The sequence below is a fragment of the Chiloscyllium plagiosum genome, unplaced genomic scaffold (assembly GCF_037043375.1).
Source record: "Chiloscyllium plagiosum isolate Xiang-an unplaced genomic scaffold, Cpla_swu_hap1 HiC_scaffold_5, whole genome shotgun sequence".
Lineage (NCBI taxonomy): Eukaryota > Metazoa > Chordata > Chondrichthyes > Orectolobiformes > Hemiscylliidae > Chiloscyllium > Chiloscyllium plagiosum.
The window spans coordinates 41,204,201-41,772,052 of NW_028270143.1; the positions used below are offsets into that span (position 1 = coordinate 41,204,201).

At 40.6% G+C, this 567,852-nt stretch overlaps 1 protein-coding gene across 1 annotated transcript; it reads left to right on the forward strand.

Annotated features, from left to right (window-relative positions):
* Positions 1-35,007: 35,007 nt before the first annotated feature.
* Positions 35,008-438,554, forward strand: LOC122549803 (thrombospondin type-1 domain-containing protein 7A-like). The gene is made up of 28 exons (XM_043689852.2): positions 35,008-35,659; positions 204,021-204,819; positions 240,452-240,700; positions 264,463-264,644; positions 276,064-276,219; positions 278,742-278,945; positions 318,984-319,175; positions 324,971-325,205; positions 332,065-332,180; positions 332,898-333,030; positions 342,495-342,598; positions 361,662-361,856; positions 369,249-369,512; positions 371,817-371,995; positions 374,844-374,849; positions 378,895-379,028; positions 392,461-392,614; positions 393,056-393,197; positions 395,245-395,360; positions 402,278-402,395; positions 403,260-403,405; positions 408,731-408,905; positions 412,596-412,769; positions 415,009-415,104; positions 421,331-421,413; positions 421,553-421,766; positions 433,144-433,231; positions 436,065-438,554. Exons 1-28 carry the CDS (start codon positions 35,500-35,502, stop codon positions 436,147-436,149), a joined length of 4,899 nt encoding a protein of 1,632 aa, XP_043545787.2. The 5' UTR covers positions 35,008-35,499; the 3' UTR covers positions 436,150-438,554.
* Positions 438,555-567,852: the final 129,298 nt, after the last annotated feature.

The following is a 567,852-nucleotide window of genomic DNA, read 5'->3' on the forward strand; positions in this document are numbered from 1 at the left end:
AATCTCCACACCGTTCTGCGTATACACTGATGTCTGCGCTGAAAACTCCACACCATTCTGTGCATACGCCAATGTCTGCGCTGAAATCTCCACACCATTCTGTGCATACGCTGATATCTGTGCTGAAATCTCCACACTGTTCTGCGTATACACCGATGTCTGCGCTGAAACCTCCACACCATTCTGTGCATACGCCGATGTCTGCGCTGAAATCTCCACACCGTTCTGCGTATACACCGATGTCTGCGCTGAAAACTCCACACCATTCTGTGCATACGCCGATGTCTGCGCTGAAATCTCCACACCATTCTGCGTATATACTGATGTCTGCGCTGAAACCTCCACACCATTCTGCGTATACGCCGATGTCTGCGCTGAAATCTCCACACCGTTCTGCTTATACGCCGATGTCTGCACTGAAATCTCCACACCGTTCTGTGTATACGCAGATGTCTGCACTGAAATCACCACACTGTTCTGCACATACGCCGATGTCTGCGCTGAAATCTCCACACCGTTCTGCACATACGCCGATGTCTGCGCTGAAATCTCCACACCGTTCTGCACATACGCCGATGTCTGCGCTGAAATCTCCACACCGTTCTGCACATACGCCGATGTCTGCGCTGAAATCTCCACACCGTTCTGAACATACGCCGATGTCTGTGCCGAAATCTCCACACTGTTCTGTGCATACGCCGATGTCTGCACTGAAATCTCCACACCATTCTGCACATACACTGATGTCTGCGCTGAAACCTCCACACCATTCTGCGTATACGCCGATGTCTGCACTGAAATCTCAACACCGTTCTGCACATATGCCGATACCTGCGCTGAAATCTCCACACCGTTCTGCGTATACGCCGATGTTTGTGCCGAAATCTCCACACCGTTCTGCACATACGCTGATGTCTGCACTGAAATCTCCACACTGTTCTGCGTATACACCGATGTCTGCACTGAAATTTCCATACCGTTCTGTGCATACGTCGATGTCTGCGCTGAAATCACCACATCGTTCTGTGCATACACTGATGTCTGCGTTGAAATCTCCACACTGTTCTGCACATATGCTGATGCCTGCACTGAAATCTTCACACCGTTCTGCACATACTCCGATGTCTGTGGTGAAACCTCCACACCATTCTGTGCATACGCTGATGTCTGCGCTGAAATCTCCACACCGTTCTGCGTATATACCGATGTCTGCGCTGAAACCTCCACACCGTTCTGCGTATACACCGATGTCTGCACTGAAATTTCCACACCGTTCTGCGCATACGCCAATGTCTGTGCTGAAATTTCCACACCGTTCTGCACATACGCCGATGTCTGCGCTGCAATCTCCACACCGTTCTGCACATACGCCGATGTCTGCGCTGAAATCTCCACACCGTTCTGCACATACGCTGATGTCTGCTCTGAAATCGCCACGCCGTTCTGCTTATACACCGATGTCTGCGCTGAAATCTCCACACTGTTCTGTGTTTACGCCGATGTCTGCACTGAAATCACCACACCGTTCTGCACATACGCTGATGTCTGCGCTGCAATCTCCACACCGTTCTGCACATACACCGATGTCTGCGCTGAAATCTCCACACCGTTCTGCACATACGCCGATGTCTGCTCTGAAATCACCACACCGTTCTGTGTATACGCCGATGTCTGCACTGAAATCACCACACCGTTCTGCACATACGCCGATGTCTGTGGTGAAATCTCCACACTGTTCTGCGTATACACCGATGTCCGCTCTAAAATTTCCATACCATTTTGTGCATACACCGATGTCTGCACTGAAATCTCCACACCGTTCTGCGTATACACCGATGTCTGCGCTGAAACCTCCACACCATTCTGTGGATACGCCGATGTCTGCGCTGAAATCTCCACACCGTTCTGCGTATATACCGATGTCTGCGCTGAAACCTCCACACCATTCTGCGTATACGCCGATGTCTGCGCTGAAATCTCCACACCATTCTGCGTATACACCGATGTCTGTGCTGAAACCTCCACACCGTTCTGCGTATACGCCGATGTCTGCACTGAAATCTCAACACCGTTCTGCACATACGCCGATGTCTGTGCTGAAATCTCCACACCGTTCTGCGTATATGCCGATTTTTGTGCCGAAATCTCTACACCGTTCTGCACATACGCTGATGTCTGCACTGAAATCTCCACACTGTTCTGCGTATACACCGATGTCTGTGCTGAAACCTCCACACCATTCTGTGCATACGCCGATGTCTGCGCTGAAATCTCCACACCGTTCTTCACATGTGCTGATGTCTGCGCTGAAACCTCCATACCGTTCTGCGTATACACCGATGTCTGCGCTGAAACCTCCACACCATTCTGCACATATGCCGATGTCTTGCCGAAATCTCCACACTGTTCTGTGTATACACCGATGTCTGCACTGAAATTTCCATACCGTTCTGTGCATACGCCGATGTCTGCGCTGAAATCTCCACACTGTTCTGCACATACGCTGATGTCTTCGCTGAAACCTCCACACCGTTCTGCACTTACGCCGATGTCTGCACTGAAACCTCCATACCGTTCTGCGTATACACCGATGTCTGCGCTGAAACCTCCACACCATTCTGTGCATACGCCGATGTCTGCGCTGAAATCTCCACACCGTTCTTCACATGTGCTGATGTCTGCGCTGAAACCTCCATACCGTTCTGCGTATACACCGATGTCTGCGCTGAAACCTCCACACCATTCTGCACATATGCCGATGTCTTGCCGAAATCTCCACACTGTTCTGTGTATACACCGATGTCTGCACTGAAATTTCCATACTGTTCTGTGCATACTCCAATGTCTGCACTGAAATCTCCACACCGTTCTGCACATATGCTGATGTCTGCCCTGAAACCTCCACACCATTCTGCACATACGCTGAATTCTGCACTAAAATCTCCACACTGTTCTGCCTATACACCGATGTCTGCACTGAAATCTCCACACCGTTCTGCACATATGCTGATGTCTGCGCTGAAACCTCCACACTGTTCTGCGTATACACCGATGTCTGCACTGAAATTTCCATACCGTTCTGTGCATACACTGATGTCTTCGCTGAAACCTCCATACCGTTCTGCGTATATGCCGATGTCTGCACTGAAACCTCCATACCGTTCTGCACATATGCTGATGTCCTTGCTGAAACCTCCATACCGTTCTGCGTATACGCCGATGTCTGCACTGAAACCTCCATACCGTTCTGCACATACGCTGATGTCTGCGCTGAAATCTGCACACTGTTCTGCACATATGCCGATGTCTGTGGTGAAATCTCCACACCGTTTTGTGCATACGCTGATGTCCGAGTGGTTCTGTGCATGGGCCAATGTCAGCTGCCAACAGAGCAGCTTTCTGTGAGAGGTCACGTACAGATAGCAGCTTTCTTATATTTTTTATATATACTGCACTAAATTTACTTTTATTTCATTAATAAATATGACAATAGACAATAGACAATAGGTGCAGGAGTAGGCCATTCAGCCCTTTGAGCCTGCACCGCCATTCAATATAATCATGGCTGATCATTCCTAATCAGTATCCTGTTCCTGCCTTATCTCCATAACCCTTGATTCCACTATCTTTGAGAGCTCTATCCAACTCTTTCTTAAATGAATCCAGAGAGTGGGCCTCCACTGCCCTCTGGAGCAGAGCATTCCACACAGCCACCACTCTCTAGGTGAAGAAGTTTCTCCTGAGCTCTGTCCTAAATGGTCTAACCCCGTATTTTTAAGCTGTGTCCTCTGGTTTGGCACTCACCCATCAGTGGAAACATGTTTCCTGCTGCCAGAGTGTCCAATCCTTTCATACTCTTATACGTCTCAATCAGATCCCCTCAAATTTCATTCAGGCTGTGCTATACTTTGCGCTAATCTTTTGGGTGATATTTGAGCAATCGTGAGTAATATTTTTTGCTGGTCTGCCCCTAATTCCACTCTTCCCATAGACTCCATTATTTATATGAAGCAATTTTCTATTAAGCGTGGTTTTGCTGGAATGTAACTACCCATACAGGACATTGGTAAGGCCACTTTTGGTGTACTGTGTACATATCTGGTCATGCTGCTGTAGAAGGGATACAATTAAATTAGAGAGGGTTCAGAAAAGACTTGCAAGAATGTTATTGGGATTGGAGGATTTGAGTTATAAAAAGAGGCTTATAAGGACTATTTTCATTGGAGCATAGGAACTTGAAAGGTAACCTTATAGAAGTTTATAAAATCATGAGGGGCACTGATAAGGTGAATAGCAAAGGTCTTATCTGTGGGGTCAGGGAGTTCAAAACTGGAGGACATAATTTTAAGGTGAGAGATGAAAGATTAAAAAAGGACCCGAGGAGCAATCTTTTCACATAGAGAATGGTTCATATATGGAATGAACAGTCACAGGAAGTGATGGATGCAGGTACAGTTACAACATTGAAAATACATTTAGATAGATACATGAATAGGAAAGGTTTAGAGGGATATGGGCCAAATGCAGGAAAATGAGACTAGTTTAGTTTGGAAAACTTAGTTAGCATGGATACGTTGGACCAGAGGGTCTGTTTCAGTGTTTAATGACTCTATGACTTCATGACTCTGTGACCGAGAGAAGATTGGAAGATGATGGCATGCCGTTCAGGTATTTCCACCACCACTTCCCTTAATAAACAAGGATGCAAGCCGTCTAGGCTAGGGGAATCATCTGCTGTAAGCATAATTTACTGTTCCAATATATTCTAGCTATCAATTTTCACCCGGGTTTCCTCCGGGTGCTCCGGTTTCCTCCCACAGTCCAAAAATGTGCATGTTAGGTGAATTGGCCATGCTAAATTGCCCATAGTGTTAGGTGAAGGGGTAAATGTAGGGGAATGGGTCTGGGTGGGTTGCGCTTCGGTGGATCGGTGTGGACTTGTTGGACCGAAGGGCCTGTTTCCATACTGTAAGTAATCTAATCTAATCTAATCAAATCTCATGGCCAGGAGAGCCAGGGAATTAGCTCCTTTTGCTTTAATCAATCTCACTCCGGCCACAACAAATCTTTTTATTTATTGTGCAGCCATTTCACATGCGAATAAAGATATTGTTAACTAGATCAAAACGAAGGAACTAATGATGAGATTTTCTTGTGTGAAAGAAAGAATTTTGTTACCTAATCACCCTGAGAAAAATGATGATCAATTTGTCTGACTGACTGCTATTGAGGACAAAAGCAATTTACGTTGGTCTTGTTATTATCAGGAAAATAATTCTCTTTATTGGAAATATGCTTACTCTTTAACAAATGACAGATTCAAAAGAAAGGATTCTTAATCTGTTATGATGGGATAAAACACCAAATATACACACACTCATGTATGAATGAGACAAATAAAAGACTGAGGTTTTACATACAAAGGAAATATATGTAAAGGAAAATAAAATACTAAAGATCAAAAGTCCAGAACATTTGTCTATCAGTGTTCTTTGGATTTTAATAATGATGGCAATCATTTACTGTGATCTTGGACAGTCTCTACATTGGCACGATAACACACTGTGCCACTTGCAGCCTTGTGATCAAGAGCACCACCTCTTCATGTTGTGCAGGTTCTCTGATGCTCTTCAGTATTGTGTGCAAGCTTGAGAGAAAGTGAGGACCATAGATGCTGGAGATCATAGTCAAAAACATCGATTCTCCTACTCCTTGGATGCTGCCCGACATGGTGTGCTTTTCCAGCGTCACATTTTATGACGATTGTGTACAAGTTTCCCCTATAATAGAGAGGAAAGCCTGTCGAGATGAGTCAAACACAAATGAATATCTGGAAGTCTGTGGCTGAAAACAAAGCTGGTAGCCTTGAAAAGCAAGTGTGTGTGAAGTGCAGTATTTGAATGTTAGCTGAGACCCTGGGTGTCAGTGAATGGTTTTCAGTAAGTGATTAATATGGAGTGCATTGAGCAGCATGAGAAGTTGGTGTTGTGGTGGGTACAAGATGTACTGGGAGATGCTTTCCCTCACCTTGAGCACCCTTGTGAGGTCATTCTATTTTTTTCAGGATTTCTGTCACATCATTGGTCTTTCCATCTTTCTGTCTGGGACATGCTATTATTCCCACCTTAAGTTGGTGCAAGAAGCTTTTCAACCTGCCCAATGCACAGTTGACCTGTGGAAGCAGATGGAACTTGCTGAATCCCTGCACCTGCCTCAGTAACAAGTGCTTTGAGTCATGTGTTTTTCAATCCATTTTAGGGATGGGACAGGGAATGGATAAAGAATGAAGTTGAACCCACCAGTTCTGAAAGCAACTGTTGGGAGGAAGCATGGACAAGTGAGTGCCAAGACAGGCTAGTTAGAAGGTTCAGCACAAAAGTCTTGAGACGTGATCCTGTTTGTTGTAGAAGGTATTAGGCCCCCAGCCCTCACCCATCACAACTTCCGTCACTCCATTGACTTCCTGTGCCCATTCCAAAGCATCTCAATTCATGGCCAAAGCATCTCAATTCATGGCCATATCCATTATCAACAGCCCTTTTTTCCAGCCATGTCAATTCACCCAGTATTGATCATGGCTGATCACAACAAACATGTGGTGTTGGAAAAATGCCTAAAAATCTGACATAGTTCTCACTGTACAGACTTAGCAATTTTCAAAAACCTCAGATTCAGAAAAACATCAATTTTAAAAAAAATTTGATAAAAACAAACTTCTGTCCATACCTCTAATACTTTCATAGTCCACTTAAAATGTCTATTAAACCATAAAGTTAGAACCCTGGTTTAGATAATTTTAGCTTTTGAAACTCACTCAAACATTCATATTAAAAATCATTATGACAACTAATAACTTTAATGAAAGCGCTTGCACTGAATGCTACATCAAATGGCATGTCAATAATGCAGTCTAGCAGATGTGTTTTATATAAAAAAAATGACTGACAGCTGAAAGTTTTCTTCTTGAAAGTTAAAGAGTTAAAGTTAAAGATTATAACAGTTGATCAGAAGTCCACCACCAACCTTTCACTATTAATTATATCAACGCTGTCAACTGCTGGTGAAAGCTCTTACAACAATCAAAAAGTTTTTTTTTAAACTCAGCACGATGTTGAAATGGCCCTCCTGGGTTTTTCTCTTCTGTGATTCAGACACTGCGCTCCCCCCACTAGGCCCTGGGATCAGTCAGAAATAATAGTGGGACTGTCACATTCTGGACTTACCTGCTATCTTTAAATGTCAATGGAATCTTCCAAACTCTACAAAAATCCATCTTATTAGCCTCCTCCTAGACCTTGAATGGTACCATTTCTCCTTGACATATACTCATTCATATATTGCATCTTTTTACATCCTGCAATCTTATCTTTTGATTGACCAGCAACTTCACTTCAGCAGTGCAGTTTCCTTTAATAGGGAAGGAAGGCTTGTTTGTCAATATAATATGCTGTTTGCTCTATCCTCCCTATCCTGTGGAGAGTACAAATGCTACCTGCAATATTAGGAGTTAGAGGAGAATAGCAGTTTGGGAGTCACTTAGGCAATGCAACAATCAATCAGATTGTGTTGGATGCATCAAATCTGGCTGTGCCCTCAATCTGAGTAGGTGTAGATTTGCTGTCCAATACCTGAATCATACACTTTCAATGTTCATCTGTGTAAAGATAATGAGCACCTTTAATAGTTTTCATTAGTAAATATGCTCAAATATTTAATTTAATAATCGTGCTTAAGCTATTCATGTAATTAATTCGCAATTAATAATTGATTTGGTTCTATGTAGTCCAATATTTTTAAAAAGCGTAGTTCATGATGGACTAATTTGGTTGAATTGTTGTGAGGCTATCCCCATTATGATGGATAAGGAAGTGTCCATGAATGTTGCCTGTAACCAAAATATTTGACAAAAATAGATTGATCACAAAGATGTACATAGAATTGGAGATATAACTGTGATATGGGTATAGTTGAATTCGTTGGGAGTTACAAAATAGAGAGAGCTGAATGGTTAATTCTTGTTCCTGTTTTCCTACTTGCTTCCATTTATTCACAGATAAAATATGGGGTAGAAATTTCTCATACTCCATCTTAGAAGCAATAAGTCACAGCCTGTAAGAGTGGGTGCCCCTTCCATTTGCTGAAGGGCATCAACATTAAGCCTTAGATCTCAGTTGCTTAATTTAGGGAGCTGGCAAATCTCCACATGCAGTCTACTCAGTTGCATGCATGAATATTTTGCTAATTGACTTATGAAAGATGCTATAACGTAAGATCTGAATGTTGGGTGGGACAATAGTAGGGGAACAACCACTAATATTGGTGGTGTTGGAAGACATTCCATTCCTCTTCCCTCTACAGCAACATTTTGGATAAGTACCTTTGCCACTCATGACAAATCAATTTCTGTTACAGGCCTGAAACTATACATCAGCCCACTTATTTACATATGGAAGGAATTTAATGCCAGTTTAAGGTAAAACTAGGGACATGGAGAAATGGAAGAATCCAATTTAAGGTGCTCCTGGACCAACTGGCATTGGTTCTCCAAATTGTCTCTTGCTGCTCTCATTTATGCCGATGAAATAAGTACAACAAGGCTCAATTTTAGTCCCATGAAGTAAATGACAGTAACATAATGAACTGTATAGTATTAAATTAGTATCAACCCGTAGTGATAAAAAGAGCTTTCAACTCAAAACTAACCTTGCAATTTTTCAGCAAAAGTCCTATGCGGACAAGCAGTTCAAATTACATAAAGAAACTTCCATTAGAAAATTCAGCACAGCTGTAAGTATAAATGAGTCAATGCCATGGGCTAGCTCAATCTGACTTTTGCCATTTTCAGAAAATCATTGTGATCATTTAGCCAAGGTCGATCATAAGATAGAAAACATGTTGCATTCTAAAACTACACTTTATGGTTTATATCACAACATTCTGTCCTTTAAGTTTCCTAGAAGGCATTATTTAAAAGAATTTCACCGGAATTTTAGTTAAATTGATGAAAAATGCAGGTGTCTAAAATGGCTCACGTCCATACAGCAGTCGTTTCAATAATCATGAAAATAGCATTTAAAAACAACATGCGCCAGCTACGTTTGGCCAGACTAAAATGGAAAGTCTTCAATGATGAAATAAACTTCAGGAAGAGAAACTGCACAGATAGAAATGTGATGCCCTTAATGCATAATAAATTCTATTTGCACCTGCAAGAAAAAATCACTTTAATGATGGAAAAATAGCTCAAGTAATTTCAAAACAAATGAATGCAGAAGTGAGTAAAAGGCAAGAGCTGGACACTATCCAAGATGAAAGTGCATTTAATAAAAAGAACGAGCAAAGGATGCTTCAACCTGTTAATTGCTCAGTCTGTATTGGAGTCCTGTTTGGCTCCTGTCTGCAGCTGGGTGCCTCTAACTTCGAATCCATTACTTGTCTGATTGTCAAATCGTGCCCAGTCCAAGAAATGAGGCCTTGGTATACATCTTAACACAAGCTCCTCCTTCCATTCCTATTCACTCTTCAACTCCACATAAATGTCAACCTGTTCAAAATTCCTTATGTCAATGTCTTCAATCATGCAATCTTCTACACTGTCGTATTTTTCAAGTTATTCTGGATCATGTGTCATTGTGAACTTACTCTTAAAATTTTCATCCTTATTTTTCTCATCTCTCCATACTTCACCCACCTTAGTAATTTCCCCCTTCTCGATGGATCGTTCACACCTATCCGAGATTATTCTGTTTTTTCACCATTCATTCTACTTTTAACATCATAACAGCCTTACCTCTTTGCTTAACTCTCATTGTCAATAATAAGAAAACAATGCTTTTAAATTTTTATGAGGTAAGGACGTCAATATCTTCGGGTCTGTGGATTTGGAGTTGAGGGTATCGACAGTTGAGATAACTGTTTGAAATTTTACAAGTTTTAACTCATCACTTATTTAGACAAGTAGCATCATGTGCCAGATGTTTGCTTTCAGTCTTATTTCAGAATATGTTTCACGTTAGAACAACTCAGTCTTATCTACCATTCTTGACTAAAATGTCATACTCGCTCCTGGGGAGTGACCTGTTCTCAAATGTCCATCATGGACACTAATCATTTTGTGAAGTTACTTGAGTAGTTAACATCCAGTTATTAACCTTCTTATGTGAGCAGCACTAGTTCGATATTGTATGCAGGTATAATTGCAATGTCTCTCATTGTGGGACCAGATTACATTTTTACATTTATGAATAATGGCACTAAAATTGTAATTTCACATTTGGGTTTCTGCTACAACAGTATCACCACATCTTACAAAAACAGATTCTGAAGCATCAAAAATATTACCTGGCTCACTGAGCATGCTTCAGCAAATGAAATGAATAATATTTTATATGCTGCCATACCATTATGCGAAATATTAGCAGAATACAGGGACACAGGTCAAAACAGGCAAAGGTCAATTTTTATTTGAGAGTTAAATTTATGTTATTAACTCTAATAAAGTGCTGAAAACATAGGACTTTTTATAGTACTCATCTGAAATAAGCAAATGGAACATGTATAACAGGTCAGCAGAAAATAAATAAGAACATACAAAATCAGAGAGAGCTGCCACATTTCAAGTCTAGAGCAAAGCAGGAGATTAAAAGTCCTGCTGTGAAGTCTACAGTAAACCAGTTGCATCTAATCAGTCAATGTTAAAACTTTGGAAATGGATCAGCAGCAAAGAGATTATAGCCCAGAAAAGTTATGGTCTTGGATTTCAGGTCTTTTTAGGATTTTCTTCCGCTTATGTTGCATGAGTACTCTTGATGCCTTGACCACCTGAATCGTGACAAGGTAAAACATGTGATTTATTGTATCCATTGGTGGAGTCACATATACCAATGATAGTTCATTGAATCATACTTAATGTCACTGGACATCACTAACTGACACTGTCAGTGTGGGCGGCACGGTGGCACAGCAGTTAGCACTGCTGCCTCACAGCGCCAGAGACCCGGGTTCAATTCCCGCCTCAGGTGACTGACTGTGTGGAGTTTGCACGTTCTCCCCGTGTCTGTGTGGGTTTCCACACAGACACAGTCCAAAGATGTGCAGGTCAGGTGAATTGGTCATGCTAAATTGCCCGTAGTGTTAGGTAAGGGGTAAATGTAGGGGTATGGGTGGGTTGCGCTTCGGCGGGTCGGTGTGGACTTGTTGGGCCTGTTTCCACACTCTAATGTAATCTAAAAAAAAACTGAATGGCTACTACACTCAGCTCCTACAAGACTTTCTTCTCAAAGATCGCTAAGATTTTAATGAAGTTCAACTGAGAGTGTTTATTACATGTTAGGGCCAAATGTAATGTTCCATTGTTTGGTTTTGTTATAGCAAGAACATTTTAAGCTAAAGATTTCATAACAGTGATCAATGTTTTCTTTTCTTAAAGTATGTGTGCATATTTGGTATTTGATTAATGTCTTTTTAAACATGTGCACCATCTTATTTTGCTTGAACCAAAAAGCAGTTCTCTGCAGGTACTCGAAATTTTAAAAAGAACCAAGAATTTTTGATAGAACATTGCAAGTCAGGCAACTGAGTGAGCATGTGCTTGATTCCAAGGACATTAATGGCTAAAAGAAATTCCTATATTGTCTGAATCACTTCTATTATCTGAATTTGTTAATAATGTCCCCAACAAAAGCATTATGCTCTCCCACCCAAGTAATTCCCTGCGTGCAGTTCCCATTTTTGCTCATCTAAGTCGAAGGTGTCAAAAATGGGTTTACTCATTCATTGTCATATCATGAACTTTCATGCCCCTGTCTCCTTTGCTAGAAATGTATATTACTATACTATCATACTGCTAAGTAAAGTTAGTTGCTTGGTTTCTTGAACCTTTTCTAGCCATCCTTATGATAATGGATGTGACTTCAACATTGATGAATTCTAAATTCTAAGGTAGCTCAGTTCATTGAGTGTTCTGCAGGTATCATTAGGAGGTGCCATACTCTCCATGGGAGTGATTCGATAAGCGAGACTTTCTGGCTTTAACAGTAAAGCTACATTAATTGTATTGACCTTTGATTGGAGAAACAATACATTTCTTATCAAACTGCAACACATAATATTGTCTCCAATAGGAGCATAAACTGTACATATTAGATCCACTTTTCAAAATGGAGTGAAAGGAATAAAAAGAATGTTTTTAGCAAAGTAAAGTTCCAGTTATGTCTTTTGATTTTATTTCCAATTTGGTTGCACATGGGAAGTAACCTGCAGATTGATTCCCTCTGGCTAAAATGCTGATCATGAGTTAGTTTGTCAGAACTCCAGTACATATGAACTGTCTTATAAATGGGGTTAAGTGGTAAATGTGAGTTGCAGTGTGCATCCAGGGTTTCATTTGTCCTATTAAATGATTTTACACACACACAGTAGAATAACTGTAGCAATATTACAGTGATGACTTATAGATTCCACCCTACCCTAATTCAATAGCCGAGGCAGCAATAAATCAACTTGATGTTTTTAATATGACAGTTGTACCCTGCTCTCCTTAGAGCAGACTTGTTTATCTAACATCTTTTCATTTTTCTCGTTTGCTGTGTTATTTTTGTTTCCTGAATTTAAGAGTGTTGCATGTTAAATTAGATTATCAAACACTAAATGCCATTCTTGTCACTGACACATTGAGTGGGCAAGCATTATTGTGATATTCATTAGAATCTTTTGGGACCGCTACATGTTTATTTTGGAATATAGTAATCATACATTGAGAATGACAGATTTCTGACTTTATGACGCATTGTCAATAAGGAGCCTTTTGTTTAGTGCCATTTGCAAAACTAAACAAACTAAATAAAACATACTCGTCCAAATGAGTAGATTCATTTTGCAATATGGTTTTGCCTATTAGTTGAACTCCCTCATAACATATTACTCACAGCAGTACAGGGATTTTTTTTTAAAGTGTTTCAGAGAGAAGGTGCACTTTAAAAAATCAATGAAGTGTGTGATTTCCAGCACATGCTGACACATTCTTCAATATTACATATCAATAATCATTTGTCTTATGTTTTTCTTGCTTTATGTAAATTATTCTCAGCATGCAACAAATTTATCTAATAGCAAAAGGCTCAACCGACCACAGCTTCAAGAAATTAAAATCCAATCACTTGCGATAATGAGCTGGTTTTAAATGTTGTACATTCATCTTCACAATAGACGACAGACACATAAAGATAATGCACGTGCAAATTATCATTATTAATTTCTTCATGGCTATAAAATAAGACTGATTTTGAAAATAATTTTTTACAACTTGGTTGGTGTGCCTGTTGAATAATTAAAACATATTTTGATGACTAATGGTGTGCCACATGTTAATGAAATAGGAAGATAATTTTTCATGGTTTATCAAAACAAGGGAGAGTAGTATCATTCTTTTCATGAGCAAATATATAAACTTTCTATGCAGATTCAAGCAAGTGCTCTTTTTTATGATTAATTAGAACACTTCCATGCATTTAAGAAAATTAGAAGTTGTTCAATGAAGGAAGGTAATTTAGCTTTTTTGACCTGCCTCATTGTTTATAAATATTTACATCTAGCACTGATGATCTTTCATCCCTAGCCTGCTACAAATCTACAACCTTCTACTCTCAATCATAAAAATATTCCTGTTCCATATGAATGTTTTAGCAGAGCTGGCGTGTATAATAGTAACACTGTAAGAATGTTTGGTTTTTTTCATTTAGTATTTGCAGCTAAGTCACACATTAACCTGGATTTTCTAGTCAGCCTCAAGTGAAAGTTGCTTACCACTATTACACACCGAATTACTCATGGACTTTTCAGACTTTATTGGAATAAGTAGCACTGAGGCCAAATTGACTACACATTTAATGAAGTGCTTAACTTGGAAATTTAGGGAGTCGGTTAATTCAAAGAATATGAACACATTACAGGATGCAGAAAAGATTCACAAGAGTGATTTCAAGGACAAGGAACTTCAGTTATGCAGAAAAGATGGGAGGATAGTTCCCCTTAGAGAAGATTGAGAAAAGATTTAATTGATGAGTCAAAAGACATAAGGACACAGAATAGAGTAGATGAAGAAAAACTATGTGCAGAATTAAGGAAAGGAAGCAATGGAAACATGAAGAAAAATGTTTTTTGTGCAGTGCGTAGTTAGTACCCATAGCCAGAATCTGTGGTGGAGACTGGATTAATTGAGGCTAATGAAGAAAGTTTAGATCATTAGCTGAAAAGGAAAAAAAAATTCAGAGCATTGAGAAAAAGATAAGGTGGTGGCATTTGGTGAATTGCTCCTTCAGAGAGCCAACACACACACACACACAGACGTCAAATGGCCTCCTTCTGCACTACATTCCATGACTGTATCAAAATTAATATTGAGGCAGAAATTATAATGAGAGTAAACTAACAAGAAACAAAAGGATACAGTAACAGCTTCTACAAGTATATGAATCAGAAAAGAGCAGCTAAATGTAAAAGTTGCTATCTTACAAGATGAGGCTAAGGAATTAGTAATGAGGAACAAGGCAATGGCAGAGTTTGAATAAGTATTTTGCATCTGGTTTCACAGATAAAACACTAGGAAGATAAAGGCAGAAAATCAAGAACAAAAGGGAAGGGTGAATTTAAAACAATCACAGTTTTTAAAGATAATGGAACATTATGTCTGAAAATGTGAAGTTATGCACTTTGACAGGAAGATTAGAAAACAGTATTATTTTCTTGGAGAAACTCTTCAGGAAATTGCAGCCAGAGGGATTTAGGGATCTACTGCATGAAGCACAAGACGTTGGCATTGAAGTTCAGAAACTAATTAGGAAAGCCTTTATTTCAAAGGGAACGGAATCTAAAAATAGGGATGTTTACTAAAACCGTACAAGGCACTAATCTGACCATAGTTGGAAAACTGGGAACAGTGTTTGTTCTCTTGGCTAAGGCAAGACATCTTGGCATTTGAGACAGTCAAGAGAAGATTCTCCAGGTTGATTTGGGTATGGAGACATTTTCTTATGAGGAGAGGTTTGGTAGATCAGGTCTGTCCTCGTTGGAATCTAAAAGAATGAAGGGAGACTTTACAGAAATATGCAAGATTCTTAGAGAGCTTGGCAACTTAGATGCAGAGAGACTGTTTCCCTTGTGGAAAAATCTAGAGCCAGAGGAAATGATCTCAGAGTATGGAATCACCAAATTAAGACAGAGATAAGGTGATTTTATTTTTCTCATGGATCTGTGAAATTCTTTACCACAGAGGGTTTTCAAGACTGGGCTGTTAAAATTATTCAAGACTGAGATAGTCAGATTTCTATCAATGGATCGAGGGTTATGTGGATAAGGCAGGAAAGTAGAGTTGAGGATTATCAGATCAGTCACGATTTCATTGAATTGCAGAGCTAACTCAATGGATCAAATGTCCTGGTACTTCTGATATGATTTTATGACTAGAGGCAAACTGATTGGACTGAAGGCTAATTAGTTCCCTAAACCTGATTATCTGCAACCAGGCTATTGAAAGAACGGCCTAGAGGTCATTGATGCTTTGGTTATAATCTTTCAAAAATCTTGATGTCCCAGCATATTGGAAAACTGTAATGCAGGCTTTTTTGATGAAGGAAGGAGGAATAAGGAAACTATAGGTCAGATTGCCTAACACCTGTCATTAAAAAATTCTGGATCCATTATTAAGTAAGTACTAACTGAACATGTGTTAATCTTTTGAGGAGTCTATGGGGCATAGGAGTATACTTAAGAGAGAAATCAGAAGGGCAAAAAGACAACATGAAATAGCTTCAGCTGATAAGATTAAGGAAAATCAAAAGAGATTCTGTAAGTATATTGAGGGCAAAAAATAACTAGGTAGAGAATAGGGCCCCTTAAAAATCAACAAGGCCATCTATGTTGGAACCACAAGTGACTCGTAAGATTTTGAGCGAATATTTCGCATCAGTATTTACTGTGGAGAAAGTCATGGGAAAATAAATTGTGATATCTTGGAAAGAGTCTACATTACAAAGAGGAGATGCTGAGGTCTTAAAATGCATGGTGGCTCAGCGGTTAGCACTGCTGCCTCACATCACCAGGGACCCGGGTTTGATCCTAGCCTTGGGTGACTGTCTATGTGGAGTTTGCACATTCTCCCTGTGTCTCTGTGGGTTTCCTCTGGGTGCTCCGGTTTCCTCCCACAGTCCAAAGATGATCAGGTTAGGTGAATTGGCCATGCTGAATTGCCCATAGTGTTCAAGGATGTGTAGGTTAGGTGCATTAGTCAGGGGTAAAAGTAGGATAATGGGATAGGGGAATGGGGGAGGGTGGGTTACTCTTTGAAGGGGCAGTATGGAATTGTTGGGCTGAAGGGCCTGTTTCCACACTGTAGGGATTCTATGATGCTTCAGGGTGACCATCCTTTTTCAACTTTCATTCACACAAATCAGCACTGGCAAACCACCAAGCACACTGCTTCATTTTACTTGCTCTCTCACTGAGTCAGACACAGTAACCCTTCAACACTTTATTTTGGAGCACAGGGACAGTATAACATTTCATGCTTCTGCCAAGATTTACTCTTGGCAGGGACACAGATACCTCAAGCAAGTTTCTTCACTCTCACTCACTTTATCACTTACTTGAAGGCTGCCAGCCTCTGTCAATCTCACATTGCTTTTTGAGTGCACACTTCAGCAGCAACTAACAGGTTGCCAGCCTCTCTGTGGGTCACATGGCCACACAGTGCCATCAGTGCTGCGAACCTCAATGGCTTGCATTGTTTTCAGTGCAGAGTGGGAGGTGAATAGCTTGTCATAGTGAGCAGTCAAGGAGGTGGACACAGGTTATGTGGCAAACATGCTTCATGTGTTTCAAGCAAGTGGCTAGATGTGAAAGCCAAAGGGAATGCAGACTTTGGTGATGTGAAAGGGGACAACACACAGTTCGGGTGTACTGCCTCAGTCAGTGAATGGACTCATTGAATTACATTACAGAGGTGCCATGGTCATTCAGGCATTTGATTTTACCAGGAAGTGGAGATCTGTAACCTTGCAGTCTGGCAATTGGACCATAGCTGGTCTGTGGGTCAAGTGTTTGCAATTACTAGTTGATCAGTTGGGGTGCTGCAGAGACATCAGTCTGGAGTGTGGTCAGTTGGGGTAGTTCTGTTCAAATTAGTCTAAGGGGATAAGCCACAGTCAGGCCTAAGTGTTCTCACAGTAACAATCAGGAGGATTATCAGGGATTAGTTCATGAGGTCCTCGGAAATGCAAGCAACTCAAGTCTGAGATGGGCTCCATTATATTGGGTGACTCAGAGAAACTGGGTGACAAAGATAGAGGCCATTTGGAGGCAGTACGTGCAGTAAATCTCAATCTAAGAGATCTTGAGGTTCCTGTTCCCTTCCAAGGTATTCGGGCCATAGGAGAATGGCTCTGGGACAGCCAAGGACCACCCACTCTGAACAAGGCTCATGAAACCTTAATGAAACACTCAGACTGACACAGAACATATAAACAGCACTACCCATCACACCATCAGGGCAACTGTGGAGCAGACCATAGGTTTCCTGAAGATAAGGTTTTGATGTCTTGTCTACTCCAAGGGGGCATTATAGCCCAGAAAGGGTGTGCTGCATCATTGTGGCATATTGTATCCTTCACACCTGGGAGGAAGTCCTGCATGCAGCAGAATAGATGAATAACAGGAATCTTCTGAGGAGACTGGCCAGAATGTCAGGCTAAGACAGCATGGCAGCACAATGCATTGTTGAACCCAAGGGATAAAGAGAACCTAATTAAAACCTGCTTCAAGGATGAATGATCTGGGTTTGGACTTCATTCGATTATACAAATTCTACTGATATTATGACATTTAGTCCCTTCCAGGTGCGAATGGCATAAAAAAAATTGTGCTGACCTTTTATGGTACTGAATAAATGTATTTTTATCCATTTATTATATACTTGGTTTTTTTTCAGGTGATCCCACTTTCAAGTGTTTACAGATAATATGCCCTAATGGCTCTTCTGGTGCAGCGGTAATGGTAAATCAGAAGGCCCAGGTTTAAGTCTCACTCCAAATTTGTCAGAACATTGCTGAATAGGTTGATTAAGAAAATACCTAGAAGCATTCAGCTCTTCTATTCTTCCTGCCAAAGTACATAACTTCACATTTTCCCATATTATATTCCATCTGCCAAGTTTTTGCCCACTTGTTTAACTTGTAAATATTCCTTTGCAGACTCTTGTGTCATTCTCCTAGTTGCTTTACACCTATTTTGTGTCACAGGCAAACCTGGTTATAATACATTCAGTTTCTTCATCCAAGTCATTCATAAATATTTTAAATAATTCTGATCCAGCACTGACCCCCATTGACCCTGTTAATTACAGGTTACCATCATGAAAATGCCATCCTTTTTACAACTTGTTGTTCTCTATTAATTAGCCAGCTTTCACCCTGAGAGGAACGGCACCTGGAATGGAGGACTGGAGGGAGGCAAATGTAATTCCTCTCTTCAAGAAAGGAAATAGGGAAATCCCTGGCAATTACAGACCAGTTAGTCTCATGTCTGTCATCTGCAAGGTGTTATAAAGGATTCTGAGGGATATGATTTATGACCAAATGGAAGAGCATGGCTTGATTAAATGCAGTCAGCATGGCTTTGTGAGGGGCAGGTCATGCCTTACAAATCTTATTGAGTTCTTTGAGGATGTTACTAGACAAGTTGATGAGGGCCGAGCAGTGGATGTGGTGTATATGGACTTCAGCAAGGCATTTGATAAGATTCCCCATGGTAGGCTCATTCAGAAGGTTGGGAGGAATGGGATACAAGGAAATTTAGCTGTCTGGATACAGAATTGGCTGGTCGACAGAAGACAGTGAGTGCTAGTGGAAGGAAAGTATTCTGCCTGGAAATCAATGGTGAGTGGTGTTCCACAGGGCTCTGTCCTTGCGCCTCTACTCTTTGTAATTTTCATTAATGACTTGGATGAGAGGATTGAAGGATGGGTCAGCAAGTTTGCAGATGACACAAAGGTTGGAGGTATCATTGACAATATAGAGGACTGTTGTAAGCTGCGTGACATTGACAGGATGCAGAGATGAGCTGAGAGGTGGCAGACGGAGTTCAACCTGGATAAATGCGAAGTGGTGCATTTTGGAAGGTCGAACTTGAAAGTTGAGTACAGGATTAAAAACAGGATTCTTGACAGTGTGGAGGAACAGCGGGATCTTGGTGTGCAGGTACATAGATCCCTTAAAATTGCTACCCAAGTGAACAGGGTTGTTAAGAAAGCATATGGTGTTTTGGCTTTCATTAACAGGGGGATTGAATTTAAGAGCCGTGAGATCTTGTTGCAGCTCTATAAAACCTTGGTTAGACTGCACTTGGAACACTGCGTCCAGTCCTGGTCGCCCTGTTATAGGAAAGATGTGGATGCTTTGGAGAGGGTTCAGAGGAGGTTTACCAGGATGCTGCCTGGAATGGAGGGCTTATCTTATGAAGAGAGGTTGACTGAGCTCGGACTTTTTTCATTGGAAAAAAGAAGGAAGAGAGGGGACCTAATTGAGGTGTACAAGATAATGAGAAGCATAGATAGAGTTAATAGCCAGAGACATTTTCCCAGGGCAGAAATTTTTAACACAAGTGGTCATAGCTTTAAGCTGTTTGGCAGAAAGTATAGAGGGGATGTCAGAGGTGGGTTCTTTACGCAGAGAGTTGTGGGAGCATGGAATGCGTTGCCAGCAGCAGTTGTGGAAGTGAGGTCATTGGGGATATTTAAGAGACTGCTGGACATGCATATGGTCACAGAAATTTGAGGGTTCGTACATTAGGTTTGCCTTACATGAGGATCAACATCATGGGCTAAAGGGCCTGTTCTGTGCTGTACTGTTCTATGTTCTGTGGAATGAGATCCCAGTAAGTTCCTCATGTCTATCTCACTTCACTCTTGATGCTGAGGACCTATGGCTAGACCAATGAAGAGGAGACACTGTGTATGCTCGACCTGCTCTCCATTGCAGTACCTATGCTAACATCCAGAGTTATGCATGCCAGAGCCAGCAAAGTACTGATAACATTGGTGGAATTCTGCAATGTTGGATCAAATTTATCGAGTGTCTCTGACAAACAGCTTTGCTGTCTCTACAGTTATTAATGTCTGAGGACAGGTGCTCACCATTTGCCTGGCCTCTGGCAGTGCTCTGAGTCAGTGATGTTCTCACCAAATTGTGCTCCCAGGTATAAACTATTTAGAGAACCTACTGAGATGAAAGTGTTGGGAGTTGGTGGAAGGTGCAATGGTGGCATTGCATCCTCTGAGGGTTCAGTGGCTTTCTTCTCAGAGATGGAGCTGAGAGTTTTGGCCTCTTAGAGGATGTTCACGTGGAGCTGCTGGTATTTGCTTAAGAGAAGAGAGAGTTAGTTGCCTATGAGGAGATGAAGAATGAGTGAGCATTGGTTGTAAGGGGAGAGCAGCGTTGCACAGCAGAATGTAACTTACTGTATTGGTTCCCATTGAGGTTTCCGCATGAGTGGTCATGCCCTTCTCTGGGAAAATCTAGTACTTTCTCCTTGTTTGCCATCTCTCCACTGGACTTGGATATTTTGACCTGGTTTTGTGTGTTTGTCATGTGTTGAGACAAAGGGAGGTATTGAGTATGATAGAAGAGATTGCAAGAGCAGTTTGTAGTGAGGTTTGAGCAAGAGAAGGTGAGGAGATGTCTGTAGTGAGTGAGTGAGCAATGGTTGAAAAGATTAATAGTTTGGGAGGATGATCTGAGTGAGAGCTATTCAAAACAGATACTTGTAATTCAGGAGCTTGGTGAGATGCAATGACAATGTTGGAGTGAATGGTGACTCTGTGAATGTAAGGTAGCAGGGAGAAGACAATGTCACTTAATCTTGAAGAATGCAGAAGATCACTACATTTTTCCTACGGTGCTGGGATTTCTTCTTAACCCAGGACATAACACTGACCTAAGCTGCAATTTGAGTCCAGGCTAGCTTGATGTGATGTCATGGCTACCTGTAGTGGTCAGTAGGTGAGCAGACTGTTTTACTCTCCAGCCACCAACTCCTCAATGGGTCTGTCAAGTGGGAAATGAGATTTTCTTGTGTTCCACATCCTCAGTGATAAAGGTCAAACATATAGTTATGAGGGACGGTTCCTAGATTGCAGCATTTGAAGTGGTGTGCAGCTGGACTTTGAAAGTTTGCCCATGGTGTGACGACCAGAAGGATTTAGCAGTGACAGCGGTTCAGTCTCCCTGGCTGCATGATTCCCTGAGAAAGGCCTCCTCCAGAGCTGGCTGGCAGATTTGGTGAACAGTGGAAAATGAAATAGTCACGCTGGACCAAGGTAGACTATCTGTCAAAACACTTCAGCTGAAAATTGCATCTGAGTCTTATCTTTTTTTTGGCTGTCAGTTGCATTGAGTTTTTTTTTGGGTTTCTCACCACAAGGCCATGCAATATCTCTCGTTGTATTGTAACACACCCACCTCATTAAGTAGTTGAGCTGCCCCTTTGCCCCTTCTAGCTTCATCTTACCACATGCTGTTCCTGGAACAACCAGCTACTTACCACATATCAGCTGAAAGACCAGCATCGCTGGTTCCTGCCCCATCTTTGAAAGACCACTGTGCATCCAGGCAAGCACTGCCAATTGACCATTGCCTCAACTAGCAAATCAGCCACAAAGTTCACTGGTCGTGACAAACAGCCAGTGTGGCTGACTTTCCCTCACACGTGCAACCCCGTTCTCTCACCCTAGTCACTGTTTAACCACCAGCCTACACAGTTAACCCTCCTTAGCTGCACCTTGTCTGAACACAGTCTCAAAGTCAAAGTTCCTTTACTGCAACGCTCATTGGAGACCTGCAGCTTGTTATTGTCCAAATGGGGGACATCACATACAGACAAGTAATCAGACAATTCCAAACATTAGCTTTTATTTACAGTCCGCAAAAGCAATGGCAAATGATTTGGAGAATACGCAGATCACCCATGATGTAAACCAAATGCTGGTGTGATCACCAATGACTATTCTACAGCTCAAGATGGCCTGCTGCAGCCAGTTCTTGTCTACTGGAGCCAGGTATCACTCAGATCCTGTCTGGTTTGTAGTGCCCAATGTAGCTGAGTTCTGTCACTAACAAGGAGAATTTTCTTTTCCCCAATGTCCTTATTCACCTCCTTGGAAAACTGCTCCTGGTCCTCCGGCTCCTCAGCATTTGGTGCATTGTCTTGTAGCCTCCTCAAAATATGCAGGACCCAGGCAATCAGGATGATATAGCACACTGTGTCTGGACTGTATTGCTGTCCTGCACAACACCAGCAGCACCACAGTCATCCCACTACTTGCCAAAGATGTGCAGATTAGGTGGTTGGCCATGGTAAATTGCCCACAGTGTTCAGGGATATGTAGGCTAGGTGCATTAGTCAGGGGAAATGTAGAGTAATAGGATAGGTGAATGGGTCTGGATGTGGTACTCTTTGGAGGGTCGGTGTGGACTTGTTGGCCAAATGGCCCTTTCCATGCTGTAGGGATTTTATGAAGCAACGGAGCTACATCTTCAGGAGCCCCATTATCTTGCACGGTGTAAATTGCCTTGGACTAGTATTTAAACCCTAATCATATTCATTCCACAAGAAAATGGGTGAAGGCATGACTAGATGTTAAATGTAGGTGTAGTTTGCAAATGCATGTTTCACATTTTCACCCCTTCAACATCTTAGCATCTACTATCTTGGTTTTACTCTTTTGACCATCAAGCTGACACTAAGTCCACCCACCCAGGGCAATGTCCCAGCCATCATCCAGTTGCAGTGAAAGACATCTAGTGAAAAGTAACTGATAACAGGGAATGCAGATTGTGGTGGATACTATCACCACCATGCTCTGCCTGGTCACAAGGTGCTCCCCATAGTCTCTGTGAGCCCTTTTACCTTGTAGGAGCTTGACAGCTCATTTCTACTTCTCTCTCCCCTGTGGAAACCTACCATACTGAACTCCAATTGTCCTCCCTAACTCCCCAGGCTTGCTCTTACACTGTAATGATGCCAGTTCTGGACACTGGACTCCCCAGTATGTGCCCTGGTGATGGTCACTGCCAATATTCCCCTCCAAGTTTCCTACCATGCCCTCAAAGCCTTTCTGCTGCTTATACCTTGACTTTCCCCTGGTCCACACCTCAACACACACTTATGCTTTCCACCCCCAGCCTTGACTGCTCCACACCTTCAGACAGTGATTCACCTGTACAGACCCCCTTGTATCCTCTTCAATGATCATTGTACAGACCATTATTCATCCCAAACATCTGACCAACTTTGATGAGCAATTCATGGTTATAACTGACCAGATCCCTGACTGCTGTCTTGCAACTCCCCAACTGATGATAGGCAACTGCCCTGAATGGAGAAAGTGAGGACTGCAGATGCTGGAGATCAGAGTCGAGAGTGTGGTGCTGGTACAGCACAGCAGGTCAGGCAGCATCCAAAGAGCAGAAGAATCGATGTTTTGGGCATAATCCCTTCATCAGGAATGCTTGTGTTGGCCCTACAGAATGGTCTGTTGCCCATATCTATAGTCAGATATGTCCCACCCATGACTGATGACCCAAATGGATGACTGATCATTGCGAAACCCCCAGGGCTGTGCACAGGTTGTGTTTGTGACTGACAGTACCGGAATCTTGTGACCAGCAGCGGCCCTTCCTGGACTGGGCTGAGGACTAGCTCCCACTCAGTTTCTGAAGTTGAGTAAAGTGGAAGTATGTTTACACATGCTGTGTGTGTTAGATTGGTGTGTCTGTATGCTCTACAGCAAGCTGTCCCTTGACCTGGACTAATTCCTCATGACAGGCATGGCAAGCAGTCTGTCTGTGTGTCCATTCAAAAGAACCGATCAGTGTGATAGTACAGATAACCTTCAAACTCTGTCTGAGGTGCCAATGCGCTAAAAGGTATGACGCACCATGGCAAGGCAAGGTGAGGCCTGAAATGCAGTGGGCATGCAAGTAGGCACTAGGTTAGCTGGCGATGAGAGCGAATGGGCTGCCGTGAGCTGCTGCCTGGTTCAAGCTGCCACCCAGTGCCTGTTCTTGTGCACAATATGCACTTGCAGCAGCCACTCAATGCTAGTTATTGGTGTACCCTGCAAAGCAGGTTTTTTTCCTAAGCATTTTGCAAGTGGGTCTGAGAGTTTGCATGAGGTCAAATGTCAGCAGCCAATTTCTGTAGACAAGGGCCAGTGGCTATTAACCGTGTCCTGAGATGCCATTTCATCCTGAGCAATATGGAGACTCCCTGCAGCCAGTGGTGAGCTGAAGCTGGTTGATACACGCCTGGATACCCATGTCGAGAATTCTTGATGTTAGATTGCTTGGTGTGTTTGGTAAAGTAGGAAGGTGAATATTAATAAAGTGGGATCTGTGTTTAATAAGTTAACATGCAGTTTTGCACTTCATACATAACTCTCTGCTACCTAGTCAGACGTCCCTCAACATACAGTAGTTAAATATAAGATGTATCAGTGCTCATGACATCAAGATAGGCCTTATTAGACTTCTCATGCGATCCCATCATAATTCATGCTGTTCAGACCCCAGTATGATTCCGCCCACAGTTTCTAACATTTGTGCATTGTAGATTGATGTGTCAACATTAGAGGGAGCCCTTCAGGGAATAATTAACAGTTATCCTTTATTGTAATTACGTTGTAATCCTTTCATGTAGAATCTTAATTCGCTAATAAATTGAAATTAATTTGATTGTGGATGGTGACCCTTTTACAGTTCTGTGAAAATAGTTTTGTTGCCATTTATGAAGGTAAAATGCAGAAGACTAAATTGTAAATGTATATTTGTACATTGTTACCATATGGCAAGGGTTTTTTTAAAAGGACCCACAGGCTAGATATTCTATAATCAACCTGTTCAGAATTGTTATTACAAAGCCCTCGAGCAGGTGGGACTTGAACCTCGGTCATACTGAGATAATCACTTTGATTATCTCTGAGTCTGATATAATCATTTGAAACAATATCACAATTTTAAGTAGTCCCTGTAGCAGTTGCCAAAATAAAAATTTAAACTCACTTGAATCAAGAGACTGACAGGGAGGAACCTGAACTGTCTGGTGTGTAGCTAATTAGGCCCATTAGGTACCAACTTGGGATATGTCTATGGAACCACTGGAATCATCCTGATGGTGGACCAGCCCCAATTAAGCTGAAGCCTGATGGGTAAAGGTGACCTATAGGCTATGGGCTGAGGCACCTTGACTCCTGCTTTAAATGCCATCCCTCCCAGAGATACTTTGGTCTTTGGCTAAATGCATTCAGTCTTACAGACTAAATAACTATTGGGATAACACAAGTATGCTCAGGAATTCCTCTCTACACAGGCAGACTTTCTAGTTCACTGAACAACAATTAGAAACAGGAACCTTTGTTGTTTCTTTTTCTCCTCGTTGAACTGGGCAAGAGGAAGCTAATTGTAGCACCACTTCTACCACTCAGCCTTACATAAACAAATTTATTCAAGACAAGAAATGTACTCTTTTTGTTCTCTATAGCTAAGTGAGACACATTATATAACATGTTGTTGGACACAACAACAATCACAACAGCTTTTATCCAGCAATATTTAGATAGCTTGTTTTGTAACTTATAAAACTAAATTTTTTGTACGAAACTGTGTTTAAAATATGAAGAAAGTAACTGGAACCTCCTTAAATATGTATTCACTAGAGATATATATATAATTTTGATTGTCAGCTCTGTTTGTACTTATTATTTAACCTTTAGACACCTACTTACGTAGATAAGCTATGTGATATGGGTACCACAATGACATCATCTTTCCACTTTTCATTAGGAGACAGTCGATGAAAACCTATTTCATGCCAATGAAAGTATTAGCATCTGGTGCAATCTCTAACAGAAAGTATGAATATAAATATGTGCTAAATATTTAAACGTGCCATTGCAATACATTTACTGACAATTTAATCTTCCCAATGGAAGAAAGAAAATATTTGATCAGACAAGTCTCTCTTTTCAGAATTTATGCAACACATTTGGAAATAAAACAGATGATCATCTGTTCTGTTTGATAAATTTGGATCTAACATAAAGGAGAAATAATGTTCTGCTTATTATGTATTACAAACATTGCTGCAAATAACAAAGTGACCAACTTTTACTCCTGTTGGGAAGTTAGTTTAAAGCTAGATGGAAATATGTCTGAAGTGTACAACTTTATGTTAATGATAAAGAACATTTCTCCTAACATATAACCGACATTTAATTTATTTTTATATTGCATGGTATTCTCTCATACTTTTCTGGAAGGTATGCTACATTTTCAAAGCAAGGGGCCTGTGGTTAAGAGAAATACATTTCATAGAGATATAGGATGGATGTAACATTGGATGACATTATATGATTATTAACAATTGCTTGTGTCCTTAATGCCAATTTTGGGTCACTGATGTCGTGAAAAGGCTTGATATCAGACTAGCATTGAGCTGAAAGTACGGTCACAATTTGTTAAAGTATCGTTGTGAGAATGAAGTCATACCCTGGTATGTCAAGCAGGTTCCCATTATTGATTTATTTAATGGTGGACTATTCAATTTTGAGATGGATACCACCAAGTCTTCCACTGTCTGCCCTCTGCCAAACTTCAAACAGCATTCAGAAGAGATAGGTTACGTAATGTTTCCTTCTGTGGTACAGGATCACATGCCCAACTGTGGCACCCCTATTTAACCCACCTGAAATCATCTATTGTAGCTCAGATTAGAAATCAGAAATATGCCTTGTTAGATCCGTGCAGCCTGATCCTTCAGTGTAGCAAAAAAGATGAGTTGCCCTTTTACAGTGAATATCCCATTTGATGCTATCATTTCTGAAGGAGTACAAATGTCTCTTATATTTCCATGAAAATAAAACGAAAAGTAATTTACTGTCACTTGTATGATTTTGAAATCTCTAAGATGTATGGAACATTTAAACATCAGATTCACATTCTGGCTTTCACCCTTACAAATACTAATCTTTTAACTGTTCACCTAAAACGTTGGCATTAATATATCATTATTTATTAGAATGACTGGAGTCTTGACAGTGAAAATGTTGCACTTCAGCTCCTTCAGTTGCCCTATGATATAAATGTACTGATGTCGTTTTCTAAATAAACAGAAGGTAACTCACCCCAGATTGTTGAATATGGTGGTTCTCTCATAAGTGTGACAGCCTCATAACTCATGCATGGTGCAGGTGGCAGTGAGTGATGTAGACTTTTCATGCATGTGAAAGAAGACCTAACTCAATGAACCTGAGATGTTCTGTCAGGATTCCTTTTTTTTAACAATTCTATTGAGCTCTTTTTTTTTCAAACATATGCTCAGGAGAAAATTAGTATCTCTTCTTTTGTGTTATTGTTGTTTACTACATTCACCCCTATAAAACAATTCTCTTAAGAGTAATGTGCTTTAATAACTTACAGTAAATTTGAGATCCATTTTACTTATGAAATTCGTCTCACTCTCACTCCATATGTAAACTGCAATTGATGGAGTATGTTACATTTCTTCTTAAATTGTATTTGATGTCTCTAGCTGCAGTACCCCATCTCATTATTAATCATATCAATGGTTCAGAGTTGTGTATAAAGCAATTCCATGTACTGTAGGAGATTTATTGACTGTTCCTTCATTGCCCTGCAAGTACTGTCACTTTCTTCCATCTGTTTTGATCCTTGAATTTTGAACTTGTTTTGAATTGGTTATCTCCCTTCTTGTCATTCACTCTACTACACTTCATCACCATACCTAAAGCTCTCATGTTAGTCCTTGTAATGTCTTTTTCTTTTATGGCCTCACACATGGGGATCTTGGCAGCCAATGCAGATCTGAAGTCTTTTTTACTCCACATTAATATTTGTCCAGCCACTCTGAGATTTCTTCTTTGCTTTGTATCCTAGAACAAAAATGAACAGCCTTCATTGCCAGAGGGGGATAAAGGAAACATTTCAGACATTCTTGAAGCACTGAACGATTTACATGAATGACTGAGAGGAGATTGTTACAAATTGTTCGAAATGGCGACAATTTGTCCATCAAGCTGCCTTGACATACAGTGACATGATGAGACATACCGGTAGCAGAGTAACTAAGAAAGGAAGTGAACCCTGCATTTCAGACCACACTATCTCATGGAACATCCTGCCCCATTTTCTTAAAGATTAATGGGCCAAGTAATTTGGTCTATTCAGAAATTGAGTCATACAGCATGGTAACAGGCCCTTCGCTCCAACTCGTCCATGCCAAGTTTCCCAAACTAAGTAGTTCCACTCGCCTGCATTTGGCCCATATCCCTCTAAATCTTTCCTATTCATGTACCTATTCAAACATCTTTTACCAGCATCTACCACTTCCTCAGCAGTTCATTCTACAAACGAACCAACCTCTGCGTGAAAGACTTGCCCCTCAGGCCCCTTTTAAATCTTTCTCCTCTCACCTTAAAAATATGTCCCGTAGTTTTGACCTCCCCCACCTTGGGAAAAGACCAGACAGGAATAACCATTCAGTCCCTCGAGGCTGCTCTTAGCTTTGTAACAATCATGGCTGAATGAATGATTCAATTCCTTTATCCATACTATCCACAAACTCTGAATGCCATTTATAATCAGAAATATGTCAACTCTACTTTAAATATATTCAAAGACTGAGTTTCCATAGCTCTCTGGGGAAGATAACTGCAAAGATTCAAACTCTGAGTAAAAATGTCACATGAAGATCCCCAGTAGAAACCTGAGATCTGATTAGACAACAGCCTTTATCAACAGCCAATCAATTATATTCTGAATTATTCTGCATAATTAACACTGTACTTGAACCTGTAATGAGAGCCTGTAAGTTTTTGTTGTTATCCTCCAACATGTCTTTTGGAGCAGTCAGCATTGGCTCATCCTGAACAACAATTACAACTGATTTACCCTTGGTTTCCAATGTACATCTTACCTTCATGCTCCCAGGTTTCTTCTAACTCTTTCATCTGACCTTTCTCACCTTCCCCTTCCAATCCCACTGTGCTACAAATTTTTCTTCAGAATGTCAATCTCTAAAAAATGAGATTTGTGCTCTCCATCAACTAATCTATGCTGAATATACATCAAATTCATATGCTTTTTCGAATCACAATACATTGTGCAGAATATTAGGAGACTCAACCTTCAAGTTAAGTCTGACTTGCTATTATTCAAAAAGTCCACACTCAACCTTCAGTTTTTCTAGTTTTCAACACATCTTTAAACTTGCTTTGTTCCATGAAACATGACAGTATGTCATCACATCGCAGTTCTGTGTCAACATCACCAGAAATCCTCTGTTCAAATTCCTCTAGTTCAGCTTCAGCACATATCATAGCCCAGACACCATCTTGGGCAAAGATGTAAGTGTTATCTGTAATAACAAAAGTCCTGAAAGTACTCAATACATCAGGTAAAGTATGTGGAGAGGAAGATAATATGTCAGCTTGATAACTTCTTAGAACTCATTTCAGATTTCCAGTACTCATAATACTTTGCCTTTTGTATTAATAGAATCCATGGCTTTGGCCATGTTATGTATCATTATTCAATTCAATCCCTTCACTGTAGCTTGCATGTTTGATTATATGAATTGTCTTCCAACAACTTTTCACTATTTTTAAATTTGTGGAAGTTGATTTCACATAATAGATTGATGATATCAGCTGCAAACATGGATCATTTCGGTATCCAGCTGACAAAACCCACCTTTATTTCTACACACCTTATTTTAATCCTACAACCTCTTGCATCCTGTTACACTACTTAACATTAAACTCTTGGATGTGTTACATCTTCTTCAGCAGGACTTTGGGAAATTGAAAGCTGCTGTTTCTGGTGATACGAGCTGCAAACTCCATTCCCTTCATGATGCCTCCAGCCACTCTTTGCTTCTCTTTTTATTTAACAAATTCACACATAACATTAGTGTCCTTTCTAGCCTGAGCTGAGCACCAAGCCTGATATTCTTTCCCCAATGATCCATCACTTCTGGCTTGGCTGATAGACATCCATAGCCTTTTGCACAATGCATGAATCTTTTGCCCGCATCTCCGAACCCAATCACAACTTTACTCCACTCAACCTCTGGAACCTCCTTTAGACCAATACGTTTGTGTTTATCATTTGATCATTTGACTTTAGCCTTCAATGCATCCTGACCTCCCTCTAAATATTAATGACAAGACTTTCAAGCTTCGGCGATCTGTTTTGTGAAATCCTTTTTCAGAGGTACTCAATCTCTGTCCTTCCCTTTTGTCCTTTAACATCCGCTGAAAATTCATCCTTTCTCCACACATATTCAGTCACTTCTTCTTTTGCACGTTGGCTCAATATTTTCATTCCCATTGTTACTATTCAGTAAAGTGCCTTTGGTCACTCAATAATTTAGAGGTGCTATTCAAAAGTGAGATAGTAATATTGCTGTATCACAAAGATCAATATCCTCCCAAGCTGCAAGTTAGGAAGAAGACAAGAACACTAATTTGTTCTCCCTTTTTCTCGAGTCATTTCCATAATTATCTACTCATATGACGTCTTCAGCATCACATGCTTCATCTGCTCAAACAACCATTGTTCATGAATCAAGCAAGCATGCAGGTGTTCACTGTTCAACATTGGATCCATTATGATTAAACTCAATGCTGTCCTCATCTGACTTTCATAGACATACACTTTCCCAGCCATAGGTCATTGATTGGAACTTTATTGTGATATAGGTAGTTCTCCTGTAACACCATAGTTGTGTTCCAGTGAAACTTTGCTTAATAGAAAATCACTTAATAGAAATAATGGAGCCTATGGGAAAAGTGGGGTTGGGGCAGATCAGCAAACAAAAAATACTCACGATCACTCAAAAATCACCCAAAAGCCTAACACAAAGTATAATGCAGCCTGGATGAACCTTTAAATCATATTTATTAACAAAACAAAAGTAAATTGAATACATTACATTGAAAACATATTGTTAATGTAGGGACAGAGGGTCATTATCATCACCATCTTCAGGTGCAGCTGTGATTGCGGAAGTACATGGCTGTGGTTTATTATCTTCTGACTGTTTCTTGGGGGTTGGTTTAGATTGCGTGATATGCAGGTACTAGAACATATTAGAAAGGCAAATGATATCTATAAGAGTAGTGCAGTACTGCAGGAATTGTACAGGGCTTATACAGGAGATATACAAGAATATTCTTGTCTCAGAGAGACAGCAATGAATGGTCATTAGTTTAATTTTTGAGATGAAGCTGTTCAAGGTATAGTACTGCACCTCTCACATGCTGTGACGGCAGCTGACATCATTGTGTGCACAGAACAAAGCATGCAAAACAATCACCTCTGGATTCGCAATATTGCAAGCAGAGGTAAGCATTCTCTAAAATAGCATTCCCTAATTTCCTAGCAACATTATAGGCAACTCGTGCTGCTGAAACACACTTTAAGGAAGATCTACTTGTACCACCATTCTGACTGAGATTCTGTGTGTAAGTACAAGTAGGAGTTTTCCTAGTCATGATAGGTTAGAACTGCACTACTTGGTGAATTTGTCCACTCAGTGTCATTGCTGGGCTGACAAATTCTATTAATGACTGAGAAAATCATAAAATATTATAGTACTTCCTGCAATGACATTTTTTTCTTTCTGTATCTATGTGCCAATATAGCTTGTACTTGATTTTTATCTGCTGTTTGTTTCTTCTCTATTTATTTTATTCAAGAACTTGTTTATAGCCCAATAGTCAAGTGACTGGTCATCCAATCACTTTTTTTCTTTGATATCAAGGGATCTATTGTGCAATTCTACTATTTTCTGTATGTATGCAAATATAATTGCCTCAGATGTTATACCTTAAAAATATACTAGTAATATCTCAGGATATATCTCAGGATTACATTAATACTATTTCGATGTTTCCATGCACCTTGCACTGCTCTGTAATGCATCTTGGGAGATTTTATCCTTTAACAACATGGTAACAGCAAAACTTGATTTGTTCTTCAGAGGAAACATTTCCTCATGATTTGCAGACCGAAAAAAAGTTAAGAAGGTAACAATTCTCCACAGGACACTTATGAATGTGATAATCATTGCTGTTAAATGTGGCTAAAGAAAAAATATCATACAGTTTATGTGCCATAATATCAACGCTATGACTTTGCTTTCTCATTAATCTATGTCGGTGTCATTGAGACAAAGTATTATCTATCAGATCTCATCTTAGCCTACTACTCTCCAAGGAAAATAACCTCAACTTCTCCAATTTATCCTGATGTTTCTCATTCCTGGAACCATTCTAGTAAACTTCTTGTCCACTCTCTCTAATACATTCACATCCTTACTATAATGTGGCACCCAAGGCTGTAATCAGTACTCTAGCTGTACTCTAACAAGTGTCTTATACAAGCTCAGCACCAACTTCCTGGTTTTTGATTCTATGCCCCTATTAATGAATTGTAGAATGCTGTATGCTTTATTAACTGACCCCTCTATCTCTGTGGTCAACTTTAGTGACTTGTGCATGAATACACCCAGGTCTTCTCTTGTCCTACACACCTTTTAGAATATTATCCATTATTTTTTACTGCCTATGTTCTCTGTATAAAATATATTACCTCACATTTCTCTGCAATGGACTTCATCTTTTTTTAAAAAATTAATTCAGAGGATGTGGGCATTGCTGGTTGGGCCAGTATTTACTGCTCATCCTCATTGCCCAGAGGTAGTCTGGAGTCAACCACATTGTAGTGGGTCTGGAGTCACCAGTAGACCAGACCAGGTAAAGACAACAGATTTCCTTCCTTAAAGGACATTAGTGAATCAGATGGTTTTTTTCTGAAAACCAGCAATGGTTTCATGGACATCATTAGACTTTTAATTCCAGTTTTTAAAAAAATTGAATTTAATTTCCATTATCTGCCATGGTGGGATTAGGAACCTGGGTTCCCAGAACTTTACCTGGGTCTGTGGATTAATAGGTTAGTAATAATACCACTAGGCCATTGCCTCCCCCATTTACACTCCCAATCGAACAAATTGTCCGTATCTTTTTGAAATTCTGGACTGCTCTGCTCACAATTTACAATGCTCCCAAATTCAGGTGATTTTGAAATTGCTCCTTGCATGTCAAGATTCAGATAATTTATATCAGGAAAAGCAAAGGTCTCAGTATGAACTGAGGGGGGCCTAGACTACACATGTTCCACCAATCTGAAAAATATTCATTAACTATTATTTTCTGGAACCTATCCCTCAGCTAATTTTGTATCCATATTGTTACTGCTGTTTTCACTCCATAGCTATAACTTTCCTCTGTTGTATGGCATCGTATGAAACACCATTCAGAAGTTCATGTAAACTACACAATAGCCTTGCAAAATCAACCCTCTCTGTTACCTCTTCAAAAGCTCCGAGGTTAACCATTCCATACCAGCTCTTCCAAATTAAACAATAAAGTGTGATTTATTATTTGATTATGTTTCAGGGCACAGTACTGTTGAAAAACACATGCTTAGGACCAATCAGTTTTTTTTCAAAAACACAATCACCTGATAGTTGAGTTCAGTGCTGGTACAGATTTCGCCTTCGCACAGTTTGACGTTTGAACATTGACATCTTGTCAGTACATAACTGACAAAATCCTGTATCAGAGAGATAACCACGCTGAAATTGTGACAATATTGATAGCAATCACCTATACATTGGAGCTTGTATTAGTCTTCTCATCCAACCTCCGCTCTTCAGTCCTAAACCCTCCCTACTTCGATTCCGTCAACTTTATTCCTTTTTTGTTGTTTTGATATCATTCCCATTACTGACATCACTGCAATATTCTTTCTAAGTCATCGGTTAAACAACAAATGTCTGCCAACGTACCTTGCTAACCAATAGGTTTGTGAATTGTGTGAATTATTTTCAATTGTTTTTTTCTGAAAAATGCTGACAAATTAATTCCTGTTCTTCAAAATACTTCTTGTCTGACGTTGTTTCCACCTATTTTTACCATAACGGTTTTGTATAACTGCATTAAACTGACTGTGTAAGGTGAACAAATGGACTTCATTGTGTAACACAAGTCCATTCACTTCATTTATTTTATGGCAGAAGTTCAGTTCACACAAAGCCTTATAGCAGTTGCAGAACTCCAATTATATACATCCATAAACTGGCTGACACAGAGCTTTTTAATTTAAGCGAGTCTCCCTGATCAAAAATGGTTACAGTCATGTATCAAGCACATCACTAAATCCAATTCACTTTATCTTGAAAGTGTTTTAATCTACAACGTTGCAACACATAAAGCGGTAATATAATGCTGCAGCCGTTTCTGATACACATTTTTGTTGTAGTGCACAGCCGGGGTTGAGCTTTTCAAAAGCTGCAAAGCTCCCAGGGCTTTCGCTTTGTTTTCACTTTCTCTATCTGGGGGTTCATAAAATCAACAGCAATATCGAATCTCCTTTATCGAGTGATAATCTTTCGATGCTTGTTTTCTGACAGTCGAGAAAAAGTCATTCACACTTGTTTATCAGGGGTGATAACAAGGGACAGGGTGGCAAGCTTTCTGAGCCTCTTAATTCCCTCTTCGAGGTGAAAAGTGGTAGATAAACAAAAGGGAATTCGTAAGCACTCATTGCTAATTTGCTGTGGCGCTAGAATATTTAAATAGATGGTGGGCGGGAATTATTTGATAGACGCCTTTTAATCTAATGTATTTGAAAAGGACGAATCCAGGGAGTATTTTATTAAAAAAAATACAAAATGCAAACCTCCAGGGGACTGGTGACTGAGATCCTCCCCTCCCGCCCACTCCCTCGCACCTACCCAGCTCTGAGTGGTTTCATCACTTGACTTTCTGGTTGCTGTAAGATGCAGGTGCAGACACGCATATGCTGGTGTGCTTTTTCCACATGGTTCTGGGTGCAGACAGCAGTGTTATGCAGCATATCTAGGCAGTGGCATTACAGCATTTGTTTCTTTCTCTCTGTGCAGCTGGTGTGAATGACTTGCTGCCGCCTCCAAGACCCTGCATGACCCGCTGTATCAGCCGGAGCTCCTAGTGGACAGCTGCTCTCCTCAACTGAGTGAATCCTGTCGCTTGTCACCGACTCGGGAAGTGAGGAAACGGTTGCAGCACGACTCGTTATTGTATTACATATATATATTTTACACACACGCACACACATTTCTTTTCTCTCTGATGCCTGGCATCTTCTCCACGTTCGTCCAATCAAGATATCTGGAGAAGGACTTCCTGCATCGTACATGAGACGGATTCTCGGCAATAATATTTAAAGAGAAAACAAAAAGAAATCTCTCATAACAAGGCAAGGGTTTTTAATATCCTTTGTCTTCCGAGCTGGAGTCACGCTGAAACAGCCTGGTGATTCTGGAGCAATGAGACTGAGGAGGAAAATCACCGCTTCACTCAGATGTTCAAGGAGCTGTGCTGTTTCAGCACAGTGGATTGGTGTGGTGTTAACCCTGGTGTTTGGGATCCGGAATGTGAAGGCAGAAGCTGACGAGGAGTTTCAATCTGTGTATGTGTGGAAACCAGGTAGGGCCAAAATAATTAAGGCTCTCAATTATTTTCAACCAGATAATGTGTTAAATGTTGGGGGCTCAGTAGTGTGCTGTCCACCCCCCTACACTGGAATTGTACCCCCCCCCCCCCCCGCCCCAAAGTACTTCAGTCTTTTATTATGGGATGAGATTATGTATGTGGAGTAGGATTGTTTCTAGATAAGTTTGTTTCTGTCCTGTCGGATACTCATTTCCAAGACTATCACCGAGCTGACAGTCAGAGCGGGAGGGCGGGATGCTTCGGCATCATCCCCAGAGCGAGGGAACACCCCCCATTCTGTGACTGTGGAGCAAGTGAATGCTCCAACCAGCAGCTCAACGGAGTGCGAGAGAGAGAGAAAATCACTCAGACACGGAATAGAAGCGGCGGTGATCATTAATGGGATTTATTATCGGAGCCCCACAGTGTTAGGAGAATCCACTCGATCAGTGAAAGTCTCTCTTGTAAGCCAGCTCGAGATTGAATTATTTGAACATTTGCACAAGAGGATGTGTTGAGTTAACGAGCCCGAGTTGGGGGATCGTTACATCAGGCAAATAATAATCTGGTAGTTTAGATTTATAACAGTGGCATTAAACATCTCTCACCTTGCTCCAGTGTGAGTTCAGGAGAGTATGAATGGGATAGTCTTTAGATAATGTATCGAGGAGCTCAATCTCTAATCAAATCCGGACGCACTGAAGACAAAGGAATAACATTTGCAGAGATTTCCCCCAACCTCTTCACGCTGTAACTTTGGCGGAAATTCTGGCAAAATGGCGTAAACACAGGCAGAGCTCACAGGGAAATGTTACCTCACATGGAACAGTGCTTAGTCGATAGCCTAACAGTGCTCTCTCTGGGCGCTGGGGCGAACATGCTGTTCAGTTCATTTAACATTGAAAGACCGCTTCTCAGTGGTCAACCTATCCGGCAACACAGCAGAGGTCTGTCAACTTCACAGAGAGACACCAAGACCAGTACTGTCATGCAATGACACCCTAAGGGTAAATTCATCAATCTCACATACGCCAGTTCGTGGCCAGTGCACGTTGGGGGTCTTACCTCTTCCTCATTCTCCTTTGAAGGATAATTACCTCCCCCAGTGCCTGGTCAGTGAATTCTGTGACAGGACGTGGAAATGGCAGTTAGAGTATAGAACATTACAGTACAGTACAGGTCTTTTGCCCCTCGATGTTGCGCCGACCTGTGGAACCAATCTGAAGCCTGTCTATTCCATTTTCATCCATATGTTTATGGGCGGCACGGTGGCACAGTGGTTAGCACTGCTGCCTCACAGCACCAGAGACCCGGGTTCAATTCTCACCTCAGGCGATTCTCTGTGTGGAGTTTGCACATTCTCCCCGTGTCTGCGTGGGTTTCCTCCGGGTGCTCCGGTTTCCTCCCACAATCCAAAAATGTGCAGGTTAGGTGAATTGGCCATGCTAAATTGCCCGTAGTGTTAGGTGAAGGGATAAATGTAGGGGAATGGGTCTGGGTGGGTACGCTTCGGCGGGTCGGTGTGGACTTGTTGGGCCGAAGGGCCTGTTTCCACACTGTAAGTAATCTAATCCAATAACCATTTAAATGCCCTTAAATTGGCGAATCCACTACAGTTGCAGGGAGGGAATTCCACGACCCTACTATTTTCTTAGTAAAGAAACCACTTCTCACATCTGTCCTATATCTATCACCCCTCAATTTAAAGCTATGTCCCCTCGTGCTAGCCATCACCATCCGAGGAAAAAAGCTGTCACTGTCCACCCTATCTAACCCTCTGATTATTTTGTATGCCTCTATTAAGTCACCTCTTAACCTTCTTTTCTCTAATGAAAACAGCTTCAAATCCCTCAGTCTTTCCTCGTAAGACATTGCCTCCATACCAGGCAACATCCCAGTAAATCACCTCTGAACCCTTTCCAAAGCTTCCACATCCTTCCTATAATGCAATACACCAAATGCAGCTGCACCAGAGTTTTGTGCAGCTTTGCACAGCTATAACATTTCCACTTTGTGATTTCCTCCTTATTAGATACTGACACAGTATATCAAATTTATGTGCATTAGTCATACATATGACAACCATTAAACATTGATAATTCCTTACACAGTGAACAAAAAATTCCTACTTACATACAGTGCAGACTGTTCAATTTATAATGAGACTGATATTATGAAAACAGAGTATAGTTTGCCAAGAGTTCAACAAGAGTCTGATGCTGTCTTTTATCTCTTGCTGTCATCAAGCCAGAACAAAATCCCACATAGTTTGTGCTAAACACAAAGTTTTTCAAATATGACATATCTTTCTAACTTGATACAAATCACTGTGCTTTAACTCAGTAGGTGGTCATAGCATTGCTACTTTCCCAATTACTTTGAGTCAATCTTCTAAAGGTGGGTTTGATTGCTGGAAACTAAACTTGAACTAATGGATGTTAAAGGTGAGGCTTTGATATTAAAGCTTGATTTCAGCAAGTAAAAATTGGGATAGTCCCAATCTAAATTGGAATTTCAGACACCAGTATATTAATCCTTGCTAATTTTCGCAAAATTGCTGTCAGATTTCAATATTCCTTATTCAATACGAAATATCACGAAGTATGCCTCTTAACCAAGAAATGACAAATAAGCAATAAATAAACATTAAATTCTGTGTGACTGTGGCATTAAATGGAAAGTGGTATGAGTAGGTATTATGGTGTTCAAAAGTGGTATGTAACTATAGCAGGTCACCACTTGCCCAACCTAGATTTTGCTGGAATTGAGAGTGGAGCACCAAACCAATGATGAACATAAAAACGGAAGTTGCTGGAAAAGCTCAGCAGGTCAGACAGCCTCTGTGAAGAGAAATCAAAGTTAATGTTTCAGGTCCAGTAGCCCTTCCTCAGAACATATGATGGAAATATCTCATCTGCATTTGTTCTACCTGTTGCATCCTAGTAACACTGGATTCGCGGAATGTTCCTATACTAGTGGCATCCAGACCACAAAATGCCTCCGGTTTGGGAAATGAATGGAGATGAATTAAAAATTGAAGAGGTGGCATTAGCAAAGTTAGTAAAACAAAGAGGTTAAGAATCAAAACAGCCTACTTAATTTCAATATCATGTCCAGCCACCCATTTCTTAGCAAGTTGCGGTAGCAGTATGCCTCCTCTTATTTGAGCTGTACATTCATATACAGTATTTACATATATACACATACAAATTGCTCAATATCTTCAACATTCAGCAATTGTATCAGGACACCAACACCTGCAAGTTCCCTTCCACGCCATACACCACCAATTTGCCACTCTAAGTGGGTCAAAATCCTGGAACTGCCTTCCGAACAGCAAGGACTTGAAATGGTTCAAAGTCGAGAGTGTGGTGCTGGAAAAGCACAGCAAGTCAGGTGGCATCCAAGGAAAAGGAGAATTGACATTTCGGGCATAAGCTATCTATCAGGAATTCCTGATGAAGGGATTTTGCCCAAAACGTCGATTCTGCTGCTCCTCGAATGCTGCCTGACCTGCTGTGCTTTTCCAGCACCACACTCTCGACTCTGATCTCCAGCATCTGCAGATCTCACTTCCTCCCTGTAATGGTTCAGAAGGTAGTTCACCACCACATTCACCCCAGAACAGTTTGGGTGGGTAATAAATGAAGGCCTAGCTAGTGATACCCATATCTCATGAATAATTTTAAGCAAACCTATGTGTCATGGATTTAATTTATAATACTCCTGTAGAGGTTAGATCCAGTTGATGATAGGTTAACTTGCAAAGATATTGCTTTTATTAACTTGAGAAGGTTAGCTAGAATCATTTTAGTTGTATCTCCAGATAGAACGATCAGCATGCAAAAATAAAATTCGACCGATGTCTCAAATTTCAGTATGAAACCTGAAAACCTGAAATTGGCTGCTCAGGAGACAACTGTGGAAAGATGGCAGCAATGTTTTAGGAACTCAAACACTTTCACAGGTCGAAGAAGGCTCTCAAGGGCTCGAACATTGGCTTTTTTTTAATATTGTGTAACCTTATTATTTCCATATTTTTCTGTGTATTGATACTAGCTTTGCATTCGTGGATCTCAGATGCATTGCTGCTAAACATGTATTATTATTATTTATATATGTTATTTATTGTTAACAAACTTAAAATGTGCCAATACAGTCCACATTAAAAGCATGTAAATTAATTTAAGCCAGTAAATTGGCAGCTTAGAAGGATAATTCCCAATATTTAGAGAATGGCTGAAGAATTGTGTTTTACCTTGTCAGCCTGGGGTCAATACGAGTCTGTAAAAGTCAGATAAAGAAAATTCAAGCTGAGGTAGAAGTCTGTATAGCTCGGAAGAAACAACCACCTGATTGGTTAATTTAAATATAGATACCTTAACAGTGGATTTGGCTGGAATAGTGACGGAGGTTGCATGGTTTTTATTTATATCATTTATAATTGGACTTTATCTCACTGGATTGCTTTTACCTGTTGTAATAGTAGAGGAGTGCATAAGGTATCGCAGGAGAAATCACTGTATCCAGCGCACATACTGGATTCCTCTGAGCGGGACACATTACCATTCAAATATTGTAAAGTTACTTTATGCATCACTGGTGTTATGAAGTAATCTTACAGGGGTGATGGGTGATGCTGAACTCAAGAGAATATCTAGCAGAGATCTTTGGCATGACCTTCCAAATCCGTGACCTCAACCATCCGAGAAATACAATTGTAGCAAATAGGTAGGAAGACCACCGCCTACAAGTTCATCTCCAAACCACACGTCATCCTGATTTAGAAATATGACATATTCATTCACTGCTGCTGATTTCCTGACTATCAACACACTAGGTTCACTTACACCACAAGTAACACAGCATTCAAGAAAATAGCTTGCTGCCTTCTCAAGGACAGTTAGGGAGAGGACAATAGATATTGGCCTCGACAATGATGCTCATATCCTATGAATGAATTAAAAACAAAAGACCTCTAAACTTTGCCAGAGAATAAACCTCGGAATCTAGGTTAGAATCAGTGACACACCCATGAACAAGCTTCAGTTACCATATTGTAAGGAAGCTTCCTCTGGAACTTCCCAACCATTTTCTTTGCAGCGTCAGGCATCTGGTGTTTCAAATAACAACACAGAGGCCGGTACCTTGTCACTAAGCCATCCCAGATTCTGACGTATCTTCAATGCTTGACAGAGAGGGAGAATCCTCAAGTTCCGGAACAGTCGGAAAGGCTATGGAGAGCCAGGCATGTTTTGTTCCTGCACTGTCTGTGAGTTTGCAGCTTTCATATGGCCCATGTGCTTGTTCAAGACTGTGGCACCGACCTAAACTTCATATGTCACTGGACCTGACCTCGCGTCAAACATGTCTCTTACCCATGCAAGGCCATTCCAGTGGTTCCTTCACCAAACTTCATCCCCTGAAGTAAACTCTCTCACTCAGTGGAGGCTTGTGTCCTGCATTACCATTCCAGATGCTGTTTCTCCTTCCCCTCACCAGGTCATGGAGGATCAGATTTAACCTGACGCGCAGTCTTCTCTCCATTAACAACTCTGCTGGAGCTATCACTGTAGTTACATGAGGAATGGTCCTATAATCAAATAGGAACCAGGGCTGTTTGATATTTAGTGAAGCTGTAGGCTGTTTCTTTAAACCTGTTTTCAAAGTTTGGACTGCTCCTTTTGCCAGGGAGAAAGTGAGGACTGCAGATGCCGGAGATTGGAATCAAAAAGTGTGGCGCTGGAAAAGCACAACCAGTCAGGCAGCATCCGAGGAGCAGGAGAGTCGATGTTTCAAGCATAAGCTCTTGATCAGGAATGCTCCTTTTGCCAGACTATTGGAAAGAGTACTACAAAAGATGCATGCAGTTTTTCTAACGTCATCTCCATGTTTGACAAATTAACTCTGTGCATGTCCAATTGCTTTGATTTGGCATCCACATTGACTAAGAACATTGACCTCATGAAAGGACCTGCATATTCAACGTGTAACTGAGTCTAGGGTTTACTTGGCCATACCCACGAATGTAGGGGAGCTGCTGGTGGTAACCTTTGTGCTTGTTGGTACTCTGGGCACTGCCCCACCAATGTGGCTAAGTCTGTATCCAATCCTGACCATCAGACATAACTTCTCACCACCATCTGCATTTTGGAAACCCTGAATGACCCTGGTCAAGTTCAGCCAGTATTCGGTTCCGAGAAAGTGAGGGCTGCAGATGCTGGAGATCAGAGTTGAAAAGTGTGGTGCTGGAAAAGCACAGCACATCAGGCAGCATCTGAGGAGCAGGAGAGTTGACATTTTGAGCATGAGCTCTTCATCAGAAATGCACCTTTCGCCTGATGAAGAGCTCATGTTCGAAACATCAACTCTCCTGTTGTGCTTTTCCAGCACCACACTTCGACAGCCAGTATTCGATAGCAACCTTTGTTTGAGACAATCACTCTTGCTCTCCATAATAATATGCCATCCTCTGTTATGATCTGGTCTTTCTGCATCCCAAAAAGTTTCAAATCTGGTTGTGACAGTCCTTTGGTTTTCCCATCAACATCAGCTGCTTCAGATTTGCTAGGCTGGAGCTTTCAGCGTACAAACTATCCATATTTAAAGACTGGTCCTTATTTGGTCAAATTTTGGTACTTCCAAAATAATCTATTGTCTTGTTTGGCTTGTTGTTTGAGATAATGTTTATCTCCCTGGGTGGAGATTGCTGTTGCACTGGTCAAAAATTGGCCATGAACTATTTTCTGAATGTTTCTGTTTATTCTGGTTGACATATGAAACCATGTAACTTACAGAGGCCGGAAAATCAAGGAGAAGAATGTTATTTTCACTAAATTTGAATCAATAAAATATAATTGAGTTGAACAATAAATATATTTTATTTGCTATCTGGTGACAATGACTTCCTTCAGCCAACATTCAAGCACTGATAGACCTTACACATACTATTCCTACCTTATCAGAGCAAAGTATAATCTACTGAATGAAGCATTGCATGCTACAGAATTGATGATCTGCTAGACTGAGAGTAGTTCTATTTTGACTTGGACTGAATCATTTTGCAACTAGGTGGAACACTTACCATAGAAGAGGTAATCTCAGGAAATTTTATTTTATATTTTCGTTTGAAAGCTGAAAAGAAAATAAAGCAAATATCCTGTCCTTTCATACTTCCAGTTTGTTGGTGGAATCTATATACAAGGAGATTTCAGAAATTTGCACAAGGAACAAATTACAGTTGAAGAACATTATTTTCCTTCAAAAATTATGTTTTATGTTTCTGTAACTCTAAGTATTCATTGTGGTGAGAGATGTCAGTGTTAAAGAAGACAAATTGTCTCCACCTTTTGCTTTCTGAGCATTCCAGAACAGTTTAGATGCTCCATCTGTTTTTTTTTCCCCAAAATATTCCATGATCTTAATTTCTGAGGTATTTCTTGATCTCATTTCATTTGCCTGATATATTAATTTTCTCTTCTTGGGTCTCACTGAGTGAAACTGGCAATTTTTGGACAATTTTTGAGCTAAGAACTCAACCTAACTCAGAATAAAGTTTAGATTGCCTAATACACTACAGTTAGCATCCCTGCAAGAATTTAAGAGATTGTCAACCATCAAGCCTCAAAGGGAATGTTGAATTATCACCTCTTGAGGTTTGTGGACCACTTCCTCTATCTCATTTATGTGTTTGTCCTTAGATATCTGAAAGTTTTGAGTGCAAGTTTAGGGTATTTTCTAATCCACCTATTCAGGAATGTTATTACATACCTCTAGAAGCAGGTGAGACTTGAATATGGTTAAAATCAGGACTACAGAATAAGGTTCCACATGTATGCCAATGTTATGCAGTTCCATTACCTCTCTCACATTGCACCATACCGAGCATACCTCATTGCATATATGTTAGATTAGATTAGATTACAGTGTGGAAACAGGCCCTTCGGCCCCGCCGAAGCGCAACCCACCCATACCCCTACATTTACCCCTTACCTAACACTACGGGCAATTTAAGATGACCAATTCACCTGACCTGCACATCTTTGGACTGTGGGAGGAAACCGGAGCACCCGGAGGAAACCCACGCAGACACAGGGAGAACGTGCAAACTCCACACAGTCAGTTGCCTGAGGCGGGAATTGAACCCGGGTCTCTAGCGCTGTGAGGCAGCAGTGCTAACCACTGTGCCACCGTGCCGCCCACGGTGGCACAGTGTTGTCAGATTGCTTGTCTGAATTCCAACATAGTCATTATTTTCACCAATTGAACATTTGGAAGGTAACAGCCATTGTGTTTGAAGCCTGTTGCATTCTCCATGCCCTAATATTGCTTGGATTCATATTCTGCTCAGGTTGAATCAGAAAGTTTGTCACATCAGCATCCAACACAACACCAAGATGTGCCTTCAATCCAACGTCACTTTGTAACACCATGCGTCTCCACCTCTGAATCAGTTCATTTGCTGTTGAAAGCATCTCCCAAGCTTTGATCCATTCCAGGTGTAACGACTCCAATTCCATCCTGGCTGCCCTCTCATCACCTAAGCTTTTTAAACTTTTGCTGATTCCACACTTATTGCCAGTAGGCTATCCCACATTGGGACCAACTCATCCAATTTCCTTGTCTTTGCTTCATTCCCCTAAATGTTTCTTTTAAAATTTTGAATTTTATATTTAAACACTTTTATGAATTCACCACATCTTATCACCTGCACTTCCTCCAGCCTTGCAACAATCATCTCCTCATTCCTTTTTAGTGTGAGTTCATTTTTCTTTTGTCCCAATATTGGCAGCAATCCTATCAAGTGTCTGGACCATACAGTTTGGAAGTCCTTGCCTAACTCCTCTTCATTCTTCATTTTCACTTATGACTGTCCTTAAAATGGACTTTGTTAACCAAGCTTCTGATCATCCTTCTTAACACCTCCTTTGGCTTGATCTTTCCTTTAATGTCAATTGAGTGTCTTTGGATGTTACTTTACCATAAAAGTACTGGAACAAAACAAAACCACTTGCATTTTGTGCGGCCTGTAACATAGTAAACTTTCCGAAGGCATTTCACAGGAGTGTTATCAAATAAAACTTGACAGTGATTTACGTGAGGAGGTATTAGAACAAGTCACCAAAACTTGGTCAATAAATTAGGTTTCTAGGAATATACAAAAGGAGGAGAGAGAGAGAGAGAGAGAGAGAGAGGTAAAAAGACAGAATGGCTTAAGGAAGGAATTCCAAAGCTTAGCATTCAGGCAGTTGAAGAAACATTTGTAAACAGGTGGACACACATGGGAGGATTGGAGGAGTGGAGATATTGAAAGGAATTAGAGCCATAGAGTCATAGAGATGTACAGCACAGAAACAGACCCTTCGGTCCAAATCATCCATGCCAACCAGATATCCTAACCTAATCTAGTCCTAAGTGTCAGCACTTGGCCCATATTGCTCTAAACCTTTCCTATTCATATACCCATCCAGATGCCTTTTAAATTTTGTAATTGTACCAGCCTCCACCACATTCTCTGGCAGCTCATTCCATACACCCTCTGTGTGAAAAAGTTGCCCCTTAGGTCCCTTTTATATCTTTTCTCCTCAACCAAACTAGTTCTGGACTCTCCCACCCCAGGGAAAATACCTTGTCTATTTATCCTATCCATGCCCTCATGATTTTATAAGATCACCCTTCAGCCTCTGACACTCCAGGGAAAACAGCCCCAGCCTATTCAGTCTCTCCCTATAGCTCAAATCCTCCAACCCTGGCAACATGCTTGTGAATCTTTTCTGAACCCTTTCAAGTTTCACAACATCCTTCCAATAGGAAAGAGACCAGAATTGCATGCAATATTTCAAAACGTGGCCTAACCAACGTCTTCTACAGCCGCAACATGACCTCCCAACTCCTATACTCAATGTTCTGACCAAAAAAAGAAAGCATACCAAACGCCTTCTTCACTATCCTATCTACCTGCGACTCCACTTTTAAGGAACTACAAACCTGCACTCCAAGGTCTCTTTGTTCAGTAACACTCCCCAGGACCTTACCATTAAGTGTACAAATCCTGCTCTGATTTGATTTCCCAAAATGCAGCACCTCACATTTATCTGAATTAAATTCCATCTGCCATTCCTAAGCCCATCGGCCCATCTCATGAAGATCCCATTGTACTCTGAGGTACCTTCTATGCTGTCCACTACACCTCCAATTTTGATGTCATCTGCAAACTTACTAACTATACCTCCTATGTTCACATCCAAATCATTTATATAAATGATGAAAAGCAGTGGACCCAGCACCGATCTTTGTGGCACTCCACTGGCCACAGGCCTCCAGTCTGAAAAGCAACTGTCCACTACCACCCTTTGTCTTCTACCTTCGAGCCAATTCTGTACCCAAATGTCTACTTCTCCCTGTATTCCATGAGATCACTGCTAACCAGTCTCCCAGGGGGAAACTTGTCGAGAACCTTATTGAAGTCCATATAGATCACATCTACCACTCTGCCCTCATCAATTCTCTTTGTTACTTCTTCAAAAAACTCAATCAAGTTTGTGAGACATGATTTCCCACACACACAAAGCCATGCTGACTATCCCTAATCAGTGCTTGCCTTTCCAAATACATGTATATTCTGTCCATCAGGATTCCCTCCAACAGCTTGTCCACCACCTATGTCAGGTTTACCGGTCTATAGCTCCCTGGCCTTTCCTTACCATCTTTTTAAAATATTGGTACCATGTTAGCCAACCTCTAATCTTCCGGCATCTCACCTGTGACTATCGTTGGTACAAATATCTCAGCAAGAGGTGCAGCAATCACTTCCGTAGCTTCCCACAGAGTTCGAGGGTACATCTGATCAGGTCATTGGGATTCATCCACTTTTATAAGTTTCAAAACAGCACATTGTAGGGATGGATGATGTAAGCATAGCGAAAAGTAGGATCATGAACGAGTTTGAAAACAGGAAGGATAACTTTAAAATTGAAGTATTCCCTAATGCAATTGTATGAAAAGCACATTTTGAAATATTTACATCATTATGGATGTAAATTTTGTTTGTTGGATGGAGTTGATATTTTGAAAATGACTTGGTAACACTGTTAAGTGACCACTCCTGGTTTGCCTTCGAAAGCTGGAAATAGAAGCTCCTGCATTTATAATAGTATTTTTAAATTAAAACAGTAGAATTGGCTTTTTTATTTGATTTGCAAACATGAACTAATTAGAAGTGCCAACTGCTTGATTTGCAGTCACTGCATAACCCTAAAAGAATAACTAATCTTAGGCAGACCAGACATCATTTCTGCACTCTGAATATGTTAGCAAGATTCCACCAAGTGAGAATTTCTGTTTGTTCTGTTAATTTGAGAAATTCTAATTCATTAATTTAGGCTGACATCAATTTTAATTGGATTCAGAATTTAATTGTATTTTAGCAACATTCCAACGGACTCACATAAAGGGGCAATGTGATCTTAAAATCCAGGACAAGCATCATGTAAGCTAAGCCAATCCCAGCAAAAGGAAATGTTTTATTTCACCCTAGTGAGGCAGAAGGGGCAGGCCTGATGTGGACATTAGAGTCGAGAGTGTGGTGCTGGAAAAGCATAGCAGGTCAGGCAGCATCTGAGGAGCAAGTGAATTGATGTTTTGGGCAAAAGCATCTGCAGTCCTCATTTTCACCCTGATGTAGATATTGTTGTGTTATTTCTCATGGTCAGTATGACAGTGTACTTCTGTCAGAGATATGCTCCTGACATGATCGTTATATATGGCATGTGACTTGATGATGTAAAGACCTTAGATACCATCTTTCCTGAGAATCACTTGAAATGTGACAAGCTACTAGAAGCATGCTCATCTGTTGTAACCTAATATCTTCAGATTAGCCCAGATATTGATATATCCTATGAATATTTTGTTTTGTACATAATATTGAGTTGTGATCAAGGCTCATGAGATTCTCCGATACCATGATATCCACCCCAGTCTGTTTCGAAATGAAGGAAACCGAAGCATACCACATCCAGTAAATGTCCTTTTGGAGACAAAACTCCATCATGGTTAGCAGCAGAGACTTTATATAAAAGGATACAATATCTTGGTAGCAAATATTTGGAAAGCTATTTGAAAACTATTTGAAAAGCAACTGAGCATTAGCTCTGGGTACCTGAGAATTTAGCCCTTCCTGAAGAAGGGCTAATGCCCGAAACGTCGATTCTCCTGTTCCCTAGATGCTGCCTGACCTGCTGCGCTTTTCCAGCAACACATTTCCACCTGAGAATTTAGACAATCAGATCTGCATTGGCCACCAACAAGCGCTAATAACAGATCTAATTTTGTTTGATAAATAGACATTTTCAAGATTTCAAGAAATTTCCAAGATTACCACAAATAAAAATAGAAACAAAATATATTTTGAGCTGAAACACAGCCAGCTGGAAGCCTCATATGGTCTGTTCCTTACAGAAATTTATAAGTACCAGTTTGTCTGAGCTCAACCGTTTCAGGGTTTACTGCTAGTTAGGAAGGAACCTTTTTAACTTTGACAGAAAGTAAGGGACATATACCTTAAATATACAGTCCAATGTTTTAAGGCTGAATCATGGATAGCAGAAACCTTATTATGGAATGGGTATCCAACGACACTTCAGAAACTTCATTGTAGAATGAATATCGAGTGACGCCTCAGAAACCTTATTATGGAATGGATTCCCAGTGGCACATTTACTGAATTATAATTGTGCAAACAGTGCATTCTATTCTAATTTACACAGTAAGTGATAGATGATCTTGAGAAAGAGCTCTCAAAACATTGCTTGCCATTGATAAGGACAGGCTTCACACACCCAATCCTTCCAATGGACGATCAGAAAGATCCAGAAAAATCTGGAAAGACTTTGAAGACTACCTCAAGTCTTAGCTTAAATAATTTCATGCTATATGTCCTGAAAAGACAGAGTGACAAACATTAATTAAAATCAACATGGAAGCTAATTCAAGTATAACACCACCATACAGCATGTAAGATTGTAAAACAGAGGAGCAAAATTAGACCATTCGGTCCATTGAGTCTGCTGTGCCATCTGATCAGGTTTGGTATGTTTTTCAATCCCATTCTCCTGTATTCTCCCCACAACCCTTGATTCCCTTACCAACATTCAATGAGCTGGCCTCCACTGCCCTCTCCAGCCATGATTTCCACAGATTCACCACGCCCTCGCTGAAGAAATTCCTCCTCATCTCAGTTCTAAAGGGTGACCCTTTCACTCTAAGGCTGTGCCCTTGGATCCTAGTCTGTCCTACTAATGGAAACATGCTCTCCATGACCACTCTGTCCAGCCCTCTCAGTATTCTGTAAGTTTCAATCATATCCCCCTCATTCTTCGAAACTCCATCCGCTACAGACCCAGAGTCCTCAACCGCTCATCACATGAAGACATTTACTTAAGCAAGTGGCTCTCTGTGGTAAAGACTATAAGGGACTGTATTGCGGTGTAAAATGGATCAACAGTTTAGTTCTTTGGCAGAATCACATTGCACTGTGAATACACAAACTCCTCTTGGCTTCCCAAAACTTATATTTGATAGCTGCCAACTATCCAGCAGTGGCAGGACGACCAGTATGCACCATTTTCAGTGTAGTCATAATTCACAATGGTCAGACTAACCCTACTGTAGTGAACTCAACTATGTGATGGAATCGAATCAGTTAACAATCTGAAAGGATGTGACTTAAAAGCAAACTGTAAGCTAGCTTTTGGGATGATTATGTCTGGAACTCTGAGCAGATTATCCAACCCACACGAAGGCTAAGACATTTCTCTTGATACAAACATTGATGCTGTAGACTGAAGTTGAAAACATTCTCAAAGTTGACCTGCTACACTTTAGCCAGTGTGAACAGTTAGAGTCAGCAACTGCTAATGATAACCAGCTTTCAGAGTTGTAGAAGGTCATTATTCAGCAATTGCTTGATGGCATTAAAGAAGCACTTCAGATGATTAATTTATTTTCGCTGCACAGAGGTAAACTTGGCATATCATGGCAAGTCATTATCAAGAGGAAACAAATCCTAATATCAATGAGTTATCATGTCCATGTTACATCAAAGACATGCGAGTGTTGAACACGCAAGGTGGCTAATACATGAAGCTATGTACTAGGCAGGATATCCAGTGACGAGTGAGTGCATGCCAAATGTAGGAGAAACCTTTGCATCCACACAATGTTCCATCCATTTCTTGGACAAAAGGAACAAAACAATAATCTACAATGTACATGGAAGATTACATCTCTAATTATCCCAGTATTTGATGACTTAGCAAGACAATGAGTGTGACTGATGTTAACATAATTTTCAGTTTAGTCAGCATACTGGAATGGATAGTGTCTGACAGCAACATTGGAGAACGATTTCAAGGTATGTTGAAGAAGTGAAGTGTGACCTTTATCACATCATCACCCCACTATCTATGCTCAAAATGTCTAGCAGAATGTATGATCAGCATTATCAAATCAATGGTCATTAGGTGTCAAGCATCAAAACAAGTGTTTTGCATTGTTGCATTTTAGTACAGCACTAATACAGAAAGCATTACAATCCCCAGAACAATTTATGCTCAGCACCGCTTGCCCAGCGACTAATTGTCTAACCATTCTGGGAAACAGGACATTTTTCTTCAAAGATAGAGGAGGATGAAAAAAAAAGTATGATGAGATTAGATTCCCTACAGTGGGGAAACAGGCCCTTCAACCCAACTAGTCCACACAGACCCTCTGTAGAGTAACCCACCCAGACCCATTCCCCCTAACTAACACACCTAACCCTGTGGGTAATTTAGCATGACCAATTCACCTAACCTGCACATCTTTGGACTGTGGGAGTAAACAGGTGCACCCGGTGGAAACACACACAAATGCGGAGAGACTGTGTAAACTCCACACAGACAGTCGCCTGAGGCTGGAATTGAACCCAGGTCCCTGGCACTGTGAGGCAGCAGTGCTAGCCACTGTGCAACCCCATGGTGGGGCATAATAAGCAAGCAGGTAGACAATAATCAAATCTAAGCCTTGAACAGAGAGTGAAAATTAAAATATTAATAAAATGCCTGAATACCAATGAAGAATTCTAAAATATGCAAGCAGCCCAGATCATGCAAAATTATTTTTCATCATGATATGAAGGAACAGAATTCAGCTCAGACCAATGTAGGACACATAAATCATGAATGAAGAGAATGATGATTGAATGTTCATATTGAGTAACAACAACCATCTGCAAGACAATGAATGCGTCAAATAAGTACGACATAGAACAACACGCACCATTCCAGTCAGGTATATGATCGTCAGATCAAGATCAGTTGTCAAACTTGCACATGACATATTGAATTTTGAGATGTTAGTCTTGCAAACTCTGTTTTATTTGTTTGTGTACTTATTGAATTGACAGCATATGCCTATATAAAACCAACTATACCTCTTGGGGATAAGCTTTGATTTTTGGAAAAAAAATTATGATCCATTATGTCTCATATTTAGTAAGTAAGGAATCCTTTTCTCATGATACTGCAATTTTTTAAATGCTAGGAATGTGAGGGAGGTGCACAACTAAATTCCTGAAACCTGTTCTCAGCTGGGAAGATACTCATAAATTTACATCTCAATAATCAGATCCTTAATTGCCTTTATGAAAGCTTTACACAAAAAAGTATTAATATTCAAAATGTCAAAAATCATCAAGTGCTAAAGTAGAATCGATAATAGTTTTTGACACATACAAAGATGAATGTGCCAACTTACATTGTATTTTCTAACATAAGTCATAACTTATTTCACTATGATATATTGACTTAGGTTTTAAAATGGTCTTTGGAATTTTAATTTTCCTGTTATTAGGTTGTCTTTAAGGCAAGATAATGAAGCATAAGTCAAAACCTGTGCTTAAAAATGTCGATTTCAAGTGGAACTTGATCACCTAAGCTAAAAGATCTATGATTATTAATATTGGCAAAACGAACTGAACATATTTTCATGTTTGCTATTTTATTGGGAATAGCGCATTTAAATTAGTTGGTTAATCCATGGTCAAAAGCTTTGGACCTTAGAACGTAAAATGGGATGACTAAATTTTATTTGTGATGTCAATAAATGTAATTTATACATTATATATTTGACATTAATTCGTTGTGATAGAAGATCAGCCATGAATAAATTGAATGGTGCAACAGGCTTGGAAGAGTGAATGTCCTACTCCTGATCCTACTTTCTATGTTCTATGTTTGCTATTCTATTGCTATCTTTTCTGCATTGAATGCATTGGACAAAATTAACCCACTTTTTCACTCAGCTGTCAGTTCTTCCCAGCGAAAATGAGTACTGCAGATGCTGGAGATTAGAATCAAGAGTGTGGTGCTGGAAAAACACCGCCGGTCAGGCAGCATCCAAGGAGCAGGAAAATTGACATTTCTGGCAAAAGCCCTTCATCAGGAATCTTCCCATATATTGGTAGTGCTTTATCTTTAGGAGTGAACACCATCTTTGTTTTTGGGTTTTTCTCCTCATTTTCCCTGTTATTCAATCCCTACCCACCCCTTTCAGCATTCTGCAGAGACCATTCACTCCGCGACTCCCTTGTTAGGCCCATGCGCCTCACCAACCCATTCTTCACACTTGGCACTATCTCTTGCCACCGCAAGAAGTGTAAAACTGCACCCACACCTCCCCCCTCACCTTCATCCAATGCCCCAAAGGAATCTTCCACATCTGACAGAGAATTTCCTGCACATCCAAACACCTCATCTACTGTGTTGCTACTCTCCTCTACATTAGGGAGACAGGACGCCCACTTGTGGAACATTTCAGAGAACATCTCCGAGACACATGCATTAAACAACCCCACTGCCCTGTGGCTGACCAATTCAACTCCCCCTCCCACTCTGCCAAGGACATGTCCTGGGCCTCCTCCACTGCCAAAACCTAGCCACCTAACATCCGAAGGAAAAACACCTCATTTTCTGCCTTGGGACCCTCCAACCACACAGAATCAATGCTAACTTCACCAGTTTCCTCAACTCCCTTATCCCAGATCCAACCCTCCAACTCGATACCACCTATATGTCCATCTTCCTTCCCACCTATCTGCTCCACCCTCTGCTCCGAATTATCACCATCAACCCCCACCCTCACCTACCTTTAGCATTCCTAACTACCTTCCCCCAGCCCCAGCCCGTCCCATTTATCTCTCAGCCCCCTTGGGTGCCCCCCTCCCCCACATTCCTGATGAAGAGCTTATGCTCAAAACGTTGACTCTCCTGCTCCTTGGATGCTTCCTGTCCTGCTGTGCTTTTCCAGTGCCACGCTTTTGACTCTGATCACTTTCTTCAATGTTTTCTTTAATGTTGACCAAAATGAACAATATTTATGGCACACCAGAAATTCACAGACACAAAATGGTTAACTATCTGGTGTTTACTGATGTCATTTAACTAAGTTGCATCAAGCATAATTGCAGTGATCACAGCTGACAATATTTTTAATGGTGACCCAAATTGAAAAGAGAATTGTTTGGACAGGATGTGTTTGAGTCTGAGAGTACAATTCTAAAGTGAGGAAGAATTGAGAGATTGAAGAACTGTCATATTGTTAGCATTATGAAGGATTTAGAGACACAAGGAGTTAATAATTAGCATTTTATTTAGATTTGAATGCTGAATCAGGAGATTTAAAGCATGCAATTTACAAATGCAACTTTGTGCCCAACTTGAAAGAAAGGTCAAAATCGCAATGATTCCATTATGTTGTCTGTCATGTACAAGACTGTTTTTTTATTATTTAAAAAATGCAGTCTCTATTTTATTAATAACATATGTTTCCTTCCTTGTCAACAAAGTTTATGTGGTCTCTGATATCTACACAATATGCTTGTCAGGCTGATGATAATCCTCATTTGCGTTGTGATGTATGTCCTTTCATTAACCTTTCGTAATTTAAAAAAAATTATTTATACACATAATTAATATCTGTTAGTGCTAAAGCTGCACAACTGGATCTAATTTTAAAGATTGTGTGTCAGGATCAAGGACTGGTAGGAGTATTGGCATACGACTGTGGTGACAACAAAGGACTCAAAGAGACAGACACAGCAAAAAGCCTATCAATGTGGTAGATGAGGGGAGCTTATAATCAGGGGAAGATCACTGGCAAAATGCTGTTTTGTACTGTGAGGAAGATGGTACCCTCATGTAACCTAATTATTGCGCTGTACTCTTCTGGTTAAAGAATAAAGTCAAGTGAGCTTGAAAGACAATTCGAAAGCCATTAGGAATAGGTTCACCACTTTAATTTCCTAAATATCCATGTCATTGTCATGGAACTAAAGCATTTAAAATTGTTCATGATTCATGTTCAAAAAAGGAAAAAATATTTCAAAGAAATATAAACAAATTATTAACTCATGAAATTGTCAGTCAGAAAATTACACAGCTGTGTAAAGAATCCTTTAAAGATTCAACACCATTTGTGAGTTTTGGAGCTGGACCAAATGTTCATATCAAGAGCTTTATCAAATTGTAAGAAGAATTTGTTGTTTTTTTTAGTACATGAACATTTCAGACCCTTGTTAATATTATCTGACACATTAGTTCTGTGCTCAGAGGATACAGGAAGCGTGCTTCAAAAAGTCAGGTGATGTCAGGACATTAAACCAATGTGAAAACTCAAACTACAGTGTTCCCTATGTATAACAGTATCTGACTCTTCACATGGATGAATGCAGAAGAGAACATGGTTATTAAAGTACTGAAATGTATTTGAGTCCATGCACAATTACTGGTCAATTTAATGGTCTCCTGCATTTTTAGCTCATGCTTAGAGAAGAGAGTTCTACCAGTTAGGAACCATGTGCCTTTCTCACGCAATACAATTAGAGTTGAACATTTGGAGAAATATGTTTTCAAGTGTATTGAGATTTTCTGTCACCGTGATATTTTTTCTCATTTTGCATTTTGCAAACCCACTGCATGCTTCATTTGTTTCATTAAATGGACTGACAGTGTGAACTGTGGTCAGACATCAGTAATAGGTTTGTCACTGCCTATTACAAGCTAATATACTTTACCAACAGAGGCACAAGCTGTTTGATCTCAATCATAGTTCAAACCAGCTGTTGCTTGACAATTTGATTCACGAGCTGTCTCTTCACAAAAATACAGTTTTTTTTTCATTTTGTAAAGATTAGTGAGATATATTTTTACCATTTTTGAAATTGATGAAAGGTAAACCGATTTGTAAAAGAAAAATATTGCAGCATTGGCAAAATAATAGATCTTTTGCTATTAGTATCCATTAATGTGGCAATCTGTAAAATTCATTTACGTTCTTTCCATGACACATCACTTCAATTTTGATATTGTTGTTGTTCATATCAATGATCTCTTTTCACATGAAAACTGCTTAGTGACTTAGATGCAAGTGAATTGAAGCATTATTCAGAATTTGAACACTTAAGAATCCATCTTCATTGCAACTGAGATTCAGAAGAGTGCTCCTTGTCTAAAAATAAATTCATGGGTTAGATCATGTTATGAACAACAGTGTCTAATTCAGTTAATTTATTTAAATAGTAATGGCAAGCTTAATATGAAAACTATTTTAGTTGACATTAAAACCTTTGAAATCAAATAATTTCAAATGGAGAACGTATGTCATACTGGAGACAGAAGTAAAGGTGACAGACAGTTAATTAAAACATTTCATGTTTGGATACTGAATAACACAGACCTGAGTCAAGTGACCCAAGTGGGGATAAGCCATGGTGCACTAAGGAAGCAAACATTAGCTAATTTTCTACTGCTATTTCAGATTTGAGTAATCGTGCTGGAAATGCAAATGTAGGGACAGTAGTTTCGGTTTCATGTTTGAAAACAGTAAACTGCCTTATAATTTGTTGTTAAACAAAGGACAATTTACCAAGGAAAAGACATGATGTATAACAGCAACAATATTAAGCCTGCAACAAACAGGGAGCTCATTTGGAGTCACACAGTCTGGAAACTTGCTTCAGCAAGAGGTTACATGGCCTTGTTTATGAGTGGAATAAGACTGTTACAGTTTTAAACTCAGGGAGAGAGCGTTTGAGCTGTCTGTGGAGTTAAAACCCATTTCTGTCTTTGGTGAGAGGAGTTACAAAGAAGGCGACGAAGTATGTAAGCTGAATATCACTTGAGGAGAGTTCCTGAAAAGGATTGGTTTGAAATCTACCCCATCATTTGAAACAAAGGGAATTCCGTAAAATTACAACTATCCCAGGAAAGTTTCAGTGCCAGCAGTTTGTGTGTGCAGAATAACCTCAGACTCAGATCACCATTTGGGACAAGGCCATTTTTTCTCTCATGAGTTTAACTATCATTTTGCCAAAGTGTTTTAAAGTTAACACTCTGCAGAGCTTTGCATTTTTTTTGTTTTGGCTCAGACTTCTGTGTGTTTTAAAAATGCAGGTAGTGTACATGTTTTTGCATAATCCAAATTGTCAATAATCTTAGCATATTTGTTTAAGTAAGTTTGTTTTTGATAATAAACCAATAATTTCTGACAGAACCTGACACAATGAGAGATCTCGGTGATTGGATATATCACCAGCCTGATTAAATTTCAAATTTGTTTTGGAGAAGTGGGAGAAGGAAAGGAAGCAATACTCCCTCCAACCTCAGTTATAACAGTGGGTATTAGGACATGGAGGAGTGAGAAGCAATGCTGGAGCAGTTTTGTCCAATTTACCAATGTCGTGGTGTGGGGAGTAGCGGCGACAGTAGTGGTGGGTGGGCTTGGAAGGTGAAAGGACCTAGTTGATTAGGACCTTTCTGATCCATGGAGTTTCTCTACTCCCCAAAATGGCAAGAGCTGCTCCTGCCCCACACAGCACCACTCCCACCATTTGCTCAACAATGCCACCCCTTCTTTCTGGCTCCAGTGAACCCTACACATGCAGTTCCATTGTTCCTGGTACGGGTTGGGTGCAGTACCAAACATTGACTCCTGCTGCCAGTTGTGTCACTGGAAGTAAAGTAATGCCGATCCTCTGACTGGCCGGCAGCTCTTGAAAGGGTGACTTCTGCCCTCAGAAAGATGGAAGCCCTGATGACAAATAGTTAATTGCATTAGCCTTCCAGGAAATGGTCTAAACAATGGTTCCCCTGCACTCTAACTAGCAGATGGGCCATTAAATTTAGCCCCACAAGTGAACGTTACCCACCTCAGTCTGAACAGGGCAGGTGTTGTGCAGATCATGAATTGTAGCTCTCTTACACCCGAAAACCAGGGCTCACCAGCTTCTGGCCAAATAGCTCTTGGTAAAATACATTTTATTGGCTGCTTTAGCCTTTCAATGTACCTTAGCTTTGAGTTAAAGCTCAGCATGAATTAGGGAGATGCAAATTCTCCTTGGAATGTAACACACCTGAGCCTCAATTGATATGCACACTCAGACACCCCTGGGGATAATTTCCACTCCCCTGTCCCTTACAATACTAGGAATGCTGAAGCTAATTATTGTATGCCAACTGCTGTACCAGCTGAGATCAGCTAACACAGCAAGGATCACAAATCAAATCTTCAATCTTCTCAACTGTATGGCTTAATATAACATCAACCCACATCTTAATTTATCGAGGAAACTGTATTGAGGAAACCGATTTAATCAATCTTGACTATTGTGTACATACTGTACCTTTTGTTTTAGTTTAACATGAAGTGCTGGATTATTTAACTCCATGTTGTGAGTGAAGGTACAAAGTCATATTACAAGATTGAATCAATGTGAGTGAGTACTCAACCATTTCAGACATAGCACTCAATGTTTGCTTGAGGGGAGACAGTAAATTAATGGGATACGGCCAGTTAAAGCTAAGTGGCTGTTCAGGGTGTTAAAACAAAATTGAGCTTTTAGAGGAAACTTAGTTCTGTTAAACTGAGCTTTTAATCTTTCCAAAAGGTTTTTGCTTGAGACAAAATTAAAAATTGTGTCTGGCAAATCTGCCTGTTAGAAATACATGGAGACAATAACTGGAGTCTCTGGGGAAATGATGGAGCAACACCTTAATCCCCTGTTTTATATTGGATACGATGGAGATGCTGCTGGATGAGTTTGTTCTTGCTTATTGCATCGGGCACCTTGTCCAGAGGTTAGTCAGGTTACATCTCTGATAAGCAATGACAGTAAAAAGCTGGAAAAGATATCCTTGACTGGCCCAATATTGAGCTACCTGTGGTTAGCTGCAGATGTGCTTTGAGCATACGGGATAGTTCTGTTTTCAATTCAGCTCCTTTTGGTCATTACCAGGTTGGACCTGGTAGCATGATGATGGATGTGGCATTCTAGCTATGGTACCTATAAATTTCAATGACATGTCTTCTTCTACCTTGATTAAAAGGGCATTGCTAATTAGCATTTCATTCTAAGTGAAGTTTGGATCACTGGTTGGCAAGAATGTATCTCTCAGTCCTTGTAAGTCCCTGTTCTCACATGGAAATCCTTGAATTAAAAATCACAATTTACTTTTTTGTTTAACTTTGTCAGTTTTTCCAAAGTCTTGTAAATGCTACAACTTAATGAATGTAGCATTCATAACAAAAGAGTTGAATTGTTAGCACAGATAGAAATAAAAATGTATGATCTGATTGCAAATATAATTGCAGATTGACCAAGGCTGTGTCCTGAACATAATGATGTCTTGAAAAGATAGGAAGATAGAAAAAAGTGGTGGAGTAGGTCAGTACATTAAGGATGTTATTAGAACAGTTGTGAGAAATGACCCTGGCTTGAAATAACAGCAAGGTATAAATACACACTGTAGGACAGATTGTACAAGTAGAAGGGTACTAAAATAATCATAAGTCATTTCAGTCACTAGGCAGATTAGATAAATTAGATTTTCAAAGCTAATTTAGAAAATGAGTTTATAGAGTGCATTTGGACCAATTTCTTTGAGCTGTATGTTCCAGAGCAAACCAGAGAAAAGGCAACTCTTGACTTGGTGATGAAAAATGAAATAAGCTGAAGCAATAACCTCATGGTAACTGAGCTTTTAGGTGATAATAATCATAACATGATAGAATTTCACATTCACTTTGAAAGGGACATATGTGGATCTACAACTTTGTTTTAAACCTGAATTAAGGCCATGACCAGGGAACAAAGGGTATGAAGCTAAGCCAGATGCCCAGCATTTAGGGTTCTTAAAATAATTTGACTGTAGGGATAGTAGCTGTATTGGTTACAATCTTCCATAACCTTTGATTTTGGAAAGATTCCAGATTGAAAAATATGTAAAGTGATGCCTGTGTTCAATAAAGGATAGAGAGACAAAGCAGGAAACTAGTCAGTTCGCTTAACATCTTTTACAGGAAAAATGAAAGGTTTATAGCAACAGGTTATATTGAAAATATAATGGTTTTGTGAAAGGGGAATCACATTTACCTAAATTCTTTACAGTTCAACTGAGTTCTTCTGTACTCTTTACTTCTTCTGAACTCTTTCACAGAGTTCTTTACAGAAGTAGCAAGTAAGGTGGATGAAGGAGAATACTTAGATATGGTCTGAACTGACCTTGTATACTTTAGAATGGAACTCCTGTTTAACCAGTACCCATTATTTCCAAGTTATTTTTGTTTTTCATTCTGTGATATTAATGTGAACTAGATCCGTTGCTACTTTGGTGCTGGTCAGGTACATGCAGTTAGCTGATATTTTGATTTTCACAGTGGTGCAACTGAGGTTTTTTTTTTAAGTGGTGTGTAGTGTCAGGCCCCTGGAGTCAAACACAGTCACACAGTGAGATACTAGATTAGATTAGATTACATTTAGATTAGATTACATTACAGTGTAGAAACAGGCCCTTCGGCCCAACAAGTCCACACCGACCCGCCGAAGCGCAACCCACCCATACCCCTACATTTACCCCTTACCTAACACTACGGGCAATTTAGCATGGCCAATTCACCTGACCTGCACATCTTTGGACTGTGGGAGGAAACTGGAGCACCCGGAGGAAACCCACGCAGACACGGGGAGAACGTGCAAACTCCACTCAGTCAGTCGCCTGAGGCGGGAGTTGAACCCGGATCTCTGGCGCTGTGAAGCAGTAGTGCTAACCACTGAGCCACCGTGCCGCCCACAAATGATTACTATGGCAAATGATTGCTGTAAAGACGCTGGGACCATGATAGCTCTGAAATCTCACACATAACTGGATTGGCAGGGTGTTGTGACTAAGAATCCCAAGAGAGGAAAAGAAAGGGCCACAGATATTGAGAGTGGATACCTGGCCTGAGGGTGGGTATGAAGGAGCTGACATGTTAACTTCACTCAAGGAGCGTGGTATAACAATTAGTCTTAGCTTTGTTCAATGAGTATGACAGCTAGGCTGTGATTAGACCTGGACTAATGTTGCAGTCTTAGTTACTGGCGATGTTCCAATGGCAGAAATGCCAGGTATCATGGTAGTGATATTCCAGTGTAGACAGCTGTTAATGAGCAGAAAGGAAAGTAAAAGATACTCAAAACATTCAGGAGCTGTCCAGTGAGAAAGTGGATGATGAAGGGCTACGCTTGGCATCATTCCACGATTCTTATCAGGACACATCAAGCAGCTGACATTTCATTACAGATACAAGCGCACAGTCTCACATCTATTTTGATTTCAGAACCAAGCTACATAGCGCACCTGGCCTTAGACTTATGTCATCTTACAACCCTATCTAAGTCACTGTTACTCTTTGTGCAATGCCCAGTGTAGCTCAAATTATTATTATTGCTCAAAGTGGGATCATCACCCACAGGGAGGCTATCAAAGTTCAAAACATTCACTTTTATACAGCAATAGCAAAAGTGAACAATGATCAAATAAACAATGTCTCTGGGAATAGGAAGGGAATTATTGCCCTTTGAGGACTAAGCGATTTTCAGTGATCACCGCGCCCAGCTCTTTACTGGAACGGAATGCCAATTAAGGCCTGTCTAGCTGCTTGTATTCATGCCACTTCACTCTATCACATTGAAGGTGACGTCCCTCCTGCTCAGTGCCCCTACCCTCCTCTTTGGAAAACTGTTTCCAATCTCCCAGTCTCAGCAGAACTTATCCCATCCCCTCATTCCGTCCTTCAGTGTGCAGTGGCAGCTTTCTAGGATTATGTAATGCACTGCAAGGCTCCTCCAGTCTGATCCAGGTATGACAATATCATTACAGGAGGCTGAACATCTGTTCCACCATGGGTCTGGTCTAAGAATGGGCTGCATTGTATCTAGGTTCAATCTTAGGGTTGTGTAATGGAGTCATCAAACTTGGTTGCAGAGTGTAGCCTTTGCTTCTTGGTAAGCATCCTTGTATGGCATCCAACACTGTAAAATGTATCAGTAAGATGAGAGTTCTTAAGGATGTAGGCAGTATGGCAGCTCTCAGGTACCTGGTGCAGATTTCTACCCATGGTACTGATGATCACAAATGACTTGAGCATTGATAGAATAGAGTACTTTTCTTGTAACAAACTCATATGTATTACAATATGGAGTTCTCAACATGATATATATACAGTTCATCACACTCTACACACAAGAGAAGCCAGTAATGTTTTCAAAGCTGACCAATGTCACTGAAGCACTGACCCCATCACAGAGAAACAAGATGGTGCAAAGTAATCAGGCAGAAACTGCATTAGTAACAGCTCTGATATATTCGTGGGTTAAGGATTGAGAAATCCATCAGAGCAATGGCTCCTTGATGGAGGACATTGAAGTAGTGAATGTCCAAATGGGCCATTATCACCATAATTAATCTCATTGCTGAATCATCCACAATTATTATCCTCGGACTTACCATTGACCAGAAACTCAACAGGACTCGTAATATAAATGGCTCCTTGCGTAAAAGTTTAATGGGGTTGTTAGCTTGATGGCTATCGAGTGGGATGACCACCCACTCCATGTCATAGGTCTCACTTGTAGCAACGGCTTAGTTCTGTGACCCAAGGCATCATGCATCCGTGACAATACTGCGCTTCACTCATTTGGATGATATAGCGTGAAGAATTATAGTCTGTCTCCCTCCTGCACAAACCTTTAGCTATGACCTCTCCATGTGGAGACTGGCCAGCACTCACTGGAATGACCTGATCATCCTGGGCTTGCTGTTGCACTGATCCTTTTGTATTCTCCTGCATATATGTTGCATTTCAGTGACCACAATTGTAACCCTTGTTGTGCCTGAATCAATCAGTCAGGTTTACGGTGAATCTGTCAGAGGAAGATAGGATCAGAACAGGCCCTTATTAACGTAAGCAGTCACAAATCACAGTTTAGCATCATCCTCCACACAGTGGGACACAGAGTGCTTTGATAAGGAGGGTCATGGAATGCCTCTGCCTGGACCTTGGACATAGGACCTTATTCCAAGGAGTGTAGCACCTGTCATGTTGTAAAGAGACCTGTAGGAGAAAGTAAGTGCTGTATGAGCTCAATACTTACAAATCAAAATGGAATCATCAATCAGGGGTGTGGACAAGGCAGAGCAGTAGACCAATCAATTCTTTGAATTTGCTCTGTCGTGGAATACAATCCTGACTGACCTCGTGCCTCAATCTGTATGCCCTGTGGGCAGCACGGTGGCACAGTGGTTAGCACTGCTGCCTCACAGCGCCAGAGACCCGGGTTCAATTCCCACCTCAGGCGACTGACCGTGTGGAGTTTGCACATTCTCCCCGTGTCTGTGTGGGTTTCCTCCGGGTGCTCCGGTTTCTTCCCACAGTCCAAAAATGTGCAGGTTAGGTGAATTGGCCATGCTAAATTGCCCGTAGTGTTAGGTGAAGGGGTAAATGTAGGGGAATGGGTCTGGGTGGGTTGCGCTTTGGCGGGTCGGTGTGGACTTGTTGGGCCGAAGGGCCTGTTTCCACACTGTAAATTATCTAATCTAATCTAATAAAGCCAAACCAGCCCAATCATTCTACTCTCGATCATCAGTAAAAGGAAGAAAGCATATAAAGTGCTATAATGCAACACTTTGTTAGCAATAACCTGTTCAGTGATGCCCAGTTTAGGTTCCACTGGAGCCACACAGTTCCTGACCTCATTACAGCCTTACTTCAAACATGGGCAAAAAAGCTGAACTCCAGACAGGAGGTAAGAACTGTGGTCCTTGACATCAAGGCTGCACTTGACTAAGTGTATCATCAAAGAACCCTAGCAAAATTGAAATCCACGGGAATCGGGTTAAAACTCTCCATTGGTTGAGGTCATAGCTAATGCAAAGAAAGGTGGTTGTGGTTGAGATCATCTGATTTCCAGACATCTCAAGCTCCTCAGGGCAGTTTCTGAGGTCCAACCATCATCAGCTATTCATCGTGGACCTCCTCTCCACCGTAAGGTGAGAAATGAAGATATAGCACAATGTCAACACCATTCGCATCTCCTCAGATACTGAAGCAGTCCATGACAAGACTTAAACTATGTCAATGATGGGTGACATGTAACATTTGCACCACACAAGTGACAGACAATGACCACCTCCAGTAAGAGAGAATCTACCCTCACTCCTTGACATTTACTGGCATTCCCATCACTGAATCTTCCATTATTGACATCCTTGGGGTTAGCTTTCAGCAGAAACTGAACTGGACAGGCCATATAAATATAGAGGTTTTAAGAGCAGATGAGAGGCTTGGAATCTTGCATAACCCAGCTCCTGACTCCCCAAAGCCTGTCTATAATCTACAAGGTACAAGTCAGGATACAATGGAATACTCGCCACTTGCCTGGATGAATGCAGCTCCAACACTAAAGAAACTTGACGCTGTCCAGGACAAAGCAGCCTTCTTGATTCACTCCCTCCACCACTAAAACACAGTGGCTGCATTGTGTGCTATCTGCAAGGTGTATTGAAAAACTCGAGATAGCACCTTCCAATCCTGCACCTGCGACAATCTGGAGGGAACTGAACAGTAGGTACATGGCAGCACCACCACTCTCACGTTTCTCTCTAAGCCAACCACCCACATTGGAAAATGACATCATTCCTTCATTGTTATTGGACAAAATTCTGGAATTCCCTCCCGAACAGTGTTCCTGCAGTAATTCAAGAAGATAGCTCACCACAACCTTCTCTACAGCAATTATGGATGGCCATTTAATGCAGACCAGGCCAGCGATGCCCATATCTCCAGAGAAAATAAAAGAAGACCTTCCACTTTCATGCCCATTCACCATGTCCTTTGAGTCCCATGGAGATTAAATATCTATTATTTTAGCTTTGACCATACTGAAAATTTGAGCCTCCATGACTCTCTCGGATTGATCGTTCCAAAGATTTACAACCCTCTGGATGCAGAAATTCCTCATCATCTAAGTCTTAAATGACTGACCTTTTACTCTCAGGCTGTATTCTTGTGCTGTGGATTCCCCAATCAGTAGCAAAACTTTCTAGTGTCTGCCTGTCAAGCCTTTCCAGAATCTTATCCCAGATCCAACTTTTCAACTCGGCACTGCCCTCTTGAACTGTCCTACCCTTCCATCTTCTTTCCCACCTATCCACTCCACCCTCCTCTCTGACATATTATCTTCACCTCCAACCTACTAAGTTTCAGATACCTATCGCATTCCCAGCTACTCTACCTCCAGCCCATGCTCTCCCATTTGTCTCTCAGCTCCCTTGGACCACCCCCTCATTCCTAATGAAGGGCCTATGCTTGAATCACCGACTCTCCTGCTCCTTGATGCTGCCTGACCGCCTGTACTTTTCCAGCACCACACTCTTCGACTCTGATCTCCAGTATCTGCAGTCCTCACTTTCACCTTCCAGAATCTTGTATGTTTTAGTGAGATCACCTCTCATTCTTCTAAACTCCAGAGAATATAAGGTCAATTTACTCAGCCTGTCATCGTAGAGCAACCTTCTTATTCCTGGAATTAATCTTCTTAGACCTTTGCTCTATTGTCTCCATAACATGTATATCCTTGCTTAGATATGGAAATCAAAACTGTACACAATACTCCATTTCCAGATGGGGGGACAGTGAGAGCCTTTTTCCTTGGATGGTGATGGCTAGCGCAAGGGGGCATAGCTTTAAATTGAGGGGTGATAGATATAGGACAGATGTCAGAGTTAGGTTCTTTACTCAGAGTGGTAAGGGAGTGGACTCACCAACATTAAGGGCAATAAAATGGTCATTGGATAAACATATGGGATAGTTTAGGTTAGATGGGCTTTAGATTGGTTTCATAAGTCGGCGCAACATCGAGGGCCAAAGGGCCTGTACTGCGCTGTAATGTTTTATGTTCTACGTTCTATATTCTATTTCGAAAAACCTACATAACAGTATGAAGACTTCATTATTCATGTTCTCCAATTCCCTTCCAATAAGGACCAAGATGACAATTCATATCTTAATTGTTTGCTCTACCTGTATGCTAATGTGCTATTCCTTGTATGAATATTCCCATGTTTCTGTAGACATCAACATTTAAACATTTTATGGCATTCAAAACATATTTTGGCTTTCTATTCTTCATTCCAAAATGAATACCCACACAATTTTAAAATTACACATCATCTACCACCATGACTTATTCCGTTACTTAACCTGCCTGTATCTTCTTGCAGACTCTTTGTATACTCTTCACAGCTTACATTCTCACAGAGATTTATATCATCGGCAATCTTAGTGAAACTTACTGAAAGTAGCGTCAAATTAATTAATAGAAATTGTGAGTGTCTTATGCACTAGCAATGGGACTTGTGCCATTTTACCAGTTTCAACATGCAATTTTGACAATTCCTATTTATCCCCATTTTTTGCTTCAATGCATTAACCAATTTTGCATTCAAAATGTATTTTTACCTCTTGTCTTGTATATTCACCTTTTGATGATATCTATGATGTAAGTTACATGATATATTATGTTTTGATATTTTAATTTAAAATAAAGGCAGATGGACTTTGTTCAGTTAACTACACGTTTATTCTTTGAACAAAAAAGGTTAGAAAATCATTCAGAATAGTTAGATGCACCAATACCAGGAAAGTGACTCTCTGCAACCAAGTGCCTGTAGAACCCACTTAAATCGATGCCAAATCTATTCTGTTTACTTTACAGAAAGATAGAACAAACATATCAAGGCTATTAGTTTAGTTTTGATTTCAGCACAGAATGCTCAAGGATTCAAATTAAACCAAAGAAAGAGTTCAGTTCAGAAGATAGATTCTCTTATCAGGAAAATCACGTTTTAGTCCCGGGAAACCAGTACCTTAACTAATTGTTTCTGTTTGTGGTGTTTCCAAGCTGAAAGGTTTTCTATAAAAGCTATTAAGTTATTCGAATTGTGAAAGTTTAAGCCTTCAGGCACATGAAAGGTTCTTGCCAGCAGACTTGGAAAAGACGTGTAGGGAACAGCAAGCCAAGGAAAAGAAACTGAGAAGGGTCAGTTATGACTTAAAAAATTGAGAAAGGACTGAAATTTCTCTTGGAGTTAGCCTTTCTAATGAATAGTTTGGGGCAACAGATTAAAAATCTGTTTGTGTTAAGATGTTTCTGTCTCTTATCCATAGTTTTGATTGATTTCTTTTTTTCTTTTGTCTAATAAAGTTATGTTCTGTCATTAACAAACATCTGCAGCTTCATGTTACTAACCACCACATTAAGCAACTACAAAGATCAATTATATGATCTGTGAGACTAGGTTTCATTCTGGAATTTTACTTGTCCAATATTGACATTATCTGGGATCATAACATATCTTATCAACTTCCTTTTGGAAATCCAATTGTATTACATCCAATATTTCCCTTTTATTTGTATCCTGATAAAACTCTAATGCATTTGACAAGTGATTTCCCTTATGCAGGAAATTCAGGGGCCTTCCTGAAGTTGAGGAATTGCAAACACTGAAAGGAAAGCTGTGACTGGCAGCGCAAAATCTAGTTAATGTTCACTATTTAGGACGCACTGCCAAAATGTCATGCGAGTACTTTAACAAAGCAGTGAGTTTTATAGACAGAAATGTAAATGTGCAAGGTAATTATAGTTTTATAAATTAGGTTGAGAGGGTTCATATTTACTAATCAATTTGAAAAGGGAGCCTACAGCCAACAATTGGGACATGTTATTTGGCTAGTTCAGGTACCCACATAAAAATATTTTCATGGGTAAGGAATAAATCAACCAGTAAGCTTTGCATGATCAGGAAGGAGAGATCACATCCAGAGTAAGACACGACCCAAATGAATTTATGCTTCGGAGAATTTGGAGGCAAGGTGAGAATTTACTGCAGAGAAGAACAGATGCTTTTTGCTTGCTTTTTTTGGCTCATAGTCTCTAAGCTTTTTTTAACAGGATAAATTGAACCCCAGGTTGAGGGGCCCAGTACAAAAGATTGACATCACAGATAAACTATAAGTTTATTGGTTAATGATAGCTACTAATTTGACTATCTATTTGAGGTTACTTTCATATTGAAAGTAAACACGGAAAATATTTACAGTCTACAAACTAAAAGACCAGTACTAAATTTTTAAGAATCAAATAAAAATTTTAATCAAAATAAGAAATGCCAGGCCAGGAGATGTGTGACTGCATGATATTGGAATTGGTGGACCACATTGTAGTTCATAGTAACCACATCTATAGCAAGTATTAACTGCTTGAGGAACTAAGTTTGGAGCTGGATTCTGAGCTTCAAACACTGTGGCACATCGGGGGGGGTGGGGGAGGGAGTTACCTACGTTTCAAAAGGCAGTCACACCCCTTCGACTAGCTACCTTAAACTTTTCTGTAGATGTAATTATGTTAATCCATTGCACATTGAACTTTCATCCCATTTGGGAGTAAAATTAAATGCACTAGATTATGTGGCTCATTTGAAGAGCTTGTGCAGACACAATGGGCCAAATGGCTTCCTTCTGCTCTGTAACGATTCTGTAATTCAATGAGTCACATATTACTGTCTCGAGGAATTGGTTGCTGTCTAAATCTAGTTCTTTGTAGCCACAAGAGTGAAACAGAAAATCATCTGTCATTTGTCCCTCACTTGAAATGAATTAGAAGGCATACATAGATGTTACAAGTGAGCTATAATAAAGTGAGAAACTATCTTCTTACAATGGCACAAGACCGTACTCCATGACCAGACTATGAAAGGGATTTGACCTCATCAGTTGCTGATAAAATTTCACAATAGCAAAACTAACTTTGTGAAGTCTATCCTTTATTCTATTCATTTGTTCTGTATGTGACCTTGAAGGGTTTAACACTGATTTTAGAGAGTTTACTTTAGGAAATCATATTCCTCGTAATTTTAATGGATGGAAATTGTTTTAGGTTATTGTTTAAGGTAAGGTGTAATAATTATATGGTATATCTTCATACAATTGCATATGGCAGAGTATAATGCATACATATGCAATATTTTAATTGTAGGATTATCTTCAATAACTCATCCTGATGCATATTGCCTGCAACTCAATGAAACACTGAATAGAGTTCCAAATATGCAGTTAATTATTAGTAATTGTACTTAGTCTTCCTCTGTTCTGCGTAGGGTTACTTTGCTATCATTTGTTTTGACTCAATTGAATAGTAATCTTGCCTCTGCAAACAAGTTTATTGCATTTGTGTCCCAGTCCAGGCTTTAATATAAAGATCAAAGCTGACATTTCCAGTCTAGCGTTGAAGGAGCAATGTGAGAGTGTTGCTTTTGGATGAAGTGTTAAAGTAAGATTCTGTTTGCTTGACGGATGTAAAAGATCCCATGACACAGGGACTGCAGTGGTTCAAGAAAGTAGCTTGTCACCACCTTCTCAAGGGCCACTAGGCATGGGCAATCAATGATGGATGCCCTTGTACAGAAGTAAATGTTTTTTAAAAAGAGGAACTATTCCTGTTGTTCTGACTAATATTTATCCTGCCATTAACATCTCGAAACAAAACAGATTATCTGGTCATTCTCACATTGCTTATTTGGGACTTTACTCTTGCGTTTTAATTGTTGTGTTTCCGAGAGTGAGCAGCTTTCAAAAGTCTTTCAAAGGTTGTAAAGTGCTGTGACACATCCTGTGTTCCTGAAAAGAGCGATACAGTAAAAATATCACAGTTTCTTACTGATTTTGTAAATAACCATTTAATTTCCTCTATCCAACAGTTGTTTATTTAAACACGCACCTTCATTATTCTAATTATAATCACCCATCCCCCAGCAATTATCCAGGCAGGAAATGAACTGTGTCCCTCTAGATTTGATTCAGTGGCACACATTTAAAAACTACTTCAGTGGTGTCGCTAGATTTTTCTTTTGCAAGCCATCTGCTCAAGGTCATGACATCTGCATCTGTCTGGTGATGAAGGCATTGTTTTCCATTTGCATTATTATCTTGACGTGTCCTTCATAGACTATAAACTGTGCTAGACTTTTCCAAGGTGTCTCAATATCTGTCCGTCAAACAGCTGACAGTTATGCTTGATTACACAGTTATTCCCACAACAAAAGCATCTCTAAGTAACCATTATTAATTTTTTAACTGGCCATCTCAGGCGAAATCCTCTATGCAATGGTGGTATTTTTCTCCAAGCTGAAATAATAATTTGCAGCCCCACACAAAAGTATAGTTGGCATTTAAGCCATTCTTCCAGATGAATACAACATCAACATGGAAATTTGCTTTATTTGTACTTGAAGTAGGTATTTTCATGAGCAGTGTAAAGAGTTGAAAACTTCTAGATTATAAAATTAACTTGCTATTATAGCAGGATAGCAAAAGCTTTCTTGGCGCAAAAAGAATAACTCTGTAACCTCATCGCTAAAAGGAGCTAAGTCCATTGGCAACACGAGTTGGAGAATGGAGAGCTACAGTTTTATCCTATCTCTGATTCATGTTTCTTTCAAGCAAATCTCCCCATTGGGATTGACAGTTCAGAGTATCCCTGAAAGTTTTCCTTAACCTGAAAATATATAATGTACTCATCCCATTCATGTGTCTCTTGTGATATGTTCATGAAAACAAGGATTTAGGTCAGAATTGTCATTAGTTTTAACGAATTTCATACAATGAGGTGTCTTGGTTTGGCAAGGCATGTGGTTGAAATTAGTCTTGGTTGGTATTGCATGCATATTGAATATTTATAGATTAACATTGCAAATACAGTCAGTTCAGCTATAACGTGCATTTCTTCAACACAAATTGGCTATACCACAATTGAAGAATTTAATCCATTATTTGTCAAATGCTAACTTTCATTATCTGTATTGGCTATAACACAATCCTGGTCTCACTGGTTTAAATGGTGCTGCAATGACATGATTTTCTTATAATGAGGGATCGTATGGAATTGAACTACCATGTTATATCAGAATAGACTGTAGAAACATCTAAGCTAATATTTTTAGAACTGTCCCCAGAATTAAGACCAGTTACAATGGCTCTATCTAAATCTTTAAATCTCTTGATTAGTATGCATGTTCCTATCCCACATCTCTGACCAGAGTAGTGCTATCCATAGACTTTTGTTAGGAAGCAAGATTATATTATCCATTCTTTATTTGTTTAGTTCAGAGAATTCAGAGTGTGTGCAGTACTTTTAACTAATTTTTTTCTCTTACAATATGAACATTCCAGTCTTTAGTCATTATGGTAATTAGCTTTGCAATTTTGCGCATGCATTATCATTCTTTGTCTTGAGGTTTTATATTTAAAATGCAGTCTTTTAGCAGGGATAATTATGTCTTTTGCTTAATTTGATGCTGACTCCTGAATGACTACTATGTTAGATGTGTTTTATTCAGTTTCATCAATGATTTGTTTTTCAGCAAAGCTATGTTTACTTGATTTTTTTCTGTTCTCAAAAACAATTATTTTTACAAAAAGAAGGCATGTTTACTTTATTTGTCAATGATTATGTAGGCTAATGCTAAAAGTGTAAATTGATGCTCATTGGTGAATATGATTAATTCATCTGGGAGATGCAGTAGCCAAAGGATTCTATTATAAAAATGAAAGCAACTCATTGGAAAATTCCTCAGCTGTCAATAAAGATCATTAGTCATCTTTAGGGCATGACTAACTTGATTTAGATAACTCATAAACTTTAAATGTTTTATACTTATATTGCCTTTTAGTTTTCTTTTTGTAATTAATTTGAAAAAAAGTTATGGAACACTATGGAAACTCAAAATTGAGGGAATGGAACTCTATACACTTCTGGGAGTGCTCTTTTCAGAAAAGAAACATTATGCACAGGGAATAACTGTTACAGGAGCCAGATAGGGCTCCTAGAGGATTTATAGAATATCATCTAACAAAAAGAAATGGGAGAATTTGTGAAATTACTGAGAAAATCAATAGATCACTCAGCATCTAATTTTCCGTCACAGCTGAGAAAATTACGTTCTTCACATAATGACCATATGTGAAGAGCACAGAATCAGATCACAGATTAAACCTGGAGAAAGTGACGACTGTGGCTGCTGGAGCTCAGAATCGTGAGTGTGGTGCTGGCAAAGCACAGCAGGTCAGGCGGCATCCGAGGAGCAGGAGAATCAATGTTTTGATGTTTCAGGCAAGAGCCCTTCATCAGGGCTCTGATTAAACTGGCCAGTTTGCTCGAGCAAAGTTCAGTCTGGAATCACATTTGTCTTTTTTTCAGTTGTTTAAATCAAAGCAAAAAGTTTTGGTTTTAGAAAAATGGACCTTTGCAAGCAAGGAATGCATTTGTACTTGATAGAATTGACTGTTTGGATTGAGCTGAATCAACAATTGACAGCTATTCATTCATTCCCAGATCCCCGTCATTACATCAATTTGAATCATTAGACTGAAATTCCCAGAGCTCTGTCACTTTAGAAGTCTCCTGGAGTCGTAATTGATTAGAGAAGAAAAAATTGTATTGGTTTTGTAATGTTCAATGCATGCATTGTATTTAGAACCTTAAATAAATACTTACCAAATGAAATCACTAAGGTACTAAATTATATCTGACAATTTTCAGCTCCCAAACAAAATCATGCTACTACTTCAGAGCAAAAGTGTCGACAGTAGAGTTTGGCCATCTAGCCATTTGATCTCTTTGCGTGCTTGGTGCTTATTTGGCATCAATAATTTATTTGAATAGCATTATGCATCTTTGCGATTAAACAATAAAGGATGAGAACCAGCTATGGGTGAAAAATAAAAGACAAAATGAAAATGTGAAAACAAGCCCCAAATCTAGATTAATTAATTCAGAGATGATTTGGAAAATAAAATTGAGGTGCTAAGGTGTTGCCAAAATGGGGTTTGTATATGTGTATGCTCATTTTTAAATCAATTTAATCTTTGGGCAAATATAAAATAGGATATTAAAAATTAAGTCCACTACCATTATTTACACGCAGTATAAAATTCATTTTTTAAATGAATTTTTTTTATCTGTTAAATAAACAATGTTATGGTATGATTGATGCATGTAATTTATTTAGTCCTACCAAATTAAATATCAATGCCCAGTGAACCTCAAGCCAAAATAAATATCTAAAATAATTTTGTACTTTAACATGACATGTCATTAATAGTGCTAAAAGGTCTTGTAAACTCCCAATTATCCAAATTGTTCCAATCTGTTATCAAAATAGTCATGTTTGATTTAGAAATATACTGTCAAGATGCATAAAAACAAAGGAAAATATAGCCAAACTGAAAATGTATTGTGACAAGACATTTACTTCAACCCTACTAATTATACATTTGCCTTTACTTTCCCAGTTAAGTTGTTCTTTGAAGCAGATTTGTTTCATCTTCAAAATACATCCCAGTAAAAATAATATGCTGATCAATCAATTACAGTTCATTAAAGAATTATAAGTTATTAAAGAGGGTTAATAGCCAGTTCCTAAAGTCAGCTAGTATGTTAATCAAAGCACTTCAAGTACTTTTGATCCAGTTGATTAAGATTGTTCATTTGAAAACTACTTTCATTAGTGCCACTCAGGAGTAGATTTTGGTTAAAGTATTATTTTGGTAAAAAATGGAGAATTCTAATTTAAATTGATTTTTACTTATTCAGTGTGAAATGCCTTTCATATTATAAGATGTGCAAAATATATATTAATCAAAGTGGTTGACATATTGCTCTCGGACATCGTCTGTGTACTTCAGATTATGAGTTTCAAAAACATTCAAATCTGTCAGTGTAGCTTAAATGTGAGTGTGTCAAAAACTACTTACTTAATTATTAGGTACAAATGAAAAGTACACAAGCTTCAGAATGCTTAGCAAACAAGTTATGTTTTTATAAGCTACCCATCTCTAATTGGCAAATTACAAAGCCTTGGAACCAAACTTTTCTGAGTTTAGTTTGAGCAAACATATAGATTTTTCAGCTACCTTAAAATGTATCCAATTAAGCAACAATGAAAACAACATGCCATAAAAGAACACTTCAAACTATCATTCTTGTTGTCACTCACAGTACTGCCCACACTAAATTTTATAACTTTTTTTCCCCCAGAGTTTTACTCCCTTGTTAGATTTCTGGGGCTGGAACAACAAATATTAATTTGAGCTTTGTTTTCTGCTGATGCCTTGGTTCTTCTTAAATGTCTGCAGTCGGTGTCAATCAGAGAACCTCTTGAATCTATAATGTTGGCAAAGACTAAAGGAAAATACTACATTTTTCAGCTGCACTGCATTAAAAACATGGTACACAGGATTTTTCTTTATTCACTGATGCAAACACTTTTTTTTTAAAGTACGCCTGAACATCCTGTTTAACCCCTAAGCTTCTCCCAGATTCTAGTGATGAAAGAGAATACATAACAAGGGAATCCAAAATAATGAAATTAACTGATTTTATCAGAGAGTCATAAAGTCATACAGCACGGAGACAGATCCTTTGGTCCAACTCATCCATGCCAACAAGACATCCCAATCTGACATTGTCCTACTTGCCAGCATTTGGCCCAAATCCCTCTAAAACCTTTCTGTTATTATTCCCATTCAGATACCTTTTATGTGTTGTAACTGTATCTGACTTCATCACTTCCTCTGGCAGCTGGGAAAAAAAGACCTTGTCTATTTTACCCTGTCCCTATGCCTCTCATAATTTTGTAAACCTCTGTAAGGTCATCCCTCAGCCTCCAACACTCCAAGGAAAGTAGCCTCAGCCTGTTCAGCCTCTCCCTGTAGCTCAAACACTGCAATCATGGCAACATCCTTGTAAATCTTTTCTGCACCCTCTCAAGTTGAACAACATTCTTCCTTTAGAAGACCAATCGAAATTGAATGCAGCATTCCAAAAATGGTCTCACCACTGTCTTGAACAGCCACAACATGATGTCCCAACTCATATACTCAATACACTGATCACTGAAGGGAAGTGAGCCAAATGCCTTCTTCACCACCCTGTCTATCTGCTACTGCACTTACAAGGAACAATGCACCTCATATATTAAAGCACATCAACAAGTAAAGTATTCATTTTCTGAATTCCAAACAAGGTTTACTTTGATTGAACAAGTAAGTTGTCCACTCACACATTGGGAGGTACTTTGGGCATGCATCTTTAAATCCCGCATCTGTCCCCTTAAAATAGTCGTAACATCCAAGGAACACCAGAGAAAATGTGATTGTTTTGACTGGATTGCCAGCAGGATTTTACAGCAATTCATTTCACTTCTGAAATGACCACACTACAAGCTGAAATATGGAAATAAAGGAGATAATTGCCTATTATCACTTTTGAAGAACTACACTGGTTGTCTAGTTGTTGTATTTTGAAGTGTATGATGCTGGAAAAGCACCGCCAGTCAGGCAGCATCCGGGGAGCAGGAGAGTCGACATTTTGTGCATCAGCTCTTCATCAGGAATGGGGGGGGGGGGGGGGGGGGGCGGTGGGGAGTGTGGCCCAAGGGAGCTGAGCGATAAATGGGAGGAGGTGGGGTTGGGGGAAGGTAGCTGAGTATGCGATAGATAGGGGTGAAGGTGATAGGTCGGAGAGAAGGGTAGAGCGGATACATGGGAAGGAAGATGGACAGGTAGGACAGTTCAAGAGGGTGGTGCTGAGTTGGAAGGTTGGGTTTGGAATAAGGTGGAGGGAGGGGAAATGAGGAAACTGGTGAAGTTGACATTAATCCCGTGGAGTTGGAGGGTCCTGAGGTGGTTGATGAGGTGTTCTTCTTCTAGGTGTCGGGTGGTGAGAGTTTGGCGGTGGAGGAGGCCCAGGACTTGCACATCCTTGGTGGAGTGGGAGGGGAATTTAATGTGTTCAGCCACAGTGCAGTGGGGTTGCTTAGTGTGTGTGTCCCAGAGGCGTTTTCTGAAACATTCCCCAAGTTGGCGTCCTGTCTCCCCAATGTAGAGGAGACTACATCGAGAGCAATGGACACAGTAGATGACATGAGTGGAAATACAGATAAATCTCTGTTGGATGTGGAAGGATCCTTTGGGGCCTTGCTTGGAATAGGGGGGAGGAGGTGTAGGAGCAGGTTTTGCACTTCTTGCTGTGACAGGGAAGATGCCGAGAGTAGAGGGTGGGTTGATGGGGGGGGCGTGGACCTAACAAGGGAATCGCAGAGGGAATGGTCTTTCCAGAATGCAGATAGAGGTGGGGAGGGGAATATATCCCTGGTGGTGGGGTCTGTTTGTAGGTGGTGGAAATAGCGGAGGATGATGTGATGTATCCGGAGGTTGGTGGGGTGGAAGGTGAGGACCGGGGGATTCTGTCCTTGTTGCAATTGGAAGGGTGGGGATCAAGGGTGGGAGTGCGGGAAGTGGAGGAGATGCACTGGAGGGCATTGTTGACCACATGGGAGGAGAAATTGCAGTTTTTGAAGAAGGAGGCCATCTTGCATGTTCTATGGTGGAACTAGTCCTCCTGGGAACAGATCCTCCTGGGAACAGATGAGGCAGAGACGGAGGAATTGCGAATAAGGGATAATGTTTTTACAGGAGGCAGGGAGGGAGGTGGTCTGGTCCACCATTTCCACCTTGGGACCTTCCAACCACATGGATTTCACCAGTTTCCTCATTTCCCCTCCCCCCACCTTATCCCACATCCAACCTTCCAACTCTTGACCTGCCCTCTTGACCTGTCCATCTTCCTTCCCACGTATCCGCTCCACCCTCCTCTCCGACCTATCACCTTCACCCCCACCTTCATCTACCTATCACATTTCCAACTACCTTCGCCCCAGCCCCACCCTCTCCCATTTATCTCTCAGAACCCTTGCGCCCAACCCCCAACCCCCCCCCCCCCCGCCACCCCCCCCCCCCCCCCACACCCCCTCCACCACATTCCTGCTGAAGATCTCATGCTCAAAACACCAATTCTCCTGCTCCTCGAATACTGCCTGACTGGCTGTGCTTTTCCAGCACCACACTCTTCGACTCTGATCTCCAGCATCTGCAGTGCTCACTTTCTCTCACTTACCTAGACACACTGACAGGCAAATAATTATTGGAGCCGAGTTGATTGTCCCAACAGTTAGAAATCCCAGATGGAGCAGATTCCATGGGAATTGCCTGGGATTTGATAGACAATTCACTCATGCCTGAAACCCTCTAGAAAACATCTATTAAGGGTGGAGAATTTGTAGGGGTCTGCCCCAGTTAATAGTTACCCAGGAAATACTAGAGGATTGAAAATCGAGGCTAACAAATGGAGAAGTAATAAAACCCCTACACCTTACCCACAAACCCATTACATACTACCCTGAAATCCCCAATAAACTTCCCTCGACCGCTTACACCTCCAGAACCCATGACAACTACCCCCAGCAACACAATTCAACTTCCCATCTGATCTGATGCATGCTTCAGCTTGACCACCAATACCAGCACCCCCTGCACTGCCAGCTAGAATCACTGCTAGACCTCACCTTGTCAGCCCTAACAACACCTTCACTGGAACCCACCACTGGATTTGACACTGCCCTTCCTTTCATCAGATTTGACAGCCTTTCTTTCTCTCTCACAGCACCGATGACTTGCCATGCTGCTGGATGTTTAAATTTCTGAACATGGCACAGTTTCTGCTGCAGCAAGTGGTAGAGCTTAACCTCCGCCAGCAATCCTAGAGTAGGGCCTAGTCGGGGGCCAAGTTGGCAGTCTGTGCGTGGAGCCGGTTGACATTAGTATAATGTTAAATGTTCAGTTCTCATCTGTCTTTATTCGGAAAAAGAAGGATGCAAGTACAGAAATCAAGAAGATGGACTGGGGAGTTCTTGAGCAGTTGATATAAAAAGTCAGAGGTTTTGATGCGTTTAAAAGTGAATAAATCCCCAGGCCTCGGTAAGTTATGTGCCAGGCTGCTGTGGGCGATGAGGGAGGAAATGTTTAAATTGGCTCTGGCTACAGGGGAGGTGCCAGAGGACTGGAGGACAGCTAATGTGGTTCTACTTTACAAGAAGGATGGTAGAGATAGACCAAGGAACTACAGACCAGTGAGTCTCACATCAGTTGCAAAGAAACTATTGGAGAAAATAGGAAAGGAGAAAATTAATCTCCATTTAGAGAGGCTAGGTTTGATCAGGGATCGTCAACATAACTTTGTTGGGGGCGGGAGTGGGGGTGTGTGTGGCGAGGGAATTATGCCTAACAAATCTGGTGGAATTTTCAAGGAGGTGACCAGGTGTGTAGATGAGGGGAGAGCAGTTGATGTAGTTCATGTGCATTTCAGCAAGGTCTTTAACAAGGTTTCCACATGGGAAACTGATTAAGAAGGTAATAGCTCGTGGGATCCAGGCTAACTTGGCAGGATGAATTCAAAGTTGACTTAGTAGTAGGAGACCAAATGTGGTGGTAGAAGGCTGTTTGATTGACTAGAATTCGGTGTGCAGTACCACAACACAGGGATCAGTGCTGGGTCCATTATTGCTTGCCATATTCATAAATAATGTAGTTGAGAATGTGTGAGGGATGATAAGTAAGTTTGTGGATGACACAAAGTTTGGCCGGATGAAGAGGAAGGCATTGACAGTGAAGAGGAAGGTATTAGGTTATAGGAGGATATGAGTGGATTTGTCAGATGGGCTGATGCAATTTAAGTGTCGAGAGTGTGGTGCTGGAAAAGCACAGCAGGTCAGGCAGCATCGGAGGAGCAGGAGAATCAACGTTTCGGTCATAAGCCCTTCATCAGGAATCTGATGAAAATCGAGGCTAACAAATGGAGAACTATTAAACGCCTTCACCTTTCCCACAAACCTATTACATGTCACCCCTGAAATCCCCAATAAATTTTCCTTGACCCCTTACACCTCCAGGACCCGTGACAACTATCTCCAGCTGAACGCAACACATATCGACTTCCCACTCAATCTGATGCATGCTTCAGCTTGGCCATCTGATGAAGAGCTTATGCTCAAAACGTCGATTCTCCTGCTCCTCGGATGCTGCTTGACCTGCTCGGCTTTTCCAGCACCACTCTCTCGACTCTGATCTCCAGCATATGCAGTCCTCACTTTCTCCTCACTGATGTAATTTAACCCTGATAAATGTGAGGTGATGCATTTTAGAAAAAAAGAACAAGACAAGGGAATACTCAATGCGTGGAAGGATACTAGGAAGCTCAAAGGAACAGAGTGATCTTGGAATGCTTGTCCACAGATCCCTGAAGATGGCAGATCAGGTTAATGGGTGGTTAAAAAGGCATATGGGACACTTGCCTTTATCAGTCATGGCATAGATTATAAGAGCAGGGAGGTCGTGTTGGAGCTGTACAGAACTTTTGTTAGGCCACAGCTGGAGTACTGCATATAGTCTGAGTTACCATACAATTGGAAGGATATGATTACACTGGAGGGGTGATTAGGAGATTCACTGAACTGTTGCCTGGGATGGAGCATTTCAGCTATGAACAGAAGCTGGATAAGCTCAGGTTCTTTTCTTTGGAGCAGAGAAGGGTAAGGGGTCACCAAATTAAGATGCATAAGATTATGAGGGGCATGAATAGAAAGCAACTTTTCCCCATAGTTGAAGCATCAGTAACAAGGGGACCTGCTTTTAAAGTAAAAGGCAAGAGGAAAGAGGTTTGTGGAAAAAACTTCTTCACTCAGGAGATAATGGGAGTCTGGAATGCACTGCCTGGGGTGTAGTTAAGAGGGAAATCTCACAACCTTTAAGAAGTGCTAGGATGAGCTCTTGAAGTGTCCTAACATTAAAGGCATGCACATAGTGTGGGAAAGTGGGACTAGTACAACTGGTAGTTTATTTTTGGCAGCACAGACTTGATGGGACAAAGGGCCTCTCCTGTACTATATGATTCCATGATCCTGCAATTTAAAAGAACTGCTTGATTTCGGGTATGCTCCACATTTTTGCTTGTGCCAGAAATGAAATTCCTGGCTGGAAATATGGAGTTCAGTTTCGAATGGAAAAAAATAGGCGTACACTGACAATCTGCCTGAAATCGTCACACCTTGGAATATCAGGACCATTATATGTCAGTTAAAAAGAATACATTTCATGTCAGTATTTGTTATCAATTAGTCGATGGGTGACGTCGAACAGAAATCTGTAAGACTTAGGTTTACAAATTAAACTATCGGCACCCCTGGAGAAATGATTTTTTTTTTGTTCATTCATGTGTTGAGGGCATTCACTGGCCAAGCCAGCATTTATTGCCCAGAGGACAGTTAAGAGTCAACCACTTTGCTGTGCGTCTGGAGTCAGACCAGCGAAAGATGGCAGATTTCTTTCCTAAAGGGAATTAGTGAACCAGATGGGATTTTAAGAACAATCATTTCATGGTCATCGTTAGACTCTTATTTCCAGATTTTACTGAGTTCAAATTATACTATCTAGTATGGCAGGATTTGAACCTGGGTGCCCAGGACATTATCTGGGTCTCCAAATTAACAGCCTTGCCATAGTACCACCAGGCCATCGCCTCCCTATAAATTAAATTGAAAATGTCAGATACTTCTTTTTGGATGGACATAACCACTCCTAAAGAAGTTTCCCAATAATTCTATTGACTTCTCTGTCAGCTGTTAACGGAGCTTACTGGAGCAGACAGTCCCTCACAATTGCAATGTGATCCATTCCTGCCAGGATCAAACCTGACCCTCATTTACACAAAGAAGGCTAATTAGAATAATTATTGAGCAACATAAAGTGCATAACTCTGAGCCTATCAAGATTTAGTGATGGCTCAGGGTTTCCCCTGATGGCTGCCTCGCTGTTAGTTGCAAGTGGCCAACCAGGGGTGGGCTGGGAACATCCCTCCTTGAAAGGCATACAGAGCCTGATCAAGAGACTCAGCACTGGGAGAGAGGTGCTCCTTGACAGTGTAACACCTGCCTGTGCATCTGATCTCACCTCCCCCCAATGTGCTAGTGACCCTCTGTGTCCACAAAGCCGATACAATGACATGTCTCCAGCATCCTAGCGATGAGCATTACTTGCAGCAGACACTGCTTCTGGCAGCTTTGACAGCAATAGAGAACTAGGTAAAAACAATGACTGCAAATGCTGGAAACCAGATTCTGGATTAGTGGTGCTGGAAGAGCACAGCAGTTCAGGCAGCATCCAAGGAGTTTCGAAATCGACGTTTCGGGCAAAAGCCCTTCATCAGGAATAAAGGCAGTGAGCCTGAAGCATGGAGAGATAAGCTAGAGGAGCGTGGGGGTGGGGAGAAAGTAGCATAGAGTACAATGGGTGAGTGGGGGAGGGGATGAAGGTGATAGGTCAGGGAGGAGAGGGTGGAGTGGATAGGTGGAAAAGGAGATAGGCAGGTAGGACAAGTCCGGACAAGTCATGGGGACAGTGCTGAGCTGGAAGTTTGGAACGAGGGTGAGGTGGGGGAAGGGGAAATGAGGAAGCTGTTGAAGTCCACATTGATGCCCTGGGGTTGAAGTGTTCCGAGGCGGAAGATGAGGCGTTCTTCCTCCAGGCGTCTGGTGGTGAGGGAGCGGCAGTGAAGGAGGCCAAGGACCTCCATGTCCTCGGCAGAGTGGGAGGGGGAGTTGAAATGTTGGGCCACGGGGTGGTGTGGTTGATTGGTGCAGATGTCCCGGAGATGTTCCCTAAAGCGCTCTGCTAGGAGCCGCCCAGTCTCCCCAATGTAGAGGAGACCGCATCGGGAGCAACGGATACAATAAATGATATTAGTGGATGTGCAAGTAAAACTTTGATGGATGTGGAAGGCTCCTTTAGGGCCTTGGATAGAGGTGAGGGAGGAAGTCTGGGCGCAGGTTTTACAGTTCCTGCAGTGGCAGGGGAAAGTGCCAGGATGTGAGGGTGGGTTGTAGGGGGGCATGGACCTGACCAGGTAGTCACGGAGGGAACGGTCTTTGCGGAAGGCAGAAAGGGGTGACGAGGGAAATATATTCCTGGTGGTGGGATCTGTTTGGAAGTGGTGGAAATGTCGGCAGATGATTTGGTTTATGCGAAGGTTGGTAGGGTGGAAGGTGAGCACCAGGGGCGTTCTGTCCTTTTTACGGTTTAGAGGGGTGGGGTCTGAGGGCGGAGGTGCGGGATGTGGACGAGATGCATTGGAGGGCATCTTTAACCACGTGGGAAGGGAAATTGCCGTCTCTAAAGAAGGAGGCCATCTGGTGTGTTCTGTGGTGGATCTGGTCCTCCTGGGAGCAGATATGGTGGAGGCGGAGGAATTGGGAATACGGGATGGCATTTTTGCAAGAGGTAGGGTGGGAAGAGGTGTAATCCAGGTAGCTGTGGGAGTCAGTGGCTTTGTAAAAAATGTGAGTGTCAAGTCGGTCGTCATTATTGGAGATGGAGAGGTCCAGGAAGGGGAGGGAGGAGTCAGAGATGGTCCAGGTAAATTTAAGGTCAGAGTGGAATGTGTTGGTGAAGTTGATGAATTGAAGAGGTGGGGAGTGGTGCCGATGTAATTACGGAAGATCAACTGCTCTATGTAGCCAACAAAGAGACAGGCATAGCTGGGGCCCAAACGTGTGCCCATGTCTACCCCTCTGGTCTGGAGGAAGTGGAGAAATTGTTAAGAGTGAGGACCAGTTTGGCCAAACGAATGAGAATGTCAGTGGAAGGGTACTGTTGGGGACGTCTGGAGAGGAAAAAACGGAGAGCTTGGAGGCCCTGGTCATGGTGGATGGAGGTGTAGAGGGATTGGATATCCATGGTGAAGATGAGGCTTTGGCGGCCGGGGAAACGGAAGTCTTGGAAGAGGTGGAGGGCATGGGTGGTGTCTCGAACGTATCTGGGGAGTTCCTGGTCTAGGGGGGGATAGGACAGTGTCGAGGTAGGTAGAGATGAGTTCAGTGGGACAAGAGCATGCTGAGACAATGGGTCGGCAGGGTGGTGAGGCTTGTGGATCTTGGGAAGGAGGTAGAACCGGGCAGTGCGGGGTTCCCGGACTATGAGGTTGGAAGCTGTGGGTGGGAGATCTCCTGAGGTGATGAGGTTCTGTATGGTCTGGGAGATGATGGTTTGGTGATGGGGGGTGGGGTCATGGTCGAGGGGGCAGTAGGAAGAGGTGGCCTCGAGTTGGCGTTTGGCTTCAGCGGTGTAGAGGTCAGTGCGCCAGACTACCACTACGCCCCCTTTATCCGCTGGCTTGATGGTGAGGTTGGGATTGGAGCAGAGGGATTGGAGGGCTGCGTGTTGTGAGGGTGAGAGTTTGGAGTGGGGGAAGGGTGTAGGCAGGTTAAGGCGGTTAATGTCCTAGCGACAGTTGGAAATGAAGAGGTCGAGGGCAGGTAATAGGCCAGCGCAGGGTGTCCAGGTGGATGCAGTGTGTTGGAGGTGGGCGAAGGGGTCCTCGGAAGGTGGGCGGGAATCCTGATTGTGAAAGTAAGCTCGGAGGCGGAGGCGACGGAAGAATTGTTCGACGTCACGGCATGTATTAAATTCATTGATGCGTGGACGGAGGGGGACAAAGGTGAGTCCTTTGCTGAGGACTGATCGTTTGTCCTCAGTGAGGGAGAGGTCTGGGGGGATGGTGAAAACTCGGCAGGGCTGGAAGCTGGGATCTGGTGTGGGTGTAGAGCTGGGAGTGGGAGTGGAACCTGTAACTGGCGTGGGTGTGATGGTGGGGGGAATGGGGGTGGAGTCATGAGCAGGGGTAGTGTTCCCCTCGGGGTTCTGGGGGGTGGAGATAGTGACAGTGGGTCTGTGGGGGGCATGTCAGCAGAATGCAGGTGAGTGGCGCTGGTGGGGGCGGAAGTGGTGGTGACCACGGCAGTAGGGGTGGCGGACGTCACTGAGCATTTGGCATCAGCGATGATGTGAAGGGCGGAAGTGATGTCATGTGTGATGCAAGAGGAATTGTGAGGGGTGGAAGTGGTTGTGGGAGTGGCCATGATGGAGGCGGAAGTGACATCATCAATCAGCGTGGGGGTGGCAGCTGCGTCAGCCGCATGGCTAATGGCATCTGAGTAAAGTTAAAAATCACACAACACCAGGTTTTAGTCCAACAGGTTTAATTGGAAGCACACTAGCTGAAGGACCGATGCTCCTTCATCAGGTGATTGTCTGAGTAGATTGTGAGGCCAGGGGAATCTTCTGGAATGTTTGAGGAGCGCTGGTTATGGAGGTGGGTAGATAAAAGTTTGTTGTACTTACAGTTTTTGATGTTTGAGATGGAATTGAAATACTGTTTGTTGAGAATATGAATTCTCCTGAGGATGTAGTACAGAGTGGGTCCTTTGCAATTCTGAGAGAGTGTGGCCCTCAGCTGAGGCAGGGCTGACTGTAGAGAGGTTAGGTGCCGGCGCATTGCTGCAAGCGTGGAGCAGAGGATCTTGTAGAGAGAGGAGGAAAACTTCTTCAAGGCAGGCATCCTTGCAAGAGGGTTCGCAGTAGGGTTAAAATCAATGAGGTAAAAACAATGACTGCAGATGCTGGAAACCAGATTCTGGATTAGTGGTGCTGGAAGAGCACAGCAGTTCAGGCAGCATCCAAGGACCTTCGAAATCGACGTTTCGGGCAAAAGCCCTTCATCAGGAATAAAGGCAGTGAGCAATAGAGAACCATTGGTCACCTGATAAATCTCCATGTGGAATTTCTCCTGCTGGAGGCTTAATTCTTTGGGAAAACAGGGCACCGAACATATATCTGCGTAACCACACTTAAATAATGTTGTAACCCTCCCCTTTTCTGAAATGGTGGCATACAGTTTTACCAACAGTAGCCTGAACTCACATCACCCACACTAAACTTTGTCCACTAGGTATCATCTTTCCCCTTTTGCATTTCATGTGGACTTACGGTATATTTTTTGGTCAGCGTATTGAATTCAAATACAGGTGATACTAAAGTGACATAATTGCACCTACCAGAACAAGCCTGGGCTTTCCAGATTCTGCCATCTCAATCCAGGCAGTTTGAGATGGCAAATATCAGGCAACCAGCCCCCAACTATCGTAATAGCAACCCGATATCTGATTTGTATGGGGGTTTGCCATTGCTGCTTTGGTTTTACATTTCTCAATAAAAAGAAAATCAAAGATGTTCTATGATTTTTTTTATTAAGAAAAAAACCCCTTGTTGAAAATCTGTGGGTGGAATATGTGCTGAAGTTCTGAACTATGGTGTGATGATTGGTAGAATCAGATGAGATGACCATCTCAATTTTAAGATCATCCTGCCACATTTTCCTGCTTTTCTCAAGTGATATGGTGAAGGCATAGTGAGTTCTCAGTTGATGCTCTTTATTGTTTCTCAAATATTGTCAACAGCCCAACTGCAATGGGTCGCGACTTTTATCAAATTCACTGTCCAAACTAGCTGTTGGGAAAGCTCAACAACAGAGCTGCTTCTTAGGGGTTCCACTCAGCGCTGGCTCCAAAAGACCTCCATGTTGGACTCATGGCACCAACGTCTCTGGCATGCTCCATGGGCACTGGCCACATGCACCCCACATCCACAGACATTGGCATATGCCAGCCTTCAAGAACTCTCATGCCACATTTCTGAGCCACTTACAGGACACTTCTGTGCTTCAAGGCTTTACCTTGGGGTGTACCGACAACTAACATTGTAATGTTGCCGCAAGGACACTGTGAACTCAGGACATGCACCCAACTCATGGACTGAATCTCTGGGCTCTTTGCTCGTATTCTGTCTTTCTGAGCCTACCTGGATATTTGCAATGTCCCTTCCTTACCTTGCCCTGTTGCAGTTTGTTCCTTTCAGATGCAGATATCTGACTCATATATTACAATAGTCTTGCCATGTCGCTTGGCATAGACACAAAGCTACAAACTTGGGGTGATGGATGTCAGGATTCTATGCTCATAAGGGGTGAGGAATCAAATGATTGACAGCATTCCACCCATCTTGACAATTGCATCCCTACTCTGGGCTGCGTTCCTCAGGGAATGAGAGAGAAATCAGGTATAATGGAAAAGGAAAATGAGTGGCACAGCCATTACTTTTGGTGCAGATGTGGAGGCTTCCTGGGCACAGAGAGCATACAAAGTTAGTGAAGTCATATGTTTGGCTAGGTAAATATGAACGGGAACGATGTTTCAGATGTTAGTGGAAAATGTTTGAGAATGAGCCTTGGTGGTAGGTGTGTACTGTAGCAGAGATAGAGTGTGTGAGGGTTTGGAGAGAAATATTGGCAGTTATGTTGGAGTGGTGAAGGATATTGATCTTTTTCCGACAATGCAGGGCATTCCACCAGACTGTTTCAACACATAGGGACAACATTTGGACCTAGCTGGTATGGTCTCTGTGGCTGGTCCAAGGGGGAGAAGGAAGTCCCAGCACTGCACCACCTATGCTAACTGGATCGCCAGGACCATGCCCACAAAACAGGGGGTGGGGATTTCTCACTGTCTGCCATGTCTGGGGCAAATGTTAGGAACAGTGCAGGGCAGCGCTAGATAACAGTGCTGGTCCAGATGCGCAGGGCCCCAAGAATGCTGGTCAATTCTGGGTTAGCAGTGAGTGGCAAGTTACTCCAAGAAAAATACCTGGTAAGAAGGGATGGAAATATTGTGAGATTCTCACTACAGGGGTTCAAATGGCATGTAAAGCAGTGAGTTTGATAAGATACCGTGAGAAAACCCATTTGGCCTCGTGGTGAGATTTAGTGTCAAACTTGACACAATTCATTCCTGGCAAAAAAAAGGGTAAGATTCTAAATAATTCTCACTGATCTTTCACTCCTTCAAGCATTTTACTATTTAATAACTATGTTCTCACCTTAGCTATCATCTCAACATGTAACAGGTCACATCTTTCACATTAAGTGTTATCTTTCTTACTTGTAGCAAGTCGCATCTTTTACATGAAGTGTTATCTTACTTACATGTAACAGATCGCATCTTTCAAATTAATTTTTATCTTAATTACTTGTCGCATCTTTCACATTACGTGTTATCTTACTTACATTTAGCAGGTCGCATCTTTCACATTAAGTGTTATCTTACTTATGTGTAGCAAGTCGCATCTTTCACATTAATTTTTATCTTAATTACTTGTAGCGGGTCGCATCTTTCACATTAAGTGTTATCTTTCTTACATGTAGCAAGTCGCATCTTTCACATTTAGTGTTATCTTACTTACATGTAGCAAGTCGCATCTTTCACATACATGTAGCAAGTCGCATCTTTCACATTAAGTGTTATCTTTCTTACATGTAGCAAGTCGCATCTTTCACATTTAGTGTTATCTTACTTACATGTAGCAAGTCGCATCTTTCACATACATGTAGCAAGTCGCATCTTTCACATTAAGTGTTATCTTACTTACATGTCCCACCCCCTAACCTGTTTGTGTTGTCTGGAAATTACTGATATTTTTATGGATAATCCTTTTTGCAGATGATCATGCCCCTAATTTTTATGCTAATTGAACAATGTAATACTGTGCCCTTTTAGCACAAATCGAGATCATTTGTACATATCAATGATAGTTTCCTGTTCCCTAACCACTGGAGAACACCTGTAGTTAGCAATTTAATGAATTTTAGTGTAGTGGTTTATTTAATTACGACTCATCATATGAAGTGTGTTGGAAATTCCTTCAATTTTTTTTTGCTAATTCTACAAATAATAAAAGTGACATTTTGAAATTAGAGCCATATGTCTTTGGACATTTACCATCATGTAATACCTTTCATGACTTGAGGGCATACTTTACAACTCATGAAGTTTAATCACTTTGGGAAAGAGGCCTGATAGAATCAGAGTGATGAAACAAAAGGTTTGAAAGGCGACTGAATTCAGAGAAGTTCGGTTGGGTCACAATATATGAAATTGAGTTTATTCGTAAAAATGAACACCATTGCAATTAACTGAAAGGATATCTGTCACTGAGAATATACTGAAATGGTTATGCACAGCTGGAGCTTGAGGTTGGTCAAGGGTTGTTCCTTGGAATGTGTTAGAGTGGATGGCGCTGACAAGTAGAGGTGGCAAAGAACCTTGTGGTCCAAATACGAAAGCACTGAAACAGAACAGGTCTCATGCGAAATTTTAACTCTCTGCTCTTTAAAGATGTGATATCCAGAAGGCAGAAGCAGCCACTGTAATTGTTAACACTGTTCATTATTTCCTCAATCTGCTAAGGAGAATACTAGGGCAGACACAACTTGTAAGGTTTCTTATTCTGAAGTGATACAGATAATATCTTTTCATGATTTGACAGAGCCTCTTTGCATAGTAATCACTGTATTGTTGAATCTCAGTTGCTAGGCCACTGATAATTTATTTCCACTACTGAATCTCGGGAAGCTAATTGAGAGAGGAAGCACAACAAATGCAAAAGAAAAATCGACATGCACGATAGGAAAACTTCTACAGCTCATTCAGATAAAGGAGAATTCTAAAGAAAAAAAGGAAATTCAAAATGAATAGATAATGATGTTATTAGGGCAACTAATCCATAGAAAAATATTTCACTTTTTAAAAATGACACATTAATCACACAAGGTGAAGTAGACCCATAAAATACAGGATACCAGCCATCAAAGAGAAAAAAATCAACAAATTTAGTTGACAAGAATATCTTCAGTTATTTCAGCAATCTGAGAATAATTAGAACTGCACTGTTCCTTTGAGTGATTTGTCAGAGGCTTGGTATTAAAATAAAAAGTCTGACTGATTAAATATACTTTTCATTTTTGAAGATGATGCCACAGACCCACTATTATAGGGTTGGTATGTAACTAAAACTCATCCATTAGAAATAAATGTGGAATGGTGTTCGCTGGAATTAATGAGTTTAAGATTGATTAGTGCTGCCATTTACCCTAGAGTATTCAATGAAATGAAGAGGTTTTATGTGAGTCACATGGTCATATATTCAATAGTTTATCAAAGACTGAGCTGATTCCCGTAGATTGGAGGATGGCTTAGTTGTCCAATTATTTAAGTAAGAAAATCAATTAACCTATGAAGAAAAAGAAGCATATGTTATAGTGTCTTTCACAGATGGGAATGCACCCAAATCCTTTACAAGCAATTAGTTTTTAAGATATTTTCAAAACAACCTTTTCAGGGATGTTATGATGCATCTTTAGAGTAGGTGGGACTTGAACTTCAGTCTCCTGGTTTAGGGGTAGGGAACTCCAGCACTGTTCCACAAGAGCCTTTATGGGCTACTTTTATTCTGTTCATGGTTTCAATGTGAACAGCAGGAAAATGGAGAAACCATGCATACACAAGTTCCCACAGAAAGCAACAAATTACTAATTAACGGCCAGGAAATTATGTTCCAAAATAGCCAAAGATCCTCAGAACTTGTGGTGTCATTATGGCACAAAAAGTGGGATCCATGACAAACACTCACGTCCAGCTTGGCTTGTGCAAAATACAGAATTGGTGAGGGTGGTAACACTGACATTAGGAGTATAAACTTATGCAAAGTAGGCAGCATGCAATGCTGTTTGATGCTGCAACGTTCAACCTTGTTGATTGAGCTAATTTTGTCACCAATATACACATTCAGCATCAGGAAGAACACATTGTTGCTGTTTAAAGGGGATCATCATTTTCAGATGAATTACAGGCTAATTTCTATATGCTGTAATGTGGTGAATGTTTATTATGGTTTGTAAAATTGGCCAACATTGGTAAAGTCAACAGGAAAAAGTTCCTACATCAGGAGAAAGTTATTGTTGCAGTTTTAAGGGTTGAGGGCAGGTTACTTGCTCCTAGTTATGGATGCTGTAATTACCATTTCTCTTGGGATGCTGGTGAGAAGGAGACAGAGCAGAGGCAGCCAATCAGAGGAAAAGTTCTTTGCAGGAGAGGGAAGAGTGGGATTGAAAGGTTCCAGAAACCCTTTATTTAGATTCCACCCAAACCGCAGAACAATATGTGCACCATCCACATCTTACAAAGGAGGCGCTTAGTCATCTCTTTCATCTCCTGTTAAGAGACCTGAATTCTTAGAGCAAGATAAAGAAACCAAAGGTGGTAGTTGGTTGAAAGTATCATACAAGATGTTGAGTGATGTTTTAATCAAGTCAGTATGATCCCATTACTAAGAATGCTCACGCAAGTATACAAGCACCACACAAGTAGTACAGAGATTGGCTGGAATCTTATTGTTCTCATTCTTCTTTAGGGACCCCAGGTTCCCTCCGTTTCAAAGTCGTCAGCATCAAATGACTATTTGTTGTCTCTTCTCGATAAAATTGAATTCAGGTAAAAAAAGGTTTAATGCTCGCAGCTTGTCCATCACCATTTAGAATTTTGATTTCGAGTTGGATTAGATCCTTGAGTGGGAAACTGAAACAAAATCAGCTAAAATAATCATCAAGGAAATTGCTGCTGGTTCATTGCCCAGATAGTGTTCACAAATATCAGAAAATTGGGCATGTCCCAAGCATGTACCGGGAAAGGAATCCATCGCATTTTCTTCCACTAATTTAAATAGTAGCTCTTAATTTAGAGATAGCTAATATAAAAAGTTAGAGATTTTCATGTTAGAGATTTATTTTTGCAAAAGCAATGGGAGCAAATAGTTTTATCCTGTTGGAAAAGTTCTTCATACATTAAACCAAGCTGTTGGTTTATATTCATGCGACATTGCAAGAGAGTGTATTTTCCAATCTACCTTTCCTAAATTGAAAGAAGCACATGCTTACATAGAGTGATTAAAACATCCTTCACACATATCAAAGATTTTATGTTATAATTACCAGTTCCATCTGAAAAGGAGGGCAGTAAAGATATGTTTCTCTTTTTGAGATTTCCAAAACCTAGTTAAATAAGTAATGGGTAATGCTGAGCCTGTTTGAATATCTGTTGTTGAGCCATCATATTCATAACAATCATTGATCATGGATAAAAGGTGGGTGCAACACAGATGTACCTCAGCATTTTATAGCCCTGCAATACTCATTATATTCAAAAGTGGCATTTGCAGTCTCTAATGCCCCCGATCCTGCTTTTACAATCTTTAATAAATGATTAGCTACTACTCCTGATCCCTTTCTTGAAAAGTTAACATGGGCCTGGATTTTCACCACAATAGAGAACCTGAGCGTTACGATGAAAATGAGGACAAAGCTGGAAATTGCAATATGTACTGCGGAACATAATACGTCTTATATTTGCAAGGGTGGAAATGGAGTTAGGGTGGAATTTACATAAGCATAGTTTATGGAGGCAGCTGGCCATTTAAATCATCAGGTATCCCCACTAACGTGGGATTTTGGTTGCATTGGCATGTGAAGCACAAAGTGTGCAGAGTAGACTGGTAAGAGCCAGCCTGAACTTTGTGAATTTCTTTGGATAGCCAAGTATCCATTTGGAAAAGTAAGCTACCCATTTGGACCTGATCCTGCATCATCAGGAATGTTGATGAAGGGCTTATGCCCAAAATGTCGACTCTTCTGTTCCTCGGATGCTGCCTGACTGGTTGTGCTTTTCCAGCATCACATTCTTTGACTCTGATCTTCAGCATCTGCAGTCCTCACTTTCTCCCCATCAGTGACCAACCCTTACCTAACTTACTAACACCTCCTGTTCTGGTCTGTCTATTGCCTGACCCATGTTTTATCTTGCTATCTTTCATATCTGCCATACTATCACTCTCCTACTTCTGCTGCCAACTAATTGATCTATCATCTTAAAAGCCTGCATGTTTACCATCACACCCTCCTGCCATCTTCCACACTTACCCACTTTCCTTGTGCACCTACGCAGTCTATCACATTGCTTACTTACTCATCCATCCATTCACTGATTTAATGACATTTACAATGGACATTTGAACTTACCTTACAACAGTTAGTACTGGAAAAGGGGATGTCTTTCACCATGATGGTATTTTGCTATTATGGAGTTCTTCATGAGATTGAACATCCAGAATTCTGAAGAAGCGAGTACTAAAGGTTTCAGTCTGAAATCTGGATCAGTACAGTGTGCAGCAAAGTACAAACTGAGTGTCAGTCTGGTAGTGACTCTGCTTCGGCGAAGATCTTTGTCTCTGTCTTTGTCAGTTTTCACTGACTATCTGCATCTTTGCGTTGATTGTCTTCATCCTACACCTCTCCTGCTCATAGCTTACCTTTATTTCTGGCCATTTAGTTCTGTCTTCACTTCCTTTCTGTTTGTACTGCTTTCAGGTCAAAGGTTGCTAAGTCACATGGTTCAGTATTTTTTTATTCAAGAAAGTTGCATCTTTTTGAAATTGATGGTATTTCAAGCATACTGAAAAACATTTCAATAATTCGCAAGCATGTTTTAAAACCTACAAAATTTTCTTACTGTATTTCTTCTGAATCAATGCCATCACAGATACCCAGCGCAATGGGGAATCTTGCAGTGCTAGTGAAACAATATGCCTGCCTTGTCTGCTTGCCTCTGGCAAAACAGAATGAAATGTCCTTCATTCTCATTGAATAGAGATCCTAGCTTTGTGAGCTCCTAGATGCAACACTGGATGTCAAACTTTGTAAACATTTCCGCCTCTCGTCTGGCAGGAGTCTAATACTTTTACAGCTACTGGAAATGTGATTTCTCTGCTATGGTGCTATGGTGGCTGAGCAGGTGACAGATTTAATTGCGGCCGTGCTTAGTGCAGTGCAGATGTCTCACACTCTATTGCTCACTGAGCTTTAAGCAGGAGCATTACTCACCGAATATCCTGACAGATATGGTTTCCTCTGAGAGCTGTTTCTCCCCTTCTACTCCGCCCACTTCCGGCAGTGTGTCCAACTCTTTGTGACCTCTGTTCATTCTCCATATTATGCTGAATTCCAAGGGGAGTGACAACTAGAGCACCCATCTGGGGCAATTGGTTTGTGCAAGAAGGCTTGAAGTCAATAACAGTAATCAATCAACAACTGCCAGACTACAGCCTGTATCCCAGATACTACAGTTTGGGAACCCCTGATCTGTAGAAAGCAGAAAACGTGAGCAGGTCCAAGCAATAGCCAGAAAAAAAACCCAGCAGCTTAACCTGTAAGTAGTTGGTGATCCCTTTTAAAAGCACTGGTGGGAACATGGGGGAGCAGGTTGCTTTCTACTGCTGGTTAAGTTTTCAACTGTTCATGGTTATGAAATATACATGTTGAGCTGGTATTATCTGCCTGCCATCCTGACTTCTGTTGTTGAGCCATCATATTCATAACAATCATTGATCATGGATAAAAGGTGGGTGCAACACAGATGTACCTCAGCATTTTATAGCCCTGCAATACTCATTATATTCAAAAGTGGCATTTGCAGTCTCTAATGCCCCCGATCCTGCTTTTACAATCTTTAATAAATGATTAGCTACTACTCCTGATCCCTTTCTTGAAAAGTTAACATGGGCCTGGATTTTCACCACAATAGAGAACCTGAGCGTTCATTGTGCACGTGCTAACATCCTCCCCCACCAATATAGCACCCAATTCATTCCACACTTGTGAGCACATGGTGAAAATGCCACTCTGGAGCCTTGCAAATATCTCCGCACTCAATAATACTGATGCAAATCAGTCAAATTTCTCGCTGAGGGAATCTAAAGATTGTTTCAAAATGTTATTTCTGTGAATTAGCCTCACAAGGTATCATGCTTGGTTTAAAATATTTGTATTGTTTTCCTGTTATTTCAGTAATAGTTTTGCCATAAGTAAAGGACTTCATTGGAAAACAAGGTCATTGCATAAATATATTTTAGTATAGAATAACAGATATTTACTTCAGTTCAGAAAATAGCCAAGATGAATAATATTGTATTTAAAAACAGCCCTTTAATGTTGAGATGAATCTGCAATGGGAGCATTATTATATAACAAATAAAGTGAATTTACTAGTTTGTCTATTTTCATTCATTAATGATTAACCCTTGCCAGTAAGTGAGAAATAATACTATAAAGATGTGTATGCAGAAGGAAACTATCATGAAACATTTGTGTATACTAAGTGTTTAATTATTTTTCCTTTTTTTTCTGGTCATGCTGCCTTTTGTTTAAATACTAGATCATTTACAAGCATTTATCTGAGGGAGTAGTGCAATGAAGCTATCTCGATTTTCAATATCAATGAATTATGCAGTTTAATCAGCAAAAATCAGGGACGATATGTCAAAAAAGGACTGTTAAAAAAAGTAATGATTTGATTCCTATAGGCATCCAAATGGCAGATGAGAGGGAGTGTGGTGCAATGGGCTAGAGACCAATCTTTCATCTTTCATCTGAGATCTGGATTGAAATCCAACAAACATGAAGGGTTTGGTGTGTTGGAGTTGTTGGTGGTGGTAGTGGTGGTATTTTGGCGGTGGTGATAGTGGGGTAAGGGAAAGGCTTGGAGGTGGGGAGAAGGTGGGTGTGGGTGGGGTGGTGGTGGATAACAGCACAGCTCTTTCATCCACGAACTTCAGGCAATGGACGCAGAGCCCAGAACTGCCATCAACTCCTCACTAATGCAAATCAAACTGATATATTCATTGAAAGAGGCCCCAAGGATAACCAGTGTGGAAAAAGCAAAAGTAAAGTGTTATTGCAGTTAATTCTTGCCATTGGATGCTTGAAACCAGAGAGTGTTCAATTTCCAAGTAATAATTTGAAAAATCACCTGAAGCAAAAAATCTGCACCAGAAATATATTTCAATTCAAAAATGTTGGAATGAATATTCTGCATATCAGCTTCAGTTGTATAAGTCACACATTCAGAGCTTTAGTGATTTAAACCTGTATAGTAGTGCTGATTACCAGTGTATAAACCTTTGTAAGCAAAGAATGTTTCTTAATTTTCCAATCAGACTACCAAGGCTAAGCAGCTCACTTCAAGATATCTATGATTTGGAGGTGCTGGTGTTGGACTGGTGTACACAAAATTAAAAATCACACAATATCAGGTTATAGGACTACAGATGCTGGAGATCAGAGTGGAGGGTGTGGTGCTGGAAAAGCACAGCAGGTCAGGCAGCATCCGAGAAGCAAGAAAATTGACGTTTCGGGCAAAAGCCCTTCATCAGGAATGAATGGATGATGAAGGGCTTATGCCCAAAAGGCCGATTTTCCTTCTCCTTGGATGTTGCCTGACCTGCTGTGCTTTTCCAGCACATTCTCAACACCAGGTTATAGTCCAACAGGTTTATTTGGAAGCACTAGCTTTCGGAGCACTGCTCCTTCATCAGATATATTTGCAGTCTTACACCATTTTCCTTTCATTCCCTTCATCTCACTAAAATTATGTGCTGTCCAATCTCAGGTCATGACTTTTTACTCAAAACTAAGTGTCAACTTTGAATGTTAAATCACAATTTGCAAAGTGGTAGTTTATATGTTCTCAACAAATTCCACTGCTCCCTGATTTATCAATCTTAGCCATGTCACTCAAGACAATGGAAAGCATTCCCTAAAAAGTAAGAAGACAATTTGAGGTGAATTATCCTTGATATTTTAAGTACATTTCACAGTATAGAAGAGCCCTGGCAGATGTCTCCATGGGGTGTAAGGATATTCAATATTAAAAAAAAATCATTCCCAGTTTTCCACATCTAGACTTCTTGGATTTTATATTTAAGTAGTTCAGAAACAGCTGGTTAAAATACCCAAACATGCTTTGATGAAAGATTTATCAGAAGCAGGGATCTCCATGTAACATAGTTGAAAAATGTGATGCTGGAAAAACACAGCAGGCAAGGCAGCATCCGAGGAGCAGGAGAATCGACGTTTCGGGCATAAGCCCTTCTCCATGTAACATAAACAATAAATATTAGGTTGTAAGTTACAAAGCAGTAACTTAATCATACAGTTTCTTTGATGTTCATAAAGCACTGAACTTATGATGCCATGAAATCTATTCACTTGTATTGCTGACTTGAAGCTTAGAGACAGCTCCTATCCAAGACCTATGTGCAAATTTAATGCTAATATTATCAAAAAAAATGCCCTAGAAAATTGTACATTGCCTCTCTGATTACAAGCTGTACCTCAAATAAGTCATATGTTGTAGTCATTTCCATTGGTATCCTTAGGTGACTGTAGTCAGGTATTTTCTTATCCATTTGAAAACAGGTACATGTGGAATAACTGTAAAGCAGTGATTTTGATAAAATCATTGTAACATGCAATGATTTATGTTATTTGAACACTGTGAAGTTGCATAATTACTTGGCATAGCATATAAACACGGTTGCAAGCCTTTCAAAATAGCAGCTTCTCATGCCAAAGTGTAATAATTAGAAAGTTCCATCTCAATTACGAAGGAATATTGTTTTTCTACTTCTCATACTGGTTATATAATTAGTTTGACACCATGACAGATTTTTCAAGTCACAGCAGATGGTCCTCATCTGCAATCAACAAAACTCAAAAAGCTTCCTGTTTTTTGTCCACTTACTCTTAAATATTAATGGTGTGTGTGCCCTAAGCAAAAGCCCTGTAGTGATATGAGGGTACATTGTACAAATTCACAAATCCCAGACAGAGTTTCCCACCAGAGACATGTATGACAAATTTGGATATGGAAGCCAAAACACCATGGGATTTGTATATGGAATGGAACATTTTGTGCACTATATTAACCTTCAAGAGTCTCTTGGCCTGAATTCCCTGTTTGTTCTCTGAGTGTGCAATGTTTCAAATTGGAAGTGCAAATTCATGAAGTCCAATTTGATATGTATGCAAATCTAAGATAAATTCTAGCCACTTGAGAACCTTGTGGGTGGATTCCAAATTAAGGGCATAGATTCTTAAAATTGCATTTGATATGATTAGATTAGATTACCGACAGTGTGGAAACAGGCCCTTCGGCCCAACCAGTCCACGCCGACCCTCCGAAGAGCAACCCACCCAGACCAATTCCCCTACATTTACCCCTTCGCCTATGGTCAATTTAGCATGGCCAATTCACCTAACCTGCACATTTTTGGACTGTGGGAGGAAACCGGAGCGCCCGGAGGAAACCCACGCAGACACGGGGAGAATGTGCCTGAGGTGAGAATTGAACCTGGGTCTCTGGTGCTGTGAGGCAGCAGTGCTAACCACTGTACCACTGTGCCACCCACAAATTCGTTCATGGGATGCAGATGGCTCTGGCTAGGCCAGCATTTATTGTCCATCCCTAATTACCCAGAGGGCAGTTAAATGTCAACCACATTGCTTGTGTGTCTGGAGTCACATGTAGGCCAGACTAGGTCAGGATGGTAGTTTCCTTCCCTAAGGGACTTTAGTGAATCAGATGGATTTTCCCTGACAATCAGCGACGGTCATCACTAAACTCTAATTACAGATTTTTATCGATTCCAAATTCCACCATCTGCCCTGGTGGGATTCAAACCTGGCTCCCCAGAACATGACCTGGGTGTATGAATTAACAGTCCAGTGATAATATCACTCGGCCATCACTTCCTCATGAGCAGAAAACTCAACACTCTGACTTGAATCCAAACTATGCTGTAATTAACTAATAGGCTTGTTTTAATAAGCAGTGCTCATGCTTCAATTATTATGTATCATCCTGAAAAATAATTTTTCATTAGAGGGGAAATAGAACCATAAGAACTATTATTTCACACCTAGATATCACTGTACATTCAAGATTGTTGTTGCTATCCTTAATACAAAGGGCTTGTTAACAATCAAAGTGAAATTGATTTGTGCCAACAGTGCAAAAATTGAATTATGTGAAATAGAGAGTTGATTTTGCACAATGCTTGATCTTGCTTCCAGTGAGATTCACAGGGTGATAGTTCATGCTGTTTCTGGAGACTCGTTTTCTAGTTTCCCAATCACCACTGTCACTTTTATTTGGTTTAAATTGAAAAGTCTTGGCAATATTTCCAAATCAATGGAATATAAAAACTGGAGTATTGTAAGAAAGTTTGCCGTTCACTTCAAGTCACATTGCTTGCATGAACTAAGTTCATACACATGGCGTGCTATATTCTTCTTTCTTGTAGTTAAAATGTTAAGCAAATTTAAAACCCAAATATCATTTTAGATGTGTTTCATAAAAAGAAGAGCAATTTTCTGGTTTGCTTTGCTAAGGTTTAATAATTTCAGTTTTATAGATTTATAATTATGTCTATTCTGTGGAAGAAAAGCTGTTCCAATATCTGATGCATGGCTTCGAACTGAACTGAATGTGTCATGAGTACTGGCCATCAGCAGCATGATTAGACAAAGAAAACACAACATAAATTATCTGGTCACAGTGCCTATTCTAGGCACATATAGAAGACACTTATTTACATATTGAACTTCAATCTTCCAACCAAGAAGTAACAAAGAGGATTGATGAAGGCAGAGCAGTGGACGTAATCAATATGGACTTCAGTAAGCCATTCGACAAGCTTCCGCATGGTAAAACTAGCCATTTGGATACAGAACTAGCTTGAAGGTAGGAGACAGAGGGTAGTGGTGGAGGGTTGGCTTTTCAGACTGGAGGCCTGTGACCAACAGTATGCCACAAGTATCGGTGCTGGATCACCACCTTTTGTCATTTATCTAAATGATTTGGTTGTGAACATAGGCGGTATGGTTCGTGAGTTTGCCGATGATAGCAAAATTGGTGATATAGTGCACAGCCGGAAAATTACCTCAGAGTACAAAAAGACTTTGATTTGATGGGAGAATGGACTAAGAAATTACAGATGGAGCTTAATTTAGATAAGTGTGAGGTGCTGCATTTTGGAAAGGCAAATTAGGGCAGGACTCATACACTTAATGATAAGGTCCTGGGGAGTACTGCCGAACAAAGAGACCTTGGAGTGCAGGTTCATTATTCCTTGAAAGTGGAGTTGCAGGTAGATAGGATAGTGAAGAAGATATTTTGAATGCTTGCCTTTTTTTGGTCAGTACATTGAGTATAAGAGTTGAGAGGTCATGTTGCGATTGTACAGGACATTTTGGAACATTGTGTTCAATTCTGGTCTCTATGCTAAAGAAAGGATGTTGTGAAACTTGAAAGGATTCAGAAAAGATTTACAAGGATGTTGCCAGGCTTGGAGGGTTTGAGATATAGGGAGAGGCTGAATAGACTAGGGCAGTTTTCTCTGGCATGTCAGAGGTTGAGGGGTGACTTTATAGAGTTTTATAAAATCATAAGAGGCATAGATAAGGTAAATAGTCAAGGTCTTTTCCCCAGGGTAGCGGAGTCCAGAATGAGAGAACATAGGTTTAAGGCGAAAGGGGAAAGATTTAAAAGTGACCTATGGGGCATTTTTTTCACGCAGTGGGTGGTGTGTGCATGGAATGAACAGCCAGAGGAAGTGGTGGAAGTTGGTACAATTACAATATTTAAAAGGCATCCGAGGTGTGTATATGAATAGGAAGGTGTCAAGGTGAAGGGGCCAAATGCTGGTAAATGGGACTGGATTAATTTAGGATGTCTGGTTGGGATGGATGAGTTGGAGCGAAGGGTCTATTTCAATGCTGTACATCTCTATGACTCATTTTGATTAATGGTTGCAAAATCATTTATGGTGAACAGTTGGATTTTTGATGACTGTTCAAGGTGGAAGAAATTACCTGATGGAATTACAAACTCAGAAAACTATTCTGATACTTTTGACATCATTAAAAATTAAGAAAATCAAATAATCTTCCATAATCTTCCATAAAGCCACTTCAGGATACGTAGGTTTCATACTTCCTACAAAACTATCTCCAGAATTTGGATAGAAAACATATTCTTGCATTATGTATGGGCTGACAATTGGAAGTAGATCTGCACAAAGAACTGGTTAATATCAGTAGCTTTGGTTGATCAGAACAGTGTGGGAAGTAGATTTGCTTAAATAGCAAACTGGAGTTAATTCTGATGATTCTAAGCCATATCTGAAAATTGACAACTACTTACAACATGTAGATTTCAATATTTAGCTCATGATATGACACACAATTGTTTAACACTACTTACAAGCAAAAATGTAATGCTAATACTCTCTTTATTTCAATGTTTTTTTTAACAGAACAGAGATTAATATAACCATACATTAAGTTATCAATACTTCATGATCGTAATATATTAATATTGTTTTGCCAACAAATTAAGAATATCTTGAATGATTTCTTGATAGAAGCAATGTCACTTGATTTGCAAGAATGAGATCATAGTGTTATGATGGGCTACATTTATTCCCCATCTTTAGTTCCCCTTGAGAAGTTGGTGTGAGTTGCCTTCTTGAACTATTGCAGTCTATTTGCAGATCCAGAATGCCATAGCAAGGGAGTTCCAGGATTTTGATTCAGCAACACAGTGATATATTTCCAAGTGGATGTGGTAAGTGTCTTGGAGGGCAACTTACAGAAGGTGCAATACATATTGCTGCCTTTTTCTTTCTAGAAAATAGTGAACTTGGAAAGTGTTGTCTGAGGATCCCTGGTGAATTTCTGCCGTGCACTTTGCAGAGGTTCACATTGCTGCTGCTGAGCATTAGTAATTCAGAGAGTGAATGGTTGTGCATGTGTTGCTAATCAAGCAGGCCATTTTGTCCTAGGTGGTGTCAAGCTTCTTGTCAAGTGTTGGTGCAACTGGACTCATCAGGCAAGTGAAGTTCATCACACTCCTGACTTGTGCTTAATAAATGTTTATAGAGTTTGGCGATTCAGGAGGTGAATTACTTGCTGTAGAATTCTTAGCCTCTGACCTGCAACTATATGTCCAGTTCAGTTTCTGGTCAATATTAACCTCCAGAATGTTGATAATGGGGGATTCAGAGTGTTAACATCATTGAATGTCAATAGGTAATAGTTAGATTATATCTTGTTGGAGGTGATCATTGGCTGCAAATGTGTGATGCGAATGTTACTTGCCACTTGTTAACCCAAACCTGAATATTGTTCAGATGTCACCACATTTGGAGATGTTTCAGTGTCTGAGAAATCACAAATGATGCTGAACACTGTGCAAACATCCCCAGTTCTGACCTTATGACAGAGGGAAGGCCATTGATGAAGTAGCTGATGATGGTTTGCCCTGAGAAACTAAGGCTCTTGGGGTGCATTGGCAGTGTCCCAAATTCTGATCCAGAAGGTTGAGTTTGAGTCCCATTTGCTCCAGAGGTGTGCAACAATATTTTTGAAAAGGCTAATTAGAAAATATCTTCCCTGAGGAATTTTTCAGAAAAGTCCTGGCGCTGTGATGACTAACCTCCAACAACTACAGATACCTTCTTTTATGCGGAGTGTGGTTCAAACAAGCAAAGAATTTTCCTCCTGATTCCCATTGACCCTAGTTTTCCTTGGGCTCCTTGATGCCAAATGTGGTCAAATGTGGCCTTAATGTCAAGGGCAGTCACTCTCACCTCACCTCTGGAATTCAACTGTTTTGTACTAAGGTTATAGTGAGGTCAGGAGCTGAGTGGACCTGGCAGAACTCAAATTGAGCTTCAATGAGTAACCATGACTTGGTGGTGCTGATGTTGAACTGGGGTGGCCAAAGTTAAAAATCACACAACACCAAGTTATAATCCAACAGGTTTATTTGGAAGTATTAGATTTCGAAGCTCTCGATGAAGAAACAGCACTTCAAAAGCCACTGCTTCCAAATAAACCTGTTGGCACTGTGAGGCAACAGTGCTAACTTCTAAGCTACTGTGCCACCCAAATATTTTCGGCTTCTCCATTACTGAGGATGGAAATATTTGTGGAGGTACTTCCTCCAGTGAGTTGTTGAATTGTTCACTAATTCTTGACTGGATGTGGCAGAACTACAGGACTTCAGTGTCCTCTGTAGGTTATGAATCACTTAGCTGCTCATGCTGTTTGGTCCTGTGCTGGAACTTCACCAGGTTGACACCTCAGTTTTATGTATGCCTGGTGCTGCTCTTGCCATACCCTCCTGCATTTTTCATTGAATCAGTGTTGATTCTCAGGCTTGATGGCAGTGGTAGAGTGGGGAATGTTCCAGGCCATGTGGTTACAGATTATTTTGGTTACAATTCTGCTGCTGCAGCCCACAGCACCTAATGAATGCCCAGTTTTGAGTTGTGTGAAGAATATCATAATTAGCACACTGATAGTGTCACACAATATGATGGAGTTCATGGGGATTGTGCAGTGGTCACTCTTACTATACTGTCATGGACTGATGCATCTGCAGCAGGCAGATTGGTCAAGTATACTTTTCCCTATTGTTGTTTCCTTCACTACTTGCAGCAAACCCAGTCTAGCAGCTCTGTCCTTTAGGACTTGACCAGCATGGTCAGTATTGCTACCACCAAATCATTCTTTGTCCGCCATTGAAGTACATTTTTCACCCTTGCTTCCTCCAATTGGGACTCAAAATGGAGGAATACTGATTTGTCAGTAAATATGTAGTGTGAATACAATCGAGCAGGAGATTTCCTGGCCTGTGTTGAGGCTTCATGGGGTGCAGAGTCATTGTTGAGGACATGCAGGGCAACACCCTCCCATCTGTGCTGCCATCTCAGTTGGGATGATGTTGGTGTTCTGGATCAGTGGTGCTGGAAGAGCACAGCAATTCAGGCAGCATCCGAAGACAGGCAAAATCGACGTTTCGGGCAAAAGCCCTTCATCAGGAATAAAGGCAGAGAGCCTGAAGCGTGGAGAGATAAGCTAGAGGAGGGTGGGGGTGGGGAGAAAGTAGCATAGAGTACAATAGGTCAGTGGGGAAGGAGATGAAGGTGATAGGTCAGGGAGGAGAGGGTGGAGTGGATAGGTGGAAAAGGAGCTGGGCAGGTCGGACAAGTCCGGACAGGTCAGGGGATCGAGTTGCTGGAGGTTAGAAGCTAGGATGAGGTGGGGGAAGGGGAAATGAAGAAACTGTTGAAATCCACATTGATGCCCTGGGGTTGAAGTGTTCCGAGGCGGAAGATGAGGCGTTCTTCCTCCAGGCGTCTGGTGGTGAGGGAGCGGCGGTGGAGGAGGCCCAGCACCTCCATATCCTCGGCAGAGTGGGAGGGGGAGTTGAAATGTTGAGCCACTGGGCGATTTGGTTGATTGGTGCAGGTGTCTCGGAGATGTTCCCTAAAGCGCTCTGCTAGGAGGCGCCCAGTCTCCCCAATGTAGAGGAGACCGCATCGGGAGCAACGGATACAATAGATGATATTAGTGGATGTGCAGGTAAAACTTTGATGGATGTGGAAAGCTCCTTTGGGGCCTTGGATAGAGGTGAGGGAGGAGGTGTGGGCGCAGGTTTTACAGTTCCTGCGGTGGCAGGGGAAAGTGCCAGGATGGGAGGGTGGGTCGTAGGGGGGCGTGGACCTGACCAGGTAGTCACGGAGGGAACGGTCTTTGCGGAAGGCGGAGAGGGGTGGGGAGGGAAATATATCCCTGGTGGTGGGGTCTGTTTGGAGGTGGCGGAAATGTCGGCGGATGATTTGGTTTATGCGAAGGTTGGTAGGGTGGAAGGTGAGCACCAGGGGCGTTCTGTCCTTGTTATGGTTGGAGGGGTTGGGTCTGAGGGCGGAGGTGCGGGATGTGGATGAGATGCTTTGAAGGGCATCTTTAACCACGTGGGAAGGGAAATTGCGGTCTCTAAAGAAGGAGGCCATCTGGTGTGTTCTATGGTGGAACTGCTCCTCCTGGGAGCAGATGTTGGTGTTGTCTGGGTCACTGTCTGTATGGTGTAATTCTGGATATGTCACTATGTCAAGTTAGTGCTTGAGCAGTCTGTGAGACAACTCTCCCAATTTTGGCACAAGCTCCCAGATATTAGTAAGGAGAACTGTGCAGGTTCAACAGGAATGTGTTTGTTGTTATAATTTCCTGTATGCTAGTCAATGCCATGTGGTCGAATGGTTTCATTCCTTTCTTCCTGCCATACAGTAGTTGATACAACTAAATGCCTTCCTTGGCCATTTTAGAGGGCAATTAAGAGTCAACTACTTTGTTGTAGATCTGCAGTCTCATTTAGACCAGACCAAGTGTTGACGACCATTTCTATCCCTAAAGGTCAATAATGAACCAGATGGCACAATAACACCTTCAACAGAAGCTGCTGAAGACACTCAGCAGGTCTGGCAGCATCAGTAGATAGAGAAAAATGTTAACGTTTTGAATCCAGTGACCCTGCTTCAGAATTTCTTCTTCTGAAGCACAGTCATATTGAGTTCCTCCAGCATTCTCCATGCTTATCTCTGAATTATTTGTCCAGTGACAATTTGGTCATCGCCTCCCCTATTTTTAGCACGAATTCTTCTAGTATTGGGTCCTTTGACTTTTGCAAATGCATGTAATGTTGAAATTATAGACATTTTTCAGAAGATAATTGTAATAATGGAATCATTTTTCTTTGGCAGATTAACATGTAAAATGCTGAAAATGCAAAGTACATCAGTTAATGAGAAAAGTTAATGTTTTGAGTGTGAAGGTCATTCTTAATTGGTGAACTTAAAAATCTTTGGATCATGGGAACACGATTAAGCCATTGGGCACCTAAAAGCTGTGATGCCATTCAATTAGATCATGGCTGATTTGCAATGTACAGAGGGCAATAGACTACTTGATTGTTGCTGAGTGTTTCCTTATGTTTACCATTCAGAAAGGCAATGGTGATTATATGTTGTCATTTCAATCAGATGCTTAAATTTTATTTTTTTCAATTATGTTGCTGTCATTACATTAATGAGCTTCAAAGCCAGTAAACTAAATGAGCTATGACATTTTTTCATTGCTCTTGTGAGAAGCGTGGCCGAACACAAATGGTTTATTACAATAGCTCATTTCTGCTACAGTGCGATCTAAAATTGGCCAGGGACTTTATTTAAATGGATGCCGCAGGAGGATAATGTGTGTGTTCAGAAATACACTAGCAATTCCTATGTAGGTCAGCTGTGAAGTGATGCTGTGAACTGTTTGCCTGAAGGGTGTAAAGCCACAGACTGGTTAGAAGATTTGATTTGGTAAATGCGATCTTTGAGTCTGCTGTGCCAATACTAATTGTATTTGGAAGGGCACTGATGTTCATATTGACCAGGCAGCAGAAGATACTGCTATACACGCCCATGTATTGATCCAATGTATAATTGCAAACCATTGCAAGATTTACACGTGCCAATTGATGACCTTTAGTTTGTCCGACATTATTCAGGAATGTGTGTTTCAGTTTAAAACTAATCTTGGAGCATGTTATTTTGTGCGAACATAAGCAAAATGACATAATTCAAAGTCTCACATTACTTAATGTAACAAATGTACATTTTCATTTTCACTCCACTATGTTGCATGTTATTTCATTTGCATATTGGGACTCTATTTATTGGAATGTTTATATTGTTCATTTGCAAGATATATATAAATATACACAAAAACTTCAAAGTTTAGATCTGTTGTCAGTGGCAGAATGAGGGTATTGTTTGCTATTTCAAAATAAAAGGAGGAAAATGACAATGTTAAGCTTTCACTCTCTGGTGCAAAGTAATCTTTTTACTCCCTACGAGGTATGCTGAAAACAGTTGCTGGGTAATGTTTACAAGTTCAAAGCAATAATGTTCCCAGCAGGGAAACAACCATTCAATCTGTAATCACAGCATATTGCTGGTAAGCTACTGCTGTTTTTCTTTCTTTGTTTTGAATAGTGCTTTCAATATATTTTTGCCACATTGGGGGAAGACTTCCATTTTCCACCAGGTAGAGTATCAAAGAAGATGAACAAAGAACAAAAAAACAAACAACACAGGAACAGGCCTTTTGATCCACCAAGACTGCACCGACACTTGATGCCTTTCTAAACTAAAAACCTTTTGCTTCTCCACAGTCTGTATTCCTCTGTTCCCTACCTATTCAAATATCTGTCAAGATGCCTCTTAAACACTGCCATTGTAGCTGCCTCCATCACTTGTTCTGGTAATACATTCCAGGCACTTACCATCTTCCTTGTGAAGAATTTGTCTTTCACATCACCTTTAAACTGACCCCCTCTTACCTTAAACCTATGTCCCTTATTAAATAGCATTTCTAACATGGGAAAAAGACTCCAACTATCCATTCTATCCATGTCCCTCATAATTTTGTAAACTTCTATCAGGTCACCCTTCTTCCTTCGACGTAAGTGAAAACAAAACAAATTGTCCAATCTCTCACCAAAGCTAATACCCTCCAAACCAAGCAACATCTTGGTAAACCATTTCAAAACCCCCTCCTATACCTCCACATCCTTCTGCTAGTATGGTGACCAGAACTGCACAAAAAATTCCAAGTGAGGCTGAACTAAAGTTCTATACAACTGCAATGTAGGTTGCCAATTTTTATACGCTATGTCCTGACTGATGAAGGCAAGCATGCTATATTTCTTCATAATCACTTTATCCACCTTATCCACTGTTGTCACTTTCAGAGGACTGCCTAGATCCTTCTGAATGTTGATGCTATCAAGGGTTTTGTCATTTACTGTTATATTGCCCTCCTACATTAGATCCCCCAAAATGTATCACCTCACATTTTTTCAGATTAATCTTCACCTGCCATTTCTCTGCTGAAGTCTCTAGCCTTTTTATAGCATGCTGTATCCTCCAGCAATCATCCTCACTATCTGTGGTTCCCTGAATTGTTGTCATCTGCCAACTTACTAATCAGGCCATCTACATTCTCATCCAAATCTTTAATATATTACAAACAACAGGAGTTCCAGCACTGATCACTGTGGAACACCACTGGTCGCAGTCTGAAAAACACCCTTCCACCGCTACTCTGTCTTCTGTGACCAAGCCAATTCTGTATCCATCTTACCAACTCACCAAGGATCTGATGTGACTTCACCTTTTGTATCTGCTTGCTGTGAGGGACCTTGTCAAAGACCTTGCTAAAGTCCATACAACAACGTCTACCACCCTGAACTTATCAGTCATCTTTGTTACTTCCTGAAAAAGCTCAATCACGTTTGTGAGATACGACATTCCCTGTACAAAGCCAGGCTAGTAAATCTATTGTTTTTCTAAGTAAATGCAAGTAAATCTTATCACTAAGAATCTTCTCCAATAAATTCCCTGCAACTGACACGCAGCTCACTGGCCTGTAATGTCCCAGCTTATCCTGTTGCACTTGTCAATGAAGGAACAATGATGGCTATTCTCCAGTTCTCCGAGACCTCTCCTGTGACTAAAGGGAATGCAAAGATTTTGTACAAGCCCTCAGCAATTTTCTCACCTGCTTCCCTCAGCATTCTGGGATAGATCCCCTCAGAATTTGGGGTCTTGTCTGACTTAATACTTTTCAAAACACCAAACAGCTCCTTTTTTGTATTGACATGCCCTAGAATATCAGCATACCCTTCTGAGACTCACCATCCACCATGTCCTTCTCTTTTGTGAATACTACTGCAAAGTACACGTCCTCTGGCACCATGCATAAATCCCCTCCTTTGTCTTTGAGTGGACCTAATGTTTCCTTAGCTCCTCTCTTCCACCTTATATATGTATAAAATACCTTCAGTGTTTCCTTAATCACATTTTCCAAAGACATTTAATCCTCCAAATTCATTGTTTGAGTTCTTACCTGCTATTGCCGTATTCTTCAAAGGCTCTACCTGTCTTCAGGTTCCTTACAAATGTATGCTTCCTTTCTATTTTTGACTAAGCTCTCAATTTCTCTTGTCATCAAAGGTTCCCAAATCTTGCCATACATATCCTTTATTTTCACAGTAACATGCTGGTCCTCAGCTCTATTCAACTGGCCTTCAAAGGATTTCCACACGCTAGTTGTAGATTTATTTCCAAAGTACACTCCCCAATTCTTCCATCATATTGTGGTAGGTAGCTTTCCCCAAACTTAATACTTGCACCCGAGGATTAGTCTTTTCCTTATCCATGCGTAACTTAAAACTGACAGAAGTATGGTCACTGTTCCCAAAATGCTGTGAATGGCCACAGGGGACTACTGCACTGCCTGCCCATACTTACTCGTCCTCCTGGTGGTCACCCAACTCTTCTCTGTCTATGTAACCTTTACTGATGGTGTGACCAGTTCACTAAACATGCTATCCATGACTTTCTCAGCATCATGGATGCTCCATAGTGAGTCTATCCACAGCTCCAAGTTCTCCATGTGGCAAATCAGGAGCTGCAGCTGAATGCATTTTCTGCATACGCAGTCAGGATGAACTCCTTCACTCTGAAATTACCATCAGAGAGTTTCAGATTGTTTGCTTATTTAGTAATTTTAGACTAAAAACATGTTGATTGGACCTAAGTCCAGTAATTTTATCACTTTCATTTCTGCTCATCTGTGATCTGCACCCCTACTTCATCTTGTCGACCCCCATATCTCATTCCTAATCTGAATTATAGAATAACGTAGAATTAAACAAGATTGAAACACCATTACACCACCTCGTTCATGCCACCATCTATACATGCTGAAACATCCTCCTGTCCTTTACTTAATCCACCAATATACATCTCCAATTCCTATTTGTCATATGCTCATCCAGCTTCCACTTAAAGCACCTATACCAAATATTTCAATTCCATTTAACTCATGAGTTCTGCAGTTTTATTTTTCAGTGCGTTCTAATTCGGTAGCTCTAATTTACCTAGTGCCTCCGATGACTTAAATTATATATTTTTTGAGTCTTTACTTGGATGTGGGTAACAATGTCAAAGCCCATTCAGAACCTCTGCAGACATTTAGAGTCACAAACATTATATGGGCCTGGAGTGACTTGCAAGCATGGCAGGTTCCACACCACCCCCCACCACCCCCCACCCCACAAAGGACTTTAAGAGACCAGTTGGATTTTAATCAGCATTTCTTTTGATCATTGCTAACAAACAAAAAATCACATTTAATGAATTTTACTATAGAATTTGCCATTGTAGGTTGCCTGGCCATAAAATTTGACTGTTTAACACCACTGCTGCTGTGAAAGCTCTGAAATGAGAAATGTTGGCCAAAACGCTTCCAGAATAGCCTGCTCAGTCTGCTTTGACTATCAGGTTGCGAGTGTGGATGAAGAATGCACATGCCAGAAGCATGCAGATTGGATGGATCATGTGATCATTGCTGATTTGACGCACAATTTGCTTTTGCAGACCATGTAAAATCCTGTTTTTTTTTACCTTTTCACGAAAAAACTCATATCCCTAATTAAAATAGATTTACGTCAACTGAAGGGTTTTACTGTTGAGACAATGGCTCTATTGGTGTGGTTAAATGGCTTGGTAAATCTTTCCCTCAAGATTCTCAAACACCAGTGCACATTTTACATGAAATGTCGAATTAACAAAGGGACCGTCCTCCTGGCCTGGACACTTGCTACTTATCAGCCCAAGTTGAATTTTGCTTAGGTCTTACTACATTTACATGTGAACTGCTTCAGTATATGAAGAGCTGAACATTGTGCAATCACCAGTTCATATTCCACCTCTGACCTTGTGATGCAGGGAACTCATTGATGAAGCACTTACCGTAATTTTTCATTCTCATCCTTCTACATAAAAAATGACAGGAGTGCATTTTGGAACCAATTTTTGAATATGAAAAAAGGCTATGTGCTTCTTTATGTTGATGATATTCCATCATCCGATCAAAGGACTGCTCATTTGTTTACTGATCATATTGTTTTTTGCATATTCTGAAGGAGCTTGGAAACAGTGTGTAGAGAAACGGGCACAACTGCAACACATTCTATTAAATTCCTCTCGGAAGCTCAGAGTGTAATTCTCCAAAAGAAATACTCAAAAAGAACAAAGAAATGAGGTCTGAGCTACGGTTAAAAAAACAGCAAATAACAAAGGTTTCTAACTTGAACCTTATACATGGATGAGTTGAGAACCAAGCCTGTTTTGTGCAACTTTTGGACAAAAAAAAACTTTCCTCAAATGGTACAAGCTCCATCTTCCAATCTTGGATATCACCATACCACTCTGGCACACAGCATTGCAGATACTGATTCAGAAACTCCACCCCAACCTCGGGATCTGCACAACATTGATAGCACATTACTGATCATACTTTATTTGCGTATGATTTGTAGACTCTGAGCAATGGAAAAAAGGCATTATGATCTTGACAGAGATACTGGCACAAGCCAGTTGCAGGACCACATGAATTGTTGTCATGACTGAAGAAGAAGGATTGCTGTAGGTGCCAGTGCTAAGCAAAGTCAGTCGCAGTGAGACTTGTCATACAGAAGTCAGCTGAGAGCCACTGAAATCCACGCAGCACACAGAACTAACTGCTGCAAAAGCCAGGATACCCAGTGTAGAATATAACGTGAAAGGGTCATGAAGGTTCCCCAAGTTGTCAATGAATTCCTCGGAAAATGTTGCGATTATTGCTTACTCTCTTAGCCAACAAGCTAAAGTTTCTCTCCATTTCCAGTTCCAGTCTCCAGTGTACCCTGTCCTTAAATCTTATTGTATAAAGTAATGGTTCTGAACTGGTTAATGTTGGAGATGGCAAAAGACTCCACCCAATCTGCAATCATATAATGCTGATGAAGGATCACTTGTTAACTCTGCTTTCTCTCCACAGATGCTGCCAGACTTGCTGAGTTTTTCCAGCAGTTTGTGATTTTGTTTATGATATCACACAGGCTTGGTTGGTATTCAGGCAGAACATTTTAGGATCTCATGGAGTGCAGACCTATATATATGGATCTCCTCTGTGTGGAAGAGAGCTGCCTTACAGTGGCAGTTGGCATGGTCACACAACCAGGCATCTGGCCATGCTGCTCAGCAGTTTTCAGACAAGGGCACATACATGGTGCATATAGCAGTGTGCCACATTAGTGGCATGTTTTTGGAAGGAATAGGAAAGATAAACAGGTATAAACACACATATACACTGTGTGAGTGGGGAAGTGTGAAGCCTGTGGGGTTGGTGGAATAGGCACCGAGGAAGAGGATGGTAATGCTTTGGGTCTGACTGGCACATTCAGCCTGAGGCTGAAGGCCAGTGGTGGCTCCAGGCTAATACCTTAATTAGCTCAAGGAGACTTTGGACAAAGGAAAGCTTTTTGAAATGATCCTTGCTGGCTTTGGCCTAACACATTAGCTAGCTAAGATGATTGCCACTTCCAGCTACAGAGATCCACATCATCCATTTCTTTATTAGTCCCGGGCTCAGCAAATAATCATGAGGAGAATGTCACTCTCAGCCGTCGAGATTTTCAACCCCTGTCCCTCCCATTCATTTGTCTCATTCAAGCTCGTCAACTATTCTCAACTGGTACAATTTTATGTCTTTTCTGCATATTTATACTCAAATTGTTGCTTCTTGATAAAAATAAGCTGCTTTGAATTGAGTAATTTGTGACACCCAAATTAAATATTACAGCATTGCAATACCTAATAATATTTTCATCCCAAAATTAAACTGATGCATGGTACCAGCTCTGTGATCTCCTCCATCCGTATAATTCACTGAATCTCTCCAGGTGTCTAACTTGAGCCTTTTGTACATTTCCCCTTCCTTTTGGGCTGCCTTGTGAAAGATATTGTAATAAAACCAAGTTCTTGCTGATCTGTGGAAATGATTTTCTCTTCCCAGTCAGGAGGATCACCCCTGACTGCATGCTTTATTTGATCACTAATAGTCAAATATATGTGAGAAAAGATTGCCTTGATATGCATGTGAATTGCTCAGTTGGATCCTAATATGCTTATGTAATTTGTTACACCATGTTCTGTGCTATCAAGGGAGTCCGATTCAGATATCATTATCCAGAGTGTGACACTTAGACAGATGGTCAGATAGGTACCTTCCAGGAAATTTTTATTTTCAGATTATCTCTAACACGGAATATGCACGATTTATTGATATTAGATAAACAGATGAAACTCTAAAAATAAGAGCATAATAAATTGCTCATCTATTTGTAAGTATAAATATAAATGTACAAGTGGAAGTATCAAGGATTGGAGGGGGGAATGGGAGTGGATTTTTACCGAGATTAGCATGTGAGTTTCAATATAGTGAGAGGGAGTTAAGTCCTACAAAAACGTAAGCACACCGAGAAGCCTGCTCTAGCTCACTGATTCCTGCATTTAACGTCAAGTGATAGAGTCATATAGATGAACAGTACTGAAACAGTCTCTTCTGTCCAACTCGTCCATGCTGACCAGATATCTTAACCTAATCTAGTCCCATTTGCCAGCACTTGGCCCATATCACTCTTAACCCTTTCAATTCATACACCCAATCCAGATGCCTTTTAAATGCTGTAATTAATAGCCTCCACCACTTCCTCTAGCAGCTCATTCCATACACATCACCCTCTGCATGAAAATGTTGCCCCTTGGGTCTTTTTATATCTTTCCCCGCTCACCCTAAACATATACCCTCTAATTATGAACTCTCACTCCAGGGAAAATACCTTGTCTATTTATCCTATTCATGCCCTGCATGATTTTATAACCCTCTATAAGGTCACCCATTAACATCAGCCTCCGATACTCGAGGGAAAACAGCTCCAGCCTTTTCAACCTCTCCCTATTGCTCAAATTCTCCAACCTTGGCAACATCCTTGTAAATCGTTTCTGAACCCTTTCAAGTTTCACAGCATCCTCCTGATAAGAAGGGGACCAGAATTGCATGCAATTTTCCAAAAGTGGCTGAACCAATGTCCTGTACAGCCGTAACATGACCTCCCAACTCCTGTCCTCAATACTCTGACCAAGAAAGGAAAGCATACAAAACACCTTCTTCACTATCCTATCTACCCATGACTCTACTTTCAAAGAAATATGAACCCGCACTTTCAAAGAACTATGAGTACTCTCTGTTCAGCAACACTCTCTGGGACCTTACCTTTAAGTGTATAAGTCTTGCTCATTTCCAAAATGCAGCATCTCATATTTATCTAAATTAAACTCCATCTGCCACTCCTCAGCCCATTGGCCCATCTGATCAAGATCCCATGGTAATCTGAGGTAACCTCCTTCGCTGTCCACGACATCTCCAATTTTGGTGTCATCCAAATCATTTATAAAAATGATGAGATGTAGTGGACCCAGTACTGATCCTTGAGGCACACCACTGGTCACAGGCCTCCAGTTGAGCCAGTTCTGTATACAACTGGCTAGTTCTCCCTGTATTCCATGACATCTAACCTTGCTAACCAGTGTCCCATGAGGAACCTTGTCAAACGCCTTACTAAAGTCCATATAGATCACATCCACCGCTCTTCCCTCATCCGTCCTCTTTGTTATTTCTTAAAAAAACTCAAGTTCGTGAGAAATGATTTTCACCCGTACAAAGTCATGCTGACTATACGTAATCAATCCTTGTCTTTCCAAATACTTGTAAATCCAGTCCCTCAGGATTCCCTCCAACAACCTGTCCACCACCAATGTTAGGCTTACTGGTCTACAGTTCCATAGCTTTTCCTTACCTCTTTCTTAATAGTGGTACCACGTTAGCCAACCCAGTTAGTCTTCCGTCACCTCACCTGTGACTATTGGTTTTACAAATATCTCAGCAAGAGGCCCAGCAATCACTTCCCTAGCTTCCCACAGAGTTCTAGGGTACATCTGATCAGGACCTGAGGGTTTATCCACTCTTATGCATTTCAAGACATCCAACATTTTCAACATATGTAACTGTGCACATGCAATCCCTTAAAAAGAAACAGATTGTTAATTTTACTATGTTTATCTTTCGACAATAGCAAAATTAACACAGTACTTTCTGCAATTCACTAGAGAAAGTAAGGGAAGAACACAGTGGCAATTAAGAGTGCTGATGGTATGATAAGGAAACCAGACAACATATACTGGCATCTCATTTTTATTATTCTTTCTAGGGATATAGGCAAGACCAACAAATTGCCCATCCCTAATTATTTTTGAGCAGATCATGGTTGGCCACTTTCTTGAACCACTGGAGTCCATCTGATGTCAATACTCAGGGCCTCATGTCATTGATAGCAGGCCTTTGTAATCTTCTGGAACAGGTCCTCAGACACAAGTGGCCATGCTTTACCAGTGACTGGCAAAGTCACCACTAACATTACCTTCCTCCTCTTTGGAGACTTCCAAAGCTCTGTTCAAAACATTCACAAGATTTTGTTGTCAACCGCCCACAAATGCACAAGTCTGATGACTGATAACAGGGTTGCCTATTATGTACATATTTATTACACTGATTCCAGTCAGGGAGTGGGTCCTTACATCTGTGGCTCTGGATCGCTCTGACAGGTTTAGGGGATCAATGACAACACATATATGACAAGGAAGATATCTCCAGATCACCCAAGAGAGTTCATTAGCTGCAAGGGTTATCAAGTGATCAATGTGCAACCACAAAAAAGATCTTTTTATGCAGACCTGTGTAAGGATTTCAGGCAGCTGCCTGGATTTCTTTCCTGCAGCAGCCTAGCCTCCCTGACCTCTGCACACCTCAAACTTACCAGCTGGCTGATAGAAACAAGGGATATCCACTTAAAACATGACTGATGATGCTCACATATGAAAGCATACGTTGGAGTTGTCAGAAAAGTCATGAGTTACGCCATGCTGAGGATCAATGTTTGCAAAATGTACCCTTACACGTCTAAACCATAATCGCCAAATCCTTTATTGTGTCTTCCATACTGGTTATAAATTTGATTATGTTATTATTGTTAGGGTAAACTAGGAAGTCTTCCAGAATCATTGTGTTTGGAATCTAGATTAAAGATTCAAATTTTCTGCTTGTGATTTAATTAAATGCACCCTGAACATGGTTGTATGATGGTTATCTCTCACTTTGTTTAGCAGAGACAATCTAAATGAATAAAGTTTAATTGCAATATTGGCCAAGTATTGGTACAGTCATTTCATAGATAGCAATTTTAGGTCATGTATCTCTAATGCATCTCAGCAAATGGAAAACTCTGTGACAAGACTTAATGGTGAACAAGTCTTGGAGTGATGACGCAGACAAATATGTTTTTGTCTAACTGTTGAATGTGAGCTAGCTAGTGAAAAATGTAAGAATGCCCCAGGGAAGTGGTACAACTACCATACCACCATCTCAAATTTTGCAGAAGTGCTGGGAATGATAAAAATCTATTTGCCTTGTTATTTTCAAACAGATTATTTTGATAACAAGGTGATATATTGAAGAGATTCTGCATGAAATTGGATTTCAGTGGTAAAGCAAAATAAATTATAATGAACTGGAAGGTTAGTGAATTGGCAACCCATTTTATACCCTGCCTGATTTTATTTTCCATTGAAGACAGGGTTTTGTGGTTTGTCATTACCCAGTTTGTATTACTGTAAAATGTCAAATTTCAATGCTTTTTACATCTAAATTTCAAGCCTTGTCTTCATTCATTAGCTCTATTCATCTTGTTGGTTCATGTGTGGAAGTTTATTATAAATTCTATGAGAAGCCTATCATGACTCATCATTAGACATTTTCAAAAGTTCAGTTGAAGGAGCTGGAAGAACAGTAGGTCATTTAAACTGTCACACCAACAGTACATCTTCTAAATTACCAGTTATGCTATTTAGTACTTTGCCGTAAGTTCTGCTTCTGTGAATTACTCAGGTATTAGTTCAATTAGGCCAATAGTTTAGCTGGAGCAAAATGGTCTAGTGTCATGAATATTTTCCATTTTCAGGTTGATGAGAAATGATGAGTCATTTACACATTGTTTAACGGACAGTTTGTCATGACAAGTGTTAGTTGACAGACCTGAAATATGATAACTTAATAGAGTGTAGAAATTGCAAGCTTTATTGTCCTCAAAACAGGTCTGCTGTCAGGCCTGCTACAATGGAAAAAATGGTGGAAAAGATCTCAATCATAACAAAATATTCCATGTAACTGACAAATTGATTTTTAATACATTCAGTCAACATTTTCAAGTGTCAGTTGTTCTTCAACAGATTCACAATCATGGTAAATTAAATGTTTCTGTTTAAGTTATTGTTATAAATTGGCAGGGAATCCAGATTTTCATTCAATTCATGAAAAAAAAACTAAACAAGTTGCAAGCTATGTCTGTTTTACCTACAAGATATAAAATTTTGATTTTCAAGTTTCTTTATTTTATCGGCTTCATTTGAGGAACTGACATTAATATGAATGACTGAAAAGAGGGTCTTGTATATTAAAACCTTAACTAATTCCAGTATAGTTTCATACAATTAGCAGCTGGCCTGCTTAGTGCCATTTAGTGACTGTTCTTGAACCATAGATCAGTTTTTTTTTAATTGAAGGGTTTCTTGAGGACCTTTCATTCAAATTATGATGTAAGAGAGCATATGTCTTTTAAATTTGACAAAACAATGATGGCTTTCTTTTTACAAGTACCTAACAAAGACAGTGCTGGTTATTCTGGAGTGCTAAAGGATTGAATCGACCTTACTGTTCTGCTTACAGTTGGGCGAAATTGAAAGTAACAACACACAACATTGACTGTAGCATCTGGGAAATGAAGCCCAATGCAATTTTGTTTCTACACTTCAGATATTGTTCAAGATTATGATAATACTGTTCAGTACAAAAACTAGACAAACAATATTCCATTATTCTCCATCTAAAGCAGTATTGAGAAAGAAGATGTTAGTATCTACTGCAGTCGGTTCAGCAGATCAGAATACGCTTGATTGTATGACTGCTACTGGTACAGATGGGTACAATTGCAATTCGACTAAAACAACACTTTGTTGGTACAAACACCTGAACCTTCTGTGGTTGACAATTTTGAATAATTCTGACAATCCTCATTTTCTAAGAGCAGGAGTATTGGTCCTGATCCTCAGCAATTACAAATCAGTTAACATTTGCTGATGCCAGTGCTAGGGTGGTATCAATGGCAGTTGTGCTTTAAAATTGTTTAATCATTTTAGTATACATGATACAACAGGAAATTAACAAACAATCAAACCTTTGTTAAAAATGGACTCATTCAACGGAATTGGGGATTACAGGAAAAGGCAGGAAAGTTGACCTGAGGATGATCAAATCAGCAATGATCTGATTGAATGGTGGAGCAGACTCGATGCCAACTTCTACTCCTATGTCTTTTGGTTTTATGAAATTATTAAAGAACACAATATTCTGATTTTTTTTGCTGTCAGTCACAGAAATGGCTGTGTGTTCCTCTGACTAGAGAATTCCCTATTACGATTGATTGCTTGGAAGCTGACGTACCCCTGTTACATTAGAACCAGTCCTGATACCAGAAACCTGGCTGTTTGTGCTACATTCCCCGAGAGTCCATTGCCCCCTACATTTTCCAAAACAGCATATTTGTTTGTGATGGGGATAGCCACAGGACACTCCTGCACTACCTGCCTTCGTCTCCTACCTTTCTTGGTGGTAACCTATCTATCTGACTGTATCTGTGGTTTTCTTCCCTTCCTATAACTGCCATGCATTCCACCCCCTAGCTCCTGTAAATTTCTCATTGCCTCCAATTGCCACTCCAACTGATCCACGTAATCTGATAGGATTTGCAACCAAACACACTAACTGCAGACATAATCATCAGTAACATTGAAATTCTCCCTAATCTCCAACATCCAACAGGAAGAGCACATCACTCTACTAATGACCATCTTTTCTCCTAAACAATCTGCAGCCCCAGAAAATAGCACAAACTTACTGCTCTAAAAAAACACTGCTCCAGGTTAACTTAGTACCTATGTTTTATATTTTAAATTTTTAATCAAGAGACAGATTTCAATAAAACATATAACCAAAAAGAATCCACTCTACTCGCTATTAAAAAACGACAGCAAGGCTATATCTAAAAACCATGCACTTATCTGTTATGGTGCTCTGAGCTCTCCCACACAGGCTCCTCTAAGGCCAACTGTGAATTTTGCTGTTGGTTATTTTTTTTCATAGATGCACTCCGATGTCCAGAAATGCTTGAACTCAAATAGTAGCTGTGCAGATTCACTGTTGTGCCAGACAACAGTGTAAGTTTTTTTTCTCTCTCACATACACTTATACACACACACACAGACCACGTATACTCTGCCTTTGTCTGTCTTCCACTTTTTAAAAGTGCCATTATTTTGATCTTTTTCCCCAAAGTTCCATAACAATGCAACAGTTTATAAAACACTGACAACTGCAAGAACTTTCAAAAGTTGATATAGGGCTGATATTCGCAGGTAAAGGGATGGCTGGAAAAATAGGAAGACTTCAAATTTGAGATAATGAGTGTCTAGAGACAGTATGTTCTTGTTAGGGTGAAAGGCTAGGCTGGTAGGTTTAGGGAATGGTGGATAACCAGAGAAATTGAGGTTTTCTTAAGATAAAGAAGGAAGCATATGCCAGGTACAGAAAGCAGAGAGCGAGTGAATCCTTAGAAGAGTATAAAGGCAGTAGGAGTATATTTAAGAGGGGAAAAAGGGGACATAAGAAAGCTTTGGCAAATAGGACTAAGGAGAATCCAAAGGGGTTTTATAAATATGTTAAGGAAAAAGGGTAACTAGGGGAAGAATAGGATCCCTCCAAGATCAGCAAGGCAACCTGTGTGGAACGGCAGGAGTTGGGAGCGATACTAAACAAGTATTTTGCATCAGTGTTTACTGTGGAGAAGAACATGGGAAGGTACAGAATGTGTGGAAATAGATGGTGACATCTTGAATAATGTCCATATTACAGAGAAAGAGGTTCTGGATGTCTTAAAATACACAAAGGTGGATAAATCCCCAAGACCTGATCAAGTGTATCCTCGAACTCTATGGGAATCTAGGGAAATGATTGCTGGGTCTTTTGCTGAGATATTGCACAGGTGACAATCATGGGGAAGGATAGGCCTGGTCCACAAGTTAAAGTTCTAAATTGGAGTAAGGTCATTATTAATGGTATGGGAAAGGAGCTTTCAAAAGTTGATTGGGGGAGGCTGTTCACAGGAAAAGGAACAGCAGGCAAGTGGGAGGGTTTCAAACGTGAACTAAAGTGAATTCATGGGTAGCATGTTCCTGTTAGTATGAAAGGCAAGGCTGGCAGGAGTAGGGAACACTGAACGACTAGAGATATTGATGCTCTGGTGAACTAAAGGAAAAAGGCATAGCTCATGTATAGACCACTGGGATCAAGTGAATCCCTTGAGAAGTATAGGGGGTATAGGAGTACACTTAAGAGGGAAATCAGGAGGACAAAAAGGAGAAATTAGATAGCTTTGGCAGATAAGGTTAAGGAGAATCGAAAGTATATTAAGTACAAAAGAGTAATTAGGGAGAAAATAGGTTCCATTAGAGCTCAAAAAGGCCATCTCATGAAATGGGTAAGATCCTAACTGAATAGATTGTGCCAATATTTACCATGGAGGAAGACATGGATGCTAGGAAACTCAGGGAAATAAACAGTGATGTCCTGAAAAGAGTCCACATGATGGAAGTGGAGGAGCTTGAGGTTTTAAAATGCATAAGGTACATAAATGGTCATGTGTATCCCAGGACATTATGGGAATCTAGGGAAGAAATTGCTTGGCCCCTAGCAGAGATATCATTGATAGCCATGGGTGAGGTACCTGAATATTGGACGTTGGCTAATGTTGTGCCATTATTTAAGGCACAAGCCTGCAAGGAAAAGTCAGGGAACTTCAGACCAGTGAGCTTGACATCAATAGTTGGTAATTTGTTGGAGGGGAATCTGAGAGACAGGATTTACATGTATTTGGAAAGGCAAGGACTGTTTAGGGATAGTCAGAATGGCTTTGTGTGTGGGAAATCATGTCTCACAAAGTTGACTGAGTTTTTTGAAGAGGTGACCAAGAAGATAGATGAGGGTAGAGTGGTAGACTTTGTCTACATAGGCTTTAGTAAGGCTTTTGACAAGGTTCTGCATGGTGTACTGGTTAGTATGGTGAGGTCATTTGGGATCCAGGGGTACTAGTCAGTTGCATACCCAAACTTTCCCATGCATAACACTAAGCACTTGGTTACAAGAGGTGTCTGATGCATGACATTGACTGCCTGTGAATGTATCCTTTCAGAGCAGCAACAAGTAGTACTTACCTGTTTGCTGCAACGAGGATGTCTCAGCTTCCCCCCAGGGAGCTGTCCCTGTCCTCCCCTGTGAGGGCAAGAATCTTCTTTTTTGAGGTGAGGACATGGATAGCCAGTACCACCCCCTCTCCTCCCATATCCTGTCATGACAGAAAGGGGACAAATGAGAAAGTGGATGGCACTCTGTTAGTGCTGATGCATTTGGATGAAACAGGTTGAGGTGTTCAGACAGTTTGAGGAAGTAGTGCATTGTGGATGAACATTAGTGATATTGAAAGAAGAGAGCAAAGGCATTGCATGTAACAGAGCGGGTGTCAGAGCTTGGGCCTTGGTGGGAGGTTGTTTGTAGTAGCAGAGAGAGAGTGAGTGTAAGGTGGTGAATAGCAGAGTATGGCACTTCACTGACAGAGTGACAAAGGTTATTGACCTTCTTGTTGCACTGCAGCCTAGCCCTCCACTGAGACACACTGACCCAGATGGCGATTTGCGATGGGCATGGTGTGGTGACACGGTCTCCTCTACTGGTCCTTGGGGAAGAGGACAGCCTTCTCTGCACCATCTTGTCAACCAGAGACTCCAGATACCATTAGAGAACCATGCTGTCATCTACCCCTTTAGTGCCGTCTCTCCTCTGTCACCAAAAATTAGCAGGACAGCTTGCAGTAGCCAGCACTCTTCCAGATGCTCAGAAAGCTTTTAAAGATGGCGTTGAAACAAGGGATTCTGAAATTAGGATGGTTATCTAGTGAGTAGTGAGTTGTTCCAGGAAATATGCAAGGGGCAGAAATCAGGCGTGATACACACCATTGGGCCAGCTACAGTAATTAATCAAATAAGTTTGGTTAGATTCAGTAACAACTCACTCAGTCTTGTGGCAAGAATTGCTTGATATGACTTGCACTGAGCCAGAAAAATCATAGGATTCAGAAGATTCAGCGCTATGTTTCTAATTATTTGAAGCGTGAATTTTTAAAAATTATTTTCTATTTGTCTTGTATGCCATTTTGTACAAGGTCAGACAATAATCTATATATAATCATTATATTTATCACCTTAATTTTATTCATTGTAATGAATATTAAATGATTTATTGTGATTTATTTTAACTGCAATTAAAATATGCAAATTAGGAAGATTTAAGTTCTGATAAAAGACTACAAGAATATTAAATTTCACTGAAATTGATGGTTTTCTTTTCATAAATATTAACACAGACATTTCCAAAAGACTGAACAAATCTCACTATTCTGCATGTTATTGGGTAAAATTAAAAACAGAACGAGTGAAGATTTTAATTTCAATGGGGATTATCTTTTAAGAATAATATCCACTCAAATAATGATGCAAATCTTCTCACATCTTCAATATTCTGATATTTGTAACTTCACAAGGTAAAGCTATCAGTGCAATTCAAAATTAATGAGCATATCTTCCATCTATTCCTTTTGATAGAAGAAGTTATGCTGTGACACTTGATGCACATGATAGGCATCTATGACCATTTAAAGAATTTAGAAACAAGTTTGATAGAATTATGTTTGAATGTAATGAATTAAATACTATTCCTCGTTTCTTTGAAAATATGATCCAAGGTTCTTTGTCTGGAACTTGGTTAGGTAGCTACCATCCTTGCCTATTGCTTCAAGGTCACTGCTTTTATTGAACAAATCCTTGGCTAGTCATTAACTACTGACTCAGAACAGTTATCATTGCTTGCAAATCTCCAGGCTCCAGATTATTGGGGTTTTTCATGGAGATCCTCAAGAACTGAATTGATGCCTATTCTTCAGCAGAAATGTAGCGATGATATACTTAATTGAAATAAATTGACATTTTAAAGATGTCTAAGAAATTAAGATCAGAAGATGTTTTTGGCAACAATTAAACATCATTGATACAACCAAATAATACCATATTAAAATCTTGTATATTATACATTTAGCGGTATTATGAGCTGGTCAAGTGAGTAATCTACTATGACTCCAAAAATCCAGCAAGGAGGTACCCAGCATTAATACCATGATAGATCTGAAGGAAAGTCCAAGAGAGATTCCTTCTTGCACATCACAATGATGGATATTCGTGTTGCTATTGATTTACGTAGGTTCATTAGGCAACAAGTCAGGTCAGGAATTCTGGTGAAGACTGCCATTTGTAACAGTGTAGTTGACCACCTCACTACTGCTCCTTTCACTGCAATCAGCCTGTATCCTCAACACCATTAGAGAGAAGTAAGAGTTTTCACTCAGTGGCTACATTTGTAAAAAGAGGCCACTTTAAAATCAAATCAAAATGAATATTTGTTTTTCAGGATTCAAGTTCTAACCTAGTTTTTAGTGAGCACTGGCTGGTCCTATCTGGTGAAACCAATCTGTGCATCCATTTGAGGGCTGGTGAGAGGATACCTACTCCCTTCACTACTGACTTTGATCAATAGCATTGTCTGGGTGGTGAAACATGCACCTCCGCATGGTCATGTTGGAAACTACAGTGTGAGGTCAGTAGGCAGAGCGTTCAAGATCTGGTTTGATTCTGACTTTGACTCCAGTCAAAGTTAGTTTGAGTAGATTCAAAGAGTAGCAAATTCTAGGGCAACTAGATTTAAAAGAAACATTTTGCCAAGAAACACTGGAGTCAACCAATGTTCTTTCAAAATTTTTGAATAGTGTTAAATAGCTATGAATGTATTTTAGAAAATTAAGTCACTGATTCGCATGCATACATGTTAGCAATTTAGCATATGTGATGAACTTGGTGAGAAACAATCAGCATTCGGCATTCTGTTTCTTTGTTGTGATGAAGGATGATGGATTGATTTATGAGTATAGATGCAGTATAGGGCCAAATTCCACAGCCTTTGCTGTTGATAGGTAGGTCAGAGAGCCAAATATGTTACAGAACAGGTTTTGTTATGAAGCTCATGGAGGGGTTCAAACTGCCACAATAGACAACCAGTAATTAGGTATGAATGACTATTTTCTAACTAGTCAAGCTGTAAGAAAAGGAAAAATTCCACCCCAATTGAATTACCTCCCCCTTTTCACCTGACCTCCACCCACTGGATGCTATGGAAATAAATCACTGACAGAAATAACAGCAGGGAACCCTATTAATGACAACCTTCAGCTATCCTAGCTGAAGTGTTAGTGACACTTTGCCAGCTGAGAGCTTTTTAATATCAACTAACACTCAATTACAATTTTTTTCAGCACTTAAATCATTTGGCACTTTAAAAAAAAAAGTTATTCAGCAGTGATTTTAATTGTCAGACTGTAATTTATGTAATTCTTAGTGCCGAGCAGTAGAATGTGATTTTTTTTTTTAAACAAGTGTATTAAATGACTAAGGCTCATTTAAAAAAAAAGTTCTAAACCACAGTTGGGGGATTAATAACAGTTGATCATTGGGTGTGTGTGGGCAATGTTCCAGGACTATTTATGAATGAAATGGTCTAAGTTCAGCAAGAAATACGTTATTCATGATGTATTTTTAGGAAATGGCATTTTCTAACTAGCTATTATCCACAAAATGTGGAGCTTTACTGCTGGTAATTCAACGGTGATTTTGGTTTAAAAGTATTTCAGCTGTAGGCCATGATGTATACCATTTTAATGATGGTGTTAGGGCCTTCTTATAGTAAAGTGGTAGTATCCGTGCCCCTTGTCCAGGAGGGCCACATTGAGGGCCCCACCTGCTCCAGAGGTGTGTAATAGCATCTCTGAACAGGTTGGTTAGAAAAAAAATAGGTTAAGTAAAAACAAAAATAATGATGACCTGAGGGACCTTTGTGGCACAGTTGTAATATCCTTGCCTCTGGTTTCAAGTCACACCTTCTCCAGAGACGTGTCATCACATTTCTGAACAGATTGATTATAAAATATTGACTGAGGAGGTCACTGGGAATGCAAGGAGAATCATCTTGAAAAGTGCAGATTAGGCGGATTCTAATGTCAATATGCAGAATGCTGATTTGATGCTAAGTGCTGGTATTTTAGAATGGATTGCATGTTAAATGAAGGAACCCCAAAATCACTGGTACCATTTAAAGAGATCAGCAACTGCTTTCAATTTAGCTTATGATTGTTTTCTTCTGATCACAGACATGATCATAAAAGTGCTTGGCCATTTCTGGAGTTCATTAAAGTTTATAAAATAAATAGGTTGTAATGTGACACATTTTACTTTAATAATTCTGCTCAAACCACTTGCACCTGTGGTAAAAGTGGTAATAAACAAGTCCCATGTACCAGAGCATGGCACTGAAAATAACCAGAGGCAAAGTAGATTGGGACAAACTGATGGAAGAGGGTGGAGGAGGCAAGCTGTCAATAGAGTGTTATATTTTTCCAGGATGTTCAAACAGCAATAAAGTTACCTGCATTTCAATGTGGAGCCATGTATTATATATCTGTCTTAACGAAGGAAATGCTCCTTTAAATCTGTTAATTCATCCACGAGAACTGTACTTTCAGAAGAGGTAATGTTAGCATGACAATGATTGTAAAGGTAATCAAGGTCATAAACCTTTATTCCTTTCACTCCTGGTAAGTTGCAAGAAACCATGTTTGCTCCTCTCCCAATTTACCATTCACTGCTGCACTGACACTTTGATCTCCAGGAAAGATAAATTGCATAAATTGTTTTGCCAGTGAGAAACAGGTGAATCGAGCAAGCGTGGAGTTGTATGAGGATTTCAGATTTCACCAATTTATTGCAATCTGTAGGGTGCAATAGGAGCTTGCACATTGTTTTGAGTGCCAACACATTGTTTGAATCCCAAACAGATTCTATTCCTGTGATGCACAGCCATTCTATTCCTGTGATGCGGTCATTGTCAAATATTCTAGCAACAATTATGATGCCTTCATTTTGTGGCAATTCTCTGTGCCACCTGCACATTAGTCACCACAACAAGCTAGTGTGTGGCTACTGAGTGAAAAGGGCTATCCTTCTTTTCATATTTTTTGACTTGTGGTATACAACTTAGGTGCACTTGAGCAGAAAAGCATTTTTCTGAGACAAGCAACAGAGCATGCCATTGGCATGTTGAAATAATGCTTCCACCGGTTAGACTGCTCCAGTTGGACTTGTGTCTGTGTTAATGCTTATGCAGTCCTGACCCAATGGCTGATGGAAGGATGCTGACTTCCATTAGAAGAAACTGCAAATGGTCTTCAAAAGTGACCATAAAAAGCTGTGGTCCGGTTGATGCACCAACTTTGCCTGGCAGCACCACTTGGCTGGCCAACAGGCAACAGCAGTGGCACTTTTGGAATGTCTGTGGTTTCAGCATGAATGTGTCATCCTGCCAGAGGATGGCAGGTCCACATTCCCTTAGGGTCACTGCCACTGTCCCTCAGCAGTGCCTCAGGAATCCTAGTAAACAGTTGCAGCGCAGCTTGGTGCACCGTTGTGAGAGCCTACAAATTCTTTGGGAATCTAGTATCTGCAGAAATAATGCCAGAAGTCAGTGTTTGCCTGACATCAAGCTGATGTTGTATTACAAAAGTCTGTGCTTCCACTGCAAAACTCAGGCATTGGTTGATGTTTGTTTATGTTACAACAGAATGTGAGGAGGAGGATTAGACATGAGCACATCATTATCTCTTTGCAGCATGAAGCTTTGGCCAAGAATACTGGAAATGGAAACTCACCCCATATTCATTTCCATCTAGAATTAATGGAAAATAAACTCATCAATTCTGACATCTTTTCCTCAGCCTAAGCTCAGAGGTAGCATCCAATCCGCTGCTCTAGTTGGGATCACCTCAATACATACCAGAGGTTAGTATAACACTGGAAGGCATTTTAAATCCATGAATCAACTGAGCATGATCTGGCACTTTATGTTAGAATATGACTTGGAAATGGCATAAAATATTCCTAGAAATACACTAGGAATGATTAAATAGAGCTATCATTATCATACATTGTATAATACAGCAACATGTAATGAGAGTTAAAGGGGGAGAGCTCAGGAAAGGGTTTTAAAGTTCCCAGACCAAATAATGGGAGATGGAGAGTATGGAAAAAGGTCAGGATCTTAGGAGAGAAGTGGAATTCTGAGAATTTATACTTATAAGCTAGTAAATGAGTTGGTAGCACAGATTGAAATTGGCAAGTATGATGTTATGGGTATCACAGAGATGTGGCTGCAGGGAATCAAAGTGGGAACTAAATGTCCAAGGACGCATGTCAATATCAAGAAGACCAGCAGATGAGCAGAGGGAATGGGTTACCTTGTAAAAAATGGAATTAAATTAAGAGCAAGGTGCTATGCAGAGTCAGAAGGCGTAGAATCTGTGTGGATTCAGTTGAGAAACTAAAAAGGAGAAAAGACCGTGATGGGATTTATGCACAGGCCTCCTGGCAGTAATGAGGATGTGGGGAAGAAAATAAATCAGGAGAAAGAAAAGGCATGGGAAAAATGCATGATTGCAATAAAGTGGGGGTGTTTCAAGTGCATGTAGACTAGGAAAATCCGTTTGGCAGCAGATCTCAAGAAAAAAGGCATTTGGATGGGTATATGAAGAGGAAAGGCATATGAGCTGGGTGCTGGCAGGTGGGACTAGATTGGGTTGGGATATCTGGTTGACATGGATGGTTTGGACCGAAGGGTCTGTTTCGTGCTGTACATCTCTAGGATTCTATGACAATGACAGTCTCTATGTTTGAGTTACTGAAAATGTCCCAGAGGAAGTGATTGTGTTAGTTTAACCATGTTCTTTTCAGATTAAAACATGATGTGAGGCTAAAGAGCAAACAGCTACAATAGGGAAGTCAAAGATTATTAAATTTGTGTTTGTCCACAGATGACTTATATTTGAATTAAAAGAGGCAAATAGATAATAATAGATCAACAATGGCTTCATTCATGACCCAATAATTTTGAAATTCATTCTATTGGGATATTAAGGTCTGACAGACTAAGCCAAGCAATAACCCTGTGGGTGAATATACACGCAATAACACTACAGGTGAATATACAATTCCAGTAAAAGTGCCAACTGTCAACCATTAGTGTCACTCAGTTTCAGGCATGAATTTCCTTTAGTAACTCTGAAGTGAAGTGAAAGGAGTCCTTTAAAAATACTTGTTGACAATTAGCCCTAATACTAATATGGAGGGTATAGGATTGAATCTTAAGCTGTTTTAGTTTTACTATTTCAGCTAAGTGCATTTACAAAGAGGAATTTTGTGTATTTTTGAATGAATGGTAGCAATAGATGCAGCAATAAATCTCTAATAAATGACCCATTCCTTGCGAAATGCTGGATCTGTCTCCACGTTGAAGGTGACTGGCAATACAAGAGAAACATATTCTGTTAAGGAGTGAATCCATTTCCTTTCATCAGGTGGTTGCCAAAAGGCAGTCCGACAGATTATTCCTGTATCAAGTTGTCCCTTTGAAATAAGATTTTCCTGCTTGTTTTTGTTTGCCAACATTATAACTTGATTTGGTGGCCGATATTGGTTGCAATGTTGAAAGCAAGAGATTTTTCGAAAGAATTTGGTCCCCTATTATTTGTTTGATTCTGTAATTGATCAAGACAAGATTTGTAATACTAATCTCTTTTCCTTATTTTCTTCCTCCTGGCCTTTACTAGAAGACTAGATTAGTCGGCTGAATACTTTTAAAGACACAGAACTTGTAAAGCTTGATCATAACAATTTTGTTGATATAGCTCATATAAAGTTCGGCATTTGAAAATGTGAACACAAGTTCAGGGAACACTGCATATTGCTAACTAGTTTTAATATGATAACAGCTCTTTTAAGGAAGTAAGGTTAGTTTGTAGGTTCACATGATTTATCAGCTTACCCATTCCTCATATATTTTCCACATAGCAGATCTCTGGTATCCCTAATTTCTAAAAACAGAATAAAAATAGAAAGTGCTGGAGAAGCTCGGCAGGTATGACAGTGGCTGTGGAGAGAGAAATAGAGTAAATGTTTGAGTCCAGTGATTCTTCTTGTGAACTGATTTCTATATCAATAGTATGGTGAAATAGCCTGTACTGATGAGTCATTTCTGCCTCCTGTTGTATTATGGTGTAACAAATTAATAGAATCACAGTCTAGTTGCAGTACAGAATGAAGCCATTGGCCCATCATGTTTGTGCCAGTTCTATTTTCTAGTCCCAATCTGCTGCCCTGCACACTTTTTCTACCTAAATAATTATTCAATGTCCTCTTGAATACTTCAATTGTACCACATTTCTAGGCAGTACATTCCTTATCCTAACAACTTGCTGTGTGTAAACAATTTTTCTCATATCAGCCATGTTTTGTTTGCACATCACTTTAAATGTAATTATGAAAAACAATATACAGTGTATACATTAAGAATATTCAGAAAATTATTTTTATTTACGTCACCAATTGTGAATAGTTAACACTGATGGCATTTTTGGCTTTGCTTCATGTGTCAGTGATCTCCAACATAATTAACATCATCCTGCCATTAATAGGTGTGGTTCTGGCCTCTGTATATCAAGGTAGGAATTTTGAGAGGCAGCAGTTGTTTTGTACAATATGTAGCATCTAGAATTACTTAAAACAGCTGTGCCCAAGACAGGTTCAATGCTAAGCGAAGAAAAGAAGGGAAGAGGAAATGGAAGGCAATAAAGGAAAGAGGATGGGTCTGGGAGAACAATGCTAGCGTGATCCAAGAATTGGGGAAACAGAGTGTCAGCCTGAACTGAGTGATGCAGAGAGAGAATGCTATGTCGAATGAGGATGGAAGAATTAAATTGGGTTGGAAAGGGAAATAAAGGGGAAAGCCTTTACAAAAATAAGTCTTTCCATCCAGATTATAATCCTTAATTGTTATCCTAGATTTGCTGAAATTTGTTATAGCCAGCAATTCAATTTTCCTTATACTGTTGGTTCTGCTAATAACACAAATTGGCTATAACGTGATTGACAAATTGAGACCATTATTTGTAGAATGTGAGCTTTCCTTACCTGTACTGGCTATAACATGATTCTGGCCCCATTGGTTTAAGTGATGCTGTCATTACTCAATTTTCTTATAACACGGGATTGCACGGGAATGGAACGATCATGTTATATCAGAACAAACTGTACAGAATAACTTCTTGGTCAGTCATTATTTATATCACTTAACATATTTAGTTGTTGGTGACAAATCTAGTTTCGCCTGGTACTTTTCTCCTCTGCACATTCTCTTCCTTTGAGTACTCATTATGTTCACACCTCTGCCTTTTTCTCCTTTGAAGAACTTCTAGTTTACTGTCCTCTTAATTTTTCAGATGATATCTCCATCTATCTTTCCTTATTTTGCCTCTGCACATTCTTGATCCTTGTTCTTTTTCCCCTATTCTTTGTTCATATCTGTAACATAGATGTTGCTGTCTGATTTGTCACAATGACAGATCAGAACTCTAATAATCATTTTTAGTTTTAAGTTTAAAAAGTCTTTTTCATAAAAAAAAGAGAATTGCTACAGAGAGAAAAATAAATGGCAGATGTAAATTCAGTGACTGCTTGACAAAGCCCGAAGTAAAGCCCAAGGAATGTTTAACCAGATTAGAGTAAAGGGAAGACCTTTTAAAATGGAGGTAAGGAGAAACGTCTTCAGCCAGAGAGTGGTGAATGTATGGAATTTATTGCCACAGAAGGTTGTGGAGTCCAGGTCATTGAGTGTATTTAAGATGGAGATAGATAGGTTCTTGACTATCAAGGGGATTGAAGGTTACAGGGAGAAAGCAAGAGAATGGGGTTGAGAAACTTCTAAGCCATCATTGTATGGTGGAGCAGTCTCAATGGGCTGAATGGCCTAATTTCTGCTCCTATGTCTTATGGTCTTATGTATGGGCTAGAATGCTATAAAGCTTTGAGAATAACCATTTTAAACATACCTGAATGCCAGAGAAAACAAAGGGAAAATCTCTCTTACTCTAAACACTGGAATTCAATCACTGACAAACAGAGTCAGAACAGAATTTTCGTCAACCTACAAAACTAAGAATCTCGAAATTGTCTCAACTGCCAATTTCAACACTGCCACCAACATCAAAAGTGACACAGTGACACTTTCTTATCTGTTGTTCATGAACAATTCAGAGACTGATAACATTCATACACCTTTCTTTACTTTTATATTTTTAGACTCACCACTTATTTCTACCATGTATGCACGTATGTTGTATTACTATTTCTTCTCACATTTAATAATTAAGAAATTCACTCCTTTTGTTAATTCAAGAAAGGCCTTGTTAAACTGGCTCTTTCTAAAGCATGTATTAATTTGGGTCTTGGAGAAAGATATCTACAAAGGAAAAATTAATCTTCAAACTATCCACATTGCCTATTTCAACTTCTCAACAAATGTGTTCTACCTGAGGGAGAAACCTTCTACCCCAGAAATGCTTTTTCTTCAGAAACCTTGCTGTTCTTCTTCCTACAACCACTTAAAATCCCAAATTCCTTTCCTCTGGTATTCATTACTATTTAACATATCTACAGTCCTCAACTTGCTCACCAGCTGTCGTGCCTCTTTGTGGTTTTCTCTTATTATTTTACATCCTCACTTTCCCTCATAGAAATCCTTTTATTTTACCCATTAAAGAGTGCCACTGAATAGAAATGACCTATGGGAATATTCAGATTCCTGACTGTCTCGACTGGTTCAATCATGGCAACATTGTTTGTTCATCCAAATCTTTTGTTACTCCAGCATTGCCCCTTAAAATATTCTCACAAACTAAGCTGCTCTTCCATATCCTTGTTTTGCTTTCTTGTCACTGTCCCCAACCCTCCTTTTTAACTCACACATCAAATGTGAGAAATTTCGAAATAAAGAGCAAAACCATCAACCTAGTTTAGCTTCCCACAGCACAAAGACTGCCCTTGTTAAAGACACCTAGGGCATCCTTAATGATTGTGACTGACATTCTTGTTTAACCTTTCCAGTATTTCACACAGTTGACCATTTCATCCTTCTTTACTATCTCTCTCCACCGTGGCTTTTGTTGTGACTAAGGATCATTAGAGCCTCAGACTATCTGAATGAAGCTCAGAAAATGAACTCACAAAAGGATGACCATGCTGACCTTCAGCACCTTCCATGATCATAGGTTTTTGTCAGTACTTTGGCAGTTTGTTTTCTCCAAATAAGCTTCCACCTGAAAGCAGTGCTAGCATAATGGTCAATTCTTTATGTTCACTGATCACCAGCTCACCAATTCCATAAAAATAATTCCAACTTCACAATCAGAGTAAGGGGGAAAAAGGGATTCCCGAGTAAATATAAATTTATGTAATAAGGTATTATAGAGCTGACGCGTGTCAAACAGAGTGGAACCAAAATATTTTGCATTTGTGAGATGATGTATTACTGAAATTTTCCACTTGTCAGAAAGCTTAGCATGCTTGTGAATAAACTGTTATTATATATATATATATATATATATATATATATAAAACACAATGTCATCAGCATAATTATTTTGTATCCATTGGGAATTGCAGGTATTTCTGATATTCTAAAATGAAAAGATCTGTTATTTTTCATCATCTTGCATTTGTAATATGTTTAAATACCAAGCAATCTAGTTTGAATCATCTTAATTCATCCAGAAAAATCCTAAAAATCTCCTAACCAGCACTACATCATATAGATGTTGTATGAAAGATTCCACTATTGTTCTTAAAATATTTATACAATGTTTTGACTGGTCTTTATCTAAAAAATGACTTTTGTGAAAAAGTCCTAAATAGTTTTATAGTCTCAAGTCTGACTTGTTTAACTGAACATAAAGTAATATATTGTATTTACATTTTTCATTTCCTTATTCTATCAGTGCCTCTGACCTAAAGGAAATGAATTTTAAAGGGACTTGTATTGTTTTTCTCAGCAGCTTTATGAGGTTACTTTGCAGCTATCTCACTTAAGATTGAAAACAAGAAGTCTTTATCTGTGACTTTAATATTTTAAATTACAGATAGGCCTCATGACTCTTTGTAGCGTTGCCCCAGTGCTTAAGTGTTTCCCAAGGATCTCAGCAACCAGAACAGGGATGCACTAGTCAAGATATATCTTGACCGTTGCACAGTTTTTCAAAACTGGACTGTCTGCAATGATGAGGTAGTTGACGATATTGCCCTTTTCTAACCCTTCTCCACTCTTATCTACATTTGTGGAATTGCTCTCATCTTATTTAATTCTCATTTATCCAATTATAAGCAGCATGTCACTTGTAATGGTGCCTGCCTCTGCACTGCTGCCTCTTCTACATCCTTTGTCCTCCCCCAGGGAATCTATCCTTTGTCACATCTTCTTTTCCATCCAAACGTGACCACATGGTAACTTCTGACAGGAACACACCATTTGTGCTTACTTGTGTGCTGGCAACACCCATATCTTATTCAATCACCTCTGTCAGTCTGTTTATCTGTCATCTAGTACAGGATGAATAGAATTTTTTTCCACTTAAACATTGTGAAGACTGGAGTCATGATTTTAGCCCTCTCCTCAAAGTTTGTTCCCTAACTATTGTCTTTTCTTATTTGTTCTTGAGATGTTGGAGAAGCTAGTTAGGCTAGGATTTGAGAGGGAAATCCAAGAATTTAATTCACCAAAGTTGAAAGAATAGTGGTTTGGTTTTAAGTGAAATTGACATGTACCTTGAAAGAGAAATTGGAAATGGTGGTGTTTTCAAATATCTGCTTCCCTTAGCCTTCTAACTGACAGAGACTGTGGGATTGAAAGATTTTGTTGCAGGTCTCTTGGTGAGTTGTGCTATATATCTTGTAGATGATACACATCACTGCCAATGGGCACTACTGGTTAAGTTAATGAATATTCATGGTGGTGATTGAAGCTTTGATCAAGTGGGCTGATTTGTCTTGGATGGTGTTGATATTCTTGAATGGTTGTTGAAGTGCACCCATCCAAGCAAGTAGAAATCCTGACTTGTGTCCTTGTAGATGATGGACAGGCTTTGGGGCATCAGGAAATGAGTTATTCACTGCCAAATTCTCAGCCTCTGCCATGGAGTTGTAACAGCATTTAAATGGCTGGTTCAGTTGGTTTCTCATTGGTGTCATTCAATAGGTTCAGTGATTTGTTGGTTTCTACAGGGATCATAACTTAGATATGACTCCAATCAGTGCAGAATTTCCACAGTTGTGACCATTGACTTCAATTTTCCTTGATAATTACATCAAATATTGCTTCGATATCAAAGGCAGTCACCCTCACTTGCTTTTTTGAGGTCAGGGGCTAATGGGCTAAGCACAAACCAAACTGAGTGTCAGTGAGCAGGCTACTGTTCAAGTAAATGTTAGAGAGCACTGTCGATAATGTATTCCATCACATTGTTATTGGTTAAGGATCACACAACACCAGGTTATAGTCCCAACAGGTTTAATTGGAAGCACACTAGCTTTCACAGTATCGCTCCTTTATGAGGGTAGTCCCACTACCACCTGATGAAGGAGCGATGCTCCAAAAGCTATTGTGCTTCCAATTAAATCTGTTGGACTATAACCTGGTGTTGTGTGATTTTTAACTTTGTACACCCCAATCCAACACCGGCATCTCCAAATCATTATTGGTTAAGAGTAGATTGAAGGATGGTAATTGGCTGAGTTGGATTTTGGCTTGCTTTGTGTAGACAGGACATACCTGGACAATTGCCACAATTCTGGGTGGATCCAGTGTTGCAACTGTACTGAAACAACTTGACTAGGGGCAAGGTAAATTTGTAGTACGTATCTTCAGTATTATTGCCAGAATGTTGTTTTGGCCCTTAGTCTTTGCAGTGTCTGGTACTTTCAGCCATTTGAACCAGATCACATGGAGTGAAATGAATTGGCTGAAGACTGGCATCTGTGAGACTTGAGGAACAATAAGAGGAAGCTGACAGGAATCAACCAGTTGTAACTGCAAATACTTGCAAATCCTTTTGTTTTATCTTTTGCAGTGGTGTGACAGATTATTCATCATTGAGAATAGGGATATTTGTTGAACTGCTTCCTCCAGTGAGTTGCTTAAATGTCAAAACCATTCATGACTGAATGTGACAGAACTGTAGAAATTAAATCTAATCTGTGTTTGTGGAATTGCTATGCTCTATTAATCACATTCTGCTTACACTGCTTGGTGTGGAAGTAGTCCTATTTTGTAGCATCACAGGGTTTATGCCTCACCTTTTGACATGCCGATCATTAGCAAAATGATGGAAGGTGTTGTTGACAGTATTATCAAAGGATGCATATTCAATGATAACCTGCTCCCTGATGCTCCTTTTGCATTCTGCCAGGCCCAAGCAGCTCCTGACCTCATAACAGCCTTAGTCAAACATGGACAAAAGAGCTGAGTTCAAGAATGGAAGTGAGCATGACTCACCTTGACGTCAAGGCAACATTTGACGAAGTTTGGCATCAAGGAGCCCTGCTGGTTGGAGTCATACCATTGTTCTTGTTGGAACTTAGTCATCTTAGCCACAGGATATCACTACAGGGGTCCCTCTGGTAGATACCTAGGCACATCCAGCTTCAAATACTTTCCTTCCACTGTAAGGTCAAAATTTGGGAATATTCATTAAAGATTACATAATTCTCAGTCTCATTACTGACTTGTTCCAGACACTGAAGCACATCATATCCAATTATAATAAATCTTGAACAGCATTCTTGCTTGGACTGATAAGTGGCAAGTAACACTTGCACCACATAATTGTCTGGTAAAAAGTAATCTGACCACCACCTTTCGACATTTAATTGCGTGCAATTGTTGAATCCCCATGATCAACATTCTAGGGGTTACCATTCATTGGAAAGTGAACTGGACCAACCATATAAATACTGTGGCTACAAGAGCAGGCAGAGGCAGGGAATTCTGGAGTAAATAAATGGCCTTTCAACTCCTCAAAATCCATCTACCATGTACAGCTCAAGCCCGGAACATGAAAGGGCAAGTTTGCATGTACAGATCATCTTTTACCTTCAGAGTTTCACGAAAAAGAAAGAAGTTGGAAAGAATCAAGTGAGTCTGATGAATTCAGTAATTGGGATAAAACAGAATAGCACTTATTACTCCATTATAGCTTGCCCCTAAAAGTAATGCACACATGAGTCAGAATCAGATGGCCAGACATGTCTGACGAAGGGGAAATTTAATTGATGGTTCAGAGTAAAATTAGATCTTGTCAAGGAAAATTTCTTCACAGTGTCAGCCTGAGACAGGTCAAGATCTTTCCCAAGTTCTGAAAGTTTGAGTTAAGAAATTAGATATCCTCTTAGGAATAGGAAACCAGTGCCTAAGTTAGATTTGGGAATAAAAGGAAAACAGAAGATGTATATGAGTTATACAGAAGTTTGAACATTGTATGACATCTTCTTAAGGGGGGAGAAGTGTAATTGCACTCACATGTGGCCATTTGTATATATGTATATAACAGAATAAATCAGTTCAGGTTTGGTGTTGACTTTCCATATGCTCCACATGGTTTATGTATGTCCTGCAAATACATCACAATAGGTCCTATATACAAGTTATTGTTTTCACTAATATCAAATAAAATATTCTGACAGAAAATCTTATTTACAATTATTTTAAAAGAAACTAACAAAACAAAAGTAGTTTAAAATAAATAATTAAATATTCATACACTAGATTTCTACAGCATAAATCTAGGGTATTAATTGTTCACACTAGTATTCACTTTAGGCATCTCTGGGTAATAACCCAGTGGAGTAAGAACATTGCCAGATTTTTCCTCCTCCTCTAGTCACACGATAATGATATCAATTCTCGTGTCCTAATAGGCAGTATGGAGGTGAAGAAGGTAAAACAGAAACCAAACCTCAGAAGCTCCTTGATTACATTCCCCATTGCACACCATTCAGTGATTTTATCAAATAAGCCTGTAACAAAGCCCAGAGTTTTGAAATGTAATGTCTGTGTTACAACATGATGAAGAAAATGTAAAACATATATTTTCTATGCGCAATAAGAACGTAGTTCCTATTCAATTCTCATTTGGAAATATCATATTTTGGTAAACTGATGGTGTATTTGTAGCTGGAACATTAAATTTGATTGAGATGAATCTTAGGTAAAGACTCACAATAGAGATGAGAGTGAGACCTAAGAAGGGAACTGGCAAATTAAAGTATAGATATTGAATTTACTTCATCCATTTCAACAGTTTTAAGAAAAATGGTTTTGTAGATGCAATGTGTCCTTTTGATAAATTCATGAAACAATTAAATGACTTTACATATGTACTTATTATGTATATACTATGCCCATTAGTTAAGCTGAGGAAGGAAAATTATGAAAAATTGTCCTTTACTCTAGCATCTTTGGGACAGAACATATTAAAGTGTTCTCCAATGAAGCTGAACACCTTTGAATAACGATTCTTTCCCAAACATTTGACAGAATGTGGGATGTGCAATATGTCTTTTGAGCTATCATGCAATCAATGTCAGACTGGAAGAGTTTGCGGAAAGGGAGGGTAAGAAATCAATATGGCAAATCCAATCAATAGCTGGCATCTGTTCAGCCAGCTTGCCTAGAGCAAAACTAGATTTAGAATTTAAAAAAATCAAGGGTATAATCCTTGTTATTTCTACAACAAGAGGGCGGAATGCTTATATAGGTGACTAATGAACCTTTTTATCTTTTAACTGACATAGTATGAGTCTGTTTATTGAATGTTACATACTCTGTCGTCACTGAATATTTTGTAAAAGCATAGGTATATTCATTCTTTCCGATTTTAAAAATCTCAACTGATGGTTGATAAATGCTTAATTCTTTCAAACATATGGTTTGATAAAACTCATGTGATAGATTGAACAAAATAGTGGTCAGTAGTGGTCGTGCATTATTATAAATTATAGCAATACTAATTAGGACTCTTTCATATGGTCAGGGCAGCCATTGATGTCAGTGTGACATTCACCCGCAATGAAGGCTGATGCCTTTTGATGGAAGATGTGCTTTAAGTAATTTGATTGATCAAGTGAGTTTATTTCGGTGAGTAATATTGGAGCTCAAAATGACTACACCGTGCTTCAAGGAAACATATTGAGAAACCAGCCAGACTCAATTTAGTATTTAAAATTATGATGCATAACTTTTTGTAGTCACTGAATTCAGTTAGAATGGGGTGAGCTAACTATATTCTGAAGAGTCTGAAAATGGATTAATAATGTAGCCTTTTCCAATATAAAAATACATATAAAGTCATCAATATCAATGGATATCTTCAGGTGTTTTTGAGCAAACTTTATAAAGTGGCTTTATAATCATTAATTTGTGTCATATGAACAGCATCATTCTTATTTAGTTGAATAGTGGGAATTTTACAAATTGAAACCTTTATAATTATTACCTAACAATCCAAGGACCCAATTTGCCATTGCAGGAGTCTATTACATTTTTATTTAGCTTTCAATGTGTAATTATAATTGTACACTGCATGAAAGCAGTAAAAGAGGATTAAAGTGTCACTCTTCGTTCTTAGCAATTGGATAAGCCACTACCACATGATATGATTTTACAATATGCCTGCTTTTATGTATGATAGCAAATCTACAAACTAGTATGTTATTTGGAAATTAATTTCAAAGCTGAAAATATTTCCTGAAGAAGGGCTGTTTGAATATGTAATTCAAAAATATGTGCTTTTACAAAGCCCATTGAATATGAAGAGGTGATATAACAACAAGATTTCAACATGCAAAAATTGCTTAAAATAGCACTAAGGACAGATATCTTCTAGATTGTTTTTGTTTTATTGTTTTCACATCATTAGTTACAACTAAATGCTATGCTGCATTTTGAATCTTAGAGAAATTCCAAGAGAGTCTGGACACTTCTTATAACATTTCAGGACAATTATGAATAAATGACTTTAGATTAGATTGCTTACAGTGAGGAAACAGGCCCTTCGGCCGAACAAGTCCACACCACGGGCAATTTAGCATGGCCAATTCACCTGACCTGCACATCTTTGTGACTGTGGGAGGAAACCAGAGCATCCCCATGCAGACAACGTGCAAACTCCACACAGTCAGTTGCCTGAGGCGGGAATTGAACCCGGGTCTCTGGCACTGTGAGGCAGCAGTGCTGACCACTGTGCCACCCACATCTTTATGAGGTCTCTAATAGAAAGGGTATTCTCATTAATCTGAAGAGCATTATTGAAGGGGAAGATGAAGAGTTTTCTGGGAAATCAGTTTATGCAATAATAGGATAATAACATTGCATATGAATGTTGAGTGTTTTGCAGTGACTTGAACGGCCTAAATAATGTTTTAATCCATTCCGAGGATTGTCATAAAATGTAATGAACATATATGTATTTTATAAAAGTTTCTTTCATTTCCTTTCTGCTGGACATACAGAGGAGTTAAGGCCATGATGTTTTCCCTGGCAGACAATCTAGATCACCAGGGCACAGACTCAGGTTTAGGGGATGATCGTATAGGAATGAGATGATTAAAAATATCTTGCAGAACAGGCAAGTTTCACTGCCTTTGAATATAAATGAATTTTATATAAAATCACAGCTTGGATTGGAATATTTATGAAAAATTATATGTGTTTTTCAGATTTGCAAGTAAAAGGTTTTGCTGTCTTTCTCCAATTTCATGCAGAGGAATCATCTTTACACTATCCTATTATGCATATTTTACCTTGTGTTCATTATGGCAAATCCCACATGCACCAATATGACAGTATGAGCTGTGTGCATACAGCCAGGTGAATTTGCTAAACACAATGGTTTATTGACAGAAATTTGATGAGTGTGGAATTTATCAATGTGTAACCAGAATGTTATTATCAAAATGAAATTCAATCTAATACAAAAGTGGAATACTGTGGTTGCCAGTAATCTGAAATATGGACAAAAAAATACTTGGAAAAAATTCAGTAGGTTAGGCAGCATCTGTGGAGAACAACAGAGCTAACAATTTTTGATGATGACCTTTCAATTGAACAGATAAAGTCATGTAAGATATGTTATAACAATAGAAATGGAAAGTGGCAGGAACAATAAAGAAGAAAAATCTGTCATAGCATGGAGGCCAGGGATGATTAAATAACAAAAGATTTCATGATACAATAGCAATTAAGAGTGATAATGAAAATGTCACCAATCTTACCAGACCTCACCAAGTTGTGATGGTTTAACCGAAAGGTCACCACACCTCAGGCGCGGGGAGAGGTTGAGAAGGAAAATCCTTCATACTAATCTCAGCTGGTGCAGGAATCAAACTCATGCTCTTGGCATCACTCCCATAGCAAACTGGCAGTTCAGCTAACAGATCCCAGTAATGCTCAATGTGAAGGCAGAAAGAATGGAACAAGACAAAACCAAACCCAGCGAAACAAGAGCAGAATAAAACAAGCACATAGAGTAAGATGGAGACAGAGGCGGTCTTTAAAGTTTTTCAAATCAATGTTTAATCCAGAAGGCTAGAAGGTATCGACTCAAAGGATAAAATATTGTTTCTATAACCTGCGCTGAGCATCTCTGGAACACAATAGTATGCAGCACTCAAAATATTCTTGTATGGCAGGTGGATTCACCCTGGAAATCCCACAAATGGTCTGTGAAAACACATTGATGACAGCAACAGCATAAAGAAAGTATGCGAGGTGCTGTTCTTCCAATCACATGGATGCACAGCTTCTTTGGATGTTCTGTATCTGTTAGGTGGAGCTGGAAGATGTGTCCTGAGGTGAGACACTGGAAAGCAAGAGACCAGACAGGAGAGGAGACTGAACACCTTCCATTTGAGGAGTATCCGCCGTATCCTGGCAAGACAGAGTGTCCAACACATGGGTACTATCTCGCGCTGGCCTTCCCGGCATGTACACTCTGCTCAGGTAGTGGAGACTGCACTGGCTGGGCCACGTCCACCGCACAGAAGATGGCTGCATCCCAAAGGCTATCCTCTATGTAGAACTTGCATCTGGGAAAAGACTCACTGGGCGTCCCTAGCTGCGCTACAAGGATGTCTGCATGAGGGACATGAAGGCACTTGATATCTCTCAGGCATCGTCTCAGAACCATGTGATAGACTGAACTTCAGAGGGTGAAAGTGCAAATAGTTCACGTCAACTGTTGGGTAAAAAATACCCTGGTCACTGACCAGCCTGTGAGACCTTGAACTGAGTGAAAGTGATGTCACCCTGGAGTCATTGGCAGGTTGTCCTGGATTAAGCCTATGATTTGGGACATTCAAATCAGCCAAATCCTCTTTCCACACCAATCACAAGCAGGGACTTTGGCTGTACTGCTATCTATGTAATTGTATTGTTGAAATGCATAGTTATCAGATCAAAGAGCTCAGCCCAGGCTTGTGTCAGTGTTGAGGCTTTACGGTTTCCTTTAGATTTGCAACCTTAGTGTTTTTAGGGAGTTCAGTTTAACTTTCTTTTCAGATAAATAAGAGGTGTTGTCCAAAACGTGTCACAGTTTCAAGCTTTGTACAGTAAACCCAACTAAAACAATGGGCAGCATTTCACCAGGTCCTGAATCATCTGGGCTCTGTGAGACTTTTAGGAGAATAGTACAAGAGGTCCAGCAAGATCTTTCACTCTATTAAGAGCAACTAATTGCAATTGTAACAAAGTTATACTTGATCTTAGCCAAAAGGCAGACACATGAAGCTGAGACTTGTGATACAGAGAAGTGTATTATTGATCTTTCTCACCCTCATTAACACCAAATCTCACCTCATTATCATGAAGCTTCCTATTGTATCAATGTGCAATGTGTCAAGATATTTTCTTCTTTCTTTCCCTCCCACTCTATTTCATTGCAGTCATGGGGTCTGTAGTTGGGATGGAGGGTACCCATTGGCCTTGGACTCCTAGTTGAGTAACCTCTGCGGCCTTTGTGTCTAGAGGGGCCAGAGGAGTTGAGTGTATCCTGCCCAGAGGCAGATGCACCTTACTTGGTTGGAACTCTCATAGAGATGGGTCTGGCAGGCAGGGAAGAGATGGAACACCGGACGATCTCTGGAGTGTCCCAGAAGGAGAATTCCAGGCATCTGTATGTGTTTCATCCTCCAGCTGGATGTGTACTGGCAGCAACATGTCTCTTTGTGAGGGCGGGGCAGTTGGAAGGAGGACAAGATCCCCTGCCAGCCTGATAGCTTGCCATTGGCTCTAGGGACCAATGACTAGGACAATAGAGTGCAGGCCTGCTCACATATCCAGTAGACCCTTGTACTGCTGGACCTGGCTCTCCTTGGCAGTCTCCAACTGAACCATGGAGGCAACCAGATGATCACATGCTTGAGGCAGCAGAGTCCCCGTGAATTTGCTGCATTGCTGCATTCCTGCAGCCATTGTTCTATACTGGCCATTGCCTCCAGCAACATGCCTGCAACTCCTGTGTCTGCTTGTGCATTTGTATGAAGTCTCAAATTGCCAAAACCACAGGGTGCTCTCCTGTCTAGAGCTGAGCAGGTGCCTGTTCTCTAACAATCCTCTGAGTGCCAGAGAACTGGGGTATTCCTTCCTCACCCTGCAATGGTGTGATGCCTATAAATTACTTTCATTTTATTCCTGTTGAGCAATTTAATTATTTTAATTATTAAGTTTACAAACTGCATCCTCTTTGTTAAAGTTCTTTAGTATCACTCTCAACCATTGCACCCAAATCCAGTCTCATCACATTCAGATTGAAGTCCATGCACACTTCAAGAACTTGCCGTTCGTCAGTCATCTGCCTCGTGGTCATGCTCAAGAGATCCATATGACTACAGTCTGGGGAGTGGCCTATGGCCAACCCCTGTAGGGCTATTGCAAGCAGTCAGGAAAATCTCACACCCTCAGTCAGGGAACTGCAAGGACAGTGATCAGGGTTCTGGTCAGTCCTTTCCTGGGGCTGTCTGGGACATAAAGAGATGCTTTGTGGCATAGGGAGTGGGGGCATTCAAGGTCAAGCCAATGTAGAGCAGACAACATCATTAATTTTGACCAAGTTTTTTTTTTTTAAAATTGCATGTCAAATTTACTGCATGCTTTAAAATTGTCAGTTCCAAAGGTAGACCTGATTAACAGTCAAGGTATTGTGACTGGCATCCACCTGATCGGTTACACTTGGAGTGTTTTGAAAAGTTACATATTAGAGGGACAACTGCTAACCACAAAACTGTGCATACAGAGCTGCATGATTCTGCAATACAGTAAAAATCTGAATGTGATGAGACTGGATTTGGGTGCAATGGTTGAGAGTGATACTAAAGAACTTTAACAAAGAGGATGCAGTTTGTAAACTTAATAATTAAAATAATTAAATTGCCCAACAGGAATAAAATCAAAGTAATTTAGTTGATTTTATCAATATTAAAGGGACCCAAATTGCATAAAATTTAAAAGGTGCATATGTAAATAATTAAAATAAATAGGCATTAGGTGACACAAAACTAAACCTTCTGGATATGTGTACATATGTGAACTTCTATGTAAATGACTGAGAAAATTATACCTATTGTCTTCAATTTCTTTGCCATCTGAGTGCTTCCTGGATAACGACGTGTCGGAAACAGATCCCATATTTGTCAAAGCTTTGACAAAGGGTCAGTTAGACTCGAAACATCAGCTCTTTTCTCTCCTTACAGATGCTGCCAGACCTGCTGAGATTTTCCAGTATTTTCTCTTTTGGTTTCAGATTCCAGCATCTGCAGTAATTTGCTTTTACCCAGTTTTTATGTTTCTGAGTTTAAGATGCCTCTGAGGCCACAGCAAGATATATTGAGATGTTTTGAATTTCAAGAACATACATTTCAGGTGGTCACCCCACTGCTACAGAGGATGAATATAGTTGGCGATCTAGCAAGCTGATACAGCAGGAACACTTTAAAAGCATGGCATACTCCGACCAGTTTTCCTTGTGAAGTAGTATTGACTGTGAGAACTTCTCAAAGATTGCAGTCTAGAACACATTTGTGGCATTATGGTTGTGACTACAAATTAAATAGACATAATGAAGTGTGCAACTACAATGGTCCTAAAGGATTGGATAATTGGGTGGACAGACATGTATAAGTGCGATCATTAATGCATGACTTGCATGATCTGTTTCTTCTCTAATACCTGGATGTCAGGTATCACTGTGGGAGGGTGCAGTTACATTGTGCCAAAAGTCATGGTCCAATTGAAATGTTGGAAAGAAAGGAGTTGAAATCTTACATTCAGCGTTTTAGTTGGCAGGAGATAATTAATGAACAGGATCTCAAACATGGTAATCTCTGGATTACTTCCCATGTCATGATTAAGTGTGTGTAGGAAGAGTAGGTGAAGACAGATAAATGCATGGCTGGAGAATTGGTACAGGAGAGAGGAATTCATGTTCCCTGGAGTTTGGGACTATTTCAGGGGTAGAAGGGACCTGTTTTAAGTTAACAGGACTCAGACAAAATCCTTGTTGGAATACTAGCAAATACTGCAAATTAATGTTGAAACCAAGTTGGCAGGTCAAGGGGTCTTTCTGTGTCCTACCCTTTGTTCCACTTTCTCTGCCACTTTCTCTTCTTCATCCATCATAGAAACATTTGGTTTCATGTGGGAGAAAAAAATAATTCAAGTAAGGTTGAGTGCAAGAAGTGTGCTGAGATGGGAGATTGCTAAAGGATACAGAGCAAGTATCTTTTTCTACTGTACTGTTCTTTTTTTTTTCAGCCCCTAGTATTTGATTTCCAATTTTGTGCAGCAGAAGAGGTGGTAAATCAGTAACTGGTATTATTTGCCATTGTTGTATTTTTGTCATTGTTTTATCATATTGTTTCATCAGTATTGTAAAATTCACTGGCAGTACTAAAATGTTTTGCGACATATAGGTGGTTTTGATTATACATTGACTAATAAGCTGTTACTAATTAAATTAGTCCATATTAGAGGTAGCAGGGCAGGTGGTGTGTTGTGATTTCAGAATGTAGCACCTTCTGCTTGCAGGGGTAAACACATTGGCAGCAAATGCTTCTAGCTGTAAGAACTACAGCTCAGAGTTATTCAACTGAAAGACCAAGCTGTGGACATGTCGGCACAACAAAGAAGGGGAAAGATACCTGGTCACTTTATTTCAAGAGGCAGTCACACTCTTAGGACAGGTTCTTCTGATTTAGTCAATGTTCAGAGAGAAGAGGGTGTGACTCCAAGTGTGGCAGGTAAAGGGATCCAGAGGGCAGTAGCACAGGAGCTTTTGTTTAATGTGATTGAGGTTTTCTCCACTCATTTGGATGATAGTGAGGGCTCCAAATTGGCACTATGACAGAGGAAGTGATTCAAGAGGAGGGAGTAAGAAGAACACTGTGCTAGTAGGGAACTCAGAATAGTGAAAAGCTCGACACCTTTCTTTGAACCAAGAGTGTGTGTCCAGGTGCCTGTGTTATCTGTCCAGTGACAGCATTCAAGAAATCTGCTCTGGGCTGGAGAAGAACATGCAGTAGGAAAGGGAGGGTCATGATATAATTAGGTACTAGAGACATTGGTAGAGTTAGAAAGTGGTTCTGCTAAGGAAGTTTGAGAAGTTAGCTGCTAAGTTAGAAAGCAAAACCTCAAAAGTAAGAATGTCTTGGATTACTACCTGAACCAGATGAAAATTTCTTTAGGATGGATACGGTCAGAAAGGTGAACGTATGGCTCAAACACCACGCTGGGAGAAGTTGAGCACTGTACCAGTCCTTGGGAGTAGGGTCTGTAGTGTTGGATCTGTCTTCATCTGAATCTTGGTGTTCTCAGAAGCTACATATGATGGAAGTAAAGAGTGCTTTAAACTAAGCAAGGGGTTGTGAGAATCAAGCATGGGTAAACATAATATATTGAGCGATAGAGTTAAGGCAGGAGAGCAAAGTGCTAAAGTGGAAAATTAAGGTAACAAATGGTCGGAAGTAACAGAGAGACAAGAAAAAGAACCGATAAATATACTAGCAGTCAAGAGCAGATATTGTAAAGATAATATAAAATTGATAGGCTCCATATTTAAAAACTCATAGCATAGTAAACAAATGTAAAGTGCACAACAAAATGAGTGAAAATGATCAGATCCGGAGACATGGCTGGGGTATGACAATGAATATTGAAGCAAGTGTGAAGGAAGAATAGGAAGCCAGGTCAACGGAGAGGGCTGATGCATTTAATCAGAGACAGTATTGATGCAATAGTTAGAGGTGAGTTTGGTTCAAGAGGTTAAGGTGTCGAATGGGGACAAGGAACAGTTAAGGGGAAGAAGTCACTTGTGGAAATGCTCAACAAGCACCAACAATAACAACTATGTAGGAAAAAGTATACAAGAAAAACAATATTCAGTGTTTATGCAAAAGACACAGCAATAATTATGGGCAATTTTCATCCCTTTATAAAGTGGGAATTGTGGAATGATAATATTAGGCACACTGAGGAGTTTATAGAATGTTTTTGAGAGCAGCATGTTCTGGGATTGACCAGAGAATTTGGTGTTGTTTAATGTGACAGGATTAATTATTGTAAAAGCACCACCGGGACGCAGCAATCATACTATAATTATATTTTACATCCAGCTGAAAGGAAAAGAGTGGGCCGAGGATGAATACTTTGAACTTGTGAAAGGGCGTGTATGAAAGTTGAGCTAGCTGAAGTGAACCGGTGTGTAAGGTTTACAGAAAGACCAGTAAAGAAGCAATGGCAGAACTTTGAGCAGAATATCACAACACTCAGAATAAGTATATTCCTACTATAAAGAAAAATTTCCAGGTGGGACCCACTTTTTGCTTAACCAGAAAATTTAAGAGAGCATCAAACTTAGGATGAAAGCATAGCTTGCTCCAAGATGGCAGTACGCCAGATGAGTGGTCAGAACACAAAGAATGGCAGCAAACATTTAAAAGGCAAATCAAGACAAATAAATTAGAGCATAACAGGAAGCTAGCACAAAATGTAAAAACAAATAGAAAGCATTTCTCTAGGTAGCTAAAAATGAAAACAGTAAATTAAGTGAGTCTTGGTCCTCTTGAGGGTTAGAATGTAGAGTTAGTAGTGTACAAAGAGCTGAACTATCTGCTCCCATTCCTAATTCCTATGTTCCTATAATAAAGAATTAGTCAGTAGAATCAACATATATTCTACTGCCTTCTACTGTCTTCTACAATATAAAAAACATCCCAGTATTAGTTGTAAATCAAGAGTTTGAAGGAAGAACTGAATTGGTGAAGTTACAACTGTGAGGGAAGAGGTACTGAGGGTTGATAAATCTCCTCGCCCTAAAGGATTTCATGAGATAGTGGATACATCAGTTTCCAATAGAGAGGAGATTGCATTGTGAGTCGTGAATACAGTGAACTAGATTGAAATAAGTACTAGAAAATCACTCCTGGAAGGAATGTTTATGGACTTGAACAGTGAGAATAGAGGAATAGAAAGGTTACAGGTTAGACCTACATCAGTGATTGCTCAATAAGGGGGTGATAAAGGAGCAGATAAGTCTATCACAGAAGGAATAGCCCCTTCAGAAGATAGGGGGAAGAGGCAGATGTGTTAGGCAACATACTGGAGGTGGTGAAAAGGGTGGGGATTCATCCTTTTGATGCAAAGGTTGCTGGGGTGGAAAATGAAGTCAATCATTTCTGTGGTTCTGATAGGGAGTGGAAAGAGTGGTGGCAGAAGTGTGGTTAATGGGTTGTACATGCCCCCACAGTAGGAAGCAAACCTCAGCTGAGAGAAAAGAGAGACATCTTAGAAAAACAGCTGTGGAAGGTAAAAACTGATGTGGCTAAGATAGAGAGAAAAAAAATTACAATGCATCTCATCACTTTTTCACCTTTCAGTTCTGATGAAGAATCATAATGGACTCAAAATGGCTTCAGTAGCGACACACTGGTGATTAGGCAAACATACAGCAGCTAAAATCACAGATGACCATGTGAAGTGATTCATTTTGGTCTGAAGAATAAGAGGCAATAAAATAAACTAAATGATACAGATTTTAAATAGATTCACGAATGGAGGGACCCTCCATTTGGGTCAGTTACCAGGGATATAGGTCTATGTGATTGGGAAGAGAACTGGAGGCAAAATGAGGAAACAGTCTTTCATATGCGAGCTGTGGTCTATTGCGATGGATGAAGATTCAAAAGTAATTTTCAAAAGGGAACTAACTAAATACTTCTCAGCAAAATAATTGTAGGGCAAAGGATTCAGACTGGTTGAATAGTTGTGTCAAATAGCTGGCATACACCAACTGGATTTGTTTTGTGTTCTATTATTTATCATTCTATCACAGTAACAGAAGAGGAAGAGGGGGGAGAGTCCATGACAGAGTCACGCAGGATAGCACAATAGCAAAAATGATATTGAGATTAGAGGAGAATGGTCTGACTCAGAAGAGGAATTGGGCATTCTTGGAAGTCGTTTGTTATGCGAATCCAATTCTCCAAATAACTACCAAGAACTGATGAAAGGTCCTCTCACAGATGTAATGATTTTCCATCAGCATTATTGTTCCTCTAGAAGACAATACTAATTGGCCTAACATCATATTTAGCTGAAATATTCAGAATCAATCATTGCTTACTTCTCCATTATAACCAGGTAAGGCAGGTTATAGGAAAGGCCAGGGAAAGCAGTATGATGTAGAATGTGAAACTTCCCATTCTGCAATTCCAAATCTTGTTTTTTTCTGGATCTTTTATCACATTTTCACAACAGAATGGAAATATTTTCTTGATTGTTTTATTTTTCTATTTTCTTTTTCTCTTTTAATCTTTGACAGACTCCAAGTTTCCCCGAACAGCCTGAGCAGCAGATTGCTTTTTATTCAGAGGTAGTTGCACATCTACAGGAACAGATTTTTCTCTCTCATCTCAAGCGGAATCTCTTGTTTCATCATAAGGACCATTAACAATTTTCAACAGAAGTATCTTACTAAAACATGACAAGTAGAGAGTAATTGATGTGGTTTCCGCCCTGAGCAGGCATGGTTTCCTGAGATCAGCCATAGAAATCATGCATTTAGAGATGTGCCTTATTAGCAAAGGAACAGGTTGTTTTAAAAAAAGTGTTAATTCATCATAATATTTAAACAACTGAAGGCTCAACACAAACATGAACAACAACAACCTACATTTATGTCAGTTCTAAGGAAGGATTACCGGACTCCAAACGTTAACTCTGATTTCTCTTTCAGATGCTGCCAGACCTGCTGAGCTTTCCCAGCAACCTCTGTTTTTATATTTGTGTTGCACCTCCCTCAATATGAAAATTCCCAAGGCATTTCACAGGAAAACAAATCAAAGTATAACCGTGAGACACATAAGAGATATTTAGTATTACATAACATGACTAAACGTTTGGTCAAAGAGAGAGGACTCAGGGAAGGGGTGTATTAAAGAAGGAAAACAAGGGACAAAGGCAGAAGGTTGTTGGGAAAGTATTTCAGAGCCTGAGGGCAAGTAATCAAAGGCATGGCCATCAGTTGTGGAACAATTAAAAGAGAAGGTAATAGAGGCATAAGATCAAACGAAGGATTGGATGAGACTTTTTTTAAAGTTTCACAAATAGTACAAATAATTATCTAGAAACTAAACAAAATGAAAGCAGCAACTCAATTGAGCAATTCTAGCCTCATTTGAACAAGTAGAATGAACCTAGTAACATTTCCAAATTGATTTACTTGGTTCACTAATCTCCTTTAGGGAAGGAAACTGCCATTCTTTCCTGGTCTGGCCTAAATGTGACTCCAGACCCACAGTGATATGGTTAACTCTTAACTAACCTCTGGACAATTGGGGGTGGGCAATAAATGCTGCCTAGCCCACAACACCCTCATTCTGTGATTGAATAAATAAAAACTTCTTTTGTTACTATTTAGTACGATAGATCCAAAAATGCACAAGCTACATTGTGGGATACCACTAATGAAGAATGTTATTGACAGGCTTGACATTGTGATATTGAAATGATCTGTGTTCTAACTGAATGATTCTTTGATCCATAAGCTTGTTTTTATTCTAGATTTGTGAGATTCAGGCAAAATTGCTGGTTTACTGCCAAGAAGCACACAAACTACAATGTAGCACAATATTACGGATGGACAGTAGATGCTGACCTAACTTGATGTGATATGATGTCTTATCTGGGAGTCATTGTTTTATAATGAACCACTGTTGTTAACCCCCATATGTGCTGCCCTAATAATATCCTGTCGAGGCAGTGATAGATTTTTCATCTTCATCAAGGTTTTCATACCTAATGAGAAAATATTTATATTAATTTCTATAAAATAAAAATAAGACATGGATACAGTGCTGAAGATCAATAGATATTTTATTATAGCTCCTGGTATCCTCAGATGTAGAATCACAGGCCTTTGTGTGTCTCGGCTCAAGCTAAGCAATTGGCATGTAAATTGTAGTATATTGTATCATGCTGCAGGTGGACTCAGCAAGATGGAGACTGAGATCTTTATGACATTAGATTACATGCCATGGTATGGTAATGACATCATGTCCATATCCCTCAAAGGTGTATTGCATGCAAGATGTGAAACAAAACTCATAACCAGTGACATCCACATCTCCTGAAAGAATAAAGATAATTTCTAAAAAACACAATGGTGGGAGGAGGGTGGCTGAAGAGTGAGGATGAAGGAGACAACGAATGTGTTTTATTTGTGATTGCCCTTGGTATACATGAAAAAATGGCAAAAGTCATTTGCTCTTTGACAGGCAATGTTTCAGTGCTTAGCTTTTGCAGCATGTGGTGTTGAGAATCTCCTGGTACTTCTTCCTATAATTTATTTGTCTTTGTATTTTTTAGTTTTGTTTTTAATTTAAAGGAAGATGGAAGCTAAGTGTGGGTTTATAGCTTAGCAGAGGTTTATATAGATGTGGGATGATAATCTATTATTGTGGTTACTATGATGGAAATGTGTTGCTGGAAAAGCGCAGCAGGTCAGGCAGCATCTAGGGAACAGGAGAATCGACGTTTCGGGCATTAGCCCTTCTTCAGGATTCCTGAAGAAGGGCTAATGCCCGAAACGTCGATTCTCCTGTTCCCTAGATGCTGCCTGACCTGCTGCACTTTTCCAGCAACACATTTCCATCTCTGATCTCCAGCATCTGCAGACCTCACTTTCTCCTTGTGGTTACTATGTCAAGTATGATGAATACTGAGAATTATCTCAATGCTAAGTGGTGCAACATTACCACAGCTTTCCAATAACACCAAAACTGGATTTTGCAAGAAGAAAAAAAATCTAGTGAATTAATATAAAGCTAAGTTAGAAAGAAAGGAAGCATCTCGTTGGAGATGAAGTAAAATTAAATCTAGAGATAGGAACCAGTTCTGTTGGTTTTTTTTTTAAACCAACAAAAACTTATTGAACAGAACAAAACCTGATTTAAAACAAACCCATGGGGGTGTTCATGTTTTAACAATGATACAAGGGCTCTGATTGAATATTGCAAACTAAATTACTTATCATGTTATCAAAATAATTGGAAAGTCTCTGGTGGAATCTTGTGCATTCCCCTGTTGTGAATTTGGTGCTGGAGTTTAATTGAGTGTGTAGTTCATAACTGGGGACCCCACCACATTTGTGCCTCCATCCTGAATAAGTCTGAGGTGGGAAAACCCTTGGTAGGAATTGTATTGATAATTTGTACAGTGTGTCTGATTCCCAGCAGCAATTAAATCCCAAATATTACTTCATCCCACTGCTGCTGATATTCACTCAGGGCTCACTATATAGCATGTATGTCCAGCAAGTCATGGCATGTTTGCTTAAAAACAACTTTGTTCAAAGGCAATCAATGCTTCATTGAGAGACCTGGCATCAGGCTTTTCTCGTCCCGTAAAGTGGAAGTATCAAATTACCAAATATGATCTGGAAGATGAATTTCTGGAGTATTTTTAGGCCAGTTTTTGGAGCACTATAGAACCAGTGATAAAGCCTCTTTAGATCTGGTATTATCTAAGGAGATTAATTAATGCAATAGTCAAAAATCCACTGAGAAATAGTGATCATAATACGTTTGATTTGAAAATGACATACTTAATCACAAGCCAGAATCTTAAACTTAAAAATGCCAATTAAATAGGTATAGCTAAGTTTGATTTGACAAAGAGACAATAAGATGTGATTGTAAACGGACTACAGGAAATATTTAAACAAACAATTCGGAACGTTCAATTACATATTTCATTGGAAAACAAAAATTCAGTGAGAAAGATCCATCTGTGGTTTACTAGAAAGCAATAAATTGATATCGGGGGAATATCAATAGATTATGGCAGTAATCTCTTATGGACGAAGAAAAGAAAATTGCAATTACCAAAGAACTGGTATTGAACAAATTGTTAGAGCTGTGGGCTTATAACTCCCTTATACTATGTGAACATCATCCTAGGTTCTTAAAAAAAGTGGCTGGTGTGATAGTCGATGTTTTAGTTCTAATTTTTCAAAATTTCTCAATTCACAGTAGGTTCTATTAGATTTGAAGGTAGTAAAAGTAACTCCGTCATTTAAAAGTAGAAGGAGACAGAAACCAGGAAACTCCAGGTGAGGTAGCTTTACATCTGTCACAGGGAAAATAGCTTATTATTAAAGACTGTTGTATAACCGCACTTGAATAAGTTGAAGGTAATAAGACAGAGTCAATATGATTTCCTGAAAAGGATTTTTTTAAAAATTGGAGATCTTTGAAGAAGAAACATGTTGTGAATAAAGGAGAACCCCTACTTAGATTTCAAGAAGGCATTTGCTTCATGAGATTGGTGCCTGGGATGGAAGGATTGTCTTCTGATGACAGGCTGAGGAAATTGGATTGACAATCTCTGAATTTTAGAAGAACGCGAGGTAATCTTGTTAAATCATTCAAGACCATGAAGGAACTTGCCAGGATAGATACTGAATTGTTTTCCCTGTTTGGACAATCTAGAACCTGGGGATTTAGGTTCGGGATAAGGAGCTGATCATTTAAGACTGATAGGAGAAATTCCTTTACTCAAAAGGTTATGAATGTTTGAAATTCTCTACCCCAATGGGATGGGGATGTACCATCATTTGAATTTATTGAACGCTAATATTTTTGGTGTCTCAAGTAATCAATGGATTTGGGAAGTGGAATTGAAGCTGACAATCAGCCATGATCATAGTGAATGTCAGAGAAATTTCAATGGTTCATATGGACCTTTCTTGCTCTTATTTCCTCTGGGCTTATAAATCTCAAATTGGTTAAACTAAAAGCAAAGCATTTGTGATTATGTTGTCCGTTTTTTAAAGAGGAAGTAACACATATTACAACAAAATTAAATATTTTGGAAAAATGTACAATTAATCTAATAGTGATAAGGATCATAGTGACATAAATTGCATCTACAGGCTGCTTGTGATCTTTGCAAAAACAAAGGCCTTTGTTAGCAAATAATATCCCTGCAAATGGTGCTGCACTAATGTCTCTATACCTCAGATCAGTCTTGTATGCACTGTACTGTGATTGAAACATTAATCAGCTGCAGAACAGGTTATGTGCCTGCTTGAGGAAGGTGAATAGCATTGATGAATCTGCAGATTTGTCCATAACCCTGTTGGGTATTCTGCTGATCAGAATATACATTAAGTTGGTTCTCATTTCCACAATATCCCATTTCATAACACTGTGGAATATTAATGAGAAAGAACAGCCAGCTAAATTGCCTTCAAGTTCTTATAGAAAGAGAAATTTATCTTATTTAATTAACAATTCTAAATCACTGATTATAACATTATTCACATGAGATTGTGTTTCTGTTTTACACATTTAATTTGACAGAAATTATGAAGACCATGCAAAGGGTATGTCAAAATGAGAATGACACAGATCATGTGCCATCACAAATTTCACTAGTGCTAGTGTGTTTCATTCTAGAAATCTTAATTTTCTGTTGAGAATCAGGTTGCATTTGTGTTAGGATGGCTTACAGGTTTGGTAGGCACTCTCAAAGTTAGCTTTTTTTATTGCTGTTTTGTAAATACATTTCTTTTTCCCGGGACTAGGCTTGTGTATTTTAATCAGTCTTTGTAAACCATTTTTGAGGTTCAAAATCTTGGCAACAATATAATTAGCCATCCAACCATATTAGCTCATTTTTGATGGTTTATGAAAGTGTTTAATGCAACGTGACAAACTCACAATTTGAAGTAAATTTTCCAACTGTGGGGTTTCCCAGTTTGTGCTCCTGACAAGTGCTGGGTGGGGAGAAGCTCATATTCTTTAAGCAGGATTACAAAGCAGGGTCTACAGATAATGGAGGAAGCTAAGGGGAGAGAGGTATATATCTCAGAGTGAAATTCAAATGGCAGGTGTGTTTGGGGTTGGAAGCACACTAGCAAAAAAAAATGACAACTGACAACCTATTGGCCTGAAAGGCCAGTTTGGAGCTTGTTCCCTTGTGTAGTCCTCTTTCAACTGGCTGCTGGATGCTAAATTCCTTCTGTCCAGTAAAGTCAGGTCCACTAAATGGCTGGATGATGTCCTTAAGGTCTTAAACCCTTTCCTCAGTTTGTTGGACCAGAGGATCCTGCTCCAAAGGCTGTTCTCCTTCTCCCATTCCGAAATGACAATGCTCTCTGATCCAAGTTGAGTCCGTGATGTTCTAAGATCCTGCGACCTCCATCTCTAGTCTTGATCTCCTTCTCAGTGATTTCACTTTGTGTTCCTGAAACCCACATCTGACACCCTGCGATCTTTCAAATTATAGCTAAATTTTGTGGTTCTCGACCAGGAACGTCCAACCTCATGCCTGATTCCCAGTGGCTCCACATTCCAGAGCCACTCCTATTGCTGATAAGTCTACATTTCTGGTAATATTTGTTTTCTCATAAACTACCTTGTTCTTAAAGAGAAACTTTCAACTCATTCTGGGTAATGTCCGAAAAGCATGTTTATGTTTTTAAACATCTGGATATATAAACATCTGGATAAATATATGGGCAGCACGGTGGCACAGTGGTTAGCACTGCTGCCTCACAGCGCCAGAGACCCGGGTTCAGTTCCCGCCTCAGACAACTGTCTGTGTGGAGTTTGCACATTCTCCCCGTGTCTGCGTGGGTTTCCTCTGGGTGCTCTGGTTTCCTCCCAAAGTCCAAAAATGTGCAGGTTAGGTAAATTGGCCACGCTAAATTGCCCGTAGTGTCAGGTGAAGGGGTAAATGCAGGGGGAATGGGTCTGGGTGGGTTGCTCTTCAGAGAGTCTTGTTGGACTTGTTGGGCCGAAGGGCGTGTTTCCACACTGTAAGTAATCTATACTCTGTACATGATTCATGCCTATTATACAGCATCATCAAGGTATCAAACTTCGTTATAGACATAATGGTGTCTTAAGAGAAGAACAAGATCAGCAACTGATTTGCAGCTTTTAATTTGCAAGAACTTCCAAATACCAGCTCACCAATAATTAAACTCTGATTGGAGACTATACTTAATGAAAAGGCAGTATATTTTATTGTCTTAGAAGGACACAAATGCAAAACAGAAATATACATAACTGAGCCCCAGAGGATGGATCAATCAGAATGTCATGTGAAAAAATAGAGTGCAGATCCAGGAGAGGCTGGGAGAGTCTAAGATCAGCATTAATGGGCATCATGTTAAGACCGAGATCAGGAGGAATTTCCTCTCAGGCGATTGAGAGTCTTTGGAACTCCTTGCCACAAAATCTGTGAGGGCAGAGTTCCCATGTATATCTAAGGCTGAGATAGTTAGATTTTTGATCAGTAGGGGAATCAAGGGTTATGGCGAAAGTGCAGGAAAGTGGACAGGAGGCCTGTCAAATCAAGCATGATCCTATTGAATGTTGGAGCAGGATCGAGAGCTGAAGGCCTACTCCTGTTCCTATTTCTTACAGTCTTAATGATGTTGGGAACTGGAAGTTAAAACAGGGATGGGAATCAATTGAAGTGGGTAGGTCAATTAGAAGGGCTTCATTTGGTAGTGGGATAGAGGTGGGATTGATCAGAAGGAGGAATCAATCGTTGGGGAGGATGTTGACTGAGAGGGAGAACAGAGACTTCAAAGTTGATATTGCAAGCTTGTTTATGGGTAGGGATATCATGGGCCTGAGGATGGGACCAGAAGTCTGGGGAATGCAAGATTAGCAGTATTGGATGTGGGATCAGAAATCAGAGCTACATCCGAGCAGTTTGTATTCTTGCCTCTCTACAGGAACAGTGTAAATAAAAACAGTTTAGTTATATACAACATTTTCAAGAAAATAGGGTACCCAATTAACACAATCCGCCAATTCCTCAGAAACAAACCCAAACAAGCAGACACAATGCAACCAAAAACTGTAGCCACATTACCTTACATCAAAGACATATCAGAAATGACTTCCAGACTACTCAGACCCTTTAGCATCATGGTAGCCCACAAACCTACCAACACACTTAAACTGTGACTAATGAACCTAAAGGATCCATTCGATACCACCAGCAAAACTAACATCATTTACAAGATACCACGTAAGAACTGTAAAAAACACTACATCGGGCAAACAAGCAGGAAACTTACCACCAGGATACATGAACACTAACTGGTCACCAAAAGATATGACCCACTATCACTAGTTTCTATACATCCAGACAAAGAAGGACACCACTTTGACAGGTACAACACACACATCCTAGGTCAGGCAAAACAAAGCCATGCACGAGAATTCTTAGAGGCATGGCACTCTTAACCAGAACTCCATCAATAAACACATCGCTTTAGACCCTATCTACCTTCCGTTGAAAGAAAAAGAATCAGAAATGACATCACCCACCATAAGAAACCAAGACCTATAAATAGAGAGGTGGGACATAGACTCTCACTGATGATGTTACCTAGTATGGTGACAAAACATCTGCAAACAAACCTTCAAGCTCAGCAAGCTAATTTTCATACTTATTATCAACCTGAGCTACAAATCTTCTCAAAACATCACTAGGATTTAAATCTTGTAATATACCAAATGCAAGTCTCTGGAAATGGGTGGATCAGAGGCCTCAGGAAGAAGCCACTGTGTGAGTGCTTGTGGAGTTTCCTCGGAGTTTCCTGTTCCCAGGAGATGAATGTGAAAATAGTTACATACCCAATTCATCCTTGTTTTGATGGGATGACACTGCCTGTCTCTCAGGAAACCTGGCTGTTGAAAACCTGAATGTCAGACTGACCCATGCTCAGTCAAGAGTATGTTGCTGGAAAAGCACAGCAGCTCAGGCAGCATCTGAGTTTAGGAGAATCGACGATTCGGGACAGAGCCCTTCATCAGGATCCAATTCCTAATAAAGGGCTCTGGCCTGAAACATCAATTCTCCTGACCTGCAACACACTCTCGACTCTGATCTCCAGCATCTGCAGACCTCACTTCTTCCATGCTCAGCCAAGGCAACTAACTCTGAGGGGAAATGATTAAGGGATACTTTGATGAGGGAAACTATGCATACAATGGGGAGGGAAGGGAGGTAAAGGAAGGTGCTGCCAGTGAGGTGGTGGCTCGAGTCTAGACTTTGGGAATGGGAGTGGGTGCGAGCAGTGCTGGCAAGGTCATGAAGGGAGAGGGTTTATCTGGACTTTTACAGGAGTGGTGCTATCCCGAACTTGGAGGGTAAGATGAAGGTAAGAAATGGTGGAGACCCTGTAGGAGCATGGTCTAGGTGCTATCCAAACTGTGGCTGTGGGCACTGGAAGGAGAGTGTTTAGCACAGGCACGTATTGCTCATGCACAAAGAGCAGAAACCAACAGGAGGTGATTCACAAGCTATCTCCAAAGCTACGATTCAGCAATCAGATCAACTGTAAGCTAATTTTATGACAGTGGTGTCGCTAATTGAAGTGACAGTAAAATATAACTATTTAACTGGTTGTCATCATTGTACATGTAGAATTGAATGCTGTGTTTTTGTGTGCTGTTATACAGTGGCACTATATAGATGAGAAACAGGAGGAGACCAAGGACAGTCCCCTGGCAACACCTGATAAAATGGTGCAAGAGTGGGAAGAATGTATTTGCAGGTAATTGTCTACTAGGGTTAGATTTGAAGATTTAAAGCATGGAGCCACATAAGGTTTGTCTCACCCAGTAGAAGAGGATGGTGTCATCAATCATGTCAAAAGCTGGAGCAGGTGAAGAAGGCCAAGGAGAGAGAGTTTATTTTTATCACAATCACATGTGATATCATTTGTGAATTTGTAAGGGCTGTTTTGATACTGTGGCAGGGTTTGTTACATGTATAGGAACAAATCTTATTAAAGGATTTGGAGTTGAAAGGGTTGTTGAAGATGGGGTTCTGGTTTGCAAAGATGTTACAGTCAAAGTTTGCTTTTTTCAAATAGAGGGATGATGAAGGCAGTTTGGAAGGAGAGAGGTGCAGAACCTGAATAAGCAGAACCGATAACAATATCAGTTAACCTGGGGAACAGGAAACAAATGGGGTGCCAGTATTTTAGTGAAAATAGAGTCAACAGAGTCTGAAGGAGATCTCATGAACAAGATGAGCTCAGAGAATGCATGAGGAGTGATGGGAGAGAACCTGGTCAAGCACTAGAGTTCAGCTGTAGAGGAGATGGAGAGTTTAGAGGAACTTTAGCCCTATGCATGATGGAAAGGGATGAAAATGGCCAAGGTAATTTGGTTGTATTGTGTTGAGTGACCTGAGAGATGAAAAGTTCATGAGCTTTTTGCAATTATAATTGGAGGTGAAGGTGTAGAAGATAGGGCAGATGGATTTATGATGATGGTTTGTATTAGAGAAATGATGTGGAATTTACTTTAATATTCAAGGATAATCATGGAATGGTGACTAGTTCTGCAGATGATAGAACCCAGTTGTGATTTACAATGACCAGCTAGATCAAACAGTGAATGGCTAAGCTAGTTGTTTGTCTCATTTATTCACGTTGTCAAGGGGCCTCAGGAGATGAAAAGATTCAGTTATAGGCCATAAAGATGGTAACTCAGGCAACTGTTTTTGGCTACAGGTACAACACACACATCCTAGGTCAGGCAAAACAAAGACATGCACGAGAATTCTTAGAGGCATGGCACTCTTAACCAGAACTCCATCAATAAACACATCGCTTTAGACCCTATCTACCTTCCCTTGAAAGAAAAAGAATCAGAAATGACATCACCCACCATAAGAAACCAAGACCTATAAATAGAGAGGTGGGACATAGACTCTCACTGATGATGTTACCTAGTATGGTGACGAAACATCTGCAAACAAACCTTCAAGCTCAGCAAGCTAATTTTCATGTAACTGAAGCTGAAAAGACAGAATAACTGGTGGCCATCTTGGGATGAGCACACTTGAAATTTTACAATCCCCATGTTACTGCAACAGCTGAGCACTGAAACTGAGCAAAGTATTGGAATAATTAACTTGCCTTCCTTTATTCTCCCTAATTCTTCAACCGGTATCCCTTTCCTGTCAAATTAGCTTTTCCCTTCTGCAAAGCTCTGGTTAACCTCCCTGCAAGGACATTGGTCCCAGCCTTCTTCAAGTGCCAACCTGTTCCTCTGAAAAAGGTTCCTCTGACCCAGTTCTCACCCTAGTTTGAAAAAGTCTTTTTGAACAATATTTCCATCTAAGGTGATTCCACATTTGATATTATCCTGAGATTTCAAATACAAACTCCCATGCAAATTGAATTGTGGAAACAAATTTAATTCTTAGCAGAATAATGAGCAGGATGTTTTCAAAGTAATAATTACTAAGTTTTATCCATTCATAAACAATAAGACTTACTAATTTAGCTAAATTAACTGTAATTAACTTATCCATTGTGACTATAATCAAATTCAAAGCATATTGAAACATTAATCAATGTAAGTTACCTGGATCCATAGATGGCCAGAAATTTCTTTATGTTTAACAGAAGAATTAAAACATTGGGCATGAATATTGTATAGAAGATTGGTTACATTTAAAGATGAATCTTACATCTTCTATACTCTGGTAACTGAGTTAGAACATAGAACATAGAACAGTATAGCACAGAACAGGCCCTTCAGCCCACGATGTTGTGCCGACCATTGATCCTCATGTAAGGTAAACCTAATGTACAAACCCCCAAGTTCTGTGACCATATGCATGTCCAGCAGTCTCTTAAATATCCCCAATGACCTCACTTCCATAACTGCTGCTGGCAACACATTCCATGCTCTCACAACTCTCTGCGTAAAGATCTCATCTCTGACATCCCCTCTATACTTTCTGCCAAACAGCTTAAAACTATAACCCCTCGTGTTAACAATTTTGTGCTAACAAATTTTACAAATTTTTAAAGGGAGAAAGAAAAATACTTCAATTGCCAGATTCAACTGCAACCCCTAAGCTGGATGAGTAACAAATTTACAAATGAATCAGCAGAAATGAAAATGAATCAATATCAGGTTACTGGCTAAACTGCAATAAATTGAGAAAAAAAGGTCAATAAGAAAAATGATGGAAAATATTGAACTTAAGTTAATTTAGCCATGTCAAGTGTCACTAAATTAGAATTGAAATGTTGCATTTATAAAGTAGAATTAAAAAATGTGTGGAAAATGTAAGATCTAAATTTATCCCACATTCTAGAAACAATTGCTATACGTGATGTTACATAGTGAATAGGAGTATAATGAATGAAAACTTTTCTCATTTTTCAGTAAGCAGATTTGGACAATGTTTATTTTATGATTATTTTATGCTCAATTTAAATCTAATGCTGGAAGTATATGAGATAACAATTGTGCAGGAAATGTTACCCGATTCAACTCCCTTTGTGCTTAGCAAATTGCCTTCTTCAGCAATAGCAAATAATAATTTATTTTGCCGTATTCTTTAATGCAAACCAACTTGCAGGGTTATGAATCAAATCAAGTTATCCAAATGATACAATCTTTACAAATATATTCTGGATTGAAATGAATGTAACACAGTAATCAATAATGCGCAAACAGGTGGTTTTTAAGATAAAGTTTAGCGTACGCATATTTCACAATTTTTGAAGCATTATATGCTTAAAAATGTGTAGGACAGAGTACAATTAATGCAGTTTGCAGTATTTTAAGATTTCATGTAAATAGTAGAAATACCACATGATGCAGCAATTATTTCTGCACCTGACATATGTCTATTAAAACAACGTTCCTGCAGACCAATGTTATGCTATTATGTTATGTTCAGTTTTGGAAAGAAATGTACATTGACAGAATTCTTTGCTGAATATTTTTGTTCATGCACATCCACACAAAGCCCCTGGGTGTATGCACACAAATGAATCAACGGAAAATTGTTGAAAGGACCATTCAAGTTTCAGTAATGACTATGAAACCTTAAAAATGTTGACTTATGAAATGTTCAGATTGTCTTGCTGACTGATTATATCAACTCCATGAACATCAAATAAGTATGACAGTGCCGAAATGTTTCACACATCGACATTGTTAGTAGCACCCAACTCTTGGGAGTCATGGTTAATCTTTATTTGACCTTGTAATCTATGTTGTGTGGGAAAGATTGACTTGTTCTGTTGTTAAAACAGTTTTTATGGTTTACAATTATTGTTTATTCTTTAACAAACAATAGTTTTCATTTTAAGATGGGCAATCTGCTGCAGAAAGTAATTACTTTTGACAATGATGTAAATATCAATAAAATGCTTCAAGCTTTACTGTTTGAAACACACAATTAAGATGAGCAATATTTTTGATGATAACTAATCAAGTATTGGTGGATTTCACATAACATGTCTGATTGATTCAGGTTAAAAACATACACATTTTAGTGTAAAGCATCCTTCCTCATGGAAATACGTTAGGAGTTAAATACCTTCAAAAGGTAGTTTATGTTCTGCCATTCCTAGATACAGTTAAAATATAGAAACAAAACTAAGGGCTAGATCATCAATGAGCAAGTCTCTTTGTATAAGAGTGTGGATATCTAGGTCACAGCGTATCATCTCTACTGCAATGATGAAAAATGTAAAATATCGAATTGAAAAATTGCTCATGTACATATCGTTGGCTGTCTTGAATTTGGTAAATAGATGCTTTTTTTAAAATCTCAGGCTTAATCAGATAGTAGCCTTCTCTAAAGATGATATATCATACTGGATACATAGATTTCATTTTGTTTGGACTGTTACCAAGTACAGAGTGCTGAGTACTGCTACAGAAATGAGGGAAACATTTTTCATCAGGCCAAACCACTTTTTAAATTTTGTATGCTTCTGCAGTAAGAACAGAAGGTGAAGATTAAGCAAGGGCTTTCTTCTGCAGATTCATTAGTGTTCCTCTGCACTCTGATTTTTCCTGGCATTTAGAATATGAAAGAGAGTGACATCAGCTTGCTGATAGTTATCATATAAAGATCAGGCTGTTTATTAGGAAGACAGATGGGATGACTTCAGAGTGTTATGTGACAGATGCACAGCTCAGGTGTAATTAAAGTGCTTCACTGTGTGTCACATACTTAGAGGTTATCCCAGGGGTGACATTTCTTATCTGTTCTTATCAACCAAGGTGAATAACACCACTGCACTAGACAGAGGGCCGACATTGTATTTACAAGAAGAGAGACCCATCCATTCTTTTGATGTTGCCGACTTCATTCTATATTCATTAACTTCTTTCAGATCATAGATCCTTCAGCATGGACTTCAAATGCTAGCTCCAGCACAATGGTGAAATCATTAAATTTTGATCTCCTCCAACCCCTCAGTGAAGCAATGATTTTGTTCCTTTCAATGTTTTAAAAGATCTGGGTCTGAACCTTCTGATCTCAATTGGAATTCTAATTTCCATCACAGATCTGATTATAATATTGCCCCCTTAGATTTGGTGTAGTTTCTTGGCAAATATCCTGGACCATGAGGCTTTTGAAATGGAGCATCATTGATCAGTCCAGGATTCCTCACAGTCAGTAGCTGAGAGGGTCAACTGAAATTGCACTCCCTTTTTCAGAAGGAAGTGCCATATTTTGTTATTTAATTTAAAGAAGGTGAATGTGCAAGGTGATGGGGAGTTCAGGTGGTAAGTAGATGAGACAGTAAAATGTCAGGTGGGAAAAGGGTACAGATTCCAGGTGAATTATGGGAAGAGCTGAAAATGTGTTGCTGGAAAAGCGCAGAATGTCAGGCAGCATCCAAGGAACAGGAGAATCGACGTTTCGGGCATAAGCCCTTCTTCAGGAATTATGGAAAGAGGTCAGTAATGGTTACGGGTGACAGATGGGTAAGGGTAACTTCAGGGTTAGGTTGGAGGGACAGTTAAGGGCTATTGGAGCAATCAAGTTGGGGTGGGGGACAGTCAGGTGGACTGTTAGATGTGGGATGTTGTCAGGTCCAGAGGAAAGGTTTGGCGGAAAGGTTTGGAGGAGGGTATGGGAGGTGCAGGGAGATAGTGAAGCCTGTGTGGGGTCAGAAGGGAGGTGTGAGTCATTGGAGAATGTTGGCTCTGTGAGGTCTCATGGAGCTTATCAGTTGTCCATGGAGCTGGGGTTGGGGGTGGGGGGAGCTGGGGTTGGGGGTGGCATGGCAGAGATGTTGTGATATCCAGGGTGATTGCAGCAACAGTGGTGAATTATAGGGCGGGAAGTCACTTTAATAACTAACAAGGAGTTGGAGCAGGTTTTAATTCCTCCATCATTTTTCCAGCTAACTATTCAGGTAAGTAAGTCAGAACCATCCAAAGCCTTCACTTCCATATTATTGTTCTTTCTCAGTTGGTTCCAGATGCCAGGCAGTATCCCAAAATAAGTTTTAACTTCCCGGGACATTCCCATGAAGACAGCTGCATCAGATATTCTGTATGGTCCTGATGTGCAATTCCTGTCTGAACTGTTGCAACAATTATCATCCCAAAGGTACCTTCATTCTATTCAATTTAAAGGCTGGATTTTCCAGTGGATTATCATCCCAAAGTTCACTCACTTCTGGAATGGGGACCTGCAAAGTGATGGCATATCATCCACATTCTCCCTGGAGACAGCAAATTAAAAAGCCGGCTTCTGGAGCCCAGTTGATTAAAAGGATGATGAGCAGACCAGGGAAGCAGGAGGCACAATCAGAGAGTGCTCAGAAATGGCCATCCCACAGACCCTCTCGGAAATGTAGCTGCTGCTGAGGATGGTAGGCCGCTGCAAGAGTGCATCAGCACAAACGTGTTCTCCGATCTCTTCTGCAAATGTCAGTTCAAAGGGTCCTGCATAGGGCTGGTTTGGGTCACAGTGGCAGTCTTCTGTCTTGGCAGCATCGCTACTGAGTTACTGAGGCTCTGACTCCAAGTGAGCAACCAGGAAGCTGCCTCTAATGAGCTTTTGGGCACTGCACATGTCAGTAGGCAGCCCTGATAGCAGGAAAATTCTGTATTCATTGGAAAATTGTCCCAATTGGGCTTTTAACAAGTGCATTGGCGGCCCACCACATTGAACCAGGCTGCTGACCTTCTCCCTCCAGCACTCCTGGCAAGTGCTATTGAAGGGTGGGAGATGTCAGAACTCTTCCTGGTCTAACTCTTAGAGCGTCGGAGTGAACTTGTTGGGCCAGATGGTAGGTTTCCACATTGTAGGGATTTTATGAAGATCTATGAACTCCCTACTGTTCCCTACCACTCCCCTCCCTTCCCTCACCTACTCTTCCACTCCTGTCTCTTTGTGCATTGAAAATTCAGCCTCTATGTCTGTCACAAGTCTCACACTTAAGACAGTCCATATTTTTCCAGTATTTTCTTTATCTTTGGTTAGTTAATGGCATTTGTCATCTGTAATTAAAACAAAAGGTGCTGGGGAAAATCAGTAGGTCTGTTGGAGAGAGAAACAGTACCTTTGGCCTCATCATTTCCTCCAGTCCCAAACAGAGCTCTCAAGACCACAATTCTACGCCCAAAAGGTTCAATTTTACTTTTGGTGCCAAACACTACTTTCACAAACTAATTTGAACAGTTTTTGAAATAACCTAAATTAGCACCGTGGGTTTCTCCCAACTCCAAGAATCACTGTGGTTCAAAAAGGTAGCACACTTCTGCCTTCTCATCAGCAATTGTGGATGAGCAATAATTACTGGCCTAGCTAGTAATCTGTCATCCCATGAACAAATTTAAAAAAGACATTCATGTCTGGTGTATTCGTACTACCTACTCAATGTATAGTTTTGTTTTGTGGCATTTGTAAACAGGATATAAGAAAACGCATATTTGTGTTAACCAATTGTTCTCTTGCCTCTAGCATCCATTTCCATGGCTTTTATAAGAGCCTTTCTTGACTCTTTCTCCTTTACTAATCTGCAATAGTACACTGTGCTGGTTACACTTCCTCAGCTCAAAATACACCTTGCTATCTTCTTCCCGTATTCTTTGCAGCAATCAAGATTTAATGCAGTTCATCTGCTCTGACACCTTTGCAGCATTGTTAAAAAATATCATTGTATCATTATGGTTCTTTTTTACATTCTATTTATAAGTTTAGTTGGAAATGACAACTAATATGCTAATCATTTCAACAAGGCAGTTTAATTTTCACCATTTTGGTCATCTATCTTGTTAAAAAAGACACAGTACGATGATTCAATAATAAGAGCTCAAATTGCTAATTTGATAATTCTACCACGAACAATTTAAGGTTGAACGCTAAGTTGAAGCACAGTTCAAAGTCATTTGAATGTAATTTATGCACAAGAATGAGTTGGAGTGAGAGCAAGACGTACCCACTTAAAAATATCTGGAGTTTGTAAATCAGAAAATGTGGAATATAGGGGAAATAATAAGTGAGAGGAAAGGTATTATTTGAATCCATCAGTATTTGCAATGGTGACAGGCAATTGCAAGCCTTCACCTCAGTTGTTGCCACATTACTGATGAAAACCACAGTCTCCTCTATCTGTGTGAAGATGTGCAGACAAGTCTGTCTGCATCACCTTATCCTCAAAGAAAGAGCTAAATATGTTAGTGAATGTGGTGCAATGTGTTTGGGAGATGAGTCTAGTGAACTTTAATAGCTGGTAGTGTGCACATGCTGTGCGATGTGATTATGAGGTTTGCAGCAGCGCTAAAAGTGTAAGTGTGAGTGAAGCTACGCTATGGGGTATGACTCATGATTAATAGACATATTTGGTACATGAGTAAAGGTGGTGCAGTAAATTCACCAGTATGTGAGGCCAAAGGTTCAGTTGTAAGGGTATGATATTTGTAGATGAATTCACTGACCTTGAACACTCAGAAGCACTGCATTCAGGTCCTCAGGGCTATTGCTTGTATAGCTATTTTATCTCACTGCATTTGCAAAGTGTGTCTGCATGCTTTCTGGAAACCTATGGATAGAGGACCACTCTCCTCCTCGCCAGCTATTTCACCAAGGCCACAGTACTGCATCAGAACCTTGGAACATATCTTCTGTCGTTTTGCACAATATTCCCCTTTGTAGCAGGTCAGAGATATTTTCCCAGCTATTTGCAGCACCTGTAGCAGCCAGAATGCCTCTCCCTTTTCAGTGATGCAGGCTAGCTTGAAGCAGTGCTGGGTTTAAGTGGTGCTACCCTCACACAAGCTTGGACCTCCTATTGAGGCATCAGCCACTCAACAATTCATTTAGCGCTGGGCTGCACACCAATTGCAGGCATCACAAAGTTTGAATGTTGTCTGAATCAGAAAGATCCAGTGGGGCTTGATGGTGCATCACAATCCAAACATCTATTTTTGGGCTATCAAATTTTGTGACTTGATCCCACTATTTCATTTCTCTGGAACTTTTCATGATCTCCTGTTAACGTTAAACAGTGGTTTCGACAGTAACTCAGAGCGGTCTTCATGCCCTTGTGATTCGTGTGAAAACTTGTCCTTGCAACATTCTGTTCTAAAGTTTGACTGGATGCTTTTGTCTGTGTTTTTCACTCTCTATTTCCTGCCTTTGCTCAATCTGAAATTTGGACAGGGCAGGTAACTCCTGCCAATTACCCAGGACCAGGAATATCCCAGCTTAATAGATGTTAGGTACATAATGATTGCCGAAACATTTACTTTTTGAGACACTTTACAGCAATAGCACCTTAAAACTGAAATCGTCATAGTTGTGGCTGCTCTCTCATTAGAGACAGATGACTGGTGGTAGTTGAACCTGAGGATCACCATGCCTCAGGCAAGGCATGAGGTTGAGAAGACAGACCTTCATGGTGAACTCAAACGATCCAGGAATGGAAGCTATGCTGTTGACATTACTCTTCCTTGCGTGTGAGCTGTCCAGCCAAATGAGCAAATTGAAAAAAAAAATCACGTACAAGAGGACGAGTCGTAACAACCAACATTAATGTTATGTAAAGTATGTTTTGCATATCTTAGTTTACTGTATGAGTAAACTGTGCAATTAAATGACAGTAGAATGAATATAGCTTCACTATCCAAAGCAGTTTGATTGACGAGCCAGGACAGCTTTTACATATTGAAATAAATGTGTCCCTCTTGTTCTTGCAGAGAGCCGAGGAGTATATTCTTTATCATTTTAATAACCCTTCACCTGACCAAGAATGCATACATTCAAATTTGCATAAATATTCAATTACAATATGTTACCGTACCAGCTGGATAAATGTTCCTATTAAACCTCTTGTGTGACTGCAGCTTAGAAATTACTATTTGTGATATCAGCATATGAATACTCATTACGTTCATGTGCTTTCTATTTAATGAGGGCATTAAACAATTTGCTTTAATGCATTTCAAGAACTATGAAGCAAATAAACATTGTCCAATTGAAAATAGAATGTTAACTTGTCAGAAGGACAACAGAGTCCTTGATCAATCGCATAAAGGCCTTCCCATTTATTTTTGTATGCAGTTAGTTGGCAATAGTTATTTGCATCAAGACCAAGACTTTATAGGTGAATAATTTCTGCTAAACCCTGTGTGATACCAATTTAAAACATCCTAATCCGCCTTTTCCTCTAATAAGGCTCCCAGATGGAAGTGAGTGCAATTCTGACTGTCACACAGGAAACATAATTTCAAAACACATTTAAAAGTATAATTATAAAATATTAAGTAATAACTTTGAAGACAACCTTCCCAGACAGTTCCACGTTTTAATTTAGGAGATGTATCATATAACAATTATATTGCCTACTATATCACTCAGTTGAATTCAGATAGGAATATGGTGGTGTAACTCGAATTTTTCAACAGACCACTTAGTGACACTATGATGCAAGATGCTTTGATTGATAATCTATCATAGATGCATAACAGTCATTCTTGATTGTATGCAGATCACACTCCAAGTAATAAAAAATCTTTAAAGTGCCATCTATACTTTGTTACAGATATAAGAAAACAAGAGATAGTCTATTCATACTGAGTTTTTGTAGCCTAGAGCTAGAAATCTACTTGCTGCACCTGACCTTATAATTTTGTAAGCAGCTACAAGCACAAGACTTAGATGATAAGTGTACTTGGAGAGCAATAGTCTTGAAGGGATAGGCCAAATTCAATCTGGTTCTGCCACAAACTCCATTCTTAAGCCATGGACTCTATCCAACTACCTGGAACATTTCTGAGGGGAGCCTTGATGTTGTATTTGACCCCAAGATAAGCTTCCATCCACTTATGCGTACCATTACCGAGACAGTCTATTTCCACCTCCAAATCATGTCTTGATTTCATCACTGCTTCAGCTCATCTGCTTCTGAAACTCCCATCTATTTTTGTTAAAATTGCAAACAGACAGACTTTGATTCCTAATTTATGTGTCAACTTCTATCTCATAAGACAATGGTTTTGTCATGGTGGTTAACTCTGTTTTGGGTATTTGAATTGAATTGACTTAAATTGAATTTATTTATTGTCACGTGTACTGAGGCACAGTGAAAGGCTTTGTCTTGCAAGCAATACAGGCAGATCACATAGTTAAGTAGCATAGATAATACGTAATAGTTAAACAGTGGCAAAAACAAAAAACACAGGTACAGATGAATGTTAAGAATTTGTGAGTCCATTCAGTATTCTAACAACAGTAGGGTAGAAACTGTTTTGAAACCGGCTGGTGTGTGTGTTCAGGCTTCTGTACCTTCTCCCCAATGGTAGAGGTTGTAGAAAAGCATTGCCAGGATGGGACGAATCTTTGAGAATGCTGACTGCCTTTCCTTAACAGCAGGCCTGGTAAATGGATTCTATAGATGGGAGGTTGGCCTTTGTGATTGTCTGGGCTGAGTTCACCACTCTCTGTAACTGTCTCTGATCTTGAATGGTACAGTTACCATATCAGGTAGTGATACATCCAGACAGAATGTTCTTGATGGCGCACCTATAAAAGTTGGCAAGGGTATTTGCCATCATGCCAAATTTCCTCAGCTGCCTGAGGAAGAAGAGACTTTGTTGGGCCTTTGTAACTAGTGCGTCCACATGAAGAGTCCAAGAAAGCTTGTTATGGATGAGCATACCCGGGAGCTTGACACTCTCCACTCGTTCCACCTCTTGCTGTTAATGTTTGTGGGTTGAGTGGGTGAGGAGGTGGTGGTTGAGTAACATCCCGCCAAAAGTCAATAATGAGTTCCTTGGTTTTGCCAGCATTGAGAGCTACGTTGTTCTCAGTGCACCATTTTTCCAGGTCTCCCACCTCCCATCTGTAGTCTGTTTCGTCGCCATCTAAAATTTGACCGACTATGGTGGTGTTATCAGCGAATTTGTAAATGGCATTAGTCTGGTATTTGCTGACAGAGTCATGTGTATAAATGAGTACAGTAGGGGCTGAGTACACACCTTTGGGAGCTCCAGTGTTGAGTGTTCGTGAGGATGAACTATAGTCCTCACTCTTCATTGATTGTGTCCTGTGGGTCAGGAAACTGAGGATCCAGTTGCAGAGAATGGGGCATTTCCTTGTGTGATCCAGGGGCCCCACTCTAACATGGCAGTCTCTGCTACATTCACCTCAGAGAAGAGCGTGATTCACTGGTCTCTTTTTGCTTTGCGTCCTCTTCTTCGCCAGCCGAGCTTTTCGTTTCTGCTCACCTCTCACTTTCAATCAGCCTTTTGAGGTTATTGTCCTCAGACACTGTTTCTCAGCTGTCAGTGTGAATATCCACCATCTGCATATCTCAATTGCTGGTATCCTTGGAGCTAAGGAGCTAAGTACATTGTGATCCAGTGACCAATTTACTGTACAGAAGATGTACAACCATCATCTAGCCAATGTATGTGGCCAATGTGTGCAAGGCATGTGTGCTGATAAAAAGCGCATACTCTGGAAACTCTGAGTTGGTGACCATATCCTGTCAAGAGATGTTGAGAATATATGAAATGCAACAAAGATGAAAACTATTCAGCCTTTTCTCCTGCTGAGCATATGTAATCTGGTACTCTCGAATGTAGAGGCATGCAGTGAGTTTGAAGGCTCAGTAGATTTGCAGCTGTTTGGTGTTCTGATGTTACTGTTGTTCCATACTATCTTACTCAATTTGGAAACAGTAGGCTTTATTTCCATCCCGAAGATGAATCGCAGGAGCTTGGAAATTTCCCTGCTTTATGCACCTGCCTTGCCAGATGTCAGCTCCAGAGGAAGCTTAGGTGGGGAGGTGGGGTTTGCTACTGGTGGTTAAAGTGGCCTGTTCTAAAGGGCCATCTCTGTGCTGTGGGACTTCATCCTAGCTGTAGGATAAGAAGAGCAAGGCCCTGCGGCCCCCTACCGCTCATACCCCATTCGCCATCCAGTCCATCACATGACCCCAAATACCCTTTCCTGACAAGATGTGTGCCACCATACAACACCCAGTATCCTTATCCCCTACATCCCATGGTCCATTATTTTCCCATGCCAAACTATGCTCCTTTTTATAACCCTTCATACCCCGTGTCTCTGTCCGGCACTACCATGCCCAATCATTCTCTAAACACTATGCAAAAACAAAAAACCCTGTCATGGCAGTTATATGTGTCAAAACACTTTTTTAAAAAGGTCTCATTTATAACTTTCTGCAACGTTCAAACCACTGATTTGAAAAAAACTCCATCCACTGCAGCTCAATAAAAATTTCAACCACGCTGACCCTAAAAGGTTTGCATAGCTGAAAACCGAAGACATTTGAAACTACTTAAACTTCTGTAAACAAACATTTTGAAATTGATGGCAGAGATAAAAAAGCCACACCTGTTTATCAACCTTATGTCTACAAATATACCCCATCAATTGAATGAAAAATAATATATTAGAGGAAAGAATTAAAAACCTTTGAGTGATACCCATCTATTTTAATCTCTTTTCCTTTCTCTTATTTATATATAGATACACAAAAGCAATGAAACTTGATGGACAGCATCTGGTATTAGATAAAGTTTCTATCCATATTCTTTCGTGAGGGAATTTTCACAGGACATGGACAATGTGTGCAATCAATAGCTGCATTAATTAGAATGATCAACCGATATTGTTGAAATGAATTCTTAGAATGCATGGAGATCAAGGTTGTATCAGTAACAGAGTTAATGTTGAATCATCCCTCACAAGCTTTTTCCAGGTCAGTTTTATTGTTGATGCTTTAGTAGATGCAGTGTTGAAGTTTGAAAACAATCAATAACTTCCTCAACAAGGAAAGCAACTAACAACTTCTTGTAGAAATGCTGCTTTTGGCACCACAAAGCAGAAACACCAAGAAATAGCATTTTTTATACAGCCATACTTTCTATGAGAGGCTTCAAAACACGACGATGATGATGATGCATATAATGTCTCCCCCTCATTGCATCAATTTGAAGAATATGACTGATAATTATTAGTCTATATTGCTCAGAATCCTAGTAGCTGACAGTTCTTTATATGAAAAGTATCAATAGATAAAGATTCTTTTTTTTAACAAATAACAATATGTAAATAAATATTATGAAAAAAGTCTGAATTCAGTTTTCAGCTTTATAGAACCACTGACAACAGAAGACTTTAGATGAACTGATCAATAAGGGCAGAAATTCCACAATGTGAGAACGATTCACAGGCATTACCTTTGTGAGTAGAGACTGAAAATTCATTGCATCGTGACCTCATCATTCCCCCACTGAGAATGTACACTGCTGTTTTCCAATTTGCGTTTCTTGGCAGTGGATGCTATTCGCACATGGGATATATTTGAACCTCATCATGCATGCTTAGTGCACTCAACTGAAATCACCATTGACATGTGGCTCTCCATTCGTCAAATTTCAGATTGAAGTTATGTCCTCCATTAAATCCATCATGGCTGACCACTTGAGAAGGACTGTAATGTAAGACTTTATTTCTCTATTTTTTTCTGTTTTTATCTTGTATGTTTTGGTTTATATTTCTATGTTATAAAATGATGCCAAAGATTGGTGACACTACATAACACTTTTCACTGTATTTTGTAACAAAATGCACATGCCAATAAATAAATACATAAATCAAGTTGTCCAGTTCCACCATGAAAATATGGAAGCTCTTAAAAAGGACACCATTTTTCCTTTATAATCTTAAATAAGAATTTGTCTTCAATGTATACAGGACATATTTTAATGTTTAAAAATCAAGAGGGACAAAAAAGCCATGAAATGGAGGGGGTTTGACTTAAAATCTAAACTGTCAACATCATCATCTTGCCAATGCATTAGCAGAGCCTGGCAGTCCTATCTGGTGATTAGTGTATGGAACCCCCTCTGCTTTTGCACAGCCATACCATCTAGTACAAGGGCAATAGTAGTCATTCTACATCAGGGGGGACATTATTGCCATGACAGGCCCTGATTTTCACAGGGATGGAGAGCATCTCTGCCAGGGCAAAAATGCTAGAAGATTTTGAGAATTGCAAAACCCTCTTCTGAACTTAGCTACTCTTATTTTTCATGATGTTGGGATGGCAGGAAGACTGCAATTCACACATGCATGGGCTCTTGGGGGATATTTGCCATTTAAATTGGAGGTGCCTCTTCAGAATTGAGATTTTGGACTCCCTGGTATTTGAGACTTGGAGCACACAGATTAGACCAGGTGAAAGAGGTCTGTTCGCAGTATATTTCTTTTGAATAGCCAGGATTCCCCTTTGTTGGGCTGAGGGTGGCCTGTGAATATAGTCCCAGTGAGGGCGGGTAGTCAGTGATTCTTTAGGGCAGGGAGGGTGGCCAATATTGTTTTGGGAGGAATGGATGTTCAGGAATCTTTTGAATTGATGATTCTGGAGAATCCTGTGCATAAATGGTGCATAAATCTGTCAAAACTGTACAACTTATCAACACCTGTCACAAGTACCAACCTGTCAAGAATTGGCTGGAAGTCTCAAAAAGGAGCACGACCAGTGACCAGCAAATCTTTGCTGTCTGTGCCCAATCCATGTCTTTATGTCCACCCACTCACTGGCCTTATACAGTTTGTACTGTCCTGTGTCCATCTACTCACACCCCATATTCCTTCATAACTCCTATGCCATGCCATGCCATGCCCATCTCCCTTGGCACTCATGCATTATATGTCCCTATTCATCCCATGGTCCTTGATAGCCCATGGCACCCACATAGGCCCCAGCTATGCCTGCCTCTTCGTCAGGTACGTGGAACAGTCCATCTTCCACAGCTGCACCGGCACCATTCCCCACCTTTTCCTCTGCTACATTGATGACTGTATTGGCACCACCTCGTGCTTTCACGAGGAAGTTCAACAGTTCATCAACTTCACGAATGTCTTCCACCCCCAATATCAATGTTACCTGGAAAATCTCAGATACCTCCTTTCCCCTCCCCCACCCCCACCCCCTTCCTGGACCTGTCTATTTCCATTTCCGGCGACTGACTCAACATGGACATCTACTACAAACCCACTGACTCCCACAGCTATCTGGACTACACCTCCTCCCATCTTGTCCCCTGTAAATTCCTCTGCCTCAACCACAAATGGTGGAATGTTTCATTGATAGTGCCATCAAGAGGCACTTGTTAAGAATTAAACTGTTCACTGATCCTCAGTTTTGGTTTCTCCAGAGCCACTCAGCTCCTGACCTCAGTATAGCCTTTATCCAAATATGGGCAAAACAGCTGAACTCTATAGCTGAGGTGAGAGTAACTTCACTTGACATCAAGACAGCAATTAACCAAGTAAGGCATTGAGCTGCTCCAGAAAAACTGGGGATAACTCTTCACTGGTTAGAGCCATATCTAGCACTAAGGAAGATGGTTGTGGTTGTTGGAGGTCATTTATTTCAGTCCAGTGACAACACTGCGGGAGTTCCTCAGGATAGATATTTTCCTCATAAACCTGTTCACAGGTATCAATACACATCTATGGAGCAGGTGGGACTTGAACCTGGGCCTCATGATCCAGAGATAGGGACACTACCACTACACCATAAGAAACCTGGTTCTTCAGGGTAGTGTCCTCAGCCCAATAACCTTCAGCTACTTCATCAATGATCTTCCCTCCATCATAAGGTCAGATATGAGGATGTTTGCTGAAGATGGCATAATATTCAGAGCCATTCTTGATTCCTCAGGTACTGAAGTATCCTGTGAACAAATGGAGAAAAGTCCCCCATGTCCGCCTTCCTCAACCCCCAATCCTCTCATTCAACACCCACCCCCTCTACACTGGAGCAATCTCACAATATTTAGCTATTAATTACATCAATCATTGGATAAATATACGGGTGATAATGGAATAATGTATGTTAGATGGGCTTCAAATCGGTTTCACAGATTGGCACAACATCAAAGGGTCTGCACTGCATTGTATTGTTCTAATCCAATCTAATCTAATCTGCTCCCAGGAGGACCAATTCCACCATATAACATCCAAGGTGACCTCCTTCTTCAAAAACTGCAATTTCCCCTCCCACAAAGTCGACGATGCCCTCCAGTGCACCTCCTCCACTTCCCGCTCCTCCGCCCTTGAACCTCACCCCTCCAATCGTAACAAGGATTTGCAATATTTAGCAAAGAGGAATGGTGTGAGTGGTCCTTAATCTAACGTTTATGTGTTTCTGTGACTTCAGCAAAGTACATACCTATTCAGACCTCTGTGTCTTTGTTGGTATTAACGTCTTTGTGTGCAAGCTCCGAAATGTCTTTCACATCTACCCCTAACCCCAGCTTCTTTGTATAGGATCACGTTAGGATATGTTATTTCACTTTCTAGCATTCAGAGTCACATGATCAAACAGTTCACAGTATTTATTTTAATGACATAGCCATGTTATCTTGGCTGCTTGCATTAAGTTATTCTGGTTTCCTCAGGCCTACCTTTTGCATTGCAGATGCACCTGTAATGCATGGTGTAACACATGAATGGAAGAACAACGCATTGTTTTAATATAGTTCCTCAACTTACATTTGTAACGTAGATTGCTTATTTGTTTCTGAACATATTGCACTCTCACTCCCAAAACATGTTGGATTACGAGATACGGTGGCACGGTGGCACAGTGGTTAGCACTGCTGCCTCACAGCACCAGAGACCCGGGTTCAATTCCCGCCTCAGGCGACTGACTGTGTGGAGTTTGCACATTCTCCCCGTGTCTGTGTGGGTTTCCTCTGGGTGCTCCGGTTTCCTCCCACAGTCCAAAGATGTGCAGGTCAGGTGAATTGGCCATGCTAAATTGCCCGTAGTGTTAGGTAAGGGGTAAATGTATGGGTGGGTTGCGCTTCGGCGGGGTGGTGTGGACTTGTTGGGCCGAAGGGCCTGTTTCCACACTGTAAGTAATCTAATCTAATAAAGAAACATGGTTCTGGTGGAGATGCAACTTGACTGAATCTTTTTGCAAATTCTGTTCAAATCTACTCTATATAAGGCTTTTGTCCTCACAGTGAAGTTTCTGAGGTAGTGTTTCTTTTTCTCATTTTATTCTATTCATTCATGGGATGTGAACATTGATGTTAAACCAGCTTTTATTTCTCAACCCTCATTGCCCTTGAACCACTGACCTTCTGAACCACCGCAGTGAGGGTAGTGTAGGTCAGGTCGAATGTATTCAAACATTTTGGTACAGTAAAGTGAAGGAATGGCAACATCCATGTTAGGATGGTGTGTGACTTGAAGGGGAACGTGAAGGTGGTGGTATTTCCACCGCCACCAGCTTTTGTCTTTCTAGGTGGTAGAAGACTCGGGTTTGTCAAAGAAACTTGTGCTGTTGCAATGAATCTTGTCGATGGTCCGTACTTCTGTCAAGGTGCATTGATGATGGAGGGTGTGCATGTTGAAGGTGTTCGAAGATATGCAATTGAATGGGCTGCTTTGTGATGGTGAACTTCTTGAGTTTTGTTGGAACTGTGGCTAATCACCTTTCTAAGAGACATTAGTGAACCAGATTTGTTTTTATGATAATGGTTTCATGGTCGCTATTAGGTGATCTTCAAATTCCAGATTTATTAATTGAATCCAAATGTCACCATCTGCTGTGGTGCGATTTGAACCAACGTCCCTAAGGCCTGGTTCTCTGGATTGCTACTTGGGTAAGTGGAGCACTGTTCCACAAGCTTACTCTAAATTGTAGTATCATGATATTGTAAACATGAGCAAATTGTGCAGAGGTTACTGTTGGAAGCAAATGAAGTTTGTAACAGCTAAAACATAAATGATGTGCTTTTAACATCAAAATTACATTTTCTGCACAAATAGCGTACATCGCTTAGCACATGTAATCTTCCTCACAGTATGTGGACGCACTGGTCAGGAGGGGAGTTAAATAAGTACTTTGCATCAGTTTCACGGTAGAAGACACAAACAGCACTCTAAACATGCAAAATAAACTATAATAAGGAACTCCAGCCAGAGGTATGAATCTGTGAAATTCTTTACTGCAGAGGGCTATACAATCTGGGACATTAAGTATATTCAAGGCTGAGAAAAATAGATTTTTAATCAGTAGGGGAATTATGGGTTATGGTGAAAAGGTAGAAAACTGAAGTTGAGAATTATCGGTTCAGCCATCCTCTCATTGAATAATGGAGCACTCTTGATGGGCTGAATGACTTACTTCTGTTCTTATGCCTTATGGTATATGATTTCATAGAATGTTTAAGAATCTCAAGTCAAATTATCTCCATGCTAATTTAACAAACATTATCTTGTTGTGGAGCAAGAGGGAGATAATTTTCAGTACTGGTGCTCCTGCAGTATTAATATGGGCAAGCACAATGGACCAGTTGGTCTTGCCTTGCTCATTTCTTTTTATGTTTATTTACTATTGTGGAAGACAAATGACAATTTCTAGGTTTGAGTGTATGGAATTTAGAGTCAGTCCAACATCCTATTTGGTGAGCATAGTCGCTGTCCATTTGTAGTTTCCAACTGTAGTTCCCTCCATTATACTACTCAAAACCAGGGAAAATGAGGCAGAGAGGCTTCTCACTAAATCCACAACCCACAGAATGCTGCTGAAATCTTCCCTATCCTCAGGGATCTCTGTGCCTTTGACTGTTCATGTTTAAATAATGCCAGAGCATGAGACCAAATCAATTACTGCATTCGGCTACGCTTCTTTCTTTGTGAGTGCCAGTAACTCTTGCTACATATGGAAGAAGGATGTCACTACCTTTTCTTGGAGAGTGATTGGAAGCTCAAAAGTTGTACTATTGAAGAGAAAAATCCAGATGATGTTCATCTCCCTCATTCTTCTGCCCTCAATTGATTTGTAAAAAAAGCTAAGGCTCAAGGAGAGCTCCAAATTACACTTCTAAATGAAGTCTTAAGGTTGCTTGCACCTCTTTCAGGGAAGCTTCTTCCCCTTTCTGACATTGATGTTGCAGTGGAAACAAGTATTTCTCTGACAATAGCAGGCTCCTTTGAGATGGAAATACTGCTGTGGGCCTAAACTGTAAGTATAATGAGCTCTGACCAAGAAAATAATTGGGGTCATGGCAGGGACATGCCGCAGATAGAAATCCGGCCACAGGTCTCTCCATACTGAACTAGTTCTAAAGAAAATCCAGTTTAATCTTCTAACATTTAGTATAAAGAAATGTGGGCACAGCATTACTGGAGTTGTGGATAGTGAAGACGGTTATCAAGGGATACTACAGGATATAGACCAGTTGGAAGGTTGTGTGGAGAAATGACAGATGGAGGTTTACAGAATCTGTACAATGTGGAAGCAGGCCATTTGGCCCATCAAGTCCACACCGATTCTCTGAAGATTATCCCACCAACACCCACCCTGAACCAAACCCAATAACTCTGCATTTCCCATGGCTAGCCCACCTAGCCGACACTTCCCTGAACACTCTGGACAATTTAGCATGGCGAATCCACCTAACCTGCACATCTTTGGACTGTGGGAAGAAACTGGAGCACCAACAGAAATCCACATAGACATGGGGAGAACATAGAAACTCCATACAGACAGTTGCCCGAGGCTGGAATCGAACTCACATTCCTGGTGAGTTTAATCCCTACATGTATGAGGTGATGTATTTTGGGACATCAAACGCAAGAGGAAACAATACAGTAAGATGAGGGTAGAGCAGTGGATGTAGTATACATGGATTTTAGTAAGGCATTTGATAAGGTTCCCCATGGTAGGCTTATGCGGAAAGTCAGGAGGCATGGGATAGAGGGAATTGGCCAATTGGATAGAAAACTGGCTAACCGGTCGAAGTCAGAGAGTGGTGGTAGATGGTAAATATTCAGCCTGGAGCCCAGTTACAAGTGGAGTTCCGCAGGGATCAGTTCTGGGTCCTCTGCTGTTTGTAATTTTTATTAATGACTTGGATGAGGGAGTCGAAGGGTGGGTCAGTAAATTTGCAGATGATACGAAGATTGGTGGAGTTGTGGATAGTGAGGAGGGCTGTTGTCAGCTGTAAAGGGACTTAGATATGATGCAGAGCTGGGCTGAGGAGTGGCAGATGGAGTTCAACCCTGCCAAGTGTGAGGTTGTCCATTTTGGAAGGAGAAATAAGAATGCGGAATACAGGGTTAACGGTAGGGTTCTTAGTCAGGTGGAGGAACAGAGGGATCTTGGGGTCTATGTACATAGATCCTTGAAAGTTGCCACTCAGGTGGATAGAGCTTGTAAGAAGGCCTATGGTGTATTAGCGTTCATTAGCAGAGGGATTGAATTCAAGAGTCGTGAAGTGATGTTGCAACTGTACATGACTTTGGTTAGGCCACATTTGGAGTACTGTGTGCAGTTCTGGTCGCCTCACTTTAGGAAAGATGTGGAAGCTTTGGAGAGGGTGCAGAGAAGATTTACCAGGATGTTGCCTGGAATGGAGAATAGGTCGTACGAGGATAGGTTGAGAGTGCTAGGCCTTTTCTCGTTGGAACGGCGAAGGATGAGGGGTGACTTGATAGAGGTTTATAAGATGATCAGAGGAATAGATAGAGTAGACAGTCAGAATCTTTTTCCCCGGGTACAACAGAGTGTTACAAGGGGACATAAATTTAAGGTGAAGGGTGGAAGGTATAGAGATGTCAGGAGTGGGTTCTTTACCCAGAGAGTGGTGGGGGCATGGAATGCGCTGCCCGTGGGAGTGGTAGAGTCAGAATCATTGGTGACCTTTAAACAGCAATTGGATAGGTACATGGATGGGTGCTTAAGCTAGGACAAATGTTCGGCACAACATCGTGGGCCGAAGGGCCTGTTCTGTGCTGTATTGTTCTATGTTCTATGTTCTAAATGACAGGGCCCTTAGAAGCACTGATAAACAAAGGGATCTGGGGGTGCAAGCTCATTTTTCCCTGAAAGTGGAACACAAGTGGTAAAAAAGGTGTATGGCATGTTTGCCTTCATTGGTCAGGGCATTGAGTCTAAGAGTTGCCAAGTCGTACTGCAGCTGTATAAAACGTAAGGATTATTGTGCACAGTTCTGGCTGCCACACTTATAGGAAGAATGTGGAGGCTTTGAAAAATGTGCAAAAGAGCTTTACAGGATGATGCCTGGTTAGAAAGGTTGGATAAACTTGGATTGTTTTCACTAGAATGTCAAAGGCTGAGGGTTGATCTGATAGAAGTACGTAAAATTATAAGAAGCATGGATAGGGTGCATAGTCAAAACTTTCCCCAGGGTGGAAATGCCAAATGCTAGGGGACATAAGGTTTAAGGCGAGAGGGGAAAAGTTTAAAGGGGGTCCGTGAGATATGTTTTTTACACAGAGGGTGGTTGGTGCCTGGAATGCACTGCCAAGGGAGATGGTAGAAGCAGATATGATAGCACAATGAAGAGGCATTTAGACAATTAAATAGGCAGGGAATAGAGGGATATGGACCAAATGTAGGCAGATGGGCTTAGTTTAGAATGGCATCATGGTTTTCATTGTGGTGAGAAGGACCAGTTCCTTTGTTGCACTGTTTTATGTTCAATGTCTACATGATAAATGTTTTCTGCAATACCTAGATCTGCAATTCTGTATAATCATGGCTGCTGCAGTAGACATATCATCCAACTCCATTTGGCTTGACAAATTAATGGTCTCCGATGAACCTGAGCTACCATAATTCTTATAACACTGGAATAAGAAAAATGTTCAACATGTGGGTGGCACAGTGGTTAGCACTGCTGCCTCACAGTGCCAGAGACCTGGGTTCAATTCCCACCTCAGGTGACTCTCTGTGTGGAGTTTGCATGTTCTCTGTGTGGGTGTGCTCCAGTTTCCTCCTACAATCCAAAAATGTGCAGGTTAGGTGCATTGGCAATGCTAAATTGCCTGTAGTGTTAGGTGAAGCAGTAAATGTAGGGGAATGGGTCAGTGTGGACTTGTTGGGCTGAAGGGCCTGTTTCCACACTGTAAGTAATCTAATTTTGAAAAGATGTTTTCGTTCTTTCGCCAATGAGTCATAAGGGTCATTACTGTAAAAAATAGCATGAGGAAACTTGAAACAGAATTTTCACTGTATAGAACACATTACCAACATTGGAGCTGATAGCATCAAAATATTTAGCGATGCGTGGAATGAACATTTTCAGTAATATTAAATGGTATGGAGAAAATGAAGGGTAACAGGTTAGAGGAAATAGTTTTTAGTAAATATATTATGTTTACTCTTCTCCGGGTCCCTCAAAAATAAATGTGAATAAAGAATCAAATTTTGTTTTGTATGGAATGCCTCTTTTAGAGCCACTTTGTGAATCATTTAGTACCTGGTACAAAGATTAGAGTCCACACAGTTCAAAATCTGCCCAGTTGTGCTTCAAACTTACTGCAGAGATCAGAAAATTTCTTAAAGTATTGAATTGCATATTAAAACTGCCTCCTCCAGAAATAGCTGCGAATGTTGCATGCTCTGTTAGAGGTCTGGTAGATTTATTGTTCAGTTCTTATTTAAAAATGGATGGTGGATGTTGCAACACATCTCCATAGTCAGTCATTCTGACAACCAATCACTACACTCAATTGTAAAATTTTAAACTTGTTACAATATCCTAAGTGGATGTCAGTGTTCTGCTTAACGTCATATATCAATCCATGTTCTTTCAGAAAAAATATATGTTTAGTTTATACCAGTGCTGTTTTAGCACTGTGCTACTAAATATTTGCATCTGACTCATATTCTGACTTCAGCTTCAGAATATAGTGCTTCACACATGCAAAATGACTTGCCTATCTGCGTGCTGATATCCAACACATGCTAAATCTAATGTTATGAATTTTAACATTGAGTCCAGCTTGAGACACCTAGTTTCAATATTAATACTTTGTTAGGTGCTGTCAAATGTTTGCAAGCAAAATATTTCGCAATTTATGTGCAACATTCAGTGGTTTTGCAAACTGTGCTGTATCTACGTAACTCCGGAAGGTTTGTAAAGGTTTGTAGCTCAGGTTGAGGTTTAGGGTGTAGGTTTGCTCGCTGAGCTGTAGGTTTGGTATCCAGACGTTTCATTACCTGGCTAGGTAACATCATCAATGGCGACCTCCAAATGAAGCGAAGCTGTTGTCTCCTGCTTTCTATTTATATCTTTCTCCTGGATGGGGTTCCTGGGGTTTGTGGTGATGTCATTTCCTGTTCGTTTCCTGAGGGGTTGATAGATGGCATCTAGATCTATGTGCTTGTTTATGCCGCATAGACAAGCACATAGATCTAGATGCCATCTACTAACCTCTCAGAAAACGAACAGGAAATTACATCACCACAAACCCCAGGAACCCCATCCAGGAGAAAGATATAAATAGAAAGCAGCAGACAACAGCTTCGCTTCACTTGGAGGTCGCCACTGATGATGTTACCTAGTCAGGTAATGAAACGTCTGGATATCAAACCTACAGCTCAGCGAGCAAACCTACACCCTAAATCTACGTAACTCCAAACTGACATATTCATTACTTACTGCACATAGGGCAGTGTATAAATTTAAACAGAATATAAATATAAACATTCATACAATTCAGACCAAATAAGATGGGAAGTCTAATGTTTTAGAGCTTTAATGAGATGATAAATGCTAGCTGATTGCTAGAATAAAAATCATATCTTGTAAAGTGCCAAAGCCCACTCAAGGAACAAATGGAGTGGAAGAGCTCCATTAAATATATAGTGGAAACTTTAATGCTCCTTTCTGCCTCAGTAAGGACTGTAGTCTTGTAATTGCATCTGATTACAAAGATGAATTCATAATATGTTCTAGTGCATAAGATAGTATCTGGTAATAGTTCTGAAGGACTTAGTAATGATAGTAGATTGGCTCCACCCATCCTGCTGAGGTTACACACAGTCTATGGGTCGAGAAGAAGAGTTCTACTTGAGCTTTCAGAGGGAGCAGATATAGATGCTCCAGCTTGAAAGATCTTGGTCATTATCCCTGGCCAAATGTAGCTGCAATTATTGCTGTCATGCAACAAACCCTTTTCAATAGATTCTCTACAGTGGTATATCCTCAACCATTAGTCAATATATAGATCCAAGATAAAGCAAGGGCATGAGAAGATTGCTGGCAGTGAACTACTTCAAATAAGCCTTACCCAATGCCCCACATGAGTGTAAATAGCAAAGATCACCAGATGCTAGGAGTGGTCATCTTGGAAAATACCACAAATTGTAGATGGAATGCTAGCACTGAACTTTGTCGTGATTTGCAATAATTGCATACTAGCAAAAAATTATTGCTACTTTTCTGAATTTCATGGCTATTCTTTTTGTAAAATTTGAAAGGTACAAACACAAAATAGCTTCAGTAAATGATAGTTTTTGTATACAGTTGTGTTGAAGATGTCGGTAAAATTGGAAAGTGCTATAATTGCTATAATTAGGTTTGTATAGAAGTGAAGTGCAGATGAAGTTTACAAGAGAGGCAGGTCTTGTAAGCCTGTAAACTGCACAATGCTATGTGTTATCAAAAGATTGTTAGAACAAATTCATTTCACATCATCTTCATTATTTTATAAGCTATAGAAATGTTCTGTTACATTATTCTAATACGAATAAAGACCTATTTGTTTCTGTGACTGCATTTCTAAATATCTAGAGTGCCATGTCGCTCTGTGCCGCACTACAGTCGGGGTACCAGCAACAATGACTCAGTCCGCAGTAGATGACATAACATGAGAAATATACTCAATGAAGTTCAAGCATTTGAAACTAAAAGCATGATTATTTCAAATGTCTGGGAATCACATGGCATGTTCTCCTCTGTAAATTTTATAATTTAATTTTTGATTATTCTTCCCATTAAAATTTTACTTTTGGTTTTTATAGACTTTTATAATATTTCTATAATTGTAGACTAATAGACTTTTATGAACGCCAAACCGTTTTTTTTTGTTTTCTGTTTTTTTTCAGTTCTGCTCTTTCGTTCCTTCACCTGCTGCCATATACTTCCAACTTGTTTATAGTTCCCTGATACTTATCTCTATCATATCTGCAATTCTCAAACAATTTTGATATCAAGTATGCCAATAGAAAAGCAGGAAGTTGCCAATGCTGGAAATCTGATATTTCAAACAAAAGAAATTTAGAAGTATTGATCATCAGATCTGACAACATCTGGGGAAAGAAGTTAAATTAATATTTTGGGTCAATGAACTCTCTGTTTTACTGAAGATCTCTGACCTGAAGTGTTGATTCTTTCTCTGCAGATGCTGTTTGGCCTGCTGAATACTTTCAACATTTCCTGTTTTTAATATCACACAGATCTCTTTATGATGGAAGAGATCAGCCTCGAATCAGATACGATACTATTAATTCAAAAGGCCCAGAAAAAGATGGAAATGGGTCAAAATAAATGGAATATGAAGAAAAAGTGGTGAACTGGGCAGACAAGCTTGACGAGGATAGAGAAGGACAGAATGAGAATAAAAGGACAAACATATAATGTTTGCAGAATGAGATGGTAGTTCAACAAAATGAAAAATAAAATATCAGTAAACTTCAACAACAAAATAATATAGAAATAAATAAATGATTTTGCTTTGCCGAAAAAATTTACATAGCCTGGGGCTTCCTCGGTTAGGGAGGAATTTGATAAGTGTGTTCAAGAAAACTTTCTCAATCATTATGTAGATGGCCGTAATAGAGAAGGGGCAAAACCCAGCCTCCTCTTGACAAATAAGATAGGGAAATAATTGTGGTGTCGGAGAGTACTTTGAGACCAGTAACCAGAATTCTATTAGTTTTTGACGAGTTATGAAAAGGACAGTTAAAGTTCAAAATTGGAGCAAGGCTAATTTTGATGATATAAGACAGGAATTTTCAAACTTGATCAGGGCAGACTGTTTGCCGGTAAAGGGATGCCAGGCAAGTGGGAGGCTTTCAAAAGCGAGATAGAGAGTTCAGAGCCAGCATGTTCCTCTTAGTATGAAGAGCAAGAGGAGGGAACACTGAATGACTAAAGATATTAAGGCTCTGGTCAAGAAAAAAAAGGAGATGTATGTCAGATATAGGCAGCTGGGATCAAGTAAATCCCTTGAGGAGTACAGGGAGTGAAGAAGAACACTTAGAGTCATAGAGATGTATAGCATGGAAACAGACCCTTCGGTCCAACCCGTCCATGCCGATCAGATATCCCAACCCAATCTAGTCCCACCTGCCAGCACCCGGCCCATATCCCTCCAAACCCTTCCTATTCATATACCCATTCAAATGCCTCTTAAATGTTGCAATTGTACCAGCCTCCATCACATCTTCTGTCAGCTCAGTCCATACATGTACCACCTTCTGCGTGAAAACCTTGTCCCTTAGGTCTCTTTTATATCTTTTCCCTCTCACCCTAAACCTATGCCCTCTAGTTCTGGACTCCCCGACCCCAAGGAAAAGACTTTACCTATTTATCCTATCCATGCCCCTCATAATTTTGTAAACCTCTATAACGTCACCCCTCAGCCTCCGACGCTCCAGGGAAAACAGCCCCAGCCTGTTCAGCCTCTCCCAATAGCTCAAATCCTCCAACCCTGGCAACATCCTTGTAAATCTTTTCTGAACCGTTTCAAGTTTCACAATATCTTTGCGATTGGAAGGAGACCAGAATTGCATGCAATATTCCAGCAGTGGCCTAACCAATATCCTGTACAGCCGCAACATGACCTCCCAACTCCTGTACTCAATACTCTGACCAATAAAGGAAAGCATGCCAAATGCCTTCTTCACTATCCTATCTACCTGCGACTCCACTTTCAAGGAGCTATGAGCCTGCATTCCAAGGTCTCTTTGTTCAGCAACTCTCCCTAGGACCTTACCATTAAGTGTATAAGTCCTGCTAAGATTTGCTTTACCTCACATTTATCTGAATTAAACTCCATCTGCCACTTCTAAGTCCATTGACCCATCTGGTCCAGATCCTGTTGTAATCTGAGGTAACCCTCTTCGCTGTCCACTACACCTCTAATTTTGGTGTCATCTGCAAACTTACTAACTGTACCTCTTATGCTTGCATCCAAATCATTTATGTAAATGACAAAAAGTAGAAGACCCAGCAGTGATCCTTGTGGCACTCCACTGGTCACAGGCTTCAAGTCTGAAAAACAACCCTCCAGCACCACCCTCTGTCTTCGACCTTTGAGCCAGTTCTGTATCCAAATGGCTAGTTCTCCCTGTATTCCATGAGATCTAACCTTGCTAATCAATCTCCCATGGGGAACCTTGTCGAACGCCTTACTGAAGTCCATATAGATCACATCTACTGCTTTGCCCTCATCAATCCTTTTTGTTACTTCAAAAAACTCAATCAAGTTTGCAAGACATGATTTCCCATGCACAAAGCCATGTTGACTGTCCCTAATCAGTCCTTGCCTTTCCAAATACATGTACATCCTGTCCCTCAAGATTTCCTCCAACAACTTGCCCACCACTGAGATCTGGCTCACCGGTCTATAGTTCCCTCGCTTGTCCTTACCACCCTTCTGAAACAGTGGCACCACGTTAGCCAACCTCCAGTCTTCCGGCACCTCACCTGTGACTATCGATGACACAAATATCTCAGCAAGAGGCCCAGCAATCACTTCTCTAGCTTCCCACAGAGTTCTCGGGTTCACCTGATCAGGTCCTGGGAATTTATCCACCTTTAACCATTTCAAGACATCCAGCACTTCCTCCTCTGTAATCTGGACATTTTGCAAAATGTCACCATCTATTTCCCTGCAGTCTATATCTTCCATATCCTTTTCCACAGTAACTATTGATGCAAAATATTCATTTAGTATCTCCCCCATTTTCTGTGGCTCCACACAAAGGCCACCTTGCTGATCTTTGAGGGGCCCTATTTCACCCCCCACCTTTTCCTCCCAATCCTCCCACTTCCTCCAAACCAAAGGAGTAGCCATGGGCACCCGCATGGGCCCCAGCTCTGCCTGCCTCTTTGTAGGATATGTGGGATAGTCCATCTTCCGCAGCTACAGTGGCACCACCCCCCACCTTTTCCTCCGCTACATCGATGACTGTATCGGTGCTGCCTCGAGCTCCCACAAGGAGGTTGAACAGTTCATCCACTTCACCAACACCTTCCACCCCGACCTCAAATTCACCTGGACCGTCTCAGACTCCTTCCTCCCCTTCCTAGACCTTTCCATTTCTATCTCGGGCGACCGAATCAACACGGACATTTACTATAAACCGACCGACTCCCACAGCTACCTAGACAATTCCCAATTCCTTCGTCTCCGCCGCATCTGCTCCCAGGAGGACCAGTTCCAATACCGTACAACCCAGATGGCCTCCTTCTTCAAAGACCGCAATTTCCCCCCAGACGTGGTCGGCGATGCCCTCCACCGCAACTCCTCCACTTCCCGCTCCTCCGCCCTTGAGCCCCGCTCCTCCGACCGCCACCAGGACAGAACCCCACTGGTCCTCACCTACCACCCCACCAACCTCCATATACAGCGTATCATCCGCCGTCATTTCTGCCACCTCCAAACGGACCCCAAAACCAGGGATATATTTCCCTCCCCTCCCCTATCAGCATTCCGAAAAGACCACTCCCTCCGTGACTCCCTCGTCAGGTCCACACCCCCCACCAACCCAACCTCCACTCCCGGCACCTTCCCCTGCAAACGCAAGAAATGCAAAACTTGCGCCCACACCTACCCCCTTACCTCCCTCCAAGGCCTCAAGGGATCCTTCCATATCCGCCACAAATTCACCTGCACCTCCGCACACATCCTCTATTGCATCCGCTGCACCCGGTGTGGCCTCCTCTATATTGGGGAGACAGGCCGCCTACTTGCGGAACGTTTCAGAGAACACACCTGGGACACCCGGACCAACCAACCCAGCCACCCCGTGGCTCAACACTTCAACTCCTCCTCCCACTCCACGAAGGACATGCAGGTCCTTGGACTCCTCCATCGCCAGACCATAGCAACATGACGGTTGAAGGAAGAGCACCTCATCTTTCGCCTAGGAACCCTCCAACCACAAGGGATGAACTCAGATTTCTCCAGTTTCCTCATTTCCCCTCCCCCCACCTTGTCTCAGTGAAATCCCTCGAACTCAGCACCGCCTTCCTAACTTGCAATCTTCTTCCTGACCTCTCCGCCCCCACCCCACTCTGGCCTATCACCCTCACCTTGACCTCCTTCCACCTATCGCATTTCCAACGCCCCTCCCCCAAGTCCCTCCTCCCTACCTTTTATCTTAGCCTGCTGGACACACTTTCCTCATTCCTAAAGAAGGGCTTATGCCCGAAACATCGATTCTACTGTTCCTTGGATGCTGCCTGACCTGCTGCGCTTTTCCAGCAACACATTTTCGGGCCCTATTCTCTCCCTAGTTACCCTTTTGTCCTTAATATATTTGTAAAAACCCTTTGGATTCTCCTTAATTCTATTTGCCCCCAAAGCTATCTCATGTCCCCTTTTTGCCCTCCTGATTTCCCTCTTAAGTATACTCCTTCTTCCTTTATACTCTTCTAAGGATTCACTCGATCCATCCTGTCTATATCTGACATATGCTTCCTTCTTTTTCTTAACCAAACCCTCAATTTCTTTAGTCATCCAGCATTCCCTATACCTACCAGCCTTCCCTTTCACCCTGACAGGAATATACTTTCTCTGGATTCTTGTTATCTCATTTCCATTTTCCAGCCGTCCCTTTACCTGCGAACATCTGCCTCAATCATATTTCGAAAGTTCTTGCCTAATACCGTCAAAATTGTCCTTTCTCCAAATTAGAACTTCAACTTTTAGATCTGGTCTATCCTTTTCCATCACTATTTTAAAACGAATAGAATTATGGTTGCTGGCCCCAAAGTGCTCCCCCACTGACACCTCAGTCACCTGCCCTGCCTTATTTCCCAAGAGTAGGTCAAGTTTTGCACCTTCTCTAGTAGGTACATCCACATACTGAATCATAAAATTGTCTTGTACACACTTAAGAAATTCCTTTCCATCTAAACCCTTAACACTATGGCAGTCCCAGTCTATGTTTGGAAAGTTAAAATCCCCTACCATAACTACCCTATTATTCTTACAGATAGCTGAGATCTCCTTGCAAGTTTGTTTCACAATTTCCCTCTGACCATTAGGGTGTCTATAATACAATCCCAATGAGGTGATCATCCCTTTCTTATTTCTCAGTTCCACCCGAATAACCTCCCTGGATGTATTTCCGCGAATATCCTCCCTCAGCACAGCTGTATTCTTATCCCTTATCAAAAATGCCACTCCCCCTCCTCTCTTGTCTCCCTTTCTATCCTTCCTGTAGCATTTGTATCCTGGAACATTAAGCTGCCAGTCCTGCCCATCCCTGAGCCATGTTTCTGTAATTGCTATGATATCCCAGTCCCATGTTCCTAACCATGCCCTGAGTTCATCTGCCTTCCCTGTTCGGTCCCTTGCATTGAAATAAATGCAGTTTAATTTATTAGTCCTACCTTGTTCCTGCCTGCCCTGACTGTTTGACTCGCTTCCATTCTCAACTGTACCAGTCTCAGATTGATCTCTTTCCTCATATCTCCCTGGGTCCCACACCCCCACCTTACTAGTTTAAATCCTCCCAAGCTGTTCTGGCAAATTTCCCTGCCAGTATATTAGTCCCCTTCCAAATTAGGTGCAATCCGTCCTTCTTGTACAGGTCACTTCTACCCCAAAAGAAATTCCAATGATCCAAAAATGTGAATCCTTCTCCCATACACCAGCTCCTCAGCCATGCATTCATCTGCTCTATCCTCCTATTCCTGCCCTCACTAGCTCGTAGCACTGGGAGTAATCCAGATATTACTACCCTTGAGGACCTCCTTTTTAAATTTCTACCTAACTCTCTGTAATCTTCCTTCAGAATCTCAACCTTTTCCCTTCCTATATCGTTGGTTCCAATGTGGACAATGACCTCTTGCTGGCCTCTCTCCCCCGTGAGAATATTCTGCACCCTCTCTGAGACATCCTTGATCCTGGCACCAGGGAAACAACACACCATTCTGCTTTTTCTCTGCTGGCCACAGAAACATCTGTCTGTACCTCTGACTACAGAATCCCCGAACACAATTGATCTCTTGGAAGCCGATGTACCCCTCGTTGCATTAGAGCCAGTCTCAATACCAGGAACTTGGCTTTTCGTGCTATGTTCCCCTGAGAATCCGTCACCCCCTACATTTTCCAAAACAGCATCCCAGTTTGAAATGGGTATATCCACAAAAGACTCCTGCCCTCGGTGCCTACCTCTCTTACCCTTCCTAGAGTTAACCCATCTATGTGACTATATCTGAGTCTTTCCCCTCTTCCTATAACTGCCATCCATCACATACTGTTGCTGTTGCAAATTCCTCATCGCTTCTATCTGTCTCTCTTAAGAAGGAAATCAGGTGGGCAAAAAGTGGACATGAAATAGCTTTTGCTGATAAGTTAAATGAGTATCCAAAGAGACTCTACAAGTATATTAAGGGCAATAGAATAACTCTGGAAGAATAGGCCCCCTTAAAGATCAACAAGATCATCTATGTATGAACTACGTGTGATGGGTGAGTTCCTAAATTAATGTTTTGCATCAGTATTTACTGTGGAATAAGACATAAAAGCTAGGGAACTCACGGACATCAATAATGATGTCTTGAAAAGAGTCCAAGTTACAGAAGAAGAGGAGTTGGTTGTCTTAAAAAGGATGAAGGTAGATAAATCTCCTGATCAAATGTATCTCAGGTCATTGTGGGAAGCTAGCGAATAGATATTTGTCTCATGGACAGTCATGGGTGAGGTGCTGGAAGACTGGAGGGTAGCTAATCTTGTACCATTATTTAAGAAAGGCTGCGAGGAAAAGCCAGGGAAATAAAGACCAGTGAGCCTGATGCCAGTTGTGGTAAGTTGTTGGAAAGAATCTAAAAAACAAGATATATATGTATTGGTGAGGCAAGATCTGATTGGGGATAGTCAGTTTGTGAGAGGTCAATCATGTCACACAAGTTTGATTTAGTTTTTTGACAAGGTGGCCAAGAAAATAGATGAAGGCAGAGTGGTCTTCATGGTTCCTACATGTTCATGGCTATCCAAGAGGGGAGGGAGCTGCTTTTCCCTATGGTTAGCAACCGAAGGCCAGCCTGATTGATGAAGGCAACCTGACAGAGGAATTCAGGGCTCATGGGAAAGCATAAGACGACCTGGCTTCAGTGCCACAACAGGATGAAGCATCTGCTGTATTCCACCACATTATGTGCCACTATCTACTCAAAGCTTCATGACCATAAGGGTGTGATTTAACATTGTAATCTTGGCATTGCACAGGACTGTCACATATAAGAATGGGTGCCAAGCATCTGATGCCTCAAGAAACAATCAATGTTTGTCACTTCATTGCAGCAATCAATGTAGCATGAGTCATACCACTGTGCTACTGGCCCTCACACATCTGCCAGGGGTCACGCTTGAAATGAAACACAGTAGTTCATGCACCATAAACTCATTGAGCTTTCTTCACAACTGGGAGAAGGTGTATGTCTCATAGTTTTTCTTTCACCAAAGGCTTGCATGGGACAAGGAAGCAACCATAAAACATGACCTCAAGATAAACCTTTACAAGTATCTCTGGCATAAACATCAAGTAATGCTTTCCTGAATTGCATCATATGTCACTCTTTGATGACAATGAACCACTTTACAGTCAGAACCCTTCAACCCCTAAATTCCCCCAGAATGCGTTGTTCTTTGTAGTAATGCACATAGGCAAAGACAGTGCTGGGGATTATCATCTCTATCTTTTCTATCCATGCACACAAATTACTCAGATATCAATGCTGATGTCTCCCAAAGCTTTCCTTCTTCAGCAGCTGAACAATAAGCACAAACATGCCCAGACAAGGGTGGGGAGTGTTTTATTAAAATTTAACATTTTAAAAATCATGAGATGTGGGTGTCACTAACCAACATTTAAGACCATAAGACATAGGAGTGGAAGTAAGGCCATTTGACCCATTGGGTCCACTCCGCCATTTAATCATGGTTGATGGGCATTTCAACATTTATTACCCATCTCAATTGCCCTGGAACTGAGTGGCCTATGAGGCCATTTCAGAGGGCATTTAAGAGTTAACCACCTTGCTGTGGATCTGGAGTCACATGTGGACTAAACTAGACAAAGAGAGCGGATTTCTTTCCTTAAAGGACATTAGTGAAGCAGATGAGTTTTATGACAATAGACATTGATTGCATCATTGCCATGAGGCTAGCTTTTAATTTCTGATTTTTAAAAAATTCAATTCATTTTTCACCTACCCTGGTGGGATTTGGAACCAAGTCCCCAGAATGTTAGCCTGGATCACGGGATTAATAACGTGGTGATATTACTATTTCTCCACCATTACTCAGTGGGAGGAATGCCTGGCTTGATGTTGTTGACCACCTTCAAGGAACAGGTCACTGAACGATCTCCAGAGCAAAGGGAACTTAATGTTACTGACAGACAGAAGGGATATCTTTTAGCCATCTTATGCAAAAACCTCCAATCTCTTACTCAAGCTGCAAATCTGAATAAAACCTTGAGGAACTGATGATAACTGACAACACTGACATGTGTATCTGCAAAGTGTCCAAATCCCACTCCCAAGCCGGGACCGAAAAATAGGAACTCTTCCACTAGGTTCATTGCTACTTGTGCCTCATACCGCACCTTTGAGAAGGAACACTGAAGAGCCCTAGTTGATGCACCAACAATGCCTTCCTCCCCATTTTTCACCAGTGCGTAGACATTCATCTCAATGGATGATCTATCTAGAGTTAGGCCAAGTGTTATATGATGGTGTGCTCAGGACTGACAGACAGGCACCCAAATATTGTCATCTCAGAATACAGAGAATCCTCTGTTTGGGATCCAAATGTCTCCATCAGGTCAGACTGAGGAGGTTACACATCATCCATGTGAGAGATCCACTGCAAGCTGGAGCCCTCTAGGCACGAGCCTAAAAATCGATGTCTGTCAAAGTTATCTGAAGCAAAGTAGCAAAGTAGTTATCAGGCATCCTCAAGCTCACCTATGGCTTTTGGGGTGGCACAGGACTGAGTGGCGTGGAAAGAAAGAGTTAAGAGCATTGAATTCACATTACATGCATGGGATTTACTTTCTCTTCTGCACTTGAAACAAATTGAACACTTTGTAAAACAGTCCTGTATTCACTTTCAATCTGTGAGGCCATCTATGAGACTCATGTGTCCTTGCAAATTATCATGAGAGATAATGATCATCTCTCCCACTCCATGGTCAACCTCCCTCTTTTTACCCTGTCAATGAGCTCGGGTGAGCAGTGCACAGCAAGCAATCAATTTTCTGGAGACCTTGGCTGGAAAGTATTGGAGAACCCCTCCTGAGCAGCCAGGCAATGTAAGTGCATCTTCAGTATCCCGATTATCTGTTTAATAATGGTCCTCATGGTGATGTGGTATTGTCGTGCTGTTTAGCATCAGTTTGAGCATACCACACTGGAGTCACTAACCGTGCCTTGGGTATTACTTGTCCTTGAAGCAGCCCTGGAGCTGATGGTTGCAGTTGGGGCAAACATTAAACCAACATGGATTATGCAGAATGTAAAAACTTGATGGCTCCCTGCATACTGGCTGCACACCAGCAGGAATTGTTTCCTTTGGTTATAAACAAGTTAGACATTGAGGGGATGAAATCTTTTACTGTTCAGGAATGTGATTGGGTGATGTCGGGGACGGCTGAATGACCACAGTTGATAGCTACATCGAGAACCCAACAATGGCTGAAAATTCCATGTCTCAGACACCTTAGTTCTCTGGGTCCATGGGCAACTGAGCATACTGTATTACTTTCCTGGAAAGGACATTGGTCAGCTCGCAAAAACACTTCAGGATTGCCAACTAGGATATGACACATCTGTCCCTCATGAAGGAGCCGGTGGTGAGGAAGTTCAATCCTGCTGTGATCTTGAGTGTCACGGACATAGTGCTTCCTCCCAAGATGCACAGCTGCAGATCTGCCTGCACAAGGTGGCAGACGTTAATGGCCACCATCCAGGTCAAACAAAGACACCTCTAACACTGCCTTTCAACCATCAGAAGGTAGTTGTAATGCCTTTAGTGCACCGTCTCTAGGTACATTGCTCCATCACACTGAAAACACTGATTCCTGTACTCAGATGTTGCGTCCAGCCATAGCTCCAGCTATTTGCACTTCATGCTCCAGTTCTGTTCATCCTTTCTTCCCCTCCTCTTGTTTCTTCATCTCATTCTGAACAAAGCAAATGCACCTGCTGGGTTAAGTTAGTTAAACATCTGGCACGGCAGTACTGATCTGTGAAAAGATGTAGGAATGTGATGTAAGTTTTCCATCTGAGACCTTGACATAATCAATCTATCTGTTATTTTTATATACAGAACAACCTCAATTATCTGAACGAGGCGGGCGGGGAGTATTTTGTTTGAATAACGCATTGTTCGGATAACTGATCTGACCATAAACAAAGGAAGCCATAGTGAACATAATTATGTAAAAAAGCAGATCTACAGAGTTTTATTTCATTCAATTGATAAAATATGTACAAACACTGGAAATTGCTTAGAAATTCATGATTTTTGACAAATAATATCACTTTTTGTGTAAATAAAACTCATTGAGATGGATGTCAGTAATTATTTTTTGAAGAAAAACATCCAGTCGCTATTTTGATTAGATTAAATTAGATTAGATCCCCTACAGTATGGAAACCGGCCCTTCGGCCCATCAAGTCTACACTGACCCTCTGAAGAGTAACCCACCCATACCCATTTCCATACGCTATATTAACCCCGACTAATGCACCTAACACTTTGGGCAATTTAGCATGGTCAATTCACCTGACCCGCACATTTTGGATTGCGGGAAGAAACCGGAGTACCCAGAGGAAAACCACGCAGACATGGGGAGAATGTCCAAACTCCACACAGTCACCCAAGATGGGAATCCTTAAGGTGCTTGTGTTTCTTTGCTCCACTGTTCTTATCACAACTTTATGTACATTCAAATGTATATTGTTGGCATCAATTTTATCAATCTTAGACAAATCCAGTATATCTTTAAACCCAACATTATGTCTCACAGCAGGTAAAGGAGTCAAAATACCTAAATCCAACATGAGTTAATTTTTAATTTTGTATAGTTACTATCTTACAATTAGCCTTTTCATCACCCAGTACAAACTTCTCACTCATCCTGATTTCATTTCATTCACCCACTTTCAAATTGAAACTGATCATCCAAAACTCTGATTGCAATTTTGACAACGCTCCCACCATTTCAAACCAGGTGAAATCCTATCCATTCTTTTGCAATCTTATTAGATTGCTGAAATACTCTTCTGACCATCCTTCCAACCACCACCACTCCACTCCACCCCACTCCATAAACATTAGACCATTTAAAATCCCATGTGGTGTTGCAGTCAACTCGTCACCCTCCTTGCTGATGCCCTCAGATTTCCCGATTGCGATCGTCACACCAGTTGTCGGTAACAGCTCTTTGATCTAACATTTTTACGGGACCTTGAGATTTTGTTTGGATCATCTGAAATTCAGATGATTAATGTTAAGATAACCAAAGTTGTTCTGTTTATGTGTGTGTGTATAGAGAGAGAGAGAGAGAGAGAGATTGTAGGCGGTCTGTTTAGTACATTTGCTGACAACACAAGGGTGGGGAATCCGCAGACAATGAGGATTGCCAGAGGGTGTAGCAGGATATAGATAGGCTGGAGACTTCCTGAAGAAGGGCTCATGCCTGAAACGTCGATTCTCCTGCTCCTTGGATGCTGCCTGACCTGCTGCGCTTTTCCAGCAACACATTTTCAGGCTGGAGACTTGGGCAGGCAAGTGGCAGTTGGAGTTTAATCTGGATAAATTTTGGAAGATCCAATACTGAACTGATAGAAGCATCAACATACAAAGGGAACTAAGAACACAGTCCCCTCAAAGTTGTGACACAAGTGGATAAGAAGGCATATGACATGCATGCCTTCAACAGTTGGAATATAAACTATAATAATTAGCAAGTCATGTTACAGCTGTATAGAACTTTAGTTAGGTCACATTCAAAATATTGCATATGTATCTGGTCGTCATACTATCAGAAGGATGTGGAGGCTTTGGAAAAGTTACAAAAAAGATTTACCAGGGTGTTGCCTGGTTTGGAGGGTATTAACTGTGAGGAGAGATTGGACAAACTTGTTTGTTTTTACTTGAGGCTGAGGGAGGACCTGATAAATGTTTACAAAATTATGAGAGCATTCATGGTGTGGATAGCCAGAGTCTTTCTTCCAATTACTATAGAATATAGGTTTAAGGTATAAGGAGGAAAATTTAAAGAAGATGTGAGAGGCATGCTTTTTACACAGAGGGTGGTAAGTGCCTGGAATTAGCTGTCAGAAGAGGTGGTAGAAGCAGATACAATAACAACACTTAAAAGGCATTTTGACAGGTACATGAATAGACAGAGAATAGAGGGAAACTGACTACGTAGAGACAAAAGGGGTTTAGTTTGGAAAGGTGTTATGTGTTGGAACAGGCTTAGAGGGCTGAAGGGCTTGTTTTTGTCCTGAACTGTTCTTTATTCTTTTCCTTCGTTAGTCTGTTGGGTCTTTATCAGGCTGTACTTGTCCTGGATGAAAGCCAGCCCTACAGCCCCTGGTGAAGTGCATTCGGCATAACCCATAACTAGTTTTGCTCTTCCTCATTCTGCCATATGCAAGATACCTCTGGCCTTGTTTTTTACATTGCTTTCCATGAAAGTCATTACTGGTACTATTTGACTCCCAATGGCCTTCATTACTGCAGGCGATACAGCTCTACATCTTGGATTTTACAACCTGCAGTGTGACTTCGTTGCCATGTCCTTACATCTCAGGTACACAGACCTGTGAGTGTACCTGTGTGGCTAAACATGGAATACCTCCCCACACTCCTCCCATTCTTACCCTCACCAGCATCATCAGCTCTGTTGGTGATTTTCAACTGCCCTAGTCAAAGGTTACTGAATGATGAAACAAACTTGGCAAGTTGTTGGTGGAGCTTGAAGAGCACATTCATGATTATCCTGCAGTGCCTGTCTCCCTTAAGTGCAATGTTCTTAACTGAACGTGAGCGCTCTGGTATTTTACAGTTTCTGTTTCAGTTTCTGTTTCAGTTACCTCAGATAATTGTGTTCACTCAGTCCAGAAACACATTCCGACAGATCTCAGGATCTCACCCAGTTGTAATGCATTTCTCCGTGAGTTCTTCTGAAAATCGGAAGATAGTGTTTCTAAACTTTTTGTTTAACCTTTTCACCCTCCCCCTCGAAAATACGTGTTTCCCCTCAATGTTGTTGGCCTTCTCTTTTCTGCTGGCAACCTTTCTGTCCTTCAATCCCCACTGCGAGTATCAACCCTTTCACTATTTCCCTCCATATTACTCCTCTTTCTCTGATCTCACTCCCACCCAAGTCCCCATGCCCAGCCATAATCTGACATCTGTCTTATTCAGTTCACCTGTTTTTTCTCCCTCCCTAGTGCAGAAATGATTCTATTGTCTTGCCCACAGTGAACATGCAGCTCCTACAATTCTTTGTCCCCATTCCTCCTCCAGCATTCTCACTTTTCTGTGTTTTTCCAGTTTGCTTATTTCATTTGCCTGGATCCTCCCAGTGCTCCCAGAAATCAGGCCCTTTTAAGTTTCCATTCTGTACTGTTCGTTTCCACCTAGCCCACCCTTTTGTGAACCTTTCTGTTGAGTCCTGTCTTAAGTAGAGCATCCTTTGCATCTTAGATCTTTTTGAACCCAGCATTCTTGCATGGGTCGGTTAAAGCAGTGCAGTTGCCATGCTTGGATATTCTGGATGCCTTCACCCCTTCCACTGCAAGTATTTAACTAAACAAGCAAGGCAGCCAATGACGGGGGTGTCACATGAGCTCATTGACTTGGTGAGACTTCACCCCTTACTCTTTTATTTTTAAAGAGTACACTTTATTCATAAAAAAAGTCTTATATACAAAGTCAAAAACACACAGTTTGCTTCTGTACAGTAACATAGCAAAGAAACAAAAGTTGGATTTTGATTCTGACCAAATAAACCAAAGGCATCTCTTACTTGAACAAAACTATATTTTCATGCATTTGAGGCACTGGAAGGGTCTGACAACTGAACAGACCCAAATTTAACTGAGCTTACACTGTAAGCATTTAACTACCACAAGCAAGACTGCATATGTGTTAGCCTGTCATGACCTGGAGGCTTCACCTTACACTATACATAGAATTGACTTGATTATGAAGAAGCCAAGTTACTGAAGAGGTTTGTACACATAGGGGTTTGGAGGTAAAAAGTCTAACAGGTCATGTATTTGACTCATGGATATAATTGGGTTTGTAACCACAAGTGTTTCCTGTTTTTGGCTAATAAGATTTCATCTGTGAACATGCCTTGGAGTTGTCCGTGAGTTGAGGTGTTAATGAGTATTCATGTCACGTACTGAATGCAATAGAGATGGGGAAAGCCATCCTGCCTTTTGAGTTCTGAGAACTTAATATCAAAACTTTAACCCAATGTCAGGAAACTGAGTATTTGCCTCCTGCCAAAATAAATTCCTCCACTACCCTTCTAAATGCTTCATTGAGACTTGAAGGTTCAATCCAAATGATGCAATTTACACTTGTTCTTTAGTAACCATTAGATTATTAGAAAGACTGCTGCTTTGTGTTTGAAATGAATCAAAATGACTAAAATTGGACAATTCATTCTCTCATAGCACTTGTGTAAAAATTCATTTCATATAAAGGCAATTTCAGATAGTCATTTAAATTCATTTTGCATTCCAAAATCATTTTTTATAGATCTTTTTGTTCTGGCTACTGAGGTCTCACTATATCTGAAAGTTTCCCTGTTATCCTACCAATTGTAGTTTTCATGTATAATATTAATGCAAAGAGTTCAAAATTCAGAAACCAAATTGAATCCCTCCAACACAATCAGGATCAGAAAAGATTTGTGTCTGATTTTGGAGAAGTACTTCAGTAAGATGGATTGTTTAATCACAAGAAGCAGTGACTCATCGTTTGTGCTCAATGATAACATAATGAAGAGTATAGTGCAGGAGATAGACCCGTATTGAGCCACCTCATTAGCATTTGCAAAATGTCAATCCCACGCATTTCAATCAGCACGAGCTTTGGCACCACAATGCAATGAGTAATCTGGAAACGTTATTAAATAATTCTGGTGAATACATTGCCAATTCTTTTATAGACATATGCCATGTATTTCCACAGTTAGTTAATTATTTTGTGATGTGTAACTGAGTTGTTTGATTTTATTTTCTTTCAGTTGTGGACATCACATTCATTTCATGACCTGGTAAACGGAAATAGAGTCATAGAAATATACAGCACGGAAGCAGATCCTTTGGTCCAACTTGCCCGTGCTGACCAGATATCCTAGCCTAATCCAGTCCCATTTGCCAGCATTTGGCCCATATCCTTCTAAACCCTTCCTATTCATATACTTATCCTGATGCCTCTTAAATGCTGCAATTGTACCAGCATCCACTATTTCCTCTAGCAGCTCATTCCATACATGCACTGCCCTCCCCTCTCATTCTAAATCTATGCCCTCTAGTTCTGGACTCCCCCACTCCAGGGAAAAGACTTTGCCTATTTACCCTATCCATGACCCTCATGATTTGATAAACCCTCTCTAAGGTCATCCCTCCGCCTTCAACGCTGCAAGGAAAACAGCCCCATCCTGTTGAGCATCTCCCTATAACTCAAATCCTGCAACCATGGCAACATCCTCGTAAATCTTTTCTGAAACTTTTCAAGTTTCACAACAATAGGAAGGAGACCAGAATTGCATGCAATATTCCAAAAGTGGCCTAACCATTTTCCTGTACAGCCGCAACATGACCTCCCAATTCCTGTACTCAATAATCTGACCATTAAAGGGAAGTGTATCAAATGCCTTCTTTACTATCCTATCTACCTGCGAATCTACTTTCAAGGAGCTATAAACCTGCACACCAAGGTCTCTATTTTCAGCAACACTCCCTAAGACCTTACTATTAATTGTATGAGTCCTACACTGATTTGCTTTTTCAAAATGCAGCACCTCATATTTATCTAAATTAAACCCCATCTGCCACTTCTCAGCCCATTGGCACATTTGATCAATATCCCATTTTAGAGTCATAGAGATTTACAGCATGGAAACAGACCCTTTGGTCCAACCCGTCCATTCAGACCAGATATCCCAACCCAATCTAGTCCCACCTGCCAGCACCCAGCCCATATCTCTCCAAATGCTTCCTATTCATATACCCATCCAAATGTCTCTTAAATGTTGCAATTGTACCAGCCTCCACCATTTCCTCTGGCAGCTCATTCCATACATGTACCACTCTCTGTGTGAAAAAGTTACCCCTTAGGTCTCTTTTTATATCTTTCCCCTCTCACCCTCAACCTATGCACTCTAGTTCTGGACTCCCCGACCCCAGGGAAAAGACTTTGTCGATTTATCCAATCCATGACTCTCATAATTTTGTAAACCTCTATAGGGTCACCCCTCAGCCTCTGACACTCCAGGAAAATCAGCCCCAACCTGTTCAGCCTCTCCCTATAGCTCAAATCCTCCAACCCTGGCAACATCCTCGTAAATCTTTTCTGTACCGTTTCAAGTTTTACAACATCTTTTTGATAGGAAGGAGACCAGAATTGCACGCAATATTCCAAAAGTGGCCTAACCAATGTCCTGTACAGCTGCAACATGACCTCCCAACTCCTGTACTCAATACTCTGACCAATAAAGGAAAGCATACCAAATGCCTTCTTCACTATCCTATCTACATGCAACTCCACTTTCAAGGAGATATGAACCTGCACTCCAAGGTCTCTTTGTTCAGCAACACTCCCTAGGACCTTACCATTAAGTGTATAAGTCCTGCTAGGATTTACTTCCCCAAAATGCAACACCTCGCATTTATCTGAATTAAACTTCATCTGCTACTTCTCAGCCCATTGTCCACTGCACCTCCAATTTTAGCGGCATCTGCAAACTTACTAACTATACCTGTTCACATCCAAATCATTTATATAAATGACAAAAAGTAGTGGACCTAGCACCGATCCTTGTGGCACTCCACTGGTCACAGGCCTCCAGTCTGAAAAGCAGCCCTCCACCACCACCCTCTGTCTTCTACCTTTGAGCCAGTTCTGTATCCAAATGGTTAGTTCTCTCTGTATTCAATGTGATCTAACCTTGCTAATCAATCTTACATGGGGAACCTTGTTGAATGCCTCCATGTCCAAATTGGTAGAAGGCAGTAAGTCCTCTAATGCCATCAGATATGGAAATCAAACTGAATGTCAGTTGATGAGCATGCATTACACCTGTAAGAAACCAATTGGTCACTTCATTTGATGTTGTATTCGGGACCAATCATGCTGTATTTTGCTTCATGAAATTTTGAAGCCTTACATTGTTAAACCAAACAGTATCTTGGGATTGGTGGAGTGATGTCAGAAGTTTCCATTACCTTTTGAGAAGAATTAACTGGCATTTTGCACATGTTACGGCCAAATAAAGGGAAAACGAGCCATATCATTGACCAAACAAGATCAGAATCATTCAAAATCTGAAGTCTTTGTCAGAAACATTGTAAAATTGTTCATTTTAGTACATAGAATTAAGAAGTTGGCTGGACAGTCAGTTTGGTGGAGTGATGCCAATAGTGTAGCTTCAATTCCTGCACCAACTGAAGTTACCATAAAGAACTCTCTAGTGGATGGCACGGTGGCACAGTGGTTAGCACTGCTGGCTCACAGCGCCTGAGACCCGGGTTCAATTCCCACCTCAGGCGACTGACTGTGTGGAGTTTGCACGTTCTCCCCGTGTCTACGTGGGTTTCCTCCGGGTGCTCTGGTTTCCTCCCACAGTCCAAAAGATGTGCAGGTCAGATGAATTGGCCGTGCTAAATTGCCCATAGTGTTAGGTAAGGGGTAAATGTAGGGGTATGGGTGGGTTACGCTTTGGCGGGTTGGTGTGGACTTGTTGGGTCGAAGGGCCTGTTTCCACACTGTAATGTAATGTAATCTAATCTAATCTTTCCTGAGGCGTGGTGATAGTCAGGTTAAATCACTTCCAGTCCTCTCTCTCCCTTGCTCTCTCTAAGGAGAGGGCAACTGGTTTGTTAGGTCTGTTAGGACTATGACTACTTTATCTTTAAGACCAAGAGGTCTTGGAAATATAGATATAGAGAGAATATTTCCTCCTGTGGAATAATCTAGAACTACAGGGTTACTGTTTAAAAATAAGGGGCCACCCATTTAAGGTAGAGATGAGGCCATTTTTCTTTCTCACTGACAGACATGAGTCTTTGGAACTGTCTTCTTGAAAAATGGTGCAAGCAGAGTCTCTGAATATTCTTAAGGCAGAGGTCAATGGATTCTTGGTTACCAAGGGGATGAAAGGTTATCAGGAGTGAGTGTGAGTGTGGATTTGAGGTTATATTCAGATCACCCATGATCTTGATAAATGGTAGAGCAGCTTCAAGGGATTGAACAGTCAACTCCTACTCCTTTGTGTGTGTGTGTCCATATTGTAAGAAAGCATCATGATTTTCTTACAATTTAACTTTTCAATTTATTGCAACATGAACAGCAGGTTTTGGGATAGATAAATCTCAAAGTCATCGATATTAAATTCTTATTCACACCCCATGCTGCAGTGCAGCTTGTTTGACTGATTTTAATTGTAGCCCTGTCATCACTTTTATTGTCATCATCTCCCTGATAGAAATAGAGTTAATTATAATGTTGTTACCTCTTTGATCAGAGTAGAATTAGCCAAATCATTAACTTATTGTACAAATATCACAGAAGTGTACAATGCACTCAAGGCATGTGGACCCATTTATTACCCATCTCTGGTTGGCCTTCAGATGGTGAAGCTAAGCTACCTTCTTGAACCACTTCAGACCCTTTTGTCGTAGGTGCCCCCACAATGCCACTAGGAAAGATGTTCCAGGCCTTGGTCCAGCGATACTGAAGGAACAACGATATATGTCCAGGTCTGAATCTGAGTGGCTTGGAGTGGATCTTGCAGATGTTGGTGTTCATAGTAATCGGCCACCTTTATCCTTTGGAGGAGAAAGTGAGTACTGCAGATGCTGGAGATCAGATGAAGGGCTTATGCCCAAAACATCGGTTCTCTTGTTCCTTGGCTGCTGCCTGACCTGCTGTGCTTTTCCAGCACCGCATTCTCAACTACCCTTATTCTTTGAGTTGGACGTGGTCAAGGATTTGGAATGTGCTGTTTTCAGAGCCTTGGTGCAGTGTATTTCTGCAATTCTGCAATTTCTGCAATGCACTTGTAGGTTGTGCATACTGCTGTTACTGAGCATCAGTAATGAAGGGGGTGGATGTTTGTGGTTGTAGTACCAATGGAGTGGGCTGCTTTGTTCTGGAGTGTGTCAAGCTTCTTAAGTGTTGTTAGAGTTGCAACTATTCAGGCAAGCGGGCAGTATTCCATCACACTCCGAACTTGTTCTTTGTAGATGGTTGAAGGGCTTTAGAAAGTCAGGAGGTGATTTAGTTACTGTAAGATTCCTTGCCTCTGATTTGCTCTGGTAGCCACTGTATCTATATGGTTAGTCCAGTTCAGTTTCTGGATTAACAAAGTTTTAAGACTCCAAGTTTACAGAAAAAAAACAAGAACTGAATTTCACAAGGGAGCATATTATACAGCACCCCTCCCACACTTGCTGCCACCCACCCCCTGCCACCATTCAAACAAACCACAGACAATGAACTTAAAAGGTGTTCCATCTGCAGACAAAACATGCTGCCAGTGGGCAAAATGACTGAGAATGGGACTTCCACCCTTGACAAGCTATCAGTCAATCTGCTTGGCCAACAGCTCAAGCAGCCTCAGCAGCACCAGAACTGAGTAGCGGGTGCTGCTGAGATGGCAAAGAGCCCACACAAAACTTTGGTGGATTATAGTCAGGTAAGTCCCTTGCTCTCTTGTTATGGGGGAGAGGGTGTGAAGTGACTGAGCAGTTTTGGAGGAGTTTGTTGGTGGCTGAGGTTATGGGTGATACAGGCCAGAATGCAAAATGCAACCTGTGGGATGCTTAATAAATGCACAGAATAGCTGCAAAAAGGTTTCCCCATCATTATTTCCTGTCTTCTTAGGAAATGGCCTGTCAACTCCCACCTACACCAACTGTACTGTGATGTGCACTGTGTAATTTTAATGTCAATACCTTGTTAACATGCTCAATTGGCCATTACTGTTTATTTAAAAATGGCAGCTAGACCACTGATGACTGCACCTGCTGTGGTTTGGGGGATAACTTCAGGGCTGGGCAGTAGTTTGTGGGGTTACCACCCTCCGCATTTATGTGACCCTCAACCCCATCCTCCCTGAAAACATACCCGTCTGGGGACTCGTATAATCCAGTCCCAATTCTCTTCTGTCAGGTTGGACTGGTTATTGACTAGAAAATGAAAAATACCGACAGGATTTTGTTTAAGGCCCTTTAGAATGCTACTATTATCAGCATCCTATGGGTTAACCAATCTGAACATGTGCATCTATGAAACTATTGCAGAGTACCATCTTTAGTTCCAAAGTAAAATGAAAAAGGATGTTTTTCTTTTGATTGTTGGCCCATACCATTTATAAATCATGTGAATGCTCTTAGTCTTCCAGTATTTTGAAACGCAACAATTCTTTCTGTGAGCCAAGTGAAAACTGTCTTGGACAGGTTTGTCGTTTGATTTGAGATCCTGACATTGTCACACATTGCATTAACTTGCAAAATTGGCTTTAATGGGATGATGGTTACCTTAAATTGACGTAAATGCATTTATTGTCTGCTCTGCCCACTGGAATGTGACAAGGACCTGCCAATAGTTGATCCAAACATCCGCACTTTCAAATAATAATCTCTCTTTCATTTGTTCTATGATACACATAGGACTTTGATCACTATTTCAGAAAATGACCATGTGACCTACATTGTCCTCCTAGTTTTTCTGACTAAAGAGACCCCACTAAAGTATATCTAAGTTATTTTAAATGGAGCAAGCAGAAGCAGTGATTTATTTTATTGCCAGCTGGACAGCCTTTATGCTGTTTGACATAGTGCCATCCTCTGTATTATGATACCTGGTTGGTGCCTACAGAACTAAGTAAGAAGTAAGAGCCAGAGTAGGCAATTCAGCCCCTCTACACTGCTCAATACAATCCTGACTCATCTCATCTTGGCTTCAACTCCACTCTCCTGTCCACATCCATAACCTTCAGCCTGTTACTAATTAAAGAACTGTCTATCTCCTTACATTTAGTCAATGCCTGGGCATCCAGCACACTCTGGGGTTTTGAATTCTACAGATTCACGACCATTTGAAAGAAGTATCTCTGTTTTAAATCTGCCATCTCTTAGCTCTGACCTCTCATTCTAGATTGCCCCACAATGGGAAACATCTGCTCCACATCTACTTTGTCAATCCCCTTTAGCATCTTATGCACCTCAATTAGATCTCCTCATATTCTTCTAAACTCTCGTGAATATATGCCTAAACTGCTCGATTCCTGCTCATTATCCAAGCCTTTCATCTCTGAAATCATTCTAGTGAACATTCTCTGAACTGTCCAATACAGATCCTCAGTTGTATTGAATTGAGTGCAGAATACAAAATGGCTCCTGACCCTTCCACTGCCAGATTGAGCAGTTATTCATTGCCCGTTTAAAAGTTAAAATTGGTGCCAATGTCTACAAATATGCATTCTCATACAAGAGGCATTTGGGATTGGGAAAGCCAGCAGATTGTTCCCTAGGAATTTTGAAGGGACCTTTACGGTCCTGTATATTATCAATGCCATATATAGCAATAAATTTGTTCACACCGTTACTAAGAACTGGATGAAAAACATATATATATATATATACTTTTTAAAATTCATTCATAGGATGAGGGTATCACCAGCTAGGCCAGCATTTATTGCCATCCCTAATTGCCCAGAGGTCAACCACATTGCTGTGAGTCTGGAGTCACAGCAGACTCACAGTCACAGGATATTAGTGAACCAGATGGGTTTTTCTGACAATCAGCAACAGATTCATGGTCATCATTAGACTCTTAAATTCAAGATTTTTAAAACTGAATTTAAATTACACCATCTACCCCCATGGTGAGATTCAAACCCAGGTGCCCAGGCCATTACCTAGGTCCCTGGATTTGTAGACCAATGATAATACCACTGGGTTGTTTATTATGTGTATTGAAATATCTTCTAATGTGTACTTTAGTGTAATGGAAAATGCAGCAATGTGAATTGATATAGTTTTGCATCTTTAACATTTAATGAAAACATCTAACCACTAAACAAATATTTTTAAATTCTTTGTCTTATAGGCAGCTGGGGGAGATGTATGGGAGAGGAGTGTGGCCCAGGAGGTGTCCAAACCAGGTCAGTATGGTGTGCCCATGTGGAGGGATGGACTACTTTACCCACTAACTGTAAACCATCGGAAAGACCGGAGAATCAGCAAAATTGTTTCAAAGTCTGTGACTGGCACAAGGACCTGTACAAGTGGCAAGTGGGTGAGTGGAGCAAATGCTTACCTGTCGCTTCCAGGAACCCTTCTTCAAGAGTAACGTCAGAGTGCCTGAAAGGTGAGGAAGGAATTCAGACCAGGGATGTAACTTGCATTGAGAAACGAAATGGAGCTGCAGCGGAGGATGTTATCTGTGACTATTTTGAGACTAAGCCCCACATTGAACAAGCTTGTCTCATCCCCTGTCCACAAAACTGTGTGGTAACGGAGTTTACTTCCTGGTCGGAATGCACGAAGTCCTGTGGAGTGGGATTAAAACACCGCATTCGTCAAATATTAGTGCCCCCGCTCTACGGTGGGGAACCTTGCCCCAACCTGACTGAGTTTCGGACCTGCACGTTCAATTCCTGCGATGCAGAAGAAAGTATTTACAGTTTGAGAGTCGGGCCCTGGAGTGCATGCTCTCTCCCACACACTCGACAAACCCGGCAAGTAGGAAAAAGAGTGAGGGACCCTGAGGCCCGTGAGCTTATGAAGAAAAAGAGGAACCGAAACCGGCAAATCCGTCAGGACACCAAATATTTTGATGTCTTAATCGGTTACCAAACGAGACAGGTTACATGCATGCACAGAAATGGAAAGACTGCTGCGCTGAGGTAAGTGGTTTAGTTCATGACATATATCTTGAGCCTGCTTTACTTAAGTAACCCAAGTGAGTAGCTGAGACAGGGATTAGAAAACCTCAAAGGAAATGTGGTAAATCAGGAAAAGGTGAGCAGGTAATACCAAACTCAAGTTCTATTAACTCGTAAGGATTAAATAACAAAATGTGTTAGTTATTCATTTTAGCCATTAGAGATACAACTATTGCATTGAATAAGATGAAAGCCTTTTCTGTCTATAGTGACTGTAAATGTCAAGTGTGATAACAGACTGGAATGGTTTGAACCGACATTCATAAAGTTGCCCCGATAAAGGGAAGGAACTCACATATTCAGTTGCACAGATCAAGAAGTATTTCAGTCATAGTTGTTTTTCCAAGATTTTGTTTAAAAATAACATGCAACAATAGAACAACGTTTTAGTTTGCAGCTAAATCAGCTCATTCTGCTATAGCTGACCTGACGTTCAATGTCAAATACGAACATCCTTTACCTTGTTAAATCAAAATCACAAAAAACATCTGCTGGAATAGTAGTTCATATTGTAAATGAAGTGCTCCTGGTCCATTGTGCAAAATTAATTGAAGTTACTGGTTAAAATTAGCAGCTATTGAATTGTATAGTTCTTTCTCAGTGTGCAGTCAAACTCAGATTAATATATTGCTCCATCCAATCACTGAATTTGGATACACCAAACCATTCTTGTCATGGAGAATTTTCAATTCAGGCAAAACAACTCAGAATATTGTCTATTCTCTGTTTCACACTCACTGCTTGGTATAAGGGATCGTTGCAGTGTCATTGGATTCCGCTCTATGGGTGACTTGTGGATGGGGAAATAAGCAAGTTAACCCATAAAACAGGACACCATACTATACCCAGTGTGGCAGAGAAGGTGTCAGATGGGCTGCCCACCCTTGGCCCAATTGGTATCTCAATTGATGCCTGCCTAAAGTACTCATCCTTTCGTCTCTTGAACGGTGAAGGCTATGTAATAATAAGGTCACTGGGCCAGTCATCCAGAAGCATAGGCTAATGCTCTGGTGATGTGGGTTTGAATCCCACAACAGTAGCAGGTGTAATTTAAATTTAAGTAATAAGTTCAGATGTCGAAAGCTGCTGTCAATAATAAAAGGCAATGAAACTATTATCAAATATTGTTAAAGATGCATCTGATTCACTAATGTTGTTTCGGGAAGGAAATTTGCCATCATGTCTAGCCTTCATGTGACTCCTGACTTACAGTAATATGGCTGTCTCTTAATTGGCTGAAATGGTTGAGCAAGCCAATAGGTTCAACAGCAATTAGGATTCAGCAACAAATGTTGACCTTGCCAGCAATGCTCACGTCTTATGAAAGAACAGAGGAAAAATATTAAACGACAATGAAAGAGCCCTGTGCCTGGTTGATTTGACCCAAAGGACTTCTGCTCAATGAAAGGTGAATGGAAGGGTACCTATTTTTTGGTTCAAATCACAAGCTCCCTGCAAACAGTATTCCCTCCGCATATGCATTCTGCCCTGTCCAATATCCTCAAGAAGAAAGTGAGGACTGCAGATGCTGGAGATCAGAGCTGAAAATGTGTTGCTGGAAAAGCGCTGCAGGTCAGGCAGCATCCAAGGAGCAGGAGAATTGACGTTTCGGGCATGAGCCCTTCTTCAGGAATGAGAAGTTCATCCCTTGTGGTTGGAGGGTTCCTAGGCGGAAGATGAGGTGCTCTTCCTCCAGCTGTCATGTTGCTATGGTCTGGTGATGGAGGAGTCCAAGGACCTGCATGTCCTTGATGGAGTGGGAGGGGTAGTTGAAGTGTTGAGCTATGGGGTGGTTGGGTTGATTGGTCCGGGTGTCCCAGAGGTGTTCTCTGAAACGTTCTGCAAGTAGGCGGCTTGTCTCCCCAATATAGAGGAGGCCATATCGGGTGCAGCGGATACAGTAAATGATGTGTGTGGAGGTGCAGGTGAATTTGTGGTGGATATGGAAGGATCCCTTGGGGCCTTGGAGGGAAGTAAGGGGGGAGGTGTGGGCGCAAGTTTTGCATTTCTTGCGACTGCAGGGGAAAGTGCCGGGAGTGGAGGTTGGGTTGGTGGGGGGTGTGGACCTGACGAGGGAGTCGCGGAGGGAGAGGTCTTTTCGGAATGCTGATAGGAGAGGGGAGGGAAATATATCCTTGGTGGTGGGGTCCACCTCCAAACGGACCCCACCACCAGGGATATATTTCCCTCCCCTCCCCATCAGCGTTCCGAAAAGACCACTCCCTCCGTGACTCCCTCGTTAGGTCCACACCACCCACCAACCCAACCTCCACTCCCAGCACCTTCCCCTGCAACCGCAAGAAATGTAAAACTTGCGCCCACACCTCCCCCCTCACTTCCCTCCAAGGCCCCAAGGGATCCTTCCATATCCACCACAAATTCACCTGCACCTCCACACACATCATTTACTGTATCCGTTGCACCCAATGTGGCCTCCTCTATATTGGGGAGACAGGCCGCCTACTTGCGGAACATTTCAGAGAAAACCTCTGGGACACCCGGACCAACCAACCCAACCACCCCGTGGCTCAACACTTCAAGTCCCCCTCCCACTCCATTAAGGACATGCAGGTCTTTGGACTTCTCCATCGCCAGACCATAGCAACACGATGGCTGGAGGAAGAGCGCCTCATCTTCTGCCTAGGAACCCTCCAACCACGAGGGATGAACTCCTCATTCTCATTATCCTCAAGAGCCTGCATCCACTTGCCTGATCTCATCAGGGCCTGTCATCCTGTTGAGAACCTGGACAAACCTAGTTTCAAGGGCACAGATGGATGCTCATCCCTCTGGGCTTCCTTCAGTACCAGCCGTGACCACAGCTTCTGCTCTCCTGTTGGTGCAGCAGAGCGTCTGGCATCCAACTGGCAAAAGCTCCATGAAATGGCACTTTCTCCCAGAGAGATGTGAAACTTTCAGCTCATTAAATGGCTCATCAGCCTTAGAATGAAAAGTGGGCAAGCCCATCAGCTCACGATGAAAGGAACAGTGCAGCATATATTCTTAGTCATAAGGTGCTTTAGGGTTGATAAATTGACAAGTTTTTCTCAACAACTCTCTAGAAAGATTGATAAAGGGCAAATTACATAAATATTAGAATTTATCTGTGTGTTAGTTCCTAACGAAATAATTTGCTTTGTTTTCAAATGTGTTGTACAGAATATTATTAAAATGTATTCGAATTATCAAGGCAATTTCTAGAATTGCAGTCATTCATTGAAATGTATTGGGTTTCTGTATTTAAATATTTCTCTTTGCTATGAAATTGTTGCTTGCGCTATGCAGAGGAAGTCACAGCAGCGATATGGCAATTTATAGAATATGGCAATTTTGCTGAAGCATATGTCAATGTCTCGACTTAAATGGCTGAATTAACTGAGATGTTGAATATTTTTAAATTTAGATCAAAGCAGATTAAACAATTTTTACTTCTACCACGCGTTTCTTCTTTTGTGTTGCTCATGAGGAGCAGAGACAATGGATTGCATTGGTTGGAGGGGCGTACTGGGCTAGAAACAGAGACGGAACATTGTTAATATCTGTGCAGAGAGGATAAACTAGGGCAGGGATGGGAGTGGGTTTAAGTGGGATGTGAGGTGTCAAAAATGCTGTCAATATTTAGAGACGATCAGAAGAACAGCTTTATGGGGTAATTCAATCATAAAAATGGTAGAGCAAAACACTGCCTTGAAAATGGAACTGCTATTTTTATATTCTTGTAAAAAGGTAGGCCTGTGAAGATAGAAGTATAATTTGATGTTGTAGTAAAGTTTTATGTTTGTCTTCTGTAGATTTTAATTTGTATTTATTTTGTTATTTATCGTGCTATGCAACAGTGCGACAGAGGAAGTAATGTAACGACTGGCTGTTGTTCTAATAGCTCAGAATTAAAGTTTTTGAATCAATCCAAAACAAAACCTCACTTGCTATTTGTGCAACTAACAAGTTAACAATAAAATGTGTACTATAGGCAACACTATGAATAAGTTAACATATTGCAAAACAGATGTGGTTGCAAAATTAACAGCAACTCACCTTTATGTCGTGCATTTATCATACTTTAGTAAATTGTCTCACAATGTTGAGAGTGATATCAATGAAAAGAAATTCAACACTGAATTATGTAGAAGAAGATATAATAATCTTATGTTTTAATGAAATATGACTGAAATCTTGATTAAAATAATACATTTTTAGCAGCATTTTAAGGGATGAAAGATTGATAGAGTAGCAGAGTCATTTAAGGAAGGAACTTTGGAGCTTGGTGACTCGTGTTATGGACCAGAACAAAGCCCCTCAATATATATTAAGAAGATAGTTCAGACCCTAACATTTTCTTATTTTAAAGATATATATAATGCATGGCATTCCAGATGCAATTTGACTGGTCAGACTCTTGACTTTAAGCAAAACACATTTTATTTTTACATTACAGTTAAAATGCAGGCAAACTAAAAATAACAAAGAAGAATTGGCTTAACTGTAACTATCAAAATGCTTAACAAAATAATATATATACTATCTACTGCTAATTAACTGTTCCAATATAGTAGCATCCAACAAACACACCTTTGGCAAAAGCAAATTCAGTAAAACAGATTGTCTCACATGCAATTCTAGCAGCAAGAGAACCCCAGCTTTTAGCTGTAATAGAGAGAGGAATAATAGCTTCCACATTCATCTTCAAGACCCCAACAACTGCAGAAAGATAAAACTAAAACCCTGGTTCTGTGGGAACTTGACCCCACCCATTAAGGCTGCTTCTATTGTTCCAACTTTTTTTTAAAAAAGGCCTCACAAGCTATTTACTGTATTGGCTTTGAGCAGACTGCTCTCCACCTTTGTCCCGACCTTTATTCATTAAAAAATCCAGGACAAAATGCACCTCTTAAAGCCATGGTATTGCTGCAGTAGGCCACAGATAGCATGATCATCAATGGTGGCCCATGTAAAATTTGGGATGTGCAAGATGCCAAGATTGAATGGGTACAGAGATCTCAGAAGAGTGTAGGGCTGGGGAAGTGTATACAGATATGAAAGAGTAAGGCCATAGAGGAATCTGAACACAAAAATGAGAACTTTGACACAGTAGTCTTGGCTGATGCAAAGCCAGTAAGAATCAGCAAATAAGCAGGTGATTGGTGAATAACATTTGGAGCAATAACATAAAACAAAGTGGCAGCCACTGAAGATCTGAAACAAAACCAGAAATTGCTGGAGAAACTCAGCAGGTTTGACAGCATCTGTGGAGAGAAAGACATCATTGATTTGATTTGATTTATTGTTGTCATGTGTTGAAGTACAATAAAAAATTTTGGTTTGTGTATAGTACAGACAGATCATAACATATGAGGACATACGGATAATTGTGTATTTAGACAGAGCGAGACATTCAAGGTTACGGCTGCACAGGAGGTGCACAAATGGTAGATCAATAGTTTGAAATTAGAGAGGTCCATTCATCAGTCTAATAACAAAGGGAAGAAGTTGTTGCTCCATGTGTTTAAGCTTCTGTATGTTCTGCCTGATGGAAAAGTTTGGAAGACAGTATTACCAGAGTGGGAGGGGTCTTTGATGATGTTGACAGCCTTTCCATGGCAATGAGAAAATTAGGTGGAGTCAATGGATGGAAGACCCCAGCTTCCGTGATGGTCTGTGCTGTGTGCAGAACTTTATATAGTTTCTTACCATCCTGGACAGAGCAATTGCCATACCAAGCCATGATGTACCCATATAGAATACTTCTACGGTGTATCTGTAAAACTTGGTGAGAGTCATAATGGACATGCTGAATTTCCTAAGCCTCCTGAGGAAGAAAGGAGAGGTGTTGTTGCGCCTTCTTGACCATCATATTTACATGGGAGATCCAGGATAGGTTTTTGGTTACCATCAGTGTTGGGAACTTGACAGTCTTGACCCTCTCGATCTGCACTCCATCGATGTTAATGGGGGTGTGCCCTCCTTAATTCCTGAATCAACGACCAGTTCTTCAGATTTGCCAACATTGATAGAGAGCTTGTTATCTGTGCCACAACACCAAGCATTTTATCTCCTTTCTATATGTTGACATGTCATTGTTTGATAACCAACCTACACTAATGGTATTGTCAGCGAATTTGTAGATGGTAATCATTCAGAATTTTGTTACACAGTCATGAGTGTACAGGGTGTACAGCAGAATGCATCCTTGCGGAGCTCCAGTGTTGAAGATTATCATGGAGGAGGTACAGATGTCTATCTTCACTAATTGCTGTCTATGGATCAGGAAGCTAAGGATCCATTTGCAGAGGGCGGAGTCAAGATTTACATTTCAGAGTTTTGAGATTAGCTTGATTGAGATTATAGTGCTGAAGGTGGAGCTGTAGTTGATGAGTAGGAGCCTGACATATGATCCAGGTGTTCTAGACATGAGTACAGGGCTGGGGAAATGACATCTGCTGTGACCCTGTTTCAACATCAGATAATTTAAGGAAAGTTCAGAATTGAGTGTGTTATGAAGTGAAAGTAAGCAGACATGAAGCTGTGAAAATGAGTAATGTGAAATCTGAAGGTCAGAGTAATGCTCATTATCCTTCTTAAAAGTCAGTTAGCTTATCACGGAAGTAAAAATACAAAATGTCAAGAACATTCAACACATTAATCAGGATTTAAGAGATAAACAACTGTTTTTGAGAGAGCAGCAGAGGTTAGATGATTGAATATATTCAAGGGTGACTCAGGCATATATTTGATTGATATGGAAGTCAAGGGCTTTGGGGAACAGGCAAGATGAGCACAATCATATCAGCTATGAATAGTAGAGCAGGCTGGAGGGGATGAATAGCCAAATCCTGCGCTTGATTCTTATGCTTAGTTATGAATGTGAAATTTGTTTATTGGCTGGCCCAAAGGCTTCTGCAATGACCAGTGAGTAAAGTTAACTAAAAAATTATGTTCATTGTAAAAGCAGAGTTCTACAAAATCTAATTTGTTTCCAATTAATTAGAAACAAATGTCTTCTTTTTTAGAATCATGACTTCCCAGATGCTATTGATGACCATATATGAAAAGTTAACTGCTTTGAAAGATTGTAGTTCACAATGGAACAGCACAACATAAATCCAGTACACAGAATATACACTTGCCCAACTGAATTCATATGAATTATAATGTTTTAAATTAATGGTGTTCAATTGGAGCAAAAGGCAGGAGAATTTTGGATATACAGTTATTAAAATCACAATAGCTTGAGGACCAATGAACAAATGTAATGAACTATAGGCTACGATCACATAATTGCTGATATGCTTCAGGAATATGCAGAGCAATCCATCAGAATGATAATAACAAATCATACTTCATAGTTACATAGGCAGGGCTTTTTTTTTTGGAGAAGTGTATGCATTAGGGACATTACAGACCAGTTCAAAACTACTGTTTCGTTTAAAAAATGATTTTCACAATTGGATTTGAAGCAATTGTAATGGGGTCAGCCAGATGGGCATCATGGAATATGAGTTCCCTGATCAGAGCTGTTAACCTGGTCCAATCAGGGAGCCCTGGCGGACAGATATTAACAGGAATGTCGGGCGATGGCCTCCGTTGCCCTCAGCCGATCGAAAGGGAATCGGGTTCAGATCCCCAAAGCCGGAGTTGGCCCCAAGGTCCCGTACTTCCCGCGGGAGCCTGTGCCCCACAACCTAAGCCGCCTCCGGAATTTTAATTTTGTTCCCTTCCAGGGGGTAAAAAGGAGGGCCCTATATAGACTGCTGCTGCACACCGTCCACCTCTTCTCCCTCATCCACCGTCCGGACACGCCTTGGCGTGCCCATTTGCCACCAGGCGGTGGGGATCCCCAGTGGAGGGCTCTCTACACGGGAGCCCTCCCCCTTTCTCTCGGGGATCTGGGGTGGAGGGTGCTGCACGCAGCAGTCCCCTGCAACCGCAGATTGCGGTGGTTCACGGACTCCCAGCCCAACTGCTTGTTCTGTGGCGCTGTGGAGTCCGTGGACCACGTATATATTGGGTGTGGGCGTTTGCACTCCCTTTTTGATTTCCTGAAAAACCTTCTCTGTTTTTGGCTGCACTTCAGTCCCACGCTCCTGATCTTTGGGCACCCGGTACGGAGGAAGGAGGGCAGGTCTGAAGATCTCCTCGTGGGTCTGCTCCTGGGCCTGGCCAAACTGGCCATCAACAGGTCCAGGCAGCGGGCCGTGGAGGGGGTCGTTAGGGCCGACTGCCTGCCCCTCTTCCGCGGTTATGTTAGAGCCCGGGTGTCCTTGGAGAAGGAGCACGCAGTGTCGACCAACACCCTGGAGTTGTTCAGGGAGAGGTGGGCGCCGCAGGGAGTGGAGTGCATCATTTCTCCCTCCAACTCTATTTTGATTTCGTCCCTACCCTCCCCTTCACTGTTTTGATCACACCGCACTGCCCTTTGATGTGAAGGGCAGTGCTTGTCACTGGCCACCCGGGTGTTTTCCTATATTCCTGGTGGTGGAATTTGAATAAAGATTCGTGCACTTTGTGTCTTTCACTGTGTCTCACACCTGCACACACACCATGGGTGCTGGGGATAAAATAAGCACTACCGCCCTTAGGTGGTAGTGTGGGGGTTAAAATAAAAAAAAAGGAAAAAAAAAGAGAAAAAAAAATTAACAGGAATGTCAGGCGATGGCCTCCGTTGCCCTCAGCCGATCGAAAGGGAATCGGGTTCAGATCCCCAAATCCGGAGTTGGCCCCAAGGTCCCGTACTTCCCGTGGGAGCCTGTGCCCCACAACCTAAGCCGCCTCCGGAATTTTAATTTTGTTCCCTTCCAGGGGGTAAAAAGGAGGGCCCTATATAGACTGCTGCTGCACACCGTCCACCTCTTCTCCCTCATCCACCGTCCGGACACGCCTTGGCGTGCCCATTTGCCACCGGGCGGTGGGGATCCCCAGTGGAGGGCTCTCTACACGGGAGCCCTCCCCCTTTCTCTTGGGGATCTGGGGTGGAGGGTGCTGCACGCACCAGTCCCCTGCAACCGCAGATTGCGGTGGTTCACGGACTCCCAGCCCAACTGCTTGTTCTGTGGCGCTGTGGAGTCCGTGGACCATGTATATATTGGGTGTGGGCATTTGCACTCCCTTTTTGATTTTCTGAAAAACCTCCTCCTCTGCTTTTGGTTGCACTTCAGTCCCACGCTCCTGATCTTTGGGCACCCGGTACGGAGGAGGGAGGGCAGGTCTGAAGACCTCCTCGTGAGTCTGCTCCTGGGCCTGGCCAAACTGGCCATAAACCGGTCAAGGCAGCGGGCCGTGGAGGGGGTCGTTAGGGCTGACTGCCTGCCCCTCTTCCGTGGTTACGTTAGAGCCCGGGTGTCCTTGGAGAAGGAGCACGCGGTGTCCACCAACACCCTGGAGTTGTTCAGGGAGAGGTGGATGCCGCAGGGAGTGGAGTGCATTATTTCCCCCCCAACTCTATTTTGATTTAGTCCCTGCCCTCCCCTTCACTGTTTGATCACACAGCATTGCCTTTTGTGAAGGGTACTGCTTGTCACTGGCCACTCGGGTGTTTTTCTATCTTCCGGGTGGTGGAAATTGAATAAAGATTCGTGCACCTCGTGTCTCTCACTGTGTCTCACACCTGCACACACACATGGGTGCTGGGGGAAAAAATAAGCACTACCGCAGTTAGGCGGTAGTGTGGGGGTTAAGAAAAAAACAAGATTAACAGGAATGTCAGGTATTCTGCTCACTCTGAGAGCTGCCTGTGAGAGAGCTAGATCAGTGTCAAGGACTGACCACGTGTAAACAAAAGGTGACCTGGTAATGGGACACTGGCCTCTGTGGTGTCATTTCAGGGTTCACAACATATAAAAGGAAATACTGTGCCACCGAAAATCTGAAGTAAAAACATTTCTGGCATTTCAAAGTTTCTCTGTTGACAGATGCTGCCAGATCTGCTGAGTTTCTCCACTGCATTCTATTTGGATTCAAATAACATGGGCCACAATTTTTATGAGTGGTAGGAAATGAGACGGACAGTTTTACAATCAGAGAACCCAGAAAATGGATACAAATATGACAGAGTATACAGAAAGGGTTAATAATCAAAGTTGAAACACACTGGACAAACAAATGACAATGAGAAGAGGGATGGTTAACACAGAACTGAAGATGTTATATCTGAATGCATGCAGTATAAGGATTACGATAAATGAGCTTGTGGTGCAGATCGAACTTTGCAGGTATGTGATGGGCGTCACTGAGATGTGTCCGCAAGGGGATCAGGATTGGGAGCTGAATATTCAAGGATACACATCCTATCGAAAAGATAGGCTGTTGGACAGAAGGAGTAGGGTTGCCTTATTAGTAAAAAATGAAATTAAATCAATAGTAAGAAATGAAGTAACATCAGATGGTGTAGAATCTGTGTGGGTAGAATTGAGGAACAGCAAAAGTTTTAAAAAAAACTACAGTAGGAGTTATGTACATGCTTCCAAACAATAGTCAGGAGCTGGGGCGCAAGATACACCAGGAGATAGAAAAGATGTCATAGAGTCGTAGAGATGTACAGCATGGAAACAGACCCTTCAGTCCAACCCATCCATGCCGACCAGATATCCTAACCGAATCTAGTCCCACCTGCCAGCACCCGGCCCATATCCCTCCAAACCCTTCCTATTCATATACCCATCCAAAAGCCTCTTAAATGTTGCAATTGTACCAGCCTCCACCACTTCCTCTGGCAGTTCATTCCATACCCATACCACCCTCTGTATGAAAAAGTTGCCCCTTAGGTCTCTTTTATATCTTTCCTCTCTCACCCTAAACCTATGCCGTCTAGTTCTGGACTCCCTGACCCTAGGGAAAAGACTTTGCCTATGTAGCCTATCCATGCCCCTCATAACTTTGTAAACATCTAAAAGGTCACCCCTCAGCCTCCGGTGCCCCAGGGTAAATAGCCCCAGCCTCTCCCTATAGCTCAAATCCTTCAACCCTGGCAACATCCGTGTAAATCTTTTCTGAACCCTTTCAAGCTTCACAACATCTTTCCAATGGGAAGGAGACCAGAATTGCACTCAATATTCCAACAGTGGCCTAACCAATGCCCTGTACGTGGGCGGCACGGTGGCACAGTGGTTAGCACTGCTGCCTCACAATGCCAGAGACCCGGGTTCAATTCCCGCCTCAGGCGACTGACTGTGTGGAGTTTGCAGGTTCTCCCTGTGTCGGCGTAGGTTTCCTCCGAATGCTCCGGTTTCCTCCCACAGTCCAAAGATGTGCAGGTCAGGTGAATTGGCCATGCTAAATTGCCCGTAGTGTTAGGTAAGGGGTAAATGTAGGGGTATGGGTGGGTTACGCTTCGGCGGGTCGGTGTGGACTTGTTGGGCCGAAGGGCCTGTTTCCACACTGTAATGTAATGTAATCTAATCTGTACAGCTGCAAAATGACCTCCCAACTCCTGTACTCAATACTCTGACCAATAAAAGAAAGCATACCAAATGCCTTCTTCACTATCCTATCTACCTGCGACTCCACTTTCAAGGAGCTATGAACCTGCACTCCAAGGTCTCTTTGTTCAGCAACATTCCTTAGGACCTTACCATTAAGTGTATAAGTCCTGCTAAGATTTACTTCCCCAAAATCCAGCACCTCACATTTATCTGAATTAAACTCCATCTGCCACTTCTCAGCCCATTGGCCCTCCTGGTCAAGATCCTGTTGTAATCTGAGGTAACCCTTTTCGCTGTCCACTACACCTCCAATTATGGTGTCATCTGCAAACTTACTAACTGTACCTCTTATGCTCACATTCAAATCATTTATGGAAATGACAAAAAGTAGAGGACCTAGCACTGATCCTTGTGGCACTCCACTGGTCACAGGCGCCCAGACTGAAAAACAATCCTCCGCCATCACCTTTCTCCATCTTCTACCTTTGAGCCAGTTCTATATCCAAATGGCTAGTTCTCCTTTTATTTCATGAGATCTAACCTTGCTAATCGGTCTCCTATGGGGATCCTTGTCGAATGCCTTACTGAAGTCCATATAGATCACACCTACTGCTATGCCCTCATCAATCCTCTTTGTTACGTCTTAAAAAAACTCAATCAAGTTTGTGAGACATGATTTCCCATGCTCAAAGACATGTTGACTATCCCTAATCAGTCCTTGCCTTTCCAAATACATGTACATCCTGTCTCTCAGGATTCCCTGTAACAACTTGCCCACCACTGACATCAGGCTCACTGGTCTGTTGTTCCCTGGCTTGTCTTTACCACACTTCTTAAACAGTGGCACCACATTAGCCAACCTCCAGTCTTCCGGCACCTCACCTGTGACTATCGATGATATAAATATCTCAGATAGGAAAGGCAAAGTTTGAGTGATCATGGGGGTTTCGATATGTAGATAGACTGAAAATCTGGTTGGTAGTGGATCATAAGAAAAGTGAATTTGTGGAATGTTTACGAGATGGCTTTTTGGAGCAGCTTGTGGTGGAGCCCACTAGGGAACAGGCAATACTGGATTTAGTGTTGTGCAATGAGGCAGACGTGATAAGGAAGATTAAGGTGAAGGAACCCTTAAGAGGCAGTGATCATAATATAATTGAATTTACTCTGCAAATTGAGAGGGAGAAGATAGAATCAGAGGTAAGGGTATCACAGCGGAATAAAGGTAACTACAGAGGCATGAGGGAGGAGCTGGGTAGAATTGACTGGGAGAGGACCCTAGTAGGCAAGAGAGTGAAACAGCAATGGCAGGAGTTTCTGGGAGTAATTCAGGAGGCACAGCAGAGATTCATCCCGAGGAAAAAGAAGCATGTTTCAGGGAGGATGAGGCAACCCTGGCTGACCAGAGAAGTCAGGGAAAGCATAAAAACAAAAGAGAAAGCATGCAATGTAGTGAAGGGCAGTGGGAAACCAGACGTTTGGGACGCTTACAAAGACCAAAAGGGCTTAAAAATGTGTTGCTGGAAAAGCGCAGCAGGTCAGGCAGCATCAAGGGAGCAGGAGAATCGCCCTTCTTCAGGAATGAGGAGGGTGTGCCAAGCAGGCTAAGATAAAAGGTAGGGAGGAGGGACTTGGGGGAGGGGCGTTGGGAATGCGATAGGTGGAAGGAGGTTAAGGTGAGGGTGATAGGCCGGAGAGGGGGTGGGGGCGGAGGGGTCGGGAAGAAGATTGCAGGTCAAGAAGGTGGTGCTGAGTCTGAGGGTTGGGACTGAGAAAAGGTGGGGGGAGGGGAAATGAGGAAGCTGGAGAAATCTACATTCATCCCTTGTGGTTGGAGGGTTCCTAGGCGGAAGATGAGGCGCTCTTCCTCCAGGCGTCGTGTTGCCATGGTCTGGCGATGGAGGAGGCCAAGGACCTGCATGTCATTGGTGGAGTGGGAGGGGAAGTTAAAGTGTTCAGCCACAGGGCGGTTGGGTTGGTTGGTGCAGGTGTTCCAGAGGTGTTCTCTGAAACGTTCCGCAAGTAGGCGGCCTGTCTCCCCAATATAGAGGAGGCCACATCAGGTGCAGCGTATGCAGTAAATGATGTGTGTGGAGGTGCAGGTGAATTTCTGATGGATATAGAAGGATCCCTTGGGGCTTTGGAGGGAAGTGAGGGGGGAGGTGTGGGCGCAAAGACCAAAAGTGGGCAACAAAAAAGGAAACAAGGAGGGAGAAGATTAAATCTGAGGGTAAGCTAGCCAGTAATATAAAGGAAGACTGTAAGAGTTTCTTTATATATATAAAGGGCAAAAGAGAGGCAAAAGTGGGCACTGGGCCACTCAAAAATGATGCTGGAGAGATAGCAGTTAGAAACAAGGAAATGGCTGAGGAAATGAATAATTACTTTGCATCAGTCTTCATGGTGGAAGACACGAATAATATTCTTAAAAATTCAAGAGAGTGAGGGGGCAGAGCTGAGTTTGGTGACCAGCACCAAGGAGAAGGTACTAGAAAGCCTGAATGGTCTGAAGGTGGATAAGTCACCTGGACCAGATGGACTACATCCCACATATCTACTAAGGGAGATAACTGAAGAGATGGTGGAGGCCTTACTGGTGATCTTTAAGGAAGCACTAGAATCAGTGAAGGTTCCAGAGGACTGGGAAATCCCTAACTTGACACTCCTGTATAAAAAGGGAGAAAGGCAAATGACAGACAATTACAGACCAATTAGCCTAACCTCGGTCGTGTGTAAAGTCCTGTGATCCATTATGAAAGATGAGAACTCTGAAAACTTGGACATTTATGGTAAAATAGGACAAAGCCAGCATGGTTTCATCAAGGGAGGTTATGCCTGACAAATTTGCTAGAATTCTTTGAGGAAATAACAAGCAGGTTATACCAAGGAGAGCCAATGGATGTTATCTACCTGGACTTCAAGAATGCATTTGACAAGGTGCAGCACAGGAGGCTACTGAGTAAGATAAGGGAGCATCGTGTTCGAGGCAAGGTGCTAGCATGGATAGAAGATTGGTTGTATGGCAGAGAGCAGAGAGTGGGAATAAAAGAGTTAAAAGAGTCCTTTTCAGGATGGCAGCCTGTGACAAGTGGTGTTCCGCAAGGCTCAGTGTTGGGACCACAACTTTTCACTTTATACCTTAATGATCGAGATGAAGGAACTGAGGGCATTCTGGCTAAGTTTGCAGATGATACAAAGATCGGTAGCATTGAGAAATCGGGGAAGCTGCAGGATTTGGGCAGGTTAGGAGAGTAGGCAAAGAATTGGCGGATGGAGTACAATGCAGGAAAGTGTGAGGTTATGCAATTTGTTGGGAAGAATAGAGACATGGACTATTTTCTAAATAGGGAGAAAATTCAGAAGTCTGAAGTGCAAAGAGACTTGGGAGTTTGAGTCCAGGATTCTCTCAAGGTAAACTTGCAGGTTGGTTCAGTAGTTAAGAAGGCAAATGCAATGATGGCATTTTATTTTCAGAGGGCTTGAATATAAAAGCAGGGATGTACTTCTAAAGTTCTCTAAGGCTCTGGTCAGACCACTTTTAGAGTATTGTGCACTGTTTTGGCCCCATAACACAGGAAGGATGTACTGGCCTTGGAGCATGTTCAGAGGAGGTTCACGAGAATGGTCCCAGAACTGAAATGCATAACATATGAGGAACATTTGAGGACTCCAGACTTAGAAGGATGAGGGGAGATCTAACTGAAACATACAGAATACTGAATTTCCAGGACAGAGTAGATGTTGGGAAAATGTTTTCATTGGTAGGAGAAACTAGGATCTGAGGGCACAGCGTTAGAGGAAAGAGAAGACCTTTTAGGACGGAGATATGGAGAATCTTCTTCAGCCAGAGAGTGGTGAAACTATGGAATTCATTGCAACAGAAGGCTGTGGTCAGGTCATTGAGTTTATTTAAGACAGATTCTTGAGTATCAAGGGGATTAAGGGTTATGGGGATAAAACGGGAAAATGAGGTTGAGAAACTTATCAGACATGTTTGCAAACTTGATGGGCTGAATGGCCTAATTTCTGCTCCCATGTCCTATGGTCTTATATAAGTGGGTTTCCTTGGGGCTCATTGAACTTACTGCAGGACATAATTGCTATTTTTTAAATGTATTTCCGCAGCAGTTGTAAAAAAATTGTGTCGTGGGCAGAAAAGACCCCATTAATCCTAGTTCACAATCATTGCTGGAAATGCACTTAGCTCTTTTTCTTGCAACAGTCATCACCCACTTTCAACTACCAGGTATCTTCGGGCCTTGTAAAGACGGCTGTCCACTGTTAAGCTGGAGTACAAGGAAAATAAAATCAATAGCTTGTTGCTTCAGTGAAAAAAAAACTCAATATACCTTTTGGGAGGTGTATGTTCACATAGCCACTACATTGCCAGCATTGAAACCAGAAATGGTCAGGTTTCAGCTCTGAGAAGGATTGAGGTCAGATTTGAGATTATTGATATGTTTTACTTCTGACCCAAATTTTACTGTCTTTGCAGGATAAAGATAGGTGGGATCACTTGATAAAATGCCAAAACTAAAGATAATCTCCTATATTTACACAGCTGTCAGCACTTACTGGACAACACCTGATCAGAAGTGCACCGAGGTTTGGCAGAATGGAAACCCTGTACTTTTATTTTGTCAACACATCAATGCACTTGAATCAGCCTTGATTTTATTTTCAAGTCTCTGGTGTGGGATGTTAAGTTAAAACAGATCAAAGGTAATAATTTCAAAACTGAAGTTACAGTTAAAAATAGGACACTGATTTTCATGGATTTGGGCTGATGCTGGAAACCTCTAAAACTGACGTTTGTTTCCATATTCCCACTTCTAACAATTTTCATTGGCATGGCATAAGGACTTAGTAACCAACACATATGTCGCACTTGCATGCTTCCTGGCTTCATTGCAGATTTCAACATTCTCCAACAATTTTGATGGATTCAGGCCAGGCTCAGGAGAATGGATGACAGCCTCTCACAAGATCCTAGTCCTGAGTGCGGAAGAAAAAATGAACATCTATTTTACATTCCCATATAATACATTGGCCCGTACCTTCTCAGAAAGCTATCAATCAAATCCATTCCGACTATCAATGACAAAAAGCTATTTGCACTTTAATTTTGTGCAAAACAACCCTGTTCGAACTAAAGTAACTCAAAGAAAGAATGATTTATTAACAGGCAAATCAAGTATTCATAATGAAACTATTTAGGAAAGGTCTTGTCGTCTGATCTAACCAGACTTATTGATACATAACATCAGATGTCTTATGATCTTATGGTCTTATAATGAATGCTTGGCTGAGCTTCAAAATGACTAATAACTTCGCTGTCAGTAAACAATGTTGACAAAGGTTGAAGGAGACTCAACAGGTCTGGCGAAAGAAAGCAGAGGCTGCCAGACTTACTGAGTTTCGGCAGCAATTTCTATTTTTGTTTCAGATTTCCAGAATCTGCAATTCTTTGTTTTGTTTTAGTTGACAAAGCTTGAAAGGGAAGTGCTCAGATTTTGAAAGCCTCAGGCATTCCAATGACTTATTGGCTTTATATATCAGAGATAATAGAAACATGGGTGTAGAAGATGCATGGTTGGATTGGAGAGAAGGTCACGGGGAATATGAAGGGGCATGGAGGCATGAAAAATATGGGGACATGAGGGGAATGTTTGGGTGTGGACAGGGTCATGGGGGATGGAAGGGGATGGGAAATATGGAAAGCATGAAAGGATATAGAATGTTGATTTGGGGTTGAGGGAAGGGAGGGCTTCAAAGCCTGACTTTTGTAGTTACAGGTTATTAAGTTTATTCGCTGAGCTGGAAGGTTTATTTTCAGATGTTTCATCACCATGCTAGGTAACATCATCAGTGAGCCTCCAGTGAAGCGCTGGTGTTATGTCCAGATTTCTATTTCTGTGTCTTTGTCTGTTAAGGTGGGTGATATCATTTCCGCTTCTTTTTCTCAGAGGTTGGTAAATGGGGTCCAAATCGATGTGTCTTTTGAGGGAGTTCCAGTTTGAATGCCAGGCCTCTAGGAATTCCCCTGTGTGTCTCTGTTTAGCCTGTCTCAGGATGGATGTGTTGTCCCAGTCGAAGTGGTGTCCTTCTTCATCTGTATGTCAGGATACGAATGACAATGGGTCATGTATTTTGGTGGCTAGTTCGGGTTTGGTTATCCTGGTGGCCACCTTTCTGCCTGTCTGTCTGATGTAGTGTTTGTTATGGTCTTTGCATGATATTTAGTAAATGACATTTGTTTTGCTGGTGGTTAGTATAGGGTCCTTTCGGTTCTTCAGCTGCTGTTCAAGTGTGTTGATAGTGCATCATGGTAGCCCACAAACCTATCACTAGTATCCTTACATGCAGATTAAGAAGGACACCACTTCGACTGGGCCAACACATCCATCCTCGGAGAGGCTAAACAGAGACATGCATGACAATTTCTAAAGGCATGGCATTCAAACTGGAGCTTCATCAATAAAGAGATTAATTTGGACCCCATTTACCAACCTCTGAAAAAAAGAACTGGCAATGATTTCACTGACCTTAAGATACCAAGACAGGTAAATAGAAAGTGGGACAGAACACCAGCGCTTCACCGGAGACTCTCTGATGATGTTACCTAGCATGGTGACAAAACATCTGAAAACAAACCTTCCAGCTCAGCAAGCAAACTTAACAACCTGAACCCCAACCTGAGCTACAAATCTTCTTAAAAATTTTGTAGTTGCAGCTGGAACAATGTTAGAATAAAGAAAAACAAAAACAGAAGTTGCTAGAAAAGCTCAATGGGTCTGGCAGCATCTGTGAAGAGAAATCAGAAGTTAATGTTTTGAGTTTGTGACCCTTCCTCAGAAATGATGGCAGCTAGGAAAATGTCCGTTTATGTGCAGAAGATAGGGTTGAGGAGGGGGGTAAGGAATAAGTGATAGGTGGGGATAGAGCTCAAACAGAGGAAAGAATGGTTAGACAGATAAAGGAGTCAATAATGATCTGGTTGGGAGAGTAAATAGCTGTTAATGGAGACTGTTAGTGGCTAACAATAGGTAGTATGTAATGGCAGACTATGTAATAACAAAGCCTGGTATGTGGGGTAGGGGGTGAGGACATGGGGGAGTTTAGACCTGAAAATTATTGAACTCAATATTGAGTGCGAAGGGCTGCAGGATTCCCAAGTGGAAAATGAGGTGTCATTCTTCCAGCTTGTGCTGAGCTTCACCGAGACAGTGCAGGAAGCCTGAGACAGAGGTATCAGCCAGGGAATAGGGTGGGGTGTTAAAGTGGCAGGCAACTGGAAGCTCAGGGCCTTTCTTGCTGACAGAATGTAGTTGCTCTGTGAAGTTGTCACCCAGTCTACACTTCATTTCCCCAGTGTAGAAGAGACCACATTCTGAGCAGCAAATGCAGTAGACTAGCCTGTGACAATTGCAGATAAAGTGCTGCTTCACCTGGAATGTATGTTTGAACCCTTGGATACTGAAGAGGGAGGCATTAAATGGGCTGGTATTACATCTTCGATGGTTGCAGCAGCAGGCACGGGGTGGGAGGGGGAGTGGTTGAACCTGGGGGTGGGGTGGGAGGTTTTGGAGTGAAGGAAGAGTGGACCAAGGTGTCCTGGAGGGAACATTCCCTGTGGAAGGCACACAAGGGAGGGAAGAGGAATATGCGTCTGGTGATGCCATCTCGCTGGAGCTGGCAGAAATGGTGGCTGAAGATCTTCTGGATGTGGATGCCAGTAGGATGGTAGGTAAGGACAAGGGGACTCCTGTTGCTCTTGTGGGAGGGAAAAGAGGGGGTGTGGGTGAAAGAGCTGGAGATGGGTTGAACTGGTTGAGAGCCTTGTTGACAATGGTGCTGGGGAATCATCAGTTGAGGAAGAAGGTGGGCATTTCAGAGGTTCCCTCATCGAATTGGCCTCATCAGAACATATGTGATGGAAACAGAGGAATGTGTCTTTTTAGGAAGCACAGTGTGAGGGTGTACAATCCTGATAACTGTGGGAGTTGGTGGGTTTATAGCAGATATTAATGGCCAGTTTATTCACAGAAATGGAAACAGAGATGTTGAGGAAGGAAAGGGAGGAGTCATAAATGCACCAGATGAAAGTGAGGGTGAGGTGGAAATTCGAAGCGAAATCTATGGACTTTTCCAATTCTTCAAGAGAGAGGGAAGCAGCACCGATGATGTCATCGAGATATCAGAGGAAGAGTTGTGGATGGGGGCTGGATTAAGACTGGAATATTCCATGTACCCCATGAAGAGACAGGCAGAATTGGGGCCTATGCGGGTACCCGTGAGCACCCCTCTGACCTGGAGTAAATGAGAGGAGTTAAAAGAGAAATTTTTGACGGTGAGGACGAGTTCAGCTAAGCGGAGGAGGGTGGTGGAGGGTGTGGATGGTTCAGGCCTCTGCTCCAGGAAGAAGCACAGAGCCCTGAAGCCATCTTGGTGGAGGATGGACATGTCAGAGGAATCACAGATGTAAGTGGGCAGAGACTGGACCGGGGAAGAAAAGACGGAGTCAAGGTAAGAAGGGATGGTTCAGGAAGGCAGGAACAGGCAGAATCAATGGGTCTGCCCTGGCAGTCCTGTTTGTGGATTTTTGGAAGGAGGTAGAAGCAAGCTGGATGGGGTTGAGGGACTAACAGCTTGGAAGCCCCGGGAAGAGGGAAGGTTGCCAGATGAAATTAGGTCAGTTACTGTCGTTGACACAATAGCCTGATGTGCCATGGTGGGGTCATGTCCAGGGGGAGATAGGAGGAGGTATCTGAGAGCTGGTGCTTATCCTCTGCAGCATAGAGGTCAGTACACCAGACCTCAACAGCAACCCCCCCCCCCCCCCCCACCTTTTCAGCAGGCTTAATAACAAAGTGAGGGTTGGATCTAAGCACATAGAGTGCAGTCAGTTTAGAGGGAGACAGAATAGATTGGGTGAGGAGAAGGCAGAGAAATTGAGGTGACCAATGTCATATTGACAGTTGTCAATGAACAGACTGAGTGCAGGTAAAAGGCCAGAAGGAGGGGTCCAGGTGGAGGGAGAATGTTGGAACTGGGTGAAGGGGTCTGCAGGATGGGGAGAGAACTTTTGTCCAAAGGTAGAAGGCTCAAAGGTAGAAGACAGAGGGTGGTGGTGGAGGTGTTTTTCAGACTGGAGGCCTGTGATCAGTGGAGTGCTACAAGGATCGATGATGCGTCCACTACTTTTCATTATATATATAAATTATTTGGATGTGAACATAGGAGGTGCAGTTAGTAAATTTCTAACTGGCACCAAAATTGGAGGTGCAGTGGACAGTGAAGAAGTTTACCTCAGATTATAATGGGATTTTGATCAGATGAGCCAATGGGCTGAGGTCCTCAGGAGTGTTGCTAAACAAAGATACCTTGGAGTGCAGGTTCATAGCTCCTGGAAAGTGGAGTCGCAGATAGCTAGGATAGTGAAGAAGGCATTTGGCATGCTTTCCTTTATTGGTCAGAGTATTGAGTACAGGAGGTGGGAGGTCATGTTGCGGCTGTACAGGACATTGGTTAGGCCACTGTTGGAATATTGCATGCAATTCTGTTCTCCTTCCTATCAGAAAGATGTTGTGAAGCTTGAAAGGGTTTGGAAAAGATTTACACGGATGTTGCCAGGGTTCGAGGATTTGAGCTATGGGGAGAGGCTGAACAGGCTGGGGCTGTTTTCCCTGGAACGTCGAAGGCTGAGGGGTGACCTTATAGAGGTTTACAAAATTATGAGGGGCATGGATAGGGTAAATAGGCAAAATCTTTTCCCTGTGGTCAGGGAATCCAGAACTAGAGGGCATAGGTTTAGGGTGAGAGAGGAAAGATATAAAAGGGACCTAAGGGGCAACTTTTTCACACAGAGGGTGTATGGAATGAGCTGCCAGAGGATGTGGTGGAGGCTGGTACAATTGCAACATTTAAGAGGCATTTGGATGGGTATATGAATAGGAAGGGTTTGGAGGGATACGGACTGGGTGCTGGCACGTGGGACTAGATTGCATTGGATATCTGGTCAGCATGGATGGGTTGGACCAAAGAGTCTGTTTCCATGCTATACATCTCTATGACTCTATGATATGGTCCGGGTACTGGCAAGTGGAACTAGATTGGGTTGGGATATCTGGTCGGCATGGATGAGTTGGACTGAAGGGCCTGTTTCTGTGCTGTATAGCTGTATGACTCTGTGACTCTAAATGGGCACTGAGGCAAAGGCAACGAAAGAAGAATTCAACATCATGTAGTGCCCAAAATTCATTAAGGTGGGGAAGCAGAAGGATAAAGCTGAGACCTTTATTAAGTACAGAATGTTCAACATTGGAGAGCAGAAGATCAAGAAGGATGGTGAATTCCTGACAGGAGGTGGGATGAGGGAGGGGATGGAGTCCAAGTTAGGGGAGGAGGGGAAGATTCCAGAAGAGTATGAGTATCCTTGAGTTGTTGCATCCTGTGGACCTTGATGCCTGAAAGGAAAAGGAAAAGTTTCTTGTTAGCACGAACAATGGCCAGAGGATGAAGTGGAACTGTGGCGTGGTGCAGTCCTGAGCCAGCATGGGGCGATGCTGTTGAAGAGGGAGGATAGAATGTGTATGTGACACTGCATGACATTGAGTGTGAATCTCAGGATATGGCGGGAACAGCTGTTTGTGGAACATTGAACATAACAGAGATCCCTGTGAACCTGGCTGGATTCAAAGTTCAAAGGACAAAACTTGAGTTGGAATCACAATAAAGATAGTTGAGCCTTGTAGCATGTCAACCTCCCAATTCCCCCACCTCTGCTGCTGTTCTGGTCATACCTCCATCCTTTACTCACCTTGCGAGAACAAAAATAAGGTAGATGCTAGCCACCTTAACAGAAGTAAGTTTGAGGGGTTGGGAACCTTTTCATGACTTCCACTTCCCATTTCTTCCAAGAATATCTGACCCTGGAAATATTCAGCAAATATCATTCACATTATTATCATTGATCAACATATTACACCTACCAGACTTCATCCAAAATATCCTTTGAAGGAAGTTTAAAAAAAAGTCATTTGACATTTTATTATTGGATGTGTTCTTTTCTCTATCCAATTGTGTTTCTGTCAAGGTAGCCCTCTTCAAAGCTAATCTCTGGCCAGCAGCCATTACTTCATGCAATGTTGGCTGATCAATAAACAACAACAAGCTCAAGGAAAAAAAACCTCTTTTTGATCCTCATAAACATTAATGACTTAATCTATTTTTAAAATAAAAAGCATTCCTTCAGCAACTGACTATTGAACAGTTCATTTTGAAGGTCAGTGAATGTAAAATGTCTTCCATAGATACCAGCCTTTAATAAAAGAAGACCTAATCAGAAGTGTGTGATCATTAGGCAGATGTGAAACACTGATCAGGGCCCCTTTGGAGGTAGAGCAGTAAGACCATTCATAGATTTTTATATTCATAGTCTACCACAGAACTAATCAAGATCAAGCTGGAAACTTACCGGGTACTGACCCAGCACGTTCTCACGAATTAAGTGTGTCCCCCACCAAACTACTAGGAGGGAGGACATTAAATTCCATGCAGGGAGCGACACCTCAGGAGAAGTGTAAAAATACATTGTGGTCAACAGGATGGAACCCAAGCAAGCAACATCTACTGCTTGCTAGTCCTACAGATCCATAGTCATAGAGTGGAGCTGTTCGTCAGTAATAATTCTCAGTGATGTCAACTCCCTGCCTCGGTGGTGAAATCCCAGAACAGAGAGGCCATGAGGATTGAACAGGGAAGAATATTAAAAATGAAAGTATTCCTCACAAACTATGACAATTTATATCAAGATACAAAGATAAAAATATAGTTTGTATCAAAAATACACTCCTCATAATCTACTCCTTTAAATCACAGTTTAAAGCACTGCATATAAAAAGAACAACACACATACTCCATGCATGAAATAGGTCAGGGTGAAGCTGAAAGAGACCTGAGGTGCAATTTGTGTTTAGATTAAGTGCTTGAGGTGAGCCTAAATGGAAGGACACCTGCTCGGATGAGTGGATTGGGTTTTCTCACTTCTTAAGTTCTTCTTAGCTCATTACACATTCTATTACAACCCTCTGGCATTGCACAATGTAAATCAACCTCTGCTACTCCAAGAGTCATACCAAATGTTAAAGCTTTTTAAAAAGTGTATGCACAGTATTCCAGTATAGCTGACTTTCACACCAAAGTTGATAAAAAGCATGGACCATGTTTCTGTACTAAGCAAAAAATATCAGTTGTTTTAAGTAATTAAATGACAGCTCCAAATAAACCGATGTAAACAATGGGCATATAACACAACTAACTAAAACTCTAATCCCCTTCTAAATTCTCCCTTTACACACTCACATTCACACAGACAGATGAGCAAATATAAAAAATAGAAAATACAGGAAAGATATGTCAGCGGTATTTAGTTCCCAATTCCGATGTTAAGATGGCCTGTCTTCGCCTAGACCATTTAGTTATCGTTCTCTAGAAGCTTCCACTGATTTATAAGCGGTACAGAATGACTGATTCACTGCTAAAATGTCTCTGAATTATCAAATCTAAAGTCACAGCTCACAACAACTGCTGCAGGAATGGTTTTCTTCAGGTTTAAACTGAGATTTTTTTACGGCAGAGAATAGGCAGCTTCTGCTAGGGAGAACAGCTGCACTCAGTTCTGTGACATTCTCTCGCTCTCTGTCTCTGGAACTTGTTTCTAGTTACAGCCCACTCATTTACAGGTTGAACATGCCTCCAGGAATCACGCAAAGGAGCTCCGTCTATTTTGGTCCAACACTGGGTACAGAGCTAAAGTTGCTGGGCTTACTGTATGGGCTGTAAAATGCTTAAATAAGGACTTCAGTCATCCACAAGCAGGTTGGTGGGCCTCCCAATGCCTGCCCATCAGTCCCCACTCCCATAACATTTCAGTCAAGAAGAAGGGATGTAGGCCAAGAGCCATTCGCTGGATTTTACCATGCCCCAACCCTCAACCTTTAAACATGTTATGATTAAATTAGATATAGGTTTATTGTCACATCCTCAAAAGAGTACAGTGAAAAGTTTATAAGTCGCCACTTATGGCGCTATCTTAGATATAAAGATACCTGGGTACAGATTGGTGTTGGGGGGGAGAGGCGGGGTGTAAAATACAGTCCAAAATGTTAACTATTCGTGTTCAAAAATGTAACTTTATAATAATACACATGCTGCAATCAAATAGTTTAGTGTACTGATTTGAAAATAAGGTTAGTAGACATAAAGACATCTGTAGCTTTATGGGGCTGCTTCTTACATTTAACATCAGTTTAAGAAAGAAAACCATCAGACCATATGACACAGCAGAAGTAGGCCATTCAGCCTATTAATTTCCCTCTGCCATTCAGTGAGATTGTGGCTGATCTGATCATTGCCACTCCACTTTTCTGCCTTAGCCACATGACCCTTGATTCCCTTTGTGACTAAATATCTGACCATCTCAGCCTTTGAGTATCCTAATGACCTAGCCTTGACATCACTCCGTGACAAAGAGTTCCACAGATTCACCACCCTCTTAGAGAAAAAAAATCTTCCTCATCTCTGTCGTAAACAATTAACTTCTTACTCTGAGTCCTAGACTCTCCCACAAGAGGAAAACAGCCTGTTGGCATGCGACACATTAGTTGAGTAGGTCAGCTAAAGTAATGAAGTAAAAGGAGAAATTCAAAAATATGGGTGAGGTGGGAGTCGCATGTTGTGGCAGTCAAGGAGGGGAATCACAGATCAGGATGGGGTATCAGATTTGGGGGAGGGGATCTTAAGAGTTAGGGATGTCAATTCTGGACAGTACAAATGGAGTCACAGGTCATGTAAGGGCTAGGGGAGTTGGGTAACCATGGAGGAGGACAGTTTTATAGTTTGCCAGGAGTTAGAGCAGGTTCTAATGCCCATAAACTTTCAAGTTAACTATTCAAGTATGTAAGTTGGAACATTCAAAGTCTCTGGTTCTAGCTCAGAGTTGGGGACTTTATTGGAGGGTTCCAAAAGTTGGATAATTAATCATCAGAAGCTTCAACTTGCCAGGCTATTCCTATGAAGCCAGTTGTGTTGCGACTTACATATTATCCTGACACAGAAATCATGTCTACAGTGCTACCCATTGGGAGATCGGGACCAGTGTTGTGAGCTGTTGTTCTGCAAGCATGGAGAGGCAGCACACGGAGAAAATTATCAAAGCGACATTAGGGTTCTCATCATTTTTTGACGTGCTTGTGCACCTGCATGAGTGAAGTAAAAAAGGACCAGAAAAAAAGACAAAACAGTCTAGGAAAGAGAAAGCAAAACAAAAATGCAACGTACAGGCAATGTTTGAAAATGACAATGGGAATCTGCAGATCTTATAACTTACAATTGAGACTATTGCCAATCAGTTGCTTGGCATTTTTAAAATACATTTCTTCCTGGTGTTTTAATTATGACAATAATGGACAAGTGAACTTACGAAGTGTTTGTCCTCTAAAATCACTAACAGTGATTTCTAAACTTAGATTTTGTGTTAAGATACTCCACTTTATAGTTATTCACTGAGACATTCACTGATTTAGCAAGGAACCTAGAAGTGTGCCTGATAAATGGTACAATTAATCCTTAATTCTGCTGTCTTGAAACACATTGTCTTTAAATACAGTAAGCCAGAAAGCACATCACATGCAATGCCAATCAACTAACATAAGATTCAAGGCACAACAGGCAGCTGATGAGCAGTTTGCTTGACCTTGCTGTTCTTTGTATTGATGTTTCAGAGGATACTGTGTCCCTTAGAACCAATTGTGTAAATATTTGTTTTCAAATAGCTGTGTTTAGCAACACTACAACATGATGATTATAGTCTGGCCTGTTCTCTTGCCAAGCTAAATGATGATGGCTTTGAGTTGGAGTCAGTATCCAGATTTTCAGAAGATGGTGCAGCTCATTGTAATTCACTTGTACAAAAACACTTCACACCACCCACCTGTAAACTGATCACACTGTGATACAATACATAATAAATTGATGTAGCATCAGCTTTCTGCAACTGTATCCTGCTGATGCATTTATTAAACATTGTGCAATACAGTCAGTCTGACATGAATCTGAGACCTCTGATAACGAATGCTGACAACATGTTTTTTTCAGGTTCCGTAAAGGAACTACCTCATCCTGTCTCCTGTTGTGTATAACTACACGCTGTGTGGAGAGCCAGAAACAACACAATCTGTTGACTTTTGGCATTAGTTTTGACATTATTTATTGTTTATGGAGCCAGAATTCTGGATGCCATGCCCTTTACAAATAAATTTAATGAACAGTGAGTATTGTACCTTCATATTTTATGCATAATTTGCAAGATAAAATTGAAACAGAAAGTTCATTTTTACAGGAAGAAGCACAAACATTGTTATGTTTATAAATGTTCTTTTTAGTTATAGATACCAGTATTGATTTTTGATTAATTGAATTTTTGCACGTAGGGGTGACATCGTTCAATCCCAGGTTGGTATGATACTGTCTCCACTTGTCACGTTAGTTAAAAAGAAATGATGTACGGCAATGATACTTAAGGGCATTAAAAAGAAGTTAAGGGAACAGCCTGCAACTGGTTTGGCCACTATATTGTAGATCTATTTTCAGTTTTTGGATGTAAAGTTGTATTTAGCAGCATGAATAAGCCAAGCAAATAAGCACCAAGACTCAATCTTTATGGTGTGACTTGGCACGAATACACCAAAAATGCCCTAAACATTTGGCTAGAACTTGGATACACTCGGTCTGGTCTTCCATACTACCCTCCACCAATCCCTGTCAATGTCTCCATATCATAAGAACTGGCTCAGGCCGGCATATGGGGAGAACAGGACTTTTAGCCGAGGAGCTTTTACATCCTTTACCTGGTAATTAACGTAATGGTTATGTACCCAGCTTGAGAAGAGGCAATAGTTTCTTGAACAGTACTGGAAGTCAGGCCTAAGCCAAGACCTTGAACTTCAATAATCTTTGAACTATTTTCAGCCCATTATTTCGGGAACAATGAATGATTCAATAACGTTTCAAGGGAAACTCCATCACCTTACCTCCTTACCAGAAGGAGCAATCTGCAAGATTTCTGAGTGTCTTTTTACTGATAGGCACTAAGGATGTGCTCTGGTAGTGGAGGCACACAGCATTGACTGCAGACCTTCTTCCTGACCTTACATGCTCAGCTATACTGACACTGCAAAGTTTGAAAGCCCTCTTCTGCAGACATGGTGGTGGTATTCCATCCCCATAGATTTTCAAATTTCAGTTTACAAACAAAAACAAAAGCAAAAAAAAAGCATAATATACAATTTCAATTGTCAAATTCAGCAGTAGATGTAAAGTATTGAAAATTACATTGTGCATTTTGTCCATGTAAGACGACCATGCAAAAGTAACAGTAGAGGGAAGATAAAAGGGGAATAATGGATTCCATGTTTGAGCAGCATGTTCAGTTTGGATTCTGAAAGCATCATACTGAATCTTACTGTTTCTTAACCACAAATCTCTCAGTTGACTAGGCAAGATGTGGAGGAGGGAACATCAGTAATATGGGAATTTGTGTGAATTCCTGCTTTGTGGTGCTAGTGTGCTAAAGAATCCGTAGTGAGAATCAGAAAACAATGGCTTGGAAAACTACTTACCACTACTCATTGTTTGATTAAATTAATATTCTAATGACTTCACTTTACTTAGCAATTTCAAAATAAAATCATCCACCTCCAATTCATTCTGATGGACTTAAAGGAACACGGTCTGAAGGAGAATTTTTTTTGTTGAACACCTCTTTTCTTGGATGGGCAGAATACTGAAATTGTTAGCTAAGTTACTCAATGACAATAGCACACATTAAATTAAAAGGAGAAGCAAATATAATGCTCTTCAGAGTATTCACCTGTAAACATAGTGTACACAGCAATCATTACATACTGTAGGTGGAGGCTGCAATTGTATTGTTTATCCACTGTGGCTTGGCACCTTTAACTGTAATATTCTCATCCTTTGGCTTTGATTTAAAATTATAAGCAAGAATGTTATTCATGAGGCTAAATATGTTTTGGAGAATGATCTCCATGCTGTAACTTTTCTATGTATCCATGCATCTATTCTAAATAGCAAACCACTGGACTCATGGTAATGTTTGTTGTGTAAGGAAATGTACAAATGGTGATGTTGCAACTGATGATGTTAGTTCAACATCAGCAAAGGATGAAGTTGCAGAGAGAGCTATTGGCCACTACACTAGAGAGCTGTATTCAATAGCTGGTAATACAAAGATATAAAGAAACTGTAATGGAGAGTGTAAAAGATCCTTACCCTAGAATAAGGAGGAAATAGGAATACCAGTGACCAAGAGAAATGAGAACCTGGGAGAAACTAGCAGCCTCCGATATGTCTAGGCACACCCCCCACAGTGCACAAATAATTGGGAGCAGTATCAAAAAAATGCTAGCTGTGGGATTGCATAAAACATAGCATAAAGCAGTTTGGTTGTTAGTTGCTTGGTAATTTTTAAGGATGGATTTGCTTTCTAGTGAGAAACAATGGGCTGGGACTAAAAGTTGGATAGATAATTAGGGAGGTCAGCAGGAACTGCAAGATATTGCAACCACGGTATCTGTAGGCCTCACAGGATTTACCATCAACGGAGTGTGAAGGTAAAAAACCTTTAGTACCTCAGCTGGGATTACAAATCCATTGTCCTTTTCCTAAAAAAAAAATCACAGAACAAATGAACAAGCAGTGCTAATAACTGAAGTATATATTTCAGCGCCTGTATTGATCTATGCATTATGTGTCTTTTACTTGGACAGTGAGTGCAGATATCATTATTGCAGACATCAGCTTGAACACATTACTGAGACTTAGTGTGACAAAGCATTGAGATAACTTCAGCAGCAACAAAGTTATTAGCCCAGCGATGCTTTTATTTCAGCCATATTGTGTTTTTGAGTTCAATTTTCTCACATTGTCAAGCTCCAGCAGCTCTGAAGCAATCCCCAAATGATTTTTATTTCAGATACAGAAACAAGTTCTATGGTAACACTGTGTAACAACATGACTGCTTGTCAGTCACAATGGGAGACTAACTATAGAGCTTTAATTTGAATTCTTTCTCTGCAGACGGCATGTGCATCCAAAATAAAACTACAAGCTGTATGTGGACAGACTGTTCTGGTCATTCACATTTCAAAGACATATCTGCCATCAATAAAGGACTGAAAATATAATACTGTTCAAAATTTGTTGTTTTCTCAATGCCACCCTTCTTAAATAGAAGGGCAAGATTAGCTATCCTCCAACCTGTAGGGACTATTCCAGAGTCTATAGAATTTCGGAGGATGACCACTAGTGCATCTGCTATTTCAAGGGCCACTTAAGTATCTGGGATGAAAGTTATCAGGGCCTAGGGATTTATCTGTCTTTAATCCTGTTTATTCTCACAATATTACTTCCTTACTAATATTAATTTATTTCATTTCTTCCTTCCAATTATCTCCTGGGTCCTTCCATATTTTTGGAATGTTATTTATATTTTCCTCTGTGAAGCCAGAACTAATGTGTATATCTAATTAGTCTGCCTTATCTTTGTTCCCCATCATAAATTCCCATTTCTGATTGTAGGGGACCTATATTTGTCTTTATTCATTTTTTTTCTCCTCACATATCTATAGAAACGTTTACAATTGGCTTGCATGTTCTGTACAAGCTTACTCTCATAATGTACTGTCCCACTCTTAATTAGATAGACAATTGGCTAGCTATCAGAAGGTAATGCGTAAGAATAAATAGATCTTTTTTCAGGCTGACAGGCTGTCATGGGTTTTGTGCCACAGGAGTCAGTGCTGAAGCCTCAGCTATTTATGATTTATATAACTGATTTGGATGATGGAGCCAGCGGAATGGTAGCTAAATTTGCTGATGACACAAAGAAAGGACAGAAATTGAGTTGCAAAAAGGATATAAGGTGCTTACAAATGGAAATAGACAGGTTAAGTGAGTGGACAAATATTTGGCAAATGGAATTTAATGTGAGAAAGTGTGAAATTGTCCATTTTGGCAAGAAGAATAGAAATGAGCAGATTATCTAAACTATGAGAGATTGCATAGCTGCAAGTTGCAGGGTGATCTGGGTGTCCTAATACATGAATCACAAAAGATGAGTGTCCAAGTACAGCAAGTAATTAGGAAAGCAAATGGAATGCAAATTGATTAGGTAAAAATATGGATTTGCAGTTACAACAGATCAGCCATGATCTTATTAAAAAGGTAGTGCAGGCTCAGGAGGATGAATGGTCTACTTCTGCTCCTTTCCATGGGTATGTTGATAACTAAGCTCTGTGGTGCTGACACATCCAGTTATAAATGGTGGTGGACAATCGAAACCTACCCAGTGAAGGAGAGTGCACAGTTGTCTCCATTCTCAATAAAGGGACAGCCCACAATATCATGACAAGAGAGAAGGTTGAAGCACTTGCAAGAATCTTCAGCTCGAAGCGCCAAATGGACGATCCATCATGATTTCCTCCTAAGGTGCCCAGCATCATCGAGGTCAGCTTCAGCCAATTTGATTCCCTCCATGTGGCATTTTTCAATGTCGGAAGATATTAGATAATGCAAAATCTATGAAGCATCACAAATTTCCAGCAGTTGTACTGATGACATGGTGTGGAATTTTCCAACTTTCAGATAAAGAGCTTTGCCAAGTGAGATACATGGTTTAGAGAGATTTTTCTCAATCTCCACCTCATTAATTCTGCAATTGTGGCAGTTTTTAACTGGCAATTGTGCAGTCGGAGAGGCCGAAGCACTTGCTACTGCTGGGATCTTACGGCTTTCATGCCTCTGGTGCTGTACCTAAAGTACTAGATCTACATCATATACCTACATCCTATTTCAGATGCTTCAAGCAAGGAACCTGCCCTCACATTATGGTGCTTCATTCTCAACATACAACACATGACCCAGAGGGAAGAAAATCACTCTTCATGGCTGTGCAGGTACTGGTGAATGGGCTGTTGGAGAAAAGGGCAGTTGTATTTCTAGCCAATTGATACAGGAGGCCACACTAACAGTCCTAACCTACACACAAATTGCAGTTGAGGTCAATGTATTGTCCCCAGTGAAGCGGGCTGCCCAGAAGTGTGGAGTAAGAAGAAAGTCAGTGATCAACTTTGCTCCACATCCTCTTCCTGCCACCTCACACACACAGAGTTACCATGCACTCTAACCATACCAAATATCCAACTGGCCAATCAGTCTACTCTCAACCATCAGAAAGTTTGAATGTGTTGCTGATAGAACTATCAAGCAGGACTTAGCAATAGCTCACTAATACTTAATTTCCGTTCTGTTGGGATCATGTAGCTCCAGACCTCATCATATCCTTGGTCCAAATATGATTTTAAAAATCTAAACTTTAGATGTGAGGTGAGAGTGACTATCCTTGAAATCAATAAAGCATTCAGCTCAGTGTGGCATTAAGATTCACGGTCAGGTGTTGAATAAGGTAGCACACATACAATTACCAAGTTTGCAGATTACACAAAATTAGGTTAGAATACAAGTAATGAGGATAGCTTCAGTCTATAGGGGGTATAAACAGGTTAAATGAATGGGCAAAAACCTGATTGATTGTGCATAAAGTTGGAAAATGTGAGTTTGTACAAATTGGCAAGAAGAATAGAGGAGCTGAATATTATTTAAATGGAGAAAGACTGCAGAAAGCAGGGATATGGGGTTTCTAGTGCGTGCATCATAAAAGGATAGCTGCCAAATGGAATTTATTTTCAAAATCCAAATATATTGCAGCTACCTGTTCTTCTTTATCCAGCTTGTTTGTTATCCCCTCAAAGAACCGTCAGAACTGTAAAGTGGTCAGGAATGGTTTCCCCTTCATGAAAATGTCCTGGCCCTCCTTCATTGTATTATCTATTTCTAAATGCTTAGCTATTGCATTCTTTACAACAGACTTTAACATTTTGAGACAAATTGATTTCTAATCAGTAAGAGAATTGAGTATTATGGAGATACGACAGGAAAGTGCAGTTGAAGATGATCAAAACAGCCATGATCTCATTGATGAGCCAAATGGCTTTAAGGTCCTACTTCAGTATGTCAAAACAGAAAACTCCGTAATGAACTATAGAGAAACATTTAAAGGAATTTCAAATAGCACCAACTAGGCCAATGTAATATTCCTTGTATTATATGGTTGCTGGTTACAAAGAATGTCATTTTGTGAACGCTGAATGGTATATTTTGGCCAAGTGGCTGCATTTCTGACAGCCCCACAATCTCTCCTACCCTTGCTGCAGAAAAGAATGAGCTGGTCCCAGCAATGGGAACATTACTAATTGCTTCTATACAGATCTTTCAAAATATAGAGCTTCGCCCCTGCCCAACCCAGGATTATCAATGGCATTCTTGCATCTGTTCCTGGAAAATGATAACCAAGTTATGGTGTCATTTCCACCACAATTAAAGGGCATTAAGTGTTAGCCATGACTCATTCAGCACTCATACCTCTACAACATTAGATTCAACTCCAGGATTTGAGCGTGAAAATCAAGGCTGGTACTCCAGTGTTATGTTAAAGGTACATTGCTTTTGTTAGAAGTGCCTCTTTTGGAGAAGAAATCAAACTGAGGCCCAGTCTTTGCTCTCAGCTGGAGGTAAAGGATTCCATTTCCCTTATTGTTTTGGCCAATATTTAGCCGTCATCAAGATCATCAAAATTGATTATCTGATCATTGCAAATTGTGATAGTTTTCTGTGCATAAATTGGCTGCTACTTTTCCTACATTACAAAGTAATTCTTTGGCTATAAAGTGTTATAGAGATGCCCATTGGTATTGTTGAAATTATCTTTTTCCTCCTTCAGTTAAGTGTGTCCTCCCAAATGCATTTTTCCATCAAATGCACAAGAATTGATGCCCAAAAATCCACAGAACCCTTAAAATCTCTAGGCTCATTTCCTCTGCTTTACACTAAGGGAATTAATACACATCCAGTTCCAGGAGCTTGACAACTAGCCTGAAGTTGTTTATTCTACAAGTGGAAGTGACAATGCAAATCAAAATAAAGAAACAATAAACAGCTGTAAACCAAATTGGAAAATCTAGATGGCACATCCAGTGTCAGAGCCTCAAGCATGTTTGGTAAAGAGATGGAGCAGTGAGCCTAATAAAGGGCTAAGTTTCTAAAGTATTATTTAACAGCAATTTTATCACACTTCACTGAATCATATGTCAAGAGAATTGTTCTGTCAGCTGAATACAAGTCAATGATGCCCAGTGTTACTTCCACATGTGCAACTAGAAATTCAGTTATATAGCACTGTTTTGAGCAAAATTACAGAGGCTCCTATTACAATTCTCTGGGGATGTGATACACGATAGGTACATCCCCTGCTTGCACTAGTAGCTTTTGAGTTCTGTCCTGATATCACACAACTGATTGGTTGAAATCCCTCTGGGATTCCAAATTTTCTCGACGGTCCTATCCACATATTTGCTTGTCACTTTTCAAAGATCCAATATGAGGTTGCAGTCTGGGACCTATTTCAGTGTTCATTAAAGATCAAGCATCCAAACTGGGAGGAGTGTAACTTTTTCACAATGGTTTATATTGTACCACGTGTGAAGTAATCTGGAGCATTCCAGAGGAGTTTTGTATTGTGCTCTTGGATTTGCTGCAGGGTGTTGCTTTATTGCATGCTCACAAGGAGGGCAGAGGAATAGGTAACCTGTCTACACAAAGGGTGCAATAGCTAGGGGACAGCAAGTGCCCTCCCTCCTACCAGCTGCGCCGCCACGTATTAAGCTGCGCCCGCTCCCTGTTCCTCGCCTCGCTATCTCGTGGTACCGGTAGTAAACCCGAGAACACTACTCTGCAAATGCAGAACCTCTGCGTCCACAGGATAACAGGGAAATGGAGCAGAGGCTGCAAGCTCTATGTGTAATGCCCTCTATCAAGTTCTAGTCTGACACACTATGTTGAAAGGTGTCGTCCTGTCCCATCCAATTAAATGCTGTCACCAAACATAGCACTAGAGAAGCAACAGAAAACTCCACCTTGCATTCAGGCCATTCAGGAAGCAGCATTTGCATTAGGTTCACCAAACCATCTCTATGTATTTTTTTAAATAATAAAATTGAAAAAGTTATTGAGCATTTCTCCGCCAATGATATGCTTCTTACACATTTAGCAGCTGCAGGCTCAAACTTGAAAAATGATGATTAAATGATTGATTATAGTAATGCTTTGTCTGACTTGCCATGTACAGAAAGAGACAATATAGTACAGCAGTGCCCTTCAATGCTAGTTAAGGGTACATAGAAGTTTCCGTAAAATGTTCCTCATTAAACATCGAGAGTGTGGTGCTGAAAAAGCACAGCAGGTCAGGCAGCATCCGAGGAGCAGGAGAATCGATGTTTCAGGCATAAGCCCTTCATCAGAAATCAGCTTATGTTGGAACATAGATTCTCCTGCTCCTCGGACGCTGCATGACCTGCTGTGCTTTTCCAGCACCACACTCTTGACTCTGATCTCCAGTATCTGCAGTCCTCATTTTCTCCTCCCTGTTTCTTATTAAATGTCCAATTTAACTTGTGCTAATTTTTTTCAACAGCTATCCAATGAAATTCATCACTTATTTAGGGTCAGTTGTTTGACTCTTTGGCTGGGGTTTCTGAATGATTGTCGGACAGCCACAATAATGCAAGCTACTACAAGTTCCAAATCAAAAATATGAATGAAATTGCCTCCTGTCTATATTTCCCAGTGTTATAATATTTTCTAATTTAGTTAATCCAATTATTTATGTTTTTAAATTGCCAAAAATATCACGTGCTGCAACATTACTGAGCTGTATAAGCTTCTTCATTCAGACTGATCATTCCACTTCTGCTTTGAAAGCAAATAAAATTTTCAAGTGCAGAAATGTTAGACACCAACCATGTAGAGCTGGGTTGTGAGTGTCGAAATTAAAATGGGTGTGTTGATTGTTAGGAAAGATTCACTTTAATTTCCTTCTAAGAATGCAGCTGAGGGTTGTTAAATGTAAAATTTCTCCATTAACAGATGTTAAAAATGTGCTGAAGTAGATTTTAAACTAATTAAATTTTTGTCCTTTTTGTCAGCTTCTGCAAACAAGAGAAACTGCCAATCACCTTCCAGTCTTGTGTCGTCCCAAAGGATTGTCTAACCTCAGAATGGTCAGAGTGGAGTCCATGCTCAAAGACTTGCTACAGCACGACCACTACGAAAGGATTCCGTACCAGAACTTCCAGTATTAAGCAATTTCCTGTTGGTGGTGGGAAAGAATGTCCATCCCTAGAAGAGAAAGAACCTTGTGCTCCCCAAGGAGAAGGTGTGCCACCTTGTGCTATGTAAGTCTGTTGTTCTTAAAACTTTAGTGCTCACATTACTTAGCTGAGAATTGATCAACTGATTAAACAACAGATATGGTATAGAATGTCAATAAAAGCAATACAGTAAACACTCCAATTTTTCTGAAATATTTACACCCATTAAGAGAAGAGCTCAATAATTACAGCCATCTCGTGTCTGCGTCAAGAGATTCTCAAAGAGATATAACCATAGCCTAACTGAAGAGTCAGTCATTGCCTAATCCACTTCGCAGCAATGTACCTTTATCCTGTTCTCTGGAGTGTCACTGTAACTGTCTTTGTATCAGCCATTCAACTGGACTTTATCATTGCCAAGTTAAGGGCAGCATTTATCTAAGAAAGCTAGACTGGCAATATCCAAACAAATTTAATGTAGGACCTTTTACATCCAAAAAATCAGGAGACCTTCATCCTAACAGCTTAGGTTTAATTCAAAACTAGGTACAATAGCCATATGTTATTAGCTTGCAACACCTTTCAGGCCTGGATTGTTGCATTTTTCTTCATTTTGCTTCTTATACATTTTATATATTCCAGTTTTCCAAGATGATGCATTAATAGAGGACATGTGTGACTTCCTTCTAAGCTTCTGTTAGTTTCTTTCCAAATGTAACCAAAAGAAAGTTGTCTGGGGATGACTTTTTTTTTGCCTCTTTGCTTATAGGCAAATACCTGATCACTGACTGAAAAACCTCATTCTGACGTAGTTGAGATCAGATCCTTAAATGCCAAAGAGTCATAATCATAAATCCATATCTGTGGTTGACTACATCAGTACAGAAAGCTGCTTCTCTGTTGGTTGCATGATTTTTTTTCAATACTGTTGGCCTTGTAGTTTCCTTTCCATGTTAATCACCATTTGTTTGAAAATTCCTGGACATGTAGTGCTGGACAAAATTTACATTGCAGGTGAATATTATTCATTCAAATTCCATCAATGTATTAATCAACTTTTAAACTTATATTTCCAAAATCAGAAACATTTAAGAAGATCCAGTTACATTTCACCCTTGCTTTAGCATTGATTCTAATTGCTGAGCTTCTATTATTTGGACAGACAAATAACCATAATACTTTTCTTGAGTAGTTTATTAAGCATCCATTTAGTGTGATATTTTCATCTATTAATGTCATGTATTATTTCCATAACCTACTGATCAATTCAGTTCATCATTGCAGAAGTGTGGAAACATTTAGTATCGCAGATGTCCGAATAGTTTCCTGCTTCTTTATTCAACAGTAACCTATTATCTATTTTTTCTTATAGCTCATGATGTTCCACAGCTATTTCAAATTAATACACTTTTAGCCAAAGGGAGCTAAATGTGGCCAAATGGCTCCCTCAAATTGTATTCACAGGCTTTATCTTAATGATTGCATTAAAAAAAAATCTACTGTTAGTTTTTATGCAAATGAAGTGTTATTTAAGTATTCAGCAAACCATATTGAATGTTTAAATGAATATTTATTATTTTCAATTAGGACACAGAAGCCTGTTGTCGTAAAAAGAATGCTTTGCTTGATCTTAGTACTGCTATTGCTTAGTTTTGTGTGGGCAAGATTTCCCTCACTCTTCATTTACATTTATAGTCTTGAGATAAGAAAGTGGAAATGCTGTTATGTCTTATTGATAATGTCCATAATGGACAGAATCTTCTGAGCCTAGTTGGAGCTTTTGGAAAGGGGACAGGGAAACTTAATTAGACATGGGGCAAAAATCCAGTTTCCCAGTGGTAGCTAATGTTTTCCCAGAATCATTCAAGTATGCCAGCTTTCCTAGCCTTGCTGGTTAGGAACATCTTTTATATACAACAGCATGTCATCAATTTTCTGTCACACTCCAACCCATTGGAATTGTGTTTACAAGCTCAATCTTGTTAAGTGTAAATGGGAAACATGAGTTCACAAACCTGACTACATGTATGCAGCAAGTACCTGATGGAGTAGACCACATTCTCAAAGTTCTGGTGAGGACAAATTTCTTTCAGTAACTTGCTTCCTTCATGACTAAGCCACTTCTTTGTACAAGCAAATACACCGCAAGTGGTAAAGCGTGATGGGGTCAACAAAGTCGTGAGAAAGAACGGCATGGTGGCTCAGTGTTTAGCACTGCTGCCTCAGAGCACCAGGGACCGGGTTTGATTTTAGCCTTTGGTGACTGTGTCTGAAATTTGCACACCCTTCCTGTGTCTGTGTGAGTTTCTGCTGGGTATCCCAGTTTCCTCCCATTCCAAAGATGTGCAAGAGAGGTGAACTGACCATGCTAAATTGCCCGTAGTATTCAGGGGTGTGTAGGCTAGGTGGATTAGCCATGGGAAATGTGAAGTAACAGAGATAGGGTGGGGACCTGGGTCTGAGTGAGATGCTGTTAGAGGGTTGGTGCAGACTTGTGGGCCGAGTGGACTCCTTCTGCACTGTAGAGACTGTGTAATAGAAGTTTTAGTCTTATATAGTCATGGTTGTTTTTCTTAAATACTTATATGTTGACCCCTGACCACACTTAAAGGATGTGGTAGCCGGGGCACTGGAAGGATCCTGGGGAAGGAAGGTGTGAAACAGATGGGAGAATCACAGTGACAAGGACAAGGAAAACAAGGAAAGCAGGGAACTGCATGTTTCGGGTGGGAACAGAATGGGGTAATTATGTGCACTAAGGAGGGAGAAAGAGTAGGTGAATTGAGTAAGGATAGTTGAAGGCTAAGGCCTTGCATGGGAACCTGGATGGGAGTGGGATCAAATGGTTAATGAACACAAGGAGAGATTAAAGAAGGTTAGCAGAGGTGCCAGAGGAAAGGAGGATGATTTCTACAATAATTGAAGAGAAAATGCAATGTACAGGAGTAATGTTGAGGCGACTCAAATAATTAAATAAAAACATTTACAACCTCCATCCTTCTCCTAAATTTCTTTGCAAAAGAAGGTGTCACAGTTAATTCACAATACAATGGGAGGCTCAAGATCTGTTTACACTAGTTTCTGCACAGTGTAAACTCAAACAAATGATGGAATTGAAACAGAAACTGTAAAGTATTATATTGTGACCACTCTGTTTAGGCTTGGGTCTGAAGGCTGAAGCAGTTAATGCAGAAACAAAATGGTGAAGTAACTCAATTACCTCCTACACCAACATCTACACTATGTGTTGTGATTAATTTAATACTGAAACGAAGGGCATCTAAGACTCACTAACAGTGGTGGCGGTAGTGGGCGTCTATTTCACATTCAACTAACAGGACCATTCCCATACCTATTCATCTAAAAGATAAGGATGTGGGGGTATAAATAAAGGCAGGCTGCAGCCTGATAAGGGCCCAAAGGAGAAGATTAATTATGTTATGATGTCAGACAGAAAACAAAAAAGCTATCCTTGATGTTCCACCAGCCTAACCCAACAGGTGTACTAGCTTTGCTGACATTAAGAAAAAGGAGGAAGAGAAGACAAAATGCCCAGTTTCAACACATTAAAAGACATGAGACACAGGAGTTTGCAGCTATGTGTGAATAAGCAGTGCTTGAAGAGAGGCGCCAGGGTCTTCAGCATCACTGAGTATTGGTGCACAGAGAGAGGGTGTTCTGAACCTGTTGCAGTTACCTGCACACATGAGTGGAAAGCAGTGGTGGAGGCATCTGTGTCCGACAAGGGAAGCTGGCACCTACTTCTGTCAAACCTGAGCTGTGCAACTTGGGAGGCAATGACATGTGTCTGTGGCTTGAAGACCACAGTAGAATTGAACCTCCTGCCCACTAGCTCCTTTCAAGTTCAATTGGAAACATGCATGACATCTTCCAGTCAGCATCCCACCAGTCTCTGATGTCATTTCCACAAAAGCAGTAGAGACTCACCTACTCACCATGGACTCAGAGAGCCAAGATTCTGTGACTGTGTTTAAAGGCCTATATGGTTCAAGATGCAAGCTCCATTGAATCTTAATGAGAGGCTTTTAGTTTAACAAAATATAGTTCATTGTGTGATTACAATTAGTTACCAGTTACATTAACTCATTAGATGTTAAAAATCACACAACACCAGGTTATAGTCCAACAGGTTTAATTGGACTATAACTTGGTGTTGTGTGATTTTCAACTTTGTACACCCCAGTCCAACACCGGCATCTCTAAATCATTAGATGTTGTTAATAAGGCTAATGGAACACACTGAGAACTCATCTGTTCACTTTAAATTCCAGAGCTATTTTCCCAATTTCTCCACTCAAGTCTGGAGGATATCATCAGATTAGTTGGGACTTAATGCAGCCTCCAACATTAGCCTTTCAGAATCATTAGCTTAGATAAAATCTCCCCAGAACCCTTTCCACACAATTACAGTCAATATTCATGTGATTATTATATTTTTCTCAACACAAGTTACACCTGAATCACTGATAACATAAATTCAGCCTGTTTGGAGGTTTCGCAATTCATCCAGAATTTGGATTTGGAAGATTGATAGGTCTTTGGCTTGAGGACTGTTCACCTTGATTCTGACATTGACCATAAAGCTGAGTTTCCCTCCCTTTCTACACAAAGCTTTACAAAGTATTCTGTAACAGTTTTCACTATTGACCAATGATGTATAAATGATCAAAACCAATTGTACTTAACTGTGAAAGTAGAACAACCTTATCAAGGGCAAGGAGAATATTTTTCTCAGAGTCATAATTAGTTCAGTGGTTAAATTTTTTTCAGCTCTGACTGTATTAAAGTTATCAACTGTTCAAATTAATGTGGAATTTGGGTTACTTTTAAATAGTGGGAGATCAATATGAATCACTAATGAAGTGAATGCTAATGTTGCTATTTAAATATGAAGCATACTTTGAAGTAGATTTTTAGAAAATGTCTATTATGCTTCATCCTGATTGTGTATTATTCATGAATTCACCATGTCTTGGTAGACTAACTTCCCAATTATTTGATTTCATTTGCATATTAAATAGTTTGTATGAGGGCTTTAATGTATAGCAAAGAGTGACTTAAGCTCTGGATATCTTATATGAAAATTGAAGCTGAAACATCACATTATTGTGGACCTTGTAAATTCAGGAGGTGTAATAACATTTATTTGTTAACTGGAATGATAACTCACGGATACATTACTCACAAAACCACAGAATTGTTATGACACAGAAGGAGGCCATTTTGGCTCATCATACCTGCACCAGTTCTTAACATGAGCAAGATTACTTCATGCTAATATCCTGCTTCCTCCCTAAACCCTTCAACACTATTTGTATCCAAATAATTATCCAGTACCCTCTTGAGTGCTTCAATCAAATCTACGTTTTTCTGTATTTACGCATGGGATGTTTGTGTCTCTGGCTAGACAAGCATTTACAGAGGAACCTCAATTATCCAGCATTCGATTATCCGAATATCAGATTATCTGGCAAGATTGCAAGGTCCCTATGCTTGGCTAAACTATGTTATCCAGCAGGAGAAAGTGAGGACTGCAGATGCTGGAGATCAGAGCTGAAAATGTGTTGCTGGAAAAGCGCAGCAGGTCAGGCAGCATCTAAGGAGCAGGAGAATCGACGTTTCGGGCATGAGCCCTTCTTCAGGAATCAGGATTCCTGAATGCTCCTTGCCCGCGTCCTTCGGATAATCGAGGCTCCTCTGTATTGCCCATCCCTAATTGTCCAGAGGACAGTTAAGATTCAGTCTCATTGCTGCAGATCTGGAGCCATATATAGGCCAGACCTGATGAGAATGGCAGATTTCCTTCCCTAAAGGGCATTAGTGGATTCAGATGAGTTTTTCTGACAATTGGCAATGATTTCATGGTCATCAATATATCCTCAATTACAGATTCTTTATTGAATTCAAATTTCACCATCTGCTGAGGCATGATTTGAACTCAAGCCCCCATAACTCTTTACTTTTTAGCTAAAAAATAATCATAAATTGCATGCTTCTGCCCAATCTCTTTGTGAGGAGGGATAGTCACGTATCCCATGTATCTGCACTATCATGTATCTACACTGGATGGTATTGTGCTGATGTGGGCACGCATGTCTTATTGTTTTCTTTTTGTGCTCACTCACTTTAATGCTTTGTAGAAAGCTGCCACTCTCAGTCTGCTTCAAATTGCTTTCTTTGTGCACACTGATTGTCTGTGCAGTGTTCCCACTGTCCCAAGCTGTTTGCCTCTCTCTCAATCAGTCAGTCAGGAAGCAAGTGGGCATATTTACTGTGTGGCACTGTGCTACATCAATGTCAGAGCTACAGCATGGGCCAGCAACTTATGTGACCAATATATTGCACATGCTTCAAGCAAATAGCCATGTGTGAAATTCGAAGGTGAAGAGTCCTTAGTTGGATAAAAGGGGACTACAGTCTGTCGGGGGTGGGGGGAGTGGGTCGGCGGGGGTTCTACCACAGTCACTCAAGGGGCTTAATCAGTTATATTGCAGTTAGTCCTGTGAGACTAGGTTCCTCGCAATGAGACAATGGGAGGAATTGAGTATGATAGAAGTGGATACAAGAGCAGGTAGTGGTCGTACATGAACAGGAGAGATAGTGATGTGTCCCAGTGAGTGAGTAGGAAGCACAGAAGGTATAAAGGTTTGGTAGTTTGGGAAGGTGAGGTAGGCATTAGACTTTGAGTCAATATATGTATTTAGAGGAAATCGTAGTCCATGAACCTTGGTGAGATGCATGTGCAGTGGCAGAGTTAGAGTGAGTGTGAGATCGTAGAGCCATGATAGTGGCAACTAACTTGCAGAAAACTGAAGACTGAAGATCACTAACCTTCCTGCAACATTGTTGGTTGCCTCTCCTTAAATATAGGACACATCACTGACCTGTGCTGCAATTTCTGTGTAGGCTGGCTGTGCATGTTGCTGTAGCCTCCTTTAGCAGTCAGCAAGAAAAGGAGGTGCCCTCCTTTCCAGCACCTCATTTACCAGTCTCTCGGCTCCTGTTCTGGAAGGAGAGTGCTGTTTTGCCTTTATTCTGAGACATTTTCATAGTTTTGCCTCACTTTTTGAGAGTTGGTTCCTGGCCCCTGCAGCCTTTGAACCCGTGTGTGGTTGGGCATTAAATAGACACAAGAGGCATGTAAGCTGGGAAGGATCTACCATTGATGAGCTTTTCCACTTCTTATTGGCCGCACAATTCCTCAAAAACATCCTCTCAACAACTTGGTCCTGTCATGAATGTGTTGAATAGCAAAAGATTGTTTGAGAAAATTCACCATGAGCCATGGGGTGAATTTATCTGCACATGGAGAAATCCAGCTCCTGGAATGAAATTGAATCTGACGGCAGAACATGAATGACCAACTTGAACTGAAGTCATTTGGGCCATTATTTTGTGCTAAGTGGTCATACATGATCATTTCCCATGGAAGCAAATATTTGAAACATATTCCTCTTTGCTCTAATGTGAATCGCCCATACATGTTTCCCCAAATAAAAAAACACGAACTAAGTAATACCTCTCCCATTGCAGAGATCAATGCCTGACCCGATTAGATAATTGGGAAAGAGCCGATTCACTGAACCATAATTTGAAAGAAACTAGAGTTAAAAGCAGTTTATCACTTTAACATTTATCACACGCAATGGCCCTTCACCTAAATTTCTGAACAAGAAACCATTCCCAGTCAGCAGCATTTACTTCTATATAGACACAAGACGTTTAGCTGCATGGAGTATATTTGTATGTTTGCATTCACAAACTGTGCAATAATCCAAATTGGGTCAAAATTATATTTTCTCTATTAAATTTCAGAGGCTGGTTGAAGTGATAGATTGAATTTGACATCTCTTGACACTTGCATTCACAATGAGTGTATCGGGACTACACATTTGGAAAATTCAAGTATTTTGTTTCTCTCCTAATAAAGACCTTGGAGAAAAATATTATCTTGGGACATATTGCATTGCTTACTCCATTTAAATGAGTAATTCTTGTCAGTGACATAGAACGTTATCATTGACATTCACAAAAATAAATGTACTTTAACTTCACAAAGTTATTAAAATTCTTTGAGGATGTATAAAGCAGGGCTGATAAAATGGAACCAGTAGATATACTTTACTTAGATTTTCAAAAGAGACTCAAAAAATAAGACGTCAATTAAAATGTTGCAGCACAGGGTGGCTAAGTGGTTAGCACTGCTGCTTCGCAGTGCCAGGGGCCCGGGTTCAATTCCAGCCTCGGGGGAACTGTCTCCGTGGAGCTTGCACATTCTCCCTGTGTCTGCCTGGGTTTCCTCCAGGTGCTCCGGTTTCCTCCCACAATCCATAGATTGTGCAGGTTAGGTGGATTGGCCCAAGTTAAATTGCCCATAGTGATAGGGGAATGGGTCTCGATGGTTACTCTTCGGAGGGTCGGTGTGGACTTGTTGGGTCGAAGGGCCTGTTTCCGCACTGTAGGGAATCTAATCTAAAATAAAAGTCCATGGTCCTGAGGAAAATATATTAGCGCAAGTGAATAATTGGCTAAGTAATAAGAAATAGTAAATAAAAAAAAAAGATCTTTTCCAGGTTGATGATCTGTAACTTGTGGAATGCTACATGTATCAGTATAATCAGTTTGTTAAAGACTTTAATGAGAGGACCAATTGTAGTAAAATTTGCGGGTGATACAAAACAAGATGTCAGGAGGATACAAAGAATTCACAGAGGAATATAAATAGGGTAAGAGAATAAGAAATTACTTGGCAGATAGAGTACAACGTGGAAAAATGTGCGGTCCACTTTGCAGAAAAAGTAGCAAAGCAAAATATTTAAAGATATTTAAAGAGAAACTGTAGTGGTGCAGCGCAGACTGATCTGAGAGTCCTTGACTATGAATCACAAAGCATGAGCGTGTGGCAGTAGAAGACAAGTAGGAAGGCAAATGGAAAAATGACGTGAGTTACAAAATGGATGGAATATAAAAGAAAGGATATCTTCTTACAACTGTACAGCACATTGACCAGACTACACCGAGAGCACTCATATGGTTATGTTCTCCTTATTTAAGAAGGGCTATATGTGCATTGAGGAATTCAAAGAATGTTAACTGGGCTGATTAGAGAGATGAAGGGGCAGTTCTATGAGGGAGTATTGAACAGATTGGAAATGTACTCACTGGAGTTTAGAAGAATGGAAGATGGTCTGATTGAAACATATAAGCTCCCAAGAGGCTTCACAGGGTAGATGCTGAGAGGATGTTCATGAGGGAATCCAAAACTAAGATGTAAATGAATAGGAATTTCTTCCATCAGGGGAGGGTTATTAATCATTTGAATTCTTTTCCCCAGAGAATAGTCGATGCTGGACCATTAAATATATTCAGGGCTGAGTCAGACAGATTTTTGATCTGCAATGGAGTCAGGGGTTATGACAGGCAACAGTAAAGTGGAAGTAATGCTAGAATATGATCATCAATGATCTACTGAATGGCAGAGAGATTCTAGGAATCAAATGACCTACTCCTATTCTATTTATTCTGACCATACTCTTCCTAAAATCATGTTGATAATTGCAGTTCCACTTGTTTTCTTTACAAACTAATATTTATTACGGAGGATTAACCAAGTTTTAAGGCTTAAAGTGCACTTTTCCCCTTTATTTTGTGACAAATATATATTTGAACTTGTGTCTACTATCTTTACACACATTATTTGCAAAATGAAACTGTATGAAAGCATTCACTTCAAAAGAGTATTCTCAATACAGCTTAGTGTCATCTAATGTGAAGTTCATCCCTTTAGAAATAAAATCCTTCATCAAATTGTGTTTTTTCCAGTTGAATTATTTTATGGCTTTCATGTGCAAAACTCTTGTACGTCTAAAGAAAAATCCTCTTATGATTAGAAAGGAATGTTTTGACATTGGTTTAAGGAATAAAAATGTCAACTGTGATCTTCAGCAATACAATAATGATAACATTGTAAATTTCTATTTACTGTCATTTTTCACTTTGTTCACTTTAAAGAGGAGTACTTTAAATTCTCCAATCTCTGAAGGCTAGTGACAATCTCAATGAGATACAGGGTTATTGGTGCAAAGTGCCTTTTGGTATACCCCTGTGATCATTATGATTGAGCTTGGGCAGTTGGTATAGACAGGTTCACTAACTTCAATGAATCTGATTCTGTTTTACCATGTTCAGCAGAGATCAAACCTGTCAATTTTTTTAGTTTTTTATGATATGCCGTTGAAGTTGTACCAGTTGCATGAACTTCATTCAACCATGATTTTTTTGATTCATGTTACGCATTTTGAGGTGTGGAATTTACTTAAATGAGTAAAACATGCAAGCCTTATCCCAGCTGGACCTTGAAAGTTTCAATAGGACATGATGCAGCAGCTATAGGATAAGCAAGAAAAAACTGAATAATTACCTTCAAAATAGTAAAATAAAATTGGATTAGCATCATATAGAGGGCACATTCAAGCTAAGGGCATGAATACCAGTTTTTTAAAAAATAACTGATAACTGCTAAGGGCAAATTTAAAGTGGGATCTCTTAAAACAAAGGTTGAAAGACCTTTTTTTCTGTAAATGCTGTTGTACATTTGCACAGAGCTTTGGGGGAATATACCTTTAAGATGCTCAAGTATAAGAGGAGTTTATTTTGCTGCTTGTACATTCACTCAGTGAGTCTGAAAACAAGCAGCCAGTCAGACTTTTTATTTTATTTGAATGCATTCACTGTTTGTGGCCATTGCTGGCTGTGCCAACATTTATTGCCCATCCCTATTGCCCTTGTGAAGGTGGTGATGAGGAGCCTTATTGAATGGTTGCAATCTGATATGGTCCAGGTAAACCTGCAAAGCTGATGGGAAGAGAGTTCCAGAATTTTGACCTAGCAACACTGAAGGAATGGCAATATATTTCCAAGCCATGATAATGAGTGGCTTAGAGGGAACTTGCAGGTGACGCTCCTATCTACTTGCTGCCCCTGTCTTTCTCGACGGTAGTTGTGATGTGTGTTGAATATGATGACCGACTTGACACTGACATTTTTTACAAACCCACTGACTCCCACAGCGACCTGGATTACACCTCTTCCCACCCTACCTCTTGCAAAAATGCCATCCCGTATTCCCAATTCCTCCGCCTCCGCTGTATCTGCTCCCAGGAGGACCAGTTCCGCCACAGAACACACCAGATGGCCTCCTTGTTTAGAGACCGCAATTTCCCTTCCCACGTGGTTAAAGATGCCCTCCAACGCATCTCGTCCACATCCCGCACCTCCGCCCTCAGACCCCACTCCTCCAACCGTAACAAGGACAGAACGTGGGCGGTACGGTGGCCCAGTGATTAGCACTGCTGCCTCACAGCGCCAGAGACCCGGGTTCAATTCCCGCCTCAGGCGACTGATTGTGTGGAGTTTGCATGTTCTCCCCGTGTCTGCGTGGGTTTCCTCTGGGTGCTCCGGTTTCCTCCCACAGTCCAAAGATGTGCATTGGCCATTCTAAATTAGGTAAGGGGTAAATTAGGTAAGGGTATGGGTGGGTTGCGCTTCGGTGGGTCGGTGTGGACTTGTTGGGCCGAAGGGCCTGTTTCCACGCTGTAATGTAATCTAAACGCCCCTGGTGCTCACCATCCACCCTACCAACCTTCGCATAAACCAAATCATCTGCCAACATTTCTGCCACCTCCAAACAGACCCCACCACCAGGGATATATTTCCCTCCCCACCCCTTTCCGCCTTCCGCAAAGACCGTTCCCTCCGTGACTACCTGGTCAGGTCCACGCCCCCCTACAACCCACCCTCACATCCTGGCACTTTCCCCTGCCACTGCAGGAACTGTAAAACCTGTGCCCACACCTCCTCCCTCACCTCTATCCAAGGCCCTAAAGGAGCCTTCCACATCCATCAAAGTTTTACCTGCACATCCACCAATATCATTTATTGTATCCGTTGCTCCCGATGCGGTCTCCTCTATATTGGGGAGACTGGGCGCCTCCTAGCAGAGCGCTTTAGGGAACATCTCTGGGACATCCGCACCAATCAACCACACCGCCCCATGGCCCAACATTTCAACTCCCCCTCCCACTCTGCCGAGGACATGGAGGTTCTGGGCCTCCTTCACCGCCGCTCCCTCACCACCAGACGCTTGGAGGAAGAACGCCTCATCTTCCGCCTCGGAACACTTCAACCCCAGGGCATCAATGTGGACTTCAACAGTTTCCTCATTTCCCCTTTCTCCACCTCACCCTAGTTCCAAACTTCCAGCTCAGCACTGTGCCCATGACTTGTCTGGACTTGTCCTACCTGCCTATCACCTTTTCCACCTATCCATTCCACTCTCTCCTCCCTGACCTATCACTTTCATCCCCTCCCCCACTCACCCATTGTACTCTATGCTACTTTCTCCCCACCCCCACCCTCCTCTAGCTTATCTCTCCATGCTTCAGGCTCACTGTCTTTATTCCTGATGAAGGGCTTTTGCCCAAAACGTCAATTTCGCTCCTCTTTGGATGCTGCCTGAACTGCTGTGCTCTTCCAGCACCACTAATCCAGAATCTGGTTTCCAGCATCTGCAGTCATTGTTTTTACCCTCTGTTGAATGCACTACCTCACGATCTTTGCAGTGCATCTTGTAGATGGTACACACTACTGCTACTTACCATGGAAGGTGGTGGAGGAAGTGAATATTTGTGGAAATGGTATCAGTCAAGACGGTAACTTTGTATTGGATGATGTCAAGTTTTTCAAAGTTCTTTGAGCTGCATTCATCCAGGCAAGTGGAGAGCATTCCATCACACTCCTTACTTATGCCCAGGACAGGCTATGAGAAATTAGGAAGTGAGTTCTCACTGTAGGATTCCAAGCCTCTGGCATGCTTTTATAACCATAGTGTTTATATATTTAGTCTTGTTAACCTCCAGGATTTTCACCATGGTGGAATTCAGTGATGAAAATTCATTGAATGCTAAGGGATGGTGGTTAGATTCTCTCTTGTTGGAGATGGTCCCTGCCTTGCATTTGTATGATGTGAATGTAACTTGACGCTTGTCAGCCCAAACCTGGATATTGTCCAGGTCTTGCTACATTGAACACCGACTGCATCGATTTCTGAAGAGTCATTAATGGCGCTGAACATTGTGCAAACATTAACAAACTTCTCCACTTTGAACTTTATGATGGAAGAAAGGCCATTTATGAAACAGCTGAAGATGGTTGGTCCCTGACAAAAAAAGGTGTCCTGGAGCTTGCTGACCTCCAATAGCCACAAACATCTTCCTACGTGGCAGGTTTGACTCCAACCAGCAAAGAATGTTCTCCTGATTTCTATTCACTCCAGTTTTGATGGGCTAAATAATGCCATATGCAGTCAAATGCAGCCTTTTGATGTGGGGGGTGGTCCTTTTCACCTGATCTCTAGAATTTAGCTCTTTTGTTCATATTTGAATTAAGATTTTAATGTGGTCAAGAGCTAAGTAGCCTTGGTAGAACCCCTACTGAGCATCAGGTTGCAGGTTATTGCTAAGCAAGTGCTACTTGATAACACTAATGATGACACCTTCCCTCACTTTACTGATAATAATCAACTGATGAGGCAGTAACTGGTTGGGACAGATTTGTCCTACCATTGATGCAAGTCATTCCTGGGCAATTTTCCACATTGTCAGGTAGGTGCTATTGTTATTGCTATAGTGGAATGGCTTAGCTAGGAGCGCAGCAAGTTTGGATGTACCTCTTCAGTACTATTGCCAACATGTTGTCAGTTTGCAGTACGCAGTGCCTCGAACTGTTTTTGATATGATGTGAAGTGAATTGAGTTAGCTGAAAATTGTCATCTGTAATGCTAGGGACATCTGGAGAAGACCGAGATGGATTATCCACTCGGCAATTCTGGCTGAAAATGGGTGCAAATGTCGCAGCCTTATATTTTGCATTAATGTGCAGGGCTCCCCCATCATTAAGGATGGGGGTGTTTGTGGAGGCTCCTCCTCCAGTGAGTTGTTTAATTGTCCACTACTATTCACTGGCTGGACTTCACAGTTTAAAGCTGATCAGTTCATTTGTGGAATTGTTTAGCTCTGTTGATCACTTGCTGCTTATACTGTGTGGCACACAATTGGTCCTGTTTTGTAGCTATATCGGGCCATGAGGTTGAAAATTGTATTTGAGGACAATTCTGCTGCTGTTGATAGGTGCCTCATGCATACCCAGTCTTGAGTTGTGAGATATTTTTGAAGTCTATCCAATTTAAGACAGTGATAGTGCCATAGGATGCAATGGAGGGTATTCTTAATATGAAGATGAGACCTTATCTCCACAAGGACTGTACAGTAGGCACTCTAACCACTGCTGTCATGATCAGGTTCATCTCTAACAGGCAGATTGGTGAGGGTGAGGTCAAATATACTTTTTCCTTTTATTGATTTACAGACCCACTCTAACTGCTATGCCCTTTAGAACTTGAAAAGCTCAGTCAATTGTGGTAATGGACGTTGAAGCTCCCCATTTATTGTTGCATCCTTATCACCAAGAGGTGGTCACATAAAGGAGTATTAATTCATTAGTCAAGGGGTGTGGAGGCAGTATATGATAACTATTGTCCATGTATGATCTGTGTGATGAGATGTAACAGGGTCTGGAGCCAATGTTGAGGACAACTAGGACAACTCCCTTATGACTGTATACCACATTACTATGTCTGTTAGCCAGATAGACAATTATGTCTGTCATATAAGAGTAAAACGTTAAGAGTATACTATATATGTAACTCTTAGGTAACTAACATAGTTAATAACTTCCAGACAGCTGTCTAAATGAGAACTTGACCCTTTGCGTTATATGCTATGTGGGCAAACATATTGTAAATCACATCTTGTAACAGGGGTTAATGTCAAAATGAACCAATCTAGTTTTCTTATGCACACGCTGTCTTTAAAACTGCAGGAAACTTGAGACAAGAAACATTCACCAAGGACACTTTGTCAATAGTATGACATTTATGAAGTAATAGTATCTAAATATTATGTTTATAGTCTCAAAATGTCTAAATGACGGACAGGCTACTTTGATCCAAATATAACTTTATTTGTTTATTTCTTTTGTAAATGAGGGTTCTAGTAACTGTCCAAATGAATATGAGACACGATGTACTTTCATGCCAAATGGACAAACATTATTTCTTCAGGACTTGACTCAACTTTCACTGTGTATTTGGTTCAAATAACAAATTCAAATTCAAATTTAGGATACTCAGAACTGAATATATCTAGACCTTGCCTCCCTGTGCAACTATTATAATAATATTATTAGCTACTATAATAACACCTTTATGTGCAAATATTAAAATCACAACTGCAAAAATATCTGCAAATAAAAAGCTAAAACCTCTTTAAATGAAAGCCTAAGAAGCTGGTATCACTAGTCAAAAGACTGTCCATTGTTATTTCAGTATCAGCTCTAAAGGGAGATAGTTGCAACTTGACTAACCCTTAGTTAACACCAAGAGTACTTTGATAGGTGTGAGAATTCAAAATTTCTGAGAAAACAGGAGGCTGGAAGAGCCCCACAAGAAATCCCAAACTTATTGATTTCTCGCTATAGAATAATACTGCTGGCAAAACGGGTGTTTATTGCAGTTTACCTGATTGGCTCACAAGGCCGTTTCAGAGGGCACTTAAGAGTTAACCACATTGCTGTGGGTCTGGAGTGACATGGAGCCAAGACCGGGTAAGGATGGCAGCTTTCCTTCTCTAACAAGCATTAATGAACCTGATGGTCTTTTCAAATAACAATTGTCAATTGTCATGGTCAGCATTAGACTTGCTTTTAAAATTTCATATTTTGTTGGAATCAAATTACATCCTCTGTCATGTTGGGATTCATGTCCTAGGAGATAGTGAGGACTGCAGATGCTGCAGAGTCAACGTCGATAAAGTGCATGTCCCCAGAGTATTATCCTGGCAGTCATGATTACCAGCCCAGTAGCAGTACCATGATTGCACTGCTTCCCTATCTTGATTTGATTTGATTTATTATAGTTGCATGTACCTAAGTACATTGAAAAGTTTTGTTTTGTGAGTTGTACAGACAGATCGTACCAAACAAGGACATACAGATCATAGGGTGCTTAGACAGAGCAAGGCATACAGGTTACACTACACAGGAGGTGCACAGAGCAAGATCAGTGTGAGCAAGATCAATGTTATTTGAAGTTAGAGAGGTCCATTAAGCAATCTAATAACAGCAATGTAGAAGCTGTTCTTGAACCTGTTGGTGCATGTGTTCAAGCTTCTGTATCTTCTGCCTGATGGAAGAGATTGGAAGAGAACATCCCCAGGGTGGAAAGGGTCTTTGATGATGTTTGCATCCTTTCCACGGCAACGAGAAGTGTAAATGGAGTCCATGGATGGCTTCCAAGATGGTCTGGGCTGTATACATAACTTTCTGTAGCTTCTTATGATCCTGGGCAGAGAAACCATACCAGGCAGTTCTGAACCTGAGCAGAATGCTTTCTCTGGTGCATCTGTAAAAATTGGTGACGGTTGCTATGGACATGCAGAATTTCTTAAGCCACCTGAGAAAGAAGCGATGTTGTTTAGCCTCCTTGACTGTCACATCTACGTGGGAGGTCCAGGACAGATTGGCAGTTATCATCACTCCTAAGAACTTGGCTCTCTCGACCCTCTCAACATCAGCTCCACTGATGTAGATAGGGGTCTATCCTCCTCCTGTCATCTTGAATCAATGATCCGTTCTTATGTTTTGCCAACATTGAGAGACAGATTGTTATCATTGCACCATGACACTAAGCAGTCAATCTCCTTCTGACTCATTGTTGTTTGATATTCGGCCCACCATGGTAAACTTGTAGATGGCATTCATACAAAATTTGGCTACACAGTCATGGGTGTATAGGGAGCTGATAACATATCCTTGGGGGATCCAGTATTGATGGTTGTCATGGAGGATGTGCTGTTGTCTATCTTCATTGATTGCAGTCTGTAGATCAGGAAGCTGAGGATCCAGTTACAGAAGGCAGAGCTGAGACCTTGGTCTCAGAGTTTTGAGATCAGTTTGGTAGGGATTGTGGTGTTGAAGGTGGAGTGTAGTCGATGAATTGGAGTCTGATGTAGGTGTCCTCGTTATCCAGATGTTCCTGGGATGAGTGCAGGGCTATGGATATGGTGTCCGCTGTGGACCTGTTACATCGGTCGGCAAGTTGCAGGTGATTGAGGCAGGCTGGGACACTCGAGTTGATGTTGACCATGACCAGTCTGTCAAAGCACTTCATGATTATGGAGGTCAGAGCCACTGGGTGGTAGTTGTTGAGGCACATTACATATGTTGTCTTTGGTACTGGGATGATGGTGGTCTACTTGAAGCAGGTGGTGACTTCAGATTGTAGCAAGGAGAGGTTGAAGATAACAGTGAATACCTCCACCAGTTGGTCCACACAGGACCTAGGTGCACAGCCAGGCACTCCGTTTGGGCCAGTCACTTTCCTCGGGTTTACTCTCAGGAAGACCGAAGTGACATCTGCAGCGGTGACTGGGGTAGAAAGTGCATCCGGGGCTGTCGAGCAGGTGACACCGTGCTGCTGGCATTCTGCTTGAACCAAGCATAGAAAGCACTAAGCGTATCAGGGAGGGATGCACCTTTGTCTTCTGTTTTGCTCTGCTTCATTTTGTATCCTGTTATGTTGTGTAAGCCTTGCCACAGGTGGCAGTTTGGGCCTCTTACTTGCTCCAGTGCTGTGTCTTGGCATTTCCTATGGTTTTGCAGATGGCATATTTGGATTCTCTGTACTGGTTTGGGTTGTCCAATGTGAATGCCGGTAGGCAGTGGATTTCCCATTCATTCAAAGTTTCTGCTTGGAGAACACATGGATTGTCTTCTTTGGCCCGCAGTCCTCTAAACTCTTGCTCATAAAGTCCATGACGCTGGTGGCTTACTCATCTTGGTTGTCCGCTGAATTCTTGAATATGGTCCATAGAGTCATAGAGAAGTACAGTACAGATTCAGACCCTTTGGTCCAACTCATCCATGCCAACCAGATATCCCAACCCAATCTAGTCCCACTTGCCAGCACCCGGCCCATATCCCTCCAAACCCTTCCTATTCATATACCCATCCAAATGCCTTTTAAATGTTGCAATTGTACCAGCCTCCATCACTTCCTCTGGCAGCTCATTCCATACATGTACCACCCTCTGTGTGAAAAAACATGTCCCTTAGCTCTCTTTTATATCTTTCCCCTCTCACCTTAAACCTATGCCCTCTAGTTCTGGACTCCCTGACCCCAGGGAAAAGACTTTGTCTATTTATCCTATCCATGCCCCTCATAATTTTGTAAACCTCTATAAGGACACCCCTCAGCCTCCGACGCTCCAGGGAAAACAACCCGAACCTATTCAGCCTCTCCCCATTGACTCAAATCCTATAACCCTGGAAACATCCTTGTAAATCTTTTCTGAACCCTTTCAAGTTCCACAACATCATTTCGATAGGAAGGAGACTAGAATTGCACCCGGTATTCCAACAATGGCCTCATCAATGTCCTGTATAGCCGCAACATGACCTCCCAATTCCTGTACTCAATACTCTGACCAATAAAGGAAAGCATACCAAACGCTTTCTTCACTGATTCCAGGCAGTCTTTATAAGTCTCTTCCATTCATTTCGACTTTTCATTTTTGTGTTTGCATTTTATCCAACAATTTTTTAAATTAGTAATGTTAAACAATATTTGTCTAATAAACTAACCTTTTCTATGTTTTACAACTAAACGTTTGGTGTTGGTTACTTTTAAACTTGAACCCTCAAAAATCTGAAAGGAGCTAAATGAGCTATATAACTTTACAATACACAGCCTTTTATGTACAGGGTGTGAAGTGGCCGTGAAGGTTATCATTGTTTGTCTCTCGATGAGATTCAGGAAACATATTCTTTCGGAATAATAGTCAACATAAGTGAGAAGTGGTGGGCAATGAGTGAGATTGGCAGAGGGATTACTGTGAGAGGTGCAGTGAAATGAAGAGTGGTACTTGGTTGGAGGGCCAGGATTCCTTCTGCATAGAGATTACCAAACTTGAAGTCAAGCACATTTCCAGCTATTTGAGCTATTTGCACCATTGTAGGCAGCTTTCTTTTAGAATGAATGGAAAGGAAGAATTAAGTGAGATGAAAGTGGGTGGTACAGCTCTTTGACCTGGAGCAGGTGGGCAAAAGGTGTGAAGGTGTCTCGAGTGAGTGAATGTGTTGCACAGAGGCAGGCAAGGTCAGTGGTGAGGGAGGTTAGAGTGGGTGAGAGCGGGCAAGGGAAGATGTTGCAGGCAATATTGAGTGGCAGAGCAAGAGCCTTGGTGCTTATCATGGCACAGCAAAAACAGTGATTGATTTTGCTTAATGGCATTGCTGGCCATTCCTCTGCACTGTGGAGATGGCACAGACCCATGTGGCAACCTCAGGACAAGTATCTGCTTTTGCAGCTTCATCTGCCGGTACTCCAGGAAGATCCTTTCCTTTGCACTGCACCCCCACTCTCAACCAAGAACACCAGATACCTGTGATGAATTTTGTTGCCATCTTCCTTTTCTCCAACATCTGGAAATGTTTTTAACTGAGCTGGGCAGCTTCAGAATGCCAGTGCTTGACTGGGTGCACAATGGCCATTCAAAGATGGCTGGGACACAGAGATGCTGACCTTTTGCTGAATATCTGCTGAGTAGTGAGTTGTTCCAGGAATAGTGCACTGTGGTAAAATGGGACTGGAACCAGAAGTAAAGGATGTAAGGCATATTAGAGTAACACATAATAAGAAATCACATTAGACCTCATGACAAAAATCCCTCAAAAATGTTGGTTGTAACTCGCAAAAAGTTAGCCAGTAAAAGATGATTCAGCCAATGAAGTCTTATTTTGACCGATTCTTTTGGAAGTTCAGTTTTGCACAACACAATGGTCTATGAAAGCTTAAGGCAGAATTATACGTGCCTGTGAGAAACTGTATTGCCGGCTTAAGTGCTTGTGGCTGAATACAGGTGGGGGGGAGAAGCAATGTAAAGAGTCACAGAAAACAAAATGTGTTAAAAACTCGAAAAAACATTAAAAAGTAGCATAATAGCAATTCTATGACTTGTACACAGCAGAAATTATATATCAGTTTTGATAGTCCCCAGGAGAATTCAGTACACCAAGGGTTCCCGTAATTTGTATTATTTTCCATAATGACTTCAAATTTCAGGTTGCCCAGGAACTGCTACATCCTTTTAAACTTAATTTGTGCTGCAACCCGCTGTATGCACCGTTCCTCAAAAATTTCAGACTCAGTGAAGCAGAAGAAAAGGCCATTACAATGTATTTTCTATTGTGATGAGACATTTCCTCAGGGTGTATAGGGACATCGAATCTCAGCAAATCTACATTTTCTCCACAACAGATTGTTTCACTGCATTAAATCAAGCACTTCTTACATTATGGACAAATAGTCTCTAATCGCAAGTCAGTTTATAGCAGAAAGAATGGCTATAACTGTGAGTTACACAAATCAATCAAAACAGGGCAATTGAAATTTGAAGTTAAGTGGAAGGCCACACTGCCAATCCATTGGTGTCTGACTAAGGCCTAAACCACATTTTTATTAACACGGCATGTTGCAGCTCAGCACCTTGCTATAACGTGTCAGTAATGGCAATTGGCCATTCTGTCTCTGAGCTGACATTGTGAAAGCATCAATGACTTTGGCGAGGTTTTGAAGTATACAGAGTGAACCAGAGATTCTTGGAAACATCACCAACAAAAAACTTTTCCCTGGCTGTTTTCTGAGGCATCACCTGTTAAGAATCTCTTGGTAGGTTGCTCAATACCTGGGAAAAATTAGCACAGCATGTTCTGTGCACACTCCATCAATTATACCTGAAAGGTGCCATGTGTCATACAGCCATCCCCTGATTTGAGGATGAGTGCAGCTCTTGCCATCAGATAGTTTTTGATTGTTGCTCTATTAACAAGCTGACCTGAGAACAAAGCATGGGATGTGTTTGTATATCAGTTGGGACAGTGAGGTCCCTACTCTGATTTTCAATTCAAATCTGAAATTGCTGGTGAAACTCAGCAGGTCTGGCAGCATCTGTGCGGAGAAAGCTGGTAAAGCATCACTTGAAACATTAACTTTGCTTTCGCCCCACAAATGCTGCCAGACCTGCTGAGGTTCACCAGCTATTTCTGTTTCTGTTTCAGATCTCCATTATTCACAGTTCTTGATTTTATTTTACTGATTTTCAATTGTTAGCTGGCTGTTTTTAATATGAGAAATGGTGCTAGACCTTGAAGTTAATGTGAACCAGACACTTGTTACCTAATTTGGGAACATAGTGGCATAATGGTAATGTCACTCGACAAGTAATCCAAAAACTCAGGTGAATAAGGGGACATGTATCTGAATCCCTCCATTTCGGACGATAAAATTCAAAATTAATAAGAAGTCTGGGATAAAAAGCTGGCCTAATTGTAGGCATGTAAGCATTTCCAATTGTCACACTGACCCATCCGTTTCCTAATATCCGTTGGGGAAGGAAAGTTGCCATCCTTATCTGCTATGGCCTGTGCATGAGTTCAGAGCCACAGAAATGAGATTAATTCTTAACCACTCTCTAGACAATTAGGGATGGACAATAAATGTTGGCCTAGCTCTGTCCACATCTCATGAACAAACTTAAGAAAACCTTTAGCTTCTGAACATTGAATTGCAGTCTTATGAGATCCATGGTCTCACAAGATCATTACGAACAGTTACGTTAGTTTCCATTTGCTCTGTTTCTAATTTTCCTGTGCTATATCCAACCCCGGCCTTGGTTGCCAATTTTACATTCAGTAGGCCAGGTACACTAGCTTGCTCTCCCAGCATTCTGCCTGCCTGCCTGCCTACCTGCCCTCCTGAATAATAATCTCAGTAACTTTGAAGCTTTAACTACCATGCCCAATCTATTTCCCTTTTGGGATCATTTATTTCCTATACCTACATTTTAAACAGCAGCATTACTAACGTATAAGCTGGAGCAGCTTGAAGAATTAATAATAGCCTCCATCTTCAGCATTCCAGTTTAAAAGGTTCTTAAGTCAGTGAAAAATCTTCATGCACCACCATGAGCAAGAAAGTCTCCTTCATCCAAATTGTCACAGAGTATTTTGGTGCATGTCCAATAGCAGCACACTATTCATCAGTTTGAAATATATTGTTCATGGTTGCCTCAAAAAAATATTTTCTTGGCTTGGGTATGGAATTTCTGACAGTGATGTCTATGAAAACATAGATCTGAAATACAGCCCGGATGCCTCATTAATTTTTTAAGCAAAGATCATCTAAAGTCCTAGTTAAAAGCTTTCTGTCTTTTTATATGCATTAACTCTAGGAGTATAGAATATCCTTTGAAGTTTTCAGGATACATAGCGTCTTTAAACATAAATCAAAATGTTTCTTTACAATTTTGTGTCAAAGTATTTCTGTAAAGATGCGCAGTCTTAGCATCAGTCTCAATGTTCGCTGCCTAAGTGAAATGTAAGCTTCATTCTTTTTTCCAAAATTTGATGGAGAAATCTTCAAAGGGATTTTGAGCTGTCTGTTTTGTGAAGTGGAATGTTTGTCGTCAAATTTAGGCAAGTTTTCATAATATTTGTTGGAAGAATTATTTTTGTTTTCCCTAGCTTGTACAAATGCTAGCAGTAATTAATAGATGATAGAACAAAGAATGTAGAGTAGACCAAATGATTTGCCTCCAATTTTTTTTCAAAATAAAATGGTCTTGGTTATTGCAGTGCAGAGCAATGTTTCTCTTGGTCTCTGTATTATCCTTGATGTCTAATTTTGTTCTCTGTGGAGCAGGGATATAGCTGTGCACATACACATTTTGAATGAGAATATTTTGAAATAATTTAAATACATTTTCCTTTAATCCCTCATTTCAACCCTGGTACGCAACTTCAACTTTAGCCTTTCTGCTGATTTCGTTGCTTGATTCTTATATTAAATTTGCAGAATTCTGCTGATAGAATTTCTATGTATCTGACAAGGGTATGGAATCTTGTAGCTTGCTGACGGCAATGAGACAGTAGGATGTTAGATGCTCCTTGTTTTAAAAAATAATGAGGCATCCGAGCTATATTTCACATCTGTAATGCCATAGACATCTCTGTCAGCATTTCAATATTCAACCCAGAAAAAAATCTTATGAGGCAACTATGAACAGTACATTTCCAACAGATAAACAGTGACTGTTACTTGTCTCTGCTGCTTTTAAACATACACAAAAGTATTCATTGATAATGAGAATGGATACAAGTTTTGATGGCATATCTGCATTAGAGTCTGGGTTCAAAATGCAGATCCAACAAGACATCAAGTGTGAAACCTTGGTTTTAAGTAATCAAGCCAGTCAATTGCATTTGTGACTTACATTTCCTCTGAATTAGCCTAGCAAGCTATTCCACTGTAAAAATAAAAGAAATGTACAACAAGAATGAGATTAGAGTTTTTCAAGAAAGTCACGCATCGCCTTCATAGAGCTACTGAGAACCCAATATCAAGGGCAGTCTTGTCAGCATTACTCTTTTTCAAGAACATCTCTTTTTAAACTTGACAATTTAAAAACAAATGTCATGCTCGAGATTTGGGTATCTACAATAAGATTAGCAATTATTGTCCATCCCTGGTTACCCTCACGATGACACTGGTGTGCTTTCTTGAACTACCGCTGCCCGTGTGCAATTTTGAAGTTATTCATTTTGAAATGAAATCATTTACATGTGTTCACGTGTTCATAAACTGCCTATTGCAGGTATTCGTGGAGGACAAGAGAATGGAGTGAATGTCGTGTTGACATGCTACTCAGCCAGCAAGACAGAAGACGTGGAAATCAAACCTCCCTTTGTGGGGGGGGGATTCAAACACGGGAATTCTACTGTGTGCAGGCTAATGAAAACCCGATATCTCATCAGAACAAACATAAGGAAAAGGAAGGTACGCGAACATGTTTGATTTGTAAAGTGACCCACTGTGATTGTCGCCAACAGGCTAGATTTAAATGTCAGTTTGATTTGCTGTGATATCCCGTTTCAGCTAAGCCTTTCAAAATAAAACAATCACATTTTTATGAGTGATATTAATTATCAAATTCCTTGACCACCTTACATTTTTCCCTCAAGTTTGTGAATGACTAAGAATGAAACTCAAATTTGATAGAGCTATATGAGCAGGAAAGGCTTTATTGTATTAAACGGTGATGCATACAGTTAACTTTCATTCTCTCGCTCCCTCTTTATTCCAAAAATCATGATAATGATAGTCATACAGCCATGCAATAGCCTTGTCACTGGCTAGAGTTATAAAGTCAGAGTCATGCAGCAAGGAAGCAGACCCTTCAGCCCAACTTATCCATGCTGATTAGGTTTCCTAAACTGAACGAGTCCCATTTGTCTGTGTTTGTCCCATTTCCCTCAAAATCTTTCCTATCCATGTACTCTGTCCAAGTTCTTTAACTCAATTACAAGTTTAGTTGGCATAATGTGAGAGTGACAGTCCTTGGCACCAAGGCTGCATTTGACTGTGTGACATCAAGGAGCCCTAGCAAAAATGGAATCAGTGGATATTGGGGCAAACTCTCCACTGGTTGGAGTCATACCTGGCACATTGGAAGATGGTCTGTTTGTTGGAGGTCAGTCAGCTCAGCTCCAGGACATCTTTGCAGCAATTCCTCAGCGTAATGTCTAAAGCCCAACTATCTTCAGCATCTTCATCAATGAACTTCCCTCCATAATAAGATCAGAAGTGGGGATGTTCTCTGTTATGGACCAGGCCAAGCTCCATCAAAATATATTAAGAAGGTAGCCTGGATCCTAACTTTTCTTATTTTAAAGACAGGTGTAAGGTGGATATTCCAGGTGTGATGCAGCTGGTCAAACCACTCGGCTTTAAGCAAAACAGAATTTATTTAGACACTACAGTTGAAACACGAACAAAAGAAAATGGAATCTAGAATAACTTAATTATTGGAAAACTCAACTGACCTGACACAGCAACTAACCTTAGGAGCTGTTCAATTCCCATAACATCCCAGAAGCATACTCCTTGGCAAAAGGTAAATTTAAACATAGGACCTTACAAGCAGGAGGGATTTCAGAGAGAGAAGCCAGTCATGGATCATCTGTTGAGGCATGGAACGTTTTTGCATTGCAGCAGCTTATCTGCTACCTCTAACCCAAACTAGAAAAAACCTGAATTGGGAGAACTGGTTACTCCCCTGCCATTGTTAAAGGTCTTTCCAGACATTTTGGTACCTCTGCCTTTATGACTGCTCTAAAAAAACCCCAAGGACAAATTAATCTTGTTAGACTGATAGCATCATCATGTTGCCAGTGATTGCATAATGTTCACCACCATTCGCGAGTCTTCAGATACTGAACCAGTCTTTGTTCAAATGCAACAAGATCTGGAAAATATCCAGGCTTGTGCTGACAAGCGGCAAGTAGCATTTATGCCACATAAATGCTGGGCTATGACCATCACAAATAAGAGACATTTTAACCACCACACTTTGACTGAATCCCCTACTAACCACATCCTGGGGTTACCATTTACCAGAAACTCAACTGGACTTGCCACATAAACGTAGTGGCAACAAAAGCAGGTCAGAGACTAGGAATACTGTGGCGAATAACTCACCTGCTGACACCCCAAATCCTGTCCATCATCTACAAAGAACAAGTCAGGAGTGTGATGGAGTACTCCCCACTTGCCTGGATGTGTGCAGCAACAACACTGAAAAAGCTTGACATGATCCAAGACAAAGCAGCATGCTTGATTGACACTATATCCACTCTTTCCATCACCGATGTTCAGTAGTATAAGTATCTACAAAATACGCTGCAGAAATTCACCAAAAATCTAAGGCAACACCTTCCAAACCCACAATCACTTCCATGTGGAAGGACAAAGGCAGCAGATAATTGGGAATACCACCATCTCCAATTCCCCTCTAAGCCAATCACCATTGTGGGTCAGCCCACTGGCGGACTGCAGTGATTCAAAGAGACAGCTCACCACCACCTTCTCAAGGGCAACTAGCGATGGGCAATAAATGCTGGCCCACAAAAATGAAGTTTAAAAATGAATCATTGTTTGGACTGCACCATAGCTGCAGCCTGGATCCAGGTTAATATCCACGCTGATTCGGATGGTGGCACAAAGCATTTGGTCAGTCAGAAAATAACTTAATGGATTCACTGTTTCCTGTGGAAATCCAAGTTATGTGGACGAGTGTTGGGGTCTACACTGAGTGTGTGATTTCTGGTGAGTGTTTGCTCCTGTCAATCCTCCAGCCACAGGCCCCCAGTTGTTAATCCTCATTGTAGTAGCTTTCAACCATATGGGATGGCTTGTGGAAAGATAGACAGATGGTTGAGGAGGTCAGTGAACAAGCACAGGCTTGGGTTGAGCTGATCTCTTTGAGTAGCTTTGTTGTTGCAGTTACCCTCCTGATTTTGGGAGGGAGGTTGATATTGCTGAGGACAGGGAACTAGGGGAAGTGAGTTGTTTGAAGAATATCTGTGAGAATGTTGAGTTGTCGAGTGCTGTTGTGTTCTATTCCCAGCGGATGTTAATATCAGATAAGTCAGATTACAATCAGGTACCTGTCTTGATATATCACTTTTTTTTGGTTTTAACCAAGTAATAGTTTGCTAAAACATAAGTGTGCAAAGGTGTGGGTTTTGCCTTAGCAGCAAAATAAAGTTTGTTATGAAGAAATATAGATAATGTAGAATAATCCAAGCTATCCAGTTATAATACAACTTCACAGGTTTTAATTACACTGTAGAAGTATAATCCCATTAATCCCAAAACACTCCTTTATAAATTGAAAAGAAATGGAACAGTAGCCAAAATAGTACCCAAATCATCCCTGGTCCAGTTCCCAAAACAGTACTAATATAATACTCTCATCAATATCCCAGTGTTTAAAACCTAGGTAAATTTAAGCCACTTGTGACTTAAATATTTAAACTGGAACTGTAAGAAGGAGCTATCACACAGTTGAACTTTAATGTCTTCAGTTTAAATAATCACTCTTGGTCTTTATCTTAAAACTTCTGAACTGAGACTAAAAATAACTTTTTAATCCAAAGTAATTGAATTCACTAAATCTATTATTCCCTTCTCAGGGTCTGATCAAATAAGCTTCTTCCTTGTCAAAAACCTCCTTGGTATACACACAGGATATACTCTACATCTGGCTGGATCCACTGTGGGATCTATTGTTCTACTCCCTTGATAACAAAGAATATTGGATGTGTCATGGTCCCAGCTGATGTTATTAATGGGAAAATAAAGTCCCAGATTGAAATCTGGCTTTTTAGTTTATTTTTGTTTTTAAAATGCGACCCGACCTCTGCATGAAATTTCGATACTCATGTTGCAGGTTTTGGTTTTCGCAATAAACAGGTTGGTTAGATAGAAGAAATATAGATAACATAGAATAAACCAAAATATTTACATGTTATGCATAATTAAAAAGATTGAAATGCATGGTAAAAGAATAATCTTGTTAATCCCAAAAACACTCCTTTACAGATCCCAAAACACTCCTTTACAGAACTCAAAAGCATTCCTTCACAGTATTCCCACCAAATAATCTCCTTTCTGTCATCTCTACAAGTTCAATTTACATGTGACTTCAACTCTCAGTTTGATAAATCTGATAGCCAATTCGTGGAGCGTTCATATAACTGAGTTTAAGCTGTTTAAGCATTTCTGGTTTGAAACTAGGAGAAACTGCTTCACACACCCATCTTCAGCTAAGAAACCTGCAGAATCTTTCAAAACTGAAACTAAAACTGAAAGGCTTTGCTCCAAACTATAGTCATTTCTCCTAAATATGAAAAAATGTCCAGAATCTTTCATCAGAAAGCCTAATTCACTTCACAGTATACTTTGTTTGCTTGTAAACTCTTCCAATGTGAGAAAAAAATCAGTTCTTGGAGGTCATCTCTCTCAAATTGTTTTAAAAGAAGTCATCATGGCTTACAAGTTATACTTAAAAGAAATACTTACAAGGTAACCATTAAACCCTTCAGATGCACTGAAAATCCTACTTGTAACCAGTTCAACATTCAAAATTCCAAACTCAAATTTAAACGATATCAAAATATATATAAATTAGACACACTACAGGTAGTTCTGCTATAATGCACATTCTATCAATGTGAATTGGCTGTAAGACAATTGATGAATAAGGGATGCTGTTTCAATAGCACAAACTTTTAAAGTGTGTGTTGGCTATAACGTGATTGCATCGTCGACACTTTAAGTGCTATTTTTATTGCATGATTTTCATATAGCACGGGGTTGCAACTAATGTGTAATAGCACAGCTGTCTCAACATCATAAATAATAGATAGATTGTAATTTTGATTTCTCACCTCATTTTCAGAGACCAGTTACTTTAGCCATCCCCCAGAGTTCGGCAGTATTTCCCTTGCATTTGACCCACGTAAAGAACTGAGTCAATCAGGATCAGGCCCATTAAGTTGCTTTAAGACAAAATGAAAAATTGTGGATGCTGATGATCTGAAGCAAAAACTGAAATTGCTGGAGAGACTCAGCAGGTCGAGCCACATCTGTGGGAAGGAATTAGAATTAGCATTTTGAGTCATTGGTAACACTTCAAGTTGTTTTAGGAACTCAATGATGATATTGTCATAACCAGCAGCAGTGGTGCTATGTGCTGCTTTGTTTAATTCCAGGCTGGTCCAGGGTTCAGGGTAAAGTTTGCACTTTCACTGCCTCTGTAAGTATCTCCACTTGTTCTGGATTTGCCTTTACATTTTTTTTCACCAGTCATGTGAAGGTGATGACTTGCTACCTCATAGACATTTACAGATGGGAAGTTTGTTGTTAATGCTCACTGGTCTGCTCTGAGGTGGTATAAGATTCCCCAATATCTCCCTCTTGGGCGAGTAAATTTCAAGTTCTTTGTTGTCTGTTTCCATTTGGCACAACAATCACAATCTGATAATTCAGTCAGATGTTCTGTCTCATCTGGGTCACTGGAGGACTCATACTGGTGAATTAAGGGCAGAACTGTCTCCGGTGGAAAGAAAACTATTAGGCATGAAAAGAATATTGTTGAATCTGACCACAATGATCTCTGTCTCCATCTAATATGTGTATTCATAGGCGACTAATAGCTGGTCTATAGTCCAGAAAAAAGCTTATTCAAAGGTTATCCATCAAAATTTAACTTGTGCAAAGATAAGATGTTCTATTTGATTGCTTAGAATGCTCATGATCATGCATATATATGAAAATAAAAATTCTCTAGAGATTTTATTCTGTGAAAATGCATTTCTTTTCCCTTCATCACTCCCATGAAAAAAAATGAAAGACCACATCAAATTCTGCCAATTCTGCCAGGCATTGTTGACTCCATGACTGACACACATTGCAAATGGAGTTATACTGTGCAAATGAAACCATGCAAGCATTTGCATCAAAATGTAATTTCTGTCATTTTATCAAAGATGCCAGCCTATTTAAGTAAGTGAATTAATAGCTTTGTTAAACTGCAACAAAGGAATCAAAAACAAAGTTATTAAGGCTTTATTTGCTATTTTTCATACAATAGAATTTCAGGGCATTGATTTTAATTTTTCAATTGAGCAAATAGGGTAGAGGGCAATAAACTGCATTCATAGTGATTAATTTTTCTTGTTTTCAAATTCCAAATTGTTCAAAGCAATTGCTGCTTAAATTAGGCTTTGCGTGAAAAGGATCCAGCACTGAAGCATTTGCAAAGTATTTTTTGTCTGTTATTTCAGAAGGTGTATCATGGAACCAGGGATGACCTAATGTTGCACCATTTTGATCAATCACTTTTTAAGTAGCAAGTGTATACTTAAGACATTCTACAAGAAATTCATTTTACTTGAATTCGTTCAAGCAGTTAAAGATCTAAGCATGACTTTGTTCTGACATTATTTTCAAACAGTTGTATTACTCAGGAGGTTGAGTAACTCTGTTCCTGTGCCATCTGAACAGCAACAAGGGTATTTTGTAATCTTAATAGTTATGGTTAGAGATATTTCCAGTTGTGGTTTTTCACAATTCTGATAAAGTTGTAATTCACAAGTATTCAAAGCTTGAATGACTGTCTCTCATAAGCATGATGATGGCCCTCTCACCCAGTGGATAGCACTGCTGCCTCACAGTGCCAGGGACCTGGGTTTGATTCCAGCCTCGGACAATTGTCTGTGTGGAGTTTGCATATTCTCCCTGTGCTCGTGTAGGTTTCATCTGGGTGCTCTGGTTTGATCCCACAGTCCAAAGATGTGCAGGTTAGGTGGATTGATCATGCTAAATTGACCGTAGTGTCCAGGGATGTGTAAGATTATGTCATTTAGCCATGGGAAAGACAGAGTTAGGGTAGAGGTGTGAGTCTGGGTGGGATATTCTTTGGAAAGTCAGTGTGTACTTGTTGGGCTGAATGGTCTCTTTCTACCCTGTAGGGATTCTATGATGATTAAGAATAGAACTGCACAAAGCTGCAGAGGCGCTCTGCTTACCCAAAGCTGCGTGGCTCCTGCTGCAGCTCGAGATATAAATTTGTTCATTTTGAAATGTAGGTCACTTGCAGGTCACTTCTTCATAAAATGGATGTTGACTATATGCAGTAACGTAAAATGGATGATGGTGAATTGGCATTCATTTTACATCTCTGCTGTTTGTTTTTGTTGACGTTGGACCCATTTTAAGCCATCCCTCAAAATCAAAATTTACCGCTGTTTTAAATGCATTTTACTAAATATTTTTAAGCAGTTAGATGATTGACAAAGCGACACAGCGCGCACTGTTCTCCCAATTTCCCCAAGTTACATTTGGACACTACACTTTTCCTCTTAGTTCATCCTTGCACCCGTCATCCCCCTCCAGATCCCCCTCACACATTCTCAGGTTTTTCATGTTTCCAGTTCACAACATTATTCTTCTCAGATTTGCTCACTGTTTCCCTTTCAATCCATCCAATTTATCATTCTTCACTGGTTCTCCATTGAAATGTCTTCATTGCTATAATATAATGCTGCAATTCTTCAATCTCCGTATCCAAAGTTAGTGAAGTAGTCTTCTTTAATTTTATTCCATCCCCCAGTTCACAGCAGTTCACCCTTCCAATTCTTTGCTTACCTAAGCAGATTCCTATCAATAAATAAAAGTTGCAATCTTATAAAATGATAAGTGACATCTCACTCAACCCACTTTGCTGATGTGCACTGATACCCTGAGCTGGTGATGTTTGCATATCTCCAGTACTTACACATAAAGTTTAAACTTTGATTGCCGTTTTTACCATGCCTGGATTACTCCATTTTTCTTTCAACAGTAGAATCAGATATTCATAACCCTGGTTAGACTCCAGTTGGACTACTACAAGGAGATCTGGACACCACACCTCAGGAAGGATATATTGGCCTTTGGGGGAATATAGCACAGGTGTATAAGAATGATACCTGGACTTCAGGGATTAAGTTATGAGGAGAGATTATACAAATTAGGCCTGTTTTCAATTGAACTTAGAAGGTTAAGGGGTGACGGGATCAAAGTCTTCAAGATGATAACAGGAAAAGAACAGGTAGATAAATATAAACAATTTATACTAGTTGGGTATTCTAGAACTGTATATATAGTCTAAAAAAATTTAGAAACAACATTCGGGAGAGATGTTAGGATGTATTTCTGCACAGTAAAGGTGGTAGAGGCTTGAAATGTCAGTTGATGTTTGATCAGTTGTTTGTTATAAATCTGAGATAAGTTACTTTTTGTTAAGCAAAAGTATCAAGGGATATGGGCCAAAGATAGGTATGTGGAGTTAGGCCACAGTTCAGCCACGTTCTTGTTAATTGGCAGAAACAGGTTTAAAGGGATAAGTAGCCTACTTTTGTTCCAATTCCTATGGAAACTTGGTCCCTTGAGATGTGTATCTGCCCTGCTTGTTACATGAATTTACTTATGAACTTTCATCGCAGGCATAAAACCTGCCCAGGACTTTCATGCTATCCAAATCAGTTTGAGTACCAAAGCATCCCAAGACTAACAACAACCTCCCCCCCCCAACAGTTTCAACCCCTCACTGTCTGGGGGTGAAGGACGAATGTGAATACTAAAAAGGTGATGTAGAAGTGGGTGAATACTGTAACAGAGGGTGAGGAACAGGGTAAACATTGTTGAATGGTGAAAGAGAAGGGTCTGCGACTATCAGTGAATTGTGGTTGTCCCGATTCAGAGGTTGGTAAAAACTCAGTTTGTCAATGGGCTGACTAGAAAATTTGTAGATAGATAACATAAATGGCATTATATGGACTATTGAATTAGTAAGTGTTTCTGAAAATAATGTTGTTTTAGATATATTGTCAGAGAAGTTGGAATAATATTGATTTTTTTAAGACAGTAGGCCGCAAGAAATAGATACAGGAATAGGCCCTTCAGCCCTTCAAGCCTGTTCTGTCATTCAATAGGATCATGTCTGATCCATCATTCTACTTCTTGCCCTTGATTCCCCTATTTTGGAATATATTGGTGTTTCCCACCTACATCATCTTCTATGTTGCATGATATTTTGGCCTCGGATTTTCACTTCAAAGGCAAGAAACAGATCCAAGACTGTTTCAGACTGCTCAATCTCCCTCCCTGAATGTTCTTGAAAATTGAAGCACTCTGAGCCCAGCCAAAATGGCACCTGAACTTCAAATCTGGAAGTCCCTTCCACACATTTAAGAATGTTTTTCACTTACAGAAAGAATTTGCTCAAGATTTCAAAGTTTAGAAGTATATAGTGGATGGAATATCAAGGTCAGTGTTTTCATCATTTTCTTTCCACAGAGAACCAACAAACTAACATTGGTCTTCTAAATTTTATTGTCCTTGGTCTTCACAGTGCCTGTTTTCTTTTAATAAGACCGGTATCGATTTTTTCTGACACATCTGCCCTCTGTCAAATTAGATTTTTGCATGATTGTTTAATGGAAATGCATCATTTTATTTCTTAATTTGAGGCAATCTTACGCCTGATGGACCAATTCCAAGCATCTCCTGTTTTTTTTTTCTGAGTGGACTGTGCAGCAATAATCAAAATGCTCACCTTTTCAATCTTTATACCTTGCACAGTCTCTTTGAATCATAGAATCTCTACAGTGTAGAAGCAGATCATTCCGCTCATTGAGTTCACACCAACCTTCCAAAGAACACCACCCAGACCCAAACCTTCTATCATGTCCCTGTAACCCTGCATTTCCCATGTCCAATCCACTTAACCTACACACCCTGGATTCTGTGGGACAATTTAGCATGACAAACTCATCTAACCTGCACTTCTTTGGACTGTTATGGGAAACCAGAGGTGTCAGAGGAAACCCATAAGGACACAGTGAGAATGTACAAATGCCACACAGACAGTCTTCCAAGGGTGGAATTAAACCCGGGTCCCTGATGCTGTTTCGTAGCAAGGCTAACCACTAAGCTACCGTGCTGCTATATGTGAACACCAATGCAAGATTAGGATGTTATCCGGTTTTGGCACCCCCATGTAAAGACAGTCTCAGCAACATAGACCCAGGCTGGAGATACCCCCCAAACTTCTGGGGATTTACATCAGCAATGCAAAAGCACTAAAGGCTTTATCCAGCTTTGGGCAGTTTATGTTGCTCCACCTGAAGGTCTTCTACCCTGAGACCTCTGAGCTGAAAAATATTTCAACTTTCATCTCCAACAAGTGCCAGTCCACAACTGAGCAAGATAATTGGCCTCTGTTCAGTTGAAGCATAACAAAAACATGACAATGTTACAAAAGTAGCCAGAGAGCACACTCTGCTGCTGTTGTCTTAGAGATAGTTGTTATCTACTTCATTGTTATTTGTGGAGGAAAACAAATATTTAATGTCACTTGAAATGACTTTCAAACAAATTTTAAAATGAGCAAGTTGCCATGAAAACCAGAACTACATGGTCGAAGGTGGGTGTAAAATTTAGTGTTGACAGCTTCTGTGCTGATTTTCCACCATGATTTGTACCCTGAGCCATTTTCAATGAGATGGCTGAGGAACTAATTTGCTGCCAGCCAGGAAGCCAAGGGTACCAATTGAAGCCAACCATTGTAAATTAAGAGTCTATTACAGCTCAGTTTGTGCAATGATGCATGGGTCCAATAGGCAAAGTCTTTTCCCTGGGGTCAGGGAGTCCAGAACTAGAGGGCATAGGTTTAGGGTGAGAAGGGAAAGATATAGAAGAGACCTACGGGGCAACTTTTTCACACAGATGGTGGTATGTGTATGGAATGAGCTGCTGGAGGAAGTGGTGGAGCCTGGTACAATTGCAACATTTAAGAGGCATTTGGATGGGTATATGAATAGGGAGAGTTTGGAGGGATATGGGCCAGGTGCTGGCAGGTAGGACTAGATTTGGTTGGGATATCTGTTCAGCATAGACAGGTTGGACCGAAGGGTCTGTTTCCATGCTGTACATCTCTATGACTCTAAATGCTTTCCAACCATCTGAACATGGATCCAGTCTAGTGAAGTTGGTTTTGGAGGAGATTTACCCAGATGCTGGTGAAACTGTTTCTGGAAATATGTTCAATGGTCTTCCCATTATATCCAAAGAAAAGACTGAGTCCTTGATGATGACATTGCCATCTAAGGCAAAGAAAATGTTTCAAAAATAGTCTAACGCTGTCAATGAAATATAGTGGCGTCAACATTAAAAACTGAAAGGAGCTTGCCACCAATCATTCAAAGTGGAAATAATTTGCACACAATTAAACAGTAGTGCTTTGAACCCAAACACCTTAATGATGGGGCAACAAATAAGGGAAGGAAAGAAATCCTGCACTCTGGGTCCCACTGTCTTGTGGGACATCTTGTTCTATGTGCCCAAAGTTCTGCAGGTTGAGAATGTGCTTGTTCAGTCACAATAGGATCCACAACAGAACTTTGTGAAGCTGAGCAGACATCATCCTTTTATTGAGGGATGACAGACAATAATTTTCTCACCTCTGTCTGAACGATGTCTAGGCCAAAATGATGAGCTCAGGCCACTGGTGTGGGAGTGGGGGTTATAAGGGTGCAGGATGGATGCAAAGGGCCTCAATAGTTATTGCCATCCCCACATAAGGTGGGTTCAAGACTTGGAATCAGCTCCTATATCAATTAGCTGAACCCTGATTAAATTTAAGGTTATTACTCACCGTTCTAAACATACATTCTGTTTGAATGCTTATAGCCTTTTGTTTTGATTATTCCAAGACATTAAAGGAAGCATAATTGACTTAGGATTTACACATTTTTGTTATATCTGATATGTAAAGTCACATTTTTTATTTCTCCCTTTAAACTATTAGTTGAGAAACCGGTTGCCAATACGCTGTGTACTGGACCCACACCAAACACCACACAGTTGTGTCAGATTGCCTGTCCCATTGAGTGTGAAGTATCACCCTGGTCTGCTTGGGGTCCGTGTACCTATGAAAGCTGTGATGATCCACAAGGGAAGAAAGGTAAGAAAATAAAGCGAAATCAGGAACCTTGCACAGTTTGACATAGGAAATGGGGAGGTATTGGAGGTTCTTTTGGGCTTAAGAACAGACAAATCCCCTGGCCCAGATGAATAGCATCCCAGGCTACTGTAAGAGGTGAGGCAGGAAATTGCAGGGACTCTGGCACAAATTTGTAATTCCTCTCTGGGTGTGTGTGTGTGTGTGTGTGTGTGGTGTGTGTGTGTGTGTGTGGTGGGGGAGGAGTGCCAGAGGACTGGAGGGTGGTAAATGTGGCTGTGTGGGCGGCACAGTGGCACAGTGGTTAGCACTGCTGCCTTACAGCGCCTGAGACCCGGGTTCACTTCCCGCCTCAGGCGACTAACTGTGTGGAGTTTGCACGTTCTCCCCGTGTCTGCGTGGGTTTCCTCCGGGTTCTCCGGTTTCCTCCCACAGTCCAAAGATGTGCAGGGCCAGGTGAATTGGCCATGCTAAATTGCCCGTAGTGTTAGGTAAGGGGTAAATGTAGGGGTATGGGTGGGTTTCGCTTCGGCGGGTCGGTGTGGACTTGTTGGGCCGAAGGGCCTGTTTCCACACTGTAATGTAATCTGTAATCTGTAATCTACTTTTTAAGAGGGGTGGTAGAGATCAACCAGGAAATTACAGACCAGTGAGTCTGATGTAGGGAAACTATTGGAGAAAATTCTGAAAGAGTGAATTAATATTCACTTGAAAAAGCATGGAGTTAATTAGGGATAGTCAACATGGCTTTATCAGAGGGAGGTCATGCCTGATAAATTTGTTGGCATTTTTTGACAACGTGATTGAATGTGTGGATGAGGCAAATTCAGTAGATGCAGTTTATGATTAAGAAGGTTAAACCACATGGAATTGAGGGAAACCTGGCGAGATGGATCAAAAACTGGGTTAGTAACAGGACACAAAGGGTAGTGGTAGGAGACTATTTGAGTGACTAAAGGCTGCTGTCCAGTGATATGCCACAAGGATTAGTACTGTGACACTTATTGTTTGTTAAACACATACATTTATTTAGATGAAAATGTGGAGGGAATGATAAGCAAATTTGCAAATGACACCAAGATTAGTAGAGTGAAAAAGATGGTTACAGGTTACAAGAACATATAGATGGGGGTTGGTCAGAAGGGCTGACAAGTGGCAGATGGTATTTAACCCTGATAAGTAGGAGGTGATCCACTGTCGAAGAATAAACAAGATGAGGGAGTATTTAATGAATGGCAGGACATTGGGTAGCTTAGAGGAACAGAAGGATCTTGGGGCAATTATTCATGGATCCCTGAAGTTGGCAAGACACTTGAATAGGGTAGTTAAGACATCAGTTGTGGCATATGGTATAAGTCACCAAGGTAATGTTGGATATATACAGAACGTTGGTCAGGCCACAGCTGGAATACCTTTGCAATTCTGGTCACCTCACAATAAGAAGGGTGCGATAGCACTGGAGGGGGTACAGAGGTTCACCTGCATGTTGCCTGGTGTGAAGAAATTGAGCTATAAGGAGAGACTAGAAAGGCTTAGATTGTTTTCTTTAGAGTAGAGAAGACTGAAGGGGGATATGATTGAGATATATAAAATTATGAGTATAGACAGGGTAAATAGAAAGCAGTTGTTCCCCTTGGTTGAGGGCATACTTTTATAGTAAGGGGCAGGACATTCAGAGGGGATTTAGGAAAAAACATTTTTATTCTGTGGGTGATGGGAATCTGGAATGCACTGCCTGGGAAGGTAGTGGAGGCTGTAAACCTATTAGCATGTCTTTTGTGGTAGTTATTGTCAATGGGCTGAAGGGCCTTTTTCTACGCAGTATAACTGTGAATCTAACATTATCAGGGCTGTAAACAAAACAATAATTATTATTTATTTGAATGTAAATTAAGTATTGGAGAGCATAACCTTGGAAATAGAAAATATCTGAACAACTGAGGAAGAACTGAGCAGAAGTAAAACGTAAAACTGTAGCTACAAAACGCTTGTACTGAATGTTCTCCTTTCTTCACTTTATTATTTTGTTTCCACATCTGGAATAAATGTCCTTTGTGCAGTAAGTATAATCAAATCATAAATATATCCTTAATTAATGAGTTTAAAATTTCACAACAGCTAGTGCACAGAACAATCTCATTCTATTTTTCAAATGTCATAGCAAATAAACGCTTCTATAGTTAAAAAAGCAGGTTCCAACAAAAAAAAGTGCAGATCCTTTTCAAAGGATTGTGATGTTTTATTAAGATTTAAATGAATTTAATAATGAATTATGTAGAAGCTGCAAATCCTCCAGGCTTCATTTAATTCTATCAGAGCAGAATTTATGAGGTTAAGTTATAAAAAGTAATGCCTGATTATATAATTCTTCAAATGAAAGGATTCACCCTTAGTACAAATTCTTTTGAAGATTTCAACTGTGTAGTGAAAGTTAAAAAGTAGGAATGGTAAGGCCACTTCCTTTGATTGACCATTTAATTTGTAAACAGATAAAGTTTAAAAAGTATCTTGTTTCCTTCCTAAAGGATTTAAACTGCGGAAACGGCAAATTGCGAATGAACCTACAGGTGGAGCGGGGAATTGTCCACACTTAATTGAAGCTATTCCCTGTGATGACCCATCCTGTTACTCGTGGGAGGTTGTGAGACTGGGAGAATGTTCACCTGACAATGACAGCAAATGTGGGCCAGGCGTCCAAACTCCAGAAGTTCAATGTGTTAACAGCAATCGTAAGTGACTATTTATTGATTATAAATGGGTATCTGAAGGCAGTGTTTTCACTTATATCTATAAGCAAACATTCTTCATACGTTGAAAATAATACATGGTGAGCTGATTCATTGTTTTCTCCAGTGTTAAAAGGGGAATTTTTCAGGATGATTTAAATCGGTGATTGAAATCTCCTTTAACTTCAGTCTGTGTTGCAGGAGAACAATTCTCTTCAGATTCTTGTTTAAATATTGACAAAGCATTTGTACCGGTGTGGTAAGATTTCTGTTTCTAATGCTTACTGTTATCACCTGACTCTCCTGTTTGTTTATTTGCAAACTGTCGACCCTAGATTATTTAATAAGAGCCATATTAAGAGCAGGTTAGAATAAAGAACAGTATAATACAAGAGCAGAGTCGAGATTAGAGTGGTGCTGGAAAAGTACAGCAGGCCAAGCAGCACCTGCTGTGCTTTTCCAGCACCATTCTAATCTCGACTCTGATCTCCAGCATCTGCAGTCCTCACTTTTGCCATAGTATAAGAACAGACCCTTCAGCCAATCAAGCCTGCGCTGACAGATGACACTTTCCTCAACTAAAAACGTTTTGTCTCTGTGACGCCCATATCCCTCTACAGAGGAACCTTGATTATCTGAACAAGATGGGCGGGCACTATTTCATTCAGATAATTGATTATTCAGATAATCAGTTTATTTTAAACAAGGGAAACCATGCTGATCTAATGCTGTGCTCTACTAGAGAATTTGTTTAAATCTATAATCCTAATGAGTATGCTATTTAAATAAAGTAATCTTTGCATTCTGCAAATTACAGGTTAAACTGAGAAAGACTAAATCATTACCATCTCATAAGCACTGTACTGTATATGAAATCCCAGCATTAAACAAGGTCCCAAGAAGCTTCTATGATCGCAAAAGCATTGTCAGTTTCTGGGAACTCATTGTCGCGATAGAAAGACAGATGCACCGCCTTGCGCATGCATTTACGTTCTCTGCTATTTTTTTCATGACAGGCCCGGGAAAAACACTGCAAAGGGCTGTGTAACTAATTCTTACCTAAAAGATATCCAATCGCTAATCCTTGAGCTGCTTGTGTTTCTTTGTTTTTGCCAGTGTTTTTACATGTTCTTCAGTAGATGTAAATTGAATACAATTATCTTTTTGCAGGGCCTTGATATCTTCTTCAGATAATCTGAAATTTGGATAATTGATACTTGGATAATCAAGGTTCCTCAGTATTCCCTGCCTTTTCATGTATCTGTCAAGAGGCCTCTCAAATGTTGCTACTGTATTTACTTCTGCCACCTCCTTTGGCACCCTATTTCAGGCACTTACCAACCTCTGTGTAAAAAACATTTGCCCCTCTCAACTCCTTTAAAATTACCCCCTCTTACCTTAAACACATGTTCCCTTGTAATTGACATTTCTACCCTGGAAAAAAGACTCCGACTATCCATTCTATCTGTTAGTGCAAGCATTTCACCTCTGCTACTTGGTTTCAAATATTTGATAAAAAGTCTCCTGTCTTCTGTCATTATGCATACTGTGTAAGTGTATCTTGGGTAGCATCAAATCAAATCCTCTTAGAGCTCACCAAATAAAACAGTTCATAATCCTATACCAGTAGCAGTTAATGACCATCTGATGTAGAAGAGACAGATTGAATTAGTGTAAAATGTTGAAAGCAGTCACACAATGCATGAGAAGTTCTCCTTTGAGAATGGGACCGAAGCCTTTGTCTAACCATATCATAACTCATTTTCCAATATGGAATAGGTGGGTCCACTGCAGCAATATGCACTTTTAAATACAAGTTTTAGTCTTCAGCTATGGTGGTGTTGATGGGGGTTCCAAATTTCTTTCTATCGATTGGCTAGCAAGGCACCTCTCCTCTGTGAATGTTTGCCTTTGGTGTTTGAAGGATTTGCAGGTTGACTATCAACCTGTCTGGCTGCACTGTGAATGCATCTACCTTGGCCAGCAGTACAAATTACAAACTTAAGGTTCAAGCACAACATTTTTTTAAAATCAAGAATTGTCCTTAAGTATTTGGCCTTTCAATTCCTGCTTCACAGGCAACTTTCTGTAACATTCAAACTAGCAGTGCCCAAACCACCAACTGGTTTTAACACTTTCTCACTCATTATGTACAATATGTGCAGTACAATAAACTTTTGTAAAACTGAAGTCAGTTAAAGGTAAAATCTCTAGTGTCTAGAATGACACTAGGGAGTTAATAATGGTTGCTGGAGACCAAACATGAAACTCTTCCAATAGTGGTGCAGTGTCCTTAACCCAATCATCTTCAATGCTTCACCAATGACTGACTCCACAATAGATTCAGAACTGGGGCTATACACTAATGATTACACCATGTTCAGTTTCATTTGCACTTTCGAAGATAACTGAGCAGTCCATGTTTGCATACAACAAAAACTGGACAGCAATCAGATTTGGGCTGAAAACTATCAGCTAAAACTCACCCTTCTGTATCAGAGAATGACAAGCTTCAAGAAGAGCTTAAATAACTGTTGCATTCAGTCACATTATCTACTCATACATATAAATCCAGTGCTATCACCATTGAACAGAAACCAAATGGAATCATCCACATAAATTTCCAAAAGGCAGATGATAAGATAATGTAGGTAAAGCTATTTAATAGGATAACAATCCATGGATTTGGGGGTAGTATATCAGCATGAATAGTCAACTGGCTAACTAATAGAAGGCAATGAGTTGAGGTAAGGGGGGAATTTTCACCTGTAACTAATGGAGTGATGTAAGGACCAAAGCTGGAATCGCAGTTACTTTAATTGTATATTAATGATTTGGATGTGACAAGTGACTACTATAACCAAGTTTGTGGATGGCATAAAAAAGCAAGTAATGATGATGACGACAAAAAGAATCTGCAGAGGAATATAGACAAGTTAATTGAATTGGTAAACATTTGAGAGAGAGACTAGAATGTGAAAAAATCTGAGGTTTGGCACTTTAGGAGGAAAATCGAGGAACTGAATATTATTTAGATTCAGTACAGAAGGAATTGGGGCTCCTCTTGCATAAATTACAAAAAGGTAGTGTACAAGTTCAGCAGGTAATAGCAAAGGCAAATGGAATGTTGACCTTTATTTCAAAAGAAATGGAGTATAAAAATAGGGAATTCTTGCTAGAACTATACAGGTCACTAGTTGGATTAAATCTGGAATACTATGAGCATTTTTAGTCCCCTTTTCTAATCAAAGATATATTGGTGTGGCTAGGTTTTCATAAGGTTGATCCCAGGCTTGGGTGAACTTTCTTATGAAACAAGGTGGAATAAGTTGCCTGTCCTCATTGAAGTTTAAAATAATGAGATGCAATCTTTATGAAATGCATAAGATTTAAAAGAGGCTTAACAGGTTGGATGCTGAGAGATCACTTCACTTTGTAGAAAGGCAAGGGTGAGAGTGCATAACCTCAGAATAAGGGATCTTAGACAGAGAAGGAATATGTTCTCTCAATGGATAAGGGATCTGTGGAATTCTTCACCACAATGGGTTATAGAGGCTAGATTATTAAGTATATTAATTGCTTGAACAGATAGTTCTTAATAAAGGAATCAAGTATAATGGGAATAAGGCAGGAGTTGAGGATTATTAGATCTGGCAGAGCAGACTCAATGAGCCAAATGGCCTCCTTCTCATTCGTCATATGGCCATATGCTGTGGATAGTAGAGCATGACAGATGCTGGGTATTCTCTGGCAAGCGACTTCTCTTCCTGATTCCTTAAAATCTCTCCAAAACCGGCAAAGAAATACCTGCATTTTATAAAGTTAAAAATCACAAAACACCAGATTATAGTCCAACAGGTTTAATTGGAAGCACACTAGCTTTCGGAACGACGCTCCTTCATCAAGTGATTGTGGAGGGCTCGATCGTAACACAGAATTTATAGCAAAAATTTGCAGTGTGATGTAATATGAAATTATACATTGAAGAATTGATACAGACAATCAATTCTTCAATGTATAATTTCAGTTACATCACACTGCAAATTTTTGCTATAAATTCTGTGTTACGATCGAGCCCTCCACAATCACCTGATGAAGGAGCGTCGCTCCGAAAGCTAGTGTGCTTCCAATTAAACCTGTTGGACTATTACCTGGTGTTGTGTGATTTTTAACTTTGTACACCCCAGTCCAACACCGGCATCTCCGAATCATGACTGCATTTTATAGAGCACCATTTACAACCTTAGCATATCCCAAAATGTTTCACAGCTAATTAAGCACTTTTGAAGTTAGTAAGTGTTGCAGAGCACAAGTTAGAATGTAATAGATTAACATTCTATTGCCTCGATGGATAATGCTGCAACAACATTCAAGAAACTTGTCAGCATCCTGGCCAAAACTGTGTCTGATCAGCACTTTATCCTCTAATCTAAATATTAATCCTCTCCATGATTGGCCTGGTAAGAATACAGTGTATTAAGTATAGGTACACTTAGACTTCTTCAGCAATACTTCCAATACACGCAAACTATGTTGCCCAGAAGGACGTGTGATGTGGATATAAGGGAGTCCCATCACCTCTAACTTCCTATCTTAAGTCACGCACCATTTTGACTTAGGCATATATCACTGTTCCTCATTTGCCACTATCAGTCCTGTGGAATGATTTCCCCAATGGATGGAACCGTTCAAGAAGAAAGCTTACCACTTACCATGGCATTGAGAGATGGGCAATAGATGTTGGCCCTGCTAGCAAAGCTTACATTTGAAAAATGTATTTTTAAAACTTGTACACTGAATGGTCCAAGCTGAGAATGTTTCATCCATGGCATTCCATTTTGGTAAGTAAACTGTTACCTTTCCTGTAATGCATGAAGTAAAACCCTATATACCTACTTAGCAAAGCAAGGCATTATTGTTCAATTTATTAACTTACAAAAATCCAGGCTTGTGTCAATTTTTGACAATTTGAGAATGACCACAATCTGATGGATCATGGAAAGTGGATGAATCATGGAAGATTAATTCATAACTAATTGGTTTCTCTGCCTCTCACTGATGTAGATCTTTTTTCAGTGGTATCTATTTCAGCTTTGAGATAGAAGGTTGTAGTTTCAAGACCCATTCTAAAGCCATTAGCAAATAATATAGACCAGCTCTTCAGGGTAGTACTGAGTGATGTACTGTTAAAGGAGCCAGTCTTAGATAGGCCACTCTTCAGATGAGATGTTAAAATGTTTGCTTTTGCACATTTGCTTATAGTACAGAAGCCTTTTGACTTGTATAGTAGGCCCCAGATGTTAAGATTGGTATCAGAGAGAGCATTTCTGAAGCAGACTACAATTTAATTTGGCCTCTTACCATCAATTTCCAATGTTTGCTCCAGCAGGAGTTGAGCATCGACATGGTCAGGAGGCACACCTCACCATTTTACACTGGAACGTCCCTCCTTCACCTGGAGTGTTCAGTCTTCCTCCGTAACTCCTGATTTGGAGGTGCTGATGCTGGACTGGGTTGGACAAAGTTAGAAATCACACAACACCAGATTATAGTCTGACAGGTTTATTTGGAAGTACTAGCTTCGAGGCACTGACTCTTTATCATGTGTTTGTGGAACGTGAGAGAGAGAGCTTGTGCAAGAGAGAGGATCTGCATTAGTGTGCAAATATACAGGACTGTAGGGTGTAGGTTTGCTCACTGAGCTGTAGGTTTAATATCCAGACGTTTCATTACCTGGCTAGGTAACATCATCAGTGGCGACCTCCAAGTGTATACAGGAGTGTGTGTGTGTGTGCTTGTGTGTCTGTTTGTGTGTGTGTGTGTCTGTACGTGTGTCTGTGTGTGTAAGAGAGAGTGTATAGTGCAATGGGGTCATCTGCAGTATGACATGAACCCAAGGTCCCGGTTGAGGCCATCCTCATGGGTATTGAACTTGGCTATCAGCCTCTGCTCGGCAAAATTGCTCTAACATTGCTCTGCTCTCTCTCTCACCCCAACATTGTTCTCCACCCTCACCTCTGACAGTGTTATTTTCCCTTGCTCCTCTAACCGATGAAAATGCTGACCTCCTTCCCGCCATTCTCTGACAGTCTGGGTTTTTCTTGACAACATCCATAAAGACCTGTGCTACAGAATTAGTGGTGCCTCTTTTCAAGTTTTTCACTACAATGGCAACAGTAGCATTTACCCAACAGTGAAAAATTGGCTGGGTGGATCTCAGCCAAAAAAGGAGACAAATCCATTACTGCTAATTATTGTCCCATTCTTTTATTCTCAGCAAAATGCAGAACAGTGGAATTCACACAGCAATATCTGCTCATCAAAATGCTAGTTGCAGCAAGGCCACCTAGTCCCTGATCTCATTACAGACTTAGTCCAAATATGGGTCAAAGAGCTGAACTGTATGGATGAAGTGTCAGTGACTGCCTTTGGCTTAAAAGCAGCATTTGACTGAATATGTAACATTGCAGTTAATGACAATCAGAGAGAAATCTTCCACTGGTGGGAGTCATAATTAGCTCAAAGGAAGATGGTTGTGATTGTGGGATGCCAATTTTTATCTGCTGCAGGACTTCACTCTGAGACCTGTTCAAGGTATTGTTCTTGACTCAGATATTTTCAACTGTTTCATCAATGGCATTGCCTACCTTTATAAAGTCAGATGTGGGTCGTTCATCAGTGATTGCAGAATGCTCAATTTCACTTCTGCTGTACAGAAATTGAAATAGTTCATGGCTGCATACAGCAAAATATTGATGATCCTCAGGTTCAGGATCATAAGTAGCAAGTAATATTTGTGTTGCACAAGTGCCAGGTAATGAGCTTCTTCAAGAAGAGAGAAAATCCAAACATCTCCTCATGATTTTGAAAAACATTACCATTGCGGTGTCTTCCACCAACCACATCCTTGAGATTACCATGGACCAGAAGGGGAAGTGGATCAGCCTCATTAATATTGTGCTGACAAAAGCAGTTTAAAGGGTTGATACTCTGTAGGGAATAACTGAGCTCTTGTCTCTGCAAAGCTTCTTCAACATCTACGAAGGTCAAGTAAGAAATTAGATTCCCTACAGTGTGGAAACAGGCCCGTTGGTCCAACAAGTCCACAATGACCCTCCAAAGAGTAACCCACCCAGACCCAACACTATGGGCAATTTAGAATGGCCAATTCACCTGACCTGCACATCTTTGGATACAGAACTGGCTCAAAGGTAGAAGACAGAAGGTGGTGGAGGGTTGTTTTTCAGATTGGAGGCCTGTGACCAGTGGAGTGCCACAAGGATCAGTGCTGGGTCCTCTACTTTTCATCATTTATATAAATGATTTGGATGCGAGCATAAGAGTAAGTTAGTAAGTTTACAGATGACACCAAAATTGGAGGTGTAGTGGATAGCGAAGAAGATTACCTCAGATTACAACAGGATCTTGATCAGATGGGCCAATGGGCTGAGAAGTGGCAGATGGAGTTTAATTTAGATAAATACGAGGTGTTGCATTTTGGGAAAGCAAATCTTAGCAGGACTTATACACTTAATGGTAAGGTCCGAGGGGGTGTTGCTGAACAAAGAGACCTTGGAGTGCAGGTTCATAGCTCCTTGAAAGTGGAGTTGCAGGTAGATAGGATAGTGAAGAAGGCATTTGGTATGCTTTCCTTTATTGGTCAGAGTATTGAGTATAGGAGTTGGGAGGTCTTGTTGTGGCTGTACAGGGCATTGATTAGGCCACAGTTGGAATATTGCGTCCAATTCTGGTCTCCTTCTTATTGGAAACTTGAAATGGTTCAGAAAAGATTTACAAGGATGTTGCCAGGGTTGGAGGATTTGAGCTATAGGGAGAGGCTGAACAGGCTGGGACTGTTTTCCCTGGAGCGTCAGAGGCTGAGGGGTGACCTTATAGAGGTTTACAAAATCATGAGGGGAAGGATAGGATAAATAGACAAAGTCTTTTCCCTGGTGTGGAGGAGTCCAGAACTAGAGGGCATAGGTTTAGGGTGAGAGGGGAAAAATATAAAAGAGACTTAAGGGGCAACGTTTTCACACAGAGGGTGATACGTGTATGGAATGAGCTACCAGAGGAAGTGGTGGAGACTAGTACAATTTCAGCATTTAGAAGGCATTTGGATGGGTATATGAATAGGAAGGGTTTGGAGGGATATGGGCTAGGTGCTGGCAGGTGGAACTAGATTGGGTTAGGATATCTGGTTAGCATGGACAGGTTAGACCAAAGGGTCTGTTCCATGCTGTACATCTCTATGACTATGACTCTATGTAGCAAATCACTCAAATACAATGGCCAGGATATCTTTGGACTGACAGGGATCTCACCCACTGGCCTGAGAACCGGGAGGAAACCTGTCAGTTTAATGGGAAGAGTCCTTCAGTTATTTAATTGGCTTTCATTGGGTCTTCTCAATGATGAAGATCCCCACTGCTGGCCAATTAGAGGCAGGCAACTGCTCATGCCAATAGTGGGCATGGTGGCTCCTAGCAGTACTGCACGCACCCCCTAGCCAGGATTACAGAGCAGCTCTCGGCCAGGTGAGTGGAGTGGTGAGTGGATGTTGAGAGAGGAAAGAGAGCTGTGTCTCAGTGGCCAGCTTCTGCCCAATACAGGTTCCTCAGTTGTGCATGGAGTGCCTAGTAGTGAGGAGCCCTTCCCAGAAAGGCTACTGGCAAGCCCAGCCGGTTTTCCTGGCAATCTCCAATGGACCAAGGAGACCTGGGCAGTCTCCATTTAATTTCTGAGCCACCACCAAATTATTGTAGCTGTTGGGTAATAGTTGTCAATTGGTACATTAGTGAGCCAAAGATACATCCCACTGGGGGCGGCTGGGAATGCCGCAGCAGCAGCTTTCCCATCCTCCGAAGAACCGGGGGAGGTTTTCCTGCCTCCAGGATGTGGGGTATCTCCCATGATTAAGTGGGCCTGGCTGTCATTGTTCCTGCCATGCCAAGCTGCCTAAAATAACCCAGCAGTAACTGTGGATTGCATATACATTTTGAGGGAAATAAAACTGCAGGCAATTTTGTAGTTGAAGCAGAAAAAGCCCACATAAAAGTACAATTTATGGTTAGCCAACGGGGTTGCCTAGATACCGTTTATAGGATAAACACCAACTGTTGTTTTGTATGTGTGTGTGCTGGGTGGGGGAAGCTGTATAGCACAGTTGGATTGCTCCTGCAAAGCTGCTACCAAAGGAGGAGAAGGAGTGATTCATCAGTGACAAACTGCAGTGAAACACCAGCAGAGATGGGACTAATACATAAATTTAGCTCTTCACAATTTTGCTCCTTGGTTTTGAAACTCCAGTATGCAATAACTGACCAATGTAATTGTTTTAATGCAAATGTGCAAAGATTTCAGTCGAACTGTAAACAATATGCCTGCAGTTGTTTCACTTAAATGAATGACTGTGGAGTTGGAATTGAAGACAGTGTGTTCGATGTTGCTGCTTCACATTGAGACTACTTATACAAAGTGTCACTTCGATTAGTTCCACTGCTTTAATATCGAAATGAGTAAACGTTGTCAAGCAGTAACAAATTTGGCTGGCTTATTCATGGGTGATGATGAAAACGGAATTGTAAGTGGAATACTGCCAAACACGAAGCCATATTCGAGTATTATAAGTTAAAATTTGTTTTGTTCTAAACAGTCCCTTCCCTGCAGTAAATGCATAAAATTACATGTAATTTGCCTTTCCCATGAAGCCCACATTTCCACTTAATTGAAATGAGCCAACCAGCTTCAGGGTAAATAACCCAAGTAGGCCGTGTTTTGCATCCTTCACATCTATGCAGATAAACCAAGTTTTAGTACTGTTAAATAATGCTACACATTTAAAATTCTTATATTTGTGTGCAAATCTCTCCGTGGGCAAAATGCAATCCAAGTGACAGAGGTTTTGCCTGCTTGTTGCTGGTCCGGTGAAAGCCCAACGTTTTGGAACGTTCCATCATATTATGCATCTACCGGGCAGTATCACATCAATATGGGTTCCAACCCCAAAGGTGAATGACTGCATTAAGGGGAACACAGGCATTGGACAGGGCTGGGAGGCAAAGGCAGAGGCTGTCTCTCAAAGAGTCGCCTGCCTTTTCTTGGTGCCAAATCAGTCTGAGTGCCTTGAAGCAGGAGAGCACCCCTCTCCCTGGAGGCCACAGGGAAAGCTGTCAATCAGCTGTTTATTGGGTTTCTCTCATGTGGCAGCTCTCCTGCCTGCTGTTGGTTGCATGCCAAGAGGACAGCAATTGCTCAATTAAACACCTCAAATATCTCTGGGCAGCAAGTCCATCCACCAGTATTCTCAGTGTCAATTTAAGTGGGTGAAGATAGAGGAATGACGGGGTCCCCACCCTAAACATTCCAACTGATGAAATGATACCCCCGCCCCCAATTTTCAAATTTGTTTTAGTGGATCAGTGGCAGGATAGTGGAGAATTAAGTTCTGAGAAATTTATATTTTACTGATTCTTGCCTCTCCTATGGAGGTTATATCTTCAGCGATTTAATAAGTAAAGACTGACTTTGTTTTTGCTCCAGATCATTCCAACTCATTGCTGTCTCTTCTCCCAATATGGCTTGAGTAGAATCCTTATTGTGTGGGAACAGACCAATCGGCCCAACAAGTCCACACTAAATCTCCAAAGAGCATCGCACCCAAACCCATCCCCCTACCCTCTTCTGTAAATCTGCATTTCCCATGGCGAATGCACCTAACCTACATATCCCTGAACACTATAGGCAATTTAGTATGACGAATCCACCTAACTTGCATAGCTTTACACTATGGAAGGAAACCAGAGCACCTAGCAGAAACCCACACAGACACAGGGAGAATGTGCAAACTCCACACAGACATTCGCCCGAGGGTGGAATTGAACCTGGGTCGCTGGCACTGAGAGGCAGCAGTGCTAACCATTGTGCCACCCCAAAATACTCCTTAAAATCTTCCTCTTTTACTACATTTTTGGCATATGTTAAATTTAGTCAAATAATCATTCCATGAGTCATCTTGCAGTGTTAAAGATGCAATAATATTTGCAAGTAGTTGATATTATATTTCTATGCCATACCACATTTCGGGTGGATTTATAGGCTTGGCTCTATATTTACACTTATTTTTATATGCTGAGATCATCTATGCAAAAGCCGCTGTTGAGATTTGCATGCGTAACCTGGGTGAATGTATTGGAGTTGTACCAGAAATGTATCTTGCTCATCATGGTGATATAAAACAGGCATAATGAATCCCAACATCCGAGCACAAGGTCCTGCCTCTAATCTGTAATACGCAAATGATTACTGTCATGCTGCTCCTTAAGGGTTTTAGCTGTTTTTGGTGGCTGCCTGAACATTGGAACAAATTGAGTATGCTGTACCTTCTGCCAAAACAAAATTGGAGAATTTGATTAGTTTATTCACTTTCTCACCACAGCCTCATCAACAACCCCATCAGTTCCATTGCACTGCTACAGGCCAGTGTTGGCACATGTTCTGTCTATCTGCTGATCCTCTTCTTAGGATTTATCAGAGACCTCTTTATCAATGAGACAGAGGATTCAAGTTCAATACTTGTACTCCCTCTGGCACTGCTTCTGTTAGACACTGCCTATTTTGCATCATAAAATGAACCTAACAGATCTTCCATTTTGTCAGTTAAGTACTAGCTCTTGTGATATCTTATAAGTAAATTGTTAATCTGAGGTCCTTTCCATTCTTTCTGGTGAGTATAAAAAAACATTCATTTGGTACTATATGAAAACATGGCTGCAGGGTGACCAGAACTGGAACTATTTCTTAAAAGCTATTGATATTCAGGAAGTTGGGTAATATAGACAATAAGGAGAGGATATAGATTAGTGAGAAAGGATCTCCATTTTGGAAAAAAAGGATGCAGAATCTGTTTGCCTGGAGCTAAGAAACTACAAAATGTCGCAAATATTGGTAGGAGTGATTTATAGGTCACTAGACAATAGTTGTAAAGTGAGTACAGAAGCAAAGAGGACATGCTCCAATCCTATTGAATGCTGCTGAGACCACAACTGGAAATTTTATGTGCAATTCTGGCTGAAGGAAGAATATAATTACAATAAGTTGAGTACAGTGAATGTTTATTGATTCCTGGGTTAGTGGGAGTGTCCTGTGGGGAGAAATTGAGGAGATTAGATTCAGTGGAACTTAGAGAATTTAGAGGAAATCTTGTAGGAACTTGAAAAAAACTCCAGAGAAAAGACAGAATAGATGCAGAAATGATGCTTTCCTTAGCGATGGGATCAAGAACCAGAGCACTCAGTTTTGGAATAAAAGGCAAATCATTTAAAACTGAGATGTGGAGAACTTATCTTTGAAATTCTGTACTCCAGGGGGATGTGGAAGTGCAATCATTAATAAAGTTCAACACATATTAATACATTTCAAAGTACTTTTGCCATGAGGCATATGTGGAGAGTGCAGGAAAGTGGCATGGAGGTGGATGATTATCCATGAGAAGGCTGAAGGGACAGAACAATCTATTTCTGTTTTATCATTGTAATGTTTCTGTGACAAATAGTAGAGGAAGTTTCCCCATTTTCCTGTCCAACATTTTAAGCTAGGTGATGGCCTCGCGGTATTATGGCTAGACTATTGACCCAGATAATGCTCTGGAGACCTGCGTTCGAATCCCATCACAGCAGGTGGTGGAATTTAAATTCAATAAATAAATGGAATTAAAAGTTGAATGATGACCATGAATCCATTGTTGATTATCAGAAAAGCTCATTTGATTCTCTTATGTCCTTTAAGGAAGGAAACTGCTGTCCTTCCCTGGTCTGGCCGAGATGGGACTCCAGACTCACAGCAAAGTGGTTGACACTTAACTGCCCTCTGGCTGATTAGGGATGGGCAATAAATGCTGCCTGGCACATCCAGTGAATGAATAAAGGAAAGAAAGACATCACGATTAAGCCACCTGGATTCTGATATCCATAAAATACTGGTTAAATCTTAGCCTTGTGTTGAACTGTTAAATGAATGATCACAAATTATGACTTGCATTTCATCAAGTTACATGATCATGAATTCATGATTAACCCACTCACCCCATTGAGTGAATGTTGTAGGTCTAAACTGTGTCAATTAAAAGATTGATGTTGATGTGTTGCTGTTCAAGATGGACAATCCTTAAGATAAAACAGCTGCATCCAGACCTCCAACAAAGTTTCTTTAACCAATGGGGCAGATTACATGCAAGAGCGTTTTTTTGCTATTTGTCTTGGCCACCTCTTGGAAGTGGAATAACCTTAAAAACAGTTTTTAAAGCAATATTTTAAGTAAGTAGCCATTAAAAATGATTTAAAACAATTTATATGACAAATATGACAATAAATTAGTCAAAGTACTTTTATGGTACTATAATATGAAGATAAAATTAGATTTCATGTCAAAGGTGACTCCCCTGCATTTTGCACAACAACATCATTAGATTTTATTGTTTGGGTTAGGTTGTGTTAAACCGCAATGTGTCATGCTCCATTTGTTCAATAGTTAAGATCCAGTCTAGTGCTAAATATTATATCTCCCTGTAGTTGTTTTATACATTTATATTCAATTCAAGTTCACAAAATTGCAAAACATGTGACTAAGCACTCAATTAAGACAGCTGACTGGTCTAATCTAGTCTGTCCCCCCTGTTATTTCAAAGTTACTCTCAAAAATCAATTATGTGAAATTTTGAAAGTGGTCCTCAAATAAGACAACACTAGCACAACCAAGACATAATACTTCTTTTTCCCAATTTGTATTTTACATAATGCCAAATTTGGGAAAAGCAAATATATGCAAAACAATTATCTTTATGGAGATTGGTTAGTTGTTTTGACGAAGCAGTTGATTTGTAATGCAGATTGACACCTACAACAATGGGTTTAATTCCAGTACTGGCTGAGGTTACCATGAGATTATCCATCAGCCTCACTCCTTGTCTGAGACGTAGTGAACCCTCTTATTGAACTCACAACCAGTCCCCCCTCTCGAATGAGAGCCTATGATCTGCCGTGATTATGGTAACTTTTATATTTTTAATGGAGCCCCAATCATAAACACTGACCCAGATTTTACAAAAATGCTCTCAATAGAATAATAGTCACTGAAATAGATTTCTGAGTGATCACTGAGTAAAAGATTAACATTAGAAAGATTGAAACCTCTCTCAGTTTATTCAGACAGGTTCATTGTTCTAAATTTTACAGCTTACTGTGATACAAGTTAAATGATCCTTGCATGGTTGCTGCCTGTAGTTAAGTGTGTTGATACCATTCTAATGTGATTGCAGTTCCATTAGGATGCTTACTCAGGAACGATTAACACATGTCCCATGGGTAGTTACAAAAGAAAATTGTACACTAATTTCCAGAAGAAACAATATTGAAACAGAGATACTTTGAGAGTCACTTCCCTTTACTAAAAAAAATCGCAATTTAAACCACAACCTTAAACCTTAATGTATATAAAACAAATTATGCTTTAAATATTTTCATGTGACTGTACATATGTGCAATAAGTGCTGAAGGAAAGGAAGTGCATGGGTACATTTTCTGACTCACCTTGGAATAATTGTTCGTTCTAAGGAAAGGGGTGCTCTTCCAATTTGAACAATTATATCAGCACCAGCATTAGCATGCTGAGTCAGGTATAGCTTATCAAATAGGGAATGTGTGCCAACAGTGTCCTTTAATTAAAATGTTAGGAGGATATTTATACGTTAAGATGCAAATTAGATTTGTGTCCCACATTCTCCTATTTCTTTTCTGATTTGAGCCTGTACATTGTGTTGAAATATGGGTATTGTGTGCAGTAGGTTAGTGTTTCCAAATGTAATGCATTGAAGCAACTTAAAGCACACTAATGTGTGTAGACACTCACATCATTCATGTAGAATAGTTTTACTGTTGAGCACCAGACTGAAAGAGCTCAAGCAATCTAGCCTCACATATTTTGCTATTCTTCATGGTATACTTTAATTCATACTTAAACTTCTCTTGTTCCAGCAGAATGTTGTTTATTCAAAGATTAATTTTATTTGAATGTGGGTCTGAATCATTTTCACTTCTTCTTGTGCTCTGTGATCTCTGAAGAGTTCCTTTCTGCATTGCACTAATTGCACCTGTCCATCTGCACCAGTGTTTTCTAATATTGCAGTGACTGAAGCAAGCTGTTGAAAGGTGCTGGAAGAAGACAGACATTGGCTTCAGTTAGGCATCTTCAGCAAACTAGGAGGAGAAAGTGAGGTCTGCAGATGCTGGAGATCAGAGATGGAAATGTGTTGCTGGAAAAGCGCAGCAGGTCAGGCAGCATCTAGGGAACAGGAGAATCGACGTTTCGGGCATTAGCCCTTCTTCAGGAATGAGGAATTAGCCCTTCCTCATTCCTGAAGAAGGGCTAATGCCCGAAACGTCGATTCTCCTGTTCCCTAGATGCTGCCTGACCTGCTGCGCTTTTCCAGCAACACATTTCTATCTTCAGCAAACTACCCTACTTAGAAATTACAGAGTTAAGAGCTGACATATACAATGATGCTATTCAGACAACTCTACCTGCCTGAATGGCCAGCTTCTTGATCTTTCAGCTGGAACTGTCAGAGTGACAGTGGCCATCTCAATATCTCTGCTCCCCTTGGACTAACGTGTTTTCCTCTGAATTTATTATAGTTTGTTCACTCAGGCTTATTCCTGGCTTAATTATGAAAACTTCCTGACAAAGATGATGTTGTTATCATCTGGTGTACCAACCTCTACCTTCCAGAGACTTGAGCATAAATTCTCAGGCACTTCTTCCTGTCTCCCTGGTCCATGATCCCTTCACTGAACCTTGAGCCATTGTTCCCAGGACTGTTATTGACCTCTTCTTTTCAGGAGATCTTCCCTCCATAGCATTCCATTTCATTGGCACCCAACCCCACACATCCCACTTCTACCTTCTTCTCAAAATTCATGAAGAGAAGTTTCCTGACAGACCCGTAGTTTCTGCCCTACTGAACCTGTTTCTTCTGATTTTGACTCTGTTTTCTCTCCCCTCATCTTCCTACTAACATTCTTAATTTAAAGAAATTTAACACCTTCCAGTTTCCTGGCTTCTATCCACCTCCTCTTCCACTACCATCGTCCAATCCCTCTACACATCCGTACACCAGAATAGTTTGAGGACTGTCCATTTCTTTCTTCAATGGAGGCCCAAACAGCCCCCATCCTCCACCACCATCTTCCTCTGCCTGACTGAGCTTCTTCAGTTATTCAACAATTTCTCCTTTAACTCATATCAGTTCCTCCAAATGAAAGGTGTAGTTACAGGTAGACACACAGACCTTAGTTATGCCTCTGTTTTGTTTTGGCAGGAGATGTAACACAGAGAATGCCAAAGAAACATTGCAACAGGTCTGTGGAGAGAGAAACAGTTAACATTTAAAGTCCAAGTTACGGATCTTCAGAAGTGTTCTTTTATTTTGAGAAAGAGTCATATTGGGCTTGAAATATTAAGTCTGTTTCTCTCTCCACATTTGCTGCTGGACCTATTGAGTTTCTCCAGCGCTTTCTGTTTTGATTTCAAATCTCCAGCAACCGTAAAGTTTTGCTTCAATTCCTTATTGCTCTCCTTTTTGAGCTCCTGCCAACAATTTTTATGGTACATCAATGATTTTGTCAATATCATTTCTTGTTCTGATCCAAAACTGGAAATATACATCAATTTTGATTATAATTTCAATCTTTCTCTCACTTTCAACAGGTCTATCTCTGACTCTTCCGTTTGCTTCCTTGGGAAGGGTTATCCGCTAATATTCCTTACAAGCCACTGACAACAACAGGTCCTCAATTACACTTTCTCATAAACTGTTTCCAATAAAGCCTACATTCCATTCTCCAGCTTTTCTGTCTTCGTCTCATCTGTTGCAATGATACTACCTTCCATAATGTCACTTCCAATGAATCTTCCTGTTTCTTTGACTGAGGGTGCCCCCATCCTAATTGGCAGGGCTCTCAACTTGCCTGTCCTATTTCCTGTTCTTCTGCCCTCACCCTTTCCTTGTCTCCCAGTGAGAGAGTCATAGAGATACACAGCATGAAAGCAGACCCTTTGCTCCAACTCGTCCATGCTGACCAGATATCGTAACGTAATCTAATCAGTTTTGCCAGCTCTTGGCCCGTATCCCTCTAAACCCTTCATAGTCATATACCCATCCAGATGCCTTTTAAATGCTGTAATTGTACCAGCCTCCACCACTTCCTCCAGCAGCTCATTCCATACATGCACCACCCTCTGCATGAAAAGGTTGCCCCTTTGGTCCCTTCTATATCTTTCCCCTCTCACCCTCAATTCCCCTACCCCAGGGAAAAGACCTTGTCTATTTGCCCTCTCCTTGCCCCTCATAATTTTATAAATCTCTATAAGGTCACCCCTCAGCTTCCAACGCTCCAGGGAAAACAGCCCCAGCCTATTCAGCTTCTCCCTATTGCTCAAAACCCTCCAACCCTGGCAACATCCTTGTAAATCTTTTCTGAACAATTTCAAGTTTCACAACATCCTTCCAACAGGACAGAGACCAGGATTGCATGTAATATTCCAAAAGTGGCCTAACCAATGTTCTGTACAGCTGCAACATGACTTCCCAACTCCTGTACTCAATACTCTGACCAATAAAGGAAAGCATACCAAACACTTTCTTCACTGTTCGATCCACCTGTGACTCTACCTTCAAGGAGCTATGAACCTGCACTCCAAGATCTCTTTGTTCAGCTGCACTCCCCAGGACCTTCCTAGTAAGTGTATAATTTCTGCTCTGGCTTTCCCTTGTCCTCACTTTCCACTTCATCAGCCTCCATATTTAAAGGATCATCCTTTTTCATTTCCATCAACTCTAGCATGATGCCACCATCAAACACATAGAGTCATACAACACGGAAACAGACCCTTCGGTCCATCCAGTCCATGCTGAACATAATCCCAAACTAAAATAGTCCCATCTGCCTGTTCCTAGTCCATATCCCTCCAAGATTAGAGTGGTGCTGGAAACACACAGCAGGTCAGGCAGCATCCAAAGAGCAAAAAATTGCGCTTCGGGCAAAAGCCCTTAATCAGGAATGAGACAGGGAGCCTCCAGGGTGGAGAGACAAATGGGAGGGGGAATAGGGCTGGGGAGAAGGTAGTTGAGAGTGCAATAGGTGGATGGAGGTGGGGTGAAGGTGATAGGTCAGAGAGGAGGGTGGAGCAGATAGGTGGGAAGGAAGATTTACAGATGGTACAGGTCATGAGTATGGTGCTGAGCTGAAAGGTTGGATCTAGGATAAGGTGGGGGGAGGGGAAATGAGGAAACTGGTGAAGTCCACATTGATGCCCTGGGGTTGAAAGGTTCTGAGGAGGAAGATGAGGTGTTCTTCCTCCAGTGTCCCACCTTATCCCAGTTCCAACCTTCCAGCTCAGCACCATCCTCATGACCTGTCTCACCTGTCAATTTTCCTTCCCACCTATCCACTCCTGCCCCCTCTCCGACCTATCACTTTCGCCCCGAATCCCATCCACCTATGCACTCTCAACTCCCTCCCTCCCCAGCCCCAACCCCCTTCCATTTATCTCTCCACTCCTGAGGCTCCCAGCCTCATTCTTGATGAAGGGCTATTGCCCGAAACATTGATTTTCCTGCTCCTAGGATGCTGGCTGACCTGCTGTGCTTTTCCAGCACCACTCTAATCTTGACTCTAATCTCCAGCATCTGCAGTACCCACTTTCACTATATCCCTCCAAACCTTTCCTATTCATGTATCTATCCACATGGCTTTTAAACATTGTAATTGTGCCCACTCAGGAAGTTCATTCTGCATGCAAATCACCCTCAGTGTAAAAATTTGCCCCCATGTCTTTTTTCAATCTTTTTCCTCTTATCTTAAAAATACCCCATCCTGGGGAAGAGACAACTTCCATTAACCCTATCTATACCCTTCATTATTTTATAAATTTGTATTAAGGTCACCTCACAAACTTCTACGCTCCAATGAAAAAATTCACGGCTTATCCACTCTTTATGACTCAAACCTTCCATACCCAGCAACGCCCTGACAAATTTCTTCTGAGCCCTCTCCAGCTTAATAACATACTTCCTATAACTCGTCGACTAGAACTGGACACAGTATTCCAGAATATCTTCCCCTCCCCTCCCCATTAGTATTCCAAAAGAATAATTCCCTCAGTGATACCCGGTCCTGTCCTTTATCACCCCATGGAAGCAAAGGTTATGCTGTAAGTTATACAAAACCCTTATTAGACTCCTCTGTGAGCAGATTTAGACACTATACCTATGAAGTTGATATTGGCCTGAGAGGGAATACAGCATAGTTTACAAGAATGATACCCGGACTTGGGTTAAAATACAATCAGCAATTATACAAATTAAAACCGTTTTTTCTCTAGAATTTTGAAGGTTATGGGGTAATCTGATCACATTCTTCAAGATTTTAATAGGAAAAGACAGGTAGGTAAAGGTAAACTATTTCCACTGGTTCGGGATTCCAGAACTAGGGACCATAGTCTGAGAATTAAGGTCAGACCTTTCAGGAGAGATGTTAGGAAGCACTTCTACACACAAAGGGTATAGATAGAGTCATAGAGATGTACAGCATGGAAACAGACCCTTCGTTCAACCCATCCATGCCGACCAGATATCCGAACCCAATCTAGTCCCACCTGTCAGCACCTGGCCCATATCCCTCCAAACCCTTCCTATTCATATACCCATTCAAATGCCTTTTAACTGTTTCAATTGTACCAGCCTCCATCACTTCCTCCGGCAGCTCATTCCATACACATACCACCCTCTGAGTGAAAAAGTTGCCCCTTAGGTCCCTTTTATATCTTTCCCCTCTCACCCTAGGCCTATGTCCTCTTGTTCTGGACTTCCCCACCCCAGGAAAAAGACTTTGTCTATTTATTCTATCCATGCCCCTCATAATTTTGTAAACCTCTATAAGGTCACCCCTCAGCTTCTGATGCTCCACAGAAGACAGCCCCAGCCTGTTCAGCCTCTCCCCTTAGCTCAAATCCTCCAACCCTCCATCCTTGTAAATCTGTTTGAAAGTTTCTTCCACAAGCCGTAGTTGCTGCAAAATCAGGTGTTAAATGTTAACACCTGTCATCGATAAATGTTTTGTTTAGCAAAGGTATTAAAGGATATGTTCCAAAGACAGGTATATGGAGTTAGGCTACTAACGAGAACAGCCATGATCTCATTGAATGGTGGGACAGGCTTGAGTGGCCAAATGATCTACTCCTCTTCCAGTGTTGCAGTGTTCCTCCCATGGCACATACTCATGCATTCCCAGGAGATGTTAATTCTTATACTGGTACCTCCTCTCTCCTCACTGACCAAGACTTCCAGGTGAAGCAGTAAGTTGCTTATACTTGACTCAGTCTTGTTCACTGTATTCACTATTCACAATATGGTCTCCTCTACAGTGGGAAGAGAAAATGTAAACAAGGACACCACTTTACAGAATATGTCTGCTCAGTTCTCAAGCTCCTGACCTTCCAGTCACTTGCCAGTTAAATACATCATTTATCTTTTATGCTTACCTTTCTGTCCTGACCCTACTGCAATGTTCCACTGAAGTCCAATAAAAGCTGATGGAACAGCACCTCATTTTCTATTTAGGCATTTTACAGCCTTCTGGAGTCAACATTGTGTTGAAGAACTTCAACACCATGAACTCTGTCCTCCATTTCTATTCACCACCCCATCATATCCAGACTGTTCTGAGTTCTGAAGAGTAAAGCAGCTTTCCTCCACAGCCTGATTTCTGAATTTGTGTCAACATAACTCTAGGAACATCAACGGAGAGGTGTTATGTGCCATTGTCACCAAGTATCCCACACATCGATTCCACCAAGCTCTCTGCACGCTCAGTGGTCTGTTCAAGGAGTGTCATAATTTTTTCGAATACAGCAATCTGCAGTTCAATGTCAAGTGAGCCTCTGCAGTAGATAGGTTTAGATCTTGACTTTGTAAAGTAGGTGGTAGCAAAGCCCATTTTGCATCATTCCCAATTTTTGGAACCCTCAAATTCAATGGAAATTTGAAACGGGAGAGCTGTAAAACAAGCCACCAAATCATGGGTACTCATTTTTCACTGTCACATAAAATCCAAGATCTAACTATTTGTTCATAAGAGAAAGGAACTACTTGAATGTTTCCACAGTTGAAATGTGAATGCATGCAATGTTATTACACTGCCAGCATTGAATAATTTATTGGTGTCATCATATATGTTTAGCTATGTGGCTGAGAAGCTTGACATTCTCAGAGACAGATTGGTCATTTGACAATATGCCCCAGACAGTCGAGGGGGATATATTTGTGAATTTCTGATGTAGACACTTGGTGGCCAAGACTCCAGTTTGTAAACCTACTCCAAAGAGGTTTACGGAAGTCAGCACCTGGAAACGCAAGGTGACAATTTACCAAATTGAGGTTGCAGCCTTTAAGTTCCTGGCTGTAAACAACACAGTCGGGCTTCATTCACTATTTAACCAAATAGACTCTGATTGGTTAAAATCCAATTTGATTGAGGATGCATATCAGAGATTGACTGACAATGTACAACCCCATCAATGACTGATTGTCACAGGATTTTTTTTATCATTATTTACCAGTTCTGAAATCTGTTTCACCTGGGTTAGCATCTCTTCCAAGCAGGAGAGAAAACATAAAATGATTTCAACAAGGGACATTTTATTTGAGCTAATTACACTCATACTATGCATGTACAGCATGCTTTTCCATGCACCATAGAGCAAAGAGTGTTTCTCATTTGGCAACACAATGTGCAATATTATTCTGTCAAATTAACACGCTGGGCTCATTTAAGTAAATTTGTTCTCTAATTTTTTTCCTCAGTACAATAAAATTATCTCCAAGCATATGAAAGGAACTGTCCAACATCTCACCAAACAATAAATTCAAGCAAGGTTTCTTTTCTAGCTACTGTGTAAAAATGAGCTTTTTTCTCTGATTCTCTCAGTCCCTTGCGAACATTAAAAACAGTTATTTGATATATTCGCGGATCCCAATCTGCATTTCATCCTCTCTGAAGGCAGAAACCTTTGTCAGTTAATTGTTGCTGTACCCACAGTTCACCAATATCTTGTCCAGATACTCATTCTCTTTATGAAAGGACAGACAACAAATGTCCTTGACCACAGAAATCAAGACTGGCTTTGGCATTAAGGTCAGTCTGCTCTGTTAAGTTTATCCATCCATCAGCAGAAATCCTCCAACTGCCCCTGATGTGTAGTGGCAGCAGACAAGCCTTTCACTCAGAACATGAATTTATAAAAGTGGCTGTGTAGTGTCTTTCTCGATGACTACCAGTGCCTCAGAGCAGAAAGAATTCCTAAGAAGCGTACTGTCAAATTACTGATGTATGCTCTTGTCAGGAGCTTAAGGCTGTACACGAGGTAAGCAACTTACTAAAATCAACCTTGTTATAGAATCCTGGAAGTATTAAGATACCTTACACTTACTATAGTCTATTGGGTCTGTTAATTTTACAAGGTGCAATCAATATTTGTCAAACAGCAGTGAGATCACAAATTGTAGTCAGAAGGGGTGTTAAAACAGGAGTCATATCTCATCAATCTACTGGATTTCCTTGAAGAGTTAATTGGGTCAACAGATATGCCATCTAGTGAATCTATTTCATTTAGATTTTACAAAGCTACTTGATAAAGTCTTGCATAACAAAAACTCTTGGAAGTATTCATAATTGATGCTATATTTAATGGTTAAGTTGAAAATTGGGGTTTGACAATATAAAAGTAAAAAGTGATGATAAATAGACAATGCTCTGTCGTGAGACCGAGATGAATTCAACTGGGTCCTTTTTTAAAATACTTCTTAAACAAACTTTTAACATTTGCTGAATATCTGAGGCTACATGATCTTGGACTAGTGTAAAGGGGAAGATGAACCAAATGAAATGACTGGATTTTGGATGACAACTCTGAATTGAATTCTGAATAAATGATGTCTGAACACATTAGGGAAAAGACTAAGAGAAGATTAAGAACTTGTAAAATAATAAATGGCACGGAAGATCTAAATGATGTTCAAAATAAATTTTGAAGGTTTTGCCCTTAACATTGTAGATATGTGGAGTTGATTCCCATAAGAAATTAATACTACATCTGCTTTGAAAATGGCTGGATCATATTCTGCTTATAAGTAGAATTTCAGGGTAGATATTCAAAACAATATGTTTGCTTTTGTTGAACTGGTTCAGATGTGTTGAGACCTAGAAATGACTGCATTCCAGCATGTCATCACCATCTGCTTTTTCTCACCCGTGTTTTGCTACACTCTCTGATACAACCTAAAGCAAAATGGCTGTTTATATTGAAAATTTAACTGCCAGAACCTAAGTGTAGTTCTAGTGCATCCGTTGGAGAAAACATTAAATATTACAACATTTGTCATTGAGTGCTATAACCTAATTGTCCAGAAATTATGACCAGACTAGAGCTCTTTATTTCAGGGCCTCATCCTAGGCAGGAAAAATTGCAACCATGGGTAATAAGTTCACATTCTGACCATCAGACATCACTATCAGAATGACATGCCTAATCTTATTAAATTTAATTTAATTTCTCTTTGCCAGTATAATTCTGAAACAGAAGACTTTAGATACTCCAGCTGTGATTACCATTGCTATCAGGGACTATCACCTACAAAAGTAGGATAATCTGCAGGACCTCAGTCATATGTTTAGCTCTCATGCCCTTGTTAGGTTATTAGTAAACTTACATAAAGGAAGCTTGCTAAAGCTCAACTCAAAATTATCAGCTCCTGTCAAAGCAGGAAGTATGACTCACACACTGTTCTCTCCTGTGAATCTGGTTTATGTACATACTTGCATTCTCAAACAGGATTTAATCCACCAATTATAAGATACCAGCAACTTGCAATTTATTATTGACATTGTGTCCATATATCAGTCTATTTCATGTCTTCTTACAGCCTTTTCAGCAATCCAAATATTTTACCTGATTCTTACCACGCTAGACTATGCGCAAACATTCATGAATAATAGAATTCACATGTAAGTTAAAGTGCTTCAGCAGTCGCATATTCCTAAATCACATTTCCACTTAAAGACAGCTTGTTTTGACAGAGAACTTGGGCAAACTTTTAAATCACTCAAACTCTAATTAGTGTGTGTCTTCTGTTGCTTTTGTCCCCACCAGCCCCTTATGCAAAGCTACAGCAGTGACTGCAGGCTTCCACTACCCATGTTGCTGACTTTGAGTAGAGGAGCCTTCAGATGGTCTTGCAGGATGACCTTGAGCAGCTCAGGTCCAAAAAGGCCAAGTTTTTAATGTAACGCATGAGTATAAGTGTTAATAGCCGGGGCAGTTAGACATCCACAAAGATATTGGTGGAGAAGCACTGGTGGAAGGATGAGTGATATCTTCTTGGGAGGTGACAGAGGGGTTGTGCTCCTTAGCATCACTGCCAGTCTCAAGGCAGTGTTTCAGCCACCTTGTAATCTGTTAGGAGACCGATCACTGGACTTGCCTCTGATTCACTGTCAGTATTGGTAACTGCAGCAGCGATGGCAGCAAACTGTTCTTGTGTGACTGCAGTCTTTTCTTGCAATGCAGCAGCCGCACATGGAGTTGCTCCTACTTGTAACACAGATAAGGGAGTGGCCATTTCATTGTATAGCACCATCCTACATCAGCAGCGTACCAAGAGAATGTTCCACTCATTTAACTCTCCACCCTTTAGGCTCTCTGCCTGTATTCCTGATGAAGGGCATTTGCCCGAAACGTCGATTTTACTGCTCCTCAGGTGCTGCCTGAACTGCTGTGCTTTTCCAGCACCACTCCAATCTAGATTCTGGTTTCCAGCATCTGCAGTAATTGTTTTTACCTAGAATGTTCCACCAGTTTACTTAGCAAGTATTGCATGTGCTTCAAGCGAATGGCCATCTCTGTAGGTCAAAGGGGAGCAGTCCTCAGTGAAGGAAAACTACTGTCAGTCAGGAAGAACCATGACAGTCAGTAAAAGGATTCGGTCTATTCCAGTCCAGGGGTTTGGCCATGGTTAGTGTTTGGCCATTGTTGAGTCTGGGGAATCGAGTCTGCGCTGTCCACGGATGGGGCCCTAGTCTGTCTCCCAGATCAAGTGTAACCAGCCGAGGGATTCCAGGTGGGATGCTTCGGGCAATGTGGAGAGTCTGTCGAGGTTGGGGTGTGGTGGGGTGGATGTTATGGGCCTATTTATTTTCCTTTGGCAGTGGACAAAAGGGAGAGGTTGAGTATGATTAAAAGTGAATGGGAGAGGTGTCAGTAATGATTCCTGAACAGAGGTGAGTGAGAAGAAAGCATTTAAGGCAGGGATGATCAGTACATCAAGAGGATGAGGTGGGTGAGATGCATGCAATAGTGAGAGTTGTATCCCTTGAGCCTGAGTGAAGGGTGGGTGCAGTGACTGAGTTAAAGTAAGTGCTGGCCTTGTAAAAGTGAGGTAGCAGAGAGAAGGTGGTGATACTTACCGTACTGGAGCATAAAAAATCATTGATCATCTTTCTACACTGCTGAGTATCCCACTTCACCCAGACATAGACCTGATCCTGACTGTAACTGGGTCCAGGCTGGCTGATTTTGCTGGTGTGGCCTCCCATGGTGGACCATAGGGGAAAGAAAAGCCCCTCCATTTCTTCACCACATCCATCCAGACTCCAGGCCCCTATCTGTGGGGACAAGTGAGCTTCCCTTCCTTTGGACCATGCCCTAGGTAAGACTGGTTAAGCACCACAGTGTGAGGCCCACTTCCTGATTGACAATATCTGAAGCAGTGTGCAGCTGAACGTGAAGTATAGTGCCAGCAACATGGAGGCTGGGAGGTCCCCAGCATGGCGAGCTCTTGTGCTTTTCCAGCCACATGGGATTTCCCAAGCAACCTACCTGGTAGCCAGCCTGAATAACACAGGCTCCAGTACAGTATCACTAATTCTTGGACCGTATGCCCTCCCTGTTTTGCCAATCTCCTGACACACTCAATATCAAGTCAGTTGTAAAATGAGTTCAAACAAAAACTCCAGCTAGAGTAGATCTCCTCTTTAACGCCAACTTTAAACAGCACAGACCAGCTTGAAGCTTTTGTCGACCCTTGACAATTTTGCAAAACCTGCTCAGATGTGCAGTCACTCCATAATCATTAAAATTACAGGGAACATTATGATTTACACATTTGCTTTTGGGCCATGTCCAATTTTACAAGTTAACTTTTATATTTTTGCCTTCTTATGCTAACACCTCAATAATAATTACCTGCCAGCTGTCATTAAGGGAAAGTGTTCACTGTTAGATTCAAAGAATGTCCTGTTATGTAATCACAGTGTTCTCAGTGTGAGAATGGCATAATGATCAAACGCATAGTTCAAATTTTATTTTTGAGAGACATCTGGTTGAGGGTAATGTATGTGAGAGATAGATGTCTTAATTTAAAGATTACATTGCACATATTCGCGCTATATTAGGATGAACATCTTTTTTCTAAGAAGTTCCATTTATAAAGCAGTTTTCACATCCTTTGGATATCACATCAATGTTAAGGTGCAGAAGGAGTCTATTTGGATCATTATGGCTATACCAGCTCTTCAGACAAACATTGTTACCTAGTACCAATCTCCTGCTTTATCCCCATATCCTTGCACACTATTTCTATCCAAATAATCATCCTTTGTCATCTTAAATGCCTTAATTGTATAAACCAAACTTTGCAAAGCAAAGCCGAGAATATAGTGATGTAGTAAACAATGCACCAATTCCCACATTAGCCCCCACTTCAGCAATAAGATAATGGCAAGATGAGAAGTCTTTTTTTACTGACGTAGGTCAAAGATCACACAACAGCAGGTTATAGTCCAACGGATTTATTTGAAATCGCAAGCTTTTGGAGCACTGTCCCTTCGTCAGGTGAAGTCCTTGCTGCACTATGACCAATGTAACTTTTGACCTTGTCCACCCCAGTCCAGTACGAGCACCTCCAGATTATCTTTACTGGTGTAGATTAGATTCCCTACAGTGTGGAAACAGGCCCTTCGGCCCAACAAGTCTACACTGACCCTCAGAAGAGTAACCCACCGAGACCCACCTAACACTATGGGCAATTTAGCCAGGCCAATTCACCTGGCTTGCACATCTTTGGACTGTGGGAGGAAACCGGAGCACCTGGAGCAAACCCACACAGACAAAGGGAGAATATGCAAACTCCACACAGACAGTTGCCCGAGGCTGGAATTAAACCTGGGACCCTGGTGCTGTGAGGCAGCAGTGCTAACCACTGAGCCACTGAGATAACCTTGGTCCAAAATTAAAGAGAACTCATCAACTGTTCTTCAAAATAGTTACTTTTATGTCCAAATGATAGCATCTTACATGAGATACAATGCCAGTAACAATGCATTATTCCCATGTTACTGCACTGAAATGTAACTGCACACTTTATGTACAAATTTCTGGAGTATGACTTCTGGACAATGTGAGAAATACCAGAGCATTTTGTTCTGCTTATTGCTTTGGTGCACAAAGAAGAAATTAGACTACAGTCATTCTTTGTGAATAATCTACTGACCCATTAAAAAAAAACAGATTCATTCTTTCTTTAAATAACTGAAGTTCTGATAAAATGTTACAAGTGTGCAAGTCTATGGATAACTGTTTGCGTTTGATTTCCCTTCAGTAGATTCATGCTCTTAAGCAAATATTCCTGCATACATTTGTAGCAAAGTGCTTTCTCTATTTTTAATTCTTGCTATTGGCTTTAAAAGTGCTTGTGTATTTATTGTAGCGTTACAAGTAGCAGTTGGTTTATCTCTTTTTTTATTCCTGTATCTTTAAAATTGGAGACTATGTAGGTGATGTCTGTTTCTGAGAGTTGTGACATCATATGCACTTCTCTGTCTGCCTTTGTGCCTTTTCTGAGAGACAGGATGGCAGAATCCGTCAACAACTCTAAACTGGTAAATTCTTTTAATGTAAATACACATTTTATTTCAGATTTCTGGATTTTTTTGATCTGGAAACTTTTTTAAATAGGAGCTATCTTTTCAACACCTTTTAACTGACATTTTAAAAATGATGAGCTGTACTTGGATCTTGAGGAAAGTAAAGACAGTAGATGCTGGAGAGACAGAGTCGATAAGTGTGGCTCTGGAAAAGCACAGCAGGTCAGGCAGTATCCGAGGAGCAGGAATGTCAATGTTTCAGGCATAAGCCCTTCAGCTGGAGGAAGAATGCCTCATTTTCCACCTGGGAACTCTCCAAATCTCCCCTCATCTAGGTTATGTGCTTACTGATGTTACTCTACATTACACACGCAACTGACTGACTACATTTACTCCATTGTACAGAGAGAGTGACTGAAGCCTGGTACCTTTATGCTGGAATGTCACATGCTGTATTGTCATGTAACTCTCTTAAAAATACAGGCTAGTCTGTTCTGGAATCTATGCAAGAACACAACATAAGGAACAAATATAGATTAGGCTCGATGGTAACAATTTCAGTACAAAACTGGGCACATTAATTTCAGGTGTCAGTGCAAAGTGAAAATGAAGGATCTTTACTTAACATTGAAGTAGTTCCTCAAGTATTGTTTAATGTTAATTTGATGTGATTTACTCATGGCTGCTGAGTTATTGAGCTTTTCTTTAAACAATAATTTGTGTAGTGAGATTGTTACTTGATCAAATCTAAAAGGTATACAGATTGTCAATATTTCTAACACTCCAACCAATTCAATGACCCTTCTCTCCCTTTAAATTCAGTTTTAGGTCACTTTGGTCGATCTTTTATGATTGTGGAATGAAAATTGATTTTTTGCCTCGTGGGAGATTTTGCTTGTCATCAAATGTACTTTGTTTGTGCTAAGATGGTACTTGATTAAACTGACTTTTTTTTAAAGCAGACATCTCTTTGCTGCTGATCAATGAACTGTTGTCCCTCAACAAAGCTTTTTTGTCACATGAAATACAAAGGTATTTCAAGTTATCAGTCTCTTTAATCAAATTGCTATTTCACAATGCAGTGTTCACTTGTAGTCTAGTTCCTTTGATGAGACACTTTTTAAAGATTATGAAGAAGGTTTTATTTTAAACAATTTTAAGAATATCTAGCATTCCTCTCAATGATGTGTTGAATAATGAGCTATAGAAAAGGTTTTGTTGAGGGAATCAAAATGGTTTTGAATATTAACAGTGACCCAGATGGCCACATAGTTGCTGGAGCAGCTTCGACTGGAGTTCCGCGTCACGACCATGTGGGATCCCCAATGCAAGTAACTCCCAGGGGCTTTCCTGGAAAATTGAAATTCCCAATGGGCAACTCCCCTATGCCTAAAACCCTCAAGAAAAATTCCATTTAAAGTCTAAGAGGTAAGGGTTCTGACTCATAGAGTCACAGAGTAATCTAGATATACAACATGGAAACAGACCCTTCGGTCCAATTCACCCATGCTGATCAGATATCCTAAATTAATCCAGTCCCAATTTTGCCAGCATTTAGCCCACATCTCTTTGACGTCCTTCTATTTTTATACCCTCCAGATGCCTTTTAAATGTCATAACTGTACCAGCCTCCACTACTTCCTCTGACACTTCATTCCATACGCTTGCCACCCTCTGTCTGAAAAAGTTGCCCCTTAGCTCCCTGTTAAACCTTTCCCCCCTCATCTTAAACCTATGCACTCTAGTTTTGGACTCCGCTACCCCAGTGAAAAGACCTTGGCTGTTCGTCCTATCCATGCCCCTCATGATTTTATAAACTTCCAGAAGGTCACCCCTCAGCCTCCAAAGGAAAAATAGCCCCAGTGTATTCAGTCTGTCTCTGTAGCTCAAATCCTCCAACCTTGGCAACATCCTTGTAGATCATTTCTGAACCATTTCAGGTTTCACAACATTTTTGCAATAGCAAGGAGACCAGAATTCACTTCAGTTTGATAGTTGCACAGAAAATGATAAAGAATGAAAAATCTAATCAAACCCCTGGGTAACTGTTAACCCGATTCATCGCTGAACCCATACACTATTCCCTCTCTCCCTCCGAACTCCAGCATAACATCCACCCCACAGCCCAGTCCCACCTGACCTTCCTGGACCCAACAACATTAACGTCCCTCTCTGCCCCTTCATCCCCAACTCCACCCTTTCCTGCTGGACCCAACATCCACTCCACAAGCCTAGTACCACTCCCACTCCTCCCCCACCTCCACCCCACCTCTGCAAATGTTGCTGGATCTGGCATGATTGTGATTGACATTGCTTGGCTTGAAACTTGTCCCCTGGTTCAACTTGAACTAACCCTGTTTGCCATGACATGCTAAGTAGTTCGATCACTCCCTTCCATCCTTCCCTGAGTACGCATCAACTTACCACACACCCCAAACCCTTAACCAAACTGCAATTCAACCCACATGGCACATTACCCCCCTTCCACTCTACCTACCACTCTACTTGCTCACTTACCTTACATACTTCCCTGTGCTAAGTCGCTGACAAAGTTCCTTTGCAACATTTAACTCCTGAAATGCATCAACAAGTAGCGTAAAAAAGAAGACAGGTGTGAGCCTGCAATGCTGTTAATGCACTGAATGGATTTCCCACTCCTCCACCCTTGAACCCCGCCCCTCCAATCGCCACCAGGACCGAATCCCACTAGTCCTCACCTACCACCCCACCAACCTCCAGATACATCGGATCATCCTTCGTCATTTCCGCCACCTCCAAACGGACCCCACCACCAAGGATATATTTCCCTCCCCTCCCCTATCAGCGTTCCGGAAAGACCACTCCCTCCGCGACTCCCTTGTCAGTTCCCCCCCCCCCCCCCACCAACCCAACCTCCTCTCCTGGCACCTCCCCCCTCACTTCCCTCCAAGGTCCCAAGGGAACCTTCAATATCCATCAGAAATTCACCTGCACCTCCACACACATCATTTACTTCATCCGCTGGGCCCGATGTGGCCTCCTATACATTGGGGAGACAGGCCGCCTACTTGTGGAACGTTTCAGAGAACACCTCTGGGACACCCGCACCAACCAACCCAACTGCCCTGTGGCTGAAAACTTTAACTCCCCCTCCCACTCCGCCAAGGACATGCAGGTCCTTGGCCTCCTCCATCACCAGACCATGGCAACACGACGCCTGGAGGAAGAGCGACTCATCTTCTGCCTAGGAACCCTCCAACCACAAGGGATGAATGCGGATTTCTCCAGCTTCCTCATTTCCCCTCCCCCCACCTTTTCTCAGTCCCAACCCTCAGACTTAGCACCGCCTTCTTGACCTGCAATCTTCATTCCGACCTCTCGCCCCCACCCCTCTCCGGCCAATCACCCTCACCTTAACCTCCTTCCACCTATCACATTCCCAATGCCCCTCCCCCAAGTCCCTCCTCCCTACCTTTTATCTTAGCCTGCTTGGCACACCCTCCTCATTCCTGAAGAAGGGCTTATATTCAGAATATGCGGACCATAGTGATATTTAATGCAGTTCAATGTGGAAAGCCTCAGGTTTTAAGTCCTGTTTGGATCGCATTCTTATCTATATTGAACACACACTGTAACATTTTGCAGTAGAGGCAAGGAATCATAGAGAGAACTCTCAAGTTCTCTTTGGCTGAAGCCTGCATTAACAGGGAGCTAGAAATAAGCCGAACACTTTGACCTCCTTTGAGAAACCAGGCAGCTGGCAAAATATTTAATATAGGAAAAAGCTTCTGTAGAGATATCTTCTCAGAACAAGAGTATGAGGTGTTCTGAAGTGTATTTATGTTAATGCAAGGAGGATAACAGGTAAGGCAGATGAGGTAATAGCCTACACTAGTACATGGAATGACAAAGATGTAGCCATTACAGAAGCTTTATTAAGAGAAGGGTAGGTCTGGCAGCTCAATCATTCAGGAATGATGGAGAGGCATGTAAAGGGGTTAGGGAGAATGTCACAGTTGCACTAAGAGAGGATATTTTGGAGGGCTCATCCAGCAAGACCATATGGGAAGAACTCAGGTTTAGGAAAGGTACAGACACTATGATGGGGTTATACTATATGCCTCCCAAAAGCCAGCTGGACATAGAAGAATAGACATGTAGGCAGATTTAAGGGACAAATGTAAAAACAGGGCTGTTATTGTGTACATTGACTGGGACTCCTTTAGTGCCAGGAACTTAGATGGGCAGAATTTGTTAGGTGTAACCAAGAGGGTTTCTTGAAAGAATATGTATGCAGTCCTAATAGGGAAGGGACTGTACTCAACCTTGTATTGAGGTATGTCCTGACCGAGTGATCAAATTTTCAGTGAGAAGCATTTTGGAAGCAGTGATCATAATTCTACAAGTTTTCAGATAATTAGGATAAGATGGGCTCTCTGGTAAAAGTGCTAAATTAAAACAGTATTAGACAGAAACTGGAGAACATAGATCGGGGGCAAATCCTGTTTGAGTGTTAATCCATATCTGACAGTTGAGGGTCTGTTAAAGGCCAGTTGTTCAGAAAACAGGACCAGTATGTTCCTGTGAGGATGAAAGGTAAGGATGGCAAGATTAGGGATAAGGAAGCAGGAAAGAACTTAAATAAGGAATTATGAGTAGTAAAAGTGGCCATGAAATTTCTTTGACAAGTAGGGTTAAGGAGAATCCCAAGGCATTTTAAGGGTAATTAGGGAAAGGATAGGGACACTGAAGGACAAAGGAGAGAATTTATGTGTGGAGCTGGAGGAAGTAGGTGAGGTCCTTAATGAGTACTTTGCATTAGCATTCACCACGAAGAAGTTCACAGATTATGGTAAGATTACGGAGGGGTATGTTGATATTAAGAAGTAGGAGGGATTGAGTGTCTTGAAAAACATTAAGGTAGATAGGTCCCCAAGCCCGAATTGGAACTATCTAAGGACACTGTGGGAGGCCTGGGATGAGATTACCTGGGGGCCTTGACAAAGATCGTTACATCCTCTTTAGCCACAGGCAAGCTCACAGAAGGCTGGAGAATAGCTAATATTATTTCTTTGTTTAAGAAGGGCAACAAGATAATCCAGGAAATTATAGGCCAGTGAGCCTTATATCAGTAGAAGGGAAATTATTGGAAAAGATTCTTAGTGACAAGATTTACTTGCATTTGGAAAATAATGGACATATTTGGGATGGTCAGCATGGTTTTGTGCAAGGAAAAGTTTGTCCCGCAAACTTGATTGAGTTTTTTGAGGAACTGATGAAGATGATTGATGAGAGTAGGGCAGGGGGTATTATCTACATGAACTTTATTAAAGCATTTGACAAGTCCCTCATGATAGGCTGGTCAGAAGATTAGGTCATATTGGATCCATGGTGAGTTGGTAAGTTGGATACAAAATTAGCTTGGTTATTTCTGGAGGGGTACTTTTCTGACTAGAATTCTGTGACCATTGGTGTACTGCAAGGGTTAGTGCTGAGATCTCTGTTGTTTGTAATATATACAAATGATTTGGATGAAAAGGTAGGTGATCTGATTAGTAAGATTGCAGATGACTTGAGGATTGGTAGAGTCGTGGACAGTGAGGAAGGTTGTCAAAGGATACAGCAGGATATGGATCAGTTGGAAAGTTAGACAGATAAAAGGCTGATAAAATTTTATTCAGACAAGTATGGGGTGAGGCATTTTGGGAGATCAATTGTTAAAGGAAAGTATATGGTAAATGGCAGGACCCCTTAGGAGTATTGATGTACAGAGAGATCTTGGGATGCAAGTTCATAACCCTCTGAAAGTGACAATACAAGTGGATAAGATGATAAAGAAGGCTTACAACGTGCTTACCTTCATTGGACAAGCGATTGAGTATAAAAGTTGGCAAGTCATGTTGCAGCTGTATAAGACTTGAATTGGGCCATATTTGGAGAATTGTTTATAGTTCTGGTCACTATAGGAAGGATGTGGAGATTATACAAAAGAGCTTTGCCAGGATGTTGCCTGGATTGGACTGTATTAGCTGTAAGAAGAGGTTGAACAAATTTGAATTGTTTTCACCAAGTGTCAGAGGTTGAGGAATGTCCTGATACAAGTATATAAAATTGTGAAAGGCCTGGATAGGACAGATAGTCAGAGTCTCTTTTCCAGGATGGAAATTTCTATATTAAGGGTCATAGATTTAAAGTGAGAGAGGGAAAGTTTGAAGTAGATGTGTGAGGCAAGCTTTTCACACAGAGGGTGGTGGGTGCTTGGAATGTGCTGCCACAAGAAGTGGTAGAAGCAGATATGTGAGGAGGATTTAGGAGGCATTTTGACAGATACATGTACAGGCAGGGAATAGAGGGATATGGACAATAACCAGACAGATGGGATCCATTTGGAATGGCATCATGATTTATGCAGATGCGCTAGGCTGAAGGGAATGTTCCTATGCCGTACTACTCTATGATTTTTGTTCTAAAAGCATGGAATAACAGAAACCTTTCTTTTCGTTAAGAATACTATCTTAAAGAATACAACATTCTTTCTGCTCGTATGTGAGGACTTCTCTAATATGGTTCTACACTTTTTAAATTTGTTATTTAGATAAAATATTTTACATTTAGCATGAGAAATATGCTTTAAAACAATGTTTACTGGTAATCTATGCAGGAAATTACACCCTTTAGAAAGTTAAAAATACCTTTTATTGCTCGACAATAAACAAGGACATTTAGCAGTGTGTTTGTATTACAGTCTCCTTGCGCAGGTATACAGATGTTTGTTCACAAGCATACCTGATTCCTCACATATTTCAATCAGTATTGAGGGAAGCTGAGGAAGTTGCACTGGTGGCCCAAGTCAGTTTCAGCTCCATAATGTACCCACTTAAAATTAGTGCTGTAAAAAAAGATGTTTTAATTCATCAGGATAGTTTTTGTAAATGTACAAATTCATGGAAGAAAAATCAACATTTATACTACATGAAAGGGCAGTGCTGATTGCTTGCCAAGGAGACTTTGATTAGTTGAGGCATAACTATGGAGAATGCCCCATTAATGCTGATTGACAGTTAACAGCTAGGATTTGTTAATGTTTTTCGAGAAAATCAAGTTCTGTATAACCAAAAAACTATTTATTGAAAATCAAATCTTATGTCAAATTGCAACTTCAAGCACAGCTCTGTCTGCAGTGTGTGCATCCGAACTGTGAAGTGGTAGAATTTAAATCGGAATAAGGGAGAGCAGTTTCAGGTTCTAGTTCAGGTTATATTCTTTTTCTCTGTTGCATTATATGACTTTGTTTTGTAATCTGTCATTTGAAAGGCACAGTTGGAAGGAACAGTGAAATGGACAGAAAAGAAGTTTAGAGCAGGACTATAGAGTCAGGAAATACAAGTGCTGTTGGTGGAGTTTGTTCTGCATTTACTTCAATCTGATAGTACTTGTGCTTTTACTGCATGGTGGTGTTCGAACTTACACAGATTCATCTTTATTTGATGTACTTCGTCATACAGAATATCAACTGTTCACTATCAATGGGAACAGCATGTTGGCACAGTTCCCACTGTGCCATGTGAAGAATCAGTCAATGTTTTGCCATCAGTCAGCTTCCTGTTCAACAGGATATCTTCGAATTTATTGTGTGACAACGATATGAGCACTCTAACTGATTGAGCTCACAGTAAGGGGAATCAGGTATCACTTTCTGGTATTTTCTGACCGTGTTCAGCAACATTTGCATTATCTGGCACCATATAAATTAGTGTGCTTCACCAGCCTGGATCTCCAATAATCCTTAATGAATATGCACATTTTACCAATCGGAAGCTATATTGATCATAATCAACTTCCAGGGGCTGACATCTGGTCATTGTAAGGTTTATGAACAGCAAAGTTGAAGATTCCCTCAAATGATAACTTGTAGGATCAATTGGGTTTGTTTTAATAAGTTTCATGTTACTGCAGTGTTGTCAGAGTGTAGGAAAATACTTTCAAGAAATTAAAATTGTCGTATGGGGGCTTTAGGAACCTGGAGCAATTTTGTAATGATTTCGGAGCTGGTCCTCAATAGGCACAAATAGCACAGTGCAAACAGAGAAACTGGGATTTGAAAAGAGAAACTCAAATAGATAATGGTCTTCCAACAAGGTAACTGCAAAAGTAGAAGCTGGTATATCTCAGATTACTGAGTATAATTGTACATACTGTTAGCATGCATTAACCAGAGTTCTAAAGAAGCCTAAGCATGAAGACAGTTGTTAGCCTTGCTTTATCCCTGTTCAGTTTGTTTTCAACCCAAACACTTGGATGTGGCCCGAAAACCACACGGCAAAAAGAAAAATAAGTAGAACTTGTTAAGACATCGCAACCTGTCCAACTGATTGCAATTGGCTTTCTGGGATAAAAGTCTACTTGTGCTTCTACAGACAGCTTAATGACTTGAATTAGATGGCCAACTGTCCCTTCAGTTCTGTGCTTCATTGCAGCAATTATAAATAAAATGTTGGTGCAATGTTAACTGGTTCATAAATTCAGGCTAAGCTTTGCAATTGTTCACATCCCTTCCCAAAATATAATCAAAAAACATGCAACATATAAATGACATCTGGTGGAGTCATCACATTCTGTAGAGATTTTTCTGGAAATTGGAATTCATGCATGTCTGTGAGTTTTCTTGGAATCCCATTTGCAAAAGGTCTTCCTCAGGAAAAGAGAGGATGCCACATGAGCAGGCAAGTAGCTGTGCAAAGACTTATAGAAATATTGTAATGCAGCAGTTCACGTGTTTAAATCCATTCACTGCTTGCTGTTTGGCTGCGTGGTGCGCAGTAATATTTTTACCTCCCTCTCCAAAAAATAGCCTACTTCACTATTCATAACGTTAGGGACTTAGCTTCACTAAAAGGCAATTAGACTTTTGAGCAAGGCCACATTTCAGCATTTAGTTCAGCCCCAAGCACATAAAATGATTGCATAGTAAGTCTGAAAATCGATATGCAATGGTAAATCAGATCAGAACAATTTGAAAGTCAGATTGTACTTCAGCAGGATCTATTCACATTATGAATGCAATAATACTGTATTAGGTTAAACCACCCATCACATTGGAGTAGACATCCTGCAAGCATTATATTTATTGCATTGATTAACCCACTTCTCTCATGTTCTTTCAACACAATTAGTTAGTAATCAAATTATTAATGCATTAAAATAAGGCAAATAAATTTTATTACAGCATGTTAACCAATGTGTTGAGTATGAACAATTCAATGAAACTTGAAATCTGAGTTTGTAACAGGACATTTTTGTTTTAATAAATGTGTTTAGTTATGAATTGTTTTGGAGCATGACCGATCCAAGATATTTATGAATTATTCAAACTCCTTTTCTGGATTTTATGTACAAGGATAATTAATGCTATGTGTTGACCATTTGTGCCAACTCAGGACTGTACTCCACGGCCCTCCACTAGCATGTTCCAAAGTGGAAGTGGGCTTGTAAAGTGTATTGCATGGCCTACCTGCAGCCTTCCCACCCATTTTGTGGCCTAAGAAACCTTATCCTGTAGTCAGCTCTGTTTTATCTATGACAGGGAGAATCTCAGCTCAAACTATTTGACAAGACAATTTTCTGAATAAGCTGGTGTCAAACAAGAAGTGAAGGATGAGCCTCCTTTACTGTCACCAGTGTCACCATTCTCCCTCCCGAACCTCCTTGTCAAGGTCATTACCCAAACATCCGGCTGCCCAAACCTGGTCTAGCTCTCTCAACATACTTGCTGGGGCTGTCAGCTGGATTCCTCTCACATCCCAAACTTATCTTCAGTTCGGATTCCATAATCTCTTCTTTTGGTTCTGACTGTACCCCCAACAGTGGCCATCTCTCAAACAGTGAACAACTACTTGAGGGCAAGTCTGCAGTAGGACAGTGTGAGGCATTCATAAAGGTAGAGGGTGGAGGGGTTGGGGGAGCACAGGCAAAACATATTGCTTTTGGGTGAAAAATAGGAGCAACGGCCTCAGAAAGCTATGGATTTCTATGAATATTCAGGACTGGATAAAAAGTAAAAAGAGAGATGTTTCACAGGTACTGTCGTGGAAATTAAATGGACTTGACTCAATTGTTAGCAAGAGCCACCAAAAAGCTTTATTAATTTTTTTAACCTCTGCATTGGAGAGGGACTACATGCACTTGACAAAAACTGCCTTGTGCAAGGGCCCGAAGCATAATTCAGAAATTCTTTTGAGGGGGTACTGATAGATATGTATAAGATTATGAGGGACATTTACAAGGTGAATAGAAGGGTCAGTAAGAAGGGGACATAATTTGAAAGGCAGGAAACTTTGAGGGGATTTGAGGAAAATCTTTTTCGCCCAGAGGTTGATGCGGATCTGGAATGTACTTCCTGGGAGGGCAGTTGGGGCAGGTAACCTCACAACTTTACCCAGAGCCAGTTAAAACTGGGTTTTTCACGCGTGACATCCTAACTGATCTTTTATTCAAGGCTGAAGTGGGGAGTGGACAGGCACTCTGCAAAATCCAGGCATCAATCTCTCTACAGAGACTGGAATGCAAGATCCAGCCTAACACTGCAGTTCAGGGCTCAGGGCAAATGATACAATAAACTTGAGGACCTGACAGCCCAGTCATTCGCATGTAAAAGGTCCAACGGCACTGTTTGAATAAGAGTGGAGAAGTTATTTCTCGTATCTGACTTCTATTTAGATTAAACAAATCCATTAAAAAATAGATCTGTGGTCATTGTCTCATTGTTGTCTGTGGGGATTTGTTATGCACAAAATATAATGTATTTTATTTAATCCTAAAAAGGCAATCACATCATCAAGGTGGTGGCAGAGAAGGTCTCCTGAGCAGTGGCCCATCTGCTCTGACTGCTTTGATTTTTTTTAACTTACCTCTTGTCTTTGTGTTCAGATGGCATCGGTAAGAAGCCCAAGTGCAGACCTCGTGGCAATAGCAAGTGAGCCCCTACTTAGTTTTCTGGGGTGAGCAAGGGAGTTGGCATTAGAGTGGACAGAGAGGATATGGCGGAGTAGGCCTAGTGGAAGAAAATAGCACCTGACAATTGGCAACATTGTCATTGGTTGGGCCAGACGCTAGCGGCAGCGAAGCAGTGGTGGAAAGGCACCACCGTGACATTGAGATGGGCTGAGCAGCAAGAGATGTGACTCTGATGGTGGTGGGCAAGGCACAGGCGATAGCGAGGTGATGGTGGAGAAGAATTGACCCAGTGGCAAAAGCTGGTGCCTGAGGATCGGCAGCTTCATCATAATATTACAAGATAATACATGGCTTGGAAAGGGTAGACGCTAGGAAATTGTTTCCGTTAGGCGAGGAGACTAGGACCCGTGGACACAGCCTTAGAATTAGAGGGGGTAAATTCAGAACAGAATGCGGAGACATTTCTTCAGCCAGAGAGTGGTGGGCCTGTGGAATTCATTGCCACAGAGTGCAGTGGAGGCTGGGACGCTAAATGTCTTCAAGGTAGAAATTGATAAATTCTTGATGTCACAAGGAATTAAGGGCTACGGGGAGAATGCGGGTAAGTGGAGTTGAAATGCCCATCAGCCATGATGGCGGAGTGGACTCGATGGGCCGAATGGCCTTACTTCTGCTCCTATGTCTTATGGTCTTATAAGTTGGGTTTGGCAGCGGCAAAGCGGTGAAGGAGGGATGGTGGTGCAGGCATTGTTGATGATGAACTATCTTTGGACTGATGGACACTGTTTAATCTATATCTTTCTATTTCTTTTTGTATTCTCTTCAAACTGGCACCCGATCATGGCGACAATGGAAAAGCTTTTCACTGCATTTTTCTCACTATAAAACACACATGACAATAAAATCATTCATTCAATATTTAGAATTGTGAATATATGTTAATATTTTAAAAGTTACAATTACTAGGCTATTTGCTATCTTACTTCTGTCAAATGTTTATGATTTTGTGCATGTGGGCTCTGATTTACTTCTTTCGCTGTAAAGTAATGAACTGTTGGTGTTTTTCTTCTGCTCACAGAAGATGTGGTCGACAGAAATTTGTGTAGAGAAGCTATCTATCCAGTTCCAGTATTGTGCAACGTTCCGTGTCCAAGAGACTGTGTTCTCAGCAAATGGTCAGAATGGTCATCCTGTTCATATACCTGCTCCGGCAAGAACACCGAGGGTAAACAGATGCGCGCACGCTCAATTCTTGCATACGCAGCTGAAGGTACGCTCATCAATCCCACAAACTGGATAGATTCTTTTATGCTGTTTTTGTGAAAAGAACACATTATTAATGATTTAATTAAAACAATAGCTAACATTATCTGCATAAATTTAAACTATTGAATTATATTCGATGCTATTAATTGAGTTAATTGATTCTTATAATAAGGAACACCTCTCCAGACATGCAGGTGATGAACAAAGCTTTGGTTCTACTCATGGCTGCTGTGGCCTAGGTAGTGCCTATCTCTAGGTCAAAAAGTCCAGGTTTAGGTTCTACTTGACCCAGAGGTGTGACTTAACAAGTCTGAACAGGTTAATTAAAAATGCTTATAGTTACACTCTAATTCTGCATCTTAGTGTTCCGTTTTATCAGGGATTCTACCAAGTTATACTTGTCAAATCACTTGATGGTCTGTAAATGTATTGATACACATCAGGTGATGATGATCAAAGAAACAGAAGATGATTTTTCTACAGTGTTAACTGTCATAATTCAATGCTGTATAACTGATGATAATATAGATCCATAGGTTAACAGCAATAAAAGAGATCTTTTGGCCCATTGTGTCATGCTGGTCATCAAATCTTTATCTATTCTAGTCCCATTTTCTAGCATTTGGTCCATAGTCTTGTCTGCTGAGGCACTTCAAGTATTTATCTAAATACATCTTAAGTGCTGTAATGGTTCCATCTCTACCACTCTTTAAGTCAGTGAGTTCCAGATACTTATTATTCTCTGGGTGAAAAGATTCTTCTTTAAATCCCCTCTCAACCTTCCCTTAGTCCATTCCCCCTTTAATTAACTCCTCAAAGAGAAAATATTTGTTCCTATCTACCCTACCTATACCACTTGTGATGTTGTACTCCTCAATCAGTCACCCATCAGTCTTCTCTGCTGTAAGGAGAATGCCCCAACTATTTAGACTCACTCATAGCTGAATCGATCCATGCCAGACAGCATCCTGGTGAATGTCCTCTGCGTGCTGTCTACTGCAATAGCACCCTTCCAATAACGTGGTGATTAATGCCAGATTCATGAAGTCATGGAGTTCTCACAGCATGAAAAAGGCCTTTCAGCCCATCATGTCTTTACTGATCATCAAACATCTATCTATTCTAATCCTATTTTCCAGAAATTGCCTTATTTGCTCTGCTGTTTCAAATGCTCATTTAAATATTTATTAAATGTCTTGATGGCTGCTTAAGTGCTCCAACTATTGCCTAACTGATATCTTATACAGCTCCATTATAACCTACCTGCTCTGGTGTTCATTGCCTCAACTAATGAAGGCAAGTATCTCATCTGCCTCCTTAACCGAGGTCTTTCACTTCCTAGGGTCCTATCATTCATCATCTGTATCACAATTACTGGTAAATATGTTTCACTTATAAAAGTAGCCATCATCTCATAACTAGGTTTCATTGAGTCCTGCCGTTTCACCTGTCATTGAATATTTTTGACGTCTAAAATTTAATTCCAGTTGAAGAGCTGTATGTATATTGAGTGTTGTGAATTTTATGAGTCAAACTGTTTTTAACTCATTCATGGGATGTGGCCATGACTGGGCCAATGTTTATTGTCCATCCCTAATTGTTCAGAGGTCAGTAAAGAGTCAACCATATTGCTGTAGGTCTGGAGTCAAACATAGGTCAGAACAGGAGAGGACAGAAGAGTTTTAAAATAATGACCATAAAACCATTAGACACATAATTCTATAAATTTCTTGAATAAAAGTTCCACCATCTGCAATGGTGAGATTGAACTGTGTTTCCCAGAACTTTACCTGGGTCCCTGGATTAATAGTCTAGTGATAAAACCACCAGATTATCACCTCCTCAAACAGTATGCATATTCAATAAGTAGGTCTCATAAACTAAATGCAAAGAACTTCCTTTATCAAACATTTCACAAAGTTGGTTAAATGTAATACAATGACTGGAAATTTCCCGTCTAGTCGGAATCCCCATTTCACAATGCACAACTCCTGTCTATGCTTCAGCAAAGATTGTCTTCCTGTTGGATGACCTGGGCCTTTTTTTCACCTCACCACCAATTTTCACTCTCACCACTGGATGATAATTCATGTACAATACTTAACGGGATAACTAGATGGAATTCTTGTTACAAGGCTGGTCTCATTAAACCTATTAACCATTCAGTAATAGATGAAAGAGTTGGGATTATTTTTCCAAATTCACTTGAAGGGAACTCATTGGGCTGGAAGTTCCCATGAGTTTTGAAAGTTTGATGTTGGGTCCAAATGAGGTCTCAAGCCAAACTTGTTGACAATTGGACTGGTGATGCAATCCTGCAGGACACAGCCAGCTAACTGACCATTCCCGCACTTGCCATTGAGATACAGACAGTGGATGGGTCCTGAGGCCGGAGGCCCCATCAGAGAACCAGCAACTTTGCAGCTTCAGCAGCTCCTCCCTGAGATTGTATGCTGCTGAGGAAGGTTGGAAACCATGAGGGTGCTTCAACATGAGGCTCCCTCACTGGCCAATACAGAAGGGCTATATTGAAGATTGCTAACGCTGGACATCAGGGTGGGGGTGAAGCTTCTCTGCAGGATTGAGGAAGATTGTAATCCTGCATCCACATGTGCTGTGGACCATTTTAATTTTGATGGCTCCTGGACTTGCTGAAGGAAGGCCACCTCTATTGAGCTAAGTGTCTCCACATATGGTGAGGAACGTTTCTCAAGTGACAAAAATATTCCAGCTTTGTTGGCTGCTCACGTCATTGGAATGTAAACAGGCAGGAGGCTGGAAGAACACAGCAAGCCAGGCAGCATCAGGAGGTGCAGAAAAAAAAGTTGACGTTTCGGGTGAAACCCTTCTTCAGGACTGGGGATGGGTGTAGGGGGAGCTGCAGATAAAGGGGAAGGCAGGGGTAGGGTGGTGAAGACAGGCAGCAGGCATGACCTGATTGGTCAGTAGGAGGAGTGAATGCGGTTGGTGGCAGGGAGCAGTGGAAGGGAAGGGGAGGGGCTGGAAAGGGAGTCAGGGAATGGGGAGGGAGGTTATTGAAATTGGAGAACTCAATGTTGAGTCCTCCGGGCTGTAGAGGGCCCAGGCAGAAGATAAGGTGCTGTTCCTCCAATAGGAGCCGCGGTTTGTCTTGGCAATGGAGGGACAGGTAGGAGGCTGAAATGGGCAGCTAATGCTGTTATCATGCCATCATGTAAAAGTTCTTTGATAATGGGAATATTTTATGAAACCATCCTAACAGGGGATTGACCCCTTTTTTTTGCCCCTAGCTTCCAATCTCCAACCCCATTTCCATGGGTCTGAGAAAATCAAGCCCAGGACATGAACAATTTATTTGCACTCAGTCTGTTTTCCCAGTTAACTAGATTCTTCTATATGTAGCATTAAAAACAAGTGAACTATCAGTCAATAGAAGACCATTAAATACAAAAATACTTCAAGTATTGCATCTGATCGCCAGCTTATAAATTGCTAACTTTATTTGCTTTTATTCTAAAAAAAATGGTGACTAATTGCAGTAAAAAACTTAAATAACCTTTTACAAAAGTAGTTACAGGACTTCTTGTGATTAAAGTTTGAACTCAAATATGCAGACTGAAATAACTGCACAGATGCCGGTATCCCATCACCAAGTCACCTTTTATTTACATGAGCGCAGTACATGGGCTCTGACCAACCAGCTCAGAGCCAGTCCCTAGAATGAGGAAACTCTGAGTCTCCTGTTTATATCTACCAGCCAGGGCTGCCTGATTGGCTCAGGTTATCAGCCCCAATCAAGGACCTCATAGTCAGTGAGATCCATTTGACCCTCATTCCAATCACTACACAATCATTGAGATATCATCTATGAATATAAAAGTTGCAGAAGTCCATATGGTCCATTGAGACTGGTTATAAATGTATTGAGTGGCAATGTTGGGATTCAATTCCACTTTCTCATTTGCTCCTCATACATTTTGTTTCCTTGAAAGTCCAAAAATCCCAGCCTTAAAAATGTACAATTATGTTACACCTACAAACCTTACTGGCCGGACAGTTTCAATGATTCATAACCTTTTCAGTGAAAAAAGTATCTTCATCTCAGTCCTGAATGATTTACCATTCATCCTGAATTTGTACTCCCTTGATCCTAGATTCCCTAGCCTAAAAATGTAGCAAATAACTCACCTTTCATCTCCCCAATATCTGTCCATCATCTACATGTACACATTTTAGGAATTTTGTGCAATATTCGCTGTTTTACCTGGATGAATGCAACTCCAACAATGCAAGAAGCTCAACATCGTTCAAAAGAAACCAAAACACCTAGTTGGCACCCTATCCATCACCTTCAAAATTCACTCACTTCACCATTGACTCAGAGACTCAGCAGTGTTTACCATCTACAAGATGCACTGCAGCAACTCACTCAGGTTTCTTTGACAGCACTTTCCTAACCCATAAGGACAAGCGTTGCAGACACATGGGAACCTTATCACTTCCAACTTCCCCTCCAGGAAATACGCACAATATGCTGGAACTATATCGCCGTCCCTCCGCTGTCACTGGGCCACAATCCTGGAACTCCGACTTGACAGCAATTTGGATGAACCTTACATCAACTGCTGCAGGTCAAGATGGCATCTCACAACCACCTTCTCAAGGATAATTAGAGTTGGGCAATAAATCTTGGCCTAGCTAATGATGCCCACATCCCAGGAATGAATTGAGAAAACAGCCAGCAGAAAACAATAGCTCACTCTGTGCTCTGTCAAGTCCCTTTAGAATAACATATGTTGCAATGAGATCAACTCTTCTGCTTCAAAGATTACAGACCCAATTGACTCGTCTTCCCAAAGGATAAACCTTTTATCCAGGGACTGGTCCTCTAAATCTTTACTGTACTGTCTCCATTATGAATATATCCTTCCTTCCTCAAAGACAAAGACACAACATTGCACACGGATTCCAGCTGTGATCTCACCAAAGCCCCTGCCAATTGTAGGACTTGTTTTGAATTCTTATATTCCAATGTGTTTGAAATAAAGGCAGACATGCTTGCTGAACCTGCAGGCTAACTTCTTTTTCTTCTCTTGCCCCATCGTCATTCTCTTCCATTGTGGAAAATTAACTCCTCTGTCTTTTAATTTCACCAAACCACAGAACTTCCTTTTGTCTTTATCCCACTCTCTTGCTGAAAATGTATCATATTTCTAACTTATTCCAGTTCTCTTGAAAGTTCACAAACCTGAATGTTAACTCTGTCTCCACGGAATCTGCCATAATCTGTTGAATATTTACAGCAGTTTTTGGTTTTATTTGAGATCTCAGTATTCTTGTTTTTGATTAGTGTGCTGGCTTTTGTGTTCCGTGCACAAATCTCCATAAGCATTCACATTTACAGGTTCCACAACTTTGAAAAAATATTCTACTTTGTTATTCACATAGCCAAAGCGAATAACTTCACACTTTCTTCGGTGTTGCACACTCACTTAACCTGTCTCGATCTCCATGCAATGTCTTTATATCCTCTTCACACCTTTGCATAATGTTACTGTCTTGCAGTCTACATCATTAGTATAGGCTGCAAATACACATGATGCCCTAGCATTGATTCTTGATATTAATTAGAACAGCATTGCCACATAAAAATCAGAATCAGTTTACCACTGCAATTGAATAAATGACAACTTGCGTAGTTTCAAGCCAGCTTCATGTGTCTTTTTTTAATTCAGAGCAGTTATTATTTAAATGTGAAAAGTGCCACTAATGTTTTTTGAAAACACAAATGTTATTTTTATATTATTTGTTTTTGAATAGGAGCAGCACAGTGTCCAAACAGCAGTGCCTTGCAGGAAATACGCAGCTGTAATGAGCATCCTTGTACTGTATATCACTGGCAGGCTGGTCCCTGGGGTCCCTGTATTGAAGACTCATCTGTAGCTACTCTTAATTCAAGCACCAGCTGGAGTGGTGAGGCAACCTGTGCCGTGGGAATGCAAACTAGAAAGGTTATTTGTATGAGAGTCAACGTGGGACAAGTTGGACCAAAAAAGTAAAGGCACAGTAATTATTAAGTAAAAGTGCAATAATATTTGCTGTGATTTAAAGAAAGCTATATTTTATTATTGACTGAAACGTTAACAGGTCATGAAAGGTTACATAGAAATACAAGTCTTTCATTTTTCACTTAAGCTGCAGTAAAGCCAATCATTGATTGCTACAATGATTTGATAAGGTGGCATGATGTTTTTGAACCATATTAATAAGGTTTGAACATACTTTCAGTGTGTTGGTTTACTCACACTTAGATCCTTTGGAAGTAGGATCTGACTGTTGTGAACTTAAGCTTTGCTGGCAGGATGAAAGTGCAACCTGCATCTAACAGATTTTTCAGTCTAGAAAAGTATGCGTCATGACATTTTAGCAGAGTGTACTATAAGAAGAATAGACTATGGGGCAAGTATGAGATATTAGGAGGACTGAGTAGAAACATGATCAAAAAATTAGGTTTTGAATATTTTTAAGCAAGACTGGCAATATAGAAATGCATTGGTACAATAATTTGTGCTTCACAGAGCCAAATTGGAACATGAAAGTGAAATGGGCTGAAATGGTTTTTCACCAGCAGTGCAAAATATGCTCCTCATAATTCAGTTGTGCATTTGTCATTACCCCGATGTCTTTTTTTTTGGTGCATCAATGCTGCCAATTCACAACCAATTTGTTTCAATCTACTAGTCTACACTGATTTTGCTTTCTTGGAATTTGCAGTTTTATTCAGTTCATAAAAACCTAAATTGTTTCTCAGTTGTTATGAACAAAATGTAGATGCAATTATTACAGGCTAAGTACAACAAGGGATCAGCGCACTTGGTACATGTCACGCCAGTGCAAAACAATGTGAATATCGGCAACAGCAACTTGCATTTGTGCAACAACTTTAGCACAGAATAATGATTCAAATTCACACCATTATACTGTATTTAGCAAAACTGAATGCTGAACCAACAATGGAGTTTTTGGAAAGATTGAATTAGATTTTGGTAATGAAAGGAATTTTGCAGCAGCAACTTGAAGAAAGAAAGGGAATTGGAGAAATGGAAAAAGAGGTGAATTTGTGGAAGTAATATGAGTCCTAGTGATGGAACTAATTGCCACCACTGTTGGGTCAAAGGTAAAGGAAGGGAAGCATGCATAATGTCTGAAAGAATGAAAGTTGAGTGGTCATTGCCTTAATGAAAATGAGATCAAGGGAGTGAGATTTGAGTCTCCTGAATGGAATGAGCTCAGTGGGGATATAGAGAGAGATTGTCAGAAGCTAGAGTGAGGGGCTCTCATTTGAGCTACAGCAAACAGGAATCTGGAGGGACGTTAGTTTTAGTTGGAAAGCAGAAGGGAGGAAATAGTAAAAGCAACTAAATCACAGAAGGAGGCCATTCAGCCCAGCTTGCCTGCACCAGCTCATTAAATGAGCATATTTACCAAGTGCCACTTTCTTGCTGTTTCCTCATATTGTTGCATATTATTTTTATCCAAATAATCATCAAATGCTCTCTTGAATGCCTCAATTGAACCTGCTTCCACCACACTGCCAGGTAGTCCATTCTGTACCCTAACTACTTGCTGAGTGAAAAAGTTTTTTCACACTTCATCCTTGTTTCTTTTGCAGATCACTTTATAAAATGGAAGTTTCAATCTTGATAACAATAAGTATTTGAGCTCCTTGCACTTGGTGGAGGTGAGGTTAAAGGGAAAAGTATTTAAAAGAAACAGCTGTTTACTTTCCTCTATTAAAGTCAACTTCAAATTGAAGTTCATCTGGACAGCTGATTGAGTCAAATGTGCTTGACATAGTCCGGTCAGATTGGCTTCAGTGTAAGCCTCAGACCTCCGCGTTCCATAATCTCAAGACTCTCACAATTAAGCAGAGCATCCTTTGTAGAAATGGTTAACACCTGCTGTTTTTTTAATACTTATTTTTGTAAAGTGATGGGCCTTACTTGAAACAGGATTGACCTCCAAGATGTAACTGTTACAAAAGTAAAACTAAATCTTGTTTCTTGAGAAAACTTATAATACTTTTTCATCTTCTGAAAATATATCCAAAGCTGACTGAAAACAATTAGGGGAACTGTCTGGCTGGAATAAAACATTAAACAGTTTATGTTAATTATAATCATGTGAAATAGCTTCTATTAGCCTGGCACATTTGGCTTTCTAAAGAGATCTATACATCATTAAATAGGTTATTGAGAATCATGAAGGAAATTACAATGATAGATGCAGGATTATTAAATCTTTTCTTGCAAAGAGTCTGAGAGTCTGTTTCGAAAGAATTAGATATCAGGAGCTGCTCTCTGGAGCGTTACACTGTCAATCTTAAAATGCAGGCAGTCTGAAAAGTTATGTAAGAAAAGATTTGGACTGTTTTGTGATTGCAACCGTAATCTCCTCCACTTCTCATCAAGAGAAGATCACTTCCATCTAACCATAATTTCTTCTTCTTATTAGGCAGATGCTGTAATTCAATTCAAACTTTTATTCCTTAAATTGCTATTGGCTAATGGTTTAAAAATAATTATGAAACAGATATGCCCATGTGTCTTTTTGTGTTGCATTATACACTGCTATGACATGGTGATATCTTTAGATGAAACTAATGTTTCCCTCAGGCTACATTAATTTAAAATGCAATTTATTTAATTTTAACTTATCTGTTTTTACCCACTTACAATTAGACAGTAGTCAGTGTCTAATAGGAGTTAACGTGATCTGGATTCTACTTGAGCTCCAAGCTATGGATAAAAGTAATTAAAAACACATCAGAAAGATGTTGTGAAACTTGAACGGGTTCAGTAATGATTTACAAGGATGTTGCCAGAGTTGGAGGATTTGAGCTGTAGGGAGAGGCTGAATAGGCTGGGGCTGTTCTCCCTGGAGCATTGAAGGCTGAGGGATGACCTTCTAGAGGTTTGTAAAATCATGAGGGCTATGGATAGGATAAAAATACAAGGTATTTTCCCTGGGTGAGGGAATCCAGAACTAGAGGACGTAGATTTAGGGTGAAAGGGAAAATATATAAAAGGGGACTAAGGGTTAACTTTTTCATGCAGAGGGTGGTGTGTGTATGGAATGAGCTATCAGAAGAAATGGTAGAGGCTAGTAGAATTACAACATTTAAAAAGCATCTGGATGGGTAGATGAATAGGAAGGTTTTAGAGGGATATGGGCCAAATGCTGGCAAATGGGACTAGAATAGGTTGGGATATATGGTCGGCATGGACGAGTTGGACCAAAGGGTCTGTTTCTGTGCTGTACATCTCTATGACTCTATGATTTGACCATTCAATGGTGAATGTAGGTTTATCCTGATTATTACTTGAATATTAATCCATTGTTTCCAGTTAGCCCCACTGCCTACTTAGCTTAGATTATTTTCAAATTTCTTCTGCATCAATTAGATTAAAGGAAGTCTGTATTCATTTTAAGAGTGGTTTCATATTCCATAGCATAGGGCAGAGGTACCTAAAGGCCATCATTGATGGATTAAAGGAGAGGACATGGAAAAGAGGAATAAAAAGTTTAAGATTTATAGCCTAGGAGAACATTATAGGAATGAGCAACAATTTAAGTACATTGATAACAGCTTCAAATTTGTAGTATAGAGACTAGAAGTCAAGCTAAGTCAGTCAGAACTGATACTGGGCAAATAAGTATTAATATAAGATAGAGGAGCATAGTTTTGAATAAAATCCCGAAATTAGCCCTTTAGTTGTTCAACAAATAACATTTGGAGAACAGCCAAGTTGTCATTTCCATGGTTTCTAAATGATGATTTTGGAGTCTTTTTATAAATGTTTATTTATAAATATATTAGTTGGGTTTAATCTGTGTACTTCCGTTTTCTGTGGTGATTTCTTTTATTTCAATGAGAATTTAGTAGCACAGTGTATGTGATACTCAGTGAACAGATTACTGTAATTGGGGAATTGGTAGCCTCTGGGATGCTCCCCTTCATGATAGAACATAATAATTACACCAGGTGAAAGGAGACAATTACATTGAGAGAAACTGATTACTCAAAGAGAAGCAATTTTAACAGAATTGGAACTGCAGCGAACATTACTTCCTTACACTATTCCAAAAACATATTACTACATTTTTAGTTTAACATAACTCTCTCAAAAGATAAGCGCTTGGTTTTCAAAAGATAAGCGTTAAGTTTTACCCCAAGGGAGAAAAGAACAATAATTCCATATTGAAATTGTGCTTAACATCATCTGCTAAAAATAAATGAAACCCTTATAACATTAACTTGCATTCAAATAAATATGCTCACAATGAAATATGGAAACTTTTCTGTGAGGTGTATTTTCATCATGTCCCTCAAAAATTGATATTTGCGTAATAAAAGCATTTGCACTGGTGAAAGTTGAATAGTGGTCTTTTCTTTAAAAAACTTTAATGTTAATTCATTCTTTATCAAAACAACATGGAAACTATACATCTGTCACTTCTGACTTCTCTCTTTTTGCCAGATTAGTCTGAAATGACACTACATAAACTAACACACAGACTGCTCCAATTTTCATAAAGGTGCAATGGTCATAAGGCTCGCACAGATCAAGTTATGTACAGAGTGCTGAGGGGTCAGATTATTCAAAATGAACAGCAAGTGTATCTTGATCACTTCATGTTTGTATTTCTAAATGTGGATTAATAAGTGACACTTCTCTTGAAATCAGCAAGGACAAAGCTTCTTGCAGTTTACTGATAATGGGTATTATCATTTTATAATCAAATCAATAAGAGAACACTGTAGGACTTATCTAGCTTCACCAATCTTTGTTGAAGCACTTTTTACTTTATATCATTTGCTTTTAACTTTACTTTCAACACACTGCAAAAGAAATCAATATTTCAATTGAAAACCTCAAATGAGCGCAAGCTTTCATTTCACCAGCAAATTGAAATAGAAAACCTGTTTTGATTGAATTGTTTTCATAAAATGGAATTACAAGCAATACTACTGATTCAAACGTATTTTCCATTTTGAAAAAAAAGACTTGACATTTCATTTGGTACTTGGTGTTCCTTTGAATCATTAGTATTAATGTTAGTGGGAAAAACATAATTGGCTAAAAATTGTCCATTAATACTGTTGCTTTATCAATTTCCTGACAAAGGTATTTTTGGAGAGTGGGAGAACCACAGTGGTATTTAATACCTAAAAATAGTTCATCCAGTTCCAAGTTACTAGAATGCATAGTAATTGCATTTATGAATACTTTGCAACTCACATGATAGAAAGGGTGTCATGATTAAATCAAAAGAGAGAATATTGTGTATAAATTAAGATAAAATCATTTGGCATTGCAACAATAATGTTTGCATTCCAGGCAGATTAAGTCATGAAATATTGCTTTTCTTTTGCTGATTAGAAGAGAGAAGAATTCATTTCTTATAGTTAAAATTGTGTATATCATTTCCTCCTGTGCTCACTTAATAGCATCATTAAACTGTTTAACATAAGTAGCAATGGATCTTTATACAAATGTCCTAAACAATAGCAACACATATGGTACCACTCACATAGAAATATATATTAGTGCATTTTAAGGCATTACCCAATTTTATTTTGAATATGAACTCCGCCCTCCATCAATACAACAAACATATGTTATATGAACCCAATACCCATAAATGTTTGTAATGACCATTTTAACTTTTAAAAGATCTTTAAAATATTTGTGAATTAAATATATATATTGAATTATAGGAGTCAGTTCTGAGAACAAAATATGATTACAGAAACAAGCCATCACTGCCTGAAGGACAAACATTATTTGTGCAATCAATTTATTTTCCATGGTTAATTTACTTTTGTATTCAGTATAAACTTATTCAATGAATATAGAGAAAAGTCGTACAAAAATATTGCTCAAGTAAACATAATTGTGAGCTGGAAATGATTAATGAAGGCCATGTTTATGGTATTATCTGAGAAGTTACTTTGCTGGCAAGAACATTGTGTTTTAATCTGACAGTTCTTTGCAGGCTTCCTGTCATTTTTTTTTAATTTTTAGTAAATGAATTAAACACTCCAGATGGACAAATGTTCAAAAAACTACCTAATTACCTCATGGTTCACTAAAGTCCTATAATAGCTTTCATTTTACCATGTACAGGATTTTCATAGGGAGTGGCCATGTAGATGTCTGATTCAATGGAGCAATAATTCGTTGGCAGATCAGAGCTCCATTCTCTGTGGCTGACAGGATTACAATAGGTTGTGACATGACCAAAGCATTGCATTTGAAATATATTTCCACATTGCCTTCACAAGCTCTTAATAGAATCCAAAGAAATCATGTGATTGATCTTAGTTTTCTTTTGATTGAAAGAACTATGCTATCTTACAAATCCGTCTTTTATGATGAAAAGCTCTATTTGTAAACACTAATGGATATGGTTATGTCATTTTTTCTCACCTTGTACACTGATCTGGAGGTTAATAACAACAATAGTTCAAGCAAACTAACAAAATTATGAATAAAGATCAATGGTTGCAGTCTAATTTGTTGCAAACAAGAGGTTCTGATGTGAATATTGAACTAGAAGAAACCTTTCTGTTGTACCTTTCTCATGGCAGGAATTATCATGATAAGTGGGAAGAAATAGTAGGAAGATAAAAGCTTCTACTTAGAGGCATTATACCAACAAATCTCAGAGTATAAGCAGCCAGTTTCCTTGTGTAAAAATAATATTTAGGAAACAATCCTTATAGTTTGCACTTAGTTTCTTTTCAAATTATTAATGTGCAAAATAAAACATCTACTGACTGATGCTAATTAAAATATCGACTCCCCACTTTTAAAAAAAATTAACTGAATAATTATTGTTTCCTTCAGATGTCCTGAAACTGTACGACCAGATACAGTGAGACCATGTCTCCTACCATGTAAAAAAGATTGCATTGTAACACCTTATAGTCACTGGACACCTTGTGATTTATCTTGTAATGCAGGTGAGTACTGACATGTTTCACAGAAATGTATAGATTTTATACTGTAAATAGACTATAGAAATGATAAGCCTTTAATTGCCAATTCAATAATTTGCAAATATATAAACTAATATTTTATCTACCAGTGACGAGAATACAGTATGTCAGTGTTAAAAATCATCAGTGTGACATACGGCATTTCCATATCATTTTAACAGTGTGTCAGACCACTGACCAAGGCAGTGAAGGACTTTCCTGAAATTTTAACAAAGATTTAATTACATCAATCAATACTGAGGGAGTGCTCCATTATCAAAGGTGTAGTCGTTCAGATGAGATGATAAATCAACAAAGGGAGATAGTGGCTTAGTTGTAATGTCACTAACAATACAGAATCTGAGGCTACTTTTCTGGGGACATAGGTTTGAATCCAATTAAGGTAGGTGGCGAAGTTTGAATTTAAGAAATTTTTGGAATAAAAAGCTCACCTTTTTATCACCGTACCACTGTTGATTATTTTTAAAAAAAAATTTGGCTCACCAGTGCCCTTAGGGAAGAAAACCTGTCATCTTTACCTGCTGTTACCTTCAAGCAACTATAGGTTGACCATGTAGACTCTGACCTAGCCAGCTACAAACTTAGAAAATAGCAATGAGCAAGCAAGTCCCTCATAACTGCTCATTGTGCATGGAATCCAAATCTTGTTTATTAATCATTATAATGGTATTTAAATTCTAGGTGATGATGCCAAAACAATACAATCCCGTCATCGTGTCATCATTCAGTTGCCATCAAATGGAGGGCGAGATTGTCCTGATATGCTGTTTGAGGAGAAGGACTGCGAGACTACTCGCATTTGCAGTAATTACAGGTAAAAATGTTAGAATGTATTATAACCAGGTCAGCCTTACATGTTGCTCAGTTCATACAATTTTTCTTTGACCTCCATGAAAATGTCAAAATTTTACGAGCATTCCAATCTTCCCATTCTCCGGTTGAAAGGGCATCGAGGACAATGAAGGACTTGTTTTTGATTTTGAATCAGTGATGAACTTAGCCAAAGCAGAGAGTGTGTACCAATGCGTGGCAACAGAGGAATGGAAAATTCAGCAAGAATTCCATTTTCTGGTTATTATTAATTCCATCTGTTGGAACTTTGAATTGTACAGATAGAGTAGAATTAGCATAAACTGTATATTGAAATAACCTGCCAACAATCAATAAGATAGGTGTTGATATATCGATTAACACTAATATAAAAGGAATGTAAGTCCCGGTTATATCTCACTTTGTACTTTCCAAGGAGCAAGTTATCAGGAAATATTCATGAGGAGACTATTGTGAAATGTGTTTCCTAGCTAGGATTTTCATGTTGCAACAAAGCTGTAGTGTGCCAACAAAATGGTTTCTGAGTCAATTTCAAATAAGCTCAATTAGAGACAATTAGCTTGCATTCCCCACCCCCACCCCCACCCCCACTTTACATAAACATCAAAAAGAAATTGCATGCATGACCATTTACAGTTCCAAGTTACTCGAATAACCAAATATGCATGGTCAGCAAACAAAGATGGCCATCATGAACAAGATTTGGAGATGCCGGTGTTGGACTGGGGTGTACAAAGTTAAAAATCACACAACACCAGGTTATAATCCAACAGGTTTAATTGGAAGCACACTAGCTTTCAGAGCGACGCTCCCTCATCACCTGATGAAGGAGCGTCGCTCCGAAAGCTAGTGTGCTTCCAGTTAAACCTGTTAGACTATAACCTGGTGTTGTGATTTTTAACATCATGAACAAAACTGTGATCATTGCAGTCTGTCCCACTTTCAACAGTCTTTGAGTAAGCATCTTTAAATGACGTACATGCAAGTTGTTGTCTGTCTGGTATTTGCTCAATCCTTGGGTGACGTTCCTTATGTGGGAGTGTCATTGTTGCAATAGGTTCGAGAACAGAGCATGATGCTTGTCTGTCACCTTCTGTGTCTTTTTTGGATTGATGACTTCCTGAGCATACTCTTTTCCACTTTGAGATGAGGCTCACCAGGAAGATATATAAGGCCTGTAAGAATATCATTTGTAATCTTCATGGATCTGATCTACAATAATGACTTTGTGACCCGCAAAACATTTTAGAACTCTTTTGGCATATTTAGGTTACAAATCCAGGGTTTAGTCTCCAAAGTCGCAGATTAACAAATTCTTCGTAGCTGTTTGCTTTTTGCCCAGAGAAAATTCAGTTTCAGCTTCATTTCTGACACCAAGTTTCAAGTCCTGTGTTTAATGGTTGCCACAAACTAAAATGAAATCTCTAACAGCAGAGGTAGAGGCCACTTGACTGTGGAAAGTCAGCTTGAACACAACGTACAGCTGCATTTTTCCGGACACACTAATCCTTCTGGCACTGTCAGGATTGTGATTCAGTTTCCAGAGTCAGTATTTATCAGAAAATGACTGCAACCTCTTGTTTACATTCCTGCTGCCAAGAAGGGTACGTAACTTGTTGCACTGCTGATCCTTGGACCAAGAGACAGTTGCAGATATCAACTGAATTTCCAAAAAAACCATCTCTGGATTCATCTGCAGCATCAAACAAAGCATGGGATTAATAATAATTGCCTGATGATCCAAAGTGGAAACTGAAAGTTAAGCACCATGAAGCACTGGGCCATCAACAGCAAGTAAATTATATTTCATCACAATCTGTAACTTTATGACATGACAACACTCTCACTCTCATCAGAGATTGTCAAGCGCAACATAAGACATACCAAAAAGTGAATTGCTAACCTGTTGAAGCTACAACATATGACTGTGAACATGTTAAACAGAGAAATGTACAAGCATAGCCAAATGATATCCAAACAACAGATCAGAACAAAGCCTTATAGTCTGATCACATCCAGTTGTGAAATGGACTAGTAATAGAAGGAGGAAGCTCCTTGAACATCCTCAACATGAACCCGGAATCAATGGGCTGAATCTATGATTCAATGATGGTGGAGTTCAGCACCTGAATATAAAAAGCAATGCATTTTCTGCCATATTCAGCCAAATGTGTAAAATATGTGCTGTATTTTGGCTTCCTCCACAATCACATATATCAGTTTTGACTAAGTTGATTCACTCAACATGATGTCAAGAAACAGTGGAAGGTACAGGACACAGCAAAAGATCATTGGCCTTGACAACATCCTGACTGGAGTACTGAGCTACAGAACCAGCCACACCTCCAGCACAGCCACTGCACTGATATCTACATGACAAAAAGGGGAACAAATCCAATCCAGCCAATTACTGCCCTCTGGGTCTACTGTCAATCATTAAGAAAGTGATAGAAACTGTTGTTTGACATGGTTATCAAGTAACACTTACTCATCAAAAACTTGCTTACCAAGCAAACATTTGGGTTGCAGTAGAACCATTCCACTCCAGACCTCTTTCCAGCCTTGGTCCAAATATGAACAAGATGTTTAAATTCCTGTGATAATTTGAGAGTCACCATTCTCTGTTCCAATCAGAAGTAATATTGAAATCTATAGGAACTAGTGGAAATTTCTCCAATACCTAGATTCATGTCAACTCGAAGGAAGATTGTTGTGTTAGATAGAAGCAAAACAGCTCAACCCCAAATCATCATTGTGAAGTTTGTAAGTCCAGATACTACTTCAACAGCCTTCATTTTTTCATCTAGTCAGAAATGAGGATGCCCACTGATGATTGCACAGTATTTAGTTCCATTCAGAACTCCTCAGATCTTAAAATGACCAAACTCCTCAAGCAACACCTGAATAACATTCAGGCTTAGTCTGAAAGGTGCTCTAACATATACACGATACAAATACAAGGCAACAACCATCTCTAACAGTGCAGAATCTTCCCTTGAAATTCATCTGCATTACCAGCACTGATTACCCACCATCAATGCCCTGGGGATCACCAATGACCAAAAGCATACCTGATCATCAAATAAATATAGTTGCTACAAGAGGTTGTAATGTCACGGCAGCTGGTGGAATTTAAGTTCTGTGAATTAAAATAGCTGGAATGTAAAGTTAGTCTCAGTAATGATGACCATGAAGCATCGCTGATTGTCGTAAACAGTCATCTAGTTTACTAATGGTCTTTAGGGAAGGAAATCTGCCATCCTTATTTGTCTGGCCAACATGTGTTTCCATAGCAACAGACCCAAACCCCACTGCCCTCTGGAATGGCCTCCCAAGCAACACGGATTAAGAGCAATTAGGGGTTGGCAAGAAAGTCCCAATCTCAAATGTTCATGACCTGTCTATCTGCTGTCTGATCCTTGACTGCAGCATAATATCAAATTAATTTCTATCTAATGATCAAGTTAGCCAGCTTGGAAACCTAGAGAGAAACTGTAATGATGCTTGACAATCTATATCTATATATGTTACCACTGCTTCTGGGTTTCTTGTCCACAACTGATCGCTGACTCCCATCCCATCCCTGACTTCCATCTAAATGTGGATGGCAAAGTTAGCTGATACAATGTGATGAAATAGAGTTAATAACATAATTTTGCAATATGTGCAAGAAGGAATAACTTGCTAATCACAAGGTGAAGAGAAACGCCACTTTTAAACGGTCCATTGCTAATAATTGTACCACTGTTGGAAAAGTTTTGTGACTACAAGTTCTCCTCAAGTCCCGAGATAGATGACTTCATGTACATGTCACAACTCATTCCAAGGTCAAAACATTATTTGACATCTAATTTTTACTGTAATTTCTGTCTGTAGAACTGAATAAACTAGCCATCTATCTCTTTTAAATGCTGTTTAAATACTGTCCAACACAGAAGAGACAAATTGCTTCTTTGGTCCCCAGCATAAACTCATGTCATTTGTTTTCATTCTGTTAAAATCATCAGTCCCCCTTCACAAATAAAGCCAAGCTCAGAACTTTTTTGAATTACAGTGTTTGATCAAGTTGAAATCTCTTTTGTTTCATGAATGAGGGATAAGGTGCATTAAACAATGATGCACTAATTTAGGAAATAGTACAAGACAAATCTAATTGGATTCACTATGCCAGGAGCCAGTTTCTGATTATTCAATTTAGATTCCATTGATCTGAGGATGCTCTTAATGTTAATTGACCCAAAACAGACCTTATCATAAAATTTATTTTTACAAATTGTACAAATCTGTGTTCATTTCTCAAATTGTAAATAAATATTACTTTCTTTAGTATGTAATGTTCATAAATAGTAAAACTTTAAGGTTAGTACAGGAACAAAAGGACTTGTAAGTTTAAATAAACAAAGCCTGAAAAGTACTATGATGAGTTGGAAAAGCTTTTAAAAACTTATGTGATCCTGGTGTTTATGAATAGACATAGAATGCAAAAGCAAGGGCATTTATGCTTGGTCTTTATCAATCAGAAATTAGGTCTCAATGGTCGTATAATGTTTCGTCCTGAACATCATATATTAAGGGTGTCAAAGCCATGGAGATAATATGGAAGATATTTGCGAAAAACTGGTAGCAGGGATGAAACATTTCAGTTACATGCAAAGACTAAAGAAGCTGCTAACAAAAGATTAAAATTGAAAGATTGATAGAGCTGTACGATATGAGAAGGGCTTTTATTGGTGTATTCAGGATAAACCTGTTACCACTGGCAGGAGTGCTGGAATTTTGGTGGTTAGAAAATCCAAAATTAAGGCAATTGACAAAAGAACCAGAAAGAAAGTAAGAATTATTTTACACAGCAAATTGCTATGATCTAGGATGGTTGTCTGATACTGCAAATGATCAGTTCTTTTAAACAGATGTGATATGTTGAATTATATTTTTATATACAATTATATCCAATTGTGATCTATAATTCCATTCTTTGGATTTTTATCCATAGAGTGAGGAGATTATTCCAGCATGGCAGGATTCCCTGGGAGTCAGGCTTGGTGACTCCAGCATGGGAGTGGAGAATATCAAGTGCAGAAGGTCTCCCTCTGTGCATTAGCACTGTATTGACTTTTTTTTAAAAAAGAGAATAAAACATTAATCCCCCATGCCTCCCACAGCCCTCACCCCTACACTCTCCTTATGCTCATCCACTACAACCCATGCTAAACAGGCTCCAACTATCCCATAATACTTCAGGATTCTCCTGTTCCTTGGATGCTGCCTGACCTGCGCTTTTCCAGCAACACATTTTCAGCTCTGATCTCCAGCATCTGCAGTCCTCACTTTCTCCCCATAATACTTCATGCCCTCCATGCTAAACTATGCCCTGTGAGTAGCACCTCATAATACCTTTGCCTCTGTACCTACTCTTTGGTACTTCATACACGTTATGACAACCTATGACCTTCTACTCACCTCAGAAACCTTTGAAGCCCTCCTGCAAACTTGGTGCCAACTCATTCCAACTTTTGCCCCCAATCACCACCATCTGTCCTTAAATCTACCATGCTAACTCTCCCAGTAACCACCATGGGAAGACACACAGAAATGAAATAAAATTCTGTAGGTCTATTTCAGATTTCACTACACTCAAAAAAGGTTGCTTATAAAAGTTGAATTGCTATCTTTACATTTCTTCCATTTACATAACATCTTATAACAACCATCATCTCATTCAGGTACACAAGTCCTCATGATTACAAGCATTGGAGTACATGGTCACATTTCAAGTAGTTTCGAATTACTTGTAGCTATGAAACTACACTAAGAAAAAGCAGGTACTGTGTTGTGATCACGGGTGGTTATGATATAAGTTATGCCGCACTAATCCAATAATGGAATCCTCAGGCTTCTGTGAACTGATCAATTGAAAAGCAAGCTTTAATTTTAACTCTCCAGAAATTGTTTTACAAATATTTAAAAGGCAAGGCAAAATTTTGATAGCTCCCTTTGAGAAGTTCCTTTTGACAATTCCATTTAACATGTCTTTTTGACAAGTGTGGCAGTTGCTTTTGTCATGATCCCAATTGTCAGAATACTGAACACCCCAGATATCGTTATGTTGTGGCTTGCTAGAACATAATCTTTAAAAGAATAGAAATCATAGAAGCACATGTGTAAGAAAACAAGAACCAGCATTTCAGGATTGAATTCAACCATAAATCATACTTACAAACCTGAACAAATCCAAGATTAGACATAATGATTAAATAGGAATTCTGAGCAACTAAGATAATAATTCTAAATCATATACATTACATATATAGCTGAGACTCTAATATTCAGAATTAACAAGGTAGCTAGAAGTTGAGACAAACTGTGGTTGTGCACTTTAAAGACTGCATTTGAGTTGGATGGACTGGGCAGAATGCATCCCTTACATTTTTACAGTTTATGCAAAGAAATACCTTGGCAGGAAAGGACTAACCCTACTGGGCGTAAACTTTCAGGAAGAAGACTCTCCTTCCAAGTACAAGCCTTGTTTACACTGTCTGACCTGTAAGCACATATTTTTTCTCAATTTTGCAAAGTGAGATTGTGCTCATGAGCATAATTCCAGCAGACAGGAGTTCAAATGAGTTCTCATAGCATGTAAATCAATACAACAGTGGCTCCCAACCAGGAAGGTTGGGATTTCTGACACTCCAGTGAGCTTAAAACCAAACCTTAACCCAATTTTGGGAATCAGAATTTTGGCTTCCTGTTTCTGATCTCCATCTTAGACTCTGAAAGCAGCATGACCTCTTTTTTGAAGTACAGTGTAGTAGACATCCCAGTGCCTAAATTACATTTATCCCAGTTTGTACTGTGAAGCTTTTGGGCATTTCTGCCTTGTTCACCATGATAGAAAAGCTTGCGAGCGTGGTGCTAGAAAAGCTCAGCAGATCAGGCAGCATCCAAGGAGCAGAAAAATCGACCTTATAGGCAAAAGCCCTTCATCAGTAATGCCAGTCTTTCCTGATGAAGGGTTTTTGCCCGAAACATCGATTTTCCTGCTCCTGGGATGCTGCCTGACCTGCTGTGCTTTTCCAGCACCACGCTCTCGACTCTAATCCCCAGCATCTGCAGTCCTCACTTTCACCCATGATAGAAAGGCTTTCTGTCATAGTGAAAATCCAGGTCAATAATTCTCGAATCCTCATTTTGATGGACATTGTGAGAGTTGGACCAAGGTATGTTTATAAAATCTGCAGATTAATGATAATAAAGTTCTTTGGAACCACAGTTTTTGAAAATAGGTTATTAAGGAAGCAGCTTCCAAAGCAAAGGTGACCCAGACTATTGAATGAGAATGTTCTGTAAAACAAAAAATTGGTTGATTGAAAGTCTTTTGTTTATAGTTGTACACAGCAATTGTGTAAGGCTGTAATATTGTGAGGGAAAATTTTTGTGGGGGCAAATCTCTGGTATAGATTTTAGTTGTTTTTCCAAACAACCTATAAGACATAATACACACCTCTAGAAGTAAAGACATTACCACTACACCACAAGAACTCTCCTGATATAGGTTTTCTTTGTTTTCTTATACCCAGTATTGGGTTTTGATATTTTCTGATCAAGCTGTAAAGAGATAATTTTACACTGAGGACTCTGGCTCAGAAGTGGGGACACTATCATTGTGCCACAAAACCTCTCAATCTGGTATCTATTTTAACTTGGTACAATAATATAAATTAGCTGATAATGAATTGGAATCCTCTAATACAGCTCTTTTGAGATGCCTTCAGTTAAACCGAGAATGTGTAAAGCAAGATTGCCAATTCAGTATTTTGCATTCTGCATATTTGACACAGTCACAACCTAGCCCAGCATGCAATACTAACATATAAGATTCTGAAGTTTGTATCTTAATTCAATAATCACACCAACAGCATTCTTAAAATAATGCACCAACATACATATCACACTCACCACTCACATAACAAAGTGGGAGTAGGTGTGGGGGGGGGGGGTGGGGGGTGGGGGGAAGATTTAATTCCCATTGGCATTTTGACAAATTCCCTGGAAAGGTCAGAATTGATGTAATCCTTATCAGCATGCCACAGTATTATTTCCTGTATGGCTTGCACTTAGGAAGTGAGTTATAATTGAGGGAAAGTGGAACGAGACCAATGTTCTTAAGAAACTGATATCTTCATTCCATTAGGAAACAGACTATAATCATATGAGGTAATCTTTTCCTATTATTAGAGTGAAATTTGTCCATATTGACTCAAAATTAATACGAAAGTAAATTAATTTTGTATGAAAGCAATATTAACACTTTGCCAAATGGCATGGAGCACTGCAAGTCAGTGTTTATAAACAGCAAAATGATATTCAGGAATAATCTTCTGCCTTAGGTTTGCATTCCGAACGTGAGGACATTTGTCATCATCATCAATCCCTTAAAAGAAGGGTAATGTCTGCAGGCATCATGATTTGTGCGTCATTAGGTGACTCAGCAGGCCAATCCTGGAGCCGAAGTTCCTTGGGCAGAGGCCAAATGTTGCTCGGAGGATGGCACATGGGAAGGGCTCTGCTTTCTCTCTTTCCCACCTGTCAGCTCTCTGCATCAGAGTTCAAACTGTTAGTGCCTGACTGTGTTGTGGCTTGTTGACTGAAGCACTATTGCACACTGGTTTGGTGTAATTACCTCCCAGGGCCTATTGTCAATTTATCTGACTTTCAATTAGACCTTTGGAGAGTTCCTAAATATCCCTTGTCCTTGTTATTGGGAACATCCTTAAGATTGAATTTGCCCTCGGAAGAAGCTGAATATTTCACTTATCCATAGTGTCCGGTTCAATGGAGTTGGCTTTGAATGATCATAGCTGAAAATGTGTTGCTGGAAAAGCGCAGCAGGTCAGGCAGCATCCAAGGAGCAGGAGAATCGACGTTTTGGGCATGAGCCCTTCTTCAGCCCTCCTGAAGAAGGGCTCATGCCCGAAACGTCGATTCTCCTGGTCCTTGGATGCTGCCTGACCTGCTGCGCTTTTCCAGCAACACATTTTCAGTTCTGATCTCCAGCATCTGCAGTCCTCACTTTCTCCTTTGAATGATCATAACTGTAATAATAGAGAAATTGCCTTGGCATGGACATTGGGAAACTTCTGCCTAACTTCCTACCTAAGCTTGCATACTCTGCAGAGACTTCACTGATGGAAATTCTCCAGCACCTGGAAATTTCCTTGTCGGCAATCCACGCTTCACTGCCACACATTGCTGCAGATCAAAACCTTGACCCAGCCTTGCAGATCCCTATTTCAATCATTGAGTAGATCTTGTCATTAGTGTACCCTTCATGGTGGCAAGTGTTGTGGAAATTATGGATATCATATCAAAGATATGGGAAAAAAACACAACTTATTTTTTTTCTTTTATACCAACGTTAAAAATATAATGGTTCATTCCTTCTGCTAGGTGGAAAACACACAAATGGCACCGGTGTCAGTTGGTACCTTGGAATGTCCGTCAAGACAGCCCTGGAGCACATGAAACCTGTGGTCCAGGACTTCAAACTAGAGGTTAGTTTCATTCTCTATGACCTTCTTGTCACATTTTAAATGTATTGAGCTGCTGTTTCCCTGTATTGTATTCCTTATTTCAATGCAATTTTCCCAAAATTAGCCAAATCAATGCAAAAGATCAAGGAGTTTTAGTGCAAATTATCTTTATTGCATACCTGATCAAGTGTACCCTAGAACTCTGTGGGAAGCTAGGGAAGTGATCGCTGGGCCTCTTACTGAGATGTTTGTATCATCGATAGTCACAGGTGAGGTGTTGGAAAGCTGGAGGTTGGCTAACGTGGTGTCACTGCTTAAGAAGGGGGGGTAAGGATAAGCCAGGGAACTATAGACCAGTGAGCCTGACCTCGGTGGTGGACAAGTTTTTGGAGGGAATCCTGAGGGACAGGATGTACATGTATTTGGAAAGGCAATGACTGATTAGGTATAGTCAACATGGCTTTGGGCATGGGAAATCATGTCTCATAAACTTGACTGAGTTTTTTGAAGAAGTAACAAAGAGGATTGATGAGGGCGAGTGGTCGATGTATTCTACATGGACTTCAGCAAGGCATTAAACAAGGTTCCCCATGGGAGACTGGTTAGCAAGGTTACATCTCACGGAATTCAGGGAGAACTAGTCATTTGGATACAGAACTTGCTCAAAGGTAGAAGACAGAGGGTGGTAGTGGAGGGTTGTTTTTCAGACTGGAGGCCTGTGACCAGTGGAGTGCCACAAGGATCGGTGCTGGGTCCACTATTTTCATCACTTATATAAATGATTTGGATGCGAGCATAAGAAGTATAGTTAGTAAGTTTGCAGATGATACCAAAGGTAGAGGTGTAGTGGACAGTGAAAAAGGTTACCTCAGATTACAACAGGATCGTGATCAGATGAGCCATTGGGCTGAGAATTGGCAGATGGAGTTTAATTTAGTTAAATGTGAGGTGCTGCATTTTGGGAAAGCAAATCTTAACAGGATTTATACACTTAATGGTAAGGTCCTAGGGAGTGTTGCTGAACAAAGAGACCTTGGAGTGCAGGTTCATAGCTCCTTGAAGGTTGAGTCGCAGGTAGTTAGGATAATGCTTTCCTTTATTGGTCAGAGTATTGAGTACAGGAGCTGGGAGGTCATATTGCGACTATACAGGACATTGGTTAGGCCACTGTTGGAATTTTGTGTGCAATTCTGGTATCTTTCCTATCAGAAAGATGTTGTGAAACTTGAAAGTGTTCAGAAAACATTTTCAAGGATTTCGCTAGTGTTGGAGCATTTGAGTTATAGGGAGAGGCTTAATAGGATGGGGCTGTTTTACTTGGAGTGCTGGAAGCTGAGAGGTGACCTTATAGAGGTTTATAAAGTCATGAGGGGCATGGATAGGGTAAATAGACAAAATCCTTTCCCTGGAGTTGGGGAGTCCAGAACTAGAGAGCATAGGCTTAAGGTGAGAAGGGAAAGATATAAAAAGAACCTAAGGGACAACTTTTTCACTCAGAGGGTGATACGTGTATGGAATGAGCTGCTGGAGGAAGTGGTGGAGGCTGGTACAATTGCAACATTTAAAAGGCATCTGGATGGGTAAATGTATAGGAAGGGTTTGGAGGGATATGGGCCGGGTACTGGCAGGTGGGACTAGATTGGGTTGGGATATCTGGTTGGCATGGACGAGTTGGAGCGAAGGGACTGTTTCCATGCTGTACATCTCTATGACTCTATATTAATTTTCCATGATTTTTTTGCACTAATTTTAAAAAACAATCTAGCTGGCAATTACTGCCATGCACAAACTTGGCCGTACCCCATAAATGAATTCACCAACATTGTGAGTTTCTGCTCATTGTACCAGTTTGCAGGCCTTCAAGGAGGCTCTTCAAACCAAACTGTTTTCATGGCTTGGAAACTAAAAGTGACATTTAGAACATGACTATGCAACACCAACATAAATGGTAAAAGGTTTGGCTTTTTAAAGTCATTTTCAGTAATTCAGATCATAAACTTGAGAGAGAAGATGGCCTTCCTGATTCCCCCAATTAGACAGCGGTGTGCCAGGTTTGGGGTTAACCTTCCAGCCCTGTTGTTAATTAAGATTTCCCCCCCATGATCAATCAGGAACCAATTCAATGCCTCTTTTGTTGCCACAGGAATTCTACCAGCAGCAAGTAGGACCTCTTGCCCCATGAGGAGGCTTCCAAGCAAAACCTATCTTGTAGTTCAGGGATGTCCTCTATTCGTGCATGAAGGTTTCCATGAAGGACACAATCTTCCACACCCACATTTTCCTCAGATAGCAAAGCTTCTGAATTCAGCATCCAACCAGATTATCAGTTATTTCCAAAGCAGAAATTCTTGGCCATCGAATATACATTGAGCCTTCTGACATTTTTTTCGTTCATTCACGGGATGAGGGCATCACTGGTCAAGTCAGTATTTATTGTCCAGAGGACAGTTAAAAGTCAACCATATTGTCATAGGTATGGAGTCACATCTAGGCCAGACTAGGTAAGGCTAGCAGTTTCCTTTCCTAAAGGACATTAGTGAGCCAAATGGGTTTTTCCAACAATTGGCAAAGGATTCATCATTAGAGTCTTACTTCCAGATCTCACTGAGTTCAAATTACACTATCTGCCATAGCAGGATTTGAATCTGGCTCCCCGGACCATTACCTGAGTCTCTAGATTAACAGTCCAGCGAGAATTTCACTAGGCCATTGCTTCTCCTGACCACATTTACCGGGCGGCACGGTGGCACAGTGGTTAGCACTGCTGCCTCACAGCGCCTGAGACCCGGGTTCAATTCCCGCCTCAGGCGACTGACTGTGTGGAGTTTGCACATTCTCTCCGTGTCTGCGTGGGGTTTCCTCCGGGTGATCCGGTTTCCTCCCACAGTCCAAAGATGTGCAGGTTAGGTGAATTGGCCATGCTAAATTGCCCGTAGTGTTAGGTAAAGGGGTAAATGTAGGGGTATGGGTGGGTTGCGCTTCGGCGGGTCGGTGTGGACCTGTTGGGCCGAAGGGCCTGTTTCCACACTGTAATCTAATCTAATCTAAAAAAAATTAGTCTACATCTTAATTGTGTGAATCTGTGAATCCATGAAGGCTTAATAATTCTGTTTGCTCAATTGAGAGAAAACTAAATTCTCCCAAGGTTTTAAATTGTTACGTCAGACTATGGAATGTATCAAGAAATTTGGGACGTGGTGCAAAAGTTTTTTATTTACTTAGTATAACGAAGCTATGGATAAATCAGTTTAATAAGGCAGTTGAGTCATTATTCAGAGGTGCATTTCCTGTATATTTAATTGGATTATATAAGTTGTCATATTTTGCAAAATATGTGAAGAACAGATTGCTACTGGCAAATTCTGGCAATACTATTCATGTTTCATTTGAATATAAATGTTGCTTCTTTAAGTGTATTTAAGACAATAGTGAAACTTGCCAATTTATTGAAATCATTGCCGTGCATCATAGAAACAAGGCTTCAGCCCACCATATTGTGTACACTTTAATATTTCTGATCTTCTTATCTGCTAACTATATAAAATATTAAAACTTCAGCAGAATATTACATTCTTGGACCATCTGAGGTAATAATTTAAATCGAACCAAGATTTACCCAAGAATATACCCAAGAAATATACCCAAGAAAATTGTAAGGTAAAAACAATGACTGCAGATGCTGGAAACCAGATTCTGGATTAGTGGTGCTGGAAGAGCACAGCAGTTCAGGCAGCATCCAAGGAGCTTCGAAATCGATGTTTCGGGCAAAAGCCCTTCATGAGGAATAAAAGAACATTGTAGATTGCAAACCTTTTAAGCATTTGGGTTATTTTATGTTTTATGATGTTTGATGACTACATAAATTATTGTGTGGTATAAATTTACAAACTGTATGTGGCTATCTAGAAATTACAGTAACTATGATGCAAACGTGTATTTTTATGCCAAACATATGTACTAAAGCTCCATTTGTCTACAACCACCCAGTAGGTGACAAAAGTGAAATGTGATTTTCAGGGCTAGTTTTAAAAGGAGCTGGATGTTGCTGTGGTGTCCTAATGAGTATAATGCTATACTAAGCAGATGTTATACATCCTCAGTGTCACCATCACTCTATAATGCAATAAATGTTCTCTGCTGTATTTTATCACCAACTTCAGGATCTCAAAACTCTGCCAAAAATAAAATGTCAGGTTCCAGGCCCACACCTGCCAGCAGCAGGACTGGCCATGGTGATGTTACCATAGATGGCATCCCAACTGGTCCACTCTGGATTACTGTGCAGTTAAGTAGAATGGATGAGCTCTGAGGTTTCAGCAGCCCCACAGAGAGAGGTCAATACTATTGAGGCAGGTGGGAGTCCTTAGCATACTTCAAAGCAAGTAAATTAGAAATGAAAAACTCAAGGGGTGCAGGGTGGAGAGAAATTCCCTCTGGTGAGGAAGTTGCACAGACAGAAGGGGTAGTCTTTCATGCTGGCAGTTTAATAGGGCTGTTAAGTATGCAAATCGATGCCTGCCTCCTGAGAACAGGAAACCTACTGATCTTGTAGGCTGTTGCTGGAAAACCTCCAAAGTAACAGAACTAAACCAGAGTATAATCCTGACACAGCTCCACCAGCACCCATTTTTTCACACCTTATCCCACTTCCAGCCTGTCAGAGGAGTTGGTGAAGGAGGAAGAAGGGGAAGAGGTATCAAGCAATAAAATTCTGCCCTAAGTTGTTAATAAAATCCTTCATTACTTCTGCAAAAATCCAAGAATTCTCCTCTAGCTTAATATTCTCGAAGTTGAAGCCATCTTTGTTTCTGTAAATATCTGTGCACCCCTGACATCCAGTCCATTCATCTTTCTAATTATCACCTAATTGAGGCAGAAACTCAATGTATTTCTCGACCCTGGGCTAAGCTTTCATGCTGTCGTGTATTCTGGCTGCTTCTTTTTACGTTGTAATGTTTGTAAGATTCCAGAACTAGCGACCCAGGATCATGAGTTCAAATTCAATCAATCAATGTTGTGAAATCAATGCATTTTTGAGAATATAACCTGTCACCCCATCTAGTCAGACCAACACAGTAATTTCAGTGCATATCATATGGTTGACTCTTAAAGCTCTCTGAAATACCTGATAAATAATCAATTGTCAAGGCCAAAACAAATGAATAATAAATCTGGTCTTAGTACAAGTCATCTTAAAAAATAATTTAAAGCAACATTATTGTTTGAATTTTCATTTCCCTGCCACTACTGGATTTTATCAATTCTGGGTATAACTTCTCTCAGTTTACCAAGCATATGATGAGAATTAACTGCCATTATTGCTTGCTTCTTCTAAAGCAGTCCATCATAGTTGAGGATGACCTGATCCAGAATGAAAATGGTTTCCCAGCTGACTGAAGAGTCTAATGTACAACCTACACTCTCTGTCAGATATGGGACAGATGGTGGTATGGGGAATGGGTGAGCAGGATGCCTGGATAGTCATGCTGTCCGTTGCCAAGACTTCAACTTTCCATTGGTGTTGAGACTCAAGATGTATCGATCCTTCCCAGATGCCTTTCCTCCTCTTTGAGAAGTCCTACACCATGGTTTCCCAGGTGTCAATGAGGCTGGTGTGCTTTTTAAAAGAAGCGTTGAGAGTATCCTTTGAAGTGTTTACTCTGGGAGTAAGAGTAGAGTTGAGGAGCCAACAGGAGCACATGCATGAACGATCAGATGTCCTCTTTCTTGGCTGTCATGATTCTCATTGCTATTAATACCAGTGACTTTTGCTGAACAGTATATATATGTCCACACCAGAATTCAGGAAAGGATTGGATTGACAAACTATGGCCTCATGGTTGCATAGCTTGTTGTCTACTGTTAAAGAGAACTCATGAAAGTTAGTAAGATTTTGGAGAGTAATCAGTATCATGAAATATTAACACAGCAGGAGTAAAGGGAAGAAGGAAGAAAATCAGAATGAAAAATGTAAAAAATGTGGCAAACAAGACTGATGTGGGTAATCTTGTTTAAGAATATTGACATAAAATCAAGTTTTCCCAAAGGAAATCTGGAGCAAACACAATCATCTGGAAGTTTTTGTTCATTGTAAGGATTTGATCTGACGCAAAGGCACAATATTTTCAGTGCTTCCCTTATGCTGTAAACAACAGGTTGCTCATGGCACTGTTTGCATGAGAGAGTCTATGCTATGAATATGTCGCCCAAGAAAACTTCCTGCCTGTTAAGTAGCCCGTAGAGATGAACTTTTACCACCCAGCTTCCTGTTTCCTGCCCTGTGAAGCTTTTTGGTTCTCACAAATCCACATTTCATAACCACTGCTTTAAAATAAATATCATTACGAGTTTTGTCAGAGGAAAATTGCTTCTCAATCATTTAGTCTGATTCTGATCGCTTGTGTCATAGCTTAAAGGTACATATGTCAAAATTTTAAAACCAAAATTGAATTGTAAAGGAAAAGTTGTTCCTTTCCTTCAATATTTATATAATGATGTCAACTCTCAAATGAAACTTACAATTAAAAAAAATCAGCATTAGGACTGCCTCAATTTAAGTTTAGAGCCACATTACTATAGCAGAGAGACAGACCTTCAGCCCAACCAGTCCACACCGACCATGTGTCCAAACTAAACCAATCACATCTGCCTGTGCTTGGCCCATCTCCCTCCAAATGTTTCCTATTCACGAACTTATCCAAATTTTTTTAAAAATATAACAATACCTGTATCCACCACTTCCTCTGGCATTTCATTCCACAATTGAGCCACTGTGTAAAACATTTGCCCCTCCTGTCCTTTTTAAGTTTTTCTCCTCTCACCTAGTTTTGAATTTCCCTCACGCTAGGGAAAAGACCCTTGCTTATCTATGCTCCTCGTGATTTTATAAACCTCAATAAGTTTACCCCTCAAACTCCTGTGCTTCAGTGAAAAAAGTCCCTGTCTTTCCTTTCTATTTTTATATCGCAAACCCTGCATTCCCAGCAACATCCTGGTAAATCGTTTCTGAACCATCTCCAGTTTAATAATATCCTTCCTATAACAGTGTGGCTAGAACAGATATAATATTCCAGAAGAGACCTCATCCTGTATAAGCTCAACAAGATGTCCCAGCTCCTATACGGAAAACGTTCTATGATACCGTATTCATTATCTATCTTCCAGAAATAAATTCTATGATCCGTGTTCATTATTTATCTTCCAGAAATAAATTCTATGATAGCAGCAGCTGAAATTTATCGATAATATCTATTTTGAAATGATATTTAAGCTGCTCCAAAAAAAAGCCTTCACAAAAAGCATTATGAAAGTTGCAGTCCTCCTCCAATTGTTAATCTTACTCAGGAGAAAAACAAAGACTTCAATAAAAATGAAAATCAGGAGAAATTTATAACGGGTGGCTGATTCACTAGGACCATTTAACCTGTCATCAAAAGGCAAAATTAACTCCACTTTCATTATCTTTGTTCCCTTTTCCCTCAGCTGATTTGCATTCGTTCCTCACTCACCTCGAGTTATGTCTTGCTAGCAATCTTTCTATCATCCCACATTAGTGCCATTATTGCCCCATTAACCTGCTGAACCGGAAAAATCAAATTGGTCTTGAATACCCATTTTCAATCCCTCATAAGGTGGTCTAATATTATTAAAATATTATTAAAACCAGTACACTCAATCATCCATATGGACCTAGCAGTGTCAAAAATCCACATTAATTTGACATTTGTAATTGTATGTGACTTCTGTCGAGAATATGGCAAAGTGTTTTTTCCTAATCAGAAAGTCTGGTTGTTAATTTTATTCGCTCTCTCTTACAAGATCACTATTAAGTAGACTTGTGTCTCCATGCAGTGACTGTTAATTACCTCTAAGTGACACTATGAAATTTCTTTCATTGCTTATGGCATGCTAATTTTTGTCTCCCTTCCTTCAAAAGAAGTTACATTTTTGAATTTAAAGTCTTGTAGTATTGGTAATTTTCTCTTATAATTCAAACCTGCTTAACATTTCCACGTGGTTTTAAATAACTTCTCTCGCACTGGTCAGCCTTTCCTTCTCTTCAGCTTTCCTGCTGTGCCTTTTCATTACATCTCCAGCTTACTCTCATTCCAAACTCTTTTAAGAATACTGGGAGGCTCTCATTTTGGTCCTGTTCTACTTCAGTCCTATTCCAATACCTGACTTTCACATAACAAAGATAATTCAGAGAATTGCCAGGGAAATTCCAATATAAATAGTGGTTATGATATTTCAATGCATTCTAATACTTTGCAAATAATTCATATTAATTCCTTTAACTGTAGGCCATGAGCTTCCCTGATTTACCCTCATGGACTACCCCTTTTGCATTTTGTTATATACACACTTCTCAGTACAAGTATGTCCGTTCTGATGCTGCTGACCAGGCTATAATTGATACTGCATGTGATTACTGAATAGCACATTACAAAAGCCACCATATAACCTCTATAGCCACTTTTCTGATAGCTTATTCCAATTGCTTTTCCACAATGGCTTGGCTTTTGAAATTAACAAGTTTGCTATTATTTGCATATTTTAGAATCCTTACAGTGTGGAAATATTTGGTCCAACAAGTCCACACTGACTCACTGAAGACCATCCCTCTCAGACTCACCACCCCCCATACTCTATCCCTAACTCTGCATTTCCCATGGCCAATCCAGCCAACCTATACCTCCCTGGACACTATTGGCAATTTAGCGTGGTCAATCTATTTAACCTACACAATTTTGAACTGTGGGAAGAAACCAGAACACCCGATGAGACCGATACAGACACAGAGAGAATGTGCAAACTCCACGCAGACAGTCACCCAAGGATAGAATTGAGTCTGGGTCCCTGGTCCTGTGAGGCAGCAATGCTAACTGCTGAGCCACTGTGCACCCCCCCTTGTATTCATCTAAATCTTCTTGAGCCAATTAAAATTTCATCTAAACACTATCAGACCAGAAGACATAGGAACAGAAAATAGGCCATTCAGCCCTTCGAGTCTGCCCTACCATTAATCATGGCTGATATGTTTCTCAACCTCATTCTCCCACTTTATCCCTGTAACCCTTGATCCCCTTTACAATCAAGAACCTATCTATCTCAGTCATAAATATACTCAATGACCTGGCCTCCACAGCCTTCTTTGGCAATGAATTCCATAGACTTACCACTCTCTGGCTGAAGAAGTTTCACCCTATCTCCATTCTAAAAGGTCTTCCCTTTACTCTAAAGCTGTGCCCTTGGGTCCGAATCTCTCCTACCAATCTTCCCAACATTCACTCTGTCCAGGCCATTCAATATTCTGTATGTTTCTATTTGATCCCTGTCATCCTTCTAAACTCCATGGAGTATTGACCCAGAGACCTTAAACATTCCTTATACGTCTAGCTTTTCATTCCTGGGACCATTCTCGTGAACCTCCTCTGAACACGCTCCAGAGCCAGTACATCCTTCCTGAGATATGAGGCCCAAAACTGCGCACAATACTCCAAATGTGGCCTGACCAGAGTCTTATAAAGCCTCAGAAATACATCCCTGCTTTTATATTCAAATCCTCTCAAAATAAATACCATTATTGCATTGGCCTTCCTAACGACTAACTCAACCTGCAAGTTTTCCATGAGAGAATCGTAGATTAGAACTCCCAAGTCTCTTTGCACTCCAGACTTCTGCATTTTCACTCCATTTAGAAAATAGTCCATGCCTCTATTCTTTCTACCAAAGTGCATGACCTGAGACTTTCCCACATTGTACTCCATCTATCACTTCTTTGCCCACTTTCCTAACCTGTCCAAATCCTTCTGTAGCCTCCCCACCTCCTCAATTCTACCTGTCCCTTGACCTATCTTTGTATCATCTGCAAAATTATCCAGAATGCCCTCAGTTCCTTCATCTGGATCATTAATATATAAAGTGAAAAGTTGTGGTCCCAACACTGAGCCTTGTGAAAGACCACTTGTCCCCGGCTGCCATCCTGAGAAGGACCCTTTTATCCCCACTCTCTGCTTTGTGCCATACCAGCAAGCTTCGATCCATGCTAGGACCTTGCCTCTAACACCTTATCTTACTTAGTAGCCTCCTGTGTGACATCTTGTCAGAGGCCTTCTTGCAGCCCAGGCAGATAACATCCATTGGTTCTCCTTGGTCTAACCCACTCGTTACTTGCTCAAAGAAATCTAACAGATTTGTCAGGCATGACCTCCCCTTGTTAAAACCATGCTGAATTTGTCTTATTTTATCATATACTTCCAAGTCTTCAGAAATCTCAACCTTCACCATGGATTCCAGGATCTTACCCACATCCGAGATTAGGTTAATCAGTCTGTAATTTTCTGGTTTTTGCCTTACTCCTGTTTTAAACAGGGGTGTCAAGTTAGGAATTTTTCAGTCCTCTGGTAACCTCCCTAGCCATTCCTGAAAGATTGCCACTAATGCCTTCGCTATCTCTTCACCTATCTCCCTTCGAACTCTAGGGTGTAGTCCATCTGGTCCAGGTAATTTATCCACCTTCAGACCATTCAGTTTTTCTAGCGTCTTCTTCTTGGTATTGGCCACCATAGTCTGCTCTGCCTGCTCACTCTCTTGAATTTTTGGGGTATTACTCGTGTCTTCCACCATGAAGACTAACGCAAAGTAATTAGTCAGTGTCTCAGCCATTTCCTTGTTCCTCACTACTATCTTTCCAGTGTCAATTTCCAGTGGCTCAATGTTCACTTTTCCCTTTCTTTTGCCCTTTCTATATCTAAAGAAACTCTTACAGTCTTCCTTTATATTACTGGCGACCTTACCCTCATATTTAATCTTCTCCCTTCTTAATTTTTTTTTGTTGCCTTCTGTTGGTCTTTGTAAGCTTCCCAATCCACTAGTTTCTCACTGCCCTTCGCCACATTCTATGCTTTATCTTTTGCTTTTATGCTGTCCCTGACTTTCCTAGTCAGCCATGGTTACCTCATTCTCCCTGTACATGCTACTATTTCCTTGGGATGAATCTCTGCCTTGTCTCCTGAATTACTGCCAGAAACCCCTGCCATTGCTGTTCAATTGTGCTTCCTGCTAGGCTCCTCTCCCAGTCAGTTGTGATACCATTACCACTGATTCTATTTTCTCCTTCTTAAATTGCAGAGTAAATTCAATCATATTATGATCACTGTTTCCTAAGGGTTCCTTCACCTTAAGCTCCCTGATCAAGTCTGCCAATAAACTGTGGCTAGGATTTCCTTAGTTCCTAGAGACAGACAAGGAGACAGGAGGAATGTTAAAATGATAGCAAAAGGCATGAGAAGGAAACCTAACTTCTCCAACTGCCGTGGTGTTTATGTCGGAATGGCAATTGCGTTGTTCCTTGTTGAAGGAAGGCAGAGTTCAAGTAATTAATTAGCCAGTATTGGTTAAACTTCCCTCCCTTTGGCATTTTACCAGCATCCCGTGCCTCCCCCGTGTGTGGTGAGACTGCCTGTTTGATCAGGGTTCCTCCCATCGGAGATTTCTAAGAGATCATTGAGTATTTTCAGATTAATTGCTCTTTGATTTCTACAGGCATTTACTGAGTTAATACACTACACGAAGGCTTGTATTGCTACTCAAAGTGGTTCATGTTTACAGGGCAGTAGCAGACATGTGCTCAAAACCATGGTTTCCAATTCAGTGCTCTGCTCAGACCATGTGATCTCTATCAAGGGTGAAGTAGTTTATATGCCTCCTTGGCCTCCATCATGATAGAGAGAGGGTCAGTGGAGGTAACACAGATGAAGACAGGCTGCTCAAAGAAGGAAGAGGAAGGGGAGGAGTGTACTTATCAATATCTTCAATAGGCATTTTTCCAACATCACCCTTGATGAGAAACAGTATGGACAATGTTTCAGCTTCTCTAAGGACTTGCTCAATGAAATCTGCCACTGGTTATAAATCGAACTGCACCCTCACAATAGGCTGAGGTAATCATTGCTAGTAAAGGATATTCATTTCTTTGTGAGTGGATCCTACCAGGTTTTAGCAAGCGGCCTCTTTAACATCTCTCACTACATCATCCGCCATTATGCGGGAACTGCTTAACGTTCAGTATGCAGAGAGAGGAGGATACATGGATTTCATATTTTTCAGAGAGAAGCAGGCAGCTTTGCCAGAATATTAGGTTTCCCTGTGGTGTCGGATACTATTGACTACACACATGTGGCTTCGCCGGGTCTGCACATAAATTCAGGGATTTACTGTATTCGCAAATGTTACCATTCCCTCAATGTCCAGCTAGTTTTGTGACCAAACTCAGTATGTCATGTCAGTCAGTAGCAAATCAGTCTATCTTAAATGGTGGAGAAATAATAACTTGGGATAGTCATCTGAGAAAGTTGAGTTGCTGGAAGCTTTTGAAGAAGTACCAGAAAGAGTTGATGAGGGTATTGATGATACTATTGATTTATTCTGTGTGATCATTCTGAAAGTACTTGATTTAGTGCCACTCAACAACTTGTGAAAAAATGTATGGTTCATGGAATAAAAGGAACAGTAGTAACATGGATACAAAATTGAAAGTAGAGTCACAGGGAGATAGGATAGTGAAGAAGGTGTTTAGTATGCTTGCGTTTATTGGTCAGTGCATTGAGTATAGGAGTTGGGAGGTCATGTTGCAGCTGCACAGGACATTGGTTAGGCCACTGTTGGAATATTGTGTGCAATTCTGGCCTCCCTGCTATAGGAAGGATGTTGTGAAACTTGAAAAGGTTCAGAAAAGATTTACAAGGATGTTGCCAGAGTTGGAGGATTTGAGCTACAGGGAGAGGCTGAATAGACTGGAACTATTTTCCCTGGAGCGTTAGAGGCTGAGAGGTGACCTTGTAGAGGTTTATAAAATCATGAGGAGCATGGATAGGATAACTAGGCAAGGTCTTTTCCCTGGGGTGGGAGAGTCCAAAACTAGAGGGCATAGGTTTAAGGTGAGAAGGGAAAGTTTTAAAAGGGATGTAAGGGCAGCTTTTTCAAGCAGAGGGTGGTATGTGAATGGAATGAGCTGCCAGAGGAAGTGGTGGAGGCTGGTACAATTACAACATCTAAAAGGCATCTGGGTGGATATATGAATAGGAAGGTTTAGAGGAATATGGGCCAAATGCTGGCAAATAGGGCTAGATTTGTTTAGGATATCTGGGTTGCATGGACTAGTTGGACCGAAGGATCTGTTTCCATGCTGTACATCTCCGTGACTCCAGGAGGTGATGCATTTTTGTAAGAAGAGTATGGACATGTAATAAAAAAAGGTACACTACTTAAGGTGGTGAGATCTATATCTAAATGTGCATAGATTACTGAAAGTGGAAAGAGAGGTGGAGAGATCAGTTAATAGAGTAGGTAGAATCTGGGGCTTTATTCATAGATGTATAGAATACAAGAGCAAGGACATTATGCTGATCTTACACATAATACTTACAATGCATCAACTGGAGTATTATGTACAGATCTGGCTAATACACATAGAGAAGATGTAAAAATGTTGCAGTGTGTGCAGAAGCAATGTACAAAAAGGATTCCTGGCTTGAGGGACTTCCATTATGAAAATAGAATGGGGAAGTTGAGAGTGTTCTTTGAGTCATAGAGGTGTACAACATGGAAACAGGCCCTTCGGTCCAACTTGTCCATGTTGGCCAGATATCCTATGTTAATGTAATCCCATTTGCTAACTTTCCTTGATCCCAATTTTGCTAGCGTTTACTTCAGTTTTGCTAGCATTCCTTGATATCACATTCGGTTAAATGCAGCCTTGATGTCAAAAGCAATCACGCTCACCTCATCTCTGGAAATCAGCTCTTTTGTCCAAGTTGAAAATGTGTTGCTGGAACAGTGCAGCAGGTCAGGCAGCATCCAGGGAACAGGGGAATCGACGTTTCGGGCATAAGCCCTTCTTCAGGAATGAGGAAAGTGTGTCCAGCAGGCTAAGATAAAAGGTAGGGAGGAGGGACTTGGGGGAGGGACGTTGGAAATACGATAGGTGGAAAGAGATCAAGGTGAGGGTGATAGGTCAGACTGGGGTGGGGAGACAGGCCGCCTACTTGCCTATATTGGGGAGACAGGCCGCCTACTTGCGGAGCGTTTCAGAGAACACCTCTGGGACACCCGGACCAACCAACCCAACCACCCTGTGGCTCAACACTTCAACTCCCCCTCCCACCCCACCAAGGATATGCAGGTCTTTGGACTCCTCCATCGCCAGACCACAACAACACGACGGTTGGAGGAAGAGCGCCTCATCTTCCGCCTAGGAACCCTCCAACCACAAGGGATGAACTCGGATTTCACCAGTTTCCTCATTTCCCCATCCCCTACCTTGTTTCAGTCAAATCCATCGAACTCAGCACCGCCTTCCTAACCTGTAATCTTCTTCCTGACCTCTCCGCCTCCACCCCAGTCTGACCTATCACCCTCACCTTGACCTCTTTCCACCTATCGCATTTCCAACGCCCCTCCCCCAAGTCCCTCCTCCCTACCTTTTATCTTAGCCTGCTGGACACACTTTCCTCATTCCTGAAGAAGGGCTTATGCCCGAAACGTCGATTCCCCTGTTCCCTGGATGCTGCCTGACCTGCTGCGCTGTTCCAGCAACACATTTTCAGCTCTGATCTCCAGCATCTGCAGACCTCACTTTCTCCTCTTTTGTCCAAGTGTAAAACAAGACGATAGTGAGGCCAGAATGAACTAAGGCTATAATGAGGCTCTGGAAGAACCCAACGGAGCATCAGTGAACCAGTCACTGCTGAGCAGATGCTGCCTGATAACACTGTAAGTAGCACTTTGTATCACTTTACTGATGATCGAGAGGAGATTGATGGGGTGGTAGTTGGTCAGGATGGATTTGTCCTTTTTTTTATGCAGAGGACATACCTTACCGATGTGTCACATTATCAGGCAGATAGCAGTGTTGTAGCTGTATGGGAAAAGGTTTGTTAGGTGTCAGGCAAGTTATGGAACATAATCTTCAGGACTATTGCTGAAATTTTGTTAGTGGTATAGCCTTTATGGCATCTGATGCCTCAAGCTGTTATTTGATATCACATGTTCTTCTTGGAGAGATGAAGGTTAAGAGGAGATCCTGAGAATGACGTATTTATTTCAGCTTTTTGTTTGTTAACCAATTCTCAATTCTTACTGGTACATTCCCCTCAATCATGCGATCTAAATTTGTTTACCAACCTCCAATGTGAGATCCCACAGTGGCCTAACAGTTAAGGTACTGGTTCCTGAAGCCAGGGATTGTGTGTTCAAGACTGATCTGGGGTGGGGGAGAGAGAGAGAGACACAGATCGTGAGACAGACAGACAGATAGTCAAGAACAGGTCATGTCTCACAAACCTCATTGAGTTTTTTGGGAAGGTGACCAAGCATGTGGATGAGGGTAGGGCAGTTGACGTGGTGTACATGGACTTCAGTAAAGCATTTTATAAGGTTCTATATGGTTGGCTGGTGAAGAAAATGCAGCGGCATGGGATTGAGGGTGATTTAGCAGTTTGGATTAGGAACTGGCTTTTTGTAAGAAGGTAGCGAGTGGTGGTTGATGGAAAATATTCAGCCTGGAGTCCGGTTACTAGTGATGTGCCACAAGGATCTGTTTGGGACCACTGCTGTTTGTCATTTTTTATAAATGACTTAGACACAGGCATAGGTAGATGAGTTAGTAAGGTTGCAGATGACACTAGAGTCGGTGGAGTAGTGGACAGTGTGGAAGAATGTTGCAGGTTGCAGGGGGACTTGGATAAACTTGGGAGTTGGGCTGAGGGATGGCAAATGGAGTTTCAATGCAAATAAATGTGAGGTGATTCACTTTGGGAAGAATAACAGGAAGGCAGAGTACTGGGTCAACGGAAAGATTCTTGGTAGTGTGGATGTGCTGGGGAATCTTGGAGTCCATGTTCATAGATCCTTAAAAGTTGTCACCCAGGTTGATAGTGCTGTTAAGAAGACATACGGTCTGTTAGGTTTTATTGGTAGAGGGATTGAGTTCCGGTGACGTAATGTCATGCTGCAAGTATACAAAATGCTAGTGCGGCCACACTTGGAATATTGTGTACAGCTCTGGTTGCCCCATTACAGGAAGGATGTGGAAGCATTGGAAAAGGTGCAGAGGAGATTTACCAATATGTTGCCTGGTCTGGAGGGAAGGTCTTATGAGGAAAGGTTGAGAGACTTGGGTCTGTTCTCGTTGGAAAGAAGAAGGCTAAGAGGGGATTTGATAGAAACATACAAGATGATGAGCATTAGATAGGGTGGACAGTGAGAGTCTTTTTCCTAGGATGATGATGTCAGCTTGTACGAAGGGGCATAGCTACAGATTGAGGGGTGATAGTTATATGACAGATGTCAGAGGCAGGTTCTTTACTCAAAGTGGTAAGGGTGTTGAATGCCCTGCCTGCCAATGTAGTTAACTCAGACACATTAGGGAGATTTAAACAATCCTTGGATAAGCACATGGATAATGATGGGGTAGTGTAGGGGGATGGGCTTAGATTAGTTCACAGGTCGACACAACATCGAGGGCCGAAGGATCTGGTCGGCTGTATTGTTCTATGTTCTATGTTCTATGTTCTGTGATCTTATTATTAAAAGCCTTCTGAATATCCAGATACAACGCATTACTCATTCTCTTTTATTTATGCTGCAAGTAAAATCCTCAACAGAACTCCAAAAGGTTAATCAAACATGCTTTCCCTTTTATAAATTCGTGAGTACTTCCTTTATATTAGATTATAACATTTTCCCTAAAAATGACGTCAAACTACAGAATTTTCTTTTCAGTTCACTCTCTCCCTCTTTTCGTAAACAATGGGGTTGCATTTTCAGTCTGCAGGAATCTTTGCAGAATCTATAGATTGTTGAAAGGTAACCACCAAGCATCCACTGTCTCTCTTGCCACTTCCTTCAGCAATCTCGGGGTATTGCTGCTCCAGTACAGGGGATTTATCAGCCTTCAATCTAATTAATTTTTCTAGTACTACTTCTTTATTGATGTTACTTTTTTTTCCGTTCCTCAGTTTCATAAATCCCCTGGTTGCCTAATATTTCTGGGAGGTTTCTTGTAGCTTCCTCTGTGAAGACAGACACAAACTAATTGTTTAGTTCTCCCCACTTCCCTGTCTTCTGCTATAAATCCTGCTGTTATTAATCCACAAGTCGTACCATTCTTGTGCCTTTCCTCAGGGAATCTCACATTTAGAGCATGATCCAATGCCCGCCTGAACTCATCCTAGCTGGTGAGATATTGCAGCCGAAGGTCAAGTGTGTATCCCTTATTAGAAAATTTTGACGTCAAGTTTGCTTTCTTTGCTCTTACAAATAGCACAGCTATCAGATGTTCTTGTTTGGAACGTGTGAAAACATTGAATATCAAAGTCCATCCGGCAGTATGCTCACTAAAATAAGCAGGCAGTATGAAGTTTGAATGCTACTTATTGAAGGAAAGGCAACATCATGAGCATCATGATGTGCTTTGATTTGATTTGATTTGTTACTGTCACCTGTATTAAGATACAGTGAAGCATACTGTATTGCATTATAACCAGACAAATCATACCTTAACGTAAGTACGTCAGGGTAATAGAACTGAATGCAGAATATAACTACAGAGAAGATGCAGAGAAATATTAACTCTAATATATGAGAGGTCCATTTATAAGTCTGATAATAGTGTGCAAGAAGTTGTTCTTGAATCTGTGTTTATGTGTTTTCAAACATTTGTACCTTCTGCTGTTGGAAGAGGGTGGAAAAGAGTATAACCTGGGTGGGAGGGGTCTTTGATTATGTGGGCTGTTTTCCCAAGACAGCGGGAAGTGTAGATAGAGTCACTGAAAGGAAGGTTATTTTTTGTGATGGACTGGGCAGTGTTCACAACTCTCTGTAATTTCTTGCAGTCTTGGGCAGAGCAGTTCTACGACACATCTGCAAAAAAATGGTACAAATCATTGTGGACATGCTGAATTTTCTTAGCCTTCAGAGGGAGTAGAGGGATTGGTGTGCAGTCATGACTGTAGCATTGTCATGGATGGAGCAGGATAGATTGTTGGTGATATTTACTCTTCGGAACTTGAAGCTGTCAACCATCTCCACCTCAGAACCATTGATACAGACAGGGGCGTGTCCTCCACTTCACTTCCTGAAGTTGATGACCAGCTCCCCATTTTGCTGACTGATGGAGAAATTGTTTTCCTTACAACATGCCATTAAACTGTCTATCTCTTTCCTGTACTCTGTCTCATTATTGTTTGAGATCCGACCACTGCAGTGGTGTCAATCGCAAACTTGTAATCCTAGTTAGAACTAAATTTGTCCATGCAGTTGTGAGTGTATAAGGAATATAGTCAGGGGATGGGTACACAGCCTTGTGGGGCACTGGTGTGGAGGATTGTGGTGGAGCAAGTGTTGTCACCTGTCCATACTGATTGCGTACAGCGGGTCAGGAAGTTGAGGATGAAGTTGCAAAGGGTGGGAGCAGAGTCCTAGGTTTTGAGTTTGGCGATGAGTTTTATTGCAGCAGGTCAGGCAGCATCCAAGGAGCAGGAGAATCGACGTTTTGGGCATGCGCCCTTCTTCAGGAATGGCTCATTCCGGAAACGTCGATTCTCCTGCTCCTTGGATGCTGCCTGACCTGCTGCGCTTTTCCAGCAACACATTTTCAGCTCTGATCTCCAGCATCTGCAGTCCTCACTTTCTCCTCGATGAGTTTTATTGGAATTGTTGTGTTGACGGTGGAGCTAAAATCAATAGGTGTCTGCCGTAGGTGTCCTTGTTATACAGATGTTTCAGAGATGAGTGTAGGGCCAGGGAGGAGGCATCTGCCATGGACCTATTGTGATGGTAGGCGAATTGTAGCAGATCAAGGCAATGTGGGAGGCTGGAGTTGATGTAAGCCATTACTAACCTTTCTATCGCATGATCTCCGTGCCTATATTTGTGATCTTGTGAAATTTTGCAGCCTTGTTCCATAAACTAAACTGTCATGATAAGTTTCTTTTGGAAATATTTCTGTGCTTTCAACTAATCAGGCCAAAATTTTAAACAGTCCATGCCTTTTATGCAATACAATTTCTTCTGTTTTTAGCAATATCATGTCGCAAGCAAGATGGTGGTCAAGTGGATATTAATAATTGCCTAAAGTGGGCCGGTACAATGCCACCTTTAACACAACACTGTCAATTGCCCTGCCAGGATGACTGCCTCTTCACCAACTGGTCCAAATTTTCAGCCTGCACTGGTGACTGCAGTACAGTACAGATCCGAAAGAGGACATTTGTTGGTGAGTAATTAAACAAACAGAACATCTTTAGCAAATCAATACATCTTACAATACAATAATATAAAGTGAATTTGCATATGTGAGACTATTTCATCATTGTTCAAACTTTTATATATGTTTTTATGACGGAGAGGCCAAGTGAAGCATTTAAATGATTGGTAAGTATTTGTGACAGGTGCCATACTCACAGTTCATTCTGCAGATACATTGATAGAGCAGAATTTCCCCATTTCCAGTTTGTGTTTCGTCGAGTGAAATTCATGGCGGTCGATCCAATTTGGTTCACAGCAACTTGAGTCACACAATCCTACATCTTCATCTCATTAATCATGCACCCAGATCTTCACCATATTTCCTGTGGAAATGAATGGCCAGAGGTGGGGATTGGGGGGAGTGTGCTTGCCAGTACCCAGATCTTCTGGCATTCATGCCAGGGAGAAACATGTTTAAAACTTGCATGCGCATCACTGCAGAGACTGCAAGCCAGGAACTGCCCCTCCCACTGTGGTATTCCAACATTTTAACTGAGGACGTAGCCCAGGAAGACGTTAGTTCCTTGTTTTATTGGAGGTTCTGATGGATAGGGTGGTGGAGAGAAAGGCCATAAATTTCCTGCAAAGTGCCAAAGAAGGCCACACCACCAGACACTGTCCATCTGGACAGAGCAGCCATGGTCAATGTTGTGTGTCAAAATAAAAGGAATGTGCTGTGTTGCAGGAAGAAGCTCAATGACCTTCTGAATTCTACAAGGCTAAGTGCGACCATCATCTTGTCTTTGACATCTCACAGTCACCAGACCACCACTTACTAACTCTGCTACAGATACATATCTTACCACAGCTCATGCACTTCAACTTTCATTATTGGATGCATCATATCCATGCAACTGTTTCTGTCCACCTCACCCTCTCAGAACTAAATCCTCTTACTCTCTGCACTTCCATACAATGTGGGTACATCACTACCTCTCCTGCTCCTGAATTAGCACTTGCATTTATTTCCATTATAATCTTGCCCTCCCTTTATTTCCCTTTGAGATTCGATGGCATACCATTCGCACTACCAACATCCTGGGAATTATCCTTGACCAGACCAGAATGTCATTGAACTGCACCAACTACATAAGTAGTGTGCCGATATGATAAGGTCAGAGGTTGAAATTCTGCCTCACATCTTGTTTCCCAAATGCCTGTCCACCATCTACAAGAGCTGAAAATGTGTTGCTGGAAAAGCGCAGCAGGTCAGGCAGCATCCAAGGAGCAGGAGAATCGACGTTTCGGGCATGAGCCCTTCTTCAGGATGCTGCCTGACCTGCTGCGCTTTTCCAGCAACACATTTTCAGCTCTGATCTCCAGCATCTGCAGTCCTCACTTTCTCCTCCACCATCTACAAGACACAAGTCAGGAATATGACCGAAACCTCTCCACTTACCTGAATGGCTGCAGATCCAATAACTTTCAAAAAGATCAACAACATCCAGGGCAAAAATAACTCAGTTACTTGGCACCCAATCTACCACATTCAGCACCAAATCATAGTGGTGGTCCTGTAGAGTAGAGTAGAGTAGCTTTTATTGTCATTTCTACCATTACAACTGACACAGTAAAAGTGAGACAGTGTTCCTCCAGGAGCGAGGGTGCTACATGGACAGTACAAACTACACAATCGTGCACAGCATAGAGTGCATAAGAAGTACAAAACATGCAAGTTGCAGTGTAATGGAAGAGCGATAAATAATTTTTCTCACAGCGATTTGAAGTCGTGCAAAGGATTTCGGATGGGCAAGACTCTGATCGTACTGTGTTAAAGAACCTGGTAGCTTGGGGGAAGAAACTGTTGTACTGTCTGGCTGTAAGAGACTGAATGCGCCGGTATCTTCTGAGAGATGGCAGGAGGGAGAAGAGTTTGAGTGAGGGGTGTGTGGGGTTTTCCACAATGCTCTTAGCCTTTCAGATGCAGCTGGTGCTGGAAATGTCTGTAATGGAGTTAAAAATCACACAACACCAGGTTACAGTACAACAGGTTTATTTGGAAGCACTACCTTATGGAGCACTGCTCCTTCATCAGGTGGTTGCGGGGTGGTGGAGGAGGTGGGCTTTTCTCAGCCTGCACAGAAAGTAGAGACGCTGCTTGGCTTTCATGGCCATCGAGGTAAAAACAATGACTGCAGATGCTGGAAACCAGATTCTGGATCAGTGGTGCTGGAAGAGCACAGCAATTCAGGCAGCATCCGAGGACAGGCAAAATCGACGTTTCGGGCAAAAGCCCTTCATCAGGAATAAAGGCAGAGAGCCTGAAGCGTGGAGAGATAAGCTAGGGGAGGGTGGGGGTGGGGAGAGAGTAGCAGAGAGTACAATGGGTGAGTGAAGGAGGGGATGAAGGTGATAGGTCAGGGAGGGGAGGGTGGAGTGGATAGGTGGAAAAGGAGCTAGGCAGGTCGGACAAGTCCGGACAAGTCAAGGGGACAGTGCAGAGCTGGAAGTTTGAAACTAGGATGAGGTGGGGGAAGGGGAAATAAGGAAGCTGTTGAAGTCCACATTGATGCCCTGGGGTTGAAGCGTTCCGAGGCGGAAGATGAGGCGTTCTTCCTCCAGGCGTCTGGTGGTGAGGGAGTGGCAGTGAAGGAGGCCCAGGACCTCCATGTCCTCGGCAGAGTGGGAGGGGGAGTTGAAATGTTGGGCCACGGGGCGGTTTGGTTGATTGGTGCGGGTGTCTCGGAGATGTTCCCTAAAGCGCTCTGCTAGGAGGCGCCCAGTCTCCCCAATGCAGAGGAGACCGCATCGGGAGCAACGGATACAATAAATGATATTAGTGGATTTGCAGGTAAAACTTTGATGGATGTGGAAGGCTCCTTTAGGGCCTTGGATAGAGGTGAGGGAGGAGGTGTGGGCACAGGTTTTACAGTTCCTGCAGTGGCAGGGAAAGTGCCAGGATGGGAGGGTGGGTCGTAGGGGGGCGTGGACCTGACCAGGTGGTCACGGAGGGAACGGTCTTTGCGGAAGGCGGAAAGGGGTGGGGAGTGAAATATATCCCTGGTGGTGGGGTCTTTTTGGAGGTGGCAGAAATGTCGGCGGATGATTTGGTTTATGCGGAGGTTTGTAGGGTGGAAGGTGAGCACCAGGGGCGTTCTGTCCTTGTTACGGTTGGAGGAGTGGGGTCTGAGGGCGGAGTTGCTGGATGTGGACGAGATGCGTTGGAGGGCATCTTTAACCACGTGGGAAGGGAAATTGTGGTCTCTAAAGAAGGAGGCCATCTGGTGTGTTCTATGGTGGACCTGGTCCTCCTGGGAGCAGATACGGCGGAGGCGGAGGAATTGGGAATATGGGATGGCATTTTTACAAGAGATAGGATGGGAAGAGGTGTAATCCAGGTAGCTGTGGGAGTCGGTGGGTTTGTAAAAAATGTCAGAGTCAAGTCGGTCGTCACTAATGGAGATGGAGAGGTCCAGGAAGGGGAGGGAGGTGTCAGAGATGGTCCAGGTAAATTTAAGGTCAGGGTGGAATGTGTTGGTGAAGTTGATGAATTGCTCAACCTCCTCGCGGGAGCACGAGGTGGCATCAATGCAGTCATCAATGTAGCGGAGGAAGAGGTGGGGAGTGGTGCCGGTGTAATTATGGAAGATCAACTGTTCTATGTAGCCAGCAAAGAGACAGGCCTAGCTGGGGCCCTTACGTGTGCCCATGGCTACCCCTTTGGTCTGGAGGAAGTGGGAGGATTCAAAGGAGAAATTGTTAAGGGTGAGGACCAGTTCGGCCAAACGAATGAGAATGTCGGTGGAAGGGTACTGCTGGGGACGTCTGGAGAGGAAAAAACGGAGGGCTTGGAGGCCCTGGTCATGGCGGATGGAGGTGTAGAGGGATTGGATATCCCTGGTGAAGATGAGGCGTTGGGGGCCGGGGAAACGGAAGTCTTGGAGGAGGTGGAGGGCGTGGGTGGTGTCTCGAATGTATGTGGGGAGTTCCTGGACTAGGGGGGATAGGACAGTGTCGAGGTAGGTAGAGATGAGTTCTGTGGGGCAGGAGCATGCTGAGACAATGAGTCGGCCAGGGTGGTCAGGCTTGTGGATCTTGGGAAGGAGGTAGAACCGGGCAGTGCGGGGTTCCCGGATTATGAGGTTGGAAGCTGTGGGTGGGAGATCTCCTGAGGTGATGAGGTTCTGAATGGTCTGGGAGATGATGGTTTGGTGATGGGGGGGTGGGGTCATGGTCGAGGGGGCAGTAGGAAGAGGTGTCCTTGAGTTGGCGTTTGGCTTCAGCAGTGTAGAGGTCAGTGCGCCAGACTACCACTGCACTCCCTTTATCCGCTGGTTTAATGGTGAGGTTGGGATTAGAGCAGAGGGATTGGAGGGCTGCGCGTTGTGAGGGTGAGAGGTTGGAGTGGGGGAAGGGTGTAGACAGGTTAAGGCGGTTAATGTCCCGGCGGCAGTTGGAAATGAAGAGGTCGAGGGCAGGTAATAGGCCAGCGCAGGGTATCCAGGTGGATGCAGTGTGTTGGAGGTGGGCGAAGGGGTCCTCGGAAGATGGGCGGGAGTCCTGATTGTGAAAGTAAGCTCGGAGGCGGAGGCGACGGAAGAAGTGTTCGATGTCACGGCGTGTATTAAATTCATTGATGCGTGGACGGAGGGGGATGAAGGTGAGTCCTTTGCTGAGGACTGATCGTTCGTCCTCAGTGAGTGGGAGGTCTGGAGGGATGGTGAAAACTCGGCAGGGCTGGGAGCTGGGATCTGGTGTGGGTGTGGAGCTGGGAGTGGGATCGGAGCCAGTACCTGGAGTGGGTGTGATGGTGGGGGGAATGGGGGTGGAGGCATGAGCAGGGGTAGTGTTCCCCTCTGGGTTCTGGGGGATGGGGATAGTGACAGTGGGGTCTGTGGGGGGCGTGTCAGCAGAATGCAGGTGAGTGGCGCTGGTGGAGGCGGAAGTGGTGGCAGACACGGCAGTAGGGGTGGCGGAAGTCACTGAGCGTGTGGCATCGGCGATGATGTGAGGGCCGGAAGTGGCTGTTGGAGTGGCCATGATGGGGGCGGAAGTGACATCATCAATCAGCGTGGGGGTGGTAGCTGCATCAGCCGCATGGCTAATGGCGTTCCTGAGGCCAGGGGAATCTTCTGGAATGTTTGAGGAGCGCTGGTTATGGAGGTGGGTGGATAAAGGTTTGTTGCACTTACAGTTTTTGATGTTTGAAATGGAATTGAAATACTGTTTGTTGAGACTATGAATTCTCCTGAGGATGTAGTACAGAGTGGGTCCTTTGCAATTCTGAGAGAGTGTGGCCCTCAGCTGAGGCAGGGCAGACTGTAGAGAGGTTAGGTGCCGGCGCATTGCTGCAAGCGTGGAGCGGAGGATCTTGAAGGAGAACTGTTGCTGGTGTTTTTGAACCTGTAGTCTGTACTGTTTGTCCTGTTCGGGTCCGATCTCTGCTGGTTTAAAGGTGGTCCGGAGTCCGTGTGGGATGAGTTGGTTACGGAGGCAGGCACTGAGGAAGCAAATGTGGCTGTAGTAGCGGGTTTGTTTCAGGACATGGTTGAAGAGCTTCAGGGCAGAGGAAATGACTTGGGAGTTGCAGTGGGAGAGGGACTCCCTGAGATTCTTGTAGAGAGAGGAGGAAAACTTCTTCAAGGCAGGCATCCTTGCAAGAGGATTCGCAGTAGGGTTAAAATCAATGAGGTAAAAACAATGACTGCAGATGCTAGAAACCAGATTCTGGATCAGTGGTGCTGGAAGAGCACAGCAATTCAGGCAGCATCCAACGAGCAGCGAAATTGATGTTTCGGGCAAAAGCCCTTCATCAGGAATAAAGGCAGAGAGCCTGAAGCGTGGAGAGATAAGCTAGGGGAGGGTGGGGGTGGGGAGAGAGTAGCATAGAGTACAATGGGTGAATGGGAGAGGAGATGAAGGTGATAGGTCAGGGAGGAGAGGGTGGAGTGGATAGGTGGAAAAGGAGCTAGGCAGGTCGGACAAGTCCGGACAAGTCAAGGGGACAGTGCAGAGCTGGAAGTTTGAAACTAGGATGAGGTGGGGGAAGGGGAAATGAGGAAACTGTTGAAGTCCACATTGATGCCCTGGGGTTGAAGTGTTCCGAGGCGGAAGATGAGGCGTTCTTCCTCCAGGCGTGTGGTGGTGAGGGAGCAGCGGTGAAGGAGGCCCAGGACCTCCATGTCCTCGGCAGATGGGAGGGGGAGTTGAAATGTTGGGCCACGAGGCAGTTTGGTTGATTGGTGCGGGTGTCTGAAGGGCTTTTGCCCGAAATGTCGATTTCGCTGCTCGTTGGATGCTGCCTGAAGTGCTGTGCTCTTCCAGCACCACTGATCCAGTTTCATGGCCATCGAGCTGGTGTTGAGGGTCAAATGCAATTCTCTGCCAGGTACAAGATGTAGTAATGCACCACATCTCCCTCCATAGCACCTTCCAAACCTATGGTCATTACCACTAAGAAGGGTAAGGATAGCAGACACATGACAATATCATCTGCAAGATTTCCTCCAAATCAGACACCATTGTGATTTGGAGTTACAGTTTTATTCCTTCACTCTTGCTGGGTCAGAATTGCTGGAACTCCTTTCCTAACTGCACTGTGGTTTATTTATATCCCAAGGGCAATAGCAGTTCAAGATGGCAGGTCTCAGCACCTTGCAGGCAATAGGAATGGGCAACAATGCTGGCCTAGCCAACATCGGCCAAAACCCATCAATAAAAAAAAAACAAAATATCAGGACTTGAACCTTCTTTTTCATGTGTCAACAAACTATTAGAAGTCTGGTTCTCAGCCAAGCCACATTATCCTTGCCATCCCCCATATTATTTTAAAGCATTATCTACTACTGTAATTATTTAATTTCTCTGGACAATAGTCCCTTAAATTAAGTCCTTACCAATGGAACAGATCCCATTTTTCACAGTACTTATGCCAGTGCCTTATAATTAAAAACTCGTGCTTCCAAAACCATTCTGTTGGCCCTGTATTTAAACCTCTGATCTGTAAATTCAGAGATTATTACCTTGGAGATGCTGCTTTATGATTTCTACCCAGCACTTTGTATTCCCTCAGTCGAATGCCAATTCTACTTCTACTTACGTAATTGATTCTCTTGGACTGCAAAAACTCGATCCTTTCTGTTGACCTCCACACACTTTTCTCATACCGAGGGGATGTATCTTATCATAGTGGTTAAATTGGGAATGTGAAAGGTCCATAATTATATCTGAAACCTGCCGTGCCCTCGCCTAATGTAAAATTTCTCTTCAGCATGTCACTACAATCTCTCAAATGTTTGCTTTCTGAGTGCCCAACTGTGCTACAATTCTCCAGCAGTTGAACCTTTGTTTCATCCTGGTGTGTTATGAGAAAAATATGTTTCCACAGTACTTATGCCAATGTTTTCTCTGTTACCATCAGGTAAAAGCAGGAAAAGAGAGAAATGTAGGAATGCTCAACTTTTCCCTCTGATTGAGACCCAGTTTTGTCCCTGCAACAAGTACACAGCCCAGCCTGTAGGCAACTTGTCTGACTGCATTCTTCCTGAGGGAAAAATTGAAGTATTGCTTGGCATGAAGATCCAAGGTGATATCAAGGAGTGTGGCCGTGGATATCGCTATCAAGCCTTGGCCTGTCGTGATCAGAATAACAGACTTGTGGAATCAGGACGATGCAACAGACATGGTAAGCTGAAAGTAAATTTAAAAAGATTGTTCATATTTGTTTTCAAGTACACATGTCAGTGTGCAAAAGTAAAGTATGTTTTTTTTTGTCAACCTTGCAATGAAATAAGCTATTTCTGCAGATTGAATATAAGAAATAGAAAGAGAGGCTACAGGAGCTCAAGAAAGCAGCTTCCCAGCAATTTATGAAGATCACTTAGGGATGAGCAATAAATGTTGGCCAATTTTCATACCTCATGAATGAATCAAGGTCTGCTTAGTGAATTTTTGTGATTATTGTAAGAGCATGCCTAAATGCTTACAAATGCTAACATTTACTAGTTTCATTGCTTCTAAAAATTATTTGCCTTTCGGATCCATTTACCAAAGTCAACAATTTCAAATTCTTCTTAAACTCTAGTTTGTCTTCCTCATTTAACCATCTCTGTTCCTTTGCAGCCTCATCTTTTTTTTTAATTTTCTTCTTAGTTAACTTTGTATCATTAACAAACTTGGTTATATTGTACTCAGTAGCCTTATGTGAATGTTAAGCACTGGTCGTTGTGACAATCTGCCAATTACATCTTGCCATTCTGAAATCGACCATGTTATGCTCTGTCCTGTGTACAATCATAATGTTGAGTCCTTTTCACTTTGTTGCTCCAAAATCAGTTGTGTTCAGATTTTTGAGAAGAGCCCAATGGAACTCCAGGAACATCCCCCTCCAACCTGTTCTACTTGCATGATTTCATGAAATTTGGCTTTGCATAAGGACTGCTAAGTTGATTTAATGATGGAAAGTCACAGAAGTTAACAGTTTAAATGTGTTCGAGCTTATTACCAGATGCTGGAGCCTTAAACTGCAACCCCATCTTTCAGCTTCACATTGCTCTTGAAGCACAGCCTATCTCAAACTCTTTCCCACCGTCCCTTTGCCCATAAGGAATACTCAAAAGTGTGAGTGAGATTCATTTCCTGACATTTTTTGTAACCTTCATCTCTGAGCAAGGGTCATAAAGATCAACCCTGTTATCCTCATTGAAAATCCTTGATCTATTTTCCCAGGAATAGTGACCAGATGAGCTGGTTCACAATATATGTATGGCTCCCGTGATTTCTGTTTGTGAAGCATTCAAAAAACTGGAGGCCAGATTATTTTTAATACCTCTTCCAATTTTAATTTGCCTGGTACCCAATAGTATTCGCTAAGTAGGATGCACTGATTGACTCTCACTGAGCTCTTCCAATTCTGTGTAAAAAGGCTTAATAAAAGGGATTATTGGACTGTAGGTAAGTATATCTGGCAACAATAATACATTTTTAGACATTGTATTAAATGATAGTCATTTCAGATGAAGTGTGCAAGATCATTTTAGACACATGAAACGAATCCAAAAAGTCAACTATGGTAGCATTGAATTGTCAACCAAAGTTCCAGAAGAGGTAGCTTCAGATATTTGCCACTTTGACTTCTTGCTTTCAAGTTAAAGGGTGTATTTCTGTCTGTCTCTTGATGTAGTGGTAATTTCCTCATTCTCCCCTCTTCCACATGGGTGACACAATTGTAGGGTTTAATTTAATGTTCTGGTTTGAATCTGCAACGGCAGAATTTCAAGAGTGAATTTTGATAGTTGATCCATGTAGGGAAAAAAAAGTATCATTGATACATGAAGAAAACTACAAAATAACACAATATGCATGACCGTGTGAAACAATCAGAAAACTTCAAGCCCTATTCTAACCCAATACTGGCCAAATTGGAAAGAACTCAGTTTTCAGCACTGGTGACGTGGTAGCTGAAGGTACCTGTTTTAAGTCATTTTCAGATCTGTTGCATTTTCTCAAGCTTTAAATAACCATACTATTAAATGCTATTATCAAAAATCTCAACCTTTAGAGAAGTTAAAATCATAAACATTTTGGGAATGAAATTCCTCTTTTATGGTGATTTTGAATGAATGATAGTGGATCAGCAGCTAATTTTACAATCTGTTTTCCATTGACCTCAGGACTTCATTTTTATAGATAACTTTGGGGAAGTCAGCTACCAACATGGTCAGCTACTACATATAGGTGAGAGTGTAGGCTATGGAATCAACGATATGGCCTTATCTCTGATCATAACTGCTGTGTGTTTATGGCTGGGTGAGAAGCATCACATGATTATCATATGTCTTTTTTTAAAAAGAGACATATGATAACTTAAATTCAGTATTCATTAGCTGAGCAGGTTCCATGACATTTTTGTGACCATAAAAGTTGATATAACACAGATACTGTATTAACATGCCACCACTGTTTTCATAATTGTATTCTCCACCAACAGCTTATATAGAGGAGGCTTGCATCATCCCCTGCCCTTCTGACTGTAAACTTAGTGAATGGTCCAATTGGTCACGCTGTAGCAAATCATGCGGCAGTGGAGTGAAAGTCAGATCCAAGTGGTTACGTGAGAAGCCATACAATGGTGGAAGACCCTGTCCAAAACTCGATCACACCAACCAGGTAACAAATTTAATGCAGGTTTTGCAAGCGTATTTTTCAACATTTTATTTATTTTAAACTCCTCAGATGATCGTGAACTTGATACTTGATTCAATCCCCACAACTGATGATTACAGCAATGACTAGGGCTTTCTACAGATGGATCATCATGAAAGTGATGGAAAAACGTTGGTATCAGATCAGCAATCTGACTCTAAACCTAACCAAACTAAAAGGTTCACAATCATCTACAGAAGGTATTCTGTCCCCGCAATGCCACAATACCTATAAGGCATCGTCAAGTTATAAATATTTAGAAGAAAATATTGGAAAGTTAAATTACTGAAAAAAAGATTAAATGTAATTTTGAATCTTTCAATGCCTGTAGAGAGCTAAGAGCGGGATTAATTATACAGGTTACATAAGTACAACATTTTTTAAAAAATTGTGAAGCATGTTTTTCATTTGAATGTTCAACTTCCAGTTAGTTCAATAGTGGATCGATATTCTACGCAAATAAGGAAACCTAAGATACTTCAGATTATCAGAAACTCACTGTTGGAAAAGTTGAATCTTGATTTCTGCCAAATAACCCATAGACCTATTCCTGTTAAATCTAAAAGGTGGTATTGTGGCAGTAAACTTTGAAGTGAAGAAAGGAAATATTCAACAAAAAGTACTTGGGGAAGCTCAGTGGCTGTGGCAACATTTATAAAGAGAAACAGAATTAACAATAACTGGGTTCAAAGAAAAGAAGCAAACTCAAAATATTATTTCTGATTCTGTCTCCATGAAGCCCACCAGACTTGCTAAATTTCTCCAAATTTTTATGTTTTTGTTTCAAATCGCCAGCATTTGCAACAGTTTGCCTTTATTATAGGGACATATTCAAGTTCAGTACCCACTAGGACCCAATCCCATTTAGATTTGTAATAACTAAGGAATGGAATGTTTAATGGAGCTTGTGGAATGGAATAAGTACATTTGGAAGGGAGAAGAAGTCCCTAGTGTTTATTGATAGCTGGTCCATCGGAAATATGAGTCGGTTTCCCCCTCTATTGTCCGCAGGTTTCTGGCCAGGCAGACAGAAGGGGTTATAAATATATTGAAAGACCCCATAGACGCTATAGTTTCCAAAAATGTAATTCATTTTTGCTTCTATTAAGAACATTATTCAGAGAACAATGTTAACAGCAAGTGAACCATCAGAAAATCAATGAAATGAGTCAGTTAAAAAAGAAAATCCAATGGGATTTGATGTCAAAACCTTTTCTTTAAAATTTATGTGTAAGTAAAGTAAAAAGAGAATAAATGACATAACATGTGACTCTTTGTTTAAAATCAAACCAACTTCTGTCATAAGTCTAATCCAGTTTTGCACCTTGGAGACTCATTACATTGACATGTTCAGCCAAGACTCATTAAGATGGGCAGCTGGAAAGCAATTGCTAAGATGTGTGAAAAGAGGAAAGGTTGATTTGCTGTCTAAATAGACACTGTGGGGAAAAAAAGTAAATCTGAAGCTGTCAAACAGATGTAAGTCTATTCCAGACATAAGGGCCAAATAGAAATTTTAAACCATATTTTGTCACAGTGGTGAGTAGCTGAAGTCCTGACCTAACTCAGTAAATAGTACCCAGGAACATGCAATGCTTGCTCCCAGAGTGCAGATGTGGGATGGAGTCAGGCCTGGTGATCCTCGAAGTAGACGGTAAACAGTCAGGAAGGTGGGTGTGTGCCAGGATTAGCTGAGAAGATCCACCCTGGTTCTCTGGGACTTCATCCCCGACTCCTCATGTAGCCACCATCTCCCCCCTCCCCCACCAAACACACATAACCATGGCACCTCATACTCTCCAAGCCTTCTTTTGCCCACTATCCACCCACCATGGAGGTAGGTGGAGGAATACACTTTGACATGGGAGTGGGAATGGTATGGGACTATGGTCATGAGGAGGAACATTTGAACTCGCTTTACAAATGACGCAATCTATGTTTCATGCCATTTCTGAGATGCTACGAACCATGACATTTTAAAAAGCTGGCCCGACTCTTTGAAAGTTTTAGAGGAGTAGAGCGATGCCTATTCCCACAATGGAGTCAGCTCGATCAGGCATGTCCAAACCAACCCTGACCCTTCAAAAGCCCTTCTGACAATCAGAAAATTTGGGAACTGCATCAGTAATCCCAGAATTGGGTCCTGGTTGTCATTTTTTTAAGGGTTTAGATGTCAATCTAGTGAAAACAGGCCCTTGGCTTTGACCTTGTATTCTGGTGAGTAGAAGTACCTACGATGACCTCTAATTGTTAAATGGTTTAACCATTTCCAGCATAACTGCTCCCAATCTAATTTATAGCTCATTTGTTACACTCTTGCCAGAACTGCAGCAGGAATCCTGGGGATGAGTTGTGAAAATTGATTCCAAATATAAATGGAGCTGATAGACAGCTCCAAGGCTGAACATGTTCGATTTCCAAGGCTGAAATACCATATTCTAAGATATATTGGTCTGATTTTAGAGCATGGTTTAAAATGAATTCGAACATATAAATTGTTGCAGTCTGTTCTCTTTTCACATGATTGCTCCCTTCCCATGCAATCCTGCATTGTGAGAAAATTGTGTAATAGCAGCACCATTTAAACCACTGGGACCGGAATCACATTATAGCCAATACAGGTTGGGAAAATTCACATTCTACTAATAAAGGTCTAAATTGTTCAATCGTGTTATAGCCAATTCGTGTTGAGGAAGTGCGCGTTATAACAGAACTGACAATTATTTTTGTACAAAGTGATGATTATTTTCAATAATAATTTTTCTCTTTTTTTTCTGTCTTTTCATTGACAATTTGTGGGCTCTCCTTACAGGCTCAGGTAAGACAGTAAGCTCCATTGTAAGAATGCATGTGTATGTTGTCTATTATGTCTACATTCATATTTTATTATGTACCTGTATGGACTTTTGTGGTTAATTTCAAACCAGAATTATTTTTATCCTTGTTTGACTGAATTTGTTGTCAGATGTGTGATTGTAGTTGGTGTATTTGAGAGACTGAAACCCCCATGCCACCAGCTTTCTGTTAGACAGAGGATGAATGAGATGTGCGATTGAAGTTAATGTGGCATTTGCAAGAAATTCACACGACATACACGGGATATTAACAAATCATAGATAAGTTAGTAAAGTCACAAAAATCAATGCAATAAATAAACTAACATTACATACACAAAATAAATCTTATTTCAGAAGTGTTTCTAAGAGATCTAATAAGATGTTATATAGCAACAACTTCTACATTATTTTGGAGTCTGTTATGACATTTAAAGGACATATTTTTGCCACAAATTGTTTAAGTCACATCTGAATCATACTATATAAATTCACACTTAAAACTTTTCAATATGGAAAAATCTGTTCCACTATGAGAACAATATAGTTTATGAAAGAATATGACAACAGATGACTGAGGATTTTCAAGCTACAAGTACACTAAAGACATTGCCCATGGTTGGGATCTTCCTCAGGCATCAGTTATATTCAAGGTTGCATCCAGGTCTCAACTGAACAGGCTGCTGCTGGGAGGGAGTGCTGTGTGTTAATTCACTGCAATGCTGCTGACAATGTCTGTAGGACTATCTGGGATTCCTTCCTTAAGACTTCTACAAAACCTTTGACACATCAACTGTTTCTGTTAGCAAGGCACATCAAAAGCTGGATACATTAGATCAGATGTTGGGCAAAATTCAGGACTGCTGCCTTATAAGAACAAGATCAGAGCAGCAGATGGGAGTCAGATGTCTAAAATCCAAGAACAGCTATGGCTGCACTGCAACATTCTGTCAAACACTTTCATGTGAGCTGCCAGAGTTGAAGCTCCATGAATCACTTCTTAGCAGACATTTTCCCAGATAGTACTGTTATCTGGACATAAGTTGTTGATCAATAGAAGTTTAAAACCAATGGTAGCCATCACTTGCTGAAGGAAAGTTACTGCGGTATGCATAAAGGTTTCATGAATTCAGTACACTCTTTACTTGTATTTCTTCCAAATCTTTCTGTGCTCACAATGTGGGAAACCTATACTCTTTGTACTCTCTATTGCTTCTTGGGCTGCCAAAGACGTTGTTTGAAATTGAAGCTGTTTGTGTATTCTGTTATTGTTTTCAGGCTGATAATTAAAGTAAACATTTCACGTCCAACATGTGAAATTCTCATATTGTGGTAAACCAAAGAGGAGATGGTGACTTTATCATGCTTCCCATAGGGTCCAGCTGACTGTTTCCATTGCCCATGTGGACAATATTAACTCAGCTTGTTTTAGATATCAACCGAGTTATTCCCATGAAACTTGGCCAACCTGTGTAGTCAAGCAATGACTATGGTCAATTTCAGTCAGTTCTTCAGTCTTCTTTTAAAACCATTTCAGCCCATGAATGTGTTGGGTATTATTCAATGAAAATTCAACAATCGATGGTTTGTATTCTATATCATTTTGACAGTCTTCACATTAATGCGTCTCAAAAAAAACCATTGAGGTGTCTGATCAATGTGATCTTACAATAATTAAAAGGTTCAATTTAATTGCCCTTTGCTATATGTCCAACATTCAAATTTGTGTTGTTTAATAAATGGAACTGAACTTCAACACGGCGTGTTGTTCAGTAACCTTGGACAAATCTTGGAAACCCGAGCAAAATGACTTTGACACATATGTCTTATGCATGTAGATTAATTTAAATTGAACAGTATGATCATTATTGCTGTTTAATTTAAAATGTTATTTTATTTAACTAGAGACAACACTAACTGGTTGATGTTTTGTGACTCATCTGATAATTCTTGAAAACAATTGTTATCATTAATTTAATCCACCCATTTAAAAACACAAACATATTCCAGAGTTTAGAAATATTTTTCTGGGATGTATTATCATCCCTGGTAATTATATTTTGATTTTATTTTTATAAATTACCTTTGACCTATTTACTTTTTTATTGCATACCTTGCCAGGGACTGTCTAAACGATCATTTGAAAGAGGAGAAAGGTTTTCTCTTTCAGACATTTCTGTCATTTGGAGGGTAGTTATTATGTTCTCCCATTAAAATAACTGAAGTTTATTTTTAACAAGGAAATTCTTAAATATAGTAAATAATACCAGTTGAGGATGGGATACAATAGTTAGGTCTAATTCCTAAGAATTATTTTCAAATACAGACTCCTGCAGAATTAACATTTCTAATAAATGTACATATTAACTCGCTCTCATGCTGTAGATCACATTTTGGGAGGACATTTCTATCTGTCAGGATGAAAAACCTTGAACTACTGTACCTATAATAACTTAAAAAATTATATATTGAGTTATGCAGAGTCCTTTGCAAACTGAGCATTATTCAACAATAAATAGTTCACTCCTGGCCAAAAATATAAATACAAAGGAAGAAACAATTGTAAAACTAATTAAAAAGAGTAGTTTTAAAAATCATATCCTAACATATGCAGCCATAGTTGAACCAGCAATTCACTCATGGTGGCTCAGTGGTTAACACTGCTGCCTCACAATGCTAGTCTGTGTGGAGTTTACACATTGTCCAAGTGTCTGCGTGGGTTTCCTCCGAATGTTCCGATTTCCTCCCATACTCCAAAGATGTGCAGGTTAGGTGAATTGGCCATGCTAAATTACCCATAGTGTTCAGAGATGTGTTGACTAGGTGCATTAGTCATGGGAAATGTGGAGTTATAAGGTCAGAGAATGGGTTTGGTGGGTTACTTTTCAGAGGATTGGTGTGGACTTGTTGGGCCTAATGGCCTGATTCCACACTATAGGAATTCTATGATTATATAAAAAAGACTAAATTGAAGTAGTACTAATTATTTTCAGTCATTATAAAACTTCACATATTTCAAACAATTCTATAGCATTTCTTATGTTGTGAATATTCACTTCAAGACCAACTTTCCAGTGTAAATCCAGAGTCACAACCATCCTGACCCTATAGCAATAAACATGATAATCATGGATAATACAGCCTCATGTTTCTTTGATTTGGTATCAAATGGAATGTGAATCACTTGGGTCTGTTTTTTTACTGAACTGACATTAATTTTAAATGTTTGGAACAGAAGAATTTGTTTTAAGGCTTGTTTTATATACTTCCGCTCCGAGGAGGAGAGCTCAGAACATGCACGTAAACACAATCCCGTAAAACTTTCTTTTGAGCTTATGTTGAGCTCTAGCCGAACAGGAACCATGCAGTGTAAACAAAATATTCTCCAAACTTAGAAGATTCCAGTAGCTACAATATCAATGTCAGCTGCGCTTAGCCTCTTTTAGCTTCAAACATTGTAATGGAGTGAATAATTCACTTTTATCGAGACAGGTTCAGCATATATTTTACAAGAGCAAGTATTTCATTTGAGTCTTCTTTGTACTAAATGAAAGATAGATCCTTTTGTACTTGTGTTTCAGTCACTGCATTCGAAGGATAGTTATTGAGGTCCCTGCATCTTTGCACAGTCATCACCATCATTAATTCTGACATCCTGACTGCCACTTTATGCCAATAATTATAGTTGGCTGTTTTGCTGCATTCACCAAGGTCATCTTCTACTTTATCCAACCTTTGATCTTTGATTTTCCTCAGGGTCTTTCACCAAAGGCTTCGCGAATCAAATTTTGCACAGCTGCAATAATTATCCAATCCATCATGTAGCCACGAGTAGCAGAGGGACAGTACACAGCAGCTTTTAGTTGCGAATGTGTTGAGCTGCAAAAGAAAAACCTCTGCTCCTCAGAGAATAGAAATCAAATGTTGAGTTGAGTTTGAGTGTGGTTGAACTTGGAGGAAAACTCAAAGGATTAGAATTTGAAGTAACCATATTTATTAAAGCCGATATTATATGAATTATCATCACAGGTATATGAGGTGGTACCGTGCCACAGTGACTGCAGTCAGTATGTGTGGATAGCCGAACCATGGAGTGTCTGCAAAGTGAGCAATGTGGATCTAAAGGATAACTGTGGAGAAGGAGTACAAACACGCAAAGTGAGGTAAAACTAATACATTTTTAGTTTAACAATCTGATTTCAAATTATATAGTATTATTGGCTCTTAAGACAGATATACCAAACACTGCAACAACATTGGGTAAGGTAAGTTTCAAGTTTTTTTGAAATGAATGACAAGCTTCAGGAGAACTTGTCTATACATACCAGCTAATACTGCTCCAACAACTGAAATAGAATTAGTTTGGATCACATCCTGGAATGTTACTTTTTACCGATTTATATTTTCAGTGATATAGAGTTGATAAGTGTGGCGCTGGAAAAGCTCAGCATGTCAGGCAGTGTCCAAGGAGCAGGAGAGTCGACAATTTGGGCATAAGCCCTTCATTAGGAATGTGGAGGGGGAAGGGGGCCGAGAGATAAATAGCGAGGTGTGGGTGGGGCTTGGGGGAAGTAGTCTGGAAGGCAATAGGTATATATAGGTGGAGGGGAATAGTGATAGGTCGCTGGGGAGGGTGGAATGGATAGGTGGGAAGGCAGATAGACAGGAAGGACAGGTCAAGAGGGCAGTGCTGTATGTTAATTAGTATTAAAGCAATTGAAGTAGCGTTATAACATCTTATTTTCTTAAATGGCAAAATGGTATATGCTATAAACTATCAATATAAAGGACTAGGATAATTATAAATAATATTTACATATTATATGGACTTCCATGTTAATTATTCAATTGTGTTTGATATGTACAGGTAGTCTGCTAATCTGGCCTGATCTGGTAACAGTGACATTTTTCTGAAATCCAGAATGGTTCACTTCTTTCTCTTAACTCTTGGATTAAACTGATAATTATCTTGTACTTGATTGTTGCATTTGTCATCTCCCCTTATTCAGTCTGAAAACTTGAATGTGAATGTGTTATTGATGCACTAGGAATGCTAGATATGTTGCCAATAGATAACTTTCACAGATGGCATATGTTCTTCCTCAACATTATTCTATCTGGGGTAAGAACATGGCTCATCACAGATATTTGACACTTCTACAGAGCACTTGGGAACCTAGGATGTCAGAGCGAGTGTTGGCAATTTGGCTCTTCAAACCTGCTATACCATTCAGTAAAATCAGAACTGATCCATTTATCATTTCAATTTTGCTTTCTCGTCTGCTGCATATGATCCTGGAAACATTTTGTATTAAAAATCAATTGAACTCTGCCTTAAATAAAGTCAATGACCTAGCCTCAACTGCTCTGGAAAACAGAATTCCACATTCTAACAATCTTCTGAGAGGTGAAAGAAAATAAATCTCATCTTTGTTTTAAAAGGGAGATCTTCTTGTCTTAAACCATGCCCCCCTAATTCCAGTTTACCCCATGAGAGGCAACATCCTTCCAGCATCTCCCATTTAAAACCCCTTCAGGGTCTTAAGAGTGGTGGGTACGTGGAATGCACTGCCAGCAGTTGTAGTAGAGTCAGATACATTAGGGACATTTAAGGGACACTTAGATAGGCACATGGAAGATAGTAAAATGAAGGGCATGAAGGTTAGTTTGATCTTAGAGTAGGATAAAAGACTGTCACAACATCGAGGGCTGAAGGGACTTTCACCTTGTGTTTTCCTCGCTTTCTTTACAGCCTGCTTTGCGACCATGTGGATGTATCTGTCCTAACAAGGTGCTTGGTATAGTTGTCTCCATTTTTCCCACTACAAAGCCTCTCTTTTTGGTTGAGCTGTGGATTCTGACTGCTTCTTCACTGCCACATTCCAGCAATTTTACCCACTTTCCTTTTAGATCACATGCCTGACTGGTACCACTGAATGCAGAGCGGTTTTATGGCTGATGTATGTGACCAGATCTACCACATGCCTTATGGTATCAAGATGTCTTGATTACCTTACCTATGGTTATTGCTGTTCTGCGACATTTATTGTCTGCTTGTAGCCATGGCTTCATATCTTTGGCTGTCTTTGAGTAGACTTCATGTTGATTCTCGATCTTATCAAGATTTTTTTGGAATACCTGTATTAGGGTAACAGCCCCCTGATTCCCTCAGAGAGCATCTGAAAAATTGCAACAGTTACCTTTGTCTCAATATCTACTGTTTTATTGGACACAATGTGCTGGCTTCCAAGTTTAACCATGAATTTTAGTTGATCCTGCAGTGTTATCCAGAGCTGAGATGGGTCCTTCTGGTTTGCTTCTGATAGTCCACATTGGTGCAGTGGAAAACTTAATTGCCAGTAGCCATTTTCATTTAAATTGCTCTATTTGTCAGGTTCTTCGATGACCAGTTCAAAACGTTCTGACTCAATATTCTGTTGAGATAGTTAGAATTCATGAAAGGTATGCTGAACATTCCAGTTAAGAACTGGATGTTTTATTATAAAAGCATCAATATTTCTTACTTCCAAGAATTCATTTTCCAAGTATTTTCCAGAAAAAAAGAGGAGGATGCTTCCATGTCTGGAGTACAGGATTTCTGCCTTGTCCTGAGCTTTGTTCCTGCAGTACAGCCTTTCAAATGTTACACAGGGAGAATCTGCAAAAAAAAGATTTACAAAGATGTTACTGAAAGTGAAAGATTTCAGTTTTAAAGAGTCAGAGTGGACCGTCAGATGCTGAAGGGTTATCTTATAGAGGTTTATAAATTCAGGAGGGGCACAGATAAGGGGAATAGCCAAGGGTAGAGGAGTCCAAAACTGGAGGGCATAGGTTTAAGGTTTGATTCTGTGCTGCGTGACTCTATGACTGTATCAGCCCATAGAGTGCTTTTCAGCAGAAAAGCCCAACATTTTACGGCACATGGCACTGTTGTCTTGCAGCTCCGATTTTGATCTTATAGACTGATTTTGATGGAAAACTACTTTTTTGATCAAATACTATTCCCATAAGGTTTGCTTTTCAATTTGTCACTTGTTCAGAATATCCTCTGTTGAGAGTATTGAATCTACTCTTTTGAATCTACTCTGAAACATCGTTGCTGCTGCTTCCAGCTACTTTTATTGTTGTTCAAGGCTTTTTGACTTCTCCCTTTGTCCAAAATGTTGTACTTGTGATTATGTTTAACACCATTATCACATTAAGCATTCTGTTGTGTTTTTGTTCTTAATACAAACGTCCTTAATGCTAAAGATTGTTGAAATGAACTCAGGGATTTGTATTAAAGTATAACACAACTCAGGAGTGCTCTGCTACACACATATTGACTAACACTATGACAGTTGTCTCATGTCTAACTTTATCACTTCTTGGGATGATATATACATTTTGTATTTATTCATGGAGTGTGGAAGCCACTGGCTGGGCCAGGATTTACTGTCCACTCCTGGCTGCCCTTGAGAAGGTTGCAATAAGTTGCTTTCTTGAATCACTGTGATCCATTTCATACAGGTAAATCAGTAACACTGTGAGAGAGTTCCAGGATTTTGACCCAGTGACTCTGAAGGAATGACAATATTATTCCAAGTCAGAACAGTGAGTGATTTGGAGGGGAACTTGTATGTAGTAGCATTTCCCATATATCTGCTGCCCTTTTCATGGGCTTAGGAAGATGGTCTCTCAGGAGACTTGGTGAATTTCTGTAGTGCATTTGATAGATGGTGGATATTGCTGCTACTGAATGTGTGGATGTGGTGCCAAGCAAACTTTGACTTGGACGGTGTCAGGCTGTTTGAGTGTTTTGGAGTTGCACTCTCTCAGGTAAGTGAAGACCATTCTATCACAATCCTGACTTGCACCTTGTTGTTGCTGGACAGGCTTTGAGGAGTTAGGAGGTGAGTTTGTCACTGCAGAATTCCTAGCCCATGTCCTGTTCTTGTAGCCACTATATTTATGTAGCTAGTTCAGTTCAGTTTCTGATCAATGGTAATCCTCAGGGTGCAGATGGTGAGGATGCAGTTTGGTACTGCCAATGAATGTCAAGAGATGATTTTTAGATGATAAATAGATTATGTTGAAGATGGAGTTTTAGGTGTCTTGGAAAAACATTAAGATAGATAATTCATAGATCCAAAGCCTGATGGGATCTATCCCAGGATACTGCAGGAAGAAAGGGAGGAGAGTACAGGGCTTTGACAGAGATCTTTGCACTCCCTTCAGCCACAGGTTAGGCCCCTGAAGTTCGTAAGTTGGACACAAAATTGGCTTAGTCATAGAAGACAGATGGTAGTTGTGGTGGGGTGTTTTCCTGACTGGAATTCTGTGGCCAGTGGTGAATTGCAAAGTTGAGTGCTGAGGCCTCTGTTGTTTGTACTATATTTTAAATGATTTAGATGAAAATGATATGATTATTAAAAAATGCAGATAACAAGAAGATTTGTGGAATTGTGAATATTGAGGAAGTTTGTCAAAGAATACAGCAGGATAAACACCACTTGGAAAGTTGGATGGGGAAATAGCAGAGTTTAATCTGGACAAGTATGAGATGATGCATTTTGGGAGGTCAAATGCAAGAGGGAAGTATACAGTTAATGCAGGACCCTGAGGGACATTGATATACACAGGGATTTTAGGGTGCAAGTCCATATCTCCCTGAAAGTGGCAACACAAGTGGATAAAGTGATAAAGAAGGCATAAGGCATACTTGCCTTCATCGATTGGGGCATTGTGTATAAAAGTCAGCAACTCATGTTGCAGGTGTATAAATCTTTTTATTCAGGCTGCATTTGGAGTATTGTGTGTAGTTCTGGTCACCACACCATAGGAAGGATGTGGAGGCTTTGGAGAGGATGCTGAAGAGGTCTACCAGAATGTGACAAAACAGAAGTCCCATTGATGCTGGGGGACAATCTGATAGAATTATATGAAAGTAGGACAGGCTCATGGGCATTGGAATCTTTTTCTCAAAGTGGAAATGTGAGATTCTAAGTGCACAGGTTTAAGGTGAGAAGGGAAAAATTTAAAGGAGTTGTGCAAGGCACGATTTTTACAGAGTGGGTTGTGGGTACCTGGAATACACTGCCAGGGGAGGTGGTAGAAGCAGACACAATAACAATGCTTAAGAGACAGTTACACAGACAAATGAAAAGAAAGGGACGAGAGGGATATGGACTATGTGCAGGCAGATGGGATTAGTTTAGAATGGCATCATGGTCAGCACAGACATCATGGGGCAAAAACCCTGTTCCTGCACTATACTGTTCTATGCTCTATGTTCTAGAATATTGCAGGGAACTCTAGTAGGGTCCAGAGCCCCATAGTTATCAATTACTTGGATACAAGAATAGTGGCAAGGATTTGTAATTTTACTGATGGCAAAATGCTGCATGGGCAAGTTCAGATTCCAGATGAAATTAGCAGATTCATCTGCTGACCTTGATGCATTGGGGGGTCATTTTTATTTGTAATAGTGAGTGGCTTTGAGAACAGTTGAAATTTAAAAGAGAATTTACAGTACATTGACAGCATGATAGAAAGCTAGCTTTTTCAACCTGAATTTTCCCAATTAACTGCTTTGCATTCGGCTGCCTGAGAATAATTCCCTCAGGCAGGGGGATTGTTCATTTCAATATGTTAATAGCTCATTAAGAACTATTTTAACATGGTTTTGCAATTTAACTGTAGGTGCACAGACTCCCCAGTTCCCTAGAGCTTACCAGTAAATGCCAGACAACACAACAGCAATTAATAGGGCTAAAGAAATGACAGTTAAAACTTCCCGAATGCACTGGGACATTATAGTTGCTTTCTTACCTAAATTTGTGTCATTGTTATTGTATAATACTTTGAGAGTTTACTCTCACTGATTTTGGGATGACTTCCACTACTTTGGAAATTCCTATCTAGTCTCCACTTGAGCTCTGGTCTTAGGCGGTGTCCTTACGCCATTTTGTTTTGGATGTCAGATGAGGACCAAAATGATAAGCAGCAGGAACAGCAAGATCAGCAGCAGCTTTCCTGTCACAGACCTGCTACTTCAGAGGAGAGAGGTAGTGCTCCCAAGAGACAATACCAGGAACATAGCATGTGTCAACGAAAGATGCACATCCTCACTGTGTCAGAATAATAGTGTCTCAGAAGGCTCAAATCTCATGTCAGATTGTTGGAAGTCATTTACTGCCTGGTGGTCACAATTTAACCATGGCTGTCAAAGTTACCGCCATTCTTCATTTGGTTCCTCCAAGGGCTCTGTCGGATATTTGTAGAATTGTGCAATCAACTATTCATTGGTGCATTAAATAAGTGACTAATGTCATGTTTGGCAGGGCTGACAAACTGTGCCATCAATGACATTCACCACAATGAGTGTACATTCAGGCTAGCTTTCACATATTCTCTACACTCATATTCCAGTTAGTGTATCCTCAGATTTCTCAGGAGTGTTCAATAACCACTAACACTTGAAGTTCATCAATGTGTGTCTGGTATTCAACTCCAAAACACTTTCCATCTTAAAGAAGTATTTCTAGTTGTTTACTTGGAGACAAGGTATATTTCCACTTAGAATGTAATGTGGCTTTTGACACCCTTGCGAAATCTAACCAATGAAGCCATTGCCACTAAAATGAAGGAATGAAAGGGATAAGACAACTAGATGTATCAGGGAGGAAGCAATTGGCATATTGTAAATGTGTGCCCTTCATGAGATTCCCTTCATGATGCCTTGTCTATGATCTCCTAAATGGTCATGTTGAGCCTTTTAGAAGGCACCGGTCTCAAAGGACAAAGTCTCTATAGAGGAGAAGGAGGGATGTGTATAACAAATAATTCAAGATGAACCTTTTATTAATGCATGGGAGGGCAAACTTCAGGTTGTTTCCAATAGCTATTTATCTGACAGCCAAGTACTGAATCCAATGTAATTCCCGCTTCACAAACAATGCTCAAGAAAATAAACCCTTAGAAAGACTTAAAAAAGACAAAAACAACATTATCCTACCTGCAGGCAATGGACGGATGACCATTACTTTTAGAAAATCTGACGATCTTAAAAAGGCAAATGCTCTGCTTGCAGATACTAACACATACCAACAGGTGGCGATATACCCAACACTACAAAACAGAATCATAGGGTCATACAGTCATGGAGATGTACAGCATGGAAACAGACTCTTCGGTCCAACCCGTCCATGCCGACCAGATATCCCAAACCAATCTAGTCCCACCAGCCAGCACCCAGCCCATATCCCTCCAAACCCTTCCTCTTCATATACCCATCCAAATGCCTCTTAAATGTTGCAATTGTACTAGCTTCCACCATTTCCTGTGGCAGCTCATTCCATACACATACCACCCTCTGTGTGAAAAGGTTGCCCCTTAGGTCTCTTTTATATCTTTCCCCTCTCACCCTAAACCTATGCCCTCTAGTTCTGGACTCCCCCACCCCAGAGAAGAGACTTTGTCTATTTATTCTATCCATGCCCCTCATAATTTCGTAAACCTCTATAAGGTCACCCCTCATCCTCCGACACTCCAGGGAACACAGCCCCAGCCTATTCAGCCTCTCCCTATAGCTCAGATCCTCCAACCCTGGCAACATCCTTGTGAATCTTTCCTGAACCCTTTCAAGTTTTATGACATCATTCCAATAGGAAGGAGACCAGAATTGCACACAATATTCCAACAGTAGCCTAACCACTGTCCTGTACAGCCGCATCTTGACCTCCCAGCTCCTGTACTCAATACTCTGACCAATAAAAGAAAGCATACCAAACGCCTTCCTCACTATCCTATCTACCTGCGACTCCACTTTCAAGGAGCTGTGAACCTGCACTCCAAGGTCTCTTTGTTCAGCAACAAAGCTTCTATAGACATAGAAGCAAAAAGGTGCTTCTGCAGCTGTACAGGGCCCTGGTGAGTCCACACCTGGAGTACTGCGTGCAGTTCTGGTCTCCAAATTTGAGGAAAGACATTCTGTCTATTGAGGGAGTGCAGCGTAGGTTCACGAGGTCAATTCCTGGAATGGCGGGATTACCTTACACTGAAAGATTGAAGCGACTGGGCTTGTATACCCTTGAGTTTAGAAGACTGAGAAGGGATCTGATTGAGACGTATAAGATTATGAAAGGATTGGACACTCTGGAAACAGGAAACATGTTTCCGCTGATGGGTGAGTGCCGAACCAGAGCACACTCCATAAAAATACGGGGTAGATCATTTAGGACAGAGATGAGGAGAAACTTCTTCACCCAGAGAGTGGTGGCTGTGTGGAATGCTCTGCCCCAGAGGGCAGTGGAGGCCCAGTCTCTGGATTCATTTAAGAAAGAGTTGGATAGATCTCTCAAAGATAGTGAAACCAAGGGTTATGGAGATAAGGCAGGAAGAGGATACTGATTAGGAATGATCAGCCATGATCATGTTGAATGGCGGTGCAGGCTCGAAGAGCTGAATGGCCTACTCCTGCACCTATTGTCTATTTCTATTGTCACTCCCTAGGACCTTAGCATTGAGTGTATAAGTCCTGCTAAGATTTGCTTTCCAAAAATGCAGCACCTCACATTTATCTGAATTAAACTCCACCTGCCACTTCTTAAAAATTCAAGAGAATTAAACAGGACAGCCTTCCAAAACATAAAACTAGATGGATCCAACATACCACGCTTCTATGGATTGCCAAAAATATACAAACCTGCCCCCCCCCCTCCAGACCCATAGTCTCCCTACCTGTTACACCAACATACAGACTAGCCAAGAAACTCCACCAAAAACGAAAACACCTAATTAAAGATTCATGCCACTCCATTCACTCCACCCAAGAATTCCTGAACACCAAAGATACTAAGATAGAAGAGGACGAAATAATGGTCTCCTTTGATGTTACAGCCCTTTTCACATCAATTACCATCGACCTGGCCAAAGAAACACTGGCATCACTACTAGGAAAACCAGGGCCACAAACACCAGACAGTACCAACTTCATCAACAAAGACAACATCCTCAAGCTAGTGGACCTGTGCCTCACCACCCACTTCACATTCAATAACAAAATCTACCAACAAATCAATGAAACCCCTATGGGATCACCAATATAGGGGCTCATAGATAAAGCAATAATGCAGAGACTTGAACAAGCTGCCCTGCCATCTATCCAGCCAAACTTTGGGTCTGCTACATAGATGACACCTTTGGCATCACAAAACAGAACAAATTAGAGGAAACATACAACACCATCAACAATATCCTGACAGGCATAAAATTCACAAAAGAGGAGGAGAACGACAACAAACTCCCATTCCTAGATGTGACCGTTGAAAGTACAGTTAATGGAGAGCTTCAAATCAACATCTATAGAAAAAACAACAAACACAGACCAAATACTTACCTTCAGAAGCAATCATCCCAACACCCACAAACAGAGCTGCATCAAGATATTATTTCAACGAGCTACATCACACTGCACCAAGAACTACAAACAGCAGAAGAAAAGTACAACATTTTCAAGAAAAACAGCTACTCAATAAACACAGAGAAAGTGAGGACTGCAGGTGCTGGAGATCAGAGTCGAGAGTGTGGTGCTGGAAAGCAAAGTAGGTCAGGCAGTGTCCGAGGAGCAGGAGAATCGATGTTTCAGGCATAAATAAGCCCTTCATCAGGAATGAGGTTGTGAGCCAAGGGGGTGGTGAGATAAATGGGATTGGGGAAGGTAACTGGGAGTATGGTAGGTAGATGGAGGTACAGTTAATGGTGATAAGTTGGAGAGGAGGGTGGAGAGGACAGGTGAGAAGGAAGATGGACAGGTAGGACAGGTCATGAGGGTGGTGCCGATTTGGAAGGTTGGAACTCGGATAAGATGAGGGGGGAGGAGAAATGTGGAAACTGGTGAAATCCACAGTGATGCCATAGGGTTGGAGGGTCCCAAGACGGAAGATGAGGCATTCTTCCTCCAGACCTGGTGGTTAGGGAGTGGTGATTGAGGAGGCCCAGGACTTGATATAAATAGAAACTGTACATAGAAAGGCAGGACATACCAACAGTGTTTCACCAGAGATTCTCACTGATGATGTTACTTATTCATGCTGACAAAACATCTGAAAACAAACCGTCAAGCTCAGCGAGTTAACTTACATACTTATCATTAACCTGAGCTATAAATCTTCTCAAAAATCGCTAACAAGGCAATATGACAATCAAACATCCCCTTCCTGTTTGTAGTGAAGTCTTGTCTTATCATTAGTCACAAGAGAATAGACAACTTAAGCAAGAGTACTTAACAATAGACAGAACAGGAAATTGTTAGAGACAAATATTTTTTGTGCTCAAATGTTAAACAGGAAGTTAACATTCAGTTTTTTGATAGTGAAGAACTTGAATATTGCACTCAAAAAGACAAATGCAAGATTGCTAAATTTCAAATGATCACAATAATTTATACTATAGGAGGAAGAAGTGCCAATTGGTTGGAAAGATTCTTTATTTCATGCTGCTTCTATCTAGTGGTTCCGTGAGTGGCATTTTCTAATAATAGGCTGTTTCTATCAGTCCAGTGGGATGGACTGTCTATCACACAATGTTACATCTAAATTTTAGTTTTGGTGCAATGCCAGGTACATAGATCCAATATCCCAGTGACTGGCTGATTAAATCATGCAGTTTGTTTCTTTGGCTGGTCATAACTGGCAGAGTACAGACTGTAAAATCCCAAAACAAAGTCTACTGTTAGTTGTGATTCCTGATTAAGTAGCACTTGCAGCTGAAAACACTAATGGCCATACTAACAGCCAATTTAAAATAATTGGTCAAACAAAAAACATGATTCATTTTCACTTGCTATAAACAATATGCATTCAGATACAGTGACCTTACCAAAAGGTATATCAAAATATTGCGATTGTTTTGAATTAAGTGAAAACTGGAAACACCAATGGTTCTCCATTGTTTTGTTTTCATCCAATCTGCCCACTTCTATTTAAATTGTTCGGATGACTTGGAATTTGGCTTTTTTGTGTTTGTCTTGAGTGTAAGGTGAAAAGCTTTGACAACAAGTCTCTCTTTTCAGCAATAATCTAACATTGTGTTGCATACCCATGTACTTGTGTGTAATACAACCCCTGTTGATTCAATAAGCTTAGTGATAGCCTACTCAGATCGCTGCCCTCACTGCTGAGGAAACAAATACTGCAGATCAAAGCGGGTCAGGCAGCATCAGAGCTCTAATAAAGAATCATCTAGACTCGAAACATTAGCTTGCTCTCCCTCCATGACCTGGTGTGACTTCCAGCATGTTTTTGTTTTCAGTACAGATTCCAGCATCTGCTGTGATTTGCTGTCACTGCTGAGATGTTCTTGACCAATACCTTCTGTGTTTGAAACTCCTGAGAGCCTAAGATTGCACGTCTGTTAAGTGCAGAGTCAACCATCAGGACACAAGGAGATCAATGAGACAATTAATGCTGAGGTTGAAGTTTGATTGATTTTTATTGAATATGGAATTTATTTGTGCAGATGATTAACAAGAACCCCATCTAGCCATTTCTAATGCATCAAATTCAAGACACCACTAATCTCCAGTGCCTTCTACTACAAATGTTCAGTACAAGATAGAAGGTGAACCACCTCCTGGACTCTGTCTCTCCCTTTGTGTTCTATTCTCTGTCCTCCTGGAAAGAGACACGGAAGAGATGTATAAATATGAAAAATGAAACATGTTGAAAGATTGGTAGAAAGCATTTCTGAGAGTGACTATGAGGTAGAGATGTGGAATCGCACAAAAATGTGGATGAAGCAAGTCTTAGCAGGACTTATACACTTAATGGTAAGGTTCTAGGGAGTGTTGCTGAACAAAGAGACCTTGGAGTGCAGGTTCCTTGAAAGTGGAGTCGCAGGTGGATGGAACGTGAAGAAGGCATTTAATATGCTTTCCTTTATTGGTCAGAGTATTGAGTACAGGAGTTCGGGGGGGGGGGGGGTCATGTTGCGGTGGTACAGGACATTGGTTAGGCCACTGTTGGAATATTGCGTGCAATTCTGGTCTCCTTCCTATCAGAAAGCTGTTGTGAAACTTGAAAGGGTTCAGGAAAGATTCACAAGGATGTTGCCAGGGTTTGAGGATCTGAGCTATAGGGAGAGGCTGAATAGGCTGGGGCTGTGTTCCCTGGAGTGTCGGAGGATGAGGGGTGACCTTATAGAGGTTTACAAAATTATGAGGGCATGGATACGATAAATAGACAAAGTCTCTTCTCTGGGGTGGGGGAGTCCAGAACTAGAGGGCATAGGTTTAGGGTGAGAGAGGAAAGATATAAAAGAGACCTAAGGGGCAACTTTTTCACACAGATGGTGGTATGTGTATGGAATGAGCTGCCAGAGGAAATGGTGGAGGCTGGTACAATTGCAACATTTAAGAGGCATCTGGATGGGTATATGAAGAGGAAGGGTTTGGAGAGATATGGGTCGGGTGCTGGCAGATGGGACTAGATTGGTTTGGGATATCTGGTCTGCATGGACAAAGTTGGAGCGAAAGGTCTGTTTCCATGCTGTACATCTCTATGACTTAATGAGTGCCAGTAGTGAACGGGCAGATAGAATGTAAGGACCTGAAAGTGATGGGTGAACCTGATGTTGCTATGAGCAATGATATGTCAGCATAGGCTTGAAAAGGCTGAGTGAGAGGTTGATATAGTAGACACAACGGGATCTAACTGACTCCCTCACTGTGCTGTCCTGCTTAGATCACTGGACTATACTCAGCATTGAATGCTGCTTTTCAAATTGTGGTATCACTCCTCTACTACACACCTCATCCTAAATAACTTCCAGCTATCCTTTCCTGCTCTCACTGACAGACCTCTTCCTCTATGAGTAAGAAATAATATTTTCCTCTGGGCCCTTATGGTCTACCAGCATCAAGCTGAGGAAGGTGATGCTGATATGAAGAATGTTAGGGCTCCATTGGGGTGGCATTGTGGCTCAGTAGTTAGTACAGCTGGTTTACAGCACCAAGGACCCAGGTTCAATGCCAACATTGGGTGACTGTCTGTGTGGAGTTTGCACACTCTCTCTCTGTCTGCATGGGTTTCCTCTGGGCACTTCAGTGTTCACAAATGTGCAGGTTAAGTGATTTGGTCATACTAAATTGCCCCATAGCGATCCATGGTTGTGCAGGCTAGGTAGATTAGCCATGGGAAATGTGGGGTTGCTGGTATAGGGTGGGGGTGCTAGGTATGGTTAGGATGCTTTTTGAAGGGTTGGTTCAGACTTGATGGGCCAAATGGCCTTTTCCTGCAGTGTAGGGATTCTATGATCTATCCATCAGTTCTCATTTTTGTGATGGATGGAAATCACAATATTTTTGGATTTACGTGAGTCAACTGAATTCTGATAAAACACACAAAAGTAGAGAAGTTTCTGTTACAAAGCAACAATGGCTTTCTAGTTGAGAGATAGTTCCAAATCAAAGCTAATTTTCATACAGAAGATAGGAAGTCACTTAATGATTTCCATTTAACATTTGAGGTTTTGAACAAATGAAGGAGCTGACCTAAGCAAGGATGCGCATTTCTTATTCCAGTGTGTGTAAAACTAAGTCACGTTTTGTGACATTAGGTGCATGCAGAATACAATAGATGGTCCCATTGAACCTGTTGAAGACTACCTCTGCGATCCAGAAGAAATGCCATTAGGTTCCAGGCAATGCAAGCTACCATGCCCTGATGATTGTGTTGTGTCTGAATGGACATCCTGGAGCAACTGTCCTCTGGTAAGATGATGGTAACTGGCTGCACTGAATATTGTACCTGCAGAATCCTTTAATCTGTGAACAAACCTGGTTTTATTTTAATTTGCTTGAAGCATGTTAAAGTATTGATATCACTTTTGCTTGCAATGTATTAATTTGTGAAAATAATACAGCACAATCAACTTAAAAAATGAAACAACTCTTGTATGTTGTGTTAACAAAACCCATGAAACTAATTAAGAAGAATAATAATTTATTAAATAATACATTCATAAATCAGGGACTTTGGTGTCAATTTTTACTATGCAAAAATGTAAAATGTCTGATTGCAAATTAGATATTCATTTACGTCTCTTCTGATTTTTATTTCTATTCACTTGTACAACCCACACGTGGACAGATAGCCTGTGTGAAGAGAACTTGCCTTAATCCATGTATAACTGCATTCATGTTTTATTTTAGCCGTGTAATATTAGTACTGTTCGAGAACGATCAGCAGTCCCATTAAGGCAACCAGGAGAAGGGAAACCCTGTCCATCTGAAACTGAGACTGAAGTCTGCCATTTGAACAAGAATTGCTTCCACTTCATGTATAACGTAACAGGTAACTGAGGCTTCCTTCTCAATGGTCTTTAAAAAGATGTTCAATTTTTTTCTGCATAACCTTTAGGGGGGAAAAGTCTTGAACAAAAAGTATGAGGGACATTCCCCTGGGGACAATTCAGTTTATTGAAATGTAATGTTAAAAATGCAGTGTTTAAAATTAATTCCCTATATTTATTTTGTAATCACTTCTGTTAGTTTGTCAGTGACCCGTGGAAGTGAATTAATGGGGCTAATGGCTTTCACCCTGTGCGACACTTGTGTTGAAAGATTGCAAAGTAGCAGGAGAAAAATAGCAAGGGAAGGGAAAAGGAAGACCTAGTTTATAGCATAATTGCTGTCTGTTCCAATGTTTGGGTACATTTTATTCCAGGTTTACTTTCTCCGGACTTACCATAGAGCTTACCAGGAGGGCTGCCAGCCTAAACTCTCCTTTGTGGAACCAGCAAGATGCCTCGCTGCCTGAGCAGCATCTGCAGCTCACTGATAATACATTAATGAGGCTTGGTTCTGGGCAGATCTCAGGCATCCAAAACCTGAGTACACCCTGTGTTTCAGGAGCAAGGACCAAGTAAATGATTTTCTCCAATTCCGACCTGTATGTAGGGGCTGAATACTGAACCCGCTAACAGAAAATCGATGACCTGCAATTCCAGAAATGGCCACTTCAGGGATGATCTAAGAATAATATCCAGAATTTGAGGCATGCCACATACTGTTATAGAATTGATAACTCGCCTTTTTTTTACATTACATTATTACTGTCACTGAAAGGTCTACCAGCTCAGTAAGATAAACACAACATATTTGGAAATAGAAACTGAAACCTCTCGAAATAGGCAGGTCAGGCAGTCTTGGAGGTGAGAGAAACAGAGCTAACATTCTGAGTTGATGAATTTTCATCAGAACTTAGAAAAGTTACACAGATATTGTGCAAGAAATGGATGAGACAATGACAAAAAGAAAATGTGATTGAATGGAACTCAGGAAAGACTGAATGACAGAACAGTTAGCTCCCCCAGGATTATAAAGATGTGGTGATGGTGCAACAAAAACAAAATAAAACAAGAAACAAGAGGTGACCAGAACAAATGCTTTGCAGGACAAAAGCAAAAATGAGAGAAAAATCAAAAATGTAACAAAATGGGGGCAGAGATTACCTTCAGAGATTGTTGATGTGTGTCTAGAAGATTGTAAAGTGGATGACTGAAAGATGAGGTGATACTTTCAATTTTACATTGAGCTTTATTGGAACACTAATCTGAGGACAGAGCTGACAGTGTGAGAGCAAGGTGGAAAATTCAAATAGCAGGGCATTGGAAGATTGGGGTCATGCTTGTAGACCGAACTGTGCTGTTCTGCTAACAATCGCCCAATCTGCATTTTGATCTCCCCAGTAAAAAGATGAGGTAAAAGGCACTGATCAAAGAAGAGCAGGGGGGGAGGGATTCGCTCTAAGGTTCTGATCAAAATCTGCCTCACAGTCAATATGATAAAGAAACAGGCTTATTATTGCACTGTTAACCACATGTGTAAGTGTTGGCAGAATGTGGATATAAATGTGATGCCAAATCAAACAAATCAGCAAAATGCTGAATGTGGTAGAAATGGCCAGGAATGATCCTTTGAATATGGAGGCTGATCAGATGGACTTTGAGGACAAAGGGAACTTTATCTTTGCTCTCAAAAGGAGAACAAGGGGAGAGGGCAGACATGGTCGAGGGCCTTGTTAACTGGGTTGGATGGAAATCCTCAGTTGGAGCAGAAAGACGGCACCTCAGAATTAATGGTGTAGGAGAATGCATTGTTTGAGCAGATGCTACAGAGAAGGAGGAACCAGTCAAATGGAATTAAATCCTTTAAAAAAAAAGCAAGATGACTTGCTAAGTATTTCTGCCGTTTTCTGCTTTAATTTTGGGCTCTCCAGCATTTACAGTATTTTGCTTTTTGATTGCTGCTTAATTGGACTCCACTCAACAAATCCTTTTATTTACTTGCTTGTTATGTTAAGTATTCTGTGAGACAGCTAATTATCTTCCATTTTATAGATTGGAGCACTTGTCAGCTGAGTGATAAAGCAGTCTGCGGAAATGGAATTAAAACACGAATGCTGGACTGTGTTCGCAGTGATGGGAAGTCAGTTGATCTCAAGTTCTGTGAAGAGGTATGTCCCATGTTAATAGACCACTTACTGGAGGAATAGCTTTTTAAAGTAGAATGCTTCATCACCTTATCCATCACTGATAATTTTTCTGAATCACCTCCATGCTATTAAATATTACTTAAACGATCTCTTGTCAATTACTTATGACTTTTTTTTGTCTTCTTCATCAATGGTGGTGGCATGTTGGTTCAGTGGTTAGCACTGCTGCCTCACAGCGCTAGGGACCTGGGTTCAATTCCCGACTTGGACAACTGTCCGTGTGGAGATTGCACACTCTCCCCGTGTCTGCGTGGGTTTCCTCCCACAATCCAGAGATGTGCGGGTTAGGAGAATTGGCCATGCTAAATTGTTCGGGGATGTATAGATCAGGTGCATTTGTCAGGGGTAAGTGTAGGGTAATTAGGTAGTGGGTGAGATACTCTTCAGAGGGTCGGTGTGGACTTGTTAGGCCGAAGGGCCTCAATGAAGGTAACGAAAGATGTGTAAATTGTTAAATCATAATAGAGCTGGTTTTACTAAAATGAGGTTCTGTGGAATTTATTCGAAGCAAGTATCAAATTGACAGATGGGATTAACACCCTTCAAAGCAGGTGGGTATTTAGGAGGGAAAGGGGAGTGCAAAGTGAGGTTAAAATCATTAGAATCTGAAATCTGACCACAACTCACCAGGATTATGTCCGCTTTCAATTTAACTGGAGCAGGTCAGGGTGAAGATAAGCTCTTGAGAGACAAGTCAGTTTTTCAACATGTTAATAAGGCCACTTGCATCACATTTTGACAAACGTTTCAAATTAATGGATGGAGGAAGCATTTTTCGGGATTCAAGATACATGACAGCTGACAGGAGGAGGCAGCAGTAAAGATGTTGTCAAGAAGTTTTAGAGCATTACTTGTGGTGCTTCCTCCCTGCATCTGTCTCGCACAACCCATGTGCCCACCCTATCGCCAGCGAGCCTGCTGACGTGAGCAACTCTCCCTGTGTCTCATCTCGCCCACCCAGCTATAATCTCAATACACACCAGTGATGTCCTCCCCAGCACTTGCACCTCCCTATCCCTGGAATCTCCCTTTCCTCTCTGGTGCTTAGATGCAGACTCAATAGCCTCTCAATCATATAAACAGCCGAACAAGAATCTGCTCCACCATTCAATATGATCGTGGCTGTTTTAATTTGAATCTGCATCCTTGCATACTGTTTATCATCTTTCATCTCCTTGCTAATCAAAAAGCTATTTACCTCTGCCTAAAAAAAAAATTAATGATTCTACATCCACTGCCTTTTGAGGTAGGGAATTTCAGAGATTCTCAATCTCTAAGGGGAGAAAATGCAGTCCTCATCTCTGCCTTAAATGGGTGACCGTTATTTTTAAGCAATGACACCTAGTCCTGGATTCTTGCACAAGAGGAAATCTGGCAAGAAATGAACTAAAAAAGTTAAATTCAGCATGACTTCCACATTGCAGGTTTTCATGGCTGCAGATGTTTGCAGCATACTAACCCTCTTCTCCCTGAAAATAATGGTGTGTTAACTTTTCAATTTGCAGTAGTGGAAACTTTTTTTTGTAGTTCTATTGCATTAAACATAATGAAAAACTACTTTTGTATCTCCTGGAGTTTAGATGAATCAGATTGAATGTATAAGATCCAGATGCAGCTTAACAGTGCAAGCATATATTTCCTCTTGGGAGGGAATGTGGTACTAGTGGTCATTGTTTAAAAATCAGGGATTATCCACTTGCAATAAAGTAAACTATTTTTCTGTCTGAGGTTTGTGATTCTTTGAAATCCTTACTGAAATGGTGTTGGAAGTAGAGACTATTTTTAAAGCAGTGGTAGACAGACAGAGCCTTGTTAAGCAAGGAGAGAGAAAGCCTACTGGGGTAGGTTTGAATACAGATTTGAAGTTATAATCAGATCAACCATGATCTTATTAAATGTCAGAGCTAGCTCAAGAGGTTGAATGGCCTATTCCTGCTCCATATTTGTCCATTTGTGCCGATGTAACAAATAAATATTTAGCAAGAATTATTCTAAGGGATTTTTCCTGGATAGTGCTAATACAGAATCCTTCAAAGTATGCTGTGTCTTGATATGAGATATCACATATAAATCTGATTGTCTACATGAAGAGTCAATGTCATGGGTCTCCACATTGGGCAGTTGGGTTGAAATAAGGGTAGTGTGAGGTAATGGGTGACATGGACATTCTTGGAGGCTACTTGGCGACCAGACTGGGCAGAGTAGTTGACAGGTATCTAGCATGGTCTGTGTTGTCAGCCATAACTTTCCCTTCTTCCAAGGTGAAGTGCTACCAGAAAATAGTTGAAAGAACACCTGAAATGAATGCAGTAAGTGACAGTTCAATGGCCAAAGGTACATTTACTTGGTGCCAGTATATTGTAGCAACCAAAACATGAAACTGCTACTTGCAGTGTGCAGCAACATTGGATTTGCGATCATCACATCACCTAATGATGCTTGAGTGTTTTCCTCTATATCCTGCTTGAGTTCTTCCATGAATTATATCTTTTCTAGCATTTATTTGTGAAAAAACTGAATCATGCGATTGCGAGCTCATTGTTTTGTTTGTTGTGCAGTTACAACTTTTTGTAGATCTGCCACTTTCTTGAGCAATGCCTAGCATTCGAGCAGATGTTTCTGTAGCTGTTCCTGCTGAGCCTGATCTGCTTTACCTGTGGGTTCTTCCAGATTTTCCTGGACACTGACAGTATTTCCACTGGATTTATAATAGAGCTTACAATTCAGTCTGCTTACTTTCTTTCTCAGCTCTCCATTCATCATTGTCAGCTGAATAGAGGTATTCCCTAAAGACTCCACTACCTCAGAGATTATATTTTCAGATTTTGATTGAACCTGATCTCGTTGTTCAGTACTGTCCCCTTGAACATTCATTTTACTCTCCGCAGCAGAGAGCTGAAATTTTAGCTCATCGATTGTAGCAGACAGTGAAACATTCCCTTATATTTGAACTGTAGCAATTCAAAAAGGCAAGTCACCACCACCTCAAAGATGGCTAGGAATAGGGAAATACATGCTGGCTCAACCGTAATGCACACTTCCCATGAAGGAATAAAAAAAGACATATTCCGATCTGTGTTTCTTGAATAGTCTGCTGCAGTTTCTGTTGAGCCTCTGATTTCCTGGTCAACTCTGTAATGTCATGTTGTATAAAATAATAAAACACATTACAAGTTATAAGTCGACATTACTTTGTGTGCAAATAATATGTAAAGCAGCTTGCTGACCTAATGCAGGTGAACAATATGCAGAATCACAATATTATATACAGCACTAGGGACTCACATTCAATTCTTGCCTCGGAGTTTGCAAATTCTCCCCATGTCTGCGTGGGTTTCTTTCCACAGTCCAAAGATGTGCAGGTTAGGTGGATTGGCCGTGCTAATTTGTCCATACCATCCAGGATGTGCAGGCTAGGTGCATTAACCAAGATAAATGCGGGCATACAGGGATAGGGTAGGAGGATGGGTCTGAGTAGGTAAAAGCAAGGGCTGCAGATGCTGAAAACGAGATTCTAGATTAGAGTGGTGCTGGAAAAGCACAGCAGTTCAGGCAGCATCCGAAGTGCAGGAAAATTGACGTTTCGGGCAAAAGCCCTTCATCAGGAATAGAGGCAGAGTGCCTGTAGGGTGGAGAGATAAATGAGAGGAGGGTGGGGGTGGGGAGAAAGTAGCATAGAGCCTCTATGCTACTTTCTCCCCACCCCCACCCTCCTCTCATTTATCTCTCCACCCTACAGGCACTCTGCCTCTATTCCTGATGAAGGGCTATTGCCCAAAACATTGATTTTCCTGCTCCTCGGATGCTGCCTGAGCTGCTGTGCTTTTCCAGCACCACTCTAATCTTGGATGGGTCTGAGTAGAATGCTCTTTGGAGGGTCGATGCAAATTCGGTGGGCTGAATGGCCTCTTTCTGCACTGTAGGGATTCTATTATTGTACAGAACAAGGCAGTGAATGACAAAAAGATTTGAGCCACTCACAACAATTTCCAGAACAAGTCAGTGACTAATCTGGATCAAAACCTGGCTGTAGTATATGAAGATCAGCTAAGTCTGGAAATGCAAATCCAGTTCATGAAAAAAACTTGACAAACAGAATGGCTATAGCAATCAATCACCTCTTCAGTCAAATTCCCCATCATGAGACTTGAACACATCAGCAAATTATCCATATGTTACAGAAACTCATTGGCAAAGTTGCAAATATAAGTAATTAAACTTTATTTTGGAAAGGAGAACAATGTTGTATGTGTACATTGCCTTTAAGAAAATTCATTTTATAGGTTCCATGTGCCATTTATATAAAAGTTTGCAATTCTGCCTGACCATTACACTGCTATGAGTCTACAAATAGCGCACACAAATCGATTGGTTTCAATAAAGCCTGCTTCATAACTTGTAATGTGTTTTACTATTTCAAATAAACTAACCCATCAAGTTAATCAATTCCTTACAAACAATTGATGATGAGACCATTATCATTAACACGAAAGGTACTTCACAATGCTATTAGGAAGGCAGTACTCGGGTTTCAACCGAGTGACCATGAAGGAGCATCTATATAATTCCAAATCAGAATTGGTGTGACAGGTTTGTAAAGTGCTGACAGAGGATCCTGAGTGTGTTGCTACAATGCATCATGAAGATCATATAACTTGCTGCCAGTGTACATTTGTGGTGGAGGAAATAAATGTTGAAGGTTGTGAGTAGGGTGGCAATCAAAGTGGGCTGCTTCAGTCAAGCTTTTTGAGAGTTGTTGAAACTATATCATTCAGGCAAGGGAAGAGTATCCCATTGCACATGAATTATGCTTTGCTGATGATGAACAGGCATTGAGGAGGCAGAGGTGAGTTATACACCACAGAATTCCTACCCTCTAATCTGCTCTTGTAGCCATAGTATTTATATGATTGTTCCAATTCGGTCGACAGTGATAGTGTTGATAGTAAAGGACTCAGCAATGCTAATGTCACTGTATATCAAGCAATAATATTCAGATTATTATTGGAGATGATCATGGCCTGGCAATCGCATAGTGTCAATGTTACTTGCCACTTGTAAGGCAAAACCTGGACATCGTCCAGATCTTGCTGCATATGAGCAGGCTACTTCAGTTGACAGAGGAGGGTAATGCAGATGCTGGAGATTAGAACAAGATTAGAGTGGTGCGGGAAATTCACAGCTGGTCAGGCAGCATCTGAGGAGCAGGAAAATTGATGTTTCAGGCAAAAGCCCTTCATCAGGAGGGCTTTAGCCTGACACATCAATTTGCCTGTTCAGGCTACTTCAGTATCTGAGCAGATGCGAATTGTGCTGAATATTTTGCAATCATCAGTGAACATTCCCATTTCTGAGCTTATGGATGGACACTACTGTAAGAAATTTCTATAGTGATATTCTGGGAATGAAATGACTGACATCCCACAAACATAACTCTTTTCCGTTCAATGTAAAAGCAAAATAGTTAGTAAGGATTAGTTACAGGAAAATGGTTGTCACTGAAATTGGCTGAATAGATTTTTTTAGATATTTGAACTGAAAAAAACACAAATGTGATGTTCATCCTAACCAAAATAAAAATGCACATAACAAATTCTCATCCTATTAACCATGATGCTGAATACTCGTGCCGGTTAAATCTTCATGAATAGAATGTATGTAACAGAAAGGAAAAGTTCAATTATAGCTTTTTAGCTTAATTTGGAGACATAGTGTAGGATAACAATTAACCAGTTGGTTTGGCATTTTTCCAATTTGTTTTTTTAATAATCATATCGTAAAATGTATTTTGCATCTATTGTACACTTGATGCATTTTATTTTGAATCCTTGAATTACATTAAATCCTCAAAAGATAAATGTTATCAACATTACTAACCTGAGTTTATTACTTGGATGTGAATAACTATATTTGTGTCCCTCTCTGAATAGGTGTGAAAAGAAATAAATTGATAGACACATCAGAGAGGCAAACTACTATTATGCAAGGCTATTTCCTGATCCTAATTAGAATGAAGCTGTTTTAGCAATGTTTTGATTATTTTAATACATATGCACCATCTGAAAGCTCTTGAAGCATTCTATCTAATTGTCTTTGTCACACAGTCTATGAGAAATAATTGAGCATAATAATTGATTTTGTTGTTTATTAATTTTCATTGATCTTCCATTTGTTGCTCATGCATTATATGAGTTAGTACCAGAAATAACCCTGGAGATGGGAGGCTGCTTTAAAGGCAGTGTTTGATAACAAAAAAAGCCAGACATAGGCATTTAGCATAAGTTGATTGCTTGTAATATAAGCATATTGTATATTGTAAGATATCGATGATGAGGCAATACTCCTGTGTCCAAGTACAGTGGTTTATTTGGCCAGAACAATTTTCATAAAATCAGCAAGGTGGGAATATAGGTCAGTGCTACTCAATTTTGTTCCATTTAAATTAATGAAATGAAAATTGAGAGGGTTTTCTTCACACACTGACCAACATACCAACATTGACTGTGCCTAGATCATCATTTTGCAAAAGCAGAAGCACAATACTCTGTTTTATCAAAAAGACATGAATTAAACTAAGGTTTCCTCCCACAGTCCAAAGATGTGCGGGTTAGGTGAATTAGCAATGCTAGATTGCCCATAGCGTTCAGGGATGTGTAGGTTAGGTGCATTAGTCAGGAGTGATAACAGGGTAGGGGAATGGATCTGGGTGGGTTACTCTTTGGAAGGTTTGTGTGGACTTCTTGGGCCAAAGGGCCTGTTTTCACACGGTAGGGATTCTAAGATACTAAGATTCTAAGAAAATAAAATAATTTGTATCTATATAGATGCTTTTCTTTTCAGTTGTTGTACTTGAAAGTTCTGTTCACTTCTGTTAACAGCTGGGTCTAGAGAAATCGTGGCAGATGAATTCATCGTGTGCTGTGGAGTGTCCAGTGAATTGTCAACTCTCTGACTGGTCAGCCTGGTCTGCTTGTTCTCAGTCATGTGGTCTTACAGGTAACCAAGCAGGTGGTAGTTTAACTAGCATTCAGTTACATTCCAGCATGTACAGTAACATGAATCCATGACAACACAAATGACATAGAGATAAATATTTATGTTTGCAATGGCTGCACATTATCACTTTAAAGTAGAGGTGGTGAAATGTGAGTCTTCTGAACTACATTCATATTTAACTTTTATTTTGAAGCACAACATTGTATTTCTAATTAAGGTTAAAAAAAATTCCTATACTACCATTGTGCTTTTATAATGATGACTGTCATGGATTAGAGTCCAGTAACTGTAGTCGGATTATCCAGTTAATTGTATGTGATCGATAGGTCTATTAACTTGGTTGAGGCCTACCTCAGAACCTGCTAAAGGCATAAAGAATTTGACCAAAGCAGACACAGTTTCATTGCATTTATATTGCGAAATACATGTAAGTTATGAATGTAACATAAACGGGTCATTCACATTCAATAAATTATTAGTGAAAGAATATTCTGAAACAATTACACAATCCTAACTCATTTTTAGAGAACAGTATTGTGATTGTAATTTGTCATGCTCTCACAGTTTAAAAACTGAACTTACAAGTAAGTGACCTGATAACTTCACCCTAATGTCCATCCCAAGAGATAAAGCTGTTCTTCTTTTAATCAGAAAAGGAAGTGAAGGAAGGAATCTGAAAATGCACTTTATTTAAGTCTTTTTTTTGGTAGGAAAGCATTCTTCTGATTTTCTTTAAAAGAACAATGACACACATATATGTTTCTGGACTTTAATTTTGCTCTTACCTTTTACAGAAATAAGTGGTAGGATCAAAACAATTTCTCATCACTAAGTGGATGTGGCATCTGTGCTTCCTTTCTTTAGGAGTAATGACACGCAAGAGAACATTGATTCAGCCATTCCAGGGAGATGGGAGGCCATGTATAATGCAGCTGGAACAGTTCAAACCATGCCTGATCAAACCGTGTTATCGATGGCAATATAGTGAATGGACTCAATGTACAGTTGAGGTATGTAAATTTCCATATTTTTATTTTGTTCAACATCATTAATAAATAATCTCCTTAAAGCATCTCCTTAATAAATAAACCAGAAATATCAGTAAAGCTTTAAATTGGAGAATTAGATGAATCCTCAGCCTGTTTGTTTACAATGGCATCAACCTGGCATTGTGGAAAACTGCTCAGGTATGTCACATCCATAAAAAAGCAACACAAATCTAACCTGGCCAATTAGCAATGACTTCTGGCTACAGTAAGCTCAGAGCATGAACTCGGGGATTTGGTGGGTCTTTGGCTGCAACAGTGGAAGTGCCTGCTGTGGAGGGCTCCTGGCTGTGGTAGGCCTGAAGCCTGGATTTGGGGATTGTTGTCTGTGGCGGTTTTTGGCAGGTCATTGGTTGTAGCTGGTGCATGGAGTGGGGACTCTTGGCTGCAGTAGCCTTAAAATGCAGGGACTCCTCAAGACCCAGGAAACCTTACAGAGGTCTTACGGAAGCTCTGGAGCTGTGTTTGAAGACCCGTTTTACAGAAGCTGAACTCTATTTATGTAATTTCTTTTCAATTTTTTGTAACTCAAAATGGCACCGGATTGTAGCGACAAAACACTTTTCACTATCTTTCTGGTTGTATGTGACAATAAATAACTCATAATAATAATTCTCAACGATCAGCAAAGTAATAGAAGAGGTCACTGGCATTACGACTAATAACTACCTGAGGCCCACCAAAACTACTAAACTCGTGATTTCAAATCAGCCTTGGCACAAACATGGATAAAAGAGTGCTTCATTTCAGAGGCGAGGTGAAAGTAACTGCCTTTAACACCAAGTATGCCATAGGGTGACTATCAAAACTATCTATCCTTCTTACTCTAAGACCTTCAGCATTCACTCCATCCGTCATCAGTGCCCAGTGACACCAGTGTGAACCTTTATAAGGTGCACTGAAGCAACTCATGATGGTTGGTTAGACAGCACCTTCTCAAACTGTGATTTCTCCCACTTAGAATGGCAGTAGGAAACAAGAGGGTGGTGGAGCATTGTTTTTCGGACTGGGAGCCTGTGACCAGCGGTGTTCCGCAGGGGTCAGTACTGGGTGCACTATTGTTTGTCATATATATATAAATGATTTGAATGACAATTTAGGAGCCACGGTTAATAAGTTTGTGGGTAACACCAAAATTGGTGGTATAGTCAACAGTAAAGAAGGTTACTTAAGATTACAAAGAGATCTTGATCAATTGGCTCAGTGGCTGAGCAGTGGCAAATGCATTTGGAAAAATGTGAAGTATTGCATTTTTGTAAAAGAAAAAAGGGCAGGACTTACACAGTTATTGGTAGGGCCCTGGGTAGTGTTGTAGAACTGAGAGACGCAGGTGTTCAGGTTCATAATTCTTTCAAAATTACTTCACATGTAGACAGGGTGGTTAAGAAGGCATTCAGCATGCTTGTCTTCACTGCTCTTCACTGCAGTTAGGATGTCATGTTGATGTTGTAGAGGACATTAGTGAGAACTCTTTCTGGAGGCTAGGTACGATTCTGGTTGCCCTGCTTTAGGAAGCATATTATTACCTTGGAAAGGGGTCAAAAAAGATGTTGCTGGGAATGGAAGGTTTGAGTTATAAAGATTGGCTGGATGGGCTGGGATTTCTTTCACTGGACCGCAAGAGATTGAGGTTTATAAAATCACCAGGGGCATAGATAAGGTGAACAGCAAGGGTCTTTCCCAAGGGTGGGGGAGTTCAAATCTAGGGTGTATATTTTTTAAAGTGAGAGGAGAAAGATTTAGAAAGGACATGAGGGACAACTTTTTTACACAGAGAGTTCATATAGAGTCATAGATATACAGCACGGAAACAGACCCTTTGGTGTAACTCGTCCATGCCAACCCGATATCCTAAATAAATCTAGTCTCATTTGCTAGCAATAGGCCTTCTAAACCTTTCCTATTCATATACCCTTCTTGATGCCTTTCAGATGTTGCAATTGTACCAGCCTCCGCCACTTCCTCTGGCAACTCATTCCATACACACACCACCCTCTACAAGAAAATGTTGTCCTTAGGTCCCTTTTATATCTTTCCCCTCTCACTTTAAACCTATGCCCTCTAGTTTTGGACTCACCCACCTCAGGGAAAAGACCTTGACTATTTAGCATCTCCATGCCCCTCATAATTTTATAAAACTTGATAAGGTCACCCCTCAGTCTCTGATGCTCCTGGGAAAATGACCCCAGTCTTTTCAGCCTCTCCCTATAGCTCAAACCCTCCAACCCTAGCAAGATACTTGTAAATCTTTTCTAAACCCTTCCAAGTTTCACAACATCCTTCATATACCAGGGAGACCAGATTTGCATGCAGTATTCCAGTAGTAGCCTAAGTAATGTCCTGTCCAGCCATAACATGACCTCCCAACTTCTATACTCAAAGCACTGACCAATAAAAACAAGCACACCAAATGCCTTCTTTACTATCCTATCTACTTGTAACTCCATTTTCAAGGAACTATGAACCAGTACTCCAAGGTCTCTTTGTTCAGCAAAACTCCTCAGGACCTTACCATTAAATGTTTAATTCCTACCCTAGTTTGTCTTTCCAAATTGCAGCACCTCACATTTATCTAAATGATACTCCATCTGCCACTCTTTGGCCCTTCGGTCCATCTGATCAAGATGTTACACTCTGAGGTAACCTTCTTCATGATCCACGACATCTTCAATTTTGGTGTCATCTGCAACTAACTCTACCTCTTATGTTCACACCAAATCATTTATATAAATGATGAAGTTCAGTGGACCCAGGGTTGATCCTTGTGGCACACCACTGGTCACAGGTCACCAGTCTGAAAAGCAGCCCTCTACCATGTCCTTCTGTCTTCTACCTTTGAGCCAGTCCTATATCCAAATAGCTAGTTCTCCATGTATTCCATGAGATCTAACCTTGCTAACCAGTCTACCATGAGGAACCTTGCCAACTGCCTGACTGAGGTCCATTAGATTGTGCCTACTGCTCTGCCCTCTTCAATCCTCTTTGTTACTTCTTCAAAAAAACTCAATCAAGTTCATGAGATATAATTTCCCATGCACAAAGCCATGTTGATTATCCCTAATCAATTCTTGCCTTTCCAAATATATTTAAATTTTGCCCCTCAGGATTCCCTCCAACAACTTGCTCACCGCCGATGTTAGGTTCACCGGTCTATAGTTCCCTTACCACCTTTCTTAAACAGTGGCACCTCCTTAGCCAACCTCCAAGCTTCCGGCACCTCACCTGTGACTATCAATGATACAAGTATCTCAGCAAGAGGCCGAGCAATCACTACCCGAGCTTCACACAGAGTTCTAGGGTGCACCTGATCAAGTCCTGGGGATTTATCGATCTGTATGCATTTTAAGATGTCCAGCACATCCTCCTCTATAATATGGACATTTTTCAAGATGTGGTTCTTTATTTCCATATGTTCTATATCTTCTATATCCTTCTTTGCAGTAAACACTGATGCAAAATACTCATTTAGTATGTCCCCCATCTCTTGTGATTTGATTTGGCTTCCTATCCCTGTGTCATAACATTAATTATGATGACTAACGGTAGAAATAGATATAGGTCAAAAGCAGTCAAGTGGGACTAGTTTGGTTTGGAAATATGGTCAACGTGGATTAGTTGGACCAAAGGATCTGTTTCCATACTGCATGACTGTCTGATGAGAGTAGCAGATACATGGGTAAACCAGCACCTGAAAGCTTCCATATATTACCATCCCTTCACTCTCAAAATTCTGGAACTCCCTCCCAAACAGTGCTGTAAGTATACTATGGCAGATGGACTGCAGCAATTCACAGAACAGCTCACCAGCACCTTCCCAATAGCAATTAGGGATGGGTGTGAACTGCTGGCCCAGGCAGCAAAAATTTCCAGAATTTTTTGTTTTCAATTATAATTTTGAGCACAATTACACATTCTTTTAACCCATGTTCTAATAATGATAAGAGGCCCAATTTCTACTGTTAATCATCATAATTAATGTTATGAAACAGGGATAGGAACCCAAATCAAATCAGTCTCATTATCACTGGATTTGGAGCACACTGAAATTTAAACACTCAATGACCATCAAAATTGCCAAATTGTCCCAAGCAGATTTAACAAAGAACAGATCTTGGACACCACATTTATGATTTAAACAAAAATTAACAATTTATTATTAATAATGTAACACCGATATACAAGGTAATCTAATTAATGTCTATGATCTAAAGCTCAAGCTTCTTTGATCATAAACCCCAGTCCCACAGACAGATTGACATTGTTAAAAGAAAAGAAAATAAAACAAATTGTTTCAAATGATGGTTACCAGGCATACATAAAATCCTTTGAGAATGGTTTGTTCACAGGCAAATAGAACAGAGACAGTGGTCAAGGCAATTCCAAAGTCAGTGGTCAAGGTAAACAGCTTCAGCAGACTTCCAGAAGCATTCACCCATTTCCTGCAGACTGGAATTCTTTTCTCAGAACATTCAACAACTTGATAAGTCAATAGGAATGTTGAGAGAGAGAGAGGGTGGGCAAAAAGTAATGGCTGACTCCAGAGTTTACAAAAATCACTGTCCTGTCAAAACCCAATGAGGACTGTTCTTTTCTCCTTCTAATCAACATTTTCTGCAGTTGGCTGGTTAGCACCAGCCCTCCTTTGATTGACCAATTCAACATTCAACCAGCTACCTTCTTAGAGTATAATATTGAGTAGAGATTCATCTATAGTGCTCTTAGAACAAAGTTATGTTGTATTATCTTCAAGGCCAGTTCCTAACAGCAAACATCTGTCTTTGTTCTCTTCTCCTTTAAAATAAGTAGCTGATCAAGGTTCAATTCTGAATCTCAACTCACATTCCAAACCTAAAAAAAAGCAACAAAATATATATTGAAGGCCTTTATGGTAAAGTCTTTCACCCTTAATTTAATTATTCATAAATCTCTTCTTCACGCTCCATGGTCTTTATATCTTTCTTAAAGTTCATGCTGAAACTGATTATAATAATACACTATGGACTCATCAGAGATTTTCATTTATTTAGAATTACCTTTTTGATATTTTACATGTTATGCCTATGCATAAAATATGGTGCAATTTTTGAAGAATCTGTAAATGAACTGCTCAGTCTCTTTTTTTTTTCTGTGCTCTTTTAAAAGTTTTATCATTCAGGGGTTATGTCCTTTCTACACTCATCCTCTCAAAATTTATCACTCTTACTCAAAAAGTGTTTCCATCAACGTAACTTATTACTGGTGTTATAATGAACTTCAGTGAATTCACAATTTTTTTTTCTCCTGTTGAAGGATGCTCATTGTGGTGATGGCATGAAATTCCGTAACATCTCATGTGTTGTTTTCGATGGATCCAGTGATGATCCTGGCCAGATTGTGGATGATGAGTTGTGTGCTGACGTAGAGCCTATGGTGAATGGAAACAAGCAAATCGTTCTGCAAGCAGCTTGTACTGTTCCATGCCCAGGTGCTGTTGGTTCTCAAAAATGATACAATGCTGAAAAGTGTGAGGAAGGGGCTTTTTTCCACAAAGATTCATGCATGGGAGAGCACATAAAGAATTTGAATCCAATATGTGCCCAATTTCTGATGTTTGCTGCAAGTACAAATTCTTAAGCCTACTCAAGCTTCTAAATACGGTGTGTTTAATTTGTTAAATAACAAACAGTATAATGGAATCTGTGTAAGGAAATGTCACCATTGAAGAAGATGATAAGATTTAAGCAGCAAATGTCATAACTATCGCCTATTCTTTGTCTAACTTATTGATGATTTTTCTTTCCTGTATTTGAACTGTTTTATTTATAAAAGATATCTATATCTTCAAAGTAATGAATATTCTTGTTGTGGGGATGTAACTAACTGTGCTATTTTTTGTTTTGTTCAGTGGCTTGTACATAAATATTAAAACTTTTCTCCAGTTCAATAAATTATCAATGTATTTATTTTTGAAATGTGTTAACAATTTACTTGAAGTAGGACAGGAAGAAATCTATTACACAAGTGTTCCAGCTCACTCAAAATCAAAGAGGGAAAGTTGAATCCAAGGCGTTGAAAATCAACAGCTTCTCAGGCTTTTTTGGACAGTTCTTACAAAGGGAGCATTACAAAATAAATTATGCAATTCACTGCCTTTCATACTCTTCCCAAATAGAAATAACACACTCACGAGAGAGGATTACTGACATTTTCAATGTAATTTTTACATTAGCCATTCCAAATGGAAATTGCTCTACAGTTGTCAGTAAGGCACTATCATAGTTACATTGATTTTAAGTAATGTATAATGCATCATTTTTAATGTCTTCTTAGCATCCTTCGCATTGGTTGTCAACAGTATCAAAGTTTAATATTTATTATTTATATCCATAGCATCAAATTTAAAATGTATGTTCCTTCTGTTATTTTCCCTACAGATTTATATACTGCTTTTTGCAGCATAGTTATGGCGCTGCATGAGATTAATCAATATAAATAGAATTAAGAAGCTTGCATTATAATTTTTCTGATGTATATGGGTTGATATGCTTAAGTGGTTCAGATGGCATTGGGCCATAAAATCTCAAAATCCACATTTTAGAAAGTAATTTCACTGCTGTTATGGTATTCCAGCTTTTTTACTCCCCTTGATATCTTTTATTATAATGCTTCTGCTGCACAGGACTACCTGTCATTCAATACCTACAAAGACAGCAGATATGCAAAATCAACATACCTGCTGATGCATTTTGGGGTTTACAACACAGTGATAAATTCAGAGCTTTGGTTTAATAATGTGAGTCACTAAATGGTCTTGGTGCCTTATTGTTGTTATGCCTTTTGACTAACATTGCCCAATATCTATTTGAATGGGAGCATAAACCTTGAAGTGCAACAATAGCATTCTGTTCTCTGAATCCAATTTCTGTGCTTTTCCCAGATATAGTTCTTCAATGCCTCTTAAATTAAGATGAGGCAAAGCTTATTTCAAACTAAACTACTTTATTCTAAAGCAACTTGGTAATAAAGAGTAATGGCAATAAGTTTACTTTGTCTGGTATAGTTCTCTTCTCTCTCCTGATTGCAGTCAGCAATTAGTTTTTTTTTATTATCAAGAGGGGATATGTTTTCCTTATGAAACTTCGATTGGTCCTTCCAACCTCAACCCAGACTCACTTTTTTGACTGGATGTCATTAGACACACAAGGCATGGTCACAGCTAGATCCCTTTGACTAAATGAAGCTTACTACAGACTGAGCAGATTAAGATGGGCTTAAAGCAGGAATGTTGTATCAAGGCCTATTGTGGCAATTAGGATATTTTAAATGGACAAATAAAAACGAAGAAGGAATTGCAGTCCTTTAGGTCTTCAGGGTTTCTTCTCACTTTCTAGCTATTTGGGGCTTTATTATTATTCTACTGGGCCTTCGGCCAGACAGTCATAGGGAGTAGCAGGGAAATAATTGAAATTGGCTGGAATCAGGAGAGAGAGAGAAGGGAAATTCAAATCAGCATAAAGAAGTAACGCCAGGACTCAGCAACACAATTAATCACAATCTCTACCAATTTCCTCCATTAAAATTTAGCCCCAGATCTTCTAACCACTCTTCAACAGTCCTAATCACACTATCTCAATATAAGCCTTCAATGTTTTCCCTCTAACTGTTCAGATGCCTCTTGCAGCCAAAATGGCACAGAAATTCTATCTCTCCTGCTTTTTTAAGACTGCTGCAACAATAATGAGAAGTTGTCTTCTTCTTCTTCCTCCCCCTCCTCTTCCTCCCCCTCCTCTTCCTCCTCCTCTTACTCTCTTCCCTCCCAACCATTTTACTTGTGGTTGACACAGCACTGGTTTATCATCATTCTCCATCTCCTCCTGTTAGTCATCCATTCCTCTTCCAATCCCAATGCTTTTAAAATTCATGTCACCACATCTTTGCACCCAGTCTTTGGCCTTCTTCTCCTTTTTCCTCTGTCCAATATTAATAACTCACCTCACAACATTCTCTCACTCTCCCCTCCTCTATCTCTGTCTTTCCACAACAGATGACCGTACCATTTTAATCTCTATTTGGCTACTTCCTTCAATGGTCTCCACAGTCTTCACTGACTTTTTGATGTGCTGGTTCATGTCATTTCTTGTTATTCCCCACATCCATCTCTGCATCCACATCTCATTGGTATTCAGTCACTGTTACTTTCTACTTGATGTAGGCCAAGTTTCTGTACTATGTTACTAGACTGAGTGACAAACACACTGCAAAATCTAATTATCTTTCAAAATCTCCAGGAAACTGCTTTCAATACCTCACAGAAACCCATACTCTATCAACCTGCAGTCCAGTGAATTTACTCCATTTGGCATTAAGTTTAAAGTTGACTCATTTCATGTTAAAGTCAAAGCAATATTTATAGAGTGCTGTCTCCATGTTTCATGTATCTAAATCCCAGAGATTTGACAGGCACACAGTGATGGAATTTCTCCTCTTCTAACTTGCATGAGAAAATAGAACGAGTACAATGTCTAATTTGTCTAATTTTAAATTCAGCATGTTTATATAAAATTACAGACACAAGGAATTTCGTAGTTGTTGATAGAGTTACAGATGGATGCTTGCACCAGCTTTCAGTAAGCAATGCTTTATCTAGAAATTAAGTAATTTTGCAAAAGGTTTACCAATAGCCAAAGAGTGATGGGGCTAGCACAGAAATATGGTATTGAGGTGATGATCACCAAGAAATAGAATGACAGAGCAGGCTGTACCAGCTAAATGAGCTACTCCTCCTCCTGTGTTCCTCAGATCTCCCTTCTTCCTTTGGAAGCCACTTGGCAACTCATTATTTCAGATTGACTGAGATTACGCAATAGGCCTGTTTGCACCTCCATGTATTTGAATGGGTTTTGTGTGAATTAAAATCTAGACCAGAAAACTACCAAGCTGGGAATACAAAACCTGCACTAAGTGGCACAGTTTACTGTTCCTCCAACTGGCTGTGGTACACTAACATTCGCACAGGAGGGTGGCATAGTATAATATAGTGTAATTAGTCCAGATTTGCAAAGAAATAGTTTGTGGAACAATATTCACTCAATGACACACTCCAAAAAATGCAAGTTTTACTGAAAACTTTGTGCGCAAATTGACCACATTATGACCTGTTTCTTGATGCTTGCAGGTGACTGTTACCTGACAGAATGGTCTGTGTGGAGTTCTTGTCAACTGACATGTGTGAATAATGAGGATCTTGGCTATGGTGGTGTACAGGTACGAACAAAAGCAGTGATCATCCAGGCAATGGATAATGAGCATCTATGTCCAGAACAGGAACTGGAGACCCGCTTGTGTACAGGTAGGTACGGCAACTCCCTTATGCATGTGCACAGAGGCACAACCATGGTTGATGTTTTCTGTCATCATTAGAGAGTAAGAGTCAACGTCAGTGCATTTGCAAAAACAGTAGGTGGCAAGAAAGTCCGTACATATGTAAAATAAACTTTTTCATATTGTATTCCTAGCAAAGTTGTGTTTCACCCCATTGGCGAGGTGCCCTGAACCTGCCCAGAGCTTTACTCTGCAGTACATATACTGTTAAGCAGGTATAGTACCTGGATTGAAAATGATTAACAGCAGAACCTGTATTACGAAGGGCTCAAAATATATCTAAAAGTGAACCTGCTTAACAATGAATACTTTCCACCCTTCAACTGTGTCTTTGTGTGAGATCTTTAACATTCACCAGGTACTAAGACATTAGTGGTTTCAAATCACATCAAATCGATGATACCATGAGTAATCTCAGACCCTCTCACTACTCGACTGAAGTATCAGCCTATGTTATTATCAGTTAGTATTATACAATACTAATACTGATATTGATCGAAACCAATTAGGAGATGAGACCTCCAAACCAAACCAATCTAACATGTATTTCAGTTGGCAATACAGGAGAAACTTATTTAGCCAGAGGGTGGTTACAATGTGGAACTGGATCCCATGTAGCTTAGTTGAGATAAATAGCTTGGATTATTTTATGGGATAGCTAGAGGAGTTCTTAAGGAGACGAACAGGTCAAGTTGATCTGAATAGGCTATTTTTGTGTTGTATATTTCACATCGATCTATGAAATTTTGAACAAAGTGCATCTGCACTGTTAACAAAAAGACCTTGTCCATTGGCAGTACAAACCTGAATTCCCTTGGTTTTTCTGAGGGCTGTTTTAAGTTGAGATGAGAGAATAGTTGGAGAACACACCAAAACCATGACTGTAACCATTCAGGGAAGTGTTTTATCCTCACATATTCCTGTTTGTGACTAAAAACAGATCAATGACTTGCAGTGTCAGCAGACTAGGTTCCTCACTTACAGCACAGACTGGTGAGACATCCAGTGTGATATTTCCCTTTACTAATTTAAAGGCATCTTCTTGTAATTTGCTTCATTAACTGTAAGTAGTTGTTAGCACCTTCTGGTTAGGTCTGGAAGTACACAAATACATTTGCAATTCATCGGGTTGTATGTAAATCTGTACATTGTTATTTATAGTTTTCTAAACACTGTTCACTGATGCATTGAGCTGAAAAAAATCAGCATTCCACACGACTAATCAGGAATATAAATTCATTAAAATATTATTTAGTTTTGAGCTTGAGACAGTAGGTACTGCATGTAGAGGCAGCTGTGTCTCCTGAAACAGCTTATCATTAAAGCAGATTTCTACAAAATGATTTGAGATATTTTCGATATTCCACGATAGGCAATGAAGAAATACAAGATTAACTCACTTGAAATTGAATCACAGAAGAAAACTATCCAGTCAAATGCTAGGGATTAGTCATGTTACTTCTATGAAATAAAATGGATTCACATTAGCTCTCATTGTTTCTAATTAGTCTAGAATTGCCATTGTTGCCAATTTGTATTTTCATTCAGAATCTTCTCGCAGCACCAAACATCACACCTTCAGAAAGAATCTGCAAGCTACATTGTGCCACTTCATATCCAACTTTTGGGTAATTTGTGCGAGTTTAGGGTCAAATGAACCCATGTTATTGTATTTCAGCTTTCCGGTTGCTTCCATATTGTGTTTCAAAAGCAGAATATGTACTTAGCTTGACCCATAAATTGAAGAACAAATTTAGTGTTATTTAATGCTTAAGAGCACATGAGGAAAATTCAATCACAGTCACAGTCAGAACATAACTATTCCTTCTTTAAGTATGGAATGAAACTCAGTACAAAAATGGATTTAAAATGAAATCTCTGATCGTACAACTACCTATCTCTGATTGTACAACTATCCTAGGACAGAGGATGCTATTGTTTTTGTTCCTGAGGAGCATTGAACTGAAATTATATTTATATTGAATTGAGACCATATTTAATGCTGCTTTCCTGACAAAAACTGGGTGGGCAGGGTTTGGATTTACATCTTATCCATCATTTACAAGATTTGCTCACAGTGTTTTACAAAAGATAAGATGCCCATCTGGATCAAGTGGGTATCTTCAAAATTATCCATGTATGTCTTCTTCTCCAGGCTGAAATGTTATGCACACAGTTTTATTTCTTATTGTAATGATTTCTTATAGGTGGCAGTTGCTATGAGTATGTTTGGCTGGCTGGAGCATGGACAGGATCATACCGAGAAGTATGGTGTCAAAGGTCAGATGGAATAAACGTCACAGGTACTGAGTGTTTCTCTTTCCTAAATGCACTGGGAGAAGAGCAGCATTGTCAGTGTATTACTGAAAGGTTATGATGGAGTGCTTCTATCTTCTTGTTGACATACAGTACTTTGCAGACATATAGAAAGATAGAGTGAAATGCATCAAGCTACTTAAGAATAGATTTCAGTGCCATGGAGAGGGTACAGATAATCCATATGATAAACACAGTTTAAGGACTTTACTTGGGAAAGGAGATTAAAAACATTGGGAGCTGAATTTCCATGGGGACAGATTAACTCTGTGCTCTAGCCAAAATGGCCGCAGAGACTAGAATTCAGAACTGCAAGGCCTGACACTGCATTTCACTGTTTTCACCAAAGGGGATTGTGGATGCAATGTGTTTTATATATCCACATTTTGTTTGAGCTGTTTAAATGCTCAGTTTAGTTCAATCATTTACCAGCATTTCCAAAACATAGCATTAGACATTAGAGGCAAAGTTCAAATCCTTCCACCTTCAGAGGCTCAGGTACACTTCAAGAGAGGTCAGACACATTTTCTGGGGGGGGAAATTGTACCCATTTTGGGAAAAATCACATACCCATTTGGGGTTGTTAAGAGTAGAGATGAATTTGTCTAAAAAGTGAATAAAGTCTCTTGAACTTTCAAGCTCTCAAGTCACTTAAGCTCCTGTTCTATTAATATTGGAAAAAGAAATAACAATCAAAACAGAAAACGGGGGTTGTAATTTCACTAGATACTTGTTGCATAAGCCTGAGAATCTGTTTAGTGTTTCTTTGCAGCTTCAATCTTTTATCATAATCACTGTGGAGAATGTTTAAACTCACAGTAATTGACAAGCTCCAAATGTCATTGCCTGTCTTTGATGTTGGGTTAAATAAATTCAAATATGTATTTATATAAGGAAGTAAGTAGTTGAAGAGATTTAACTGCATTTAATGTGCATTTCTCAACACATTTATTTTTGGGAAGTGAAGTAGTGTTGTAGATATGTGGAACTTTATTTTATCTTACTATGGTTCCTGAGGTCTGCCCTGGCAGATACTGGGTGAATAAAAAGTGTAAGAGCATGCTGTGCTAAGTGGGGTCATGGGGGAGCATAAATTTACACAGGAACCATAAAGGGCCATAGGAATGAGATTTATTCATGGCTTTGTGTGAGTTGACACTAAATTGGGTTAGGAGCTCTGAGGAATGGGACAAGGAGTACAAGTTGTCATGGAGTGCATGAGGCATAAATGGGGGCACAATTTGGTATGCAAAGGACAAACAGAGAGTGTGTGAGTTTGTGTCTGTGTGCTGTGGTAGTGTAGGATATTTGGAAGATTGGAAGGTTATAGGGCTTTTTCTTCTCCTTTTATTGGAATGTTGATGCTAGGATATTGTGGTGGAAGTTAGTTAAGGCTTATGCTTGAGCCCAAAACCGGTGCAGGTGTTCTTGAGAGCTGAGGCAGGATTTTCAAAACAGCACCTAGATTCTTTGGGACTTTATGCCAATTACAGTAAAAGAGAATGCAGAAGATTAGAATGAGGTCTAATACAAGTGTTATGAATTATATTAGGAATCTGCAGAAAGGGAGGTCATCAAGGAGGGTAGAAGTCAGAAACAAGAAAGGTGCAGTCACTTTATTGGGTGTTTTCTACAGACACCTCAATAGCAACAGAGACACGGAGGAACAGATTGGGACGTAGAGTTTGGAAAGGTGCAGAAGTAAGAGGGTTGTGGTCATGGGTGACTTTAACTTCCCTAATATTGATTGGAATCTTTTTAGTTCATATAGTTTGGATGTCAGCTGTATCCAGGAAGGGTTCCTGACTCAATCTAGGCCGACTAGATGGGAGGCCATGTTGGATTTGATGCTTGCAACAAACCATGTTAGGTGTCAGATCACTCAGTGGGAGAGTATTTCAGTGATAATGATCACAACTCCCTGATCTTTACAATGCTTCTGGAGAGGGATAGGAGCAGATGGTACAGGAGAGTACTTAATTGGGGTAGATGGAATTATAATGTTATTAGACAGGAACTGGGGCACATAAGTTGGGAATCGATGTTCTCAGGGAAATGCACAACAGGAATGTGGAGGTTATTTAGGAAGTTGATGGTGCCGGACAGGTTTGTCCCACTGAAGCAAGGAAGGGATGGTAGGTTGAAAGAACTTGGGGTGACAAGGAATGTGGAATACCTAGTCAAGAGGAAGAAGGAAGCTTACTTAAGGTTTAGGAGGCAAGTATTAGACAGGGCTTTAGAGGGTTACAAGGTAGCCAGGAAGGAACTGAAGAATGGACTTTGGAGAGCTAAAAGGGGGCATGAAAAAGCTTCAGTGAGTAGGATTAAAGAAAACCCTAAGGTGTTCTACACTGACGTTAGGAACAAGAGGATGGCCAGAGTAAGGGTAGGGCCGATCAAGTTTAGTGGAGGGAACTTGCACCTTGACCCACACTTGGTACAGGAGGACCTTAATGAATACTTTGCTTCAGTATTCACTGCTGAGTGACATTTCAGAGGATAGCATGAAACAGACTGATATATCGAACAGGTTGAATTTAAGAAGGAGGTCGTACTGAAAATTTTGAAAAACATAAGGACAGATGAATCCCCTGGCCAGATGGGATATACACTAGTTACTACAGGAAGCGAGGGAAGAGATTGCTGCGCCTTTGGTGATGACCTTTGCATCCTCACTGTCTGCTGGAGTAGTGCCAGATGATTGGAAGGTGGCAAATGGGAATAGGGATAATCCGAGGAATTACAGACCAGTCAGTCTTACGTCTGTGGTGGGCAACATATTGGTGAGGATTCTGAGAGACAGGATTTATGATAACTTGAAAAACCACAGTTTGATTAGAGATACTCAACGTAGCTTTGTGATGGGCAGGTCATGCCTCACAAACCTTACTGAATTCTTTGAGAATGTAACAAAACACATTGATGAAGGTAGGGCAGTGGATGTGGAGTAATTGTGTTTTTGCAAGGTGTTTGATAAGGTTTCCCATGGCAGGCTCATTCAGAAAGTAAGGAGGCATGGGATACAGGGAAATCTGGCTGACTGGATACAGATTTGGCTGGCCCATAGAAGACAGAGGGTAGTGGTAGATGGAAAGTTTTCAGCCTGGAGCTCGGGACCAGTGATGTTCCATAGGTATCAGTTCTGGGATCTCTGCTCTTTGTGATTTTTATAAATGACTTGGATGAGGAAGTGGAAGGGTGAATTCATACGTTTGCCAGTGACATGAAAGTTGGTGGAGTTGTGAATAGTGTGGAGAGCTGTTGTAGGATGGAATGGGACATTTACAGGATGTAGAACTGTGCTGGTAAATAGCAGATGGATTTCAACCTGGAAAAGTGTGAAGTGATTCACTTTGGAAGGTTGAATTTGAATGCCAAATACAGGGTTATGGATAGGATTCTTGGCAGTATGGATGAACAGAGGGATCTTGGGGTCCATGTCCACAGATCCCTCAAAGTTGCCATCCACATTAATAGACTTATTAAGAAGGCATATGGTGTGTTAGCTTTCATTAAGTGTGGGATTCAGTTAAAGAGCCACAGGTTATGCTTCAACTCTGTAGAGCCCTGGTTAGACCACAATTGTAATATTGCATTCAGTTCTGGTCGCCTCATTATAGGAAGGATGTGGAAGCTTTAGAGAGAGTGTAGAGGAGATTTATCAGGATGCTGCCTGGACTGGGGAGGGTCGGGGGTGGGGGGCTGGGGGTGGGGAGCATGCCTTATGAAGAAAGCTTGAGGGAGCTAGGGCTTTTCTTATTGGAGGGAAGAAGGATAAGAGGTGATTTGACATAAGTGTACAAGATGATGTGAGACACAGATAGAGTGGATAGCCAGAGACTTTTTCCCATGGCGAAAATGTCTATCGTGAGGAAGCATAATTTAAGATGATTGGAGGAAGGTTTAAGGGAGATTGTCAGAGGTAGGCTCTTTACACAGAGAGTGGTGGTGATCACTTGAAACTAATCTCTGTGATAATAGAATCACAGTGATAATAGAATCAGATACATTAGGGACATTCAAAGGACTCTCGGATAAGCACATGAAGATAGTACAATGAAACGTATGTAGGTTAGTCTGACCTAGAGTAGGATAAAAAGTCGACACAACATCAAGGGCCGAAGGGCCTGTACTGTTCTATGCTCTATGAATCTTAATAAGCAAAATAAAGCAAATTCTCATAGAGAGTATACTCGTTTCATAGAGTCTCTACAGTGTGGAAGCTGGCCTTTCGGCCCAACAAGTCCACACCGACCCTCTGAAGAGTAACCCACCCAGACCCATTTCCCTATATTTCCCCCTTAACTAACACACCTAACACTGTGGGCAATTTAGCATGGCCAATTCACCTGACCTGCACATCTTTTGGACTGTGGGAGGAATCCAGAGCACCCAGAGGAAACCCATGCAGACACGGGGAGGATGTGCAAACGCCACACAGACTGTTCCCCACGGCTGGAATTGAACTGGGGCCCCTGGCGCTGTGAGGCAGCAGTGTTAACCACTGAGCCATCATGCCACCCACAGTTATACAGCACTTTTAGTAGGAAAAAGATGTTGGCAGATGTGGGATTCAGTGGCAGCTCACAGAACAAGAAAGGGTGAAATTCGACCTAATCAGAGCAGGGAAATCATAGTGGGACTTGATTAGATCAGGGATGAGTTCTTAGCAGCTACTTCCAGGGCAAGAATAGCGGTTTTGTATTGCTAAATATGTTAATTAGATCCAGATGAAGGGTTTACGCTCGAAATGTCAATTGTCCTGCTCCTCGGATGCTGCCTGACCTGCTGTGCTTTTCCTGCACCACTCTCTCGGCCCTTAATTAGATCATGGATGAGTTCTTAGCAGATACTTACAAAGCAAGAATTGCAGTTTTGTATTGCTAAATGGGGAACTGATTATAGAGGGAACGCCTTACCTTTAAAATGATTGAACACTTAAGTGAAGAGCTAGGGGTAACAGCAATATTAGTTTCACGTGATGTGAAGTACTTCACTGAACAATCACTGTTAACCACAGAGATTAGTTTCAAGTGCTATTGCTGTAGAAATTAACATCACTGTAGAAATTAGCCTAGTAGACAGAACAAGTACAATTACACCCAAAAACCACAGCAACCAGGAGAGTATAAGAATGTGAGCTGTGGTTGGACAGGTAGCAGCTGCCTTATAACATCTATGAAGCTGACATCTTTGCACTTGTACCATCCATGTAACTACCACGCTTCTGCAATAAAGACTTCAAGAAGATATTGTGTAGTTCCCGTGCCTGGCTATTCCTATTATCTGGAAAACGTGTATTCAGCAGCAGTGGAGTACAACTTTCATTAATTTGAGTCAGCAGTTAGAATGCATAAATGTAAATTATCAACAGTAATAAAGTGAATTCAGTTGAAGTATCAGATGTTTAAATAATCCAATGAATACCTAATATCTTCACAAAATCACGACTAGTACATCAGTGCAGAGGCCAGCATGTTTCAGGATGTAATTTTTTACAAAGTGAAACTTTCTTAACTATATTCTTGCATCACAAACGTTAAATTGCTAATGCATTGAAAGTCTTCTTTGTAGAATAAATTCTCCTTTACAATAGCAACATAGAATTTTAACATTTTTGGATGCTCATCTCAAGTTAAAGCTGCCAAATAGGGTATTTTTCCAGTAAGATTCTGAGACTCGGCACCAAATGTTCTTGTCTCAAGCTGTTTTATGCTGTTCCACTAGTAATCCTCTGTTCTAATATCCAAATGGCATCCTGATCATTTTCAACTTGCCAAAACCTTGTGGTCTTTTTGAAAATAATGCTAATCAAGAGCAAATTTTGCTATCTCTCTACAGCTGTTCAGAATTAGTTAGCAACATGCCTGGATTACTTCACTTGTGACCATTGTTGGCAGAAATTAAAGATAAATATTAACCAGTCGTCTAGGCTAAAGTAAGGTTAAAAAAAAAGTGTCGCTTTGACATCCAGTTATCTGGCTAACATAGATCAGTGGCGGAAGGATCCATTAAGAGGTATGCTGTAACTGAGTGCCCTCTGTGATTATCAGATGGTTTGAGACCATGAGTATTTTTGTGATGTTCTATTGCAGCTCATTCAAGCATATAAGGCTTAATTTTTTTAAAAAAATGATAGCAATTGTGGTGTAATCAAAATTGCATAGTTATTTTATTATTTGCAGTTAATAAATGTAGCTGCTCATCTTGTAGGTGGCTGTTCTGCAGTGAACCAACCTTATGCTGACAGATCATGTAATCCACCATGTACTAAGCCTCATACATACTGCTCTGAGGTAGGTGTTGACCGCCAACAGTAATACATAATTCCTGAATATCCTACTTTCTATCATTTTGAACGTTGCAATGTTTCAACAGGCATGTTGAATGAATGATTGTATTTCAACTGCTTAATCCTTCATTTTTCATATTTAGTCTGCAGTTTGTGTCTGTGAAGAAGGTTACACAGAGGTGGTGACAACTGACAATTTGCTGGACCAGTGCACCATGATCCCAGTGTTGGAGATACCATCAGTAGAGGAAAAAAAAGCAGATGTGAAGACTAGTCGAGCCATCAACCCAACCGAAACCTATGACAATGAACAAGGGCATTCAGGACACATGTGGTTCTTACAGCCCTTTGGAGCAGGTCAGATAAAAAGTCAGGCTCAAAAATCTTAATCTCATTTCAATAGATTTTTTAAATCTTTGACCAATGTGTGGGTTTCATATTTTATCAGAAAGAGACAAACAATAAATGTTAGTACAATTCAGGTTTCTCCATAAGTAAAATTATAAAACTGACTCAAGTATTTATTCGGGTGATTCAAAGATTCCCTGGGAAGTGATTTTAAAACTTTATGCTTTCTATTTAGCATTTTAGTTGCAAAGTAAGACATCTGCACAAATGGAATTAGCTGGTAGTAATGCAATAGAATTATAAGTAGGAACAAATTACTGCAGATGCTGGAATTTGGACTGAAAATAACAAATGCTGGAGATCATAATGGGTCAGACAATATCCATGGAGAGAGAGCAAGCTAATGTTGGTACAGTCAAGAAAAGAAGCGAGTCAAACAGTCAGGGCAGGCAGGGACAAAGCAGAGAACAAGGTAGGACTGATAAATTAAACTGCATTTATTTCAATGCAAGGGGCCTAACAGGGAAGGCAGACGAACTCAGGGCATGGTGAGGAGCTTGGAACTGGGATATCATAGCAATAACAGAAACATGGCTCAGGGATGGACAGGACTGGCAGCTTAATGTTCCAGGATACAAATGCTAAAGGAAAGTTAGAAACAGACGCAAGAGAGGAGGGGGAGTGACGTTTTTGATAAGGGATTGCGTTCCAGCAGTATTTAGGGAGAAATAAGAAAAGGATGATCACCTCAGAACATAGAACATTACAGTGCAGTACAGGCCCTTCAGCCCTCGATGTTGCGCCGACCTGTAGAACGAATCTGAAGCCCATATAACCCACACTATTCCATTCTCGTCCGTATGCCTATCCGATGACCATTTAAATGCCCTTAAAGTTGGCAAGTTTACTACTGTTGCAAATTGGGATTGTCCCCCTAATAGTCAGCAGGAAATTGAGAAACAAATTTGTAAGGAGGTTTCAGTTATCTGTAAGGGTGGTTTGGGTAGGGGATTTTAACTTTCCAAATATAGACTGGGACTGCCATAGTGTTAAGGGTTTAGATGGAGAGGTATTTGTTAACAATAACAAGAGGTATTGTTAAGACAATTTTCTGATTCAGTATGTAGATGTACCTACTAGAGGAGGTGCAAAACTTGACCTACTCTTGGGAAATAAGGCAGGGCGGGTGACTAGGTGTCAGTGGGGGAGCAGTTTGGGGCCAGCAACCATAATTGTATTAGTTTTAAAATAGTGATGGAAAAAGATAGACCAGATCAAAAGTTGAAGTTCTAAATTGGAGGAAGGCTAATTTTGGTGATAGTAGGCAAGAATTTTCAAAAGCTAATTTGGAGTAGATGTTCGCAGGTAAAGGGACTGCAGGAAAATGGGAAGCCTTCAGAAATGAGATAACAAGAATCCAGAGATTGTATATTCCTGTTAGGGTGAAAGGAAAGGTGGTAGTTCTAGGGAATGCTGGATGACTAGAGGAATTGAGGGTTTGGTTAAAAAAAGAAAGAAGCATATGTAAGGTATAGACAGGATAGATTGAGTGAGTCCTTAGAAGAGTATAAAGGCAATAGGAGTATACTTAAGAGGGAAATCAGGAGGGCAAAAAAGGGGACATGAGATAGCTTTGGCAAATGGAGTTAAGGAGAATCCATAAGGTTTTTACAAATACATTCAGGACAAAGGGTAACTAGGGAGAGATTAAGGCCCCTCAAAGATCAGCAAGGCTGCCTTTGTGTGGAGCCACAGGAGATGATGGAGATACTAAACGGGTATTTTGCATCAGTGTTTACTGTGAGAAGGACGTGGAAGATATAAAATGTAACAAAATAGATGATGACATCTTGACAAATATCCATATTACAGCGGACGAGGTGCTGGATGTCTTGAAATGCATAAAAGTGGATAACTCCCCAGGACCTGATCAGGTGTACCCTCGAACTCTGTGGGAAGCTAGGGAAGTGATTGCTCAGCCTCTTGCTGACATATTTGTATCATCGATAGTCACAGGTGAGACGCCGGAAATCTGGAAGTTGGCTAACTTGGTGCCACTGTTTAAGAAGGGTGGTAAGGACAAGCCAGAGAACTATAGACCGGTGAGCCTGACATCAGTGGTGGGCAAAGTGTTGGAGGAAATCCTGAGGGACAGGATGTACATGTATTTGGAAAGGCAAGGACTGATTAGGGATAGTCAACATGGCTTTGTGCATAGGAAATCATGTCTCACAAACTTGATTGAGTTTTTTGAAAAAGTAACAAAGAGGATTGATGAGGACAGAGTGGTAGATGTGATCTACATGGACTTCAGTAAGGTGTTCGACAAGGTTCCCCATGGGAGACTGAGGAGCAAGGGTAGATCTCACAAAATACAGAGAGAACTAGCCATTTGGATACAGAAATGGCTTGAAGGTAGAAGATAGAGGGTGGTGGTAGAGGATTGTTTTTCAGACTGGAGGCCTGTGACCACAAGGATCGGTGCTGGGTCCACTACTTTTCATCATTTATATCAATGATTTGGATGTGAACATAGGAGGTATAGTTAGTAAGTTTGCAGATGACACCAAAATTGGAAGTATAGTGGACAGTGAAGAAGGTTACCTCAGATTACAATGGTATCTTGGTCAGATGGGCCAATGGGCTGAGGAGTAGCAGATGAAGTATAATTTAAATAAATGTGAGGTGTTGTATTTTGGAAAGGCAAATCTTTTCAGGACTTATACACTTAATGGTAAGCTCCGAGGGAGTGTTGCTGAACAAAGAGACGTTGGAGAGCAGGTTTATAGCTCCTTGAAAGTAGATTCACAGGTAGGTAGGAGAGTGAAGTAGGTGTTTGGTATGCTTTCCTTTATTGGTCAGAGTATTGAGTACAAGAGTTGGGAGGTCATGTTGCGGCTGTACAGAATGTTGGTTAGGCCAATTTTGGAATATTGCATGCTGTTCTGGTCTCCTTCCTATCGAAAGGATGTTGTGAAACTTGAAATGGTTCAGAAAAGATTTACAAGAATGTTGCCAGGGTTGGAGGCAGAGGTTGAATATGCTAGGGCTGTTTTCCCTGGAGCATCGGAGGCTGAGAAGTGACCTTATACAGATTTATAAAATCATGAAGGGCATGGACAGCATAAATAGACAAGGTCATTTTCCTGGGGTGAGGGAGTTCAGAACTAGAGGGCATAGGTTTAGGGTGAGAGGGGAAAGATATAAAAGAGACCTAAGGGGCAACTTTTTCATGCAGACAGTGGTGCGTGTATGGAATGAGCTGCCAGAGGAAGTGGTAGAGGCTGGTACAATTGCAACATTTAAAAGGGATCTGGATAGGTATATGGATAGGAAGGGTTTGGAGGGATATGGGCCAGGTGCTGGCAGGTGGGACTAGATTGGGTTGCGATATCTGATCGGCATGGACGGGTTGGACTGAAGGGTCTGTTTCCATGCTGTACATCTCTATGACTCTAGAGCTGATGAGGAGTCATCTGGACTCGAAATGTTAGCTTGCTCTCTCCCCATGGATGTTGTTGTACCAGTATTTGGTGTATTCATTGTGGAATTATAAGACTGTTTAATTTTTATTGTGTTGGAAATGTCTGGGTTTGGTGCGGTAACACTCTTGATGCTGTTATGACAATAATGCTTACAACTACATTTCCTCATGCTGCAACTAACCTGAAGATGAATATTTTCTCTTTATTGCTTGTACTAAATCCCTTGGCTCTGAGGATATTGTCCTGGATTTTGTGGTTGTAATGCCAGTGAATCCATTAGCAATTGCCTTTGTCACTCTTGAAACTGACAGCAACTTCCTGGAGTCCACACGTACATTAAAAGTAGAAATAGTGAAGTTACTGTACTTGATTCTGTGTTTCTCTGTAAGGTGCACTGTCAAAGTCTTGAGACAGCAATTGGAAATCATTGAACTGCTTCGTGCTGTAAAATCATTGATCAAAACTCCTGAAAAATGATTCGGAGATGCCGGTGTTGGACTGGGGTTTACAAAGTTAAAAATCACACAACACCAGGTTATAGTCCAACAGGTTTAATTGGAAGCACAGTAGCTTTCGGAGCGACGCTGATGAAGGAGCGTTGCTCCGAAAACTAGTGTGCTTCCAATTAAACCTGTTGGACTATAACCTGGTGTTGTGTGATTTTTAACCCTGAAAAATGAAACTTTGTCAATGATGTGTAATTGGCTTTTAACAGTATTTTATGTCATAAATAATGTTTAAGGACCCCTTTAAATCTAGAAACATTACTTACAAATGTCAACATTTTGCACAATTATTAAATAATGCATAATTTTAATATAATGTCATTTTTTTTAGATTTTGACATTTTGACTTGGAATGTGAATGTTTAAATCTTTATTTTTCTCTTTAAAACTTGAAGATAGTAAAGGATCATTCGTACATTTCACTACTTGGTTAGTTTTTTGTGAGTTTCCTTTTAAGAAATGCGTTGTTTTCCCCTCTTCATTGTTTCTGGAAGTCCAACTATCTTCTTGACTTAAGACCAAGTTCGAATTAATATCAGGTTAGGTAAATCCCATGTAACATAGCTAGATAATTATAGACAGATATCTTTCAGATCAGTGGAGTGATGCTGTGGCTTCAGTCTGACTGTAAATTATTGGCCAATATCTGTACTTCCCTGCTTGAAATAATTCACTACATATTGTTCAAACTAATGGTTATTTGCAATATAATTATAGTATTGTGTCAGAATATGGAACTGGGTATGATTGCAGTTTACAATATATAGTTGCCGTCTGAAATAAAACCATGAATAAAGAAAATTGTAACTGCTGGAAATCTGAAATTGAACCATAAAATATAGGAAATGTACAATCAATTAATCAGCATATGTAAAAGACAAGTTAAATCATCAGCTCTGTATCTTCATTGATTCTGACAGAGTACTCATCTAAATCAGGTATGTATAGAAATGACCCAGTCTTGAGACATCTTTCAGCAAAAGTACAGCTCTAGTCATGCAGACTGCCAACACAAATAACATTAAAGAATATAAATAACAGGATAGAGACACAGAGGCCTACCTCACATATTTGTATTTGATGTGCTGGGTTAGAACATGTTGTAAGATAAATAAAATAAGGTGCATGCAAAGAACATTCTTTTTAAATCACTAAGCACTTGCACAGAAAAACAGGCAGCTTTGACTGAACCAGTTTATTATTCATAAGGACAGCGTTTTGGATGCCCAGGATAATTTTCTTCTCATTAGATCAGGATATCAGTCAACAATCTGAACAATCTAACAATATTAGCTATAATTGTTTTTATTTTCATCAATTTTTTTTAGTATGGATAATAATTTTAGTCCTCAAATGTCATTACACACTGAGCTTAGTACAAACTGACAGAGTCCTGGTAAGAATGCATAAGATGCTGCAGTATATTGTTTGGCTTTATATGTATGTGTCCTTGTATGTACCGCAGTCACCTACTGTTTGATCCCTCCTGGCTATGTAGCTATCATTGCTGTTTAATTATCAAGTCATATCTCAGGTAGCTATTGTGACTGCTTGAACTGTTGAATAAATCCCAGAAAGCTGGATTGAATATAGCGTCTTATTGAGACTACACCATTCAGTTAAGCTACAAGATTTGTTTTCTGTTTCCTTCTTAACTAAGACATTGAGAGTGAGTTTTCCCCTCCTTTAAGGTGACAAAATAGGTAGCAAGAAAGGGGAAAAATGGGCAACTTTGCCCTGGAGAGAAACTTATTCCTTTCTTGCCCTTCGCTAATCTAATGAAACATTTGGCAAGATGTCCATGGGAGACTTTCTTAACCCACCAGCAATTGAAGGCTTTTAAGTGGTCAATAAATGGTCACTTCAGACTTCAACCCAGCACTTCCCGATCACCTGTCTCCCCAAGGAACAAGAAAGGTGGCTGGTTTCCCTACCGTGAAAACCAGGCAACGAATTTGTTTTTGGGAGGCGGGGGGAGCAGTGTGATGGTTATGATTGTCTAAACCTGGTTGAAACTGGAGGCAGGAATTATGGGCAAGGCGTGGTCTTTGAGGCCATTTCTCTGGGCATTACCCTCAATCTCCATGGACTCCCTTTTTCCCATGTTGAAAATCCCACAACAGGAAAATAAAGAAGACATGTCTTGTTGGCATTGGGTCACCTCTAGGTTAGGCCACGACAGGAAAACGTTTAGGACCCAGATGCAGTCAGCCTCTGGTTGGCTGGCAGCTTCTGGCGATCCAACATGCCAGTGTCGAAGTATATAATAGGTCAAAACCCTCACCAATGCACAGCCTATCAATCCTTAATAAGCAATAGGCTGGGTTATATCAGCAATGGGATCACGGCATGCATATCAGTACCCACACTTAACAAACTGAAGGAAAAATTTCAGCCTGAGTTCAGATGAACTAAAGTTCTCTGGGTGCCACCTTTCCCTCCAGGCCTTTTGGATGTAACTTCCAATATGAGTTCAGATATTTGATTGTGGGGCAATTTATCCTGTTTACATAAACAGTGAGAAACTGTCCTTCCTGTATATTTGTTCATTAATTGTATCTTCCTTTTGATGAGGAATGATTGACACCTCACCCAGTATTCCTGTGAGATAATCTATTTGGGGTAATTTTAATTTTGAATGATGGTGCCAAATGGGCAATATGAAGTTAATTGCAAATTACATTATACATTACACCTGATTTTCCTATCTCATTAAATTCAGTGGAAAGAAAAATGATGCGGCATGCACAATACCCAGTCACTTTGATATTGCTAAACTTCCCAAAGGTAAAATTTCCTTCATAGCGTGATATGCTATATTGTACAAATTGGAAATATCACCATTTTGATCAGTACCAAGTTAGCTGATCTTAATTGGGTTGGCACTAGCAGCACAGCATTTGTCCTCTGGAGCCCTGGGCTAAGATTAGATATATTTTTCTCTGATGTCAAGTATATGACTCTTCTGGTTTGCTTCCAATCAATTTAACATTCCAGAAAAAAAAATGAATAAAACAAATTCCATGGTACCTACTAAATGTTATATTTTTTGTCTTCTGTCATTTCTTCTCCGGTGGGTGTCAACTGCTTTCTAGAAAGTCGCTATGCAGATGTACAAATGCTTGTTATTAGATCTGAGTCTTTCCAGTGAATGTTAGCAAACCTTTCAAATATTGTGGAAGGCAGGGGAAGGGGTTGTGAATTACAATGGAGCCTAACCCAATCCTTCACCAATATGCACTTCAGACAAAGCCCAGTCTGTCCAGCCTTCCCTTGGAAGATGATTTGTTCATTCCAGCTAGTAGTCTCATAAACCTTCTCCAAACTACCTTCAAAGCATTTGCATATTTCTTCAAGTAAGGATATCAAAAACTGCACATAGTATTCAAGATATGGGCTCACAACTGCCCTGTATAACTAAAGAACTTTTTGTTGTGGTTCTTTTTAGAGAACTTTTTAGTAAGTACTGAAAATTACACCTTGAGAGTCTTGAAGGCAAAATGTTTCAGACTGATTGTTAGTGCGTTTATAGAATCACAGAATCAAGAATCGTTACTGTGCAGAAAGAGACCATTCGGTACATCGTGCCTGTACTAGTTGAATGACCAAGTGCTAAACCCCTTCCCTGTCTCTGCATACCATTCCTATCCGATTATCATCCAATATGGGCTTGAATGCCTCAATCAATCCTGCCTCCACCACATTGCCTAATCTATCCAGTCTGCTCGTGATTTTGAAAATCTTTATTGAATCACCACTCAGTCTTCTTCCCGTCTTCTCACCAAGAAGAATAGCCCCAACCTTCAATCTATCCTCACAACTGATGTTTCGCATACCTGGAATTATTGTTATAGATCTCTCTTCCTCCAACAAGTTCATGTATTTCCTATAATATCATGCTCACAACTGTGCGCAATACTCAAGCACATGTTTTGTACAAGGTTAACATCACCTCCTTGCTCTTGAGCTTTATTAATAGGGGCATTGAGTACAAGACACCATCTGCTTTATTAACTGCTCTCTGCACTTGTCCTGCCACCTTCAATAATCTATGCACATAGATATTCAGGTCTTTCTGCTCTTAAACCTCCTTTAGAATTGTACCCCTATTTTATAATGTCTTTCAATGTTGTTCTGAATAAAGTACATCACCTCACAATTCTCTGTATTGAACCTCATCTGCCATCTATCCACTCACTCCACTAAATTGTCAATGCCCTTTTGATATTCTGGACTGTCCTGCTCACAGTTTATAATTCTTCCAAGAACTACAATGTCATCTGCAAACATTGAAATTATCCCCTTCACACCAAGATCCAGATTGATAATATATATCAGGAAAAGCAAGGGTTTCAATTCCAACCATTGGGGAAATCCACAGAGGGTAGAGCAGTTCCTCCAGCCCAGAAAATGTCAATCGATCATTATTGTCTGTCATCCAAGTCTTCTGAGAGTTGACTCCAAGGAAAATTAGAAGCATTAACTTTTGTGGTTTGTTGATTCGGCACATATTTTATGACCGGTTTTCATTCCGATAATGCTCCTTAAATGCCAGTACAAGATTAAAGTTGTTTCTAGAGTTGACCAAACTCCCTTTGTTTTCTTTTTCCTTTGCGAATAGCCACTACCTATTCTAATCTATTCTATTTCCATTGATCTGAACTGTCTATTTTCTCAACACAATCACTTCTCTCTCCTGAAACATCTAGAAGGCCACTGTGATTCTTTCGGACTTTCATATTTTTGCAACAAGCAAAAGCCAATGATCACCCAGATAAGCTGTGCTTTTTTGTGTGTGTGATCTCCATTGCTGTTAATCCTTGCATTAAATAAGAGGCATTTTGTAAGGGATTAAAATCTATAAGTTGAATCTTTACATATTATGCTTATGGTTTGTTAGAAAACATATGAGTAAGCTTGATGACAATGCTGGAAACATCGAAAGAAAAATGGCCATGCAAGCATCAAGGAATGATATCATACTGACCTCTGTTGGAAGATAAGTGAAGTGCAAATAAGTTATTGCCTGCCAATGAGTGTCCTGCAAATTTAAAATAAAAACTGAAACGCCTAGGAATAATCAATGATCAGGCAGTCTCTATAAAGAGGGAAACAGAGTTAATGAGAAAGGTTGTGAATTTTTTGGAAAAACTCTTATTTCTCTCGATCCATCATTTTTCACCCTCCTTGAGTTACCAGATTACCTGAGGCTTGGTAAACCCAACTGTTCAAAATTGAATCTGAAATGGCAATAACAGTGAGCTGTGCAATATTTCAACACTTCTCATATTCATTCCTAGACTATAGGCATTGCTGGCTGTGCTATTATTTATTGGCTATCACTAAATGCCTTTGAGAAGGTGGTGGTGACACTCTTGCTTTAACTGGTCAGTCCATCTGGTATAGGCATTCCCTCACTTCCTCAATACTGAAGGGAAATCTTCCACATTTGAGGCAGTGGTAGTGGAGGAATGACAATATAATTCCAAGTGAGGATGGTATTTGATTTGGAGGGTAAATGGCAAGCTGGTGGTGTTCCTTTGCATATCTGTCGATCTGTTACTGTTACGTTTCAATGTGGTAGAGGTTGCAGGTTTAGAAGTGGCTGTCAAGGAACCTTAGCAAGTTGATACAACATATCTTGTAGATGTAACTGCTACCACTGTATGCCAATGTGGAGGAAATGAATCTTTAAGATGGTGAATGGGGTGCAGACTACTTTGGCCTGGATTGTATGAAGCCTCTTGAGATTTGTTGGAGATGCACTCATCAGGCAACAGGCGAATATTCAGTCATACTCCTGACATGTGCCTGTAGATGGCAGGCAGGCAATAGGTATTCAGGAGGTATTTATTCGCCTCGGAAATTCCAGCTTCTAACAAGTCATTGTAGTCATAGTATTTGGCTGGGCTAATGAAATTTCTATCAATAGCAATGCCTTAAGCTATTGATTTTGAGTGTTACAGCAACTGAAAATGCCACTGAATGTCAATATTAAATCATAAGATTTAACTTGACTCCCCATCCTACAGGAGTTCACCACACTCTACATCCCTCCCTCAAAACTTCACCAGTGCATTTCTGCCTCTGTTAAAATCAGAAGTGGATGAGTTGAAGGCAGTTCACGGTCAACACCCATATTTTCAAAACTTAAAGTCCCACCAACCCAAGCCCATCTACATCTTGACATTAGAATCCCCCTTACTGCTTCACGTTGTATGTTTCCAGAGAACTGAAATAAATTAGAGGAGTCACAGGTTTTCATCAAGTCGAGAGGCAGGAAAAGGTGAAAGGCACAAAGACCTAAGGGGAAAGTGTTTTACTAGAGGGAAAAACAGAAGAGATGAACAACCGAAGTGTAAGGATCTGGGCTTCTATACCTCCTTTAATTTTTGTTTTGGTTCTTGTCTGAATATGACCTTTCGCACAGTGTTAGCACAGCTTTACACTCTGTTGGCATTTGTGCTCATCTGCCTCCTAGCTTATCATGGATGTTCCTTTTTCCTAATGTTGCTCTTTCTTAAACAGGTTTCATCTCTAAATATTTCTAATTAATTTGTAATTAAAAGCCATTGAAACATTTAAAAATTCATGGCTCCCTCAACAGAGCGTCAGATAGACAGTAAGGCTTCCTCAGCATGGGGTCAGATAGACAGCAAAGTTCCCTTAATATTTGGCCCATTTAGTCTATTCTGTCCAAGCTATCTACCTGAAACATTAACACTGTTGCTCTTTCCAAAGCTGTTGCCAGATCTGCTGGGGATTTCCAGCAATTTCATTTCAGATTTCCAGCATTCACAATTCTTGCTATTGTATCTTATAAACTTACTGAAACACAAGAGTAATTTCTCATATTGTACAACTTCTAATTGGGTGAACAAGCATGATGGGATGAACTGGACATTTTCTCCCATTAAAAGGCTGTATGACATTTTGAAGTGAAAGTATAAGATGTCATTATGCTTCATGAATCCTATATTACTCACATATTCCTAAAGGTACTTCTAGGATTCAGGGTCAGTAGCGTTAATGTCACACTATGACATCTGATGAGATGTGTGGCAAGGCAGACTAGATGAACCAATGGTCTTTCCTTGCCCAACCCATGCACCACCTTATAAAGCATTAAGAAATCTACTGCAAATGATTCTATGTATGGACTAGGTTGTTTCACCAACTATTTGTTTACCTTAGCTGCTTTATTAAAATGTTATAGAAGTATGTCAGAAAAGTAGGCTTTAGAGCAACAAGAAAAATATAACAATATGGCAAAGAATTATACAAATATTAACACTGCTTCAGAATAAATCTACTGTTTTGGGTTACTGTCCATATTCCTTTTAGGTTTCATTTGTGTTCATTATTAAGAGTTAACAAGGTATCTTTACTTTGTAGATGGGAAGCTGAAAACTTGGGTTTATGGTGTGGCAGCAGGAGGTTTTGTCTTAATAATCTTCATTGTCTCTATGAGCTATCTAGCCTGGTAAGTTTGTGGTGTTGTCCCATACCATAGAAATATACAGGCAAAGCTGTAATACTTTCGGGCTTTAAAGGAGTTGAGTGAGAGGACTGTGATTGTGTGCAAACTACTGAACTTCACATTTTATTCAAAATAAATTCCCTTTGAAAATATTAACAAAAATGTTATTAAGAAGCCTTTTTAATGTGCATATCTTTCTTTCAGAATTGTGAAATACCTTTAAATGGACAGGCTAAAAACTAAAGTTTGCAGAGTAAATCTGCAGAGATAGTTAAATAATAGAAATTAATCTCAAAAAAAGCTTGTGTTCTGTATGTAGTTAATCTTTATGTAACTATCTGTTCTGTCCACACAGAACAGCATTATTGAAATACCCCAATGAGTCATGAAACAAAGGGCTACTGTCTAATGCTTACTACGATCCAAACAATGTATTATGTGACATGTCACCTTCAAATCCTTGCATTGCTGCAGGGTCTGTGATCAAATCGCTTTTAAATTAAAAACAGTTTCAGGCAGTAGATTTGGGTGCATTTATAAGCATGATGAAAGCAGCCTTAAGTTTTACTTAATGCAAACACCATTTTGTTAACCTTTCCCCCTTGCATATGCTAACCACTAATTGGTATTTAACATGTTAATTGAGATCTAATATTATGGAAGAAATATTTGCAATACTAATTTCAACTTATCATTGTTTGGCCCGATATCAGCATTATAGTTTCATACAACTGATTGTCGTCCTATTTCTTATGTTTGCAAGAATTAACTTCCAATCTCAAGCTTCACACGCTGGTATTGAATTTTTTTTTGATTGGTTGAAAGTATGTGGTAAATACAACATGATAAAAACATTCCTCTTCATTACCGGATTATGAAACAAATCAAGCTAGGAATGGTTCAGCTGAAATGAAATTTCTAAATTTGTACTGTAAGTAATTTGTCACACTGAGCAAGTCCTAGTTCTTTTTAGATAACATTTGGTGTAATGTTATAAAAAAATGTTTGTATTTCTTGCACACCACCAATCGTGATATGTAAGGTTAGTGCGGAATGAACTATGTTTGCTCTTTGTTTCCACTTGATGTCAAGTATTCTTTGCAGATGTTGTGAATGGTAAGATGCTGTTTAAATTTGGAGCTTCCTTTATGCTATCTGAACCAGCCTTGACTCCCAGCCTCACAGTTGGATCCTGTCTGTTTCAGAGTCATACTTCTAGCTATTAGAACCAGATGCTTTCATCATTTCTTTGCATAGAGTGATCTCCTTAGTGACATTTATTTAGCTCTGTTGGCAGGATGGCTGGTTTGTCATGCCAACAGCACAGGTTCACTTCCATCTTGGCTGAGGTTGCCATGAAGAATCACTCCATCACTTCTCAACCCCACCCCCCCATCTGAGACATGGTGACCCTCAGGTTGAACTCACCAGCAGTCATCTCTCTGTAATGAGAGAGCAGCTTGTGATCCTCTTTGACTTTGGTGACTTCCATTTTTGTTCATTTACTGAAACAGTGACAATTAATGTAACTGATTTTAACAATTAAGTTAGTTACTTAACTGATTCAATCAATGACATAGCACCTCACACATGGCCAAGCAAATATTTTCACCAGGATGTAGTTAATGCTGCTGTTGTTTTGCCTTGATTGGAGTGCCAGGGGAAATCCTGCACATCTCATTTTTTCTCATCATCCAAGATGAAGGTGCTCATTCTTTCTGGTGTTTCAACTGGGTACCTGGGTGGTTGGGCTGATCTGCACTCAGATCACAGATGGTTTCAGTTTTTTTTGTCATGGCATTTCCTCTCTACCTCTGATATGCACTTACTTTCCAAGGAGCCCATTTAATTTATACTTGGTTGAGCCACATACAGAAATGCTGGAGACATTTTTCCCAAGACTTGAAGTAGATGTCAAAATTCCTAAGTGAAACCCCTACAGTGTTTGTGTAGTGCTTCATTTGTCTGCTATGTGAGTGCACCTCAGCCTCAAGCTCCCATTGCTGTTTTTGCTTCAGTGAGTTTCAGGAATTCTGGTTACATCTGACTACATTACTAACATTGGTCATTGCTGAGGTTGTAGGTTAGGGCATCTCAGTGATGACTGTGCTCTCAAGGAGTAGTAAATGATGTTAGGAGAAGCAGGGCCTATCAACCAGACAGGACAAGCAACGGTTCTGGGTGAGTTGCAGTTATGATGCACAATATTGTCACCACAGAGGTTGTTTTATGCACTGGGGGCTGTAATGTGGACCATAGCAAAATGTCCCCATGGAATTAGATGGTTCAACTGGGCCCCTGATGAGTGGCCAATTTGCCAACATTCTTGCCAATTACAGCAGTAACATATTAGTCATATCCCAATCCCCTCCTATCCTATTTTGCCGACTTGCCAACTTGCCACCTCTCACCTCCTTGCCATAGGCAGGTAAAATTCCTACCCAAATGTGACAGTTATATTTAATTTTCACCCTCCCTTTCCTAAAGGTGTTGATTCCTTCTGTGATATATAGTTTCCCAGGAAAAGAATAAAAGTTTTGGCAGAGTATTGAATATTGGGCCATCCCTTGCTGGCCAATACAGTCCTCACCCTGACAGAAGTCAATATAGAGAATTCTGGTGTTGAAAACTTGACAGGATTTCCACCCCTAATTTGTAATATTATTTACAATGTCTCTAAATGTGATTTTACAGCACCTTGAAATGTGATTAGCTTGCCTCGAGATTAAACCTGAAATATTTTTCTATGCATATTGCTATAATATTGTAACATCATATGATAAGGCATGTTTGCATGCTAATTGTAACTTGAATCTTTGTCCTCCATTATTTGTAGCAAAAAGCCCAAGAAACCACAGAGAAAGCAAAACAATAAGCTGAAACCTTTAACCCTGGCATATGATGGAGATGCTGACATGTAATTTCCCTTGTTGCTTGAAGATCTTTCCCAGTCTTTCTTTATTAGTGTAAGGTATAAACGTGCAGTACCGTATGTCTGGTCTACAGTCTTTTAGAGAATTCTGGGACAGTTTGTCAGTTTCTAGAGCACTGTGACATTTTTACAGGAAGATGGATGGCAAACCATACCACAGGATGTCGTTCTCAGTATAATACAGGCCTCAATGATAATAGCTGCCTATTGTTAACAAGTTGAAATATTGCTGAAGAACTTCTCTGCAATGCACCAAAGCAAATTTTGCTTTTATTTGAAAAGGATGTTCAGACATAATTGAAAAGGAATATTGAACTTTGTATTGCTTTTTGTCCAATGATTTTATATTAAATACAACGATGATGTTTCAGTGTGAGAAAGTTATCCAACTAGGAGTCAACTGAAAACTGCTCACAGACCTAATGTACACTTACCAGAAAGAACAGACCTTCAACTTCAACTATGAACCCAAGACCAGAGCTGTAACAAAATGATGACTTTCCAATATTAATGCAAAAAAGATGCAAAAGTTATCCATCTATCAATGTGAAGGCAACAATTGATGCAGTAACCCAGAATAATATACATGTGCTTGATGATAAGTTAAGGGTAAGAGCAAAAAAGACAGCCAAACTGCTAGAGTTTCTCAAACAGCATGATGCTCAAAAACTGCAAACTTCGATGATAAGAAATTCAAATGAAAACTGTTCAACTGGGAAATTGAACTATTAACAGCTTAAATATTTTCTCCTTAACTTTCCACACTTTATGTATGAAACTGTATGAGTATTTCCAACAAGTTAGCCAATTACTCCAGTATATATTGCTGCTGCAAATGGCCATACCTAACTATTAATGTTTCAAACTATGATATTATTTATTCCAATGAATGAAATGGTCTCTTAAATGGCCTGCAGACCATGGTCAGCAACACTTGTTAAATGTGAGACACTTCTTTGCACTATATTAGTGCTGCATGATATGCACTCAACCTGTCATCACTTTAGAAATAGCGTCTTTCGAGCAAAAGTGTCTCACCTCAGTAATATAAAATAGATAGTTTGAAAAGGAGCAAACTAATATTGTTTACTCATGGATTGCAACAGTTCAGCACTGTGGCAAAATGAAATCAGAGTATTTCAGTTAGTGTATGTACAGACATATGTGTGTGTCTATAGTCACTGCAGCTATTTTGTAAAGTGTATTATCGGTGGTCAGTATAGTTGCAGTATTTATAGGCATCTAGTTGAATTTTCTGAAAAATGTAATTGTTCTGATCTTACGTGCTTATGTTGTGCAAACATTCATGAGCTGTTTTGCTAGTTCAATCTTTTATACAGTTTTTCTGTTGCTCCTTTTAAAAGGGTGACATTTTTTGGCTACTTGATGATCATTACCAAAACGTGAGAAACAACAGGATCTGCAGTTAGCAGACAAAAAGACAGAATTTCCAATCATTTCTAATTAAAGCAGCTAACTTGCAGAAAAATCAATGTTGCCACACAGTTCATTTCATTCAAATAAAACTATTAGTGAAAATTATGACATTTGTGGGAATAAGCATCTAGTTAATAATGCTAATTTTCTTAATGCTATATTGCCAGTGCTTTATATGCTGTCCTTAGAAAATAAATTATTATTCTGATACAACATATTCAGGAGTCACTTGTCCAAAAGAATTATGACAGAACTAAGAATCAAAGCATATTAAACATACTGATCATTATTCATTTACATAACATAGTATTTTATTTTGCTCTAAAAGAAACTCTTGCATCAACATTACCTCTTCCAGGAAATTATTGACTCTTTTGGTTCACTGTAATCAGAATATACCTTTCCAATGAATTGATAAGACAAAGTAACTATTACCTGCTGGATCATGGTATATGGTGTGTCTAAGGAAACAGAGTAATTTTTTACAATCTGAAATTCCGTTAAGACATTGGGAGTTTTATTTCTGATTCTAAAGGTATAAACAAATTGTATCGGTGGTCAGTGTGCTGACATCTGTCACCTTACTGAAAGAAATTGTCAGTAAGGAGTTGTCACCACACATGAAATTAACTCATACTGTTTCTCCCAGCAGGTTGCTTGCATGCTTATTGAATGAAAGTGGCATCTGCAAAAAGAATGTGTTTCTCTTTCATTCCAATGGTTTACTGTTGATTTGTAGATATTGTCATTTCTTTTTATTTTTTAAATTATGTATATTTTCTTTTTTAATTAAAGCAATGTTTATGTACACCCTCCAAACTTTTGTGGAGGTAAATGAATCCAAATTTTATTGAGTAATGATTATATTTAAGATGAAAGATGTGGCACGTGCTTTATAGCAGGTTACTGTTTGATAACATTTATTCAACCTGAAGCATTAAATAAACATATTGTCAACAGTTGAATTATTTATTTGCATTAATTTTAGTTGATCAGACATTCAAAGGCTTTGAAGCTAAATTCAAGTGAAACAGCATCTTTGCTACTGATCCCTATTCTCCACATTGCATTTGCACACCGTTATTTTGTCAGAAATGCCAGTGGGTGTTGCAGATTCTGGCTCCTGCCTCCGGAGAGAGGAGGATTCCATTTGGTCTCACCAACATCCCACTCTCCACTGCCTCTGGCTTAGCCAATTCTGCAGTATGTAAGTTTCCACAATGCAATAGACCACATTCCAGTTCCTCAGCTTCTGCCCCTGAGTAGGAGAATGAAATAGGACAGTGACTGGAGGAGCAGCTGTTCAGGAGTACTGCTGGACTTGCCTGGACCTATGGAGAAGTGGGATTGGGTGGAGTGAGAGCAGCCTCTTGATGGAGTTTGAGTGGGATGGAAAGCTGTTAGAAAAGAGAAAGCAGGACCAGGGGATCTTACATGATCTTATATGAACATGGAAAATAGTTGGTGAATGGACATGAAGGAAGGATAATGAAGCGTTATAAAGTCGGTATGCTTTGGTAAGCCACAAAGATCAGTTGAGTCGTGTCAGCTATTTAGAATATTAGTAAATGACTTCAGAGCCAAGGAGAGGGGGTGAGTTCATACAGCAATAGTCCCCATCTACCATATCTTAAGGGGTGTTTTGGGGTCAGCTGGCATCACCCCATCTGCAAGCAATCTGAGCATGGGTGTCCCTGGACCCAAGAGAGACTGAATCAGTGGGTGGTTGTTGCTTCAGTCAAAATTCTGTGTTTCACACACACCTCTCATTATAGGCTGTTCCTCTCCTGCATTTGCTACTGATAGGTTCACAGCTTAAAGCTATCATTATCACTGGAGAATAAGTAGTAGGAAAACTAATTTCGCTAAAGGCTGATAGCACCCTGGACCTGAAAGCTTGTGGTTGCTACAAAAGCAGATGTACTGGGAGTAATTTCCCAAAATTCACAGGATTAAAGAAATGTCCCAGTGGAAAAACCATAAATCTAATGCCATTTTATTCTTATTATTTTTGGGGCATTGAGGGAATCATTTTGCAATCAAATCAAGTCAACATGGTTTTGTGAAGGGGAAATCACATTTGACAAATTTATCATCATTATTTGAGGATGTAATAAATACTAGAGACAATGGGGAGCTAGTAAGCAGTATATTTGATTTTAAAAAGGCATTCCATGTGCTGGCATAGAACATAGAACAGTACAGCAAAGGACAGGCCCTTCAGCCCACGATGTTGTGCCGACCATTGATCCTCATGTATGCACCCTCAAATTTCTGTGAACATATGCATGTCCAGCAGTCTCTTAAATGTCCCCAATGACCTTGCTTCCACAACTGCTGCTGGCAACGCATTCCATGCTCTCTCAACTCTCTGTGTAAAGAACCCGCCTCTGACATCCCCTCTATACTTTCCTCCAACCAGCTTAAAATTATGACCCCTCGTGTTAGCCATTTCTGCCCTGGGAAATAGTCTCTGGCTATCGACTCTATCTATGCCTCTCATTATCTTGTATACCTCAATTAGGTCCCCTCTCCTCCTATTTTTCTCCAATGAAAAAAGTCCGAGCTCAGTCAACCTCTCTTCATAAGATAAGCCCTCCAGTCCAGGCAGCATCCTGGTAAACCTCCTCTGAACCCTCTCCAAAGCATCCACATCTTTCCTATAATAGGGCGACCAGAACTGGATGCAGTATTCCAAGTGCGGTCGAACCAAAGTTTCTCGAGCTGCATCAAGATCTCACGACTTTTAAACTCAATCCCCCTGTTAATGAAAGCCAAAACACTATATGCTTTCTTAACAACCCTGTCCACTTGGGTGGCCATTTTAAGGGATCTATGTACCTGTACACCAAGATCCCTCTGTTCCTCCACACTGCCAAGAATCCTATCCTTAATCCTGTAATCAGCTTTCAAATTCGACCTTCCAAAATGCATCACCTTGCATTTATCCAGATTGAACTCCATCTGCCACCTCTCAGCCCATCTCTGCATCCTGTCAATGTCCCGCTGCAGCCTACAACAGCCCTCTATACTGTCAACGACAGCGCCAACCTTTGTGTCGTCTGCAAACTTGCTGACCCATCCTTCAATCCCCTCATCCAAATCATTAATAAAAATTACAAACAGCAGAGGCCAAGGACAGAGCCCTGTGGAACACCACTCACCACTGACTTCCAGGCAGAATATTTTCCTTCTACTACCACTCACTGTCTTCTGTTGGCCAGCTAATTCTGTATCCAGACAGCTAAGTTCCCCTGTATCCCATTCCTCCTGACCTTCTGAATGAGCCTACCATAGGGAACCTTATTAAATGCCTTGCTGAAATCTATATACACCACATCCATAGCTCGACCCTCATCAACTTTTCTCGTCACATCTTCAAAGAAAAGTACAACACAGAACAGGCTCTTTGGCCCGTGATGTTGTGCCGAGGTTTAATCCTAATGTAAAATATAATAACTTAACCTACACATCCCTCAACTCACTGCTATCCATGTGCATGTCCAGCAGTCGCTTAAATGTTCCCAATGACTCTGCTTCCACCACCACAGCTGGAAACACATTGCTTGCATTCACAACTCTCTGCATAAAGAACCTACCTCTGACATCTCCTTTACACCTTCCTTCTAATATCTTCAAACGATGACTCATAGTTTGAGTGGCTGTTCCCTTGCTGTTCCTAACTTCTACCCATACTGACTCAGTTGACAAACCTTCCTCAACAACCTTTGTTTCTGTAGCTGTGATGCACTCTCTGATTAAAAATGCTACACCCCCTCCTCTTTTTCCACCTTCACTGTCCTTTTTAAATGTTCTAGACCCTGGAACATCAAGCAATCATTCCTGCCCCTATGAAACCCACGTCTCCATTATGGTCACAACATCACAGCCTCAAGTACTGATCCATGCTTTAAGTTCGTCACTCTTATTTCGGACACTCATTGCATTAAAGCAGACACATTTTAACCGATACCTTTGTTTCATTGCGTGAGAAACCTTCCTGATAGATTCAATACATCCTGTCACTGCCCCATCTGTAACTGGCCCCCTCTCAGACATGTGGCTCTGATTATCACCCCTCTGCCAAACTAGTTTAAACCCTCCCGAATCACATGAGCAAATCTCCCACTCAGGACATTTGTGCCCCTCCAGTTCAGGTGCAACCCGTCCTTCATGTACAGGTCCCACCTTCCCCAGAAGGTATCCCAATGGTCTAGGTATCTGAAGCCCTCCCTCCTACACCAGCCTCGCAGCCACGTGTTAAGCTACATTCGCTGACTGTTCCTCAACTCACTATCTCGTGGCACCTATTCGTCTGGAACATTTGGTAGCTTGGACAACAGGCACCTCAAAGCTCTGGAGAAGTACCATGGGCAGTGTCTTTGCAAGATCCTCCAAACCCAGGCATAGGACGTGTTGCCCAAGAACAGCATGCTTTCCCAAGCCAACTTGCCTAGCACTGAGACTTTAAGGACTTGGTGGAAGCTTTGGAATGGAGGAGCACTGGATCAAAGGCCTCCAGACACAGGAGATCAATGCAAGGAATATTACTCCTCAAACATGGACACAATAAAGAAAGAAGTTGAATTATCTCATTTGAGTGATTAAACATCACCTTAAGTAGCATGTCCTACCAAACATATGAATGAGCTGAGACTGTGCTCAAATCACTATACTCCCGTTACCCATTCACCAAGGATCTCTAGCAATCAGGGCTCATTCTTAACATTTAGCTGTTTTACCTCAACTTTGCATACTTAAAATTGCACAATGTGCACCCACATCTCTCAGGTTGCACGCTCTGACAGTTATTAAATGATGGCAGTCACACCCCCAAATCTACAGAAGACATCCATTGATGCAACTCCCTCTTTCCTATGGGAAAAGGTGGACACAGCAAGAAACAGTAGAAAAGAAATTACTCATAACACGAGTGCAAGGACATCTGTCAATCTTGGTTCATCAATAGTTATAGCAACGCCATTTGTTAAATGTGCAATGTAAATGCAAGTTGTACAGCATTTTGAAGCATTGGCATCTCATGTATTGTAATGTGGCACTATCAGCTTTCTTACTCACCAATTTGCCAGTACAGAACTTCAGCCTTTGACCCTTAGTCATTCAGTCCCAACACTAGCAACAGTTTTGATGCAATTTGGTTGTAATGTTCCTCTAGTAAACTGATTATTTTCTCAATCAGGGAGAGAAGGAAGAGAGCTTCTTCAAGGAATACCACAAGATGTTGGGATACCACAAATCCCTCGAACTCAGCACCGCCCTCCTAACCTACAATCTTCTTCCTGACCTCTCCGCCCCCACCCCACTCTAACCTATCACCCTCACCTTGACCTCTTTCCACCTATCACATTTCTTACGCCCCTCCCCCAAGTCCCTCCTCCCTACCTTTTATCTTAGCCTGATGAAGGGCTTATGCCCGAAACTTCGATTCTCCTGTTCCTTGGATGCTGCCTGACCTGCTGTGCTTTACCAGCAATACATTTTCAGCTATTTTCTCAATCAAGTCAGATTCAAATGTGGCATTCTTCATGTAACTAGAAACAATGCCTAGAAAATTGAATAGGGAAAATGTAGCTAATACCACAAGATGTTGGGATAGCTGAAACTCTATTCAACAAAGAGGATCGTTCCAAGGAGGTGTCTGGCATATTTTCATTAACTGAAGCACATGAAGCAGATCTAGAATTCATTAGGTTTGCAAAGGCAGCTCAGACTGAAGCTGAGGCTAAAGGATTTCCAGAATGTTATTATATTAGAAACACAGTTCTGATGACGAAGTGGAGACAATTTCACAGATCTGTGGATGAAAAATGGTTGGTTGTTCACCAAATAGTGGTGTCAGCCTGATACCAGAAGGACATTTTATGAGTAGCATATGAAACTCCTCTGGCAGGGCCTTTAAGAATGCAGAAAATGCAAGCATTAATAAACAGATATTTTACATGGTCAAGACTTCATAAAGATGTAGTGCCACTCTGTGAAACATGGAAGCCTCAATGTGTAATCAATCCATCATCTTTGATAACCATACCTATTTTTGAAGAAACATTCAGTCAAATGTTGATGCTTTATACAGAACTATTCCCAAAAATAAAAGCTGGACATCAATAGATATGTCAACCTGATTCCCGTAAGTTATGCCTTTGGGAGAAATTACAGCTAAGATAATAGCACTTTTCAGTTTTTAACAATTATGGAATATCAATTGCGAAACAAACTAAAAACAGAAAGTGCTGGAGAAACTCAGCAGGTCTTATAGCATCTATGGAAAGTGAAACAGAGTTTCTCTGAAATAGAACTTTGAAAAAGAGTCATATCAGACTTTGAAAAAGAGTCATATCCATTTCTCTCTCCACAGATGTTATCAGGCTTGTTGAGTTTTTCAAGCATTCTTTGTGTTTGTTTCAGATTTCCAATATCGACAGTGTTTTGCTTTCAATTGAGACACACTCTGATCAGTGTGTCTCAATCTAATTTATGTCTAATATTTTTTCAGCAGATCATTAGGAGTTTGTGTGTAACAGCATGTAATCCACAAACACAGGGAGCTTTGGAAAGATTCCATCAGAATATCAGAACCGTAATTGAGGCATACAATCATGAATACATACAGGATTGGGACAGAGATAGATTTCATATTAGTTACTACCAGATATTTTCCAAAGGAATTTACTGAGTTGTCGATTTGAATTGATTTACAGGCATCAGATTAGAGATTCTTTAAAATTGATTATGGGAAATTTCTTGAATCAAAAAGAGAAATTCTCAATGATAGATTATATGTCCATGTTTCTCGAAAGACTCATGGAAGCATGTACATTCATAGAATCACGCAGCATAGAAACAGCCCCTCCAGCTCACCATATCTATGCCAAACAATAAACACCAAATTATACTAGTCCAACACCAAACTATATTAATCCCATTTACCTGCACTTAGTCCATTGTTCTATATGCCCTGACATTTTAAGTGCTTATCTAGATGCTTCTTAAATGTTGCAAGAATACCTGCCGTCATCATTAAGCAGTGTGTTCCATGTATTTACCACTCTCGGATTTTTTTTTTTCTCAGATCCCCTCAAAACTATTTACTCATTATCTGTCTGCACTTAGACACATCTGGCTTGTGGAAAGGATTCTCATGATTTACCCTATCTATGCTTCTCGTAATTTGTATACCTCAATAAGATCCCTCCCTCAGCATCATCTGTTCCAGAGAAAACAAACCCAGCCTTTCAAGTCTCTCCTCATTATTGAGACTTACAATCCCAGTCAACATCCTAGTGAATCTCCTTTGCACCCTCTCCTGGGCAATCACATTCTTCCGATTGTGTAGCAAACAGAACTGCACATGTTGTTCGATCTGTGGTCTAGCCACCCTGTTCTATAAAAATGTAACACGACTTCCCTGCTCCTATACTCTGCACCCAGGCGAATGAAGGCAAACATGCCTTTTTCACTTTCCTCGACCTATGCTGACATCTTCAGGGATCTATAGACTAGTATACAAAGATTCCTTTGTACTCCCTGAGGATCTACCATTCACTATGTAAATCCTTCCCTTGTTAGACCGTCCAAGTTGCATCTCATACTTATTAAATTCTGTCTAGCATTGCCATGCCAAATTTGCCAGCGGGTCAATATCAGAATAGAGACTAGGACCTTTCTCCTCACTATCAACAATACCCCCAATTTTTGTATCATCTTCAAACATACTAATTATACTTTGACATTCAGATACATAACAAAAAGCAAAGGTCCAAGCACCGATTCATGTGGCATACCAGTGGTCGCAGACTTCCAATCACAAAAACATCCCTCCTCCATCACACATTGTCTCCTATTTGCAAACCAATTTTGGATCCAATTTGCCAACTTGCCTTGGATCCCATGGCCTTTTAGGCCAACCTTCCGTGTAGTACTTTCTCAAAGGCCTTACCAAAGTCCACATTAACCGCATCAACTGCATTACTCTCATCATTATGTTCAGGCACCTTTTCAAAAATGCAATTAAATTAGTCAGACATAATTTCCCTCTAACAAATCTGTGTTGACTATCCTATCTGCCAAAGGTATTGTGTTGCACCTCTTTGCCTTTCTAATTTTTTAAGCACTCCCCACACCCTCTATACTTTATGTTGAAAATATATCATAAGGAAGATAATAAGGAGAACCAGATGTGTCAGGTGGTGAGAGTATTGGGAAATGACAATAAGAGGGAGTTGAGGGAGATGTAGACAGTCCTCAAAGTGAATCTCCTTCAATTCAACTAGCTAACTCAGAAAGACTGGAAAAATCAGCTCTCATATTTAGAGGAAGAACAATGGGAGGATCTTGTAAGACTACTTAGTAAGGAATACTGTAATCTAGAGATACAGTGGAATGCCTAGCTAACAGTACATGGGAGAATTAGGATTGATAAGCAACATTCTTAACAGTTGAGTTTAGGTAGAAACAGAGATTCAGGAATTGCTGGAAACCCAGTTGATTGACCCATGTTAAAGCAACTGGAGTTCACCAGTTGTGTTGGTTCCTAAACCAGGTGGATGAACTAGACTCAGTACAGTCTATAAAAACATAAATCTGTCATGTATGCACTTTTGTATTTAATTCTACAGTTAGAAAACTACATTGATAGAGTTGTGAATGCCTTTTTCCTTGCTCAGATTGATCCATTGAAGGACTACTTGCAAATTATGTGAGCATTTAGGGCTAAAGGATATCTGCCTTTGTTACACCAAATAGGTTACACCAATGTTGAGTGATTTTATTTGAGATGAAGAATGCATTCACTCCATTCCAGAGGCTTATGTGTCAAAGTGTAGCTGAGGTCCATAGCTACGTGTGATGTTATAATAATATCTGTTTGAACAATTACAGTTGGCTGGCTTAGTAATAAATTTAGCCAAAGTGAACTCAGAAAAGCAAGAGTAACTTACAAATACATAATGCAGGGCAATGATAAATTTTGCCACAGACAGCAAAAGTGAAGGGTCAAATAGAATTCCCTATTACTAAAACTAAATTTGACATCATAAGACTTTTCAGGGTGTGTAGTTTTTATCAGAAATTTAAGCATAATTTCAGCATGAAGTTGGTACTTTTAACATTTCTTTTAAAAGAATATGCAAAAGTTAGAAAAATGCCAAGTAGTCTTTGAGAAGCTGAAAGCTATCCTAGTAGACATACCAATGTTGGCTGCCCCTGAGTTTTACAGACCTTTCAAAATGGCAATTGACGCTACTGACTTGAGGGAAGATGCTATCTTATTGCAGGATGATGAATCAGGAACTGAGAAGCCAGTGGGGCTCTTCTCTAAGAAACTGAGCCGGTAGCATGGATAAAGACACTTTTGAACAAAAAGGCGTTCAAGTGGAGAAACTCATCTGGTGTGGCAACATCTGTGGAGAGAAAGCAGAGTCAATCTTTTGGGTCCAGTCACTCTTCTTCAGAACCTAGGTATTCCTATTTTGTTTCAGATTTCCAGCATCCATTGTTTTTTGAAAAGACACTTTGGCATTGTTGGCTGCACTTCAACACTTTGAAGTCCATGTACACCATGATAACAAGAAAATGTTAATTTACACTGATCATCATCTACTGACTTTCATTGAAAGTTTAAAATTTGGAATGTGAGACTGTTCAGGTGGTGTCTTTTGTTTGAAATGTTTAATGTAAAGATTATTCTCATTGCTAGAAAAGGTAATATAATTGACAATGCATTGTGTGAAGTGTAAAATTTTGGAATAATTTAAAGGTTTAAGAAATGTTAAGATTTTATAAGATCATGCAATGGGAGAGAAAAGATGAATGGATATGAGTCTTGTGTTTTGATGTTTGCGTGTCACTTTTTTTTGAGCTGGTATTATTGAACAATAACAAAATAAAGCTGGATGACAGATCAAGAGACAGCATAATAGGATGATGATTAATTATTCATCCTGCCAATGATTAGAATATCAAACCCAAGAGCATCACAATGCAAGTTTACACCTTTGTCTCCATCATTGAAATCCAGGTGAGAATTGGGTGAAATGAAGATTTGCTCAAAATAGTGCCCTAAAAGTACTAAAAGTAAAATGATATGCTCTAAATTAGGACAAATATTGCCTCTAGAAAATGTAAGATATTCATTCAAGTTAGAAATTTATGACTTTATCTGCAGATCTGTCAAATTTGCTTCATAAAAGAGTGCCATCAAAAATAGATTAACTGAATTTTGCTGTTTTGGGGTGTGGTTAAAGAATCAAGAGCAAGAAGTATATGTGCCACATCTATCTACATAACATCAATCATCACACTTTCAGATAATTCTCAGTTAATGAAGAGTGCTAAAACCTTTCTGAGATTTGATAGTGCATTGACAAAACAAACCTTTCAAATTGAACCATTATTGTTGCTTTTCATTGAGAAATGTATAAGCACTGCATTACAAGATTAAAACCACCAGATGGAAGACTTTGTTTAAACAAATCAATCTTCAAAGTGGTTTGCAAAAATACACCATAAGATGGCACAATCCACCAAGCTATCAGAAAATAGTTCAAACATATTGCAGAACAGACTTCAAATAGATAATATACTCGAAAGTGCACAGTGTTTGAGACAATATGCTTTGTAGTGTTAATTTGTGTTGCACATTGATCCCAGTGCCCTGGCCCTAACTCTATCCAGGCTTTAGGGATGCTGAGGTTGATTTTGATAATCACTACATAAGGTATCGTATGTTGCTTATTAGATCAAAAACTGAAATGAAATATGTCATTTTTTAAAAAGTGAAATATGTTTCTAACCTTCTGGTCAGTTTATACTTTCTGAATTTTATTTAGCTCTGATGTGAGGCATCTATCACATGGATTTATAAATAAATATCTTTAACAAAGACATTTCAATTTTCATTCTTTCTACAGTAAGAAGGATTAATGTTACTGAATCTGTGCAAATATCTGAAAGGTCATTTAATCTTTTCTCCTATGGTTTACTGGGAGACAATGTAATTTGATCACTGTCTCTCCTTTTCTTCTATGCATAACCTACCCTTCCAAACTCTAAGAACAAAATTTACTTTTGGAAACTGCTGTTAAAATATCTTCACAAACTCCCTCAATGTTGATAAAGTTGGCTTGTACAGGCCCCTGAACATTACCAAAGGTTTATCTTCTAAAAACATTTTCTAAAACATGCCCTCACATCTTTCACATGTTGCTTTCACCAGAGAAACACATCTTCAAATCAAAGTTATGACTTGAACTCTTGAGTTGCCTCTCCAAAACAGTTTCTCCCAATTATCTACTGTAATCCACAAAAGGTAGTGAAAGACATAAGAAAGTGGAATTAACATGAGTTATAACATTTTTGTTTTGAAGTTACCATGGCATGTTATGGCAGATAAGTGGAATTCCCATGGAAATGACTATAAATTTGAAGAGAGTAAAGATAATACGGTCAATTCAAATAACCCTGTCATCTATCTCCAATGGCTTTATCTTAACTTTAACTTCACTTTATCTCAATAACAATTGCACAAGGATTTTTTTTTTCCCAACTGATCATCTAATTTGTAAAGATGTAGAGTAGAGACCAATAACTTTTGAGAGAAATTTGAATTCCCAACAACAGATGGAAAGAATTGCATGCCAAAATTTCAAATTTAATACATTTTACTCTATCAAAGAAACTAAAATCAACATTGTCTCAGCATCATTTAGTAGGAAGTAATCCATTAAACTAGAGTAAACATACTTCCCATCAACTGTATAACAACCAGAAACTGCAAACCACATTTATACTATGTACTACTCTCACAACAGAAATGTAGACTTGCATATAAAATCCTAAGCACCTTCCACTCTTTACTTTGCCTCACCAGTACCATTTTTGAAACTGTCCCTTTTCTCAGCATAATCAAATGAAACTCCAATCACAAGGCACAACACAACATTTCTTTACTCCTCAAATTTATGTAAGCTTCACCTCTTAAGACAGGGAATCAATTCTCACCAGCACTCTGCTTGTTTATTATCTAAAAGCAGTTATTTTCTACTGGTCAGCATGTCAGCACCTGTTTTCAGTCTTCTTGTCAAAATGTAACTCCCGTGATTCTGCATGTCTATACATGCTCCTTCGTTACAATAGATTTTAATTTGGTTTCCTGTTCCCATACAAATGAGATTGCAAAATCCACCTATTTTGAACAATGTGCTTTCCCCCCTGTCATCCAGACAGCCCTCCACCACACGTCCTCCATCCCCTGCTCCACTGCTCTAAACGCCCCCCCCCCCACCAAACGCAATAATGACAGGATCCCCCTTATCCTTAACTACCACCCCACCAGTCTCTGCATCCAATGTATCATCCTTATACACTTCTGCTAACTCCAATTAGACCCCATCACCAGGAACATCTTCCCCATCCCATCCCTCTCTGCCTTCCACAAGGACCATTACCTTCATCAATCCTTGGTTCACGCCACACTCCCCACAACCCCCTGGCACCTTCCCCTGCAACCGCAAAAGATGTAAAATCTGCTGGTACACCAACTGCCTCATCTCCATCCAGGGCTCCAAACAATCCTTCCAGGTGAGACAGAGGTTCACCTAATTCTCCTCCAACCTCGTTTACTGTATCAGGTGTTCCCGATGATCTTCTGTACATCGGTGACACCAAATGTAAACGCAGGGCATGTTTCTCTGAGCATTTCAGCCGGGCTTACAGGAGCCAACCTGACCTCCCAGTCACCACCCATTTTAATTCCCCTTTCCAATCCCCTTCTGACATTACTATCCTCAGCCTCCCGAATTACCATAGCAAATCAGACAGCAAACTGGGGTACAAAACCTCACTTTCTGCCTGGGCAGCCCACAACCCAGAGGACCCAACATTGAGTTCTCCAATTTCAAGTAACCTCCCTTCCAATCCCCCGACTCCCTTCCCAGCACCTCCCCTTCCCTTCCATTCCTCTGATCAATGCCTCATTCCAGCTACCAACCGGACTTATTCCTCGCATTGACCAACCAGGTCATATACTCTACCTGTGTCCACCACCATTGAAATTGGATATGGAAGACTGCAGAATTTAGATCTGATCATTGTTTGGGAAATGACTGTTTAAGACACACTGTGCTGTATTTTTTCCAGGTTATCAGCTCATTTTAGCTCTGCCCATTGCTACTGCTGCTTCTGGAGTGCCCTCTTGCACTCTTCATTGAACCAAGGTGGAGCCCTCATCTGGACGGTGATGGTAGAGCAGAGAATGTGCTGGACAATGGGATTGCAAATAATGGTTCAATATAATTCTGCTGCTGCTGCTAGCCCACAGTGCCTTACAAAAGCCCCGTAAACAAAATTTTTATTGCACAACATTTTAATTGTCTGCCCCTAGTTGCCCTTGAGATGATGATGTGAGCTGCCTTCTTGAACCACTGTGATCCACATGCCATAGCTTGTCCCACAATGCCCTTACAGATCCACAATTTTGACCCAGCAACAATGAAGGAATGGTGATATATTTCCAATCAGGATGGTGAGTGGACTGGAGGAGTACTGGAAGGTGGTGGTGTTCCCATGTATCTGTTGTCTTTCTAGATGGAAATGGTCATGGATTTGGAAGGTTCTTTTGTGGAATTTTGGTGAATTTCTGCGGCGCATCTTGTAGACAATACACACTGCTGCTACTGAGCTTCGGTGGCAGAGAGAATGGATGTTTGTGGATATAGGGGCAATAAAGCAGGCTGCATTGTCCTGGATGGTGTCAAACTTCTTGAGTGTTGTTGAACCCATCCAGGCAAGTGGGGAGTATTCTATCACATTCCTGATTGTCCCATGTTGATGGTGGACAGACGCTGGGGAGTCAGGCACTGAGCTACTCGCTGCATTATTCTCAGCCACTGATCTGCTCTTGTAGTCACTGTTTATGTGATGAGTCCAGTTGAGTTTCTGGTCAATAGTAACCTCAATGATGTTGGTGGTTGTGGATTCAGTGGTGATAACACTATCAAGTGTCAATGGGCAGTGGTTAGATTGTCTCTTATTGGAGATGGTCATTGCCTGCATGTGTGTGACACAAATGTTATTTGTCACTTGTCACCCCAAGCCTGAATATTGTCCAGATCTTGTAGCTTTTGAACATGGACTGCTTCAGTATCTGAGCAGTCATAAATAGTGCTAAACATTATGCTAACTCATGAGCCATCAAGATAGCAGGAAGGTCATTGATATAGCAGTCTGGAACACTACACTCAGGAACTTCTGCAGAAATGGCCTGAAGTTGAGATGACTAACCTCTGACAAGCACAACCATCTTCTGTGTGGAAGGTATAACTCCAACCAGCTGAGAGTTTGCCCTGATACCCACTGTTTCTAGTTTTGGTGGGCTCCTTGATGCCACACTCAGTTGAATGCATCCTTGATGTCAAGGGCTGTCACTCTCACCTTACCTCTGGCCTCCCATTTAACATGGTGGCAGAGCCATAGAACATCAGGGATGGTATTCTCAATGTAATAATTGGGCTTTGACTTCTCAAGGGCTGTGCATTGGTCACTCTGACTGACGTCATAAACAGATGCAAATGTGGAAAGTATGTTGGTGAGGATGAACTCAAGTTATTTTTTACCTCTCCCTTCATCAATTACCACAGAACCAGTCTAGCAGCTATGTCCTTTACGAGTAAGCCAGCTCAGTCAGGTTGAGATACTGCAGGGCTAATCTTGAATTTGAAGTCCCCCACTAAGAGTACATTATGTGCCCAGCTACCATAAGTGCTTCTTCCAAATTCTCAACATGGAAGAGTATTGATTCATACACTGGGACTGAGATGGGGCTTAGTACATGATAATTATCAGATGATTTCCCTGACCTGATGACATGAGGTTTCATGGGATTTGCTATTAATTTTGAAGACTTCTTTAGCAACTCTTTCCTGACTGCATACCACTATGCAATCACATCTTTTGATCTGTTTTGGTGGTGGGACAAGGACATATTCAGGCTTGGTGGCTGTGATGGTCTGTGCAGTATGATTCCATTAGTATGGCTATGCCTCCCTATTTTGACACTAGTCCTCAGTGATGTCAGTAAGGAGGAATTTTCAGTACAATGGGGTTGTTTTGGATGACATTGCTTCTAGTGCCTTTTGGGGCAGCACGGTGGCACAATGGTTAGCACTGCTGCCTCACAGCGCCGGAGACCCGGGTTCAATTCCCGCCTCAGGCGACTAACTGTGTGGAGTTTGCACGTTCTCCCCGTGTCTGCGTGGGTTTCCTCCGGGTGCTCCAGTTTCCTCCCACAGTCCAAAGATGTGCGGGTCAGGTGAATTGGCCATGCTAAATTTCCCGTAGTGTTAGGTAAGGGGTAAATGTAGGGGTATGGGTGGGTTGCGCTTCGGCGGGTCGGTGTGGACTTGTTGGGCCGAAGGGCCTGTTTCCACACTGTAATGTAATCTAGTCTGATTCCAGGTCATTTTTCCTGTTCCAATCGTCTGGAATTTTTGATACAGTGAGTGGCTTGCTGGGCCTTTCTAGAAAGCAGTTAAGAGACAACCACATTGCTATAGGTATGAAATCACATAAAGAACAGACGAGGTAAAGAAAACAGATGGCCTTTTGCAGTTAACGGGGCTTTTTTAATGACAATATTTATACAACAGTGGTTACATGGTGACCATTAGGATAGCTTTTAATTCCAGATTTCAATTAAATTAAAACCCATGTCCCTCTGATATTAGCCTGGGTTCTGGATTGCTGCCATGAAATAAAAGAGATGGTTTAAAACATAACCGTCATAAACTCCAGCATTTGTAACAATATTTGAAAGTAATGTAATTTTCCTCAACATTTCAATCCTATAGCATAGATATTCTCCAATATTATACCTTTTGCTTTTCAAGTAATCAGAAATATTATTTAATATAATTCAAAATGGCAAAGTCCTTGTCCTGACATTTAAGTTAATTGACTATGTCAAGATCTGTCAATGGCCTCTGTTTAATTGGAAAAGGGAAAATCACATTAATTCTACCAGACCATTGGCTGTTTACTCATTGGAGAGAGATGACTGGTGATGGTTTAACCTGAGGTCACCATGCTTCAGGTGAGGTGAGAGTTTGAGAAGGAGGATGCATCCTGGTAATCTTAGCTGATGCAGGAATTGAACCCATACCCTTATCATGCTGCACTCCAAGCCATCTGTGCAGCTAACTGCTCCCTTACTCTGTTTTATTATTATCTAATTGTTTCTCACTGTAAATTTCTCTTTTACCCAAATTTCATGTTAGTCCAGAGGCCTCTTATCACATATATTGAAAACTAACATTCAGCATTCATCATAGCACCACAGACAAATAATTCTGACAAATCTATGAGAATTTTATTAATAAATTTGTTGGGCATGGCTTGCCTTTCATAAACTCACATCACTTGGAATTATAGCCTCACTCTCATTTAATGCTTTGAATTGCTTCCTTTCTGATAGTCTCCAATATTTTGCCTACCATAGATGCCAAACCAACAACATATAGTTCTTAGATTGATGACTCTGACCTTTTTAAGACAGAATTGAAAGAACACCATCTATGTTGCGGCTTTCAGATGTTGCAGTTACTTAATGTACTGTGAAATAATTCAGCTGTGGATCCCTATATTTCTAATCTAATTTCTTAGAAAATGGAGACAGCAAAATTCAATAGTGCCCTAAAATGGGGATGAGATTTCAATGTCTGCTTATCCTACACCTTTTGTTTCTGATGCAGGCAGTACACCAAAATAAATTAGTAAATCGGCTACTGACCAGTTGGTGCAGAATCATGCAAGTGAGAGAGACTTAAAGCTAGTATACGACATTCAAATTGTAGTGGCATTCAGGTAGGAAGTGTTTGGGGAGAGTGGCCAAGTAGAAAGAATACTAAAAAATGTGATTAAAAGGCAGATATTATCCTTCAAAATACTCTGATGTAACACTGAAGCCTTTGTAGTTGGGACGAATGGGACATTTGATACAGTGGGGCCCAAGAAGCCCTCCAATAGTAATGTGAAAACACTGGAACCCAATCCTTATTGCATCAATACCAGGAATCAAACCTGATGATCTGGATGTAGAGCCACAAGAAGTTCAAGAAATGAATGGCCAAAGTCAGTGAATGCATCTTCAAATCCCACACTTCGCTAACTGCACTCTAACCATAGCTGTGACTCAATTTACAACTTATATCTTCTATCAATCAGACCTAACAGTCATACCTTCTCCTTACTCACATACACTTAGTACTGGCTACAAGCTTCATACCCAAGCAGTTTGTCCACACGATGAGCTATTCAACCAGGACATATTCCAAGCAGATTGTACCAGCATTGCCAACATACTTTTCGGTCTCTCGGATATGTCAGTACAAAACTACAGGCAGCAGCAGCAGTAGCGATAGCAGCACCTAACCGGTGAGGAGCGTGCCCTTACCCTTGCCAAAGAGAAGGTGCTTGCCAACATTAGAGCAAACATCATTGGGCTAATTTTCAGCAGTGGGAGTGAATGCATTGAAATCATAGAATCATAGAATCCTTACAGGGTGGAAGTGCGCCATTTGGTCCATCGAGTCCACACTGACCTTCCAAACAGCTTCACACCCAGATCCAACCCGTATACATTTTCCCTGCATTTCCCATGGCAAATCCACATAGTCTGCTCATCCCTGGACATGCCCCACACATAATTCTACATCTCACATTTCACCTATCCCTCAGTCCACATTTATTTCTCATTTTTGAGCTGTAGCTGATCTGAGTAAACAACCCTTGTTTTCTCCTTCACCTGACTACAATTCTTCTTTTGTACCTTTCCCCTTTCAGGTATGAAAGAGTACTTGGCTAAGTGGTAGTGAAAGAACAGGGACTAGAACACTAAGAAGAGCTGAACAATACCCAACAGCCCCTCTTAGACTTACAGCTCTGATGCTAACACTGTGCTTACTTTGGAACTCAGCAGATCTGACAGCATCTGTAGAGAGAAATCAGAGTCAATGTTTAGGGTTGAGTGACCCATCCTCAGAACTTTGGAGAATAGTTTACAGGCAAGATTGGCATATAGTGAGCGCTGGACGCAAATGTCTTGGGGAAACTCAAGAGAAAGGATGCATTAGATAACAGTTCACCAAAGGCTTAAGTTACAATTGAGGTTTGCTACCAAGGGGTCAAATGTGCACTTGAATTGGGCAGTAGACAGAAAAGTCTGATGGGTAGGCACACACAAATGCTTGGTGCATTGGCAGACCAATCTTAAAACCTGCAGTCACTGTCAAGATGTATGGATGAGTTCCAAACCAAGACTTTACGGAGAGTTTGGAGCCCATTATTACTAGCATAGAAATGGTTGCCATTCCCATTATCTTATTCATGAATACAGCAAAGAAGCTTCACCTGATCAACTGAAAACTCAGCTTCCATTGCAGCAAGAAGTTCATACTGAAGTTGTAAACTCGCAGCTTGTTACCGTGCAAACTCCTGTTACTGCCATCATGGTTACAGGCTCCAAAATTCAAAAAGGGCTTGTACAGCCACATAGAGTTGAGCAATCTTTCCTCCAACATCTTTTTCAGATTGCTGAGGTGCTTTTCAGAGGGGTAGGCAGTGGCGCATGTGCATTAATTTAGTGTCCTAAATTGATGATAATTGTGTTCATCTTCCTGTTGTTACTTTGCCATCCACCAAAGACACCGCACACTGTTTCTCACTGATGTCAAAGTAGGAGAGTTGTTCTCTGAAGACCCTGAACAAATATGGTCTCCTCCTGGCTGATCTCTCTCTCTCTCTCTCTCTCTTCCATGTCAAGCAGTTTGTCCTACTCTGTGTGAGTTCTTCTCATTCTCCTTGCTGTAACTACTTTTGATATTCATCATCAACTTTAAGCAGCACTTCTATTAACACAGTAACAGCCAACAGAAATCAATCAGCAACTAACCTGAGAGTGATTGATAAACCCTTTACATAATGCTTATACTGGCCCCTTTCTACTGCTGAAGGCACAGTCAGTTGTGTGACATTAACAGGGTCAAGAGTGGCATGTTGGAAAAGCACAGCAGCTCAGGCAGCATCCGAGGAGCAGGAGAATCGATGTTTCATGCAAAAGCCCTTCATCAGGAATGAAGGCCTATTGCAGCTTGGAAATTACTCCATCAAAGGACAAAACAGCATTACATGGTGTCTGACATTATTTTCACATTACCCTGCACACTTCCATCACTTAATCTTACCTCCACACAAATAATCCACTCAAAGTTTCTTTTTAACTACAATTAGTGATAGACTATAGATGTTTCCAGAGCTAGCAAAGTTTACTTCTACAAAAGGATAATCATATGACCCAAACCAGCAGAGTGCACAGACAATGCAGATGTTATTTTGGATCAGAGGCAGTACTCACATCACTAAAAATATAGAAAGCATTCAACTGAACTTTGCAACTCCTATTTCACAAACAAAAGTTTCCTTTAAAGTTTAATTCATTGCAATGCTCTATTGCTAAACATGAAAGTCTTTATGTCCTTTTTTTGGTGTGATTGCTTAGCTGAAAACAAATTGTCAAGGTACTGACACAGAATTTATAGTTTTAAATTTTATAAAAAGGCTGAATTAACATAATCTAATACAGCTATTGTCAAAAGTAATTCTGCTTCAACTATGTGTGTTATTCAATTTCATCATGTTATTGGACTCACTTACTCCCTAAAGCTATTCTCCGATGAAGTTATCAGTGTGTCCCTTCAAATAAAAATTTAAAATAGTGACCTAAAATGTTGTAAAAAATGAAGCAGTTTGTAATTACTATAATTAGTATTAATTATCTGGTCTTTAAAATGGTGCTAAAGATGAGAGTCCCTCTTGATACATTTCTGGACGCAGTCCATTTGGTCTAGCCATGAATATTCAAGCTCTCTGAATGCCCATGAAACCACTAATCATGTTCCTCTCCAGGTGTGGCAGTGGGACTGCGACGTAGCAGCAACTGTTTCAGAAGGTAGCTGTCACCTCAGGGACAGAGGCTGGAGCATCATCTAGAAGCACGATGAAGATAATGGTGGATACATCCCTGGGGAGTGTGGCAGCAGCTGCAGGGAAAGCAACATTGCCTTAGGGTAAGAAATGAAAAAGAATCCTATGGCTGGGAATGGCAGGGTAACATTGTATGTGGTTTTAAGCTAGCAGATAAGTACTAGCAACAGTGTGGTGACTACAATTCTTTAGAAAAAGGAAAGAGTTCAGGTACTGGAGGAATGCCTACCAAATCATGATGGCAATGACAACATTGCTATTGCCATATTGATTACTTAACATTAAAAATCCAACACTTCTATGTTGGACAAATCAAGTTTATTAACACAGTATTGATAAATTCTGGCCAGCTGCCTCAGTCAAATCTCAAGACAAATAATAGACAAAAAGATTAATTTTCTTAAGCAATTCCTTTTACCATGATTCTTTTAGTTAATTTTTACTTAGGACAAGTTCAATTTTTCTGGACTTCTTGAACGGTTTCATAAGCAGCAGATGGAATATAATATTTGCTCTCCAATATAATATATTTCTGAAAAATATGAGAATAGCTTAACAATAAGAATGCCAAGAATGAAAAGCAAACAAGAAGTCTTTATGAATTATGCCTCCGAACTAATATTTAAATAAATTTGGTCAATTTATTAGTTTTATCAATTTAGTTTTGTACTTCTGAAGAATTTCAGATGTCTAATTTATAACTTAGTTACTCATAGAGTCATAGAGATGTACAGCATGGAAACAGACCCTTTGGTCCAACCTGTCCATGCTGTCCAGATATCCCAACCCAATGTAATCCCACCTGCCAGCACCCGGTCCATATCCGTCCAAACCCTTCCTATACCCATCCAGATGCCTGTTAAATGTTGCAATTGTACCAGCCTCCACCACTTCCTCTGGCAGCTCATTCTATGCACGTACAATCCTTAGGTTGCCCCTTATGTCTCTTTTATATCTTTCCCCTTTCACCCTAAACCTATGCCTGCTAGTTCAGGACTCCCCGATCCCAGGAAAGAGACTTAATCTATTCATCCTATCTATGCCCCTCATGATTTTATAAACCTCTATAAGGTCACCCCTCAGCCTCCGATGCTCCAGTGAAAACAACCCCAGCCTATTCAACCTCTCCCTGTAGCTCAAATCCTTCAACCCTGGCAACATCCTTATAAATCTTTTCTGAACCCTTTCAAGTTTCACAACATTAATTGCTACCATCAAGTTGTTTTATTATTATAAATTCATGCACCTTCAGAAATTAGACGTGACACAAACTGAACCTTTTTTCTCAGTTACTGTTCTAAATCACAATATATTCCAACATATTTACATCAGGTTTGCATGGGCACACAAGTGGTGGTAAAATCTGACTGAGTTTGATGTTTTAGATAGGATGAGAAAATAGGAGAGATGCTGAGTGGGTTCATAATTGAAAACAATCAACAAACTTTGAATTTAATTTGAGTCAGGAATCTAAAATGTGCATAGAAAGTCCCAAAAAATTGTGACTTTGAAAGGAGGTTTTGGCTTGAATTACTGTGTATTTTTGCCAACCAGTTGGCAGCCTGGTTTGAAACCCTTGGTGCTTCTATAGCATCTCGCTGGACAATGTTGAGCCTCCTGAAATTTAGGACCCAAGCAATGAAGTTCCTGCCCTCAAACACTGCTGGCTTATCAGAGGTCTGGACCACCTAGAGGTCTATGAAATCATCATTTGCCAGGCTTTTTCCCGATCCCTGAACTCTTTCCACTGGCTGAAGATTTGCACTTACCATACCTATTGTTAAAACTCACTTGCTAACTTAAAAACCACATACAAGCATTACCTTTCTGGAAGTTATCACTCTTAGCTTAGAATGATCTGTAGATTTCACCCATGGATCATCATTGGATTTATAGACTCATGCGAGTGAGGACTGGATGTTGGGGGTGGTGGTGTTGGTGGAGGGGGATGTCATTGACAGGATCTCACAGAGGTGTTCATGATTGGGAGAAGGTAGGGTGGATTGACTAAGGCAATGCTTCCTGCCTCTTCATGCCAGGTCCATCAATCATATACAAGGTGCCCGACAATACAAGATATCCAGCCTGGTCGACTGCTAGATGACCTATGGGAGGTAAGAGAAAAGAATGAAATTCCTAATTAATCCCTGAGATTCTTGCAAGCTTGGACAAAATGAGAACCAACTACTTTATTAATCAGCCATGTAGATGTTATGTAAGGTTACTTTTCACCATATTCTCAAGGCAATTAGGGTTGTGCAATAAATGGGGGCTAGCCAGCGATGCCTACATCCCATGTATTAATAAAACCAAATTATGGTTCTGAAAGAATTGATATTGAAACTACATTAAAATCCACTCAATCTGGTGAGGCACACAATCTTGGGATGGATAACAAGTAATCTAACACAAAGTCCTGTTGGAGACAGACATGTCACCTCTGGCTTCTAATAGCCTTCGTAATTGTACCTAATTAGTCAATGCAAGACCTATTGCTATTATGCAATAAACTAACTCTTGCATAAGACAAGTGCCTGCTCTCATTGAGGCTCAATAGTGGTTTGTCCTCTGACATTACTAGTTAGCTAAGCTTTTAGTGGTTGTATTGAAGTGGAGGATATATGGTAAGACTCCACCTCAACCAAGCCATCAGTTATTAGCACATAACATATGATATGCCAATTAGTGATCGGATTGTTGCAGAAATAGCTCAAAACAATATCAGTGAAAACATTTATTCGACCCGGGGGAAGATACATTTTTCATGAGAGACTTGAGTTTAACATCTTAAGAGAATTGCCACTTTAAGAATCCTCAGAGAGTCAACAGTTGCAAGTGGTTGAGCAAAGAAGCAGTCACCAGCAATAATGGAAGCAGTAGCAATGCTAAGGCAGCTCTTGAGAAGAAAGTCTTCACCTCAGTGCTGATAAGAAATGTAGTAAAGAAGTATGGATTAGGAAGAGAATAAAAATTAGCCACCTGGGAACTGACAGCTATACTATTGCACGGATCTCAGAGAGGCACTTTACTTCTAAAATATCACAAAACATAGTGGTCTTCTATAAGAGCATCCATCTTACTCTCTGAACATCACAGTCACTTAAATAAGCAGCCAACTGATCAAAGAATTGATCTGTGTCTGTCAGTTGGTCAGCCAGTCAACTATGCATATAGTGTAATAGTAGCATAAGTCTGAAAATTTAGAAAAGTGTACATAGTCATTAATAAACATCCAGATATCTGTTTCAATAAGAATCTATCACTGTGGCATTTGTGAGATGGGCTACCACATTGAAAACACATCACATCAGTCATATAATCCTAAGAGAAAGGGGATCTGTGGAAGCAGATTAGAACAGATTAGACTTCATCTGCAGGAGGTGCACCCAGCTCCAGCTCCTCACAGACCGCGTTAGGGAACTGGAACTGGAACTGGAACTGGAACTGGAACTGGAACTGGAACTGGAACTGGAACTGGAACTGGAACTGGAACTGGAACTGGAACTGGAACTGGAACTGGAACCGGAACCACTGAGAATTATTCGAGAGGCTGATAGATAGAAGCTACAGGGACATAGTTACACCAGAGAACAGAGGTAGCTGGGTAACAGTTAGAGGTGGGAAGGGGAGGAAGCAGGCAGTGCAGGGATCCCCTGTGGTCGTTCCCCTCAACAATAAGTATACTGCTTTGGCTACTGTTGGGGGGGACGGCCTAGCAGGGGTAAGCTGCAGTAACCGGGTCTTTGGCATGAGGTCCGGCTCTGATGCTCAGAAGGGAAAGGGGGAGAGGAAGAGAGCGCTAGTTATAGGAGACTCTATAGTTAGAGGGACAGACAGGCGGTTCTGTGGAGTTGGTTTGTTGGTTTGTTGCCTCCCGGGTGCCAGGGTCCGAGACGTCTCGGACTGTGTCTTCAGAATCCTTAAGGGGGAGGGTGTGCAGCCAGAAGTTGTGGTGCTCATTAGCACCAATGACATAGGTAGGAAGAGGGGTGGGGAGGTCATTCAGGAGCTCAGGGAGTTAGACTAGATGCTAAAAGCGAGAACGGACAGCGTCGTCATCTCTGGGTTGTTGCCGGTGCCATGTGACAGTGAGGCAAGGAATAGGGAGAGAGTGCAGTTGAAGCAAGGATGCAAGGATGGTGTAGGAGGGAGGGCTTCAGGTATTTGGACAATTGGACTGCATTCTGGGGAAGGTGGGACCTGTACGAGCAGGGCAGGTTGCACCTGAACCAGTAGAGCACCAATATCCTGGGGGGTAGGTTTGCTAGCACTCTTCAGGGGGGTTTAAACTAATTTGGCAGGGGGATGGGATCCGGACTTGTAGTCCAGCAAGTAGGTTAGCTGTTTTTCAGGATGTCCAAGAAAGTAGGGAGGCTGTGGAGAAGGTAGCACTGACAGGGAATACTTGCGGACACAGAGATGGGTTCAAGTGTGTATACTTCAACGCAAGGAGTATCAGAAATAAGGTGGGTGAACTTAAGGCGTGGATCGATACTTGGGACTACGATGTTGTGGCCATCACGGAAACGTGGATAGAAGAGGGACAGGAATGGTTGTTGGAGGTTCCTGGTTACAGATGTTTCAGTAAGATTAGGGAGGGTGGTAAAAAAGGAGGGGTTGTGGCGTTGCTAATTAGAAATGGTATAATGGCTGCAGAAAGGCAGTTCAAGGGGGATCTGCCTTTGGAGGTAGTATGGGCTGAAGTCAGAAATAGGAAAGGAGCAGTCACCTTGTTGGGTGTTTACTACAGGCCCCCCAATAGCAGCAGAAATGTGGAGAAACAGATTGGGAAACAGATTTTGGAAAAGGTGCAGAAGCCACAGGGTAGTAGTCATGGGCGATTTCAACTTCCCAAATATTGATTGGAAGCTCTTTAGATCAAGTAGATTGGACAGGGCGGTGTTTGTGCAGTGTGTCCAGGAAGCTTTTCTAACTCAGTATGTAGATTGTCCGGCCAGAGGGGAGGCCATATTGGATTTGGTACTTGGTAACGAACCGGGACAAGTGATGGGCTTGTTAGTGAGTGAGCATTTTGGTGATGGTGACCACAATTCTGTGACTTGCATCTTGGTTATGGAGAGAGATAGGTGCGTGCAACAGGGTAGATTTTACAATTGGGGGAGGGGTAAATGCGATGCTGCAAGACAGGATCTGAGGACCATAAGTTGGGAGCATAGGCTGTCAGGGAAGGATTTTTTGAAATGTGGAACTTTTTCAAGGAACAGATATGACGTGTCCTTGATATGTATGTACCTGTCAGGCAGGAAAGAGATGGTCGTGTGAGGGAACCTTGGCTGACGAGGGAAGTTGAATGTCTTGTAAGGAGGAAGAAGGAGGCTTACATAAGGTTGAGGAAACAAGGTTCAGACAGAGCGTTGGAGGGGTATAGGATAGCCAGGAGGGAGCTGAAGAAAGGGATTAGGAGAGCTAAGAGAGGGCATGAAAAATCTGTGGTGGGTAGGATCAAGGATAACTCCAAGGCCTTTTATGCGTATGTGAGAAACATGAGAATGACGAGAACGAGGGTAGGTCCGATCAAGGACAGTAGTGGGAGACTATGTATTAAGTCAGAAGAGATAGGAGAGGTCTTGAATTAGTACTTTTCTTCAGTATTTACAAATGAGAGGGACCGTATTGTTGAAGAGGAGAGTATGAAACGGACTGGTAAGCTAGAGGAGATACTTGTTAGGAAGGAAGATGTGTTGGGCATTTTGAAAAACTTGAGGATAGACAAGTCCCCCCAGGCCTGACGGGATATATCTAGGATTATGTGGGAAGCAAGAGAGGAAATTGCAGAGCTGTTGGCAATGAGCTTTTCGTCTTCACTGTCAACAGGGGTGGTACCAGGGGACTGGAGAGTGGCGAATGTTGTGCCCCTGTTCAAAAAAGGGAATAGGGATAACCCCGGGAATTACAGGCCATTTAGTCTTACTTCGGTGGTAGGCAAAGTAATGGAAAGGGTACTGAGGGATAGGATTTATGAGTATCTGGAAAGATACTGCTTGATTAGGGACAGCCAGCACGGATTTGTGAGGGGTAGGTCTTGCCGTACAAGTCTTATTGAATTCTTTGAGGAGGTGACCAAGCATGTGGATGAGGGGAGAGCAGTGGATGTAGTGTACATGGATTTTAGTAAGGCATTTGATAAGGTTCCCCATGGTAGGCTTATGTAGAAAGTCAGGAGGCATGGGATAGTGGGAAATTTGGCCAGTTGGATAGAGAACTGGCTAACCGGTCGAAGTCAGAGTGGTGGTAGATGGTAAATATTCAGCCTGGAGCCCAGTTACAAGTGGAGTTCCACAGGGATCAGTTCTGGGTCCTCTGCTGTTTGTAATTTTTATTAATGACTTGGAAGAGGGAGTCGAAGGGTGGGTCAGTAAATTTGCAGATGATACGAAGATTGGTGGAGTTGTGGATAGTGAGGAGGGCTGTTGTCGGCTGCAAAGGGACTGAGATATGATGCAGAGCTGGGCTGTTGGAGTGGCAGATGGAGTTCAACCCTGTCAAGTGTGAGGTTGTCCATTTTGGAAGGACAAATAAGAATGCGGAATACAGGGTTAGCGGTAGGGTTCTTAGTAAGGTGGAGGAGCAGAGGGATCTTGGGCGTCTATGTTCATAGCTCTTTGAAAGTTGCCACTCAGGTGGATAGAGCTTGTAAGAAGGCCTATGGGTGTATTAGCGTTCATTAGCAGAGGGATTGAATTCAAGAGTCGTAAGGTGATGTTGCAGCTGTACAGGACCTTGGTAAGGCTGACATTTGGAGTACTGTGTGCAGTTCTGGTCGCCTCACTTTAGGAAAGATGTGGAAGCTTTGGAGAGGGTGCAGAGGAGATTTACCAGGATGTTGCCTGGAATGGAGAGTAGGTCGTACGAGGATAGGTTGAGAGTGCTAGGCCTTTTCTCATTGGAACTGTGAAGGATGAGGGGTGACTTGATAGAGGTTTATAAGATGATCAGGGGAATAGATAGAATAGACAGTCAGAGACTTTTTCCCCGGGTACAACAGAGTGTTACAAGGGGACATAAATTTAAGGTGGAAGGTATAGGGGGATGTTAGGGGTAGGTTCTTTACCCAGAGAGTGGTGGGGGCATGGAATGCACTGCCTGTGGGAGTGGCAGAGTCAGAATCATTGGTGGCCTTTAAGCGGCAATTGGATAGGTACATGGATGGGTGCTTAAGCTAGGACAAATGTTCGGCACAACATCGTGGGCCGAAGGGCCTGTTCTGTGCTGTATTGTTCTATGTTCTATCTAAGTAAAGTTATAAATTGCCATGTGTAATTTGGAACAAGCTCCAAGCTGGGAAAGGGAAAAGGTGCACTTGTATATGAAAATTGGCATCACTACTATCACTCAGGATGCATGAAGCATTGTTATTACAGAAAGAATAAAGGCCAGAAAATTAGTTTATACTGAGGCCATAGTAGCAGGGAAGTCATAGAATGCATTTAAAATTACCAAAGGATAGTTTACACATTCTGAATAAAGAATCTCATGGAAGAAGATAGAGAAATTTTAAGATTATGATGATTGTGTTACTAGGATATTCATAATTTGAACGGCGATATTAGTGGTCATTCCTGATGAAGGGCTCTTGCCCGAAATGTCGATTTTCCTGCTCCTCGGATGCTGCCTGACCTGCTGTGCTTTTCCAGCACCACTCTAATCTTCACTCTGATCTCCAGCATCTGCAGTCCTCGCTTTCGCCTATATTGATGGAAGAGTTTATTAAGGCTGCCGTCACAAAACATTACTTTCTAAAAGAATGAGCAAGGCAGTTTTTAATGTTTTAGAAAGGTGGAAAAACATCAATTTTTCTAATGAATACATGGAAAACTACATCTTGGCTACAGAAAATGAAAATCCACTAAAAGGCAGGAAACCACATGCTGCTTGGAAAGAAAAGGCAGGAATATCTTCAATAGCCAATGCAGCAATATATCATTATCATAACGCTGATTTTACAGCTTCATTAGTAAAATATCACATAGCATCATGATAACACAGAGTCTCAAAGATGTGCAGACAAAGAAAACACTGCAATTATGTTAATATAAAAAAAATTCAATAGTTTGAAGAACTAAAACAGCACTGATGAAATGCAATATTACAAGCTATAAAGCCTACTGCATTCATTATTTGCAAAATCATTAAATCTGCAAGATACACAGAACAAAATGGCAAAGTTACAGCATCTTTTGTAATGCCACATATTTATCACAGTTTTAAAGCATTAAAGATAAATAACCACATTAAGAAAAATGGCAGGATAAATAAGATTGCAATCAAGATATATGTCAGAGGTGGGCCAAATAGAACACTGGATCAGGCATTTTGAAGAAATTAAATACTGAATCCAAAGCAGGGCAAGTAAATATACAAATTAATTCAATATGCCCTACTACTGATGATGTTATAAATTTCTAAAATATGAAAGAAAGCACAGAAGAAGTTCTAACAGCTTTTAATAATTACCACAATCTGAGAATAAATAAAATAATTTAAAGGGCTAGATATAATTTAAGCATTCAGCATCCAGGCAAATCAAATAATTTCATTAATGATTAGTAGAAAACTGTAAGTACTGAACTTTGAAATCAGAATTCTTAAGAGACAGAGCTGTTGTTGGAATTATTGATCTGTCTGTGTCAGATATATTATAATATAAAGAAGATCTGACCCTGGAGAAAATCTATCCAAATTGTTTTGGTAACTGAAAACAGGAATACTCACAGTCAAATCATAAGAGGAGAAAGACAACCTTACCACAGAAGACTGATAGAACCTATTCACTTCACGATATATGAACACTTCATAGATATATATGTGACAAGCTATCGCAATAAGTAAGCTAAACAATGGATACTAAGTGTCAATGTCGTGAGCAGTGCCAAACATGACAAAAGAACTGAAGATCTGTAAAATTATAGATGTTTCCAGAAGATGAGAGTCAGTTTCAGAGCAGCAGAATGGAGGTTTCAGTGGAGATTATGCACTCAAAGTGATCAATAGCCAATGCAGCAATATATCATTATCATAACACTGATTTTACAGCTTCATTGGTAAAATATCACATAGCATCATGATAACACAGAGTGAGCAGTCATCACTGGAAAAAAACATCAAAAGTCTTCCCAAGTGAAATTAATAATGCTTCTGAACCAAGTTTGACAGAACTTACTTATACCAAAGTACTTCTTATTAATTTCCAGATTGATATAAGCACAGGTGTCACTATCCTGTCATATTAAATACTATGTCTGAAGAAACAGATGCTATAACCTACAAAGATGTAAATGCATGGTCCATTTGGGACAACTCCAAAGTTTAAAGGAGTACAACAAACAGCATTGTTACCCACAAGCATACAAGATTTGAAAATAACTATTCGATGCAAAATCAACATTTCACACTTTTGAGCCCTTATGCATATCTTGACTACAATATTCAATAGCGGGTTCAACTTTGTGACTGGATGGTCAGCCAGTGCAAGTTCAACAGCAGCATTTCAGTCCTTTCAAAGAAGAATTATTAATACCTGTGAGAAAGATCGTGCTAAGCCAACAGTAATCATTTAATGTTGCAATTGGAAATGTTAAATTATTCGATCAACACCCACAGAGGGTGAATAAGGTCCCAGAGGGAAAAATGATTAAGACTTGGAAATGAACATATCAGCCTTACCGGAACTCTATTTTGAAGTGTATAAGATGAGTCAGAGCAGAATGTCTCATTTGCTTTTTTTGATTTTTTTTCTCCTTTTGGTTGATGTCCAATTTACTCAACAAGTTGAAATGAAAAGCTTAAATCCTTTAACACAAATGTATCTGCACATTGAAAGCAAAAAATTTGCTTGAACAAAATTAAAATATTCTGCATACAAACCCAAGGAAGCCAGGCCACTGCCAACATGTACAGGGCATGGTTAAAAAGAAGGGATTGCCAGGTCTGACAATCTAGGACACTGCAAAATTAAAACTAGCTGGTCTGACAATCCAGGCTATTGTGAGGAAGAAAGTATTTGTTTCAACAGAGCTATGGTGGGCTTTCACAAGGCTCCCCAGATGATGTCATGAAAGAACTACCTGAGTTGGCAAAGAAGACAATGGGCATTCAGAAGATTGAAGGTCCTCCAGAGAAGATAGTAGATCATTTATCACATTGAGCATGAAGTACATTCTCCATGTTGGTCATCCAAAGATAAAAAAAATCCTCCAGAAGAGAAGAGATTTTACAGAGAATAAGAATCAAGGTCAACAATTCTCAAGACAAAGATCTACCAGTTTTCCAATTTTAAAGAGCGAATTTTCTGGAAGAATTGTGGGAAAAACTCCCAGACAATGTGAAAAGTCAGAGACTTGTTGGGACTTGAGGTTGTGATAAAAGTAAAAATAGTTTTGTACTGATGAAACTGCTTCCATTCTTAATGTTTCTGAAGACTCATTTAAATGCTTGTGTGAAAGGTCACAAAATGGACACTTAGGATACTTTTTTTTATAAAAGAACACTTAATGGAAGTAACAAATCTGAGTTTATGGCTGGTAGGAATCATGACTGTTTAGAATTATTTGAAGTTTAGCTGCTGTCTAGCCAATTGAGAGAAGTCACCCAACTCATCTTCTTCTGCTTCCTTTGAAAAATCTTCAGAAATCATATGTGACACTGACTTTAAAAAACAAATGATGCGCCTATTCTCCTAAGAAGATTTTGCAAAGACTTTTTCTTCATATCTCTGGAAAATTTGTTTCTGAAAAAATTCTAGTGAAAACCTTATGCACTTCCTAACACCTGACTGCATGTCCCAGGGCACCAGCCTGAAAGTCATCTGGAACATTTAATAGATTAGATTACCATGTCCTTTCTTTCATTCGTGAATAACAGTCATTTGACCAAAGATTGTTTTGTTAAGTTGATCAGTACAGAGAAAATACCTTTGATTTTCTTTACCAGGTGAACATGGGTTTGGTTACTTAGAAAGGTATCTATTTATATGACCATATTTCAAACTGTCTTAATAAGTTTTGTATCTTTAATGCAAAAGCTTTGTTTTGAAATAAACCTGTACATTTTTAAATATATGCTGTGACTATGGGGTGCTCTAACTAATAGATCTGATGCACCCACTCAACGTTCGTTGAAGCAAATAATTGGGGGCTTGAATGGAATAGTCAAAGCTGGAAATGTGTATTTAGAAGTTAAGTAATTCTAATCGAAAAAGGATAATAGACAAGCCACCAGGTTTTCTGTGCATTAAAGTTTACATAACAGAAATAACTACTTTCAACAAAAGAATGTTTGTGCAGAAATCTGGGCTAGACTTTGGCTCTTTAAAGGAATTGACCTTTGCAAAACTATTGAATGAGAGGGAGCACTTCAGGTTAGACATGAAACCAAAAGCTATAAAACTTTAAATCCAATCACAAGTGACTGGAATGTTAAGTATTGAAGTGAGGTGGACAGAAGGATGTTTATAATCAGAAGAGGATAAGGTTACACTAACAGAGATTCAGGACAAAATGAAGTTGGAGCTAAAGTTTCAGTGAGAAGGAAGAAAGTACTTCAGAGAGAGAGGTTAAAAAGCTTTACAATCTTAGTCATACATGATGTGGACGTGGGAAAATTCTCTCCTGTAAAATAGCATAATTATCACTTAGGTCCAGAGAAACAGGTCCAGGTGAAACCAGAAATCTAATTCATATTGGAAAACCTGAATCCAGTCAAAGCAAGGCTGGATATTCTTTAGCTAATATGGTTTAACTAAACCTTTGCATAGATTATAGAAATTTCAATGCAGTAACAAAGGCAGACTCTTACCCAATTCCTCACTTGGAAGATTATATTTACAATGTTGAGAGTGCTACATTCCTTACTAAAATAAATTGGTCGCTTCCCTAATGTCCTGAGCTAAAGAAATATCATTCATTTTCACACCAGATGGACATTTTTAATGCCAAGTGATACCATTTGAACTAAAAATGTGCCAGCAACTTCACAGAGACAAGTGAAGCAAATGGTATCCTGTATTCCTAACTGAGTGGTTTACTTTGCTAATGTGCTAGAATATAGTGATGCATGAAACAATTAAAAGTTCTGTTTAGACAATCACAATTGGCTGATTTGGTAATAAACCTTGCCAAAAGTCAATTTGAAAAAGGATAGCTATCCAACACAGAACACATATTACGGCAGGGACAAATGATGCCAAGAACAGAAAACGTACAAGCACTAATGGAGTTCCTTGCCCCTTAGATTAAACAGAAAATTGTGCTGTTTGGCAGATATGTGATTTCTGTTTAAGTTTGTACCAAATATGTCGCTGCTCCACTGACAGTTTTGCTACCATAAAGAAATATCAAGGTAGTGCGTGTTCAGGGAATGCCAAGCATCTTTTGAGAGGTTGAAAACAATTTTGAACAATGAACAAGTGTTGGCTACAAAAGAGTAAAAATCTGACATTTTGCAAAATGTTTGCTCACTCTACTAGCCACACTAAACTATTGCAATACCGAACGATTCCATTAGCATTATATGCTGAACATGAGTGGTCATGTGTGGATTTATTAAGTTTTCCGCATAAACCTTGATCTTTCTATTATCTGGTAGAAGAAAGAAATTCCAACTTGTCAGGGTGAAAATATCAGAGGATGAATCACTTATTGCATGCAATTCTGGTCTCCTTCCTATCGGAAGGATGTTCTGAAACTTGAAAGGGTTCAGAAAAGATTTACAAGGATGTTGCCAGGGTTGGAGGGTTTGAGCTATAGGGAGAGGCTGAATAGGCTGGGGCTGTTTTCCCTGGTTGAGGGGTGACCTTCTTGAGGTTTATAAAATCATGAGGGGCATGGACAGGAAAAAGAGACAAAGTCTCTTCCCTGGTGTGGGGGAGGCCAGAACTAGAGAGCATAGGATTAAGGTGAGAGGGGAAAAATATAAAAGAGCAACTTTTTCACGCAGAGGATGGTGCATGTGTGGAATGGGCGGCCAGAGGAAGTGGTGGAGGCTGGTACAATTGCAACATTTAAAAGACATTTGGATGGATATATGATTAGGAAGGGTTCGGAGGATTTGGAGGGCTGAACGCTGGCAGGTGGGACAAGATTGGGTTGGGATAACTGGTCGGCATGGATGGGTTGGACTGAAGGGTCTGTTTCTGTGCTGCACATCTCTATGACTCTGCAGTAAAATTATAAAACAATTATTAATTATATGTCCACAGATGTAGAGATATTTTGTAATCAACAGATCCAGCAATGTTATAACACATTTCTGAAATAAGTGGGGCTTGAGCCCCGACCTCCTAGATGTTAGCCATTACCATTACATCACCAGAGCCCTAGAATGTTAGCACTGGAAGTTCTAATATTAATGTCAAAAAAATGTCTCAATCGCAACCAATGATGCCAGTTCAGTGCATTGCTTGTTAAGTGAATTGTCCCATGCACAAAATAAATATCTTTAACCCATGCATTAACCTGCATTTTCAAAACTCTGCATCTGGATTTAACTTTTTTTATCTCAATCAATTGTTATTTTCTAGCCAGCTTTGTGTTTTGTCTATTAACACATTTACGTGGAAGTAGGAGGGGGTACAGAACTAATTTACACTGTTCCAGAGCAAATGACCTTGGATGCTAACTCCGGCTCTCGCTGACTTGAATAAATGGCGGAATTTATAATAAGTGCCCTATGTCATTTGTTGCCATGTTCCACAATCTGTACGTTTTTGGATAGTGGATTATGCACAGAGGTACACAGGGCATTCTGCATTTTATTTGCTGATCTTAATAAGATACATTCCTCTTGAATACAGGTAGAAAGGGGGAAACATGAGAGCTGATGCATGTAGTCCCCATTAATTTAAGATAATTCATCTTTCATCTAAATTGTAAGTTCTTGTTTCGTGTGATGAAGATGAAGGAGTTTTTTTATGACAGTGCTGTGCTCATCAGTGTGGCAGATGGTGGTTAGGAGTGAGTGGTGTGTGATTTTCAGTAAACAAATTCTTTATTGCTGACAGATCATGGGGAGCGAGAAAATAGTCTGTGATTTAATAAGGGAGCCTTTCAAAGAATGCTGACAGGAGACTGTATACCTATGTAGAGAAAAATCTATCACCAATACTTGGTGTCAGATGAAAGGAAAGGTTATAGGAGATCGTTTACAAATAAGTGCTACAAAACATGTTTATGATATTGCTAATAAACCGATTCCCTGAGATTACAAAATAATTGTCACCTTTAATGTAGGGTATATAAAGCATTGGCTGAAATGATGGGTAGTGTGTTGAAGCTGGAAGCAGTGTGTATTTCTTAGTCAGGCTTGATTTATGAGAAGACAGAGGAGATGGTTAATCTAATTAAAGAGATAACACTATAAAACATGACATTTGAGAATAATGCTCCTGAATAATAAAACTAAAATAATTGAGAAATGTTGGCTTTCATATTTGGCTTGTTGTTCCCCAGAATCTCAGCACAGTAGTATCTCTGGTTCATGTACCCACTTATGTTATGAGCCATATTTGTATGGATATTATGTGCATATGGGGATCATCTGACCAAAGTATTCAAGATGGAAACATTTTGATGTCAACCAGAATGTAATATTGATTTGGCACCATTATTGCCATTTTGGGGCTTAATACTTCATTTAATCACCCATTCAGCAGCAAAAAAGGGATGCCTCGCCCCAATCCAACCATCACTGTACAATTTAAAGGGATCATCAACTACTTTTAAACTAGTTGCTGATTGATTTCTGTTGTCTGTTGCCAGGAGTGTAGAAATGCTTAATGATTTTGTTTTAGTTCTCTAGATTTGCTAACATTTAGTGGAAGGAATAGGAGGGTGCTGAAGGACTATTTACTGACTTCAAAGATTCTGCATAATCATTTCTTCCTGCATAAGGGTGCAAATAGTTTGCATCCCCCTTAGCTTACAAAATGATAGGGAGAATGGAATGCAGACAACACAGAGATATGTATGTCACCATGTAAGGCTTAAAAATCACACAACTCCAGGTTATAATCCAACAGGTTTAATTGGAAGCACTAGCCTTTGGAGCACTGCTCCTTCAACAGGTGGTTGTGGAGGACACAATTGTAATACACAGAAAGCTAGTGTGCTTCCAATTAAACCTGTTGGACTATAACTTGGTGTTTTGTGATTTTTAACTTTGTATACCCCAATTCAACACCAGCATCTCCAAATCATGACTATGTAAGGGATTTGATTATAAAGCTGGCATGCCTTATGATTGGCACTCATTAGCTGCAGGGAATTGTCAGCCAATGCCTTTATTGTGTAGGAGACTATAGTGTTGTGAATTTGAGATCAGTCCATTTTAACATTAATGTTTGTTTTGATTTTGATGGTTGCCAGTCTGAGCAACACAGAGGAAGATGCAGGCCTTGCAAAACATTCAATTGACATGGGTGGCAGCAACTATGGAGTTTTGGGAAGTAAGGACCAAAGGAGTGCCAATGGACTGCAGCAATAAACAGCAAAACATGGAAAAACGAGAGCTAATGTTCACTGTTCAAATTGTCAGATCAAAAAAGCAGACTAACATGGCAACCTAACTTTGGAGTGATGAAATTCTTCAACAAACAGCTTGACCTTCTCCCTGTGCCCCTTAATATAGATGTTTGGTGATTCGAGGGTTGCAGTGCAATACTTATACTTACGTTGTACTTACAGTATGATACACTCTGGATCTCCAGAGTGGTGATAATTTCAGGTATTTACCACCATTTCATTTGTTAAGTACTACTGGTAAACCTTGCTTCCAGTTTGCTCTGCAGGATCAATCTTGACATTTTTTTTTTCAAAATCCATGGTCTTTCTTCTGATAGTTCACGCGACCTCTGTAGCAGAGCAGTGGGAACTACAGGAAACTGGCATAAAACTGCAGCAAACAGCCCCAGCAAAGAATCTGCATTATTTTTCCAAGATTTCTACATTCCCCTGCTGATTTTGCAAACAGGAGAACCCTTATGAAAATTTATCTCAACCAAACTATGCAGATATTTGGCTGATATACGACTGACTAAAGAATGATGCATTAGTAACGAACCCTTAAGAATGCTGTTGAATTATTACCTTCAGTCCAGCTGTTAGTGTTGTAATCTACCTCATTTGGTTAAAATATGTCACTGGAAAGGATTGACTGAGCTGGGTTTGTTAATAAGAATAGTGATTGAAAGATCCAGCATTGATTGCAGCCTCAGTATAGTGTTTTTATTTATTGGTAATGAGATACGAACAACACTAAAAATAACCTGTGTTTACTTTATTCTTTAAAATAGTCCATTTTTAATACATACTTTACAGAATCATAGAATTCCTACAGTGTGTAGACAGGCTATTCTGCCCATCAAGTTCACACCACCTCGCTGAAGAGCATCCCACGCAGACTTACACCCCCCATCCTATCCCTCTAACCCTGCAGTTCCCATGGCTAACTCACCTAGCCTGCACATCCCTAGACACTGTGAGCAATTTAGGTAAAAACAATGACTGCAGATGCTGGAAACCAGATTCTGGATTAGAGTGGTGCTGGAAAAGCACAGCAGTTCAGGCAGCATCCGAGGAGCAGGGAAATCGACATTTCGGGCAAAAGTTCTTCATCAGGGAAGAGGCAGTTTAACTGTGAGCAATTTAACATTGCCAATCCACCTAACCTGAACATCTTTGGATTGTGGGAGGAAACCAGAGCACTCAGAGGAAATTCAGGCAGACAGGGGAAGCATGTGTAAGCCTCTATGCAGACAGTTGCCCAAGGGTGCTGTGGAGCAGTGGCACTAACTACTGTTTATTGCTTACTAAAGAAAATGTATAATAGTCTATTATAAAGTAAAAATCAACAGCACATAGGTTATCAAGAAAGAAAACTGTTTGATACAACACAGATAGGGCAGAATTCTGCCCAGTAATTCAAAGCAGGCTCAATCAATAATGTAAGGGATGTGGAAGAATATCAGGTTGGATCCCAACATGATCCTCCCCTATTGTTGTTCTGCATATAACATTAATGAAACATAAATTTAGCTGGAAAGAAGAATGTTTATTCCATATCTGAACTGCTCTTTGGAAGTTAGCAGTGAACAATCTTCATGAACTGTTGCAGTTAATGTGGTTTAATAACCCAACAGTCTATTTTCTTAAGGATTCAATAAAACTAAGTGACTTAGTCAAACATCAGAGAACAATTAAGATACATTGTTGTGGGTCTGAAGTTACATTTAGGTCACATGACAGGGCAAGGATGGTCAGTCACTTACTCAGGTATTAATGAGAACGCAGTAGCTTCATGATTATTGTTAATGAGATTATTATTTTATTCAATGTATTAATAAATGAATTTAAATTTGATAGAACCATCATGGTGAGATTTGAACTCCTATTTCTAGAGCATTAGTCTCGCCCTCAGGATGACCCCAGGCCAAAAGCATTACAATAATGCTACCTCTCCTATCGATTTAACAACCAATTGTACAAAGGGAAAATACTGCAGGTGCAAGCAATCTGAAATAAAAACTGGAAAATGCTGCAAATACTCAACAGGTCAAACAGCATCTGCTGAGAGACAAAGGGAGAAATAATATTTTAGATTAACGGCCTTCTAGAGAATTTACAATGTTTGAAATATAATAGGTTTTAAGCCAAGTTAAAATTTGGAAGTATGAATGATGATATGGAAATGAACAATAGAGAAAGTCTATGACAGAGCAGAGGATAGGAGAGGCTAATGTTACAAACATATCTGGAGGGGATAATAAATTCCTCTCTTCACTCCAAAGCTTGATTTTTTTTAAAAAGTGATTTCTCACTCTATTATGTAACTTACCACATACATTGCTGTGAAGAAACAAGCCAGTCAAGTCTACTGAGTTTACAAGACAAGAGCTTCTTTCATTATGTAAAGAAAAACTCATTTAAAAGGGTAAATATGATTAAAAGTTAAAATGTCTCAAATTCCCATGACATACGCTCAGTCTAGTGAACAAAAAAAAAACAGTGAGTTCAGGAGTTTGGAAAGATGGAATTGGATTATCGTTACGTACGTAAGTAAAATGAATTTTATGTTTTTATGTTCCCTAGCAGTTTGGAAGTTCAATGTTGTTGCAGTTGATGTAAGCTAATTGTTCTTCAGAACATAATATCTTTTAAACTGTAAGCAATACTTTTCCAGAGTGAATGCAATGATACTTAAATATTCTTTATTTTAAAATGTTCTATCTCCGTGATGTATTCTAACTTGAAACAGAGATAGGTTCCGAGCTTAACAAAAACGAGAGAGATAGCTGCCTTAGTACTAGTCTATCCTGCAGGCCTTCTTTATATTATTGCATTCTGTAACAAACATACAAACTTATACTCATAGCTTTTCATAACTTTGCACAAGATGGAGTTTCAATCATGTGATAGCTCGCTATTACCACACAATGTAGGTAATCCATATTAATAATGGAGCTCAAACCTCCCATTAAGCTATTAGGTGCCATTTTTTGCATAAATGTTTCTGGCTATTCCTGCAGACTGTTTGCATATTTTCATTTTGTATAATCTTGACACAAATCAGTTCCTTACCAACATCATTCAAGCATCCATTTTGTAACTCTCTGTAGTCAATTTGGAGGTAAGGTAATTTTTGCAAACATGTAAAATATAATGTCCTGACTCATTTCAAGGTGTTTCTGTCAGGTGGAACTCTCAGGTATTAAATCAGTAGATGGAATTACAGATTAATAGTTCATATATGACAGCCTCATGACACTAAATGACAAAAGAGTTGGTGGTCAGAGGCCAGACAGAGTGGTAATGGACAAATAACGAATCAAATGTTATGTGTAAAGGGTGGGTGAAAGGCAGCATGATAAACAGCTGCTACTGGAAACCAAAGAAAGAGAAAAATAAATCAATGTTCAAACAACTAACCAGATCTTATGAATAAATCGATGATTCTATAACAATGGATAATATTGATAAGTTATGCATTTTTGGGTAATTTAGTATTTAAAGTTTATAAGTATTAAAAGTAAAACATTTCAATTCACCTCTGTCACAACCAGAATCTGGGACATGTTCCCAAATCCCGTACAGTTTTAGACAGGATACCTCAATGTGTTGGATGCCTGGACACTGAGGAATGAACAAACTCCCTTTCTTTATTCACCCATCACATGATTGCAACAAGGTAAATTTGAAAAGAGCCCCTTCCCTTGGAATATATTTCTCCCAGACCCAAATTAACTTATACTTTAAAAGTTTATTGAATCCTGAACTAAAAAAAACAACACAACATACATTTTGGACTTTAGCAACAACAGGTGAGTCAAACAAGATAAAAGATATGAAAGATCAGCCCCTGAATTGTTCATGAAGAGTAGATAAATGAATTCTGCAGGCTTGTAGTGAAGGTTACTAAAAGTGTTGACATTGACAGGCGAACAGTTATCTTCATCACACTTAGTTTTGTAGACTCGTTGAAATTCTGTAGTTCTGATATCGTTCAAACACGATTGAATTCCAGCGTTCAAAATGAAAGAAGATCTTTTGTTGCCCTGTTCCCTTTCTTAACTGTTTTGTGCCCAGTGTGACAGGGCCTTTCCATGCAACATGAGCGGTAACAAGGGGATAGTAACAAGGATACTGTGACTGTCACAGTACACTAATATTGAACCCCAGACTGATACATACTGAAATGTTCAGTCCCACTAGTCTGCTCCAGTAGAATTGAAACTCACTTCTTAATCACTGTCCTTGTGTATTCCTGAAGAGTTTGCAAAAGTTGGCTTTGCACCAAGAGGGGCTAACGTGGTGCCACTCTTTAAGAAGAGTAGTAAGGACAAGCCAGGGATTTATAGACCAGTGAGCCTGACGTCAGTGGTGGGCAAGTTGTTGGAGGGAATCCTGAGGGACAGGATATGCATGTATTTGTAAAGGCAAGGACTGATTCGGGATAGTCAACATGGCTTTGTGCATGGGAAATTATGTCTCACAAACTTGATTGAGTTTTTTGAAGAAGAAACAAAGAGGATTGATGAGGGCAGAGTGGTAGATCTGATCTATATGGACTTCAGTAAGGCATTTGATAAGGTTCCCCATGGGAGACTGGTTAGCAAGATTAGATCTCATGGAATAAAGGGAGAACTAGTAATTTGGATACAGAACTGGCTCAAAGGTAGAAGACAGAGGGTGGTGGTGGAGGGTTGTTTTTAAGACTGGAGGCCTGTGACCAGTGGAGTGCCACAAGGATCGGTGCTGGGTCCTCTACTTTCTGTCATTTACATAAATGATTAGGATACGAGCATAAGAGGTACAGTTAGTAAGTTTGCAGATGACACCAAAATTGGAGGTGTAGTGGACAGCGAAGAGGGTTACCTTAGATTACAACAGGATCTGGACCAGATGGGCCAATGGGCTGAGAAGTGGCAGATGGAGTTTAATTCAGATAAATGCGAGGTGCTGCATTTTGGGGAAGCAAATCTTAGCAGGACTTATACACTTCATGGTAAGGTCCTAGGGAGTGTTGCTGAATAAAGAGACCTTGGAGTGCAGGTTCATAGCTCCTTGAAAGTGGAGCCACAGGTAGATAGGATAGTGAAAAGATGTTTGGTATGCTTTTCTTTATTGGTCCTGTTTTTGTCTCAGAAGCAGAATTCACAAAAATGCTTGCTTTATTCTTATGAGCACAAGGTATTCCCAACGCTCTAAAATCCATATCTTCGATTTTCACTTATTTGTTCATGAGTTGTGGGTGTCATTGGATAGGCCTGCTTTTATTGCCTTGGTTAATGTAAAGTTAAGCTGATTTCTTGAACTGGAAAAGTCCATGGAGGTAAGTATACCCAAAATGCTGATAGGAAGAGGGTTGCAGTATTTTTGCAGTGAACTTTCTGCACAGGGAGAGATTGCAGCTGTATGAGCTGCTCTGAATATTGGCACCAGGAAAGTGAGACTGTTGGTTAGGGGCAGATTCTTCCAGACAGCTAGGACCTATCTGCCAAGCAGTCTCTGTGGAGGATTCAGCGTTGAGCAGTTTAACATTTTAACTAGGCTGTTTCTGCAGTTATTCAGTTCTTATAGGATAATCTACTGGAATTATAAACAGTTGTCATTCACAACGTAATTAAATGCTTGGCTGGGTGAGTTGGATCACTGCATCATTTCATCCAATTCGTCTCCTTATTTCAATTCAATGCCAAATCTGAATTAGATCAGATGATATATTCTGCTGAGTTAATGGAATGATGGTCTTTGATCTTGTCTGATCTTCCTTAAGCTATTACAGACATTCTCTTCACAGAATTACTACAATGCAGAAGGATTCTACTTGGCCCATCATGCTTGCACTGGCTCTGTTATCTAGTCCAGCTCTGTTACCTTGTGTTCATCTCCAGATATTTCCCCATATCCCTGCACACAATCGCTATTCAAAAAACATCCAATGCCCTCTTGACTGCCTCAATTCAACCACATTTCCAGGTTGTGCATCCCATATCCCAATTACTCACTCTGTGAAAAGGTTTTTTGTCTCATCACTCTTGCTTCTGACTCAAAAGATTTTTGTTCCAATTTACTTCAGAAACTTGCATACTCAGCTGATATTCAAGTGTTGTATGGAGGGACTGCTGCACTATTGCAGATGTTGTCTTTCAAGTTAAGCCAACTTTACCTACTCAGGTAGTCATAAATGTGCCATGATATGATTTCACAGTTATGCAGAGTGTTCTGACCAATTCTTAATTCTCATCAGGTCAGATCTAGGAATGCTGTCATCGGTAACACAGCCACTGACGCCCAAAGCATATCTATCATCTACAAAGCACAAGGCAGGAGTGTGATAGAATGCTGTCCACTTGCCTGGATGAGTGCAGCTCTAACAACACTCAAGAAGTTTGATACCATCCAGTACAAAGAAATATGCTTGACTGATCACCTCCACAAACATCCACTCCTTCCGGTACCAATGCCCAGTAGCAGCAGTGTGTACCATCTGCAAAATGCACTGCAGAACTTCTATGAAGATCCTCAGACAGCAACTTCCAAACCCAAGATCAGTTCCACCGAGGGGGACAAGGGCAGCAGATATATGGGAATGCAACCACTTGCAAGTTCCCCTCCAATTGATTCACCATCCTGACATGAAAATATATCGCTATTCCTTCACTGCTGCTGGGTCAAAATCCTGGAATTCCCTCCCCTGGGGCATTGTGGGTCAGCCAAATATATGTGGACGGCAGGTGTTCAAGCAGGCAGCTCACCTTCACCTTCTGAAGGACGATTAGGGATGGGAAACAAATGCTGGCCAGTAAGCAATGTCCATGTCCCACGAATGGATGAAAGCAACAGCAACACAGAAATAGATTTTCTGGTTACTGCAGCATTTCTCTTTGGGGATACTCAGTGTGCACAGATTGGCTGTTGTATTTCCTGCCATAAATTTCCTAAAATGTTGATCATCCTAGAAACATTGGTTCAGTTGGTAAATTGGCCACCAGCATGATAACAAACCTGGCAGTCAAAACTCCTTGGACCTCCGACTGCCACATCTGGACAGTCTGATTCTCACTGAACCGCAGTGAAAGGTTGAAATTCCCATCTTACAAATGTAAAAAAATGTTTAATTTCCCTTTTCAACCATCAGGAAAATACTGTTGGTAAATTAGTGCTAGGATCAGATGAGGAAGGGTATGTTGCTTTTTAGTATATGGCTCTATCAGACTTCAGTGAACGCACAGTTTGCCAATTCAAAATAAAGAAATCAATCACATGGTTTGCTTGAAGGAGAGATAGAGGATTTTTGTTACTTACAAACTCCAAGAAGAACACTATAATGTGACACAAACATTTTGGGTTAAATCTTATCATCGTTTTCCCTAAGTACTAGTTTTTTCAAGTTCACTGGAGGGCTTTTGTCACGAGGCTGAGTGTAACTTACCAAACTAATCTCATTAAGTGTCTACCTCACCCTTATGGCATCCCTTTCACCAGATTGTGTCCCCAGCATACCACATATTTCATCCATATTCTTGACATCTGGATGAAAACCGGCCTGGCTGGGTGATGCACAGTCATTCTGAAGATAGAACATAGAAGAATACAGCGCAGTACAGGCCTTTTGGCCCTCGATGTTGCGCCGATCCAAGCCCACCTAACCTACACTAGCCCACTATCCTCCATATGCCTATCCAATGCCCGCTTAAATGCCCATAAAGAGGGAGAGTCCACCACTGCTACTGGCAGGGCATTCCATGAACTCACAACTCGCTGAGTAAAGAACCTACCCCTAACATCTGTCCTATACCTACCACCCCTTAAATTAAAGCTATGCCTCCTCGTTATAGCTGACTCCATACGTGGAAAAAGGTTCTCACGGTCAACCCTATCTAAACCCCTAATCATCTTGTACACCTCTATGAAGTCACCCCTAAACCTTCTTTTCTCCAATGAAAACAACCCCAAGTGCCTCAGCCTTTCCTCATACGATCTTCCTACCATACCAGGCAACATCCTGGTAAACCTCCTCTGCACCCGTTCCAGTGCCTCCTCATCCTTCCTATAGTATGGCGACCAAAACTGCACACAATACTCCAGATGCGGCCGCACCAGAGTCTTATACAACTGCAACATGATCTCAGGACTCCGGAACTCAATTCCTCTACCAATAAAAGCCAGTACGCCATATGCCTTCTTCACCGCACTATTTACCTGGGTGGCAACTTTCAAAGATCTGTGTACATGGACACCAAGATCCCTCTGCTCATCCACACTACCAAGTATCCGACCATTAGCCCAGTACCCAATCTTTCTGTTACTCTTACCAAAGTGAATCACCTCACACTTAGCTACATTGAACTACATTTGCCACCTTTCTGTCCAGTTCTGCAGCTTATCTATATCCCGCTGTAACCTGCCACATCCTTCCTCACTGTCTACAACTCCTCCGACTTTCGTATCATCCGCAAACTTGCTCACCCAATCTTCTAGCCCCTCCTCCAGGTCATTTATAAAAATGACAAACAGCAATGGTCCCAAAACAGATCCTTGCAGAACACCGCTAGTAACGGCACTCCAAGATGAACCTTTACCATCAACTACAACCCTCTGTCTTCTTCCAGCCAGCCAATTCCTAATCTAAGCCTCCAACTCACCCTCAATGCCATACCTCCGTATTTTTTGCAGTAGCCTACCATGGGGAACCTTATCAAACGCCTTACTAAAATCCATATACACCACATCTACCGCTTTCCCCTCGTCCACCTCCTTAGTCACCTTCTCAAAGAATTCAATAAGGTTTGTGAGGCACGACCTGCCCTTCACAAAACCATGCTGACTATCCTTGATCACATTATTCCTATCCAGATGTTCATAAATCCTATCCCTTACAATTCTCTCTAAGACTTTGCCCACTACAGAAGTGAGACTCACGGGCCTATAGTTACTAGGGTTATCCCTACTCCCCTTCTTGAACAAGGGAACCACATTTGCTATCCTCCAGTCTTCTGGCACTACTCCTGTAGACAACGAGGACATAAAAATCAAGGCCAATGGTCTGCAATCCCCTCCCTTGCTTCACAGAGAATCCTAGGATAAATGCCATCAGGCCCAGGGGACTTATCTATTTTCACCCTTTCCAAAATTTCCAACACCTCTTCCCTACATACCTCAAAGCCATTCATTGTACTTAATTGTGACTCAGTATTCACATCGGCAACAATGTCCTGTTCCTGAGTGAATACTGACGAAAAGTATTCATTCAGTGTCTCCCCAATCCCTTCAGCCTCCACACGCAACTTCCCACTACTATCCTTGACTGGACCTATTCCTACCCTAGTCATTCTTTTATTCCTGACATACCTATAGAAAGCCTTCGGGTTTTCCCTAATCCTACCAACTAAGGACCTTTCATGTCCCCTCCTTGCTGCTCTTAGCTCTCTCTTCAGGTCCTTCCTGGCTACCTTATAACTTTCAATCGCCCCAATTGAACCTTCACGCCTCATCTTTACATAGGCCGCCCTCTTCCATTTAACAAGGGATTCCAATTCCTTATTAAACCACGGCTCCCTCACACGACCCTTTCCTCCCTGCCTGACAGGTACATACTTATCAAGGACACTCAATAGTTGCTCCTTGAACAAGCTCCACATATCAATTACGCCCTTGCCTTGAAGCCTACTTTTCCAAGCCACGCATCCTAAGTCATGCCTCACCACATCATAATTTCCCTGCCCCCAGCTATAACTCTTGCCCTGCAGTGCACACTTATCCCTCTCCATCATTAGAGTAAAAGTCATCGAATTGTGGTCACTGTCCCCAAAGTGCTCACCTACCTCTAATTCTAACACCTGGCCTGGTTCGTTGCCCAGAACCAAATCCAGTATGGCCTTACCTCTTGTTGGCCTATCTACATATTGTGTCAGGAAACCCTCCTGCACACATTGGACAAACACCGACCCATCTAACGAACTAGAGCTATAGCTTTCCCAATCAATATCAGGAAAGTTAAAGTCCCCCATAACAACCACCCTATTACTTTCACTCTTCTCCTGAATCATCCTCGCAATCCTTTCTTCTACATTTCTAGGACTATTAGGAGGCCTGTAAAAAAACTCCGAACAGGGTGACCTCACCTTTCCTATTCCTAACCTCAGCCCAAACTACCTCAGATGGCGAGTCTTCATCCATCGTCCTTTCCACCGCTGTAATACGATCTTTGACAAGCAATGCCACACCTCCCCCTCTTTTACCCCCACCTCTGACCCTACTAAAACATTTAAACCCTGGAACCTGCAACAGCCAATCCTGTCCCTGTTCTACCCATGTCTCTGTAATAGCCACAACATCGAAGTCCCAGGTACCAACCCGCGCTGCAAATTCACCTACCTTATTTTGTATACTTCTTGCATTGAAGTATACACACTTCAAGCCACTTTCCTGTTTACGGGCACCCTCCTTTGAGATTGATGCCATGTTCCTAACCTCCTTACACTCCAGGTCCTGCACCCTAAAGCTACAGTCTAGGTTCCCATGCCCCTGCAGAGTTAGTTTAAACCCCCCCCCAAGAGCACTAGCAAACCTCCCACCAAGGATACTGGTGCCCCTCAGGTTCAGGTGTAGACCATCCTGTTTATAGAGGTCCCACCTTCCCCAGAAAGAACCTCAGTTATCCAAATACCGGAATCCCTCCCTCCTGCACCATCCCTGTAGCCACGCATTTAACTGTTCTCTCTCCCTATTCCTCGACTCTCTATCACGTGGCATCGGTAACAAACCAGAGACAACAACTCTGTTTGTTCTAACTCTGAGCTTCCAACCTAGCTCCCTGAAAGCCTGCCTAACATCCTCAGCCTTCCTCCTACCTATGTCATTGGTGCCAATGTGGACCACGACTTCGGGCTGCTCCCCCGCCCCCTTAAGGACCCGGAAAACACGATCAGAGACATCACGTACCCTTGCACCTGGGAGGCAACATACCAAACGTGAGTCTCTCTCACCCCCACAGAACCGCCTATCTGTGCCCCGAACTATTGAGAGCCCAATTATTATTGCTCTGCTCTTCTCCACCCTTCCCTTCTGAGCAACGGGGACAGGCTCCCTGTCAGAGGCCTGAGCCCCGTTACTTACCCCTGGTAAGTTGTCCCCCCCACCAGTATCCAAAACGGTATACTTGTTCTTGAGGGGAACGGCCGCAGGGGGTCCCTGCACTGGCTGATTCCTCCCAGTCCGCCTCACTGTCACCCATCTGTCTGCAATCTTTGGAGTTACTACTTCCCTAAAGCTCCGATCTATGACCCCCTCTGCCTCCCGAATGATCCTAAGTTCATCCAACTCCAGCTCCAGTTCCCTAACACGGTCTTGGAGGAGCTGGAGATGGGTGCACTTCCTGCAGGTGTAATCAGCAAGGACGACCATGGCATCCCTCACCTCAAACATGTTGCAAAAGGAACATTGCACTGCCTTCACTGCCATCCCTCTAAAAGTAACCTTTTTTTTTAAAAAAAACTGGGTCTAAAGAATAGAACAGCAAAATGCAGCACTTACCTACTTACCACAACGGGTCTTATTATTAGGTTAGAGGAGGAGGGAGGGTGGGAGGCCCCACCTCTGTAGTGCCTCGGGTTCCTCTCCTGCACGCTTTTATAGGGAAAAAAAACCTACCCGGCTGCCCCTCTGGTCTTCGTCACTTCCCTCTGCTGCTCCCACTCTTTCTGTGAAGAGAAAAAAAAACACCGCTGCCCGCTACCGGTAAGTAATTTTAAAACAAACTGTCTCACCTTAGCTGTAGCCTTCCGGAGATGTTGGAGAAGGGGAAGATAATGCCTCAATTCTCCAAAGGGGACTTGACAGTATAGTCTATAATGTTAAAAAATCACACAACACCAGGTTATAGTCCAACAGTTTAATTGGAAGCACACTAGCTTTCGGAGCACCGCTCCATCATAGTCTATAATGTATCACATGGGCTCTTGTGATGAGGTGCTAGTGTCCTGGTTCTAAGCCAAGAGCACTGTGTTCAAGTCCAATCTGCTCGAGAGATGTTTAATATACTTCTGAGCAGGTTGATTAGAAAATATTAATAAAGTATGGTTTGCATATATCTGATTTTTTTTTAACTATATCTGTTTGTTTGAGTCTCTGTGTAGCCTGGACATGACTGTGCTGGCACAATACTTAACTCAACGATCACACAGGATGCACCCTGGATCAATGACTATCAGCCTGTTGCAGCATCTGGAAGCAAAAGGTATTAAGTATATGTAAGACAATGAGTTCTGCTGACATCATTGCCACTCATGATTGAACATTCCCATTTTTCCCTGGCCTCTGCCTGAAGGTGCTGGTGGGAATAAAGTGGTCACCACCTCAGGAGCAGGAACAACACATAGGGAGCCAATGCTTTTGGATTGTCAGGGATTAAAGATCTTACATGTCTGTGTCTGTGTATAATGCTGTTGCCCTCTAAAAGGTCTCAAATTGGTGGTTTTGACTGCCCCCTCTCTCAGAATTCAAGACATTTACCCCATCCCACTCTGGGTGTGCTTAGAGCCATTTTCTTCCTCATTGTCAAAGAAAATCAAAGAAAATTTACAGCCCAGGAACAGGCCCTTCGGCCCTCCAAACCTGAGCCGATCCAAATCTATTGTCTAAACCTGTTGCCCAATTCCTAAGCATCTGTATCCCTCTGCTCCCCACCTACTCATGCATCTGTCCAGATGCATCTTAAATGAATCTACTGTGCCTGCCTCTACTACCTCTGCTGGCAATGCGTTCCAGACACACACCACCCTCTGTGTAAAATACTTGCCACGTGTATCCCCCTGAAGTTTTTCACCTCTCACTGTGAAAGCATGACCTCTTGTCATTGAATCCTTCACCCTGGGAAAAAGCTTATCTATGTCTACCCTATCTATGCCCTTCATGATTTTGTAAACCTCAATCAAGTCCTCCTTTTTTCTAATGAAATCAAACCTAACCTACTCAACCTCTCTTCATAGCTAGCACCTTCCATACCAGGCAGCATCCTTGTAAACCTTCTCTGCACCCTCTCCAAAGCATCCACATCTTTTTGGGAATATGGCGACCAGAATTCTACACAGTATTCTAAATGCAGCCGAACCAATGTCTTGTACAATTTTAACATGATTTGCCAGCTCTTATACTCAATACCCCGTCTGATAAAGGCAAGCATACTATATGTCTTCTTGACCACTCTATCCACCTGTGCAGCAACCTTCAGGGTACAATGGACCTGCACTCCCAGATCTCTCTGCTCATCAACTTTTCCCAAGGCTCTTCCGTTCATTGTATAATTCACTCTAGAATTAGTCTTGCCTAAATGCATCACCTCACATTTGTCTGGATTGAACTCCATCTGCCACTTTTCTGCCCAACTCTCCAGTCTATGTATATTCTTCCTGTATTCTTTGACAGTCCCTTATGCTTTCTGTTACTCCACCAATCTTTGTGTCATCTGCAAACTTGTTGATCGTACCAACGGTGCCCTCTTCCAGATCATTTATGTATATTACAAACAACAGTGGCCACAATACTGACTCCTGTGGAACACCACTGGTCACCTTTCTCCATTTCGAGAAACTCCCTTCAACTACTACTCTCTGTCTCCTGTTACTCAACCAGTTCTTTATCCACCTAGCTAGAATACCCTGCACAACATGTGATTTCACTTTCTCTATTATTTTACCATGGGGAACCTTATCTAACACCTTACTAAAGTCTATGTATATGACATCAACAGCCCTTCCTTCATCTATCAACTTGGTCACTTCCTCTATTAGGTTGATGAGGCATGATCTTCCCCGTACAAAACCATGTTGCCTATCACTGATAAGCCCATTCTTTTCTAAATATTAATAGATCCTATCCCTCAGTACCTTCTCCAGCAACTTTCCCACCACTGACGTCAAGCTCACTGGTCTGTAGTTACCCAGAATATCCCTACTACCCTTCTTGTACAGGGGAACAACATGAGCAATCTTCCAGTCCTCTGGCACCTCACCTGTCTTTAAGGATGCCACAAAGATGTCTGTCAGAGCCTCAGCTATTTCCTCTCTTGCCTCCCTCAGCAACCTGGGATTGATCCCATCCAGTCCTGGGGATTTGTCCACCTTAATAACCTCTAGCCACCCAACACATCTTCCCTACTTTTGTCAATATGATCCAGACTAATCAAACTTCTATCTCTAATCTCAACATTCATCATGTTCCTCTCCTCAGTGAACACTGATATAAAGTAATCTTTCAGAATCTCAACCATTCTCTCAGGTTCGACATACAGCCTTCCTTCATTATCATAGTGGATCAATCCTTTCTCTAGTTACCCACTTGCTTCTTATATAAGAATAAAATGCTTTGGGATTCTCCTTAATTCTGCTCGCTAAAGCTATTTCATGACCTCTTTTAGCTCGCTTGATTTCTCATTTAAGACTGATCCAACTCTCCCAATATTCCTCCAGGGCCCATTCTGTTTTTAGCTGCCTAGACCATATGTACACTTCCCTTTTCCTCTTGGTTTGTCATACGATTTCTCCTGTCATCCACGGTACACGAATCTTGCCTTTCCGATCCTTTGCCTTCAATGGGACATGCCTATCCTACACTATCTTTAACATATCTTTGAAAGCTTCCTGCATATTAAATGTGAACTTCCCTTCAAATAGCTGTATCCAATCCACATTTTCAAGCTCCTGCCTAATTTTGATATAATTGGTCTTGGCCCAGTTTAGTACTCTTCCCTTAGGACCACTCTCATCTTTGTCTATGAGTATTCTAAAACTTACAGAATTGTGGTCACCATTCCCAAAGAAATCCCCATCGCAACTTCTACCACCTGGCAATGAATGTTGTTTAGCCATTAGATTCCGGTCTCTTCGTTTTGGTGAGTTACCAAACTTCCAGATCGTATTCCTGAAAGCCTAGCTCATAAACTTCATAGGCTTCATACATCCACAGGTGCCTACCCAAACTGTCTACATATTTACTGCCCATATTTCCTCCTAGCCTCTGGCATATGATGCAACTATGCCAGGTTTGATCATGCACTACCCACCCACCTCCCTTGATGCCAGGGTATTCATAACATAGGCAAGCACACTTATCACAGTATCCAGCTCCCATTCAGTTTTACTGTATCTCCAAATTACTCCACATATAAAAATGTATCCCCTTGACAATTGTACTTCCACTGTCCTCCAAATCCTCCCAACCAGCAATCAAACCTGCCTCAAATCATGAAGGATAGAATTCTAACTCTCCTTTCTGCAGCAGTAGCGTCCATTGTCCTCCGCCCTGTCTCCATCTCCACCCCACACCCACCTCCACCAGGCCCCTTACCCTTATTTGTCTTGGACAGACCTGACAGACTGACCATGGCCCACGCCCTTGTACAGTATAACAGGACAGCCCTGGATAACAAATGTTCAGACCCTTGTATAATGCCTGTACATCTCACCATGTTAGTCGTACTCATTGGACTGACCACTCTAGCTCCACAGGACTGTACATTACCTATCTGCTGAACTTCAGAGGCAAGGGCCCCTGACCAAGAACACTCTTACCAGTTGCCTGACCTTGACCAACCCTAGGACAGGAATAAGCGGTTGTCCTTGACTTCATGTGCCAGGGACCCATGAATGACAGTTGCCTCCATGAGGACTTCAGTGAGGACTATTACCAAAGGCTGAGAGACATACTGCTTGCTGCAAAGCATTGCGTTTGCCACGTAAGCTGCTGGCACATGGTGCAGACGAGGCCAGGTTAGTTGCCTGATCATGTGACTGTGTTTATTGCCATGACGTGGCAAAGGAAGATAAGGCTGTAAGCCTGCAGATTGGTGTATGTGAATGAGCATTATAAGAGTGCACAGTGGCTCAGTGGTTAGCACTGCTGTCTCACAGCTCCTGGGACCCGGGTTGGATTCCAAACTCGGGTGACTGTCTGTGTGGAGTTTAAACATTCTCCATGTGTCTGCATAGGTTTCCTCTGGGTACTCTGGCTTCTTCCCACAATCCAAAGATGTGCAGGTCAGGTGAATTGGCCACGCTAAATTGCCCATAGCGTTAGGTGCATTAGTCAGGGGTAAATTATGGGTCTGGGTGGGCTGAAGGGCCTGTTTCCATACTGTAGGGAATCTTCTTCTAATTTAAAAAAGAAGAGCAGTTCTGAGATGTGCTTTGGTCCAAACTGTGAGCCAGGTGCCTGTCCTTTCGTGCAAAGTGCCCTCACAACATCTTTTCAACGTTAGTGACTGGGACACCATGCATTGCAGTTCTGTGTTTCACAAGAGTCTCTCAAGTGGATCAGAAATGTGCCATGAGGATCGGGTGGAGTTGGCAAATGTTAGATGTTAAAGCCTGTGGGCAAAGGGTGAATATGGTTGGCGCCCATGTTGTGTGTCATCAGAACTTGTTTTACGTTGATCAACATGGATGCTCCTTACAGCCAGCAGTGAGTGAATTTGAGGCTCTAACTTCCACGTTGACATTTCTTGACATCTAGATTTTTTGATAAGGTAGGAAGCTGACTATTAATGAGGTGTTGCACTATTAATAAGATATCTAATAAGCAATAATCCCCGTTAATTGGCAACGCACTGCTGCTTAGTGATAAAATCTCCTCACTACCTGAAAGATGCATACAAGATGTAACAAGTTGGTTATATGTTGAGATAGACCTTGCCAGACTTCTTGAGTGATTTGACTACAAATTCACCACAGCCCACATCTGATAAGACTCTTCCTGTCAAACTGCAGCTTTTGTGTGAGATTTCTAATATTAAAACTATCTATTTATTCACGAGTAAGATGTGCTGCAGGTACATTTAATAGCTTTTAAAATGCCATATATAATATAATTTGATAGTTGACCAGTTAACAATTAAATATTTTGCCCTACAGTTACAATATACATATAACAAAATGCAATAAATGAAGGTGAAAGCAATTTCAAAAATTACAATACAGAAATAATATGTTTCATGAATGGTAGACAAGAAACATTCAGTTGCAAAGTAATGACAGATAGGCTTAGTTATTAAAACAAGAATTACTAAACATTTTAGAAGTGTTAATTAATATATTTGAGCAACTTGCAGTGCAAAGGCATTTTTGAAGATGTAAAAAAATTTCAATCGCTCAGCTTGTAGTGAGAAGCACCATTCCAACAATTCCAAAGTAATTATCACATACTGTATGATAGAGTTCATTGTGACAAAATCAGTACCTCCTTTTGAACCTTCTTCACCTCCTGTAGAGATTGCAAATATTACATCATGAGGACAGCATCCTTTTAGACAAATGATCGATTTTGGTACAATTGCCGTGGTGGTTCACCAGTTCATGAGACTCACTTTGGCATGAGGGCTACAGAAAGATTGAAAATAAGAGCACAGATTTTTTTTTTACCTACATTTCAGGTGTGCCTGCAATTCTTTCATCAAAGTTGTGGCAAATAAGTGGGATGAATTCTTATGCAAATTCATCTCAGTAGAGATTATTAAATCTCTATTGTTAATTAGCCCAAAATAATGGTGCTGCATTTTGATGGAAGAGCATTCTAATAATGCTTGATTCTTAACAACATGATCTTGAGCCATTCTCCAGTTACTACTTGCCAACAGTAACATGTCACCTTTATGGCACATTGAAAGTATAGAAATTCAAAGTTTGTGCAAAGATTTGTAGCTCGGGTGCTCGTTGCTGTGGTTCTGTTCGCCGAGCTGGAAGTTTTTGTTGCAAACGTTTTGTCCCCTGGCTAGGCGACATCATCAGTGCTTGGGAGCCTCCTGTGAAGCGCTTCGTTGATGTTTCCTCCGGTGTTTATAGTGGTCTGTCCCTGCCGCTTCCGGTTGTCAGTTTCAGCTGTCTGCTGTAGTGGTTGGTATATTAGGTCCAGGTCGATGTGTTTGTTGATGGAGTTTGTGGATGAATGCCATGCCTCTAGGAATTCCCTGGCTGTTCTCTGTCTGGCTTGCCCTATGATAGTAGTGTTGTCCCAGTCGAATTCATGTTGCTTGTTGTCTGCATGTGTGGCTACTAAGGATAGCTGGTCGTGTCGTTTCGTGGCTAGTTGATGTTCATGTATGCGGATTGTTAGCTGTCTTCCTGTTTGTCCTATATAGTGTTTAGTGCAGTCCTTGCATGGTATTTTGTACACTACATTAGTTTTGCTCATGTTGGGTATCGGGTCCTTCGTTCTGGTGAGTTGTTGTCTGAGCGTGGCTGTTGGTTTGTGTGCCGTTATGAGTCCTAGGGGTCGCAGTAGTCTGGCAGTCAGTTCCGAGATGCTCCTGATGTATGGTAGTGTGGCTAGTCCTTTTGGTTGTGGTATGTCCTCGTTCCGTGGTCTTTCTATTAGGCATCTGTTGATGAAGTTGTGCGGGTATCCGTTTTTGGCGAATACCTTGTATAGGTGTTCCTCTTCTTCTTTTTGCAGTTCTGGTGTACTGCAGTGTGTTGTGGCCCTTTTGAATAGTGTCCTGATGCAGCTTCGTTTGTGTGTGTTGGGGTGGTTACTTTCATAGATTAGGACTTGGTCTGTGTGTGTGGCTTTCCTGTATACCCTTGTCGTGAATTCTCCGTCTGGTGTTCTCTGTACCATCACATTTAGGAATGGGAGTTGGTTGTCCTTTTCTTCTTCTCTCGTGAATCGGATTCCTGTGAGTGTGGAGTTGATGATCCGGTGTGTTTTTTCTATTTCCGTGTTTTTAATGATTACAAACGTGTCATCAACGTATCTGACCCAGAGTTTGGGTTGAATTTGTGGTTGTTTGTTCTAACCTTTGCATAACTGCCTCTGCTATGAGTCCCGAGATTGGTGATCCCATGGGTGTTCCATTGATTTGTTCGGATATCTGGTTGTTGAATGTGAAGTGTGTTGTGAGGCACAAGTCCAGTAGTTTAAGTATGCCGTCTATGTTGATAGGTTCAGCGTCCTGTTTTCTGTTCTGTATGTCCAGTAGGTTGGCTATTGTTTCTCTGGCTAGGGTTTTGTCAATCGAAGTGAAAAGTGCCGTCACGTCGAATGATATCATGGTTTCTTCTTTGTCTATGTGTATATTTCTGATGATGTCCAAGAATTCCTGTGTTGATTGTATAGAGTGTTTGGATCCGCTGACCAGGTGTTTCAGTTTCTGTTGTAGTTCTTTGGCCAGTTTGTATGATGGTGTCCCTGGTAGTGATACTATGGGTCTGAGTGGGATGTCTGGTTTGTGTACTTTAGGTAATCCATAGAATCTGGGGGTGTTGTTGCTTTCAGGTTTCATTCTTTGTAGGTCAGCTCTGGTTATCTGTCCGTTTTTTTGTAGATTCCTTAATGTGTTATTTATCCTATTGGTGAGCTGTGGGGTGGGGTCAAACTCCCTCTTTTGGTAGGTGTTGGTATCTGCAAGTAGTTGTTGTGCTTTTTGGATGTAATCAGATTTATCTAGGATGACCGTCATTCTGCCTTTATCCCCTGGTAGTATGATTATGTTCTTATCGTTTCTTAGTGATTTCAGTGCTTCCCTCTCCTTGGTGTTGAGGTTATGTGTTTGTCTTTTCCTTATTATCATAGGTACGACAGTTTGTCTCACTGTTTGTTGTGTCTCTTCTGTCAGTCCATTGTTCCTGAGTGTGCCTTCTAGTGCTGCTAGGAAGTCTGCTGTCTTGGCGTCCCTGTGGTTGTAGTTGAGTCCCTTGGCCAGTATTGTTCTTTCCGTGTCTGTGAGCTGTCTGTGGGAGAGGTTTTTAACCCAGGTGTGTGTTGTGGTGTCCTCTTTGTTGTGTGTTAGTTTGGCCATTTTTTCTTTTAGTGCCGTTTTTTTGCGGAGTATAGTCTTGTTCTGTCCTATGGTGACAGCCTGTTCTATGGTCCGGGTCCATTCCTGATTCGTGGTTTTTGAAATTAACGACTTTTGGCGCGCAATTTCATGTCTGTATCTGTGAAGTCGGTTGTGCGCGTCTGTGATCATTACCTGGATCATCCTGAATCCGTTCTGCTTGGCTGTTTCCCTGGCTTGTGGATTGTTGACTGGTGATCTGTATCTGACACATTGTGGAAGGATTCGATTCTTTCGGCATTCGTGCAGTATAGAAATTTTACTACAGTAAAAGTCTTGCCAAAACCTCGCTATATCAAGATGGGTCACAATCACAACTATTTAACCACAATTTTTTAGTTAGTTTCAATTAATTAACTCAGCAAGATGTTATTGCTGGCTTTCTAAGTAAAAGTTATATTCCAATTCTTTTATCAACATCTGGGGACAAATTTACAGTCAGGATATGAGTCAAATAATTGCGTGATCACGTTTTTATGACTCTCACAGAGCTCTCTAGTTGACAATATGTCGAAATAAAATGCTAAAAGTGGTGTGCAGATAACCGTACTGCGGTAGCTTATTTACAACACTGTCATTAAATTATAATTACAGGTTTTGTCACGTTAACAGATTTTTAAAGCATGAATAATTTACATTCTTATAGTGTTGTGCAATATTCTAACGTTATAATATTATGAATATTAACCGGCACAAGTATAAGAACACATTTCATATTTCTTCATATTAGTTACATCTGAATTTAATGCTTATTATTGACCTACGGTGATTCTTCTTGAATGTTTCACATTGGGTCATTGTCCTAATCATTGCTGGCTCAGAATAGAGCTGTGCAAAGTGATCCACAGAGCTAATTTAATCCCATTCCTCAAACCATTATAATCTGGTTCTTGTCAAGAGTGTGGTGCTGGAAAAGCACATCAGCTCAGGCAGCATCCAAGGAGCAGGAGAATCGATATTTTGGGCATAAGCCCCATTTCTGATCTTCAGCATCTGCAGTCCTCACTTTCTACTTGCTGATCTGGCTTTTGTGTCAAGAATAATAGTGAGATTTATTGAATTTACTATTATGATGGAGTAAATCAGATTTCAGCTTCCAGGGTCCTTACATATGTTGCCAGATAACATGTTTGCCAAAAGCTGCATTCCCCAGGTAGTCCACCGTAGTCTTAGAATTGAAATCCTATCAACAGAATACTGTTTGGGTTTTTATCCCTAAACATGCCAGAAACGGTAATGGTGATAAATTCAGGGAATTTTAACAGTGAGATCGTTCTTGTTTTCTGCAAGACAACTTCAGAAAATATGATTTTATTGGAAATTTGGTAAAAAAAATGAAAAGAAAGGTGAACTATTTTTACTTTTTCTTCCTGTTTCATCTATCTTTTAAGTTCACCTTTCTTTTCTGCATTTTATGTTACATTTGTGCATGTTTTCATTCTAAATGAACTCTTCTAATTGGGGATTCCTGTTTTAGACGTAACACAATGTTTTGATCAATAACACATTTTTTGGCTACTTCAAGTGCCATTTGTGACAGAAAATGACATCTGTAGCTTGCCTGCTTATGTCTGATACAAAGCAAGCTGACTGAGCTCTTGGTAAAGGCACACCCACCACACCAACCAGCATGTGACACTGACTTTTCACCATAGCTTCCACCTTGGAGATTCACACCTCAGCAACGACCCATTTTAAACTCACACATCTAAACATGTTATGCAGCAAAAAGGATCCTGCATTAACAAAGCTGCCAGATGCCTCCACATCCTCCTTCATTCCCCATCCCTGTCAGCGCTTTTATATGGATTATAAATTAATTGCAGATTAGATGTTTGATATAATTGAATCGTTTGCTGGTCCATTGTTAAAAGTTACATTTTTGTACATTTCTACAATTGTTTCAAGTATTATGACCAACAAGACCACAGAACAACAGCTGGAAAATGGGACCTTTCTGCTTGGTTTTTATGCAATGGTCTGAATACCCTCCTTCTGTGTCACACATTTTTGTTATTTCTCTGCTTAATTACAATGGCAACCATTGGACAGTCACTACTGCAGCCACAGTTCCAAGCTAATGGCAGGGCACAGAATGTATTTCCAGATATTAACTTTCAAATTTCAAGAGTTTCTGCTGAAGATTCATGGCATCTTGCGTATTCATTTTCTCTTGTCAGAAAGCATGAGCATTTGCAGGCTTTGCAGGCTCTGTCGTGGCACAGGTTGTCTTTGACTGTGCCCACATCCCCTTTGCATCTTCCCCATGTCAACTCTGTCATACACTGGAACTGAAAGGCATTCCTGTCCTTCAATGTTTAGCAAATGTGTGACCAACAGCAGAAGTTAATCAGTCCATTATCTGGTATCACGGCAGAAGTCATGATGCTTTCAGCCTACAATAGATATATTTCAACTATGTGGACAAGCCAGATCATGGCTAGCTAAATAGCAACAAATGCTACTGATGATATCATCACTCAGACTTTCACAATCCACAGACATTTATTTAACCTATGAATCATCCTGCCACAACAGATTTTTTAGAACAGACTATTAATGAAACATTGATTCTACTGGCTGGACCATTCTGGAGGGGTCATGCATTAGGTAGTTGAGGTGTCTCAAGGTTTCTGATGAATCTTGAACAATTTTTCCGTCAAAAGGGATTGCCTTTGTTTTTACTTATCAGGTCAGAAGCTTAGAAGTACCAACAGAAAGATGAGGAGGAGGAGGAAGGGAAACTGGTAAAAAGACATGCCTTTTCTACCTGACGTCTATGTGAAGAAATTCTTCAAGTACAATTCAAAAACTTAGCCCTACTTCCCCATTCACCAGTTGTCCCACACTCCTTAGCTCCCTCTGTCATCATCTATTACCTTTTGTCCTTTTTGTCAGATTGAAAAACCAACACAATGTAAACATGCAAACAATTTAAACGAATTACCCTTTAACAATTGATCCTTATGGTTCTGTTTCAGTTTCCTTCTCTGGTCTTGTGATGCTATGCAGTGCTGTCCTTGTGAATGTATCATGGCTGCTTCAGGGCTATTGATTTTCAGTGGAGGAGACTGAAGGTGACCTTGTAGGCCAATCCTGTGTATCTCCAGGCCCAGCAGGCCAGATTTCATACTGCTTCACTTTGGCATGGCAGACATGTCACAGGTAGGGGATTAACTTGGGTTGGAGCATAAATATCTTCTTGAGAGATGACATTCCATTGCATTTGGTTGAAGTGTCATGCTGTTGCTTGACATGCCACAGACTCTTCATTAGAGGGTACAATGCCAGATCAGTCACCCAATGAAAGTAAAAGCTCATAAAAAGTTTGAGCAACTATAAAGAGGATGAATGGTGAGCATCATTCCTTTGCTGCTGACCACAAAGTCCAAGCTTGTAGAATCTAATTGCACGACCTGTGCTCTGTACATTTATAAAAGCATAATTCACAGATCTTTGTGTCTCTCGACCCTAGCCTGGAATCACAGTGAATAAATCAATGTCAGGGTTATACGAACTGCTGTGAATTGCTTTTATGTTAGTCAAATTTACACATGAGCAGTGAAGTAATGAAGTTACTATATGACTTCACGCTTCTAAGCCAATGCAGAGTACAATGCAATGGAGTAAGTGGGGACAATAGCCTGACAAAGTATAATAAATATAAATTCTCAGGTAAAAAACAGCAATTGGTCGAATTTAAAATAGTAACTGGATGAAACTGCATACTCCTAATAAGCTCGCAACTTCAAAACCAGTCTTGAGAAATAGGTGATAAATCTTGTTCAGTGATTCAGAGGAGAAAATCAAATTTCTACAGTGTGTTAGCTTGTAGCACAATAATAAAATTAATCCTTATATACAAGGAATGTTTAAATTTACTTCTAAATTTATGTTTAATTAGTAGGATATTTGTATGGATGCTATCATCGGCAACCACACTCTTTTATGGGAAGGAAGTAAAGGAATATTCCCAGTTTCTCCACTGTTAATAGCCAACCAGTTAAGTTGCTGGTATGTTTGAATCTCTGAATGTTGGGTGGTATGATCTAGCTCTGCTGTGAAGTACCCTCCCCAGCAGTGAAAGAACCTGTCAACAACCTTTAGGCTCACATGAGAAATAACCTGATGAAGGAGGATTGTTATTACCGGGAGTACTTCAGCATGAGACAGTGATTTCAGGAGAAGAGGTTAACAAATGGAGAGAAACGTAATCGAAAAGATGTCACACTTTTTTAATTTTGTTTTTAGTGATGTAAGATACATTCCACACCTTTATGTTTGTTCCAATAACATCTTACAGAATGCAGTGTTTACATCCTTCAAATTACAAAACAATTTACATCCTTAATTTTTTTCACTGCTATGAAATTGAGCAAGTTTGCCCTTCATGAAAGGTTGGCAGTGAAGAATCATTGTGTTTGATTGCACTGATATAAGATTTTCCTAATATGTAATGCCTGCACAAAATGATACTTCAGGGATTTCGTGGTCTATCTTATTATGTGCCAGCTTGAGAGCTCCAGTGGTGTGGTATTAAGAGAATAAAACCATGGATCAGTTCATCCTTTTTTTATTGGTCCTGTGAAATCTTTAAGCAGACTCCAAATTAAATTCAATTCACGCACAAAGGAGATGATCCAGCAAGACAGAAAAAAATAATGTTTTCCAAGCTTGAATTATGCTGACAGCACGCCAGTACAGATATTCAATTAAAAAATTATGTGGAAAGTTAGTTTGGTTTATTCATAATTTGTTTTTTTTTCTATAACTAGGTTTGGGGAATATCTAAAATCCTTCAGGCTAGTTTTTTTTGCAAAATGCTCACTTGTATATCAGAGCATAAACAATTATATCTGTAGAACATGACTTCAGGGCAACAAGATACAGTGTACAACAATAGTTACAGGAATGAAGACATCTTTTATTCAGGACATGCATTACCATTATCAGAGGCTTCTCCAAAGAAGTACATATGGATCCACTTTGTATCCTTCGGCCCATTGCAGGATTGAACCTTATTGGTCAATGGAAATATTGCACACTTGAGGCAATGTAGTCTGCAATAAGCAACACATTTTTAATATATAACATTGTAAATATTAAAATTATACTAGAATAAGCAAATTTATGCTTCATTTTAATCATATAGGACCTTCTCAAAATCTAAAGCTGTTGATTAAGGCAAACCTATGAACAGAAAACCTATCATGCTTCTATTTTAAGAAACCCTGCTTCTCTGGATTCAAAATGAATGTTTAGACAATATGTTGCCATAGTATTAACCTTCTTTCACAAACCTTCTGACCTATAACAATTGACTGAAGTACTGCCCTTTTTGTATCTATTTACTTGTTTACCTGGATAACTTTTTGCTGAATTAGCAACTGAAGAAATGACTTTGAAGCATAGAACTTATTTTCAAGATGCTCTGAGGTCAGGAATTGTAGGCAGATAAAACTCAATCATAACTTTGGCAAGAAGAATAGTCCATGCTTGGACGTATTCCTGTATGATATTACTTGTTGACATCAGTTTCATGGATGGTTCACTTAACCATGGTATTTATTTCCTATTCTCTTGATCCCATTCTTATGATCTTGCATAAGATGAAAATCACACAACAGGTTATAGTCCAACAGGTTTATTTGGAAGCACTAACCTTTGGAGCACAGCTCCTTCATCAGATAACTGTGGAGCAGGACCATAAGGCACAGAATTTATAGCAAAAGATTACAGTGTCATGCAAGTGAAATGATATATTGAACAATTGTTGTTAGATTGTTGTTAAGTCTTTCATCTTTTAGAATGGGTTGCAGATTTCGGTTCATTAATATGTAAATCCTAGAATTTCTTTTAAGTCACATTCTCGAGAAAACTTAAGGTTTTATAAAAAAAGATGCTTAACTTTGTCTATCCCAGTCCAACAACAGCCCCTCCACATTATTATCCTGACGACTACTTGACTTCACTTCCTGATCACCATGTTATCTGATATTGCAAAATGGTTTCTGCTTTTTAGGGATAATCCTGTCTCTTTCAGTTTTTTTCTTACCACACCTTCTAAAGACAACTCTCTTGCCTGTGTATTTTTACAAAGTATCAAAGCACCTTTGACTTTCCTCCCTTCTTCGCTTTCATATTTGAAACTCGTATTGCCTCCCAATCTACAGCCCTCTTTACCACAACTCTGTATATGAAATTTTCCAATCAGGCTCCTGATATCAACTGCATCTCACAACTGAATCGATTCATGTGCAGTTACAACTTATATCCGTTTTGACTATGCTACATATTTTGATTCATATTCCCCAACATTTTTGCAGTTTTTGGCACAGTCAATCACACCATCCTTCTCCAAAGTCCCTCCTCCATCAATATGCTGAGTGGAATCAACCTCACTTCATTCTTCTAGGATGGCAGGGTGCACAGTGGTTAGCACTGATGTCTCACAGCATCAGGAACCTGGTTTCAATTGGACTGTTGAGCGACTGTCTGTGTGAAATTTGCACATTCTCCCCACATTGGTGTTGGTTTACTCCAGGCACTCTGATTTCCTCCCACTGTCCAAAGATGTGCAGATTAGGTCAGGACTAAATACAAAAGCATTGAGCATTTCTTAGAGTTCAGTGAGAAAAGTCCTCCTGGTGCTCTGGTTTACTCCCACAATCCAAAGATCTGCAGGTTAGTGAAATGGCCATACTAAATTGCCCATAGTGTTCAGGAATATGTCGGTTAGGTGTACTAGACGTGGGAAATGTAGGATTACAGGGAATAAGATTGGGGAGAGTGAGACTGGGTAGGATGTTGTTCAGAGAGTTGGTTCAGACTCAAAGGGCTGAATGGCCTGCTTTTGGACTGTAGGGATTCTATGATTCTGTTACTCATCTAAATATAGCCAAAGCATCTTTCACAATAGCTGACTTTCACACTTTCACACTTTTCGGCTTTTCCAAAGATCACAACATCACAGATGCTGTCTTAAGCCAATTCAATTCACCTCACAAGATATCAAGAAATGGTTGGAGGCGCTGGATCCTGCAAAGGCTATGGGCTGTGTCAACATTCTGCCCATAGTACTGAAGACTTCTGCTCCAGAGCTTGTTGCATCTTTAGGTACACTTTTCAGTACAGCTACAACACTGACACCTATCTAACACATCCAACCCAGTTAATTACCAGCCCATCAGTTCCCTCTTGATCATAAGTAAAAGTGAAGGAAGATGTCACCAATGGTGCTATCAAGCAGCAATTTCTCAGCAATAACCTGCTCAGTGACACACAATTTGGGTCCACCAGGGTCATTGAGCTCCTGGCCTCATTAAAGATTTGGTTCAAACATGGACGAAAGAGCTGAAATCCAGAGGTGAGATAAACCTTTGGCATCAAGACTGCATTCAACCATGTGTGGCATCAAAGAGCTCTAGCAAAACTGGAGTCAATGGAAGTCAGGGGGAATCTCTCCACTGGTTGGAATCTGACATGGCTCATAGGAAAATGGTTGTGGTTATTGGAGTTCAGTCACCTCAGCTTCAGGAGATCTCTGCAAGAGTTTGTCAGATTATTGTCCACGGTCGAACCATCTTCAGTTCTACTCATCACCCTAAATTGGGAGTATATCAATATTCCTTCAGTGTTATTGGGTCAAAATCTTGGAACTCAAATTTTGTAATGGCCTTGTGGGCTTACCTACAGCACAAGACTGCAGTAGTTCAACAAGGCAGCTCACCACCACCTTCTCAGGGATGACTAGTGTTGGGAAATTCAAGCTAGCCAACTGGCGACACCCACATCCCAGGAGTGAATTGAAAAATGACACGATTCTTTCAATGCCTTTGTAGATGTCTGTCCAGTATACAGCTGATCTGGTTCTGAATTTATATATCTCCCATGTAATCTTCAGATAACTGCTGGAGAAGTTGTCTCAATATTTTTTGAGAATGATTATCCTGGACTAGATTGGATTGAAAATTGGTTGGCTAATAGGAAACAAAGGGTAGTGATAAACGGCTCCATTTCGGAATGGCAGGCAGTGACCAGTGGGGTACCGCAGGGATCCGTGCTGGGACCACAGCTTTTTACAATATATGTTAATGATATAGAAGATGGTATCAGCAATAACATTAGCAAATTTGCTGATGATACAAAGCTGGGTGGCAGGGTGAAAAGTGATGAGGATGTTAGGAGATTACAGGGTGACCTGGACAAGTTAGGTGAGTGGGCAGATGCATGGCAGATGCAGTTTAATGTGGATAATTGTATGGTTATCCACTTTGGTAGCAAGAACAGGAAGGCAGACTACTACCTCAATGGAATCAATTTATGTAAAGGGGCAGTACAGAGAGATCTGGGTGTTCTTGTACACCAGTCAATGAAGGCAAGCATGCAGGTACAGCAGGTAGTGAAGAAGGCTAATAGCATGCTGGCCTTCATAACAAGAGGAATTGAGTATAGAAGCAAAGAGGTGCTTCTGCAGCTGTACAGGGCCGTGGTGAGACCACACCTGGAGTACTGTGTGCAGTTCTGGTCTCCAAATTTGAGAAAAGACATTCTGGCTATTGAGGGAGTGCAGCGTAGGTTCACGAGGTCAATTCCTGGAATGGCAGGACTACCTTACACTGAAAGACTGAAGCGACTGGGCTTGTACACCCTTGAGTTTCGAAGATTGAGAGGGGATCTGATTGAGACGTATAAGATTATGAAAGGATTGGACACTCTGGCAGTAGGAAACATATTTCCACTGATGGGTGAGTGCCGAACCAGAGGACACAGCTTAAAAATACGGGGTAGACCATTTAGGACAGAGCTCAGGAGAAACTTCTTCACCCAGAGAGTGTGATTAGATTAGTTTAGATTACTTACAGTGTGGAAACAGGCCCTTCGGCCCAACAAGTCCACACCGCCCCACCGAAGCGCGACCCACCCATACCCCTACATTTACCCCTTACTTAACACTACAGGCAATTTAGCATGGCCAATTCACCTGACCTGCACATCTTTGGACTGTGGGAGGAAACCGGAGCACCCGGAGGAAACCCACGCAGACACGGGGAGAATGTGCAAACTCCACACAGTCAGGTGGAGGCGGGGTATTGAACCCGGGTCTCTGGCGCTGTGAGGCAGCAATGCTAACCACTGTGCCACTGTGCCGCCCACAGTGGTGGCTGTGTGGAATGCTCTGCCCCAGAGGGCAGTGGAGGCCCACTCTCTGGATTCATTTAAGAAGGAGTTGGATAGAGCTCTCAAAGATAGTGGAATCAAGGGTTATGGAGATAAGGCAGGAACAGGATACTGATTAGGAATGATCAGCCATGATTATATTGAATGGCGGTGCAGGCTCGAAGGGCTGAATGGCCTACTCCTGCACCTATTGTCTATTGTCTATTGTCTATTGATCCAGCCATTCATACACAGTCTGAACTTTTGTTTCTTCATAACAACCATTATCACTCCTTTTACCTTTTGCACAATGAAATGTTCTGACATTTAGGGGCCTGCTTTGCACACTATTACAGCTTTCCACTTTTGTTCTTCGTTCCCACTGTTCCCTTTCACTTGCTCAAAGTCTTTTACATTTCTATCTTTCTTCAGTTCTGACAAGTCATTGACTTAAAATGTTAATACTAATTGTCTTCCCACAGATTCTGCCAGATCTGTTGAATATTTCCAGTGTTTTCTCTTTTTATTTCAGCTTGCCAGTGTTTTATTTTCAGTTTGCTTCAGTTAAAGGTCGTTTGGTATTAAATTTGAATGAGAGACTCAAAGTATTATCAAAAAGTCTAGTGAGCCTGAGAATTAGAAGACTTCTAAAAATCAACAAAAAATAAACAAGATGCTGAAAAAGAGGAAGAAAATAAAATATAAGAGCATTCTGTAAGAATAGTCTTATCATTCAAAACCATCCAAATGCATAGAATCAGATTGTGAGAGCTTTTACATGCGTGTTAAATGTAAGAGATTAGTGAGTCAACATGGATCCCTTGAATTCAGAGATTGACATATGAAATAAGGAAAGAACTCTCAAACATATATCTTGTGTCTATCTTCACAAGAGAAGATACAAAAATATGCTAGAAGTTTCAATGACAAGAGGAACTGAAATAATTAATATTAGCAAAAAAGTAGAGAAATTAATGCTACTAAAAGCAAGCAAATTATCTGGATCTGATGACATAATCCAAGTAATGGTTGAAGAGATAGGAGATTATTTCATCATGATCTTTCCTATTATATCAGTTCCTCTAGATTAAAAGACAAAATAGAGAACTATGAGCCAGTTAGCCCGATTGCAGTCATAGAATAAATTGCTCAAATTTATTATTAAGGATGTGATAACAAGTCAGTTGGATAATCACAATATGATTTGGTAAAATCAATACAGTTTTATGAAAAGAAAATCATGCTCCACAAATCTATTGGCGCTGTTATAAGGTGTAACTGGTTGTGAGAGTTATGAGAAACTAATATATTTGATAAGGTTCACAGGATAAAGTTGTTACACAAGATTAGGGTTTATGGGATTACAGGTAATATATTAGTTTGCACAGGTTAACCACCATAAAATAGATAATAGAAATAAACAAATCATTTTCAAATGACTGTGTGTATCCAGAAGAATGTTGCTAAGGTCAGGTCTTGATCTCGAGCACTTACAATCCATATCAATAATGTAAATGACGTGACACAGTGTAGTATATCCAAGTTCCCCAAAGATACAAACTTTGAGAAAGAAAGGAGACTTCAGTCTGCAAAGGAAATAGACCACCCAAGTGATTGGTAATGACAATCATGGATGGTGTATCATGTGAGGAATTATGAACTTGCATTTGTAGGAAGAATGGAAAAGCAATTTTTTTATTGTTAAATATTGTAATTCAGAGGGAATTGGGGGTCAAATTTAGAAGGCATATATTATTATCAACATTTATTGCAAGGTGAATTGAAAATGCTCAAAACAAATGCAAGGGTAAGTCCGACACTATAGGCTAGCTACTTTAACTCCAGCAGTGGGAACATCTTCACAAATGATAATCCAGGAAAAACTAATAATCATTTTTTGAAGGTCCCATACTGATTGATAGCAATCATGTACACATTGCTGACCGAACATGCATTGATTGTTAAGTAAATATTGATAAAGAAGAGGCACCCTTCACACAAAACTGAATTGCGGTTGCATCCTTTGGCATATACATAAAGCTTAGTTTATGCTATAGGTCCTCATTTCAAAACTGCTCCGTTCCCTTCACCAATCCTTGGTTCACGCCAGTCTCCTCAACAACCCCTCCGAACCCCCATGTACCTTCCCCTGCAACCACAAAACATGCAAAACCTCCTGGCACATCATCCTTCCCTCACCTCCATACAGGCCCAAAACATTGCTTTTGGGTGAGACAGAGGTTCACCTGCCTCTCCTCCAACCTACTTTACTGTATCTGTTGCTCCAATGTGGTCTTCTCTACATTAGAGACACCAGATGTAAACTCAAGGCAAGTTTCGCTGAACATCTCAGCCGGGCCTGTAAGGGTCGACCTGACCTACCAGTCACCACCCATTTTAATTCCCCTTCCCATTCTCTCTCTAATATATCCATCCTCAGCCTCTTCCATTGCCACAGTGAACCAGACTACAAATTGTAGGAACAACACCTCGTCTTCCACCTGGGCAGCTACTACCTGGAAGACTCAATATTGAGTTCTCCAGTTTCAAATAACCTCCCTTCTCATCCCCGACTCCATTCCCAGCCCTTCCATTCCATTCCTCTCATCAATCCTTCCTTCCAGCTACCCACTGGATTCATTCCTCCCATCAACCAACCAGACCATACCCTCTACCTGCGTTCACCTATCCTTATCTCACCACCCTGTCACCTCCTCCACCACCCTGCTGCCCCTTCCCTACCTCCCACCCCTTTTCTTCAGCTCCCCTTACACCCACACCCATTCCTGAAGAAGGATTACTTCCGAAACATTGACTTCTCCACCTCCTGATGCTGCCTAGCTTGCTGTGTTCTTCCAGCCTCCTGCTTGTCTACCTTGTCCTGAAGTTGTCAAGCTACCATAGAGAAACCAGCCCTGCAGAACACCAACCAAAACTGAAGATAAGTAACTAACCTTAATGTGATGTTGGAAGGAGAAAATACATTCTGGTTACACTGTCTTCCATTATCATGATTTGGAGATGCCGGTGTTGGACTGGGGTGTACAAAGTTAAAAATCACACAACACCAGGTTATAGTCCAACAGGTTTAATTGGAAGCACTAGCTTTCGGAGCGCTGCTCCTTCATCAGGTGATCGTGTAGGGCTCAATCCTAACACACAGAATTGATAGCAAACATTTACAGTGTGATGTAACTGAAATTATACATCGAAAAATTGATTGTCTGTTAACTCTTTCATCTGTTTGAATACCATGATAGTTTCACTTATTTCATGTGTAAATCACAAAACTTTTTTTTTAAAAGTTGCATTCTCAAGTTAGCTGTTAACAATGGTGATAGTCGACAATATGTTGAAGGTGTTAGCCCCCTGTGTTCTCTGTCTATGCCATGATGTTTAGGGAATACTACATAGATACCACGATTATGCATGGGGACACCTTGTACATGCAGGTACTCATGTGACTCAGCCAATGTTGTCTATCTTATATGTTGCAGGCAAGGGTGCCCGGAGGCATGGTACATTGGGGAAACTGAGCAATGGCTATGACAACGGATGTATGGGCACCACACAACAATCAGGAGACAGGAGTGTTCCCTCCCAGTTGGGGAACACTTCAGTGGTCCAGGACATTCGACCTCGGACCTTCAGGTGACCATCCTCCAAGGCAGACTTCGGGACAGGCAGCAGCAAAAAGTGGCCAAGCAGAGGCTGATAGCTAAGTTCGGTACCCATAGGGAGGGCCTCAACCTGGACCTTGGGTTCACGTCACATTACAGGTGATCACCATTGCACTATACACACACAGATACTCCTACACACACACACTCTCACATATACACGGACACATACACACAGACATGCACACAGACACCCACACACACCCTTACTGACACACACACTCCCACACTCACACATACACCCCCTCACAGACTTAAGACACTCTACACTCACTACACACACACATGCACTTTCTCACACTCACAACCCCCAACACAGACAGACACACACAGACAGACAGAAAAAGACCCACATGCACACCTATATTTTGTGGGGTGAATTTGTACTTGCAGGGTTACATTGTACTTTGCTCAAAAACTGCACGCATTCATGTAGAACTCTGATCACAAAAACTGCATGAATTCATGTAAAACTCAGTTATCTCACTTTTTAGATTAGAATCAATCTAAACATCACGGCATAGACAGAAAACATAGGGGGCTAACACCTTCAACATATTGTCTAGCTATCACCATTGTTAACAGCTAACCTGAGAATGCAACTTTTTAAAAGCAAGGTTTTGTGATTTACACATGAATGAAGTGAAACTATCATGATATTCGAACAGATGAAAGACTTAACAATCAATTTTTCAATGTATAATATCAGTTACATCACATTATAAATTTTTGCTATAAATTCTGTGTGTTAGGATTGAGCCCTCCACTCTCACCTGATGAAGGAGCGATGCTCCAAAAGCTTGAGAACATCTTCAACTTCATAGTCTACAGCATTTTGGGTAGACTACTCAGTATGTCAGATTTAATCATCCTAGAACTTGGCTTACATCTCCCTTCAAAATCATGCTCATGAAGATTTGATTGCATCATACTGAGTGTGGCTTGCACCTCAAGAATTGTGATGATATCAAGTTTCATGTATATTGTTGTCCATCCATGGCTGGACCATTGGCATAAAGATTTAAGGAAGCCATGAGGAACTGGCACTTTAGCATTGCTGTGTGATTCTACATATGCCCAGAATTAGTTGACTGGCATATGCTGTGGAATGATTCTCCTTGGCTGTACTATGGAGCAGCACTTGTTTACGTCCATGTCTTTCAGAACACACATTGGTAAGAAGTTGGGACTAACTCCTGTGCCATGTTTAGTTGTGTCAACCTGAATTTTCTGGACATATGATATTAATGCTTGTAAACATTTCTGATCAGTCTGTACAGTTGACTTGGGTCATGAGGTTAATAATATGAGAAGCTTGGTCAGATTCGTAAATTTGCATTTCACTTGATTTGTGTTTGTGTATCTTCTTAACACTTACCTTGCTTGCAGCATTGTGGTGTTATACTGTCCTGTTGGTCACCTGTAAATTGTTCAGTGGTCTTGCTAAGCAATTGAAACCAGATTTCCTATATATGTTTACTCAATGTCATTTGATGTTGGATACCTCATACACATCAAAAAAAGCTGGTCAGGTTTGGGGTTTGTGCTACAAATCACATCTGTCCCAGATTCTGTTGGTTTGGTGCTCTTTCTAACACTGGCAATATTGTGGCTGTAACTAAGATGTGCAGTTGTTGTTGCCTTGCAACCACAGCTCAATCCTTAAGCAATTCAACAAAAGTAATGTTTTCTTTCTTGCCAAAAAGTCCTTTAAATGGCTTTAATTAAGTTCGATACAATGACTAACTGACAGTTCCTCATCAGAAAAATAACATTCATGCCCTTTGCTGATGTAGCTTCAGATAAACTGGTCCAAAGACTCTTGATGCTTCTGCCTGGATGACATAATTTGGAGTCTATTCATGCAGAAGTTAACTTTTATGTTGAATAAGCTTTTGAGAACTTTCCAAAAAGCTCTCCTTGCCAATGCCAAGCAAGATTTTTACAACTGTCTTCTAAGGATCATCTATCATCTGGTCTTTAAAATAGATGTGCATATATTGTTTGAATACCTGTAGTTCAATACAGATATCATTGGATACCCAGTGCATAGTGAACTGTTTGCCTTCCCGTTCACTTTAGAAGGATTTGTTTTACAAAGAGGAGAATACACTGGTTTCTGGGTTTTTCTTTACTGTTTTGCTTCTTTATTCTTTCAATTTTCCCTTTGCCTCAGATTTACTTTGTTATATGAGTTGCTACTCTTTGACTGCCCTTGGAACCTATAAGATTGCTGGCTTATGAACTACAGACTTGTAGTGCTGATTTTTACATGAAATTGGCCAGGTATCAAGTTTGACGAGTTTTCTGGAGGATTTGGCTCCATGAGCTCTAGCGAGTTTTCTCAAACTGCTATCTACAACTCGCCCCATTAGCTGTGCACTGTATGTAGGTGGTATATAGATTACAGAGTGGTGCTGGAAAAGCACAGCAGGTCAGGCAGCATCTGAGGAGCAGGAAAATCGATGTTTCGGGCAAAAGCCTTCATCAGGGGCTGATGAAGGGCTTTTGCCCAAAATGTCGATTTTCCTGCTCCTCGGATGCTGCCTGACCTGCTGTGCTTTTCCAGCAACACTCTGATCTAAACTCTGGTTTCCAGCATCTGCAGTCCTCACTTTTGCCTGGTATATAGATTACATACAGGGAACAGAGTTGACAATTCATTGCAAATATATGTGCATTTCATAAATGTATTGCTACTTTAAAATCAAACTACACAAGTTAGTGTCCTACCATTTTAGAACTCAAGAGGAATGTATCCCTTTCCCAATGCTCAGTGAGAAAAAAAATCTTTGCGATGTTCAATGGGAAACCATCACATTTATGAATAGAAGCAAAATATACTAGATGCAGGAAATATGAAACAGAAATGTTGGAAGGCCTTCAACCAATTAGAAACATTCATTTTAACTTAACAATAGCAAAAATGAAGAGAAAACAAATAGAAACTGCAGTTGCTTCTGGGAACAGGCATAGACCATTTGTATGCTAACACATACATTTGCCCATTAATCATGCAGCTCAGCATTCTACAAACTATGACAGTGAGTGTTTGACCTTCACACATCAACACAAGTCCAACTGTGCAGAGGTTTTCAGCACTGCACTGACCAACACTGCAGTGAGATCTAAACTATGTATCAATCACATAGTGAACCATGATAGGGATTTGTTACCTGAGTAGTAATCATCCTCAAAATAAGGGACAACCAATACTTTGTCCATAGATGTACACTTGTATGGCCTTCTGTTCCTTGTTCTTACAGCAGATTCAACACATAGAATTTACTGTTATTTCTCAATGAGTGATGAAGCATTCCATAGTGTAAAAGTGAAATTAGAGGATTAGAGATAATATTGCACCATTCTGAAATCAATGTGATGCAGGTTTCCAAACCCAGTCTGAACGTCTGATGTACCGACAAAACCCAAATACATTTCTGCAGAGTGCAAAGTAGAATTGAATTACTTGTTATTTATGCACTGGTACAGCCCTGGAAACAGAACAAATCATCCACTGCCCCTTAAACTGATAATGCCACCATATATTGGAGAAGTGAGAAAGTTTAATAAAAGAACGTTAACCAAAACTTTCTTCAACCTTGCAATAAATCAGTGAACAATAATCATTTTATAATCAGCTCTAATATTAAGCTGGGTGTGCTTGGTGCAACAGAGCCGCACTCAGACAATCATCAATGCCTGTTCCAGGCATTTTGAATAATTTTGATTCTGCATTCACCCAAAGACCAGGCAAGGCCACTCAGTCAAAAGGAAGAACGGAAGCTGAAGCCTGGCACCAAAGTGATTAAAATGAACAGGTCATGACGAGTTATAGGAGGTAGTTTGAAGAGCTGATACCACAATCATAGCAAGAAAGGACTAAAGACCTGGATAACCGTGCTGCTTTCTCCTCAACCTCAAGGAATATTTTAAGAACACACATGTAAATAAACTCCCTTTGACTTCTTTTGGCCCAAACCATTTCATTGCAGCAGAGTTTACTTTAACTTAGATGCCTCACAGAAGTTAAAAGTTAAACATGCAGCACAATGCTGATATTGTCAGCAGATTCTGGTCTTCACATTTTAATTATGCTGATGTATGCATGCAATGGATCTTGCCAGAAAATCAGCAATTAAAATTACAGGAATATGATAATGCTACAGAAAGATAGCTGCTTCATAACTTATAAACAGTAATCATCTGGGTTATTTGTCTCATTGCTGTCTGTGGGAGCTTGCTGTGTGCAGGTTCACTGCCATGTTTCCAACATTGGTGCAGTGACTTCATTTCAAGAGTGTTTCATTGGCTGTCAGGCATATAGGGAAGCCCTGTGGTCATTAATGGCATTGCCAAATTCAAAGTGTTTAAATTCTTTAGTCCAATAAGTAATTTGCCATGTTTTGATTTATTTTAAGTTTTTAAAGAATGTGTATTCAATCTTTTTATGTTCAAATACATGCACAATGTATTTGTACTGGTTTAAATAGCTTTTAAGCTAAATAGAAATAAACAAAGACACTGTTTTAAAATATATCAAATTTATGAATAAATCTGTTGTCAAGTCTGCAAGTATTAATATATCTGCCTCCGTACATTTTGATTCAATATTTCAACACATTTCCTCTGGACTCTAGTTCTGCTTTGCATCATAACAGTGAGGAGTTAAGGCTCAAAACAAATTATGTGTTACTTCCTAATAAATGGCTCCTGAGAAACAGCCTCTGTGTTACTAGTAATGCATGCACAGCTAAACTGCATGTTAGTGGCTGGTTACAGGTTACATCGCAATGATAGACATTGTTGCAGAGGCATTGAGGTGGACCAGATGTTGAGTTTCACTCTTTCGTGATCCTAAGCTTGTCTGCCCTCAAGTCCATAGGATTTTATCATTGTAGGCAGTGCTTATGGCACTCCACAGTTTTAACCCTTTCAGACCCATGCATTCTAGGAACAGCAAATTTCCTTATGAATTTGAATTGGTCACTGAAAAGATAACAAGTTCAGAACATTGCTGTTTTGGATGAATGACTTGTTGTGCAAAGCAGCAATAATGCTTATTTAGTCAAAGAAAACTATGAGCTTCTTCTATGAGTTGGGGTATTGGCTTAACTACCCTTAAATATTCCAATCCAATTTAAACTCAGCTGAACTGCAAATCCCTCACAAAGGATTATGTGCATCTCCTAGCCAGCCAGCAGAGGGTGTCTGAAACCTGCTGTACAGTCAAGATTGAGGAAATTCAGATGTCGGAATGCCTTAAATGACAATATATTTAGAGTATATTTACACTGTACTATTAGGAATGATTTCACCAAGAATACAATAAAATCTAACCAAACAAGTCCAGGGCGTTAATGTGGTCATAGAAATATCAAATCAAATTAATGATAATGACCGAGCCAGCTGCCCAGAAAATGAGTGCGAACATAACAAGTGAAATGATGGCATATTCCGAAGAGCTAAATAACAATTTTCAAGAAGTGCAAATATTACAGATGTGTGGAACTTATGTTGTGGTAAATAATGTGTTAATCAAAAAGATTTTTAAAAAGGTTCTAAATTATGGTCTACAGAATTCATGACAATTTAAGCAAAGGTATTTAGCCTTTACATTAGTTGAGTACAGATGGCACTTCAAGGCTCCTAAAACATGACACATCTGGACCTTTTGCTCTTCCATGAGATCTGCATTTCAATATTTCTTCTCCATCAATAAGAACTATGTTGTCACTCTTATTTGGTCAAATATTTTGTTCAGTTCCATTACAATCTCATAACTTTGCCTGTAATGCTGATGATTGCCCCTTCCTGCTCAAATCTCACTTCATAACCGTAAGACTGAAGGCTGGGAAGCCCAACACCACCACCACTTCTTCAGCTGTCAATATCCTCTAAAACTTTGCAGAACAAAGTTTGAATTATTCCCTGTTGTTTCTCACACCGTTTTGTCAGTATGTTAAGCTTATGCAGCCATACAATAGTCCATCAGTGTGGCATACCTCATTAGTATAGCTGTGCACATCCTGATGGTGAAATGTGGCTCACTGTTGCTGTAGCCCCTGAGCAAAAAGCTGGCAGATTTCCCCTGACAGAAAGTTGACAGATGAGATCTAAGACTGACAGGATGAATCAGAAGGAATTTACAGCTAAAATTCACTCCTCTCAGTTCCTGGAGCCTGAAGCTTTGTCGACACTTGACTTTCCTGTGGTCTGCTTGCTGATGTTTCCATTTACTGACTCTCCTGTTCATGCTTCGTTTTTTTGACCTTTGCACTCACCACTACCCTCCCCAATCCTCATCCTCACAGACAGTTGACTCCCTTGACTGCTTCCTACCGAGAATGCATTAAGGATTTATTGATGCAAGGCAGTATTTCGCAGACCCTGAATAATGTTGGCATTGGAAAAAAAGTGGGAAAATCATGTCAGATTGGTAATGAGGAACTTCTCAATGTCAAAAATAAAATAACCCATTTCCTAACCAAGTGAGAAATAATGATGGAATTCTCTCCTTTGAGTGGCAAGAGGCATATTTGCACACGATGCATTAACATAGGAACTATGATTAGGAGTAGGCCATTCATTGTGATCAGAGCTGATCATAATATTCCATCATTTGTTAATCTTATCTCATTTGTTTTATCCATTTACAAGATGTGGGTGTCACTTGCTGGGACATCATTTATTTCCCAACCCTAATTGCCCAGAGGCCACTTAAGAGTCAATGACATTGCTGTGCATCTGGAGTCACATGTAGGTCAGGTAGGTTAAGGATGGCAGATATCATTCCCAAAAGGATGTTAGTGAAACTGTTGGGTTTTTAGGCCATTAGGCTGGTTCTTGTTTCCAAAGATCTTAAATTAAATTGTCCCGATGGGATTTGAACTGGTGTCTCCAGAAATGTAACCTGGGGTTCCAGTGATATTACAGATTCCCAAACACCTCCCTCAATGTAGATTCACATTCTCCCACTCATGAGATAGAAACTAGATAGTGTCATCTAATTTCTACTGTGTAAATTACAGCCTGGTGAGTTCATCTTGCCACTTACTCATCTAGCCCTCCATTTTGAACACCAGAGACCAAAATTCTCAGGGTACACTCCACGGGTAACAACCACAGGCACCCTCCATCCATGAATGTTTACACACCAACATCATTACATCCCCTTGGCACATCTCCAATCCAATTAGAAGATAGTTCTGCATTCCCATCCTGCACTTTGGAACTCATTGGCACCTCCTATTACAGTGTCGCTGCAAGGATAACGTACACACAGGTACAGGGCTAATCCCACGTACTGGATGAAGCTGCATCTCAGGCATCCTCACATATTCCCTTAGCACTCATTCACTTACTATCTTCTTCAATACTCACAGTATCACTACCTTGCCTTGCCTTGCATTTTTGTGTTTTACCCCTCAGCCAGAGTTTAAAGGCTCACAGTACTTCTTTTGCTTGAATTGTCGATTTTCACGGACTAAATCCAGGCAGCTTGTGATAGTTGTCAGCAGTGATCAGTCAAGAGTTGGACGTGCTGAGTAGCACTATGCTATGTCAGTCACATGTGTGTACCATATGCCAGTAACTTACGCAGCGAACCAACTGCATAGTTATGTCTATGGGGGCTACGTTTAAGGGGAGTAGTCTTTATTCAACTCAAGGAGACAGGTTTCAGCTAGGGCATCCTGCACAGTACGTCACAGCACATTAGCGACTATCAGTCCAGAGGCTCAGACATTGTCAGTCAACTGTTTGTGGTGTCCAGAGTCAGAAGGTCTATGTCAATACAGTCTGTGTTGTGGGCCATGATCAGTCCTGCACATCCAGTTTAAATAGTTCAGATAATCTTGCTTTCTGTGTTGCCTCAAGGGTGTGGTGCTAGTCAGGCAGCATGCGAGGGGCAGGAAAATTGATGTTTCGGGCAAAAGCCCTTCTTCAGTGTTGTCTTCCAACCTCATGTGAATCATCAATGCAGAATGAAAAAGGCTGTGACCACACCCTGAGTGGGTAGAGTTAATACTTTCCTTCTGTCTGAGTACATGCGCTACTTGTGAGTGATGTAAGACATTTCAAGGGGAAATTGCACTAACCTGGGCCTCCCACAGACTGTTGACTCCCTTGACTGCTTCCTCCTTAAAATGTAGAAAGGATTTGTTAATGAAAAGACAAGAAAAAGCATTGTTTCAGAGGCAACAAATAATGTTGGCATTGGTAAGAAAGTTGGAAAATCATGTCAGATTGGTAATGAGGAGCTTCTCAATGTCAAAAATAAGCAACCCATTTTCTAACCAAATGATTTCTTTAGATTACTTACAGTGTGGAAACAGGCCCTTCAGCCCAACAAGTCCACACCGGCCCTCCGACGAGCAACCCATCCAGACCCATTCCCCTACATTTACCCCTTCACCTAACACTACAGGCAATTTAGCATGGCCAATTCACCTAACCTGCACATTCTTTGGACTGTGGGAGGAAAATGGAGAACCCGGAGAAAACACGGGGAGAATGAGCAAATTCCACATAGCCTGAGGCTGGAATTGAACCCGGGTCTCTGGCGCTGTGAGGCAGCAGTGCTAACCACTGTGCCACCATGCCAAATGTGAAATAGCACTCCCACAGTACAGGTTGAAGAAATCTGCAATCATAGTAACCTGCATGTGAAATATACATATGGTTGAACAGTGTCAGATGCAAATGCTAGTAACAAGTAATATTGACTATGTCATTGATCATTGCAGATTGAAGATAGCCATCTCTCTAAAGCAGAATAACAGACTTTAAAAGTGGAATCTGTGAGCCACAATACACAAAGATAATGTAAGATCTCATAAGCTACACAAGGGCAGGGAATTGATTTCCTCTCACTTTGGGCTGTAAAAGTTCATCAACATTTGCAATTTTGTCTTGCTTGAGTGAACAGGTGTGCAGGAGCGAGTGCTGGGAGGCAGCAGTGTGGGATGACAATGGATCAGTAATCATACAACACCTACAATCTCCTGCATCGCTGTGCAATGTGGTCTGCGCTGCATTCACCGGCACAAGGTTCATATGGCAAAGGGTCCACGTAGAAACATTGCATTGCCTTCATTGTCAGAAAATTCCATGTCGCTCTGTCTGGAGGAGGATGTTAAAATAGTCATCTATGTGTGATATGAATGCTGACTGCTCACACTGCTTTGGGCCTGTTCTGTTTCTGATGTTTTCCACACATTCATTGGAACAGTGACCAGTGGATCAAACTACAGCAGGAACTGTGATTGTCATTGCCATAATGCAATGAAGATCCAGAGAAATGGAGAGAAACAGATGCACTGGCAAGCATTGGATCCAAAGCAACCTCCAGTGAATGTTGAACAGCTTCCACATGAAGAGAGATTGCAAATGGTGGTCTCCTCAGGATATGCAGGAGATAGAGGAGGGCCAAAGCCTATGTTCTCAGTGCTATTTTCTTCAAATTAGCAAGGAGCAGTGTCACCACAGACTGAGGATATCCCAGGACACTGTCACTGAACCATGTCACTGCTGGAGCAGGGACTGTAACATTAAGAAGGAGATGGCTATCCTGTCCTAAAATAACTTCAATAAGACAGCTGCACTAAACGTCTATGCAACTGTTTGCTTCCAAAGAGTCGTGGGGGCCTGAGTGCGCTTTCTCAATCGTCAACCCACAAACATACTAAGCCCATTACCAATGCAAATTATGTCAGATCATAATGCTGGGAAATGGCAACAGTCTTCTGAAAAAGAAGATGAGGACATTGAGCAGGAGGATCATCACTTTGTGCCTGATAGAGTGCAGCAGCATTAAGTGCAACAAGACAGACCGAACCTACACATAACTCTTTCAGACAGCTGAGAGCTGTGAGGATGCCTGAGATGCAGTTTGGTCCAATACATGGGATAAGCCCTGTACCTTTGTGTACATTATCTTCGCAGTGATAATAGGAGGTGCCAATGAATTCCAAAGTGCAGGATGGAAATACAGAACTATCTTCTAATTGGATCGGAGATATGCCAAGAGGATGTGATGATGTTGGTGTACAAACATTCATGGATGGAGGGTGCCTGTTGTTGTTACCCGTGGAGTGTATCCTGAAGATTTTGGTCGCTGATGTTCACAATGGAGGGCTAGATGAGCAAGTGGCAAGATAGACTCACCAGGCTGGGTTCAGTTATCATTCATTAATTATAAATGTGTTGCTGTTCAAAAGGCAATCAGGTTCTGCCTGGTACCAGAGTTAAATTTGCCTGTTTGCCTGTTTGATTTTAGCTTAAAACCATTGTAAATCTTTAATTTACGTGATAGTTCTACTTAGAACAGTAGGAGGACATTGGCCTATTTTGGACATTGGAATTGAGTAGTTTTGACTTGAACACATTTGTAAAATGGGATGAAGCTAGTTGCAGATACATCCTGCCCTAAGGAAGATAGCTGTCATTGGTAGAAGTTAATTATCTCAGTACTGTAACATTATTGCAGATTTCTTCAAAGTAGTGTCCTAGGCCCAATCATCTTTAGATGCTATATCAATGACCTTCTCCCCATCATAACATCAGAAGTGGGGATGTTCATTGATAGTTCCAGCACAGAATCACAACACATCAGATACTGAAAGAGCCCACTTCCAAATATGGTAAAATCTGGATCAAATCAAGGCTTGTGAACGATAAGTACCACAGAATATTTGTGCGATAAAAGTGTCAGGCAATGGACATTTCAAACAGGAGAGGCTCTAACCATTTCCCTCAACATTCAATACTATCATCATCACTGAACTCTCCCCCCCCCCCCCCCCCCCCCCCACCTCCACCTCCACAACTTCCCTACTGCCCCAGCACTATTGACAACCTTGGGGTTATCAGTGATCAGAAACTGAAGAGGACAAACATATCATTAATGGATCACATCAGAGGCTAGGAATTCTGTGGCATGTGCATCACCTCCTGTCATCACAATCCTTACCCACAATACACAGAGAGAGTAATGGAGTATACTTTACTAGTCTGAATGAGTGCAACCATAACAACATTCAAGGAGCTCAAAATCACTCAAAACAGAGCAGGGGTGAACCGATGGCCTAGCAATACTAATGCTGGACTATCAATACAGAGAACCAGACCTGGGTACATACCCCACACACCAGATGTTAGAATTTACTTTCAACAAAATGTGAAATTAAGAGTTGAATCATATCAATTATTTTATAAATCTAAATGGTTCACTAATGTCTTTTGGAAAATGAAATCTGCCATTCTTACCTAGTCTGGTGTACATACGACTCCAGACCCACTGCAATGTGGTTGATTCTTAATTAAGGGTGGGCAATAAATGCTGGCATGGCCAATGTGACAAAGCTGCTCCTCTAACAAGGTCATGCTGTCCTTGTTTATTTTCAGAGAGGTCGTAAACGACATAGACTCTGAAAAATATGGAGGTTGAAGGGTTTTAGAGCCAATTTTATAATAACTAACAGATACTGCCTCAGGCAGAGGCTTTCATGTTTTAGAAAAAGCACTTGTACAATGAAAGGGGTGTGGCTAGTTCTCCCAGCTCAGCTTTTCTCTGGTTTGGGTTGTTTTTAGCAGTAGGGTGAGGAAAAGCAGCTGGACCCAGAAGCAGGTCCACGCTGGTCCTCTCTCTGACCTCTCCCCTGTAAGAGCCTGTGTTTGATTTTACCTTTTTTGCCAAAAGGTGTTTATGGGGATTGTTGCAAGTATTTGGAACAGCATCATTGAGTTGGGATAGTCTGTTGGGTTTTTGGAGATGTCAAGTTATTTGGTATTCTGTTTTCTGTCGCTTGTGTTTCATTCAGTAATCTTGTAAATAAATCCTGTTTTGTTTAAAACTAAGTGATTTGACCAGCTAATTCTCTCCAAGAATATCCATTTTACACCTGCTTAAAACAACTAGCAAAATTAGATTAGATTCCCTACAGTGTGGAAACAGGCTCTTCGGCCCAACAAGTCCACACCGACCCTCCGAAGAGCAACCCACCCAGACCATTTCCCTCTGACTAATGCACCTAACACTATGGGCAATTCACCTGGCCTGTGGGAGGAAACGGGAGCTCACCCACACAGACGCAGGGAGAATGTGCAAACTCCACACAGATAGTCATCCAAGGCTGGAATTGAACCTGGGATGCTGGTGCTGTGAGGCAGCAGTGCTAACCACTGGGCCACCATGCAGGTTCTGGGCTACCTTCTTGAAATGTTTTGAGGGGGCTGGCCTGGTCCAATACAGATTGGGGGCTCTTTGTGGGATTTGTTCTGTATTGGAATTAGAGTTGTTGGATTCGAAGGCGGCAAAGGGTACGTGTTAGTGTCTTTTGTTCCCGGTGTTGATTTGGTTGGTTTAAACAGTGCTTGGGATTGCAACGGCTCTTTCAGTCACCAGGAGTTTTCTGAGGGTGGAAGAAGTGACCTTGAGGGGATTTTACAAAAGGTGATTAAGGTCAAGCTACTAGAATTAGCAGACAAGTTGGGGTTGGAGCTGTCTCCTTCCATGAGGAAAGGAGAGATAATTACTGCAATAGCTTAGCATTTAAATTTGTTGAAAAAAATCATCAGTATCTTTAGAGATGGCTAAAATTCAATTGAAAATGAAGCAGCTTGAGTTAGAAGCAAAGGACAAAGAATTACTAGTAAAGCAGAGGAAAGAGAAAAAGAGCCAATTGCTTTAGCAGAATAGAGAGAAAAAGAGCGAGTTTGAACTTCAGAAATTGACAGGAGTTCAAAAATTCACTTTCTGAAGTAAGGAGAACTCATGTGGAAGAGCAGAGTTAAAACAGCAAGATTAGTAGCTGAAATGGCTGATGATTATGAGTTGGTCCATAAATCAAAATTTAGCTTCCAAAATTAATTTCAATGCTTGAAGGTGAGAAATTGGGGAAAAGAGAAATCTCACATGGAAAGGAAAAGGTAGGTCTCAGTGAAGATTATAAGGATAACTTACCACAGGGTAAAAAGAAATCCTTCAAGGGGAAAGAGAAGTTAAAAAGCTCCAGTGTTTTCACTGCAATAAAGTAGGTCACACAAAATCATAGTGTTGGTGGGTTAGGAGAAACACTGGGAAGACAGATGTAGGAGAACAGGACAAGTCAGTGAAGTTTATTCATATAGGCCAGGAGCAGCAGGTAAAGAGGTTACAATATTAACAGATACATGTTCCTCTCATTCTGTAATGCTGAAAGATGAGGAGATATGTACCTCTGAAGGACTATTGCCAGAAAAATAATAGTAATGAGAATTCATGGTGAGACAAAAAGTGCTCAATTATTAAAGTGAGGTTAGAGTGTCCAGTGAAGGGTGGGGAAGTTGTGGTAGGAGTACTGGACAAACTCCCAGCTCCAGGAATACAATTTTCCCTTGCTAATGATTCATCAATGGGAGTGCTGCCTACTGTGGTTGAAAAGCCAGTGAAAACTCCAGCAACTGAACTATTCCAGAACACACACCCTGGAAGTTTTCTGACTGTGCGGTAACGAGCTCACAAAGTCACCAGTTGAAACAGGAGAGATTAAAGCGTTTGGATAAGAAAGTTGAAGTGGAATTGGCAGACACCCTGTTTGATGAGATGGTTTGCACAAACCGGGAGCAGATAGATGACAATGCAGACATCTTTAGCTCAGATACATTAACTAAGTTACAGAAGAAAGATGAAAATATAAAGCACTTGTATCAAAAGGCATACACAGGAAAGGAATCTGAATGTATCCCTGAATGTTATTATCTTAGAAATGATGTCTTAATGAGGAAATGGAAACCTCACATATTCAGGGAGATGAGAAGTGGGCAGAATTTCATCAAATTATATTGCCAGTTGGATATAGGAAGAAGGTGCTGTGAGTGGCACATGAGCTACCACTTGGATGTCATTTAGGAGTGAGAAAAACACAAGCTAAAACACAAAAACATTTTTACTGGCCTGGACTGCACAAAGATGTAGTTGAATTTTGCCAGACTTGTCATACATGCCAGATAATTGGAAAACCACAGGCAGTAATAAAGCCTGCACCTTTAATACCTATTCCTGTATTTGAGGAACCTCTTACAAGAGTTTTAATTTATTGTGTAGGTCCCCTACCTCAAGCAAAATGTGTGAATCAGTATTTGTTAACAATAACGGATGTGTCAACTAGATTTCCAGAGTCTGTTACATTACAATATCATAGCTAAAAGGATTGAAGAGGAGTTACTCAAATGTTTCCCTAGATACGGACAACCTGCAGAGATACAATCAGATTAAGGGTCAAACATCACATCAAAATTATTCAAAGAAATTATGGATATCTTAGGAATAAAACAATTCAAATCTACTGCATACCATTCAGAGCACTGGAGAGATGACATCGGATATTAAAGACCATGTTGAGGCCTTATAATCAAGACTATCCAAATGATTGGGATAAGGGAATTCCATTTGTGCTTTTTGCGATCAGAGATGCACCAAATGAATCGATCAAATTCAGTCCATTTGGATTTGTTTTTAGGCATGAAGTGAGAGGACCATTAAAACTGATGAAGGAGAAATTGTTAAGTCAGAATTCAGAGACCACATGTTTGGACATTTGTGTCAAATTTTAGGGAACAATCAAATAGAGCTGTGAAGTTGGCTAGACAGCATTTAAAAGTATCACAATACTCCCGAAACAGGAAGCAGACAAGAAATCAAAAATTCACAATTTTTCTATTAGGGATAAGGTATTGGCGTTACTTCTAGTAACGGGTGAGCCTTTAAAAGCAAGGTTTAGTGGATCTTATCAAATCGAGAGGAAATCGAGTGAGGTGAACTACTTCATAAGGACTCCAGACAGGAAGAAATCTCACAGAGTGTGTCATATGAATATGCTCAAAAGGTATTTTAACAAGGAAGAAAACAAGAGGAGAGTGTGTTAATGATTACAACATAGAAGGAAGAACCAAGTTCAGAGGATTCTGAATCGGACATTCCTCAAATCAATTGGACAATGAGGAAGTTGTCAAAAATTGGGATAAATTATTGTGTTACCTTCCAGAGGAAAACCAGATGACCTAAAAGAGTTATTACTATCACATGGGGAGATATGGAAATAAGCTGGAAAGTACTAACCTAATTGTGCATGATGTAGATATAGGAGATGCTGTTCCGATTAAGTTACATCCTTGCAGGCATAAGCCTCTAAAGTTGACACAGATTCAAAAGGAGATTGAACACATGCTCCAAGACAACATAACCAAAGTGAGTTACAGTGACTGGAGCTCACTCATATAATGGTGCTAAAATCAGATGGTACCCAGAGGTTATGTGCGAACAATCACAAAGAGAATGTAATTACAAAGGCTGATGCATATCCGATTCCATGTTTGGAAGACTGTGTTGAGAAGGTGGGAAAAGCAACTTATAATACTAAGTTGGACTTGCTCAGAGGCTACCAGCAGGTACCTTTGTCAGAAAGAGCAAAGGCAATTTTGGTTTTTGTACTGTCGAATGGACTGTATCAGTTTAAAGTCATGCCATTAAACATGAAAAATGCATCAGCCATATTTTAGAGATTAACCAATAAGGTCACTGCCGGATTACTCAACTGTGTCGTGTATATAGATGCCCTAGTGATTTTTAGTCACACATGGAAGGAACATTGATAACATTTACCAGACTTGTCCGATTGACTTCGGAAGACAGGCTAAAAGTGAATTTGCCAAAGCCCAAGTCACCTTCCTGGGCCATATTATTGGACATGGACAATTGGCCCCATGGGATGCAAAAACTATAGTAATTTGGGAGTTTCCCATGCCATTGACAAAAAGGGCAGTACTACGATTCCTGGGATTGAGCGGATTTTATTGAAAATTTGCACCAAATTTTAGCAGTGTGGCTGCCCCACTCATTAAATTACTAAAGAAAGGCAAGAAGCTTCAGTGGACAGTGGACTATCAGAAGGCATTTGACAGCCTCAAAGCTGTGTTAACCACTACCCCAGTATTAGCCGCACCTAGTTATGCAAAGCCATTCAAGGTGCCTATCAATGTGCATGATGTGGGTGTCGGTGCTGTGCTGTTGCAAGAAGAAGATGAGAAGATAGAAAGACCTATTTCAACAGGAAGTTGAACATTCATCAGCAGAAATATTCGAAGTTTGAGAAGGAGACTTTGAGCTTGGTGTTGGCAGTACAATATTTCAGTGTTTATGTTACCAGTAACGTATCTGAGACAATCATATACACTGATCATAACCTATTGAGGTTTGTGGAGAAATTTAAGGACAAAATACCAGACTGTTTAGATGGACCTTGTTGTTACAGCCATTCAATTTGAAAATTGTGCATGTGGTAGGATGAGGAAACATGATTGTCATCTCATTGTCAAGGCTCAAATGAGAAATGGAGGCATTCGATGGCAGGAGTATAACAGACTGAAATGAAGTGTAGTTGTGCAGGTTTGCACATTTAGAGTCAATGTAATATATATGCGTTTTTTAGAGTACAAACAAATGTTTTAAGGGGTTTTAAAATGAAGCCATCTTTGGATATTGAGAGTTCATGTTTTTAAGGGGGGAGGTATGATGAAGCTACTCCTTTAACAAGGTTATGCAGTCCTTGGCTTTTTTTCAGAGAGGTCATAAATGACACAGACTCCAAAAAGTCTGGGAGTTGACAGGTTTTAGGGCCAATTTGATAATAGTTAACAAATCTGCCTCAGACAAAGGCTTTCAAGTTTTAGAAAAAACACTTGTGGCTAGTTCTCCCAGCTCAGCCTTTCTCTGGTTTGACCAGCTGATTCTATCCTGGAGTATTCATTTTACACTTGCTTTAAACAACTAGCAAAGTTAGGGTCTGGGCTACCTTCTTGAAATGTTTTGCGGGGGTCTGGCTTGGTCCATAACACCAGTGATGCCCATATCCTGTGAGTGAAAATTGTTAAAAAGCCAATTTAATTGGCACCCATCCACATCCTCCAATATTCATACCATTAACCACTGATACACAGTGGTAGCAGTGTGTACCATTTATAAAATGCACCTCATAGCTCACCAAGCCTCCTGGCTTGCTGATGTTGTGTGAATTTTGTCATGAGGCATACTCATTGCCACCTTACAAGCAATTCTAATGAAAACATAATACAAGCCACAGTCTATGCCATGAAACATTGCATAGTCTACAGAAGTGGAGTTGACATTAAGTACTGAAGAACTATATGGAAGCATAGTTATTATAAGAGGGACATTAAAAATGTTCAGAGTTGCCTGAAAGCTGTAAAACCAGTAGAAGCCACTGAAAAGGAAAAGCTTACAGAAAAGCAGGTTGCAGTTCAATCACTACAGGAGCCACACATAGCTATAAACTTCCCTCTCCTAGCTCAAAATGAAAGATATTGAATTGGGAATTTTTTTCCACCAACAATGGCAAAAGTACAAAATTGTAATAAATTAATTAAGAGGACAGAGCAGTTAACAGTAGCTACACTTTTATTGAGGAGACATTGTTACAGAGTATATTCTCTTCTAACTCTCTCAGAACAGTAAAAGCAGCGTGCCAACCTTGAAGGCACCCTTTAACTCCTTAGTGAATGTAACTTAAGAATGACATATGTTCAATATAGAAATCAAGGCGAAATAAAGCACATTGATAGTTTTCTGACTGCATTAACTTGTTTTGTGGAATTCTGTGAATTAAAGCTCTCAAAAAATAATCTCATCAAAGATAGAAATATATTATGCATAAGAGATGCCCATTTGATGACCGATTTAAGGAAGAGAATCCAACACTCAAAGTATCATTAACATGTACAGAATCTCTGAGTTTCTAAATTAACTGCTATGATACATACATAGGAAAACAAGCAAATTTGACAACGTTGTGGGAAAGCAATCTGGACTTGCACATTATTTTGATGTATGCAGCTCAGAGCTATCCACTTTTTGAAGGACAAACTAAATCTTTTAAGTACAATAAAGTAGAGAAAGCAACAAGTATCCCAGAAGGACCAGCAGAAAAATCAAAGCTCAGGGACAAGTTGCAAATATTTTGGAGGTCATCACATAAAACAAGAGAAAGCATATCCGGCATGGGAAAGACAGTATTTTAACTGCAAGAAGCTAAACCCCATTGCAGACTGATTTTTAGCCATCAGGAAGGCCAATAGGTTTATAAAGCTGTAAGGGTTAATTTAGCACAACCATGTCTGGGATGCATAGGGAGTGGGTGAACCCTCACCAACAGGCTTAGCAAGCAGCTAAGAACAAGAAGTGTGCAGACTCTGATAAAAAAAATACAATTGTGTTGTATAACTTTGGATATAACTGTGTGACTGGTGGATCATGTGAACACTGTAATCCATTGTACTTTGATACTGTAAGAAACGTTGTAACCATTGTTCTCGGAGCCATAAGAGAGACGTCCCTCTGACCTTAGACTTCCCTGCACGTGCTTGAATGAAGGAGACAGGTAAAAAACAGCTCGATAGTCTAGATTGGATCACCTTTCTCATCCTACATCAAAACCTGCAGAGGAGATTAGAGCAGAGACAACAGTTGGCAATTCTGACAAAACAAGTGTGGGTACTAGGAAAATGTCAGATGGAGATTCATTTGATTCAATCAATACCTTGCAGGGTGGCAATGTCAAGTCTAAAGGAGAAAAGTGGTTTGTCATTTGTATGATGAAGACAGCAGAATGAGTATCAAATGAATATGGAGAGCCAGATAGACACCGGTGCCTCCTGCAACATTATGAGTTTCACAGACCTGCACAACGTTTCACCAAAATCCAAAAGTGAAACCCTGTGATGGAACAATGCTCACTCCAAGAGGACAAGTTAATCTAACAGATCAATGCTGTTAGTAACAATAAAGACTTGAAATTCCAGATATTAGACACAAAGATAAAGCAACTTATCTAACAAAAGCAAGTCAAGAGTTTGGAGTAGGAACCCTAAATGTTCTGTATATTTAGTTAAACACAGCCCAATGTTGTCAGAACTGGATTCAGACTATATCACATGTCTGGTGTAGCACTGAGAAAGATCAGCTAAACTTTTGAGCTTTGTATTTTATGTTTGCAAATACTCACTACCCCATTCAGTGAGTTGTTCGGTTGTATTATAGTTTAACAGTAGCACAACTCCTATTATGTCCTTTTCCCTGTTTTCAGGCCACACTGACTGCAAACTGACGAACAGGCAGAGTAAAACCGAAAGGGTCTGATTGCAGGACCACTCGGGAAACCGTGCCAAGGCAACACAAATAATGTGACAAAAGGAAAGAGGTGTCTAAGACAAAGTCAAAGCAGAGTCAGATGAGAAAATTTTGAAGCTAGATGAGGTGGCATTTCATTCGAAACAGCAAATGTTGGAGGGAAAGCATGAGTATAATCTCAAAGCTCAAACACTTTAAAAATCATGCATTCCATGTGTGTAAATAAACTGACAAAAGTGGGACTATCTGGACTAATAAACACTTCTACTACATGATGGCTGTTGTTTCTCAAATGTATACCTTGGGTAACTCACAATTACAAACAATAGCGCACATAGATTTGCATTTTGTTTGGATTGAAGTGCAATATCCTTCCTGGCTTGTCATTGTTATATGACCACTGCCATAAGGCAGCATATTTACAGGTGGCAGCCAACTTACAAGCAATTCTTCTAATGACACATTACAGACCATATTTTATTCCTTGAACACATTACAACGTCTATTCACAAATAGTCTATATGCAGTAGAAAGAGGTCCATGACTTTTAGAAAGTCCAGTAGCATGAACTGGTGTAAGACAAGTGAAGCAAACTCCTTTACAGGCCCTCTGGGCCTGTTGGAAGGCACCTCTCCATCCCACTGCCAACATTATTCCCCTCTATGGTTGTCCCCAACAACCTTGCAAACTTGGCCCAAAACGCTCCTTGTCTATCTCATTTACCTCTGAGTTTGGTCTCCTTTTTGTCAAGATGAGATATAGTCCAAACAAATAGCCACCATGTGTTAAGTAGCCCTGGGTCAGCCACCAAGATCAGGGCCAGGCTATCTCCTGAATGTATAGCTAATGGGTGAGAGGTCCAGTATATTCAGTTATACCCAGCCTAATGTTTCAGGTCAATGACCTTTGTCAGACTGGGTTCAGACTATATCACATGTCTGGTGTAGCTTTGAGAAAGATCAACAAAACTTCTAAGCTTAGTATTTTATTTTTGCAGTTACTCATCACCCCATTCAATCAACGTTTCAGTTGTACAATTGATTAACAGGAGCATGACTCCTCTTATATCCTGTTCCTTGGCTTCAGTATTCCGTGTTAAGTTTTTAGCTCTATTTTATTTGCTGTATACTTTTGCTTCAGAGTTGTTTGGAGCATGTGCAGTACTTTACATGTATAAGTATAATATTCTACTCACCAATTGTCAGCCAATTTGCATATATTATTATTCAGACTACAGACGACTACTGCTGTTTTACTGTTTGCAATAAATCTGCCCAACTTGCAATTAGATTCCTCAAACATAATAAATGTTAAAAAAAAAACCTTGATTCCTCAGGGTCACCACACAATCCTATCCCAAGTCTCACATTCTGCTTCTACAAATATGTTATGCTTCCAAAGTTTTAATCAGCTTTTTAATGAATCTTATATTCAATATTGAATTTTGTAGCTGTTATTTCTCCAGTGGAGATTGCTAAAGGTTTGCTGAACATCCAAACGGGTAGGCTACTTTGAAGCCTACATTTGAAGATGCTCAGAGAAGTAAGACAATTTTGCAACCAGGATCTTCTCCTTCCAAATCCAAGGTAACTTTTTTTTAGGAACAAGCTATTTTATCCAACAGGTTTATTCTAATATTCATGCTTCAGTTAAGCCTTTTCCAATTGCACTTCATCTCACAGTAACAGCAGACTTTTCTGTTACTACTGAGCTTTCCAGTTAATGTAGCTATGTAATTTGCTTTAATCAGTCCCAGAAAGTCCCATAGATGACCAACACCTGAGTAAAAATGTTTCTTGTGAATACTTTATGAGTTTGAATAGTAACAAAGCCTTTACTTATGGTTCTAAGTTTTGGACTCACCATAATTGGAAACAAAAAACTGAATTTTTATAGAGAATGACCCTGCATATTCATCGTCGTTAAAATTCCCCCTCCTTCTTCTCCACTGTCATTCAGAGAGGCCAGGCAGGCATGCAGTCAGGCAAGTGCCTGCAGGGGAGGTACGAGGCGATAATGGAATGAATGGATGTCTAGGATGCCAGGCCCTCAACATTCAACTCTCACCCACCATTCATCCTATATGCCCACTAATATTCCTGCCTCCATACCTGCATGCCACTTCCATGTGTTCCTCGTATACCCCATGCCCCTTCCACAATCCCTCATATCCCTATGCCATCCCCATACCATTTTCATGCACCCTCATCTTCCCCATGCCTACTCAATGCTCCGTCATGTGTGCCATGCCATTTCCATGCCTCACCATGTTCCCCTTTCTCGATTCCAGGCAGGCAGCAGTGAGATGCCAAGTGACAATCATTAATGCTTGTTAATGTCACAACTCACCTCATTGATGTTCAGACTCCTAAAATACTTATTCAGCTCACCAAACACAGCTGCACATTAGGAAACATTGATCAATCTTCTGTACCATTTTCTCTTTTCTTTCCAACAAAATATCATACACATGTGGTTGGGTGCTGGGAGTGTGGAAGGGAAGAACTATGTGGAACTGTCATCCAAACATGAGAGTTGCCTGTGCTCACAAAATGTTGCCTATATGAGTAGCAGGAGATTTAACACAGCTATCCAAAAATACCTGACAATTCCTTCACTCTTAACTAACAACTTTACAACACAAGCAGCATGTTCAGTGTTTCAGACTGATGCTATTGAGGAGAACAGCTAAAATGTTGAATACTCCATTTCATGCACAATTTTTGAAAGGATTCAAAAGAGGACTGAGATCCTTTGTTTGATTAATTTGCTAAGGTACATCAAACATACTGAATACAGCAGTCAAATATTGCACAAATGTTATCTTTATTGGTATCCCTACTCCACAAACATCAACTCGAGTGTCTTCCAGGTTATAAACAATCTGGTCCAAGACATATAATTTTAACTTGAGAATAATGGAAATTAGTGACATTCTGACTAGAGCTTTGAGCAAATACCTGATTAGATTTTGATTGTCATTAGTTTTTCATTGTGGTGTTGCAAATGAAGATCTAGAAAATCAATGATGTGCCAGTTTTGAAGGCATGAAGTGAGAGAAAAGAGCATCTTAACGATTGTTCCATGTGGTATGTACATCTTTGGCAAAGTCAGCACATGTATCTGATCCCCAATTACCCTTGAATGAAATGGGTTGCTAAGCCATTTCAGAGAGCAGAGTCAACCATATTTCTCTGGAACTATAGTCACATGCAGGTCAGACTAAGTAATTAAGACGATGTCTCTTTACTTTGAGGCTGAAGTGAGAAGGAGCTGTTTTAAAATCAATGGGATGCACCCAGGAAAAAAAATGCCTGAAGCAAGTGTTTGAAAAGATGCTATAGGTTTTGAAAACCAAGTAACCTGATACCCATGGCAAGCATTATAAACAACTGCTGAACCAACCAAAGATTTTGGGTTGTGTTATAGACAAGTTGAATCCACTGAGGTGTTCTGAAGCAGATTTTGCTGGTAACAAGAAGCTGATCAGTCTACGGGCTAGTGACGAGTATTGGTGGCACAGATCTTTTTAAAAACCAAAAGAACTGCAGAAGCTGGAAATCAAAAACAAAAACAGAAGTTGCTGGAAAAGCTCAGCAGATCTGGCAGCATCTGTGCAGAGAAATCAGAATTAATGTTTCTGGTCTGGTGCCCGTTCCTCAAGACTGGACCCGAACCATTTATTCTGATTTCTCTTTACAGACCTTCTGAGCTTTTCTAGCAACTTCTGTTTTTGAATCAGATCTTTTTGTCTGTCAACAACCATTTGATTTGTTCTCAGATAATGGAGCATCTTGGAGCTGTGAACAAGTTACAGAGACAGAAAGAGAAATGTTCAGTTCTTCCCCAGTTTGTGAGTAGTCCCTATGTTCCCTGCCATCACTACTCATTGTATACCTGAAGGAAACCAGTTTATCTTTCCTGTAATAGTTGCAAGCTGTGACTTTTAACTGATAGGTGGAGACTTTGTTTTATAAGGGAAACAGCCACCTTGAGTCCTGTAGCAACCAATGACTGCACCCAGAAAAAAATGCCTTAAGCAATATTCTGGGTAGCACAAGAGTCATATGGCTGATCTCAACAACAGAAACTGGGAACAAAGATGACTGAACTGTCTTTCCAGTTTTTGTATGTGATGCATTTGTTGACAGCATGTTTATAAGGGGATTAGAGGGTTAGTTTGTAGTTCCAATGTACTACCCCAGTTAATTGTAATGGTAGAACAGCAGATTTCCTTACCTCAAAAACATTAGAGAACCAGATGGATTTTGAAAACAATTAATGATGTTTCATGTTCACTTTTACTGAGCATAGCTTTATATTCAAAATTTATTAACTAAAATTTAAATTCCAGCAGCTGCCATGGTCAGACTTACATCCATGTTCTCAGATAACTAGCTTGTGCTCTGGTTTACAAGTCTAGTGACATTACTATCATGCCATCATCTCCCCTTAAATATAATATGTAAAAATCTCATTTAACAGCCGCTGTGTACATGCACATTCTGAATCTTGAGTGTATAATTTATCATGTTAGCATGGGCATCAAAAAAGGAATCCAAGGCCACAGCTATAACTGACCATAAATGCTTTGTTGTAATAATTGTAAATATTTGTAATAAGGGCTGGTTAATGCCACCTTTATTATATTTCTTTGTCTAGAATTCACTCAGCACAGGGTAAGATTTTATGGAGGAAAACATATAGCTCAACAAGAGCCCTTCAAAAGATTTCTGTCAGCCAACAACAAAAAGGTACAATTGGTACAATAAAACTATCCAGAAGGGAGAAGAAATTACTTTTCCAATTCATTTATGTTTATCCATTCATGATTTCTCTGATGTTGGCATGAAAACTTCTCAAAGCATGCATTTTTAATCAAAGTACAACTTTTATTATGTTTGACACAATGATCCTTTCACCCTCCCTTCAAACGTTAGCAAAAGGACCTATACACTTAATGGTAAGGTCCTGGGGAGTGTTGCTGAACAAAGAGACACTGAACTGTCTTGTTCCTGGAACCATTCTTGTAAATCTCTTCTGCACTCTTAGGCATATGCACCCAGGTCTCTCTGTTCGTGCACATCATTTAGAATAATACTCTTTATTGGATATTGTCTCTTCATGTACAAAAATGTACCACCTCGTGCTTCATTACATTCGATTCCATTTGCCATCTGTCAGCTCTAGTTGTCCATATCCTTTTAGAGTTCCACACTGTTTTCTTCATGATTTGCAATGCTCTGAAATTTTGTGTTATGTACAAACTTTGAAACTGTTCCCTAAATACCGTGATCCAAATCATTTACCTACCTATATCAGAGAAAAACAAAAAATCAAATAATGGCCCTGGGAAACTCCACTACAAACCTTTCTCCAGCCAATAAGTATCCATCAATCATCACTCCCTGTCTCCTATTCCTCAACCAACTTTGCACCCATGTTGCTACTGACCCTTTTACTCCATGCAATATAACTTGTCTCACAAAGCTATTGTGGGGTACTGCATCGAAGGCCTTCTGGAAGTCCATGTCAGCAACATTGCCTTCATCAAACCTCTCTTTTACTTCTTCAAAAGACTCCGATAAGTTAGTCTGACATGGCTTTCACTTAACAAATCCACGCTGCCTCTTCCTAAATAACCCACATTTTCTCATGTGGATTAATTCTTAATATTAACTCAAACATGTTGACTCATTAACAGTCATTCAAATCAACGAAAAAAAGTTAAATCAAGTTGGAAGGGCAGGTGACACATGACAGCTTCTGAATGTGGGACTTCATGTTCACCAAAGCAAATACAATTGCAGTGAGTGCCTGTGGCTAGAGCAGCTTCAACTCAGAGCGGTTGACCGGGAAGGCAAACAATGCAATGCATCAGGAAGGGGGAAAGTTACTAAGAACTTTGTCCCAAGAGGTGACCACACCCCTTAGCCTAGTCGTCTTCAGGTTTAACACATGTTAAAAATCAAACAATACCAGATTAAAATCCAACAGGTTATTTGGAAGTACTAGCTGATGAAGGAGCAGTGCTGGTGCTATGTGACTTTAACCTGGTGATATGTGATTTTTAACTTGTCCACTCCAATCCAACACCGACACTCCCACATCATGGTTTAATACATAGTCAATGATCATGCAAGTGAGGCAGAGATATTAGAAGTGGAGTAACCTTAGCCTTTGTAAGTATCCAATAAGTTTGAGGTTCTTGTAACCCATTTGCGTGAAAGTGGGGCTATGTGGTGGATGAACTAACTTTCCAAAACATCCTGTTACAGAAAGTCATTCACACAGAGGCAGCCAATAGGAATGGGGTGATAGCAGTAGACAGTTTCTTTTGTGTGGTCCGCTTTAATTTTTTAGTTTGCTCATTTAAAATTGTAGACTGATAATGTGTCCATCCAAGTCATTAAGAAGACTGAATAATTGCCAGTTATTACCAGTTGTGTTCTAACAGTGAAACATTTTTTCTCTTCCTCATCATCTTAATCCCCTACAGGCATTCCATTCACAGGAAGATCAAGGCAGTTTTTCAGCTTCACCTGACACTTTCATACAATGGTTTATAACCAAGTTCTCTGACATAACAAGTGCCTTGGGCCAAACAAATGTCATTTATTTCTTTCACCTGCTTCCAAGAAAATTAAGGAAGACCAAAGCGTGTATTTGTTCTGCTTGACTGGGAAATGTGTCCGATGAAATTCTGGCTGTCATCAGAACCTTTCTTTGATGAACTTCCTAGTGGCAGAACTGAAAATGGATGAACTTGCATCTGCTCAGCTGCAAGCTACCAGACTGCATAGCAACATAAGCTTGCTCAAACACTGCCATCTGTACAAGAAAAATACAGATAGCTCTTCTATAATGCGATGATTGCATCATTGTGCAAACCTGCATTTTAGAAAAATCGCACTTTAGAAACAGGGCTAAAAGTGTGGCAATGTAATTGCATTACAGCCAAAACATGTTTTAAAACGTTGCGCATTAGAAACAGTGTCTCCAATTAGTTAATCGCATTATAACAAATTTGTGTTGATGAAATGTGTGTTATGGCAGAACGATCTCTACACAGATCTGTCCTGAAATATGGAAAACGTTGGAAATACAAAACTGTTTGTATAATGTCATATAGCCATCTCACTTTACAATAGGTGTAAAGTTAAACTATCGAGGTTTCAGTTAGCAACCTAGCCACAAAAAAAAAGATTTATTTCATAATTTAATTTGGGGAAGTGCTCTTTTGTTTTTTCTTCCAATTGTCTGTCCGCAGCATTCAGAATGTAAACAATAATGGTTAAGACATGTCATATGGGACAGCCTAATTTTCTGTATGTTGTAAATGTTTATAATCATCCGGTTGGCCAAACACTGAGCTTCACTCAGTATCATACTGGTTTACGTAGAGTCAATTAGTAAGAATATTTGCAAAACAGCACAGTACACTTTTGCACCAAAATCACCGTTGACACACCAAAGCAGCAAGGTGCAAATGATCACATATCTTGCCTGTCATTCTGCAAACCATTTTTCTATAATCATGAGAAAAACATTTTTTACAACCAAAACTGTGGATGAAGAACACAGAATTATTTGGAACATTAGCGTTCATTCCTCAGTAAAAATTGAAAATTGATGATGTGACATTGTCAGCAAACATGAATGTGACTGAATTAACTCTGTAAGACTGCAAATTGGTTATTATTTAAATTATACTCTTCCCTTACCTCGGCCTGGGTTTTGGCAGAATAGGAAATGTTCTGAAACGATTTAAAAATGATGGGCAGGACAACATTTCAAAACTCCCGCCCCTCCCATTCCCAGAACCACTGATTTTACTGATGCAGTAAAATTGTTGCGCATGCCGTTACAACTCTGGCAACACATGTCCACTCAATGGCCATTACAAATCCATGCCATCTCATGCAGCCTCCCATCCCCTCAGCCCATCATACTCTCAATTGCAACTGATCGTTCTGCTTTTCCCATTCACTCAGGACACATTACAGAAAAAACTAGAATCACATTAGTAACAATAGCATGTGTGGAACTCCTCAGACAAAAGGAAAGACACATTCAACTTCTTTTGAAAACAAAATGCTCTTATAACCCATATAAAAGTGGGCATCAGCTACACTATTAAAGTGTCAATAAAAGAGACTTCAAATACTTCATGCCTCTTAGTCTTGTGCAAATAAACATTGAGACATTGTCGAGAGAGATAACAGGAATTATGTCTTACTATAAACACATAAAGATGCCAATCAAGCAATGATAAGAGTTTGGTCCAGTTGTCAATACAGAACGCCCTGCTGCAATAATCCTGTTATAAGTCTGGGCTCTCAGCCAAACATGCAGAATGATGCCTGGTGTAAGAACTCTGTCAGTAGACCATGGCAGCCTCATTAATTAACTAATCAATTATTAAGAAATTCACACGAGCAATAGATTGACTTTTGTTTACACCTTTCTTCACTTTAAAATATGATTTCATTCTCCTTCTCTTCACAGGTGAATGCTCACTCCTTCACAAACGCCAATTACCATAGATGTTCCTATGGATAGCTTGACACAGTCCTCACTCTCTATCCCGCAACGCCAGTCAAGCTCTTTGGTTTTGAAACCCGTTAACATAGACAAATTAAGTTACATTAGCCCTGGTCAGATAATATTTTTCCGTAAAAGTTATCTAAATGTTTTAACAACACAAGGGCAACTGTTCCATTTTTTTCCTTCAAGGTTAAAAAAACACCCACAAATTAAGCTGAGAATTCACTCAATGGGGACCTTTGGGAAATAAGTAAACATGTCACAATCTAGAAAATTCATGCATTAATGTAACTGTTGTCAGTAAATCTTTGAGATGCCCTGAAATTGTTTATAGAAGGTTGCTCGGCCAATGAGATTTGATAATACACTACCTTGTAATAGCAACCACAGGAAGTTATAATTATTTAGCACCTTTAATGGAATGAAATATCTCAATGTGTTTGACTGATTATAAAACAATGTATGACAGCGAGCCCATAAAAAAAGATAATAGATCAGAAGACCAAAAGCTTTGATAACAGGACAGGTTGTAAGCCTTGCTTTAAAGGAAGGAGAAAGTGAGGTCTGCAGATGCTGGAGATCAGAGATGGAAATGTGTTGCTGGAAAAGCGCAGCAGGTCAGGCAGCATCTAGGGAACAGGAGAATCGACGTTTCGGGCATTAGCATTCCTGAAGAAGGGCTAATGCCCGAAACGTCGATTCTCCTGTTCCCTAGATGCTGCCTGACCTTGCTTTAAAGGAAGGAAGCAGTGTTAAACAGCAATGATGCATGGGGGAAAAAATGAGCTTGGAGCTCAAATGATGAAAAAATTATGAATAGGAATGCATGAAACACCAAAAAAAATGAATGCAGATTTCTCAGAGGCTTGTGGAATTGGAGGAGATTACAGAGAATGGGGAAGTGGCAAGACCATGCAGAGATTTGGAATCAAGGATGAGAATTGTGACAATGCCGTCACTTTAACAAGGTTATTTTGTCCTTGGATATTTTTGAGTAGGGGTCGTAAAGGCAGAAGTGCCAAAGCGTCTGGTTTAACAATGGAAGGACAGTGGCCAGCTCTCCTAGTTCAGGCTTCCTAGTTTTCTTTTGGTGCAGCAGTCACATGATGTTGGAGCCTGGAAGGGCTGCAAGCTTCAGTAAAGGATTCCTCTGACTTTCTCTGAAATCTCTCTCTCTTTGTTGCTCACTCCTGCCTGTTAGAATCTTTCTCTGAATTTACCTTTTTTGACAAAGAGTGAATTTATGGGATGTTACTATTTTGGAACCGTTAATTAGTTAGGTTGCTGTATCGTGTTGGTAAAGTTTTCCAATAGCTAAGTTATTCTAAATTCCACTTTCTTTTGTTCATGCTTCAACTGTATTGTTTAAATAAATTCTCTTTTGCTTAAAGCTGACTGATTTGATCAGCTACATTACACCACACCTGGAATATCCACTTCACATTGGCCTTTAAAATAAAAAGAAGTTAGGGTCTGGGCTACCTTCGTAAAGTATTTTGAGGGAGTCTGGCCTGGTCCATAATAGCATTTTAAAATGAAGATCTTGTTTGACAAGGAACCAATGTCAGTAGTGCAGGGGTAACTGGAGGCCAGGGTCTTGCTGCAAGTGAAGGCAGCAGAGTTTTGGATAGCCTTAAGATTATGCAAGGTAAATGTAAAAAACTCGCTGGGATATATTGGAATAATCAAGCCTAGAGGAATGAAAACACGGATAGGTCTGCAGCAACAAAAGAGCTATGATGGGGTGAAATTGAGTAATGTTAAGGAGGTGGAAAAGGCAGTCTTAGATGGCACAGATATAAGGTTGGAGGTTCATCAAAAGCTGCAAACAGGTAGAGGGGGACAAAGAGGGAAAGTTTATCATTATCACAGATGAGAAGGTGTCATTGAAGCATTGATAGGCAGAAGCCCATATTAAATGACAACTGACTGCAATTTGTTTATTTGAAAATCAGTGATTTCAACAGACAAATGTTTTTTTATCAATGTTCAACTTACAAGGCTGTGGCCTTCAAGGCATAAGAGCAACAGAGCACAGAATTGAAACTTGTAAACTATGCATAGAAATAGGCCATGCCTTTAACGTGACCAAATAAGGATTTCTTATCAAACTCTTATTTCCATTCCCCCAATTCTTTATTAGCCCCTATGGCTATTGGTACACTTGATAATTAGAAGTAGCTCTGACTGGAGTAACATTTAAAAACAGCAAGAGATAGCTACTATCACAGAATGATAACTATTAGCATGAAATAATTGCTCACCACAAGCTTCATGTTGAAATAAAAAATTTAGCTTTAATCATAGGAAAGATTTTCTTTCATGTGGAGTTTACCTCAAAATGCATTTTCTCTTTGGCAGGTGGGTAGGCTACCTGCACCAAGACCTCCAACCTGTGCTTTCTTAAATTGATCAATAATAAGTGCACGACAGAATGGTAGATCAGTACAGACACTGCACTGTTCGCAAACTGTAAGCTAATCTAATCAGAAAATCCTTCAAAATATTCCCCTTCTTCGTCCCCTGAGACTACAGGTTTACCATAGACCAAATGTGTAATTGAAGTCCCAGTGAAAGGTGATTTCTGCAAAGCAGCATATTGCAAATCCCTCAGCACTGCATTAAAATTTAATATCAGAAAGTAAAAACACTTGTCACCTAAATAAAACTTGTGGATTTTAATACAAAATAATGCAAATACAAGTGTTCTGCCAGCATCACAGCCATTAGAGAAGGCAATTAGGGCCTGTGGATTTGTTGAAAACTAGACAGTAGTGTCCAACTGTGATAAATTAACAATTTTTGCTGTTTTGAAAAAAGTGAAATAGAAAATCATGAAGCTTTTATTTATAGAATTTAATTTTGACATTTTTATGATCTTTTGCTGCTCAGCACTGATAAGCAAAGCTTTAAAACTTATCTAAAACCTTTTTATTGATTTGGTAAGTAAACTCCTACCAATAATTATTGCTATCCCCTTTATGTATGTTGCAAAATTAAATTGTTTTGCTTCAACAGAACTTGTCATCAACACCTCTGCTGGAGAGCATGGTCTTGGTAATGAGCAGAGTGTGAGGTACTTGGCAGTAATTAAGATTTCAGCTTGTTGTTCTCAATTATATAAAAAGTCGAGCTTGGAATTGATTATACCTTGTTCTTTGAGATGTTTTAGCATAAAGTAATAAACATAACTGCAGCAAATGCAGGTTAAATTGAAGGGAAACATCTTCATATGAGAATTGATGGGAGACAAAGCACAAATATATATAAGCAGAAAGTGTTTTCAAACAATGCATCTCAGGACAAATTATTGTGGAATAAATTCATTGCTGTCACATTTTGCACAGACCTAGACTGTTCATACACAAATTAGCTACCATCTGTCAAGCTTCAGCAGAAACCAGCAGGCTTTGAGTACTTGACTCAAGCAAGTTGTGAAAAGCTGTTTTCCAAAATGTGAAGAAAAAATATTCTTACCAGTAGTGACTTGTGACGTCCTTAACTTGTATAATTGCCATTGAATTATTGCTGTAAAAGTGATAAATCCAAATTTATTATGCAAGAATATTGTGTGCATTGCTACAAGATTGTATTGCCACTTGCAAAAGAGCAGAGGACTTGAAAAGGGATCAACACAAAATGATGACTGATGATCCAATTTTGTAGGAAATAGAAGCACAGCAAAAAATTACTGAGAGGATGCCAATGCCCCTGGCTTCCATGCAATGAATTTGCATTTACAAATACTTTACCACAACAATTCCAATATTATATCGATGAGATATGTAAGATAACTGCCTACCTGAGGCAGGTATATCTCTGAGACAAGTATATAATATGAACTGTGCTGTTTCTCATTCACGACTATTCAATTTCCCAAAGCAGACATGACTGCTAAAAATATAAATGCAATACTCTTTCCAGTATTCACTATGCACAACACAATATATAATGCCAAGTCACAGCGTGTTACTGGTCTGGTTTGCTACACATTAACATCTTTTTTAAAATTCTATCATGTGAATGTTTTTACATAGTGTTTGAGTTTATATTATGAAGTAAATTCAGATAGGAAATGAATAATTAAATAGGTAGTTTGCCTCTTTTAAGTCATCTGGAGGAAGTTCTATTTACAGAAAAAATAGTCAGACTTAGAGTATATATATAATATATATATATATATTATATATACACACACACACAGATTATTGCTGCAGTTCCTACAAACTAAAAGATGTGTTTTACTGATTTCACATTTCCTGAACAAAAAAAAATGAAGCTTAATGTTCTAATATTAATCAATTTTATTTCTTGCCACTAGTAAATTTGCTTAAAAATATAATATAATGTCTAGTTCTAGGCTTAGTCTATAAATTGTCTGAAATTTCCATCCTTCTGAAGACACACTGCAACCTCAGCAATTGCAATGGGTAGGAAATTATTGCATTTTTATAAGTGATTAGTTAACCTTATCAAACTTTAGTGGGTTTTATAACAGACATTTCCATTGTGATGTACCTTACCAAAGGAAAAGATGGCTGCTGCATTTCTATTCACCAAACTTGCTATTGGGAAATGATTGTCTTCCTGTGAAGAAGGAAAAAAGTGACACATCTCCTTGTAAATGATTACAGGGTTAATGCAAGCACATGGATCATTATGATATTGAGCCGATGGAACCATGAAATTGTCAGGATCTAGAAAATCAAATAATAACAGTGTACATTGAAAAGCTAAGCAGATACTCCGGAATTTCAATTAAATATCTTTGGGGAAAATAATCCCCAACGAGTGAAGGATCATTTCTTGTATTTTCATTTTCAGTATTTCAGGTACTGTTAATTGCTGAGAAAGGTACTTCCAGTATATTGTTGGTGATGCATATTCAGTTTTTGTTAGACACAATTGGTGTTTTTGTCATGACTTGAGGATTTTGGAATTCATAAACAGGAGGATCCTAATTTACCAGAAAGTCAGACATCAAAGATTACCTTTCACATATGATGATCAAACTTTTAATTCCTTCACAGAATTTATTTGCTGTAGTCAAGGTACAAATAGTTTATTCTTAGAACTAATGGGTTGCTGTCCTTGATGTTGAGTAAATGTAAGTTCATTTAGCAGAGAAGAAAACTGTGGATCAAATTCAGACTAGATAATGGATTATGTCAGAGATGGTAACCAAAGTCAGCCTGTGTTGATAACAGTACTAAATGGATTCTGTGAGAATGATATAATACATTAGCTTGCACACAGGGCTGAAATATTGCAAGTGTATTGCATGACTACTCATCACAAACCAAATTCAGTCTTGAACTTCGGATGTTGAATTACAGTATTCAAGTAATTCATTAGGACTAAGACAACTTTTACATATTACACACAATGAACAGCAAATATGAACATTGCCAATTAGATTAGATTAGATTAGATTAGATTAGATTACTTACAGTGTGGAAACAGGCCCTTCGGCCCAACAAGTCCACACCGACCCGCCGAAGCGAAACCCACCCATACCCCGACATTTACCCCTTACCTAACACTACGGGCAATTTAGCATGGCCAATTCACCTGACCTGCACATCTTTGGACTGTGGGAGGAAACCGGAGCACCCGGAGGAAACCCACGCAGACACGGGGAGAATGTGCAAACTCCACACAGTCAGTCGCCTGAGTCGGGAATTGAACCCGGGTCTCATGGCGCTGTGAGGCAGCAGTGCTAACCACTGTGCCACCGTGCTGCCCACGGTGCCCAATCTCAGGGACACAAACAAATCAGCCAATTCTGTACAATACCTTTTCTCATAAAGCCATCAGATTATGCCAAATACCACTCTATCTTGGCAGAGATGAATGCCCAAACTGAATCATAAGACTTTCCGCTCACGACCTTGGCAAAATAATCACCTAAAGGACTGAGCCAGAGTTTGGAATTTTCCCAGTAAAGAGAAGACAGGTTTTGATGTGTGAGGAGTATTAAATCCCATAAATGTAACACCTCAGCAGGATCCTAATGTCAGTTTGCCTTCTTCTGCCATTCTTTGAGGCACATTCCAAGCTAGCAGGGAGCCCTCTTGAATGAGTTGAGCAGACACTGAAGACAATTAAAAAGGCTTTTAAGTGCTTCCTTAAAATGCTAACCTCGTGGGGATGGGTACACTTGTGGGCAATGTGAGCTCTTCAAGGGGCAGTTGCCTTAATCAGGCATTCATAGATTTAATGATGATGCCATTAACCTATTCGGAAAGACAATACACATTACAAATCTTGATCACAAGCAATGATGACCACACCATTGATCATGATATATTATTCCAGTAGTGTCTGAGGAGCAGAAATCATCACAGGCAAGCTTACAGTTATCAACTATAATCGTCAATTCTCAACACATTCCAAAAGTCTTATTGGCTGTGTATGGGCTCAGAGCTGCTTTGCTCTCATGGTCAACCATAAGTATATGAGAATATGAGCTCTTGCAATCAATATAATGGTGCATGGCTGATGACAAGGTGAGAGCATAGTGTATGTGAATATTATATACTCATATAGCAGTGTATTTGAACTTGCAGATGCTGAAGGCTGAATAATGATGGGTGGATGAGAAGGGTCTGCATCAGAAGGACTCTCAAACTGATGATGACCATAGCAAATGGCATGCAGCTCTTGAATGCCTAATCATCAATAAAGCCTCAGAAGCTAACTTTATGAATGTCATGTGAAGTTAGTCTGACTGGGTGCTTATCTTTCTTTAATGCTCATCAGAATGGACAATGTTGTCATTCTTGAATGTGGAAGCAGTAAATATTATAACACATTTAAACAATTGATAATAGTACTCTTTATAGCACAATAGAAAAAGCATAAGAAAGAACTAATAAAGAAGCTACACTTGCATTTGGAGCTAAACAGAAGCTGCTTGCCTTTGAAACAACAAAAGATCCACATTCATTGAATGATTTGTTCAACCAACTCACATCTCTTGGGAGTGAGTATCAATTAAATTCAATAAGAGGCTGCACTTAAAGCCTTTTTTTCTCCACCAGAGTGAGAGATGATGTTAATGTGTATTAGACATCACCCATTCTTAAATGAGTGCTCCGTTGTTAGACACAGATAGAATTAAACTTTGCTGCCAGAGAAGTTTGCATTTATGAATGCTCACACAGTCTCACACACATAAGAGGAGATAAATGTTGAACATGAAAGGATCCATTACAATACATTAACTTTGCAATCAGTGATCTCTTCACCAAAATGCAGAGTCTTCTCTGCACTCATGAATGTAAGGGTTGAAGGATGTCTGTTTAAATCCAGAATGCATTATCTCACTGCTGTACCTCCTATCATCCTTGAGATATATTAATATTGGTTGCTTAGCCCTGACATCATAGCTACATAATCTGGTCCTACAGTTCGATCAGACATGTGATGAATTATAGTCTACATATATGTTTACAGATGTAAGGGCATATTTACAATGAAATGTCACTTGAGCCATCTATTTACTCTTAGACCTTATTTTCCTTACTCTCCTGCTATTTCAAGTTGCAATCTCAGGGTCCACAGTTCAGGTAGATGGACTATGCTCTGTAGTGGAGCCTGTTGGTCTGGAAGATTTGAGCGGACCACTGTAGGGGCATTTGCGGATATAGGATCCAGCCAAGCAAGCAGAGTCCTGCCTCGATGCAAGATTATCCTCCTCAAGTATAATCTCCATATGGCTGGGAACCACAAACAGGGGAGAGGAGGAGAGCCCCAGTAGGCTTGGAGTTCTTGAGGTGAGACGTATGGGCCAGTCTGTGTATGATTTCTCCCCTATCTGGGTGCCTTCTGGTGCCATCCTGTCTCCATGGGAGGTAGGGGCACCAGGATTGCATTCAAGATCTCTGGTCATCCTTTCAGCTTGCTGCTGATGCTGACCTCCAATTGTTAAGGTGATGGAGTGTGGATCTGTGGGCATTTCCAGCAAGTTTGAGCATTCTGCTGGACCTGACTTTGATGGCAGCCACCAACCTGTACATGGAGGCAGCTTAATGCATCCTTGCTGGAGTCAGCACGGTACAAACAATGTTGGTGGACTTCTCCAAAGGAAGAAGAAACCGAGGGCATTGTTAATAAGTTGCAGATGACACAAAGGTAGGAGAAGGGACAAGTTGTGCTGAGGAAGCAGGTGGGCTGCAGGAAGATTTGGACATTACATGCGAGTGAGCAAACAAGTGGCTGATGAAATACAATGTGGGAAAGTGACGTCATGCACTTTGGGAGGAAGAGGAGTAGAATATTTTCTAAATGGGGAAAGTCTTCAGAAATCTGAAGCACAAAGGGAAGTGGGAGTCATGGTTTCAGGATTCTCTGAAGGTTAAAATGGAGGTTCAGATTCAGAAAATAAATACAATGTTAGTATCCATTTCAAGGTGCTAAAACATAGAAACAGAAATATATTACTGAGGCTGTATAAGACTCTGGTCAGACAGCATTTGGAGTAATGTGAGCAGTTTTGAGCCCTGTATCGAAGGAAGGCTGCACTAGCATTGGAGGGTGTCTAGAAAAGATTTACAAAAATGATCCCGGCAGATGATAGGCTCGTCATATGAAGAGTGGTGTAGCACTCTGGGTCTGTACTCAATGCAGTTAAGAATGAGGGAGGATCAGATTGAAACTTAGAGAATACTGAGAGGCCTGGAAAGCGTGGATGTGGAGAAAGTGTTTCCATGATTAGGAGAGACTAGGTCCTGAGGGCACAGCCTTAGAGTAAAGGGGTAACCCTTTAGAACTGAGATGAGGAGGAATTTCTTCAGCCACAGGGTGGTGAATCTGTGGAACTCTTTGATACAGAAGGCTATCAAGGTCAACTCAGAGAATCATAGCTTCATATAGCACAGAAACAGACTCTTCTGTCCAACTCGTCCATGCCAATCAAATTTCCCAAACTAAACCAGTCCCATTTGCTTGCATTTGGCCCATATTCCTCTAAACCCTTCCTGTCCATGCAGCTGTCCAAATGTATTTTAAATGTCATAACTCCACCTGGAACTGCCACTCCCTCTGGCAGCTCATTCTACATACAAACACCCTCCATGTGAAAAACTTGTCCCTCATACCTCTTTAAATCATTCTCCTCTTACCTTAAAAATATGCCCTGTCATTATGAATTCCCCCACCCTAGGAATAGATTTTTGCTATTGACTTAATCATTTTTTTTTTAAACTGTTCTTTCATCCATTCCCAATTGCAGTGGTTGAAAAGGGTTTGTCTTATGGCTTTTGAACTATTCAATCTTCATATGGCGTCTTTCAATTGTGACTGCAGAATCACAAAGTTATTACGATGCAGATGAAGGCAATTCAGCCTATTGTGTTTCCATTTGCTCTCTAAGCAGGTCAGTTAAGTGACAATCACCTGCCTTTTCCCCAACATCAAGGACATTGTTTTCATTTAATAATCATCCACTGCCCGCTTGATCACTGCAAGTGAACCTGCCTCCACCACAATTCCAAGCAGTGCATTCCATATCCAAAAAACTCACATTTCCTTTTCTTGCAAAACACTTTAAAGTTGAGCTCTTTGGTTTTTGATCCTTTTGTTGACAGGAACAATTTCCTCCTATTGAATCCATTTAAACCCCTCATGATTTTGAAAACTTCTTTCAAATCTCTTCATTGTCATATTGTCTTCAAGGAAAACAACCCCAACTTTCCCACTCTTTCCTCACAGTTGAAATGTCTCATTGCTGGAACACTGTCCAATGCATTCAATGCAACTTTTCAATGCCGTGATTCTCAGCACCATACAAAATATTGTAGTTGAGGTCCATAAGTCCATCATAACCCCCTTGCTCTTGTATTCTATGTCACTACTAATGAAGCCTAGAGTATTAAGACAGAGAGAGAGAGATTCTTGGTTACTAAAGGGACAAGGGTTACGTGGAGAAGGCAGGGGAATGGGGTTGAGAAACTTATCAGCCATGATCGAATGGCATAGCAGACTCAATGGGTCAAATGGCCAAATTTTGCTCCTACATCTTTTGGTTTTATGGTCAAAGCAAAAAATGGAAGATTATGAGAACAGAAACAAATGCTCCAATAAATTCTGTGAAATGGGTAGTTCTCAAAATTTGGGAAGATCCACCATGTGTGTCTGTGTAACATCATCACAATGGATGATGCTAAATAAATTCATCCCAAGTACTACCATTCCCAGTCCCATATATAATATCTATATCCAAGTCTTTGTCACAATTAATTGTATTATTTCATATATTTACCTCTTATATTTACATTTATATTCTAAACTCATGTCCCCCCCAATTTCTGACTTCATCAGTACAGTTGGATTGGAGGTTTTGTGACTCTCCATGAACCATTTTTCTTTTCATTTAGAAGAATTATCATCTCTCTTCTGCCATTTGGTTAGTAACGTGGATGTGGTTCTGAAGGTCTGAGGTTTCCTATCTTGTTCAAACTTTAGGTTCAACTTTTGGTTCATCCTAATATATAACTAGTGTAAGTGTCTGAAGTATTGGGAAAAGATATCTTTGCTTTCATCTTATTGCACCTTTCACTTGTGCATGGATGCTGAAAAGTCTTTGAAGTTTCATTGCTCTGGACAATCATTTTAGTTTCGATCACTTCTCCATATCTTTATCTGCTCCATCTATACAAAACGTTGGTGCAGCCACACTTGGAATATTGTGTACAGTTCTGGTCCCCATATTTCGGGAAGAATGTGGAAGCATTGGAAAAGATGCAGAGGAGATTTACCAGGATGTTGCCTGGTCTGGAGGGAAGGTCTTATGACGAAAGGCTGAGAGACTGAACTTGTTCTCATTGGCAAGAAGGCTAAGAGGGGATTTGATAGAGACATACAAGATGATCAGAGGATTAAATAGGGTAGACAGTGAAAGTTTTTTTCCTAGGATGATGATGTCAGCATGTACGAGGGGGTATAACTACAAATTGAGGGGTGATAGATTTAAGACAGATGTCAGAGGTAGGTTCTTTACGCAGAGAGTGGCAAGAGCATGGAATGGCCTACCTGCTAATGTAGTCAACTCAGCCACATTAGGGAGATTTAAACAATCCTTGGATAAGCACATCGATGATTTTGGGACAGTGTAGGGGGACGAGCTGAGAATAGTTCACAGGTTGGCGCAACATCGAGGGCCGAAAGGCCTCTGCGCTGTATTGTTCTATGTTCTATGTTCTATGATCTTCCAACAATTTTGGTAATTTCTTAATACGTTAACCTTTACAATAATCCTTGACTTCCTCCATTCTTTGAGACTTCTCTTTGCCTTGAATTCTCCAGTAATCTTGAAACTAATTTCTACGTAAAACAGAGAGTTGAGTTTTGACCTTCCTTCCCATCAATACTTCAGAAGTACTAGTTCACACTGGAATGGGTTGGAATTATAGTTCAAAAGTGCTGTTTGAAAATTCTCATTCTTATTCAGAAGTGACTTGATAGTTCTGACTCCTCGTTCAGCTTCACCAGTAGCCTCAGGGTATCTTGAAAAATGTTTAACATGTTTGAAACAAATACTTTTTAAAGTACTTGAAATATTCATTTGAAAATTGTGTCCATTGTTAGAAACACTTTATTTGGAATTCCATGAATTGCAAAAATCTCTTTCAATACTGCAACAAATGTTGCTGTAGTCTTTGTATGCAGCATGTTAACTACAGTTCCTCTTAAAAAAAGCATTGACAATCCAAAATTATTTGCCATTAAAGACAAATAGCTCCATTCCTACCCTTTCCCAACATCTAGTTGGAAATATAATTGATACAAATGGATCTCTATGTGCTGGGCAGTTGACGACATATATTGGACAATTAGAAATCACTTCTTTAATAGTTTTTGAAATTCACACCACCACTATGATGATTGAGCCCATAATCTTACATTTGGTAATTTCCAATTGGCCTTGATGTATCTTTACCAAGATATCATCTGTTTATAGATTAATATCTCATCAAATATCGTGATTTTCATTTCCAAATAGCAAAAAGTTTTCATGAATTTGTCGGTTGGTTTGTCTAACCCTCTGTACAATATTAATGAATTTTGATGTATTTCTAATCCTGCATATATTCCTGATGAATCTGTTTGCATCTATGCTGGCTTGCTGGCTATTGTGCTGAAGTCGGCTTTTTAAAATTTATTTGTGGGATGTAGGTGTCACTGGCCAGCCAGCATTTATTCCCATCCCTATTTGCCCTTGAGAAGGCCGTGGTGAGCTTCTTGAACCACTGCAATCCACCTGCTTTGGGTTGACCCACAATGCCATTAGGGAGGGAATTTTACCCAGCAACAGCAAAGAAACAGTAGCCTATTTTTATGTCAGGATGATGAGTGGCTTTGAGGGCAACTTGAAGATGGTAGTGTTCCCACATATCTACTGTCGTTGTCCTTCTAGATGCAAATGGTCATGGGTTTGGTAGGTACTGTCTGAGGATCTTTGGTGAATTTCTGTGGTGCATCTTGTAGATAGTTCACACTGCTGCTACTGAGTGTCAATGGTGGAGGGAGTAGATGCTTGGGGATGTGGTGCCAGTCAAGCAGGTTGCTTTGTCCTGGATGGTGTCAAGCTTCTTCAGTGTTGTTGTGGCTTCAATCATCCAGGCAAGTGGGGAGTATTCCATCACACTCCTAATTTGTGCCTTGTAGATGGTGGATAGGCTTAGACGAGTCAGGAGATCAGTTACTCACCATAGTACTCCTAGCCTCTGACCCTGTCTTGTAGCCACTCTGTTTAGTTGAGTTTCTGGTCAATGAAACCCCCAGGATGTTGACAGTGGGGAATTCAGTGTTGGTAACAACATTGAATGCCAAGGAGTGGTGGTTACGTTGTTTCTTATTGGCAATGGTCATAACTTGTCATTTGTGTGGCACAGATGTTACTTGCCACTTGTCAGCCCAAGCCTGGATATTTTCCAGATCTTGTTGCATTTCAACATGGACTACCTCGGTATCTGAGGAGTCATGAATGGTGCTGAACAAACATCCACACCTCTGACCTTCTAATGAAGGGAAAGTCACTGATGTTGCAGCTGAAGATGTTTGAGGCTAGGACACTGCCCTGAGGAACTCTTCAGAGATGCCCTATAGCTGAGATGACTGAACTCCAATGACCACGATCATCTTTGTATGTGTCAGGTATGACTCTAACCAACAGAGAGTTTGCCCCCTGGGTTCCCATTGACTTCAGTTTTACTAGGGCTCCTTGATGCTACATTTGTCAAATGCAGCCTTGATGTCAAAGATTGTCACTCTCACCTCACCTCCGGAATTCAGCTGTTTTGTCCATGTTTGAACCAAGGCTGTAATGAGGTCAGGAGCTGAGTGGTCCTGGCAGAACCTAAATTGGGCGTCCCTGAGCAGGTTATTGCTGAACAGGTGCAGTTTGATAGCACTGTTGATGACACCTTCCATCACTTTACTGATGATCAAGAGTAAACTGATTAGGTAATACAATCTTATTTCTTCTTTCTAAATAAGAGTGTAGTCAATTCAAGCTCTTCTGCTCAAGAGTGAAAATTCTATATGGTTTGTTGGTTTATCCAAAATCTAACTCCATTGTCTTTTTCAAATTCAATATTCTACAGGTGAGCTTTCATCTCCTAGTATGTGAATTTATCATGCAAGTGTGACTAAGACAAATGATACAACTTCTTGAGGTCTCATTGAATTTTAATACCTTTTGATTAAAATGGCAATACTAATGTAACAAGTTTTGTATACTCCATCTCAGTTGTCTCATTCTGTCAGGTGAGCACAGCAGCTCAGTCAGTAATATTCTTATTGAACTATTTTATCCCTGCAAGTGTCAGATGTGTAAAGCCATTTGGTGAATGTTGATTTGGATAATCCATTTTCGCCATGACCATAATAAGTGAAATAACTGATATTTTCAAGATGATGTTCTTGTGCCTTCAATATGCTCCAGAAAAGGTATCCTATACTGCTGTGCTCTTCACAACACAATTCCTTCTTCCAATCACCTCACCAAGCATCAGGAACATACTCTTTCTTATTTATGAAGTCTAATCTTTCCAGTCACCGGAAGGAAACTGACCAGAACTAATGGAGGATTGAACAAAAAGAGGATGAAGAAGTCAAATATCTTCATACTTTCAGGGATACTGTAACAACAGCACAAGTGAATCATTTGTTGCAACAAAGACATCTTCTTATATTTTCCATTATTTTTACATGGTGCTACAGCTGAAAAATCAGGCTGATGGTAAACTATTCATTCCGTTGTTTTGATTTGAGATGTCTATGTTGAGTGTTTAGGGCTTCGAAGTCTGTGGGGAACTGCCAAAGATGTGCACCAGCAGACTTGACAATTGTTGAAAGGATCAGACAGTGTGACTCTGTCAGAGATGAAGGGGGCAAGGGCAGTGAAGTGGAGGCCTTTGAGAAGTACCCCATTGCCATTAGCATTTACCCATCTTCCCATTCAGGGCTTTCCTACACTTCCCTGCTAACCAAGTGCCTTTGGCTGTGTGACTTTCAACAGGAAGGCAATGCTTTGTTGATTGTTTGTAATTTGACAGCCAGTGTGCACAGGCCTTTAGGCTTGGCCAGCACGTACTCAGCAACCAGCCTTGATTGACCCTCCGTAAGGTTGGCCCCTCATTCAACAGAGGTAGTCATCAGTGTAAAAGCCTGATCAGGACTAGAAATGGATTCTTCTGTTTATTGTAAACTGGTGCATGCTGCCTCTGGAAATCCTGACACACAAAAATCCTATGTTTCCTGTCACTGCTCCACAGTTTTCTTTATTGATGCCCAAGACTCAGTTTCTGTGTAGAGTTGAGCAGCACTTGGAGGTAAGCTCTGAGGGGACTGTCCACTGATGCCCATCTTTAGCATTTGCTGACTTATGATGTACACGTCACAATTGACAATCTGGGTACAGCGAGGTGTGTGTAACTGTGCTGACAAAGGACATCATGTTACAACCTGAGAATTCTGGTCTTCTCTTGAGGACTCCTCAGGCTCTGGCCTCCTCTCCTTTGTTGGCACCATCAACAGGAGACAAAAGTTACAGGTTCATGCTGCAAGTAGTTCGAACAGGGTTTGATGTTGACATGGTAGACATTTTGATATTTAGAGTTTTGGTGACACTAATTCAATGTGAGTTAGGTTTGAAGTGCCAGTGCTTCAGTCAATATGGCCTGTGAGCAAACCCAATCACTTTATCACCATCCTATCACTATTTCTCCATAGTCTATAATTCTATGCCACCCTGCTGCTTTCCAAAGTTTCCTCTTCAATGTCAAAAGTCAGCTTGGCTGCAGCTTTTCCTCAGTTCTCTATCACTTCCTGGTTATTTTTTAAAAAGAGGTGATGAAGATTATGAGAGGCTTTGATAGAAACAGATAGAGAAAACTGTTCCGAATGGCAACCATCTCAGTTACCTGGGCATATATTATCAGACAATTGAAAAGGGAATTAGGAGAATGATGTTGAGAATTTATTTCTCACAATGAGCTACTTTGATTTGGAATAGCTTATCTGAAGAGGGTGAAGGGAGGACTTTCAATTGTAAATTTCAAAAAGGAATCCAATGTATATAGCCTACACCACTTAAGACTTTTCAGTTTTGAATGAATAGTTACTTATATTGGCCAGAAAGAGATAACTTAGCATTAGCATAATTTTCAAGATTATTGGTTAAAACATCTTCAGTCCTCTGCTCAGTCCTCAGTCCTCAGTCCTGACAGTTCATTGAAATTATTGCTAAGAATAGTGATGATCTCCCAGAGATTATACCGAATCCAATTTAAAAACTGAGTGAAATCATAACCTCAGACGAGATGAAAATCTTGGTTCTAAATGTTGAATAATCTATCAAAGGTGGAAAACTGCAATGAGGTGGATAAACTCAAATCTAGAATTAATAACTTCTGAATAATACGTAAGATGCAGTGATTAATCAGAAAGTGAGAATTGTGTTTCAGGAAGTCCTAAATGTTGATTGCTAACTATTCGGTTCTTTCACCACACCTCATACAAAGAGAAAGTAATTTTTTTTTATAACCATTTACAAGATAAGGGTGCCGCTGACTGGGCCAGCATTTATTGCCCATCCCTAATTACCCAGAAGGCAGTTAAGAGTCAACCATATTGCTGTGGGTCTGGAGTCACACGTAGGCCAGATCAGGTAAGGATGGGAGCTTCCTTCCCTAAAGGACATTAGTGAACCAGAGGGGTTTTTCCAACAATCAATTTATGGTCATCATTAGACTGTTAATTCCAAATATTTGTTTATTGAATTCAAATGCCACTATCTACCGCAGAAGGATTCAAACCCAGGTCCCCAGAACATTATCTGGTCTTTGGATTAACAGTCCAGCAATAATGCCACTAGGCCATTGCCTCTGTAAGCAATAGAGCCCTCTCCATTGCATACACTTCAGGCATGGACACACAAGCCAATGTGGAATGAAGACTTCTCTCTCTGACCATCCATTGTAATAATACCACCCTATTATACCAACTATCAAGTATGGCTGGAAAATTGTGCTCTCTTGAACGCATCTACTATAAATGGTGAGGTTTGTACTGTACAGGAAATAATTACAGAACAATGGGGAGAGAGGAGATGAGTTAGATAGGTCTTTCATTGAGCTTGCACAGACACAATGCACAAACTAAACTCCTTCTGTGCTGTAAGAGTCTGTGGACTTGAAATTCAGGACAGTAGCACTTCTGAAGCTGAACCCCTCCCTGAGCTTTTGTGCAGCTTCAACCATTTCCAGTATAATACACCATCTTAAGAAAGGTGTTTGCATAGGCAACCTCATGAAGTGTCAGAAAATTTTTTTTTTGATATATCATTGTGTCACATTTCCCTCCCAGTTAATATAATGTACATTGCTACATTAACAAGCGGATTGATGACATCAGTGTCCAAGACCATCACTTCTCACCCCAACCAGAAGCTGTGGATGACCGTAAAGGTGTGCGCTACAGAAGATCTGAGATTCCGCCTTCAGAGCAGATGACAAGGCGGTTCTAACAACAGTGAGGGCCAGCCTGACCCAGGCCATCAAAGAAGCAAAGCATGCACACGCACAGAGAATACGCAGCCACTTTCAGGACATCAGCGATACATAGAGCATGTATTAGGGCATCACCAACCACAGAACAGTATCACCTGCTTGTGCTAGTGATGCCTCCCTCCTGGGTGAGTTGAACAACTTTTATGCACAAAATGACTTGGTAGCGAGGAAGCCCATCCACCTCCCTATGACCAGGTGCTGTGCCTTACCATGGCTGACATGAGGAAAACCCTATGCAGAATCAACCCACTGAAGGCTGTGGGACCAGATAACACCCCTGGCAGAGTGCTCAGAGGATGCTCTGACATACTGGTAGATGTTCGCATGGACATCTTCAACATCTCCCTGAGCTGTGCCACAATTCCAATGGTAGACTGCTACCATTGTCCCCATGCCGAAAAAGTCTTCAGCAACATGTCTCAATGACTACTGCCCTGTTGCGCTTATAACCATCAACATGAAGTGCCTCAAGAGGCTTGTGATGAGGCATATTAAGACCCTGCTGCCCCCCCCTCAATGGACACCCTGCAGTTTGCATATCGGCCCAACTGCTCAACAGATGATGCTATTTCCACCACCCTATATCTGGCCCTTACTCACCTGGAGAAGAAGGACACCCACCTCAGACTACTGTTCATAGACTTCAGTTCTGCATTTAACATTATCATTCCTCAGCGCCTGATTGGAAAGCTGAATCTGCTGGGCCTAAATATCTTCCTTTGTATCTGCATCCTGGGCTTCCTGACTCTGAGACCTCAGTCAGTCTGGATTGGGAACAGTATCTCCAGCACCATCACACTGAGCACAGGAGCCCCCCAGGGCTGTGTGCTCACTCCACTGCTGTTCACCCTCCTGACACACGACTGTGCAGTGAGCACAGGTCGAATCACATCATCAAGTTCACTGATGGTACGACTGTGGTGGGTCTCATCAGCAGGAGCAAAGAGTCAGTATACAGCGAGGAGATGCAGTGGCTAATGGACTGGTGCAGAGCCAACAACCTGTCTCTGAATGTAGACAAGATGAAAGAGATGGTTGTTGACTTCAGGAGGGCACGGAACAACCATTTTCTGCTGGATATCGAAGGGTCCCCCATGGAGATTGTGAATTGCACCAAATTTCTTGCCATACCCCTGGTGGAGAATCTCACCTGGGCCCTCAACAGCAGCTCCATAGCCAGAAAAGCCCAGCAGCATCTCTACTTTCTGCACAGGCTTAGGAAAGCCCACCTCCCATCCCCCAACCACATCACATTCTACAGAGGGTTCATTGAGATTACCCTGAGCTGGTGCATCACTGCCTGGTTTGGGAATTGCACCGTCTCAGATCCTAAGACCCTACAATGGATAGTGAGGACAGCTGAGAGGGTCATCGGGGTCTCTCTTCCCTCCATTACAGACATTTACACCACACGCTACATCTGAAAGGCTAAGAGTATTATGGAAGACCCCACACACCCCTCACTCAAACTCTTCTCCCTCCTACCACCTGGCAGAAGATCCCAGAGTATTTCGTCTCTCACGGCCAGACTGTGCAATAGTTTCTTCACCCATGCCATCAGGCTCCTTACCTCGGTATGATCAGACTCTTTCCCATCTAAAATTCTTTGCACAACTTTGAATTGCTGCGAGAAAAATGTCATTTATCATTCTTCTATTACACTGTAACTTGCGTGTTTTGCACTTCTCATGCACTTTATGCTGTGTATGATTGTGTAGTTTGTGCTGTCCATGTAGCACCCTTAGTCCTGGAGGAACGTTGTCTCATTTTTTGATTTTGTCAGTTGTATATGGTAGAAATGACAAAAATAAAAGCTACTCTATTCTACATTGGGAAACCAAGTATGGAAACTTATTGTTATTCACAAGTTATTCTTATCCTTATGTTACTTTCAGGCCCAGACATCTAACTTGCAGGTAAAGTAATTTAGAGTAATTTGTGCTGTTGAAAAGTCCTGAGAGTGCTTCGAGGTGCTTTTAAATATGTTATGGTGACTTCCTGGATTTGATGTGGAGTGTTGTTGCATCTTCATAGAGATGGCGGAGGGCTGTCATTACCCCTGATGACTGCCCAATGAAAATCTGCAACAGCTACGAGGGCTGCAGTTGCCATGCCTCTACTCAACTGCACAACAGGGAGACCAAGCAGAGAATGCAGAATGCTGGGTAATGTCCTCTGCCACCTTGGAGCTGGACTTTTCCATTCTCATTGGCTGTGACAGGTCACTGAATGACAGGTCATTCAATCCACTCAGCAACTCACTCTGTGTGAGCATTCTCAGCATTATCCTTGAAAATCTCCTCTGAAAACCCAATGGCATTACTTGCCTGAAACCTTGCTGTCCAATGAGCTGGCACACATACCTTCCAATACCTGGTTGTTGCTCACTTATGATTGGTGGATTACCTTGGCTGATCCAATTCTATATCAGATTTAAAATAAGTGTAGTCTCAGTATCTGAGCTGGTGTCAGGACTACTGTGCTACCCTTGCTACATTCCCCATCCATCTCCTGTTTAGTACCATGCCCCACTCTACCATCACTATTTGATGGCCTATAAATAACTAAGATAACTAAGATAAATAACTAAATAAAAAAGATTCCTGATGAAGGGCTTTTGCCTGAAACATCAATTTTCCTGCTCCTCGGATGCAGTGCTTTTCCAGCACCACACTCTTGACTCTAATCTCCAGCATCAGCAGTACTCACTTTCACCTATAAATAACTGCAACCAATCATTGTTGCCCTTTGCTGTTTCTTAGTTCCACTCAAACAGATTCTACACATTGTTCTCCTGATGTGAGGTCCTCCCTAACTAATGTACTGATCCTAACCTTTATTATCAGCATAACTTCACCTCCTTTAACTTCTCTCTCTTTCCTAAATGCCAAATGGTATTGAATATTCAGTTCCCAGTCCTGTTCAGCATGCAGCCATGTTTCTGTAATTAAAGTGAGATCAGACTCATTTCTCTATGCACCTTTAGATCGTCCACTTCATTGCAATACTGTGTGTATTCAGATAGAGGGCCCGTAACTTTGTCTTTTTGGCATCATACCATATTTGAAACAGTTTCTCCAATCTTTCAATTCCCTTAACAGCTTTTCTACTTCTAGTTACCAACTTTAAATCTTTCCGATTTGTGTTACTCCTTAGGTTCCCATCTCCCTGTCAAGCTAAATTCACCCGAATAATACTGCAAAATCTGCCAGGAGGTTGTTGGTCCCATTTCGGGTTAAGGTGTGACCCGTCCAATTTGTATAGGTCTTAATGCCTCAGAAATCTGTTGCCCTCCCTCCTACACTAGTTCGCCAGTCATTCTTCAAAGTTCTTTTTCTGAAATATGACCATTTCACCTAGAAATGTAACATTGGTATGGGGCTTCTTTTATTCATGAATGGGATGAGGGCATCACTGGTGAGGATAGCACTTATTGCCCATTCCTGACCTAATTGCTCAGAGAGTACTTAACAGTCAATCACATTGTTATGGATCTAGAGTCACGTGACGGCCAGGCCAGATAATGTTGGTTTTTTCATCCCTAAAGGATATTAGTGAACCAGACAGATTTTTCCAACAATGGACAATAGTTTCATGATCATCATTAGACTCTTAATTCCAGATTTCCTTTAAATTGAATTCAAATTCCACATGACAGGATTCAAACCCATGTCCCCAGAACATTACCTGGATCTCTGGATTAATATTTCAGCGATAATGCCATTAGGTTACTGCCTCCCCTTCCAACAATAATAAGTCATGTACTTTTGTAAATTTAAACCACACTTACGTTTTATACATGTAGAGAACAAGTAACCATCAGATGCCATATGACTCATGCCTCTGAACTGATCCATATGGTTCAGTGTAGCTCACAATTACTGAAGACTGTTCTGTGTCGTAGTGATGCACAGAAGCATAACACAGATCCTTTGAAAAGCTATCCTTGGCAATCGAATACAGCAAACACAGTTATGTCATTTAATACGTGAGCACCAGTCAGCTTTTAACAGATGTCTTTCAGGTTTACAGAAGTGGCAAGTAATAAGTAGGTTGCTACTATTAGATTTTCAAAGTTTCCCACATGCACAGGAGTTAGATCAGGTTATAATTCATTTACAGGAATACCTGTTCGAATCCAGTTAATGTACTTACTATATTTAAATTAATCAAGACCAACTTCTTGGTTTTTACTGCTAAAAAAACTCAATTATTGTGATATTATTACTTCATAAGCAAAACATCAGTGCAGTGTCTTAAGTAAAATTTACAAGGAAACTCTTAAGCCATACAGAACTATGGAAACACATGATTTTCTTTCATGATTTAGGAACTAAAGAAGATTCTTCGAGAAGACAAGAAATCTTTTTCAACACAGTACACCAAGGTAACTAGTGGTCTGTAGAATTCCTCACCATAAAAGGAAAACTCTTGGCCAGGTGGTCAGGGAACATGACATGGCAGTATAAACGTTATGATTTGGAGGTGCCGGTATTGGACTGGGGTGGACAAAACACACAACACCAAGTTATAGTCCATCATGTTTATTTGGAAGCTCTAGCTTTTGGAGCACTGCTCTTTCATCAGGTAGCTAGTGGAGCAGGATCATAGCACACACAATTTATAGCAAAGGATCATAGCTGATCATATCACTGATGTGATACATTGAACAAATCTGGATTGCTGTTAAGTCTTTCATCTTTCAGAATTGGTCTCAGGTTTCGATATATTAATATGTAAATTAAAGAATTTCTTTCAAGTTGCGTTCCTGGGATAACTTAAGATTTTATAAAAAATGGTGGCATCTCAGCTCAAACAATGCATTAAAGGTATGATGTTAGAATCTGTATGTATTCCAATCTTTAGTCAGACTGGTTCTATTTCCAAAGTAGGAATTTATAACATGTCACATGGTTTATAAGACAATATCGACTGCCTACAGGTTGTGTTTTTTGAACAAAATAGACTGCATTAGCAAATACAGTTCTGCAAATGCAAATGCACCCCATAGACTTATACATATGTGTGTATGCACATGAGGGAGAAAGAGAGACAGAGAGAGAGAGAGAGAGAGAGAGTGTGTGTACGTGTGTGTATGTGTGTTTGTGTGTGTGAAGGAGAGAGAGAGAAAGAGAGAGGGTGATGTGTATGTGTGCATGTGTGTGTGTTTGTCAGAGAAAGAAAGAGCATGAATGTGTGTGTGGGTTAGAGAAAGAGAGAGGGTGAATGTATGTGTGTGTGTGTGCACTTGATGAAGTGTGTGCATGAGTGTGATGGAGTATATGCCTGTGAGAGGGTGTGTGCATGGGTGTGAGTGTGAGTGTGGGTGTGTGCCTGAGAGCGTATGTATGAGAGATGGTCTGTGTGAGTATGTAAGAGTGTGTGTTTATGTGTGTGCATGTGTGCTTGTGAGTAAGTGTGTGTGTGAGAGAGTGTATAGTGCAGTGGAGTCACCTGTAGTACAAACACCCTCTAACCTAGCATGCATATTCTGAAAGATCTTCACAGATCAATCGACCTTGTGTTGGAATATTTCAAAAGGCCAATATGTTCTGAAATTACAGAACATAAATGGCTCAGATTTTCTTGTAGTCGAGAGTGTGGTGCTGGAAAAGCACAGGCAGCATCAGGGGAGCAGGAGAATCAACGTTTCGGGCATAAGCGCTTCTTCAGGAATGAGGCTTGTAGACTGGGGACTGAAAGATAAATGAGAGGGGGTCGGGTTGGGGGCAAGTTAGCTGAGAAAGTGACAGATGGGCGAAGGTGAGGGAGAAGGTGATAGGTCAGAGTGGGGAGTGCTGGACAGGTCAGGGGGGGCGTGCCGAGTTGGAGGCTTTGGACTGGGATAATGTAGGGGGAGGGGAAATGAGTACGCTGTTGAAATCCACATTTATCCCGTGTGGTTGCACGGTCCCAAGGAAGAATATGAGGCGTTCCTCCTTCAGGCGTTGGGTGATAACGGTTTGGCAATGGAGGAGGCCCAGGACCCGCATGTCCTTGCCGGAGTGGGAGTGGGAGTTGAAGTGTTTGGCCATGGGGTGGTGGGGTTGGTGGGTGCAGCTGTCCCACCAGCAAAAAGGGTTTGCTATTAGCTTGACTTGCTCTTGCCTGTTTAATGTTTATGATGGCTTGTTCTGTAAGTTGCTGTACATGTTGATATGAAATGCTATCCTGTACATTCAATAAATCTAAATTACATGGGGTGGTGCTGGAGCAGACCTCCAACTTCATGCTACTAGAGCCACATTTTACCAGCTGCAGAAAACAACCTGAATGGAAATGACAATTCTTTTTCAAAGTCTGCAATTGACAGTTCTTTTGTATTGTTGAAGAACCAGTTGAACAGTTTTTAACACACCCATCAGCAGGGTGTGAAGGGCATGGAGCAAATGGCTGCAGAGCCTGAGCTGGTTGTTAAGGTTACAAAGGGTGGTAGCTGAATCATTGATGCAAACTGTAGTCATGGGATCAGGATTTCTAGTTTCATAGCAAGGCTGGTGCAATATGGCCGGTGTTGGAGCAGGGAAGTTAAAGAGTCAGCGATCTAAAGTCAAACCCTTAAAATGCCATTAAATTCCTGGCTCAGAGATCAATGGACCCCTGAAGGGGGATGTGGAGGCACCACCAAAATGGCTCTTCAGACTGCAAGAGTCCATATACTGTATGGATTGTCCATTCAGGAAAGGGGTTGCACCTTGATGAGAATTGAATGGGGGATGCTGGCTGGCTGCCAACACAGGGGTCAATAGGTACCGTAGGGTCTGGCTTCAAGAGTGACCTTGTGATGAGGAAGTGGAAGGAGGCCATTTAGAGGGTCACAAGTAGGCACCACGCCATACAGATGATGAGCTACATCCATATGTTGAAAGGCAGTGCCATCAGCGACAGCACATTTTCTGAGAGGCTAGGAGGGATCAGTATGCCATTCTGATGGAGGAGGAATGGACATGTGAGAGCATGTTGCCATGTTTCCACAGATGTTGCCAGACAGTGGCCATCCAGTTAACTGCTGTCCAACCCATTCCAGGGCCCAGTGTTGATTTGTGATATCTCCCAATTGGCTGCATGTCATTGCATCAAGGTGCTGATCCATTCTTCTTCAGGAGGTCCAAACAATACGTCCATGGATCTAGATAGTGGATCTGGAAGAACCAGAGGATCGAGACTAGTGCTAGATGCCCTCAGAGTGAGGCTGGGATAGACAGCACACATGTGGCCATTAAATTCTCAGACGTCAATCAGCCGCTTTCATTACAGAAAGGGAATTCATTGCCTTACAATGCATCTTAGGCTGTGACAACGCTGATGGATGCTATGGTGCGTGGTCACTCGCCTGGGAGAAGTCTTGATGCCTACTTCCTCCAGAACTCTCAGAATTACTTAGTTTTTCAGCTCTACTATCCTTTCAGCACCACCCCCCCATGGCCGCACCCAGGAGACATGAGATACTCGCATGAGTATTAGGCAGTTATTACCTGAAAAGATTAACTAACATCATGAGATAAGCTCATTCCATGAGGATATAAAGCACCATTCCTGGAAGGAAGAACATTTTGAAGAAAATACAGAATATCAAGATATAACTTTATGAGAAAGACAGAAACAATGCAAGACAAACTCTGCAGGTCTGGAAGGATCTGTGGAGAAAATAACAAAGTAAATGGTTCAGAATCATAATTGGAGTCAACTGCCATCTTTTCAGTGAGTATCCCATGTCTCCAAGGGGAGGGGTGAAATGATAGTTGAGTTGAAAACCTAAGTAATTTCGAGAGTTCTGGAGAATGTAGGCAACAAGGCTTCTCCCAGACTAGTCACCACACACCGTAGGATCCATCAGCAGTGTCACAGCTCAAGCTGCATTTTAAGGCAATGAATTTCCTTTCTGTAATGAAGGCTGATTGACGTCTGAGAACTTTGTTGAAAAACAGTGGGTTTTATGCTTTCGACAGAGGTGGAGGAGGAGCAAGGGAAATAGCCCGTATGGAGGCCCAGTGCAAAAGATGAAAGGGTTGCTAATTGTGGTGAAAGAGAAATAGAGATGTAAAACGGGTGTGAATTAAGGTGTGAAAGAGATAAAATCTTTCCTCACTGTTGAAAGCAAAGTAAACAAGACAAAGTTAAAAATCACACAACACCAGGTTGTAGTCCAACAGGTTTAATTGGAAGCACTAGTTTCCGGAGCGCTGCTCCCAGAACCACCTGATGAAGGAGCAGTGCTCTGAAAGCTAGTGCTTCCAAATAAACCTGTTGGACTATAACCTGGTGTTGTGTGATTTTTAACTTTGTACACCCCAGTCCAACACCGGCATCTGCATATCATTATTACCATAAACAAGACAAGACGGGGGAGGGGAGTGGTGTATGTAAGGAAAATGGAATGCAGATTCCATGATGTTCAGCTCTGGAATTAAATATTGAGTCCTTGAGGCTGTAAACTGTCTATGTGGAAAATGAAATGTTACTCCTGGCGGTTGCATCGTGCTTATTGAGAAATTGCAGCAGCCTGAAGGCAGAAATGGTCATACGTGAGAGTGTGAGCATGTTTCCACAGATGCTGCCAGACCTGCTAAGTTTCTTCAATAATTTCTGTGTTTGTTTCAGATTTCCACAGTGTTTTGCTGTTATTATCATGAAAAGACATTATTGCATGATGGTATGCCACCTTTGGAAAATGTGAATCAGTTTTATTCAGGCAATGGTTAACTCATCTGAAGTAAATATGACCACAAATCATAAGGTTAATTGTCATGCAATTCACTTCAAACTTGACACTGTGGTGACTGACACTATATTAGCTGAGATAATGTCTTGGTTGAAGAGAATGAAAGTGCAACCTTCAGAATCGCATTGAGCAGATACAATACTATTCAATATCAATGGAATGCTGAGAGCTGTCTTCAAGTGCAGAGATTAGCACTGTGTGGAACAGATTCACATCATTAGAAGCTACTACTTCCCATTTATGTGAGGAAAAGCTGGCTTCACTTTTAAAATGTCACAGCATGTTTGAAGAACCTCAATCTGCTCAACGGCCGAATACCAGTGATCAATGTAACTTGACTCCAAAAGAGGAATATTTCATAGGATACAGAAGAGTGTTTGCTAAACCTAAAAAAAAATTGCACCTCTCTGAATTAATTATATTAATGCTCGACAACTCTTCATGACTGAAAAATCAGATGTTACTACTGATTTCACAGGAGTTGTTCAGTTGTTGTTCAACCACAAATGAATCTTCAACATCCAACGACTTCATAGATTTGACACCACAACCATTAGAATTTAATGGTAGAAACATGATAAAGTCAATTCAGCTGTTTAGAAGAAACAGTAGCAAAGATTAGTCAGTTTTCTGTCTATGGTTGAATCTAATAGAATAAAAACGCTATCCAAAATAATATAAACGGGAATGGAAAGATCAGAGGCAAGCATGCCTCATTACGATGTCAAAAGGAGAACATTACTTATTTCAGCAACACAACTATCTTCTCTGTCATGTTTTGAGGGCCAGAAAGATACTCCAGGGGAGGTCTTTTTTTGCCAGCATTGCCAATGGTAGAACATATCCAGAACATATGGTAAATCAATGATCCACCCAGTTTCTAGTATGGTACAACTGTACTTGAATATTTCATCTTTGAGCAGCAGACCTTCAATCCAATCAAGTCATCAGCTACTTGTACAGTGGTTCTGCCCTCTCCTCCAAGTCATTAATATAGATAGTAAATAATTGAGGACCTCAGACTGATCCTTGTGCCACTTCAATAGTTACATTTTCCATTCTGAAAAAGAGCCCTAATCTTGACTCTGTGTCTTCTACATGTTAACCAATCACAAATCAATACTAATACATTATCCCCAACACTGTGAGTTCCTAGATTGTGCAGTAACATTTTATGTAGCACCTTATCGAATACCTTCTGGAAATTCAAATACACTACATCTACCAGTTCCACATTATCAACTCTGCTTGTTATATCCTCAAAGAACTCCAGCTAATTTGTCAAATATGATTTGCCTTTCACAAAACCATATTGACTCACTTTGATTGGGTTATGCTCTCTTACATCCTGTAACCTCTTCCTCAACTCTAACATTTTCCCAATGATAGATAATAAGCTAACTGCCTATAGTTTCCTGTTATATGCTTCCACTGCTTCTTGAACAAAGGCATCACTTCAGCAATTTTCCAATCCACTAGAAATCTTTCAGAATTCAGTGAGCTCTGGAATATTTTGACAGTATATCTGCAGTCACTTTCTTTAAAATCCTTGAATGCAAGCCATCAGATTTTGGCAGTTAGTCTGCCTTCAATTTGATCAATTTTTCAAATATTTTGTCCTTTGTGATCAAGACTGTTACAAGATCTTTTATGTCATCAACACATTGATTGTCTGATATATTTGGGATATCTGCAGCATTGTCCACAGTAAGGACTGATGCAAAATATTATTTAAGATTATCTGTGACTTGTGTTCCCTGTTATCAATTTCCCAGTTTCATCTTGCAAGGGTGCCACACTTACTTTCATACTCTATTTTGTTTTATATACCTTTAAGAGGTCTTGGTACTTGTTTTCATATTTCTTGCTAATTCACTTCCATGGTCAATTTTCTGCCTTTTCATTAGCTATTTTGTCATCCTGAAAAAAGTCTGAATTGTCTTTTCAACCATTAACTTTCTGCGGCTTTGTATGCCTTAGTTTTTGATTGGATACGTTCTGGAGCCTTCTCATCAAATGCTTCTTTTTGACTGGGATAAATCTTTGATGACAGGACATAAAGAGTTCAGCTCCATTGTTAGGGTATAAAGGACTCTTCCTGGAAATGAGGCAAGTGTTGCAGTGTTGTATTAGTGTCTAGTATAATATGTTGGGTACATCAGATTCAGTAGCAGTTCTGCGAACTTAGTCTTAAATAGAGGTTAACGTCTCACAAGAGACTATCACATATCTCAGATATAGCATAACTAGCTATTAAGTAATATATAATAAGTAAAATATAATCAGATGCTTGCAGCATTCTAGTGGGTTGGTTGAATTCCCCAGCAAGGGTTTCCTGGATTGTGGTGTTCTGGAATTGGTATCCATGACTGGTGGATTCTCAGTGGTCTATCCAATTTTTAAGTTATCTTTTGAATTTTCCATCACAGATTAGTATAATGACTTGCGAGGCCATTTCAGGTGTTTTTTTAAAAGTCACCCATCTTCTTTGGGACTGGAATCATGTGTGGCCATTGGATATCCTATCCAATGATGTTATAGTGGGACATGAGGCATCCTCAGATATTAAGGAGGGAAAGGAAATTGTTGAGCTGTTACAGTCCATGGAAAAGCATGGACAGTGACAAGATACAGGTGTAATGGAGGCTCAAGAGGGGCTTGTATCACTTTGATTATGCTGCTGTCATCCAAACAAATAAAGGTCAACAATCAACTTCCACTGTTAACATTCACATCATTACTGGCACCTCGCACCACTCAATGCCTTTGATTGGGAATCCGAAAAGTGGGATGTTGCTTTTTATGAGGCATCTCCAACAAACACTTCCTGCTTTCTATGTTTGATATCCCATCTTACCTGAAGTTGCTGAGGTGTTTTCCATAAATAATGATTCGCTCCATTGCCTTTGCCAGTATTTTGACAGCAGATTTGGTGAATTGATCTAATCTGAATGAGTTAATGATCCACATTCATTTTGTAAAAGACAGAAAATAATTCCCTTTGAGTTTGAATTGTTATCTAGGTAAAACAGGAAAACATTAAAACAGGATTTTTTAAAAATGCTGATAACACAATACATATCTGTCAGTGTCTGAGGAGACAAAAATCTAGTTATATGGTTTGGATGCTTCAGAAAAGGACAGCATTTCAGTGGAAATCTAAATTTCCCAAATAATCTTAGAGTCCTGACTTGAAAGACAGATCACCTAGCATCTCAATTTTATCTGGTAATTTAAATTTTGATAAGCTACATGTTTAAGAAGCTGCCTCACCAAAATAAAGTTTCCAAACAGCTTTTCTCCATAACAAATGTATTTCTTTTCTTTGTATTATTTAGAGGCTTGTTAGTATGCTGTAAGTGTCAATGAAAGACTTAAAACGAGCAGAAGGACTGAGCATTTTTGTCATTAGTTTGATGATGGCTAACATTATTATGGGCATAATAAAATCTCCTATAGACAAGAATTCAGAGGTGTCATGCTGAGAAACCAATGATGTGGGTCGGTTTCTGACTGCGGGCAAAGAATATCTCATTAAAGCTCACAAATTTCATGTGTCTGGTTCAAAATTTAAAGCCTTAATGTAACAGTTTATGAGGTTCAACAATTTTAAAAGGATGTTCTTAGCGTCATTGTAATAAAGGAAGTATTACTTCTTAAAAGAAAAGCAAATGCAAGGAAAACGAGGTCACTTTCTGTTCACCTAATCTTCCAAATATTACCTTGCAGATTGGATAACGAAGATTCACATTGTACAATGGACCCCCTGTATAGGCAATTTGCTGTGGCGACTGATTGCATGCAAATCAGATAGCTGGAATCCTGGCTCCTACTGAATGTGAACAAATGTCTGCTGGGGAATAAAGGACAAAAATTAGGATCAGAGTCATCATTAATCATGTTACATCCTTTGTACTTAGAAAGGTAGTGCAAAGAGGCCAGAGCAGCTCAAATCCTGCATCAGAAGTCACTGCAAGCAGAAACTGAATCTCTATTTTTGTGGATAATGACCTTGCAAATCTTTGTGCAATGCACATGAGGGTTGGTAATCCAATCAAATCCACTTGTCAGCAGATGTAACATGAACAAACACATACCAAATAGCAGTTTCCCTTGTCCTGCCCCATCCCCTTCCCCAATGGGAGGTTTTGTGACCTTCTTGACTTACTTTATGTAACAAGCTCTCATTGCAATTGGATGAACTCGATATGACAGCTTCACTATCAACATTAGTTAGAAAAACATCATATATTACTGTCCAGCTCAATAAATAATGAATAATATCAATAGCAGCAAGGTGAAACAATTGATAACTGTTAATGTGCAGGGACTTGATTATTAGAAGAACATATAGTTTGTATTTTGGGTGTGGACTGAGCAAGATCACTGAAAGGAGGAAGTGAGATCTGCAGATGCTGGAGCTCAGAGTCGATAGTGTGGTGCTGGAAAAGCTCAGCAGGTCAGGCAGCGTCCAAGGAGCAGGAGGATCGACGTTTCGGGCCAGAGCCCTTCATCAGGAATGAGGCTGGGAGCCTCGGGGGTGGAGAGATAAATGGGAGGGGGGTGGGGATGGGGAGAAGGTAACTAACAGTGCAATAGGTGGATGGAGGTGGGGGTAAAGGTGATAGGTCGGAGAGGAGGGTGGAGCAGAAAGATGGGAAGGAGGAATGACAGGTGGGACATGTCATGAGGATGGTGCTGAGCTAGAAGGTTGGAACTGGGGTAAGGTGTGAGGAGGGGAAATAAGGAAACTGGTGAAGTCCACATTGATGTTGTGGGGTTGAAGGGTCCCGAGGTAGAAGATAAGGTGTTCTTCCTCCAGGCATCGGGTGGTGAGGGAGTGGCAATGGGGGAGGCCCAGGAACTGCATGTCCTTGGCAGAGTGGGAGGGGGGGGTTGAAATGTTCGGCCACGGGGCAGTGGGGTTGATTGGTGCGGATGTCCCGGAGATGTTCCCTAAAGCGCTCTGCGAGAAGGCGTCCAGTCACCCCAATGTAGAGGAGACCACATAGGGAGCAATCGATACAGTAAATGAGATGTGTGGAAGTGCAGGTGAAACTTCGATGGATGGGGAAGACTCCTTTGGGGGCTTGGATGGAGGTGAGGGAGGAGGTGTGGGTGCAGGTTTTGCAATTCCTGCGGTGGCAGGGGAAGGTGTCAGGATGGGAGGATGAGTTGAGCAGGGGCATGGACCTGACCAGGTAGTCACGGAGGGAACAGTCTTTGTGGAAAGCAGTAGGGGTGGGGAGGGAAATATATCCCTGGTGGTGGGGTCCATTTGGAGGTGGCGGAAATGTCGGCGGATGATGCGATGTATACGGAGGTTGATGGGGTGGAAGGTGAGGACCAGGGATCTCTGACCTTGTTGTGTTGGAGGGGTGGGGTTCAAGGGCGGAGATGCAGAACATGGATGAGGTGCATTGGAGGGCATCTTCAACCACATGGGAAGGGTAATTTTGGTCTTTAAAGATGGAGGCCATCTGGTGTGTTCTGTAATGAAACTGGTCTTCCTTCCCACCTATCCACTCCCCTCTCCTCTCCAACCTATCACCTTTACCCCCCACCTCCATCCACCTATTGCGCTCTTAGCTGCCTTCCCCCCAGCCCCACTCCCCTCCCACTTATCTTTCCACCCCCGAGGCTCCCAGCCTCATTCCTGATGAAGGACTCCGGCCTGACATGTTGATTCTCCTGCTCCTCACATGCTGCCTGATCTGCTGTGCTTTTCCAAGTTCAATGAAAGTTGTATAAATTTGAAGAATGCAAAAGACAGTCCACCTCCTATGTATCTCACCATCCAATCCAAGCTTTTACACAGATGACTATAATCTGTACTCTAAACCACTTTCTTTGGCTTACAGTCAGGTGAACGAAAATTAACAGGTTTATTGAACACAGTTTTATAAGCATGAGGGATGTTCAGGGCAGACATTTTTCTGGAACCTGACAAACTCAGTTGTACATGCAGGTGGTCTGATGTCAGTGTAATACAGTGCCATGTGTACACTCGGTGGCTATGCATACAAGAAAGGTATAATTAATCCTTTAAACCACATTCCTCCCCAAGATTGTGCTTCCCACAAACCATTAGCCTCGTTAACTATTGAAGGTTTGCATCCAACTCCGAGATATCCACATCCAGATTTCTCTTGTGGCCAAGAGGTTAATCTCAAAAGTATTCTCAGCTCCCTTAGAGGATATTTAAGTATACAGTATACATTTTCCCTTATCATTTTCTTGGAAGGAGAACACACTGGGGGAGTAAGATGGCAGCTTCTCACAACAGCGTGTTTCTGGGACATGATACTTAGAATGAGCTGAATGTAATCAATCATGGAAAAACTGATACATGACAGAGTACTCCAGGACCTAAATGAGCACAGGTCTTTTAAAAATAATGGTCTGAAAGCTATGCTGGAGACATGGAAATGAAGATTGCTTGTAGTTACGGAGTTTCTCTTTCTGTAAGTAGTTACACACTTGCTTCAGCTGTGGAACAGACTGTGATATCTTGGAGACTTCATCACAAAATAAGACTATACCACCACCAATAACCAAATAGCCTTCTGGATCAGGATTAATAGGATGCTTCTGTGTTGTATTGCAAATTGCAGATTTGCTGGAAAGATCAAACTCAAAAACAGGCATTGTCTGGACAAGAGTCTCATTGCTGGTAGGAAGAACAGCTAATGTGTGTATTTCTTCAGATTGGTGCTCTGCAGTTCGACTTTGCTGTGAGACTGCTTATACTTTGGGATTTAGATCAGCAGTATCCTCTGGACAGTTAATCTTCTCTAATTCATGGTCAGTTTTACCCCATTGGCTGCATTTGATGCTCAACTTAATCTTCTCAATGGTACTTACCAGCTCTAGAAACTCTTTACCCTTGAGCCCTTGCTCCTGTCATAGAAAATCTCTTGAGTACTGCTATGCCGTACTGTTGCGACTAAAATGCAGTCTTTAGTTAGATTTTTTTAGAGATTAATAATCTCAAATAATAATTAAGCAATTCATGTTCTATGGCAATGATATCAAGACTGAAGTGAAAGGTTGCCGCTTCCCAGGATAAATTTTCATAAGCTGCTTGCAATGGTTACTCCATCTCATCAATGAGCTTAGTGCAATAAGTTCCCCACTTCCTCGTCTTTCTCAGCAAAACATTATGTCTTCTTAGCAAAGACCACAGACACTTCATCATCGTTGAAAATATTGTCAAAGAGTAACATGATCATCTCCATATGCGGCAATATGATTCCAAAGAACAAAGAAAATTTACAGCCCAGGAATAGGCCCTTCAGCCCTCCAAGCCTGAGCCAATCCAAATCTACTATCTAAACCTGTTGCCCAATACCTAAGCATCTGTATCCCTCTGTTCCCCACCTACTCATGCATCTATCCAGACGCATCTTAAGTGAATCAACCGTGCCTGCCTCTACCACCTCTGCTGGCAACGCGTTCCACCACACTCTGTGAAGTATTTGCCGCATGTATCTCTCTTAAACTTTTCACCTCTCACCTTGAAAGAATGGCCTCTCGCTATTGAATCCTTCTCTCTGGGAAAAAGCTTATCTCTATTCACCCTGTCTATATCCTTCATGATTTTGTAAACCTCAATCAGGTCCCCCCTCAATTTCCTTTTTTCTAATGAAAACAAACCTAACCTGCTCAACCTCTCTTCATAGCTAGCACCTTCCATACCAGGCAGCATCCTTGTAAACCTTCTCTGCACCCTCTCCAAAACATCCACATCCTTTTGGGAATATAGCGACCAGGATTGGACACAGTATTCCAAATGCAGCCGAACCAATGTCTTGTACAATGTTAACATGACTTGCCAGCTCTTATACTCAATACCCCGTCTGATAAAGGCAAGCATACTATATGCCCTTTTGACCACTCTATCCACCTGTGCAGCAACCTTCAGGGTACAATGGACCTGCACTCCCAGATCTCTGCTCATCAACTTTTCCCAAGGCTCTTCTGTTCACTGTATAATTCGCTCTAGAATTAGTCTTACCTAAATGCATCACCTCACATTTGTCTGGATTGAACTCCATCTGCCACTTTTCTGCCCAACTCTCCAGTCTATGTACATTCTCCTGTATTCTTTGACAGTCCCTTGTGCTTTCTGCTACTCCACCAATCTTTGTGTCATCTGCAAACTTGCTGATCATACCAACAGTGCCCTCTTCCTGATCATTTATGAATATTACAAACAACAGTGGCCCCAACACTGACCCGTGTGGAACACCACTGGTCACCTTTCTCCATTTCGAGAAACTCCCTTCAACTACTACTCTCTGTCGCCTGTTGCTCAACCAGTTCTTTATCCACCTAGCTAGAACACCCTGCACACCATGTGACTTCACTTTCTCTATTAGTTTACCATGGGGAACCTTATCTAACAACTTACTAAAGTCCATGTATATGACATCAACAGCCCTTCCTTCATCTATCAACTTGGTCACTTCCTCAAAGAACTCTATTAATTTGGTAA

Bases quoted from the DNA above. Each gene is read 5' to 3' on its own strand.
- LOC122549803 (XM_043689852.2), top strand. From the start codon at position 35,500: ATGAGACTGAGGAGGAAAATCACCGCTTCACTCAGATGTTCAAGGAGC. The intron at 392,615-393,055 runs GTAAGATGATGG...GTTTTATTTTAG, and splicing joins CCTGGAGCAACTGTCCTCTG to CCGTGTAATATTAGTACTGT. The intron at 421,414-421,552 runs GTAGGTGTTGAC...TTTCATATTTAG, and splicing joins CTCATACATACTGCTCTGAG to TCTGCAGTTTGTGTCTGTGA.